Source organism: Aedes albopictus, chromosome 3 (assembly GCF_035046485.1).
Source record: "Aedes albopictus strain Foshan chromosome 3, AalbF5, whole genome shotgun sequence".
NCBI classification, from domain to species: domain Eukaryota; kingdom Metazoa; phylum Arthropoda; class Insecta; order Diptera; family Culicidae; genus Aedes; species Aedes albopictus.
In genome coordinates, this window is record NC_085138.1 from 3,774,032 (window position 1) to 4,350,747 (window position 576,716).

General features: G+C 39.3%; 4 protein-coding genes and 2 long non-coding RNA genes across 11 annotated transcripts; 3 read left to right on the top strand and 3 right to left on the bottom strand.

Moving 5' to 3' along the window:
- Window positions 1-17,203: 17,203 nt before the first annotated feature.
- On the top strand, window positions 17,204-59,016 carry LOC109414168 (delta-1-pyrroline-5-carboxylate synthase). Its single transcript, XM_019687951.3, has 5 exons — window positions 17,204-17,577; window positions 56,371-57,612; window positions 57,679-58,162; window positions 58,222-58,500; window positions 58,562-59,016. Exons 1-5 carry the CDS (start codon window positions 17,437-17,439, stop codon window positions 58,819-58,821), a joined length of 2,406 nt encoding a protein of 801 aa, XP_019543496.3. The 5' UTR covers window positions 17,204-17,436; the 3' UTR covers window positions 58,822-59,016.
- Window positions 20,802-56,364, bottom strand: LOC134291779 (uncharacterized). The gene is made up of 2 exons (XR_009999282.1): window positions 49,344-56,364; window positions 20,802-48,628 (listed from the first exon to the last, which is right to left on the bottom strand). It is a non-coding gene; the product is annotated as an uncharacterized LOC134291779 (long non-coding RNA).
- A 19,627-nt stretch (window positions 59,017-78,643) lies between the features above and the next one.
- Window positions 78,644-79,672, bottom strand: LOC109428305 (uncharacterized). The gene is made up of 2 exons (XR_002134450.3): window positions 79,094-79,672; window positions 78,644-79,011 (listed from the first exon to the last, which is right to left on the bottom strand). It is a non-coding gene; the product is annotated as an uncharacterized LOC109428305 (long non-coding RNA).
- Window positions 79,673-103,219: 23,547 nt separating this feature from the next.
- Window positions 103,220-365,847, bottom strand: LOC109414166 (putative tyramine receptor 2). Of its 2 annotated transcripts, none has more exons than XM_062860650.1 (4): window positions 364,481-365,847; window positions 258,430-258,475; window positions 158,116-159,984; window positions 103,220-103,840 (listed from the first exon to the last, which is right to left on the bottom strand). In XM_062860650.1, exon 3 carries the CDS (start codon window positions 159,746-159,748, stop codon window positions 158,195-158,197), a length of 1,554 nt encoding a protein of 517 aa, XP_062716634.1. In that variant the 5' UTR covers window positions 159,749-159,984; window positions 258,430-258,475; window positions 364,481-365,847; the 3' UTR covers window positions 103,220-103,840; window positions 158,116-158,194. The 2 variants fall into 2 exon arrangements, with proteins under 2 accessions (XP_062716634.1, XP_062716633.1); XM_062860649.1 differs by having other exon boundaries at window positions 364,328-365,847.
- LOC115260558 (uncharacterized) lies at window positions 278,386-284,149 on the top strand. Its single transcript, XM_062859285.1, has 2 exons — window positions 278,386-278,932; window positions 278,992-284,149. Exon 2 carries the CDS (start codon window positions 279,371-279,373, stop codon window positions 284,147-284,149), a length of 4,779 nt encoding a protein of 1,592 aa, XP_062715269.1. The 5' UTR covers window positions 278,386-278,932; window positions 278,992-279,370.
- On the top strand, window positions 284,095-288,412 carry LOC134291266 (uncharacterized). 5 transcript variants are annotated; one of them, XM_062858779.1, is made up of 4 exons: window positions 284,095-285,999; window positions 286,061-286,124; window positions 286,194-286,262; window positions 286,322-288,412. In XM_062858779.1, the coding sequence occupies exon 1, from the start codon at window positions 284,374-284,376 to the stop codon at window positions 285,670-285,672; it is 1,299 nt and encodes a 432-aa protein (XP_062714763.1). In that variant the 5' UTR covers window positions 284,095-284,373; the 3' UTR covers window positions 285,673-285,999; window positions 286,061-286,124; window positions 286,194-286,262; window positions 286,322-288,412. The 5 variants fall into 5 exon arrangements, with proteins under 5 accessions (XP_062714763.1, XP_062714761.1, XP_062714760.1 ...); XM_062858777.1 differs by having other exon boundaries at window positions 284,095-286,124; XM_062858776.1 differs by having other exon boundaries at window positions 284,095-286,262.
- Window positions 365,848-576,716: the final 210,869 nt, after the last annotated feature.

The following is a 576,716-nucleotide window of genomic DNA, read 5'->3' on the forward strand; positions in this document are numbered from 1 at the left end:
ATGTTCTGGCAATAATGTCCATGTCGTCCGCAAAGCACACAAATTGACCGGATTTTGTGAAAATCATTCCCCGGCTGTTGAGCCCGGCTCGCCGCATCACACCTTCCAGAGCGATGTTGAAGAGTAGGCATGAGAGTCAATCACCTTGTCGCAGTCCCCGGCGAGATTCGAATGAACGGGATAGTTCACCCGAAACTGTTACGCAGTTTTGTATCGTTGGTTAAATCAGTCTAGTCAGCTTCTCAGGAAGCCGTTTTAGTCCATGATTTTTCATAGCTCTAATCGGTCGATACTGTCATATGCCTCTTTGAAGTCGATGAACAGGTGATGCGTTGGGACCTGGTATTCGTGGCATTTCTGGAGGATTTGCCGTACGGTGAAGATCTGGTCCATTGTCGACCGGCCGCCGATGAAGTCAGTGTAAGCATCGGACGGAGTTATTTTAAGGGAGTGTGTTGATTAGAAAAAAATGCATCGGTGAATAAAATTATATGAATGTAAGAACATTGTGAAAAGTGAGTGTTTTTCTCTGTTGGAAACTCGGTTGGAAATAAATAAAAAAAGAAGTGTCTGGGAGAGGGAAAGTTTTTGGGATTTTGTTCAGCAGTGTGGATGGGAAATGATGCAGCAGAAATGGTAAGTTTTGTAAAATTTTCAATTTGTAGTGATTATATCAAGGCTGAATATAATACGAACGTTGTTCCGCTGTGAACCCATAGGGCTGAGTCTTCATGGCCGCTAAAAAAATGTGAGAACACTACAGTCAGCTTGATAGCTTCTCACGAACTCAAATGGTCGCCTTTCTTGTGAATGGGGCAGATTACCCATTCCTTCAACTCTTCCGGAAGCTGTTCGGTTTCTCAGATCCTGACTATCAGCCGGTTCAGACAGGTGGTCAACTTTTCTGGGTCCATCTTGATGAGTTCAGTTGCGATACCATCCTCTTACCAGCTGCTTCGTTGGCATCCTTAACTTCCTTCAGCGTGGGGGTTGGTTCATTTCCGTCCTCCACTGCTCTGGCATCGTCGCATCCTCCGTTGCCGTGGTCTCCCGTGCCTATATTCTCCACGCCATTCAGGTGCTGATCGAAGTGCTGCTTCCACCTTTCGATTACCTCACGTCCGTCCGTCAAGAGGCCTCCGTCCTAATCCCTGCACATTTAGGCTCGCGGCTCGAAGCCGTTGCGGTATGCGTTGAGCTTCTGGTAGAACTTCCGTGTTTCTTGTGAACGGCACAGCAGTTCTATTTCTTCGCACTCCGCTTCTTCCAGGCGGCGCTTTTTCTCCCAAAAGAGACGGGTCTGCTGTTTCCGCTTCTGATTGTAACGTTCCACGTTCTGTCGGATCCCTTGCTGCAGCATTATCGCCCACGCTGCGTTCTTCTCCACTAAAACTATTCTGCACTCTTCGTCGAACCATTACTACATACTTACTTTAAGTCCTGGGCACCCATGGTGGTGCAGAGGGCCGAATTGAAAGATTTCCATCCTGGGCGATTGCCAGCCATCGCCTTGACCTGTGGCCAGGTCCAATTTCTGTCGAATGGCTTGATTTTGTTATTGAGGCTGCGCCGCCATGAGCCTCTGGGTCTGCCTCTACTGCGATGTACTGCTGGGTTCCAGTCTAACGCTTGTTTGCAGATTTCGTTTTTTCCGCCCCTGCGTAGAGTGTGGCCGACCCACCTCTACTTTCGCTCCCGAATTTCTGTCGCTATCGGATTTTGATGACATCGACGATAGAGCTCCACGTTGGAGATCCAATTGTGAGGCCACCATGCACGAATTATATACCGCAGGCATCTATTGATGAAGACCTGCAGCCGTTGAGTGCTCTCCACTGATACACACTAGGTTTCACTGGCGTATAGCAGCACAGATTTCACGTTCGAGTTGAAAATTCGAATTTTGGTGCGTCGACTAATCTGGTTGCTTTTCCATACATTTCTTAAACTCGCAGAAGCAGTACTCGCAAGAACAGTTGCGGTGATAATATACATCCTTGCCTCACTCCAGCAACGACCCGGATGGGATCGAACAAAACACCGTTGTGCAGTACTCTGCACGAAAATGCTCAGTACTGTGCTTCAATGAGGCCGATGATTTTCTCGGACACCCTTGCGTCTGATGGCTTCCCATATGTTTCCGTGATTGAGACGGTCGAAAGCTTTTTCGTAATCAATGAACACCAAATAGAGAGACTCTTGGAATTCATTGATTTGCTCCAGAATGATACGGAGCGTGACAATATGGTCCACAGAGGATCGTCCGGCACGGAATCCTGCTTGCTGCCGTCGGAGAGTTGCGTCAATCTTCTCCTGTATCCGGTTATGGATCACTTTGCAAAGGACTTTGAGAACGATACACAGTAACATGATGCTCCGCCAATTATCGCATACAGTCGGGTCACCCTTTTTAGGTACCTTTACTAAGACGCCTTGCATCCAGTCGGCCGGAAATGTCGCAGTTTCCCATATGTTGCAGAATAATTGATGCAGTAGTTGTGCGGATACTACGGGGTCAGCTTTGAGCATTTCAGCTAATATGCGATCTACCCCTGTGTAGTAGATGTGATGTAAATAATTAAGAATGTTAAAATTCATTGAAATATGTTGAGAGTGTATAAAGTCGACACACTGTGTTTGAAATATTCTGAGAGTTCTTATGCACTCTCAGAATATTTCAAACACAGTGTGTCGACTTTATACACTCTCAACATATTTCAATGAATTTTTACATTCTTAATTAGTGTCGAAGTTGGTGCCACGATAGTTCCTGACGTCGATAATGTCGGAGAAGCCGGGGCCCGTGGCGTAGTGGCTACACGTTTGCTTCATAAGCAGATGGTCATGGGTTCGATCCCAGCCGCGGCACTTTCGTCAGTTGCTCTTTCCCCCTGAGAGCAGCTGACACTGACCCTCTTCAGAGCCCTTGGCTCAAATGAACCCGGATACTTGGACATCGGCGAACGGCAACCCATAATGGACCCCCAATCGGACTGGGAACAGGAACAACCAACAGTCACACATCAACATCCTCGTGCTCATCATTCTACCATGATACGGTAGAAAGTGAAAGCAGCGCAACAGAACCAGTTCAATTAGAATAGAATACATTTAGGCGCTGTACAAAGTGTATGTACAGCTTCCAATTGGAATCGCTCACGCAGTGCCCTAGTGGACAATAGAGCTGTAAATTAGGTTAAGTGATTGAAGAATAAAAAAAAAATAATGTCGGAGAAGTGCCGTCCGTCAATCAGAACGTGGTCGATTTGAGATTCCGTCTGCAGTGGTGATCCTCAGGTGTCACGATAAGGGAGGCTGTGTTGGAAAAAGATGTTACGTCTGACCATGTTTTTGGAGGCGGCGAAATCAATAAGTCGTAGGCCATTTTCGTTCGTCAGCTGGTGGGCGCTGAACTTTCCAATCGTCGGTCTGGACTCCACCTCCTGGCCTACCTGAGCGTTTAAATCTCCTATGATGATCTTGACGTCATGGCTTGGGCAGCGATTGTAATCGCGTTCGAGCTGCGCGTAAAATGTGTCCTTAAGGACAATTGTCATCATCAGTGCTTCCGGAATGTGGGCTGTGCATGTTTATTATGCTGAGTTGAAGAATCGGCCCTTGGCCCTCAACCTGCACATTCTTTCGTCGACCGGCCACCAATCGATCACGCGCCTCTGCATATCATTCATATCTCGCGTGTATTGCCACAGCTCTGGTAAATGGTATGATTACCTCTAAACGTTCACATCATGGATCCTTTCCAACACTGCAGCGCTACGATGCTGAACCCACGGACCTTCAATAGATCGGCGAGTATGCGGGTGCTCTCAATGAAGTTGAGAGATCGGCAGTTCCACGTACCGAGTATCCAATCGCAAGTCCTTTTTGTTCGCTGGGGTCGTTACCGTTGGTCTCGGTTCTCATTCTTCTCTTGTTGATTTTTCGGTGCTTGTCTTTTTATGGCTGGCTCGCAGGGCCTGACATCAACCCACTAACCCAGGGAACTGGGCTTACCTTCTCGGAAGCTACGGGCTCTGCATTGGCATTTCCTCCAACTATAGTGCTAAATAGCTAGGCTCAAGCGTCAGTGTGGTAGAATATACAAAGTGTAAATGCAATTGTCAACTGTAATCACTGGTGCTCTAGTGGGCTGCAGATTTGATTATGCGGTTAAGAATAAAAAAAGGCAATCATTTGACGAAAACATAGTAGCGTGGAATTAGCTCACCAAATTATAGTGAGATGAATGCCCATTAAAGCCCAAAAATATCTCATAACAGTGGACGCGAACAGAAACCACCAAGAAAAGAGTGAAGTTGCATAAAATACGTTCGTCTCTGTGGGATTTTTCACTTCTTGAGAGTAAGAAAAGTCCAAGAAAGCGGAATGAATGTTCTGAAATCAATCAATTTGTCATGCACAGCACCTTCTCAATCAAATGCGATGCTCCTTTTGCTGTTGATATGTATGTCACGACGCTGTCGACCAATCAGTTAAACGCCAATTTGGCTGTTTTCGAATTGATAAGAATTCAAGTAGCATAACTGTATTTGCCGTGAGTTGGCTTAGCAGAGATTGCGGTTACAAATCCGGTTTATTGTCCTCGGTCGCAGATCAACTCTCAGTTGCACCGGTCCTTATCAGAGAACACATATGTTTCTTGAGGAAGTGTCGAGTAACGTCAAGGAAAGAAAGTCGGCGTATCGTGGTTGTCATTTTCACGGTGCTCTCAATTGCTAAGCTTCCTAATCCAAACAGTAGCGATAGGTATATCAATCAATCAGTGCAGTGGGCCGCAATCAAAACTTGCCATTGTTCACGCTTCAAATGTGCAAATGGTCATTGTGGGGGTATTAACACCCGCGAGTTATCGCAAATCCATTTTCTCTCATTCAGCACCACTCAAACGGAAAATCCGCCAACCCGCACGAATGTCCAGCGAGCGACGCGACGTACCTACCCACCATGTAAAATTGCTGATATCGCTTTTTGCTGACCGGGGCAAAAGCGCCAAACGTAGTTAACGTGGTTGACCAAACTAAATAGCATTCCGTCCGAACCAGAACCCGATCACCCATCTATAGCCGGGAAAGTTGTGTATCTATAAATTGCTAATTCACACATCAATTATGGAAATTGAATTTACTGATCCCAAAATCGGAACCCGTAGATCGCACTTCCTAACCGAAACATCGCTACATGCACATACCTACAACGACAACCCTATAAATTGCTGTGTCCCGAACGAAATGGACTCGCCACATGGATGCAGGCAGGCGACTGGATTGGGACCGGCGTTGTTTACCCATTCACACTTGTGGGTGTTGCGTTTGGCCCGCCCGATAATGGCACAATCTGATTAAAAATTGAGCTCACGTAGGTATCAATCGTTTCAATCCGACCGGACAGAACGACAGGAGTTTATCAGGGATATCCGGGGGCTGCGCTGGGGTCACTATTTGCCGGTTCCGGGTGGTGCACATCGGGAATATGATGTGGAATGGAATTGGTCGGTCGGTCGGTCACAACAATAATGCGGCGTGAAAATAATGATTGGTCATGGTATTCTAATGCGATGTGTTCACGTTGAATTTCGGACATTTGGTTGTTGGGACTTGGGATTCGCTAACGCGCCAATATGTAGATTACGCTGCTCGACACTAGGTAGTTTTTTTTAAATTCTTAATCACTTAACCTAATTTACAGCTCTTTTGTCCACTAGGGCACTACGTGAGCGATTTCAATTGACAGCTGCACTTACATTTTGTACAGCGCCTAGATGTATGCTATTTAACTTTATCGAACTGGTTCCCTTTCTGCTGCTTTCACTTTTCTACTCCATACATGGTAGAATGATGAGCACAAGGATGATGATGGATGGCCTTTGTTCCTTTCCAGTCCGATTGAGGGTCCATTATGAGTAGCAGTTCGCCGATGTTCAGGTATCCGGATCCGTTTGAGCCATGGGGCTCAGAAGAGGGTCAGTGTCAGCCGCTCTCGGGGGAAGAGCAACTGACGAATAATTGCAAGTGCCGGGGCTGGGAATCAAACCCATGACCATCCGCATATGAAGCGAACGTGTGACCAACTACGCCACGGGCATCGACTACACTAGGTAGTTAGCGCTATAGAATGAAATTCCAAATTAGGCCCTTTTAAGCGGCGATACATTTTTTTGGTCCAAATTTTAAAACAGTTTAAAAAGTCAAAAAGTTCAAAAATAGACCAAATTTTATATTGTTTGCATGTTTCGATGCCTACAGCGATGTTTTTAAAACAAAATTTCTTTTCTGCAATAAACCGGATGGGTACTCCGCCGGAAATTTCAGAGGGCTCTTCTAGAAGTTCCACATGGAATTCTTCTATGAGTGCAACCGAGATTTACTCAATGTATCCACCCAGGAACTACTCTAGCAGTACCATCGAGATTTCTTGTAGGAGTTCCGCCGGGAAGTCCTGTAGGAGTTGGATCGCGAATTCTTCGGGAAGTATCACCGAGAGTTCTTCTATGAGTTTCGCTGGGAATACCTTTAGGAATGCCACAGGGAATTGCTCCGGGAATCCTTCTAGGAGTTCAATTCATATTTCCTATAGGAGTTTCACCGGGAATTTCTCTGATAATTCCACCGGAAATTCCTTTTGGACATGCACGGGGAAATCCTGTATGAATTTCGACGAAAATAACTAGGAATTGCTCTAGAAGTTTGACAGAGATCTCTTCTTGGAGATGGTCGAGGAATTCCTCGTGTAGTTTCACTGGGAATACTTATATGAGTTCTATCGGGAATAACTATAGGAATACCACACACTCAGTTTTACTTCTCGAGCTTGGCTGTGCAAATCTCGGTTTCTGAATTTTAGCCGAGATTCAGCTAACAAGATGGTAGGTTGCTTGGCAACAGGACGTGTTATACTGATTCTTGGCATTTTCAAACTGAGATCTCATTAAAATATTTAGCTGACAACACGGCTGTGCAAATCTCGGCATTCATAAACCGAAATTCGGCATCCTAAATTACGTGTGCAGGGTATTCCTCTAGGAATTGCACCGGTATTCTACTAGGAGCTGCATCTATATTAGGCCGTCCCTATTTTTGCAAAAGTTGGAAATGTTAAAAGTTCAATATTGCCGAACTTAATCGTCGATTTTGGTAGAATAAGGTATTTTCGTAATCGAAAAAAAAACATGTTTTTTGTGATCCCATACAATTTTTCAGAACTTAAGGCCCCGTGGGGGACCACTTAGCCTTGAGATACGGACTCCAAATTTTGGCCTGATTGTTTTTTAGCTAAAACGATCGTTTTACAATATTGAACTTTAAACATTTCCATCTTTTGCGAAAATAGGGACGGACTAATCTATATGCATTGGGAATTTTCTGAATTGTTCTACTGGAGCACTACTAATGCCACATGATTTTTTTGGGAATTCCTATAAGAATTACAAAGGGAATTCCTCTTGATTTCCTGTAGGAATTCCACCAAAAATTCCCCTAGAGATTCTACGAGGAATTCCTCTAAGAATTCCTCCGTGAATTTCTCTAGTACTAGCTCAAGTAGAAGTTTTTCAGGGATATACAATGTTCTCCCTAGGTTTCTCCCGTAATTTGTCCAGAAAATTTTCCAGCAGTTCTTACAGAAGTTCTCTCAGGAATTATTTCCGGTCCGGAGTAACTCTCACTTAGGAATTCCAGTTTAAGTTCCTCCGGAGATTCTAGTAGGAGTTTTTTTCGAGAGTACCTCCAACACTTCCTTCGGGACTTCTTTCAGGAGTGCCTCTGAGAATTTCATTCAGGGATACCTCTAGGTATTTCTCCCAGAATTTGTTTAAACATTTTTATGCCTCCACAACTACCTCGAGAATTTCCGTCTTGAGTTCCTCCGGGAATTTTCTTCCGGCGTTCCTACGGGAATTACTTTCGAGGTGGTCGTTCGGAAAATCTATCGGAATTTTCTCCAAAAAAAAATTAATTGGATTTCTGTCGGCACTTCTGTAGAAATTTACGGCGAAACTGCTGGATTCCAGTGGAACTTTTAGAGGAATTCCCAGTGGAATTTCTTGTGGAAGTCCTGGTAATATTTCTAAAGGAATTCCCAGAGAGACTACCAGTGTAATTTCTACAGGAAATCCCAATGACATTTCTAAAGAAATTCCTCTTAGAATAACTTGAGGAACTCCCGGTGGAATTTCTATAGAAACTCTCTGTGGAATTCCTAGAAAAATCCCTGGTGAATCCCTGCCGTTGAAATTCGTTGAGGAGTTTCCGATGGAATATCTACAAAAATTTATGGTGGAATTCCTAGAGGAACTTTCGGTGCAGTCCTTAGAGGAATTTCCAGTGGAATCACTAAATAAAATTCCAGTAGAAGTTCTATAGGAATTCCTGGTGGAATTTCTAGAGCAATTTCAGGTAGATTATAAAAAATTTCTGGTGGAATTCCCAGTGGAGTTTTCAGTCGAATTACTGAAAGAAATCCTAAAAGAATGCTTGGTGGAATTCTATTGGAATGCCTAGAGGAATTTTCGGTGGGATCCCTAAAGGAATTTCCGGCGTAGTTCCCAGTACAACTCCTATAAAAAAATTAGGTGGAATTCCTGGAGTAATTCCCGGTGGCATACCTAGAAGAATTTTCGGTGAAATTTCTAGAGGAATTCCCGGTGAAATTTCTAGAGGAATTCCCGGTGGAATCCCAGTGGAATTTTCGGTTCAATTTTTTGGATGAATTCCAGGCGGAATGCCTAGAGAAATTCTTAGACGAACTCCCGCTGGAATGCCTAGAGTAATTTACGGTAGAATCCCTAGAGGAATTCTACCTAGAGGTTGAATCGCTAGAAGAATTCCAAATGTCCTGTGGAATCTATAGAGAAATTCCAAGTGGAATCCCTAGAGTGATTTCCGCTGGAATTCCTAGAAGATTTTCTGGTTGAATCCCTTGAAGAATTCACGGTGGAATTTCTAGAGGAATCCAAGAGGAATTCTCGGTGAAAAACACAATTAAATTGCCGGTGTTATTAATACATGAATTCCCTGTGGAATTCCTAGAGAATTCTTATAGAGATTCTCGGTGAAATAATTAGGGGAATTTTCGTTTTAATTCCTAGAGAAATGCCTAGTAGAATTCCAAGAGGAATTTTCTGTAGAATCCCCAGAGGAATTCCCGGTGGGATTTCTGTAGAAATTCCTTTTGCAATTCCTGGAGGATTTTCCGAAGGAATGTTTAGTGGGAACCCCAACAGAAATCTTAGAGGAATTCCCAATGGGCTTCATAGAGGAATTTCCGGTAGAATTGCTAAAAGAATGCCTTGTGGAATTTCAAGGGGAATTTCCTGTGGAAAGTATATGCCTTCGTAATTCCTAGAGAGAGTGGGCTTCCTTAAGGCTCAAATAACCATCATTCAATCATCAGCAATCAATTATTAAAAAACAGTTTTTTTCCCTCAAATTCAAAAAGCTTGAATCCTCCAGGAATTTTTCCAAGGTTTTTTTTCCAGAATGTTCTCTAAGGATTCATCCAAGAATTCCTCGTGAGGTTTTTTTTCAGAAATTTCTCCAGTGATTCCTCCCAGAATTTATTTAGGGATTCCTCCAGGAATTCTTTTAAGGATAGCTCCACGGAATATCTCCAAACATTCCTCTAAGGATTTCTTCAAAAGTTCCTTCAGGCATTCCTCTCGAGGTTCCTCCAGAAATTGCTCCAGGGAATCCTCCAGGGATTTTTTCAAGGTTTTTGTTTTCCAGAATGTTCTCTAAGGATTCATCCAAGAATTCCTTGTACGGTTTCTTCAGAAGTTTCTTCAGGGATTCCTCCCAGAACTCCTCTAGGGAATCCTCAAAGAATTCATCCAGGGATTTCTTCAATATTTTTTCCAGGGTTTGCTCCAGAAGTTTATCCAGGAAGCCTCCAGGGAGTCCTCCAGGAATTTCCCTTGGGATTTCTCCAGGGATTCCTGTAGGAATTCCTCCACGGATTCATCCAGGATTTTTTTTCCAGGAATTTCCCTAGGAATACATCTAAGGATTTCTTCAGGAATTCCTCCAGAGGTCTCTCCCAGAACTCCTCTAGAGATTCCACCAGAAATTCACCAAGGGATTGTTCCAGGCATTCGTCCCGGAATACCTCCAGGGGTGCCTCAAGGAAATCGTCCAGTTATTCCTCTATAGATTTCTCCAGGAATTCATCCAGGTATACTTTCGGAAATTCCTCCAGCAATTTCTCCAGGGATTCCACCAGGAATTTATCCAGAAGTTCCTCCAGGATTTGCTCCAGAGCTTCCGCTAGAAATTACTTTAGGGATTTCTCCAGGAATTCCGATTTCTTCACAAATTTATCTCAGGATTCCTCCAGGAATTCTTCCAGAAATTCCTACAAGGATTCTTCCAAAAATTTGTCCACGAATTCCTTCAGGAATTCCTCAGAACTTCAGAACTTTTGTTTTTTTTTTTCAGAAATTGTTTCAGGGATTGCTCTAGTCATTCCTGTAGTTATGCCTTCCGAATTTCGTCTCGGGATCTTTTATTCAGGGGTTTGGTCAGAAATTTCAAAAATCCCTCCATAATCTTTTCCTGGGATTCACCCAAGAATTTTTCCAGGATTACCTGAAGATTTTTTGAATTACTTGAAGGGTCCTAAGAGGAATTTCTCCTGTTATTTGTTTTGGAAATCTTTAAGATAATTTTGCAGGGATGCAGGAGTCAGAAAATTCTCCAAGAAGTCATCCATCCGGGAATTCTTTCACAATTATCTCCGAGAAATATTCGAGGAGTTTATCCACAGATTTATTTTGGAATCCATTTATGAATTTCTTCAAATATACTCGCTGCAGCATCCTGCAAAGGAGTTTCTTCAGAAATTCGTCCTGTGTTTCTTTCACAGTCGCTGTGGCTTACTTTAAACATATAAGTAGGTACTACTTATATGCTAGACGCGCTTTCGGACATTGCTTCACGAAATTCTTCAGGAATTCACCCAGGGTTTCCTGCCGGAGTTTTTGTAGAGCATGCACCACGGTTTTCTTCTTAAAATCCTCCAGACATTTCTTTTCGAATATATTACAGCTATTCGTCCAGTAAATTCTTCAGGTGAATTCCAAGAATCCCATCATTTGAGAGTTCTTCGAAAATACCTTCGAAAAATTCTTTAAGAATTTATCCAGGGATTCCCTCCAGAAATTCTTATAGGGACAAATCGAGGGTTTCCTCCCGTGATAGCTTCAAGACTTGTGCGAGAATACCTTCAAAATTTCTTCCAACGGTCCTTCCAGCAATACGTCAACTAACATTTATATACGATTATGTTCTGAGATATGAGTATATGCAGTATAGGAGAATATGAAACTGTCCTTCCGGAAATTCCGGCAAGGATGTACTCGGAACGATACAACTGAAGGTTTATTCTTAAAGGAATAGAGAACTAGGATATTTCAAGATTGCTAATAAGCATAAACAAAATGGATGAATAATTACTAAAAGAAATCCAGTTAGTCATAGAAGACATTCCTAGACTTAAAAAAAAAATCTTCGGACGAGTTTCCATTAACTATGTTCTGGAGAAAATTTTGAAGGGAATCATAAAGGAAATTCTGGATTAGTCCATGAAAAGAGTTTGTAATTTCTAAATGAGTTCAGCTATTTAATTGTTACGATAGTTTTGTGAATAATAAAAAAAACAAATCAAGCTCCAGAACAAAAACAGTGCACGACTAATGAAAAATCCTTAATCTTCCAGAAATTGATCATGGATACCATCAACTCGCTGATTTGTGTAGAAATGGTGAGGTTTTTTTTTTTAATGTAATGTACAGGGGATAGACAAAATGATCGGGACAGGCAAAATTTTCTCTTTTCAAAAAATGTTCAACTAGCTGAAACTTTTCAAAAAGTGCATCGAATATTCTCAAATTTTTACTGTAAGTTCATCAACTAGTTGTGGATCAGTGGTCTAAATTTGGGAAAGATCGGGCTATTTTCCACGAAGTTATAAAGATTCTTGAAAAAAGTAAAATTATCCGATATCCAACTTTGAGCTATTATATCTCCGGATTCAATGAACCTATTGCAATGAAATTTTGACCATTCATGACTTATATAATGAGCTATGAAAAGCCGTTGACGCAACTAAAAATTCTTAACACGGAAGAAAATTATAACGATTAGATTATTTTTCTCCAAGAATTCCTCTAGGGATTCCCCCAAAAGTTTCTTCAGGCATTCCCCTTGAAGTTCCTCCAGAAATTGCTCCAGGGATTTTTCCAAGATTTTTTCCAAAATATTCTGTAAGGATTTTTTCCAGGAATTCCTCGAATGGTTCCTTCAGAAATTTCTCCAGGGAATCCTCGCAGAATTCCTTTAGGAATTCATCCAGGAAGTCCTGCAGGAATTTCCCTTGAAATCCCTCCAGGGAGTCCTTTAGGGGTATTTTAGTTATTCCTGCAGGAATTCCTCAAGGGATTCCTTAAGAATCTCCTCCACGGATTCATCCAGGAATTCTTTCAGAGATTTCTCCAGGAATACATCTAGGAACTGCTCCAGGAATTTCTCCGGAGGTCCCTCCCAGAATTCCTCTAGAGATTCCACCAGGAATTCATCCAGGGATTGTTCCAGGTATTCGCCTTGCAATTCCTTCAGGGGTGCCTCAAGGCATTCATCCAATTACTCCTCTATCGATTTCTCCAGTAATTCTCCCAGGTATACTTTCGGAAATTCCTCCTACAATTTCTCCAGGGACTCCACTAGGACTTACTCCAGAGAATCTTTTAGAAATTGCTTCAGAGATTTCTCCAGAAATTGCTTCAGGGATTTCTCCAGAAATTCCGCCAGGGATTTCTTGAAGAATTCCGCCAGGGATTTCTTGAAGAATTTATCTCGGGATTCCTCCAGGAATTCTTCCAGAAATTCCTAAAAGAGTTCCTCCACATTTTTTTTCCCAGGGATTTCTCCTATAATTGCTCTCAGGATTCCTCCAGGGATTGCTCCAGATATGCTTTCGGAAATTTCTCAAGGGATTCCTACAGGGTTTATCCCAGCCCAGGCATACCTGCAGGAATTCCTCTAGAGATTTCTCCAGGAATTCCTCCAGTGATTTTTCCGTGAGTTCTTTAAGGGATTGCTCCAGCAATTCCTGTAGTATTGCCTTCACAAATTCCTCTCGGGATCTTTTCAAAACATCATTCAGGGATTCGGTCAGAAATTTGAGAAATCCGTCCATCATCTTTTCCAGGGATTCACCCAAGAATTTTTGCAGGATTACCTGAAGATTTTTTGAACTACTTGAAGGATTCTTGAAGGAATTTCTTTAATTATTTGTATTGAGCTCCTGTTAGTCATAGAAGACATTCCTAGACTTAAAAAAACGAGTTTCCATTATGTCCTGAAGAAAATGTTGAAGGAAATCATTAAGAAAATTCTGGGTTATTCCTGAATGAGTTTTGTTATGATTTGTTAAGATAGTTTTGTAGATAATAAATAAAAATATTATACGATCCAGAAGAAACAAAGCACGAGTAAAGAAAAATGCATAATCTTCCAGAAATTGGTCACCGACACCAGCACCACGCTGATTTGTGTAAAAAGACGAGTTTTTTTTTTCAACGTAATGTATACAAACTGCTGTTGGACTTTTTTGACTGCAAACCATTAAGCATGGGATTATTATTTTAAGCAATGAAAAGGTAAATTTGTCAATTAAGGCGAAACTGGATCCATTTCCTCTCTTTTTGGTTTTTGATTTTTTATAAAATAACGAAGCAATATTTTAAAAATCAGTTTTCGTGCAAATGTAGAGTATGGATCAAGGTATCTCCTGATTTTTTTTCCAGATGGAAAATGTTTTACGTTTTTGCAAAAAAAAAACATTTTTAAACAAAGTTTCACAAAAAAAAATTTCTGCAAAAACGAAAAACATTTTCCATCTGAAAAAAAATCAGGAGATACCTTGATCCATACTCCACATGTGTATGAAAACTGATTTTGAAAATATTGCTTCGTTATTTTATAAAAAATCAAAAACCAAAAAAATGAGGAAAAGCTTCCAGTTTCGCCTTAACATGTACATTAATGACTCATGCAAAATATTTCGTTTTACAAAATCGAATTTGATAGTTTAAGCGATCTATGTTAGTTACGATATTCCCCATACAAGTCAACCTTCAAATTATGCATGCAAGTTTAATTACTAACATGAAATGCTTAAATCTATCAAATTTGATTTGGTAAAACGAAATATTTTGCATGAGTTGTTAATTTTGATATTGATTGACCAATTTACCCTTTGATTGCTTAAAAAAAATTCCTTGATTAATGGCTTGCATTCAAAAACGCCTAAAATCCTATATTTTACCCTATAAATAGAGGTATAGCTCCAAATTGTGATGTGCTGGAGCATATTTAAGCCCGGATTCAGCATCCCAAAATCTGTCAGTGACACACAAGTTTGCTCTTGTGACAAAAAAAAAAAAATATGTTGCGCTGTGATTTCATTTTTCGGCGATTAAAAAAATGTTCAAAGCTTGCTACCTTTATAGTTCTGTTTATATCATATTTCCAAACAAATCTGTCATAGTAAATCACTTAGACTAATCTTGTAAAGTGTGACAGTCAATTGAGAATAGTCTCCAGTTACTATCAACTTAAACATATGTATTAGTGTGGGTCATCGGAACCGTTTTCTCAGATCAAAGCTTTTTTGGTTCTGTTTCGGGTCCTGAGTATCTGTACAAAATTTGAGCACGATCGGTTGCGTCTACACTTTGCGCATTGCATGAAATTTGTATGGGATTTTGTATGGGAAAACACACTTTTTTGCATTTTAGCCATACACAGCTAATCGCGTTCGGTAATTTTTACCGAAATCTCAACCGCTGAGCATTCGGTAATGGATTTTTAACGAAATTATGTAAAAAATAACAAATTTCGGTAAAATGTTATCGTTTATCTGTCAAACTCTAACGAACTTCGGTAAAAGTTACTACCTTTACCGAATTTTTTCTGTAAAACAAACTTAACGGTTGAGATTTCGGTAAAACATTACCGAAGTCGGTGATTTTTTCTAACTGTGTAAGTTGAAAAAGTTTGTCTGAAATTTTTTAACCGATACTGTAAAATGATAGCCTAGGATGTTCTGAAGAACTTTGTCGAAGACCGCAAAGCGATCCGAAATAGTTATAATCAACGAACCACATGCATGTGTTTATGTTTTAACATGTAAAGGAATAACAACAGCAACAAAATCATGCTGTTTCGCCAAGCAATACCAACACTATAACTTTTTTCATAAGCATCAGATCACTTCGCGGTCTTCGACAAAGTTTTTCAGGACACCCTAGGCTATGTTTTCACTTTATCGGTTACACGGTTTTATAAAAATTCGAGCTTGTTATGAGAAAAATGCAAAAAGTGTGTTTTTCTATGTAAAACCCCATACAAACTTCAAACGCGATGCGCAAACGTAGACATAACCGCAAAACGTGGACATCGTTCTCAAATTTTGCACACTTATTTGTGTCCTGAAATGGGTTCAAAAATGCTTTGATCTGATGGAATATTATTGAGTTTTTCATTTTTCCATATAAACGATGACCCACTTTAATATGTATATCATGCCAGATGAATGTCTATTATAGATCTATGTTTATAATTGTTGTTTTAAGATTTTTTTTTATAACTATAATAAAATGTTGAGAGCAGGGGTCGTTGACCCCCCCCCCTCCTACATCCGGCCCTGATTGCGACACTCTTGATATGAACGTCGGCACTGTTGGTTTACCCAGCAGCATGAGGTTTTCTGTGGATTTTTTAAGTAACGCGGAACTGCGCATGATAACAAATCTTCATGCTTTTTCCCAATATAAATGAACAACTTTTGACTATCAAAGCCCACACAGAATGAACACTATCTCACACACGGAAGAACCGGATGGCGTAGCACCGGCCAAACTGTCAACGAAGTCACGAGAAAATTAAGGCTGACGAGCGCGAAACAAAAGTGACGAGCAGTTCCGTACACGTCTACACGTGGCTCCGCCTACTGTCTCTTTTCATGCAACATTTCCGCGTAAGGCGAGGTATGCACTTCAAACGAAATCGCTCAAGTAATTTTCATTCAGTGCATTATTTAACACAGCAAGCCCCGCTTGATTTGACATTTCGTTTCAGCTCCGTACTAGGATCCGGAATAAAACGACGCTTTATTATTTCTTGAGTGATTCCTTGCCTGAATTTTCCACGCATCGAGATAGGCCAAAAATTTCTTGCGATCAGCGTACTACCCATAAGTTATGACGAAATAGATCAATTTTGGGCGTGTTTACTGCTGGAAATGACTCGCAAAAATATGATATCCAGAATTAACTTCAACAGCTGCTAGAGTTATTTCTAAAGGAATTCTAAATTAAAAATTCTTCTGTAATCTATGAATTACCATATTTTTTTCTTGGTAAAAAAATTATAGAAATTCCTCGAACACAGAAAAAGGGCAATTTCTTCATTCTAAATGCATTTCTACATAATTCTTCTACGGGACTAACTGGTAGGATTTCTTGAGGTAATGCTCGTGATAAAATTTAGGCCAGCAGAATTCAAAACAATTCGGATCATGGAAAATACGTGTGCACATCCTGCTACGATCTTCGTGTTAATTAATTACGGTTCGAATTAGAAAAGCAGTTTTTGAATATGTGAATCCTGTTTCATGTAAGTGTCCTGAATTTAACGTAGACCAGCTGTACGTTTCCATGTCTACCTGTATGCATGCTGGGCCGGTGGCCCATAATCCATTTTAAACAAACTGTAATGCCAGTTATTGTGTTCATTAGAGATGGACCGCGAATGGGTCCGATTTGTGGAGTCATCATTTTGCAACGGTTGAGCAGGTTAATCAAAAAATGCAAACCGTGCAACAATTCCACTTGATGACGTATGAAGCTGCCCCATGCTCAACCCTCCCTTGCTGATTGATGATGACCCCTTTGTTCTTCGGTGCCTGATCGGTGGAAGAAGAAGCTGTAAATATAGCAGCAACTCACTCACCAGGTCTTATCGCTATCAGTCCTACAACCTATATTGACTGATTTTCAAAGTAGGAGTGCAAATACAAACAGGAGTATCTGCTGCTGTGGATGACTGACTGACTGACTGGTGGCAGTGCCCACTCGTTCGCAGAATGACCGATCCCGGAGAAGACGGTCAAGCTTTAATCCTTGATTGCGATTAGTTGAGTGCGAGCCAGCTGTTCGGAAGGTCCTCCGACGAGATCATCTCAATTGCTGCGATCTACGTTCAGTTGCGATATTTTATAGATTTATTACTCTTTTATAGTTATAAGTTATAATGCTGTGATTTTGCTTAAGTGCTTCCATCAAGTGCCAAAAAAAAAGTCTCCGGGAGACCAATCGAAGTCGTAAATCAGTGATTTTTGTCCGTTTCTTTTCTCGACGGAAAAATGTCCTCATGCCTGCGAGGTTTGAGCTTGTGCCGAGGTGCACTTTTGCTGAGAAGCAAACGCCAGCAACCGTTGCTGAAAAGTAGCAGAAGTTTTTCCGTTGTCGGCAGTCCGGGTCTTGGATCGTACCTGACGGAGCAAGTAAGTAGTTTGGAGATGACTTGACAAATGTTTCATAAAATGTAGAAATTGTCCCTTGAATAGGTGTTGGTGGAGAAATTTGATGGCAAAGATAATCAGAAACCCTGATTTCATATATTTTGATATCATGTTTCAAACAACGAACTAAACGAGATTTTTAGCCCTAGGCTAGTTCATCGTGGGACCCAAGTTTTACTTCCCTTCCGAAGCAAGAACTCACATTTTGCGAGTTTGTCGGCAGTGGGATTCGATCCCAGGTCCTCGGCGTGATAGTCAAGTGTTCTAACCATCACACCAGGTCCGCTCCATAATGAATTTAGTTGATAACTGTGAAAGTGCTCACATAATACTAATCCGAGAAACAGGTTCTCTTTCAGCTAGAATGTAATTACATAAACGTAAACATATTTCAAATCCAATGAGTGTAATCAGTTATTATACCATTTCATTCCGCCCCTTTAGCTTATCATTTGACAGATACGCGTATTTCGACCACCACTTGTAATCTTCCTCAGTGTCAGTTATCCACATATTTCTAAGTCGTAATATATTGTGGATCTACCGGCTACTTGTATTCTACCGGTTACTTAAGTAGCCGTTACAAAGTAGCCGTTTTCATATAAAAATCAACTTGATTGTCAAAACATGAATGTCGCTGAGTAGCTAGTAGCAACGAGGAGTAGCGCATTCAATAAAAATGTTTAAAATCTTTTTTAAGTCACTCCTTTTATAAAACGGCTACTTTGGAGGTCATACTGAAGCGACCGGTATAATACAAGTAGTCGGTAAATCCACAATATAATGGTTGGACAAATTCATTGTGAAAATTTGAGAGAAATAATTGATAGAATTCCCAAGGGTCATTCCCTTGGGTGCCTAAGAGTAATTTCTAGAGGAATTTATAAAAAGTTTGTGAAACTCTTGTATGAAGTGATTCTCGAAAAATACCTACTTGTAACTAATAACTTGTTAATTCTGCAAAAAATGACGATCCTTGGTATAATATGTGATAGAATTCCTAGAGATAATTTGGGCCTACACATTCACTATTCTTTCATTTAGTGCTAAGAGCGAAATGTTCTATCGGAGGTTATTTTTCCATAGGATCGTCCGGGGCAATTCATGGTAGAGTTTCCAGTTGATTTTTAGTGGCTTCGTAATTTTCAGCATTTTAAACTTTTGAAAGGCTCGACGATGTTCAACCTGTCAACCTCACCCAAGCGACGGGACAAACATGAAATTGAAGAGAAACAAAACTTCACAATATATTTGCGGATCGCATCAATCAAGAGATTTGTAAAAGCAAAAGTTTTAAGGACAAACGTCTTTAAATCCCGCTTCAACAGTGCGTCAGAGCTTCAGACGCACGAATCTCAAGAAGCAAGCTTCAAACAACTGTGCATTTTATAATTCTGTTCTTGCTCACTTGTAATAAGCTTAAAATAAGAAGATCAGGTGCGTGGGTTTTGTTTACGACTAGATTTGTGCGTTCAAAATCGTGAGTAGGTATCAAAGTCGGCGATTTTGGGATTCTAACAAGTCTGTCCTTAAAACTTTTCTATAGGAATCCAAGAATTTCCGGCTACTTACCAAGCAGTTATATTTTTTTTACTCATGGGATTATGACATTTTTAAAAAATCTTGAAATTTATTATAACAAATAGGAAATTAATGGGAGAATTCCTAGCGGCATCAATGTAATAACGCAATATGATTTCACTATTAGAATTTGTTTAACAGCCCTTGGAGAAAATAATCCCAGTGAAATACATTTAAGAACTTTTACCGGGGTTCCTACTAAAATCATTAGAAGCAACCTTAGAGAAAAATTTGAGCAAAACTATTTAATATTTTTTGGGGAGTGTCTGGGAAAACATTACCTATATCGACGAATTCACTTCTATTTTTTTCCATTGTCTTAGAAAAAATAAGAGCTCTTACAGCATCTGGGAAAATTTTAGAAGAAAAAAAATGGCACACAGTCAGTTGAGCTCGGCTAATTTTCATTCTTTTGCCGAGATTCGCACAGCCGAGCGCTCGGCAATCGCAATTTAACTGAGATATCAGCAAAATGTCAAGTTTATTCATAGCAGCATTCATGGGTACCGCCAATATCAAATATTAAGCGTCAAGCGTTTAGCCGAGATTTCAGCAAATGAACTTTGACCGAGTTTCGCACAGCCGATGTCGTCATTCTGTTTTAAGTGTGCATATAAAAAAAACTGATGGGTGATTAGAAATCGATTTTTGATCTACTTCCATAAAAATCGCAAACTTCATACATCTCATTCATAGTTACCAATGCTCAGACTGAGCTGACATTTTTAGCTTATCTCGGTAACATCTTATATTTCAATATACCTACATCGAAAAGGTTGATTTGAATTGTTTATATTTTCTCAAAAATAAAATAAGTCTTTATGATTGAAAAAATGCTATAATTAAAGAAGATCATTCAACCATCAATCAATCTGGCACAGTAGTCGAGCACTCGACAGTGAATAAGTCTGTAAGTCGTAGACGAAATAGGCCTATCTGTCCGAAGATAAGCAAAGTAGTAGAATTAAAAGGAATTTGCTAGTCTTTTTCTAGTTTTTCTTAAAAAAATAATTTTTGTTTTTGGTTTCTCTTTTGCAAAAGTGAAGTAATTTGTGTGTGTTTTGGAATCTTAAACGCTTTTCGAACCCTTTCGCTTCTAACAACACCCGACGTTGAGTTTTGCATGAATACCCTTAAGTTTCTGTATGAACTGTATATTACAGCAAAGGAGATCCATCCATCCTTATCAGCATTTCTGAATTAGTGATTTTTTTTATCTGTATTTGAGAGACTTTCAATCAAATTTGTGAAAAATCCCTCCGAAAACCTGTTGAGGGTCAGAGATTGAAGAGGAAATCACTCAGGACCTCTTCGGGAAACACTTGGCATTCCTGGGGGAATCATCTAATAAATTCCTGAATAAACCTTCAAAAGAACTTTGAACGCAATCCTCGTAGACAATGCAAGACAAATTCTCTGGACAATTGTTGGAATTCTTTGGAGAATCTTCTGAAAAAATCCTGAAAAATCCTATGGAAGGGCTTCTTGTGAAATCCTTAACTCTTTGAAGCCGGAATTTTTCCAAGCGTTATTATGTGTTTTTTCTACGTTTTTCCGTAGTTTTGGTGGCCAATAGCATAAAAACGGTAGAATATTATGAAGAATATTTTTTTCTGGATATCCTAGGTCATCCAAACTGTTCTTGAGGTTAGATCCTAAGTATACGGGTGCAACGGTAGCTTCTTTTATTATACAAAGCTACGATTTGTTATCTATCATGTCCAGTAAGTCTTCTGAAAGTTCTATAGACAGTTTCATATCAGTCGGGATGTCCTAAGTAATCCAAACTGTTCCTGAGTTTGGATCCTAAAGTTTACGGGTGTAACGGTAACTTCTTTCATTAAAAGCTACGATTTGTAAACTATTATGTCCAGTAAGTCTTCTGAAAGCTACAGTGGTTGTTTTTATCAACTAAGCTTCATAACAGTACAGCCCATAATATCTCAAAAATATATAACAACGCTTATTGTTCCTCTAACTCATAGGTTCCCAAACTTTCAGGTCGCGCGACCCCCTTTTGCCAGCAGACGTAGTTTTCGCGACCCCCCATAGAAATTCCTTCATTTGTTGTCTGTTACAGTAAAATATTTTACTGTCCCTAGCGACCTCCTGGATGAAGGCCGGCGACTCCCCTGGAGGGTCGCGACCCACAGTTTGGGAAACCATGCTCCAACTGCTTTGGTGGATTATGCAACACTACTTAACGTAGTGGCAAAAGCTATTATCACAAGTTTATGGCCTAAAGCTATTGTCTCCAGAGTGGTGTTGGTTGATCTGGAATATCTCAATACTATCTTGAAATGACTCATGATATGCCAAGGGGATTACGGATTACAGTTTAAAGTACATTGTGAGAATAACTACTGTTACTATCAAGAGCTTAACTTCAGGACAGTTTGGACGACCCTCAATGTCCCAAAGGTTCATAATAATATACAGTAGACTTCAGATTGGTCCAGTCACCGCGATTGATTATGAAACGTTACTCAGTATGTCAGATATAGCTGATGTTACGATGTTTGACCTGAAGTTTTGTACTCAAAGATAGTTTGCTGACCTGGAACATTCCCATAGTGCCTCTAAATGGATTTCAAGAGTTTCACAAATCTCAGCAGATTAAGCTATGCTATTATTTATGGTGAAAACACATTAAGTTGTTCTTGTATATTTGAAGGATTTCAGTTTGCCCCGGCTGAAAATCTGTTAAATAAAGATAAAAATATAAATAATCGAACAATTTGGACGAAAGTGGCCACCGTGACTCTTCGGTGACAAGTGTGTTACTTGGGGGATGTCCTACAGGTTTATAATAAAAAAATACACTTCCAGTAACCACGGATAAATATGCAACGTTACTCAGTAAAGCAGATATGGCTGTTGTTACGAGTGTAGACCTGAAGTTCTGAACTCCAAGGTAGTTTGGCTGACCTGCAATATCCCTATAGTGTCTATAAATGACATTGTAGATGTCAAGAGCTTCACGGATCCCAGTAGGTTATGCAGTGCTATTATTTGTGGCGAAAATACATAAAATTATTCTTGTAGATTTGAAGGACTTCACTATAGGACAGTTTGGAACACCTAGAACATCCCAGAATGTAAAACATCTTTTGATATTCTTGAGGAAAGCTAAATGAATACATATAAACGTAACCCAACTACAAGTTCAGCTTTTAGAACAACTGGTATGTCAATTGTTTCGATTTTTCAAATTTTATGGTGTTCAGGATGTTCTAGGCTATCAATGAGATCCCTAATAGAGGACTCAATTTGCAACAACTTTGCCGAAGACAGTATTCTATTTTATCGAATGAGGGAATTTATACAGCCGTTTCTATGTCCGGCTCCAAAGGGTTAAAGAAATGTTTAGTGAAATCTTGGGACAAATGAACACAAGATATTTTTGGAGCAGTTCTAAGCAGAATTCTGGAGGTATTTCTAGAGGAATCTTAAAAACAAAACCGTGAACATTCCGTGTTTATTGCCTTATGTTCGGGTGGCATCGCATCGTTAAGCTAGCTCATTCTCATGTTGCCCGTTGCTCGCTTATAGCTGAATAACAGTTTCTTAAGCTAAAGTATGCTTAAGAGTGGTTTGTTCCACAGCAGTATGTTTGTTGGGAATAGAACAGTTCACTCCGGTATAAGGGAAACGGGGCTTTTAATGGAATTTTAATGGGTTTTTAAGGGGGATTTCAAGACTTTTTCAGAGGATTTCAGGGTGTTTCAGAGGGCGTTTGGAAATGGTTTCCAGAGGTTTGAAGGATGCTTCAGAAGGGTTTTAAAGCGCTTTAAGCAAACTCCTAAAACCTGGAAGAAGTTTTTGGGCATTTCAGGGGGCTTGCATGGAAGTTCCAAGGGGTATTTCAGGAAGGGTCGATGTAGGAATCAGGATTATCTGAAATTACAAATAATGCACAGACAAATGGTTTATATTTTACTGAGATTTATTTAGACACCCTTCCACGCTTCACACAGCCAACATATCTGTTCGTACGTTCTGTCTCCTCGTAACTAACTCCCCCCATCGTCATGGCCTACCTTGATCACACCATCAAAGTATCCGTGCTATTACATTAATAAAACTGAGTAAATACTCCTTACTCAGATCTTTGTGAAGATTCACAGAGAATTGCTCTACGACTTCACAGAGATTTAGTAAAGAGTATTTACTCAGCTTTATTCATATGGCCTAATATACAGGGGATGGCCAAAATGTTTGGGATAGGCAACTTTTTTTTCCCACAAAAAAAAAAAATCAACAAGCTGTAACTTTTCATAGAGTGCATCGAAAAATCTAAAATTTTGAATGTTTATCAACCTGTTATATTTGCATCATTGGTACAAATTTGGGCTCTATTGGATAATTTTTCGCGAAGTTAGAACCGTTCGGGTAAAACACTATTTTTTTGACAACTCATCTTTGAGCTGTCATATCTCGAAAACCAGTGAACCGAATTGAATGAATTTTTTAACGTTTATCAACAATATATTGATACTTAATACAACGCTATAAAATGTGATATTTTCTCACGACGAATTAAGTTATACCAGGTTGAAATTTTTACCCATATAGAGGAAAATAAGTCAAATTTACAATACCACACAAAAATTACTAAATGTGTTCTTCCTTCAATCTAAATAGGCTCTAATATATCTAATTAAAGATAACTTGAGAACAGAAGTGGAAAATCTTTGAACATCAAAACTAAAATTTATTGACATTGACGTAAAAAAATACATTTTTTCCTGAAAAACCCAAAAAGTGTCAATCCATGATAACTTTTTTCAACGTTCAAAAATATCTATGTTTTTTTGTTTGTGAAGCATTTGTATATTGTCAGTGTACGGTCAAAATTTCATTCAATTCGGTTCACAGGTTTCCGAGATATGACACCTCAAAAATGAGTTGTCTAAAGAATAGTGTTTTACCCGAACTATTCTAACTTTGCGAAAGATTAATCAATCGAGCCAAATTTGTACCAATGATGCACATATAATAGGTTGACAAACAGTAAAAATTTGAGATTTTTTGATGCACTCTATGAAAAATTACAGCATGTTGAACTTTTTGGTGAGAGAAAAAAAGTTGCCTATCCCAAACATTTTGGCCATCCCCTGTACTACACTCGGAAGAGCTTTCCGGAGGCTTTAGATTGCTTCTAAAAAAGTTTCAAGGGGTTTCAAGAGAAATTTCAAGGCATTTCAAAAAGTTTATTGCGTTACGGAGGGGTTTTCAGGGGTTTTAGGGGCCTTCCTATAGAGTTTGAAAGAGTTTTGAAGCGTTTCAATGGGTTTCATGATGTTTTAGATGATTTCAAGTGGTTCATGGGCTTTCAGAGAGTTTGGAAGAAAGTTTCGGAGAATTTAGAATACCTTCAAAAAGGTTTCAAGGCGTTTCAACACATATCAGAGGATTTCTGGATGATTTAGGGAATTTCATGGGGATTTTGTTTCGGTTGGTTGTAGAATGCTTCCAAGCAGGTTTCAGGAATGTTTTAAGTCGTTTCACGTTTGAGGAGCTTATGGATAATTAAGAAGGGTTTCAAATCGTTTCAATGCAGAGTTGCTTAATATCAGTCATGTGAGTTAACTTTTGACTTTGCACTATCCTCACGATCACTTTGGACCGATCAATATCAAGATGACAATGGCAGGCGACGATTTGATACTGTCCAAAACTTCAGATAACTATCATTGAAAATGAACTGATATTTTGGCGTTTCTAGCCAAATTACAAATTGATATTTTGTTTAATACAACATCGTCACTATAATAAGTGTTTATTCGGATTTTTAAACGAATTTTAGAAATGGCCTATCAGAGAAATCTACACGTCATCATAGTCAGTTCAGTTGAGATGGAAAAAGTAAAGTGACAGTGACTACACAGAGTACACGCTGACTTGTAGCAGAAAGTCTACTAAAATCGTCGATTTACCTAGCATTGATAGTGACAGAATGCAGCTCTGATTTCAAGGCGTTTCAGGGGGTTTAGGGGTTCCGGAGAAGTAACGATTTCAACGGGTTTCAGGGTGATTTTACGGATGTAAATTTCTTGATTTTGTTTTGGCTGAAATTACACTGTTGATAATGCTTTGACACTCATGTACACACAACAAAAACATGTGCTCGATGAACAAATTGAGATTTGAATTATGAAAAGGAATCCACGTACTCCGATGAGACTCGAACTCACGACTCTCAATGCGCTAGACGAGCGCTTCTATTCCTTCAAGCTACGGAGTCACTTCAAACACATTATGAAAAAAGTTTTCAGGAATCAAAAATGATGACATTTTTGGCTTTAATTAATTTTAGGGCGAACGTTTTGATTAGTAGAATTAATTCAAGGGTCAAGAGAAGCTCAATACCGTCTTCAAATTACTCATAAATGATTCGAAAAACGAATTGCCAGCAATTCATCTTCCAAATTTGTTAAAAATGTATTTGTAGAGTCTTGATTATCATTGAGTGAGATTTTGAGTTGAATATTGAAAGTATTACATTTTTGGAATTCAAACAATAACAGATTTTAACAGTACTTTTAGATGATTCAGAGAATATTAGGGCCATATTTTAGCTTCACTTCGAAAGTGGCACTTATGTAGATTAGGGCTGTTCAGATTTCAAACGTGCTTAAAATTCCCGAATGCAAAATAGATTTTTATGGGCATTACTATGCAGAATTTTAAAGAAAGGGTTTCGCGTTGTTCTGTTGACCGGTATCAAAAAAAAAAAAAAAAAGATTACTGACAAACTCACCAAGAGGGCAGAAACTCATTCAAATGACGTCTACAACGCAGCGAAACACAACAGCTCACCTGCTTTGATTATCGTTGGTCCAACCGATTGATTTCCTGGCGCAAGAAAGCGTTGTTGTCGAACAAATGTGTATGCCAATTGACTGCATGGGAAAAGCAGAAGTGGGTTATCTTGTACTTAGAAATCTTCGATTTGACCCTATGACTTCATCCATGTGTAAATGCTCTATAGCGCGGAGAACCTTTTTTTTTTGAAAATTCACCATAGTAATCCCCATATAAACCAATTTTGCTATTGAGCCACCATTAAATCATCACCGAAATAGCTGAACATTTGATAGGACTCTCAAGGATTGTAATGAACATATGGGAGCTTTGAATTTTTAACTTGATTTTTGGCATGTTTGAAATCTGAACTGCCCTAATGTATAGTTCTATGCCGTTAACCATTTCAATTGTGATGTGTAGATTTTATGGGTCTTTTTTTCCGAAATTAAGAAATTAAAATAACATCATGTAGGGGTTTAAATTCAAAATAATTGTTTATCTCGTTTAGGCCAATGTGATTGACAGTTTGGATGTTGTTTAGTTTTGTTTGTAGCTCCAGTTCACGGAAGTTGTACATTGCCATGTAACTAAAACTTCCCCATTTGATATGAACCAACAACGTCACAATAATTGACGTCAAACAGATCGCGCACTAATCCGATTTAGTCACGTTTGCTGCGTCCAACGCACGTGTGCGTTACAATAATGGTGATAACGAACGTGTAATACATATTGTTACAAGCCGCTAAACCTGGTAGGTAGTGTGAATTAGAATCTGCCCGTTTCACGTCACTTCTGTAAATGATTATGACGGCGATGATGATGACGAGGCGAAACTTGATAGTTTCTGTGGAGGGTTGATAACAGTGCGTGTTGCTGCTGGTTGGACCTAGTACTGTCCGGTCTGATTTAGTTGGTGCATGAGCATTACTAACCCTTTGTGATTAGTTATAATTCGTAGTGGAAACGGGTATAGTTTGCCATCCTAGTTTTGTTGTTTTCTGACAAGATTAGGTTATTGACTTCCTAATCATAAGTGTACATAAGGTGATTCGTAAAGTTGTCGATTTACTATCAATTTTTAATGTACACGTCAGAGCATGACTTGTCTAAAACTAGGTGATCTTATGTGCTCTTCTATATTTTGTCTTCTGTTTTATTTTTGTCCCAAAATGAATCGATCAAAAAACTTGCTACGTAGAATGTCAATGGATCACTAAAATAACTATAATGGCCGCTATGAAATGAACAGATAGCGCCACCGTAGCCTTGTGTGTTTGACATAACTCGACTGCTGTCACAATGTTAACGTCCATATACGGTGGCGCCTTTGTTTACATGTGGTGAACGAAAGAACAGTTGGCTTCATTGATCCATTGAATTGTCATTTCTTCGCAACAGCATACTGCGATAGAAAAAAAAAAATAGTTTCTTGGGCGATTCAGGCAAGGAATTTTCTATGCATCAAGATAGGCCGAGAAATTCTTTCTGAACTACAAACAGCCCTGTATGCAGAAAAATGAATTCATTTTTTTTAGAAGAAAATAGAACATTTGATGGAAAATCATAAATTTAAATAACTACGTTAAATTTCCCCAATTGGGCATACACAGTAATATCACATAGAGCTTTTGCATGCGTCGGCATATGACATTAATTTTCTAAGGTATAATGTTCGAAATGTTTCGAATTGTTAATACTCATATAGACACGAATCAGAAATAGGAAAAAACTCAAGTGGATTTGAACAACTGTGTAGTAATCTATTAAATAACAGAAACCCAATCTAGCAAAACTCATCCTATCTTTTGCAACTTGTTTATCTCCAACTCAGTGAGGGTCATTTCCTGGTAAGCACTCAACTCTCGGTGCGCTGATTACAACGTTTGGACTTTGATTTTGTACTTATACAACTTGATGCACAACATTTTGTTGTGGTAGTTGCATCAATCATCCCCCGCTCGGATCAGTCAGCCAGCCTGCGGTCGTTTGACGATTGTTTGTAAACAATCGTGGCGATTTGTTGATTGTTTTTGTTTTGCTTTTTCGCTGTTGCACAACCGCATCCGTAATATGGACCTTGAATCCGGTGGATTTTGTTTCATAAGAGAATGTTCGAAACGTTGGCAATGATCACAAATAATCAACGCTTTTCTGTGACTGAATTAGCATACTTCAGCCTACTTCGATCTTCATCAGCGCTATTCTGTTAATGAAAGCCATTAAGTCCCTGAAAATTTTTAACAATAGTGTATTATTATTTTATTCTTGCTTTTTGTAATAAACCTGAAACAAGAAGATCAGGTTCAGGTTCAGATTTTCCATGAGATTATTAAAATCTTGAGTAAATTCAAAAGTCGGTCATTGTGGTGTCTTGAGAGTTTAACAAGCTTGTTCATCTCCGGAGAGTCATTTTATTATAATAAAATATATATATTTTATTATTGTCGTCGAATCCCTGCAGAAATTTATTCGGGAATCCTTGCAGGAATTTCTTCGTGAATCCTTGAAGAAATTTATTCGGGATTTCTTGCAAGAATTTCTTTGGGAATCCTTGCAGGATTTCCTTCGTGAATCCTTGCAGGACTTCCTTCGTGAATCCTTGCAAGACATATCCTTCGTGAATCCTTCCAGGACTTCTTTCGTGAATCCTTGCAGGACTTCCTTCGTGAATCATTGCAAGACTTCCTTCGTGAATCCTTGCAGGACTTCCTTCGTGAATCCTTGCAGGACTTCCTTCGTGAATCCTTGCAGGACTTCCTTCGTGAATCCTTGCAGGACTTCCTTCGTGAATCCATGCAGGACTTCCTTCGTGAATCCTTGCAGGACTTCCTTCGTGAATCCTTGCAGGACTTCCTTCGTGAATCCTTGCAGGACTTCCTTCGTGAATCCTTGCAAGACATATCCTTCGTGAATCCTTGCAGAACTTCCTTCGGGAATCCTTGTAGGACTTCCTTCGGGAATCCTTGTAGGACTTCCTTCGTGAATACTTGCAGGACTTCCTTCGAGAATCCTTGCAGGACTTCCTTCGTGAATCCTTGCAGGACTTCCTTCGTGAATCCATGCAGGACTTCCTTCGTGAATCCTTGCAGGACTTCCTTCGTGAATCCTTGCAGGACTTCCTTCGTGAATCCTTGCAGGACTTCCTTCGTGAATCCTTGCAAGACATATCCTTCGTGAATCCTTGCAGAACTTCCTTCGGGAATCCTTGCAGGACTTCCTTCGTGAATCCTTGCAGGACTTCCTTCGTGAATCCTTGCAGGACTTCCTTCGTGAATCCTTGCAGGACTTCCTTCGTGAATCCTTGCAAGACATATCCTTCGTGAATCCTTGCAGAACTTCCTTCGGGAATCCTTGTAGGACTTCCTTCGGGAATCCTTGTAGGACTTCCTTCGTGAATACTTGCAGGACTTCCTTCGAGAATCCTTGCTGGACTTCCTTCGTGAATCCTTGCAGGACTTCCTTCGTGAATCCTTGCAGGACTTCCTTTGTGAATCCTTGCAGGACTTCCTTTGTGAATCCTTTCAGGACTTCCTTCGGAAATCCTCTAGGGAATCGTTCCATCCAGTATTAGCTGACAATTTCTGTCGCCATTTTTTCTTCTGGGACATCCTCCTGCAGTTCATGCCGCAGATTTTTTCCGCAATTCCTTCGGGGAAAACCCCCAACCATTCGTCACGAGAAATTCTTCAATATTTCCTCTCAGGGAATTCAAGATTATTTGCAAAATACACAAAATATTAGCATCTGCTGCAACGTCCTCAATAAATTTGCTGTCTGTTATTGTTTACACTGAAATAGACCGACTCATTTAGAACAACCGGTGCGTTCACGAGCAGTTTGGTCTATTTTCTTTGGTCTATTTAATTTGGAACGGTCCTAAATTGGTACAAATTTGGAACAAAAAATGGACCACCAGTGAAGTTGCCCTAATGTTTGTACCAAAAAATAACAGTAAAGTACATTGTTTGCTTGCAATAAAATGTTTTTTATATTGATTTTATACCTATTTCTGAGAAATAAAATCCTAGTGTGTTGATTTCAACGGCGGATGGAACAATGTTAAATAAAGCAATGTTAAGTAATGTTTATCGCGACATCCAGCAAGACAATAGAAATTGGAATGTAATTCTACCAATTCAGCTCGATAATGTTAATCGCCAAAACGATACAGCTTCGTTGTGACACAAATCCTAGCAATCCATTTCATGGAATCAGTTTCACATGCCATACTTTTTTGTCGTTCTTTCGCGCCAATATGGCACACCATGCGTCTCCATTCCATTGCTTTGCTGTCATGAGATTGCAGCTCACAAACGAACGGGATAGTTTTATCGCTGCTAGGGTACCGGTTTGCAACAACAGCAAAGCAAACTATTTACAATTACAAAACAATCTGACGGGTGCAATCTGTTCAAACAAACATTCTCCGGAACAAGAGCGCTTTTATTCTCGCTCCAGCTGACAAACAAAGCAAGCTGCATTTTTTGATTATCAATGCTGTGGAGCATCTTCTTTTCCTTCGCCGGCTATCTGATGCAATCGCAGCAAGCGGCGGAATTGGTTTCATGTGCAAAAGCATAGAAAAAAAGGAAAACAGAGCCGGCACACCGGGACCGGATGGAGAAACGATGCAAAAAGGACATGATCCATTATGTCGTTAATAATTTTCCAATGTCTCTCTTTTTCATAATGGTATTAATGCCACTTTGATTGTTATATTTTCTCCCATTCCCCGGCGGTGGTGAGTGGCTGCACGTTTTATTTTTTTGCTCCCTCGCGACGTTGGTTCATTTGTTCGATGGAATGTGAGTATTTCCGGTATCTTCTTTTTCATCCCCAGCAAGCTGTGAGCAGCATTTTCCTCGAAGCTTTTAATTTATTGGGCGCCATTTGTAACCGACACTGTGGGAGCACCCGACGTTCCCCCTCCCACACCGCCGTCGCCTTCGTCGTGGCGTCCCGAGGAGAAAAGAATACACATAAAAAAAATTTAATGACACCAACTTGTTCCTTTTTCGCACCGCCATAAATAGTCAGCAGTGGCGCTTCAGTAAATTTATTATCGGTACCTGCGGCGGTCGGCGCGCGGGTTGAAGGTAGGTATCTATCGCGCAACAAGGTCGCTGCCGCGGCCGTTCGGCGTCACGTTCCTGAGGGTGTAGGTCCATTGGGGATTTTTTTTTCGCTGGCGTACCACCGGAACCAACCGAACCGGCCAATCGCCATAGGCAATTGGACTCGAACGGGGTGACCTTTCTGGTGCATAAATTGGAAACTTTTCCGCGTTTTGCTTAATTAGCTTGAAAAGAAAAACGGATCCGTTATGCCTTATAGATTTTGAGCTTTCCATTGCATTCCATTTTCTTCATGAATGGTAATCTTCTGTACATGACACGCACGTGTATAAAGCCGGGCCATCCATTTACCACGTGGACATAATATCTTTTACCCTCTCCTGCCCTTTCTTGCTCATTTCTTGAGCAATTTCTAGTATGAATTTTGCTGTTTCGGAAGGAATTTCTCAGCCTATTTTGATCCATGAGATATTTCTTGCCTGAATATTTCAAGAAACTGTTTCTCTTCAATCGCAGCACGCATTTGCATTGGCTCAAAATTTACAAATTTTTACTACCTAGTATTTCAATTCAAACAAACGTCTTGCTAAGGACAGCTAAGCTGGAGTTTCTTTATAAATTTCACCACAGGAACACTTCCAGATATTCCTTCAGGTATTTCTTCAGGAACGCCACCAGGGGTCCCTTCAAGAATTTCTCAAGGGACTCCAGAAATTGCCCCTTCTTGAATTCCGCCATGGATGCCTTGCAGGATTCCGATATGATTGTTTTTGAGGGCTAATTGTTCCAAAAATGTTTTCGAGAATTCCTCCCACGATTTCTTCAGACTTCTGCAAGTATGCATGAAGAATTCCTCCAGGAATTTACCATGGCTATTTTCAGTAATTCCAACATGGATTCCTCCAGAGATTCCTTCAGGAACTCCCCTAGAGATTTTACCAGACATTCATCTGGTAATTTTTCCAGGAATGCCTTTGGAGATTCCTCCAATGATCGTTTCAGTGCTTTTTACGAGTATTCCTGCAAGAGTTCCGATAATGATTCCCCTAACAATTCCATCTGGAAGTATTTCAGCAGGATTTTTTCAGAAAATCTGCCAAAGATGATTCTTAAATTAATCTGAGAATTCCTTCATTTTTTTTGCACAAATCTACAAAGAATCCTTTAGGAGTTTATCCAGGAATTTCTTCAGTAAATCGTTTAAAAATTACTGCAGACATATCCCAAATAACCACTTTACTTTATAAGTTAAGCAGCTTGTTCGAGGTTGCTCATTAGCCTTCTAAGCAGCTTCATTTTTAAGTAATTTTGGAACTTGAAAGTTCACATAAGCACGCTGGATAGCTTTCTAAGAAGCTTCTGACAGAAAATTCATGCAGAAACAAAAATGTATTTTTCTGAATCACAACTCTGTTGGTGGGTTTGTGATTCATGTCTGGAAATTGTTTTTGATAATTATATTTTCACACAGGTCGCTGCTATGAAGATTTGAACTGAATCCTCCTGCGTGATAGCCTGCCGACTTACCGCTGCGCTGCTGAAGACACTTGACAAAGTCAAGCTAACTTCACTATTGTACAAATATGCAAAACTAGCTGCTGACAGAAAATCGATTCAAGTCAGACTTTACCTGCTGTTCACGCAACTGTAGTACTGTGGTAGAGCGTAGGGTTCTCACACAGCGACTATTGGTTTGAATCCGATGGGCGGCAATTTTTTTTTTGCTCAAGCTTATATTCATTGATTTGATAAATTCATATTTGTCTTTTATTCGTGTATGCTTAAATAGTTGTTTTCTGTAAAAGATATACATTTAATCTTCATTGAAACACAATGCTACTGAACTGAACTTCTGTGAACTTGAAAGTTCCGACAAAGTTCCGAGTAGCATCTTAAGCAGCTTCAAAGTTCCGCGAAGTTCAGATAAAGTTCCGAATGGAACTTTCTGGCTGCTTAAAAGGCTAACAATGAGTCTCTCCGGAACTTGCGACCGAAGTTTCAGCAAGGCTCATCGTTAGCCTCTTAAGCAGCCAGAAAGTTCCATTTGGAACTTTATCTGAACTTCGCGGAACTTGAAAGTGTATTTTGTCATGGGAAGCGGAACTTTTGGTTACTTGGGATAGGCATTCTTTCAGTTTTTTTTCCAGAGATTCCTTCAGGAATTCTAGCAGAGATTCGTTTAGAAATCTATTCTGGGTTCTGGGTTCCTCCTGGGGTTTCTTCATGAATTCCTCCTATGATTTCCTCAGGAATACCTCCAGGAATTCCTTCTGTGATTCGTTCAGAAATATCCATAGAGAATCTTCCAAGGGGTGCTTCCGGGATTTCGAAGGTTTCACCAATAATTCTTTGTTTTTTATTGTTTTCGAAAATCCTCGTATGGTTCCTCCAGTAAAATCTCCAAGAATTCCGATAAGAAATATTACAGGAATTCCGCCAAAGATTGCACCATAAATCCCTCCCGGAATTTCTCCAACAATTCCTCCAGGTGTTCCTCCAGAAATTTCTTCAGGGATTTTTCAGGTATTCCTCCATGAATTTCTTCAGAGATTCCTTCAGGAATCCCTCCGGAGATTCCTCTAGGACTTCCTTCTGGAAATTCTCCTGGGATTTTTTTAAACCTCCTAGGATTTTTTTTAATCCTCCTGGACATCTCTTCAGGAATTACTTCAAGATTCCTTCAGAAATTCTACCTTTTATTACTTAAATAATTTCTCTGCAATTGCTTCAGGAATTCCTTCTGGGTTTGCGTAAGGAATTTTTCCTGGAATTCCTGGAATTCCTAGAAGAAATTCCTTCAGGATTTTAGAAATTCCTCCTGAGAACCATTCACCTACCTGAGAACCCTTCCGGAATTCCTTCAGGGATTTCTCCAGGGATTCTTCCAAGAATTCCTCCTGGAATCCCACCAGAGATTCCGCTAGGAATCGCTTTAGGAATTCCTTCAGGAAATCTTCCTGGGATTAATTCAGTAACGACATCTGAGATTCCTTCACGAATTCTGCATGTTATTACTGCAAGAATTTCTCCTGGATTTCCTTCTGAAATTTCTCCTGGGTTTCCATCAGGAATTATTACCGGCATTACTTCAGAAAATCCTCCAAGGATTTGGATCCTGGATACTGGTTTCCTCCAAGTATTTTCCCAAGGTACCTTACCTTGATACCTTGTTGGCTACAAAGAAACTTTACTCCAAAGCCGATCGTATAGTAGAGCACTATCTTCGTCGGTGTTGGGCGATGTTCCTCCAGTTTCCCCTAACGTGTAGGGATCGCAGATCCTCTTCAACCGCGTACAGCCAGTGCGTTCGCGGCCACCCAAGAAGTCAACGACCTCTACCTGGTTCCCTGCTGAATATTGTTTTCGCTATTCTTTCTTCCGACATTCGCACTACGTGTCCAGCCCACTGAAGTTTGTCGTATTTCAAAAGTTTCACAATATTCACATTTTTGTACACTTGGTACAACTCTTGATTCATGCGTCTGTGCCACACTTTATTTTCTTGTTTCCCGCTGAGAATTGTCCGCAGCACTTTGAGCTCAAAAGCTGCGGAAGCTTTTCGGTCTACCTCCTTTAACGTTCACGCCTCGTGATCGTAGAGGGCAACCGGAAGCAGCAGAGTCTTATATAGAGCGAAATTCGTTTGCGTTTGCAGGTTACGGGACCTTAGCTGGTTGCGCAATCCGTAAAACGCCCTATTCTCAGCTGCAATACGCCTTTTCACTTCACGGGAAACGTCATTGTCACATGTCACAAGTGTCTCAAGATAAACAAATTCTTCAACAACTTTCCCAATCAATCACTACCTCAGCACTAACACCACTACGCCTTCTGCCTCTGTCTTTACTCGCTATCGTGTACATCGTCTTGGTAGAGTTAATCTCTTCAGTGGAGCATAAGCTTCCTCCACTGCCCTACGAACCATGCCGATGAGATCAATATCGCCCGCAAAGCCGAGGATCATGTGCAACCGTGTGATGATGGTGCCATTCTTCAGCACACCCGACTTCTTAATCGTTGCTTCGAGTGCAAACTTTGTTTACGATCCGAATACTTGATTTAGATCCATCCAGCGTTACGCGTTTCAGCCTAACTAGTTTCACCGGAAAACCATGTTCTGGCATTATCTACCAAAGCTCATTTCTATTCACTGAATCGTACGCTGCTTTGAAATCAATGAACAGATGGTGAGTCTGCAAGTTATATTCTCCAAATTTATCTAGGATCATCCGCAGGTTAAACATTTGATCCGTCGTTCATCGGACCTCACGAAAACCAGCCGACGAATCGATTCGACCAACGGTTCCTCAAGAAATTCCTGGAGGAATTCCTCCAAAGATTCGTTCAGGAATTTTCCCAAGGATTCCGCAAGGAATTCCTTCATGGGTTCAACCTGGAATGCTTCCAGGGATTTCTCCAGGATATCCTCCAGGTATATCTCTAGGAATTCCTTCTGGGATTCTTCTAGGAAATCTTTCTGGGATTTCTTAAAGAAAATTTCATCTGGGGTTAAACCAGGATTCCTTCATAAACCATTCTTCGGATTCCCTCGAGAATTCCTCATGAGAATCTTTCAGGAAATTCTGCTGGGATTTCTCCAGAAATTCCTCTTGGGATTTATTTAGGTATTCCTCCTGGGATTCTTTCCGAAGTTCATTCAGGGTAAATTTTTGAATTTCTTCAATCATTTTTTCTAGGGATGCACTCAATAAGTTTTTTTTATAGAAAATTCTGCAAGGATTTCTGGAGGAATTCCTCCAGCTATTTGTCTAGGAATTCTGGGATGCATTCAGGAGCCAGAAGATTCTCGAAGATTTCATACTGGAATTCTTTCTAAATTTTCTACAAGAAATCCTGCAGAAGTTCACTCTCAGATTCGTTCAGGTATTCATCAGAAGCTCCCACGGAGATTTCCTTTGGGAATTTCTGTTGGAATTTCTCCAAAAGTTTCTCCAAGAAGTTCAGTAAACATTTTTTGGGGATCCGTTCAGGAATTCCTGCAGCAGTTTCTGCCAGAGTTTACTCTGGGATTTCGTCTACAATAATTGGATCCTTTCAGGCATTTTTCCTTGGAATCCTTCTGGAATTCATCCAGTTCCTTATTGAATTCCTACAGAAGTTTATTTATGAATACATTCAGCGATTCATCCAGGAATCTCAAATGTTCCAAATGGAGTTCCTCCGAGCTTCTTCTCTTCAATTCCATCAGATACATTCAGTGGATTTCCAAGGATTTCTTCACTTGAGAGTTCTCCGGGAATGCCTCCAAGAACATCTTTAAGAAATCCTCCAGGGATACCTCGAGAGTTTCCTCTAGAGAAGATAGTTTCAAGGCTTATTCGAGAATACTTACAGGTATTTTCTCCAAAGATCATCCAGCCAAGAATTTGTCCTGAGTTTTTTCCAGAATTCTCTAGGAATTCATGTTGCTTCATTGATTTCTTCTAAATTTCCTCTTGTTTATTGCCGGTTTGTTGAAACTTTGATATATCGAATGATTAAAGCATGCTGTATTTGAAAAAGTATGTTTCAATGTAGTTCACGGATTTGATAACATCCATGACATCAAGTTTTTATGTATCTGTAAAAAAATACTTTTTGGTAAGCCAGGCCTTAGCGAAAAGTAGAACGTATATGTTTTAAGAAGTGAATTGTTCAAAAAATAATTAAGTAAATGTATTATCTTCAAATACCTTCGGGACATTTCTATAGCGTTATGCTCTGAGGTGAATATAATCCTATAGGCTATTGATGATTCATCATTTCTTGTGTCCATGTTTATCAAACTTCAATATAGACGATCTGGTTATGTTAAAGTGAATGAGTTCGTGGAAAGTTATCAGACCGGCTTCGTCGACGGTTCCTCGACAATATCTTCACCGTGCGGTAAATCCTCGGCGAGTTGGTGAACTTTCATGCCTGTTGTTCAACATCGCGTTGCAAGGTGTTGCCTCAGATAACATTTTAATGACCAAATAGTCTTGTAGAGGTTTTTGAAACTGTCATAAAGCCGAGAAAAATCCTGATAAATAGATTATTTGAAAATGAAACCGCTCGCTTGCACGCACAGCCTGCTGCGAGCTTCTTTATCTTGGATTTCTCGAATGAAGATTTAGACAATGAATATCTGAACACATGAAAAGCCACCAGGAACTCTGCCAGTTACTCTTTCATAGAAACAAGGATCTTCATGCATCCAAAGGTATTTATACAACTCAATATTTTCGCAGTACAGGCAATCCTTCATGATTCAATGTTTCTCCAATATTTATCTGGATCTGGAAATCAATTTCTAGTTAAATTCTATAAACAACTCCCAAACTATTACTGGTTTCTAAAATAACTATTTGTTTTAAATATTGAGATTCGCACACCCTCCTGTTCTAGTTATGCCAATGCCAAAGTGTTAAAAGAATCAAGACAGGTATTATTAAATGAATTGCGTTTTTGCATTCCGCATAGCACAAGGCAGGGATTGTGTTCATTCAATAAAGACCATACCGGTAGACCCTTCACGTGGTTCTTGATTGGAATCTAAGAAATATATAACTCGATCAGAGAACTGTATCATGCAATAAAGAAATATGTTGACATTTCTATTGAAAACAGTTGAATCATAGGACTCCATGGCACTCTTTAAGAACTGATTGTATGACATTCACCCACTGCTAACTATGATAGATCTCTTCCGTGATATACAAATTAACCATAATCAATACACGTCCTATAATGTAACTGGATTGGTCTTAATCATCCAGCACGGAGAAGTTCTTCCGTGGATACAAATGTTGCATCCATTTGTCTATTTGGACACCCATCTACCGACCCAGGGGAAAATAAGTTTATTCATTAATGTCCGCTTGCTCCACACACCGTTCCATCACGTAGGGAACACGGACTTCTGCATCATTTCCATCTCCATAGGTAGGACGTTCTCCCTAGGTCTGTTGCGAAAGATGTGTCTAGGTAGATAGGCTAGCTTCCCTCCTATCCTGTCCGTGGGCCACGACGACGGAATAAAAAGAGTGTGTATGCATCAGTACCATAAGAGAGGCGCTCGTTCCGTCCGTGGACAGACAGATTGGATGACAGGGCAAACTTTGTTATTTAATTGTAGTATCGATCATGGGAATTGAATAGGGTTCCATCGGAGCAGGCATTGCAGCCGCTGCTGTGCTTGATGGGCTGCTCTGATTGAACCAGCCAGCGGCATGAGCCCGTAGGCCATAGCCTGCTTCAATTCTACTAACTATAGGTAGTTACACGTTCCGCTCTGAAGTTGTTTGTTTGACAATTGGATCGCGATAAGGACGCTCATCATCGACAAAACAATTTCCGTCTGCAATCCGGGCTAAACAACTACATATAGACTAACTAGGCACGTGCAACATAACCGCAGGCAGCGGCCATCAGTTCTTTGCATCCCATTTTTATGTCTTCCAATCAGGTTTTTCCATTTAATTCACATTTGTGCCATTCGTTTTTTTTTGTTTGTGAAACTGCAATCGCGTATTGCGGGGTGATCGAATGAGTGACGGAAATGCCACCTGTTTTAGGATATATCTAGATCTAGAAAAAAATAGGCTTCGAAATGTTGGAAACAGTGGAATGTGCGCCAACTATGCCATCATGAGCGTGACGCTGAATGTTCCCGTTACTATTGACTATTCCTGGCAGCTGTCTGTCTACTCATGCCGTTCGAGAACCAAACCATCAGCCGGCCTGCTATGTTTTCGCGGGCTCATGTGATTTATAGAACTCCGGCAGGCAATGTGGTCGTTATTGTAAGTTTAATTAGTTGAGTGCAATTCATTACATGAATTACACGTTTCACGGAAATTCATGATTTGAGTGCATTTACTGTAATGCAAGCGCTTTAAATGCTCATGCGTGCGTTAAAATGTGGTATTTTTGACTTTTTTTTTGTTTGAAATGCGAAACGTAGAGCGCCTGTTTGAATTAAGCAGTTAAAACCTTTTGATTGGATAACGTTTGATACATATGATTAATTGCAGAAAAATAGATTGCACAGTTGAAATTTACAATTTGAAGAAACATGCTATGCATGATGAGCGTTCATATTTAAATATGTACATAATTAAAGATTCATAAAAATTTGAAAATATCAAACTTCACAATATTTAAAGTTTGGCCCAATAGTTTTGAAATTTTGAGATTTTTTTTCCAAAACTCCTTGAGCATTTCTGCTGAAATTCCCTTATCAATTTATTTGGGAATTTTCTATTTGTTTTGTCGTTTGTTGGGGAACCTCTGGCAATTCCTTTGGCAAATCCATCAGTAATATTTTTGGAAATTCAAGCAGTAGTGACCTTGTGAATTTCTTTGGCAATTCAAATGAATCCCCTTCGGGAATTTCTTTGGTAATTTCTTCAAAAAATCTGCCGAAATTCTTTAAAATTTCATCAAAAAATCCTTTGGAAACTGCGTTGACAGTTCCTTTAGGAGTTAACTTGGCAATTTCATTGGCAAACTCATCGAAAGTTATTACGGGAGTTTATTCGCCAATCATTTTGAGAAACTTTCAAGTTTTTTTTTGAAACTGCGTAATTATTATTTTTTTAATAATTTTATTGAGATTTGTTCGGTATATTTTGACTAGGATTTATCCAGCAATTACTCCGGGAATCCTTTTGACGATTCCTTTCATAATCCGTCTAGAAAATTCATTGCAATTTCTTGAAAATTCTCCCAACATTTTTTTCGGGCAAGTTGTTTGTAATTCATTTGGAAATTCCACCATTATTTTTTTCCGGGAAATGCTTTGGTAATTTCTTTGAAAACTCCTTGCAGGAGGAATTCACATAGTTCTTTTGTGAACTTCTCGTAGAGAAATTTTGGATTCCCAGGGAAAAAATCACAGTGGAATTCCATGAGAAATCTCATGATTAATTCTTGATTTATTTTAAATTTAGTTTTTATTCCTGTGTATATTAACTAATTCCACAGCAGAGCAGATGAGTTCTAGAAGAAATGCTGAGAAAAATTCCAGGAAAAGTTCAGGAGTTTCTTCAAACTAGTTCCTGTAATTTTCTCCTGAGCTCCTTAAGGAATTTCTTACAGAGTTACTGCAGAGATTTTTTTTATTTTCTCCTGAAATTTCTTTTAGCATTCTTCTCGAAAATTATCTTTTTTCGTTTCTTTCAGATTTTTTTTCTATAATTTTCCCAGCCTTGCTTTCTAGAGCTACTTTAGACTTATTCCTGCTATTCAGGGTGACTCAGGGTATTATCGGCTGGTTTGTTCTCTTCGTCATGGGGGGTTTTACTGACCGAATTTCCTACACTTGGTCATATAATTCAGTTTGGTTAGGAATGATTTGAGGTCAACTTTGAGATCAACAGGTTTCAAAAACCAGTGACAAAGAAAAGAAAACGACCGAAAATACGTAAGTTCCCCTATCCATAATTTCCTGTGTAGATTTTTCTTGTTTTTTCCTGAAGTTTTTGAAGGGTTTCTCAAATTACCGTACGAGTTTTCCCAGCGTTCATCTTCGATATTTGTTTTTGCAATATTCAATTTTATTTGCTTTCGTGAGTGGAATTCCAAAAGGGTTACTTGGAAGAGTTTTTAGAGACTTTTCAAGAAGAATACAAGCAGAACTCTCAAATATGTGTGTACGAAGTATGTTGAGAAAAATGGGAAAAATATAGAAAAGAAAAAAAATCGGTATGAACTGCAGTAGAAATCCCAGAAAAATAAATCCAGGAAAAAATGTGGAGATCTGGATGAAACTTGGGAGGGACTTCAAAAGGAGATATATTGGATAAAAAGCGGACGCGGTTTCTTCTGTAGATTTGCCCAAGATTTTTTCAGGGATTGATAAAAAACCTCTCGCACAGTTCCTACTGTGACTGTGACTGCTGTTCCTGAAAATGCTTCTTCCGGAAATCTCTCCGGGATTCTTCCTTGTAGGCATGAATCGAGCAATGAATTGCATAATAACTCTAGAAGCTCCTGTCTTCTAGCATGGCTCCCCCAGGTTTACCTCCAATGTTCATTGCGGGATTATTCAAGAATTTCTCAATTTCTTAGAATTTCTGCTTAGAATTTCTCCAGGGTTCTATGCAGAATGTATCCATTAATTCCTCTGTGAATTTCTCCTGAAGTTCATTCTGGAACTGTTTGCGGATTATTCGTGTAGTTTTTCTAGGGTTTTCTCATGGAGTTCCTTCAACAATTTCTCAAGATTGCCAAGAGTTATCTAGAGAAAAATAAATAAAAAACTCGGGAGGTACTGTGGAAGAAGTCTTCTTCTTCTTCTTGGCGTAACGTCCTCACTGGGACAAAGCCTGCTTCTCAGCTTAGTGTTCTATGAGCACTTCCACAGTTATTAACTGAGAGCTTCCTCTACCAATGACCATTTTGCATGTGTATATCGTGTGGCAGGCACGAAGATACTCTATGCCCAAGGAAGTCAAGGAAATTTCTTTTGCGAAAAGATCCTGGACCGACCGGGAATCGAACCCGTCACCCTCAGCATGGTCATGCTGAATACCCGTGCGTTTACCGCCTCGGCTATATGGGCCCTCGGGCCCTGGAAGAAGTCATAGAAGCTTTTTTTCTGAGAAAAATCCCGAGATTCCTTTTTCAATTGAAGGATAATTAAATTCTCCTTTGTCCTCCAAATCTTTCTTGTTTTTTCTGGAGTTAGTTTTTCAAATTCCTTCTAAGTTCTTTTCGCTAAGTTGCGCAAATTCTGCTAGAATTTTTCCAGTAATTCATCCTGGAGACTTTCAAAGAATTACCCACTGTATTATGTAATTCATCAGAGTTTCTCCAAAACCTCTTTTTACAAATAGTGGCAATTCTCTCAGAAAAGTATAGTAAGAAAATTAGGTGAATTTTTGGATCATTTTCAAGAAAAAAAAAAATGGAAAATCGAGCGAGAAAACTTTGAAGGAAATCCAACAGAAATCTGGGAGAAATCATTGAAGGAATACCAGGAAAAATCCCAAAAAGAACTCCGAGAGAAACCTCGGAGAAACTCTGACAGAAATCCTAGCATAGATTGTCAGATATAAATTGCGATAGAAACTGTGGACGAAATCTACGAAGGAACTTGGTGGAATATTTCGGGAGAGATTCCGGATTGCACTTAGAAAGAAACCTCTAAAAAATAGTCAGGTCTTTTTTACGCGGTTTAGATTCACGCGGCCGCTTAAATGATAGAGACCTGACTGTTTTGTCATCATTTTTTTCAGTGTAATTCGTCGAGACTTTGTTGTCTTTTGGGGCTTTTCGAATTCCGAGCCGGAGAACTCTGAAAGAAATTCCTGAAGAACTCTGAAGACAATTGTGGTCGGCATCCATAAAGAAATTTTAGAAAAAAAACTCCGAAAAAATCCGGAAGCTACTTCCTGTCTTGTGAGATATTCTAAAAAAAGATTATGGAAAGAGTTGTGGAAGATGTTCTTTAAATAATTTCTTGTGAAATTTCCAAATAAATGATTGAAAAAAAAAAATTCTACTGCGTATGTAATTTTCGTAGAAAATTATTACCAAAGGGCTGCTGAAACCAATGCTGTATAAATTTTAATAATATTTCTTTGACAATACATAAAAAATATTTCAAAGGCATTTGCAAAGATAGCTTATAAAATAATGTCAAAATAGTTAAAATCAGCGGAATGACAAAAAGAACCTCAATAAAATAGCCTTGAAATTTCCAAATACATTACTAAAGGAATAATCGTAAGAATTTGAAATGGAATTACCGAGAAAGTAAGAAAGAAATTGTGTTGAAATTTCTAAAGAAACAAGATCTAATTAAACTACCGGAGGAAATCGCATTTTCTTGCCGAATGATTTTTTAACAAAATCGATGTAGCAAAATCTAAAACAGTTACCAAAGAAATCGGCGAGCAAATTGCAAAGGCATTGCTGAGGAAATTAATAAAGGATTTTTCGAGAAAATCCCTAAAGAAATTTCCAAAATGTTCATGGGAATGACTTGGTTATACACATCCAAAATAGTCATTGACAGAGTTGAGCTCTCAGTTAATAACTGTGGGAGTGCTGAGAAGCAGGTTTTGTCCTAATTAGGACCTTACGCCGAGAAGAAGAGATTAGATTTTTTTTTAGAGATTTTCGTAGGATATTCATTTCTTTTAGAAATGTCTTCTTCAACTTCTTTAGGTGTTTCTCGGTTATTTTGTCGAAAATTAATTTGCCAATTTATTGGAAATTTATTTGGAAATCCCTCCAGTAATTTCTTTGGCAAATCTCTCAGTGACAGCTTTCAAGCAGTAGTGACTTTGTGGATTTCTTTGGCAATTCTTATGGGTCCCCTGCGCAACTTTCTTTGGAAATTTATCATGCTATGTAGTCTTGTAGTTTTTTTAACTGATGATCATTTTTAATGGAGCACCTGAGTTCAAAAACGTAAAAAAATACAGCAGAGCGGAATTTTTTTTTGACGCTGATGATTTGAAATCGATTTTTGTTCTATTTTTAAGCAAAGTTGTAAAGGGGCATCTTGCTCAACATCTCATGCTCCGTAATCACTCTATTTGAATTTTATTTGAGGATTTTGGTCGTTGATAGAAGTTTACGATTCTCGTTTTTTAAAGTAGTGCTATCTGCATAACTGTTAACAAAAAAATCAAGTTTAATACTGTTTCGTGTAATTTCGTATTTGTGTTTGTATCATTCCTTGTAATTCCTTTGGAAACTTCTGCGTCAACGCATTTCGAAATTCCGTCGGAAATTTCTTTCTGAAATCATTCGGTAATTCCGCTCAAAACTTCTTGCAGAAGGAATTCAAAAAGTACTTTCGTGGATTTCTTCTGAAATTTTTATGATTTCTTTAGATAATGTTGTACTGATTTTTTCAGTAATGGCTTTTGGAATACCTGAGGCAATTCCTTTGAAAATTGCTTCGAAATTCTCTTTAGTAAGTTTATTTGCAGTTTATTTGAAAATTATTCAGGCAAATACATTTAAGCTTTTCTATCGGGAATTTCTTTGGACTAAGAAATTTCATTTCCAGAGTCGTTCGGGTATTCTTTTGGAAATCGCAATCCATGTGTAAATTCATTTGAAAATTCTTCCAGTAATTCTAATTGGATATTTAAAAATTTCCAAAGGAATTTTCCGACAAATTTACAAAAGAACTCACAATGAATATGTCGAAAGATTTGTGGAAGAAATTCTTAAAAAAAATGCCTTAAAAATTTCCAAAAAAGTGAGCGAAAGAATTTCTAGTGTTCATAGAAATGTAAGTAAATTGGAGCAATATTCGCAATGGCTTATCCAATAAAATTTCTTAAGACTGAAGTCAACTAAATGGTTAATTTAAAGAACGTAAATTTAAGTGTACCCGAGCAGAAGCAAATATCAAAAGCATAATAAAATATGTTATTTTGACCTAATAACTGTATAATGGAATCAGTAATTTTTATGTTATTTGCATAACATATTATGTTATAAACTTCTCTGTCATAAGCGGCAAAATAACAAATATCATAACAAAAAAAAATGTTCCCAGAAGAATAATTCAATAACATGTTTAATTAGATCAATTACAACTTAATAACAGGAAATTTGTGAACTTGTTACTGTTGTGTTACTCTTCATCACATATTTGTACATTCTCTATAGCAGAATAAAAACTAAACATGCTCTACAACAAAACATATTATTGAAATGTTATCTTGTGGATATATCCCAAAAATTGGAGTATAACAAAATAAGATTGCCCAACAAAACATGTTATTAAAAAGATATATTTTGATAAGTTTACATTAGCAAATTATGATATAAAAACAGGCTATGTGATTCTGTTGTTATCAATCAATCTATTCTCCTCGGCTCGGGTAGTACACAACTTTTTATAATCCGGTTCAATAGGTTGGAAATTTTGAGAGAATTTCTTCGGAAATTCCTTCCTTCAGTAATTCCTTTGCCAATTTCTTTAAGATTTTTCTCGGAATTTTTTTCGCTTTTGTTGGGAAACTTCATTAGGAATTCCCCTGGCAATTTCTTTGGTAAATCTCTCAATAATGCCACAGGAATTTACAAAGTATTGCTGGAGTATTTTTTTTTCAAGAATTGCTGTAAAATGTTGTTATTAACTCATGCAATACATGAACAAATTTTCGAATAGATTTTCCACGAAGTCGCCGAAGAAATCCCCAATGGAGTTGCAGTTTTTGGAAAATAACGGTAAATAAAATTACATACAAAGGAATGACAAAAGAAGAATCAATAAAATTTGTATTCAAATTATCAAAGGCATCAGTGAAGGAATTACCGCAAGAGTTTAAAATGAAATTTCTAAAAAAGCTTCAAAGAAATTGCGTTGGAGTTCCCAAAGGAATTTCTGAACATAGTTCAATTAAACTACCGGAAAAATTCCCATTTCCTTGCCGAGAAAATTTTTGAAGGAATGGTTGAAGCCATATTCAGAAGAATTACCAGAGGAATTCTCAAAAAAATTGACGAACAAATTGCATAGGCATTACTAAACACATATACAAAGGATTTTTCAAGAGAATTCCCAAAGACATTACATTGTCGAAGACATTCTCAAAATTTCTATTAAGGGAATTTCCACAAATCACCGAAAAAAAATCCAAATACATTACCCTAGTAACACCTGCAACTAAAATGGAAATTATCATCGTTGCAAAAATGTTGCAACTGAGTTTTCATGAAACAACGAGTTATTATATAGTCATAATGTGATTTCAGATGTTTTCATTTAGATTCAGAAAATAAAAACAAAATCAAAACTTAAGAAAATCCTGTTGTTAATGCCAAACTGAGGTATAACATGTTTGTAACAACTAGCGAAATGAAAACAAACGTTGTTGTTAGTCGAAACTTGCAAGACCAATTTGTAACTGAGGTATAATCTGATTGTTTCATCGAAACTTTGTTACAACCGTTTACAAACAAAAACATTGACTCTGCTGGTTATAAACATGTTGCACTTGGAACTAATTTAGAACATAATATGACAGGTGAAGCAGAAGCTGCAAAATGCACGACAAAAGATTTTGACGATTATGAAAAATATAAAGTGCACTATAAGAACTAAAATGTTCTAAAATAACAAAATCATGTACGAATAAAATGTAACTTTTTCTTCATAAATTTATCGACATATTTCATAAATTAATAAAATTAAAGGTATAAAATTTAAAAATAATATTGTTTTAAGAACACAAACAAATTATGCATAATTTTCGCAGTACTGAATTACTGATACCACTCGATTATTCAGAGTCGTGTTCTAAAGCTTCCCAAACTGTATTTGATGAAACAAACTTTGATTCGTAATCAGGTAAAATTTCAGCTTTGTACAGCATTCTGTTTGTTAAATATAAAATTCGTAAATTTAATCATCTTCACCGTACAAAATATTTGGAGTTCCTACGAAAATTCTCACAAAATGTGGAGGAGAGGTCCAGAAAACGTGTAATTCCTCTTACGTAATAAAATGACATCCCCTTGGTTGACAGCATCATATTTGTCCCATTATTATTCCCATAAACATGATTTAGCAAACCAAAAATTCTTGAATTACTATCAGCATTTTACGGGTGCATTAAATAAGCTGCTGAAATGAACTCCATCAAAGCAATATGCCGAGTTAATTTTCACCATTTTTTTTTAATTTTCACTCGCCAAATGATGAGTAGACTGAGGCGCGTTGTAAATACGGAATCAGAATGCATGAGTTGCCAATAAATAATGCATGAGTTGCCAATAAATAATAATTTTCGTTCAGTGCATTAATTTTCCATGACCGGAATGGTCAAGAAATTTAACACAGCAAGCCCCATTTGATTTGAAGTTTCGTTTCAGCTCCGTACTAGGATCCAGAATAAAGCGACGCTGTCTCATTTCTTGAGCAATTCTATGCCTGAATCTCCCACGCATCGAGATATGCCAAGAAATTGCTTGCGATCTCCATACTACCCATTATTTGCGGTACACAATTATTTATCACATGAACGAAACTGTTGATGCATAATTACTGACAGTCACGAATGTGGCGACTAGCTGATTAGTTGTCAAATTGGTCAAAATTTGTTAGTCGACTATATGTTGTAACTTGGTTATAAATCGATTGCGTATTTATACCACTTATAATACAAATGGATGTTTTATATTGGCTCCACCTCTTGCGCTTTTTTCGTTGTAATTTAGTCGTTAATAAGACAATTGGTTCAAATGGCATAACTTTCAATATAGTTTCATAAAAATTATAGGAACTTATTAATGTCCAAGTGTGTTGCTTGGTTAACAAAGGAATGCCATAAAATTATTCCGAATAAAATTCATAGGAATTCACATAATATGCCATTTCCAAATGTATGATTTTTGGTGATACTTCTCACGCTTAATATGATTGTCCGGTGAAAGAAACATCAGACTACTTTTGGGATTGTCCTACTCGTAAAAAGATGTTGAATTACGTGCCGGGCAGATGAATGGGAATTACAATCGTTCCCGTAACCCTGTAAGTAGGGTTACTAACATCTTAAACAACACAAACAACATAAACAATATGAGTGAAGAACTAGCTTTAAGTTAAAACTCACAAAAAAATAAAGAAAGCAACGTAAATAGTTCTACAGAAAGCACTGCTAAAATATAAACGGTATTTTTACTTCATACATGAATACAACCAGAAAACACGTAATGATTGATTGATTCACCAATTTTAAGCTCAGACTAGTAACAATGCCGTTAACGACAGGATCAATCATTTTCTAATTCTTTCCAAAATCGCTCTAAAAAGTGGATCCATCTTCACCACCGCCAAACTTCAGCCCATTCTATTTCAGTCACACATTCGACCGCCATAAAACCAACGGATAACGTAAATACACACGCTATTATTAACTTCCCTCTCGTTGAACAATTGCGAATGATGACGTTACGAGGTTTGCTGTGCTGTGCTTCATGCTCCATCAGCAAATAAGAATTTATTGGCTCCCTCTTCATATCATCACGCGAGCAAGGAGTGAACATCACATGCCATAAGTAGAGAGGCAATGGCCTCTTAGCGCGGTCGCTCGGTGGTTTCCGTCGTTCAGAAGAGGATGATAACCAGCACAGAACAGCAGCTGATGCGGCATCCAAAACAAATGACCGGATCAGGGCGGATTTCGTGGCTCTCATTTTTTGTCTGGGGCATGACACATTTCCCGCGCGATAGTAACCCCATCGCGCGCGCGAATTGGACGCATCGATAAGAACGCACGTTGCCGTTGGAAGTTTATGGTTCGCATGATCCCATCTTAGTATGCGTTGACTGTGCTGCGTTTACCATGCCTGGAAGCGAACCAAGCATACACGCACAATCCACATTGTCCTCGACGACGAGTAGTGGGTCGTCGACGAGAAAAAGAGATGTTTGTTCTTCCATCCCAGTGAGCCGGGAAGTAATTAATCAAATTACAGCTCGACCCATCCTCGGACAGGACAGCAGGATAGGACGAGCCGGTAGGCCGTCGTCCAATCAATTGTGCAGGTTGCAGGCGCAGAATTACTATCGAACGACCTCGTTCGACCGATATCCGTATATGTACCTACTAGCCTGGTACACGGTTTATATGGAAAAATATAAAAAATGGAAAAACTCCAACTCCTGTATACTTTTTGAGCTCCATTTTGGTCCCATATCAACTGTGCAAAATTTCAGATCGATCGAAGAAACTATATTTTAGCGCCCGCCATTCTTAGTTTTTCATACGATTTACTATGGGGAAAATTTACCTCTTCAAAGAAAAACCGCTTGAGGTCAACCATTGATCCCTAAAAATAAGTCGTTGAATGATTTCTGTAGATAACTTCATGAGGAATCAGACCACCGAAGACCGCAAAGCGATGCGACATTCGTGGAAAAATTTATTAAGCCTTACCCGATCGATAAAATGACGAGATTTTATTATTTATTGTTATTCCTTACGTGTTAAACAGCGTGGGCATGTCATTCGGTTTTCAGTCAATAACTTTTTCCACATGTCTTCGATCGCTTTGCGGTCTTCAGAGGGTTTGTTCCTCGTAAAATTTCCAACAGAAATCATTCATCGATATATTTTTAGGGGTTAAGGGGCAACCTGTGGTGATTTTTATTTAAAAAAGTGATTTTCCCCATAGTAAATCGTATGAAAATTTAAAACGGCTGGCGCTAAAATATAGTTTCTCCGATCGAGCTGAAATTTTGCACAGTTGATATGGGGCCAAACTGGAACTCAAAAAGTGTACAGGAGTAAAATGTTTTTTGGTGTCCCACACTAGTACCTACATGATGGGTTACGCGTTTTCATTCAATCGCTGAAAACAATGAAACTTTCCTGCTCGTTCGAGCAATCTATCATCGGCACATCACACAGCCTACTACCTACCCAGCTACCTACTCGTTCAAGGATTATCGAGCGGGGGTCTTCACACACAAAAGGGTACTTTGATGCATCATCGGAATACCATCCAAGCAAACATCGGAATTGATTTATTTACGGAAGCATCAGCAAGAACGCTTTGTGTAAACAAAGAAGATTTTTTTTTATCTTAGGCTGAATTCTATGAGTGCCTTCAAGTATTCCTCCCGAATTTCGCCCAAAAAAATCCACCAAACATTTCATCAGGATTTTCTACAAAAATTTCATTAAAATTTTCTCCAGGAACTACAGCAAGAATTCTTTCTGGAGTTCTACCAGAAATCACTCTAGGAATTACACAAGGAACTCATCCAGAAATTCTTCCGAATATTCCTGCACGAGTTACACCCAGAATTCTTCAAAGAGTTTCACCAAGATATCCGCCTCAAATTCCAACAGAAATTCCTCCAGGAATTCTACCTGAATTTACTCCTAATTCTTTTAAAAAATGGACCGTGAATCCCAAAAGACATTCCTTAATAAAATACGCATAGTAAACCACCATAAATTCCTTGAGGGTTTCTTCAGTAGATTAACTAGCCACAGAATGTCAATGTCACGAGCGTTCGTGTGACAAACATCTAGTTAGCCACGCCCTTACAGCGTCAGTACCGGTCCTAAAAGTGCCAAACCAATTTTCATGACCAAAACAAAACATCCACAACAACATGTGTATTTAAAAATAATGGATAAATACATCTGAGGTATGAAATAAAATTAATTAATTTATTGGCTACAGCGCCATTGGTGATCTAATTTCTCATACATCTACTATTTCTTCCAAGAATTTCTCCAGGTATGCCACGAGGAGTTCTTCCTGGAATGGAACACTAATATAACTAAAACGGCCGCTATGGAATGAATAGATAGCGCCACAGTAGCCTTGTGTGTTTGACATAACTCGGCTGCTGTCACAGTGTTGAAGTCCATATGAGATGGTGCCTTTGTTTTAATGCAGCAAAAACAAACAAACTTTGCTTCATTGATCCATTCCACCAGAAATCCATTCAGGTACTCTACTGGGAGTTCATCTAGGAAACCCGCCAAGAATTCCTGTAGGTATTTTGATTGGAATTCTTCCAAGAATTTTACCAAAAATTACACTAAATATTTCGTCAGGAATTCCTCCAGGAATGTTACCACAACAAACAACTACTATTCCTATAGAAATTCCACCAAGAAGTTCTGCAAAAATTTCTCGAGAGTTTTTCTGGAGACATTTCTGGGAGAATTCTTGGAGAAAGCCGTGACAGAATTCAAGGAGGACATTCTGTAGTTATTTCCAGCAGAATTCCTTGAGAAATTCCTGGAAGAACTCCGTGAAGAATCCCTGTAGAGTCCAAGGAGGTATTACTGGTGGAATCTCTTGAAGGATTGCTGGAGGAATTCTTGTCGGTGGAATTCGTGGTGTTATTTTTGGTGGAGTTTTTGGCGGAATTCCTTGCAGAATAACTGGTTGAATTTATGCTGGAATTTCTCCAGGAAATTTCTGGTGAAATTCTTGGAGGAATCCACGAAGTTACCCCTGAAGGAATTCAGAGAGAAACTTCTGCTTGCATTGATGAAGGAGATCTTGAATCAATTTTTGTTGGAATTTCTGAAGAAAAGGCTTGGAAAAATTCTTGGAAGAATTTTCTGGCAGGATTCCTTGAGGAATTCCTGGCAGATTATTTTGAACATTTTTCGAAGGAATTCCTGAAGGAGTTCCTGTAGGAATTCTTGGTGGAATACCTTGACGGATTCCTGGAGTTATTCTTAGAGGAACTTCGCCTAGAGAAAATGGTGGATTTCTTGGAGGATCTACCTGATGGAATACCTGAAGGAAGTCCTGAAGGAAGTCCTGAAGGAATCCTGGAAAAATTCTTGGAGGAATTTCTGGCAGAATTCATTGAGGAATTCCTGGTAGAAACCTTAAGGAGTTCCTGGTAGAATTCCTGGAGGAATTTCTGGTGGCGATCCTACAGGGAATTCTGGAGGAAATGCTTGAGTGATTCCTGGAGAATTCTTGGTAGAAATCCTAGAGGGATTAGGAGTGGAATTCTTGTTGGAATTCCTGGAGAAAAACCTGGTGGAATTCCAGAACGGAATCCCGACGGATTTTCTTGGAAGATTCCTCGAATAATTACTTGCATATCGTGGAGGAATTCCTGGGAGTATTCCTAGAGAAACTGGAGGATATCCTAGAGTATCTCCTGATGGAATTCCTGAAGGAAGTCTTGAAGGAATCCTGGTAAAGTTCTTGGAGGAATTCCTGCAAGAAGCATGATCTGCAAGAAGCAGGATCGCTGGAGGAATTTCTGACAGATTTCATTGAGGAATTACTAACAGAAGCCTTAAGGAGTTCCTGGTAGAATTCCTGGTGGAGATCCTACAGAGAATTCTGATGGAAATGCTTGAGTGACTTCTGTAGGAATTCTTGGTGGAAATCCTAGAGGAATTCTTGGGGTAATTCTTGTTGGAATTACTGGAGAAAAACCTGTTGGGATTCCAGAAAGAAATCCTGACGGATTTTCTTGGAGAATTCCTTGAATATTTACTTGTATATCGTGAAAGAATTCCTGGTGGAATTCCTGGAAGCATTCATAGAGAAACTTCACCTAGAGAAACTGGAGGATATCCTAGAGTATCTCCTGATGGAATTCATGGAGGAACTCCTGGTATAATCATTTGAAATATTTCTCGAGTAATTCATGATGGAACTCAATGTGCAAGTTTTGGTAGAATTTCGCGAGGACTTCCTGGTGATCGAATTTCTGGAGGAATCCTTGGTGAAATTTCCGGTGTAGCTCCTGGAGGAAATAATGGAATTACTCCTGAAATAATTCTCAGAGAAACTTCTGCAAGAAGTGATGAAGGAATTCTTGATCGAATCCCTGGAGGAGTTTCAAGTAGAATCCCAGGTGGAATTTCTAGAAAAATCTCTTGGTATAATTACTAAAAAATCTTTTTGCAAATCCTGGTACAATTTCTGAGGATATACCTGGTGAAATTCCTGGAGCAATTTCGTATGTAACATCAAGAGGAATTGATATAGTGATCCCTGAAGGAATTCTCAGAGCAACTTCTGCTGGAATTCATGGCGGAATTCTTGGTTGAATTCCTGCAAGTATTTCAGGTGGAACCCTACGTGGAACTCCAGGAGGAATTCGTAGAACAATAGTTGGAGCAATTTCTGGAAAAAATCCTGCTGGAATTTCTGGCAGAATCCAAGGAATCCTGGAAGAATTTTTGGAAGAATTCCAGGTGGTAATCCTAGTACTGTATTACTGATGGAATTCCTGGAGGAAATGATGAATTTGTAGTAGATATCGTGGAGGAATTTTTAGTGTTATTTCTGGAGGAATTTCTAGTGGAATGAATGAAGTTACTACAGAAAGAATTCTTATAGAAACATCTGGTGGAATTGCTGCATGAATGCTTGATTTAACTCCTGGAGGAATCTTAGGGCCCATATAGCCGAGGCGGTAAACGCACGGGTATTCAGCATGACCATGCTGAGGGTGACGGGTTCGATTCCCGGTCGGTCCAGGATCTTTTCGTAAAGGAAATTTCCTTGACTTCCTTAGGCATAGAGTATCTTCGTGCCTGCCACACGATATACACATGCAAAATGGTCATTGGCAGAGGAAGCTCTCAGTTAAAAACTGTGGAAGTGCTCATAGAACACTAAGCTGAGAAGCAGGCTTTGTCCCAGTGAGGACGTTACGCCAAGAAGAGGAGAGGAGAGGAGGAGGAATCTTAGGCAGAGTCTGAGCTGAAATTCCTGGAAGAATTCCCGAAATAATCACTGGACAAACTCATTATGTTATTCCTGGTGAAGTTCGTTGTGGAGTTCTTGGTAGAATTATTTATATAAGAATTCCTGGAGAAACTTCTGGAGGAGTTGATGGAGTGATTCCTTCAGGAATTTTTAGAGAAACTTCTGCTGGAATTCATGAAGGAATTTCTGGAGGAATTTCAAGTGGAATCTCAGTTGAAGTTCCTAGAGGAATTTCGAAAGAATTTCTGGAGGACTTCCTGGAACAATTCCTGGGAAAAATCCTGGTGGAATTCCAGGAGGAATGCTTGGTGGAAATCCTGTAGAAATTCCTGGTAAAGTTTCTGGAGGATCTTCTCCGAGGACTTCCAGCAGTTATCGTTGCAGGGATTCGTGCTGAAATCTTTGGATAAATTTCTGGGACAATGCTTCAGGAAAATGTCGAACAATGGAAGAATAAATAAATGAATTCTGTAGGCTTTAGCTTTAAGGAATCCTTGGAATTTTTTTGAAGAATACTAATGAGAAATTTCTGGAGGGATTCTTGTAAAATACTTGAAAAATTCTTTGAAAAGAAAACTGACAAACCCTTGGGAGAATTCCTGGAGTATTTCTTGAAGAGATTCCTGGAGGTGCTGAATGAATTGCTAGAGGAGGTTCTAAAATATTTTTGGGAGAAGTTATAAGAAAAAATGTCCAAGGAACTCCTGCTGGAAAAATCTTTGATGAAATCCATGAAGAAATTCCGGAGGAGTCGTTGAAGAATTTCAAAAAGAAATGTTCGGATGATAGTCCTAAAGAATCCTTGCAGGAATCTCTGTAAGATAAATTGGAGGAGTTTTTGAAGGATTTCTGGTAGAAACCTCTAGATGATTTTCTGGAGAGATTCTTAAAGAAACTCGTGAAGTAATCTTTGTAGAATTTCATAAGGAATTCTTCATAAATTGCTGAAACATGCCTTATAGGAAATCCTATAGTCCTTATTGAAATGCCGGGATGGCTTCTTGTAAAATTTCTGGAAAAATATTCGGAGGAATCCATGGTGAAATTTCATGGGAAATTCTAGGAGGAATCTGGAATGCTGATGACTTTTTCTACTGGATAATAATTTGATTTAGTTTGGTTTTCAGCTGACAGTCTTATGACTTCTTCTTCTTCTTTATGGCTCGACGTTCGCATTGGACCTTGGCCTGTCTCTCCACATCTTAGTGTTCTTAGAGCATTTCCACAGTTATTATTTGAAGGGCTTTCTTTGCCTGCCATTGCATGAACTTGTATATTATGAGGCAAGTACAATGATAAACTATGCCCAGGGAGCCGAGAAAATTTTCCGGACCGGAACGGGAATCGAACCCGCCGTCTTTGGATTGACGACTTATAGCCTTGGCCACTAGGCTTAATGGAGACCCCAGTCTTATGAATTGCAATGAATAATTGATTATCATCGCTGACGTTTCAGTCCGGCTATTAGACCTTCCGCAGGTATGTTCGAAGTTGTATGTCAATAAATTAAAACTTTTTTTGGCCCTGAGGAAGGTCCACCCAGTCAACCAGTCATCGTATAAGATGTTGTATAAGATGTTAAAGTGGAGGCGATATGCGTACATTTTACATGCGCCTAAATGGAGGCATGCACGCATATGGCCTCCACTCTATCATCTTATGCAACATCTTATACGATGGCTGGTTGTCTGGGCAATAGCCGGACCGAAACGTCGGCGATGATAATCAATTGATCAACGCAATTCCTAAAACTGTAAGCCGAAAAATCAAGCAAATCTTTGGAATATTTTCTTAAAGAATGCCTAAAAAATGACTCGGATAGTGGGGAAAATCTTGGTTGAATTCATAGAGAAACTCTTGTGGAACCTGTCTGGAGGAACCTTTTGATAAGGCATTGAAGAAATTACCTCCATTTAGTTCGAATTTCCCGAATAGATTTTTTTCCTAAATGGATTAAATGCCCTAAACGGGTTCAGTTTATTATCTAAATGGATTTGAAGGTTGCGAAGAAGTTTAAAAAGAGTGAGTGGCTTGGAGATTTCAAAAGGTTAGGCTTTCAGAGGGCTTTCAAAGGAGTTTCAGGAGGGGAGAGGGTTCAGAGGCGTTACTGAGAGCTTCAGCAGAGGGGTTCCGGAGGGTCTCAGGTATTTTACAGGAGGTCCGAGGGGTTTTCAGTGCTGTTTGTGGAAGTATCAGATCATTTTAAGCGGGTGCCGGAGGCGTTACAGAAGCGTTTTCGGGGGTTTCGAAGAGTATCAGGTGCGTTCCATGGATTCCAAGGGGGTTTAAGAGGGGTTTAGATGGCATTTCAGGAAGTTTTAACGAGCATCAGAGGCGATACAAGAGCGTTTACGGGGGTTTGGGATGGTCAAGATGCTTTACAGTGGTTCCAAGGAGTCTCAGGGGGTTTTGATAGTGTTTCAGAAACTATTAAAGGTGTTTAAGCATTACCTGGGCGTTTTTGAGCGCTTTAGGTATCAGTATGGCGTCTCCAGATGCACGTTCTCCTCATTTGGAATATTTGTGCCATCTTAGGATGTTTAGAAGGGTTTCAGATGCATTACAGGGAGTCCAAGGAGCCTCAGGGGGTTTCAAAGGCCTTATGGCGAGCTTCATTGGATTTTTAGCGAGTTTCAGAGGCGTTACAGAAGTATTTTCGAGAGGTTAGGAGGGTCTTATGTGCATTACAGGGACTTCAAAGGGGTCTCAGCGGGATAGTAGTGGCATTTCAGGAACTTTCAGGGGCATTTCAGCTGGCTTTAGAAGCATTACATGGGCGTTTTCGGGTGCTTAGGAGGGTCTCAGGTTCATTACAGGGGGTGCAAGGGGTTTCAAGGGGATTTTAATCAAGATTTGATGGTATTTCTGAAAGTTTTAGAGGATTTTCAGCGAGTTTTAGGAATTACCTGGGCGTTTTCGGGGGCTAAGATAGGTTTCAGGTGCTTGCGGGTCCAAGGGCTTTCAAGGGGTTTTTGTGGCGATTAAGGAAGTTTCAGAGGGTTCCAGAGGCTTTACTGGAACGTTTTTGCGGTTCCTCCATGATGCCTTCAATATCTAAATATAACGATACACCTTCGTAAAAACAATAGAACTAATTTTCTCATCGTCTCCATTCCCTCGTCCTTCCCAGGTAACCGGACGTGCGTCCCGTCCATCGACGAGTCGCACCCTGCACTCGATCCACGATCGCGAACGTGCCACCATAACCGAACGCAGTCAGCTGAAGTACGCTCGCCGTATGGTCGTCAAGCTGGGCAGTGCCGTTATCACCCGTGAGGACGAACATGGTTTGGCACTGGGCCGTCTGGCGTCGATCGTCGAACAGGTGGCCGAGTACCACGTGGAGGGCCGCGAGTGTATCATGGTGACGAGCGGTGCGGTCGCTTTCGGCAAGCAGAAGCTCACCCAGGAACTACTGATGTCGATGTCGATGAGGGAGACCCTGTCGCCAACGGATCACACCCGGCAGGACGCCGGAACGATGCTGGAACCGCGTGCCGCGGCTGCTGTGGGTCAGTCCGGGCTGATGTCGCTGTACGACGCCATGTTTGCGCAGTACGGTATCAAAACTGCGCAGGTTCTGGTGACGGAGCCTGACTTCTACAACGAAGAAACCCGGAAGAATCTGTTCAGTACCTTGTCCGAATTGATCAGTTTGAACATCGTGCCAATTATCAATACCAATGACGCCGTGATGCCACCGATGTTCATCGTCGATCAAGAGGTTTCCGCAACTGGCAAGAAGAAGGGCATCAAGATCAGAGACAATGACAGTCTGTCAGCATTGCTAGCGGCTGAAATCCATGCTGATCTGTTGATTCTCATGTCGGATGTTGATGGAATCTACAACAAGCCGCCGTGGGAAGACGGTGCTCGGTTGATGCATACGTACACCCAAGCTGATAAGGATCTCATTAAGTTCGGTCAAAAGTCCAAGGTGGGTACGGGAGGTATGGACTCCAAGGTTACCGCCGCAACTTGGGCTCTCGATCGTGGCGTCAGCGTCGTCATTTGCAACGGTACGCAAGAGAAGGCCATCAAGCATATTCTGACGGGTAGAAAGGTCGGTACGTTCTTCACGGATTTCTCGGCGGAGAAGGCCACTCCGGTAGAGGCGATGGCCGAAGATGCCCGACTGGGAAGCCGTGCCATGCAGAATCTCTCAGCAGCGGATCGTGCGCTGTGCGTGAACACCTTGGCCGATTTGTTGATATCCAAGCAGTCGTACATTTTGGAGGCGAACGCAAAGGACTTGGATGAGGCGAAGAAGTCAGGGGTTGCTAAGCCTTTGCTGTCGCGACTCTCGTTGACTCCGGCGAAGATCGAGAGCTTGGCCGTTGGTTTGAAGCAGATCGCTGATGATAGCCATAAGGTAATGATGTTCAGTCTTTACACTACACTTTCTTTGAAATTCTGAATCATATTTTTATATTTACAGAATGTTGGTCGTGTCGTTCGAAGGACAAAGTTAGCCGAAGGACTGGAACTCAAACAAATAACCGTCCCGATCGGAGTACTGCTGGTCATTTTTGAATCTCGTCCTGATTCCCTGCCGCAGGTGGCAGCTCTGGCTATGGCTTCCGGTAACGGCCTTCTGCTCAAGGGAGGTAAGGAGGCCGCATACAGCAACAAGGCACTGATGGAGTTGGTAAAGGAAGCCTTAGGAACGGTTGGAGCCACTAAGGCAATCTCCTTGGTGTCGACACGCGAAGAGATCAGTGATCTGCTGTCTATGGACAAGCACATCGATCTGATCATTCCACGTGGATCGAGCGAACTGGTGAGAAGCATTCAGGAGAAGTCACATCACATCCCGGTAATGGGTCACGCCGAAGGAATCTGCCACGTGTACGTCGACAAGGATGCCAGTCTGGATAAGGCTCTGAAGATTATCCGTGATGCCAAGTGCGATTACCCGGCAGGTTTGTGAAATTTGTAAGAAATGTCAGTAGGCTTTGAATTAATGTCCATTTCTCCACAGCGTGCAATGCCATGGAAACGCTGCTGATCCACGAGGATTTGCTGGCCGGCAACTTCTTCACCGATGTCTGCAACATGCTCAAACGGGAGGGTGTAAAGATCAACTCCGGTCCGAAGCTGAACCAGCTGTTGACGTTTGGACCTCCGCAAGCTAAGTCGCTGAAGTTCGAATACGGCGCGCTGGAATGTAGTATCGAAGTGGTTAAGGATCTGGAGGAAGCAATCGATCACGTCCATACGTATGGCAGTGGCCATACCGATGTCATTGTAACTGAAAATGGTAAGAATTCGTCGTAATGCATTGGCCTACTTGGATTGTTATTCATTCTTCCCCATTTCAGATTCGGCTGCGCGTTACTTCCAAAACCACGTGGACAGTGCTTGCGTTTTCCATAATGCCAGTAGTCGTTTTGCCGATGGGTTCCGGTTCGGACTGGGCGCCGAGGTTGGTATCTCAACGGCACGCATCCACGCTCGAGGACCCGTAGGAGTGGAAGGCCTGCTAACGACTAAATGGGTTCTGGATGGAGTGGACCATGCTGCGGCTGATTTCAGCGATGGCTCTCGCAAATGGATCCACGAGTCGCTGCCAGTCGACTGACTGATTCGCATGTTCAAAGCACTCCTTAATAAGCTTAAGTACCTGTAGAACGGATAAGCTCTTCATCCTATTCAATTAGTTGCATGCATTTATTTTTTAAACCCTTTTGACAGGTGATTCTCCTGCATGTGTATATTATTCTCATTTAAAAGAAAAGACTCAATAAAATTGGCTTAATGATGGAGCAAACCTGTATTTCGATGCACGAGATGTAATTATATGGCTTGCGTTCAGAATGAAACCCGATTCCAAAAGCTGGTAATGTCCGGCGAGCGTGTAAATTGAATTAATTATCAACGGGAAAGCGGCGGGAGGTGAAAATAATTAATCTTCTGTATAATTAATGCGGGACGGTAGTTTAATATGTTATTCAGTTTTTGGACGGCCTTAACGCAGGCTGATGGCCTGAACTTTCACATCCGACGGATAAATCTAGTTGGCATTTGTTGTTGCAGCTGGAAAGCGTTTCCACGGCCACCTGCGATGGGGACGGGGCTGACAGTTGAATGGGTTACGGTTTAATGAGAATTTTAATTGATTCACATCAATTCTTAATTGTTTCTGACCGACCATTGGATAACCTGATCCAGGATCCAGCGAGAAGCACCACCCGTGTTGTTTGAGAGCTGTGAAATGGTATGGAAAAGAGTAATTACAATTTGGGGTCACCTTGCACGAGCACCGACTACTGACTGTGTTTCCGATCGGGTTATTCACGCTTGTGCACGTGCTCGATTTGCTAGAAGTGGTCCGCTTCCGGGTCCGCTAAGTGGTTCTTTAGTGCGTGGTTCAATGATTCAATTTGCAATTTAAGATACAATCACACTCCAATCAATCTGTTCATAATCATCGGCGTGTTTAATTAGAAATTTCTCCTGGTATAATATTGAGTTTGCCATTCATTTGATGTTTCACAACGATCATTCGGAAGAGAATGTATGGAAAGTTTGTTTTATATCAAGTCTTTTGCATTGAAACATGGAGCAGTCATTTGTTAAGGTGAAACGGGACGCCGTGTTATTTTTCCTATCTTGCCTCTCTTTCTAACAATTTGCCTCGCGATTTTGAAGATGGTAATCTCGAGACCTATCGCACTGAAGATGCTGAAAACCAATCAGCATATGCACTGCAAGTGAGCATACACAATGATAGGTTTTTGTTGCAAAATATGAAGTAGAATCTGAGATTACCATCTTAGTAGCAACAGAGCAATGGCGGATATTTTCTCGACCGTCCCGTCCGCCCTTAATAGGGCAGTGCATGAAATTATCTCCCTCTCTTTCACTCTTACATAAATTTTGTAAACAACAAGGCCACGAAACGTCAAAATCCCATACAAAATCAAAACAGTGCAGTGCCCTATACATAGGTTTGAATGATACTCAAACGGGATCATATGGCAACCGTGACTGAAAGAGTTGCCATAAAGGTTTAGTTGAACACATACAAAAATGGAGACATTTGTTAGCTGATCGCTTACCATACGCTCCCTAGGGTGTGTTTTTGGGAATTTCGACAGATTTAAACGTCTAGGAGAGCTGCAATCGTTTGTATCCACATCTGACCGAATATACCTCTGCGTCAGCAGAATTGTTCACACATTGGTGCGTGGATACCAGGGTAAGGTGAGATAGTTGTGTGTTTTATTCTGAAGATATGCGGCACAGTTCGCTTGATTGCATAACTTGTGCTTGTAGGGTCTGACTCTAAGTATAAAGTGTTTGGTTCGGGAGAACATAGTAAGCGTTGAGTTTGATAGGCAGTTAGACTCGGAGAGGGACAGCGAAAAGAATGATAATAAACATGTGTGTCAAAGATTGGATATTATTCTAAACTGTAAGAACTTGGTATCCTCAAATATTCCGAATACCTCGTATTCTACAATTGGCGACGAGGATGGGATAGTGAAAGACACATCAATCAAGTGACGATTTAAATGTACCCTAAAGGAGTGATGATGAAGTAATGCTGTTTTCTGCGCGTGAGTGTTTTTCGATCAGCCGTGAGAGTGATTTTTGAGAAGCCGTGAGAGTGTCATTGGTTTGAAATTTATTTGCTGGCAAGTGAAGAGTTATAAAAATGATTTTTTGGCTAAAATGACTGAAAAATATGCTGACAAGGGATGAAAGGAAAAAAAGCGCGTTCGATAAATAGTACAGTTCCGATTGAGGATCCATTATGAGTTGCCGAAGTCGAAGTATCCGGTTCCGTTACAGCCATTCGCTCAGAAGGGGGTCATTGCCAGCTGCTCTCGGGGGGCAAGCGCCGGTGCTGGAAATCAGACCCATTACCATCCGCTTAAGAAGCGAATATCTGACAACTTGTGCAAAGGGCCCCGACTAAGAGACTATTGAAGGTATGTTGTTGTTATTGTGAAAATATAGCGGGAGTAACTGTTAACATGGCAACGGCACCGCCAACCCGTTTACTTAGCTGTGTAGTTTGAAAACCTGACGATCTATCGGATTCAATAAGTACATAAAGGAAATTAACGAAAACGCTGATTGGTCAGTGAAAGCACTGGCTTTTTGATGTGGTTGTTAAATATTTTTGGTAATGAAATTTGGAGCTTGCTACATCAGCATATTTTTTTTGCAAATAAAACTAATAAAAGTAATAATGAGAAATTGTTTATATTTTTTTTCATTTCCAAGAAGTGATCGAATGATTGTCTCGGTGTTAATTATATGGTTCGTATGGTATTTTCTACCGCACTCATTGTTACACTGATATTTTTGTTAATGTCTTGATTGCATTTGTCCAAAAGTTGGTGGGTGAACTTTGGATATTGTTAAGGTTTATATAAGATGTTCAAACCAGCAAGAAAAAAAAAAATATTCAAAGCATTTAATCTTAAATAAGTAAATTTTGATAAACACCGAAGGTGAATGCTAGTTTTTTTTTATAATTCGTAATTGACTTCATATACCATTCATAGAACATATAAAATAAGCAATTATGCTTTTAGCACTCATGTTCATCGTCAAACATATAAACTGGGAATTAAATTAGATGTATTTAACCCGGGAAAGGTCGCCACATTTACTGAGTACACACTACACGCACTTTGAAAAATGTAGGCTTGTGGTATACAACGTGAGCGTGATGTCGCTAAAAGAAGTCGAAAACGCGATTGCTTGATAACTAATGGTAGTTTCTAAACGTAACGGTAATCTTAGAAAGGTTTTATTTTATTTTGCTGGAAGTGTTGAGTTCATATTAGTATCAAGAAGTTTTTTATACCTTGTCGAACTACAATGCCAATAGAGGAACGTAAATTGGATTGTTCTTGAAGTGTGAAACGAAACAAATTGGAGGATAATTGGCATTGTGACTATTTTAACTCAAAGTATTTGTGTGGATAGGGTTTATTTGTTAGGTTTTTGGAACTATGGGCGTTTTTGGTGAGAGCTGTGAAACCAGCAGCGTTTTGTGATTTAAATAAGCCAGTAACGCTCAAGGATTAATCGAAGCAGTGATCAAAAATGAGCTAGTTTATACAACTGGTTTGTAATGAACCAGCAGTATTCACGAATTGAAATTGACCGGTAGGGTTAACAAATTGGCATGAATCAGTAGCGCTAAGGTTTAGAAAAGATTCTAGTATCGTCCACCCTGGTAGGATGTTGGGAATATTTATGACCCAGACAGGCACGCTGAGCGTGCACTACGCCATCGTAGGTGCGAAAAACCTAACATCTTAGGAGAGTTAAAAAAATAAACCATTTACGTTCAGATGGAATGAATTGACGTGAAGCAGCAGCGTTCACGGATCAAGGTCCCATTAGGCATGACAAATATTTGGGCAAATAAGACCAAATGATCAACGCAACGTGAATCATAGAAAACTTGGATGAATGTCGGATTGTAATGGCAAATATTTGACATAATTGGAAACAGTGTAATGGCACCTTTAGAATGAACTGGAAGCGTCCATCTATTGGAAACAATTGATGATGTTTCTGTATTACAATGAACTAGTTTTCTTTGATTGACATGAATCAGTAGTGATCACGGATTGGAAAAAAATGGGTAGCATTCACCAATTTTTAAATGTGTTAGTAGTGTTAGACAAATTCTTATTCTGAACCAGCAGGATATGGAGGATAATCTAAATCGAACCAGTAGCGTTCGGAGGATTATTGAAATCGAACCAGTAGCGTTCGAAGGATTGCCAATATCGAACCAGTAGCGTTCGAAGGATCATCGAAATCGAACGAGGAGCGTTCGAAGGATTGAAGAAATCGAACCAGGAGCGTTCGGAGGATTGTCGAAATCGAACCAGCAGCGTTCGTAGGATTTATTGAAATCGAATCAGGAGCGTTTGGAGGATTATTGAAATCGAACCAGTAGCGTTCGAAGGATTGCCAAAATCGAACCAGTAGCGTTCGAAGGATCATTGGAATCGAACCAGGAGCGTTCGAAGGATTGTCAAACACGAACCAGTAGTGTTCGTAGGATTTATTGAAATCGAATCAGAAGCGTTCGGAGGATTATTGAAATAGAACCAGTAGCGTTCGGAGGATTATTGAAATAGAACCAGTAGCGTTCGAAGGATTGTCGAAATCGAACCAGTAGCGTTCGGAGGATTATTGAAATAGAACCAGCAGCGTTCGAAGGATTGTCGAAATCGAACCAGTAGCGTTCGGAGGATTATTGAAATAGAACCAGTAGCGTTCGAAGGATTATTGAAATCGAACCAGTAGCGTTCGAAGGATTGCCAAAATCGAACCAGTAGCGTTCGAAGGATCATCGAAATCGAACGAGGAGCGTTCGAAGGATTGTCGAAATCGAACCAGTAGCGTTCGGAGGATTATTGAACTAGAACCAGTAGCGTTCGAAGGATTATTGAAATCGAACCAGTAGCGTTCGAAGGATTGCCAAAATCGAACCAGTAGCGTTCGGATGATCATCGAAATTGAACGAGGAGCGTTCGAAGGATTGTTGAAATCGAACCAGTAGCGTTCGAAGGATTGTCAAAATCGAACCAGTAGCGTTCGAAGGATTTTTGAAATCGAATCAGGAGCGTTCGGAGGGTTATTGAAATCAAACCAGGAGCTTACGAAGGATTTATTGAAAGCGAACCAGTAGCGTTCAAAGGATTGTCAAAATTCTACTGTTTCGATTCAAGGTTTTTTTTAACTGGTTCGTTCAAGGTACCGAAATCGAGTTATTAACATACAATGGATCGTTAAAGCTGAACCTGCAGCGTTCGAAAGATTGTTGAATCCAAACCGCAGGCGTTCGAATAATTGATGAAATTGAACTAATATAGTTCAAAGGGTTGTTAAAATTGAAACGGTAGGTTGCATACCTTCAATTATTAATATTGAACCAATAGTGCTCAAATGATTGCGTAATACAAACCAATGACGTCAGGACTCAGTGAGGATCAGTAGGGTTTGAAGGATTGACTAAATCGAACTAAAAGCATTCGAAGGATTGTTGAAAGTCGAATCTTTTGAAGAATTCTACAACCATACCTGCGGCGTTTTGAGGTGCTTAATTAGATAAAAGAATTATTCATGATGAATATGCAACCGTAGTCGCTTTACGTGAAACAAAGCATTTCAAAACGCAGATGACAGTTTCATTATTAGTTCATTTGGAGAAATATAAAAAAAGAAATTGTACTTGAGCAAATTACAAACTTCGTAAAGCATTTCTGTATTATTGTTTTTTTTATTAATTCAACATAATAAGTAATTGTCTTAAAGATTATATATGAGGAATATTCTAATTAGAAGTTAACAAAATACAAAATAAAAAGTATCACTGGATCTACCGTTTTATGAGGATCGACTGTGACCATAATCTATCGATTTTTAATATTTATAATATTTATATATTTTAGTATCCAGTCCCTGCCGATATTGTTTTTAGAGATTCCCTGGATGAGTTCGTGGTCAGGTGCATGAAGATATTGGTTTGCCATTGAATATTAGTTTTGACTAAGATACGTAATATACCTCTATACACCCGATTTTTCTCTTGCAGCCGAAAAAAAATACTCAAAAAACATGTTTTAAGAAGGGAAAGAATATACCTCGGAACTTGGAAGAGCCTGGTTGATGCGCATGCAGGCAGAACAAACACTAGCAACAATATACTGAATACTGGGGATGAAGATATACAAAGCCACAGACGTGGAGGTGTACATGCCTCTGGAGCGGATCTACTGATGCTTGAGGCCACAAATGTCCAATTAGAAACAATGCATTCACAGATTCAATAATGTTATATGTAAGAGTTGTAGAATAGGATGTTGGAGTCGACAAGCATTTGTACCAAACTAGTTATTGAATGATTCGGAAGACAACATTGCAAAAGTGTAATTCAACGGTAGGAGAGCTAGGTGGGTTAAACCTTTATAATATAGGAAACACGATTTGTGCCAGAATCATTAGCATTTAGTTGGGTTAAAGGATTATATTGCAATACACATACATAGTTATACTCTACGGTTATATTATATTATAGTTGAAACAATACACAACTAGAGTTTCAGTTTTCTAGTAGCAGTAGAGCATAAAAATATGTTGCGTATATCTGAGCACAAATATCATTCGATGGAAATAATTGAGCACATGAACTATTGAAATAATGCCACATTTTTATTATAAAAGCTAGGGGGATTGTAGGGTCTGACTCTAAGTATAAAGTGTTTGGTTCGGGAGAACATAGTAAGCGTTGAGTTTGATAGGCAGTTAGACTCGGAGAGGGACAGCGAAAAGAATGATAATAAACATGTGTGTCAAAGATTGGATATTATTCTAAACTGTAAGAACTTGGTATCCTCAAATATTCCGAATACCTCGTATTCTACAGTGCTGTAAAAGTGTGGAAGGAAGGGAAACGGCTTTTTCAACACGTTTCTGTTCTAGCGATGGCTATGAACTTGTGAATACACATGAGTTGTATATGCAGAGAGGAGGGAGAGAGTATATAGAAAAATTCAAAGTAGGAGGAAAGGGACGGCCAGGGATTGAAATTAAACCCAGGACTTTTTGCATATGAATCAGAAGCTATAGCCAGTCTAGTATGGGACACGCTTGTATGATAAAAATAAATCCTCTCTCCAGTCGACTTTTTGGATGCCTTTTAGGTCCCATATGAACTGTACAAAATTTCAGCGCAATCGGTGAAACTATAATTTAGCGCAAGCGGTTCAAAGTTTGCGTAGGATTTACTATGGGAAAAGTTACGCTTTCAAACAAAAAATCCCAGAGGTCGCCCTTTGTCTCCTTAATTCAAATCGATCAACGTTTCATGTAGAAACATTATTTAAGAAACTTTCCTTCCAAGAGCGCAAAACGATTGGATGCATGTGGAAAAGGTTATTGATTTATTACCGATCAGTGAACCAATGAACGGCTTTTTGTTTTGTTTTATCAGCAGCATTGCTGCTGCCGTCAAGGGCGTAGCCAGCTTTTCGGTGAGGGGGGGGGGGGGACAAGCACCCTTAGTAAATATGTACCTATTAGCTTTTATAACTAAACGCAACACGATGAAATTGAATATAATAACATTATATTCTAAAAGCTTTATTTAACCCTTAACTCTGTTGTATTTTGTACAATACGTTAAAAAAAGCTCGCCTGATCTACACAAATCAACGTGGTGCTGGTAGTGGTGACCAATTTATGGAAGATTAAGGATTTTTATTTACTCGTGCATTATTTTGCTCTGATTTTTTTTTGTCAATGTCTACAAAACATTCATCGAAAATTATAGCAGAACTCTTTTGAAAATTACGAACTCTTTTGAGGATAAACCTAGAATTTCCTGGTTCCTGTATGTGTCCATTTATCTTCCAATACTATTTGCTGGAGCAATTCCTCCAGAAATTTCTGAATTCCAGAAGGAATTCCTGTAAGAATTTCAGAAAATAAACCTGTACGAATTCCTGGAAAAAATATTGGAGGAATACCTAGTGAAATTTCTGAAGAGATCTCATGAGGAAATCCTAGAAGAAATTCTAGATAAACTTCTGAAGAATTCCTTGGAGGAAATTCTTGGAGGAATTCTGGACGAATCCCTAGTAAAATGTCATAAGAAATCTCTTTAAACATCTTAGAGGAAATCTTAGAGAAATTTGTGAAGAAATCCTTGGAGGAATGCCTGTAGAAACTTTTGAGCAAATTCTTGGTATAATTCCTGGAGGAATTCTTGGATTGGACCCAGCAGGAATTCCTGGAGAATTTCCTTGAGCAATGTTTTGGACGAATTCTTGGGATCCCTAGGAGAATTCCGAGAGAAATGCCTGAAGAAATCTCAAGAGGAATTCTGGGAGGAGTTGCTGGAGAAATTTCTGAAAAAATCCCTTGAGAACTTCCAGGAGGATTTCCTCAAGGAACCCTTGGAGGAATTTCTGGAGGATTCTCTGGTGGAATCTTTGGGAATATCCCTCGAAAAATTCCTGAAGTAATTCGTGGAGGAATGTCTGGAGGAATCCCGAAAAATTTCCTCCAAGTATTCGTGGAGAATTTCCTAAAAGAATCTCTGAAGAAATCCCAAGAGGATTTCCAGGAGAAATTCCTGGACGCCAGGGGTATTCCGGAAGAAATTCCTGGGGTATTTCCTGGAGGTATTCCTGAAGAAGTTTCCTGGGGAAATTCCTAGATAACATCCCGGAGGAATAAATGGAGGAGTTCCTAGTGGTATTCCTGTGGAAATTTCTGGAGGAATCTCTAGAGGAATTCTTGAAAGAATTACTGGATGAATATCTAGAGGAATCTCCAGAAGAATTCTGAGAGATTTCTGTTATTTTCTATTTCTGAAAGAACCCCTTGAGAGATTCCTGGAGGAATTTCTAGCGGAATTGCTAGTGCAGTTCCTGGAGAAATTCTCGAAAGAATATCTGAAGGAATCCCTGGGGTTATCCTTGGATAAATTTGTGAAGAAATTCTTGAAGAATTTCTGAAGAAATCCCTAGAAGACTTACTGGAAGAATCTTTGGAGAAACTTCTGGAGGATTTCCTGGAGGAATCTTCAAAGAATTTCCTGGAGAGATTTTTCATGGAGAAATCTCTGGAGGAATTCCTTAAGCAATTGCTGATGGAATCTCTGGAGGAATTCCTGGAGAAATCCCTGGAAATATCCCTGAAAATGTCCCTGGACGAGTTTTTAGCGGAATTCCTAGAGAAATATCTGTAGCGATTCCTGGGGGCAAAACTGGAAGATTTCTTGGTGGAATTTCTGGAAAAATTCCAGAAGGTATTCCTAGAAAAAATCCTGGAAGAATTTCTGAAGGAATCCCTGAAGGATTTCCTGGAGTAACTCCTGCATGAATTGCTGACATAATTTATGATGGAGCTCCTTGATTAATTCCTGATGTAATTCCTGAAAGTATTCGTGGAGAATATTTTTGAAGAATTTCTGAAGAAATCCCTAGGTCATCCTGGAAAAATCCTTGGAGAAACTTCTGCAGGATTTCCTAGTGGAATCTTCAGAAATCTCTGGAGGAATCCCTTAAGAAATTCCTGCTGGAATCTCGGGAGAAATTCCTGGAGAAATACGTAGAGGAACTGCTGACATAATTTCTGCAAGATATCCAGGAGCAATTCCTGGAGAAACTCCTGGGGGAATTCATGTAGAAATTTCTGGGGTAATTCCTAGAGAAGTTCCTGGAGAAATTCCTGGATAAAATCCTGGAGGAATGCCTAGAGAAATTCCTAGAGGTATTCCTTTGGGAAATTCTTGAGGAATCTCTAGAAGAATTCTTGGATAAATCCTCGAAGGAATTCCTGAAGAAATCCTTGGAGGAATCCTAGAAGAAGATAAAAAAAACTGATGACCGGACTTAAGTTCGTGGTGTAGCCAGCCTTTTGTCATGAGATAGCAACTTTTTGTTGACTACCGAAGGGATTCAGCGATTTTTATTCGCCCTGCTACAACAAACCATCATATAGATCATTCCCTTCCGGAATGATTCTGCAGTCATAGGTAATCCTTGCGCTGATGGTGGGTACACTTTTATCATCATCATCATCATCAAGTCCCTGGGGGAATCCCTGAAAAAATACTGATGGTATTCCTCCAGGAATTTCCTGGAAGAATTTATGAAGAAATCCCTAGAGGATTTCCAGGAAGAATCTTTAGAGGAACTTCTGTGGGATTTCCTGGAGGAATCTCCGGTGGGTTTCCTGGAGGAATCCCTGAAAAATTCCTGAGGCTATTCCTGGAGAATTTCCTGGAAGAATTTCTGAAAATATCTCCAGAAGAATTTCTGGAAAAATTCCTGGAGAAATTGTTGACATAACTTCTGAAGGACGTCCAGGAGCAATTCCTGGATCAATTTCTAGAGAAATTGCTGGAGATATTCCTTAAGAAATTCTTGGGGTAATTCCTGAAGAATTTCGTGGAATTGTTCTTGGAGAAATTCCTAAATAAAATCCTGGAGGTTCTTCATTGGGAATTGCTGGCGGAATCCTTGAAAGAATTCTAGGATGAATCTCTGTAGGAATTCCTTCAACAATTTATGGATGAATATCTGGGGGAATCTCTAGAGGAGCTCTGAGAGAAATTTCTAAAAAATTCGCCTGAGAAATTCCCGGAGGGATTTCTAGAGAAATCTGTGGAGAAATTCCTGGAGAAATGCTCGAACGAATTTCTGAAGAAATCCATGGAAAAATCACTAAAAAAAGTTTCTGGTTGAGTAATTAATGCAAGTCCTGAAGGAATGCTTGTAGCAATTCCTGGAGGGAATACTGGAAGATTTCTTGGCGAAATTTCTGGAAAAATTCCAGAAGGTATTCCTAGAAAAATTCTGGAAGAATTTCTGAAGGAATCCCTGAAGAATTTCCTGGAGCAATTCCTAGAGGAATTCCTGAAGAAATTCGTGGATGAATCTCTTAGAGAATTCGTATAAGAATACCAGAAATAATTCCTTAGGAAATCACAGATGGAGCTCTTGAACAAATTCGGAAGGAATCCTTAGATGAGTTTATGAAGAAACTCCAGAAGGAAACCCGGAAGAAATTTCAAGAGAAATTACTAAGGGAATCCCTAAGTAGTTCCTGGAGGAAGTACTGAATCAATTCCTAGAAAAGTTCCTTAAAAAATACAAAGAGGAATTGCCGGAGAAACTCTCAAAAGAGCTCGTGGGAGAATCTTTGGAGGATGTTTGAAATATGTTGATCCAGAAAGAGTCACAGCAGGAAGTCCCGAGTTAAGCCCTGCAGAAATTCTTGGTGGAATCCCTGGAGGATATCCTAGAAGAATACCCGTAGAGATAAACGGAGGAATCCCTAGAAATACTCCTGGAGGAATCTCTAGAAGGAACTCCAGGAGGAATTTCTGGAGAAATCTCTATACGCATTTCTGAATCAATCAAATTCTGAATGAATTTTAAGAGGAATCACTGCAACAATTCCCAGAGGATCCCTGGAATAATTCTTAGAGGAATCTCTGAAGAAATTCATGGAGATATCCCAGCAAAATTTTCTGAAGAAATTGCAGGTGGAATCTTTGGAGAAATCCTGAAGGAATTCAAAGAAGAGTTTGTGGAAGAGCTTCTTGAAGAATCCCTGTAGCAGTTCCTGAATAAACCCCAGGAGAAATCCTGGGGAAGTCCTAAACAGTTCCTGGAGGAAGTATTGGATTATTTTTTGGAGTAGTTCCTGGAAGAATTCCAAGAAAAACTCCTGAAGGAATTCTAAAAAGTGTTCCTGGGGGAACCCTTGGAGGATTTTTTTTAATAATTCCTGGAGTTGTTTCTGAAAGAAACACAGAAGACATTCCCGAGTGAATCCTTGGAGGATTGCTTGAAGGAAAACCTGGAGGAATCCCGGAAGCAATCCCATGATGAATTCCTTAGGAAATCCCAGGAAAGCTTTCTTAACAAATTCCTGGAAGAATTTCTGTAGGAAAAAAAAAATGAAGGCATCCATGTCTGCAATAATTTTTGGACGAATTATTATTGGAATCTTTAGATGAACTCCCAAAAGAATGTTTTGTACAATGATTTAAGAAACTCCTGGAAATTCCTGGAGGAATCATCGAAAAAAGCACTGGAACAATCACTGAAGGATCTTCTAAAGATATCCCAGGAGAAATTCCCGGAGGAATGTCTGGTGAAACCCATACAGGAATTCTTGAAAAACTTTCTGGAGCAATCCACTGAAGGAATCTATCGAAAATTCCTGAAGGAATTCATCGATGTATCCTTGCAGAAGTATCTGTAAAAAAAAACTGAAGGAATCGTGGAAGGAATTCTTGAATCATTTCTTGGAACAAACCCTAAAAAAACTATCTGAACCCGGCAAGATGTCTATGGAAGAATTCACGAAAGAGAAACTTCTGGACATGTCTGTTGAGGAATTTATGAAAGAACCCTTGGAGTAGTTCCTGAATAAATGCCTGAAGGAATTTCTAGAGATGTGCTTGAAAGAATTTGTAAAGAAATCCCAGGTATTATTCTCTTAGCATGACGTTTGTTTGAATTGAATAGAAGTGAAAATTCGTGTAACAGTAGCACATAACTTCACTTAATAGCAGCATATAATTTAACAAAGTCCATCTTTTTCCCTACCGGAAACTTGGCATGCTGTTTTTGTATTCCATGAATAAACATAACAAAATTTAACCAATCAACCAAGCTTGATGATGATTAACCTGGGCTTGTTAGGGGAATATCTGTAAATAAAAGAAAATCGGGTTAAGTACGGTTCCTTTGAATTCCACTAAGAATTTGCATCCTTTGACAGATACGTATTTCGACCTCAACTGTAAGGTCGTCTTCAGTGTCTTGTACTTGACTCGACCAAGCTCGTTATTTGGTAAAATTCTCTGATATGATTGAAATAGATCTCTTGGAGAAATACTTGGCGAAATTTCCTGTGATTCTCAAGAAAAAAAAAGGTTTCATAATTGTGGATAAAAACCTTAATTACATATTAGAATAGTCTAGAGAATAGTTTTTTTTAATATTTTTTTTTCTGGAACTCTTGAATTACTGATAATCTTTGAAAAAAAAATCTGTCGGTCTGGCCACGGCCCCCCCTGCCCCCCTCAGGCTACGCCCTTGGCTGCCGTTGCTGCATGGGGTGGCGGGAGGCATCACCACCCCCAGAAACAGCAGCAGCCAAGGCACCAGCTACCTACGACTGATATTGTGCAGCTCTGGTTCTTGACCCTGTAAAACCCAAACCCGCCTTAAGGCGGAGTAAAGTTTAAACATATTTGCACGCTTAGATATTTTTGCACAGTGCATGTGTAACCCTTACACACTTCGAGGCGTCGCTTGCAAAGTTGACAGAATGAGTGAAAAAAATGTGTAAGGCGAGCTCATTCTATAAGTTGATGGCCTCTTACTCATTTTTGTGCAAGCCGTGCGCGGTTTACAAACGCTTAGACCGTTCGCAATGCTGTTTTATTTTGTATGGCGAGTTTTAAAATTTTTAAAACTCGCCATACAAAATAAAACAGCATTGCGAACGGCCTGAGAAGACATTTTGTTTGCACACTTGAGTTTACTGCTGTGGCGATTGTTGACGAGTGCGGGCGAGCTGCGGTTTTCATAGCTGCTCAGCTCAATTAAATCACGTAAAAGCACAATTGTTGCGTTAAATTGTGTAAATCGTTATTTCCATATATATTACATATAAATATACCCCGCTAAGTGCTGCTGGATCACCGCTTCTTTCTGGCTTTGGCTACCGGTCTTCCTTCCTGCTAGTATACCAACCGGATCAGGAACGAAATTTTCAACTTTTGCCGTTCGGTCCTGATCCGGTTGGTAGACCAGGCAGGAATATCGGAAGGAAGCGATAATTTACAGGATTCTCGAGCTCGAGCTCGAGCTCCTCAGCAAGCACTGAAATTATTTTTATTATCGCGGTTGCGATTCGAATGTGTAACTCTCACTCATTTCGAGGCAAGGGGAGCGTTTTCGCAATGTGTGACAGCTACACATTCTTCGATTCGGTCTGCAAACGCTTCGATGTGTGACAGTTACACAGACTGTTTCGATTCACAGGCATCAACACAAAAATGTGTAAGGTCACTTTGCACATATTTAGTGTGGTCTGGAAAATATGCACAAATGAGTGATCCTTACACATTTTTGAGCGGACCGATTTGAGCGTGCATGCCTCTTACACACAACACAAGTGATAAAACGAAGATCAATAAACATAAACAAAGGTTAAATCAATGTCGTCTGACACGATGACATTTGTCTAATTCTAGCTTTTCGCATGGATTTCAGCTAATTCCGATTATGAATGTTAATATTAGTTTATTCTTGCTTGTTGAGTTGAATACGAAACACATATGGCCAACCACGTGGCCAACACAGCTCTCATTGTGGAAGAAGACAGGAATAACAAAAGCCGAACCGCCTCCCGAAGCCGCTATCGTGGTCAAGTGCATTCGCTTGACATTTTTGTTTCGTACGGTAGTTTGATTGCTTGTGTTGCGAATGTCGGAGACAAAGGCAACCGAATTTCGACAAAAAGGTGTCAATCACGTTTATTCTGCTCGGCGTGTGACGTGACAAAAGTCGTGTCGCATGTGTCACCCGATTCCCGTAGGCGGATGCGGTGACAAGAGTCGGTGTGGGTGAACACCGATGAACTCTCACCGCATTCCCACAGTCGCTTCAGATCGACAAATGTCGCATTCAAGTGACGTTTTGATGTGAGGATTGTCGTGACCTCGGGAGGAGTCGACAGCGAAGAAAATCATCAAATTGGAGAAAATGGTAAGTGTTTTTTTCTATTATTTTGATCGAAGCGACATTAATTACATATTTTTTTGTTTTCTGTTTTACAGGTCGTTCAAAAAATGCAACAAAGGGGCCGATTTCTCAATCTACCGCTGAGCATATATAGCTGCACCCTTTAAGCGTGAAAATTGTGCAGTCTATCGGATAATTTCTAATGCTGCTTGCCACACCAGAAGGACAGAAGGTCATCTTCCACCGAAACTAGCCGGAAACAAGGTCAGTGGAAGCGATATTTATCTTGAACACACTGGCAGTTTTCGAAAGAACGCCTGCTTATGGGGATTGAAAAGCTGCACCTCGACTACCCTGGATTGCCTTGTGTTTTGTATGGAGTATCCCCATCGCCAAACCCGCCCACCCGGATTTTAATATAGTGTACGAATTGCAGAAAAAAGTGTGATAACTCTTACATTTTCTTCGAATATGTTGGATACTCTATTACTTCTAAAATTCGGAATTCCCTCAGGAATTTCTTTGAAAACTTCTTATAAATGCTTGTGGAAATACACAAGGCATTTCAGGAATGAATACATCAGTTAAATATTCTCAAAAAATTCCAAATTCTGGAATCTGATCATGATTCTTACAGTGATCCAAAACAATCATTATTGTAGTAACTTATATACACTTTGCTTTAGGAATACACGTTAATAAAAAAATACAATGGCATCCGTTAGAATTATGAGAAATATCTGAAAGTACCCATAGGTGAGGGTGAGAGTGTTAAAACGGAGCGGTGTTTCTCGCGAGTCAACAGGATTCCTTCCAGTATTTCTCCAGGAATTTCCTACAATGTAAAAAAAATATTCCTGGGGACATTCCGAACTCCTGAAAAGTCCTTGCACCGGAAGCAGCTATTACAGAAATCCCAAAACGAGCATCCAGAATCTATGGACGATTTCCGGAAGGGATTCCGGGTAGAGCTTTGGGAATCCCGAAAAAAAAAACTGTATTTTTGAGCATACGAGCATAAATATGAAAAATAGAGAAAAACGTAATAGGGTGTAGTGGGGCAAAATGGGTCACGGGGCAAGATGGGTCAGTGTCATTTTCGAGCGCATTACTTATGCTTTTATTATGTTGATAATGTTGTAAGGGGACAGCATGAGCCTAGGAATTCCCCAGTTGAAAAAATAATAACTCTCATTGGACATAAAATATAAAATTTCCATATAAACGACCGCGGGTCAGGATAGGTTTCAGTTCAGTTTTGAGCGTTTTTTTAGCATTCAAAAGTAATTTATTTTTATTAAAAAACTGACTTTAAAAATAACTCACTTCAACCAAGCGGAATCAATGCCTAAAATTATAACATAAATTTATGATTTTTTTTTTCATGAAAACATTGATTTTCAAGTCGTTTTACGACCACTCAAATCGTAAACTTAATTACTCCAGGAATTCCTCTAGATATTTATCCAATTATTCTTCCAGGGATTTTGATAGGGATTCCTCCAGCAATTTCCTCAGGGATTCCTCCAGAAACTCCTTCAGGGAATCCTCCAGGAACTCCTCCAGGGATTCTTCCAGAAACTCCTTCAGGCATATCACCAAAAATTCCTTCAGGAATTCAGCTATAAATTCCTCTGGGGTTTTCCCCACGGATTTTTTTTAGGAATCCCCCAGGAAATCCTAAAGAAAATCTTCCAAGGAATTCTCCATTAATTTCTCCAATGGTTATTCACTTGGTTCTTCAAGGAATTCCTCCAGAAAATCCTTCTGGGAATTTTCCAAGGAATCTTCCAGGAATTTCTCTATAGATAAAGATTTATAAAGATTCCACCAGGAAACCCCCCAGGTATTTCCTCCAGTATTTCTCTAGTGATTCTACTAGAAATCCTTTCTAAGGGTTCCTCCAGCAATTTCTTCAGGGATTCCTCTAAAGATTCTTCCAGAAATTCCTCCGGGTAAATATCCAAAAAATCCTTGAAGAATACCTTCATGAATTTCTCCAGGGGTACCTCTAGGGGTTCTTCCAGGAAATTCTGAAGAAAATCTTTCGAGAAATCCTACAGAAATTTCTAAAAGAATTCCACCAGGAATACCTCCATGCTTTCTGTAGGAATTTCTATAGAGATTCTTCCAGGAATTCCTCTAAGACTCCAGGTTTATTTTTTAGATTCCTCCAAATTCCTATGAAATTTCGTCAGGGATTCATTCAGGAATTCCTTCATGAATTATTCTGGAGATTCCAGGAATTTCTCATGGGATTCCTCCAGGAATAAGGTAATGAATTGCTATAAGGGTTATTCCAATAATTCATCTAGGAATTCTAACAGGAAATCTATTAAGGAATCCACCAACAATTCCTGCAAGGATTTCTCCAGAAATACCACCAGAGATTTCTTGAGGAATTTCTTTGAAAATTCTCAAGGGATTCCGATGACTTTCCTCCAGGAATTCCCATGAGACTTCTCCAGGGAATCATCCAAAAAATTATTCGGGTATTCATCCAGGTATTCTTCCTAGATTTTTTTTCATGATTCATGTGAGATTTCTCCAGGAATTCCTTCGGGATTTCTCCAGGTGTTCCTATGAGATTCCTGCAGAAACGCATATGTGATATCTCCAGGGATTCGTTCTGTTTTTTTCTCCAGGAATTACTACAAAAATATTTCCTGGAAAACTTCATTAATTATTATTATTATTTATCTTTATTATCAATATTTTCAATCCTCGGCTGGTTCATGTCGTCCCATTTATTCCTTCGGGAGTTATCTAGGAATTCCTCCACAGATTCCACCAGGTATTCCTCCATATATACCTTCAGGGAGAACTATAGGGATTCCTCCAGGAATTCCAACAGAGATTCTTTCAGGGATTCTTCCAAGAATTCCTCCAGGGACTTCTGCAGGAACCCCTGGAAAAAACCTTGAATGAATCTCAGAAGAATTTCTTGGTGGAATATCGGTTGGAATTCCCGGACGAATATCGTAGAACTTCTGGAGAAATCTTTGGTATTTCTTGGGAAACCTCTAAGAAGAAAAAGATATATGCAGGAGTTCTTCAAGGAGTGGGTCCGGGAATTCCTTCAGGAATTCCATCAAGCCCATGTAACAGAACTAGCTGAATAACAGTTTCTTAAGCTAAAGTTTGCTTAAGAGTAGTTTATTCCACTCTTGTACTGCAAAAATGTTTGTTGGGGAGTTCTTCCGGGAATATCTCTAGGAACTCCACCAGGATGAGTTCCTCCGGGAATATCTCCAGGAGTTCCTAGGGGAATTCCCCCAGGAGTTCTTCCGGGGATTCTTCCAAGAGTGTCTCAGAGAATTCCTCCAAGAGCTCCTAAGAGAATTCCTCCAGTAATTCCTCCGGGAATTCTTCAAGGAGTTCCTTCGGGAATTCTGCAAAAGATAATTTTCATAAATTTTATCCAGGAATTCATCTAGCAATTCCTGCAGATGTTCCTCTAAGAGTTTTTTTTCTGGAATTCTTCCGGAAAGTTTCCTTTTTCCAGAAATTCCTTCTGGAGTTCCAACGGAAATTCTTTCAGGAATGACTTTAGGAATTCTTGCAGGAATTTCACAGGGAATTCTCCCAAGAGTTTTTTCCGGTAATGGTTTCAGGGGGTTTTCCAGGACATCTCCCGGAGATTTCTACCGACGTTCCTCCAGAAATATTGCAGGAGTTCCTCCGGTAATTCTTCCAGGATTTCCTCTGGTGATTTCTGCAGGAGTTTTCTCGGGAATTATTACAGGAATATCTCCGGGATTTCTTTCAAACCTTCCTTCAGGATTTCTTTCAGGCTTTTCTCCAAGAGTTCTTCCAGGAGTTTCACCGAGAATTCTTCCAGGAATATCTCCCAGAATCCTTCCAGGAGTTCCTCCAAGAATTCTTCCAGGAGTTTTTTTTTTCGGGAATTCTTCAAGAGTTCCTCCAGGAATTCTTCAAGAGTTCCTCCAGGAATTCTTCAAGGATTTCCTGCGGAGATTTCTACAGAAATTATTTAATCCCGGAGAAACTTCTGGAAGAATTTCCGGCGGAACTACTGGAAGAATATTTGGAGAAATTCCTGACAGAATTCTCGGAGAAATTCCTGGAATAGTTCCCGGAGGAAATCCTGGCGGAATTCTCTTGGGAACTGTTTTAGAGAATTCCCAGAGAAATTTTTGAGGAATTCCCGAAGGAACTCCTTCAGGAATTATCGGAGAAACTCCTGAAGGAATTCCCGAAAGAAATTCTTGCTAAATTCCCGGAGGAACTCCTGAAGGAATTCCGAGAGAAAATCCTAGAGTTCTTTTAAGAATACAAGGAAGAATTATCTTAGGAACTCCTGTAGAAATTTCCGGAGAAATTTCTGTAGGAATTCACGAGGGAATTTTCTGAGGAACTTCTGGAGGAATTCCCGGAGGAGCTCCTAGAGGAATTTCCGGAGGAATTTCTGTAGAAATTTCCGAAGGAACTACTGTAGGAATTCCCAAAGAAATTCCTGGGGGATTCCCAGAAAAGAACTCTTGAAGGAATTTTCGAAGAACTTCTGGAGCAATTGCCTGAGAAACTCCTGGAGGAATTTCCGGAAGATTTCTTTGAGGAACTTCTGGAGGAACTCCTGCAGGAATTTCCAAGAATCCTTTAGGAATTCCAGAAAACCTGGTAGAAATACATGAGGAATTCTAGGAATCCTGGAGGATTCTCGTAGGAACTCTTGGAGGAATTCCCGGAGAAACTGTTTGAGGTATTCCCGGCGAAACTCCTGGAGGAATTTCCGGAGAAACTTCCTGGAGGAATTTTCGGAAAATTTATGTATTTTACCAGAAGAATGCCTGAAGGATTTCCCGGAGGAACTCCTTTAGAAATTCCCAGAAGACTAGACTACAGCTTCCGCTTGATAACTGATGTTTTTCTGCAGCCCATTTAGCGATCACCGCTAGATTCTTCCTTGTTGGAATACCGAAGGATTTTTTTTCGAATTTTCGGACATAAAAAATACCCTAATAGGTTCTTCAGAAATTCCTCTGAAAACTTGAAACTGTCTAAAAATATCCAGATATTCGAAAGAAACCACAAAAGAAAAAATCCTGATCAAAGATTGAGCAATTATTGTGAAAATGTAGCTACGTAATTCTTCAATGCAGTCGTTGGAGAAAAGAAATATTTTAAGCAATAGATATCCACAGCATCGTGGAATACTTTTATTATACTTTGTCACGTATGATCTTGAAGCATTTACACATTTTAGTACTTGGTCCTTTTGTGTCCACAACAATTTCAATTAATAATTCAGCCCAACGGCAGTCCCAGCATCCACTTGTATGATGTAGATTCCACCGAAGAAAATCCATTTCACAGCTGTACTTGGAAGTTCTTGCTATTAGTTGGAAATCACCAAACTGGTACGACCGGAAGGTAGAGAGACTGGATGTTTTCAATTTCATCCAATGGTTCCGTCTATACGGTACGGGACACCGGGGACACCTTCACTATTTCCGCTGCACGACCGCGGCCGAAACCGTCGATGAGGTCTGGAAGGAAAAACAAACATGCATAGGATAGAAACGTGAGGATAAAATCACATTCTTCCACCTAGCACATCGAAAAACTTACCTCAAAATAAGAATCTCCGTCATCAAACTTCTGCCACAGTCAGCATGCGGGTTCGGGGCCGGAACTTCCGGCTTTAGTAATTCTAAAATATTACCATGGATCAAACTATCCATGAGCAAAAACGAAAATTTGCGGAAGTTTCTTGGAGTTCAATAACACAAGGCACGCGAATAATTTTAAATAAGGTCCAAACGCCTGAAATGTTTGCGACACCAAAATAATGGAAAATACTCACTTTGAAAGTTGTGAAGTACCTCATAATTATTGAATCTCATATAACTTTTCTTTATGCGGTTAATATTTCGTGTTTATTACGTGAAAATATTAAAAACATATTAAATTTAAATAACAATGAAAATACCGCTTTTCGAATAAGCCGTAATCAAAGCGCATTCTTGATGCACCGCCGATTTGACAGTTCTACAAATGAACACCACATTTGTTTTGGTTCATTTGGTTTCTCACATCTAAAATGAAGCTCTCACCTCACTCGAGACGACAATCGGAATCGAGTGACAAGAGTCGCGTGACAACGAGGTGAGAGTTGTCGTATCGTGTCACACGCCACGCAGAATAAACGTGAATGACTGTGATCTCTAAGAAGCAGTCTTCTAGTAGTTAATAAAAATCATCCGAAAAATGATGTTTTATTCACGATTTAGATGTAATTACATTTCTTTTGTATTATACCGTCTTCAACCAAAGGTTGCACGGACTGAACACGATCACTAACATGAGACAACGGATAACTTCGGATGCACTTCAAACGGAATCGTGCAAGTAATTTTCGTTCAGTGTAGGATAGTGAACCACTTTTGCAGCGGCCGGTATTTTGGGCACTCTTTGCTATAACTCAGTCAGTTCCAAACCAATTGACTTGAAATTTTGTACACGGCTAGATACTATACGTATCTCATTGCGTTCCAAAAACTGTGTCAATGGGTCAGAATTGGCTGAGTTATAGCAGAAAAGTGCCCAAAATAGGACCCCTGCCGAGATGGTTCCACTTCCCTATTATTTTTCTCTGACCGCCACGCTTCCAGTGGCAACAACTGCTAGAATTTTTTGCTCACATGCACACCGATTGAAATTTTTAAATAATTTGAAGCACTTCACCACTAGTTAATGGACCGTTCTTCGGAAGTAATTGCGCCAATATAGTGATCGAAATATTCTCAGATCCTTTTTGTAACTTGAATTTCTTCCCAATTCAAAGCACTAACACGCTTTCCTTCAAAACACGTTTATTCTATTCCAAAGCTAACCAAAAAACTGACGTTTACATTTCAATGCTGACTAGATGCCTGCTTACTGTGATTGATTTTTTCCTACACCAACGTTCCTCACAATTCATGTATTTATTATCTGATGCAGTTTCTTGACCATGAGCTTATTCATCAAATCTTATATTTATTATCTCTCATGATCCCTACATTACGGGCGGTCAATTATGCTAATGCTATATATTTATTATCATATGTTCTTGTGAATATTACGTTGAAAGAAATCATCAAGCGAGAGGGTTTGAATGCGAGGAGAACAATTATCAACAAATCCGTCCAATTTGTATGCTTCGCTGACGGTGGGAATATTTTCGGAAGTGAATAGTTACTGAATTTTGCAAAGTAACGAATGATTCAAATACGACCGGGTATGCCAGAAAATGGACCAGCACTGCCGAGTTGATTTTGCTCAATAAATAAATTCATTTCCGTTCTACAAATCTACCGCAAACCTGCCGAATGATTTCACGAGCAAACGTATGCATTCTTTACACACGAACAGAGCAGCACGGCGTTCTTCGTCATTGCCATTTGAAAACCCCATAACTTCGGTAGGTACCTACACCCAAAATGCACTCTCTGAAATATGTAATGTGGTGGTGGCTGCATTTCCATCCGGCGAACCGACCGGAAAATGGAAATCACCGACCAGAGGCATTGTGGAAAACGTCGAATCCAGGAGCCCAATGGTGGTGCCACGAGATCCCTAGCCACGATTTCTGCACTATAGGGAGTTCAATTTTGGATAGCATTTGTTACTTTCTTGCTGAAACTCTCCGTTACACGGTAAATTAAATGTAAATTCCATTCATTTCCTACACCATCCAACATCACGCGTAGGGGAAAGTACTGCAGAAGGCATCATTATGTGCTGTGAATGTAACCGTGAAAGACAGTTTTATTAAGTTTTATTGTACGGTAAAGCAGATCAGCATTTTCGCTTTTAATATTACAGCTTTATCTGAACAAACTACAAGTACAAGGTGGATTTATTCATAATAACATGACAGTCTATAAAACAAGTTTACCTTTTGTGAGATCATTCTGCCCAATTCTCGCCTAAGCTTCCACGAATAGACACAGAACTATTGTCATTCCCACGCGAGAACGTGGAAGCGGAAAGCTCGTTTATGGTTAAATTATGTCCTCCGGCTCCGTTCTAATGTATATTTTATATCGATTGTAATTACGTGCTGTAAAAACGATCGGCGCTTGGCTCCCCGGTTTCCGGAATGCGGTGTGCCGCCAACACATCCTTCCCGGATGCGAAACAGAAGCATTTGTCACTTTTACCTACCATGGAAACCACACGAGAGTACAAGGTTGTGCTTCGTATCAAAGCAGGCGGTATTCGGATACCGGATGACGCGATGCCTTTTGCCGCCTCGCTCGCGGCCTGCTACGTTTGGCGGAATGTGTAATCATCATCGCACTCCAAAGCGGAACCCCAAGGCAAATCGCATTTCGCCGCATAAAATGGGAGCTTTTGCTCCTCGCTTCGCTCACACCGAAGCCTAAGCCGAACAAATAAATAAATAGCGTAATTTGAACTTCACTACTCTTCAAACGCACTTCGGGCTGCTCCAGGACGCACCTATGTGTAGCATTTCAGCGGATTTGTGGGCTCTTATCTGCGCGCAAATGCTATCCACACGCGTGTTGAGCAAGAACTGTTGAATAAGATCTGGTTGGATAAGGTATAATTTGGACACTGAAACCGTGAAGGTTCAGAAATCATCTAAAAAGTTAGATTCGGCCGGCCAAAACAAGCCGGAGAAAAGGCTCCGTATCGTATATTGTATCGTATCGTATCGTATCGTATCGTATCGTATCGTATCGTATCGTATCGTATCGTATCGTATCGTATCGTATGGCGTATGGCGCGCCGCTGATCCAGGGATGCCAGGTGAAATTTTCAAACGTCTTCACGAGGCACGCTGAAATGTCTTCACACCCCATATTGTGTCTTTAGTATAAAATTAATGTTAGAAGTCGAAATTTATACCAAAATCCGGGAATTTCTCTAGGAATTCTTTCGCGAATTCCTCGAAAATTCTCCCAGGAAGTCCTCGCGAATACTCTCGGAAATTCCCCCCGATCATCCTCGGAAATACCCCCAAGTGGTTCTCAAGAATTCCTCCAGGAGTTCCTCACGAATTCCTTCAGAAGATCCTCCTGCAGATCCTCAGGAATTCTGTCAGGAGTTCCTCGAGAACTCCTCTGTGGAGTTTAGTATTTCACTGGGAAGGAATCAACCCTCACGTGCAGCACACACAACTTACCCAGGCTGACGTCGGTTCACAAGTGGCAAGAGTGAACGCGGTTGGGTGAAGCCTGGAGTTGTTGCTACGCGAGCAGGGATGCTAACATTGTCTGCTTGACAGTTCGCATCACATTCAAATGCTCTATATCGCCTGCTGTGATCAATCTCCTTTCCACAGCTTTATGCAGTACATCTTATATCTCACATCCTCCTTCTACTCTAAAAAAGTTTTACACATTTTTAACAAAAAAAAAATGAATTACCGTATCTCAATTTGGAGTGTTAACTTACAACGATTTAACATATTGCGGAGATTCCACCTGTTTAGACTTATATAAAACCAGACCGCGTCCTGGTGAATATTTTACGCTGTGTTGCTAGGTACACATTTGGTGATAGTTTTGCATTGTAAGCAAACATTTATAACGCACCTACGCTGAAAATGAGCCTAATCATTTGCGTCGGAATCTATAAATCATCACAACGGGCAATAAGTTACTGTTATATTACATCTTCGCATACGTTGCAATTGCTGCTATGAAGCTACCGAATACAGTTTCATTGTGAGGTACCATTCTGACTATGCTGCCGCTACTTTTTGAAAATAGCTCGAACATTTTAGTGCTTAATTGTGGGAGTGATATTTTCCGACGAGCAATAGGAGCTTGCACAGTGACGTTATCATCTCTCTCTCTCTTTTTCTCGTTCGGGGTCGCTCGATACAGCCGTCCTTGCTCGCGAAATAATTTTGAGGGCAATGCTTACAAATTGTATCTCATTTCGTTAGTTATGTTGGTAATGCAAGTCTTTATACTTGTAGTATTTAAAAGAAATTACCGTTTTGGTACTGGGTGATCCAGAAAAAAAAATCTTATTCTTCGAGTCTTTATTTAATCTTATACCCAAATTTATCCCATTGCTCCGTTGTTCAAATTCGAGATATCTGATAAAATACATTATAGATAAAGTTTATTGCCTTGCCATTCATTGGAAGACTAGTCACAGAAAACAAACTGCATGACCATAATCCTTCTTCTGGCCAGCCAACATTGACGACACTCTTTGATAAATAATATATTGTAACCATTCGATACCACATTTGCACGAATCAAAACTACGTGTTTTTTCTAATATTTTTTTTTCGTACATTGCCAATGTTTATCTGCCATGACAAACAACACGATGCAAACTTCCAATCCGATATTTGCGCGAAGCAAAACAACGGGATCTTTCCAATCTAGCTTTTCGTCAGCGGACATTGCCGGGAGTCTTCCTCCACGACAAACAACACGCTGTAAGCTTCCGATCCGACATTTGCGCGAAGCAAAACAACGGGATCTTTCTAATCTAGCTTTTCGTAAGCGGACATTGCCGGGAGTCTTCCTCCACGACAAACAACACGCTGTAAGCTTCCGATCCGACATTTGCTCGAAGCAAAACAACGGGATCTTTCTAACCTAGCTTTTCGTAAGCGGACATTGCCGGGAGTCTTCCTCCAAGACAAACAACACGCTGTAAGCTTCCGATCCGACATTTGCGCGAAGCAAAACAACGGGATCTTTCTAATCTAGCTTTTCGTAAGCGGACATTGCCGGGAGTCTTCCTCCACGACAAACAACACGCTGTAAGCTTCCGATCCGACATTTGCTCGAAGCAAAACAACGGGATCTTTCTAACCTAGCTTTTCGTAAGCGGGCATTGCCGGGAGTCTTCCTCCACGACAAACAACACGCTGTAAGCTTCCGATCCGACATTTGTGCGAAGCAAAACAACGGGATCTTTCTAATCTAGCTTTTCGTAAGCGGACATTGCCGGGAGTCTTCCTCCACGACAAACAACACGCTGTAAGCTTCCGATCCGACATTTGCTCGAAGCAAAACAACGGGATCTTTCTAACCTAGCTTTTCGTAAGCGGGCATTGCCGGGAGTCTTCCTCCACGACAAACAACACGCTGTAAGCTTCCGATCCGACATTTGCTCGAAGCAAAACAACGGGATCTTTCTAATCTAGCTTTTCGTAAGCGGACATTGCCGGGAGTCTTCCTCCACGACAAACAACACGCTGTAAGCTTCCGATCCGACATTTGCTCGAAGCAAAACAACGGGATCTTTATGACCTAGCTTTTCGTAAGCGGACATTGCCGGGAGTCTTTCTCCACGACAAACAACACGCTGTAAGCACAAAACAAAACAATTCGATCACTCTAGCGCTGCTGGAATTTGTTCTTTTGTTGCACTTTCACACTCTTTCCCGTCAATAATTGCCCATGCACAAACAGTTTTCCGCACGCATGCTCCAGCGGGAGCTACGTCCCCGAAAAATATCACACTGAACTTCCACTTTTCTCATATGGGTTTTGTTTCCCTCACTTGTTCACTAATGCATGCACATTGAAGGGTGATTCCTCCCAGCAAAAATATAGGTTCCATTTCCTCAATTAAACGAAAAAACTGGCAGGAATTCGCCAATGTGGAGTTTAGTATTTCACTGGGAAGGAATCAACCCTCACGTGCAGCACACACAACTTACCCAGGCTGACGTCGGTTCACAAGTGGCAAGAGTGAACGCGGTTGGGTGAAGCCTGGAGTTGTTGCTACGCGAGCAGGGACAAGGATGGAAGAAAATCACTTCAAGCGATAAATGATACAGGATACGAATAATCCAAGATAGCCTTGTTCTTTCAGTAGCATGAAGCCGACGCCTCACACCGTACTCGTATCACAGAGCAATCAAAGCATCTGATGCACGGTTTATCGCGTGATGACCCGTTATCGGATCATGTTACAAGTCATGATAAATTTTATTCATCACAATTTAGGCCCTTTATGCACCCGTAAACCGCATTCATGATTAGAAATAATACCTTCATAAGCATATATTCAAGTTAAATAAGTAAGAATGCTCCAAAAGTAAATGAAATCGCGAATTTATCATTTCGACTTCATGATAGCGATCGCATCGCGCCCGAACATGCCGAGCGAATCATTCTTCTAGGACCGTAGTTTGTTATGATGCTTGACGACAAAATGTTATCGTTGTTGCTATGATCGCACGATGCCGTTTAACCGCGACACATTCGAAATCTGATCATGATCACTAGATTTCCATCCTTGAGCAGGGATGCTAACATTGTCTGCTTGACAGTTCGCATCACATTCAAATGCTCTATATCGCCTGCTGTGATCAATCTCCTTTCCACAGCTTTATGCAGTACATCTTATATCTCACATCCTCTAGGACTTCCACCGGAATTCTTTCATAAGTTTCCCTAGAATTTCTTCAGTTGAGTTTCCCGAGTATTCTCCCAGGAATTCTTCTACAAGTTCCTCCAGGAGTTCTTTGGCAATTCCTCCAGGAGTTCTTCGGGAATCCCTCAAGGAGCTCTAAGGAAATTTATCCACAAGATCTTCGGGAACTTCTCTAGGAGTTTATCGGGGATTCCTCTAGGAGCTTTTTAAGAATTCCACCAGGAGATCCTCGGGAACTCCTCCACAACATCCTCGAAAAATCCTTCAGGGGTTTCTCGAGAATTCATCCAGGAGATCCTTGAAGATCCTCTAGGAAGTCCTCGGCAATTCTTACAGAAGTTCCTTGGAAATTTTTGTCGGCGTTCCTCGGGATCTTTTTCGGAACTTTATCGGGAATTCCTCCAGAATCTCTTCGGGAATCCCTTCTTAAATTCCTTGAAAAGTTTGTTGGGAAATCCTCCTGTAGATCCTCGGGAATTCCTGCAGGAATTCATCAGAAATTTCTCCAGGCAATTTCGGGAATTCTTACAGAATTCCTCCTGAAGGTCCTTGGGAATTCCTCCAAAAGTTCCTCGGGATTTGCTCTAAAAGTTTGGCAAGAATTTCTTGCGAAGTTTCCGCAGAATTCTTTCAAGAGCTCCTCGGCATTTTCTCCAGATGTTACCAGAAATTACCCTTGGCAATTCTTCCAGGAGTTCCTCGAAAATTCCTACAGGAGTTTCACGGGAATCCTTCTAGGACTTCATCGGGAATTCCTCTAGGAAGTCGAATCGAATCGAGAATTATTGCAGGAGTTTCGGGAATTCCTACAAGAGAACCTCGGGAGTTCCTCCAGGAGATTCTCGTAAATTCCCAAGTAAATTCCTCCAGGAGTTCCTCGGAAATTCCTCCCAGAGCTCCTCGGTAATTCTTCCAGGAGTTCCACGAGAATTCCTCCACGAGGAATTTCTCGGATACTCCCTCAGGAGATTCACGGAGGAAATAGACGAGAATTTCTCCAAAAGATCCTTAACAATTCCTCCAGGAGTTGCTTTAGAATTCATCCAAGTATCCTCAGGAATTCCTTCAAGATATCCTTCGGAATTTCTACAGGAGATCCTCGGTAAATTCCTTCCAGGAGTTCTTCAGCAATTCTTGTAGGAGTTCCTCGGGAATTTCTCCAGAAGTTCAGGAGTTATTATTATTATTGGCTCTTTATGATGGGGATTTTCAGCCCGAGGCTGGTTCATCCCCGCCTCTTCAGGAGTTCTCTAAAAATATTCTCGGGAAAACTTCCAGGAGTTTCTTGGAAATGCCTCTTGGGATTCCTCGGGAATATTCTGAGCAGTTACAAGTATCTTGGGAATCTCTCCAAGAATTTCACGAGCAGTTTTTCATAGTTTCTCGAGGTTTTTTTTCCCTGAATAAACTCCTGAAACATTTCCCGAGAATCTTCTGGAATAATTCCCGAGAAAATGCTAGAGGGATTCTCGATGAACTTTTGGAGGAATTTCCAAGGAGTTTCTAGAGAAATTCCAAAAATCAGAGAATCATCAAAAAACTCCTGGAGGAACTTCAAAAGCCCCTAAATGTATTCTCCTAGAGGCATACCCGAGAATCTTTTGAAGAATTTCCATGGAACTGGAGGAGAAATTTCCGGGGAATTCTGAAAGAATTCCCGAGTATCTCCATCTCCAATACGAATCGCCAAAAACTCTTGGAAAAAATTCCGATGAACTCCAGGAGGAATTCCCGAAAGAGTTCCGAAGAATACAAGAGCAATTTTCCAAGGAATTTTTAGCAATCCCTATTTGAATTCTGGAAGATCTCATAGAGGAATTCTCAAGAAATTCCCGAAGAACATCTGGAGAAAATTCCGAGGAATCCATGTAGAACTTCCTGAGCAACTCCTAGAAGAGTTTTCGGGCAACTCCTGTAGGAATTCCCTACGAACTCTTAAAAAATGCTCAAGAAACCCCTGAAGATATTCTCGAAGAACTTCTGAAGTAATTTTCGAGGAATTCCTGGAGAAATTCCCTTGGAACTCCATAATGAATTCCCGAGCAACTCCTAGTGGAATTCCTTCTGGGAGAATTTCCGAGGAACTCTTGGAGGAAAGGAATTCCCGAGGAACTTCTAGAGGAGTTCCTAAGGAGCTCCAGAAGAATTCCCGAGGAGCTCCTTGAAGGAATTCTCGAGGAACTCGTGGGGAAATTCCCGATGAACTCTGGAAGAATTCCCGAGTAACCCCTGGAGAAATCTCAAAAAAATTGATGAGAAATTCCCGAAGAATACATAAAGGAGGGAAACTCCTGGAAGGATTTCGGGTACTCCTGGAAGGATTTCCGAAGAACTGCTGGACAAATTTCGGAGGAATTTATGTAGGATTTCTCGAGGAACTCCTGGAAGAATTTTTGAGGAACTCCTGGAGGAATTGCCGAGGAACTCCCGGAGGAATTCCCGAGGAACTCCTAAAATAATTCTCGAGGAACTTCTGAAGAAATTCCCAAGGAACTCCCGGAGAAATTCCCTAGGAACTCCACACTGAATTGCCGAGGAACTCCTGGAGGAATTTCTGAAACTCTCCTGAAAAAAAATCGGCGAACTCCTGGAGGAATTCCCAAGGAACTGAAAGAATTCCTGAGGTACTTCAGGTGTAATATCCGAGGAACACCTGGAAGAATTCCTGAGAAACTTTTGAAGGTATTCCTGATGAAATCCTGAAGAAATTCCCATGGAACTTCTAGAGAGATTCTCGAGGAACTACTGGAGAAATCTTAAAAGGCTTGGACAAATCTTCGGACAACTCTGCGGAAAATTCTGGATGCAGAACTTCAAACTTCAAAATTAAAATGAAGTTCTGGGGAGAATTTCCGAAATAAAACCTTCGTAATATTCTAGATGCAAGCTCTGTTTTTGGAGTTTTTTGGAAAATTAGAGAATACCCAGTTGAATTCCCAGAAGAATTGTTGATGAAAATTTTATTGTCTATAAACAATTGCTTATGAAAAACTAATTCAACTCGAGCAGAGGTCAAGTACTGACGATCAAAATGTGATATTGGTTTGTTTGAGATAAGAGGTAAAAATACTGAAAATAATAGCAAAAATTTGTTCTTGAAGCATCTAACCAATAGCAAAATTTGATATTTGAAGATCAATCAAATAGCTCACTGCTATTGGTTAGATATTACCAAGAGCTAAATGTGCTATGATGATAATGTTCCAGAAGTAAAAATGAGATATTATTTTCAATACTTTTACCTCTTATCTCAAACAAACAAATATCACTTTTTGGTCTCCGAATCAAAATATGCTATTATTGAGCTATTTTACTCTGCTCGGGAATAGTTCAGCATACTTCCTAAAATGGCCACGAAATGGTGGTCATCTAATTTGATTCATATTTTCACTAAAAACTGCTTCAAAATTTCCGCCAATATGAAGACCGGAAAATTAGGAATTTGTAAGTTTCATAGTTATGAATTGAAACGCATTTCATCTGAAATTGTTCCAAGATTTTAATTATTGGTTAAGACTAACAACATAAATTCGTGTAGAGCGGATCTGGTGTGATGGTTAGAACTTGATTATCACGCCGAGGACCTGGGATCGAATCCCACTCCCGACAAACTCACAAAATAGTGAGTTCTTTCTTCGGAAGGGAACAAGCCTATAGTTCGGCGTCGGCGTGAGACAAGAATCGGCGGCAGTGGCGTGACGCAGCGGCGCACAGCTCTACGTCGAAACTGGTGCTGTACTATACACGCAGAAAAATGGCGCTTGTTCAAAACAATAAAACGCATGGTTGATTTTCAAACTGAGAATTTACTTATTCCAAAGTTATATTTAATTGTTTTCATTTAGAGTTTATCGATAAAAACAACCGATTAGCATCATTTCATACAATGTCAAAAATTTCATTTGTTTCAACAAAATAAAAACCATAAACATGGTCCGAAAGCACTCACACATCTATAAAATTCTTACCCCAACATCGCCACAACGAAGAAGGTGCAGCAAATCCATCACGCCAACTTCCAAGTGCAGCTTTGGTCGTGATGGATAACGCGCAGGTACTCACGACAGCATCCACAAAAAGTTGATCGGTTTCGACTTTTTTGACTTTTTTTTAGTCGTTCTTCTCCCCATCCGCCTACCGACGGTCTAAAAATAGATTTCCGAGCTGCCGCAGCTGCTGCCGTCACCAACACAATAACATTCCGGGTTTGTTAGTGGCAAAAGTGCAGTCGTTTGAATCAATCTATTATTTCATGTTTAAAATACCAAATCTCTGTTTGTTTTAACAAACTGTTAAAAATTTCGACAAATGAAAAAAATTTGTATTATCAAACAATAGGACAGTTCAGTTTAAACTAGAAATCAGTTTGTCGCTATAGTAAACTGAAAAATCGGTTGATTTGAACTAGAATTCAATTGTGTTTACAATTTATTTTTCTGCGTGTACACTCGTCGCTGGAATTAAGTGTCTTTTTAGTCAACAAGGTATCAAGGTTGGTATGCATGGATTTATCCATGATACATTGGGAATAACGTTCAAAACACTATGCCTTCAAAATGCTTCTTTCAATTCTAGCTCCCGCGGGATTCAAGGATTGATATTTACTGGTGAGCTCATTCCATATTATATAAAAACAATCATGTGTTGATTCTTAATGCAATTTGAAAATATTTTGTCAATCCCAGAGTAGCAACTACGGTCATCTACGATCATCCTTATTTGGAATATTTGTCAGTAACATAATCTACAAAAGTTATTTACAAACTTCACTACACACCAACAATTCAGTGAATCAGTTTTGTCGTTCGAAATTTATCGTGAACGCCTTTCATCTGTGAAAATATCTCCGGGTGATGTGGTAGACAGCCCGACAACGAAAAATTCCGCGGCACGATTCCAATTTTACCAGTCACGATTTGATGTTAATCAAATTCGGTTTGATCACATTTTTTTTTTGCTTCTCCCAATGCACACTGTAATCCGCTGTCGAGCGTTGAAGTTTTTTTCGTCGGTGAAAAATAAATATAGAGAAGTGGCCACTGAGCTCGAAATTCGAGTGTTGATACAATTTCACATTGGAAAAATATTTTCCCACCAAATAGAGGAGCTCGGTAACGCTGGGTGAGCATCTCACTCACAAACAGCATATATTTGTTTGCAGTTTCCGGTGAAGTGTATGTAGTATGCGCGCAGAGGCAAGCACAGTGGCACACTCCGAAACGACGACGTGATGCATGAGCACAAAAGCGACATTTTCGACGCCAACCCCGCAAAAAAAAGGCAGGCAACCTTCATCTGCCAACCATCGAAAAAACATTCCATCAATTTTCATCTCGCAGCACGCCATTGGGGATCCGTTATCGAACGACGACGACAACGATATGCGAGTGACACAATCTCAACGTGACGAGCAGCAGGGGAAAAGATCGACATGCTGCGTACATTCGCCATTACTTTGTACCTACTCCATCCACCCGACCCGGGCCAACCCAACAACGGTAGTGGCGGAAAAATAAACTACCCAAACCAGCATCCAGCAACGCCAGCGTGTCGATTCATCCCGCATCTATGCTTGCACATTGCACATTCATCGCCCATGTTGCTGAAGCGAAAGAGCTTAGGAAAATGCAAACAAACTGACAACATCAGCACTCACTACTAGAGCAGAGTCTACAGCAGAAACAGCACAGCCTTTTCATCGCACATCGATCTTAGGAAGCAAATTGCAACTGCAGTTGCAAGTGTGTAGATATTTACTACCAGCGTCTACACGCGTCTAGAATTGGATGTAGCTACTAGTCTGGTGGAGTGCCTTTGAAGAAAAGAGCAACATCTTTCACCTAACTCATCACAGCAACCGGCGCGGCGAAAGGCGCCGACCGACCCGGCTACTATGTTGTTGGTAGCAATGTAGGTGGCAGTGGTAGTAGTGTTGCAAAGTCCTTCAAAGTGTAAACGCTTTTGATGCTTTCTTATTTTGGGGTCCAAGCAAGCGAGACACGTTGTTGGCAGATGGAAGTGGGTGCTGTTGTGCTGCTCAAGAAGACTCTGACTGACGGACGACTGATGTTCGTTTTCGTATACACGTCTCTCTACACTACATAGATGTCGTTCTCGTTACGACCTAATGGGAATACGATGAAGTAAAGTGTTGATGGGAAAAGTTGCCTTAATTAACTTGGTTGCTTTGGGATGGATCGATTCTTTGAAGCTTCTTGGTTGGAATTTGTTGTGGGCTTTTTAGGTTTTTAATTTAATTTTAAAGAAATCAGTTTACTGTTCAGACATCGATACTAAACGTTTATATCATACCAATAGAAATCAGTATTTATTCATGAATATTTCAAAGATTTTTTAAATCTTAGAATGAACTCAAAGCTCTTAAAATTCCTTGATTCCGGAGTATTTCGAGAAAGGGTCAAAACAATAGCTATGCGAAAACAACGATTATATTATGCTGATAAAATACCGCTATAATAACTAAGCCTGATAATTTAAGTCTTGGCGCACGGTGAGATACGTTCAGTACCTAACCCTGTATAAAAAATCAAATCAAATGAAATGAAATTGATTTAATTATAGCGGCATGTGCCCAAAATAGGCGCACCTACCCAAATGGTGTAAGACCCTATATGTTTCGCCTACATGTTTCGTTTTTTTAACTGTATTAACAAGATTTTTAGCCCTAGGCTAGTTCATCTCGGGACCCACGCTTTACTTCCCTTCCGAAGAAGAACATTTTGCGAGTTTGTCGGTAGTGGGATTCGATCCCAGGTCCTCGGCGTGATAGTCAAGTGTTCTAACCATCACACCAGGTCCGCTCCACCTATTTGTTACTTTGCATAAACTTAATGTATCATTGTTCTTACGCCAGAATTTCAAACCCGTAATGGATAAATTTAGTGGACAGACAGACAGACAGACAGACAGACAGACAGACAGACAGACAGACAGACAGACAGACAGACAGACAGACAGACAGACAGACAGACAGACAGACAGACAGACAGACAGACAGACAGACAGACAGACAGACAGACAGACAGACAGACAGACAGACAGACAGACAGACAGACAGACAGACAGACAGACAGACAGACAGACAGACAGACAGACAGACAGACAGACAGACAGACAGACAGACAGACAGACAGACAGACAGACAGACAGACAGACAGACAGACAGACAGACAGACAGACAGACAGACAGACAGACAGACAGACAGACAGACAGACAGACAGACAGACAGACAGACAGACAGACAGACAGACAGACAGACAGACAGACAGACAGACAGACAGACAGACAGACAGACAGACAGACAGACAGACAGACAGACAGACAGACAGACAGACAGACAGACAGACAGACAGACAGACAGACAGACAGACAGACAGACAGACAGACAGACAGACAGACAGACAGACAGACAGACAGACAGACAGACAGACAGACAGACAGACAGACAGACAGACAGACAGACAGACAGACAGACAGACAGACAGACAGACAGACAGACAGACAGACAGACAGACAGACAGACAGACAGACAGACAGACAGACAGACAGACAGACAGACAGACAGACAGACAGACAGACAGACAGACAGACAGACAGACAGACAGACAGACAGACAGACAGACAGACAGACAGACAGACAGACAGACAGACAGACAGACAGACAGACAGACAGACAGACAGACAGACAGACAGACAGACAGACAGACAGACAGACAGACAGACAGACAGACAGACAGACAGACAGACAGACAGACAGACAGACAGACAGACAGACAGACAGACAGACAGACAGACAGACAGACAGACAGACAGACAGACAGACAGACAGACAGACAGACAGACAGACAGACAGACAGACAGACAGACAGACAGACAGACAGACAGACAGACAGACAGACAGACAGACAGACAGACAGACAGACAGACAGACAGACAGACAGACAGACAGACAGACAGACAGACAGACAGACAGACAGACAGACAGACAGACAGACAGACAGACAGACAGACAGACAGACAGACAGACAGACAGACAGACAGACAGACAGACAGACAGACAGACAGACAGACAGACAGACAGACAGACAGACAGACAGACAGACAGACAGACAGACAGACAGACAGACAGACAGACAGACAGACAGACAGACAGACAGACAGACAGACAGACAGACAGACAGACAGACAGACAGACAGACAGACAGACAGACAGACAGACAGACAGACAGACAGACAGACAGACAGACAGACAGACAGACAGACAGACAGACAGACAGACAGACAGACAGACAGACAGACAGACAGACAGACAGACAGACAGACAGACAGACAGACAGACAGACAGACAGACAGACAGACAGACAGACAGACAGACAGACAGACAGACAGACAGACAGACAGACAGACAGACAGACAGACAGACAGACAGACAGACAGACAGACAGACAGACAGACAGACAGACAGACAGACAGACAGACAGACAGACAGACAGACAGACAGACAGACAGACAGACAGACAGACAGACAGACAGACAGACAGACAGACAGACAGACAGACAGACAGACAGACAGACAGACAGACAGACAGACAGACAGACAGACAGACAGACAGACAGACAGACAGACAGACAGACAGACAGACAGACAGACAGACAGACAGACAGACAGACAGACAGACAGACAGACAGACAGACAGACAGACAGACAGACAGACAGACAGACAGACCGTTATGGATTCGAAAACTACTGGACCGATCGGTGTTAAATTTTGTATGTAAATATTTTTGGGACCGGGGAAAGTTCTTGGCTTGGTGCGGGACCTCTCCGGTCTCTGGAACGGGGGACTCCAATACAGATGACTTTGTCTCTACGGAGCTGCATGTTAAATAACACAGTAGCCAGGCAGTCGACGTCTGCCGGGACAGCTAGTTAAATAAAAAAATGATTTTCAGACTTGACTATACTGATTTTGAAAGACTTTTTGTTTACTTGTTTCTTCTGTTTAGAAATATTTTTTTTTTATTTCCGAACTGAAAGTAGAGAACCAATGAAAATTACGTACTTGGGTACCAAGGATCGTTGAACTTGACGATCAGAACGCTGTCATAGACAGACAAAACCTCTAGTGCTCTGGATTCCATCCTAGAAGTTTGGTGTCTTCAGAGAAGTGTCTTGTAAGAGTTTTTACTGAAATCTAGTTACACAATATTTGATCTAGACACAGATAACAGACATCCAAGTTCAGTTCCAAAGCTGTGTAAGGAATGACCGGTCATTCGAAATTGCAACACAAGTGGCAACAAGGTGATGGCGTTGCTATCGTAAAGTTCCCACACTGCTGTTAGTGGCAGGGATGAGAAATGTCATTTCGTATTTGATAATTTCACTGCACTTAGTCGGAAATGTTAATTGACGACATCATTGATTATAATTATCGAGAACTAATCACCGTTATAGACTGGTGATGCGTTTGAACGAAAATTTACACCGGAAGTGGTGTAAATAGAAAAATGTCATGACATTTTTTTCATGAAATTCCGCGACATTTTCCATCCCTGGTCAGTTATCTAGATATGGATATTCACCACTGACTGTAGCAACATGCTGCTTAGGTGACGCTAGTGTTCTCAACGCCAAAAAATATAATTCCATACAGAACACGAGACTATTACGCCGAGGACCTGGGATCGAATCCCACTCCCGACATACTCACAAAATGTGGGTTCTTCCTTCGGAAGGGAAGTGAAGCGTGGGCCCCGAGATGAGCTAGCCTAGGGTTAAAAATCTCGTTAACACAGACAAAAAAATTATTCCATACACTGCTTTCGAGAGATTTTTTGTCTAGCTTGGTTGTCTGTTCTCTGTGGTCTGCGGGTTTTTTTTTCATTATCGTACAAATTGGGCCAAAGGTCTCAAATTTTCATGAAACTTTTTCTACAGGCAGGGCTCATGGATATATAAACAAAAAAAAAAATGAGAAACATTCAGGGTCGCCTATTTCCCGGAAAAGTCAGGTGGATATTTTCTGTTTTTCCTTGACACTACTTACTTTGAAAAATCATTACTCAAGAACAAAGCATCGTAGAAATAAAATTTTTAATTTTAGAAATTAAAAGCACATTTTCTCAGAAATAAAAAAAATATGAGGTGGAAAATTTTTTCCACAAAATTTTTTACAGTTGAGAAAATTTATGGACAAAAGCCGAAAAAACTATGCCCGAACTCGTGAAAATGTTTCAAATATTTTTGAGAAGGTTCTTTAGAAGCGTCCTAGAAGAAAACTTTCTTCTGCAAAGTTGTTCATCCTACTATTTTTGACATTTATTCCGAAGACACATATACCTACTCTATAATGTATTCAAAAGGCACATTGGGTCACTTTATTAAAATAGTAAATAAAAGTCGATTTTGACCAATATTTCCAAGTTAACAAAATACGAAAAAGAGGGCGTGAAAAAAAAACAAGTGAAGTACTGCATGTGATGCCTTCTCCTGGGATCGGATGAGATCAGGGACGGGACCCGTCAGGTGCTAGTGCAAAAACGAAACCATTTACCTGTCAGAAAAGACCACTTCTCATTGGTCGATTTGACAAAAGCAGCGTAGCGTCCCGCTCCTTTCGTTTACAAGAGGGCACTTTGTTGTTATGTTAGCCGTGTTGCTAGTATCACTGTTTTTCTAAACATCATATTGCCGACAGCTGATAACCATCACGATTTATCATTTGTCTCGTTGTATAGGCAGTTTTTGTTCCAAAATAGACTTGATGAAATAAAGTACGAAGCGACGAATAGTAGGCGCAGTGATTTGTATGATTCTGGGAAAGCGAGGAAGGCTAGCGAAGTTGAACTGTTAAAGAAAAACGGTCAACAAGTTTTGATTGATTTTCCTATGAATATTATTGGCAACATTAGAGCAATCCCCGTATGAACTCTAACAAAAGGAACAGGAGGGCATGTACCAGTGAGCTGTCATGTCCCGTCCCAGGATGAGATGCAAAAGAAAGAAGAAGCAGCCTGTCAGGAAAATCGTGCGACGTTCCTGTCGTGATTTCAGGAAAGGTGAATGGAAAGAACACACGACGAACCTAGTGAATCCCTACAGAGGGATACTGAGAAAGTGAGAAACAGGGCATATAGCATTGGCAGCGGCAAAGCGCTTTCAGAAAAACAAAGCAAACGGTGAAAATGAAAAGATGCTTCAGTCTTGTAAAGTAAATTGAACGAGAGAGTTGTGCAGCTCTCAGCTCTGCTAAACGCCGGTCAGAATCGGAGGAATCTGCTGCTCCAGGTGTGTCAGTCCCTTCCTCCGGACACTACAATGGCACAGCCGGTAGGTAACCTCCCAGAAAATGTTGTGTTTTGTTTGGTTGGTGAATTTTTTCGGCAATAATAGCGTAATGGATCGCGTCATCCACAGGGCACAGCTGCTTTGTTTCTTTGTTTTTTTTAGAGTGGAAAGTAGCTCGTTTTGTGTTTTCCTATAGAGAAGTGACATTTCAACACACGAACACTAGCGCAAATTTTTCCTCACACAAAAGTGCACGCCGATTGAAAGGCTATTCAGATTGCATATGCAAAATTTCCCCGAGAGAGTTAGTAGAAAGCGAAGGAAGGGTAAGCCGATGTTGATGATGATGAATGATGAAGGATAAGTAATGAAGAATGTAGGATGAAGTATATAGAATGAAAGAAAATGGATGTAGGATAAAAAATGAAAGATAGGATGTATGATGATGATGTTAAAGGTTAAAGGATGAAGATTGAGGATGTAAGATGGAGCATGCTGGATGTAGCATGAAGAATAAATAATGTTGAATGAATGATAACGATGATTATGATGATGGCAGAAAGGGTGGATTCAGTTGCAGAATAAATAAAGAAGTATGAAAGGTAAAGGATAAAGAATGTAGGATAAAGGATGGATAAAGGATAAAGAATATAGGATGAAGGATAATAATTATGATGATGATGATAATGATGATGACGATGATGAAGGATGTATGATGGAGGATAAACAATGAAGGATGTAGGATGAAGTATGAAGGATCAAAGACCAAGAATGTAGGATGAAGTGTTAAGGATGAAGAATGTAGAGTAAAGGATAAAGGAAGAAGGACGTGAAAAAAAGGATAGAGGATATAGCATGTAGGATAATGGATGAAAGATAAAGAATGAACGATGTAGGTGAAGGCCAAAGGATAGAGGTCAAGAATGTAGGACGAAAGAAAAATTATAATCGATGAAGGATAGAGAATATAAGATGATGGATGTAGGATGAAAAAAAATGAAGGATGTATGATGATGTATTAATGATTAAGAATGAAGTAGGATAAATGATAATATTATAGGATGAAGAATGTGAATGGAGGATAAAGGATGAGGGATGGAGACTAAATGATAACAGATGATGGATAAAGAATGAAGGATGTAGGATGAAGTATGAAGAAAAAATATTATAAGATGTAGGAAGAATAATATAGGTTGAAGAATGAAGGATTAGGATGTAGGATAACGAATGATGTTGATGATAATTATTATGATGATAGAGGATGAAGAATAAAGGTTAAAAAAACAAATGATGTAGGATGGAGCATGCAGGAAGTAGGATGAAGAATGCAGGTTGTAGGATAAAGGATGATGATGATGATAAGGATGACGGATGTACGATAAGCAATGAAGGATGTAAGATGAAGGATGAAGAATTAAGGATGAAGAATGAAGGATTAAAGATGAAAGAATTTAAGATGTAGAATGAAGGATAAATGAAGAAGTATAAAGGATATAGGATGAAAGATGAAAGATAAAGTATAAAGGATGTGGGATGAAGGACAGAGTAGAATGTCAAGAATGTAGATGAAGGAAAAAGCATCAACGAAATAAGATAAATGATAAAGGATAGTGGATAAACGATATAGGATAAAGGATATAGAATAAATGTTGAAAGATTATGGATAAGGAATGGAGGACGTAGGATAAAGTACGACGGAAGATGAATATAAGATAAAGAGTGAATGATGTAGGATTAAGAATGAAGGATATAGGATGTAGGATAATGTAGGAAGGATTAAGGGTGAAGAAGGATAAAGAATATAGGATGAAGGATAAAGTGAAGGGGGAGACGCTGAGCAAATCTTTACTTGTGCCAATTATTCTCAGTGTACCACTGAGTATTGAATTGTGTCTCAGTGTACCTCGGCGTGCCACTGCTTGGTGATTTAGCTCGTGATTTAGATTCTGCTTGGCAACCACCGAGACTGTTTGTTTACATTTTGCAGGTCACATGCACACGGTTGCCTAGTTTTTTCACCCAAATTCAAGTGCCAAAAGTGTGCCACACAGCGTGTAGAACGGTGTTTTTGGCACCTTTTGGCACACTGATCCAAGCAACTAGCACCTTGGATAAAGTATGAAGAATGTATGATGAAGGATAAACAATGAAGGATAAAGGATGAAGAATGTAGGATTGAGGATGAAGGATGTAGACTAAATGATGAATAAAGAATAGAGGATGTAGGATGAAGTATGAAGAAAGAAGATTGTGAGATGAAGGAAGAATAATGTAGGATGAAAAATGAAGGATTAGGATGTAGGATAACGGTTGATGTTTGTGATAATTATTATCATGATAGACGATGAAGGATAAAGGTTAAAGAATAAAGGATGTAGAATGGAGCATGCAGAAAGTAGGATGAAGAATGCAGGATGAAGGATAATGATGATAAGGATGACGAATGTACGATAAACAATGAAGGATGTAGGATAAAGAATGGAGGATTAAGGATGCAAGAAAAAAAGATGAAGTATAAAGAATAAAGGATGTTGCATTTAGGACAAAAAAAAATGTCGGATGAAGAATGAAGGATGTAGGATGAAGGACAAAGGATAAAGGACAAGAATGTAGGATAAATGATAAAGGATGATATGGACGTAGGATGAATAATGAATAATAAATGATGAAAGATTATGGATAAAGAATGGAGCATGTAGGATGAAGTATAACGGAAGAAGAATATAAGATAAAGAAAAAATGATGTAGGATGGAGAATGAAGGATATAGGATGTAGGATAATGTAGGAAGGATTATTGATGAAGAAGGATAAATGATATAGGATGAAGAATAAAGTAAAAAGGATGTATGATGCAGAATAAATGATGAAGTATGTAGAATAAATAATGAAAGATGATGGCTAAATAATGAATGATGTAGGAAGAGGAATATAAGATAAAGGAAGAATGATGTAGGATGAAGAATAAAGGATATAGGATGTATGATAAACAATGAAAGATGTAGGATGAAGTATGAAGGATTAGGGATGAATAATGTATGATAAAGGATGAGGGAAGAAAGTTGAATAAAGGATACAGCATGTAAAAAAAAAATAAGGATGAAGGACAAGAATGTAAGATAAAGAAAAAGGGTAAAGGATAAATGATAAAAGCTAATGTATATTAGATGAAGGATGAAATATAAACGATGAAGGATTATGGATATGGGATGAAAAATGATAAAGGACATAGGATGAAGGATAAAGTATGAAGGACAAAAGATAGAGGTTAAGAATGTAGTATGAAGGATGATGGATAAAGAATAAGATGAAGGAAGTAGAATGAATGGTGAAAGATGATGGATAAAGAACGAAGAAAGTAGGATAAAGGATGAAGGATGATGATGATGATGAAGGATGAAGAATGTACGATAAAAAATGAATGGATAGACAACGAATGATAAAGGATGAGGATTGTAGGATTAAGAATGCAGGATAAAAAATAAAGGATGAAATATATAGAATGAAGGATGATAGATGATGGATAAATAACCAAGGATGTAGTATGCAGTACGAAGGAGGAAGAATATAGGATGAAGGACGAAGAATGAAGGTAAAATATAAAAGATGAAAGGAAAAAAGATGAAGGATGAAGAATAAAGGATAAAACATAAATGGTAAAGGATACAAGATAAAAGTTAAAAGAGAATGGATTAAGGATTTATAATAAAGAGTAAAGGGCAAAGTATAAAGGATAAAGGATATAGGATGTAGGTGAAGGATTAGGGATGAAGAATGATGATGACGAGTAAATATGGTTGATAGAAACATAAGTTCCTTAAAATTTTCAATATTCATAAGAATCAAAGAGTAGGACAGGAGGAGGATGTAGGGATTGAGAGGGATACTGAGAAAGTGAGAAACAGGGCATATAGCATTGGCAGCGGCAAAGTGCTTTCAGAAAAACAAAGCAAACGGTGAAAATGAAAAGATGCTTCAGTCTTGTAAAGTAAATTGAACGAGAGAGTTGTGCAGCTCTCAGCTCTGCTAAACGCCGGTCAGAATCGGAGGAATCTGCTGCTCCAGGTGTGTCAGTCCCTTCCTCCGGACACTACACCTAGATGTTCTTTTGGGAGACTTTCGAGAATGTTCCAGAAGGCGAGCAAGTGTTTGCCGATGATTGAAGGATGCGACGTTGGAAACCTTTCGGATGATGTTGGAGCGTATATTGCACAATTTGGTATATATACAGGAAGCGATACTCAAAATAACTGGGACAGGTGAAATTTTCACTTTTCAAAAAAAGTTCAGTTCACTGTAACTTTTCGAAAAGGGCATCGAATATTCTCAAATTTGTTCAAATTTGGAAAATATCGGGCCATTCTACACGAAGTTATGAAGATTCTAGAAAAACGTATAATTATCCGATAGCCAACTTTGAGCTGTTATATCTCCGGATTCAATGAACCGAATGCAATGAAATTTTGATCATTTATGACTAATATACACACTTAGAAACAATTACCGACTTCGGTAATATTTTACCGAAATCTCAACCGTTAAGCTTTGTTTACCGGAGGAATACGGTAAAGCTGGCAACATTCACCGAACTTCGTTAAAGTTTGACAGATAATCTATAACATTTTACTGAAATTTTGCAAGTTTGAAAAACAGTTTACTTAATTTGAAATTATTAATGAGAAAAAAAGTTATGGCTGTTTCATTTATTCTATGTTTTTCTAGTAAATATATCTATTTTTCATATGCATCCCATTACTTTTCAATTTAATGCCGGCTATTTGGTTGCTTTCCTTTGGAACATAAATATATCCAAGTCAATTAGAGGGAATTTATTAATAATTACTATATACTATTACTATTACTATTTAGAATTTAGAAGCGATGATGAAGTTTTGGATGAATTGGTGTTGTATTAGAAAAATAATCCAATCGTAATAATTTTCTTTCGTGTAAAGAAATTTAAGTTTAGTCAAAAGTTTTTAATAGCTCATTATGTAAGTCATAAATGATCAAAATTTCATTGCATTCGGTTCATTGAATCCGGAGATATAACAGCTTTAAGTTGGCTATCGGATAATTATACCTTTTTCTAATACCTATATACCTTAGTGTAGCATGGCTCGATCTTTTCCAAATTTTGACCACTGATACACAACTAGTTGATGAACTTACAGTAAAAATTTGAGAATATTTGATGCCCTTTTCGAAAAGTTACAGCGAGTTGAACATTTTTTAAAAAGTGAAAATTTAACCCGTCCCAGTTATTTTGAGTATCCCCTGTATTTGGCGTATATTTGGCGTATATATTGCACAATTTGGTGAGATCGTTCTAGACTACCTTTTCCTTCTTAACTCTAGCAGAGACGTTCAATAACCAATAACCGTCACAATTATATATTTTTATAACTGAATTAGTCTATACAATGGACGTTTCGGATAAACAATCCTGAAATTTCCTTACTCGGAATCAATTTTGTAACAAAATCACATTTTATTGCAATAAACGTATCTGTTTCCGCGTACCATTCGCTGCGAAATATCTTTCCCAACATTAGTCACCGATTTTTTTTTTATTTTTTTTTTCAAATCTCTTATTTCGCTACAAACCGATCTGATTCTCGGCCGTTCCCTCTTTGGCATCTACCGGCAAACTTCTTATAGACTCGAAAACCATTTATCTCACAGTGTTGTCCTTCGATTCCGCCTTAGGAAAATTGAAATAAAACTTTTTTGTTTCATTCTCGTTCGGCGTGTACTCTACATGGTTTTTGTTTTCATTATAGTAAGTTTAAACTGTCAGTTTGTTGTTTACAATTCACATTTATGATTATTAAACTCTAGTTTATTCAATTTTTCTTCATAAATACACTAGCTTGATTTCGTAACAGTTTCCATAAATTTCTAGTACATTTTAATTTTCCCGGGTGTCCGGGTTGTTCGAAAACAAGAACACACACACATCGCTTATTTTGATTTCCACTCGCGTTTTTTTTTTCTTTTATTTTGCTATAGGTTTGATTTTATACAAATTGATTTGCTTTATACAATCTTGCTTTGTTTAACAAAGTTCTGCACGTTTGCTCACATTTCGTGGAGCTTAAAAAACGATATTCGATTTTTTTTTTAAATTTCATTATACATCTCGACTCTACTTATCAGCAACAGGTACAATTCAAAAACAGAATGTGATTCAATTTGCGATCAGCGACTGATTTTCCCTTTTGCTGAAAACTTGAGCGCGCACTTCGCTCGAGTGCAACTCTGACGAATGACGATGAGTGAAAAGTTATGGGTTCAAGTCTTTTGCTTTTTGTTTCAACTTTTTTTTTTTGATTGGCTGGGTGCTTCAGTTGCGAGACTTGTGAATGCATATTTACATCGGTGAGGGGCGATATTTTCATCTTTTACTTTCTCTCTCGTTGTCCCTTTGAAGATATTCCAACATTCTCTTTTGGGCTCGGAAAGAAATTGTTGGAAATGTTTGAAAGTTGGCTGCTGTGATATTATGTCTCGTCAGATGAGTCCGGCTGTTTTCCGATGAGTTCCTTCATCAGATGGCGGGGATAACATTTCAAGGATCTATTAGGCAAATCTAGTCAAGCAATCGATTCATCTCCAAAGCAATCATTTTATATTCAGTACCTGTAAAGGAGAATTGCCGTTACGATTTGCAAAATAGATCACTTATTCCGAAATTAATGGTTTGCAAAGTAGACACAGTAAATGTACGCATATGTAGTATTGGACCAAGAAACACAAGGGTGAATTTAACATTATTTCATAAAAATGCTTGTTAGTATAATCCCACTCGCAAACTTTGAAACCAGACTTATCCAATCAAGGAATCGTTTTAATACTCATTAAATTCTGGTGGAAAAAGATCGCAAATTAAAACAGCTGCATAAGAATCACCAACTAATACCCTACTCTAGGAAGGTCTAGCTATAGGCATTGCACCCTTACCTCTTCCAACTGAAGAGCAAAAATGCACATTTTTCCACTGCAATTATACGCGTTGCCACGGTCATCCAGGTGAGTTACGACCTTTTGCCCCCCTGGTTCCCCGGTTCTTCCAAGTGCAACTGATGTGAACCGGATAGAAGCGAAGGCCACATTGCATTGCTTCTTCTTCCTAGTACGCTGTGATTGCTCGGTCTCGGTTCCGTTTCTCAGTGCAGTGGAATGTTGGAAGTAATGTTTCGAAGCTTATGGTACAGGGTGAGACAACTGTTCGAAAGAACAGAAGAATTCTAGTATCAATTTTTTTAAAATGCCTTAAGATAACTACTGAGAAATATTGAACATGCATAGAAGAAATCTCTTTGGACTGACATGGCTTATCTTGAAATCTTGAAATCATATGATATGATGTTGCAAGAGGTCCATGCATCAAAGGTATGTTATTATTAAATGCTAAAACAATTACTGTTATAGTTTTAAAGCACTGGTCTCCATGACTGTTTGGACGACCTGAATTGTCTCAGAATAAAAAAAAACTGAGAGTAAAAGCTTCATAAATGAGAATAACAAAGCTGTTGAAAATAGTCTATCTTCCCCCATAAAAGCAGCATTTAGTTGCACTGCACAGTAGAGTGCCAAGCAGCACCTGCAACATCATCCAAAATGTGGTTTTCTATGCTTTGGTCTAAAAGAGTTGCAATAAAAGCGCACGCAACTTCCATCTTGTCAGTTGAGTTGCATTTAAACTCCGAATATCGTTAAGTTGCAGCTTTGTTTCATAGGAATTACAAATAACATCGTATTTAACATCGATTTATGGAGGCGGAGCTTACATATTCCTCACAAGTGGCAATACAGTCAGCTTGCATTAAATGTGCTATGTAACACACATGAAATATCTTACTCTGGTTTGTTTGTTCAGATTAGATTCCAAATGTGTTGCGGAAAACTTGCGCGTCTTTTCATTTTGACAGCTTTCTAACTTGTGATAAAGACGGTACAATGAAGTAAATTAGATCGCGTTACATTTGATCAAAGTTATTCTAGGTCTAATCTGAGGTGCCACATACCCAGCAAAGCATAGCATAGCATTAACATTTGCAAAAAACGTGGATGGAGTTGCAAAGATGTCTTCCCAAGTAACCAAAAGTTCGGATAAAATGGTACTTTACAAGCTAAGCAGCTTGTTCGAGGTTGCTCATTAGCCTTCTAAGCAGCTTCATTTTTAGGTAACTTTGGAACTTGAAAGTTCACATAAGCACACTGGATAGCCTTCTAAGCAGCTTCTGACATAACTTTGACAAAATTCATGCAGAAACAAAAATGTATTTTTCAGAATCACAACCCCACACTACACTGTTGGTGGGTTTGTGATTCATGTCTGGAAATTGCTTCTGATAATTATATTTTCACACATGTCGCTGCTTTGAACTGGATCCTTCTGCGTGATAGCCTGCCGACTTACCGCTGCGCTGCTGAAGACACTTGACAAAGTCAAGCTTACTTCACTACTGTACAAATGTGAAAAACTAGCTGCCCACAGAAAATCGATTCAAGTCAGACTTTACCTGCTATTCACTCAATCGTCACTGTTGTACTGTGGTAGAGCGTAGGGTTCTCACGCAGCGACTATCGGTTCGAGTCCGATGGGCGGCATTTTTTTTGCTTAAGCCTAGTATGATAAATCCATATTTGTCTTTTATTCGTGTATGCTTAAAAAGTTTTTTTTTGTAAAAGAAATAAATTTAATCTTCATTGATACACAATGCTACTGAACTGACACAGTAAACCACACATCGTAATGGGAAGTGCATTCAAAATCGTATATCTAGCTGTCTGAAATCAAAATCGTAAAAACCGTTGAATCTGGTGATAAAACATGTCAAGTCTAATTGTATATAAATCGTTGCTGCGATTTGTTTCGGAGTAAGTTTGTTGTGTATAGAGCAAGTCATACAAAGCGCTAATTGAAGTCGTCGCTGTTTGCATACGCTTCCAAGTCATATATAATGTTAACCTTAGTAAGATCTTGGGGTCTTTTTTGACCTTTTCCGAATTTCAATTCGCTATAGCTTTTGTTTCGAAAGGCCTAGAAATGTGAAATTTTCAGACAATTATTTTTTTGTGGAAAACTATCATTTCCATTCATCCAAAACATTGGACGACCCCTAGGGGAGCTCCCATAAAAAAAGTTACAAATAAGACCCTGGGGTCATTTTTGACCCCAAACTTTGAACGGCTCTCAAAAATCAGTGGCTGGGCCGATTTTGATTTTCTTTGGCCCAAATGAAAGCCACACATGTCTAGTTTTCAAAACTCCCGGAGAGTTCCGGATTTGGTCACTGTGGCCACCGGGAACCTGCTTCAACTGAAAAATGCCGCTTTAGAGACCCTAACTTTGGCAAGCTATAACTTTGCAACCAAACAAGTAATCAGGACCGTTCAAGAATCGTTTGAAAGGTATTCACGTGGACTTTGATTAAAGACATTAATATTGACTAATTCTTAAGAACCGGTTCCGGAAATCCGGAACATCCAGAAAGTAATGTTTTTCACGATAATGTGCTAGAAATCACATTCATATTATTTACAGGATAGAAGTTTTTGCATCAAACTTCTTTAGGCCATAATACAATCTGTCGAGAACTATTTCTGTATGTTTCTGGTTATGTCCCGTCCTTCTGGAACCGGTTCCAGGGATCCCACAAGATGGCCAACGAGTTGACTGTAACGAAATTGAACGGTTTTCCGCGCTAAACACATCTGCGTTGGTTAACTCATAATGAAATCTCAACAATTTTACATGCTCCATATTGTTGTGATATGTAAAAATATTGTTGGACATTGTGGTCTTATGTGGCCACCGGAATGACCACCGGAGAAACCCGTATTGAGAGACCTCCATGTTTTTGCAACAAAGATAGGCATTCGACGGCTCTAACTTCATGATTTTTCATGGCCATGTGGCTTCTGGCATTAAATAGAAAAATTGACCATTCTGGTCTGTTTTGGCCACCGGAGTGACCACCGGAGATATCCGTATTGAGGGAGTTTCATGTTGCAATAAAGATAGGCATTCGACGGCTCTAACTTTATGATTTTTCATGGCCATGTGGCTTCTGGCATTGAAAAGAAGAATTGACTACAATGGTCTGTTTTGACCACTTTGTGGTTTGATGTTTAATGTTCCTGATTACTCCTGGGCACTGGGTTTTATCGCTGGCCCTGGCCAGTCTCTTTCAACCTATTTTATAACTTTCTATATACAGTCGAGACTCTTATAAGATCACTGGTCGGGGGGCGCAATAGGAATCCGCTTAATAGGAGACTAAGAGCTTATAGGTTTTCGGCCTTTTGGGGGTATGGCCTATTATCTCGGGTGTGTTAAGAGTTAGCGCAATACTTTCTTCGGCAAAGTTTTAGGGCTTGATAAGATCTACCATTTAGAACTTTGGTTCATAGGATTAGTTGGCAACTTGGCCGCTAGAGGGACCATCAACAGTTTGATGCTAAATTGCACTACAGAAACCATATCAGGTTGTCAAGCAAACGTTACGATATGCGACAGCTCAAGACCCTGATAATTTTGAAGGATAGTGTCCTCGGAAAAGTTGTTGGGTACGCCAATAACTTACTGACGATAAGTTGCGAAGTTCAAAGTTCCTCCACTGGGCGGCGCTAGTGAATATGCAAATTTTAGAAATTTCATAGCTCAGAATCCTGATAACTTAGAAAGTTGGTGTCTTCGGCGAAGTTGTTCAGTATGACATAAACTTACATAAAAATTAACACTTGTTTCGCAATTCTGCCACTAGGCGGCGCTAGTGAACATGTAAATTTTAGAAAACTTATAGCTCAGAATCCTAATAACTTAGAAAGTTGATGTCTTCGGCAAAGTTGAGCAGTATGACATAAACTTACATAAAAAACACATGTTTCAAAATTCTGCCACTAGGTAGTGTTTACCGTTTTTTTTCGTCTTTTTTCGACTTTTTTTGTAATTTTTCGGCTTGGCAAAACTAGTGTCGCTCCCCCCGATAACTTATTAAGTTGGTGTCTTTGGAAAAGTTAATCAGAATGACATAAACTTTCATAACAATAAACACTTGTTTCGCAATTCTGCCACTAGGCGGAGCTAGTGATCATGCCTATTTTAGAAATCTCATAGCTCAGAATCCTGATAACTTAGAAAGATGGTGTCTTCGGCAAAGTTGATCAGTATGACATAAACTTACTTAAAAATAAACACTTGTCTCAAAATTCTGCCACTTGGCGGCGTTAACCGTTTTTTTTCGACTTTTTTTGAAGTTTTTCGGCTCAGCAAAACTAGTGTCGCTCCCCCCGATAACTAAGAAAGTTGGTGTCTTCAGCAAAATTGACCAGTATGACATAGACCTACATAAAACGGAAACCTTGTTTCGCAATTCTGCCATTAGGTGGCGCTTGTGAACTTGCAAATTTTAGAAATTGTATAGCTCAGAATCCTAATAACTTAGGAAGATGGTGTCTTCGGCAAAGTTGATCAGTATAACATAGACTTGCACAAAATGGGACACTTGTGACAGAATTCTGCCTCTAAGTGGCACCAGTAAACACGCAAATTTTAAAAATCTCATAGCTCAGAATTCTGCAATCTTGGAGAGACTGTATGCTTCATTGATGAGATACTTGGTTTGAAATTCTGCCCCTGGGCAGCAGGCACATTTTATTAATTGTGTACCTTGATGTCAGTCGGACTCGAAAGGAATCCTCCGTAGAACTTTAAGAGTATGCCAGTTGAAACTACTAGACGAATTAATTTTATTGAAAAAATTAAAGAATTGCGAAGTGTTCATAAAACTCACTAATTGGATAATATTTGTGACTGAATTCCTCGATTGCAGAACTTGATAATTCCCTAATTCAAGTGAAACATTGTTTGTCTTCCTCAAGAAAGCCCTTCTCCTACCAACTAAGACAACTTTTCATTCTGAAAAAGCTGACTTCACGTAAGTATAAGAAAATAGAGCCAGCAAGAAAGGAGAAAGCATATCATGTACTAACAAATAATGTGGACATATCTAAAATGATAATGAAAAGAAACGATGTGATTTTCAAGAACAGTGAACATAGACGACCAAAACGTTAAGTGGTGTTAACCAAAATATACGATGAAAGGTTTGTTTATGAACCGAAGTAAAACTATCCTCAATTCTCGAACTAACCATATTACCATTGACAGTGCAGTATCAGACTACAAGAATCGCAGTATATTTTAACATGAATTGCCACTACTACAGAATAACCTTGTTGAACCAAGGTTGCGACCATTCATTTGCAAAGATTTACATTCATTTGCTATTATCTCAGTTCAGAAGCATGCTATCGAAAAACAATGTATGGATGAATTTAACCTTGTAGTTTTATCTGAAAGTTTGCCGAATAGCATTGAGGTCGCACACGCATACCAAAGTCGTGAGCGAGCTGTGAAGGCAACTTTCCACAGCGTGAATGTAATTTACATTCACCGCGTGGAGAGTTGCCTTCACAGCTCGCTCACGACTTTGGTATACATTTGCGACCCCAATGTTATTCGGCAAACTTTCAGATAAAATTACAAGGTTAAATTCATCCATACATTGTTTTTCGATAGCATGCTTCTGAACTGAGATAATAGCAAATGAATGTAAATCTTTGCAAATGAATGGTCGCAACCTTGTGTTGAACAATAAGAATAACAACTGAGCATAAAGATAATATGCCGCGTGTCGAAGCATGAAAATTCAGCCGTCGAAAGACTGCTTCTGGTGATAAATCTAGATAATATGAGCGTTTAAAAATAAACATAGGAGTTCCCTAGTATGTGTTTCTCCAGGTGGTCACTCCGATGGCCAAAGCAGACCAGAATAGTCAAAATAGTACACAATTATGAAGTTATAGCCGTCGAATGCCCATCTTTGTTGCAAAAACGTGGAAGTCCCTCAATGCGATTTTTTTCGGTGGTCACTCCGGTGGCCAAAACGGACCAGAATGGTCAATTCTTCTTTTTAATGCCAGAAGTTACATGGCCATGAAAAATCATGAAGTTAGAGCCGTCGAATGCCTATATTTGTTGCAAAAACATGAAACTCCCTCAATACGGATTTCACCAGTGGTCACTCCGGTGGCCAAAGCGAACCAGAATATTCAATTGTTCTTTTTAATACCAGAAGCAGCATGTCCATGAAAAATCATGAAGTTAGAGCCTTCGAATGCCTATCCTTGTTGCAAAAACATGAAACTCCCTCAATACGAGTTTCTCCGGTGGTCACTCCGGTGGCCAAAACAGACCATTGTGGTCAATTCTTCTTTTCAATGCCAGAAGCCACATGGCCATGAAAAATCATGAAGTTAAAGCCGTCGAATGCCTATCTTTGTTGCAAAAACATGGAAGTCCCTCAATACGGGTTTCTCCGGTGGTCATTCCGGTGGCCACATAAGACCACAATGTCTAACAATATTTTTACATATCACTACAATATGGAGCATGTAAAATTATTGAGATTTCATCATGAGTTAACCAACGCAGATGTGTTTAGCGCGGAAAACCGTTCAATTTCGTTACAGTCAACTCGTTGGCCATCTTGTGGGATCCCTGGAACCGGTTCCAGAAGGACGGGACATAACCAGAAACATACAGAAATAGTTCTCGACAGATTGTATTATGGCCTAAAGAAGTTTGATGCAAAAACTTCTATCCTGTAAATAATATGAATGTGATTTCTAGCACATTATCGTGAAAAACATTACTTTCTGGATGTTCCGGATTTCCGGAACCGGTTCTTAAGAATTAGTCAATATTAATGTCTTTAATCAAAGTCCACGTGAATACCTTTCAAACGATTCTTGAACGGTCCTGATTACTTGTTTGGTTGCAAAGTTATAGCTTGCCAAAGTTAGGGTCTCTAAAGCGGCATTTTTCAGTTGAAGCAGGTTCCCGGTGGCCACAGTGACCAAATCCGGAACTCTCCGGGAGTTTTGAAAACTGGACATGTGTGGCTTTCATTTGGGCCAAAGAAAATCAAAATCGGCCCAGCCACTGATTTTTGAGAGCCGTTCAAAGTTTGGGGTCAAAAATGACCCCAGGGTCTTATTTGTAACTTTTTTTTAGGGACTAAGGAAGGTTAATAAAGTTTGATTGGGAATCGTAACGACCTTATGAACATTGATGAAATGCGCCCTTCCCGGTAAAAGATCAATACGCTGTAGTCATAATCTTTCTGAAACTGTGGTGTGGTTAAATCCCATATCCTTGCTCCCTAGCTAAATCTGTTTACAAAATTAAATTCAGAGCAAGTGGCTTTGTACGAATTTCGGCACCGCAATGAGGTGGTGTTGGATGCAAAATGAAAAAAAGCATCCCACTTGCCTTGATCATCACCGTCTGGCCGCTGATTATGTTTTGGGACTGGAATCATTCTTCCCACCAATAATGATATTCAGGCAATCTTTGGGAGTGTTCATACACTGAACGGCGGCTTGCGGTGAAAATTACTATTCTGAGGGTCAATTTAAATACACAACGCCACTAAATTTGTGCAGACTGAGTTTCGTTTCAATTCAACAGAATTATGTTTTCAATTTTACCATGGACTCGATTTTTAATTAAAAAAGTTCCTGTTCGCAACCGGATTCGAACCAAGAACTTTGACATCACCAGGCTCGCACGCTACCACTCGGCTATCGTACTGGTTGATATGAGAAGTAAAAAAACGCACACAAAAAGCGTTAGTGGGTGGATGATCATGTTTTGCCATGGTAAATTTAAAAACATTTTTATGCTTGTCATTACTGCAAGCCGCCTTTCAGTGTAGTTTCAATATTCAATATACTTCAGACTATGACTTTTGTGGGGGATGACACCAGAAGAAGTAAAGAATGCGAGCGTTTATAACTATAAAGGGCTATTCCCATTACACCGGGCCGGGACCGTGCCGGGCCCCGGCCGTGCCCCGGTCATCGATTTCTTACATGCGATTACTATGGCGTGTTTCACATCACACCGTGCCGGGGCTCGGTCGGGCCCCGGCCGGGGTAGTGAGAAGCACGCCATAGATATCGTTAGAAAGAAATCGATGACCGGGGCACGGCCGGGGCCCGGCACGGTCCCGGCCCGGTGTAATGGGAATAGCCCTTTATAGTTATAAACCATCTTTGAATGCCATGTTCCATATCAGCATTCCATGCACCATCCCAATGATCTCAGTGTTATCTAGGGATCCTATACACCACGGTGACATCATGCACCTTTATTGCCACACGCAATTTGATTTTCATGCAGTAGCTAATGTTTACACCATCTCCAAATCTCATGCTTCATCTTAGCATTCTATATTTCAAATTGCCTGCAGGTTTCCGAGTAGGAATTCCTGGTGGAACTTCTGAAAGAATGCCTGGAGAAATTTCTGCAGGAATCTCTGAGTAAATATCTGGAGGGACATTTGGAAGAGTTTTTAGAAAAAAAAATCCTGGAGAAGCTCATTGACGAATCCCTGCAAGAATTCCTGCAGAAATCTCTGGATGAATTCTTGGAGGAATTATGAGAAAAATTCTTGCAGGAATTCCGTGGAGGATTTCCTGGTTGAATTTGTGGAGAAATTCCAGGAGGAATTCCTGGAGGAATCCATGGAGGAATTCCTGGAGGAATCCATGGAGGAATCCCTGGAGGTATTCAAAAGGAACTTCTTGGAAGAAATGTTGGAGGAAGCTCTGAAAAATTCCCAGAGAAATCCCTGATGTAACCCCTGGAGGAATCTATGAAGGAACTACAGGATCAAACTCTGGAGGGATTACAGAAGGAATCCGTGGAGGAATCCATGAAATAATTCCTGGATGAATTGCAGGAGGAATTCCTAAAGGAGTTTTTGGAAGAATTCCTGCATGAATTTCTAGAAGAATTACTCGCGGAATTCATTGCCTAATCCTTGCAGGTATTCCTGGAGAAATCTCTGGAGAAATCCCTGGAGGAATTTTTGGAGGAATCAGTGGAGGCATTCCTGAAGGAATCCTTGGAAGAATCCGTGTGAGAATTCCTGGAGGAATTTCTGGAGGAATCCCTGGAGGCATTCTTGAAAAAATCATTGGAAGAATTTCTGGAGGAGTCCGTGGAGAATTCCTGGAGAAGTTTCTGGAGAAATTTCGGGACGAATTTCTGGAGGACTTCTTCAATTTCTAGATCAATTTCTGGAGGACTTCTTGGAGGAATTATTGGAAAAACCAGCGGAGGCATTCCAGAAGGAATTCCTGGAGGATTTTCAGGAGGAATACTTGGAGGAATCCCAGGATGCATTCCTTAAAGAATCTTTGAAAATCCTGGAATTCCACCATAAATCCCTGGAGAAATTTCAGGAGAAATCCCTGAAGAATTCCTGGAAAAATTTCTGGAAGAATCCCTTTAGGAGTCGCTCACCTTGACGCTCTCCTTATCGGATCACCGTTTTGCAGCCCAGAATTAATCCCTGGAGGAATCTCTGGTGGATCCCCAGAATAAGTCCAAGGAGGATTTCCAGGAGGAATTTCAGAAGAAAGCCCTAGAATAATCCCTCTTGAATTTCCTTGAGATTTTTTTCTTGAGAAATTCTTGAGAAAAAAATATGCAGGAATTCCTGGACGAATTCTTTGAGAAATTTCTGGAAACATATTTGCAGCTTTTCGGAGGAATGATGGGAGTTACTCCTCGAGAAATATTTGAAAGACTCCTTAGAGGGATTTTTGATGAATATCTGAAGAAATTCATTGATGAACCCCCGGAGAAACTCTTGAAGATATTCCTGGAGAAATTACTGACGAAATCTATAGAGGAATCCCTGGAGAAATTTCTCGAGGAATTCCTAGAGAAATTCCTGAAAGAGTTCCGGGAGATTTTTTTTCTGGAGAAATTCTTGGGGGAATACCTGGAGAAGTTTTAAGACGATTTTCTGGAGTAATAACGAGAGGAATTCCTGGAGTAATAACTAGAGGAATCCCAGGAGAAATTTCTGGAGAAATTCCAGAAAAGAAATCTTCTAGAAGTCCATGGAGGAATTTCTCTAGGAATTCCTGGTAGAGTTCCGAGAGAAATTTCTTTAGTATTTCTGAAAAAATCCGAGGAGGAATTCCTCGAGCAATCCCTGCAGAAATTCCTGGAGGAGTCCTAAAGGAATTCCTGCAGCACTCCCTGGAAGAATTCCGGGAGGCATTTCTTGAGAATTCCTTGGAGGTATCCCTGGAGGAATTCCTAGAAGAGCTCCGTGAGAAGTTGATTTAGGATTATGTGCAGCATCCGTGGAGGAATTTCTGGAGAAATCCCTTGATAAATTCCTGGAGGAATTCATGGAGAAATTTCTGAAGGAATTCCTGGAAAAATTCCTGTTGAAATTCCTGAAGGAATCCATGGAGGTATTTCTGAAGGTATTCTTGGAAGAGTTCTGGGAGACATTCCTTTAGGATTCTCTGGATGAATTCCGGCAGAAATTTCTAGAAGATTTTCTGGAGGAATCCTTGGAGCAATTCTTGGAGGTATTTCTGGAGGAATTTTCGAGGAATTTCTGAAGAAATTCATGGATGAATCGTTGAAGGAATTCCTGAAGAAATCCTTGAAAATTTCCTGTAGAAAATTCTGGAGGAATTCATAGAGGAATTGCTCGAGGAATTCCAGGAGGAATTTTTAGAAGAGTTTCGGAAGAAATAGCTTTAGAATTTATTTATTTATTATTATTTATTTGTCTTTATTCACCTCGGGGCTTTAGAATTTTTTGGAGAAATCCACGGAGCAATTTCTGGAGGAATCCCTGGAGGAAATATTGGATAAATTCTGGCAGACATTCCTCGAGGATTTTTCCTAGAAGAAATTTCTGGAGGAATTCCTGGAGGTGGTTTTGGAGGAATTCCTGGAGTATTTACTGAAGGAATTTGTGGAGTATTTACTAGAGGAAGTATTTGAGGAAATTCTGGAGAAATATATGAGGCTCCCTGATTTCTGGAGGAATATCTGAAGGAACTCTTCGAGGAATTTCTGAAAGATTTTTTAAAGGAATTTCTGAAAAAAAAAATATTTATTAATCCCTGGAGGATTTTCCGGAGAAATGCCTGAAAAAAAATCTGGAGAATTTCCTGGAGGAATCCGTGGAGAGTTCCCAGGAAGAATTCCAAGAGGAATTCCTGGAGGAATTCATGGAAAAGTTCTGGGAGACATTCCTTCAGGAACCTCTGGAAGAATTCTGGCAGAAATGCGCAGAGGATTTCCTTGAGGTTTCCCTGGAGGAATTCATGAAGGAATTTCTGGAGAAAATTCTGGAGGATTTTTGAGGGTTTTTCTTAAGAAATTCATGGATGAATCCCTGGAGGAATACCTGAAGAAATTCCTTGAGAATTTCCTGGAGAAATCCTTAGAGGAATTTCTCGACGAATTCTACGAGGAAGTTCAGGAAGAGTTCCGTTAGATATTTCTTTAGGGTTATCTGGAGGGATCCGTGGAGCGATTCCTGGAGGAATCGCTCGAGGAAATATTGGAGGAATTCTGACAGACATTCCTAAAAGAATTTCCTGGAAGAAATTTCAGGAGGAATCTCTGAAGGAATTCTAGGAGTATTTATCGGAGGAATACCTGAAGGAATTTTTAAGGAATTTCTGGACAAATATATGAAATATATATGGGTTACTGGAACAATTTCTGGAGGAACACCTGAACTCCTTGATGAATTTCTGAAGGAATACCTGGAGGAATTTTATGAGGAAATTCTGAAGACATTCATTAATAAATCTCTGGAGGAATTCCTGAAGAAATTCCTGGAAAAGTCCTGAAGAAATTCCTGGAGCAATCCGTGGAGGATTCCCTGGACAAATTAATTACGGAATTTCTCGAAGAGTTCTTGGAACAGTTACGGGAGATATTCCCGGGGAATTCTGACAAATATGCCTAGGGGATCTTCTGGAGGAATCCCTGGAGGAATTGCTGGAGGAATTCCTGGAGAAATTTCTAGAGATCTTCCTCGACAAATTTCTGATAGAATTGGGTGAGGAATTTCTGGGGGATTAATTCTTGGAGTATTTACTGGAGGAATTTTTGAAGAAATTATTTGAGGAATTTCTGAAGAAATTCTGAAGGAACTCCTCGAGGAATTTCTGAAGTAATTCCAGAAGGAATCTGAAGGATTTTTTTCAGGAATTGCTGAAGAAACTTAATAATGAATCCCCGGAGGAATTGCTGAAGAAATTACTGGAAAAATTCCTGGAGAAATTCCTGGAGGAATTCATGGAGGATTTCCTGGAGGAGTTTGTGGAAAATTTCCCGGAAAAATTCATCGCAGAATTCCTGGAAGAGTTCCGGGAGCCATTCCTTTAGGATTCTCTGGACGAATTCTGGCAAGATTCTTTAAGGATTTTCTGGAGAAATCCCTGGAGGAATTTCTGGCGTACTTCCTCGAGAAATTTTTGAAGAATTTGTGAAGGAATTTTAGAGAATGTCCTGGATAATTTTCTGAAGACATTCGTGAGAAATTCCTTTAGGATTTTCTGAAGGAAGTCCTCGAGGAATTTCTGGCGTACTTCCTCGAAAAATTTCTAAAAGAATTTCTGGGGGAATTTTAGAAGGATTTTCGGAAGAAATTCATGGATGAATTTCTCGAGTAATTCCGGAAGAATTTCCTTGATATTTTTCTGGAGACATCCGTGAGAAATTCCTCTAGGACTTTCTGGAATAATTCTTAGATGATTTTTTGGAGGAACTCCTGGTGTAATTTCTGGCATTCTTCCTCGAGAAATGTCTGAAAGAATTTCTGGAGGAATTTGTGGAGGAATTTTAGAAGGACTTTCTGAAAAAAAATCAATGATTAATTCCTTAAGAAATTTCTTGAGAATTTTCTGTATAATTTTCTGGAGACATCCGTGAGAAATTCTCTTAAGATTTTCTGAAAGTATCCGTATAGCAATTCCTAGAGGAAATTTTAGGAGAATTCTGGCAGACATTCCTTGAGGATTTTTCCTGTAAAAAAATTCAAGAGGAATTTCTGGATGAATTCCTGGAGGTAATTCCTAAAAGAATTTCTGGAAGAATTTTTTGAATAGTTTTATGAGAAATTTCTGAAGAGATTCATTAATGAATCCCTGGAGGAATTCCTGCAGGAGTTCCTAGAAAATATCCTGGAGAAATCCATGGAAGATTCCCTGAAGGAATTCCTCGCGGATTTCCTAAAAAAGTACCGGGAGAAATTTCTTTAGGATTATCTGGAGGAATCCGTGTAGGAATTCATGCACGAATCTTTGGAGGAATCTCTGTAGATTGCAACAAGTATTCCGATCGAAATGTGCGATCTAGGAATTCTGACTCAATCTATGAAGTCTTCTCCACTTCTAGCATCACTAATTGTCCACGATTTAAATTCCTTCACAACCACATTATTTTTTTTATAAATGATTATTTTGTCGATATTTTCCATTGTATTTGATACGTTTATAATTTTTTTCAAGAATCGTAATAATGACTTCATAATAAATTTGCGCAATGCCTTGAAATCATCACCATCCAGAGCCTTCTCCAGATTCCCAATATGAAGTAATTGGCGATGTTAGCACCACATCATGTTGAAACCCCTTCTTGGGAATTCATATTGCGTGTAACACCATAATTTTATTATGCACCATGAACATACATATATTGCACCATCATTGTAGTGCCCCCCCTAAGCAAGAACCCTGCGCACGCTAGTGGATCCAATGATGTGTCAAGGCTCGGGCAACTGTTGGTGCTGTCATATCCGGCAGTGGGATGGCCTCAGGCCACCGCGTGAACCGATCCACAACTGTTAAAAGATAACGATGCTCATTCGACGGTGGCAGTGGCCCCACGAGGTCAACATGAATGCGGCGGAACCTGCACTTTGGTGGGTCGAAGCATCCCAAAGGGGACACAGTGTGGCGATTCACTTTTGATAGTTGACATTCCTGGCACTCTCGGACGAACTGGTTGATGTCTCGCTTCATTGAGGGCCAAACGAAACAGTTCAGACACGAGCCGCCTTGTTGCTCGAGTTCCAACGTGTGCCATACCGTGTAGTTGGCGAATTACTGCGAAGCGATGTTTGGCTGGAATGAAAGGACGTACTTTGTTTTTAATCGAGACATCACAATATATAGGCCGGGACAGGTTTGGAATGCGAATGGGTTCCATTTTGAGCGTTGAAGATTGTTGAAGTCGTTCCAATTCTTCATCGTTGACTTGGTCCTCAGCAATGGATGAGAAGTTGATCGAACTGACTGCTTCAATTCGAGATAAGGCATCAGCAACAGTGTTGTCCATACCGCTCACATTGCGTATATCGGTCGTAAATAAGGAGATGTATCGCAAATATCTTTCCTCGTGTGGCAACCGACTGTTGGTATTGACGCTCATAGCAGTTGTGAGCGGCTTGTGGTCGGTGAAAATAGTGAAATTTCTTCCTTCCAGAAAGTAACGGAAATATTTCACCGCCATTTTCATGGCCGTAGCTCACGACCAAAAGTTGAATATTTCCGCTGTGATTCCGAGAATTTTTCAGAATAGAAGCCCAGAGGTTGCCATGAGCCTGCAGAAAATTGTTGTAGAACGGCTCCAGCTGCCAAATTCGAAGCGTCAATCATAAAGGCTAACGGTTTGTTGGAATACGGATAATAGAGCAAAACTGCATCTGCCAGAGACTCTTTACAACGCTCAAAAGCAAGTAAAGAAGATTTACTCCACTGTAACTTCCTTGTATCGTTTTTCTTATTATCGGGAATCATTTTTCGAAGCTCCAGTTGGTGGTCGACTGCTTTTGGTATGAACCGCTTGTATACATTTATCAACGCGAGAAACCGACGTAGTTCTTTCACGGTAGTCGGGAGTTTGTAATTCGACACCGCTTCGACTTTTGACGGAAGTGGACTGATTCCATCTTGGTTCACCAAGTACCCGAGAAATTCAACTTCGGATTGGGCAAAACGGCTTTTGGCAACGTTGATAACCAATCCATATCTTTGCAAACGCTCGAAAACGATTCTTACATGTTTCTCGTGTTCTTGCGGGCTTGCTGATGCAATGCAAACATCATCTATGAACACTACCACAAAGTCCAAATCGCCCAATACCTTGTTCATACATCTCTGGAAAGTCTGGCTAGCATTACAGAGACGGAACTGCATACGAGTAAACTCGAAAAGTCCGAAAGGTGTGATTACCGCAGTTTTCGGTATGTCAGCTTCTTCGACTGGTATTTGGTGGTAGACTCTTTCAAGGTCAATAACGGTGAAAATAGTCTTACCTTGAAGTGAATGAAGCAAGTCGTGCACATGCGGAACAGGATACCGGTCTGGAGTGGTCACCTTATTCAGTTGCCGATAGTCACCGACAAATCTCCATTGCCCGTCCTTCTTCGGGACACAGTGAAGTGGGCTTGCCCAACTGCTTTTCGAAGGCCGACAGATGCCCAGCTCCATCATCAACCGGAACTCCTCTTTGGCAGCTTTCATTTTATCCGGATGCATGCGACGGGCCTTGCATGCCAGCGGGGGACCTTTGGTGACGATGTGGTGGGAAACCTCATGTTGTACTTCGTTTCGCATTGTTGCTGGCAGAGTGATTTGGCGGTATTCAGCAAGCAGCCCGTGAAACGGATGATTCCCTTCGATGGTAGTTATGCTATGTACAGTAGTTGTCATCACCAGTGCTGAAAATTTCACTTCGTCATATCTAAATTCAACGACCTACATCTCATTTTAAGAGCTGAACCTGAACATATGGTGTATGAAGAACTTGTGCAGCTAGACCAGTTCTGCAAGAAAGTCACGGAAAAACTGCTACTTTTCGAATATTTAGGGTAAATGTCACGGACTTCTTTCGAAAAATGCCAAATGATATTCACGGTGAATATCATTTGGCATTTTTCAAAGGTAGTCCGTGACATTTACCTTAAATATTCGAAAAATTGCGGTTTTTCCGTGACTTTCTTGCAGAACTGGTCTAGCCGCATAAGTTCTTCATATACCGTATTCTCAGGTTCAGCTTCTAAAATGAGCTGTAGGTCGTTGAATTTAGATATGACGAAATGAAATTTTCAGCACTGGTCATCACACTGCCCACGGATCGTAGCTTCGTTGTGGTATCGATTAGAGTCTTGTTTTGCAGATCCACCAGCAGACCGAAGTGCGCTAAAAAATCAGCACCGATTATAGCGTGGCTTACGTCTGCTACCAAAAAGTTCCACGCCAGCTTCCTCCTCAGACCAAGATCTGTCGAAACGAACTTGGAAGAATATGCCTTTATCGATGTTCCATTAGCGGCGTGCAGTAGGAACGAGATGGGGCCGTTGAGACGGTCTATTCTAGTCGCAGGTATGATTGAAACGTCAGATCCCGTATCCACGAGAAATCGAATGCCGCTGGTTCTGTCATAAAGCAGGAGTCTTCGGCTTGAAAACAACTCGCCCACCTCCGCCGATTCAGATGAGCGTTCCTCTAGTTTTTTGACTCATCAAATTGGCACGGCTTCCTGCAGCGATCAGCCTGCTGTCCGAACTTCCGATGGTACCAGCACAACTCCGCACTTGCACTGTTGTTTCGGATCCTTGAACGAGACGTTGAACGAGCTCTACGACGACTTCCGGAAAACTGCTGCAACCGGCGAACTTCCGTGCTAAGAACCTCCAATTGTTCTTTAAGATTATCCATCTGATCAAACACCGTATTGGGAGCCGGATTCGTTAGCGGATTCGCTGCAACAGCGGCAACCCGCGGGATCTCAGTCAGCTTGTCCGCCATCTCCGCTAGCTTGGGTAATGTTCCGTCGCTGATCGTTAGCACTGGACGAATATGCTGAGGCATACGTTGGAGAAACAGCATTTTCAAGAGATCGTCGTTGACATTCAGACCGGCTGCCAGTTCTTGCATTTTTGCTAAAAGGTGGGTCGGACGCATGTCGCCGAGATCCGATGATCCAAGAAGACGTTCCAGGCGAGTTTGGGGGGAAAGCGCAAACCGAGAGACCAAGCGATCCTTGATGGCCATATACTTGTCCACCTGCGGCGGATTCGAGACCAGATCGGCTACATGGCAAATCACCGATTGATCAAGTTTAGCCACGATATGGTAGAACTTGGTGTCGTCTTTCGTTATATTCCCCAGGATGAACTGCGCCTCGGCTTGGGCAAACCACATTTCCGGGTCACTTTTCCAAAATTCCGGAAGCTTGATTGAAACTGCAGCGGCTGCGCCTTGTTGATTTGCAGCGTTTGCTGTTTGTTGATTCGAGCTGCCCGTATTCATGTCGGTTTGAGGTTAGGTTGAAGGAGCAGCAGGAAAAACGAAAAATCCAACGACACAGACGCGAACCGAACGCACACCGAACCGGAAATCACGTCGGGGTCACCAATGTGGGGGATGACACCGGAAGAAGTAAAGAATGCGAGCGTTTATAACTATAAATCTTGATTTATTCTCTCGAATCGAATACGATGACAATGTTGACGACAACAACTTTCTCTGTAGGGTGGCTCTTCAAACTAGGGTGCGTCCATTTGATACCCATACTTTTAATACAATGTTAGAAAAAAAATTAAGATTTTTTAGAAATAATCCTGTCGATTCTCCAATGGAGTATTTGTAAATTAAAAATGGCTAACAGTGTCATTTGATATAAGTTAATTAAGATATTTATTACAATTTCGCCCAACTCATCATAATAATAAGATATTAAATTTTACATTTTTAATTTAAATGATGCGTAGATTTTTCAAGATTTTTTTTTCTTTACAATATTTTTTGTTTAACAGAATTTCGTTTTCAAAAATATTAAATTGAATTTCAGGGGTTCCCAGGAATCCTCAAACGACTTTTAGCCTTTCTCGTACACTAAGTGTACCGGAAAGGCTATATGTTCACTCCAAAAATGACTTTTTGATAGAAGGCCCGGAGGGTCGAGTCACGTATACCAATCAACTCAGCTCGTCGAGTTGAGGTGATGTCTGTGTTTGTATGTGTGTATGTGTACAAACAAACTCACGTCACTTTTTTGGCAGCAAATCTCAACAGATTTTAATGACCGATGGTTCATTCGACGGGGAATCTGGTCCCATTGTTTCCTATTGAAAATGGTTCGGATCGGTCCAACCATTCTGGAGTTTTGGCCATTTAGGTGTTCCGGAGAGGCACCCCAGTAAGGGGTCAAATATGAAAATGCTACAAATCCATGTATGCGACACATCAAACCGGGGCATTTTCGATAACCTGCTGAACAGTAAGCAGAAAAATATTCACAGACCATATCTGAACCGGTAGTATTCCAGAACCGGTTCCGGGTGTCCCGCCGGAAGTGGCCAAATATAAAAGTGAACCAAACCCATGTATGCAACACATCAAACTGCGGCTTTTTCGATAACCTGATGAACGATAGGAAGTAAAACAGTCTCAGACCACATTTTCATCGGCAGTGTTCCGGAGGCGGTTCCGGGTGTTCCACCGGAATTGGTCAAATGTAAAAATGAACCATGCTTTTTGGAGAAGCTAATGAACGGTTAGTAAGAAAATAGTCTCAGGCCACATTTTGGTCAACTGGTAGTGTTTGGGAACCAGCTCCGGGTGTCCCACCGGAATTTATCAATTGTAAAAATTTTAAACCACCGGCAGTGTTCCAGAATTGGTCCTGGGTGTCTTGCAGAAAGTGGCCAAATTGAAAAATAGACCAAACCCGTGCACGTGGCATATCAAATAGCTGTTTTTTTCGAAAGCAATATGAATGTTCCGGATCCAGTTCCGGGTGTTCCATTGGAAGTGACCAAATGTAAAAGTAAATCAAACCCATGCGACACATCAAACCAAGGCTTTTTTGATAACCTGATGAACGGTTTGCAAGAAAATAGGCTCAGACCACAATAGTGACTACCGCTAGTGTTGTAGGACTAGCGGTGGGTGGTTCGCCGGAAATACGAATATGAACAAAACCGGTGCAATATAAGAGAACAAAATCTTGACAAAACTAATCATCAAATCACACCTTTTCTGATTTCTGAGGTTAAACTGTACAGTAGGATGGTTCAACGAATTAAAATTCAATCCATCAACTCCGAACAAAGTTTACCAAATCGATGATGTTTGTGAGAAAACAAATCTTGCTTTCAGGAAACTTTGACTTCAGTTGATGAAAAGATCATGAGTCGATGAGAAAGATACCACTACTAAGTGGATTAATCTGGGTTTTTAGCAAGGTTTTGAGAAAATTTGGAAGGACTTCTGAATTTCGGATTCTTAATGTATCCGTGAATTATCTAAAAAAATGAAAGGGGTATTTTTGAGAAAGCTCATGGAAGGCTTTCTAGATGAATGCTTTGAAAATTTCTGGAGGAATCTCAATGAAAAAATATCTGAAAAAAATCGTAGACGAATTTCTGGAATAATCTATGAAAGATTTGATTACAGGAATTCTTCAAGTATTTTCTAAAGGAATATTTTTGGAAGCTATCCTGACTCTCTTAACGAGTTCTTGAAGAAATTTTATGGCGGACATTTTAAAGCCTAACGGAATCCTCAGAAGATTTTGTGAAAGAATTTCTGACTGAGATTCTTAAGGATTCCCTGGATGATTTTTTTTAAAAGTAAATCAACGAGGTGTTTCCAAAGGAGTCCCTGAAAGAATTTCTTTTAAAATCCCTGGGAGTTTTTTTTTTCAGGAACTCTTGAAAGATTTTTTTTAAGAATGCTAGGATGGATTTCAGCAAGGATCTTGAAAAAAATATCGAAAAATCTGTGGAAGTTTTTTCAGAGTAATCCTTGGAGAAATTTATAAAGGAATCAAAGATAATCTGGAGATATTACCGAAAAAAATATTATTTGAATTTATAATAAAAGCCATGGGAGATTTTCTGAAAAAATCCCTCGAAAAGAATTCTGAAGGAACCCCGTAACTGGGGCAGTTTCTATAGGAATCCCTGAAGAATGAGTCTCATTTTTTTAAAGAGTCCCCGGAGGAATTTCTAACGAACACTTAGGAAAATTTTCTGATAGTAAATCAGATTAAAAAAAAACTTGGAGTAATTTTTAAAGCAAACCCCGCGAAAAGTTTTGAAATTAATACTTGGAAGATCGTTTGAGAGAATGCCTAAAGGAATTTCCGAAGGATTTTCGAAAAAAAAACTGGAAAGGTCTCGAAAAAATAGGTTAAATCTTAGTGTAATTATATGAAAAAGTTTCTGAAGAAATCCCAGGAGGAATTTCTGCTGAAACATATACAAGACTTTCTTACACAACTCGTTGTGAAACTTCTGGAGGGATTCCTAGTAAAGAAATCTCTGAATGAAATTTTGAAAGAATTCCTGGAGGAATTTGTCCTCAAATTCATAGGTTATTGAGGAATTGAGGCTAATTGAGGAATTGCAGAAATTAATCAGGCAAGTTGCTTTGAAAGAATTTCAGAACAAATTCCTGAAAAAAAAATTCCGAATAAATCCATGTATTTAAGTGTTTTTTTGAGATTCCGTGAGGGAGGCAAGAGTTTCTGTTGAACTTATTGAGCTCAATTCAAAATATTTCTTTTGTGTGTCAAGGGTGGTCGAAGCCTTTTTGAAAAAGAGCCTTTCACTCCAAAAAATATGAAAATTGGTCAATATTTCGAAAAGTCATGACAAAATGTTTGTTATTGATCAAAAAATTGTAATATAAGATGGTCCTTCCAACGCATGGATTGGATTTGTAATAAAACCGAATGCAGTCTTTTATTTTGTGGCGTAACAAGGTATATTTTGAAGATACTTTAGCATGTATAACTTTTTGAAAACAGGATCTGGAAATCATATTTTAAACATAGTGGGGCATGAGTTCGAGTCATGTGGCCACTTTAGATAAAAACCTAAAATTCTGCAAAATGTTCATATTATCATTTAAAAAAGGTTGTTTTATCTGAAATTGGCGCAAAACTATTAATTTTTGGTGTAGTAAATTTAACCCTGATTTGCTAGTTTGGGTAAAATCCAGATCGAACATGAAAGTGGATTCCAGTTTCAACAGCAAATATTGATTGGTTTCAAGTATTCTTATAACCAAAGTGTCAAAATAGTGTGCAACGGTTAGCGAAATTCCACAAACACTACATTCGAACGTTTGCCCCAGTGGTGGGGCAAGAGTTTGAATAAGACACACGCATACAAAAAGTGTTGTAGTTCAAACTTAAAAAGACATCTGGCGTAACTTTGTTCAGTAAAATTTTAGCTTTTGTGGTAGAATCACCACACGATATTCAATTACACAGCGTAACAAAAAATAACTTTTTGTCTGTCTCAAGAGCAAACTTATGTGTCTCCGAAGGCCGCTTAAATCTATCAAATTTAATTAGGTAAAACGAAATATTTTGCATGAGTCGTTAATTTAGATGTTAATTGACCAACTAACCTTTTGATTGCTTAAAAAAATATTTTCAAGCTTAATGGCTTGTAGTTAAAAAGCCGAAAATCGCATATTTTGCCCTATAAATAGAGGTATAGCTCAAAATTGTGACGTGTTGGAGCAAATCTGAGCCCGGATTCGGATTCAGCGGCCCAAAATCCTTCGGAGTATGTTTCGTTCACTAGCGTGCATTTACTAGCGCCAGAAGTGGCAGAATTGCGAAACAAGTATTTATTTTTATGTAAGTTTATGTCATACTGATCAACTTTGCCGAAAACACCAACTTTCTAAGTTATCGGAGGGAGCGACCCTAGTTTTGCCAAGCCGAAAAAACCCAAAAAAGTCGAAAAACGACAAAAAAACCGGTAAACACCGCCTAGTGGCAGAATTGCGAAACAAGTGTTTATTTTTATGTAAGTTTATGTCATTCTCATCAACTTTTTCAAAGACACCAACTTTCTAGGTTATCAGGGTTCTGAGCTATGAGATTTCTAAAATTTGTATGTTCACTAGCGCCGCCTAGTGGCAGAATTGCGAAACAAGTGTTTATTTTTATGTAAGTATATGTCATACTGATCAACTTTGCCAAAGACACCAACTTTCTAAGTTATCGGGATTCTGAGATATGAGGTTTTGAAAATTTACTTGCTCACTTGCGCCGCCCAGTGGAGGAATTTCGAACTTCGCAACTCATAGTCAGTAAGTTATTGGCGTACCCAACCACTTTTCCGAAGAAACTATCCTTCCAAATTATCAGGGTCTTGAGCTGTCGCATATCGTAACGTTTGCTTGACAACCTGATATGGTTCCTGTAGTGCAATTTAGCTTCAAACTGTTCATGGTCCCTCTAGTGGCCAAGTTATCCCTCAATATGTCAACAGACAATAGTCTATTTTATGAGGCTAGTCAAACGACAGAAGTACGCGCTCTGATGTTTACGTTTTCAATCATCATCCGGTTGATGATGGTTAATGACTGTGCGCAAGTCAAGCGTAGTTTTTGAAACTGGCTAAAACCATAATTAGAATTTTTTATTTAATTTTTTTTTCGCAAGTTAACGAGTGAATTGCAACGAAAAAAAATACCTGATTAATTATTGAGTTTTGTATTGCTTTTACGACAGCTTTTGAGCCTATTTTGGCTCAAATTTCTCATATCTCCAATTTATCGAACGAGTACCGTTTCAAAAATTACACGATATTCCAGCAAAACAAACGTGCGTGGAATTCTGTCAGTTGACGCCGCTGCTGCGATCAGCTGTTCTGAAACGTCTCGTAAAATGGCTTATTGATAACGCACGTACATTGGCCATCCGAGGTAACGCCTACGCTATCGAGTGACAACTGCTGACGAGATCATAGCAAGCCGCGACTCTTCTTCTTTCTTCGGTCAGCGTCCGACCTCGTCGGACGCACAGTCTATCGGTTCGCTGCGCTGGGCGATTCTCATCGAGAACCATCAGCTAAATTTCCCACACTAATTTATTCGACTGATTAAGAGATATTAGACAAAGTGTATCTCGCTGATTTTCTTATCCATTTGTTAATCGATTCAAGATCTTTTTGGCAGTTAACAAAAGATACAATATTCCAGAATATTGTAAACTATTTTTTTTTAAAATTCCATACAAGATTCTAGGAGATGTCTGGCATTTCTGGTAGCTTAGTCCATGGTCCATGACGCTATTTTGGAAACCAATCCACTAGATTCCAAATCCACAATATTTTCTAGAACTTTTGGTCAATTACACAAAATAGTACGACGATTAGAAAAATTACAATAAATCGTGGAAAATTGGGTCGATTTTGAAACTCCATACATTTGTGTGGGATGGAAAATTGGTAAAAAACTTTAAACCTCATTTTCTCGAAAGTGGGTTTTTGTCACTTACACTTCTTTGCTTCTAGCCCCCTCAAGTGTGAGAAGGGTTCTGTTCACCATAGGTGGATTAAATGTTTTTTTTTGTTAGAAGTGAGCACGCATGAACAAAAAGAACGGAATCAATTGGTGCCGTAGTCGCTTGTTTTCGAATAGGATGAATATGGGAGCGTAAGATTACTGATGGCACTCATACCCTATGTGTATACGAAAAAAAAACTAAGGGAAAAATCTTAGCCTGTAGATATCTATGAAATGAGTTCGTTGAACCATGAAGCAGTATTATGACAAATACTCTGTGTGGCTTCGTGGTCGTACGGCTAAGGTCACCAAGCCTTTAGTCGCATCATGCTAAGAAGCGCGGGTTCGATTCCCGCCGCAACTGTCAGGAAAAGTTTTCGGCTGTGCCACTGGTCGTTGCATGCTAGTCCGTTGTATAGTGTCGTGCTTCCTTCAAAGAGCATTAAACGCACGCTATTGACACGCCTATACTTATAGCATGGAGTGACAGTAGTGACATTAGGGGCCCAATTTCGTTTGATCTGCACATTTTGGGACCATTTTAACAAAAGAGATGTTGACAACAATGCCTGTCAGTGGGTTTATTAAACGTGTCTGTGTCTTTTAAAAAAATTCATGCAGTACCTTTTCACCAACACAATTGACTCACCCTGTCGTCTTCTTGGAAAACGAATCCTTCTTGGTTTGGCAAGAGGAAACATCACTCTACAAATAAGGCATGTTAGCAGCTCAGACCACACAGCCTGCCGTTCGAGGAACGGGCTGTGGGGTACGGACCAGGATTCTTCTCTATACTACAGTATCATATGATACAGAGACCTCGTTTGCGAGGAACGAACGAACCAGGATCAGGCCCCCGTACGTGATCCATCTAAAGGTTTTTCCCATCTTCCTCGTCCTGGTGAGAGCTTTCGCATAATTGCCGTTGTTTCCGACCGGTAGTAGTAGAGCTCTCTTTGCGCCCTACGCTCATCATTGCCGCCAATTGACAAGAAGCTTTTATTATCCAGCCGGAAGACATACATCGTATATACATTTCTGTGGACATCGTTCGTTTATGCCGTGTGGTAGCTGCCTGTCTGCCTGCCTGGTTTGTTGTTAACGACGAGGACGACAAAGCCATGTGACACAATCACACACTCTATGGTGTACTGTACTAGTCATTCACAAAGTAGGCTAATCGTCCCACGCGTGCACAAACACAAAACAAAGCAGGCTTTTAAGGGCGCTTCAGTGCCTACTTTGATTATGATGACCACTTAGGACCACCGCTCCAATGCTACTGGACGACTGGTGGTAGAGTCACCGCACAAGGTTCGCTGGTCGAACGGAAGAATAATCGAGATGATTCCCACTTTATGTAGCCTACTATTGAGCTAGAGGGGAAGGAAACAGCTCCAAGCTTTGCTCGGTTTTCTCCGGAAGAGTTTATTCCGAATTTCTTTTCAGTCCCGAGTTGAAAAGGTAAAGTTTTTCAATCTCATCTCTGGACACATCCCGTTTCCATCCCAGCCGGCGCCCACCCACCTGTGCGAGGCTGGATTGCTGGTGTGAAGGTGAGAAGCCACCTACCGGCAGCTATCCCCAGTTTCTTCTGTGCGCTGGCTGGTTGTTGAATTCAAAAGTTTTGAAGCAAGATGAGTTTCTTGTGTTTTTCGAGGGTGGTTTGGTAGTTTTAGCTAGAACAACTTTGCAGCAAAAGTATTTGGTGGTCTTATCTGGAGACCACTTGGAACAATAAGTTTTAGACTTAACCTTGGGGCAATGCGATTTCAATTAGAAGAAATTGATCTAATCTATAATGCATTTAGTTTCAACTTGACTTAGTTGAACACAAATAATAGAATCGTTTAGAACAAACTTTATGCCAATGGAAAAGTTGCTACAGTTTGTCTTGTAATGGCTCGGAAGTTCAGTGGAAGACATTTGGTCATAGTAGGCTTTTGTCGAATACAGGTATTGTTGGGCAAATCTAAATTGCCAAGTCGGGTTTTAAGAATTCCTGAGGAGCTATTTTTTTCAGAGCTTTTCCTTTTTTTTTGGGTTAACCTACTGGCTGTACAATTAAAAATATGGGACATATCCTGCCTTTGATAAATTACTTCATCGACAAGGGCGTTTACGTCACATTACCATAAAAGACTTAGATCCGTTCACAAAGAAGCGTATTATTCAGACACAGCTAGAAAGTGCAACATGCAGTTTAAAGAATGAAACTGACGGATAAGAACAAGCACTTTTGTTTCTCTGTCGTTTCCACCGCGTTTTCCGTTTTTATCCGCACTCAAGTGAAGAACCCGAGAACCATCTTCTTCACGAGCACAACCGGCGGTGGAGTGCAAAAGCATCCTCCACGTGTTGACAAGCAGCTGAACCGTGCGCATTGTGCAATCCGTCTGAGTCCGTGTCTGGTGGACAACAATCTTCTCGAATGAAACGTTTCAATGGCAAGCAGTCGTCGTCAGTAGTAGGTATTGTGCATCGAGCTCGATGGGATGCCATCAGGAAAATGTCACAACAACTACCCATCAGAAATATTCCATGGCCTCCTACGTGTCCCGCTAAGTAGGCGGCGCTCTGCCTGCCTGCCCATGTTATGACAAATTTCATTTTCGGATTTCGGCTGACAAATGAGCTTCATCCCACATGGTGGTTGGTCCTGGAGTTTTCTGGAAGTGAGTTTTCCAAATAACCTACAGAGGAGTAGAAAATTGGCAGGTTTCCTGATGGGAACTACTTTTGTCCTGCTTTGCAGAGGTGTTTCCGGAGAGGGAAAAGTATCACATAGCTTGTGTGGGTTGCTAGTTGTTAATGGAATTTATTGACCGATCCAAGTAGGCGTCAAATTAAGTAAAAAAACAACAGCAAGCTAAATGGAAACGACATTACTAATACAGCGCATTGTGAGAAATGCCAAAGATTGGCCTATGATGACTGGTCTTGTAACTGAAGGCCTGGATAGAGTCTTGAAGTCATATCGCAATTCTTAGTTTAAATAAAATGGAATGGATGATATTTTCTAATTTAAAATGTTTTAATTTTTCAGACTACAACTTAAAGGTAAAGTTTTCGATATGCATGTCAAGCACGAACATTTGCGAAAACTCCGTAATTTTCTTTAATCATTTTTTTATTACCTACTTCAAGGTTAACCTGAACCGTCAAACTAAAACGGTAAGCTGATGATAATTTTTGGTGTAGAATCATGCCCTGAGAAGGAAAACAAATAGAGTAATGTGGCAATTTTTTCGACTTTCCATATGTACAAGGTTGATAATTTGAAATCGATTTTTGTTCTATTTTTAAGCGAAGTCGCTCACTTCACACATCTTATTCTCTGTAATCAATGCTTCGATTGATGATCACGTCCAAATGACCCAATCGGCCAAACGGCATTCGGCAAAATGGCGTTCAGCCAAACGAAATTGGGGCTGTCCATAAACCACGTGGTCATTTTTTTGGGACTTTTCAACACCACCCCCCCCCCCCCCCCCGCGTGGTCATTAGTCCATACAAAAATTTTTATATGTCCATACAAAATGGTCATTGGCCGAACCCCCCCCCCCCCTTCATGACCACGTGGTTTATGGACAGACCCATTTGGCCAAACGGCGTTCGGTCAAATGGCCGGACACCCTATCCAAGATTCTTCCTAGAATTACTTCCGAGATTCCTCCTTGGATTTCTACCGAAATACTATTTTTTTCACAATTTCTTACATAATTTAAAAATTTATAACAGTTTCGTTTGAGTGTCTTTTTGGATTTCTGCTGCAGTTTCTCCCAGGATCCCGTCCATGTTTTTTTTCTATTTTGCTTCCAGAGTTTCTTCCAAGATTTCTTCCGGAATTTCTCTCAGGATTTCTGCAAGAGTTTTTTTTTAGGGGGAATTCTCGATACCTTCAATGGACTGTTTTAAGATTTATCGAAAGTTTCTTAAGGCATTTGTGTTCAGTATTTTCCGAAATGACATTCCAACTGTTTTTGAAGGCTTTTTACGAGATTTGTGCACAAGTTCTTCCAGGGCAATCTTCTAGAGAGTTTTCAGGAAGTTCATTTGGATTTCATCGCGGCATTTCGCCCGTTCCCGGGATTTCTTTCAGAGTGTTTCAGAGTTCCTTTTCAAATCAATGTATCCTCAAATTTTCTCTCAGGCAGGGTTGGAAAAAGTCACGGAATTTCATGAAATAAATGTCATGACATTTTTCTATTTACAACACTTCCGGTGTAAATATCTGTTCGTACGCTTCACCAGTCCATAAGGCTGATTAGTTATGGAGATAATCAATGATGTGTTCGATTAACATTTCCGACTTAGGGTGATACGTAGATCGCAAGAAATTTCTTGGCCTATCTCGATGCGTGGAAAATTCAGGCAAGAAATCGCTCAAGAAATAATAAAGCGTCGCTTTATTCCGGATCCTAGTACGGAGCTGAAGTGAAACGTCAAATCAAATGGGGCTTGCTGTGTTAAATTTCTTGACCATTCCGGTCACGGAAAAATAATGCACTGACGAAAATTACTTGAGCGATTCCGTTTGAAGTGCATACCTCGCATAAGTATAGTGAAGTTAGCAAATAACGAAATGACATTTTATGACATTTCCCATCCCTGCTCCCAGGATTACTCCAAAAGTTTCTTCCGAGATATTCCAGTTTCATACAGGATTTCACCGGAGGTTCCTCTCGAGGCAACTCTAATAGGTTTTTGCGGTTTTTCTCGTAAGATTTTCGGATGTTTAACAAGGAACTTCCTCCAATAAATTTCGTAGGTTTTTTTGTAGGTATTTCGAGAAAATCTCTTAGATAAGTCCCTGTAAGAACTCTGGGAGTGATCCCTAGAAAATTAAAAAAAAAAATTCTCAAGATAATCACGAATCAGTGCAAGAACTGTAAACAACTAGAGTGAAAAAGCTCTGAAAGAAATTGCGACAAGAACTTCATGAGTGATAGCAGTAGTTGCTCCTATAGCAATCTCTGAAGGAACGCCAGAAGAAACCCTGGATAAAAGCTTGGGAGAAAATCAATTATAAATCCATGTAAAACTCTGAGACACATCTCTGAAGAAACACTCGTCAGACAGGAGAAAAATTGTCAGAGTAGTATCGGGTAAAGCCCCGAGAGAAATCTCGCAAGAACCTCTGAGAAATACTTATTTAGAAATCCCGGAAGAAATTCTAAAAGGAAAGCTCACGGAAATGACCGGATACACTTCGGAAGCAATCGCCGGAAACTCCTGCGAAATTTCGTGAATAGTTCCTGAAGATACTCTCGAACAAATCCTGGGAAGATTCCCTGAAGAACATCGGAAAGAAAAAATCGTAGAAAATCATTCAAGAGGAATCCCGAGCGACACTATAGGAGAAATTCCGAAACAATGTCTGAGAAATATCCTGAAAGAAACTCCTGTGGAGATCCCGTGCTAAATCCTAGGAAAAATCCCTCGAATGACCATGCGTCTTCATCACTTCAAAATAGCCGTTGTTTATTTTACATATTGATTAGGGTATTGTTTCCCTTATTAAGCATGTGGCTCCCATTTTCATCCTACGAAAAACAAAGGATTTAAGCGTTATTTGTTTTGTTTCTTATTTTTGTATTTTTTGTTAGAAGTGAGCACGCATGAAAACAAAAAGAACGGAGTCAATCGGTGCCGTAAATCGCTTGTTTTCGAATAGGATGAATGTGGAGCGGTTCTGGTTGGATGGTTAGAACACTTGACTATCACGCCGAGGACCTGGGATCGAATCCCACTCCCGACAAACTCACAAAAATGTGAGTTCTTCCTTCGGAAGGGAAGTAAAGCGTGGGTCCCGAGATGAACTAGCCCAGGGCTAAAAATCTCGTTAATACAGATAAAAAATAAATAATAGGATGAATATGGGAGCGTGAGATTACTGATGGCACACATACCCTATGTATTATTTATTTATTTTTATATCTATAAACGGCCATGAGCTACTATTTCTTCAGGCATTCCTTCAGAAGTTCTTTCTCAATTCCTCCATGAATTCCATCTGATTTTCCTACGGATGTTTCTTCTCAGATTCCTTCCAGAGTTTTTTCTGAGATTCATTCAGGAGCTCCTTCAGGTATTGCTCTAGGAGTGCCTTCAGAGATTGATCTTATAGTTCTTTCTAAGATTGCTCCAGAGGTTCCTTCGCGGGATCCCCAGGAGTTTCAACTGAAATTACTCCAGCAGTTTGTTCTGGTGTTCCTCCAGGAATTAATTCTAGGAACCCTCAAGAAGTTTGATGAGCTCGGTGACATAAAAAAGTGGCATGTGGAGCAATGCACAACGCGTTTGTCGGGCAGCTTTCATACACACGTCGAGCAATGCGATGCATGTCACGCTAGTGACGCGCCTTGTGACAAGAGTGTTGCCAGGAGAAGAGGTAAACAATACGAAGAACAAAGTGATGCGAATAGTCAATACGAATTAATGAGTGACACTTCTGAGACGAGAGTGCAAGGCCCTGTTCGTCAGTCTTCCCTTGTGAATCGTGGTGCAATTGCCTAATATTTGAACGATTATAACCTGGACTTTTTTGTGGGCTGCGAGTGCGGTGAAGCAAAACAGAATCTTGAGTGGAGGAGGCTATGATCGATGAACTAAACTTGCACCGGCGATATGACACTTGGGAACTCGTTCCATTGTTTCCTGAAAAGAAGGCGATAGGCTCCAAGTTGGTGTATAATGTGAAGTAGGACGGCAAGGGCGAGTGGTGGAGTACAAGGCTAAAATAATGGCACAAGGATATGCGCAGAAGTTCGGTGTGGACTATTGGGGACTACGAAGGTGCGGTTTTCTGTGAGAAAGTGAAGGAGGGAAGATTTTTTGCTTTTTTTCACTCATACTCCCATAAGAAACCCCGTAGGTAGAAAGAGTGTTTCCCGGCTCATCAACCTTCGTAGTCGCGAATAACCAAGTGCTTGCTCCCATGCCACACAAAGCAGCGCTGCGTACATTTCTCATTATCAAATACAAAAGGGTGTGAATATTGAGTAGCTCACCGGAACAATCCGTTCCTAGCCATCTTAGCAAGCTTCAGTAGAATCACTTTGCATTGTACGGGACTCACGATCAAGGCGACCTACTCCGCCAAAGCTCCACTCCTCAATGAGGCGGCATCACACTGACAACCTCGGCATGGTACTTGCTATTACTGATGCTTGCTAGGGGAAGGTCAGGCAAGAGGAATGACACTATCGGTGTTCACACCTCACAAAGGGAACAACAAGGAACGAATTGGGTTTTTTTTTAATTTTGAAAAAAGTAATGATTTTTCGATTTTATATGAAGGAGCACCTTTTTCTGAGCCACTATGATTTTTTTCAGATTTTTAAAACTTTATTTGGGTACCTAAAATCAATTTCGAAGACTTTTTTTAAATCACCTTCTGACAGCTGGGCAACTGTTTGACAGCTCCTCGCAGTACAAACTGCGACGAGGGGTGATTCGACAAATCACTCCCATACAAACTTCAAATTGATTTATAAATAGGTTCCCGGGCACCAAAATTCATGAAAATTTGGATTTTGGCTCAGTTTGACAAGTAGATTCAGAATATCGAATTATCTCAACACCGTTTAAGAAGCCAATTCACCGGATACTCCTATTGAGCTGTTTCCAGTCCACTAAAGACTGAACACACAAACTCAAATATGTTGAAGATTTCTAAGAAATTATCTAAGGTATTAGTGGAGAATTTTAGAGAAACTACCTGAAAAATTGCCAGAGGAATTTCGAAAGAAACTCCCAGATGAATTGCCAGAAAAATTATCAGTTGAAAATCCAGAGAAATTCTCACAGGAGTTCTCTGTAAAATTCCCAGAGGAATGTCTTGATGAATTCTCAAAGGAATTCATCAAGAAAATGTCTTAGGAATTCCCAAGTTCAAAATTCTTTGAAGAAATCGCAGAGAAATTCCCCAAAGAACTTCGACACGCCTAAAAATTATGAGAAAGAAGTATGTTGAGAAGCTCCCGAATATCCTAATGAGAAATTTCCTGAAAGGTTTTCTGAACTTCCTGAATGATTCTCCGAAAAATACCGTGAGAATTTGCCTAGCAATTCCCTGAGGAATATTCTGAGAATTTATTTAGAGGAATTTCTTGACTGCCACTCATATTTATTGTTATATATTTTAATCACAGAAACTCTAACCCTACTGTGGTGACGAGTGTCTTACTCGTCCACCTTTATACAATGCACTCTCGCGCATGCATGCACCTGTGTGGAGTCACAGTAGCCTACCCACTCTGCGCAGCACAACAGCAGAATAGTCAGTCTTATATACACACTCGAGCTGGCCAGACGCGGTTACCACACTTACTATGTAAAATCAGTAAATAAACAATGAGTATTTAAAATACAAACAATAGACTGAATATTTATATTTTAAACTGCCCAAGTAACTATCAGCACTATATTCGCCTTTTTTCTGCCTTATAAGGCCAATAAAAAGCATATTAGTTCTACACAAGCACTGTATTGGCACGCAAGGCGAATAATACTTGGCTCTTCTCTGTGGTGATTACAACCAATCTGGCTTAGTGTGGATCGTGCAGGAAAACGAAGAACCATGCATCGACGTACTCCGTTCTAGTATGCCAGTATCAACATGCACCCTTTTGGATGGTTTAGACTTCCACGGCTTGGACCAGATTAACACAGTTTTGAATCGCAATTCTCGGATGCTTGTCTTGCTACTGGTGAATGAAGCTGCTCTCTCTGACTGTTCTGTATCCGAAGCGCTGGTGCCCTTGGTCAATCTTGATGCTGATCAACCCGCTTTAGAAATAGCGATAAATATCTCTGTTCCCATTCTCTACGAAAATATTGAAGATGCGCTGGCTCTGGACTTCTCCAGAGCGGATTTTGATTCCATAACGCAAGCACTCACGCAAGTTGACTGGAATTTTCTCGACACGTGTTCTTATGTTAATGAGGCTGTTGACGAATTTACTCATACAATGAGTCAGATAATTGCAGATCATGTTCCTCAACGACGTCCAACTCCAAAGCCAGTATGGGGTAATGGACATTTGCGAAAGTTGAAACGGTTAAGGTCCAAAGCACTTCGGAAATATAGTGTAAACAAGAATGCATTCACTAAACGCGCCTTTGTCCTGGCAAGCAATGATTATCGCAGCTACAATCGTTATCTCTTCATACGCTACACAAGACGCATGCAGTATAGGCTCCATCGCAATCCTAAGGCATTCTGGTCGTTCGTGAAAACCAAGAAAAATGAGGAAGGCCTTCCTGCCGAAATTTTCCTGGGTGAGAGACGTGCTCATTCTGCACTCGACAAGAGTAACTTGCTGGCAGACCGCTTTAAGCAAGTATTCAACGACACCACCGCCACTATTGATCAAGTTGATCTGGCACTCAGCAATACACCTAGCATTGTCTTCGCGTTCAACGCCTTCACTATCACTCCAGAGATGGTTGATTTGGCTATCAACAAGTTGAAGCATTCTAATATTGGAGGACCAGATAATATCTCACCATGATTTGAAGAAGTCCACTGCTGACCTCATCTTGCCATTAGTAAAACTGTATAAGGACTGTATCGGAAATTAACTATAAACGTTCAAAATTGCCTGAAAAATAATCTGTTCGAAATAAACATAACTTTATTTTTGGAGATACTATATAAATCTCTTAAATAAAGAATGGCAGTTCTGATTTTCAAAAAATAATCATTTAACTTGGACTTTTGTCTCAAAGATTGCACATATGTTTTTAAAATTTTGGACACCTCCTAAAAATTTAAAATTGCGAAAACTGTGGGAAAATATTCAATTTTTTCTCTCATTTTTGCGCAAATATATTCTTTTCCAGAATGCTCATGATATAGGAAAATTATTTTTATCAAGAAAAAATCCCTCCGCAGTTTAGGGCAATTCTTAAAAACGAAAAAAGGCCATTTTTCGAGGAACTCTTTTTTTATCCGTCTTCAAAGAACGATTACGCAAATAAAAAAATACGTAAAGTTGAAAATTTGCCTTTTTTCCATTGGGTATGTATTCAAATCTATTGAAGAGGTAGTTTTACCATAGAACGGAATTTTATAACCTCTGAAGATATTTAAAACAGAGCGTCAAAGTTCGACCAAAAAGTAGGTGCTTTTTGGGAGAGACCGTATTCTTAATGTTGGAGGTTTTTCTATCCAAAATAATAATTTTAAAAGTCGTTTTTAAGTGATATGTTATGTATACATAACTGCTAGTAATAATCATTATTTTTCAGATTTTTCCCCGTACATTTTTTTTTTCGCTACAAATGATTGAAACGTTAAAAAAAATTCAAAAAAATGCAGTTTGTACAGATTGTTATTTTGTGTGGTATACTCATAGAACCATATTTTCAATAATAATAAACATTTTCCAAATTTCTTCAAGCTGTTCTAAACTTAACTATATTCTGAAGATTTCATAGAAGAACCGGAATAAAAAGACCATCCGTGCTTCGAGATAGAGCATTTTGAATGTTTATAGTTAATTTCCGATACAGTCCTTAATCTGTCCTTGCTTCAGCGCACATTTCCGGACCGGTGGAAATCTTCTTTCATGTTTCCAGTTTTCAAGAAAGGTGACAAGCAAAACGCAGAGAATTACCGAGGGATTGCATCCCTCTGTACTTGTTCTAAAGTACTGGAGATAATCGTCTACGATGCTTTCTTTGGTCACTGCAAAAACTACATATAACCGGACCAGCACGGCTTCTACCCGAAAAGATCGATCTCGATGAACCTTGCTCCTTTCATCTCTCTTTGTCTACGTAATATTGAATCGGGAGCTCAAATGGACACCATCTACACCGACCTGAAGGCTACATTTGCCCGTTTGGATCACTCCATATTACTAGGAAAGCTTGGAAAACTTGGGGTTTCGTCGAGCTTGGTGCAGTGGTTTAAATCATATTTGCAAGTCTCAAACTCTGTGTCAGATTAGGATCAGCTCACTCCGACTGCTTTAATAACAGCTCGGGTATTCCTCAGGGTAGTAACTTGGGACCACTTCTCTTCTCCATTTTCCTGAACGATGTGGGATTCGTGCTTCCAAATGGGTGCCGCACATTCTTCACAGACGACGTTGAGATTTTCGTAGTAGTAAATACCTGTAAATACTAGATGCCTTCTAGATTGTTTGCAGCTGCAGGAATTTATTAATGACTAGCTGTCCCGGCATACTTTGTCTTGCCGTCTTGTGGTGGTTTGACAACTGTTGAGCTCATAACGTCACCGCACTCTAGATTGATTTCATTTTGGTCGTGTTGATTTCCTTCCCAGCTCATGGAAAATCAGTAATTTTCCAATTTTCTTACTTTTCTAGTTGATTTTCGTAACTTTTTGTACATATAAACACAGCCACCTTGAATACGAATCGAACCGAGCAAGAGCCATGCTGATCGGTGCACCCGTTCGTGAGTTTTGTTGCCTCAAAGGGACTTAAAACTCATTTTTATATATATAGATTTAAGTAAATGATGCAGTACAAACTTCGTCTCACTCAGCGTGCACAAATGCAACTCTACTAGTTTCCATCGTAGGCAAAAACCAATATTGTTTGATTATACGATCAACAATAATGTGTCAGTTCAGCACGTGGAAGTTACTCGGGATCTCGGAATATTATTGGACTCCGCTCTATCCTTTAGGCCCCATTACTGTGACATAGTTTCGCGAGCGAGCAGGCAACTAGGTTTCATGTTCAAGATTGCCGACGAATTTCGTGACCCATTTTGCCTTAAAGCACTGTACTGCTCTCTGGTTCGCTCTATGTTAGAGTTTGGATCGATCATCTGGTGCCCGTACCAAAGAGTTTGGATATCTCGATTGGAGTCGATCCAGAAGAAATTTGTACGGTATGCCCTGCGCCATCTGCCTTGGAACGATCCCAACAACCTCCCGCCTTATGAGCACCGTTGTCAGCTGCTGGGTATAGACACGCTGGAACACAGGAGGTCGATCGCTCAAGCAGTATTTGTAGCTTAAGTTATGGTTGGTGAAATTGATTCTCCTGGAATTCTTGCCGACCTACAATTATATGCTCCAGAGAGACCGCTTCGTACTAGGAACATTCTGTATCTCCCAGCTCGCACAACGGATTATGCACTACATGACGGTATATGTTGTCACGCTTTAATGAGTACTACGTAGTGTTCGATTTTAAATGCTATACCCTAAGCTTCCGACATCGGATTGAACGGCTGCTGCATGAGGAGAATAGACGTCGGCGTTGATTATGATAGTTCGTAAGATAATCTTGTTTTTTTTTTTTTTTATTATTATTTGATTATTGTTATTGTGCTTGTGTATTGTGATTACTTATGGTAGGATTTTTTCCCGTTAATGTCAATGTTAGGAGTTTTTTTAAAATTTTTTTTATTACTTTTTCATTAAGACATATTGTCAGATGAAACATTTAAATAAACATAAACATAAACATAATAGTGCTATATGGTTACTTGGGTGTAGCTGAAGAAGTCCAAGTTTGAGTTAACCCGGGAGCGATCGCGTCGTGTACTGAGTACACGCACCATGAAAAATGCACGCTTGTGGTGCACAGCGTGAGCGTGGCGTCGCTGGAGGTAGTCAAGGACGCGACTGCTCGAGGGTTAAATTTACAATTTGAATAACCATTACGTTTTGGTAATGGAGTCAAATAATGTTTTGAACATTTTTAATTGCAATGCTCGTAATCTGGATTGTAAATCTGCGTATTGCAGATATCTATTACTGAAATTAAAACGTTGAAGCCGTATAAATAAAGATAATTGAAAAATGATAACTCGCAGACTGAGTTGAGTTCAAATTATTAAAAAAAAAAACGTAAAGTGTAGGGTGGAGTGACAAGTTCTACATTCGGAAAATAAGGATATCTTCGAAAATGTCCTAGTTTCTTCCAATCCACTTCAAAAGGAGCATTGGATTCAAACTATTGTCCAACTGTCCTCAAGGGAAATTATCTACCTACTTGGAATATCCGATTGCGTCCGTGCTCGTGCTCGGACTTTATCAACAAACGACCATAAAGTGCACACAATCGGGTTACAAAAGCGTGAAATTGGTTCTGCTCTGAATGGGAAGATCGAGCGCATGATGGTCATGTGTTCCGATGAAGTGCAATCTTGATTCTAATTATAATAATAATAATTATCGAATCCGGATCGATTGAGAAACGTGACACGAACAAGACGGTTCTTAGGATTTCGCAATTAGGCTGTGAATTCGACGATAAGAATGTGTGGCACAATAGGCGTGTGCGACTTCCTGAAATTCAAATGAAACTCCGTACATGCCTTCCTTAGGTACAGAGGGCGAGGTTGAGGCGCCTGCTTGGATCGAATGAAATGTTTTCAACAATTACCTATATCCACATTCATTCCGGGGAATGTGGTACACCGGGTACACCCCATATCTACTGAAGGCACAAATTTGAAATCGATTACACTGTGAGGCGAAGCCAAGCATTCTTGGTATCGAGAGAGAGAAGAAACAAATGCGTTGAGTAATCCATTTGGTGATGTTGTGCATATCGGTTCCTGTCGGCATAATGCTGAAGTTTATTAGGAGGATATTTATTACCCAGGTTTTATTTCATGAGACTGTCTGATTCCGGGCAAATAGGTGGACCCGTAGAGGGTGAGTTTTTCGAGGAATGAAGTTTCAGACTACTGGCATCTGCACCGAAATGTACGCGTACGAATAATCTAATCCATCTAGCCGGAGGGTATCCAATTTATCCTACTTCCACGTGTTTTGCATCACCACCAATTTGGAATGTTTTATTGTTTAGGCTCTGTTCGCCTAATTGAGTTTTCGGAAAACGATAATTGTCCTATACAAGTACTTTACGATGCTTCTGCATCGAGTTTAAGCTTCAGGTATGGATATTCTTTAGAATTTAAGAGGTATAAAAACTCAACCTTTATGTATTTAACAATTTTGTATTAAGTTAATTGTACACTTAATACAAAATTAATTAATACAAAATCAGTGTTAAAATACACGTTGATAAAAACAAAAAAAAAAAAGTTGTATTCCGCTGAAACTGTTAATTAGCCTTCCAAATGAACGAACAAGTAAAAAAAAACTGTTAATTGTTTGAGCCCACGTTTTCTATAAATTTAAGCGCATTTTATATTATGAAATGATGTATCAAGTATAAATCTCTATTTTTTTCAGGAGTCCTATTTGTTAGGTGTTAATTTAAAAGTTTCTTGAAAAATTTCGCAAGACCTTTTTATTTAAGCAATCGTCAAAAAATTGTCAACATATTTAATATTTCTGCAAAAATTAGTTTAGTTTCTAATTTTTGTTTGTTTCAAAAAGTTTCCCGATTTTTTGGAAACTTTTTATAGATAGTTTCCGGACTTTTATCAGGAATCTGCACAAGTCTCTTAGGTTCCCTCAAAGGTTTTGCTGATTTTTTATGAGTTCTGAAAATCCGTTTTGTCCGTGACATGCCTCCTAGATTTACCAAGGTATGCTTCCATGATTTGCTATTGGCATTTCTATGTGAATTTATAGGCTCCTCCAAAGGAGCCTTAATTCAAAAAAAGGTTAAGATATTTGCTTCAAAATAAACAGTGATGATGTTATTATTCCTACAGAAATTCAATGGAAAGATGATAGAAAATAGCCTTGGAAGTTCTGGAGGAATTTTCAAAGGAGTTCGTGAAGGAAGAATTATACAAAAAAGATCCCAGAGGACTTCCTTGAGGAATTCCCAGAGTAATTTATAAGACACTTCTGAAGGAATCTTTAGAATTATTTGTGGTAATCGAAGGGATTGACACGAGAAATATTAGAAAAAATTCTAAATGAATTTGCGGAGAAATCACTGGAAGAATCTTCTGCGGAATCTTGTACCGACTTTTCGAACCTTCTTAGTGGAATAGCCTCTTCGAGTGAGTGTTTCAAGTTTTGTAACCTTTAATATTACCCTTTAATACTTATTCTTTGACAGATACATACATGTATTTCGACTACCACTTGTTCCTCAGTGTCAGTTCTCCACAAGTTCAGTGACATTCCCAGAAAAGGATCTTGGTATCCCTCAAAAACATCTTTTGACCAATCTTAGATATATTTCTGAAGAGATTCTTTGTGGAAAATAATTCGAAGAATATTATTCTGGAAGAATATTTGGAGGAGTTTTTTGAGTATTCAACATAGAAAAAATCTAGAGAAAGAGTCTGAAAATTCATGGAGCAATTTTTGGAGTATTTCTCAGAACATCATCTGAAGAAACTTTAGGAAAAAACTTCTGGAGGATTCCTTGTAGAAATTTTTGTAGCTTTCCTTGCACGAATTATTAGGATACATTTTGGAGAAAAAAATATTTGGACGAACCTAAAAAGTTTTCAGAGGAATCCTTAGACGAATATTTGGAAGATCTGTCGAAAGAATTTATGGAGGATTTTTCAAATTTTGGGGATATGCTCGAAGAAATCTTAGGAGGAATCCTTGCAAAGTTTTAGGGGAATTGTTAAATAAATATTCTGTGAACTTTCAAGAGAAGACATTGGAACAACCCTCAGTTGGAAACCCTCTATAAAACCTCCGAGGGAATTTCTGGAGTATCATTGGAGGAACGTCTGAAAAAAAAATTTGATGAAATTCTTATACAAATCCTTGGCGAAATTTCAGTAGGTACCTGTGTTTTTTAAGTAACTTGTGGATGAATCACCGGAAAAAAATTCTCAAGTTTCTTGAAGAAATCCCATCCTAAGTTTTTAGTTAAGTAAACTAGAAACTAAACTAAGAATCATCATAAAACCCAAAAAAGGTATTTGAAGGCTATTATAACCTCTACACAACTACAGGGGATAGACAAAATGATCGGGACAGGCAAAACATTCACTTTTCAAAAAAAGGTAAAAGAGCTGTAACTTTTTGAAAAATGCATAAAAAAATCTGTATTTTTTACTGGAAGTTGATCAACTAGTTGTGCATCAATGGTCCAAATTTGGACAAAGATCGGGCTCTTGAACATAAAGTTAAAAAAAATCTAGAAAAAGTCATAATTATCCGATAGTTAACTTTAAGCTGTTATATCTCCGGATTCAATGAACCGAATGCAATGAAGTTTTGAGCTTTTATGACTCATATAATGAGCTTTGAAAAAAGTTTGACTAAACTTGAAATTATTGATAAGAAAAAAAGTAACAGCGATTTATTGCCGATTATTTGGTTACTTCCTGTCAAAACATATTCATATGGAAGTCAATTAGAGGGAATTTAAATAAACTATAATTACCATCTCGAATTTTGAAGCGATGTTGAAAATTTTGATAATTTGGTGTTATAACAGAAAAATTGCCTAAACGCTGTAATTTTCCTCCGTGTTGAAAGTATTAGGTTCTGTCAAAAGTTTTTGAAAGCTTATTATATAAGTCATAAATGCTCAAAATTTGATTGCATTTGGTTCATTGAATCCGGAGATATAACAGTTCAAAGTTGGCTATCGGATAATTATGACTTTTTCTAGAATATTTATAACTTATGTAGATTATCCCGATCTTTCCCAAATTTTGATTATTGATACACACCTAGTTGATCAGCTTCCAGTAAAAATTTTAGATTTTTTGATGCATTTTTCAAAAAGTTACAGCTCTTTTACCATTTTTTGAAAATTGAAAATTTTGCCTATCCCGATCATTTTGTCTATCCCCTGTAAATGGACATCAAAATGCTACTTGGGCTAGGGAACTTTCAAAACAAATATTTGATTAGATTGCAGGAGGAATCCTGTGGGAATTTTCTTGGAAGTTTCTAAAGATTATTTCCCCTAAAGAATTTCAGGAGAAATTCTCTAAAAAACCTTGAAGGAGTTTTGGGAATACATGTGAAGAAGTTGTTTGGAAAGTTCTCGAAAAAAATAAAAGACAATTCCTCGAGTAACCTTTGCCGGAATTGCAGAGATAGTTTCCGAAGGAAAAATAAGAATAACTGATTTTAAGAATTAAGAAAAAGAGTGTTGATTAAGCTTCAAGTTAAAATTTAACGTGTTTAATGTGAATAAAAACATAAAAAGTTAAGGTTGATTCTAGAACAAATCGTGGTAGAAATTTCTTAAAAATTCTTTAGGAAGTTTTTAGAAGAAACTTCCATAAACTTACGATGATTTGTTTGCTCAGAAGTGACTAGTTTCACCCAACGGAGGACAAGATCTCGATGAAACTGCTGCGGATGATTATCTACCAAGAGTTTCACACAAACTGTAATGATATGAGGGGCCCAGATCCCATTGCATCATTACAGTTAGTCCATCATATCATTACAGTTAGTGACCATTTTGTAGGTTTTTAGCGGAAATGTAAAAATAACTTCAGATTTCAAGCTTTTTGGAACTTTCTTAAGATTAATTTAACGATGATTTGAAAAAATACAAAAAATCGGAGAAAATTGGGTCCATCTAGAAACTCTATACATCTATATGTATAAAAATGCAGTGGCATACGTGGGACCGCGCATAACTTGCAAACGGAAGGTCTGATTTTGGTCGTCTAAGTTTTGTTCTGTTAGTTTTCACCCAAGGAAGGTTTATGAGGCATAAAACATGAAAAAATTAAGAGTTTTTGAAAATCGATATTCCATACATTTTGACCGGGGACATGGTCTTGGCTAGAAACTTGAAACGTCGAAAAACGCAGTAGGCAAGACAAAGTTTGCCGGGTACAGCTAGTATTGTATGAAAATTGATGAAAATCTTTAAGCCTCGTTTACTCGAAAGAGCGTTTTTGCCACTTACACCCCTTTGCTTCTATCAATCTCATATGTTACCTACGGGCAGAATTTGTAATTGTCGTTGTTCTCTTGTTTATGTGGCAAATCCCTCCCGGTATTTACTAAGTATTTCTCCATGTAATTTCTCAGTGTTTTCATCAGTTGTAGTTTTGTCAAAGATTACTTAAATTATTTCTTCAGGAATTATTTCAGAGGTTTCTCTAAAATTTCTTCAGAGAATTTTTATCAGAAAAGTGTTCTTTGAAGCGGGAGGTACAACGTATTGGCGTGGTTATGATCTTTGTAGCTTTTCAGCACCAGAATGCAGTGAATTTTTCATCAGCCGGCTTGCCAAGAAGAACACAAGGAAGACAAAACAAGAAAAATGAACTGGTGAAGAAAACGCAAGATCTTTATACAAGACAACACAGGGATTCTTACGTACTTTACGGGATTTCTCTTTCGATTTTCCCAGTATTTTCTCAGAATTCCTGATGTCTTTGTCATGGAATACCTATATTAGGTTGTCCCAAAATTGCACATGGTCGAAAAGCTTAGGGGCTCACCCTGCAAATGATAGCTAAGGGTGTTAGAAACAAACTTTTGTATGACGGCAACTTTCAGAAATGACGTTTAGAGGTCGCCCCGGCGAGATTTTTGAAAAATGGCCATTTTTCGTAATAAATTTCATACAAATATTTTTTCCGTACATAAATTGGCAATACCCACTATTTTTATATTTTTTACAGCTTTATATGGATCTAAACTTCTTGGGGAAAATAATTAACGACATGTTTTGCTGGTAACTTTTTGATACTGAATTTTTGAATTTACTAAAATTTGTCATTTTTTGATATACTGTGCATTTTACCCATCATAAAAAGTATCTGAACCTAATGCTAATTTAAAAAAAAATCCATAAAAAGATAGGAAATTTTATGAGGAAAAACTTTGCCGAAGACAGCATTGCGATTTTTCTATCCGTTTTAGAGTTATTCACGATTTACTATTTGGTGAAATTTGAATTTTTAGGTATTTTTCTAAAAAAGTCACATAAGAACTTCTTAAAAACACATACAAAGTAAAAAATCACGTATGCTCAACAAGTTTTTGTCTTGATTGTGTTTAGTTGGATTGGTCATGGATTGAATGCCATCCTCCTCAGCCTACTCGATTAGTCTAGTCTAGTCTAGTCAGGTCTAGTCTACACATACACATACCATCCTCAGCCTACTTGATTAGTTCCAAAACTACTGCATTTCCTTTTCTTTATATTTGAAAAAGCTTTTTACATATTAAATGGCCGAAATGTTTTAGCTCCGTGATGGACTTTGATTTTGTCGTGCGCTCATGAATGTTCGTGAGGGACTTCATCTGTCATGCCCTTACCGAACCAACCAACAGGTTGTCCGTGAAGGACTTTATTTGTTCCTCGTGCGTCTTGACGAGGCGTGGCACTGTAGATTTGATCGCTTCGTTTAACTTTTATTTCCATCCGATTCATTGGTTCGGAATAGCCAAGGTGTTCTTCCGAAAGCAACAACAAGAGAGGGAAACTGTCTCCAATTCGATGGTAGCACGGGTTCCCTTGGTAAATCTTGTCACAGTAGGTCCTCGATGGCCAGCTTGTTGAACTTTCGAGCCGAAAACGTTCAGACGACTTTGCCACATTGGGCTGGGCTGAGGGTTTTCGTTTAAACGTCTTCGATTTATTCGTGGTTTCATTCTTATTCTTTTTCTTCTTCATTGAAATCGAGCAACTTCTCCGAGATCCGATCCTCGTCAGTCATTTGGGGTGGGTTGCGTACTTGCTTCTTGACAGTTGGACTGGTCATGGATTGAATGCCATCCTCAGCCTACTTGATTAGTTCCTAAACTACCACACTCAAGTTTTTCTTAAAAAGATCCTCCAGGGATTCGATCAGCAATTTCTTTGGGAATTACTGATACTAGTAATAAAGGATTGCTTCTGGAATATTTTCGGGATTTTTTTAAAGAACATACCTCAGGCATTCCTCCAGGGATTCCATAAAAAAATGCTCTTGGAACTTCCTCAGGCGTCCTTCATATAATTTCTTACTGATTCCTTCCGAAGTGAAACCCTTGAGAATTCTATAAGTGATTCTTTCAGCATTTTTTTCAAAACTTCCCCAAGGATTTTCTAATTTTTTTCTTGTTTACACATTTTTAGCAGTAGTGACTTCTGAAACTCTCTCGGGGATTCTTTCAGTAGTTTCTTCGTTTTTTTTCAAAAACTCCCACATGGAGTCAGGAGTCTTTCCCCATCCTCCTTACATTTTTCTCAGAGGTTTTCTCCTAGAATTTTCTCAGACATGTTTTTGTAATTTTTTTCCCGGATTCCTTCCCGGGATTTTTTAGGAGTTTGCTCAGTGTTTCCTTCAGGAATTATCTCAAGTATTTCTGTAAAAGTTGCTTAGTGGTTCCTCCATGATGACTTTCATGAATTCTCTAGAGGATTTCTCCAGCAGTTTACTCAAAAAATTCCACAAGAATATCTTCAGTGATTCATCGAGGAGTTCTCACAGGAATTTCCTTACGAGATCCCTGAAGGATCTCTCTTGGCATTCCCTCAGAAAAATGAAATTTTTAGAGGAATATTATGGAGGAATCCTTATGCATATTTTTTTGGCAATTCTTGCATATTCTTTGAATAATTCCTAGAATAATCCTTGGAAGAACTCTCGAAGAAACCTGTAGAATTCCTTTAAGGATTATCTGGCGGAACTCGTAGCATAAACTTCCAAAGTGTTTATTGAACGATATGGTTTGCTATATAGTTCGCTCATTCGATGTCCCTATTTGATTATTAAAAAAATCATTGGAGGGTTTCGTGGATAAATATTTGGCTGGAAACATTTCTTGTATACTATTTCAAGAAGTACTCAGTAGTTCTCAGAAAGTTTTTGCAGTTCAGGGTTCCTCCAGGAATGTTTTCAGAAATGTCTCTAGGAATTCGTTCCGGGATTTCTCAGAAATTCCTTCAAGGAAACTTACAGAAATTCCTTCTGTGATTACCCAGCGATTTTTCCTATGATTTCTTCAGGCAATCTTTATTTAGAAGTTCCTTCAGAACATCCCTCTGAGATTCTTCAAGGATTCCTTTTAGAACTAAGGGATTCCTTGCGAATTTTCCTCAGGAGCTTCGGGAATCCTCTAGGAATTGTTTCTGAGGTTCCTGTGCGCTTTAGATTTATTGCGAGCAAGCGGGAGCTGCGGAAATGCACTACTGATTTGCACTTTGACGTTGCTGCACGAGGAACGACGACACGGGTGACTATGATTCGTGACGCCTACTATGATTGCTTGATGTGCTATGCGTCGTTGTCTGCTGTTCAATATGACAACATAAATCTACTGTCACACATCCTCCCTCCTCTCAGGAATTGAAAGTTTTTTTTAAAGAAAATATTGCTTCTTTTTTCTAGAAACCGGCCATTTTTCATGACAAACAATGGGATTCCATTATTCTTTCAGTCATTTTGAAGAATCATTATGCACGAATGAAAAGGTGTGAACTATCTGAAGTGGCTTACTGAGTGACGAGATCGGAAATTTAATCATTATTAAGCATTCCGAAAACAGACGCCACTGACCTATCTACCTTAATGACTTGTGGGCTACAAAATAACTTTATTCCAATGTTTCAATACTCCAATGCTCTACTACTGTACAATCTTTGTCGGTCTAGGACGATATTTCTCCAGTTTCCGATATTCGCTCTACGTATCCACCTCACTGAAATCAGCCGTTTTTTTATGTTTCATAATATACGCTTCTTTGTACCCTTGGTACATCTGGTGATTCTTGCGTCTGCGCCACACAACATTTACTCGTTTCCCACCGAGAATTGCCGTAGTACTTTGCACTCAGCGAATATCGTTTGGGTTTCTAAATTAAGGAACCTATGATGGTTGCAAAATCCATAAAAGGCCCTATTCGCAATTGTAATACGCCTTTTAACTTCACGGAACGCCATTCTCACGTGTCACAAGTGTTCCAAGATAAACAAATTAATCAACCTCAAACCCTTCCCATCAATAACTACTTCAGTACAAGTAGTGTTAGCCTTGTCGCTACCCGAAATCATATATTTCGTCTTGGTAGAATTGGTCGTCAAGCCTACGCTTACTGTATTCCTCTTCAGAGGAGCGTTATCTTCCCCCACTGCTCTATGATCGATACCGATGAGATCGATGTGGGCTAATTAATTTTATTGTCAAGAAACAATTACAAAGGGTGCGGTCATCCGGACGCGCTGTGGACTATTTTTTTTTATTGTCTCCAAAAGACAATTACAAGAGTGCGGTCATCCGGACGCGCTGTGGACTATTTTTTTTATTATCGCTAAGAGATAATTTCAAGGGTGCGGTCATCCGGACGCGCTGTAGACTTTTTTATTTTTATTGTCGCCAAGAGACAATTTCAAGGGTGCGGTCATCCGGACGCGCTGTAGACTTTTTATTTTTATTGTCGCCAAGAGACAATTTCAAGGGTGCGGTCATCCGGACGCGCTGTGGACTATTTTTTTTTTGTCGCCAAGAGACAATTTCAAGGGTGCGGTCATCCGGACGCGCTGTGGACTATATTTTTTTATTGTCGCCAAGAGACAGTTGCAAGGGTGCGGTCATCCGGACGCGCTGTGGACTATTTTTGTTTTTGTCGCCATGAGACAATTTCAAGGGTGCGGTCATCCGGACGCGCTGTAGACTTTTTATTTTTATTGTCGCCAAGAGACAATTTCAAGGGTGCGGTCATCCGGACGCGCTGTGGACTATTTTTTTTGTCGCCATGAGACAATTTCAAGGGTGCGGTCATCCGGACGCGCTGTAGACTTTTTTTTTTATTGTCGCCAAGAGACAATTTCAAGGGTGCGGTCATCCGGACGCGCTGTAGACTTTTTTTTATTGTCGCCAAGAGACAATTTCAAGGGTGCGGTCATCCGGACGCGCTGTGGACTATTTTTTTTTATTGTCGCCAAGAGACAATTACAAGGGTGCGGTCATCCGGACGCGCTGTGGACTACATTTTTTACATTTTTTATTGTCGCCAAGAGACAGTTGCAAGGGTGCGGTCATCCGGACGCGCTGTGGACTATTTTTGTTTTGTGTAAGACATTCAAATATTAACCTTTTATCAAATGGAGTAAGGAAGTTTGCGAAATTTTATAGAGATTTAACCCTCGAGCAGTCGCGTCTTCGACTACCTGCAGCGACGCCACGCTCACGCTGTGTACCACATGCGTGCATATTTCATGGTGCGTGTACTCAGTGCACGACGCGACCGCTCCCGGGTTATTCAACTTACAAAAATAAATGTTTACTGTCCGGAGCTCTCAAGCAGTCTTGTAAACATTCGACACTTTTCACTACCTTCGTTTTTTTTTGCGGTCGACTGTCAGCCTGCTTTGCTACACTCGTGTACTACAGTTACCTCTTAAACACAAAACGAGCGGAAGAACGAAGGTCAATAAACATAAAAACGAATCAAATCAATGTCGTCTGGCATGATGACATTTGCCTAATTCTAGCTTTCCGCATAGATTTCAGTTGAATGTCAATATTAATTTATACTTGCTTGTTAAATCGAATACGATACTCACATATGGCTAAAAATAGCGAACACTTTAACTCTATATCATTTAAAATTTTAGATCGAATCGAAATCGAATAAGAGTCCCAACCAATAAATCAGTTGCTTTTATACAGTAGTGTTGTAATGTTCCTAAATACACAAAGCAGCAGCACTTCGTAACTTTTTAAGGAACGTTCTTTCAGCTAGAAGCTGTGACAAAGAACCTATTGACACAACCACACAGTTTGCACAATGTATACATTATTGCGTTTGACGATTCACAAGCGTTTGTAGCAAGGTGAAGTTGGGTAAGGTATCTTGTGGCATAATTATAAAGCCTTGTCTGAAGTAAAACAAAAACAAAGTAACCTGATGATATTCAAATGATTAATTTGAGGATGCCGTATAACTATTGTTTAACAGCTGTGGAAAGGTTGAAGAGGCTGCTTTTTCACGATGTTATTCAGTTAGTGATTACATGGGAGCCAAGAAAAGAGCTATGACTTGGTGATATAGAAGCTGATCGCACAGCACATACATGTGGATTAAGTTTGCCGGATTCATTGGTATAGGGCTTGCATAGAAGGTTCCGTACATACGTAACATACAGTAACTCAGCATCATGCCGTTTTGAGGACGCTTTGTTGACGTTTACATTCACAATAAAGTTTAGTTAAGACATTTGCTCAAGACTTCCCTTTTTTATTACGATTACAGTAGCGCTTATAATCTTCATTTGAAATCAAATTAATGAAGGGGAAATTGGCTGCGCCACGCGTTCAGTAATTCCTCTTACATGTAATCGCAAAAAAAAATCTTTAAAGCTTTAAATTTTTGTCTTTTACCGGAAAACCCATTTTTTTGGTATTAATAGCTGGTTAATGTTTATAACTCTGCGGGGTAGGCCAAAAGTAGAATCCGCCACTTCATCATTATGTTCCGTTTTTAGTTGACTAAATTACTTTGGACAAAAAAAAAATCACTGAATAATCGAGTTACTACACCGTATTGGAAATCAACATCTAGTGTGCCGTGTCTTTGCGGCGCAGCGGATTTGAAAATTGATAGGTAGTTGTTGAGAAACTCAAAACAACTGCCACAATGCCATGACGGACGAATCGCGTCAAAATGTTTATGTGTTTTTTTTAAACCAATTTCACAACCAATCATCTTCTGTGCTTAATTTGGGTGCTGTAAATTTGTATACTTTAGTTGATTAAATATCTTACCTAGCGAACTTAGTTGTGGAAACACTTATTACTACAGTCGCGACCTGCGACGATTGCGGATTAACACAAATAAAACGTTTTTTTTTATTCAAATAGCCGCCACGACATCCACCGGAAAACCACCCAAATACATGCACTAAAACAATCAGCACCGTAAGCAGCATTAGGAGATGCACGTTACTTTACTTAAGAAAGCATGACCGTATCGATTGGTCCACAATAAAATTTCCAACTTACCATATCTGGACCTGCAGCTAAATGTATTTCCCAGACCCGTCATTTTATCCTACCTCACAGACACTCAAAAGTATATTTTCTCCCATTTTTTTCACATAAGCACTACGATTAAAAACACTCACTATGACACAATTACTTTGTTCCTGCACGCCCCCGCTTGCCCACATCCATTTCTAATAGGTTCTTCTGTAATTAATCCGGCAGGATCGCCAAATGTGCGCTTTAGATTTATTGCGAGCAAGCGGGAGCTGCGGAAATGCACTACTGATTTGCACTTTGACGTTGCTGCACGAGGAACGACGACACGGGTGACTATGATTCGTGACGCCTACTATGATTGCTTGATGTGCTATGCGTCGTTGTCTGCTGTTCAATATGACAACATAAATCTACTGTCACACAGTTCCTTCCAAAATTCCGACAGGAATTTTCACCGAGATGCTTCAATTTGGAACGTCTTCAGAAGTTTTTTAATGGATTTCCAGAATGATTTTCTAGAAAACTGGCATTCCGGAAGAAACCAACGGAGGTTACCCAGAAAGAACTTTGGGAGGAAGCCTGACAAAGCTGACGGAGGAGTTTCTTGAGAAACTGTTGGAGGAATTCCTCAAGAAATAAGAAATTTCCTGGGTAATTTCATAAAGTACGCCACAAAAAAACTACTGGAGGATTTCCATCTTACAAATCCCAGATGGGTGACCGGAGGAATTCCAGAAGGATCTGCCATTAATCCAAGAAAAGCTCCGGGAGCAGTTCCCGGAGGAATCCCCCCAGAAGGATTCCTGAAAAATTCCCTTAAGAATTCCAGGAGGATTCCCAGAAGTAGTTCTTGGGGGAATCCTGAGAGGAGTGTCCTCAGAAATTCCGTAGGGAACTTCCGGAGGAATCCCTGGAGATGTTCTTGAAGCAACCCTAGAAGTAGTTCCTGAATGAATCCCAGGAGGAATTCCGGAAGAAGTTTTTGGTGGTATACTGGAAGATTTTATTGGAGTATTCCCGGAAGGATTTCCTAGAAGAATCTTAGAATTCCTAAATCTCGAATGGATTTCTGAGGGGTCCTGAAACAATCCCTGCAGACATTTTGGAAGGAGTTTCTGAAGAAGTCCTGGTATGAATTTTTGATGCAATTTAGGAAAGATCTTCTGGAGAAACCCCGGAAAAAATCTCTGATACGATTTCTGGAAGCATCCCAGAAGCAATTCCAGATGTATTTAGTCTCAGAAGAAAAGCCATGAAATAAGGGAACACCTGGGAGAATTCTATAGACTGTTTCAAAAATTATAAATATAGACTGTTTCAGAAATTATAAATACACTTTGTTTATTAAATTAAATGAACTGTTCTAATGATTTTTACCAACTTCTTTCAGGGTATAGCATATTATACTCCATATTTTTATATTTCCTTTCAATTGTCTTGATATTTTAAAGAACAGTCGAGCTCTCTAACAAATAACTTAATTTTTCAAATTTGCATTTGCACAAAGGTGTTTTTTAATGATTTCAACATTTTTTATCACTAAAAACCAAAAATTATCTAAATTTTTATCACATTCGCTTTCTCAACAAGTTGTCTAAGGAATGCCTTGATAAAAGTTTGGGAAAAATCGTTAAAGGCATTTCCACAACATTTTTTCGGAAATCAAGTTTCTCATTTTTTAAGGTTTTCTACGGAACATAAGAACTACCACACAGTTTCTTAGCTTTCCTGAACGCATTTAATCTAAACAAACTCATTTTTTCAGCTCATTCGATCCTTCAGATAGCAAAGCTTGTCATACCATAAAAACGAATGCAGTAAGCAGTTATTAAGTCATTCGTTTGCTTAACGTTTGTTGCTACTGGTGTTGTTGAGAAATTTAGAACAAAAATTTTTGTTTTGAGAAGGCCCGTAATGGTGGTTCTTGATCAAATATTCCAGCAAAAATTACTCTAAGCAATCGAGAAATATCTTTTATTATCGATACAGCCATTTTTATTGTGTTTGGAAATTAAATATTTTATCTGTGAGATTTTTTTCTATTCTACTATGCTACATTTTTTGACTACTTTGTGCAACTTCAAATTTTGATCATCTTGTTTACAGAGCCCTATTTTTTAACTTTTACCAGAAACATCTACAAAATTGGTATTATTTGCTTCGTTAGCATGTTTACTATAAGAGCTATAAGAAACTTTTTTGGATAATGTGCTCAAATTGAAATGGCAGGTTATCGTTAGTGTATTTATAATTTCTGTAACAGTCTATACACTTTGTTTTTCTAATAAAAAGATATGTTTTGATGTTTTTGACTCATTGTTTTCACAATACAGTATATTGTATTCCATATTTTTCCATATTGTATTCCGTATTTTTGCATGTAAACTGTCATGATATTTTGGAAAACAATCGAGTTCTTCAATTATTTACTTCATGCTTGAAAAATAAATTTGCACAAGGGGGTTTTCAACATTATTTCTTACCAAATTCCAAAAATTATCTTACTCTTTATCACATTCGCTAACTCTATAGCTTGTCAAAGAAATGCCGTCATCAAAACCTGGAAAAAAATCACGAGTCAATTTCCATGGAATTTTGATGAGATCAACTTTCTTATTTTTTCAAGGTTTTTCTAAGCAACGTAAGGACTTCCATACATTTTATTATCGTTTATGAACATATTTCATTACAACTAAGTTTTTTTTTTGCAGGTCATCTTGACATTTTTTTCCGACCAAAACAACTTTGGTTAATGGAGAAACATCTTTTCTTATCGATACAGTAATTTCCATAATGTTTGTTAAGGAAATGGTTGATTTATGAGATTTTTTATATTCCACTGTCATATATTTCATGACCGTTTTGTGCAACTTCCATTTTTTAACCTTTGATTTACAGATCTCTAATTTCTATCTTTTGCACGAAATGGTAACAAAGTTGGTATTATTTGTATCATTAGAGTGTTTACTACATGGCCTATTAGGAACTTTCGTGCATATCACTCTAAAATGAAAATGACAGTCAATCTTAATGTATTTATAATTTCTGAAACAGTCTATAGGAGAAACATCTGGAGGAATCCCAGAAAGCATTGCTTAAGAAACCCCTGAAGGAATCTCTAGGGGAATCCCGAGAGTACTTCCTGGAGCAATCCCGGATGGAATCTGTTTAGGAATCTCAGAAGAAAGTCTTGGGAATGTTCCCAGAGGAAACTTCTGAAGGAATCCTTAACCCACGAGCGATCGCGCTGTTGTATTTTGTACAACACGCTGAAAAAATCTCGCTTTTTGTACTCCGCATTAGCGTGGTGCTGACGCAGGTAGTCAACCGCGCGAGTTACGGAAGGTTGATCGTCCTTACCCAAGTAACAATTCCATCGCTGATTGGTTTTGTTTGATTTTTATTAATGTTTTATTACAGCAATAATTAAAACTCACAGTTTTATGACTGCTTTTATGAAAACCATTGATAAAATATTCTATAGTATACTTGAAGATATCCATAAAGACAGATTTTAAGAGTAAACAAATCTTTCCGATTTGTAAACCTTCTGGCAATCATTATTACCACAATAAAACTGTTGAAACTCTCAACAGATGGCGATCCGTTCGATTAGTAACGACATCTGTTGGTGGGAAAGCAGAACTACGACATTTCTAGGTTTATTGCGGTCATCATAAAAGTAAACTTGCTTTCGTTTTATTTTCGCTGATTATGGTTGTCGCCCTACTGAAGAATTAGCTAACGTGAATGAAAAATAGTTAATTTTGGTCAAATTAGCAATGAATTGATAGTTTGCCGACATTTCCATAACATGCTCACAGAAATAAACTCTCTCAGCTGAGTTTTCTTGTGATTCGAGATAGTTTTACTAAATAAACAAATTGATTTATTTCATTCCAAGATGATAATATTCACTATTTTTGAAGCGCATTAATTTTATGATTCTGCCACCCCAATATTCACGGTAAAATTGAATGCGCATAAGCCTACCAACACTATAACAACTAAAATATTACTTTGAAATGACCGCTTCTACTTACGAATGATGTATCGTCCTGAACTTTACGTGCCATCGAAAAAGATTCTCTGCATCTTGAGCTGGCATAGTTTTTATTGAAAAAAAAAAAAAACAACAACAATCGAGAATGGGAAATTTTTCTGCTTGGTTTTAAAACGGTTTTATTGCTACTCTTAATGCGGTTTGCAAAATCTCTCCGAGAGTGGTCCACTTAGCCGGAAGATGCTCTTAAAGAGGTAATCAAGAGGTTTTGATGTATAAATCAGTTTTATTGCGAGTTTTATAAAATTGGTCATGAAGATCTCTTGTAGAGCCGAACAAAACTTAAAATGTTACTTGGGCAGTGCTATAGGCAGATGCCTTGCTACAATAGATGGTAGAACCAAACCATCATTATCAAAAGTACAACCCAAGTAACATTTTAAGTTTTGTTCGGCTCTACAAGAGATCTTCATGACCAATTTTATAAAACTTGCAATACAACTGAATCATACATCAAAACCTCTTGATAACCTCTTTAAGAGTATCTTCCGGCTAAGTGGACCACTCTCTAAGAGGTTTTGCAAACCGCATTAAGAGTAGCAATAAAACTGTTTTAAAACCAGTTGAAAAATTTCCCATTCTCGATTGTTGTTGTTTTTTTTTTTTAACAAAAACTATGACAGCTCAAGATGCAGAGAAGCTTCTTCGATGGCACGTAAAGTTCAGGAGGATATATCCTTCGTAAGTATAAAGCGATCATTTCAAAGTAATATTTTAGTAGTTATTGTGCTGGTAGGCTTATGCGCATTCGAATTTACCGTGAATATTGGGGTTGCAGAATCATAAAATTAATGCGCTTCGAAAATAGTGAATGTAATCATCTTGGAATGAAATAAATCAATTTGTGAATTTAGTAAAACTATCTCGAATCACAAGAAAACTTTGCTGAGAGAGTTTATTTATGTGATCTTGTTATGAAAATGGTGGCAAACTATCAATTCATTGCTAATTTAAGCAAAATTAACTATTTTCCATTCACGTTTGGTAATTCTTCAATATGGCGACGACCATAATCAGCGAAAATAAAACGAAAGCAAGTTTACTTTTATGATGACCGCAATAAACCTAGCAGTGTCGTAGTTTCTGCTTTTCCACCAACAGATGTCGTTACAAATCGAACGGATCGCCATCTGTTGAGAGTTTTAACAGTTTTATTGTGGTAATAATGATTGCCAGAAGGTTTACATATCGGAAAGTTTTGTTTACTCTTAAAATCTGTCTTTTTGGATAACTTCAAGTATACTATAAAACATTTTATCAATGGTTTTCATTAAAGCAGTCATAAAACTGTGAGTTTTAATTATTGCTGTAATAAAACCTTAATAAAAATCAAGCAAAACCAATTAGCAATGGAATTGTTACTTGGAAATGCAGTGTATGTGCATTGTATGCATTTGATTTCGATTGCGGATCAACACCAACCGTCAGCACTTACCGTAACTAATTCTGAAAATCATTAGGTGAAACTAATAATACCGTTTCGCCCGAACCTGATACCGTTCGATAATGATCGGGTAATTGGAATTTTCCAACACCTAAATTGAGCTGAACACCAATCTATCAAAGTGCATCAAATGGCACGAAAAGCACAAAGCTCAAATTAGTGCAATCCGACTCCAGATTGCTGCGAGGAATGGTTTCTCGTTTCCAATTACCTACCTGCCAGCGATGATTGCATGTTCCCGCAATGTCTATCTACTCGATTTGTGCCCCATCATGTGTCTACATATGCGTACATTCAAAATGCCAACCACCCGGATGCAGCCGCACAATGTGCGACAAGTCATGTCGTCGGGTCCTTTGAAAACGGAGCCACCCGGTTGCCATAGATACCTACCTATCTACCCAAAGTCAGTCCCCGGCCTCCTGCTCGTGCTCCAGTACCGAAGAAGAACACGGATGGAAACCAAACCGGCCTACTGTTTGATTCCGAGCAATCGTTTGAACGCTCGCCTGTAATCCAAATTGAATATCGTGTAAATAATAGGATTTAAAGCCGAGTTGATGTATCCCAGCCAAGTGATGAAGTTGATTAATTTGTTCGTCGGACAACAGCTCGGACAGAAGGGCAGGATGACGTACATGAGGAAGAAGGGCAGCCAGCAGACCACAAACACCCCCATGATGATGCCGAGCGTCCGGGCCGCCCTCCGTTCCTTGGAGAGCGAAATCTTCTGCTTCTCTTCGATAAACTGATTAATGCCGCCGGGCCTTCGGAACGATTGTTTCGTTCGGACTCGTGTTTCCGCCGAAGAACTAGCTTTTTGCTGCTGCAGCGCAGTTTTGTCGCCGTTGGCGGACGCGACGGCTTCTCCGTCACCGGTTGTAGCCATTCCGTTCGGACCGGTGGCCGACTTAATATCACAGTTTGCTTTCGCGCTGATGGACGAGTTTTCCGGACACTCCGTAACGGAATCTTCATCCCGGAGGGCTATCCGGAGCTGATTTTGCTTAGCACGCTTCGCCGCCTCCTTCGCTTCCTTTTTCTCTTTGGCTTTCTTCTTCCGCTTCCTTTGGGAGCGGTGTTCATTGCTACTGCTACTGGTGCTATTGTGCGGATGTTCGTTGTGGTTGGCTTCACTGCTAATTGATTCCTGGTCCGGTTGGTTCATACAAGTGTCTTTTTCACTCTGTCCGATACACCTACTAGCTAACGTGTTGATTTTGGACGCTTGGGCCCTCTCCCGGAGACGCCTCCGGGTGGCTATGTAGATTTCGATGTACACAATAGTCATGATGATCAATGGGATGTAGAATGATCCTAGCGACGAGTAGATGACATAACCTTGATTGCTTGTTAATTGACACGGGAACTCGCTGGAGAATTTCTCCGGCTCCGGCCAATCGTTCCAGCCGATCAACGGTGGAGAACTGATCACCAGCGATAGTATCCACACACCGGCAATCAATGCCAGCACTCGCTCCAAGGTACGTTTCTGAGCATAATTAATTGGATCGGTAATGGCCCAATACCTATCTAATGCTATTGCACACAGATTTAGAATCGAAGCTGTACAGCACAGGACATCCGACGTAAGCCACATTTTGCATACGTGGATGCCAAATTCCCAGCGGCCCAGTATCGAGTAGGCCACATTGAACGGGAGCACCAGAATGGCCACCGTCAGATCCGCCACTGCCAGTGACACAATGAAGAAGTTCTGCACAATCCTCAACGGTTTGTATGTGAACACACTCAATATGACTAGCACGTTGCCTACTATGGTAATGATGATAATGAGCGTCAGTACGAGTGCGGTTGCAATGGCCTCCCACTGTGGCACCGCTAGGTCGATTCCAAATATGCTCGGGTACAGAATCTCATCCTGCCTCGGGCACCCACCTCCGTCGTCAACCTCTCCCGTTCCACCACCTCCGATATCGACAGTCGACCCATTCGTCCCATTCGCACCGCCATTGTCACTCGAGTTTGTAATGTTGATAACCGGTATCACTGATACAATTGCCATTCTCTACGCATTATTCTCACTGTGCTGGTCTCGAAACACCAAAGTAAACCACTAGACTCTGTTGCTCGTTTGCCCTTGAAGCACCATATTGTCCTCTGCCTCCAGAGTGTGGTAGTAGTAGGCTCTGAGGCCGACCCGGGGCCGGGCGGCGGTTATTTACGGGCTCCGCAGCAGACCTCCGGTAGTAGGCCTTGGCTAGGGCAGAACGTTGCTTGTTTGTTGATGCGAATGGTTCTCTGGAATGACAGAAACAAACAGAGGGGAAATTTATTAGCAATGGCCAGAATCACACATACACTACAGGGCGAATGTTTGGGCCATTTGGGGTCGCTCCCTGAAAATATGGGAATATTTGAGGTTTGATAATTCGATATTGTGACAATTTTTGGTAGAAGTTGAAGTTATTTGACGTTGTTCAATGTTTGAACTTATTCCACTATTCAAGGTTTGATCTTAACTAAATCCTTAACTGATTTGATATTAGCACTTAGCACCCTTAGTAAATTTATACGTACTACAGTCGACTCTCCACAACTCGATATTCAAGGGACCATCGACTTATAGAATTACCGAGTTATAGAACAAATGGGGAGAAAGAAATCGCAGGACCAAAAACCTCGAAATTAAGTTTTGTTGATCTATACATCACTGTTTTGAGCCGGAAATGCTGTATTCATTATTTTAATTTTCGAATAAAAAAATATTTAGCCCTGCACAGTGGTCTCAAAGCTGTATCTGAATGGACAAAACGGTTACGCTTTAATTATAAGTTTTGGCTATATGCTGGAAATGTTTCTTCATACTTTCTGGACATTCTTTTCAATATTGTAAAAATAGGGTGGTCCGAATTATTTTCAAGACTACATATCCAACTTTTAAGTATTTTTTTTCCATATGAAGAAATTTAATGTCCCACAAAGTTGAAAAGGATTTGATTCTGAATAACTTTGCCGAAGCAACTATAATTCTATCGCTTATGGTTCAAGAGATATTATTATTTTAAATAATGTTAGGGTGATACCTAAAATAGTTTTTTTAACGTTTTATTCGCAGATTTTTTGTAAAAGTTTGTTCCGAGCAATTTCAAAACATTCAACATGTTTTTAAAGACAGCAAAGTTCTATGACCTCATTTTGTAGTAATTCGGAGTTTTCTTCTTTGAAAATTATTATCTAGTTCAAGCATAAGAGATAGAACTATGATTTTTGTTTTGAAAAGTTGTTTGGAATTGAGTACTTTTCAACTTTGTAGAAGTGTTCTGAAAAAAAAAATTGATTTCGTGGTTTGCGACTAAATTGGATCACCCTAATTTTATAAAAATAAAAAAAAATGTGCAAAACATGAAGAAAGTCTCCTGAAAACAGCATATAGGGCACAGCACTGTTTTGATTTTGTATGGGATTTTGACGTTTCATGGCCTTGTTGTTTACAAAATTTCTGTAAGAGTGAAAGAGAAGGAGATAATTTCATGCACTGCCCTATAGTAAAAACTATTAGTTTCCCGACTAGATGAACATAACAAGAATATATCATAATTATATCTAAATGTGATATAACTAACAAATTATGTTATAATTTTGTTATGACATGAACTGTTTATTACTTTTTCAAACTAAATTATAACAAAATATATTATCATCTTTTGTAACTGATTTTGTTACAAATAAATCAGAACAAACTCTGCTATAACTTTGTTTTTTTAACAATTGAACAAAATGATCAGTTGAAAAACTAACATAATTATATCAGAATATGAAATAATTTTAAATTTAAACTGTATTACAAAAAATAATAAATTTGATTATGTATTCGTGTTTTTCATTGCTTGTAGGGCAAAAGGTCGACGGATAGCAGTTAAAAAAAGATGCTTATAAGTTAACCGCTTTATTATGTGTAATTGAAAAAATTAAGAAAAAAACATTCAATTGGCTGTTGAGGGGCTGCAGTTTTGCTTGTTTTTTTTTGTCTGTATTAACGAGATTTTTAACCCTAGGCTAGTTCATCTCGGGACCCACGCTTTACTTCCCTTCCGAAGGAAGAACCCACATTTTGTGAGTATGTCGGGAGTGGGATTCGATCCCAGGTCCTCGGCGTGATAGTTTTGTGTTCTAACCACCACACCAGGTCCGCTCCACTTTTGCTTGTTTTTTTTTATTGCGTAGAATACCGGATGGGGTAGCCGGATACGCATCCGGCATTCTACGCAAAACTAAAAATACTCATATTTTTCCAATGAACTCGTTGCTGAGCATATCAAAAAAACTTCAAATTTCAAGCTTTCAGAAACTTTTTCAAGATTATTTTTATGATGATTAGAAAAAATACAATAAATCAGAGAAAATTGGGTTGATATTGAAACTCCATACATTTTGTATGGGATGGAAAATTGATGAAAAACCTCAAAGTTCATTTACTCGAAAGTGGTTTTTTGTAACTTACACCCCTTTAAATTTAAGTATTTAGATTTACCAGTGCAATCGCAAATTGAATATATAGCTATTTCAATCAAAAAGAATGCATTTGTATTCTCAATTATTTGTTTCTATATTCCTCCTAATGCAAGCTTTACTCTTTCTCAACTCATAGCTATTTTAGCCCAAGTTCCAACTCCTTTTTATATATTAGGTGATTTTAATGCGCATAATGTGGCATGGGGTAGTTCAAGATCTGATGGACGAGGTTGTTTAATGATGGATTTGATTGATGATTTAAATTTAAATATTTTAAATGATGGATCTTTTACCAGGATTGCAGTACCTCCCTTTCATTCTTCTTATGTAGATTTATCACTTTGTTCCAGTACATTATTTATGATGTCTACTTGGAAAATTATAAATGACCCTAATAATAGTGATCATTTACCTATTCTAATAAACTTTCAAAATGCTATAGACAATCATGACCAATCATCACAAGAAATTGTACTTGATTTATGTAAGAATGTAGATTGGATGAAATTTGCTGATTTAATATCTTCTGCGCTAATCAATATCAATGATTCTATTTCTCCAATCGAAAAATATAATAAATTTTTAGGTTTACTAAATGACAGTTTACTCAGATCACAGAAAAAGAAAGTTATTTCAAGTACTTTTAATAGAAAACGTCCTTCATTCTGGTGGGATAATGAATGTTCGACTGCATTAAAAAATAAATCCACTGCATTCAAAATTTTTCGTAAATTTGGTAGTCGGGAGAATTATTTTGCATATTGCAAAGCTGAAGCATTGTTCACAAGAATAACTAAATTTAAAAAAAGAAATTACTGGAAAAATTTTATTCAAGGTCTTGATAAGGAGACTTCATTAACTACTTTATGGTCTGTTGCACGAAATTTAAGAAATTTTGACTCTTCTTCTCCTACTATTCTAGAATACTCAGAAGATTGGGTTAATCAGTTTGCATCCAAAATTTGTCCTGATTTTGTACCTACTAAAATTAACTATAAAAGTAAATCTTTAAATTATTTTCCGGATCTTTGTATTCCATTTACCTTAGAAGAGCTTAATTTAGCTTTATCACTCACTAAAAATACTTCTCCTGGCATTGACAACATAAAATTTATTGTGCTTCAAAATTTACCAGATGATGGAAAATTACATTTACTGACATTATATAATACTTTTATTGCTGAAAATATTATTCCTCCTGAATGGCGCTTAATTAAAGTGGTTAGTATTTTAAAATCTGGTAAAGATCCATCATTAGCAGAGAGTCGTAGACCAATTAGTTTATTATCATGTTTGCGAAAACTTATGGAACGTATGGTTTTAAATCGTTTAGAACTGTGGGCAGAGAGCAATCACAATTTGGATTTAGAAAAGGTCGTGGTACTCGCGACTGTACATCAATTTTAGCATCACAAATTCAACTTTCATTCAACAGAAAACAAGATGTCGTTTCTACGTTTCTTGATGTTTCAGGTGCATATGATTCTGTTTTGATTGATTTACTTTTTAATAAAATGAACCATTTGAAAATTCCGAACATGATTTCAAATCTATCTATATATATAAAAATGCAGTGGCATACGTGGGACCGCGCATAACTTGCAAACGGAAGGTCCGATTTTAATCGTCTTAGTTTTGTTCTATTAGTTTTCACTCAAGGAAGGTTTATGGGGCAAAAACCATGGAAAAATTGAGAGTTTTTGAAAATCGATCTTCCATACATTTTGTGACCGGGGAATTGGTCTTGGATAAAAACTTGAAACGTCAAAAAACGCAGTAGGCAAGACAAAGTTTGCCGGGTACAGTTAGTTTCATATATAATTTATTTTCATTAAAAATTATGCATTTTTTCCATAATGGGTCTTCCAAAATTATTCGTTATAGTTGTTTCGGTCTTCCACAAGGATCTTCCTTGAGTCCTTTTTTATATAATCTTTTTACTTCTGATATGGCCGCAATAATTCCAAATGGATGTCATTTAATACAATTTGCTGATGATAATGTTTTATCAAATAGCGGCAAAAATAGGGAAATTATTTGTCATTTCATGCAATGCTCCTTGAATAATATTGATGCTTGGGCGTTTGATAATGGCTTCACTTTTTCAACTTCAAAAACAAAATATATCATATTTTCGAGGAAACGTTTTTCCTCAAATATTTGCTTATATCTGAATGGTCATAAAATTGATCAGGTTGATGAATATAAATATCTTGGTATTTGGTTTGATTCAAAATTAAACTGGGCTAGCCACATTTTATACATTCAAAAAGTTTGCTCAAAAAGAATTAATTTTCTTCGTACCATCACTGGTACTTGGTGGGGTGCTCATCCTTCTGATTTGATCACACTTTATAAAACAACTATTAGGTCAGTAATGGAATATGGATGTTTCACTTTTGGAAGTGCTGTTCAAACTTATTTTTCAAAACTCGAAAAAATTCAATTTCGTTGTTTGAGAATTTCTCTAAAACTCATGAATTCTACGCATACCCAGTCCATTGAAGTGTTAGCAGGTGTTGAACCCCTCAAAATTCGTTTTCAAAAATTAAACTGTAAATTTTTAGTACAATGTTATTCAAATAATCATCCCATTATTAATATTTTACAATCGCTGTTTTAAATCAATCCCTCTAGTAGGATACTAAATTCTTATGTGTACTGCTCTACCCTAAATATAGATCCTGCTTCAACAGTTAAATTTCATAATTACAAAATTGATATTCATACCTTTCATCCTAATATTGATTTTTCTCTATATGAAGAAATAAAACAAATTCCAAAATTAGAATATCCTCATTTCGCTAATTATTTATTTGAACGGAAATTTATGGGTATTAATCGTGATCAATTTTATTTCACTGATGGATCTGTAAACCAAGACGGTGTAGGTTTTGGGGTACACAACTTGAATTCAGCTCATTTCTTCAAATTACGTGGTCCTTGCTCTATTTTTATTGCTGAATTAATTGCAATATATTTTGCATGTATTTTGATAAAAGATTGCACTCCAAATTTATTCATTATATGTTCTGCTAGTATGAGTTGTCTCCGTGCATTAAATTCGAATAATTTCAATGTCAAAGCCCATCACATATTTTTGGAACTTAAACAAATATTATTAGATTTACACTCTCAAGGGTTTTTGATTAAATTAGTTTGGATTCCTTCACATTGCAATATTTATGGTAATGAGCAAGCTGATTCTTTGGCCAAATTAGGTGCTACTCGGGGAATTAGTTTTGATCGCAATATTTCGCCATCTGAGTATTTTACCGAATTAAATAAGTATTGTTTGGATAACTGGCAAAATTTTTGGCATTCTAGTGAAAAGGGACGTTGGTGTCACTCCATTTGTCCTACGGTTAAACACTTTCCTTGGTATAACCATATGAATGCTAGTAGAAATTTTATTTGCTGCTTTTCAAGATTGATTTCGAATCATTACAATTGTAGAAGTCATTTATACCGTATCAATATAAATGATTCAAATTTATGTGATTGTGGGGAATTTTATGAGGACATTGATCACATTATACTATTTTGTTCAAGGTTTATTTTGCCAAGAAATAAATTTTTCAAGAATTTACAAAATCTTAACCATCCCATTCCTGAATCTGTTCGAGATATTCTTGGAAGTAAACAGTTTCCGATATTCAAATTACTGTATGATTTTTTACTTGAAATTTCATATACTGTTTGATTCTGCGTTTGTATTTTTTTTTCTTTTTATTTTTATTTTCAGTATTCAAAATTCGATTCCGATGACGATTCCTCTTTGCCGGCTAGGTTAGGACATTTGAAGATTCTGGCTTAGTTATGGATTGATTCCGCAAGAGCCTTTAGTTTTAAGTTATTTATTGTAATGTTTTGGAAAAGAAGAAGAGGTTTTGTGCCTCTTTGGGAGAGATTTCAAAGATGGAAATCACTCAAAGGGGTTTTCCCTCTTCCAAATTTTTAGTTCAAAATAAATAATAATAATAATAATAATAACGTTTGAACTTATTCTACTATTTCAGTAACTGATTTAAGGTTTGATCTTAACTAACTGATCTGATATTAGAACTCTTTAATAACTAAACGCAACACGATGGAATTTGATACAATAACATTATTTTCTATAAGCATTATTTAACTCTTCAGCAGTCACACTGTTGTATTTTGTACAATACGTTGAAAAAACCTCGAATCTTTTGCACAAATCAGCGTGGTGCTGGCAACGGTGGCCAATTTCTGGAAGATGAGGGATTTTTCTTTACTCGTGAATTATTTCTTCTGGAGCTCATAATAGTTATTTTTTCGATATCATCAAAACTTTCAGTAATCATAGTTGAACTCTTTTAAAAAATACGTTACCCGGAATTTTCTTCATGATTTCGTTCAACATTTCTCCAGTACAAACCCGTCCTAAGATTGTTTAAAAATGTCTACATAATATCGTTCACGAGTAACTTCTTTCAGTAATTTATCATCCAGATTATCTATTCTCATTAGCTATCTTGAAATGTTCTGGATCCTAATCCCTTTAAGAATAAACTTTCAGTTGTATCACAGACAAACAGACGTAAAACTCTTCAAAAAGGCTTGGCACATGCATTTAACTATCAATTCAAATTACATTTGACTTCCACGATCGTTCCACCAGAGGCACTAGTGTTCGTCGATCGCTTTGACGTTTGCAAGTGTACACGTTGCTGAATGATACAAGCGAAAATTACAGGCTTTTTGTGAAGTAGTGTGCGTATTAGACAAACGTCAAATCGAAAATCATCATGGCCGACAGTGTCTCGCGCGGTTCTAAGAGTTACGTCTGTTTGCCAGTGGTTGTATTGTTTCGAGTACATCCTTGTTGGAATTTCTCTACTCATCTCAGAGCATAATCCTATAGAAATGCCTATTGATGTATTCCCGGAAGGATCCTAGTAATACTTCTTGAAGCTTTTCTCGTAAGAGCCTTGAAATCTTCACTGGCGGAAACCCTCGAGGCATCCCTGTAAGAAGCTCCATAGAGAATTCCTGTAGATATTTTTTTTTAGGAATTTCATTGAGGAATTTCCGAAAAAATCTCATATAATAAAATTCTTGGAAAAATCCTGGAATTCCCCTGAAGAAATCCCTGGAGGAATCGCGACAATGTGAAAGAAAAGTCTGGAGCGATTTAAGAAGCAATTTCTATCCCTGAGTAACTTTTGAAGAAACTGTTGGAGGGATTTCTGAAGGAATCCCTGGAAATTGTTAGGCAACTTCTGGGAGGAATTCTAAGAGAAATTTTTGGAGAAATCCTTATACAAAACTCAGAAGGAGATCCCTGTTGACATTCATTAATAAATTTTTGGATTAGTCCTAAAACAATCGTTTTAGAAACTGCTTGAGGTATTGCCAGGGGAATTTTTGAATCAGTCTCGTGACAATTTTTTGGAATAATTTGTAATGGATTTTCTGAAGAAACACCCTTAAAAATATCCCCGGAAAACTCCTATAGGAATCTCCGGAGGAGTTCTTGAAAAAATCAACGGACAATTTCTTGAAGGAGAAAAAAAGATCCTCAGGATACATTCCTGAAAGAATCGCAGGATGAGTTTCTGCAGGAATTCCTTTGCGGCAGGGGATATTCTTAAAGGATTTCATTGATGGATACCTGAACAAATCCGTGGATGAACTCCTAATGGATTTCTTAGAGATACTTGTGAAAGAATTCCTGGATGACTTCTTAAAGATTTTCTTGGCTCCTGTATGCATCACTCTAAAATTATCTTAAGGAATTCTAATACTAATCGCTAATTACTTTAAGAAATTAAAAATTTTCATGTAATCCTGAAGACATTTGTTGTGTGCTTATCTGAAAAGATAATGGAAAAAATTAGAAAATTTCTAAATGAACCCTTGAATAAGTTTTAAAGAGATCCCGAAAAGGATTTCTGAAGGACTCACTAGAGGAATTTCTGGACAAATCCTTGGTGAAGTTTCTGAAGATATCTCTCTGGAGAAATCCATGGAGGAAACCCTGTCAGAATCCCTGAAGTCTTCATGTCATCGTACTCTTCGGCATCGTCTGGACCACGACTGCGGTGCCACCACTGAGCACAGGGAAATCGTAAGTAGTCGGTCGATTAGGTAAGTCCAACATGCGGTTTTGGGCGATTCTCTAATGCGCCGCGCCGTTTTAGACTTTCACAGGGAGTTCCTGGAGGAATTTATAGAGGAATTTCTGGAACCCTTAGAGGTATTCTTGGAGGAATTCCTGGAGGAATTTCTGGAAGGATTCCTGGAGGAATCCCTGGAAGAATTTAGGAGAATCCTGGAGAAATCCCTGAAGCAATTCCTGGAGGAAATCCCAGGGGAATGTCTGGAGGATTTCCAGAAGGAATTCCAGGAGAAAACGGTGGAGGAATTTCTAGAGAAATCCCTAAAGGCATTCTTAGAGGAAATCCTGGAAGATTTTCTGAAGTAATACTTGGAGGAATGCCTGAAGGAATCCTTGGAGAAATTTCTGGATTAGTTCCTGGAAGAATCCCTGGAAAAATTCTTGGAGAAATTCCTGGAAGGACCCCTAGAGGAGCACTGTGAGAAATGCTTGGATAAATTTCTGAAGGAATTCCTTGACAAAGTCCTGGAGGAATTCCTAGCGTAATTTCTGGAGGATCCTTGGTGGAATTCCAGGAGGAATCTCTGATGCAATTCCTAGAGGAATATCTAGAGCAGTTTCTAAAGGAAAGCCTGGAAGAATTCCTGAAAGAATGCATGGAGAATTTTCTGCAGGAATGCGGAGAGGAATTTCATTGCAAGAGGAGAAATTCATTGATAAATTCTTGAAGTAATCCCTGGAGAAATCCTTGGAGGAAATCCTGGAGAAGTTCGTGGAAGAATCTTTGAAAGAATCTCTTAAAGATTTCTGGAGAATTGCTGGATGAATTTTTTAAGGAATCCCTGGAGAAATTTCGAGAGGAATTCCTGGAGGAAACCCTGGACGATTTTTTGGAGAAATCCCTGAAAGAAATCCCTGAAGCAACTCATGGAGGAATCTCTGGAGGAAATCCTGAAGCCATCCCTTGAGGAACTTTTAGACAAATTCCTGAAGGAATCCCTGGTCGAATTCCTGAGGGAAACCCTAGAGAAATCCCTGGACAAATCACTGGAGGAATTATTGGAGAAATCTCTAGAGGCATTCATGGAGGAATCAATGGAGGAATTTCTGGAGGAGTCTCTGAAGAAATTTTTAGAATAATTCTAGGAGGAATCTCTAGAGGAGTTTCTGGTGAAATTGCTGCAGGAAATCTGGAGGAATCCTAGGAGCAATTCTTCTGGAGATATTTCTTGAAGATTTTCGGAAGGAATCCCTGGAGGAGTTCCTGATAGAATTCTTGGAGAAATCGCTGGATGATATTCTGGAGGAATCCCTGGAGCAATTCCTCGAGGAAATAAATCCTAGATGAATGCCTGGAGGAACTTCTGAACAAATTCCTGGTGCAATCCTAGAAGGAATTCGAGGAGGAAACCCTGGAGGAATTCTTAGAGAAATTTCTAAAGGAGTTCTTGGAGGAATCTCTGGAGGAATGCCTAGATAAATTCCTGGATGAATTCTTGTAGAAATTTATGAAGGGAACACCAGAGAAATGCTGTGAGAAATGCCTTGATAAATTTCTGTAGAACTTCCTCGATAAAGTCCAGGAGGAATTCCTAGCGTAGTTTCTGGAGGAATCCTTGGTGGAATTTCGGGAGGAATTTCTGAAGGAAACTTTGAGAAATTCCTGCTGGAAACCAAGGAGGACTCCCTGGAGAAATTCGCCGAGATATCCCTAAAGGAATTCCTGGATGAAAGGCTGGAAGAATCTTTGAGGGAATCCCTGGGGGAATCCCTGGGGGAATCCCTAGGGAAACTCCAGACGGAATTCCTGGTAGAATTCCTGAAGCAATTTCTGGTGGAATCTCTGTAGGAATTCCTGGAGGAAAGACTGAAGAAATTCCGTCGGGAATGTTTGGAGGAATTCCTGAAAGAATGCATGGAGAAATTCATGGAGGAATGCCTGGAGGAAACCTTAGAGGGATCTCTAGAGGAGTCCCTGGAGGAATCTTAGGCGAAATCCCCTGGGTAATCCCTAGAAGAATTCCTGGAAAAATTCTTGGAGAACTTCCTGGAAGGACCCCTAGAGGAGCACTGTGAGAAATGCTTGGATAAATTTCTGAAGGAATTCCTTGACAAAGTCCTGGAGGAATTCCTAGCGTAATTTCTGGAGGATCCTTGGTGGAATTCCAGGAGGAATCTCTGATGCAATTCCTAGAGGAATATCTGGAGCAGTTTCTAAAGGAAAGCCTGGAAGAATTCCTGAAAGAATGCATGGAGAATTTTCTGCAGGAATGCGGAGAGGAATTTCATTGCAAGAGGAGAAATTCAGTGATAAATTCTTGAAGTAATCCCTGGAGAAATCCTTGGAGGAAATCCTGGAGAAGTTCGTGGAAGAATCTTTGAAAGAATCTCTTAAAGATTTCTGGAGAATTGCTGGATGAATGTTTTAAGGAATCCCTGGAGAAATTTCGAGAGGAATTCCTGGAGGAAACCCTGGACGATTTTTTGGAGAAATCCCTAAAAGAAATCCCTGAAGCAACTCATGGAGGAATCTCTGGAGGAAATCCTGAAGCCATCCCTTGAGGAACTTTTAGACAAATTCCTGAAGGAATCCCTGGTCAAATTCCTGAGGGAAACCCTAGAGAAATCCCTGGACAAATCACTGGAGGAATTATTGGAGAAATCTCTAGAGGCATTCATGGAGGAATCAATGGAGGAATTTCTGGAGGAGTCTCTGAAGAAATTTTTAGATTAATTCTAGGAGGGATCTCTAGAGGAGTTTCTGGTGAAATTGCTGCAGGAAATCTGGAGGAATCCTAGGAGCAATTCTTCTGGAGATATTTCTTGAAGATTTTCGGAAGGAATCCCTGGAGGAGTTCCTGATAGAATTCTTGGAGAAATCGCTGGATGATATTCTGGAGGAATCCCTGGAGCAATTCCTCGAGGAAATAAATCCTAGATGAATGCCTGGAGGAACTTCTGAACAAGTTCCTGGTGCAATCCTAGAAGGAATTCGAGGAGGAAACCCTGGAGGAATTCTTAGAGAAATTTCTAAAGGAATTCTTGGAGGAATCTCTGGAGGAATGCCTAGAGAAATTCCTGGATGAATTCTTGTAGAAATTTATGAAGGGAATACCAGAGAAATGCTGTGAAAAATGCCTTGATAAATTTCTGTAGAACTTCCTCGATAAAGTCCAGGAGGAATTCCTAGCGTAGTTTCTGGAGGAATCCTTGGTGGAATTTCGGGAGGAATTTCTGAAGGAAACTTTGAAAAATTCCTGCTGGAAACCAAGGAGGACTCCCTGAAGAAATTCGCCGAGATATCCCTAAAGGAATTCCTGGATGAAAGGCTGGAAGAATCTTTGAGGGAATCCCTGGGGGAATCCCTAGGGAAACTCCAGACGAAATTCCTGGTAGAATTCCTGAAGCAATTTCTGGTGGAATCTCTCTAGGAATTCCTGGAGGAAAGACTGAAGAAATTCCGTCGGGAATGTTTGGAGGAATTCCTAAAAGAATGCATGGAGAAATTCATGGAGGAATGCCTGGAGGAAACCTTAGAGGGATCTCTAGAGGAGTCCCTGGAGGAATCTTAGGCGAAATCCCCTGGGTAATCCCTAGAAGAATTCCTGGATAAATTCCTGAAAAAAATCCTGGAGGCATTCCTGGAGGAATCTTTGGAGGAATTTCTAGAGGAAGCCCGGAATCTTTGAAGCAATTCTTGGAAGAATCTCTAGAACAATTCCTGGAGGAATTCTTTGAGGAGGATTCCTGGAGATATTCCCTGGGCAATTCATGGAGGAATTCCTGGAGAAATCCCTGAAGCATTTCCCAGAGGAATCTCTGGAGGAGCTTTTGGAGGTTTGCCTGGATGAATTCCTGGGAGAATGTCTGAAGGAATTCCTGAAAGAATGCATGGAGAAATTCCTGTAGGAATGCCGAAAGGCATTTCATTCCTAGAGGAGAAATTCCTTGATAAATTCCTGAAGGAATACCTAGAAAAAATCTTGTAGGAAAAGTCGTGGAAGAATCTTCGAAGGAATCTCTTAAGGGTTCCTGGAAAAATTGATGGAAGAATTTTTGTAGAAATTTTTGAATTAATTCGTGGAGGAATTCCTGGATCAATTCGTGGATGAGTTCATGGAGAAATTCCTGGGGTTATTCCTGGAGGAATTCATAGGGGAATCCTTGGAAAACTGTCCTGGATGAAATCCTGCAGGAATGCCTGGTGAAGTGCCTGGATGAATGTCTGCAGGAATACCTGGAGGAATCCCTGAAGACATCTCTAGAGGATCTCCTGGAAGATTTTCTAAAAGAGCTCCTGGAAAAATCTATAGAGGAATTCATGAAGGAATCTCTGCAGGAATTCCAGGAGGTATTCTTAAAGGAATCCCTGCCGGAATTCCCAAACAAAACCCTGGAAGAGCTCCTGGAAGAATCCTTGAAGAAATTAAGGAAGAAATCCCAGAAGGAATTCCTGAAGGAGTTTCAAAAGAAGTTTCTGAAGAAATCGCAGAAAAAAATCTTGAAGAAATCCTGAGAAGAGTTGACACCCAAGTAACACACATATTATATAAAAGTTACGACAGCGCAAGTTTTGGTTGTATAGAAGTTTATTTTACGTTATTTCAACACAATGTTAGAATTACGTAAAATAAACTTCTATACAACCAAAATTTGCGCTGTCGTAACTTTTATATAACATGTGTGTTGCTTGGGCAGGGGAATCCATGTAGCAGTTCCTGAAGAAGCCCCAGGAGGAATCTCGGAAGCAATCCCAAGAGGAATTCCCAAAGGAATCCCAAGAAGTGTTCCAGGAGGAATCCTGGGGGATTTTTTCAAAATAATAGCTGGAGTTATTTCTGAAACAATCACAAAAGGAATTTCCGAGTGAACCCCTGGAGGATTTGTTGAAGGAATTTCTGGAAGCAATCCTATGACGAATTCCTTAGGAAATCCTAGGAGAGCTTTCTTAACGAATTCCTGGGAAATTTTGTGTAGGAATCCCTGGAAAAAATCTGAAAGAATTCATTTCTACAGTAATTTCTGGACATATTATTTAAGAAATCTTTTGAAGGGCTTTTAAAGATTTTTTTGAATAAAATGTTTAAGGAATTCCTGGATTCATTTTGAATAGTATTTGGTTAAGTTTTCTGAGAGAATTTGAGGAAGAAATTCCTGCCGAAATGCTTCAAATAATTTCAAACGAAATTATTGGAGCAAACTCTAGTAGAAATTTTGAAGGAATATACGGAAAAATCCCTGAAGAAATCTTTGAAAGAATACCTGCAGAAATACCTAAAGGAATCCTCGAAATAAAGCATTCGAACAACCACAGGAGGAAGCTCTAAAGATATTCCAGGAAAATTCTTGGAGTAATGTCTTTTGGAATCCCTAGAGGAATTCTTGAAGGAATCTATATTGGACTGACCAGTCGAGTCAAGTACGAGACACTGAAGACGACCTTACAGTTAAGGTCGAAATACGCATCTGTCAAAGGATGCAAATTCTAGTTTGATTTTAAAAAGAACAGTACTAAACCTGATTTTCTTTTTACTTACAGGTATTCCACCAACACGCCTAGGTTCATCATCATTAATTTTATCAATATAAGAACAACCAAAGACAAACAATTTGTAAACAAAAACACAGTTTTTTTCTTATCATAAGGTCAAAATTCATAAATATGATGATCATTTTAGAAATAAATATTTTTGCGCCAGTAATTCTGCTTTTGAAAATATTTTGTCCTTGGTTTGTTCTTATTATGATAAAATTAGTTACTCGAGTAGCAATGAATGCTGAACAGTGAGAGTATAAGCTGAACAGTGGCTGATTAATGGTGTCAGTGGCCGAACACAATGACAGCTGAACATTGGTCTGAAGTATGGCTTATTCAATCTCTTTAATCAGTAATGCATAGATGGCAGAATATCAGCTTGAAGGCATACACCAACATACAGAATTAATCATTTGTTGTTCAACCTTCAATCAGTTTTTGACAGCTGACCCAAGCATGTTTTGTGAAGTCAACATCGCTTGTTCAGCCTTATACAGCCTTAGTTCAACTTATGTTCTTGACTATTCAGACACAACAAGTAATGCACTTGTTTACGAGCATACGTATACAAGTATGTGTGGTATAGGTGCTAAGGTGAGTGACTATAAATCAGGAGGTGCGAGTTCAATTCCCAGTTTTACCACAGATTAATTTATACACTCTTAAACATCTCCTCTGGAAATGGATGCAGCTTTTTACACAGTTAATAAATTTAATTGATAACTGATTAAGCGCATATTAAGCCTTTAAACAGCCTTTCAAAGAACCTCAAATCAGCTAAAGGTTGAATAAAATCACCAAAATTAGATGTTTAGGAGCTGAATAAAGGATTGTACTTCTTGTGCTCAGCTTTTGTTCAAATTATGGCTTATTTAAAATACTTGGAGAAACGTTTGTACAGCATCAAATTGTTTCCTGGATAATATTGAATTACTGACTGATTGGATGGTACAAAATCAGTCATTATTTTTGTTCTTTTAGCTCTTATTTCCAACTATCCAAAACATTTTTTAACATTCCGCTATTCAATTTTGATTGCAAAATTCGATCTTCTATTGTTAATTTTTCTGCCCGGGTATCTGAGAACGTTTCCGGGGATTTGATTAAAATATTAATTATACTTGTAGCATGATCTGATCCTAAATATGCACTGTCTATTTTAAACTTTCGTACGGCAGTGTAGCACCTACGGACAGAATGGCCATTCAATTCAATGAAGCAGAATCGTGCTAACAATTTGCCAAACAGATGCGTTATTACTGCGCCAGGAGTAGCGAGTAGGTAGAAAGGCGACCAGCTATAACGAGGATGATGACGGCGTGCCGTGGGAAGTTGGGAAACTTTTGTTACCAACCGCATTCACCACAGCCCAGGCGGTAGGACCGCGAATAAGTTGGACTCGTAATCACGCTTCCAGGCTCCCACTACGATGGCGGCGGCGGCGGCGGAGATGATAATGGTTTCAATTAAGTTGTTCACCATTGGAAGTGCGGTTCGAGTTTGTAAATCCCCGGAAACATTGTTGCCACGCAGGCTTTGGATAAATTTCCAAGGATTCTAAACCGGGCAGCAGTAGCAGCCTACCTTGTTTACATTGATTAATTGCTCAGCCTGAGGATGCTTCGCGAATCCTACTTGAATACCACCTTATTCAGGGTGAGACGACTATGCTTTTCCCGGTTCATCGGTCGGATCAAAGGAGGCAGTTTGTAATGATTTGCATCATTATTCAGGCTTGGAATCTTTTATCGTTTACTAACAAGCAGCGGCATCCAAGCAGGCTTCCGAACAATAAAGTAGGTAGGATGTTGTGCTTTGTAAGTCGACGCCTCCACCAGTCGTTTCTTACGCCATAATATGCTATTAGGGAGAAACGTTGTAATCTCCATTGCAAAAAGTTTGAAAAATTTGTACATTACAATGAATAGAAAACTTGATAAATGTAAATTGAAATCCTATTTGAACCACTACGTTGATGATTGACCACCATAAGTGGAATTCACCCCATCAAAAGAGTCCAGAAATCGAAAAACCAAAGTTTTGCTGATTCAGGAAACATAAAAACAAAAAACTTTTTCATTGATCAACCAACTGTTGAGGGGTCGGGTCGGGTCCCAGGTCCCCCACACACAGGTTCGGATCAACTGGTGGGTAGTTGACGAACGACACCACATCCTGCTCGATACAAAAGGCCAACCGCGCTCGCTCCTTGCCCTTTGTCACGGCCAATTGAAGCGTCGATGATGCGAAACTGTTGACGCGGTAAAACGGCCTACAATCTAAAGTCGGAATCAGCAGTTAGTGTCCGTTAGCCCGTCAACCAGGAGGAGGGAGGAAGATGAAACAAAACGGAAACTAGTCTACCGCGTGGTGGTTCGAGGATAGGTATGGCAATAAACGGCGTATATGTAGATGGAAATGGTGGATCATTGAAAATGTGTCGCATTTTGAGGACGTTGGTGTCACTCCATTTGTCCTACGGTTTAACACTTTCTTTGGAAAAACCATATGAATGCTAGTAGAAATTTTATTTGCTGCTTTTCAAGATTGATTTCGAATCATTACAATTACAGAAGTCATTTATACCGTATCAATATAAATGATTCAAATTTATGTGATTGTGGGGAGTTTTATGAGGACATTGATCACATTATACTTTTTTGTTCAAGGTTTATTTTATCAAGAAATACCGTCAAGGCGCCATTCACCGTGGGGGCTCCATTCACCGTGTGCCTTCGAATATTTTTTCATTATTTCCATATTATGATTGAATGATATGACAATTTCCCTTCAATTGCACCAATACAACACTAATGTATTGTTATCATGTCAAAACGCTCATTAAAAACATTTAAAAGTATCATGTTGACACTAAAGTGTGTTTACATGAAGCGGGTTTCTGCTCGTTCACTGCATTCATAGTGAAAAATCGAAAACTGCGCTAAGGTGATTTAAGCGATAAACTAAATGTAGTAACGTTTTTATTCCACCAAGAAGCAATTAAATTCACAAATCAGGTATGTATTTTGCATTACCGAAGTAAGTTTAACAAGAAAGTACGATTACTCGTACTTTTTAATTGAAACAAAAAGGCACGGTAAATGGGTACCCTAAAAATCAATGGTCTCCATTCACCGTGCCCCATATTGTCCCATATATCTAGAAAAAATCGAAAATTTAAACATTCGTTTTTCTAATAAAATCTTGCCAGTTATTACTTGAAATGAATTTAAATTAAGAAAATTCCCTTGGCTGGGTTGTTTTGATCATTTTTAAACAAAGTAGAATAAAATTTCTCATACACGGTGAATGGGTCCCTACTACCACGGTGAATGGTGACCTACCACGGAATTAGGCGACCCTACTACCCTTTACTAATTGTACTATATCACCAAATTTTGTGAAAAATTTTCTACTTCTGTGGATATTGCTTTAATTTTAACCTATAATGAAGACAATTAAAAGCGGCACCAACATTGTTTATGAGACTGGTGTCAAATGACAGCCCTTATTTGCCCCGAATCCTCTTAGATCCACGGTGAATGGTGCCTTGACGGTATTTTTTTTCAAGAATTTACAAAATTTTAACCATCCCATTCCTGAATCTGTTCGAGATATTCTAGGAAGTAAACAGTTTCCGATATTCAAATTACTGTATGATTTTTTACTTGAAATTTCTTATACTGTTTGATTCTGCCTTTGTATTTTTTGCCTTTCTCGTACACCAAGGTGTAGCGAAAGGCTATATGTTCGCTCCAAAAACGACTTTTTGATAGAGCCCCCGGAGGGGTCAAGTGTTATATACCAATCGACTCAGCTCGACGAGTTGAGATGATGTCTGTGTGTATGTATGTGTGTGTGTGTGTGTGTATGTATGTGTGTGTGTGTGTATGTGTACAAAAAGGTCACCTCATTTTTAGATAGTAAATATGAACCGATTTCAACGACCGATGGTTCATTCGACGTGGTATATTGTCCCATTGTTTCCTATTGAAAATGGTTCAGATCGGTCCAGCCGTTCCGGAGTTATGGCCATTTAGGTGTTCCGGACCGGTACCCCAGGACGGGGCCAGATATGCAAATGCAACCAACCCATGCATGCGACCCACCAAACCACGGCATTTTCGATTATCTGATGAATGGGAAGTAGGAAAATAGTCTCAGACTACATCTGAACCGGTAGTGTTCCGGAACCGGTTCCGGGTGTCCCGCCGGAAGTGGCCAAATAAGAAAGTGAACATAACCCATGCATGCGACACGTCAAATATCAGCTTTTTCGATAACCAGTTAAATGATGAGCAGGATAATAGTTTCAGGTCTTATTTGAACCGGTAGTGTTCCAGAACCGGTTCCAGGTGCCCTGCCGGAAGTGGCCAATTAAAAAAAGTGAACCAAACTCATGCATGCGACACATCAAAGAGCAGCTTTTTCGATAACCAGATAAACGGTAAGCAGAAAAATAGTTTCAGACCATATCTGAACCGGTTGTATTCCGGAACCGGTTCCAGGTGTCCCGCCGGAAGTGGCCAATCAAAAAAGTGAACCAAACCCAAGCATGCGACACATCAAAGAGCGGCTTTTTCGATAACTAGATGAACGGTAAGCAGGAAAATTGTTTCAGACCATATCTGAACCGGTTGTATTCCGGAACCGGTTCCAGGTTTCGCACCGGAAGAGGCCAATTAAAAAGGTGAACCAAACCAGGCATGCGATACATCAAATCAACAAGAATGTTTGATAACCAGATAAACGGGCAGCAAGAAAATTGTTTCTGACCACACCCGAGATTACTGGCAGTAAAGCCTGTATCCGCTGAGAACTCTTTAGTGTATGTTCATTTTTTGTGCCAAATTTCATAAAAATCGATGCATTGCTTTTAACTGTGGATGAAAAACAATCAGACGTGGTTTTAAGCATTTTGTACAATCATGACCAATTTTCATTCGCATAGTAGATGGTACTTTTACGCTACAGTTCAAAGTTCTGTGATGATAATTATGAATTTTTGTTATCAGTTACGATACTTATAGAGACACAATCTTGCAAAGTTTCATCAATTTTTATCAATTGGTTTGAAAGCTACTGGTGTGGATAGGGGTGAGTGTTAGTGAAAATTTTTCGTATTTTCCATGTGCGATGTTTGCCGATTCATATCTTTTGAGTTTCTCTACCAATTTTCATGAAATTTTTACGGAAGGTCGTTGATTATGTGTACACTGTGGTGCATAATTGATCGGATAAACGCCGATTTTCATACAAAATGGCCAAGTTTGAGATGCTGTAACTAAGGTTTGCGTTGATGGATTCAGCTCAATTATTGACACGGAAAATGAAATTTATTTAGTTCTACAGTATTCTCAGGATTCAGGAAGCTTATGACGACAACAAAATCTTGAGAACATATTCGACGAGAAAGGCACTATCACCACTAGGTGGATTAATCTGGGTTTTTCTTTTTACTTTTATTTTCAGTATTCAAAATTCGATTTCGATGACGATTCCTCTTTGCCGGCTTGGTTAGGACATTTGAAGATTCTGGCTTAGTTATGGATTGATTCCGCAAGAGCCTTTAGTTTAAAGTTATTTATTGTAACGTTTTGGAAAAGAAGAAGAGGTTTTGTGCCTCTTTGAGAGAGATTTCAAAGATGGAAATCACTCAAAGGGGTTTTTCCCTCTTCCAAATTTTTAGTTAAAAATAATAATAATAATAATAATAATAATAATAATAATAATAATAATAATAATAATAATAATAATTATCACATCATCGAAACACAGTTCTGGGCCAATCTATGGGAGAACCCTATCCAGCACAGCGACGATGGGATGTGGTTGGCAGAAGAAGAGCGACAGTGTAATGGAGTTGGAAACATGACCGCGGTCGTAGTAACCGCTCAGGATGTACGCGAGGCTACCCGGTATACCAGAAATTGGGCTGCACCAGGACCCGATTTCGTGCACAATTTTTGGTATAAAAAGCTCACGACGATCCACGGGCGGATGGCGGAATGCTTCAACATGGTGCTAGAAGACCCCACGCAGCTACCAGAGTTCATTACCAGGGGTATCACTTATCTTCTGCCGAAGGACCAAAACACAGCTGACCCAGCAAAGTACAGACCAATAACGTGTCTTTCGAGTCTGTACAAAGTGCTGTCGTCGGTGATAGCGAGGAGGATACAAACCCACTGCGATGCCAACAACGTGATGACCGAAGAACAAAAAGGGTGTCGCAAAAACACGCAAGGCTGCAAAGATCAGGTCATTATAGATGCAGTCATTGTGGGTCAAGCCACCGATAAGCAGAGGAACCTGAGCATGGCGTACATCGACTACAAGAAGGCGTACGACTCAGTGCCACACTCGTACCTTCTTAAGGTGCTGCAGTTGTACAAGGTAGACGGGAACGTCATCAGGCTGATGCAACACGCGATGGGGATGTGGAGCACGTCCCTACAAATCACCGACGGAACAGCTGTGTTGCGGTCCAGAACTCTCAGCATCAGGAGGGGTATATTTCAAGGCGATACCTTCAGTCCGCTATGGTTCTGCCTTGCAATGAACCCCCTCAGCAGAGCACTCAACCAATGCAACTATGGCTACCAACTGAAAAGTGGGGGAAGGAGTACAAGAATAACCCACACCTTCTTTATGGACGACCTGAAGCTGTTTGCGGAATCAGTACAGAGGCTGCATCAACTGTTGCAGCTTGTGACGGTGTTCAGCAACGACATCCGGATGGAGTTTGGAATTGACAAATGTCGGTCAGTCCATCTTCGCCGGGGTCAAGTAGTGGACGCCAGCTGTTTCCGCGTCAACGAACAGGAGGAGATTCGGAATATGGTTGAAGGCGAAGTGTACAAGTACCTCGGCTTCCTGCAACTTAGAGGTATTCGCCACACAGCGATCAAGAAGGAACTGCAGGACAAGTTCTTGCATCGTGTCAACTGTGTTCTGAGGAGCTTTCTGTCAGCCGGCAACAAGGTGAAGGCGATCAACACGTTTGCTGTGCCCCTGTTGACCTACAGCTTTGGGGTGGTAAAGTGGACCAAGACTGACCTCGAGGCGTTAGAACGAGCAGTACGAGTGGCGTTCACCAAGCACCGCATGCGCCATCCAAAGTCGTCCATTGAGAGAGTCACCCTGCCACGCGCAGTAGGAGGAAGAGGCGTCACCGATATCCAGGCACTATGTGTCTCCCAGATCCAGCAGCTGCGGGCATATTTCGTAGAAAGCCAGAACCGTCACGAAATGTACCGCACTGTATGTGAAGCTGACCACGGTTACAGCGCCCTGCATCTGGCGCAGGAGGAATATCAGCTGAACTGCGACATCAAGACCGTCGACGAGATGATCGTAACGTGGAAGCAAAAGGAGTTGCATGGGACGCACCCCCATCAACTGGAACTCGAGCACATCGATAAGGCGGCGTCAAACGCGTGGCTGGTGCGGGGTGACCTGTTCTCAGAAACAGAAGGTTTCATGGTAGCCATCCAGGACCGGGTAATTGCGACGAAGAACTATCGGCGGTACATATTGCACGAGGACGTGGAGGACCGTTGTAGGAAGTGTAATTCAGTAGGGGAAACGATCGAGCATGTCGTTGCAGGCTGTTCAGTGTTAGCTGGATCAGCTTACCTCGATCGTCACAACGAAGTTGCCAAGATTGTGCACCAACAGCTTGCTTTAAAGCACAACTTGGTCGACAGATTTGTACCCTACTACAAGTACCAGCCGGACCCGGTTCTGGAAAATAGTTGCATAAAGCTGTACTGGGATCGCGAGATCATTACGGACGTCCTCATTCGTGCCAACCGGCCTGACATTGTGGTTTTCGATAAAAGGATGAAGCGAGTAACTCTCATCGACATCGCTGTACCGTTAGACCATAATGTCCAATCAACGTTCTCCGGCAAGATAACCAAGTACCACGACCTAGCGGAGGAGTTGAAGCAGATGTGGCACCTGGAGGACGTCCGTATAGTTCCGGTTGTCCTCTCGGCAACCGGAGTTGTCCCTAAATCTCTCCTGAGGTCCCTAGACGAGCTGGAATTGAAGAAGGACCTGAACAGCATCCTGAAAGCGGTGATTCTTGGAACCTGTAGTATAGTTAGGCGGTTCCTGAATCATCACAACTGAAAGTACATCCAAAAGCAGACTCATTAGGATAAGCTAAAAAACCGGCTAATGAGATCCACAGAGCCTAATCCCCTTTGGCATTCCGATTGCCCGGGGTAGGTGAAAGTTTCCAGCAATTTTTGCTGAGAAGTGCCAAAACTCTATAATAATAATAATAATAATAATAATAATAATAATTTTGAGCACTACTTTGGCTTTATACCAAGGGTTTTCAGGCATTTTGACTCGCGATGCACTTTTTTAGAATAAGTCGCTTTCTGGTGCACCTGCCGTTTTAGCTTAAGAATTCAATATCTAATTTGTTGTATTTTAAGTCAAATTTTGGACCATCATATTGGATTTTAGACCGCCACACAGAGGTCCAATTTAGAGAAAAACAGGCAGAAACTCAATGCTGGTCCGGATCGCTAAATGGTCATAACTCCCGAACGCCTTGATCGATTCGAACCATTTTTAATAGCAAACAATGCGATAAAATGCGGTTCGATTCGTGCTAAAATCTGAAAAATCGGCCAATGGGAAGTGCCATTAAAGTGAGTGACCACATACACAGACATCACTTAAAGGCAGCAGGGACAGGAGTCCATGGGCTTGACGAAACCACCTCCACAGTGAAAGCAGCCATCAATGACGCAGCAGAGAGCACCATCGGGTACGTGGAACGGAATCGACGGAACGAATGGTTCGACGAAGAGTGCAGAACGGTTTTGGAGGAGAAGAACGCAGCGAGGGCGTTAATGCTGCAGCAAGGGACTCGACAGAACGTGGAACGTTACAAACAGAAGCGGAAACAGCAGACCCGCCTCTTTCGGGAGAAAAAGCGCCGCCTGGAAGAAGCGGAGTGTGAAGAAATGGAACTGCTGTGCCGTTCCCAAGAAACACGGAAGTTCTATCAGAAGCTCAACGCATCCCGCAACGGCTTCGTGCAGCGAGCCGAAATATGCAGGGATAAAGACGGAGGCCTCTTGACGGACGGACGTGAGGTGATCGAAAGGTGGAAGCAGCACTTCGATCAGCACCTGAACGGCGTGGAGAACGTAGGCACGGAAGCCCACGGCAACGGAAGAAACGACGATGCCAGTGCACTGGAGGACGGAAATGAACTAACTCCCACGCTGAGGGAAGTTAAGGATGCCAACGAAGCAGCTGGTAAGAGGATGGTATCGCAGCTGAACTCATCAAGATGGACCCAGAAAAGTTGGCTACCTGTCTGAACCGGCTGATAGTCAGGATCTGAGAAACCGAACAGCTACCGGAAGAGTTGAAGGAAGGGGTAATCTGCCTTATTCACAAGAAAGACGACCATTTGAGTTCGTGGGAAGCTATCAAGCTGACTTCATCGGCGGCCGGTCGACAACGGACCAGATCTTCACCGTACGGCAAATCCTCCAGAAATGCCGTGAATACCAGATCCCAACGCATCACCTGTTCATCGACTTCAAAGCGGCATACGATAGTATCGACCGTGCAGAGCTATGGAGAATCATGGACGAAAACGGCTTTCCTGGGAAGCCTGACTAGACTGATTAAAGCAACGATGGACGGTATGCAAAACTGCGTAAGGGTTTCGGGTGAACTATCCAGTTCATTCGAATCTCGCCGGGGACTGCGACAAGGTGACGGATTCTCATGCCTACTCTTCAACATCGCTCTGGAAGGTGTGATGCGACGAGTCGGGCTCAACAGCCGGGGAACGATTTTCACAAAATTTGGTCAATTTGTTTGCTTTGCGGACGACATGGACATCCCGAGCAGAAAAGTATAACAACTGAATAACATACAAAGGTATTCATCCTAAATACCATTATACCTCGACATGCCCTTCGTTAGGTGGACATAAGAGGCAAAATAACAAAAAAGGAATACCATAATTTTGTATAAATAACTCCTCGGAAATAACAAGTCCTGTTATTCCAATAATGAATCCATACCTAAAATTTCAAGTGCTGTAGTTGTTATGCAGTAGGTATACAATAACAAAGTAATAACATTTCTTGCTATTAAATTGTGCATTTGTTCGGTACCTCTTTGATATAATACCAAAATTTGTTCTTCAGTTATTTTCACAGTAAATCAACAAATACCACATTAATGCATTATTCTGTACAAATACTTCTAACTGTTATTGAAACGATCTTCTAACATTTCGTTGAACAACAAAGCAATAACAATTTCAGGCCTTATAGTACAGGTTGCTCTTCGCATGGTTTTTATAAGGTATTCCCTTCTGCTCGGGACTATCGCTAGAACATTTGGAACGGTGGCAGAGCTGTACACCCGCCTGAAACGCGAAGCAGCAAAGGTCGGACTGGTGGTGAATGCCTCAAAAACAAAGTACACCGTGTAAAAAAACCGTTTAAAAAAATCGTGTTAATTCGCGAAACCGTGTAAAAAAATACCGTGCTAATTCGGGAATCCGTGTAAAAAAACTGAGGGGAATCTGAAAATATTTGAAATGTCCTCACCTTCAGATATCCGAGGTTTGTTTTCGAGATTTAATAAGAAAAAGGGGGGGGGGGGGTAGTAGTACGGGTTGAATCTAGGGGTTAGTGGGGAAGGGGACAAGGGATGCAAGGGATGGGTTATGGGGAGCAGAGTGCATACCCGAGCAAAGTCTAACAACAAAATGATAGCAAATCGAAAACACGATTTGTAATCAGCAGCAAATTGATATCATATTTTGATATCAGATTGACTTGATTAATTTCGATTTCAAATTTTGATATCGTTTTGCTGTCATTTAAAATAATTACAAATGTTTAAGTTTTTAAGTCATTTCAAAACTTCTAGGCGACCTTGTATAAAGCCTCTAATGATATACCATCAGTGCAATTAACGTATTGCATTTAGGTTTCCATATTATTCGAAGAAACTTCAAATTTAACGATTTTTCCAGTTTTTTCGCACTGATAGCAAAAACAGTAATCAATTTGCCATCACTGATAGCAGGAATTGTTTTCAACTTGCTCTCACAGGAACATTTTTCTGCTCTCATTTTTGATGTTTTAACCGTTAAAACGACCAAAACGACATCGACCTGAGTTATCATAATTTTCAATATCACAACATCAAAATTAGTTTTCGATTTGCTGTCAGACTCTGCTCGGGTACCGTTTCCAAGGAAGATCGCAGAGGATATTTTGGGGTGTTAAGGACTGTCTAGACGGACGAAACGAAGGATCAAGGAGACTGTCAACACTCTACAGGTCCACGGAGCTAGGTGGTGTAGAGAAAGATGTTCCAGGACACCCAGGAACTTTCGCGAGTAAAGGCTTTGATATCTACGAGCGTGATCAAGGTAATCATTTAATTTACCTTGCGCGTGATCGTTTGATTGTTGTTACATCACTGATACTGTTCTACATCCTACAGGTCTACGGAGCATTGTTCTGTAAATAAATCATTTTCAAACATGACCTCCAATTTTGATCTCCAAGAACTTCCGCGAGTAAAGGCCAGAAGATCTACAAACATAGCCAATGGTTTCTTGCTACATTACCGATGCGTAGTAACATCCCAGAGGCCCATTGAGCATTGTACTGAAAAGTATTCATTCCTAAAGATATGCTAGGTCTTCCATGAACTTCCGCGATTTAAGGCCTTAAGATCTACAAGCGTACTCAATGAATTGTTGTTACATTTCTAATACGTTGTTACATGCTACAGGTCCAAGAACCATTTTTCTGTAAGGAACTAATTGTCATAGATGTTCTAGGTCCTCCAAGAACTTCCATGAGTAAAGACCTGAAGATTTACAAGCGTTGTCAATGGTTTGTTGTCACATTACTGATACATTGTAGCGTCCTTCTGGTCTAGGGAGCATAGTTCTGTAGAGAAATAATTTCCAAAGATGATCTAGGAGCTTCAAGAACTTCCGCGAGTAAAGGCCTTAAGATCTACAAGCGTAATCAATGGATGGTTGTAACATTTCTAATACGTTGTAAAATGCTATAGACCCATGAACCATTTTTCTGTTAGGAACTAAGTTCCACAGATGTTCTAGGTCTTCCAAGACTTCATGAGTGATAGACCTGAAGATCTACCAGCGTTATCAATGGTTTGTTCTTACATTACTGACACAGTGTAGCGTCCTACAGGTCAAGGGAGCATAGTTCTGCAGAGAAATAATTTCCGAAGATGATCTAGGAGCTCCAAGAACTTCCGCGAATAAAGGCCTTAAGATCTACAAGCGTAATCAATGGATTGTTGTTACATTTCTTATACGTTGTAACATGCTATAGGTCAATGAATCATTTTTTTGTATAGAAATAATTTCCACAGCTGTTCTACAAGGGCAGTATATGGATTATCATTATATTATTGATGCTGTGCAACATTTTACAGGTCCATGGAGAATTGTTGTGTAATGAACTAATTTCCAAAGCTGTTCTTTGTTTCCCAAGAACTACCGTGAAAAAATCCCTTAGGATCTCTAAGCGTAATCAATGAATTGTTGTTTCATAACTGATGCGGTGCAAGCAACATCCTCGAGGTTTACCGGTTGTCAACTGCGACTGCGACAGCTATGAACTTTGGTCAACTTCGGACTTATTTTTGGGTTCTCGCATTGATAAAGAATTCAAAAGAGAGATGATTGGGTAATTTCTGTTTGGGTTTGGTCGCTACGAAACATAAATGTTGCTGACTGATAAGTTAGTTATCGATAGTTATCGATTATACATACTCTATAAGTACCTCATTATACTCCAAAAGTGAGATGCTTTGGAAACAAAACTCGAATGTCATTCGTCCGAATTCCAAATACCTGAATAATAAACGCTCGAATTTCTTTCGCTTAAAAAATCACTCGCACGAAAATAACGTTTCCCACATAAGAAATCTCTAAATGCATTTTTGCAATACTGCATCTGGAATTGCGGTCCAATTGTTTACCATAATGCAAATGTTTGAAATTTTAATCCTAATGCCTGCATATCGTGCAGTGATAATCCGTGATTGAAAAATAGCGTTTATTACATGCATCACAAGCGTGATGTTACCGTCGATAGTTGTTTGTTAAGGTATATATACGCAAGAGTACTTGGGTGACATAAAGCATTCTTGGAAATCAAGACTCTATAGAACTGTCTTCCATGGACCTGTAGGATGTTGCACCGCATCAGTAATGCAACAGAAGTCCATTGATTATGCTTATTGATTTTAAGGCCTTAACTCGCGAAAGATCTTGGATTAACTAGAAAATCTTTGAAAATAACTTCTCTATAGAACCGTGCTCCATAAATCTGTATGATGTTACACCGTATAAGTAATGTAAAAGCAATTGATTAATTACGCTAGTAGATTCAGGCCTTAACTTGCGGAAGTTCTGGATGATCTAGAACACGTTAACGGAATCTTGCACCAAGGACCTGTAGGATGTTTCACCGCATCAGTTATGTAACAACATTTCATTTTAATATTTGACCTTAAGGCTTTTACTTGCAGAAGTTCTTGGATGATCTAGATTGTTTTTGAATAGTAGATCTCTACAGAACCATGCTTCATAGACCTATAGGATGTTACACGGCATCAGTAATGCAATAATTGCCGATTGATTTAGTTAGTAGATGAGGTCTTTACTCGCAGAAGTTCTTGGAATCACTAGATCATCTTTGAAAATAACTCTCTGCAGAACCATGCTTCATGGACCTGTAAGATGTTACACCAAACCAAAAATGTAAAAAAAAATCCATCAATTACGCTTGTAGATATTGAACTCTGCACTCGTGGAAATTCTAGATGACCTAGAACATCTTTGGAAAAAAGTTCTCTACAGAACCATGCTCCATGGACTTGTGGGATGTTGTACCGCATCAGTAATATTACAATAATCTATTGATTGTTTTTTGATTATAATCTTAAGGCCTTATCTCGCGGAAGTTCTTGGATGACCTAGAACATCTTTGCAAATGACATCTCCGTGTTCCATTAATCTGTATGACTTTACACCGTATCAGTAATGTAACAACAATTGATTGAATACGCTAGTAGATCTTCAGCCCTATACTCGCGGAAGTTCTTGGAGGTTCTAGAATATCTTGGAAAAGTACGTCTCTACAGAACTATGCTCTAAAGACCTGTAGGATGTTACATCGTATCAGTAATGTGACTACAATCCATCGATTACGCTTGTAGATCTTAAGGCCACTACTCACGGAAGTTCTTGGATGCCCTAAGATATCCTTGAAAATTACTTATCTTCAGAACTATGTTCCATGGACCTGTAGGATGTTACACCGTATCAGTAATGTAACTACAATTCATCGATTACGCTTGTAGATCTTAAGGCCACTACTCGCGAAATTTCTTGGTTTCCCTAGATTATCCTTGAAAATAACTCTTCAGAACTATGCTCCATGGACCTGTAGGATACACCGATACACTGATACACTGTATCAGTAATTTAACAAAAATCCATTTATTACGGTTGTACATCTTGAATTCTTTACTCGCGGAAATTCTTGGATGACCTAGTGCATATTTGGGAAATTTCTTTTCCGCAGAACTATACTCCATAGATCTGTAGGATATTACACCGCAGCAATAATATAGCAAAAATAATTGATTACGCTCATAGATTTTCAGGCCTGAACTCTCGGAAGTTCTTGGAGGTCCTAGAATATCTTTGAAAACTACGTCTCTACAGAACTATGCTCTAAGGACCTGTAGGATGTTGCACCGTATTAGTAATGTGACTACAATCCATCGATTACGCTTGTAGATCTTAAGGTCTTTATTCGCGGAAATTCTTGGATAACCTAAGATATCCTTGAAAATTACTTATCTTCAGAACTATGCTCCATAGACCTGTAGGATGTCACACCGCATAAAAAATATAGCATAAATTAATTGATTACGCTTGTAGATTTTCATGTCTGTAGTCTCGGAAGCAGTGATGGAAAACAGTGAGGAATGCAGCTGAGTAGACACAAACGCAAAGCTATCCTACTCGTGAACAACAGAAGCCAGAATATATTCGCACTTCCTTCACTCGCGAGCTAACGAAGCTGGTCGCACTCGTGATTGATTCGCGAAGCAGCTCTGAACATTTTTCAATTTTGTGAAAAAACGAATTTACACGGCCGACAGAATAATTTTTCAGGAACAATAAAGCACAAAACACTACTATCTGATGGATAATTACTTGTTTTGCTATTAAAATCGCACTAAAATACAATTCCCGCATCTCCACTTGTTCTTCGCGAATAAAAATTCATGAGTGTTTTTGTTTTTGTTTTGCTTCATACTCGTAAAGCAAGCGGGTGCGAATAAACTCACACACGGCTTACTCTCGGCACCGTGAGTAAACCGTTTGTTGCTTTTACACTCGCGAGTTGATTCACGATGAGAGTGTTTCCGAATCTCTGCTCGGAAGATATTGGAGATCTTAGAATGTCTTCGAAATCTACGTCTCTACAGAACTATGCTGTAAGGACCTGTAGGATGTTGCACCGTATCAGTAATGTGACTACAATCCATCGATTACGCTTGTAGATCTTAAGGCCACTACTCGTGGAAGTTCTTAGATGCCCTAAGATATCCTTGAAAATTATTTATCTTCAGAACTATGCTCCATGGACCTGTAGGATGTTACACCGCATCAATAATATAGCAATCATCAGTATCAGTAATGTGACTACAATGCATCGTACACGCTTGTAGATTTTAAGGTCTTTATTCGCGGAAGTTCTAGGATGCCCTAGAATATCCTTGAAAATTACTTCTTTTCAGAACTATGCTCCATGGACCTGTAGGACGCTGAACCATACTCCAGAAATCACCTTTAGGAAAGCCCCATTTGACCCCTCCTAGCCCCCCATATATTAACCGCCCCCCTCCCTCCTTCAACAAACAGCCCCCCCCCCCCCCCCTTCCCACCACAAATCCCTTTCCAGCAGACCTCTTACACCATCATCCGCCTCCACCTCATACCACTTTTCAACTTCCTTGCAACCCTTTCCCATAATTTCCCTTTCTTCCTTTCAGTAAGAGTTCCCTTCTAGACACTTAGCGCGAGAAACCCGTGTTAATTCGAGAAACCGTGTAAAAAAAAGCCGTGTAAAACAAAACCATGTAAAAAAAACCGTGTAAAAAAGGACCTTAGTGTACATGCTGGTAGGCGGAACCGAACACGACTGGATCCGTCTGGGTAGTAATGTTACGATAGACGGGGATACTTTCGAGGTGGTGGAGGAATTCGTCTACCTCGGATCCTTACTGACGGCTGACAACAACGTGAGCCGTGAAATTCAGAGGCGCATCATCAGCGGAAGTCGGGCCTACTACGGGGCTCCAGAAGAAACTGCGGTCGAAAAATATTCACCCACGCATCAACTGCACCATGAACAAAACGCTTATAAGACCGGTGATCCTCTACGGGCACGAGACTTGCACTATGCTCGAGGAGGACCTACAAGCACTCGGAGTTTTCGAGCGACGCGTGCTAAGAACGATCTTCGGCGGTGTGCAGGAGAACGGTGTGTGGCGGAGAAGAATGAACCACGAGCTCGCTGCACTTTACGGCGAACCCAGCATCCAGAAGGTGGCCAAAGCCGGAAGGATACGTTGGGCAGGGCATGTTGCAAGAATGCCGGACAACAACCCTGCAAAGCTGGTGTTTGCAACGGATCCGGTTGGAACAAGAAGGCGCGGAGCGCAGAGAGCACGATGGGCGGACCAGGTGGAGCGTGACTTGGCGAGCATTGGGCGCGACCGAGGATGGAGAGCGGCAGCCACAAACCGAGTATTGTGGCGTACTATTGTTGATTATGTCTTGTCTTAATGGTGTTCAACAAATAAATGTATGTATGTAGGTCTCAGGAAAATCTTAGGAAAAGAGAAGCGAATGGGCTAACATGGAAGTTTCACGTGACTAACGTGGGCGTTTCGAAAGCTTTTTGTGGAATTCAGGACACTCAAGAGGCTCTACGGGAATTCAAAGGGGTTTCAAGTGTTTTATGGAACTTTAATTTGTATTTGAGTTTACTTCTTTATATCATCTGACATTTGTATATATTAATGGATGATTTATTTAACAAAAACTGATGAGAAATAGCATTTTTGCATTGCATCCAGTACTGAAAATGTCATTTAGACATATCTAAATTCAACCACATCCAGCTAATTTTAGAAGTTCAACCTAAGAAAATGATATATAAAAAATTTGTTCGGCTAGACCAGTTCTACAAAAAAGCCACAGAAAAACTGTTTTTTTAAAATATATAATGCAAATGTCACGGACTGCATTCGAAAAATGCCAATTGATATTCACCATAATACTAAAATACTTGAAAAAAAATCGGGTTTTCAGTGACTTTCTTGTAGTACTGGTCTAGCCGAACAAGTTTTTTACACACCATATTTTCAGGTTGAACTTCTAAAATGAACTGGATGTGGTTGAATTTTGATATGCCGAAATGTCATTTTCAGCACTGATTGCATATAATAAGACATGCATAATCTACGGAAAACCATTGTAAATATGTATCAATGTCTCAAACTGTCTTCAAGTTCATGTTTAAGTTGATTTCTCACGTGCACAACTAACTGCAATCCAAACTTGGATGCTCTTCAAACAACTGCAATCACGTATCCTTTTGCCCTAATTTATCATTCAAGAGAAAGTTCCGTACGCCGCCGGATGAGACTCCCGGTGCAAACCGAGTCATACGCCACAAAGAAGACGTGCGACACGATTCGCATTCATCGCATTCGTAGTCGCATCAAATGAAAAGTGTAGGTAGAGGTGAGAGCCCTAATTTCTCCATTTCCGAGCGACGGAGCAGAAAAGCACGTCAAACAAACGTTGGCGTCGAAAGAAAATGCGGAAAATGTGGTTTACCTTTTCCATTATGGGCTGTAGGCTGGATTCGTGGAAAAAAGGGACTCCCCGTTACAAGGACCAAACGAATTACACAACTCACTTTTTATGGTAAATTAATTACCAAGGTATTTCATAATCCTCCCCGTTTACAACCTGCGAGCATCCGTTTATCCGGGATGAGCGGAAAAATACTCACGTTGAATGCAATGGACCCATTCATTGCCGCCAACATTCAAAAGAAACCGACTACAAAAGCTATAGAGCTGCTGTATTTGGTGCTCCTGTGCTCACCTGGCGGGCAACGCCCACCTCATGAAACCACCGCCGTCGCCAATCCGACCGTAACTTGGCCAAAACCAAAACTCGGTGCACTGCGGTGTGTTGTGCAATTTCGTTATCTGCCATAGTGCACAACTAGGTACCCGAGCAGGAATGAATAACTGACACATAACTGGAGCATACCAAAGTCAGGTATCATACCAAGACAAGGTATTGAACGGTTATCCAGGTATTGAAAATAACTTATTTTGGTATTTTGTAGGTATTGATAAAATACCTCAACCAGGTATTGGTTTGGTGTTGAGGACTGCTTGAGGTATTATTCAATTATGGAAAAATAGTTATTTATATGGAAAAATCGCCGATTATTATTAAGGTATTGCCATACCTGAAGTCATTATTCACGCGTTATGCACTGAATACACACCAGTTATTATTTTAGGTATTTTACCTCTTATGCAGGGCTACTTAATACCTCATTCAGGTTGTAGGTATTCGGTTTTCCATACCTGAGTTAGGTATTCTTCAGCTATTTTCTCCTGCTCGGGAGGTGGGTACTGCATAGTGCATACGTACGTGCATGTACGCGGCAAGTTCGCAAGTCGGGCGAACGCTTTTCAACACCCTGCCGCACACGTCCATCGCAGTAGGCAACGGCAACGCAACAACGGAGGAAACCACGCATCCGGAAAATCCGATTTCCAAAGTTGTTGCAGCTGTGGCCGCTCCTCTCTGATGGCAAGCTGGCTGGCACACTCAGTTTCGCATCGGTTGCTGTGATTGCTTTCTGCAGAATGGGCTTCAAATCGAGGGGGGCTCTTTTTCTCGCACGTTTTTCGAAATAGGGCAAGCGTTGCAGTTATTGGGAGGAATAAGCTAAAATCACACTTTAATGTTTACTGCTAATTTGAGCTTGGGCTGCTAAATTGTGAGTCGAACACCTGGAAGGAATCTCCGTGCTTTGATGACAATGACTGCCACCAGCTAAGCGGTGTCACATCTAGTTTATAGCGCTATCAGTGCACTGTTGCGCTTTTAAACTCAGCTCCCTCCCGAGCATCTATTCAATATGGTGAGGCCGCGGGTTCAGTTCCCGTTCTGGTCGGGAACATTTTCTCGACTCCCTGGGCATAGTGTATCATTGTACTTGCCACACAATGTACAAATTCATGCAAAGGCAGGCATAGAAAGCCCTTCAATTAATAACTGTGTTCAAAGAACACTAAGTTGAAGAGAGGCAGGCCAAGTTCAAATGCGAACGTCGAGCCATAAAGAAGAAGAAGAAGAAGAAGAAGCAGAAGAAGAAGCAGAAGAAGAAGAAGAAGAAGAAGAAGAAGAAGAAGAGGAAGAAGAAGAAGAGGAAGAAGAAGAAGAAGAAGGCTGCTCAAAATGTCTGTTCAGACATTCGGAGGTTTAACATCTACCAATGCCGCATTATCCTTTTTGGTACCGTGATTTCGGGTGAAATTGATCGACATGAGGGCTATTTTTATTTGTCAAAAATAACGCTTTAAACTTAAAACAATGAGTAAAAACTGACCATCATCTGGCTCGAGGGTTATTGAATGATGAGTTTAAATACATGTTTTACAGACAATTAGTCACATATTTCTGTATAAAATTCAATATTTTTCGAAATTGCGTGTTGGGCGAACTTCAAATACACTTCCAAACTTTTGATACCGTAGCAATATCGCGAATGTTATGAAAATCCGAATGAATGTTTGTAGCTGCCAAGTATTTGCTATTTAAACCTGATTTCGTCTTCAAAAATTTTATAAATATTCAAATTTTTGCATAAAATCATATTTTTCGGAAGTAATCACATATTTTGTATGAAAATTGCATACTTGTAGGCGTTTTATTGGAATTTATCTCACTTTAAACCAAAAAAATAAAAAAAAATTGGTAAAGTTGTAAAAGTTTTGCACAGCTTTTTGGCGTTCTTTTATTTTGGAGGGAGTTGGCATTCTCAGTCTTGAAAATTAAACGATTTATTCTATTCTGCTCCACGTTGCGGTCATGGGATGTGGCCTTTTCAAGGGAAAAACTATATTTAAAACGAGAACTTTAGTTGGTCACAATATCACTTCTTAAACTAGTCTTACTTGGTCTATCGTTTTCGTCCTAAATTGACTGGTTTTGTAATTGTCGGTTGGTCATGATTAGCGCCAATGGAAATTGACGATTTCGCGGAAGCTGCGAAATCCGCGAAATTGGACAATTTTCATCTCCTTTTTTCTGATTTTTCTTTAAATTAGGCCGTTATAAATATTTATTTCACTTTTTGTCCCACCACTCTTTGGCTGGTCGAGGGGGGGGATACAAATAATAAAGCATTTATTCTGAAAAATATTAAAAACTCATCGGATTTGTTAAAGAATTTTCAGCAAGACCCGATATTTTGATAAATATTTTTCATCTGCCCCCTCAAAATGCGAAATCCAGCCAGAAATTTTTGAAGGGGGGGGGGGGGGGAGACAAAAAATCAAAAATAAATTTGTATCAGCCATTAGTTAAATTTTGCTTTGTGAATTTATAATTTCACCTTACAAAGTCAAGCGAATTATTCATTTCACATACACAATTGGTGTTTTTTTTCCACAATGCGATCAAAAACACGAAGCCTCGAAATCGCCGCAAAATTCCCAATATTGGCCCGCGAAATTTAAGAAATTTTGCCGCGAATTTCCATTGTCCCTAGTCATGATCTAGGCTTCTAAGTGTAAAATAAAATAAGTGGTTAAAATAATTGAACTTTTATGATTTTAGCCTACTTTTGTGGTGATTTAGTGGTAACTTATCATATTTTCACAGTACTACTTGATCCAACAACGACTGTTTCAGAATGGTGAAATTGATTTTACTAGAAACTTCGAGCAGATGAGAATAAATCGTTAGATTTTCAAGACTGAGAGTTTCAACTTCCTTCAATTTACATATTTCCAATCGTTCCCCAAGAATAAAGAGCCATTTATTTCTAAAAAGTGGAGCCTCGTGGCTGTGCGGTTAGAGTAATCAAGCTTATAATCGCATCATGCTATGGGATAAGGGTTCTATTCACGCTCCGGGCGATGAAACTTTTCGTGAGAAATATTTCTTCTCATTATCCACTGATGCATGTTCTTTGTGCCCGTTGTCTACTCAACTATCAATCCCTCATTTTACAAGCACCTTTACGACGAATTGATTCAGCATAATGCTGAATAACATTTGTATAATTTTCAGGCACAACCTTTGTTCGGGTTTTGTTCACACAATTTTGGAGAAACTATAAAGCATAGTGTTGTGTACCAACTGAACTGTTTGTTGTTGAATCGTTTTACAAATATATAGTAAAGCTGTTATTCAGCTTTAGCAAAAATAATTAAAAATTTAAAAAATGCAAAATTTTTCAATTTTCACGAACTTAATACTGTGAACAAATACTGTGAAATAATAACTACTCATAAATTTACCTAAATCCAGATTCGAACTCGATACCCATCGATTGCCAGCCGCATGTCTTCCTATCTGCGCCATCCTAGAGATGATGAGTTGCAGCGCTCAAATCAAAACATAAACTTCCCGTGGTTCAATAATGATCAGACTTTGACTCCTATTCAGCAGTGGTGAATTAGCACAAAATTATGGTTAACGACTGATCAACAAATTAATTCAGCTGTTGTTCAGTAAAAAACACGTGTTTTTCATCATGTACTCTGAGTCGAAGTATGATAAAACGAAAGCGCTTATTTGACTTGTGATAAACACATTATACAGATACATGTCCTAATTTTTATGTGAACTTAACAAGAAGCAGAAAAAAGTCTTGTTAAACTATGTTGTAAAGGAATTACTGCGAGTCGAATAAAAATCTTATTAAACGCTTGAAAAGTGTTTCAAATTACTATTGTTCATGCCAATACGAAAAGTTGAACATTGGCTACTTTTTCAATTGAAATAGCATTTGTACAGTAATGTGTACAGCATAATTTTAGTTCAGCTATAATTACCATTATAAAGCAACAATTCAGCATGCATGCTTGTTTGCGGCTGGCGATTGTTAGTTGGGAATGTTCTGATACGTTATGTATATTTTATTGGTTTATTCGATGCTTTTTCGCGTCCTGACAAGCAATAAACGGTCTGTTTAAAAAATAATTTCAACCAAATGAAGGGAAAACTATTGCTTCATAATAGTCCCAAAGACATCAAACAGATTTGAACCATATTTCGGATTCAAAAAATCCATATTCAAAAGTGTCCAAAGTAGCCCCGCATTTCAAAAGTAGCCCCGCACGACGGTATTTACTTTGATAATCCTAACTAAAGATGTGAAATGAATTCGATTTGATTTTGTATGAGAACTTATTGGATACGGTGTATTCCGGGAAACCCGTTTCATGCTTTATTATTTAATTTTTTTTTTGTAAGAATCGATGGAAACGAATTCTTGCTAGAATTCCTTTTATGAGTTTAGTCAGAATCTATATAAATAAAAATGGAATGGTGTTTGTATGTCACGAATAGGCTCGGGAACGCGCCAACGGATCTACACCATTCTTTCAGTGTTGCATTCGTGCAGGGCTCCGACGTGTTCATACGAAAAAATAATGGAGAAAATTGACCGGGAACGCACCGAAAACAAGAAAGTTTGAAATTCCATTTTGTGGGGCATTTTCCAACAGTTGCATGTCTAAAAACACAGTAGGCAGGCAGAACGACGTTTGCCGGGACGGGACAGCTAGTTCTTCACAAAATTTCTAGAAAATTCTCTAAGATTACCTCCAGGGACATCACAAGAAACATATTCGACGATTCTTTCAGGTTTTATCAAACATTTTCTTAAATGGTTACTGGAAGAAGGATCTCGCAGCATTCTTAAGCTAGAATTCATCTAATGATTTCTCTTAGTATCACTTGAAGTTGCATCCCTGACAATGGATTGTTTTGAAAATTTGTCCAGGGACTCCGCCAGCGATTTTTTTCAAGAATTCCCCCAGGAATTCTCCCTTAAACTTCTTTGGGAGTTTCTCAAGAAATTTCTCAAAAGAATCATCATGAAAAAATGATTCATGGGTTTCCTCAGAATTTCCTTTCAAAATACCTCCCGGGATTTCTCAAGGGATTCTATAGGAAATTTCTTCAAAGATCGCTACGTTTTTCTTCAATTTTTTTCCAGGAGTTTTTTTGGATATCTCCGGAATGAATATCTGCAGAGGGTTCTGCAGTTCTTCCAGGTATTATTTCAAATATTCTTCGAAAAATTAGTCTACAATTTTTCCAAGAATCCCTGCAGAAAAGAGTTCCTCCAGAAAAAAATCAGAGCAGTAAGAGGGTGTCTTAAGGTGTTTCTTCAAGTATTCTCCTAGGTATTATCCTTGGCATTGGTGCAGCAGTTAATCAAAAGATAACTTCAGAAATTGCTTATGGAATTTTAATCCAGGCATTACTCTTAAAAATTTCCAAGAATTTCTTCTCGAAGTTTTTAAAGGCATTTCGTAAAACAGTCACCCTGGGATTTTTTAAAAGAATTCTTCGGTAATTTTTGTGCAATTTCTGAAAGAACTTCTAAAAAAATCCCAGGAGGAATATCTGAACAAATTCTGCAGAAATCTTCGAATATATTCCAGGAGATATTCCTGATGGAGGCTCAAGAGAAATTTCTAAAAAAAAAACCTTGAAGGCATTCCCAAAAATGCATCGCTGAAGGAATTTCTCAAAGAATTCTTAGAGATGCCCTGGGTTGAATTCATGAAGTACTCTCTGTAGGATTTGTAGGAAAACTCCATGGAAAAGTTTTTGATGAAATACCTTGCTGAAATTCTTGAATAAATTTGTAAAATTTTGAAAAAATTTCTGGAGATATAAATATTTTCTCAAAAAAAAAAAAAAAAAAATCTGATAGAACCGCAGCAAGAATTTCTGAAAGATACAATGAAGGAGTTCCTGAAGAAATCTTTGGTAGAATCCCTGTTTAAATCTTAGAAAGCAATTTTAACTGATTCACTGGAACGATATCCGTAAAGATACCAGAGAAGTTCCTAAACCAAAGATGGAATTTCTTTAGCACTTCCTGGAGAAATACCTGAAGAAATTTCTCGGCAAACCTTTTGTGAAATTCCTAGTAAAAATAGATTTTTAGGAAAAATCCTGAAGAAATCCTCTAATTAAACTCTTGACGAATTTCAAAGAGTACTACTGTCGAAACCTTTGGATAAATTTGTGAAAAAACTCCTGTAGGAATATCTGAAAAAACGTTTAGACAAACATCTACAAAGATCCCTAGAAATAACTCTTGAGAGATTAGCTTCTACAGAAACTTCTTGGAAATATTTTTGAATAAATTTCTTAAAGAATCTGTGGAGGAATTATTGGAGTTATACTAGAGTGAAAATGCCAGATAAATTTATGATTAGGAAATCCTCAAGGAAAAACAACACTGCTGGAGAACAATAACAGAAAGTAACAATTTTGTTTGGCATTTCTTGGTGATATTGTTCAATTCAACTTGTATCTTGGCTTTACGTTTTAACTTACTTTTATTTTTCGGTCATCCTCAGAAAAATAAAAGTAGGTTTTTGGAAAAACCTTGATAGATTTCATGACCAAATTCTTGGAGTAATTTCTGAAGGAATTCATGGATTAATTTTGGAAGAAATCCACAGAAGGTTTCCTTGGACTAAGAATTCAATACAAATCTCCAAATTCATTAAAAAAATCATTGAAAAATCTTGTACCGACTTTTCGAACCCACTAAGCAGAATACACTCTTCGAATAAGTGTTATCAGCTTCTACCTGTTAATTCCGCCCTGTTTTGCACGACAATTGATATTCGGAATACGCGTATCTGTCGCGTAAGTGTCGCTTGAAAAACTTATTGAAGACATCTTTGTGAGAATTTCTGAACGAGTTTGTGAAAGATTTTTCTTCTTCATGAAGAAATTTTTGCAAGAACCTTTGATTTTTTTAAAGAATTACTGAAAACATTTCTGAAAACATTTCTGAAGAAAATGTATGACATCCTGAAAGAATTCTTGCACCGATTCCTGAAAAAAAAAATCTATGGGAGAATTGTAAAGGAAACTCACGGAAACTTGTCTAGAGGCCTGGATAAATATCGGGTTTTACCATGAACTCCGAAGGAATTTCTAAAGGAAATTCTGGAGAGATCCATGGAAGATATTCTAAAGAACTTGCTAGCAAAAAACCCGTGGTAGACTTTACGAAAAGAATCCCTGGAGGATTTTCTAATGGAATCCCTATGGCAATGTCGGAAGGAATCCAGAGAAGGTTTCATAAAGACGTTCCTAGAATAACTTCTTAAGTGTAGAATTAGCATTTTAGTTAAAATACACATTAATATATAAAAAAAAGAATAACTTTTTGGGTAATTTCTTGAAAACTTTGGAGAAAATTCTAAAGAAACTAAAAATTTCCAAAGACAATCAAGGTAGATTTTTTTGAAAATTCTCTGGAAGTTTTCTGAAGGATTTGCTGAATGAATTACAGTTAACTCTCTACCAGCACCCAAGGATAACCTCACAAAATTCATCGGAAATAACTCTACGGGTTTTAAAAAAATCTATCATGATTTTTTTCCAGGGATATTTCTAGAGTTATTTACAGGGATTAATTCAGATACTTCACTAGCTATTTCTCTAAAAATTTTCAAAAAGGTTTTTTTTTATCTTGCAAGAACTGCTTCAGCAATCCATCCATGAATTCCTTCAGAAATTCATTTAGAGATTCCTCCAAAAAGCTATCAATTTGAAAACAGTTCATAGATATCTTCAGATATTACTCCATTCTCATATTTTCCAGAGAAATAAAAAAAAATCTGCCTGGAATGCCCTCGCAAATTTTTCTGATTCCTTAATAACATTCATAGTTTCCTTTAGAATTTTCTAAAGATATCCCAGATCTACATAGAGATTACTCCAGGAATTAATTGTGGAACTCCTTTTAAAGCCTTCCTCGGAATCCTTCCAGAATTGCTCCATGGATTCCTTTAGAAAATATTTGAAAAAAAAAACTTGTCAGAAAATCTTCTATGGTTTCTATTCGAAAGTATTTTTTGGAAGATCTGCAATGGATTTCTTCAGACATTGAAATTACTTCTAAAGATCCTCCAAAAAAATCTCCATAACTCCTCTAGAAAAGCTTCCATGGGTTTCCTCAGAAATTCCTCCACAAATTCTTCCAAAATTCCGTACGAGAATTCTTTCATTGAATCATCCTCGGGTTTCTTCAGAAATAGTTTCATCAATTGAAAACCAAAAGTTTAAATTTCTCCACGGTTTTCTTTAGAACATTTTCCACAAACTCCTTTAGGAATTATATTAAAGGATTTCTTCAGGAATTTTCTCAATGATTACTTAATAAACTTTTGTAGGAATTTTCCAAGAAATTTCTCAAGAAATTTTCCACAACCTCCTGCTGGGATTTTTTTCCTTACCTAATTTGCAGCTCTATTGTCCAATTGGGCACTACGTGAGCGATTCCAATTGGCACCTGCATTTACACTTTCTACAGAGCCTACATTTATTCTATTCTAGCTCTTCTATATCGAACTGGTCGCCCATGTGCTGCTTTCATTTTCTACCTTTGTTCGTTCATGGTAGAAGGATGAGCACGATGATGTTGATGTGTGGTTCTGATTCCTTTCCCAGTCCGATTGAGGGTCCATTATGAGTGACCGTTCGCCAATATCCAATTATCTGGGTCCGTTAGAGCTATTAGTTCAGAAGAGGGTCAGTGCCAGCCGCTATCGGGAGGAAGAGCAGCTGACGAAAAATTGCAAATGCCGGGGCTGGGATCGAACCCATGACCAGTCATTTTTGAAATGAACGTATTACCACTGCACCACGGGTCCCGACAATGCTGGGATTTCTTCAAGAATGTCGCATCATTTCAGATATTCCTCTAAATATTTATTCAAAAGTACCTTTCTGAGATTTCTTCAAAAAATCCATTAGAGATTCTTTCAGAAGTTCCCGCTCGAATTTCTTTTGATATTCCATCAGGGATTATTCAGAGACTTCTTCAGAGTTTGAGAGATTTCTTGAGAAATTCCAGTGCGGGATTTTATGAACAGTTTATTCATGGAGCTTTACAGAAATTCATCGAGCAATTCCTTCGAAAAGTCTTACAGAGATTCTTTTGGAAATTCTTCTAAGCGTACCTCCACGAATTCCATGAGAAATTGATTCTGGGATTCCTGCAGAAATTCATGCACGCATTTTTACTTTAGGAATTGCTCCTGTGGCTCCGTAAGAAATATCACCTGGGGTTCCTTCAAAGATTCATGTAGGAGTTGTTTCAGATATTCCATGGAATTTTTCAGAAATTCTCCCAGAAAGTGCATAAAAATGCCTGAGAGAATTCTTGAAACAACCTCTGAAGGAAATTTTAATCGAATCCCTAGATGATTGTTCGAAGGTGTCCCTTCTTAAAAACCTTTTAAAAATGTTTGCCACAATTCCTGCAAAATTTTGCAGACAAAGATACTGGTGGAATTCTTGTATAAATTTATCGATAAATTTCAGAGGGATTCCTGGAAACATTTCTGAAGCAATCCTTAGATCTCCTGGAGATTTTTCTGGAGGAATTCGTAGAAGAATTTATTGTACAATTTCATCATGGATAATAACATAAAAATCCCTGAAAGAGTTTCTGAAAAAAAAAACTGGATTTCTCAAGAAAACCCCAAGAGGAATGTTTTCATGAATCTCTGCGAAACTTTGTCTAATAATTACTCTTGGAATTGAATCTTTTGAAGAAATCTTTGGAGGAACTCCTTGAGAAACCCTTCGGATAAATTTTTACAATGATTGAGAAATTTCTAGAAGAATTCTGAAAATATTCCTGGGGAGAATTCCTACAGAAATGTTCGAAGAAATACATCCCAAGCAGCACCTGCAACATCATCCAAAATGTGGCTTTCTATGCTTTGCAACTCTTTTATGCAATAAAAGCACACGCAACTTCAATCTTGTCAGTTGAGTTGCATTTAAACTCCAAATATCGTTAAGTTGCAGCTTTGTTTCATAGGAATTACAAAAAACATCGTATTTGACCTCGATTTATGGAGGTGGAGCTAACATATTCTTCACAAGTGACAATACAGCCAGCTTGCATTAAATGTGCTATGTAACACACATGAAACATCTTACTGTGGTTTGTTTGTTCAGATTAGGTTCCAAATGTGTTACAGAAAACTTGCGCGTCTTTTCATTTTGACAGCTTTCTAACTTGTGACAAAGAAGATACAATGAAGTATCGCGTAACTTCAGTAGCTTTTATGGTGCGTTGAGCAGCAAATCTCTCACAGAGCTTCTGGTGTAGTATGTTAGGTGAGTGGTTAATACTCCTGGTGTCCATGGTTCGAGTCTGGACATTTTTTTTTCTTTTTTTATCAATCCCCTTAGCTCAAGTTGCATAACGATTTAGAATTTGCGCTTTTTGCGTTTCAAGGGAGAAGCAATTATGTTCTGTTGTCCTTAATACAAACAGTGAATAAGTTGCACTGATGTTGCTGGTACTGGCTTTGAAACAAGTCGTTTTGCTTGGGATGTACAAACTTGCGTAGCAATCCTTGAAGGATTTTCCTAAATAATCGCTAAAGGAATCCCAAGAGGAATTTCTAAAGAAACTCGTGGGCTAGTTTTAAGATGAATCTTTTGATTTTTTTTTTTTTTTAGAAACTTCCGAAGAAGACTCAAGGAAAATTGCTGGATGAGTTCTTTGCGGGAATTTCGGTTGAATCATTCCAAGAAATCCGGTAAAAATCTTCTTTCTACAAAAATTTCCGGAATAATTATGATAAATTTTTGGAAGGGTGTCTAAGGGAATTTTTGACGGTGTCCCTAGAGGTGATCATGAAGGAAATTCTGGAGTGGTACAGAGGAAGAATAAATTTTAAAAGAATTTAGGAGCAATCTTTTGGTTCGACGAGGAGTGCATAGCGGTTTTGGAGGAGAAGGACGCAGCGCGGGCGGTCATGCTGCAGCATGGAACCCGACAGAATGTGGAGCGATACAGACAGAAGCGGAAGCAGCAGACCCGTCTCTTCCGGGAGAAAAAGCGCCGCCTGGAAGAAGCTGAGTGCGAGGAAATGGAACTGCTGTGCCGTTCACAGGAAACACGCAAGTTCTACCAGAAGCTCAACGCATCCCGCAACGGCTACGTGCCGCAAGCCGAAATCTGCAGGGATAAGGACGGGAGCCTCCTGACGGACAAACGTGAGGTGATCGAAAGGTGGAAGCAGCACTTCGACGAGCACCTGAATGGCGAAGAGAATGTAGGCACGGAGGACCAAGGCAGCGGAGGAAATGATTATGTTGGTGCAGCAGAGGACGGGAACGAACCAACTCCCACGCTGAGGGAAGTTAAGGATGCCATCCACCAGCTCAAAAACAACAAAGCGGCTGGTAAGGACGGTATCGCAGCAGAACTCATCAAGATGGGCCCGGAAAAGTTGGCCACCTGTCTGCACCAGTCAGTAGTCAAGATCTGGGAAACCGAACAGCTACCGGAGGAGTGGAAGGAAGGGATAATCTGTCCCACCCACAAGAAAGGCGACAAGTCAATGTGTGAGAACTTTCGAGCGATCACCATTTTGAATGCCGACTACAAAGTGTTATCCCAGATCATCTTCCGTCGTCTTTCACCTAAAGTAAATTATTTCGTGGGGAGTTATCAAGCCGGCTTCATCGACGGCCGGTCGACAACGGACCAGATCTTCACCGTACGGCAAATCCTCTAGATATGCCGTGAATACCAGGTCCCAACGCACCACCTGTTCATCGACTTCAAGGCGGCATATAACAGTATCGGCCGCAAAGAGCTATGGGAAATTATGGACGAGAACAGCTGTCCTGGCAAGCTTACCAGACTGATTTATCACATTCCACGCACCTCTACGCCAAGGGTGTGAAATATCAAAGTGAATTTTTCGCCCCAAGCTTTCCAGCATATGAAAAAGGGTAGATTCAATCTAAGGAAAACCATTCGTTTTACTTAAAATTTGACTGATTACGTATTTAAATAGCTAGGTAAAGTAATAGAATTTTATGTAAGAAAAATGAAATTTTTCATTGATAATTTTCAAATATGCCTGCTGTCACGATAAAGTTCGAAAACATTATAACTATTTTTTTTAAAAATGTAGTATAACAACGTATATTTTATACACCCAAAAAAAATGGATTTTGATATGTTTTAAGCACTTTTTGCAATAGCCGCAATTTAATGGTGTCCCGTTACGAAAATAGTATATTTGTTGTAAAAGCGAATTTATTACAAACTTTAGAAAAATGATTTTCAGGATTCTCTTAGTACTCGTGGAGACCTTTCATCCAACATATGGGTTACCTTGATCGACGCGTTATCTTAGGCGTTACAGTGGGTGCGTAGATTTGGTGTCCCGTTACGAAAATTTTAAAGACATTTATAAGTGGATGAATAAGTTTGGTTTGAATAAATATTTAACCAAAAATCTGTAACCATGATGAAATGATATTATAGGGTGTATATATTTTCATTATCCTTCTTGGTGTAACGCCCCTACTGGAACAAAGCCCACTTCTCAGCTCTCCACGGAAACTACGTAAACAAAGGGCAGTTATTCTGGTGGATCAGTATAAAAAGTGATGTTTTATTAAGTTTTGTGATGACAGCATACTCTTTAAAAGCTATAGCCTTTTTAACATGTCTTATGAATTACCACCATGATGTATAAAAAGGTTTATAGAATCACACAGCGTTCAAAACTTGAAGATCCCGAAGTGATGGTTGGCATTCCTTCTTTACCCCATTCATCACCGTATACATAATTTACTTTTATGACGACAAACATATTTTAAAGCTTATGTTCTTATTGAAAAAAAAAAGTGTAAAATGCATCACGAAAATGGCGTAGCATTACTTTTTGGATAACATAAATCAGTACCCAGATAACCAGTCATCGTGTAAGATGTTGTATAAGATGATAAAGTGGAGGCCATATGCGTGCATGCCTCCATTTGGGCGCATGTAAAATGTACGCATATCGCCTTCACTTTATCATCTTATACAACATCTTATACGATGACTGGTTGACTGGGTAACCGTTGATTGAAAGTCTAGCGACCTCCCTCTTGTCGTTTTGGTTGACAACTTTTTTTTTTTCTTCTCGAAATCCGTTTGTTTGTATCGTTACTGGTTGTTGCTAGGTAAATATCAACGGAAAGCCCCCATACTCCCATCCTCTCCCAATAAACTTTGTTCTCTCTAACCTCGACCAAACGGCAAGTTCAACGGTTCCCCAAAACTAACATAGCATAAAAGAAAAATCCTCTTTAAAATGTATAAGTTATTTCAACGAAAAAATTGGCTCCTTTATTCTCAAGGCGCATGAGCCTTCTAATAAAGGATTAAAGCAACATGCGACATATGCTTGAAAAGACTGTGTTGGAAGAATATACTATAGATATAATTGAACCTTCTTCGGATCATTATAATGTAGAATGTGGAAAAACCGATAAGTTAGATAAGTCGCACAACCATATTTTTGGAGATACAATTAAACTTCACGTACCCGACCCCCGATAACTCATTTTCAAAATGCTGGCATTTCGTCAATTTTCATTCGTTTTTTTTAAGTCGCCCTCGATCGATCATAAATTGGTGCTTATTTATTACACTCAAATGGCCTTGTAGTATCCGAAACCATTCCGGAGATATTCCGGATTGTACTGTGGTCAGGGGTTGGGGAAGGGATCTGTTTTCCCAAATGGCTAAAAGTGATTATTATTTCGTGTGTGTTGTGTTTGAGAGGCCTCCGCGGAACCTGCTCCACATGTTACGAAGCGGCCATATCAGTTGATACATACTTAAGTCAATTTTTTCTATCCCATTCTTTCGAAATGAAGATTAATACGTTGCTCGGCATGTTTTGGTTACAAACCAGAAATGTTCCCGATGACACCTCCGTGGAACCTGTGCTATATGTTCCGAGGTGGCCATTTAGTTGATACATACTTCAGTCTATCCACAGACAAACAGATGTAACACCTAGAACAATTTTCGTGAAAATCCAGTTCACACTACCATCATCTGGTGGAAATGTTTCACGAAACACTGCGTTGTGCAATATCGTCAACAGAAGGCGCTAAACGTGTTAAACGTCAAATGCAAATAAAAACGATGTGCCCGCCTTTAGTTGTGAAAGCGACAACTATGAAGATATAAAATGATCGTTAAAAGCATGATCGATAGAAATTTCGCCAGTGTTACGTCTGCTTGTCTGTGGCCTATCGTTTCTGACTCAGACATTCGAAATCATGAAGATCGATATGTCGCACGGCATGCTTAGGTTGAAAGCCAGAAGTGTCCCCAATGAGGCCCCGCGGAACCTGTCACGGGAGTCCGGATGGGCCAACTGACTCAAATCTGGTTATAGCAGTTGTGTTTCACTATTCGCAACAAGAATTTCGTTGTAAATCGATGGTTAAAACACAACAACATACGAAATAATCACTTTTAGCCATTTTGACAACCCCCTGATCCCAGCACAATCCGGAATATCTCCGGAATGGTTCCGGATATTGCATGGCCACTTGAGTATAATAAACTAGCTCCAATTTATGATCAATTGAGGGTGACTTCAAAAAAGAAACGGATGAAAATTGGCGGAATGCCAGCATTTCGAAAATGAGTTGTAGAGGGTCGGATACGTGAAGGTTAAATAAAACTCGAAACAGGTTCCCCAGGGCTCATTCCGATGGCCACCATAGGGTCAGAGTGGGTTTGAAGAACTATTGGTGTCCTGCCGGAGAGCTACTATCTGTCTGAAAAATATTGCCGAAGACACCAACATTCTATCTAGCAAAGCATTCAATCTACAACTAGATGACTTTAGCCGTAACGGGACACCATTTGCAAAACACTGTTTTCACGCGAGCGTAACGCTGCGCTCCCAAAACTAAATCAAGAATATTTCCAAAACTATACATTTCTCAGTAAAACTCACTTCGGCAATCTTGTTCACATCAATCCAAAGAAGAAATGTCTAGAAGACTCTATTATTCAAAACTTCGTAACAGAGCTAATATACGCATTTCAGATTGAAAATTTTAAAAAGAAGATTTCTGCGATGGTGTCCCGTTACGAAATGTAACATGTTATATAAAGCAAATTGGAACCAAAACCCCATAGAACAAGTATTGCATCAGCAAGTACATCTAATAAGCTTGTTATAAAACCTGTTAAACCATATGATCATGACCATTATAATTGGTTGCAGACGTCATTTGTTCACGAAAGTTAGTTCCTCGCGGTGTCCCGTTACGCTGGAATGTGTCAAGAGCAACGATGGACGGTGTGCAGAACAGCGTAAGGATTTCTGGTGAATTTATTCAGTTCATTTGTATCTCGACGGGGACTACGACAAGGTGATGAACTCTATTGCCTACTATTCAACATCGCCCTGGAAGGTGTTATGCGACGAGCCGGGTTCAACAGCAGGGGTACGATCTTCACGAAATCCGGTCAATTTGTCTGTTTTCGGATGACATGGATATTACTTATTGCTAGAACATTTGGAACGGCGGCAGAACTGTACACCCGCCTGAAACGTCGGACTGGTGGTGAATGCGGCTAAGACAAAGTATATGCGGTAGGTGGGACTGAACGAGACAGGACAAGCCTTGGCAGCAATGTTACGATAGACGGGGATACTTTTGAGGTGGTAGAAGAATTCGTCTACCTCGGTTCCTTGCTAACGACTGACAATAACGAGAGCCGTGAAATACGAAGGCGCATGATCAGTGGAAGTCGGGCCTACTACGGGCTCCAGAGAAGCTTGTAAGTGTTCGCAGTTCAGTGTGGAGTGTTTCTGAGATTTCGTGTAAATTATTAATCGTGTTTTGTATGAAATAGGGTATTGGTTCACTTATTGAACATGTGGCTCCCATTTTCATCCCACAAAAAACAAAGGATTGAAGCGCTATTTGTTTTGTTTTTTATTTTTGTATTTTTTGTTAGAAGTGAGCACCCATGAAAACAAAAAGAACAGAATCAATCGGTGCCGTAATCGCTTGTTTTCGAATAGGATGGAAATGGGAGCATGAGATTACTGATGGCACACATACCCTAGTGCAGGTAGTGTCCGTAAGTGTCGAGCAGTTTTCTCCGTTAGTTACTGTTAGTCCATTGTTAAGCAGTCTACCGTACTACGCCACCATTCACGCTACTTCCAAAACCCACCACCAGAGGGAAAAGAAGGATCTTGTTGGAAGCCTGAAAGGGGTGGCGATAAAGAAAACCAATATGGAAGGAAATCTTAACGGACACGATAACTGCAGCGGAATGTCTCGGGTCACTGTCCGAACAATGAAGACCAATGACCTAACTACGCTCCACTCCATAATGCTGGAACCGCCAATCGATATGGTTGAAGCAACACCTTCTTGCTTTTGTTGAAGTGTGCTGTACCGGTGAAGAAAAGGTGAAGAAGTGGAAGAAAGAAGGAAGTTAGCCGCAGAAAGACAGCAGGTAATTGAGTTCCTCCTTCAGAAACAGAAACCTATATGGTCCTAATATGCTAACCCGGATCCATAGAACCCCGTGGTGTTGGACAGAACTTCGGTTCTGTGAGTTCAATGCACACCTCCCCCCCTACGTTTGGAAGATCCGGAGAGTTCTGCCACTGACCGAGTCCGTCAACATACTCGGCCGCCGGAAGACCAGAAGGGCCTGTGAATGCCGACATCGCCTCGTAAGGCAGCAGAAATCGCCAGTACGCTGTGTACGCCGCCATCGTAGACGACTTGGAGAATACGCTGTGTGGTTGTGGAAGGTAGAAGAAGGGGCCCCGAAGAAATGGAAAAGGAAAGAGTCAGGTTAGATTGAATTAAGAAAGTGGGAAAGTGTAGAGAAGAGGCCGGAAAAGTCCGGAAATAAATGTGTGTAAGGATGTAACATGACGTGAGTTTTTATGTGCTACAGTGTGTTACCGTTTCGGGTACTTTACCCTAGGATCTAACCCGAGCGAATCTTAGATGGTAAAGCAGAGAGAAGAAAAAAAAGGAAATTAGGTATTGCGCATTGCCCAGTTAAAAGTGCGACGAGGAAGTGCGGAATCTCAAATAAAAATGCGATTTGGTGTCAGATCGTTTCGTTGTCTTCACCGCACTTATTCATTAGCTCATGATGAATAAGTGCGGTGAAGACACCGGAACGATTTGATGCAATATCGTACTTTTATTTAAGATTCCGCACTCTGTCGCAGTCCAGTTGGCAATGCAATAAACTATATATACTGTTCGTTATGAATTATTGTCCCAAAACTTACTTGTTTATTGTACACAATATTGTATGAAAGAAACTTTGTAATTGTAACTGTAGCTAAAATGTTTGGCCCACTCCCTAAGTTCAACTGTGAATTTGAAAAGTTCATCAAAATGTAACACACGTTACACACACACAGTACACATACAAAGAAGTGGGAGTATCATTTGGATAATGGAACAACGAATGGAAGGATTGAAAGGAGGGGCCACAGAGAGGGGAATGGAGACTGGGAAATGGGAAGGGGAGGTAAAGAATTGGGTATGCCAAGAGGAAAATTAGAGCAAGTCGGTCTTTTCCACTTGAGATTCAGAGCAATCAAGACGTTCTTTAAAAATTATTATAGTTACCAGTTGTGTGACAAGCCAAGTGACCACAGTGAATATTAGTGGTCGAAACAGTGGAGAAGTGTTGTATCTTCGAATGGAAACTCTAAAGAGTTAGATAATCTAACCTCTGAGAAATCAAGTGGCATTCGTGTACCCTAAAACCTCCCCAAATCCCTTTAGGACCCATTTGGTATCGGCTAGAATAGTTTAGCGTCGCCATACCTGCCTGCTGGTACGACGATGCTCGGTGGAGCACGTGGAGAGCCATTTCAACGGACAGGTGTCCCCAAACCCTGAGCTACTTCCACCGTGAAAGCTACGCCCAAAACCGAGATAGGAAGCCCGTTCCGCAAGCACGTTCTGCAAGCCATCCCACCTGCGGCGACGAGTGACCTTCCTGCAGCTAGCACCCGTTGAGCAGTGCGATCCTCCCCGCCGGCCGGACCTGCATTACACACCCACATCTACACCCATAAGTCTAATAAAACTATAAACGAAACAGCATTGTGTTTTGGACTTTTTATCAGCGCGAAGAGCCGACCCTGTGACTAAGAGTTTGGGAACCCCTGGTGGCCAGGCCTGTTAGGCTTCGTCCCCAGCGCGCGTCTCGGGATTATACCCTTTAAGCAATAACAAGTGCGAAGATTCCTTGCCCGCGAATAACTGGTCGAGAAGCATGCCGACCCTGATGAGGTGTTGTTTCAGAGAGTCTCAGGAAGTCTCCCCTACTGAGCTAGTCGGTAGTTACAAACTGCGATCAAAAAAGATTCACCCTGCACCAAATGTACCATGTACAAGACGCTAATAAGACCGGTGGTCCCCTACGGACACGAGACATGGACGATGCTCGAGGAGGACCTGCAAGCACTCGGAGTTTTTGAGCGACGATCTTCGGTGGCGTTCAGGAGAACGGTGTGTGGTGGCGAAGGATGAACCACGAGCTCGCTGCACTCTACGGTGAACCCAACATCCTGAAAGTGGCTAAAGCTGGACGGATACGGTGGGCAGGGCATGCTGCAAGAATGCTGGATAACAACCCTGCAAAGTTGGTGTTTGCTAACCATCCGTTTGGTACAATAAAGCGTGGAGCACAGACCAGGTGGAGCGTGATCTGGCGAGCGTTGGGCGTGACCGACGACGTTAGAGAGCTCCAGTTACAAATCGAGTATTATGGTGGCAAATTGTTGATTCAGTTTTATCAAGAATGTGATATTGAACTAAATAAATTAAATGAAATGAATGAATGACTCTAACATAGATCTGCGATGAATACAATTTCCATAATCAATACACCTACCCTATTTTGCTGCGAATGAAACCAAAGGACTCGTGCATGCGTGCGAACAACGTGGAAGCGGTCCTTCTGCTCTCACCAACTATACATCCTACCAGCTAGCCAGCCTACAAACAGAACAGGGACCATTTGAATGATTGGTGTTTTCACCCCGGAAACGTTTGCCCTCTGAGTGCTACAAGCTCAAGTGGTGAAATATGAAACAGTAGGTTCGAAATGGAAAAAAATCGCTTCCGGCGCTGCGGTTCCGTTGGTTCGGTTCGGTTGTTGAATCTGATTGCAGAGTAGGTAAGGTATGGTACGTTTGCATGTGGGATAATAATAAAACAAAGAAAATCGGTGAACCGCAGACGAAACAAGTCGTGTCGTATGGAAATAACGTGGATCGTCGACTGGCTGGGTACTGAACAGGGAATCATTGTTTGGGTCGCGTATTTAGCTGAAAATTGCGGTCTAGAGTAGGAAAAAAATGCAATCTGATCGTAGTGTACGACTAATACATGTATTTGTGGTGCTCCGATCAGGAACTTTTTTTGGTACTTCGGGAGCCCGGCGTAGGATAAACGTGTTATACGGAAGCGGTTTCAGAATCACATGACAATCATTCAATAATTCATGCAAAAGCTCCTTAAATTTTTTATGAGGTGCATTCTTGCGCATTTGAGTTACAAATTGTCGAAGCATTTTGCCGTACTATGAGAGGACGTACGGAAAATGGTGGAGGCGAAAAGAGGGTTAAAAAATCAAAATTGAAACGATAAATCACATATGCGAACCCTCGACGTCGTCAAATTTGCCAAACAAAGTTTCATCGAAATCAAATTCCACACTGCAAATTGGAGATTGGTATACAAACAACCTGAACATCAATTTGCATATCCCCTGGTAAACGAATCGGCGCGCCGGCATCACAGTGGCAATCCTTTCTAATCGTTAAGATTTATTGCATAACTCGTTATCTGGCCGGTTGGCCCAGGGCCCGGAAAAGTTTTGGGACCCTTTTCTGATTAGTTTCGTGCCCAGAGGATCATTTGAACTATGATTGATATTTTTATGATTTTGCTACATTTTCCACATTCATTGCGTGCTATATATCATCATCAGTTTTCCAAGAAAACTTTGTTCTTTCTCAGGATTTACGGTCGATCTGGAATATTGCCTGCCTCATTATGTTAATGATTTGATGAGCATTTCCATGATCACTAATTACATTCGGTGATTGCTTTCTTTGCCTACCATTTTCACAAATATATGAAAGTTCTTTGAAATGAAGTGAACGACGTTGAAATTAAAATAATGTATAAGAAACCAATAAATATTTTCGATATATTTGTATATTTTTTCCAGTATTAACGGGATTCTTATCCCTAGGATAGCTCATCTCGGGACCCACGCTTTTCTTACCTTCCGAAGGAAGAACTCACATTTTTTGCGAGTTTGTCGGGAGTGGGATGCGATCCCAAGTCCTCGGCGTGATAGTCAAGTGGTCTAACCATCACCTCAGGTCCGCTCTCCTCGGTTTTTTTGTTAAAAGGTTTTCTTATTGTTTTTGGACTAAAGACTCACTTATGGTATTGGAAATTACTCTAGCGCCCTCCTGAATATAAGTCAATGTGATTTTTCAATTTTTTACGCCCTTATAAACGTAAGTAAAAAAAAATACGTGTAAACAAGCTCTTTTATAGAAATGCTTGCCTTAGAAAAATGTCCACATTTTTTTAGATGTTTTTCTGCTCTCAACAGAAAAACTTATATTCTGTTTTTTTTTGTTTTTTTTCCTTTGCGCTCCCATTTGTGGAAAAAAATCTGACTTGTAATATTGGTAGGGCGGAAAAGGCTCCTATACACATTAACCCTTTGAAGCCGGAATTTTTCCAAGCGTTATTAACCCGTCGATCTACTTTTGGCAGAAATGCAATATGTTCTTTGTTTTAAAACATTTTAACCTGATTTTTTTTATAGTCAAGGGGAATAGTTGTGCTAAGAAGTGCATGGTACCTCCCCTCTTTTGCTGGTAGCCGAAAATACGTGGCTTTTTTTGTATTTTTTTATAAATTCTACATGTTTTTACAGGGCCCATATAGCCGAGGCGGTAAACGCACGGGTATTCAGCATGACCATGCTGAGGGTGACGGGTTCGATTCCCGGTCGGTCCAGGATTTATTTATTTATTTATTTATTTATTTGTTATAAATCCAACGGACCTAATGTTGGTCTAATTGAATACCTTAAAACTAAATACATGCGAATAGCTTTAAACATTGTTACAGCAACAAAACAATCGTATTCTAATAACAGCCTAAAAACACAATAAAACTCAAATAACAAGAACAATCAATGGCATAGGATGAAAATTACTAACTCAATGTAGGTTTCCATGCTCGATTAAAAAATTCGCGGAACTTTATTCCGGAAGGCCATGTGGCAGCACGAAGAGCGTTTTCTCTCCACTTCACATTCAGATCTACTCTAAATGATATACAATCGAGCATTTTACAGTCCACATTCCTAGAAATTAATTTTACCACTTTTTTGCAGTCTATACTGGGGCAACCAATGCATTGACATACCATAGTCTTAACGTTAGCCTCGGATACACTACTGTCAATATTAGTCAGAAAAAGAGACAATTGTTGCTCAGCATTAGGTTTAGAAGTGTTGCTTTCGTCTCTACTATAACACACTTGCGAACCAAATTCATCTGCGGATAACTCTGCACTATTGTACCTGCTGTTTGTTCCATTGATCAACGTAGATGATAATACTGGTGGCGAATGCAGTAGCCGCGAGCTGGGTAGAATATCGGCTGACGACAAGGAGGATGATAATGCCTGGCGAATTTCAGCTACTTGTTGTTTGAGCTCAGCAATATCAGCATGCACAGATTGGTCGTCGCAATGAGTTGACGGGGCTTCCTCAGCTTCGGAAGAGCATTCCTTCCATTTGCGAAAGAGCACCGAACATGCTCCACACATCCAAACAATACCTCTTGTAAGCGATAGGAGCTGAACTTCGCTGAGGTCAACACACACTGAATGGAATGAACCAGCACAGGGACCATCACAAACGAGGAAAAGACGAGTCGATGTGTTGATGTGATTCGAACATTTTTTGCAGTTAGTTGTTGCTTCACGAACGGGTTGTTTATTTTCCATTTTGCACAATAGGAATTATGCTAAACCTCTATCCGACGAACGTGGGATGTTACGCAATAATTTGTCTTCAGTCCAACAGCAATTACAAAAATATTTTCTATCGTAAAAACCTTCAAACGTGTATACGAAAACGAACCGTGAAACAAGCGACAGTTACAGCGAGCGCACAACGCACAACTCGTAAAGGAAATTTCCTTGACTTCCTTGGGCATAGAGTATCTTCGTGCCTGCCACACGATATATGCATGCAAAATGGTCATTGGCAGAGGAAGCTCTCAGTTAATAACTGTGGAAGTGCTCATAGAACACTAAGCTGAGAAGCAGGCTTTGTCCCAATGAGGACGTTATGCCAAGAAGAAGAAGAAGATGTTTTTACTCAAACTTCATCATTTTGCTAATCATCAATAGTTTTCACTGATCCTTGACATGCAGGGTATTACTACCCATCATAGTCTGTTGAAGTTATGACCCCAGAGCTATTCTAAGGCCTCCAAAGTACTCCGAAGTATGTGCCACAAATCCAACATCCAATACCAATTTTTATACACGATGAATCATCACAGAACATAGTCTACGGTACTCGAAAAGCTTCAAAGCACTCCCAGAAAACTTATGGCACATGAATTGGATGATCTAGGTCATCCAAACTACTCTGGAATTTATTTTCTTAAGATCTACAACATCTACCATCATTCGAGATCACTCTGTTCAAGAAATTTAGTCGCGTTGATGCCCATTAGACCTCGCAATGCTACGACCAACTCGTTGTTGTCGTAGTTGGACATTCCGTGAAATACAAATGGCCTCCAAAACGCTTTGAAGTTTGGGTTACGATATCTACATACTGTATCATGCTTAAATTGTAAAACATATTCGTGGAATGTAGTCTGTACTGCTGATGGAGCCTCAGTGCACAACTGTAATGCTTTTGGAACATTCATGGGATATTACAAGCTTTCCGAACTATTATGGAATTAGGACCTTCAAGGTCTACAAGCTCTACTCTTGTTTCTGTTCACTCTATCGGTATAATTCTTTCACGATTGTGTCTGTTGCACCTCATAATGTTACGAGTACCTCTATGTGTTGCTATTTGGGTGTCCATTGGTTTACACGTGGACCCAATGTATTTTGAAGAATGGGTCGCAATATCTGTAAATCTTAGGATATTTTTACTGTAGCGAAATATAATCTACACTACTTTTAGAGACTCAGAGTACAATTTTGATGACTTAGCAACATTTACTTGGTGATCTAGATCATCTAAACTATTCTGGAATTAAGACCTTCAAGCCCCCCACCAACTCTACACTTGAATCTCTTTACTTTATCCGGTGTAGCTCTTCTAAAAAAATCTTCAGGAATTTCTCCAAGAATTCCTCAAACAATCTTTCCAGGTATTCCTCCAAGAATTTCTGCCAATAATTCCTGGAAGAATTCCACAAGAAATTTTTCAAGGAAAATTTCGAAAATTCTTCCAGGAGTTCCTCCAAGAATTCTACCAAAAATTCCTACAAGAATCCCTCCAGGAATTTGTCCAATAATTCCTTCAAGAATGCCACCAGGAATTTCTTCAAGGATCGCTCCAGATATTACTCTAGAAATTCTGCCAAGAATTCCTAAAAGAATCCTTTTCACAATTTCTCCAGAAAACCCTCACAGACTTCTGCCAAGAAATTCTCCAACCATTCCTCCATGAATTCCTCCACAAGTTACTCCAGGAATCCCTCTATAATTTTTTCCTAGAAGCTCTCAAGGAATTTCTCCGGAAATTCCTCAAAGAATTTCTCCAGAAACCAGCAGAAAATCGTCCAGAAATTCTTTCAAAAATTACTCCAGGGAAATCTCGATAATAAAGAAAAAAAAAAATAATAATAATGGGTCGCAATATCTGTGAATCAGGATATTTTTATTGTGGCGAATGCTCGCGGAAAGAAGCTCCTCAGCAATTGAAGTTTCTGTTTTGGCTATATAAATTTATGTTGCATAATACTTCCTTCTATACCTACTGGAGCTCGCAGAATACAACCAGAGACTACGACATAGCTAAATTATCAAAAAAAAACATTGTGTAACATTGATATCTTTTTGTTTCTCCTACTACTTTAGTAAGTACAGTGGATTATGTAACACTACTTAAAGCAGTGACAAAAGCTACTATCAATTAACAATTAAGAAGTGTAGACCAGAAGCTATGGTCTCCGGAGTAGTGTTATTGATATGGAAATTATCAGTTATCAGCGATTACAAATTACAGTTTAAAGTTTATTGTAAGAATAACTACTGTTACTTTCAAGAGCTGAACTGAAGGATCGTTTGGACGACTCTCAATGTCCCAAAGGTTCATAATAACACATATATAGTAGACTTCAGGTTAATCCGGTCACCGCGATTACTCAATATGTCAGATATAGCTGATGTTACGAGTGTAGACCTGAAGTTCTAAACTTCAAGTTAGTTTGGCTGACCTGGAACATTCCCATAGTATCTCTAAATGACATTTGAGATTTTAAGAGCTTCACGGGTCTCTGCAGATTATGCTATGCTATTGTTTATGGTGAAAACACATGAAGTTTTTCTTGTAGATTTGAAAGACTTCATTATAGAATAGTTCGGACGAACCTGAAGGTCCCAAAGGCTAATAATAAACTAGTAGACTTCAAATTAGTCCAGTAACCACGGATAAATATGCAACGTTACTCAGTATAGCAGATACGGCTGTTGTTACGTGTGTAGACCTGAAGTCCTGAACTCCACGGTAATTTGGCTGACCTGGTCTCTAAATGACATTCGATATTTCAAGAGCATTACGGATACCAGCAGGTTATGCAGTACTATTATTTATGGTGAAAACACATAAAGTTATTCTTGTAGATTCGAAGAACTTTATTATAGAACAGTTTGGACGATGATCCTGAATGTCGCAAAGGTTTGTAATAAGCTAGTAGGTTTCAGATGGCTCCAGTAACTGCGGTTGATTATGCAACGTTACTCAGTATAACAGATATGGCTTTTGTTACGAGTGTAGACCTGAAGTTCTGAACTCCAAGGTAGTTTGGCTGACCTGGAATATTCCTATAGTGTCTGTAAATGACATTGTAGATGTCAAGAGCTTGGCTGAAAGTCTCTCAAATAAAGACAAATCAATCAATCAATGTCAAGAGCTTCACTGATCCCAGTAGGTTATGCAATGCTACTATTTGTGGCGAAAATAGATAAAATTATTTTTGTAGATTTGAAGGACTTCACTATAGGACAGTTTAGAACACCTAGAACATCCCCCTTAGGATTGGAAATTCCTAGACCAAAACAAGCTATGAATGCAGCAACAGATGCTGCGAACTAAACGGCGAACTGCCAAACAAAATACATTTATAGGATGACTGATGGACCAAGAACAACAATAATGAAACCTCGTCATCCTGGGATTGAACTTCGTTATCCATATGGATGACTGGGCACAAATTAATGTTGTGTGTTGCATGTTTGTGTTTTGTGCATTTGTAATGTTCCATTTTACTTTTCGTATCCCACTAGTTTCAAAATGTGGGGCTCGGTGCGGAAAATAAAATGTGCATTTGTAGGGTTCTATTAGCTAGCAGTTGTCTACATTGTGGTACCCATCGGAAGCACAATGCATTTGTAGTGTTCCGCAAAAACCTTTTTCGTTACATTAGCGCCCAACGTGGAGCGTTGTGCATTTATAAGGTTCCAATGCACTTTCCGTTACATTGGTTGTCAATGAAGCCCCACTTACAAATATGTCCATTTTTCCCCAATAGAAAACTTAATTTGCAGCAACTTTGTCGAAGACAGTATTCTGTTTTATCGAATGGGTGAATTTATATAGCCGTTTCTTTATTGGGGTCACATATGACCCCTGCGGCTCCGAAGGGTTAAAATATATTTTTTTTCTCTAGAAATTATTAAATAAGACAAATAACCAGTATATTTCTGGAAGATTATTATTCTGCCCTCCTGGATGTAATAAATTCTGTCATAAGATTTTTCGAATCTTCAATCATTCTCCGGAGAAAACTTCAAAAAGTTTTGCAGGAGTTTTAGTTCAGGAACTCCTCCTGAAAATTTCCAAGATTTTTTTTTTAACTATAGACCCAATCAACGTTTTGATAACCTATTAGTTTTGAAGAGGTTTTTAAAGCAGTCATAGAACCTTATACCTTTAATTTTGGTTTTATGGTGGTTCTAAGAACCTTTCTGCTTGACTAAAAAATGCTACTTGAGAGAGCATCACCGTGAGTTTATGAGGAATTCCTTCAGAAAATCCTTGAGAACTTCTGAAGAAAATCCTTGAAGGATTTGTTAAACAATTATACCAGGAATCTCTGAAGGAATCCTTGTAGGAATTTTTGCGGCAATCCCTGAAGATTTTTTTCAAGGAGTTTTTGGAGTGACCCAAGGAAGAATTTCGGAAAGAATCTTTGTACGATTTTTTAAAGAAATTTTTGCCAAAGTCCATGGCAGAACTTTCACATTTAATTTTGATTACCAAGTTCGGTTATTTTTTGACTGGATTAGAATGGCTGAGCACCGAGCTCGTTCAGCAAAAATGCATTGTTTACCTTTTCCATACGACTTTGACAGTTTTTTTACTGAACCTCAGTAAAATCAATTACCGAAACTATCGAGATCGTACTGCAGTTCTTATATCGTAAAAAGAGTACCGGACGGACAATTCCAAAATAAGTGTGTTGAAAAGAAATCCCTTGCTAAAAATCCTGAAAAAAACCCTAAATTTCGAAGAAGCTAGAGACTATATTTTTGAAGAAACCTCTGAAGTAATTCGAGCAGAAATTTTAGAAGAAATCTTTTGTAGAGTCCCTGCCGAAATCACAGGAATTACTTTTGCATGAATCTCCTCTCTCTCTCTCTCTCTCTCTCTCTCTCTCTCTCTCTCTCTCTCTCTCTCTCTCTCTCTCTCTCTCTCTCTCTCTCTCTCTCTCTCTCTCTCTCTCTCTCTCTCTCTCTCTCTCTCTCTCTCTCTCTCTCTCTCTCTCTCTCTCTCTCTCTCTCTCTCTCTCTCTCTCTCTCTCTCTCTCTCTCTCTCTCTCTCTCTTATTCACCTTTTCGGAAAAATCTTGGCGTGCAAAATTAATGTTTTATTTAATTCGTGTTTGTGTAAAAGCTTCCGTAGTATCCAATGGAGCTGGTTTGGCTCACCGCACGGCCCTAAAAATTAAAATATCTTCAAACAACCCCGATTTCCCCTATTTCTTTAATCTTTCACATGCATCTCCGATCGGAGTGGAACGCAATCGATAGAAGCAGGACCAACCCTATGTACAATTCCCGATACTATGGAAGTTTTTACACAAATACAAGTTAAATAAGGCATTTATTTTGCACACCAGTTGGGAATAGATGAGGATTTTCTCAAAAATATGTGAGAAAGAGAGAGCGAGGTAAAACGAGCTCAATACACTGATTTCCAGCATCGTGCGGCGTATGACACCATCCTTATCTGAAACTATAGAAATTTTTGCAGTTTGTGTCAAAATTCTATTCGAATACATCCACTCCGAGCAGAGATATTGAATTTATTCGCGTTTTATACCTATTTTTTTCCACCGTGCGTCGGATGAAAAAGTTCCATCATCTTATAGCTTATTCAGACCGAAAAGCTAAACACAAACGGATTACTAAATAATTGATAATTTTTGGAAGAAAGCAATGAGAAATTTTCTTTTTCAAAAATTTTGAAATTCTAGATAATGTTCAGCGTACATATTGGACTTTTCTTTTGTCTTATCCACATAAATTTAACACATCATGCCTTCGATAACCCATTTCAACAAAACTCAAATGTTGATGAATATCTCACTTTCATACGTTTAGCAAAAATCCATTTCATGGCACCAGAAATCATATCATTTATCTGGCTTTTGATGTATGAGCCTTGAACTCTTAAAAAATAGCCGCAATTATGAATTTTGAAACGTTCCTTTGGATTCAAAAATCCGCCATCTTGGAAATTCCGGTCGCCATTTTTTGGACTCTAGACTACTTTCCCATACCAGATATAATCATACTGATTTTTTTAGAGCCCCAAACTCCGTAAAGCAGTCACTATCTTGGATATTGGACTGCCATCTTGATTTTTCTGGTTACCATTTTTGGGCCTTGGGTATCTTTTAAAGTACATACCACATATACCCATATTTCATGATATTAGAGCCTAAAACTCCATTAAACAGCCGTCATCCTAAATTTGGAGCCGCTATCTTGGAATTTATACCACTATCATGGATATTCTGGTCGTCATGTTTGGACTTCAGACATTTTCCCCATACCAAATATACATAGATTGCATGGTTTTAGATCCGCCATCTTGAATTCGAAGCCGCGTACTTGGATTCAAGACGCCATCTTGGACATTCCGGGCGCCGTTTTTTAGACTCCAGACTTCTTCCCCATATATACTCATATTGAATGGTTTTAGAGCCTAAAACTCCATGAAATAGCCGCCATATTGAATTTGGAGCCGCCAGTTTTGATTTTAGGCCGCCATCGTGCATTTTGGGTGGGCATCGTGGAGTTTCTGGTCACCAGTGTTGATTTCCGCACTAAATTCGTCACCTTTAGCATGGGTTACTGAAATCGGCGCAGTTTGATGTGTCGCATGATAGGGCTTGGTTCAGTTTTATACATGGCTAGTTCCGCCGGTGCTGGTCCGGATCACTAAAATGGCCATAACTCCAGATCGCCTTGACTGATTCTGACCATTTTCAAAAGCAAACAATGGGGTGAAATTCCGGTTTGATCCATGCTAAAATCCGGAAAATCGTTCAATGGGAATTGCCTTAGAAGTGAGTGAACTTTTTTTTACGCACAGACATACATACATACACACATACAGACATCATCTCAATTCGTTGAACTGAGTCGATTGGTGTATGTGACTTGACTCTTCGAGCCTTTTATCGAAAATTCGTTTTCTTGAGTGAACATATGGCCTCTCAATACTCTTTGGTGTACGAGAAAGGCAAAAAGTTAAACAATGTATTTCCCAATTAAGCTACACAGAAAGAGAGGCAAGTTTGTAAAAGCATTAAACATCTCAAAGCTAAATTGCAGCCCGATTGCTGCATCTACCAATAATGTTCTGCTTTCATACCGATTTCGAAATCCACTTAGCAGATCTATCGAGAACGCTCCACACAAGTGGCCGCACATTTCCCGGTAAATTCCCAGTTTTTTTTTTTCATCCCTCCATTTTCCTTCCTGATTCCAACTCAACCACAAACATTTACACCGCTGGTTAGGAGTAGGGAGGTACCCGCGCTTTAGCGGCGCAAAAACGGTGCCAACTCATGGAAAACGGGTTCTCTGAAGTGAAGCTGGCTGCCGCAAAAACTCACCGCTCATGGCGCGGTCGGCAATGTGGTTCGTAGCAACACTTATTCTTGGTATTTTTTTATCTCTCCCCATCCGAACCACGTAAAAGCTTAGAGAACTTCTCCCCAACTAAGCGGTTTTCGTTCGCCATTTTTCCCTCGAATGGTGATCCGCACACTGAGTAAAAGCACTTTTTTTTTTTTCAGAATGTGAATCGGAGTGTTTTCAAAAGTTCAATAAAGAGGAAAGAAACATCGAGCTGATTTCAATTATACCCTACTATGCACTCGATTCGTATCCCTCTCCCCAGCAGTCAGAAGCTAGCTGCTGGAAAGTGGAACGTTTATTCAAGCTCAGCGTGACATCTAAACGGGCAGACTCGGTGGCAGTTTTGGCACTTTGAAGTGTAACGAACGCTTCAGAAAGCAATTTCGACGGTTCAAAGCTTATATCTCTGGGGATTTGAATGGGATGAAAAACTTCCAAAATCATCATCGGTTAGAACTTGTTTGGGTAGTCTAAAAATTACTTACAATAATAACCTTTATTGGGTTCGTCCAAAAGTTTCAAAGCACCAATAACGAGCTTGATGAACCAGTGGCCACCGCTTTTGATTCATATGCAGAAGGTTCTGGGTTCAATACCTGGGCCTGTCCCTTTCGTTCTACTTTGTATCATTCTATCCACTTTCTCTATACCAATGTTTCCCAAACTTTCAGTAGCTATCGCCCCCTTAGAGCTTCAAAAAAATATTTTCGCCCCCCTATGTGAGGTTTTATTTTTCTATAGTAGAAGGTTGAAACTGTGCTTAGTTAAAACCTTTAAAAGCGCTATTGTGGCAAAGTTAGTAGTGCCTTTTAATGAATCCCAATCTGTGCCACTCTAATTTTTATTTAATTGTTTGGTAATTGCAGAAAGTTAGAAAAAAATTATACTGAATTTTAACAGTGCTTACATAAATAATGATATCGTGCTTATGCCTACTTCTCAATCCGTTGTTGATTGTGCATTGATTTATCGAAAGAGAACGGAATGTGAACACCTATGAACACTCGATATTCCCAACAAGATGTTTTACCACTGCTCTTAAATGTAGTTTTCTAACAACTGAGAGTCAATGTTTGGTCACAAGTAGTCAAATAAGACTGGCGGAGAATTTGAAAATAATTACAAAAATATATGAAAAAAGTGCGGTGTATTTTCAAATGTAGTTGCTTTTCTCTAAATCCAAATGCCAAATCTAGTTCCAAATCAACGAGTTTTTTTTTTTAATTTCCTTGCTTCCTGTGTTTGAAATAAATTGTCAAATAAGTTAATATGCAGTATTCATGAGTCATAAATCATGACTAGATTTGAACGGAATTTTACGCAGAATTTTTTAAATGTTTTCAAATTATTTTCCAGTAAAGTTTGGAATTCCTCCGCGAAGCTTCTCTGAAATATTTTCAAACTTTGTGAGCAACTTCACATAAATGCTGTGTTACGAATTTCATCAAAAAAGTGTTCTGAAACTCGTCTGAACCTCATGTTTTTGATTGATCCATCGGCCCACGAGTTGAAACCCAATTTTGTTCGTCATTTCGCGAGAAAAGATTTATTTCTTTTTATAATTTTGACAAAACTAATTATGATTCACGAATGTTCATTATAAGTATAAAAATATATTTTTTGAGATTTCCAGAATGACAGAAGCCCTTCACAAATACGTGTAGCAGTCTTTGTTTCTAGCAATTTTGCCAAAGAGTCCACATAAATACTAGTTTAATAGTGACAATATTTTGTCCATAATCCTAGACAAAACTTGAACTTTACGCTTGCACGTCAAGGAGTTTTAATGATTCAGTAGAGATTCTCGACTTGCAGTACCATACTCCAATTATTGAAAAAATCGCCCCCCTTTTTAGTATTTTCGCCCCCCAATTTTGATTTTTCAAATTTTCGCCCCCCTGGGCCTGATTTTCGCCCCCAGGGAGGCGATTTCGCCCACTTTGGGAATCACTGCTCTATACTCTCCTCTCTACATATACAACTCAGTATATTCATATGTTCATAGCCATCGCTAGGACCAGAAACGGTTGGAACGCCGTTTCCCTTCCTTCAACTTTCACAGCATAGTGTCAATCTATCAGCTAACGCCTACAAGTTATGCAAACAAGCGAACTGTGCCGCTTTAGCTTCATAGTAATAATCGCACTAATCTATCACCTTACGCCTGGCATCCACACACCAATCACACTGGGCCACGAGCGGGATCTAGCAAGCAAAAACCTCTAGCGTTTTAGGAGTACATTTTTTTGAGTTGGTGTCTTCTGAGACTTGTATTAATTTTACCTGTACTTTAATGTGGTGAAGAAAATTAGTTGGTAATTTTGCCGCATAGGTGGCGCTGCGATACTAACTTTTTTGTCTTACGTCCTAGAGGTTTCCCATCTTTTGCGAAGTTGTAGAGCATGCAAAAATAAGTAAAGTCGCCGAAGACACCAAAGTTGTGTGACTTCAAATAACAAAATTATAATAAAAATAGTAAAATTTACGTGAAAATCACGTTTTCATGACTATTTTGAATGTTTATCGCAAATTTATCAATTTTAACTCTTCACACGTGTTAATCAAAGTAGCCTGTGTCTGATGATACCAACTTTACCATTTTTTGGGACCTTTAAAATGGTTTTTGGGCATAATAGTAAAACTTACTATGATTTTTACTAGCAGTTTTTTTTTTCAAAAAGCTGCAAATTTCGGCTTAATTTGATGCTTGCTTCAAAATATACCACTCAAGATCTATTAAATCTGAAAGTTTGCCGGAGGTATAATTTGGTGTTTTTGAGATATCTTGTTTTAAAATACTAATGTTTTTACACCTAAATTATTTTGAAAGAGATGCAATTCTTTATTCCGGAGTTGTCCTGCCATTAGACCCTCACGGATCACTTTTAAATAAAAAGTTTTATGTTTACCCAACGCCTTAATTACTTGAAATTGAAACGTTTTGTGTTCAATTGTCTTGCGCATCAATGTATTGAATCGACAATGCACATATATGTATTGGTATATTGAAAGAAAAAAAATAATGCTTTTTGATCCTGTGTGAGCGACTTACGTTAGTACAAAGTTCCGGTATACCAATACTGACAGGACAACTCCGGAATATCCCGAGATGAACTAGCCTAGGATTAAAAATCTCATTAATACAGACAGAAAAAAACTCTGGAATAAAGAATTGCTTCTCTTTCAAAATAATTTAGGTTTAAAAACATCATTATTTAAAAACAAGATATCTCAAAAACACCAAATCATACCTCCGGCAAACTTTCAGATTCAATAGATCTTGAGTGGTATATTTTGAAGCGAGCCGAAATTTACAGCTTTTTGAAAAAAAAAAAACTGCCAGTAAAAATCATAGTAATTTTTACTATTATGCCCGAAAAACCATTTTTTTGTAACTACGTTTCGAAAGTGTTAACTTTTCAATCGGTGAAAAGGCAGCGAAATGGCCTACTTTTCCACACTTGAACAAGTGTGCCGAAAAGTACTACTTTTCGGCACTCTTAAGTGTGCCGAAAAGTATTACTTTTCGGCACTGTTGTTTCATTGAACAATTTGCGCTTAGTTTGGTTCAATTTTCTACAGTTAACAAAGTGAATATACCGAAAATCTAAAATCCTATGTCCGTGCACATCCCGCCGGTCACTTCTGGTATTATTTCTTCCAATAACTTTCCCTCTTTGAAGAAAAAGTGCCAGACTGAACTGGACAGGAACTTGAAAATTTTTGACAGTCATCTCAGTCTGGTCTGGTCTGAAGGCCTACTGAAACGCCTACTTGATCGGGTAATTGGCTAATACACGTGGAAGCCTGCTTACCTGTTTTTTCAAAGTGTGTATGTGTATGTAACAAGTTAAGGTGGTTATTGATGGGTGTTTTTCGTAATTACAAAAAACTTTGTATGCAACTCGTTTCAAAACTCGATTTTTTCAGCACTCGTCGTAATTATCCAACTCGGCAAGCCTCGTTGAATAAATGTACGACTCGTGCTGAAAAAAATCATCATTTTGCAACTTGTTGCATAAATAACTATTAAAGGTCTCAAAAAAATTGTAAAGTTAGTATCATAAGACACAGGCTACTTTGATTAACACGTGTAAAGTGTTAAAATTGATAAATTAGAGATAAACATTCAAAATAGTCATGAAAACGTGATTTTCACGTAAATTTTACTATTTTTAATATAACTTTGTTATTTGAAGTCACACAACTTTGGTGTCTTCGACATATTTACTTATTTTTGCACGCTCTACAACTTTGCAGAAGACGGGAAACCTCTAGGACGTAAGACAAAAAAGTTAGTATCACAGCGCCACCTATGCGGCAAAATTACCAACTAATTTTCTTCACCACATAAAAGTACAGGTAAAATTATTACAAGTCTCAGAAGACACCAACTCAAAAAAATGTACTCCCAAAACGCTAGAGGTTTTTACTTGCTAGATCCCGCTCGTGGCCCAGTGTGCAATGTGTGAACCCTCTGCCAACCATATCCCACCAACACTCCGACATCCGCATGAGTTTGTGCAGACGCAGAGGTATATTCGGTCTGATGTGGGTACAAACGATTGCAATCATCACTTTCTTCCCCTTTCCCACATTGACCTGCAACCTGACGTGGCAGACGCCATTGTCGCCTAAAAATGGAAGATACTGGGCAATCACGGAGTAGCAACTACGAATTGTACGGCCATCTATGCTCCTCATGCTCAAAGTAATATTATGAAAAAGCAGTTTGTGGCCATTTGAATGAATGCCGCATCAATTCAGTAACTCAGTAGTCCATGCCACACATTTACAGTATTGAAAATAATCACGAAACTATAGGGCACTGCATTGTTTTGATTTTGTATGGGATTTTGACGTTTCTTGGCCTTGTTGTTTACCAAATTTCTGTAAGAGTGAAAGAGAAGGAGAGAATTTCATGCAGTGCCCTATATCAAACTAGCTGTCCCGGCAAACTTTGTCTTGCCACGTTTTGGTGGTTTGACAATTGTTAAGGTCATTGCATCATAGCACTCTAGATTGTTTTCATTTCGATCGTGTTGATTTTCTTCCCAGGTCATAAAAAATCAGCATTTTGTCTATTTTCTTACATTTTTAGTTCATTTTTCTAACTTTTTTTTTAGATATAAACACAGTTACCATGAACACGAATCTAACCATGCAAGAGTCATCCTGATCGGTTCAGCCGTTCATGAGTTTCGATGCCTCAAAGGGACTTCAAACTCATTTTTATATATATAGATAGATTACTATCGTCAATTGATTGATGCATCAAGCGAAAAGAAGAAGAAGTTTTGACATCCAAGCGGTGTGCCGTCGATTAGATCCTCGTCGCTGATTGGTCGATGGATGTAAACGGCACACCGCTTGGATGTCAAAATTCTTCTTCTTACCGCTTGGTGCATCAATCAATGTTGGCAAACCAGAACCAGTGTAAAATGTCATTGGTGAATACTGTATGTTCGTGTAACCAATTCATCATCCAGTAATCATTTTCTTTTACACCAACTCTGACACATTACAACACTATACCTACTACTGCAGCATGTCCATTCTATCGCTCACGTCCAACCCCATCAGCGCTGACAGGACGAACAACTTTTTCGAAATTTCGTCCATCGATTTTCCGATTAAAGAGCTTCGTCTCTCGATTCGCTTTAATGTTTGCCTTGCCGTCCCGTATTCCCCAAACGATGCGAATGGGAAAGCAATATCTGGGCGCCATGTGCGGCACACAAGAAGGAAAATGACAGCTGGAAAACTACTCTCGACTCTGTTGATATAAGATGAGAGAGAGACTACTGAATTGCTTAAAATTTGAAAAGACTTAGGTTGCTGCGATCTGACCCTTCCGCAAGGCACTCGCACTTTATTCCGTACATGAAGAGGTGCTTGCTTTGTTTTCCAAATTGAATTGCCAAAGAGTTATGTAACTGTTTATGCAATTTACGTGTACACAGTAGGTACCTTGTGTCGGAAAATTCCATGCATTATTCAAAGAGCTGAAAAGGTAGCGTACACAGTCGGTAAAATTGAAAATAAAATTTGCAACAACTTGTTTGGGGTTCATATTTATTCCTAGAAACGAGGCGCTCTAGTAGCCTTGCTTGGACCAGGGAGCGTGAACGAGGGAGAACAATAACGGATCCCAATCCGGTGGCTTGGCCACCGGTGAAGGTAGTGGTGGCGGGCGCTCGTAACAAAGTCCTTAAATCTTTATTACAAATAACCCCTACTCAGAGCGATTCAGCTTGCAGGTTGCTATGTTTGGTACTTCCTCGATAAACACTCGTCTATAACAATGGCCATAAAAATGCATTACCAATTTAGAGCTTTTTACACGGAAACACTTCTTTCTATGAACAGGAATGAACTCGTCAAAGAACTTTTTCAATAACTCCGCAATGAGAATCATTCTGACTCAACTCCTTCGAAAGGCATTTCGAAAATTGGCAATTTGATGACTGATGTACCTCTCTAAGAAACTCTGAGCCCGCATATTCGCACACTCATCAAACTAAGTAGCCTTTCGGCATCTCGTCCGTACAAAAAATCACCCTTGTAATCTGCTTTCGTTCCGAAAAACTCATAAAACCATCAAGAACCAGCACTGCAAAAAGTCAAAGCAGCATCGGAGTAGGCAATGAGTGTGTGTGTTCGTGTCTGCTTGTATGTTATATACTTACAGTTCATCATATGGATGAACACGCCGCTAAATTAAATTTTTCATCCTTCGTACCAACGGAACGTGTGAGCTGTTGGGCGAGTGTCTTCCGAGACCAGATACCACAGCACCACCACCGGGTGAGCTGTTCCGGCAGGGGTTGTCAAACTTCTTCTTGTGTGAACCCCATCCGGTTGTCTCATCTGATTAATCCATAGCTTTCCATCATGACCATGCCATATTGAGCGTATCATAATTCAGTTTAGAAATGGAATCCAGGATTGTTTCCTGGATTACATCAGAGTTTACCTCTGGTTTTCTTCGAGGAGTTTCTTCGAAGATGTTCCATCCGGAATTTCTCCAGGAACTCCTTCCGGAAATTATCTAGGAGTTGCAGGAATCCTTCAGGATATGTTTTGAGATTCCCGCATGAATGGATTCTGAGATTCCTTCAAAATATCCTTCCACAATTTCACTTGAATATTCTTCTAGAAGTTCCTTCAGAATTGCCATTTGGAGTTTCTTTCAAAATTCCTCCCTTTGGAATGGCATCAGAAGTTTTATTTTGGATGCCGAGCCTAATTCTGGGAAGGAATTCCCAGATATAACTATTGGTACGACTAGGAATAGAAACCCAAAGGAATTTCTTGGGCGATTGCTTACTAAACTTGTGGAGGAATTCACTTAAAGAATTCCGGAAGTATATAATTCCTTGGAGAATTCCGGTATGAGTTTCTGAAGGAATGCCAGAAGAAGTTCCTGAGAGAATCCTGGAAGGAATCCCTGCAGGATGGATTCCCAAAAAAAGCTCCATGAGGATTCCCAGAAGGAACTCCTGCATCAATCTCAGTAGGAACTCCTGTAGGTAGTACACGCTGTAGAAACTCCTGTTCGAATCTTTTAAAAATCCCGGAAAAACTCGTGGTCGAATTCCACGAAGCATTCTTAGAAAACTCCCAAAAGAAATTCCGGATGGAATTCCTGGAGGAACCTTGGAAGAAGCTTTTGGATGAATCTCGGAAGAAATCTCAAAACTTCTGGAGGAATGTTTGAAAGAGGAATCCTCATAAAGAGGAATTCTTATAAAGAGGAATCCTTAGAATGCCCCAGAAAGAGCTTCTCGAGGAATTCCAGAAATAACTCCTATAGAAATCACAGAAAAAACCCCTGAAAGAATCTCAGAAAGAACTCCTAGAGGAATTTCAGGCGGCACTCCTAAAGGAATTCTCAAAATGATTAACTCTAAAACTCCCTCAAAATTCATAGAAGGGATTCTTTCTTGATGAATGCCCCATGGTATCTCCATGATTTTCTTCTGAGATTCCATCAGGAGTACCTGCTGGAATTCCTACCGAGACTCTTCCAAGAATTCGTGTTGGAAATTTTCCACGTATTTCATCCAATAATGCTCCTGGAGTTTCTTCTGCGATTTTGCCATAATTTCTTTGTGAGATTAATGCAGGAGTTCCTTTATTAATTCCACCAGTAGTTTCTTCTAAAAATCGTCCAGGAATTTCTTCTTCGATTCCTTTAGGTATTCCTTCTGTGATTTAGATTTTTTTTCAAGGAGTTCTGTCTGGGATTATTCCTGACGAGGATTCCTTCTTCTGAGATTCTGAGGATTCCTGCAGGAGTCTCTTACGGGTTTTTCCGGAATTCCGGATTGCTTCGAGATTTCTTTAGAAGTTTTTTCTGTGATTCCTCCAAGAGTTTCTTCTGAGCTTCTTCCAGGAGATCCTTCTAACATTTCTTAAGGAGTTCTTTGTGCATATCTTCTTGTGATGATTTCTTCTTCTAAGATTACTCCAGAAGTTGTTTCTGAGATTCTTCCAGACGTTCGTTTATTGGTTCCTTCCATGGTTCCATGGATTTTTTTTTCAGACTAACCAGAACTTACTCCAGGATTTTTGTCCAAGATTTGTCCAAGAGATAGTCATTAATTCTTGCAGGAACTGTTTCTAAGATTCATCTAGAAATCTTATGTGATTGCTCTACTTACTATACTTCTGGAATTTGCTCTGGATATCTTTCCGAAATCCCTCCTGAAACTTCTTTCGGGGATTCTCTAGGACCTCTTTCTTGGAGTCCAAGGATTCTCCCATAGTTTTTTCTGGGATCCCTCCAAGAATATCATCCGGTGTTTCTTCCGGAATTCCTGCTGAAATCCCTGAAATTTAACACGATTTTCTTTTTATTTACAGATATTCCCCTAACAAGCTCAGATTCATCGTCATCTAGCTACAGAAGTTGCTTAGTTTACTTCAAGAAACCGTTCCGGGACTCTTTCAGGAATTTCTTCCCAGATTCCATCAGGGATGTCTTCCAAGATCCCTTCAAGAATTTCTTGTGTGGTTTCTTTACGATTCCTTTCATAATTTCTCCAGGGATTCTATTCGTAATTCCTTGAGGAATTGCTCATGGCATTTCTCGAGGAATTCGTTCAGTGATACTGCCCAGAGATTTCTCAAAGAAATTCTTCTGGGATTCCTCCAGGTGATTCTTCTTTAATTTTCTTCGGGAAATTGGGTAAACCTCCAGGAGTTACAACTGGGTTCCTCCAATAGTCATGCCAACAGTGTCAACGCCTAGTCCATAGTTGTACCATGATTCTTCCTCCTTTTAATCGTAAGTGAAATTTATGACTTTCAACAACAGCCGTAGTGTTGCCAAATGACAAATTACACGGTAAAATACTACTTGGTACTCGATTCGACACACAAAATTCAATGATTTTCTTCGGTATATTCTGATCTTGGAATGAGTCTACGGAGGATCCCTCGGTTTGCCCTCAGTTGGAAACCACTGGCCGGCAAAGAAGCAAAAAACAGAGCGAATCCACCCGGAGAAAACCGTGTTATCATTCATCACTCACAAACACAAAGTAAGTCATGGGAACCGCCACAGCATGCTTCGTGCCGTGCCGTGCAGGCAGAGTCTACCTACCCGGTATACCCTATAAAGCCCCTCTGTCTGCGGTGCCGGCGACGACGAAAGAGTCGGTCGAAAGCCACAGTCATCATAGTAAGCGGTGCACGTTATTAGCTTGTAGTCACCGCATGTTTATCGTCGTGAGCTTTTGAAAAACCCTCGACGTCCAACAACGCGACCAACGCTACGGCACCTGAAACAGTACCTCCGCATACATCAGGAGAGATAGACTATGATCGTGATGACGACACAGGTGTACCGGTCGGTAAGGTCGGGTCGACTTTCCGAGAAGGTGAATTACCGCAACAGGCCGCAAAGCTTCTGCCTATAGTGTGCACACACAAAACAGCACAGCAAGCTTACGACGATGGACGGCGATGGTGACGATAAGTGTGGTTTTTCGAGATGACGAGTTTCAGCTGGCGTGTCCCTGCATGGAGGGGCCAAAGGATACGGCCTCTGACTGAACTTGGCATGTGGGTTTTGCTTCTGTAGAGGAAAATGTGCAGTTTGACAGATACTAATCAAGTTGTTGAACAACCAAGAGGCGTTATACGAACGAAGCTGATGCAGGAACGTACGTCTTCTTTTGTACAGAAACATTATTAAGCCACATGCAAGATTGCTAGAAGATGTGGATAGGAATGCATTTGAAATCCCACTTATGTAGAATTTATAGAGGTGAATTCCTCTTAAGAACTTAAATAAAATGTGATTGTATTCAGAAGCAGTGGGGGCACATGGTTAAGTTAACTCTTCGGGACGGATGGGTCACATTAGCCCGCCTTCTATGATGAGCTATATGAAATCAGGGATAATTGGGTTGTTTAGTAAATAAAATATTACTATTTTCTATAGTCTAATCGATAGAGCTAATTTTTCTGAGTATAACGTGATTTTATTGGATTTTAATGCCTTTGTTTTGATGGTTAAAACAACAAAACAGTTTTAATTTTCGTGGATAGAATGAAAGTTTAATCGATAAAGTAACAGTTCGACCCAAACAAAAAATTTTCCTCATACAAACTTTAAATGTATTTTAAAAAAAGTTCCCGGACTTCAAAAATTATGAAATTTTGGAATTTGGCAAATTTTTGGGCGGAGAATCAGATTACGAAATAATCGGGATATCCCTAAAGAACAAATTTGGTTTTTTTTTTGGCAAAGCTGTTCCACCAGATGATAACAATCAGGAAAAAGTATTATGGATAATGTTAAGTTACAGCACTATATCCCAGGGATCCAGAGCTTTTAACGATTTTCAGTTGTAAGAAAAGCCATCGAGTATTCCAAGGAGACACGCACATCAGTGCAATCATACGTTACTGCTTTGCTGCTACCAAGATATAAATCTCATACTCTCTACGCTATATGAACTATAATATCTCGACATATCACAACAAGTAGAACGTGATTCAGACTAACGAAACATATGCATACAGATTCTGCAAAGCAAGATGACTTATTTACAATTAATTTTGATGTGTAGAAGATTTTTTAGGTTCATTCATCTTCTTGTTCTTTATGGCTCTACGTCTCCACTGGGATTTGGCCTGCCTCGCTTCAACTTAGTGTTCTTTGAGCACTTCCACAGTTATTAATTGAAGGGCTTTCTTTGCCTGTCATTGCATGAATTTGTATATTGTGAGGCAAGTACAATGGTACACGATGCCCAGGGAGTCGAGAAAATTTTCCCGACTGGAACGGGAATCGAACCCGCCGTCTCCGGATTGGCAATCCGTAGCCTTATCCACGAGGCTAACTGGAGGTCCATTCATATTATTCGAAACTTCAAGTCAAACGAGCCTTCAGATAAATTAGACTTTTCAGCATTATCATGTTGAGCATTTCATAGGTTCTAAATTATCCTAGAAATCAGGTCAAACATCAAGGTTTCCATACATGAGGCTTTCCACGGACCAGCATGAATCCATTTTAATCGATGTTTTTTATTCTACTTGATATTTTTGTATACTATTCCTTTTTATGTGAGAAATTATTTTTTCATATCAAAAGTTCATATTTTGTCTCGACTAACTTTCAATTAGGGCCTATGAATAAATGGAACACAAGCATTTGATCATTTTTGGTTGCGTGTTTTTTTTAGAGTGCATGACGAATTTCCCGCAAACTAGATTTTGGGGTAGGCAGCACCCTCTCAGATTTCAATGGAATTGTGTAGGTATGAAGACTATGTACTTTAAAACAACGTTGCATACTTTGTTTTTTTTTTTTTTTAATTTATCTACACTAATATTTGAAAAGGGCTTAAGTTTTTGATCATTTTTATATACCAATGTAACTTAAAAATAACATGACCTACAAAAAAGTGTGGTATGTGTGACTTTAAAGAATTTGTGTGAACTTTCAAGTAAAAAATTGAAATATTGAAAAAACTATCACACTAAAAACGTTAAAAAATAAATTGAAGTCAATTTGGAATACATGCCCATTTGCGAAATTAAATTAATCCTATTTCGGAGAACCAAACCCCACACCAACCGTTAAGAATAGAATTCAAAATGGATCAAAGTAATTAAAATGCTATTATCTGAATCCAACCCAACACAAAATGTTTTTTTTTTTTGAGTCAAACCAATTTTTGGGTATTTTTATACGTGGATTTTCACATATTAATAATAAACATAGCTTTATTTGTTTCAATTATAAATCTATCCAATACAAAGAATATAATTCAGGATTCTCTTTTGAACCAGAACACCAGATTTGTTACACAGAAATTCAGAACATCAACCAGAAGTCGAATTTCAACTTAAAAGTTTTCTTATTCATAAGAGAATAAAATAAATACTTTGCATTAGATAGACTTGTGATTTAAACATATGGAGCTATGTTTAATTTAATATCTGTAAAAAACGCCCTGGATAAAATCTTTTGTTTTCTACCGAAGAGAAACACGCAAAATGATGACATGAAGTATTTGTAGTTAGGAACCGTCCATTAAAGACGTAGCATTTTAGAGGAAGTTTATGATATTGCTAGGAGCCTTCTATTAGGTATGGGAGAACATACTTTAAGAGGGGAGGAGCTGTCAAAAATTTTCCACTTATGCTACCGTGATTTCGAATGCAGCGATATGGTCAAACTCAAAGATTACAGAATCCTTGAAAAAGGTCCAATAAGGACCGAAACGTCGAGTTAAGAAAACATATAGTTGTTTTTGATTGACCAAATTAGACTGAAATGCCAAGATATCATCCAACGTACAGTCGATCACCCAAAGAAAGTCAAACTTAAAGCAATAAAACAAGTACGACCACGATTCTCATCAGTCAACGAGTTTGTAACTTTTACTACAAATCACTCTCTAAAATAAAAACTTTCATATTTGAGTAGCACCCATGCCGCACAGGGACTGTGTTGGAAACACACATTTTTTAAAATTGCTCGTACGCTCACATTTTTGCAAAATATCAATATTTTTCGGTATTTAAAGGTGGTTTATAAACCAACTGAGGTTGCCATGTCGAAATTATTGCAAAATACATGCTCATATGAGCGTACGAGCAATTTAAAATAAATGTGTGTTTCCAACACAGTCATGTGCGGCATGGATGTTTACTAAAAATGTGCAGGCCGAACACATTTTTGAGCATAGCCGTTTTTGCGTGCATTTAATTGCAATAGGTAAATATCATTTAAAATAAAAAATCAATAATTTTGCTTTCGGGATGAAATTGATCAGTAAATGAAATACCTTTGCATGTGCTAAAAATATGTTTTCCGCCTGAATTAACCACCCCAGTATGCGAAATGCTACGCAAAACTTTTACGAGTTTTGCCAATTTTTAATTATTCAAGTTTTGAATTTAGTAAATTTTATGAAAACGCCTTAAAGTATGCACTTTTCATACTGAAAAATTGATTACTTCCGGAAAAGTGCAATTTTATGTATAAATTCGAATATTTATAAACATTTTGATGATGAAATCGTGTTTATCAAATACTTGGCAGCTAAAAGCATCCATTCGAATATTCATTACATGTGCGATACAGCCACGGTAACAAAAGTTTGAAAGGGTGCCAAACACGCAATTACGGAAAATATTTAATTTAATACAGAAAGTGTGACTAATTGACTGTAAAACATGTAACTCATCATTCAATAATCCTTAAGCCAGATGATGGTCATTTAATACAAATTGTTTTAAGTTAAAAGTAATATTTTTAACAAATGAAAATGACCCTCACGTCGATCAATTTCACACGAAATCACAGTACCTCAAAAATGCTTTTCTTCAAAAGTGCCCATCTTGCGATATATGGCAAAATTTTCAATAATAACAAAAATGTCATGTTTTGCAAATTGAAATAATTTTTCTTATTTGCATGTTTTTGACTTTTAAAGCTTATTGACATTTTTCAATGTTATAAAAGTTCACATGATTATCTAAAAGTCATCCATACATAACTTTTTTGTAGATAATGTCATTTTTAAGTTATATTGAGTAAAAAACGGTCAAATACTTTAGCCCTTTTCAAATATTAGTCTAGATAATGAAAAAAAAACAACGTATGCAATCTTGCTTTAAAATATATAGTCTTTAAACCTAAGAAATTCCATCGTATTCTGAGACAGTTTTGCCAAACCCCTACGGCGAGTTTGCGTGAATTCGTCATACACTCTAAAAAATTCACAACCGAAAATGTTCAAAGTGCCATAACTTTTTTGTATATTTTTTTACCATTATGAAATTTCTACAGATGGTAGCTAACAGAATGAACTTCATTCTCACAAAATATCACGAAGGTATAACTTTTTGAGATATTTAATTTTTAGTAACAAAATTCAGTTTTTCCGGAAGAAAAACTAAATAAATTTTTCAATGTGTATTTTTCTGAGAGCCACCATTTATTAATCTACAACTTTGCCGAAGACAATTTTCCGATCAAACAAGCAGTTTCAGAGATATGATTTTTCATTCGCATGTGTTCCATTTTTTCATAGGCCCTATTTGAAAGTTAGTCGAGACTCCATAAAAAGTTTTAATATGAAAAAATGGTTATTTATATTGATTAGAACAGCTGTGCAAAATTATATGCAAATTAAAAATGCAAAATTAAAAAAAGTAGATTTTTTTCGTGCTGCTTCGTGGAAAGCCTCACACGTATGTCCTACTTTTTTAAGACGTGTCTAAACAGAAAAACGTGTCTACAAAGGAAGGTGGATCGCTTGTGGCACATTTTGATAACTGCTTGATATTTTATATCCTCTTATATCATCTGAAACTTTGAAATCTTTGTTAGATTCATCTTTAAAATCCTTCCTGGAGCAGAAGGGAATAATAACAGCATAAAGAGCTGTTTTATTTGGGTAAAATAACTGAATAATAGAATCGATGATTTTTAAGCTATTAACATAACATATTATGTTATAAACTTGTCTGTCATAAGCGGCAAAATAACAAATATCATTACAAAAAAATGTTCTTGTAAAACCATGTTAATAACTTGTTTTGTTTGTATCAATAACAACTTAATAACAGTGAATTTGGAAAATATTTCAATAACAAATTTAGATATTAATATGTTATTGATAATAACCGGAAAGCAAAATTTGTTATGGTATCAAAATCGCAACTAAGTAAATGATGATACTTATCATATAAAATTATTCACTTTGTCTCACAAACCTACCAATAACATGAGTAACAATACTTTAAATGATCGAAAAATACTATATTCAAATTCAGAATCTGAATGAATTAATCACTTTAAAAGAATGTAAAAAAAAACTTCCACAAATTTCTCTGAGAGTTCTTTTACGAAATCATTCACAGGTTTTCAAAGACTCCGCTAGATATTCCTCCAGAATTATGAACAGAATCCCTTCAAGGATTTCTTCAGAATTTCCCGTGATTATTTGTACCGAATTTCATCTCGAGATGTCTCTAAAAAATTCTTTAAGAATTTATCCAGGAGTTTTTTCCGAAGAATTCAGCAGGAGTTTTTCAAAAGATTTTGCCAAGAATTCTAAGGCCGGAACAAATCTCATTTTCTTCTTTTGTCACTTTGCTCGTTGACTCGTCAAGGGGGGGGGGGGATAATAAATAATAAATGTATTTGATGAAAAATTACCCAAGCATCTCTCCATCCAAGATTTGTGCAAGTATTCATGCTATGCTATGCTATGCTTGATGAAAAATTACCCAAGCAATTAGGCAAAATCGTAAAACTCATCGGATTTGTTAAGAAGTTTTCTCATCAACTCTAATTTCAGTTCAAAACTTTTGAATTGTTGAATAATTTATTTGTTTCCCCCCTCAAAATTCCGAATTCCGACCAAAATTTTCCGAGGGGGGGGGGGGGTGACATTAGAGAAAATCGAAATTTGTGTCAGCCTAATATTGCTCAGAAAAATTACTTTTAGAATTTCTACGAAGATTGCGCCAGGAGTTCTTTTGAAGGCTTGTCCAGGGTATCGAAGTGTTCCTCCAAAACTTCGAAATGTTCCAAAAATGGAACAAAACAAAAGGACAAGTAATTATTATCAAATTGTTGCTTTGATTTTCAAACTTGTTACTGTTGTGCTATTGTTGATAAGTTGATCAATAGTACATCAATAACAAAACTTGTAGTTCATCAAAATATGTTATTGAAATGTACCTTAGTGAATGTATATCAATTGCTTGATTATAACAAAATGAGATTGTCCAACAAAATTTGTTATTGAAAAGCTATGCCTTGATAATTAAATAATAACAAAACAAGATATAAAAACAGGTTATGTGATTTTGTAGTTATTAATTTGATATTTTCCTCTGCTCGGGTCTAAGTGATTCTTCTATGGTTATTGTGGGAGTTGCTTCTAAGATTTCTCTAGCAGCTCCGTAAAGAGATTCCTCAAAGAGTTCCTCATTTGGAAGATTATTCTAAGATTCTAAGGGGGTTCCTCTAGTAGCTCTTATGGAGCTTGGAATTATTGTGGACAAGCGGGTGCCTCCAGGCAGTAACTTGTGTTTACACTTTGACGTTCGCGAAGTAGTGACGCGACGACAGTTTATGTGCCTACTGTCGTGACCGCTGCGGCTATTCTTACAGCCACAACACCGGCCGCAGAGAGGAAACTCTTTAAAACCTCTCTGTGGTGGACTGCTGTGTACTGCAAATGCCATTGCTGCTGCCTTTTGGTGCGTCCGTTCGTATCCACTATCGTCTATCAACTGACTTGAATCCACGATGCGCAGCTCTTTTTGTATGTTCGCTTTTGTTGTTCATTCTAGCTTTCCACTGAGTCGGCCAATCAGAAGGCGCATATTTTTCGCTTCAATCATTCTCTTCTCTGTCTCTATTACTACACCTACTAGAATGCTTGATGTGCATTTGAAAGACCATGTGCTACCAGCGTTCATTGGAAGGCTAATCGAATATTTAACACAGTGCAGATTCAGTACCGCACAGTTCCCCCCAGATTTCCTTCTTCTAGGGGTTTCTTCTAAAATAAGCCAACAGTTTCTTCTGGGATTCCTTAAAAAGACCTGTTTGGAATTCCTCAAATTGCTCCTGCTTTGATTCTTTTTGGGGATTCCTTCTTGTGAGATTTACTCTGGGGCTCTTTTTGGGATTCTTTAATGGATGATTCTAAATATGCATTCCTACTGGAAATTGCCTTTTGTAGTTCTTTCTCCGATTTTTGCTGGAACTTCTTCCGGGATGTCTTCATAGCATTCCTTCAGTGGGGCCTTCATAGGGTTTTCTTACAAAACCTTCTGGGGTTCCTTCAGGATTTTCTTGTTAGATTACAACAGGTAGTCTTTCTGGGATTGCTCCAGAAATTTTAAAAGGGACTTCCCGGGTTTGCTTCAGAAGTTCTTTCCGATATTCCTTCAAAAATGTCTTCTATATGCTATTGGGCACTCAAATAGACATAGAGATACTCATAAATGGAATTATGCCGACGAAGTGAAAAGTGAAGAGAAACAAGAGTATCAAGATGAACCTATAGACATTCAATAGTTGTGCACTGAGGCTCCATCAGCAGCATAGACTATATTCTACTAACATTCAGTGCAATTATAGCATTATACATATATTATATAGATATTGTAGCCCAAACTTGAAAGTGTACTGAATGCTATTTGTTTTTCTTCTTCTATATAGATCTACGATCCCACTGGAACATGGCCTGCCTCGATTCAACTTAGGGTTTTTTGTGCAGCTCTACAGTTATTGATTGAAGGGCTCTTTTTGCCTGCCATTGCATGAATTTGTTTATTGTGAGGCAAGGACAATGATACACTATGCCCAGGGAGTCAAGTAATTTTTTCCGACCGGAATGGGAATCGAATCTGCCGTATCCGGATTGGCGATCCATAGCCTTACCCACTAGGTTAACTGAAGATCTGGAGGCTATTTGTATTGACACTCTTCTTGAACAGAGTGTACAGAAATGATGGTACATTCAAAATTTGAGGAAAATCGGTTGAGCCTAAGGGGGCGCTCAAAACGTTTGAAGTTTGTATGGAAAAACTTGACCAAATACATGCAGAAATTTTAAGTTTTCGAATTTTTCTGCTAGGTGGCGCTGTAAGCGTTCAATAAATAAACCCTTTTGAATTATTGTAGGTAACTTTATGCCAAAGAACTTTGTCAAAGACCGCGAAGTGATCCGACGGCTGTGAAAAAGGTTATATTCTACAGGTAAAGTGAGGCAAAGTATTTGGATTTCATTATTGATATTATTCCTTTACATGTACAGTCGATCCTCCATGAGTCGATGTTCCTTGACTCGATATCGACTCATGGAGGTAAATTTTTCCATACTGAAAAATAATTTCTGGGTTACTATGATGGTCCCCCCAAAAAGCTTCCCAAAGGATTTTTGTTCCACTACTCGATATTTCCTTGAGTCGATGGTCCCTTCAATATCGACTCATGGAGGTTTTACTGTATTGTAAAATCAATAATTTAGTTTATCCTCACTTTACCTAGGGTATAACTTTTTCACAGACGTTGGATCACTTTGCGGTCTTCGACAAAGTTGTTTGACATACACTCACCGACTTGCTCAGCGAAATAACATTAAGATTTCCATAAGGCCCAACTTATGAAACGGCCTTTAAATAATTCATAATGATTCGGATGAATTTCATAAGGTCACTCTATGGTGTAAAATCGTCTCACAGCTTGGCTTTTATTCATGTTTAGCAACATGGAATTCTTAAGCGTCGGTAGCCGTGTGGTAAAACACGGGCCGGTGATCCCAACGTCCATGGATGAAATCTAGTCTGCATCATTTTAAGATTTTTTTGTTCTTTTCATAAGTCTTTCTTATGAAATTTGTCATAGCAAGCACGATCAATTTTCATAAGGTATTCTTATGTCATCCATAAGAATTAGTTATAGCAAATTTTCATAAGGTATTTCGATGAATTTCGCTATTTTTTTTCGCTGAGTGTATAGTTACCTTCAAGAATACCAAAGGGTGTGATATTTGAACGCTTACAGCGCCACCTAGCGGCAAAATTCGAGAACTTAAAATTTCTGCATACATTTGACCAAGTTTTCCCATACAAACTTTAAGCGTTTTGAGCGCCCCCTTAGGCTCAACCGATTTCGCTAAAATTTTGAATGTAGCTTCTGGGAGTCCAAAATAACTGATTTAGGAGGTAAGACTTGGCATTTTTCGAAATTTTTGTTTTTCATACAAGTGTGGGCCACCTTACTGGTCATCCACGCGAAATCATTGCGATTGGCCAAATCGACCGTGTGCAGCGTTCTCAAATGTTCCCGTCAGGGGCATACTATCGATCGGCAGGATCATAATAAGCGTCGTAGTGAAGCTAAGGATCAGAAGTTGCATTTGCAGATGTTGAAGATGAAGAACATGTAGGACCAAACCTGGGCAGTCGAATAATGATGTCGTAAAAAAATAATGCCAGCCTCGTCAGGAGAATTCATATGCGAGAAGAATTCTGATCTTTTTGGGCCAATAAGCAGTCCAACAGGATACTAGAGCACAACCCACACAGCTAGTCGCGTTCGGTATTTTTTTGTTTTGCAATTTCTCATCGTAATAGGCTGTTTTACCTCATGCAAATCTGACAGGAAAAGGCCTACTTTCCTACACCAAATTAACAGTGCTGTAATGGTTCATTACAGCACTGATTTGCGTTGCGTAATGAACCATTTCAGCACTGTTTTCAGTTTTGATCAACTTCTTGATGCTTTCTGGATGCAGTTTTGAAAAATTGTGACAACTGCACAGTATAACTTGCTATGATCAGATTTTCTTAAACATGGCTATGAGCATCAGTATGCAGTTCGATGAAAAATGTTATTCAAGCGGTAATTTAAGAACTTGCAAAAAACGTTGTACGCAACTCGGTGCAGAACTCAATTTTTACACCACTCGTCGTAATTATCCAACTCGGCAAGCCTCGTTGGATAAATGTACGACTCGTGCTGTTAAAACCGTCATTCTACACCTTGTTGCGTAAACTACTATTACCGAAATCTCAACTGCTGAGCATTTGGTAATGGGTTTGTACCGAAATTCTGTAAAAAATTACCATATTTCGGCAAAATCTTTTCGTTTATCTATCAAACTCTAACGAAGTTCGGTAAAAGTTGCGAGCTTTACCGTTTTTTCCTGTAAAACAAACTTAACAGTTGAGATTTCAGTAAAACATTACCGAAGTCGGTGGTTTTTTCTAGGTGTGAGTAACCAAAACACGTGCCCGAAAGTTGTATGACGATGTTCTGACAAGGTTTCTGACTATGAAACGTACGTGAAAATGGATTAAGGTCAGCTTTCCGAACAAAAAAAAAAAATAAAAACCACAGGTCGGGGTGATGTCTCCAGCAAGTTTGAGTTTGTTTTGCCGATGAATTTGCATGAAAACGGCTGATTTTGCATGATATTCGCAGATGTGGGCAAACATAACATATTTCCGAGATAGCTCCGGTTTCTTGCGTCCAGATATTTAATGACTCCAAGCTTAAGTCGCGTTCGATAATTTTTACCGAAATCTCAACTGCTGAGCGATTGGTAATGGGTTTTTACAGAAATTTTGTAAAAAATACCAAATTTCGGTAAATGTTTTCGTTTATCTGTCAAACTCTTTCGAAGTTTGGTAAAATTTGTTAACTTTACCGAATTTTTGCGGTAACACAAACTTAACGGTTGAGATTTCGGTAAATATTACCGATGCCTAAGCTGTGATTTTACGCAACCGAATTTTTACTGAACGGAACTTTTACGGTAGTAAAACCATTCACCATCGCTCTCCTGTTAGTTTGTTAGTAAGATGTGAATAATGGAACTCAGTCCTGTTGCACTTCTTTGGCCGTGGTTTCTCCTTCCTCTCGTCCACTACTCGTTACTAACCTGTTAAAGTTAGGCGGGTATTGGCGTGATTAGCAACTTCCCATCGTCTCCTAAAGCTTTCACATTTTACCGAAATTCCAATGCAAGCGACTAAATAGCATATCCCTACGAAGCTTTACCAGAACTACAACAAAAAAAAGCTAAACGTAAGCTTATCGAAAATTTAATTTTGAGGCAACCCCCTTCGAGCAAAAAAAAAAGAGAAAAATCCTGAAAATGACCAATTTTCTTCTAGTAAAAGGTACACTGAAGCGACCATATTAAAGTGAGCTCTATTGTTTCGCCTCACTTGCTTCTCTCACTCACTGACTGGTTGCCATTTTCATTAACAGCAGCAGCAACATCCCATGCCACAATTCTTCCACCCATGTCCGTCCACCTCACCGGTCCAAAGTCAATTAAGCGCACTCCCATCACCGCAGCATCGACTCGTCTTTATTGGATTTCTTTCCATCAGCTAGCCCCCAAGTCGTCGTCCTAGTCGTGGGGGCTGTCGTCGGTCGTGTCGATTCTTGAAGGACGACGACGACGACGATGGTTAACTGTGATCCTAGAAAAGTCATCGTTTCCTTCTTCGGTTCTCCGGATGGTGGACAGAGGGTCAGCGTCGTCATCACCCGGGAGCTAATTGGTGGAAATTTCCCATGGGGAAAATTTATCCCGCACTTGAGGCTTCCCGATAAGGGGGGCCAAGTTATTGACCGTTCTGATATGTATAAGTTTGCCCGGGCTGGAGATGTTCTATTGTTTCCCAATATTACTGGGGCTGCTCGGCTGCTGACCGAGACTCACAGTAATGTGTGCCGACAATGGCAGGAAAAAGGCCATTTGTTTGCCAAGTAGGCCATAACCGTCACTCGTTAACGCGGTCATTCATTAGGAGGTGGATATGACATTCCTCATGGGAACAAAGGAGGCCATAAAATTCCTGGGTGATTACATTGCAAAAGTTCGGAACAATGGGTATCGTTATTTCGGTTCGGGTGGAATTGGTCAAACCCTCGACAACATTTATACATATATGAAGTGTTTAATGAAATTAACTATGACAAAAGCTAAAATAAGAAAATATAAACAATAGCTTATCTATGAAGAAAACGGTTTATTTAAATACTGAAAATGCCACAAAAGTTCAGCTTATTGGACGCAGGGCTTAATTTCCCCAACAGGAGAGGAAAAATAAATACTGAATTAATAACAAACTTTTTTAACCCTTCCGTTACCAATACCCCCTATCGAGAATGCGAAAAAACACTCTTTATGCTATAACTTTTTTGTTTTTCGACATTTTCCAACCAAATTTTGACACAAGAAGCGCATATCCTTCTAGTTTAGGGATTTACCAGGGATTTTTGGAATGGCCATCTGGTTCCGGAGTTATTTCAGAATCAAAATAGGTCGTTGGAATTGGCCATATTGGAAAAAGTGAATTTTCGATATGAGAACAATTTAGTTTTTAGACCTAAATGAACTAAAATGATAGTGACATATGTCTGGAAATCCATCCTAGTCACAAAGTGCCTTAGAACCAGTTTTACGGATGTTCCGGGGAACCGGTTCCGGAGTCAATTTTTGATTATGATTCAATACCATCATGCGACACCTCAAACTTCGTGATTTTTCAAGATACATAATTTTGAATTTTTTTTGTGTTATCCGGAATACTTTTGGCCATTTTGGAACCGATAGGCGGATTTCACGGAAATTGGTTCCGGTGGTCCTGGGGTAAATTTTTCTAAGATGAATAACCACCATCCAAATTTTCGGAGAAATCCAAGGATAAAGTTTCTGGAGTAAGTCCTCGAGGAAAAATCGAAGGAACTTCTGGAATAAAATCGTAGAAAGATTGCCTTGAATCATCCCAAGAGTTTTTGATGTAACCCCAGGAGAAATTATAAGAAGAAACCCTAGAGGAATTAGGAATCACAGTAAGAATTTCTGGATGAGTCCTGGGAGAAATTGCTGGAAGAACCACAGCAGGAATCGCTTTGACAAATCTGGAACAAATTCAGGAAAGCCAAGAGGAGCTCCTGAAGGATTCCCATGAGAAATTTGTGGGAGAATCCTGGAATAAAATCTAAGCTTTTCCAAAAGCTCTTCCGGTGATTGCTCCAGGAACGTCTCCAAAAATTTTATTCAGGGATTCCAGCTGGGATCCCTAAAGCAATTGGAACTGTGGTTCTGCCAACAAATCCTCCTAGGACTCCTCCAGAAATTCTTGTCTTCAGGAGTTCTTCTAGGAATTTCCCTAGAGATTTCTTGTGGGATTTATTCAAGAATATTTGCTAGGATTTTCCAAGGAAATGTTTTGAAGATTCTGCAAACAGTTTCTCCGGTGATTCTTCCAGGAATTCATTTAGAGATTTTATCGCGGGATTCCTTCACTAATTTCTCATGGGATTCCTTCTGGTACTCCTCGTGACCTTCCTCCAGAAATTTCAGCTGGAATTCATCAAGCAACTCTTCCTGCGGTTCCTCCAGCTATTTTTGCTAGGACTCCTCCAGAAATTCTAACTGTTAAACTTCAAAAATTCCACTAGGGATTCTTCTAGAGCTTTCTCTTGGCTTTTTTGCAGGGATCCTGCCAGGCAACCCTGCTGGAATTCTTGCCGTGATTTCTTCGGTTGTTCCTACAGGGATTTCTCTAAGGAATCATCCGGGATTTGCTCGAGAGATTTATCCAAAGATTTTTCAAGAAATTCCTCATGAAATACCTGCAGAAACTCCTCTTGATTTGCCTCCAAAAATTCCTCAACCAACTTCTCCTGCGGTATTTCCAACAATTCCTCTCTCAGTAATTTTAACTATGGTACCTATAAGAGTTCTTCTAGTGATTTCTATAGGATTGTATCCTAACACTCTTGCTGGATTACTTCCGGGAAATTTTCATGTGATTTTTTCAGCATTTTCTCCTGTGATTTCGCCAGGGCCCTCTCTATGAGTTCCTCCACCGGTTCTTCCAGGGACTTCTATAGATATCCAGATATTTTTTTTGGAATTTTTCTTTAGATTCCTCCAGGAATTCTTGACGGGGTTTCTTTAGAAAGTCCTGCATAGTTTCCTTCAGCAAATCCTCATAAAACTTTTGCTGAAATTTATACAATGATTAATCCCAGAATCCTTCTAAGAATTCTTTCAGAGATTTTTCCGAAGATTCTTCCTGAAGTTCCTTCGGAGATTCCTCCAGGTATTTTTATCCAAGAAATTTTATCCAATGTTTCCCCCATAAACTTCTCATGGGAATCCTCCAGGAGCTCCTCTTGGCCTTCCAGAAGGAGTTCCAGCTGGATTCATCAAACCAATGCTTTTTCCAACAATTCCTCCCAGGGCTCATCCAGAAAATTTCACCGGAGGTTCCTTCGTAAACTTTTGAGATGATTCAAGGCAATCTTTCTACTTTTCTTCCAGAAGCTCCTTTGGTGTTTCCTCGAAGAATTACTCCAGAAACTTTATCCTGGGAAAAAAATCCCATGGAATTGCTCCTGGAGCTCCAGCTGGGATTCCACAAGCGATTCCTACTGTGATTCTTTCAGGAATGCCAGCTAGGACTCCTCCAGAAAGCTTTACTGTGATACCTGCAGGAAAACCTCTATAGGTTTCTCTTGATATTCTTGCTGAGTTTCTTTAGAGTAGTTTTCCTAGGAAACTAGTACTAGGAAACTAGGACTAGTAGATACTACTACACACTTAAAAAATATTCGCGGGCTCGGCTTTTCACACACAGCCGACTAATCAATTAACTCACATACTGATATCTCAGTAGAAATGACGTTTATTATCTGATTCTCAGCAAAACAGTTACCGAATCTCAGCAATGAACTGTCAAAGCTGCTGAGATCTCATTAATAATGTTGTTTAACGAGCACTCGGCTGTGCGGATCTCGGCGAAAGTTTGAGAAAATGCTGAGATCCCGGCAGTCAAAATTAAGTGTGTAGAGCAATCTCTTGTGAAATTCTATAAGGAATGCTTGGAGGAATCCTAAAAGATGTTTTTTGAATATATACCAGGAGGAATGCCTAGAGAAATCCCTGGAAGAATCTTTAGAAGTATACTGGAGAAATTTCTCGAGAAATCCCAGGCCAAAATCTCTGAAGGAATCCCTGGAGGAATCGCAGGAGAAACTTCTGGAAGAATCACAAGAAGATTGTCTCGAATAACCTCACCAAGAATTCCTGAAAAAAAACAAAAAATAAATCTCGAGAAAAATCCCTAGAAGAATTGCGGGAGGTATCATAGTAGGAATTTCTAGAATAATCCTAGGTAGGATTGCTGGAGGAATCTCTGCAAAAATGTCTGGTGAAACTTCTGGAATGCCTGGAAAATCCCAAGAGAAGTTAATTCAAGTAATATCGGGAGAAATCCATAAAGGAATACCTAGAGAATTCACTGGAAGAATCGATAGAGGTATTCCTTGAGAAACCCATGGAGAAGTCCTTGAAATAATACCAGGAGGAAGCATTTTGGATAACACAAAAGCAGCTCAGATTGATGTATTTTGAAAAACCACGAAATTCGAGGTGTCGCATGATGCTGTTTCGTTAACATTCGAAAAATGGAACCCGGAGCCGCTAGAATCAATTCCCGGTCCGGTAATCAGTTTGCCGGTTCCAAAATGGCCAGAAGTATTCTATACAACGCAAAACTAGCACATAATGGTGTATTTTGAAAATTGCGATGTTTGGAATTCCAAATGACAGTATTGAACCATTTCCAGAACTTAGCCCCGGAACTAGATTACGGAAAATCGGTAAACCGATCCCAAAATGTTCAAATGTATTCTAAATGACTGACCAATCATCGTGATAATATGCTATTACTTTCAAAATCATGATATGTCGCATGATGGTGTTTATTTATCTTAGAAAAATTGACCCCGGGACCACCGGAAAAAATTTCCGTGAAATCCGCCTATCGGTTCCAAAATGGCCAAAAGTATTCCGGATAACTCAAAAACAGTTCAGAATGATGTATCTTGAAAAATCACGAAGTTTGAGGTGTCGCATGATGGTATTGAATCACATTCAAAAATTGACCCCTTAACCGGTTCCCCGGAACATCCGTTAAACTGGTTCCGAGACACAGACCAGACCAGGATGAACTTTCAGACATATCTTTCATTCTAGTTCATTTAGGTCTAAAAACTAAATTGTTCTCACATCGAAAATTCACTTTTTCCAATATGGCCAATTCCAATGACCCATTTTGATTCCGGAATAACTCCGGAACCAGGTGGCCATTCCAAAAATCCCTAAACTAGAAGGATATGCGCTACCTCGTTAGGGGGGGTTGGTAACGGAAGGGTAAGATCGCAATAGCTAAAATAACTCACTCAGGCCAAAACTGATTGACAAAGTAGATATATATTTTTTGTCCATTTTGCGTCAATAAGGTGGTCCAAAAAATCAAAGTTTTCCAAAACTATAAATTTTCAAAAAATCGTAACTTTTGAACCAGTTGACCGAGTTGCACTATATCGATTTTCTAAGGAATGGCTGAATAAGTGTAAGAAGGGTTATGTTCGCCATAGGAGGGTTAAATCAGGTTTTATCTTTATTAACCCGTCAACGCCTAAGGTGTGTCACAATTGTAATTTTCATAAAAATTGTTATCAATAGTCAAGTTCCAATAGAATAAACATGATTTCGCAATAAATTGAAGCCTATGGTGTAGTCCCAAAAATATTGTTCAATGTGTTTTGTACATTTGAACTATCGTTGTTTTCTAATTCGTAAAGTCACAATGCATCTATATTTAGTGAAAGAGAGAATAACTACTCAAGAAGAATAAAAATACTAAAGATATCTTGGTGCATCAAAAAGCATATTTCTCTCTGTTACTCATTACACATTCATTAGCTGTAGGAAGTTTTCCTGTATAAATCCCGGGAGAAATCCGTGAAAGTTACAAAAGAGATCCCGGAGGAAATCCCGTATAGAATCTTCGATGGGATCTTCTAAGAATTCAAGGAAGAAATTCCGGCTGGAAGCTCAATAGTGCTCCCTGAAAGAATTTGAAATCCCGGGAGAAATCATAGAAGAATTCATTGTGGAATATCTAAAAAACCGAGAAGAATCTTTGAAGGGATCCCAGCAGGAATACCTGAATATCTGAAAAACTCCCGCAAGATTCCCTGAAGGAATCTTTGAATACAAGGAGGTATTCCTGAAGCGATCCTAGCAGGAACTCCTAAAGGAATTCTGTACAAAATCCCGGAAGGGATCTTTAGAGGAATTACAGCAACAATCTCTAAACCTAAAGGAATACAGACCTGAACACATGTCAGTCCGAGATACAGAAATCCCTGAAGGAATCCCGGAAGGATTTCTTAAAGGTATTTTGAGAGACATAGCTAGTAGAATCTTAAGAGAAATCTCAACTGGAAGCTCGACAAGAATCCCTGAAAGAATCACAGAAGAAATCCCGGAAGGAATAACCGAAGAAAGCCGAAGAGAATTCCGAGAGTAATCCCTGAACAAAACCTACATGCATCTTCCAAGGAATACCAGCAAGAATCCCGGCAAGTATACCTGAAATAATTCCACTAGGATTCTCTGAATATTATAAAAATATTTGATAGAATAGCAGGAGGAATCTGTGAAGTAATTCCAGCAGGAATCCCTAAAGGAATGAAGGCTAGAATTCTTGATAGAATGCTTTCAATATTTTCTATTACTTTACTTTATTACTTTATTCCGTGATGGAATCCTTCGAGGAACCATGGCAGGAATCCTGGCTGGAAGCTCAGCTGGAGTCCCTGAAAGAACCATACAAGAAATTCCGGAAGGATTTAATGAAGAAATCCCTGAAAAAAATCTGGAAGTTTTTTTGCAGAAAACCCATCAGTAATTTTGTCACGAATTTTTGAAAAACTAGGGATCGCCTGAAGAAATTTTGGCAGAAATCTTTATTCTTTCATATTCATTTTCGGGACGATTCCCTTATGGAATAACAGCAGTAATCCTGGAAATAATCTTTGTAGGTGTTAAAGCACGAATCCCTGATGGAATGCCAAATAGACGAGCTTGGTGGTCTAGTGGTTACCGCTTCTGAATCGTATGCAGAAGGTCCTGCGTTCAATCCCTTGCCCTTCCCTTTCCTCCTTCTTTGTATCTTTCTACATACGCTCTCCCTCCTCTTCACATTCACATCTCATGTATATTCACATGTTCAGTTCATAGCTATCGCTACAGCAGAAACAGGTTGAAAAAGCCGTTTTCCTTCCTTTCAACTTTTACAGCACGTTGTCAATCTATCATATAACACCTACGAGTTATGCAACCATGCGAACTGTGCCGCATTATATTCCGAGTAATAAACACACTAATCTGTCACCTTACGCTTGGCATCCACGCACCAACGTGTGAACCCTTTGCCAACCATAATCCACCAACAATCCGTCATGCGGCATCCGCATGAATTTGTGCAGGCGCAGAGGTATATTCGGTCAGCTGAGGTTACAAACAATTGCAATCATCAGTTCCTTCCGCTTCCCCACATTGGCCTGCAACCTGACGTGGCAGGCGCCATTGTCGCCTAAATATAGAAGATCACCATTAAAGATGCCTACTCTGTCCTGGGCAGATATCTAATTGGTTCCTTGTGTGAGTGTAGCTGGTGCTGGAGTATAACACCAATTCATTGTAATATGTGATCCTTGAGACGCAGAATCTGAAAACTATTTTCGGGATTTTCGGTACTTGAGTAATTAGCATGGTCCTTGGAAACATTGAGCTTATTGCAATTCCACTTCGTGAGACTCAGATTCTGAAAACCTCATTATTTTTCTTGTCGCATTTCAGATTCTTGCTGGTTTATAAGTTTCTCTCAACGAAAAAGTTTGTTCTGTAATAAATGTGTGAAATTGCATCCTTCAACCGTGTCCGAGCACAAGCATACTGTGATCATTGAAGTGTAAAGTAAATCCAACTTTGCAATCAATCAGCAATAACACATGGCGAATAGGGGAGCCTGGAGCACTCCCGGAGAGATATGTACAACAAATACTTACAGTTGAGACTCCAATATCCCATCCCAAAACATGCGCGGTACGCATTGGCGTAACTAGGATTTTTTCCTGGAGGGGGCCCAGGGGGGGCCTGACTTGAGATGAATTTTAAGCGGGATGGGCGCCTGATATGTGAATATGCAAATTGGTATTGTAGTTTTGAGTAATCAAAATGACTGTTTTAGATTTGTTCATAGTTTCGTAAACTATATGAGTACGAACAATTCCTCCAAGATTTTTTTCCATAGCTTGCTTCAGTGATTGCATCATGGCTTCTTCCAGAAATTCAATCAAGAATTCATCTAGGGATTCCACTAGACATTTTTTCGGGGATTTGTCCTGGGATATCTTTAGAGGTTCCTCCAGCAATTGTTCCAGTGCTTTTTTCGAGGTTTCCTTTAGGAATTTCTCCAGAGATCCTTTAAGGTATTTCTGCAGGTATTCACAGATTTCTACAGGGATTTCTCCATATATGCTTTCAGAATTCCAATAGAGATTGCTCCAATAATTACATCTGGAATGATTCGAAGTATTTGTGCAGGAATGTATTCCAGAAAATCTTTTAGAAAATTTTACTAAGAGATTATTAAAAAATACTCCAAGAATTGTTTGAAAAAATTGTACAAAATAACCTTTAGGGATCCTAGTATTCCTTCAACAATTACTGCAGACATTGATTTCTTCAATTTTTTTTATCCGGGAATATTCCTACCAAAATTCTTCCAGGTATTCGCTAAGAAAGCTCTCCTGAGATTCCATAGAGTTCCTCATGGAATTGCTTCCGGGATTGCTCATCGGGTTTCTTCAGAAATTTCTTCGAGTTCCTCCAGGGATTCACCGGAAATTTCTTCTGTTATTCTTTCAAAAACGAACTCCGGGATTATTTCAAAAATGCCTGCAAGAACTCTTGTTGGGTTTTCTTCAGAAACTCTCCTAGGAATTAATCCAGGATTTCAGGATTTCCTCAAGAATTTTAGCGGTTTCTTCAGTATTTCCTCTAAGAATTCATCAGAAACTCCTTCTGGAATTTTCTCAGAAATCGAACTTTGTATTTCATCATAAATCTTGAGATTCCTCCAGAAGCTCCTCAAGGGATTCCTTCGGAAATTCCTCCCGGATTTTTTTTTCAAGAACTATTCCAGGTATTCCTCCTGCCAATCCTCTAGGATTTTATTCAGGCATTTCTCCAGGGACTTCTGCAAGAGTCGGACTGTTGCCCATCGGTCGGACATCGTCCTGTCGATGGGCAACAACGAGCCCGAAACCGGTCGACTCAAAAAGGTAATTATGTCTCATTTTCAACGTTTTGTAAGAATAATAAGTGTTGTGTCTGTCTCGCGTCGCGTGTTATAAGTGTCTTCTGCAAGAGTTCTACCAAGAATTTCTACGAGAGTTACCCCAGGTATTTCCTCAGGAATTCCTCCGGGAATTTATTGTAGAATGGATCCAGGAATTCTTCCAGGGTTTCCTCCAAGAATTAATTCAGGAATTTGTTCTCTAGGGTTTCTTCTACACATTCCTCCAGGAATTATTTCATGGATCCCTCCAGAAATTCCACCGATGATTCCTGCAGTAATTCCTCCTGAAAATCCTTCTGGAATTCCTCCTGGAATTCCTCCAGAAATTCCTCTGGAAATTCCTCCTGGCACTCCACCAGAAATTCCTTTCAAAATTCCTCTAAAAATTTCTCCAGGAATTCCTTCAGAAATTTCTCCATGGATTTCTACCAGAATTCCTCTAGAGATTCTTCAAGGAATTCATTTAGGGATTCCTCAAGGTATTCGTTTAGGGATTCCTCCTGGAGTTCTTCCATTAATAGTTCTACGGAATTTCCCCTCTAAGGATGCCTCCAGGAATTCCTCAAGAGGTTACTTAAGAATTACCCCAAGAATCTCTTCAGAAAGTCCTCCAGGAATTGATCCAGGAACTCCCATAGGAATCCATTCATAAATTACTACCGCAATTCCTCCAGGAATCCCTCCTGGAATTCATCCAAAATCGCTCTGGGAATTACTCTACAAATTTCTATTGGAATTTATTTAGAAATTTCTCTTGGAATTTCTTCAGAAATATCTATCTTGAAATTTCTTCTGAAATTCCTCCAGTAATTACTTCCAGAATTTCTCTCATTCCAGGAATAGTTCCTTGGAATTTCCCCGAAAATTCCTTTACAAATTTATCCAGGCATTCGTCCTGGGATTCCGCAAGGAATTTGCCCAGAACTTCCTGCAGGAATTTGTCCAGAACTTTCCAGGCATTCCTCTTGAGGTTCCTCCAGAAATTGCTTCAGGGATTCCTCCAGGGATTTTTCCAAAAAAAATCCCAGGAATCTTCCAAGAATTTCTCTGGAAATTTCTCTAAGGATTCCTCTAGGAATTTTTCAAGAGGTTTCTTTAGAAATTTCTCCTGGGAGTTTCTCCATGGACTCATCCCAAGATTTCTCTAGGAATTCATCTAGAGATTGCTCCGGGAGTTCTGCTAGAGGTCCCTCCCAGAACTCTTCTAAAAACTCCACCAGGAATTCATCTAGGAATTTATCCAGAGATTGCTCCAGGCATTAGTCCAGGAATTTCTTCAGGGATTCTTGAAGGAATTCTCCAGGGTTTCCTCAAAGGATTTCTTAATGATTTTCTCGAGATACTCCTCCAGCAATTGATACAGGAATGTCTCCAGAAATTCATCCAGGGGTTCCTCCAGGCATTCCTTCAGAAGTTCCTCCAGAGATTTCTATAGGGATTTCTCCAGGCATTCCAAGATTCCTTCAGAAATTACTACCGCAATTTCTCCAAGAATTTATCTATAATATCCTCCAGGGATTCATTAAGAAATTTCCTCAAGAATTCCTCCCAGAGTTTATCCAAGAATTATTCCAATAATTTCTCCTGGGATTCCTGCATGAATTCCTGCTGAGATTTCTCTAGGAATTTTTTCAAATATTTTTCAGGAATCCTCCAGGAAATCCTCAAGGGATTCTTTTAAAAAAATCCCAAAAAATTCTTTCAAGAATTATTCCAGGTATTGCCCTGGCATTCTTCCAGGAATTCATCCAGGCATTTCTACCACGAATTTCACCGGAATTACCCCAGGTATTTCTTCAGGAATACCTCCGGGAATTTATTCAGAAATGGATCCAGGAATTCGTACAGCAATTGCTTCAGGAATTCTTCCAGGAATTCCTCCAGAAATCCTTCCAGGGTTTCCTCCAAGAATTAATCCAGGAATTTTTTCTCCTCGGTTTCCCCTACACATTCCTCCAGGAATTATTTCATGGATTCCTCCAGCAATTCCACCGATACTTCCTCCAGTAATTCATCCAGAAATTCCTTCTAAAATTGCTCCTGGAATTTCTCCAGAAATGCCTTTTCAAATTTCTCCTGGAACTCCACCAGAAATTCCTCTCAGAATTCCTCTAGGAATTTCTTCAGAAATTTCTCCATGGATTTCTTCCAGAATTCCTCTACAGATTCTTCCAGGAATTCATTGAAGGATTTTTTAAAGAATTGGTTTAGGGATTCCTCCTGGAATTCTTCCATGAATAGTTTCATGGAATTTCCCCAAGATTTCTCCAGGAATTCCTCCTGGGATTCCGCATGGAAGTTGTCCGGAAGTTCCTCCAGGAATGCCTTCTGAGGTTCCTCCAGAAATTTGTTTCAGGGATTCCTTCAGGGTTCTTTCCAAGAATTCCCCCAGGGATTCTTCCAAGAATTTCTGTAGAAATTTCTCTAAGAATTTTTCCAGGAATTCCTTAAGAGGTTTCTTCTGAAATGCCCAAGGAATTCCTTCAGAAAGTCCTCCTAAAGGAATGCCTTCAGAAATTACTACCGCAATTTCTCCAGGGGCTCCTTAAGAAATTCCCCCAGAAATTCCTCCCGGAGTTTTTCCAGGAATTATTCCAAGAATTCCTCCAAGGGTTCCTGTATGAATTCCTCCTGAGATGCCTCTAGGAATTCTTTCAAGGATTTCTTCGGGAATTCTCTAGGAAATCCTCCAATGATTCCTTCAGAAATTCCCCCAGAAATTTCTCTGTGAATTTATCCAGGAATTATTCCAGGTATTCCTCCAGGATTTCATCGAGGCATTTCTCCAGGGACTCCTCCAGGAATTCCACGAAGATCTACCCCAGATATTTCTTCGGAAATTCCTACAGGAATTTCTTCAGAAATTGATCCAGGAATCCCTCCAGGAATTTCTTCGGAAATTCCTACAGCATTCCTTCAAGAAATTTTGCAGGAAATACTTCAGAGATTACTTCAGATATTCTTTCAGGACATTCTTTAGGAAATTTTATGGGAATTTTTCCAAGGGATTCCTCCGGAAATTCTTGCAGGTTTCCTCCAAGAATAAATCCATGCATTTCAACTCCAGAGATTTCTCTAGAAAGGGCCCATATAGCCGAGGCGGTAAACGCACGGGTATTCAGCATGACCATGCTGAGGGTGACGGGTTCGATTCTCGGTCGGTCCAGGATCTTTTCGTGAAGGAAATTTCCTTTACTTCCTTGGGCATAAAGTATCTTCGTGCCTGTCACACGATATACGTGTTCCAGAAGGTTCGCTCGACCTCGAAATCGTCAGTGCTCACCTGCGGCCTGGCAGCGTGTTGGGGGGAAGCACCAGATTCGACTTCTCTCAAATTGCTAACCGCCTAGCTCAACAGTCGCGCACCGCCAAAACTAGGTTTTCGTACTACCTCTTCCGCCACAGAGAGACACTTTTTCACACGGTTCGGGTTTTATGACTCACGAATTACGCATTTGATTTTAACAAATTTAATTTATTACAAGTTTAATTACAATAAAAAAATGTCTTTACACTTTAATTTTATATTCTAAGCTTCGACAATGTGCGTCCTGTCCGCACGAGAAAATTTTCACTTCTAGTGCAAAATTCAAATTCAGCCCACGCTTGCTGCGATTGCGGTTGGGTCGTTGCTACGGCAACGACGGCAGCCCGCTCACGTGGCAACGACGGTTGGCTCGACGTCGGGCGCCTGCGGTGCCCGAGTAAAAATGTATGTTTAGCAAGTTTTGTTCGCAACAATACGCATGCAAAATGGTCATTGGCAGAGGAAGTACTCATAGAACACTAAGCTGAGATGCAGGCTTTGTCCCAATGAGGACGTTACGCCAAGAAGAGAGAGAGAGAGATTCCTCTAGAAATCCGTCCAGGAGTTATTTCACGGATTCCTCCAGAAATTCCACCAGGAATTACTCCAGGAATACAGTCGAGACTCTTATAAGATCACTGCTCGGGGGGCGCAATAGGAATCCGCTTAATAGGAGACTAAGAGCTTATGGGATTTCGGTTTTTTTTGGGGTGTAGCCTATTATCTCGGGTGTGTTTAGAGATAGCACAATACTTTCTTCGGCAGTTTTAGGGCTTGATAAGATCTACCATTTAGAACTTTGGGTCATATGATTAGTTGGCAACTTGGCCGCTAGAGGGACCATCAACAGTTTGATTCTTAATTGCACTACAGGAACCATATCAGGTTGTCAAGCAAACGTTACGATATGCGAGAGCTCAAGACCTTGATAATTTGGAAGGATAGTGTCTTCGGGAAAGTTGTTGGGTACGCCAATAACTTACTGACGATGAGTTGCGAAGTTCGAAATTCCTCCACTGGGCGGCGCTAGTGAGCAAGTCAATTTTCAAAACCTCATATCTCAGAATCCCGATAACTTAGGAAGTTGGTGTCTTCGGCAAAGTTGATCAGTATGACATAAACTTACATAAAATAAATACTTGTTTCGCAATTCTGTCACTAGGCGGCGCTAGTGAACATGCAAATTTTGGAAATCTCATAGCTCAGAATCCTGATAACTTAGAAAGTTGGTGTCTTCGGCAAAGTGAAATTGCATCCGTCAACCGTGTCCAAGTACATACGTAGTGTGATCGTTGAAGTGCATCGTAAATCCAACTTTGTAAGCAATCAGCAATAACACATGGCGAATGGAGAACTCTGGAGTAAAATGCACCAGTAATGGGAGATACAACTAATACTAAGTCGGGACAATTATAACACTGTGACAACAACTTTTCATTTGTCATAATTTATCGTCTATTTTCCAACTAATATTGTGCATCTCAGTATTTTTACTCAGATCCTAATGACCTTAATCAACCGACGCCTACCAAGATGGAGCTACACCCTTTTGATTTGGACACGGTGGCTAAATATAACAAGTTACTGAGGATCAACAAAATTCATCACTTAAAACATTCTGTTAGTCAGATTTGTTTTTAAAGCTTCGAAACTGATGTTTTTTTCCAAAACATGCGGGATACATCATTAGCCCATATGCCCCTACAAGAATATTCAAACAAATTGCTGTAGGCGAGAGGGTTGCATCCCGGGTTGACTATACTTGGAAGCAAGCAGCCCTATGACATGCTGCTCGATGCAAAACCCGATAGGATGCTGCGCTGGGCCTGGGAAAAACTTTTCCCTCCTTGGCGAGGGATAAACTTCTAATGGAAAAGTGGAATGAAAACTTATTTTTTTTTCCCGACGGGCTTCATTCACATTACTGGTTTTTTTTTTCCTGGAATGAAGATGTTGAACATGATATAATTTGTTTTTGCCTCACTCGTACAAGCTCCACTGCTATGAAGCAATCACTTCCGAAAATGCTATTTTGAGGCCCAAAGGCTCGGAGAAAACATGATGTATATGCAGGATGGGACATTTTTTTTTTAAATCGACTATAAGTGCAATAATGATGGAAAGAGCATGGACAGAAAAGTAGGCTCTGTCTCAGTTGAAATGACATGTTCCAGAGGGCTGGAATTGCTTACATAACCTACATCATGGAACCAACATTTTGTCTGTTGAAGTGACGCTGCTGAATGACATACACACTTTTACTTGGGAAGCTCGGTGGTCTTCGCCTACTACGACGAACACCGAACGAAAAACAAAAAAAGTGGGCGTTTGGGGGTTGGGGGCTCCCAACGCACACCTGCGGTAACATGCCTGCGGCATCCATCCCAATAATGTAACGTACGGTTAATAATTCAGAATATTTTAATCTAAATTTTTTTCCCATCTCCGGGTGCGTTCCAACTTTCTCTGCGCTCTGTCTGTTGTTTGACGAAATGGTACGCTGCTGGATGCGGCTGTCTGTCTACTGTGTGTGGTAGAGGTTCCATTCAGAGAAGGAAGACACACAACAAGACTTTTTTGTTCTCCACCACCACCACCGGCGCTGAACAGCCGACCCAGAAGCGTGACAGAATAAACGGATTTCGGGGAAAGAATGCCAAAGGAATTTCCTTTTCTTCGGCGAATTATTTTCGTAAGCGTAAAAGCATTCGTTTGCGATACGTACAGTTGACGCATCAGGGGTGGCCTTAGTAGCGGTGCAGATGGAAGAATACTCTTTTTGATTGTTTTTCGGTAATAACTTGGATCTCGCCATAAAATTGATTAGTAGGCGAGTATTTTCATCGTGTGAATTGCTTTTGCTATGTCCTTGATGATGACAGTGTTTTTCGTCTTTGGTATGACGTTGTATGTACATATACGCCTACTATGGTATAGAAGCGAACAAATCCAAGCAGCTAGAAGATTGGTTGGCTTGTTTCGGAGAAATTGTTGTTGCCGACTTTGAAAGTCTGATTTCCCGAAAACGCGATTGATGTATTTCACGCGTATCTTCGCGATTTTCGTCAACCGAATTTATTTCAAATATATTCGAGATGATAATCTTTTAATATGTGTAAGAAAATTTAAAAAAAAGCATTTTGAGAAACAATCTACATGGTTTCATCAAAGTTAGTAGAATTAAACACTAGAGTAACTTGAATGAAAATCTGGGCGATTCAAAAAGGGACACAACATTTTAGAGTTCTCCAACTTGACTCAAATATTCATCGTTTCCTAAGTAGTTATTGCAAATTTACTTAAATGTTATGTGTTACCTTTTATATTCTACTGTTGGTTGACTTCTGGATTTCACGGTTTTGCCTGTAAAATAATAAGAAAAAATGCTTAGATTTTTTTTCATATGATGTTTTGGATATTATTACAATTATTTGACATTATCTACCAATTCTAATACATATTTCCATCCGTAAACGCAAACTTTCAATAATGTAAATGGCGATTTTCGCGCCAACCCTTCTATGGGGCTGGCAGCACCCTCTCAGAATCGAACGAAACTTTGTGGGCTTAAACAATAGGTCTTTCTAAGCAACTTTGCATATTTTGTTTTTCGAAATTTTTCAAGAGTAACATTTGAAGAGGGCCTAATTTTTTTCCATAGATTTTTTTCAAATCGATGTAACTCAAAAATGACAAGACCTACAAAAAAGTGTTGTATGGCAGACTATCGTGAAATTCCATGAAGTTTTTTAGAAAAGTAACTAAAAAATACAAAATTAATTCCTACACTGAAAAAAAAGGTTTTAAAAATTTAAATCGATATTACAAAAAAACGGATGTTTTGAAATCGATGATTTTTTTTTCTGGAGAAAGGTATTTCAATTACCTACATTTTCTCCAAACAATGTTGCTGTGACATATTTAAGGGAAAAAAGTTTTTCTAACAAAAACTTTTTCCATGTCTTCCAGTTCAGTAGCCTCTCATCAACCAATGAAACTTTATGGATGTTGAAAAAATTGTTGAAGAAGCAATTTTGCATAATCTAACATTTATCTAGACTACCATTTGAAAAGGGCGTATTAGGGTGGCCCACACTTATATGAAAAACATAAAATTCGAAAAATGACAAGTCTTACCTCCTGTATCGATTGTTTTTGACTCCCAGGAGCTACGTTCAGCATTTGAGCAAAAACGAGTTAGTCTAAGGGGTGATACACAAATTATGTCACGCAAAATACGTCCTTTTTCAACCCCCTCCCCTCCCCTCTATGTCACGCTTTTTATATGGGACCTCACCACTGTTTGTATGGGTCGTCACGTTCTGCAATGAATTCATGGAATTTCACGATAGTCCGCCATACAACACTTTTTTGTAGGTCTTGTCAATTTTGAATTACATCGATTTGAAAAATAATCTATGAAAAAAAATTAGGCCCTCTTCAAATGTTACTGTTAAAAGAATTCGAAAAACAAAATATGCAAAGTTGCTTAGAAAGACCTATTGTTTATGCCCACAAAGTTTCGTTCGGTTCTGAGAGGGTGCTGCCAACCGTTGGTCGAGTTGGCGCGAAATTCGTCGTTTATAAATTTAAGTGAAATAACGATATCGTCAATGAACATTTCTTGCTGGGGGGCAGTGAAATAGACAAATAATCGTATGAATTTATTTTTTTGACATTTTACAACCCTGCCAGTAACAGTTAGATTGATGTTGGGGAGCTTACTTCGGCTTCAATGAGGGAAAAAGGATAGGGCTGACGATACTGGGTTTATTGTTTTCTTCCGGATTTGTCCCAGAAAAACACTCACGATGTCGAAATTGATAAGACTGGACATACTTTAATTTATTGGCGGTAACGAAGTCACAAACGACAATAAAAACAAAAAAATACAAATGGGATTACAGAACAATAGGCAAACTAACTAATTTTACGTTAACAATGGAAGTCAGCTTTACTTGCATTGCAAGTGATAATAGATAACATAAATAGTTGCGTCTAGGTGGAATTTCTAATAAGCTTTAATATAAGGACAGATTTGATAACTACTAGCGAAACAATGGAATAGAAGAAGAATAAGAAGAAAATGAATGAGAACTAGAAGAAAAGAAGAAGAATTAAAATAATGAAAAGAAGAAAAGAAAATGATATGTCACCAGAGCTTAAGGTGTCATAATGTATAACTGAGCTTTCAAAGGAATCATCGTTTTTTTTGCTTTTCAATGATTATTTGCCTCGCGTTTTTGAAATGATAAAAAAATGACAATTCTGCAGCAACGCCACTGAAAAAGTATCATCGCAATCACTGCGAGTGAGCATATAGGATGATACATTTTCATACGAATATTCGCTTTCGTGGCTGATGTTTAACAATTCGAGCATCATATCCAACATGGCTGCCGATGCTGATGACGCCATAAAAAGCCATAAGGTGAAACATTATATAATATACATAAGGCTGCCATAATGACTGATTTGAACCCCTTCTTAAGTTTTCAACAGCATTTATCTAGAAAATCCTTAAACAAATGCAGCTTGGTTCGATGCTTCATTCGAAGGGAAGAGAATTTTCAGACAAAAGAGCTACAAAACAAGCAACAAAGAAGGCGCGACGATTACTCTTTATCCCAACTGGTAGCAGAACATTATCTCGAAAATTTTTGTTGGAGACAAAACAGATGCTGAATGTGTTGCGTACTTGTACTGTATAAAGGCTCGTTAATAAAACAAACAAACAAACTTTCCATCTCATGTATAATTGATTATTACTAACCCAAAATTGAAAATGATCAACGATAGAACTTCTACAGCGTTGCAGTATTTACCGACTCGAAGTTGCTGATCGAAAATCGCAATACAAGGTTTAAAAATCTCTACACTTGTGGTAAACGTTCTGGTTCGTTTATACTATTTAGTTCAAGTTTATACTATTCAGTTCAAGTTGGGACAAACTTTGCAACAAATGCAGGATGCGACATTGTAATTATAGTTGTGCGATGGTTGAATTTTGATTCAGTGTTCGTAAGTCAAATTTACACGCTAAAACTGCTCAGCACTAAAATGTGTAAGACCTACTCATAAGTGCATAATTTCCAGACCACACAAAAATGTGTGACAGTTACACATTCTCAAAAAACAGCTCGTACACTCGTCTAGATGTGAAATGTTGATTTTTGTTTTGTTTTCCAAGGTTACTAGTAATCCTAGCTAGATTGCTGTACAAAAATTTTTGCGAATTTAACAATTTTGTGGACACTGGAGCTGATTTTGTAAATGTGCAAGGGTTACACATTTTTGGTGTAGTCTGGAAATTATGCACTTTAGTGCTGAGCGGCGTTAGCGTGTATGCATTTAAAGTTTGTATGCAAAATTGAAATAGGATTTTTGATGCTTCACTTTAACCCTAGTCGTGCATAAGGGTCATTATGATCTTGATAGGCACGCTGAGCGTGCACTATGGCAGCGTGGTACGCGTCAGCTAAGGCAGAGTCTCTGAAGAAGTACTTCCCGGGATTTCTCCAACGGGTTTTCCCAATATGCTTCCTTGTATTCCTTACACAGCTTATTCAGGATTAACATGGGTTTCTACAGCTTAGCGGGATTTGAGTGAGATTTATGTGAAAGCTTCTCTATTCTTCCAGAGAATTTTCCGCAATTTCTCTGGAAATTCCTCTCGAAATTTTTCGTAGAGGTTGCCTGCTTTTCTTCTGGAATTTCTCTTATTTTTTGCCACGGAACTTCCAGTTTCTCCTCGAGATTTCTCCCATAGATATTGCCGAAGTTTCTATCAAGATTCTGGATTCCTTCCAATGTTTCTCCGGGATGTTCTTCAAAGGTATGTAGGATATTGTAGGAGATGTTCCATGAAAACCTGGAAAACCACTGCAAAAACTTCGGGAGCAACTATTGGAGAAATCCTAAAAGGAATGTCCGAAAATACCGGGATAATGTGAGGTAAGAATTTCAGGAAAAGCACTGGGAGTAATCCCGGGAAAATCTCCAAGCAAATTTCAGGTGGTTCAGTGCAAGAAATTTTGGAATCCACTAGCTTTTGAAAAATTTCAAAAAGAATTCCTGATGGAATTTCTTGGAAATAAGGAAAGGAGGTGGGGAAAGTCTGAAGTTGCAGATCTTAGCAATACGTGATTTGTGTACCTTGCCTTATTTAGGAAAATTTTTCGAAGCTTTTGACATTTCGTGGCTTTGTTGTTCACGATTCGGGCTTACAAACATTTCGCCAGCTTTTTGAATTCTCCAAAAATTTGTTCCTTGACTTCTCCAGGAGTTTCTTCTTGTATTCCCAGGGAGTTCATGATGAGAATCTTTCGGGGATTTATTAAGGATTTCATCAGAAGTTCCCTCTGGGGTTCATCCAAGAGTTTCTTCTAAGATTCCTAAAGAGGTTCAGTCTAGGATTCCTTCAGGAGCTCTCCCCAGCATTCATCCAGATGGTATTCTCGGGATTCATTCAGCGATTCTTTTCCGGATTTTTCTAAAAATTATTTTTGATATTGCTCCAGTTTGAGTTATATGGGGGTTTCGGTCGATGGGTTTTGGCCTTTCTCAAGGCAGTAAACAATCGTTCTAGAACTTAAGACAAAGAAAGCCACTCGAATCATCGATATTTCTTCCCCAGCTAACACAAAGTTTTATAAGATGTTAAATAGAATGCTAGAGTGGAGGCCATATCCTTACATACTTCCATTAAACCGTGTGTAAAGTGTGCGTATATCGCCTTCACTTTTGCATCATATTCAACATCATATGCGATCTTCTGTTGACTGGGTCAGGACTACTCCCTGTAGGATAACTCCAGCAAATTTTCCTGAGATTCTTTCGGGAATTTCCTTCCAGGATCCCTCAAAGATTTCCTTCTTTGATTCCTCAGAGAGCTTTATCTCAGATTCTTTTTGGGATTCCTTTAGAAGATCCCTCTTGGATCGTTCCAGAAGTTTCTTCTGAGATTTCTACAAGGTTCTATCTCGGATTCCTTCTAGAACTTCAAGAGAATTCCATCCGAGATTCTCCTAATAGCTGTTTTGGAATGTCTTCAGAAGTTTTTTTTTCAACTTTCAGAAGGAACTTGTTGTGGTATTTCTTCAAAGAAATCATATTGGAACTACGTGATGAATTCCATAAACATAAATTGGTGGATGGATTCCTCAAAATACTCCTGGTGGAATTCCCTTATTACACCTGCAGGATTTGCAGAAGTTCCAAGAGGAATCCTGGAATAAGTTCCCAGAGTAATCCACGAAGGAGTTCCGTAATCTCGGAAGAGGGTCTTGGACGAATCCCGGAAGGAATTCTTGAAGCAATTTCAGAAGTATTTCTTGAAATAATCCCGGAAGCAGTTCCTAGAGAAATCCCAAAGAAGTTTTTAGAGGAGTACTGAAAGAAGTTCGGCTTAGGAATCCTGGAAGAATCTAGAAAACCAGGAATCGCTGACGGAATATTTGAACGATGTTTCTGGCAGGATTCCAGATGAAATCTCCTGGAGAAATCCCGGAAGAAACCCCGGGTGAAGTTACTGAAATTTCCTGAAATATTTTCCAGAAATATTTTCCAAAAATACCTTTTGGAAGTTGAAAAAATAACTTCTGAAGACATTTCAAGAGAAACTATTAACTCCTTGAAAAATTCCGGAAGAGACCCATTGAAGTCTCAGAAGAAATCTCTGAAGAAATCCTGGATTCTGGGATCCCGAGGTAACTTCTAAAAAAAGAAGACACGCATGGATATCTGTTTTATAATGATTAATGTGCATTATTTGCATTAAACTATAACGAAATTCTCAAAAACTATGGGTTTGTAACATGCACGGCAGATAGGTCTTTTCACAAATCTCAAAATAGGTAATGCCTTACCAGTTAGGACGTTTCTTGATTCTTCTTTAGTTAGGCCCTAGCAGTTAGATCCTTTTATTGTTGGCATTTAGGCATTTTTATTTTTCCCATAATTTTATTTAGTTTTAATTATTTTGTGTTTATTTTATCAATAATTCAAGGAAATTTGAAGATCTATTCAAAATTAATAGAAAATGTGAAAAATAACCTAAATGTATGAACGAGCCTATCTGATTGAAAAGGAAATTTTCAGTTGAGCCTTTTTGAAGGCAGCATTTAGGTCGAAAAAATATTCGATTTCAGATAGGCCCTTCCAAAATTAAACTTCAAATACAGGTAAAAGTGCTTTTGAAGCATTGATTAAGGTATACTATGGTAGGATAGGTCAGGCCCGTGCACAGAAAAGGCGACAAGGGAGGGGCTTTCCTAATTTTGGAAAAAGGCGGAGGGGCACCTAGTGTATGGAACATCGTCAATGGGAGGGGTTTAATCTCCAAATTTCTCCCTTGGGCACAGGCTAGGGATAGATATTATTGATAGGAATAGTGAAAAATATGAAAAAAAAATCTGGCGTTCGATTTGAATAGGTCGTATCAGTTTAGGAATCACAGCAAACATATGACTTATACAAATCGAATGCAAGGAATATGGCTTGTCAACATTTTGCAGATAGGCCCTTTTTTTAAATGTTACGCTACAGATGGCTTAAGAAATGCAATATAACATGAATTCTGAAACCCAGTCGATGCAAAAATGAACCGAAACAGCGTCGTTGCGTCGATTAAAGTGGAAAAGAGGGTTTGTTTTCTCTTACTCACTCTTCTTAGCAAAAACGAAAAAAATATGAATGGAAAAGGGAAGCAACGGCAACGTCAATACAATAGGGGCAAGAATAACGAATGGAGCGATGCGCTTGGATGTTGTTGGAATGTTTCCGTCGTTGGCATCACTAGCTACCAGGGTCGTGCAATTTCGAAAGGAAAACGTGACGTACGACGACTGTAGCAAATCGTTTCCCATGCGAACGGACTGCTGTGATGCTTCATCTCTCACCCAGCAACACACTCGTTCGTTGCTGCTTCAGAAACAAGTGTGTATGAAACATGGGATGATACACTTGGATTTTCGTTTCATTTATGAGTCATTGAAATACTTCAACATGCTAAAAACACTATTTAAACCACATTTTTAAATAGTGGTGCACGCCAATAGAATGATAATTATGTTTTATGAAAGAGGATAACAAATTCGACCACTTAAATCCAATTAACCGGCGCCCGTAACCATTGAGAGACTAGCGCGCACCAGTGAGACACTAATGCTCTGACGGGTGAAGCACAAGCAATGCGACCGGGTGGGAGACTACCGAGTGCTACGATGAGTGGAAAAGTTTTTTTAACGACCGAGTCATTAGAAAAATGTATGAAACACTTGAAGTGACTCATTCAAATGTTGCATGAAAGTGTATCATTGAAACGAAATTGTACGCCCCTGCTAGCTACTATGCTGAAGGGAGCTCGTGTTCAGCACAATGTTTTCATTTCAACGTTTATCCGATTACAAATTCAAACTACGATTTCGTGGCAGTTCTTTCAAAATTATTGATGAATTTCGTTAACTTACTTCGCTAGCCGGGGCCCGTGGCGTAGTGGCTACACGTTTGCTTCGTATGCAGATGGTCATGGGTTCGAACCCAGCCCCGGCACTTTCGTCAGTTGCTCTTTCCCCCTGAGAGCAGCTGACACTGACCCTTTTCTGAGACCATGACTCAAATTAACCCGGGAATTTGGACATCGGCGAACGGCAACCCATAATGGACCCCCAATCGGACTGGAAACAGGAACAACCAACAGCCACACATCAACATCCTCGTGCTCATCATTCTACCATGATAGGGTAGAAAGTGAAAGCAGCGCAACGGCAACCAGTTCGATGTAGTACAATTGGAAATAGAATACATTTAGGCGCTGTACAATGTGTATGTACAACTTCCAATTGGAATCGCTCACGCAGTGCTCTAGTGGACAATAGAGCTGTAAATTAGGTTAAGTGATTGATTGAAGAATAAAAAACCTACTTCGTTGAGTGAATGTGGGTTTGGGAAGGGTTTTTAAAGGTAGCAGAGGAGATTTGATCAGTATGGTAAGAACTGGGGAAGACCGGAGGTTTAGAAAGTCCAGGAAGGTTGGCATGAGAGTTCGAAACTCTGGTTTGAAAAAAAAAAAATAAAAAATAAACAATAAACAATAATTATTTTTAAGAAAAGTTTTTCGGAGAGTAAACGAGCTTGTTGGTCTAATTTTTTTTATGTCTTTATCAACAAGATTTTTAACCTGAGGCTAGTTCATCTCGGGACCCATGCTTTACGTCCTTTTCGAAGTTCGAACATTTTGTGAATATGTCGGGAGTGGGTTTCGATCCCAGGTCCTCAGCATGATATAACGCCTACAAGTAATGAAACCAACCGAACTGTAAATCAAACGAACAGTAACCAATCATTTGGCGCAGAGCATAGACGCACGATTGTGTTAAGTGTCTGCCAAACATTATCACAATAAACCAGTGCTGGGAATGGTAACAGTAGTTTGCTTGAATTTGATGAATGTATCGCTGGCTCTTTATATGCGGGAGTAATTTTTTTGAATCAATATAGTAGGCGATCTAAAAATATGCTACAGTAGCAGATTCAACGCGGGAGCACCAAATGAGTTTCATTGAAATTCATTTGTCGTACTAGCGTTCTTCATTAGGACCATCGTCTATACCCGAAGCACAGTTGTATTCTCCAATGACACGCTCACGAAAGCCCGTATGTGCCTTGCAGCATCGTTACACCCATGGTTACACCTCGTAGGCGTCATCCGTGATTCAGCAGGAGGAAACCTCGGAGCAGATTATCTCGTTCCATTATTGAAGTGATCGTTGTACGCCGCCGCACCGCACCACACCGATGTAAAAGTGTGAAACGACGCGAATCGTCTTCCGGTTCCCTAAGCTCTCAAGAATAAAATATAGTATATGCATGATGGTGCACTGGTGGAGTCAGTTTTTGGTTATAATGTAAGACGCTGTTCCAAAAAACATTGGCATTTCGGCCGCTGAAGGCCAGGCAGCGTAAAAACCCCTCGCCAATCAACGTGCCGTTCCTCAAAAATGTTAGGTACCACCATTAACAAAAATCTGCACCTTAAGTAGATGTCCTCTTGTTTTAATACAATCTTTATAAAATAGTTAGCGTTGGTCTTAATTGCTTGAGAAGTTGCCATGCCCGACGATTTCGGCACATACATACATACTACACTCAAATACCGTTTCTCAAGAGGTCCGCCCCGTATGTCCATCCGATTCTGCCAGCAATAATCCTCACCATTAATGTATCGATTCTCAAATATTCTCATCCCCGAGAGCCCTATCGATTCATCAAGCGAAGGTCTACCCAACTTTGTTATCAAATCATCCTAAAGCCTTGTCTCCAAGCTTGAACCGTCTAGAGAATCCCGTTAGAACAGCGACATAGCGATCTACTGTAGCAAACTACCGTAGCAACATAGGGTTTCTAATGAAATTCAACAAACTAGGCTACCGTAGCGGACGGTTTTACATTCATAACCATGGGTAGCTGTGATTTGAATAGTTTTGACTCCGCCGAATGAACTTCGCGATTTTTCCCAGCACTGCAATAAACACTAGAAACCCTTGACCCATGGAATTTCACTGAAACTTCGTCAAACCGGTTAAAAAAACTTCTATCATCCCAAGTAACATTTTAAGTTTTGTTCGGCTCTATAAGAGATCTTCATGACGAACTTTATAAAACTTGCAATAAAACTGGTTTATACATCAACACCTCTTGGTAACCTCTTCAAGAGCATCTTCCGGCTAAGTGGACCACTCTCGGAGAGGTTATGCAAATCACATTAAGAGTAGCAATAAAACTTTTTTAAAACCTAGTTGAAATTTTTTCCATTCTCGAAAAGAGATTATGATGATTGTTGTTGTTGTTTTTTTTTTTCAACAAAAACTATGACCGCTCAAGATGGAGAGAAGCTTCTTAAATCATTCGTAAGTAGAAAGCGATCATTTCAAAGTAATATTTTAGTAGTTATTGTGTTGGTAGGCTTATGCGCATTCAATTTTACCGTGAATATTAAGGTTGCAGAAACATAAAACTAATGTGCTTCGAAAATAACGTAACAAAAATTAACTTTTGGTCTGTCTCAAGAGCAAACTTATGTGTCTCCGAAGGATTTTGGGCCGCTGAATCCGAATCCGGTCTCAGATTTTCTCTAACACGTCTCAATTTTGAACTATACCTCAATTTATAGGGCACAATATGCGATTTTCGGCTTCTTTGACTGCAAGCCTTTAAGCAAGGCAACATTTTTTAAGCAATCAAAAGGCTAATTGGTCAATTAACATCTAAGTTAACGACTCATGCAAAATATTTCTTTTTACCAAATCGAATTTGATAGTTTTAAGCGATTTTTGTTAGGCATGATGTTTCCCATACAAGTCACCCTCCAAAAGTTGCATGCAAGTTTACTTACGAACATAAAATGCTTAAATCTATCAAATTTGATTAGGTAAAATGAAATATTTTGCATGAGTCCTTAATGAGATGTTAATTGACCAATTAACCTTTTGATTGATTAAAAAAATATTTCCTTGCTTAATGGCTTGCAGTCAAAAAAGCCCAAAATCGCATATGTTGCCCCATACATTGAGGTTTAGCTCAAAATTGTGACGTGTTAGAGCAAATCTGATCACGGATTCGGATTCAGCGGCCCAAAATCCTTCGGAGACACATAAGTTTGCTCTTGAGACAAAAAAATGTTGCGCTGTGTTTTCATTCACATAAGTAATAGATGGTTCTTTTGCGTTACAGTTCTTAGCTCTGTGATGATAATTCGGCACCAACATTTCAAAAGGGCGTAACTGCATTTGGAAGTAATACCTTCTTTCAAAGCTGTAGGTCGTACTGCCTCCCTTACACTCAAACCACCGTGGTTGTCGGAAAGAGGAGAGTTTTTCCCATCTGGTACTTGTTGTGAAAAACATGGAAATCATAACACATGATCCACAGCTTTAAAAGAAGGTGATGATTCCAAAAGCAGTTACGCCCTTTTGAAATGTTCGTATCGAATTATGAAATCTCGTTAGCAGTTATGATCCTTATAAAGACACTTTCTTGCAAAATTTCATCAACTTTGATCAATTGGTTTGCAAACTACTGGTGTTGATAGGGGTGAATCTTAGTGAAAATTTTTCGTGTTTTTCATGTGAAATATTTGCCTATTCATAACTTTTGAATTTCTCTGCCAATTTCCATGAAATTTTCACAGAAGGTAGTTGATTATGTGTATATTATGCCTGTAAAATTTGATGATTATTGGTATAGTACTTTCAAAAGTACAATCGAAACAATAAAGGTTGCTGACTAATTGCTGTCTGAGGGGCTAAAATCACGTTCAGTCCCAATCAGTGGTGCGAAGTGTCAGTATCAACCTACATTTAAAGCTGAAATTGAGAATGGTATCCACTCATTTTTCCATTTACTATCGGAATATCAATTGAATAGCCTCTGATCATTCAATTGACATCAGCTCCAGCCTCAGTCAAGGCACATATCATTCAATTGAGCCCCAGCTAGGAAGCATAAATGTGTGGTGTTGTAGGTTCAAAGCTTTTACCATCGTTGATGACGTCAAACCCGACATCAACCTATCATTCACCTATTTTTATTTTGGCCACCAAACCCAACTTAAACCCAATAGTTGATCGATGTTGGTCCAACAGTGGCCCAACATTCGATAAAAATTGACCCAACTTTGACCCGACATTCGACATTTTTTCAGTCTGGCGGAATTTTGCGGGGTTTTTCGTGTTTCGAGTTAAGCTACTCATTCGAGTGACAGTTTATTCAATTGACAAGGATTCGCTTCTCATTTGATAGGTGCTCTGATTGAATGAAATCGTTTTGAACATAACTAGAAGGAAAAATGACTGAACAGATTGGTTGGTTAGTGTTCAAATGAATGAATTGAATTTTTGCAACACTGGTCCCAATACATGTTTCGACTATAAAATTGTTAATAGCGCATCGATTTTTTTTTGAAATTTTGCATATGCAACAAATGCAGATTGAGAAATTTGTGTTCAAAATTTCAACTATTTCTTTTGCCAAATACAAAAGTTATAGCGCTGACTAGCAAAACTAGGGGCTGTACAAAATTCAATGGCGCACATTCTACTCTTTCATTGCTACAACAAAAAGTACTGCACCGACTCAACTGAAATTTTGTAGGTGAAATGAACACATCTGAAGATTTTATTTGGCCAAATTTGAGCAATTTTAAAGTATCTATTGCAGAGTTTCAGCTGTATTTCTGTGTCCCGATTATTGCGGATACAGGCTTTTAATCAATTAGTTAATTTAATAAAACTGTCTCGAATCACAAGAAAACTCAGCTGAGAGAGTTCATTTATGTGGGCATGTAATGGAAATAGCGGCACACTATCAATTCATTGTTTAGTTGAGCAAAATTTATTTTTTTCAGTTCACGTCAGCTAATTCTTCAATATGGCGACGACCATAATCAGCGAAAATAAAACGAAAACAAGTTTACTATTATGATGACCGCAATAAACCTAGCAGTGTCGTAGTTTCTGCTTTTCCACCAACAGATGTCGTTACTAATCGAACGGATCGCCATCTGTTGAGAGTTTTAACAGTTTTTTTGCGGTAATAATGATTGCCAGAAGGTTTACATATCGGAAAGTTTTGTTTACTCTTAAAATCTGTCTTTATGGATATCTTCAAGTATACTATAAAACAATTTATTAATGGTTTTCATAAAAGCAGTCATAAAACTGTGAGTTTTAATTATTGCTGTAATAAAACATTAATAAAAATCAAACAAAACCAATCAGCGATGGAATTGTTACTTGGGTTTGTATGCAACTCGTTGCAAAACTCGATTTTTACAGCACTCGTCGTATTTATCCAACTTGGCAAGCCTCGTTGGATAAATGTACGACACGTGCTGTAAAAATCATCATTTTGCAACTTGTTACATAAATAACTATTTTAAAACGCAGTTGAAAATTTTTCCATTCTCGAAAAGAGGTTATGATGATTGTTGTTGTTTTTTTTTCAACAAAAACCATGACAGCTCAAGATGCAGAGAAGCTTCTTAAATAATTCGTAAGTAGAAAGCGATCATTTCAAAGTAATATTTAAGTAGTTATTATGTTGGTAGGCTTATGCGCATTCAATTTTACCGTGAATATTAAGGTTGCAGAAACATAAAACTAAAGCGCTCCGAAAATAACGTAACAACTATTAACTTTTGGTTTGTCTCAAGAGCAAACTTATGTGTCTCCGAAGGATTTCGATTGTTGCGGATACAGGCTTTATACTATACTAAATATTCTATTCTTTTCTATACTATATTCTATAACATCACAAGTTTGTGGTTAATTCAGATGATGCGTCGGGTTAGGTTCGATTCCCGGTCGATCCAGAAACTTTTGATCAGGAGAATTACCTTGACTTTCTTGGGCATGTATCGTGTGGCAGACACAAAGATGGTCAATGGCAGAGGAAGCTTTCAGTTAACAACTGCGAAAGCAGTTTTCATTCCAGTGGGGACGTAATACCAAGAAGAAGCAAAATAGCCAGCTAACAGTTGGTCATTTTTTTTTAAATTGAAGCTTTGCCTGATCCGATAATTTTATGTATCCTCTTTACCTGTTTAAATGCTTCCACAGTTGTTGTAAGAGGTGATGCTAGTTTTTCCACCAACATATTCCAAGTTTTTCACCTCCCGCACTTCGCATCTACTGACTATATCACCAGACAAAAAACATAATAAATCAATTAATTCAAAGACAGGACATAATGAACCACATGCATACACAAACCGAAATCCGCCCATCCGTTTGATAAAAAAGCTAATTTTCGTCCTGCGCTTCAAGCAATTCAAATGCCTCAACTTGAAACGAGTCAACAACCGATGTTCCTGAGCTCAGAAAAAAAAAATGACAGCAATCAACGAAGCAATTTGGGGCGAAATTGACTTCCAAATCATCTAGTGAGCTGTGTGTGTTTGTGGAAACAGGATACTGACGACTGCGGTGCCAGGAGGCCAGGAGGGACAAAAAAGTGGAAAATACTACTGGTCGTGTACTTCAATTCCACAGCGCATAACAACACTGCATGTAGTACTTTATTTTGCCGATTGCCGGTGTTTGTTTGTTTGTGTGTGTGTGTGTAGGTGGGTAATAAGAGCCGAGCACCAGTTGCCATTACGGTTAATGACTTTGGAGAGAAGTGAGGTTTTTTTTGCCCCGGTCTGATATCATGCTTTTCCGGCGAGGAATGCAAATGAATGGGACAAGTATTATTGATATACGAGAGTGGTTTTAACATTTCGATTGCGGAAATTGAAATTATTTTGAATACTTTTTTATTTCTATATCGGTTTACTCACTTTTTTCAGTGTTTATCATTTAGGGATTTTGATGAGAGAGTTTTTCACCCTCGCGCCGCATGTAATGTATAAAAAAGTTTCGCAAATGTTTTGGTGAGCTCTTTCCACGCTATTATTTCATGTTGTGGTATTTATTATTGCTTAAAAAAAAAACATCTTCATGTACATAGTAGTGAAAATGTTATTCATATTTTGATTTTGTTACCTCTTCCATTCATCAATAGAATAAATTAAAACTTTGAAAACTGCTTTCTGGCTAGCGTTGGGCAATTCAGAATCGATGTTCGCAACATCGATATTTTTGTTCCGATTAATCGATTTTTTGAATCGATGTTGAAGCCCCACGAAATCGACCGAATCGATTTTTTACATTCGATTTTTCTTTCGATTCAAAAATATTAAATTTCTTTTTTTTCCAAAATGCACTGTGGAATTTTACCATTAAAAAGTTTACATTAAATCGAGGTAAAATGTACATAAAATCAAAGGTCTATAAGGGTCCACTAAGTCGAGGTATACCTGTACATCTCAGGTTTCTTGGGCAATCCCTCCAAGAATTCTAAGTGAATCTTTATATGGATTCCCAGGGCTGAAAATCTCGTAAATAAAGATAATAAAAAAAAAAAAAAATTATATGGATTCTGCAGAAATCCTTCGTGTGGTCGAGAAAGTCTTTTTCAGAATTCTAGCGCATCCTTCTCAGTGTTCTAGGTTAGTTCATCTCTGGATTCCGTACATTTTTTTTTGAGAATCCTTCTCAGGATTCTAGACGAATTTCCCTTAATAATGTGGAAGATCCCCTCTTAGGATCCGTCTCAGGGTTCTGGGGCAATCTCTTTCCGGATTCTAATGGGATGTCTTTCAATACTGCAGGAGAATCCCTCTCAGGATTCTGGAAGAATCCTCCAGGGAGTTCTGGGAATATCCGTCTAAGCATTCTGGGGGAATCCCGAGGAAAAACTTCTTTCAGGATTCAGGGAGAATCCATATCGGGAATCTGAGGAAATCCTTCAGGATTCTGGAAGAATTTCTCTAAAAAATCTGAGAGAATCCATCTCAGAAAACAGGAGTAATCTCTCCCAGGATTCAAGGGAAATCCTTAATAGAATTCAGGGAGAATACCTATTGAAAGAGTCTTTCTTTTTTTCTGGGATAAGGTCTCTCAGGATGCTGGTGTGATAATTTTCAGCATTTTGAAGGAATCTCACAGAATTTTTGAGGAATTCTCAGAGTTATGGAAGAGTGTGGAGGAATTTTTCTCTGCAGTATTATATGGAAATACCTATCAGAATTCTAGGGAATCGCTGGATTCTAAGGGCATTCATTTCAGAATTTTGGGGTATTCCCTACCAAGGTTCCCTACCAAGGGTTAAATCCCTCTCAGGAATCTAAGAAATTTCTAGATGATCTGGGTTGATTCCTCTAAGGATTCTGGAAGACCCTCAGTTAGGATCTCACTCAGAATTCTGAGGAAATCTTTCTCAGCATTCTCAGGAACTCCTCTCAGACTTCTTGAGGAATCATACTCAGCATTAGGTTGTCCCAAAATTGCACATGGTCAAAATGCTTGGGGGCTCACCCTACAAATGATAGCTAAGGGTGTTAGAAACAAACTTTTTTATGACGGCAACTTTCAAAAATGACGTTTAGAGGTCGCCCGGCGAGATTTTTGGAAAATGGCCATTTTTCTTAATAAATTTCATACAATTATTTTTTACCGTACAAAAATTGGCAATAACCACTATTTTAATATATTTTACAGCTTGATATGGATCCAAACTTCTTGGGAAAAATAATTAACGACATGTTTTGCAGGTAACTTTTTGATACTAAATTTTTGAGTTTACCAAAATTTGTCATTTTTTGATATATTTTTCATTTTACCCATCATAAAAAGTATCTGTACCTAATGCTAATTTAAAACAATTTAAAAGATACAACAAATTTAAAAGATAGGAAATTTTATTAGGAAAAACTTTGCCGAAGACAGCATGGCGTTTTTTCTATCCGTTTTAGAGTTATTCACAATTTACTATTTGGTGATATTTGAATTTTTAGGTATTTTTCTAAAAATGTCACATAAGAACTTCCCAAAAACACATACAAAGTAAAAAATTACATATGCTCAACAAGTTTTTGTCTTGATTGTGTTATGGAATTATGGTGACATCATTATTTGATTTTTATTTTTTGTTATTCAATCCCTTCATATAGAAATTAACTAGCAAAGATTTCTTAAAAAGCTAGCTCTCTTGACAAGCTTCGTACAGCCTATTGATTTTTTAAAGATATTCTCCACAAAATGTTGAGCCATATTTTCGCGTTTATCTTACTTTCCTGTCGATATTCTCAATTATTTTTCTACATGAAAACGTATGAATCCTGGACCAGTGAAACAGCCCAGGAAACAGTGGCAAAGTGAATAAAGGCGAATACGTTGATCCATGCTGTGGTGATTCCGAGTAATCATAGTAGGCCTAACGTTCAGAGGAGCAGTCTAGCAGAGAGTCCGTTTGTGGATGCACGCATACGCGTGGTCCGTTTGTGGATGCATACTGTCACTTTCAAGTAGTACATAACTACTAACTTCAATTGATTAATCCAGTAGTTTCTAATTAATTAGTGCACAATACCACATATTTGGCGACGAGACGAACCAGCAGCGTTTTGGAAGTATTCAGTAAATACAATCTAACATTTTTTTTACAAATGTTGGGACATCATACGTGAAAAAAATCAAGCCAAACAAGTAGTTGCCTAGGCAACGAACGTGGTGCGCTGAATTGGAAAAAAAATACAAACAAGTTCCTTTATAAGGGACTGCCTCAGGAACGGATTTCATCCGTTGAGTCAGGCGAAAAAGTATTCAAGTTCAATCTTAAAGATGAACTGCCTCAGGGGCGGATTTATCCGTCGCGTTAGGCGAAAAATATGAAGCCCTCCTCAATGGTGGACTGCCTCGGGAACGGATTATGTCCGTTGTGTTAGGCGAAAAATATGAAGCCCACCTTAATGGTGGACTGCCTCGGGAACGGATTCTGTCCGTTGCGTTAGGCGACAAGATTTCTAAGTTCACGCTAAAGCTGGACTGCCTCAGGAACGGTTTTCGTTGAGTCAGGCGATTATGTGTAGTCCATAGCAACTCGATAATGGGTCCATAGCAACCCTTTTCTTTGGTTAGACAAATAATAAACATTGTTACTAAGGGTATCAATCAGATGATAAACAAAACGACAAATTTGAAGATTTCCCAAAATTTGTAAGAAATACTGTTTGAATGAAATTGTCGATATAATTATTTAATAATTCTTCAGAAATGGAAGAACAACTGTTCAAGCTACCCCCGTTCGAATGTGAAAGTGTCCCAATTAGGGTAAACAGGTATAATATGCCCCCCCTAAGCAGAAATGGCAATATATCTAAAATTGGCGCCTTATTCCATCTATTGTCCACTGCAAATCATTGTTTCTAAAGTCAGTGAAATGTTGCATGAGAACTTTACCTCTGGAGGGGCGGCTACGGAAGCTTTGAAACGTTTTCCGAAAACGTTCCAAAATTTACCTTATCAAAACAAACGGGGCAATACGCCCCATCAAAAGAAAAACGTTCAGCCCCGTGATAAAACTGTACCAGGGGATAATTCTTCCACATGCTTATCCTAGGAGGGCCTTTTAACAAGTGTTTAACTGCATAAAAGTTGCAAAATAACAGAAGCGAACAGAACTAGCTTCGTTTACAATGAAGCCAGTTTGCAAGAAGTAAAATATTACGCCAAAAGCCGCGATTTCAGACTTTTTGATATTTTTCTATACCATTCAACTAACGGACCAGCTTGATGGCAATTAATCATCAATATTTAAGATTTCCAATCGATCCCGCATGCAAAAAGCGCTTGAATCGCTAGAAAATGAAGGGGGGCGTTTTGCCCCGGTGGGGCGTATTATACCCTTTTACCCTATGGAGCTCAGGAACAAATGGTTCGACTACAAGAAGCAGTTCGAATACATCGCTGCCGCTCTGGGCAGAAAGAAAAAGAAGAAGCTGAAAAATATATTCCTTGCTGTTGCTGGGCGTGAACTCCAGCGAGTGTATGAGAGCCTGCCCGAGGATAACCAAGGAATCAGTGAGGAAGAAGAAGACGAGTTCGATCGCATGATTCGCAGGCTCGACAATTACTTTGCTCCCAAACAGCATGACACCTTCGAGAGGCATACGTTCTGGACTCAAAAACCGGTCGTTGGAGAAACACTGGATAAGTTCCTGCTGCGTGCCAAAGTCATGGCCAATAAATGTCGATTCGGATCATCGGAGAAAGAAAGCAGAGATGCAGCAGTTATCGACTATCTCGTCTCTCTCTGACGGCAGATAACGAAGACGTAGACAAATGCGACGATCAACTGTACATAAGCGCTATCACGGAATCTGTAGCTGTAGATGTTTCGGAGATCAAGAATGCACTGGAAACAGACCCTGAGCTACTTCTCGTCAAGGATGCTTTGTTGACTTCGGGTTGGGCTGATGATGCTGTTAGAAGCGGTGCCAAGAAGTACATACCCTTTCAAAACGACCTAACTCTCCTCGAAGGCTACGTGGTTCGTGGATGCAGAATCGTCATTCCTCAAGATCTACGTGGTAGAATGCTGCAGCTGGCTCACGAAGGCCACCCAGGGGAGACACTGATGATATCGCGACTACGTGACCGGGTTTGGTGGCCAGGCATGGATGAAGATGCAAGAAAGACGGTCAGAAGCTGCGAAGGTTGTCGTTTGGTAAGCAGGCCCTCAGCACCCGAACCGATGCGCCGCCGTCTAATGCCAAAAGAACCTTGGGTAGACGTTGCGATGGATTTTCTAGGACCTTTACCATCACACGAGTACCTCCTAGTGATCGTGGACTACTGTCGGTACAAAGAGGTCTGCATCATGAAGAAAATAACATCAGAAGAGACCATCAAGAAGATAGAGCCAATTTTCGTCCGACTGGGTTATCCGAGGACGATCACTCTGGACAATGGTCGTCATTTTATAAGTACAGAGTTCGAGGAATATTGTCATTCAAGAAATATATCCTTGAACCACACAGCTCCATACTGGCCGCAGGCGAATGGTGAAGTCGAAAGACAAAACAGTTCCCTTTTAAAGCGGCTCAAGATCAGTCATTCAATGAATCGTGACTGGAAAACGGATTTGCTTCACTACCTTATGATGTATAACACCACCGCACATTCCGTCACGGGAAAGGCACCATCGGTTTTGTTACAGAACCGTCTGATTCGTTCCAAGATTCCATCAATAAGCGACATAGAAACAGCACCACCTATAACTACTGAAGTTCAAGACAGAGACAGAATTCTGAAGCACAGGGGAAAAGAAAGGGAAGACGCCCGGCGTCATGCAAAACCCTCGGACATTCAAGTAGGAGATCGTGTATTGGTACAAAACCTTGTATCAACCGGGAAACTAACTCCAACATTCAACGGAATAGAATATCAGGTGATGGAGAGAAGAGGAAGCTGTGTGAAAATTATTGATCCTGTTTCAAAAAGCGTGTTTGAAAGAAATGTAGCCCACCTCAAGAAAATCAGTCCGCAGACAACATCCAATGAGGAAACGTCGCCATCCGCTACAGATAATACGACCAGCAACCCAAGCAGCAACCTAATGAACGACGAAGGTCAGGAACAATCAAGTCGTCGTCTACCTCGTCAGATGACTCGACCATCCTGGCACCGAGATTACTTCGTCAATCAACTGGAAGAAAAAGGGAGATGTGGTGATTCCGAGTAATCATAGTAGGCCTAACGTTCAGAGGAGCAGTCTAGCAGAGAGTCCGTTTGTGGATGCACGCATACGCGTGGTCCGTTTGTGGATGCATACTGTCACTTTCAAGTAGTACATAACTACTAACTTCAATTGATTAATCCAGTTGTTAGTCAACGATGAATAGCGCACCTCCTTCTTCATGATCGCCTTGGTCGGTCTAACTGGATAGACCGTTTGTCACACACAGATAGGTACCGATCTGTCGTAAGCCCGTGAGTATGAATAAACACGAAACTCAAAAAGAAAACGTACAACAACAGTGAATTGCAAATCGCCGTAGTATCTCTTGCATTTTATCAAACTTTTATTTTTTTCGCCATCATATAAGTATTATATAAGCCGTAATAAGTTTAATACTGCGCTAGTAGATAGCCTGTATTTAGATTCGCTAAGATTGGTAAGCTAAACGCACTTTGTACTGTTGGAAAATCAACTGAATTATACTCCTGATCATTTAGGTTAGCTACAACTGCTGCACATATCAGAGCCTACAATCATTTACATCAAATACGCTACTGATTGGTGAGAAAACTGCAAACTAATAACTAATCATTGTATCTAAATAATTAAACACCATAAAATGTAATGTAGGTTGCACGACATCGAGCCGAGGTAAAGTTTGATATCAGATCATATTGGCATTTTTGCAACATACTATCGGTGAGAAAAGTTGATATAATTATGCTGTCGTAGTAATATGCTATCTGACATTATCTTAGGAACTCGTATAGACCCGCGACAACCCCGAAAACATCCACCGTCCGAGAGACAGAATGCTACCTAAGAGGAACTAAACGTGAGTTAATAATCACTAAGCCACATAACAAACATACGTTGTTTAGGGGTTCGCCTAATGAATTTCACGGGTCACATCTGATAAACTTTATAACTTATTATAACTAACTTTCTATTCTATAAGTTGATGTTTATATCCATTCTTATTACTATGTTGCCCGCAGGAAAATTATATTCTCCCAAAAACGAGCTGATCGTGTTTTTAATTCAGTGCCTGTTGGAGAATAACTTTTCGGAGATTGATTCCCGTTGAAACGACTTTCAACAGCATATAATTTTCGTTTATCGGACGAGTTGCGCGTGATGCCGAGTCGCGGATGTATAAAATCGGGTGCGAAGGGGGATAAAGGTGCGCGAAAAATGTCAGATGAAGGTGGTGCGGTTGGTGGTCAAAGTGCTGGTGGTGGTGAGATTCCGAATGTGGTTGTTGTGGATGAAACTATGGAAGGATCTTCGTGCAAGACGTGCAAAAGAGCGGACACCAAGATGATGGTTCAGTGTGACAAATGCGATCAGTGGTTCCATTTCTCCTGTGTGGGTGTTTCTGAAGATATTGCCGACAAGAGCTGGAGCTGTACAAACTGCGTTACCGCGACATGGATCCAGCGAACTGAGGCAGCTTTAGACAACGGCACCAAGCGGGACGATGACAACCTGGAGCGCAGGTCAACCAGGAGCCAGCCAATCGGGAACATCGTTACTAGCACGCGTTCCAATCTAGTGATACCTCCAGGAAATGAAGTTCATAAGGCTGCCTCCGTGGATCGAAATCCCATCACCAGTGGTCGAAAATCTTCAACAAAAGTGGCGACCGATCAAATGAAGGCCGATCAGCAGAAGCATCAGTGGGAGCTCTCTAACAGAGATAGTCGGAAAGCAGATGTTCTGGTCGAGGACGCCGCTAAAGCCTTATCGGAGGTTTCCTTTTCTTCGTCGCAGAAGTCAGCGGTTAGTCGTGCAAGGCTTCAGCTGATGCGGCTACAGGAGGAAAGAGAATTTCAACAGCAGCAAGAAGAGCGCCGAAGAATCGCCGAAGAAAAAGCTACACAAGAACATCGAAAGTACCTGGAGGAGAAGTACCGGTTGCTCGAAGAGGCGTTGAGCGAGAAAGGATCGAGGAGAAGTGAAAATGGATCAAAGAGCCGCAGTGAAGCCTCAAGTCGAGTGGTTGATTGGGTACAGAAAACCAGCCAAATTCAGCAGATCCTACCAGACGTGAGTGGTTTTAGTAGGGATAAACCTCAACTCCCCGTTGACAACTTGGAGCCAACGCAAACCACTGGGCGGTTCGTACAGCCACGAATTCGTTTCGAACCAGACGCCCATACTAGATTCACTAGTAATGCAGAAACTGGTCAACAATTCGACCTGCGTTCAGTGGTTCATCCAAATTACACAGCAGCAGCAGCAACGACGGCAGCTGCGAGACGTCCATCGCAGTCCAATCATTTCCATCAGGGAGGAATGCCATCAAACCCTATCGGTGACCCGTTTACCTGGCCATCCAGACCCCCATTCAATTCCACTACATTTGATGGACAGGTCCTGGCTCCACCGGCTTCCTCTACCGGTGTTCACCATCAGAACTCTCAGAGTGGCATCCGCGCCTCCCAAAGACTGTCTCAGGAGGAATCTCAGGATGAGTTTCAGCTTTCTCGATCTCAAGTGGCAGCCAGACAAGCAGTACCGAGGGATTTGCCAACGTTTTCCGGTAATCCAGAAGAATGGCCGATATTTCTGTCGATGTACAACCGTACGACCACGATGTGCGGGTTCACCGAGGAGGAGAACCTGGTTCGACTGCAAAATAGCCTGAAAGGCAAGGCCTACGAAGCGGTAAAGAGTCGGCTGATGTTCCCTGGAAACGTTTCAGGCATTCTGTCGACCCTTAAGATGCTATTCGGGCAACCCGAAGTCATTATTCAGTCGCTAATTGAGAAAGTGAGCTCTCTACCGGCCATCAGGGAAGACAAACTGGATACACTGGTTGATTTTGCCGTACACGTGCAGAACTTCTGTGCCACCGTAGACGCGTGTGGACTGCAGGAGTATATGTACAATATCACGATGCTACACCAGTTAGTCAGCAAGCTGCCATCGTCGCTCAAACTCAACTGGGCGCAGCATCGTCTAATGGAACCCACGGCCAACCTGGCGACCTTCAGTAGGTGGATTTATAGCTTGGCAGAAGCGGCAAGCATCGTCACCTTCTCGCCGCCGGTGCAGCATGAAAAACCTTCCCGAAATGAGGTTCACGGTTCAAAAAAGGGAAATGCGTATCTCAACACCCACTCTGAAGCTTCCGAGGAGAACAAGAATGCTTCGTCTAAGGAACACGCGAAACCAGCGCCGGCGGAACAGGTTTGCCCAATCTGTAAGGGCACTTGCAAATCCGCCGACAAGTGTAAGCGCTTCGTCGAGTTATCCAGAGAATCACGCTGGGCAGCTATCAGGGAGTTTGGTCTGTGTAGAACCTGTCTGCGCATTCACAAGGGAAACTGCAACGCCAAACCGTGCGGTAAAAATGGGTGTACCTATCGGCATCACGAGCTGCTGCACAACGATTCGAAGGAAAGGCCTCAGAATACCGCCGCCCCAGTTGCAGCTGGAAACGAAAGCAAGCCATCTGCTCCACCTTGTCCAAATCCATCTGGATGCAACACTCACCAAACAGACGCCAGCTCTGCGCTGTTTCGCTACCTCCCTGTCGTATTGTACGGTAAAACGACCGTAGTTCATACGTACGCCTTCTTGGACGAGGGCTCCGAGCTAACCCTGCTTGATCAAGAGCTGGCTAATCTGCTAGAGCTGGATGGTGCCGAACGACCGCTATGCCTGCGTTGGACGGGAGGAACGGAACGCTGTGAACCGGATTCCCGAGCATACAATCTTCAAATCGCTGGAGCTAAGGAAAGAAGCAAGCGGTTTGATATCAACGACGTACGAACGGTGAAGGAACTTAAGCTACCATCGCAAACATTGGATATGACCAAATTTTCCCAGGAGTATTCGCATCTCCGAGATCTGCCGATCGACTCCTACCGAGATGTACGACCACGCATACTGATCGGAACCAAGCACGCCCACCTTGGCCTCGTCTTGAAAAGTCGAGAGGGAGAATTCGGGCAGCCGATAGCAGTTAAGTCGCGACTGGGTTGGACCATCTGTGGAGGACAAGGCAGTGATCGTGGAACAAGTCTTCACCACTACAGCTTTCACATCTGTCCGTGTAACACCGAAGCAGATAAGGATCTACACCAAGCGATAAAGGACTACTTTTCCCTCGACAGCCTAGGAGTCATCAAACCAGACAAATTGCTGTTATCTGCCGAAGATGAACGGGCTCTCATGCTGCTACAGTCGCTAACGCACCGCAGGGAAGGACGATACGAATCCGGCTTACTCTGGCGATACGACGAGACCCGTCTACCGGATAGTCGATCCATGGCGCTGCAACGGTTCCAATGCCTAAAGAAGCGGATGCATAAAGAGCCAGAGCTGCAAACAACCTTGCAGGGAAAAATTGACGAGTACTTAGCCAAAGGCTACATCAGGCTGCTCAACGATGAGGAAGTAAACCAAAAAGTACTGCGCCGATGGTATTTACCGGTTTTCCCCGTGACCAATCCGAATAAACCCGGAAAGGTGCGGATAGTGTGGGATGCCGCGGCATGCGCCTACGGCACATCGCTCAACTCGGCTCTTCTCAAAGGACCAGACCTACTTTGCTCCCTCCTCACTATTCTGCTCCAGTTCCGAGAACGTCGCATCGCGCTCACCGGTGATATACGTGAAATGTTTCACCAGGTGTTGATCCGTACCGAAGACCAATTCAGCCAGTGTTTCTACTGGATGAATGAACGTGGAGAAACTGAGGTGTATGTCATGCAGGTTATGACCTTTGGAGCGTGCTGCTCCCCAACCACTGCACAGTTCGTGAAGAACGCAAATGCCGACCGTTTTGCATGCGACTATCCAGCAGCACATCAAGCCATCACGAAGTCCCACTACGTCGACGATATGCTAGTCAGCGTGGACACCGAAGAGCAGGCCATCCAGCTGGCTAAGGATGTTAGGCACGTCCACCAACAAGGCGGGTTCGAGATTCGGAACTGGATCAGTAACTCAAGTAGGGTGCTGGCAGCGCTGCAAGAAGTAGATACCGACGAGAAATGCCTCGACCTGTCTTCCGAATTGGCCACAGAGAAAGTTTTAGGCATGTGGTGGAACACAACCGACGACGTCTTCACCTACAAAGTGGGATGGAACCGATACGATCCGGCTTTGTTAAGAGGTGAACGCAGGCCAACGAAACGGGAAGTTCTTCGCGTCTTGATGACCATCTTCGACCCGCTTGGTCTAATTTCCCACTTCTTGTCGTATCTAAAGATTCTGCTACAGCAAATCTGGCGATCCGGCGTACAATGGGATGACGAAATCGACAACGACGCCTACGACAAATGGCTTACTTGGTTGAAAGTGCTCCCACGCGTCGAACATGTGAAGATTCCCCGGTGCTACAACTCCGAGTTCCTTACAAACGAATCCGACGAAGTTCAGCTGCACACGATGGTGGATGCTAGCGAGAACGGCACGGCCGCCGTTTGCTATCTCCGTTTTGTCAACAAGGGATCCGCTTCCTGCTCCATAGTCGCAGCCAAATGTCGAGTTGCTCCGCTCAAGTTCACGTCGATACCACGGTTGGAACTCGAAGCGGCTGTAGTTGGCGCCCGACTATCGCATACCGTCCAAAAGGCGCTAAGCTTCAAGATCCATCGGAAGCTGTACTGGTCGGATTCCAGAGACGTCCTCTGCTGGATCAACTCGGACCACCGACGTTACAGTCCGTACGTGGGTCACAGGATTAGCGAAATACTAGAAACATCCGAAATGAACGAATGGCGATGGGTGCCGAGCAAACAAAATCCTGCCGACGATGCCACCAAGTGGAATACCCTACCAGAATTGATGCCCAAAGACAGGTGGTTTACAGGTGCAGATTTTCTCTGGTACCCTCTGGTTGGCCGAAGCCGCCCAACCGCAAGGATTCGACCGACAATGAACTACGCCCGTCGCTTCTAGCACACCACGCTTCCTCGGAACCAGTACTCCGCCTTGACGACTTCTCGTCATGGGAGAGACTACGCAGAGTAGTTGCATTCGTTCACCGGTTCGCCGATAACTGTCGTCGCAGATGTCGACGAACTCCGAAGCCTACAGGTCCACTTACGACGAAGTAGCTGCTGACGGCAGAGCATTCCCTGATTCGACTTTGCCAACTGGAATCCTACCCTGACGAGATAGCGATGCTGCAAAATACCTATCCAAATAGAACTACGAGTATACCGAAGTCCAGCTCACTATACCAGCTGACACCCCGGCTGGACGATAACGGAATTTTGCGCATGCGAACTCGCATAGCTGCATGTCACTACGCCACAGATGATTCCAAGAAACCAATCATCCTTCCGCAAAAACACCAAACCACCCGCCTGATCGTAGCACATTATCACCTCAAATACCATCACCTCAACCACGAGACTGTGATAAATGAAGTTCGACAGAAATTTCGCATTCCCCGCTTGCGCGTGTGCTACGAACAAGTGCGCAAGAATTGCCAGCAATGCAAAAACCAGCAAGCAGCCCCAAATCCACCGTTCATGGCCGATCTTCCACCCGCCCGCCTTGCAGCGTTTTCACGACCGTTCACGCACGTCGGGATCGACTATTTCGGTCCAATGGAGGTCACCGTAGGCAGAAGAGTAGAGAAGCGGTGGGTCATGCTCGCCACTTGTTTGACCATCCGAGCGATCCACTTAGAGGTCGTGCACTCACTCAACACGAGTTCCTGCATCATGGCCCTTCGCAACTTCATAGCCCGTCGGGGCACCCCTCAAAAGATCTACAGCGATCGCGGAACAAATTTTGTGGGTGCAGATCGCGAGTTGCGACGACTAAACGAAGAAATCATTCAGGACGATTTCATGAGAGAACTAGACAGTTCTGGATTCGAATGGATCTTCAACCCGCCTCTTGCCCCACACATGGGTGGTAGTTGGGAGCGGTTGATTCGCACCGTAAAGAACAACCTGGTTATGGTGTGCTCAACTAAACGACCCTCCGACGAAATTCTCCGAAATGTGTTGACCGAAGTTGAGAATATCGTGAACTCAAGACCTTTATCCCATGTTCCGATAGATGACGATTCGGCTCCAGCACTTACACCGAACCATTTTTTGCTTGGCTCGTCCGGTGGATTGAAGCCACTAAGTAACCTCGACAATAGCGGTGCAGCCCTTAAGCAGAACTGGTTGACGTCTCAAATCTTAGCAAATCAGTACTGGAAACGTTGGCTATCGGACTACTTGCCAGAGATCACACGCCGCTCCAAGTGGTTCCAACAGGTGAAACCGATTGCTGTTGGTGATATAGTCGTCATTGCTGATCCAAAGATGCCCCGTAACTGTTGGCCGAAAGGAAAGATCATTGGCACGAGAGTCAGCGCAGATGGCCAGGTTCGATCGGCGACTGTTAGAACATCAAGTGGAGTCTATGACCGCCCGGCGACGAAGTTGGCGATTCTGGACGTTCGGTGCGACGGATAGTAAGCCAATCTACGATCGTCGTACTCGGGGGGAGTGTTAGTCAACGATGAATAGCGCACCTCCTTCTTCATGATCGCCTTGGTCGGTCTAACTGGATAGACCGTTTGTCACACACAGATAGGTACCGATCTGTCGTAAGCCCGTGAGTATGAATAAACACGAAACTCAAAAAGAAAACGTACAACAACAGTGAATTGCAAATCGCCGTAGTATCTCTTGCATTTTATCAAACTTTTATTTTTTTCGCCATCATATAAGTATTATATAAGCCGTAATAAGTTTAATACTGCGCTAGTAGATAGCCTGTATTTAGATTCGCTAAGATTGGTAAGCTAAACGCACTTTGTACTGTTGGAAAATCAACTGAATTATACTCCTGATCATTTAGGTTAGCTACAACTGCTGCACATATCAGAGCCTACAATCATTTACATCAAATACGCTACTGATTGGTGAGAAAACTGCAAACTAATAACTAATCATTGTATCTAAATAATTAAACACCATAAAATGTAATGTAGGTTGCACGACATCGAGCCGAGGTAAAGTTTGATATCAGATCATATTGGCATTTTTGCAACATACTATCGGTGAGAAAAGTTGATATAATTATGCTGTCGTAGTAATATGCTATCTGACATTATCTTAGGAACTCGTATAGACCCGCGACAACCCCGAAAACATCCACCGTCCGAGAGACAGAATGCTACCTAAGAGGAACTAAACGTGAGTTAATAATCACTAAGCCACATAACAAACATACGTTGTTTAGGGGTTCGCCTAATGAATTTCACGGGTCACATCTGATAAACTTTATAACTTATTATAACTAACTTTCTATTCTATAAGTTGATGTTTATATCCATTCTTATTACTATGTTGCCCGCAGGAAAATTATATTCTCCCAAAAACGAGCTGATCGTGTTTTTAATTCAGTGCCTGTTGGAGAATAACTTTTCGGAGATTGATTCCCGTTGAAACGACTTTCAACACAGTAGTTTCTAATTAATTAGTGCACAATACCACACATGCCAAATTCAAATCGCGATTACGAACATCTTACGTAAGAATACCAATTTTAAGATACTAATTTCCAATTCAAGACATTCTGAAAAGCAAGGCATGTATTTTTTTACATCTACTGATTTGAACTATCTTATCAACACCGAAAATAAGATACACCGAGGCAAATTGAAACGGGTGGGATAAGATGAACCAGTGAGTTAACGTAATGTTATCCAAGGTTAGAACAATTTGATTACAATAACACATACACGGCATACAATAAGACAAGGTAGGCTATTCTTGGTAAACAACACGTAAACAAGTGACGTCATTTTTATCGTCCTATATGTTGATCAAAATGATAGGGACTACTAGAACGTTTTATTCATGTCTTTGAACGATTTGAACACTATCATTGAAAAACAAAATCGGTATGTTTTGCGGAATGTATCACCTTCTAAATGAAATAGAAAATGTGCCGTGCGTTTGATTGTGTATTATGCTCGTATAAACCATTGTCAGTACATAACCGTTAAAAATTCCATGGCCTACTGAGGCATCTCAAAATGGTACCTAATGATAAAGTTTCTCGCTAGTAGGTACCTTTCTAGATCAAAGAAAATGAATTTGTCAACGGAAATAAAAATTCAATTAATGATGCCACCATAATTCCTAAACACAATCAAGACAAAAACTTGTTGAGCATACGTGATTTTTTAGTTTGTATGTGTTTTTGGGCAGCTCTTTTGTGATTTTTTTTAAATACCTAAAAATTCAAATTTCACCAAATAGTAAATCGTGAATAACTCTAAAACGGATAGAAAAATCGCAATGCTGTCTTGGGCAAAGTTTTTCCTAATAAAATTTCCTATCTTCTTATGGAAATTGTTTTAAATTAGCATTAGGTACAGATACTTTTTATGATGGGTAAAATGCAAAATATATCAAAAAATGACAAATTTTAGTAAACTCAAAAATTTAGTATCAAAAAGTTACCTGGGACAACCTACTCAGCATTCTCCTAGTTGTGGCGAAATTCCTCTCTGAATTCTGGGAGAATCTCACATAGGATTCAAGTGGTATCCTTCTCAGGACTCTGCGTAAGATCCTTTTAAGATTCTTGGGGAATATCACTAAGTATTCTGCGGGTACTTTTCCCAAGATTCTCTGAAAATTCGGCTTTCTGGGGCAATCCTCGTCAGGATTCTGGAGACATTTCTCTCAAGTTTCTGGGCAATTTGTCTCATGATCCTAGAGAAATCCTTGGGATTCTGGGGCTATATTTTAAAAGACTCTAGGGCACTTTCTTTCAGAATTATCAATTATTGAAGAATCGCTCACGAGATTCTGGGCAGAATTTTCTAGGGAAATTTGGATTTTGGAGAATCCCTTGCGTAGATTATATGATTCCTCTCAGGGATCGGAAGAAATCCTTCGCAGCATTCTACGAGAATCCCAGTAGAGTTATGTTTTCTGCATTCTGGAACAGTTGCTCCCAGAAATCCCTTTCAGCATTCTGAGAGAATCCGTCTTAGTTATCAGGGATAATCTCAGACAAGATTATGGGAAGATTCTCTTTAGGTTCTGGTGTAATAATTTAAAGTATTTTAGAGAAATCACCATGAGAATCCCTCCCAGAGTTCTGGGACAACCCCTTTCAGGAGTTTAGGGGAGTTCTTTCAAAGATTCTGGGGGAATGTCTTTTAGGAATCTGCGGTAATTTTTCTGTTTTATGTGGGAATACCTCTCAGAATTATAGAGAATCTATAATACTATCTATAAGGATACTGGGGAAGTCCATTCTAGAAGATTTTGTAATCCCTTCCAGGGAGAATCCTTAACAGATTTTCGTAAAAATCCCTCTTAGGTTTCTAGAAATATTTCTCTCAAGTATCTGGAAGAAACCCTCTTATGATCCCTCTCAGGATTCTGGGGGAATCACTCGTAGAATTCTGAAGAATACCTTTCGGGTATTCTCAGCGTTTTAAAGGATTTCACCCAGGATTTTAAGGGAATTCTGGGATAATACTTAAAAGCATTCTGGGAAAATGCTATCTTCCAAAATTCTGTGAGAGTATATTACGTCGGTGAGTATATGTCAGGTTTCTTTCGTAATCCCGCCTAGTATTTTGAGGGAACCTTTCTCGGGATTCTGGAGTAATTCTTTTTGGGGTTCTAAGCTACCCTTTTCAGGATTCTGGGTCATTTCCTTTAAGTTTCTTGGGGGATTCATCTTGGAATTCTTAATTTTTTTTGTGAGAATCTCTCTCAGTATTGCAGATGATTTTATCTTAAGAATGTGAAAGAACCGCTCTCGCAATTCCTCTCAGGATTCTGGGATAATCCCTCTTAGGTTTCTGGAACATTTTGGGAGAATCCCAAGGGAAAGCTTCTCTTAGGATACTGAGACAATCTATCAATTCTGAGAGAATTTCTCACGGACTCTGACTTTCGATTCAAAAATATTAGTTTCATTTTTTTTTTCAGAATGCAGTGTCTCAACGTTATATCCATTTTCGAATCAGAGTCGCGAAATGTTCGATATGCAATCTCAAAATTTGATATTGAATTTATTTAGACAAATAATACATACCATGAACTTGAACTACATGCAGGAAACGAATCATTTTAAAGTTTTGTAATATTTTATAATATCGAATCGATGTGAAAACTTCCCTGAGCATTCGATTAAATCGGTGAATCGATTCTGCTGATCCGTTTCGAATCGATTCACAAAAATCGATGTCTCAGCCAGATTTGCCCAATGCAATTTCTGGCTATCTTTTTAATAAATAGCTAGATAAAGACCCATAATAGATCTTTAAAAACCATCGACTCTCATAAAAAAGTGTCGGCATTTCCATTTGTGACATTAGCAGACAATGGATGATACCGGTGATTGACGTGTTCATTGATACCGTAGTCCACCCTTCCTCCTGTAGAGGCGGCGGCACCAACAAAGCCGGAGCGTCTCTTTCCTTTGACTGACCAACCATTTCAGCTCGTGTCATGCCTCTAAGGTCCTCTTTTTTTTTTAGTAGCCGCCATCAAAAACTTTTCGCCCACGCAAAACGGATGGATCACGCGCCGCGCCGTTGCTGATGGTGTCATTTTCCACTGGGAGACAATGGGGATGATGTCCCATGGGACAAGTGGAATGTAGAAGCAGAGCCATAAATTTCAACGTGCTTTATAAATACGGCTCAACACCCTTCATCCTATGTCAGGTTGGGTTTTTTTTTGTTTCGTCGATTATCCTGCGGAGTTTATACTTTGATACCAGAGCCTATGCTTTTTTTTTGTTTTTGTGGTTTTACGTTCTTACTAGAACATTGCCTGTTTTAAGGACTTAATCTGTAATATGCTGTTTGGAGAGCGTTTTTTGCCTGTCAATTGTAATAGTAAAAACATATTTGACCAGACCGGAATTGTTCCCAGACTAGCGAGCAAAATGCTTAATCACAAGGCTAGCGGGAAACCCGAGCTTTTAATTTCAATTAAGTTTGTACTTGAATATATTGTGGATTTTTTACATGCCTACATTTGGGCTACAGAGAGAAGGAAAAAAATAGCTTTCAGAGTGATGCGAAACTTTTAGAGTGCCAACATCAACCGATTGAAGTATAAAGATGTTTTATAGGGGTGAACGAATTAAAAATCAAAATATCTGAAAGAATTCTTGAACAAATTTCAAGTGAATTTATAGAAACATAAAAAAAGGGTTGGAATTATCTGAGACAGATATCTCGCACTAATTGAACACTGAAAATAAGATCTCAACCATTTACTGCCCATGAATCTCATCTGGCAGATCACTAGACGGAGAGGTTTACACAGGATTTACGGGAAAGAGATGAAGAGGGGAGTTGCAGAGCGTTTTAGGTGAGTTTAGTTGAAGGGGAAGGGAGCGTAAGAACATTCAAGAACTTCTATGAGCATAGGTCATCGAATTTCCAAGCATAGGTAGGTGAGCAGTGCTGTCATTGTAAACTCGGAACAGGTTAGTCAAGGTTTCCACATTTCAGTGCCTTCTAAACTGGTATGCTTCCGTGGCAATGAGTTTAATTTTCCACCTAATCCTAGGAACCCCTTCATAAGTAATTTTCAAACGATTTTTTTTCTATTTATATTTATCGCGAAATGGAAATTCTTGCAGAAGTTCCGTATATGAGTTCAACAAAAAAATGTAAAGGCTCCTCCGAGAGTTTTATTAGAATGTTTCAGAAATTCTTAATGGATTCATTTTTTTTGAGGATTTTCTAGAATGATTTCAGCAAGAATTGCTCCCAAAACTCCCACAGGATTTGTTTAAGTATGCATTCCAAAGATTCCTTAAAAATTCTTCAGGAAATTTTATGTATGTCTTTCTTAAGAAATTTCTCAAAAGACTCATGTTGAAACTAGCCAACGGATTTCTGCAGAAATTCCGTAGAAAGAATTCATCTGTAATTCATTGGTGAAATTTCTTCGAAGATTGTGTGTGTGTGTGTGATCCAACTAACCCCCACTGTCCGGCAGTGGTATTATGGAAGAAAGTCTTCTGCAATATAATGTTGATGCTTTTGCAAAAAAAAAACTTTAGTCCGGGAGTTAGAAGGTGATAGCTCTATTGCAGATTCAGAGACCCATTTCAGAATGGCTGGAGAAACACGTCCATTCAGAAGTCACTTTCACTTACAATAAGCCCCGCATGTGTACATTACCGTTATCATTTGGATAATGATAATGCAAACACACTTCCTGATTCAAAGAGAATCTTTGAAACTGGCGCGTATTTAGTTCATTTTGTTGTAGTAAAAGTAATCGGAACATTCTCACCGGAATCCAATCCAATCCAAGGTAGCGCTGGCATCACCAAGGCAACGGCTTCATTGTGCAGTCAGGCTTCCTCTTCGTCTCGCCACCGTTGCGCTTGCAGTCAGTCATCATTTGAACACACGTCACTTTAGCTCCCAAGAAATTATGAATGTTGAGCCACACGGGATGATTCTCTAATCCTTCACGAATCACTGATGGCATGGCGGAAGTTTAATAGCCACATACGTAAAAAAACACGAAACAAAACTGCAGTCATAGGGACTTTATAATGAAAAACTACTGGAATGCGTAGCGCCATTGACCGTTCCACGTGAAAACGCAAAATAGACAGCACATTCCTACAGCCTCGAAACGAATTTCAGCACCGTTTCCGAACCCGAACTATTTTAGCAGCGGCATTCAAATACACAAATCTTTGAAACCCCCCGCTATCGCACGAGTCATTTAGAAATGATGATTCTTTTCAAAATCAATAAATCCACTATTGGAATTCTCACAGAACAAGCACTCTTTCACACGCGGAAGCTATCCGGATGGCGTAGCACCGGCCAAACCGTCAGCAGAATCACACAAAAAATTGGCGAACTCTAAAGAAACGCGACGAGCAAAACAAAATACGTCTGCACGCGGCTGCGCCTACTGCGCTCCCTCTCTGGTCCGCGCAAGAATATTTAAAAAAAATATTCTCTATGCATTTCCTGCAGAAACAACTTCAGAATACATATTTCTTGGAGTTTTTTGAGGAACTTTTCTAGGTATTTTTCCAGATTTTTTTTAAGAATACCTATAGAGAGCTCTCAAATTCTTCTATATATTATTTGAAAAATTCCTTGAATAAAAATCATTGGTTCTCTAAACAAATGTTTCTCTAAAATATAATCCAGGATTTGTTATTTTTTTGTTTATGTTGGACTTCCTTTAGAAAAAAAAATCTTCCTTAAGTAGTTTCTGCTGGTAATTCTTCAGGAATTTTTAAGTTCTTATCCCTTCAAAAATTGTATATGTAATTCTTCTAAATAAATCCTTCACAGGTACCTCCTGGAGTAATTCCAACAATTCCTTCTCAAAAGTTTTCTCCAAGAATTCTACTAGTACCTTTGCTTGCAATTCCTGCAGGGATTTTTGTTGACATTTTTTTTTCACACAATTCTTCTTACATTTCTGTATGATTTTAAGGAACCCCAAGCAATTTTATTATTTATTTTCTTTAAATTAGGAAATCATCTTAAGGAGTTTTTTCGGGTATTATCCGAGACATTTATCCAGGAATTCCTCCCGAGACAACATGAGCAATCGCAGATTTTTTGTCCAGGAATCTTTTCACAAAAATTTTCAAAAATTTATTCTAGAAATCTTTATTTAAAGTAAAAACCAAATATTTTTAAAGGAATTCCTTCAGAGATTTATTCTGGAATTATTCCGGTAATTATTTGTGCACCTATTGGAAGAACAGCTTGCTGGAAAACCCCTGGAGGAATATCACGAACAAACTATACGGGAACCTCTGGAGTTAAATAAATTCTAAACGAATTCTCAGGGAAATCTTTGGAAGAATTTCTGAAGCAGACATGTGGAGCGGATCTGGTTGGATGGTTAGAACACTTGACTATCACGCCGAGGACCTGGGATCGAATCCCACTTCCGACAAACTTACAAAATGTGAGTTCTTCCTTCGGAAGGGAAGTAAAGCGTGGGTCCCGAGATGAACTAGCCCAGGGCTAAAAATCTCGTTAATACAGATAAAAAAAAAAATCTGAAGCAGACACAGTAGGAGAATTTTCAGATGAACTTTTAGAAACTGTTATAAAAAAAACCTTTGAAGAAATTCTGACGAAGTCTCTGGTAATATTTTTGAAAGAACCTCTAAACAAATTTAAACAGGAATTCCTGCAGGAATCTCCGAAAGAGTCTTCCAACGAATCTTTGAAGAAATCTTCAGTAGAATCCTTCCGAATTCTCAGGAAGTACTTTTTTGTGGATCTGTGGAGGAATATCGGAATTTCTTAAAAAAATCTTGGAGAAATACCTAGCGAAACTCCTCGGGAAACACTTGGGGGAAATTCTAGAAATGTTTATCAAGAAAATTTTAGAAGAAAAGCTGAATAAATTCTTAAAAAAAAAAAAATCTTGGCGGATTTTCTGAATATTGCTGGAGTAACCTGTGGACGTATTTCTGAAGGAAGTCATATGAGAATACATGTAAAGGTTCCTAGATAAAAACCGTAAGATAAATCTGAAGGAACTCCTGTATAAATCCCCAGAAAATATTTCTGGATGAATCCTTTACAAAATCCATGGAGAAATTCTTAGAGTTATTCTTTGTGGAAATACCGGAAATTTCCATGGAATCACTTGGATGAGTATATGGAAGAAGTCCTGAAGGAATGTCTGTTTGAACTCTTGTAGGAAGCCTGATTCACCTAAAATAATGCAGAATCTCTGAATGAATTCCTACAAAGCATCTGGTTGAATCCGTGAAGAAAAAAAACCTGTACTTATTTCTGTGGGAATTTTCAATAGAATCCCTAGAGCAATTCCTGGACAAATTTCTTGTAGAATTCTTGAAGCAAAACCTGAATGCATTTCTGAAGGTGATATGATTTGAATTATGAAAGCATCTTTGAAATAATTTCTTAAGAAATCCCTGCAGAAATTGTAGAAGAATTTCTAAGGTTATCTCTGGCGGAGGTTCAGGAGGAATCCAAGAAAATCTGCCTTGCATGATTCTTAGAGAAAAAGCTTGAGGTAATCTTTAGAGAAATGGTATACAGGAGATAGACAAAATGATCGTGACAGGCAAAATTCTTACTTTTTAAAAAATGGTCGATTAGCTGTAACTTGTTAAAAAGTGCATCAATAATTCTCATCAAGTTGTCTATCAATGGTTCAAATTTAGGAAAGTAGTATTTCTTATATTTGTGTAGCCACTTTATGTTGGAATTTGACCATAATTTTGTTATTTCTATTCTGTCAGGAACACCCTGAAATGCATAAAATTTCATTTCTCAAACACAATGCTTTTTTACAAAAGTTTTGTTTTGAATTTCGAAAAAAAAAATCAGGAGATTTATACAGGGTTGTTTTGAAATTGTCGGCAGTTTCTCTTTAAGATTTTTTTGTCCTGAAATTTCCCTAAAAAGAAACGTAATTGGTATTTCCAACTATTTCTCCTTAAATTTAAAGCTATTCGTCTAAAAGTTTCTGGATTTATTTTATTCTAGCCTTACTATCGAGAGCTTAAATAATTGTTTACAAAGGTTTAGAATTCTATGGATTTTAAATGATCACAACTTCCACGAAAATCCCTGGACAAGTGTTTGAAAAAAAAAACTAAAACTTTGGAAAAATTGCTGTCAATAACGGTTATTGGTCATTTCCGAGAAAATAAGAGAAGACTGCCGCACTTATATTTCTTTGCTGATTTTTTTTGATATGCAGAAGGAATTACTAAGACTATCCCCACCAGTGTGTAGTAAGTTGATGAGTAGTAGAGATATGCAAAGGGACCGTCCATAAATGACGTAGCATTTTAGGAGGACGGAGGAGTCCCTGAAATTTCTACAAGCACCGCGCGTTCACATCCTTATCGTTGGTGAAATAATACCTTATCTCTCCACCAGTGGTTGGAAGTACTTCATATCGTAAACAGAACACATAGAGAGACAAATAATAAATGTCAACATCGTTCAAATTTTTATTCTTTACCACTTAACCTATTTTTACTATATTTAGCTATATTTAGCTCTTTTGTCCACTAGGGCACTGCGTGAGCGATTCCAATTGGCAGCTGCACTAACACTTTGTACAGCGCCCAAATGTATTCTATCATATTCTTAGCCTACTATATCGAACAGGTTGTCGTTGCGCTGTTGTCACTTTTATACCCTGTTCATGGGTAGAATGATGAGCACGAGGATGTTGATGTGTGGCTCTTGTTCTTTCTCCAGTCCGATTGGGGGTCCATTATGAGTTGTTCAAATTATCATTCTCGATAGTACGGAATATCTTGATCGTAAAAAATGAATTCCCCAAAACTTGTTCTTTTTTTTTGACGTATCGTTCCAACTGGCACATGAACTTTTAGTGTTCTTTGAGCGTTTGCACAGTAATTGATTCCAGTAACGATCAAACGGAATTCGCGGACGGGAACATATACATGCTTGAGAAAATTTGGAAAGAATGCAATTTACGGAAGAGGCAGCTGTGTAGCTGTACTATGATATTATGCAGATAATTCTGTCTATACGGATATGTAGTTCGATAGGCGTTTCCGTATGCGATGAAGTTTGTTTCTGCGCATTTCAAGAGAGATGGATCGTTCCAAAGCCGATTGTTACAGGCAAGTTGAGCTTACCTAAAGAAATGACGAAGTAGATATTGTGGTGAATCCCAAAAAAGCTGTAGAAATATGTGAAGGGTTTTCTACGGGAATCTCTTAAGGCACTTCTAAAGGAATCCCTGAGTGTTCTCAAGGGACAAGAACTCCTGAGAGAATCCATGAAAACTCATGGATGAATCATTAAAGGAATTTCAGAAGAAACCGCATAGGGAAATCCAAGGGGAAATCCTATGCGGGAACCCCGATGGAGCTCCTATATGAACTACATGAGGAACCTCTGAAGAAACTCGTGTTAGAATTTCTGAAGGAGTTCCCGGAGGAGTTCCTGACAAAATCAGGCGATTACAGGAAAAATATCTCAAACGTTTTAAAGAGAAATTTCTCTGAAAGTATTTCCGTAGGAAGTGAACAAATATCTAGTGGAATCCAGGAGAAACCTCTAACGGATTTTCCAAAGGAAAAAAAAAACCTGTAAGAATCCCGGAATGAGTTCCTAAAGAAATCCCAAAAGGCGTTTCTGGAGGAATTCTAAAGCAGTTCCTAGAAAAATCTGTTCAGCAATTACAAAAGAAATTACACAAAAACTACCAGGGAGAATCCCTGAAGGTAAACATAGAGAAACCGCTCGGAACAACTACAAGAATTCTTGAATAAACTCCAAGAGAAACGAAGAGAGACTGATTTTCTAGAGGAATTCCTTAATAAATTTATGAAAGATTTATAGAAGAAATTTCCTATATTGATACCGACTGTTATGCAGATTTTTTGATTTCTGGCATTTCAGTCTTTTCGGGGGTCAAAAACAACTAAATATTTTCTTCGAAACGAGAAATCCCTGAAGAAATTCCTTGAGCCAATGAAGCAACTCCTGGAGAAATCGCTTAAGGAATTTCTGGAGGAATCTCTCGTATAATCGTGCGAGAAATCACTCAAAGAACTTCAAAAGAAATACTGGAAAAACTTGTAATTAGTAGGCACGAAATGTTGCTAATTGACAAATTGAGAGATGAAATTTATGAAAAAAAATCGCTTTCTGGTGGGGTTTGAACCCACAACTACGTATTCGCTAGACCGGCGCTTTAACCAACTAAGCCACAGAACAAGTAATGATTCTGCGGAATGGAAAGCCAAACTGACTCCGAAGCTGCACCGTGAACACTCCTATTTCACAAACACATATCTCCTTCGGTTTAGATGACAATCCACAACACACTCCAGTTTGTGCCCACTAACTGCAAGTGAGAGCGAATTATTTTTATGGAGCCTTGTTCTGTGGCTTAGTTGGTTAAAGCGCCGATCTAGCGAATACGGAGTTGTGGGTTCAAACCTCACCAGAAAGCGATTTTCTTTCATAAATTTCATCTCTCAATTTGTCAATTAGCAACACTTCGTGCCTTCTAATTACAAGTTATTCCAGTATGTTTCAGACATACCAGGAAATCTGGTAAAATGCTAGTAAAATGGGCAACATGTGTCATTGTTCAAGAGAAATCTCTCAATGATTTTCAATAGGAAACCATGCAGGTATTCCTGGAGGAAACCCTCAACAAATATTTTCAAGAATTCCTGAAGGGTTCCATAAGAAATCTTCTGGAGAAATCACTAAAGTAATTCCCGGTCAAAAAAAAAACTTGATGGAATTGCAAGAGAAATACCTGAAGAAGTACCACGAGGAATCTGTGACTGAATACCGAAGAATCTAAAAATAAAAATTTCTGAAGAAATGCCTGAAGGAGTTTGTGGAGGAGTCCCTCAAGGAGTTATTTGAAAATTGTCTACAGAGAATGCAGGAGAAAACTCCCAAAGAATTTCAGAAAAAATATATGATGGATTCAAAAAAAATCCTGAAAGAAACACTGAAAACACCCTGGAGAAATCCCCGAAGCACTTTTTGATGAATCATTGAAGAAATTCCTACCAATTTTGGAAGGAGTAAAATCTTCGACAAACTGCAGGACAAATACCTCAAAGAACTCCAACAGGAGTTTCTGTAGAAATTCCTTGAAAAATCTCTCAAGAAGTTATTAGACGCATTCCAGAAGAAGTCTCTGAAGGAGCTCCTGCAGAAATTCACGAAGGAATTCCTGCAGACAATGGATAAATCTTTTAAGGATTTTGAGAAGGAATGCCTGAAGAGGTTCCTGAAGAAATTTCTCCAACAATTACAGAAGAAATCTCTGAAAGAATGCCTGGAGGAGTCCTCGCAAAATTCCAGAAAGATTGCCTGCACAAAATAACTAAGGATTTCTTGGAGGAATCCCTGAAAGAGTTTATGGTGAAATCCTTCAAGGAATTCCAAGAAAAAATCCCGCAAATACTTTTAGAATAAATCTCTGAAAGAGTTCCTTGAGAAATCCCTCAAGGAATTCCAGAAGAAACTCCAAGAGAAATTTCCATGGAACGCGAAAGTTCTACGAGAAGCTAAACGCATCCCGCAACGGCTTCGTACCGCGAGCCGAAATATGCAGGGATAAGGACCCGCCAAGTGTTACGAAATAATCAGAAATTCCAGAATAGCAGATAGCAACGTTAAGTTATGTTTGTCATACTTTCTGAAAAATAAACATCATAATAAATCTCAAATATCACAAACATTATTTTTATGTTCCAAAAACTAAGAAATACGCGGCTTCAGATACCACCAACGAGTATGCCTATGCAACCCTTTATATTAAATGTCAGTTTTTTCACACCCTTTCTCATTTAGCAGGCTAGTTCAAAGAATCACGGCCACCACTCGCAGCAGCAGCAGCAGGTGTGAAAATATGCCACGTTACACACTCAAACACATACATACCTACATATCTATCTAGCAATCCAAAGAGGTCAAGCAGCATCCGGTGTCTCCACCGCTCCGGTGACACTGCTATCCATTACAGTGGCCACATAGAAAAAAAAAAAAACATATAAAAATGAAGGTGTATTACCGTGGGGATGACCGACAAAAGTGTTGACGTAGGACTACTACTCATGTTTTAAAAATACAGGCATACCTCGATAGTACGTACACCACCGCTTCGTTTAGTGTACGTACTATCGAAACGTACGTACTATCGAATCACAAATTTTTATTTCAAACTTCATTTTCAAATCAAAGAATGTTATTTCTAGAACGTCAGAATTGCCAAAAAATTACATGTGGCCTAAGGGTCCGTTTATTAATTACGTAATTTTGCTTGTTTAGGATCCTATCTTTATTGGAAAAATCTTCTTGTGCTCTGGGGATGCTTCGTGTATCTGAACTTTTGATAGAATCATTGAACTTAATAAGTTCATTCCACAACTTAACAGAAAAAGCGATACGACTGTAGTCCTACGTCAACAATGCCTACAACAGAGTTTTAGAACACCGCTCGCTGCGAATGATGCTCGTGTGTGGCGTGTCCCACATGAACACACTGGACTGAATATAAAAAAATGGCGAAAAGTTACCCGCAAATCCACTGCAAAGAACAACTGCCATTAAAAAAGCTAAAGGTGCTTCACGGGCGGCATGATTCAAAACGTTTGCGAGCTTTGCGGGTCGTCGTAGTTAGTTGTTGAATCAATTCCTGTTTTTGGCTTTCATGAATACTTTAACAGTGCTCATTTATTTTGATGGCAAGTTTTATGAAACTCGTACTATGCATTGAGTTTGTGTTTTACTTTTTTTGTGAAACATTGGAACAACCATTACTTTCTATTTAAATATTTCTTAGAAAGCAACAAATAATGTTCTGGTGGCAATTGTTGGAGCAACTTAGGGAATCAATATGTACGAGACTTTTTTTTATTATTATTTGACAATAAGACGTAATGTTTCCCCGAAAACGCGCAACAGAAGTTGAATAATTCGGATAATTTCATTCGCATTTCATATTCACGCCCCCATTCTCGTACCACGCATCTGTCGCTCTGCTCTGTGGATGGGACCGTCCTTATTGGGTGTCATGTTTGAACTTGATTGAATATGCGGCAGAAGTTTATCGCACCTTTTGTACCACAAGTTCTACGACGAAACACTCCCACCAAAGCAGGCGAGGCGACGACGACGACGGATGAATAAAAAAATAAAACGTCATGGCTTACTATGTACCAACCTACTAGACTACTAGAGCTTCAAAGCGTTCAAACTTTGCTCGAACGGGTCGGGGGCGTGAATGGAACGATGGTGCTTTCAATACCTACTCTGCTGATCCGGTATTTTCACGTTTCGACTCTGAATGGGTGTAGATCGATTTGATTGAATTTTCATTTCGATGTTTTTCTTCGCACGAGTTTCTACGAGGAGATTTGTTCGAGTGGGCCCATAGTGGCGTTTCAATTTGATGACGCGAAAATCAAGTTATTTCAATAGTGACAGCTGTCAATTTCACCAATTCGAAATAAAATTCATCAACTACAGCCAATGAAATGTTTAATTTTGTGTGTAGGTAGGTGGGTGTCACAATTTTAAAACGCATAGTTTTCCCCACCATGAGTCCGTTCATTGTCAAAGTTAATGGTGTGAAATTCAATTTCGCTTCAAATTGCCTCCCTGATTGCTATTATTTATTTTATTTTTTTGCCCTATTTTGCTCTCGGAAACACCAGCCTACTGCAAGGCCCTAGCTGTTGATGTTGTCCCATTGAAAATTTTGTCAGTTTTAAATGGCTTGGCAAGACAACAACAATTATCTTTTATGAGTATTATTACTGCGGAGGGACAGTTTGCAAGCCGATGGAAAAAGAAACTGTCATCAACGTAATTGATTTATTTTGGCACTTTGAAACAAATTGACAGCTTGATGAGGCATAATTCGATGGCTTTTCCGAGCAATAGATAACAGCAGTGCTCTGTTCAAGGCATGTTTAAGAAACGTTACATTATAGTATATGGATGTGTGTGTTAAAAATCTAGATTAGGATTTTTTTTTAATTTCTCGAAATATTCTCGAAACATTCACTTCTAGATTTCTTTGAGGTAGCTATGATTTCTTTCAGGAAGGCCCAATGGGACCATAGTCAAGATGGCTTTAAACTCCCTGTAATGACTGAAAACCCCTCAAACCCCTGGAACGCCACTGAAATCTCTTGGAGCTCACCTAAAATCCATTGAAACCTCCTGAAACACACTTTGAATCCCTTTTTACATATATTAAACGCCTTGGAACACCCCAGAAACCTCGTGAAATCACCTGGAATGCCCCTGAAATCTATTGAAACCGCCTGAGATCATTTGGAATTCCCATTAGGGTGGCCCACACTTATATAAAAAAAAACAAAAAAGTCTTACCTCCTGAATCAGTTGTTTCGGACTCCCAGACGCTACTTCCATAATTTGAGCAAAATCGGTCAAGCCTAAAGGGCGCTCAACAGGCTTGAAGTTTAATTGGATGTGCTAATCACCGTTAACTGTTTCTCGGTGAGCCAATGAAAATTATTGTTTTAACTTTGTGACGTTTAGGCTTACTGTTTTCCTTCAGCCATCCTCAGACAATTTCGATCACCGCAGCAACTCCTTTACTGCTGGGCGATCACGTACCTTGTGTAGATTTGATGCCTACCAAATATTTTTTCGGTAAAAGCATTTCATTTAGAGAAATTCGGGTTTAGATGCTTTTCGCCATACAAAATAGAATGATTTTACTCCTGCTGACCAACATTGAACGCACTCCCTGCGGGTAATCCATTCCTGCAATCCCTAAAGAAATCCAGGGAGGAATCAATGCACAATGGGTCCAGAGCCGTATTTACGAAGACAAAAATGTTTGTGCCTAAACCTTAAGTTTTGGATACATGGTGTCTTTGGGGAAGTTTCTTCTTATTTTTCGAACTTTTTTCTTATTATTGTGAAATTAGGGTGGTCCCTGTAGTTTAGCTGATCCAAACATCTGATTTTTAATAGTTTTATGTACGTTTACACAGTTCTACAAAGTTGTAAAAGAACTTATTTGGAGCAAGTTTGCTGAAGCAACCATTATTCTATCTCTTATGGTTCCTCACTTATATTTTTTTAGATTTTCATGTTAGGGTGATCCATAAAATTCAGTTTTCTTGAAATAACTTTTAATTCATTTGTTTCTCGTAAATACTTTGTTCCGAGCACTTTTAGAACTATCGACGATGCACATTTTTTCTAAAGAGCTCAATGTTCTAACTCTCATAGTTAAAAAAATATTGGCATTTTTCTTCTTAAAATCACTTTTTTTCAAAAAGTCATATCTCAAAAAGGAGCAAATGGATTTTTATTCTCTTGGTTGCATTGGAAAGATCGTACTCTGTTCTGTTTATGGTGAAAAAACTGCAGATACCTTTTTTGTTAGAAGCTTTTTATTGAATTTTGAAAATACGATTTTTTTCATGGAAAAGCTGTTGTAACTTTGAAAATGTATGAGATACAAACTTGGCGTCTTCGACAAAATTGTGAGTTTTTGGCTGCTCTAAAAGTGTCCAGAACAAAGTATTGGGAAAAAATCAACACATAAAATTATATTGAGTAAAAACAGATTTTCATATAAAAACGACACCTTTCAAGCAAATTCAACTCGTCTTTATTAGATAGATCAAAGTAGCTTGGTAAATGGTCATCAATTTCATGCTAGAATCAATTTTTATTTATACTGTCATTACCATTAAGGCACAATGTTGATTAGATATTGTAAATCATGTAACTTTGATAGGCTTTTACGTTAACATCAACATATACTAGTGATTGACATTTTCGCTATCCATACATTGAAGTGATGAAATTAAATTCAATACATAGAAGGAAATCAGCTCAAAATCACATTTTAAGTTGAGTTCATTGAATTAAACAAATTTAAACATTTTCGACATGGTAACTGCGATCTATCTAACAAAGACGAGTTGAATTTGCTTGAAGTGTGTCATTTTTCATTTGAAAATCTGCTTTTACTCAATATAATTTTATGTGTTGATTTTTTCGCAATACTTTGTTCTGGGCACTTTTAGAGCAGCCATTCATTTATTTAGTTAACATCAAATTCATGATAATACTGAATCAACAATTTGCCGCCATAATACTCGATTTGCAGCTGCAGCTCTCCAACGTCGGTCACGCCCAACACTCGCCAGATCACGCTCCACCTGGTCCGCCCATCGTGCTCTCTGCGCTCCACGCCTTCTTGTACCAACCGGATGGTTAGCAAACACCAACTTTGCAGGGTTGTTGTCCGGCATTCTTGCAACATGCCCTGCCCACCGTATCCATCCGGCTTTGGCTACCTTCTGGATGCTGGGTTCGCCATAAAGTGCAGCGAGCTCGTGGTTCATCCTTCTCCGCCACACACCGTTCTCCTGCACGCCGCCGAAGATCGTCCTTAGCACCCGTCGCTCGAAAACTCCGAGTGCTTGCATGTCCTCCTCGAGCATCGTCCACGTCTCGTGCCCGTAGAGAACCACCGGTCTTATTAACGTCTTGTACATGGTACATTTGGTGCGGGGGTGAATCTTTTTTGACCGCAGTTTCTTCTGGAGCCCATAATACGCACGACTTCCACTGATGATGCGCCTTCGTATTTCACGGCTCACGTTATTGTCAGCCGTTAGCAAGGAACCGAGGTAGACGAATTCTTCTACCACCTCGAAAGTATCCCCGTCTATCGTAACATTGCTGCCAAGGCTTGTCCTGTCTCGCTCAGTCCCACCTACCAGCATGTACTTTGTCTTAGCCGCATTCACCACCAGTCCGACCTTTGCTGCTTCACGTTTCAGGCGGGTGTACTGTTCTGCCAGCGTTCCAAATGTCCTAGCAATAATATCCATGTCATCCGCAAAACATACAAATTGGCTGGATTTCGTGAAGATCGTACCCCGGCTGTTGAGCCCGGCTCGTCGCATAACACCTTCCAGGGCGATGCTGAATAGTAGGCAGGAAAGTCCATCACCTTGTCGTAGTCCCCGTCGAGAATCAAATGAACTGGATAGTTCACCCGAAATCCTTACGCTGTTCTGCACACCGTCCATCGTTGCTCTTATCAGTCTAGTCAGCTTCCCGGGAAAGCTGTTCTCGTCCATAATTTTCCATAGCTCTGTGCGGTCGATACTGTCGTATGCCGCTTTGAAGTCGATGAACAGGTGATGCGTTGGGACCTGGTATTCACGGCATTTCTGGAGGATTTGCCGTACGGTGAAGATCTGGTCCGTTGTCGACCGGCCGTCGATGAAACCGGCTTGGTAACTTCCCACGAACTCATTTACTTTAGGTGAAAGACGAGGGAAGATGATCTGGGATAGCACTTTGTAGGCGGCATTCAAAATGGTGATCGCTCGAAAGTTCTCACACATTAACTTGTCGCCTTTCTTGTGGATGGGACAGATTATCCCTTCCTTCCACTCCTCCGGTAGCTGTTCGGTTTCCCAGATCTTGACTACTAACTGGTACAGACAGGTGGCCAACTTTTCCGGGCCCATCTTGATGAGTTCCGCTGCGATACCGTCCTTACCAGCCGCTTTGTTGTTTTTGAGCTGGTGGATGGCATCCTTAACTTCCCTCAGCGTGGGAGTTGGTTCGTTCCCGTCCTCTGCTGCACCAACATAGTCATTTCCTCCGCTGCCTTGGTCCTCCGTGCCTACATTCTCTTCGCCATTCAGGTGCTCGTCGAAGTGCTGCTTCCACCTTTCGATCACCTCACGTTTGTCCGTCAGGAGGCTCCCGTCCTTATCCCTGCAGATTTCGGCTTGCGGCACGTAGCCTTTGCGGGATGCGTTGAGCTTCTGATAGAACTTACGTGTTTCCTGTGAACGGCACAGCAGTACCATTTCCTCGCACTCCGCTTCTTCCAGGCGGCGCTTTTTCTCCCGGAAGAGACGGGTCTGCTGCTTCCGCTTCTGTCTGTATCGCTCCACATTCTGTCGGGTTCCATGCTGCAGCATTACCGCCCGCGCTGCATCCTTCTCCTCCAGAACCGCTCTGCACTCCTCGTCGAACCAATCGTTTCGTCGACTCCGTTCTACGTACCCGATAGTGCTCTCAGCTGCGTTGTTGATGGCTGCTTTGATTGTACTCCAGCAGTCCTCTAGAGGGGCCACATCGAGCACACCCTCGTCCGGCAACGCTGCCTCGAGATTCTGCGCGTATGCGGTGGCGACATTCGGTTGCTTCAGTCGCTCTAGATCGTACCGGGGTGGCCGCCGGTAATGTACGTTGTTAATAACGGAGAGTTTTGGGCGCAGTTTAACCATCACCAGGTAGTGATCGGAGTCGATATTAGCGCCACGATAGGTCCTGACGTCGATAATGTCGGAGAAGTGCCGTCCATCAATCAGAACGTGGTCGATATGCGATTCCGTTTGTTGTGGTGATCTCCAGGTGTAACGATAAGGGAGGCTGTGCTGGAAGAAGGTGCTACGAATGGCCATGTTCTTGGAGGCGGCGAAATCGATGAGGCGTAGGCCATTTTCGTTCGTCAGCTGGTGGGCGCTGAACTTTCCAATCGTCGGTCTGAATTCCTCCTCCTGGCCTACCTGAGCGTTTAGATCCCCTATGATGATCTTGACGTCGTGGTTTGGGCAGCGGTCGTACTCGCGTTCGGGCTGCGCGTAAAATGCGTCTTTGTCATCATCAGTGCTTCCGGAGTGAGGGCTGTGCACGTTTATTATGCTAATGTTGAAGAATCGGCCCTTGATCCTCAACCTGCACATTCTTTCGTCGATCGGCCACCAACCGATCACGCGCCTCTGCATGTCGCCCATCACTATAAAAGCTGTTCCCAGCTCACGTGTGTTGCCGCAACTCTGGTAGATGGTATGATTACCTCTAAACGTTCGCACCATAGATCCTGTCCAACACACCTCCTGCAGCGCTACGATTCCGAACCCGCGGTCCTTCAGTATATCGGCGAGTATGCGGGTGCTCCCGATGAAGTTGAGAGATCTGCAGTTCCACGTACCGAGCTTCCAATCGCAAGTCCCTTTTCGTCGCTGTGGTCGTCGCCATTGGTATCGGTTCGCATTCTTCTCTTGTTGATTTTCCGGTGCTAGTTTTTTTTACGGCTGGCTCGCAGGGCCTGACACCAACCCACTAACCCAGGGAGCTGGGCTTACCTTCCCGGAAGCTACGGGTTCTGCATTGGCATTTCCTCCAACTACAGTGCTAAATAGCTAGGCTCGAGCGCCAGTCTTCGCCGGGGGTGGTGTTTTTAATGGGCGCCCAGGAGATAATATTTTACCTGAGCTTCCACTAGAGCAGCCAAAAACCCACAATTTTGTCGAAGACGCCAAGTTTGTATCTCATACATTTTCAAAGTTACAACAGCTTTTCCATGAAAAAAATCGTATTTTCAAAATTCAATAAAAAGCTTCAAACAAAAAAGGTACCTGCAGTTTTTTCACCATAAACAGAACAGAGTACGATCTTTCCAATGCAACCAAGAGAATAAAAATCCATTTGCTCCTTTTTGAGATATGACTTTTTGAAAAAAAAGTGATTTTTAGAAGAAAAATGCCAATATCTGTTTAACTATGAGAGTTAGAACATTGAGCTCTTCAGAAAAAAATGTGCGTCGTTGATAACAAATTAACAAATTAAGAGTTATTTCAAGAAAACTGAATTTCATGCATCACCCTAACCTGAATCTTTTAAAAAATTATAAGTTAGGAACCATAAGAGATAGAATAATGTTTTTTTCGGCAAACTTGCTCCAAATAAGTTCTTCTACAACTTTGTAGAACATTTTGTAAACGTAAATAGAACTATTAGAAAGCAGATGTTTGGACCAGCTAAATTAGAGGGTCCACCCTAATTTCACAATAATAAGAAAAAAGTTCGAAAAATAAGAAGAAACTTTCCCAAAGACACCATGGATCCAAAACTTAAGGTTTAGGCACAAACATTTTTGTCTTCGTAAATACGGCTCTGGACCCATTGTGCAATGGAAGAATCCTGGGAGGTAAGAGTAAGAGTTTCTAGAGGAATCCTGGAAGAATTTCCCAATTAAATCAAGGAGAGAATCCTAAACAAAACTCGGGAACGATCCATAAAAGAATACTGGAAAGAATCCCGATTGGATTCCCGGAGGAATACTTTGGAGGAATCCCGAAAAAAAAGCCGGAGGAAATCAATTGAAAACTTTCAGAAGAAATCCCGGAGGAGTATCTGAAGGAATCCAAGCAAGATTCCCTGATGGAACCATTGAAGGAATCCTGGAGGGAAATTCAAAAAAAAAAATTCTAAAGGGGTCCTATTAGAAATCAAGGAATCCATGAAAAAACCGGCAGAATCCACAAAAGTATCATTCAATGAATCTCTGCAGGAATACCCGAGTGAATGCAAGCATTATTTTGAAAAAAAAAATCCTTAATGAATCACGGAAGCTAACCCAGGAAGAATCCTGGAGGAATTCCTGATGGAATCTCAGGAGCATTCCGTGACTATACCCGCAAAGAATCCTGGGAGAATTTTCCGGAGGAGCCTTTAGTTTTAAGTTTATTTTATATTGATTTTTGAAAAGATAAAAGAGGTTTTATGCCTTTTTGAGAAAGATTTCGTAGATGAGGAAATCACTCAAAGGGGCTTTTCCCTCTTTCAAAATTTTTAGTTAAAAATAAATAACAATAACAATCCTGGGAGAAAACTCTAAAGGAATCATAGGAGAAATCTATGAAGGAATCCCAGGAGTAAACATTGAAGGAATCCCAGGAAGAATCCTTGATGGAATGCCGGAAAATATCTCTGAAGGAATCCCGGGAGGAATTAATGAAAAAAATCCCACGAGGAGTTTTCTAGATTTCTAGAAAAAAAAGTCCTTTTCAGAGTTCTTGAAGTTATCCCAGAAAGCAATACCTCGAGGAATTCCATGAGAAATACCATTGGAAATCTTGGGACGAATCCTCATCGAAATCTCGGGACGCGAGAGATTACAAGATGAAACCTTATAGGAATTCTTCGAAAATCCATGGAGAATTATCGGGAGACATTGCTAAAAATTTTCATAGATAAATCCTTGCGGAAGACCTCGTGTTAAGACTCGTATTGGTAAAACTAATCATCTTTGTCTACTAATCTACGTTATACTAAGTTTTGGATATGCACGATGCTTTGTTACGAGTGTACATCTAAAGGCCTTGAGCACACAATATAATAAGTGACTTCAGATATTCCTGACGTTCTGGACTTTTTTCTCTCATGGCTTGTATTGCAAATATGAATCAAATGGGTACAATCTGATAATGGTGCACTTCTATTGATATACCAATCCAAATTTAAATCATATATCTCAACTTCAGAATAGTTTGGATGACCCAGGATGCCTCTATGATCTATATACATGTATCAGGTGATTCAACTAACCTTCTATGACTACCAAACTTAGTTTGAAGTGTATCCTTTGCATTGTTACGGGTGTAGATATAAAGACCTTAACTCAAGAATGATTTGGATGGTCTAAGGAATCGTCATTGATGTGGAGTTAATGTCGCATACTCTAGTTTACAAGTATGGTTCTGATGAAACTTGTTCTGATATGCATACAGTTTAGTATTCTATTACAGGTTAAGCCATTACAATCAGAACTCCAGAGCGTTTTATGTTGCCTAGAACATCACCAGGTCAGAACATCACCATCATCATTTCATTTGAATGTAATGAATAAAGTTCAAGTGATTTGAAAAGTAGACTAAGTTCGAAACTTTTGGACGTTTTGGATAACTAGGAGTTCTATGTTACAGCTGAAAAATGATATAATTGATTTCTATCAACCCAAACAAAGAGTTTTGTGCAATTTTCATTTAAATATATCACATTTACATAGAAATATTACCCGAAATCGAGTGAAAAACAAGACTACCATACACTAGGCATTATATTTGCAGCTATATCTCTAAAATGTTCTATCATAATCACCACGTGGCGCTAGTGTACATAGCTACTTCTGGTACGACTTTAGTGGGATATAGCACGATATTGAAGCCAGATAGGAAGGTGCGATCTTCAGCAAAGTTGTTCAGAACTACGAGTACTTCCAGTTCCGAACGTCACCACCACGTGGCGCTAGTGTACATATTCACCTCCGGTACAAATTTGATGAGATATTGCAAGAACTTCAAGTCTGATAGGAAGGCAAAATTGTCCAGGACTACGAGCACTACCGGGTTTCGAATTTCACCACCACGTTGTGATAGTGTACAATGAACTTCAGACACGATTTTAATGAGCTATGCTAGTGAAATTCAGGCCTGATTAGCATTTCTTTGACTCACTCGAAGGATTGCCCTGGCAGTTTTCCTAGCTATTTGTATGGGAATTTCTCACGGAAATTCCAATGTGGAATTTCCTCAGGGTTTGTACTTGGATTCTTTTTCAACGATGTATTCGCGAATTTTATGAGAGATTTTTGTTCCACTGATTCCTACTGGAATATCTTCAGAAATTTATTCAAGCATTTCTCCAGTGATTAATTAACCCACGGGGAATTGACCCACGTATTCATGTCTCCAGGAAATCCTCCGGATATTTTTCAAAGGTTTCCTCCAGGAATTCCTTAAAATATTTTTAAGAAATTCCTCTTCTAAGGATTCCTGTGAATATTCATCCGTGGAATTTCCAAAGGAATTTATGCAGTCGTTATTACTAGAATTACGGACATCCTTTAGGGATCCCTTCAGAGGTTCCAGCTGAATTTCTTCCAGTAAGGGAATTGCTTCTGGAATTTCTCCAGGTATGCTTCGCTTACTTCTTCAGGCATTTTTTTTTTTGGAATTTTCTCCAGTGATCTATTCGGGAATTTCATCAGATTTCTGAAATGTTCTTGTGAAATATTCTTCCAGGAATTCTTCAAGAAAGAGTTAAGGAATTCATACAAAGATTTTTCCAGATATTCTAAAAAAATCTTCATAATTCCGCCAAGAATTCTTTGGGATTTTTTAGAGATTGCTTCAGAAATGCCTCCAAAGATTCCTTCGAATATCCATTCTCCAGCGAATTCTTTGCCAAATTCTTCCAGGGATTCTATCGGGAATTCCTCTAGTGATTTTTTGGGAATTCCTTTAGCGAACCTTTCTGGATTTTTTCCAAGCTTACTTTCGGGAAATTGTCCGGGTGATTCCATTTGGGACCATTGAGTATTTTTTTTTGCTAATCTTTCCAGGAATTCAAGAGATTTTCCAGGGATTTCTTCAAAAATTCATCCAGGCATGCTTTTAATATTTTCTACAGGGAATTTTTAACATTGATTCTGGAGTTCCTCCAGATACCCCTTTTTTTCCTTCATGAACCCATCCTCTAGCGCTTTGTATCCCCAAGGATTTCCTCAGAAATTCTTCCGGAGCTTGAAAACTTCAGCAATTTCATTTCAAATCACTCCAGATCTTCTTTCTGCGGTGCATTTACGATTAATTTTATTGATTCTTTCAGAGATTCATTATGCAACTCCTCCATTGATTATTTAGGATAGTTTTTTAGTGATGCCTTCAGAATATGTTTTGCAGGGATTGCTACATATTTTTTCCTGAAGTTCGTTCGCAAAGTTCTCGAAAGATTCCATCAAAAATTTATGCAGTGATTTATTCGAAAATTCCTCTTCAGAGTGCCGGAGCCCGTGGCACAGTTGATCGCACGTTCGCTTTATTTGCGGATGGTCATTATTCTGGATAATAAATATGAATGGCTCCAACCAGAAATTTCTTTGAATATCTTTGCTAAAACTTGTGTACATAATCATTATAAGAATATCTTTCAGAAGTTCAGCGGAGATGAACGTGGAAAAGTAATTTGATGATACCTTCGTCATCTGTAGTTCAATTTTAATTCTTTTTGGATCATTTCAAAGATAATTAACTAAATTTACGTTTGATGGCTTCAATTTAACGTATTCAATGATTTTATTTATCAAAATGTTATGTAAAGTTAACATATTTTATCAAATTTCAGAAAATGGGGCAATTTTACGTTAAGTTTAAGTCTGTACATTTTAACAAATATGTGTGGTTCAATGTGTATGCAGTAAATACCATTCACTTTGTTTTAAATAAGCAAACAAGAATTAAAATTAAATGAAAGATGACAAAGATATCAACAAATCACTTTTCCATGTTTAACGATAGTGACCCTATACTTTTAACCGATACTTTATTTTACATCTTAAACTTTTGGTCGATGACATCAACAATGAGAAAAAAACAAAGTCATATCAATCATAAATATTACGGTCCCAAACAAGCGTATTTGTGCACTGACTTTTATATATTCCATTTTTTAGATTGTACCACGCATAATACAATAGGTCGAAGAATAATGGAAGCTTGAATTAAACAGAATTGAAGCTTTGATAAGAGCATGAAATATGGTTGATTCAACCATAGTATGCTTGTACCAACAATATTTATGCTTGATCGTTTGACAGCTCACTTATTGTCATGGTAGATTTCAGTAACAAATTTTGAAAACGACGTATAATCAATGCTACACCATTGATTCTACGTCGTTTTCAAAATTTGTTACTGATTTGAGCATGTTTATGCTTAATTAAACCCTCAACATGAGGGTTGAATTAACTATATCGGATGGTTGGTTTAAGAATATGCAAAAATTCGTTCAAACGTTTTTTTTATTCCTCAATAATTGAAAGCCTTAAAATTTGGGATAACGTAACGATAAATCTAAAGTTTAGTAATATTATGGATATGGATATGGAACTGGGATAAATATCTAAGTCCAATGCAATTTGTCAAGACACGCAATGATCTTTTTCATTCGTTTTCAATTTGATTCAGTTGGCTAAAAACAAAACCTATTAAAATTCAGCTTTAAAAGTAAAACTCCAGTCTTTATACATACTCGCAAACTCTTCGATGCTCGTCACGAATTATTCGAAAGAGTGCAAATGAATTCAACAAAATTTGAGTCGTCTTCCGGAGACGCCATGATGAACATAATTGTCAGGTACTTTGTGACTGAGTAGACAGCAGCCAAGGGGATTTAAATAATGACATATATGCTTGGTTTAAGCATTTGATGATTGATCTTCAATGACGTTGATTCAAACAAAACATATGTCTGTCATTTGATGCCATTATACCAAGAATATTTGTGAAGCTTGGAAGAACTATAGAAAAAGCTATATCGATCAGATAACATTTCTGTCCGAGAAGAGTTAATTTACTATTAACTTTTTTCTGGATTGTTTAGCTATGTTCGGTAAAAAGCAGTTGAAAGCTGATAGAAAATAGGTTATATTACCACTCTCATCTTAAAATTTGGCCAACCCAATTTCCAGCGACACTGCCGTAAGTTTATATTATTATTTTAGAAGATTTGGCAACTTTAGCTTAGGTTTACATACAAACATGTTTGTAAAAGTTTCATCTAAATCATGTTTAAAGTTTCATTGACCTATTATTTTTTGAATGAGATCTAGGGTTTCGGAATCGGACGCAAATTGACGGAGATATGGAACTAAAAAATACATGTTTTTGAGTGGGTGACCCCAAACTTTTGATCGGGAGTGTAGCCTTTCAGTACACTTGTACGAGAAAGGCAAAACAGAAGTTCTAAAACTGATCTGTAACAACACCAAATATTTGGATTATTTGAATTTCACAAGCAAGGTAATCTCAATTATGTTTCAAAATGCAGATCAAAAAGTTATGAGTTTGATTCATAAAAGTGGTGAATGTACTGAAAATTATATGTCAAATTTTGTTCTGGAACATCATCATCATACTCAGTTTTCATAAGGTCTCACCAATAGCTGCAAATTATTCGTTAGTTCTTCAAATATCATATTTTGTTATTTGTTAGATGCTCCAGAAATAATGATATGATTTTCCAAATTTTTATCTCTTATATCAATCCAATCAATATCACGTTTTGATTATCAGTACTTGACCTCTACCACGGTCTAGCTTCCAGGACAAGAATTTAAAGTTTTCCTAGTTGTTACAAATATAACGTGATTGCCTTTACATGCACAGAAGAAAACATCATACATGTTTTATGGGTGTTCCATGGTTGCAATCTTTCTATGTGTTTGCTCAATAAAAGACGGTTTCAGTAGTGCACCTTCAAAGTGTGTACCATTCACGTTCCACGTTGCATAATACTTCAGATGGAGTGCATTATGGAACTCAATGTCAACAGCAAATTCAAACCGCAGACAAACAGACGTAACACTTCGAATATTTTTCGATTCAAGTCATAGTCACTGAAACGCCCAATGCTTAAATAACTGAGTTTGGTCAAGTGTTATCTAGGTGGCGGTAGTGGACAAACGTCAAACTCAAACAAAAATGATGCGAGCGCTACGAGTAGCCAGTTGGCCAACTATCATATATTTAAATGAACCGTTGAATCGGCGTACGATGAGACTTATCATAGTGTTACGTGTTTTTGTCTGTGTTCAAACCCTTTCATTATTTTGGGGCGAAACTGTGACTTGTTGCATAGAAGCTGAGCTCAAAAGATTTTATCGCATAATTAACGAACCTTCACGGCATGTATAATTAAGAAGATGTCCTGATTCGAGCGTCTGGCTGGCAATGGCTCAAGATGCCACGTAGCAACATATACATACATCTACATTACTGATAACGCGCTGCTGCTGTTGCTTCGCTGCCATGGCTGTCTGGGGATTCTTGAGGCCCGTTGAATAATTTCAATAATTTCCTTTCGAAATTATTTCCGCCGGCTTGAATTTGCATAAATTTGTGCACGATTTGTTGTACACTCCAGTCAGGCGGCGGTCTTTGTCGTCGTCATCGTCGTCATCGGATGGCTCATATTTAAGCTTGATTGAGTATGCGGAGGAGGCGGATTGTCGCACCTTTTGTGCGCCACCATGATGACTTGGATGCGAAAATGTACTCCCGTTTCGTTGCCCCCCATCAAAGCAGGCGGGGAGTCTGCACGCGAACGATTTTACGCATGAACGGGAAGCGTTTCACAGCTTACTATGTGTGTTCCATTTCTGGATGGTCGAGGGATTTCGATTGAACACCACGCGGCGGGGATCTGAGACGGGAATCTTTGAAAGCGAAAGAAGTACTGGAATTTTGTTCGATTTCATTCACTGAGTAGATCGATTTGGCTGAACTTTGTTAAGGTGGTCCTTCTTGGTAAGCGAATGAACGTTTCATTGAAAACCAAGATTAAACGCTTTTGAAACGGGATTCGTACCATCTACAGGGTGGGTGAATTGAGTTTCAAACAATTTTATCAAGTAGTTCTGTGCGATTGGCGATTCATTTTTTTTTTTGAATGTGTAATTGATTACGTTTCTGGATGAACTTCCTTGATGTATAGACCTTAGAAACACACCTAGAAAACAATTGCGCACTCAGTTAATTTTGAATCGAACTCTATTAACCACATGATTCAATTATCCCTAAAAAGTTTTAACAGATATACGAACCTACTAAAAATAGCATTTGACGTGACGAAGTTTATTTCACAAAGAGTGATTGATCAAAAATACTTCCCTATTTGGGCCCATAACCCGCATCACAGGATATTTGTCTTAATAAAGCACGCCATTTCCGCTGATGCCCAGCCCTGCCCAGCTGAAACATCCGGAATGAAAATCCCTTCCAAGCACGGTTTTCATCGCAACCCGGAGGAGCTCTCGAAAACTTTTGCAACCCTTTTTCACTTTAATTGGATTATGTTTTCAATAATCATTAATTTCTATCGGCAGCAAATACCGGGAAAATTCCAAATCCTCACTCAAGCCAATAAGCAAGCGCCTGCTGCGATGCGGGCATTTTCAAGATTTTTGTTCTTCTTTTCTTCACTCTTTACCAGGGCGGCGGTTTACCTTGCTTTCATGAAGGGTCACCAAAAAGCGTTTCCCTTTTCTTTTTTCTGCAGCGCCAGCGCCTGCTCTTTTTGCAAGTTGTTTCAATCGATTGGGTTACCTACCTACCTGCTTCGATTGGCCACTTGACGAATCAGCGAAAAAGATTAATTTGTACCTTTGTGATGAAGCGTTGAAGGTTGAAAAAGGCTTTCTGTTCCGCTAATGGTTGCTGGCCTTCTCGGGGTTAAAACAAAACCTAACTTGAGCTTTAGCTATAGAACATGCCGATAATCTGTTGAGGCATTCGCAGAAATTTTTTAGATTATTAAAATAACAATTATTGGAGACCAGGCTGTCGAGAAATTCATTGATGTATAACTGATAGAGAGTCAAAGAAACACTCGAAATGAGTCAAGAGTTTCACCATACCATGAGGATTAATCCAGGAATTCCCTGGAGATTTGAACAGGGGTTACCAAAAGCATGTTTTCTTGCAGTTATTTAGAAATTTCGCAAAATAATCTTGTCGGGTTTTATCCCAGAATTCCTTCAAAAGTTTTATCAGGGTTCTCATGGTTGTCCAGATCCCTCAAAGGATTTCTCTAGGGACTCCATCAGTTATTCTTCCGAACAATTTCTCAGGTATCCTCTAGGGATTTTTCAAGGAATTTCTTAAAGTTCTTCGGGGAAGAAGTTTTCCCAGGATTTCTTCCGAAATTCCATCAGAGATTTCCCAGAAGTTCTTTTCCAGAAGGGATTTTACTGGGGTTTTGTTCCTATGAACAACGTTGAGATCATGTGGGGAAGGAAATGGAGAATTGTGAAGAATAACCTATGGTGAGGTGGACGGTGGATTGAGGTTGGCCTTTTTTCTTCGCAGACTTGTTACCTATTCCGTGGCGAAGTTGGTTAATGCACTCTGTCTAGCGCGCGGGAGACGTTGGTTCAAGTTCCGCCATACGGTGATTTTTTTTCGCAATTTCTCCCATCTCATTTTTTTAATATTTTTTAACAAATTGTGCCTATGCACTTTTGCCTTTACGTATGACTGACTAACATACCGTTTTAGTTATCCGAAAAACAATAACATTTGTGATGTGTCGTTTTTGCTTATCGGAATTTTAAGACATAAATCCCTATGACATATTCCTGCTGGCTTAACAAAGTGGTAGCCCCAGTCAACACACAATCGCATATGATGTTGGATAGGATGCAAAAGTGGAGGCGATATACGCACACTTTTCACGCGGTTAAATGGAAGCAGGTACGCACTACGCATATGGCCTCCACTTTAGCATCCTATTCCACATCATATAAGACTTTGTGTTATCTGGGGCATGTCTAACAAGAAAATCAATAACCAATCAGTTCTAAGCTTTTTCTTAAATTATTTCTTAAAGCTCATTACGGTTTCGGGATATACATCTTTGTTTTTTTTTTTTTTTTGTTGAAACTAGGCGTAATCGAGCAAATAAATTCCGAAATAAGACCTTCATTACCGAAAGTTCCTAATTTGTTGAACGAATTTTCTGAAAACGTCATCTTTCTAGCTTTTTGAATTTTAAGATGTAAGAGTTTGGACGAATTTGACATTAGTGTCGCTTCACGGACAAATCTCACTCCAAGGCTCTCGTTGCTAGATAATTTTACCCTGCCGTCAGCAGACTTATAGCTCATTTAGGGTTTTCAGATACACGTAATTGAATTTGATGACACTAGATGCCGTGACGGATAATTTATGATGATGATGAACCTGGGTTTATTAATAAAATACCTGTAAGTAAACAGAAAATCATGAGGTTGATTCGAGTACAAGACACTGAAGACGACCTTACAGTTGAGGTCGAAATACGTATGTGTCAAAGGATGCAAACTCTTAGTCACGGTTTCCCAACCGGTGGTCCGCGGCCCCCTGAGGGGCCGTGAAGCCAGTTCAGGGGGGCCGCAATGTTACCAAAAATATTTTTCAATTTTTATTCTATTTTGTGTAAATAATACCAATTTTAAATTTTGTATGCCGTTACCCCCAAAAGCCACACATTGAGGAATAAATTTTCAGTATAAATCGTCTTCAGAAGAAAAATTTTTCGGCTGCGCCGCTATTATTCAGTTACACCTCAAATTGAATGTACATGAAAGCATTGTTTACGAAATGTGAGTATCGAATAAAAAAAACGTATCATTGATCGTCGAAAATCCCTACCACAGTAAATTTCTGACTACATCACTGTACCTAAAAAACTCGGTTGAACGAATTCATATATTTTTTTCTAAAAATTGTCATTGGGCCCCAGATGTTTTCACAATTCTTAAAGGGGGTCGCCACGTCAAAAAAGTTGGGAACCTCTGCTCTTAGTGGAATTAAAAGGAACAGTAGTTAACACGATTTTCTTTTTACTGATAATTTTTGAATCAAGGACTCAATTATCAGAGAGTCCTAAGCTTATTGAACATCTTTGCTGAAGGCGTCATCATTCTAGCTGATACCAATTCTTAGATCAATGTGTTTAAACGTTTATGCCGTTGGCGCCATAAAGCGAAAGCTTTAAAAATCAAGGTTACCAGATAGTTCTTAGTCTGCTAAACAACTCTGCTGAAAACGGCACACTTATAGATCATTAGTTTGGAGATATACGTGTTCGAATTTGTTTGACAATAGGTGTTAACTATAGCTGAGAAATCACAAACCAAGGACTCAATGTTTAGCTAGTGTCAAGCTTACTGAATAACTTTGCAAAAGACGGCATCTTTTTATCTCATCAGGATTCTGAAATATAAGTATTAGAATATTTCTGAAACTGGCGCCACTTAGTGGACGAATCTCGAATTAAAGTCGCCGTTGTCAGATAGTTCTTAGCCTACTGAGCGAAAAAAAAAACTATTTTTCTACGCAGGAGCAATTCCAAAAAGGCTAAAATATAAACGACTCATAAAAAAGTGATCATTTTCCATAACAAAATCAGAAATTGCCAACCAAGAAGTAGGGGTGGGAGCAATAATAAACTACAAAATTTCCATAAACAAATCAAAAAGTGCATAAATAAATCAATATTTCCCATAAATAATTGATTTTCGAGCAATAAAAAATGTCAGAAGTTTCCACAAATAAATCAACTATAGCAATAAAAAACCATACTTTTTCCAACAAAAAATTTCGAACATACTACATCATTGAACTATGTGAGAGAGAAACTGCAACTATGGGTGCAATTTAATAGATAATCGCTTGCTGTCCAAACTCGCTAACGCTCGTTGGACTTTAAAAAGGGTCTTCTGTCGCCTCAGTTCCTCAATTGGGTTGTTTAGTGAATACAATATTGCTGTTTTCTTTAGCCTAATCGAAAGAGCTTATTTTTCTGAGTATAACGTGATTTTATTGCGATTCAATTCCTTTGTTTTGATGGTTAAATAAACCAAACAAATTTAGTATCCATGGATAGAATGACAGTTCAATCGATAAAATGACAGTTCGCCCCGAACAAAAAAAATCTCCATACATACTGCAAATGCATTTTAAAAATAGTTCCCGGCCACCAAAAATTATGAAATTTTGGATTTTGACTAATTTTTGGACGGAGATTCCGATTATAAAATAATCTAAATACCCCTAAAGAACCCAATTCTCTATGCGGCCTCCCCGCATGGCTCGGCCAATACTTTTAGTAAGAATTGCATTCAAGTTAATTATTTGTTGTTTCGTATTTTCAATTGCTTTTTAGATGTTTTTCAATTGGGAATTTTCAAATTTATAATGGAAAAATTGGATTTATTAATTTTAAACATTTTTGGTGTAAAAATGAAGTTTTTTATTGCAATTATTGAATTATTCGTGGAAATTCCGACATTTTTTTATTGCTTGATAAACAATTATTTATAGGGAATTTGGATTTATTTTTTTAACTTTGGTAATAAGTACTATTTTGTCATGTTCTCAAGCTGATTTTACACTTTGAATGTTGCATTATGTAAGCCGTGCAAGAAGAATTAAAAAAAATGTGAAATAATTTTACAAAAATTCTAATTTTTCCTTATTTTTGCGCACTTTAGCGTATATAACCCATCAAAAAATACATCAAATTTTCGTGATCATGTAGGTTTTGGTTATGGAACAGGCATTCTCTTTTGTTTGGTAATCTAATGTTAGCATATTTTTTCTATTTTTTACTTGCAAAATTGATCAAAACCAATATTTTCGATGCTTTTAGTAAAGTGGCCCACTGTGCCATTTGTGCACATTTTGTATATAGGTGTCTTCGGAAGAAATGTCAAAAATGGCACAGAGACAGTATTCTTATAGGACGGTACCCGATCAGAAAGGCATAACAAAAATGTAACAGAATTATATCAGCGGTTGATAGATATATCAACGTTTGTTATATTTAGATATATTTGACAAAAATGATTTGAAAACCTGATTTAATTATATCAGAATTATAACAAGGTCAGTTATAATACAAAAAAAATATTTTGATCATCTTTATATGAACATTATAACAAACTCAGTTATAGTTTTGAAAATGCAGTTTATGTCAAATGAATGTTTTACAGGTGGTGTTTGGTACGCAATTACGCCGCTGTGTGGTGCTACTGAAATGCTTGAGAAATACAGGATTTTTGACAAGTTCAAATCATGATCCAGACCTTTAAGAAAATTCAGATTATTCATTAAATTTATTTATTGACATAAAGCCTGCGCACTTTAGAATCGGTACACTTTCAACCGGCTGCCGCTCAAAAACGGTGTCACTTGGAAAAAAGTGTTGTTAGAAGCAATTGAAGCTTATCTATTGTAATTTGTAGGAAAAATATAAAATTTGCTGTTTTTATATTTTTAGATGAACTATTGATCTGAATTCGTAAATAGTGCCAGTTTTTTCTGCACACATTGAGCAAAAACTAATCATTGTCAGATTCAAGATTTGTGTAGGAATATATAATTACCAAACCCACCAATTACGCAGTATAGAATAGTTGTTGGTATTATGATTGTTGATTAAGCGAGGTAAAATATTCCATGAGTGTTTTAAAATTTCCAATATAGCTATGGTAAGCCTTTGAAGGGTTTTATGGAAAATCAAAGGCTTGCATAGATATTTAAGGTCGAAAAAGTTGTTTTCGCATAAACTTTAGTTCGGCAAATATGCATACGGGAAGGATACTATACGAATAGTATTGGTATACAAGAAACCAATGATTTGATGCAAAACAATATAAATAATCGTGGCTCGAAAGCTGTATGGACTATTGCTGACGAAATTCATCGGATGTGTATTGATGGCGTGAAATATCTAACGATTTTTTAAATAAAACTGAACCTCCTCAAAAGTTTTTTATTTGTGATCATAGAATCACATCTATAGTTCCATAATCTATATGGTTTTCAGTGTTTTATCCATGAAAACTATTTTATTTTAGGCTTATTATGAGGAGTTAGCCTTATGACAGTTAATTTCCGACTACTGTGAGGGAAAGCTGCTAATAATTCCGAAAATAATCCAGGTTTCGATATGAATTAGGTTGGGCCACTTGAATTGGGGAATTGTAGATCCAAAAAACGATCCCAGGAAATATTTTTTCATAAAAAAAATACTTTGAGTAAAATTTTGTTTTGAAAATAGCGTGAATGGACAATAAGGCTATAAGTTTATTATGGTCTTGTGAACCATATTTGTCAAGAGTTTAATGTCGTAACTTGTTTTGAGCATATCCTTGATGAATATAATTTTGTTTCTTGTGGAAATATCAGCCCGTAAGCTTTGAAATTTGGAAATGTTGACGATCATTGGTTTGTGCAGAATAAAATGGCATGAATTTCCCAATTAGGTCAAAATTTTACTTGAAGAAATAATTACTGAATTTTTCATATGTTTCTCACAAAAGAGTTAAGAGTTCTTAACTTGCACATTTAATAGCCAACAACTTTAGATTCAGGGTTATCCCTTATTAGAAGTTCAAAATCGATTTTTTGATTATCTAGGTTCAAATTCACTAACACAAATTGAAATTCAAACCTTAAATAAACAAATGGGGCCGTTCACAAATTACGTCACGCTCTCAGGGGGGAGGGGGGGTTTTGCAGAACGTGACGACCCTTACAAAAAATATTGAGGTCCCATACAAAAAGTATGACATAGGGGGGAGGCGTGGGGGGGGGGGGGGGGTGAAAAAGGTCGATTTTAGCGTGACATAATTTGTGTATCACCCCAATGCAGTATTTTTGACATGTTTGAATCATGATCCAAACTTTTAAGAAAGCTCAGATGGATATTGTCGCGCTAATATTCACTGTACTCCACATGATTAATAGAATGTAGTGAATATATTTTCATGGTCGATGTTTTGATTTACAGCGAGAAAACTGCTTTTTATTTTCCGAAAAATGATGACGGGTGCTTGAGCCTTAAGATCATCAGTATCTTAGTGATGATTTTAGGTCCTTAGCTAATGATTCTATATATAGCATCGCACAGCAACGTAGTTAAAAAAATAAGAAATGAGTATCCCAGCAGTTGTCATTGTAGGTGAGCCACACAGAGTATCTAGTATAGTTTAATGCCCAACGTATGCAATGATTTAACCCTCCTAATATGTTAGGCTTTTGCACCACGAAGGCGTAGCGTACGTTCAGCGTGCTTGTCTGGGTCATATTGACCCTAACTTCCTACTAGGGTTAATGCAACTCTCAAACGGTCACATGAAGCTATGATAAGTGAGGCAACAAAATGGATATGAAAAGAATGACTTTCATTGAAACTGTTAACACTCATGAAGTAAGTTTTAAGTTTCACAATCCTCCATAGGTTTTGCAGTTTGTAGTCCCATTCAAGATTATTTTAATAAATTATTCTGAAATAAGAAGTTTTATCATTGTTATTGAATTAACATGATACAACTGAAACAATTAGTCGCCTGCAAAAGAAAATCACCTTAATTTTTGAAGAATTGATAATTCAAAATAATTTGTGGAGCTTTGAAATTTATATCTAACTAGCTGTCCCGGCAAACGTTGTCTTGCCAAGCTGGGGTGGTTTGACAACTGTTGAGCTCATAACGTCACCGCACTCTAGATTGGTTTCATTTCGATCGTGTTGATTTTCTTCCAAGCTCATGAAAAATCAGTACTTGATCAATTTTCTTTCTGTTTTAGTTGATATTCGTAACTTTTTGTACATATAAACACAGACACCATGAATACGAATCAAACCATCCAAGAGTCATCCTGATCGGTTCAGCCGTTCGTGAGTTTTGTTGCCTCAAAGGAACTCTAAACTCATTTTTATATATATAGACTAGCTGACCCGGCAAACCTTGTATTGCCAATTTTAATTTTTACTCATGCACTACGTCTCAGTATTTTTGTTAATTTTCTGAACTTTTTCTACATATGAACATAGCCACCGTGAGGACAAATTGAATTGTTCTAAAATCGTGTTGTGTTGATCATTTCATTCATGAATTAGTTGTATGGTATCGAAATGTATGCAAATTAATTTGTACATATATTGGAATGCCGGCCCCAGAGGCACTTTATCTTCCATTTGCTACATTTTTCCCCATCCGTTTCGGCTGATTTTTTATGTGAAGGCCCACTCTTCAGGTATCAGAAGGTCGGCTCCAGAGGCACGTTCTTCTCCATTTGAGAAATTTGTGCCATTTGGCCCACTCTTTTATAACAGTGCAAAAGAACAGTCTATTTTAAAAGAAGGAAAACTCTCAGAATAAGAATGCCGTTTGGTGGTTTGATTGCTAATCATTTCTTTATCAATGTGACTTAATGGGACAAATCGTATATGACCGTAACAGTTCAACTGCCATAAACTTACTTAACAGTGCCACTCGAAAGAAAAATCTTCGATAAAAAGAAGGAAACATTCAGATATGCAGTAAATTGTAGCAGTTGATCCGTAAAGAAAGCGGCACTTGAAAGAATAGCCTATTACTAAAAGAAGGAAACACCTGTGATGGAGTGAGCAGCAGGAAATCCAACCTGTGTGACAAAGATGGCATGGTGATCATTATGCCTGTGGATTCAATGAACATTCGGCCTGATGTCCATTCGAGCTATTCTTCATTCGACTCTATGAACTTCGGCCTAATAACCGTCGGCCGTACACTTTTTCCTAGTCATGCAAACATTTATATTTCATTTGTATGAGAACCTCGTCCACCCTCTGGAAGGACTCACAATATCACAGCCATTTCATGCCTTCAAAAATGTCCACATGCCAAATTTAATTCGTTTTGCACATATAATGCAGACAATTTTGTTTCAAGAATCAAATTCTGAAGAAAGATTCTGGAGGAATCCCTATGAAAATACCTGGAGGAATGCCCGGAGGTATTCCCAAAAGACTTCTTTGAGGAATTTCTAGAGCGATCCCTAGAGGATTCCCTAGAGATGCTCCTGAAGGAATGCCTGGAGACATGCTTGTGCGAATTCCTGGAGGAATATCTAGAAAAAATCCTTGAGAAATCACTGGAGGAACTTCTGGAAGAATTTCTGGAGGATTTTATTGAAGAATCGCTGGAAAACTTTCAGGTAGAATCCCTGGAGGAATCCTTTAATGAATTTCTGGAGAAATTCCTCTAGAATTTCCTAGTGGAATTTCTACAGTAATTTCATGAGGTATCTCTAGAGAAATATCTGGAGGAATCACTGGCGGAATTCCTCGAGGAATCCTTAAGAAATCTCCAGAGGAACTCCTTAAGAAATCCCTGCAGAAATTCCATTAGGAATTTCCAGAGGAATTTCTGGAGGAATTCCTGGAAAAAATCTTGGATTAATATCTGGACGAACTATTGGAGGAATCATCGGAGGAATTCCTGGAGGAATCTCTGGAAGAATCTTTAGAGGAATTTCTGGTAAATACCTGGACCAATTCCTGAAGGAATTCCTGGAGGAAATGCTGGTGAGATTCCTGGAGGGATCCCTTGAACCAATTCCTTGAGAAATCTCTGGAGAAGAAATTTCTAGAAAAATTCTTCAAGGAAACCCTGGAAGAATTCACGGAGGAATCCCTGGGAAAACTCCTGGAGAATTACTGAAGAAAATCTTGAAAGAAATTCAAAAGGAAATCCCTGGAGGATTTTGTGGATCAATTCTTGGGCCTTGGGGTAATTCCTAGAGGTGTTCTTGGTGGCAATCCTGGAGGGAATGCCTGGATGAAATCCAGAATTCCTGAGGTAAATTCTGCAGGAATTCCTGAGTTAATATCTGCAGGAATTCCTGGTGGAATTCTTGAAGCTATTCCTGGAGGAGTCCCTTGAGGTATCCCTACAAAAATCCCTGGAGGTATTTCTAAAATAATTCCTGGAGGAATTCCTAAAATAATTCGTGGAGGAATTTCTAAAGCAATTCCGGAACTCCTGAAGGAATGTCTGGAGGAGCTTCTGAATGAATTCCAGTAGACATACCTGAGAGAATTTATGGGGAAATATTTAGAGAAATTCCTTGAGTTATCTTCTAAGGAACTCCTGGAGGAATCTCTAGAGAAATCCCTAGAGTAATTTCTGGAAGATTTCCTTGAAGAATCACTGGAAACTTTCAGGCACAATCCCTGGAGAAATTCTTGGACCAATCCCTGAAAGATTTCCTGGAGGAGTCCCTGGATGAACCCCTGGTAGAATCTCTAGAGGAATTGCTTGAGGTATATCTAGAGGAATATCTGGAGTAATTTCTAGAGGAATCTCTAGCGGACTTTATAGAGGAATCCCTGGACGAATCCCTGAAGGAATTCACAGAGGAATCCTGGAATAACTCCTGAAGGAATTTCTGAAAGAATCCCAAGAAAAGTGCTTTTAATGACTTTAAAAAGTCATTTTTAAAATACTCCCGAAAGTTGTTCCATTAAAAAATCACAGATGGAATTCCCGGGTGAATTTCTGAAGAAACCCCATGAGGAATTCCTTAGGGAATCACAGGAGAGTTTTCTTAGCGAATTCTTGGAAAAATTTCTGTAGAAACCGCTGGATAAAAAAATCTGAAGAAATCCATGTCTGCAATAAGACGAATTATTGAAGGAACAATTTAATGGACTCTTAAAGGATTTTTTAGCATAATGTTTAAGGAATTTCTGAATCTAAAGATATCTAAATTCCCTGTTTTGGACAAATCCCAAACAAATGGTTGGTGTAATTCCTAGATGCATTCTTGGAGGAATCCCGGCGTTTCCTCGGTGGCTATTGACGCCAACCTTGCCAGCCATCATCGTTGTCGGCCCGCCGTTGTCTCCCCGCCATTGTTCACGACCCACGCTGCCCGCTGCCTAGCGCTGGGCCATTCCGGGCCTGGTTCTTCGGGACGAAGCCGTCGTCACACCATTTGGGTCAGTAACCCCCGGTCTTTCCGCTGTGGCTATCGGTGTCCACCTGGCCAGCCACCGCCGTGTTTGCTCCAACATTACATTGGTATTGGCAATTCAAATTTGTCAGTTGTCACTGGACTGCGGTTACTGGAGCACCGCACTCTAGATTGGTTTAGTTTGCGACCGTGTTGAACTTCTCTCTCAGCTTATTTCTGGTTCATTTCTTTGGGAGTCCCCCTTCCCAGTGACCGGAGGAGTCTCACACTATGCTAAGAACCTTCCCCGGCCCCAAAAGTACCCACATACAAAGTTTCACGCCGATTGGTTCAGTAGTTTCCGAATGCATAGCGGTCAGACAGACAGACAGACAGACAGACAGACAGACAGACGGAAATTCATTTTTATATATATAGATAGATAGATAGATTTAGTCACGCCTTGTCGTTAGTCACGTTTCATTGCCATGCAATTAACGTCCATATCAATTCAGTAGAAATACAGCTTCTTATTATCTGCAAACATGTGGTGTGGATATTACATACTCAAAGATGAAGGAAGGACGTTGATAAATAAGGCTAACATCAATGGTCCTGAAACCGATCCTTGTGGCACGCCCGAAAGAGTACCGATCGGGCTTCAATGATTTCCTTTAGCTTCCACAATTTTAAAGCGGTTATTCAAATAGGATTTACTCAATGAAACAGAATCTCAACTGAAAACAAATAGATATGATAATCTGTGCAGTAGTTCAAAATGAGAAACACTGTTGAAAGCTTTTAAAAAACCAATCAATAGCAGAAGGCTATTTCTTTTTTACCGATGTGCTGATGGACATCGTCATACATCTTGAGCAAATGCCGAAGCAAATGCCGAACACGTGCTTTCAACTAGTGGGGGAATTTCTTATTTAAACTATTTTTGCTGAAAATAAAAACATTATATGATATCACAAGGCAAAGCATACGCCACAGAATTGCTTTAGTATGTCAATTCTTGTACCATGTAATGTTGAAATTGTGCTTTAAACACTGCATTTTTTTTATTTTACAAGCCATCTAAATCTTACAATCTCCAGAAATGCACACTAACGCCACGATGCGGTGAAATTTTAAACCACCAGAGTACTGCATAACTTTGCCATAGGCAGGAACTTCCTTGAAAAATATTTAATAACACATGTCGAAATGTTCTGATTTAATTGCTCGCTAGCACCAAGAGAAGGTGAAATTGTATACCACTCTTTTCACTGTTTAGCCATTAACTATCTCTACAACTTTGATGAAGATACGACATTTATTTCTGGTCTGAATCATGAGATAAAGCATGCCAAAATGCAGAGCAAATTATTGAGTTACAATTAAAATCAAATTATATCCACTTTTGTTATTATATCCTAAGATGACGTAATTGCGATCAACTGTATCAAGAACACTTTTATGTGACGTCATATTTTCTCTCCGCTGTACGTTGGACAAATGAGTCTATTTATAGACCAGTCGCCAAAACGAAGAACCACTTGATCATATACCGCCCTTCACTTCAAGTGCTGCAATGGTCTCATTGATAAAGGCGCCGGATTGCAGTTCAAGGCTGGCGTCCTTGGTTCGATTCCCGTCTGGGTGAGGGTTTTTTATATACTACGTAGGGCAAGTTTTTTATACAAAAAACTTTTCGGCTAAAAATAAATAACACTCTTAATAAAAATTACCCAAAAATGAGTTAAAATTTACCCAACTTAATTTTTACCCAATATATTTATATCTAATTTATAACAACATGTGTTATAACTTTTTGATCATTCCAATATTTATTATATCTCACGTTGTTATAAATTTGATAAAATTGTATCAACACCTGTTATAACTATGTTATGGCTAGAGCAATTTTAGTTATATTTTTTGTTATTTTAACACCTAACCGGCGAATTTTATAACTCATTCTGTTATGAAAAATCTTTGAAATAAATAACTCAATCGGTTATAATTTTGTTATGCCTTTCTGATCGGGTACCATAACAATATATCAATTGCGATTAATCTACATCAAAAACTCTTACAAAACACTTCTCTGAAGACACCAAACCTCTAGGATGGATATCCAGTTTTGCCTGTTCAGAACAACGTTCTGCCCCAGTGTGTGCCGCTATCAAACCTTTCATATGTGGATTTATTGAGATAAATAAATTTGGAACTGTTATGACCACTCCCAGTAATCCTTTTTCAATTTATTTATTTTGGGTTTTCCTCGTTCCGTTCAATTCTGGAGTAGCCGTTATGTGAAGTCAGTCTAAGCAAAGCTGAATATTTGATAAATCATCTTCCAAAATCAACAGATATGGTAGTATGCTTGAATCATTTTCTATCTAAGTGTACCCAAACCACGCACGATATTTACTTGTTTTCTCTTGGATAGATGAAAGACGTCGCTTCTTCGAATCTCGAATACATCTTTTCGGAAATGTGCCGAAAACACTCTTCATATTAAAGCGCAACACCATGAAAGAAGCTTAAAACTTTGCACGAAATTGAAACCACGACTATAGAGATGTGCAAGCAATGTACTGATTACTGAAGCATCAAAAGCAAAGAGATCCGTTGGCGTTGCAGCCAGACCGAGAGCTATCTTTGGCACCGTTAAGGTACCGGTGCGGTGCTTCGGTTGGGTTCTGTTCGGGAGGGAATGAGTGAAATTTGATGAGCTTCGCTGAATCAACTCATTTTATACACTTGGCTGCAACGGCAGGAGGAGCAGCAGCAGCAACAGCAACTCAGCTTCCACCGAACCAAACCGAAGCAGTGGATTGAGTAAGTCTTCAAAAAAATCAAGAAGATTAAATTACTCAATTTGGCGTCGAATGGTTAGTTGATGAGGGTTGGGAAATTGCTGCCGAACAGCTTTCCGACGTGAATTTTATGGCGGGAATTTCTCGGGTTACGGCACCGAATGATTTGATTTGCAATTTCTTAGATGCTCATAGATGATAGTACTAAACGCTCCGCTTCCCATTGCACCACCATTTATCTTCCTTTGTAAATCTGCATTCCGATCCGAGTGATGCCATTGCCCGCATAGTTGATTTATTGCCTTCGAGATTGGCGTGTCGGGAATCATTTGGCATAATTAAATTAATTAATCAGTTTGACAAACAGCCGTCTTCCATCGGGGTCGAGAGGATACTAAATCAATTACAGATCATAAATCCATCATCTCCCTCAAAGATCAAAGTGTCACCCATTCCACTGATTGTGGCCCGCGAAAGTCACAGACGACACCGTTCGTCTCGCCCCTAATTGACTGCATCTGAGGTCGGAATGGAATTACAACCAGGGCGAGAATTACGGATTATTCGGGCTTCCTCAGGCTTGGCTGCTTTCTGAATCGGGTTGACGCCGCTGACGCCCAGCGAAGTATCATAATCCCAAAAAGCACTGTCAGAAAACTTACGCGTCAAATATGGCAGTCAGCGAACTTGCCAATTCATGAAGCGTTATATTATATTAATGACGCATTCAAAACGAGATGTTGACATCTCACCTAGAAATCCTTATTCTTCAAAGCGAATGCAATATCAGTCGATGGTACTCAGAAGTTGGCACTTGTGACACGAATTTTTCGAGACGATCAAATTAATGAGTCTTACATAGATGGTTGTGCTGGTTTCTCTTCTTTTTGGCGTAACGTCCCAACTTACAAAGTTTATCTGTGAGTTCTTGCAAGTTCCTGCACTGGGAGTTTTTCTTTCCTGGGAATTTCTCAAGGAGTTCCACGCCAGGGATTCCTTTGTAAATTTTTCCACAATTTCATCCGAGAATTCCTTCAGAAGTAACAGTGGGATTTTTCCGGGAATAGTTGTGGATATTCCTTGGGTATATTTTTAGGGACTCATCCGAAAATTCTTTAGAAGTTTGTTATGGTTTTTCCTGAGCTTCTCTAACTACTATTATTATGTTTTCAGAAATATCCTTGGATTTTTTTCGGCAATTTCTCTGGTAATTTGTCTCACAATTGCTCTGAGAGTTTTCCTGGATTCCAAGATTTTTTGTTAATTTCATTCGTCTACTTTTTGAACTAATTTTTCGGCATTATTTTTTAGACTTTCTTGGAAATTCTTTCAAAACTTTTTCTGATAATTCCTTTTTGCATTCCACCCCTTTTTTTGCAAATACCTAAAGCTATTTCTTTTGAATTTTATCAGACCTACCCTAAGGAAATTCTTCAGGAAATTTGTTTTCATTTTTGGAATTCAGATTTTCAAAATTCGTGAAATGAATTTGCGGCATTCCTTTTGCAATTGCTCTGGAAATTGTCTCGGCAAATCTCTTGGAAGTATCGCTCACAATTTCCTTAACCCTCTAATACCCAATCCCGCCTTTAGACGGGGTATAGTTTGAGCATTTTTGTATTTTTTGTTTCGTGGAAAATCTTTTTTTTAATATTTTTGGCTGATATTAAGGACTGTTCTGTATATCTCAAAATATTTTTTGGTGTATTTTAAAGCGTATTTACATTTTTTAAAAATCATTGAAAAAAATATGTTTTAGTCACCTTTTAGAAGTCATTGTTTATTTAGTACTGAATCGCTACAATTAACATATTTTAAATTTTTCCCAAATCATTCTATCCTTGTTTAATGGTTTAAGCGAATCGAATACACTCTAAAATTATTTTCCTTAAAATTACACGGAAAATAAAATTTTCTGTGAAAAAAATTTAAAATAATAATATTTCAACAATAATCATAAAATCTCAAAATGTTTTCATCTCAAAAAATCCGTTCCCCAAATTGGCTTCCAGGAAAAATATAAAAGTGTGGGGATGTTCAAAAATAAAAATTAGAAAAATCAAAAACTGAAATTCACGAAATCGAGAATTAAAAAGAATCATCTTCCAAAACATGTTTAAATCGATTTTAGATGACGAAAAATGATATTTAGATCAAAATAAAAAATTTGGGTATTAGAGGGTTAATCATCTTCTTCTCCTTAGTGGCTTTACGTTCCCAATGGAGATTGGCCTGCCTCTCTCCAACTTAGTGTTCTTTGAGAACTTTTATTGTTATTAATTGAAGGGCTTTCTTTGCCTGCCATTGCATGAATTTGTACATATATTGCGAGGCACTTTGTTTATTGTTCGTAGGTGGTACAGCCCCACACCGCTGTTAAAAGAATTGCCTCCTTCCCGTCTGTTACCCAGGCACAGAGATTTGGGGCTAATCACTAAGTCTTAAACAAGATTGACGCAATCCTCCAACGTTTCTCAACTCGGCTAGCCATAATCAAAACAACGCGGAACAGAGAAAACGCGTGACAGTTTCGAAACCGCAGCTACTCGCGCGCACAGCCTGCTATGACTCCTCAGGAACATGTTGAAGGACATACCCACAAAAGGAGCACTTCAAGAAGAACACTCCAGGAAGAACACATAGGGTAAATCGCCAATTGTTGCACGGCTAAAAATCCGCCAATTATTGCAAACCCCATAAGAAAAGCATGGAGTGTGCAACAATAGGCGAGTTTTTAGCCGTGCAACAATTGGTAAATTACCCTATAGTAATCTAGATATCATTAGCTCCAGAGGCACGGAGTACTCTAGGAGAAACATTTCTGAAGGAACTGAGAAACTTGTGCAGAATTCCTGTAGGTCCTGTAGGAAAAAGAAACTCCTGGAAGAATGTTCGAAATGGAACATTGCCGAAAAAAAACTCCTTGAGCAACATTACCAGGTTTGAAAAAACTCATGAAGGAGCGGTTCCGAAAGAAAGCTTCTAGTAGGAGCACTCCAACAGCAATTTTTCATTTCGTTCTTTTTGTTGTCATTGGTGCTTTCTTCTAACAAAACAAATACAAAAATAAAAAAAAAACAAAACAAACAGCGCTTCTTTCCTTTGATTGAGTAGGATAAAAATAGGTGCATGGGAAGGTATTTGGGACCCCTATAGGAAGTGGATGAACAATTCAGCGAAAAAAAGGTTTTCACTCTAACTCATGGTTAATTTCAGTAGGCATTACTCAGAGCAGTGATTCCCAAAGTGGGCGAAATCGCTCCCTTGGGGACGAAAATCAAGCCCAGGGGGGAAAAAATTGAAAAATCAAAATTTGAGGGCGAAATACTAAAAAGGAGGGGCGATTTTTTCAATGATCAGGATACATCAATAGTATTGAATTACAAGTCGAGCATGCCAACTGAATCATAAAAGAACCCCTGACATTCAAGCTTACAGTTCAAGGTTTGTCCAGGATTATAGAAAAAATGCTGTCACTATTAAACTTAAACATCGACTAAATTTTACATAATTATTCGTATGTATGTGGACTCTTTGGCAAAAAGACTGCTGCACGTATTTCTGAAAAGTTTCTGTTATTCTAGAAATCTAAAAGAATATATTCGGAAACACCTATAACGAACATTCGTGAATCATGATTAGTTTTATCAAAAGTATGAAAAGAGAATGTTTTCTTTTCGCGAATTGATGAGCAAAGTTGAGTTTCAACTCGTAGGCGGATTTCTTTATGGAATTTTTAATCAAATACATGAGTTTTGGACGAATTTCAGAAAAGTTCTGATGAAATTTGTAACACAGTGCTAACAAACAACTTTTTATACACAACTTCACTGGAAGTTAATTTGAAAATATTTAAAAAAAATCTGCTTAAAATTCCGTTCAAGTTTAGTCCTGAATGCTGCATGTTTACTTATTTGACAATTTATTTAAAACACAGGAAGCATTCAAATTTATACGAAGTTCGTTGGATTGGATCTGGATTTGGATTTGAAGAAAAGTAAACTACATTTGAAAATGCATCGTTACTTTTTCTGATTTGCACTTTTTTTTCACATAACATATTTTTGTAATTGTTTTCAAATTCTCCACCAGTCTTATTTGACTACTTGTGACCAAACATTGACTTTCAGTTGTTGAAAAACTCCCTTCAAGAACAATGGTAAAACATCTAGTTGGGAATATTGAGTGTTCATAGGTGTTCACAGTTCGTTATATTTCGATTAATCAATGCTCAATCATCAACGATTTGAGAAGTATGCAAAAACACGATATGAATTATTACACTCCCGATCAAAAGTTTGGGGTCATCCCCTCAAAAACATGTCATTTTTTAGGCCCATATCTTCACCAATTTGCGTCCGATTTCAAAAACCTAGGTCCCATTCAAAAGATAATAAGTCAAAGAAACATTGAACATGATTTAAAAGAAACTTTTTCAAAAAAATTTGTATGTAAACTTAACCCAAAGTTGCCAAATTTTCTAAAACATTAATATAAACTTACGGCAGTGTCGCTGGAAATTTGGTCGACCAAATTTTAGGATGAGAGCGGTAATATAACCCATTTTCTATTAGCTTTCAACTGCTTTTTACATAGGCTGACCATCCGTCCCGTATTTAACGGGACAACTGAAATTTCAAATACTCGCCACTGGAATATTGTTCATGTTTCTGACTGAATTATTCATTCTTTCCAATTAAATCTGCATTATTGTCAACATCTAGTTCTGTTTTTGGACATTGACCTCCTTTTTGTTGAGTTTCTGGAATGTGTCCCGTATTTAAACGGGACAAAACTGGTCAGCCTATTTTTACAGAACTTAGCTAAAAAATCTAGAAAAAAAAATTAATAAGTAAATTAACTGTTCATGTCATCGGCCAAAAGTTTGTGGTCACTATCGTAAAACATGGAAAAGTGATTTGTTGATATCTTTGTCATCTTTCATTCAATTTTAATTCTTCTTGGCTTCTTTGAAACAAAATGAATGATACTTACTGCATAGACATTGAACCACACATATTTGTTGAAATTTACATACTAAAACTTAACGTAAAGTTGCCTATTTTTTTAAGGTGTGGTGAAATGTGTTAACTTGTCCTAACATTTTTATATACAAAAATCGTAAAATACGTTAAGTTAAAGACATCAAACGTTAATTAAATTAATTACCTTCGAAATGGGCTAAACAGAATTAAAATTAAACTATAGATGACGAAAATATCACCAAATTACTTTTCCATGCTTTACGAAAGTGACCCCAAACTTATGGCTGATACATCATATTGAGGGGTGTCCCCAAACTTTTGGTCCATGACATGAACAGTTAATTTACTTAATAACGTTTTTTCTAGATTTTTTAGCTAAGTTCTGTAAAAAGCAGTTGAAAGCTAATAGAAAATAGGTTATATTACCTTTCTCATCTTAAAATTTGGTCGAATCAATTTCCAGCGACACTGCCGTAAGTTTATTTTCATTTTTTAGAAAATTTGGCAACTTTGGGTTAAGTTAACATACACATTTTTTGAAAAAGTTTCTTTTAGATCATGTTCAAAGTTTCTTTGAATTATTATATTTTGAATGAAACCTAGGGTTTTGAAATCGGACGTAAATTGGTGAAGATATGGGCCTAAAAAAATGACATGTTTTTAAGGGGGTGATCCCAAACTTTTGATCGGGAGTGTATGTAAGCACAATTAAAATGTTTTATATTTTCTTTCAAATGCGGAAAATCAACGCAATTACAAAACAGTTTGATGAAAATGGGATTGACACAGATTTAGATTTATTAATTGGCACTACTAGCTTTGACACACCTTTTAGAGGCTTTAGTTAAGGACAGCTTCGGTCATCTACTATAGGGGGCGAACATATTTTTTTGCAGCTCTAAGGGTTCCTCCTAAAAGTTTGGGAAACAATGACTTAGAGCAACATGTATTCTGTCTAAAAAGGCCAACCCGAACTCAAAATTGTTGTAGTAAATGCAAGAAATATCAAAACTCCTGAAGAATCTCGGGCTTCTATTTTGGACCACCAGGTGAACATATTTTGGCCCACCTCATAAAATTTTAATTGCATGATGAAATAAAGACATCTCAGCTAAACTTTACACATAGTTAAAACTATGTGAGTATTACAAATTTTTTCCGCTTATTGTGGCAGGGAATGTTCAAAAGTTACGGAACGTTCAAAAATTAAGAAATTTTGTTGTGATCACCAGGTTTTACACATTGTAGTATAATGTTTCATAAAAAAATGTTACGTAAAACGTGAATTCATTAACTATTGCATGACGTCAGTCACCATGCATGAAAATATATAGGCATTCCACGCGTATTGTAATGAGTGGGAAAGCCATCAAAAATAAAGTAATATCAATGGTACGTAATTTGTCAAACATGCACACTAAGAAAAAATCACCGACTTCGGTAATGTTTTACCGAAATCTCAACCGTTAAATTTGTTTTACAGGAAACATTCGGCAAAGCTTGCAACTTCTACCGAACTTCGTTAGAGTTTGACAGATAAACGATAACATTTTACCGAAATTTTGTAATTTTATACAGAATTTCGGTAAAAATCCATTACCGTACGCTCAGCGGTTGAGATCTCGGTAAAAATTACCGAACGCGATTAGCTGTGTACATTAGATAAAAATCAGATTTATTTATGGAAAATTTAAACTTTTTTGTTGGAAAAAATATAATTTTTTTATTGCAATTGTTGATTTATTTGTGGAAATTCTGACATTTTTTATTGCTCGAAAATCAATTATTTATGGGAAGTTTTGATTTATTTATGCACTTTTTGATTTGTTTATGGAAATTTTATAGTTTATTATTGCTCCCACCCCTACTTTTTTATTGGCAATTTCTGATTTTGTTATGGAAAATGATCACTTTTTTATGAGTCGTTTATATTTTAGCCGATAACACATTGTTTCAGTCATCAACTAATTGCCGAGAAGGATAAATGTTCTAAACTGGATGACTGAACACCTGACATTTTCAACTTGGCGAAAAGTTGTTACAACAAATCGAACCCATAACGATCTCATTGTAAAATAAACGCATAACAACCCAGATCACTAGAGGTCCCAATTTATTCTAATTATCTGTTTTCAGAGTACATTGCGTTGGCATGAATGTTTTCTCCCTTTAGAAGGAACTGGAGAGATTAATCTGACAGGTGGGCCAAAATATGTCCACCTCTGAATATTTGGAATATATTGTGGCCATTCCTTCAAACCACCATTTTAGTAAATATTATCGCTCCACCGAACCTAAGAATAGTTTATTTTGATTTCTAACAGGACTCTTACTACATTCACATGGAATAAATGTTTATTTGTAAAATTTAATACCTCTTCGAAGCTGACTACAAATTTGTCACCTTCTTTGTTTTTGATGCTTTTCCGTGCGTTGCATTGGAAGTGAAAACATTTTCTCTATTTTTGATACTTAAAAGCATATTTAACTGACATCCAATACGAAGGTCACCTTATAGTTTAATACTTTTCGTGTTCCAATAAAAAATACCAAAATTTAGTAGAGATTATATGATAAATATCATTAAACTCCCTAGGTGTGCCAAAATACCTCTGTTTAATGGCGTTGATGGAAAAATCAACAACGAATCTTTTAAGAAGTATTGGAGCGGACATGGTGGGTAGGTTAGAACACTTGACTATCACGTCGAGAACCTGGGATCGAAGATTAGGAGAAATCTTTTAAAATGATTTCAGCATTAAACAAACATTATTTGTTACAGAAATCCAGATAAAAAGGCAGCATTCCAAAATACATATTTGCTAGTTGTTGTTTGAGTATACAAATTGAAAAAGAAACGAAGAAGCCAATCATTAAAATCAACTATTTCGCAGATGCAGAAATTTCATGAAAGTAAACTTTAAAAAATATTACAAAACAGTTGCTTAAACATCACTACAAAAAAAACACTGTACAAGCTACTGCGTTCGATTTTCTGATTTTTCATGAAATATGTAGCAGTGCTATACTCAGGCTTCCATTTGGAGAACTCATGCATTTTCTTGAGAACTTTGAAAATAAAATGTGGCTAACGTAGACAGTTGGTAAAGTAGGTGTTTTACCAAAACCAATTTCATTTTGTTTTTGAATGGAAAAAATCTACTAAATATGATCCACGTGATTGGGCTGCAAAACGGTGAGTCGATAAGGAGAGCATCCAATATAGCTCTGGTCCTCACAAGTTCCTACCTCATGCTTCCACGGGTCAAGCGATGACAAAGACCGCCAGCTAAGAGTTGTGTGCTTAGCTGGTAGTGCAGCCTGGGCACTGTTGTCCTTCTGACTTCAGCTAGATTGAGGAGGTACGATCCGAGTGTCTGTTCACCAAGGAGGTGCGGCTCAAACAGCGTCTGTTCTGGCATCCAGCGGCTGAGTAAGAAACGCTGCACCACGCCCAGCTAGATCCAAGGTGGTAGCCCCATCAGCGTGGTCGTCCCAGTGTTGGTTGGGACGTTAAACAGAACTGGCACGATGGCCCTCCGGCGAGACAGGAGTGTTGGCGTAGGCCCAATAAGCCACCCGTAAAAATCCCCATTGCGAATAACATAGGAGAAAATACGACTCGATACAATCGGCAAAGACCCACGCGACGAAATAAGGACTACGATTGGAAACTTGGAACATGGAATTGCAAGTCACTAGGTTTCGCAGGATGTGACAGGATAATCTACGACGAACTACATCCCCGCAACTTGGACATCGTGGCGTTGCAGGAACTTTGCTGGACTGGACAGAAAGTGTGGAAAAGCGGGCATCGAGCGGCTACCTTCTACCAAAGCTGTGGCACCACCAATGAACTGGGAACAGGATTTATAGTGTTGGGCAAGATGCGACAACGTGTGATCGGGTGGCAGCCGATCAACGCAAGGATGTGCATGTTGAGAGTTAAGGGCCGTTTCTTCAAGTACAGCATCATCAACGTCCACTGCCCACACGAAGGGAGACCCGATGACGAGAAAGAAGCGTTCTACGCGCAGTTAGAGCAAACATACGATGGTTGCTCGCCGCGTGACGTGAAAATCGTTGTCGGCGACATGAACGCGCAGGTAGGAACGGAGGAAATGTACAGACCGGTAATCGGGCGAAACAGCCTGCACGCTGTATCGAATGATAACGGCCAGCGATGCGTAAACTTTGCAGCCTCCCGTGGTATGGTAGTCCGAATCACCTTCTTCCCCCGCAAAGATATCCACAAAGCCACCTGGAGATCACCCGACCAACAAACAGAAAACCAAATCGACCACGTTCTAATCGACGGTAAATTCTTCTCGGATATAACCAACGTCCGCACATACCGCAGTGCGAATATAGATTCGGATCACTACTTAGTCGCTGTATGCATGCGCTCAAAACTTCCGACAGTGATCACCACGCGTCGAAGTCGAACGCCGCGACTCAACATCGAGCAGCTGCGTAACGTAGAAGTGGCTCAAGACTACGCGCAGCAGTTAGCAGTGGCCCTACCAACGGAAGAGCAGCTTGGCGCAGCTACACTTGAAGATGGCTGGAGGGACATCCGATCCGCCATAGGTAGTACCTCGGCTACAGCACTAGGCTTCGCGACTCCGAATCACAGAAACGTTTGGTACGACGGCGAATGTGAACAGTTGAAAAACGAGAAGAATGCAGCATGGGCGAGAATGCTGCAACACCGTACGAGAGCGAATGAGGCACGTTACAAACAGGAGCGGAACAGGCAGAACTCAGTCTTCCGGATGAAGAAGCGCCAGCAGGAAGAACGAGATCGCGAAGCGATGGAAGAGCTGTACCGCGCTAAGGACACACGAAAGTTCTACGAGAAGCTGAACCGCTCGCGCAGAGGCTTTGTGCCACAAGCCGACATGTGCCGAGATAATCACGGGAATATTCTCACGAGCGAGCGTGAGGTGGTCGAGAGGTGGCGGCAGCATTACGATGAGCACCTCAATGGCGACATTGCAAGTACCGGAGGTGGCGTGGTAACAGATCTAGGAGTATGTGCACAGGACGAAAGACTTCCGGCCCCTGACCTTCAAGAGATTGAGGAGGAGGTTGGCCGGTTGAAAAACAACAAAGCCGCTGGAGCAGATCAACTACCAAGCGAGCCTCTAAAATACGGTGGAGAAGCACTGGTGAGAGCACTACACTGGGTCATTACCAAGATTTGGGAGGAGGAAGTATTACCGGAGAAATGGATGGAAGGTATCGTGTGTCCCATCTACAAAAAGGGCGACAAGTTGGATTGCGGGAACTACCGCGCGATCACACTACTGAGCGCTGCCTACAAGATACTCTCTCAAATTTTATGCCGCCGTCTAACACCGATTGCAAGAGAGTTCGTGGGGCAATATCAGGCTGGATTTATGGGTGAACGCGCTACAACGGACCAGATGTTCGCCATCCGCCAGGTGTTGCAGAAATGCCGCGAATACAACGTGCCCACACATCACTTGTTCATCGATTTCAAAGCGGCGTATGATACAATCGACCGAGAACAGCTATGGCAGATTATGCACGAATACGGATTCCCGGATAAACTGATACGATTGATCAGGGCAACGATGGATCGAGTGATGTGCGTAGTTCGAGTATCAGGGACACTCTCGAGTCCCTTCGAATCTCGCAGAGGGTTACGGCAAGGTGATGGTCTTTCGTGCTTGCTGTTCAACATTGCTTTGGAGGGTGTAATAAGAAGAGCGGGGATAAACACGAGTGGGACGATTTTCACGAAGTCCGTTCAGCTGCTTGGTTTCGCCGATGATATTGATATTATTGCTCGTAAATTTGAGATGATGGCGGAAACGTACATCCGACTAAAGAGTGAAGCCAGGCGAATCGGATTAGTCATTAATGTGCCGAAGACAAAGTACATGATGGCAAAGGGCTCCAGGGAGGAATCACCGTGCCCGCCACCCCGAATTCATATCGACGGTGATGAAATCGAGGCGGTTGAAGAATTCGTGTACTTGGGCTCACTGGTGACCGACGACAACGACACCAGCAGAGAAATTCAGAGGCGCATTGTGGCAGGAAATCGTGCCTACTTTGGACTCCGCAGAACTCTACGATCGAATAAAGTTCGCCGTAACACGAAGTTAACTATCTACAAAACGCTGATTAGACCGGTTGTCCTCTATGGGCACGAAACATGGACCCTACGTGCAGAGGACCAACGCGCCCTTGGAGTTTTCGAACGGAAGGTGTTGCGTACCATCTACGGCGGAGTGCAGATGGAAGACGGGACTTGGAGAAGGCGAATGAACCACGAGCTGCATCAGCTGCTGAGAGAACCAACCATCGTCCATACCGCGAAAATCGGGAGGCTACGGTGGGCGGGTCACGTCTTCAGGATGTCGGATAGCAACCCGACTAAAATGGTTCTCGAGAGTCATCCGACCGGTACAAGAAGACGTGGAGCGCAGCGAGCTAGGTGGGTCGACCAAGTGGAGGACGATCTGCGGAACCTAAGCAGTGTGCGGAACTGGAGGCAAACAGCCATGGACCGAGTGGAATGGAGGCGGCTACTATGTACAGCAGAGGCCACCCCGGCCTTAGCCTGACCGGTAAGGTAAGTATGATCCACGTGGATTTCAAAAAGCACCAAACGACAAATATGCAGTTTTAGGCAGGCCGTCAAGAAGGTTTCACACAGATAAAGAGTTCAGTCAAATCAACAAATTCCAAAAAAAAAAAATCACCAAAAAACTCATCAAAAATTTCCTATTGTTCTATGTGTTCCCCCAAATATTCCTTAAAAATGCAATTCCGGCAAATATTCCTTTGTAGTTTCTTGTAGAATTACATCTAGAAATTTTAGAAGAAATTTCTTCAGAGATTTCTTCGTAGATTCTTTAAGAGATTGTTGCAGGAATTCCTCTATGAATGCTTTGATTTTTTTTTTCCAGGAACTCGTTCAAACTTCTCCGTAAATTTTTCAAAGATACTAGGAGTACCAGTGTGTACCAGGAGTAGTCAGAGTGTTCTTCAGTTTTTCCTAGTATTCCTCTAGAGATTCAATAAAACATATTTCCCCAAAGAAATTTACTTACTGATTCCATAAAAAAAATCATCCAGGACGATGATTTTCAAATAAAAAAACCTCAAACTTTCTTATTTCTCAAAATTCTTCGAAGCATTTCATTTTTTAAATCACCAACGGTAACTTCTGTTCGAGGATTCAGAAATCCTCTAGAATTCCTCCAGTAATATTTTGTGCAATTTCAGGTTGATCTGCTGAAAAATCTCAGGAGAAAGCTTTCAAGGAATTCCAGGAAATATTTCTGACGGAATCACAGAAACATCTTCAAAAACAACCTATGTAGGATATTCTGCTGGAATCATTGAAAGAATTCCACAAGAAATTTTCTCTACCGCAAGTGGCCACACATTTGCTTCATAGGCAGATGGTCATGGGTTCGATCCCAGCCCCAGCACTTTCGTCAGTTGTTTTTTCCCTATTAGAGCAGCTGACACTGACACTCTTCTGAGCCCATGGCTCAAACGGACTTGGATACCTGGACTTCGACGAACGGCAACTCAAACTCATAATGGACACACAATCGGACTGGAAAAAGGCACAACCAACAGCAACACATCAACATTTACGTGCTCATCATTCTACCATGATAGGGTTGGAAGTGAAAACAGCGCGAAAGCAACCTGTTCGATACATGTAGTAGAATCATAGAATACATTTAGGCTATGTAAAAAGTGTAAAGTGCAGCTGCCAATGGGAATTGCTCACGTAGTGCCCTAGTTTTAAAAAAAAAGCCGTAAATTTGGTAAGTCGTAAAGAAAAAAAAAAGAAATTTTGTGGAGGAACTTTAGGAGCAAAGTGCACAGGATTGTTTCAAAAGTAGCGGAATTTAATGAAGTAAAAATCCATGGAACAACTTTAGAAGAAATCGCTTGCTGAAATTTCTAAAGAAAACCTCAAAATGCTGTATGATTTCCTGAAGATAATACTGAAGAAATCCTGAAGAAATTTAATGAAGAATTCATATGAAAATTTCTATGAAAAATCATCCCAGGGAAATTTTTGAAGGAATCTTAGGAAGTTTTTTTTGAAGAAATTCCTGATGGAGCTCCAGGAAAAATTTTGAGTAACTTTAGAAGAGTTCTTGAAAATATCCTTCTATAAAGTACTTGGAGAAAAAAATTTCGAGACATTGGAAAATCTCTTAAGAAATTTCCAATGTATCTGCTGTAGAAACTCCTAGGAAATGTTTCTGGAGAATTTTTGAATCCGTAGAAAAAATCTCAGAGGTCCTAGTAGGCAATGCTGGAAACTCGTGAATCTATACAAACTTCTGCTGGAATCTCAGGAAGCGTTGCTACTGGAATCACTGAAAGAATTTATACAAGTACCTCTGGAGGAATTCTTGCTGGATGTCCCGGATGAAGTTTTCAAAAAAAAACCCTGGACACATTCCTGCGAATATTTTCAATTAAATCCTTAAAGAAATTCCCGACAAAATCTCTGGAGAAATTTGTGAAAAAATAGCTGTACGAATTCCTGAAGGAATATTTTCAGATAAATAAAACGCTACTGAAAGAATTTCTGGATGGAGAGATCAAACAGCTGAGAGGAGACACATTAAACTTTAGGAGAAAATTCTGATTCCCTCAGAAGGATTTTCAAACTGAAACCCTAGACAAATTCCGAAGTAATCCCAGGCAAAGCTTCAGAAGGAATCCATGGAAAACAACCTAAACGAAATATCGCAAAAATTTCTGAAAAAATCTTAAAGGTATATCTGAGAAAAAAAACCCTAGAAAAATCCCAAGAGGATTCTCTTGAATAATTCCTGGAGGAATCTCTGTAGGAATACTGGGAGGATGCCCTGGAACAATTCCTAGAAGAATCGCTGGAGAAATTCCTGGAGACATGCCTATAGAAATTCCTGGAGGTATCTCTAGACGAATTCCTGGAGGAATGTCTTGACGAATTCCTGGGATAATCCCTGGAGGAATCTCTGGAGAAATTCCTGGAGGAATCCCTAGAGGAGTTTTTTCTGGAGGAATCCTAGGAGGTATCCCAGGAAGATTTTCTGAAGAAATCCTAGAATTCTTGAAAAAAATCATGAAGGAATTCTAAGAAGAGTTCGTCTGGAACTCCCTGTAACAGTTCCTAAAGGAATCCATGAAGGAATTCCAGAAGAAACCTCAGGATGAATCGCGGAAGCAATTTCTAGAGGTATTTCTAAGGGAATTCCTTAACAATTCCTGGAAGAATTCCTGAATGAATTTCAGAAGTAAGTCCAATAGGAATCCCAATACAAGCCTAACTTTACCAAACACCGTATCTAACAAAATCCACAAACGGAGAAAATCGAAGGGGAAGATCGCTGTTCACATAACAACACGCAAAAAAAAATCCGTTCCGATATTCGTGAACTCCCAATCACGGCAACGGGAACAAACGGGAACTATGCATAGCAACGATAACAACAATAAGAAATGTACACCGTGAACTAGATTTCTAGTTTTCTAGAACGCCCATATTGACAACTGGAACTAGTTCCAGTTCATGGTGTATATTTGCTTGTTCTCATATTTGCGTTTGTTTGTTCACGTTTATCAGAACGGTTTTCTGAGCGTGAACACATACATTGAGCATTTCATAAACGTGAAATATCTGGGTATTTTTTTTCACAAATCATCCCCAAAGATGAGTGATATAGTCCTTAACGAAATTCAGCGCCTCATGTGAAAATCTCCTTTTTGTTTACATATGTTACATACGGTGTTTGGTAAAGTTAGGCTTGAATTGTTGTTAAGAGTTCCTGGAAAAATTCCTGGAGGAATTTTATAAATAATCCTGAAAAGTATGGTATGTCCCAGTAGGGACGTTACACCAAGCAAAGGAAAGCATATCACATCTGGTCTGATATAGAGGTTATCACGTTCAAATGTATGCGTGCCTTTTTTGTAGATGTAGTTGTGAAACTGCGAGGAAAATATTTGTACTCTTGCCCCGGACGTTAGTTTTATCATTATTTACCCATTTTACCCAAATCGATTGGGTAATATTTGCATATGCAATCTAAGTAGCCTTTCAATCGGCGTGCACTTTTGTGTGAGGAAAAATTTGCGCTAGTGTTCGTGTGTTGAAATGTCACTTATCTCTATAATGCCTGGTTTACATTGTTCAACTGAAACGAACATTTCTCGGATACTTTTTCAAAACGACGTATCAACATAGGATCTGCGTGTATTATACGTCGTTTTGAAAAAGTATCCGAGATTTCACTTGCTTACTTCTCAAAGATGTTCAATTCAATGGAATGATGTGTTTAGACTGAGCAAATGACTTGAGTGTTCACTTGAATGCTCTTGAATGCATCTCAGTTGAAGCAAGTGTTTACATTGTTCAACTCGTGCGGAGCGTAAGCAAACTGAATTGAATTCATCTCACTGACAGATGACCTGAATTCAGCTCACATGAATCGCTGGTTTAGACGGAGCAAGTGAGACGATTTCGTTTGAATTGAATGAAAAAGTTCAACATGTTCAACTTTCGTTCAAGTCAAGTGAGTTGCGCATGTGAGATGAATGGTGGTGTTTACACCAGGCCCCTGACACGGCCTATATCAATGCATTGGAATCATGGTAGACAGGATGTCCTGGGCGCTAATAAATAGCGCCCACTGTCAAATGCGAAAACATCAACAATTTTTTGTTTAACGTTTATTTTGGTTTGTTGATCAGTTTTTGGAATCATTTTTTCCACCTGTTATGAGTACAAAACACTTCAAACTCGCTTTAATATTAATGTACGGTAAGAGGAGCATGCGATTAGTTGAATAAAGCAACCCAACAAACACGCATTGTGAATGTGATTTCGTGTGTGGCTCACAACATCAAACAAAAGCTGCGTTTGTTGATTATACGCTCATTTCAATTTGCACGAATATGAGTATAAGGCAGTTAGATGTTGGCTACGATATATTTCATTGATGCCAGGGGCCTGGTTTACACGTTCAATTTGCATTCAATTGGGCATTTTCCATTGACTTGAATCAAGTCACTTGCACTGTCTAAACCAGGCATAAGTTCAACAATAATTTCAAATCCTTCAAATGCCCATCGCAGACAGTTTGTTGCTTGCCTTCTTGTCATCTCTGTGGCATCTATTGATTTACAAACAAACATTTGTACAAGTGTAGCACATGAGGGACGAGACGGAAAATGGGATCGCGGTAGGAGAACAGAAGAGTTGTAGTGTACGACACGAGCGGACGTGCCGCGTGAGACGAGATTGAAATAAAGTTATATAGTTTGTGAGTTATACGGTGAAGTATTGATAATAATCTGACTGAAAGAGTTCCGTTTCCACATTGGCGACGAAGATAAAAATGTAAGTAGCAAAATGTATCCAAAATCTTATATTTCGTTCGAAACCAAATGGCTGGCATCATTCGCAATTTGCATCGGCGTCGAATGAAAAAAAAAAACATGGCGGGCTGTGCATAGGGAACTGTGCCCCGATCGGGAGTGTGAGAGAGGAGAAGATTGCTTTGTTGCGTTTCGGTTCCGGGTCGGTCTCCACGGGTGTTCGAGTGTGGTGGTGTATTGCAGTTTTTTTGTGTTTCCGAAAGGTGAGAAGTGACGAATTGGAAGTTAAAAGTTGAGGTGATAACGATAGTTTTGCCTGGGTGATAACGGGAACGAAGCCGTATTTTTTTTTGCCGCGTTTACAATTAGCGTTTTGAGATGGGGATTTCTTGGCTGCAAGTGTGACGATAATTGTGTCCAATCAAGTGTATACAGAAGCAGCGGTACGAGCGGTGGTAGCTGGTGACGGCTCGAAAGGCAGTGGGTACACGAGTGAGCATCGGCGGCGCAAGGTAGGTAAACAAAAAGTACATAGGTGCACTGAAATAAAGTTGAATATGCATTTCAAGATTTTTCTTTTATTTGGGAAAAAGTTGTGATCGTTGTGATTGAGTGGTGGCTAAAAGAAGTGACTGTATACCTGAAGCATTTTGTCACCATTGCCATGATTATGCGGATGCTCAAAATTACGGACGTGAGATAAGATGAATTAGTCGTAGGAAAGCGGGTTCGCTTATTATGAAATTGATTTCCAGAAATACTTGGAAAGTGAAATAGTTCCTTCGAATTAGGAAAGATGAAAATAAGTGCTGGCGGGTTCGCCATAGGAAAGATTGCGGTATCACTATCAATTAAATCGTTGTTGGCGAGTTTACCGAGAATAGTCAGCGGGATCGCTAAGACATAAAAGGTTGGCGGATTCGTCGAGAAATAGATAGCGGGTTCGCTCAGATATAAAAAGTTCAGGGATCCCCAAGAAAAATATTGCGGTATCGCTAAAAGCGTTGTTGGCGGGTTCGCCGAGAAATAGTCAGCGGGATCGCTAAGACATAAAAGATTGGCGGATTCGCCGGAAATAGATAGCGGGATCGCTCAGATTTAAAAAGTTTATGGGTTTACCGATAGCGGAATTGCTAAGACCTTGTAGTTGGCGGGTTCGCCCAAAAAGAATATTTTAGTCAATAGCTGACGGGATCGTCATGGATAAGCGGATTCGCTGCTATAAAATAATGTTTTACTTAACCAGCTTATTTAGTTAATAAGGAATGACGTGACTGATTAAAGAAAAACATAAATCACAAAATTACCTTTCAATTACTTGTTTTAAATTAATCAAACTCTACATAACATTCAACAACATCAAAAATTATCTGTCATGAATAATGTGAATGTTGCAAGCATTTGTTGTTTCGATTATTTAAAAGTATTTCAGCATAAGTCATTCACATTTTATTTATTTTAATTTGTTTTGGAACAGGGCTGGTAACGATAGCCGAATTAAACCGTTCCAGTCTTCTATCGAATCGTCACAACTTCCTTTGGCTTGGTCGAGATGGAAAAGAGACTTGGAGTCTTATTTCGAATCGGAAAAGATCGAATCTCAGTACGATAAAAGATCGAAGTTGCTTTATTTGGGCGGCTCCGATTTGAGGGACATTTACGATAATTTACCAGATACGGCAAATGTACCCCACGTGGTGAAAGACCCACCGTATTACGAAGTTGCCATAGCTAAACTCGATGCTCATTTCGAACCATTTCGCCGGCGGACTTACGAACGCCACCAATTCAGACAGATATCGCAGAATCCATCAGAGCGTTTCTCGGATTTCTTGTTGAGACTTCGAGCTCAAGTCAAACGCTGTGAATACGATAGACCGGATGAGATGATTCTGGACCAAATCGTTGAGAGGTGTGCGTCCAGTAAGTTGAAACAGAAAATGTTGAAGCGAGATATGACTTTGGAGGAGGTCGAAGCATTGGGCACAAGTCTTGAGGAAAGCGAGAAGAAGCTAAGAGAGTTCGGAGGGAGAAGCGAAGTTCAGAAAGTAAACAGCTGGGGATCTGGTAAAGTACAGCCGAGAAGAAGCCAGGTGGCTAATCGTTGGGGTCAGACGATGCAGAATAGAGTTGGGGAGGCCACGAAGATGAACAGCAGTGCTCCTTTTCAGCGGAGCGGATTCCGTTCTGATCCCGTCTGCTTTGCCTGTGGACGACGAGGGCATGTAAAAGGAGCGGAGATCTGTCCGGCCAGGCAAGCAGCATGTATGAGATGCAGGAATATCGGACATTTTGCCAGACAGTGTCAGAAACGCCCGAATTCCGGACCAGTACCTGGAGTTCCAGCCAAACGTGTAAGGTTGATTGAAGGACATAGCCAGGAAGACAAGAAGGACGAATTCATTTTTTATGCGATGGGCAACAATACCTTCAGGTTCGCGGTTGGTGGCGTTGAAATTCCAATGACAATCGATTCAGGAGCTGCTGCCAACATCGTGGATAAGGAGACTTGGAAGGAGATGAAAGAGGCAGGCATCAAGGTATGGGACATGACTACTCAAATTGACAAACACTTCACCTGTTATGCGTCGGAATCACCAATGAAGATCCTGGGGAGTTTCATGTCTACCATCGAAGGTGGAGGTAAGCAAACGGTGGCAAAATTCTACGTAGCTGAAAAGGGCCAGCAATGTCTGCTTGGGGACGATACGGCAAAGCGTCTACAGGTTCTTAAGGTTGGGTTTGATATTGGTAACATTTCGAACGAACCAGCCAAAGAGTTTCCCAAGTTCAAGGGCGTTGTAGTGGAAATTCCCATAGATCAGTCTGTTCAGCCTGTGCAACAAGCGTACCGCCGCGCCCCGTATGCACTTGAGGACAAAGTTGAGGAGAAACTAAGACTGTTGCTGGCGCAGGGGATTATAGAAAAAGTAAGAGGACCCTCTCCATGGGTCTCACCAATGGTCCCGGTGCTAAAAGAGTCAGGAGATGTGCGCTTATGTATTGATATGAGACGAGCTAACCAGGCAGTGTTGCGCGAAACACATCCACTACCCTTGGTGGATGAGCTGTTGGGATCTGTCAGCGGAGCGGTGGTTTTTTCCAAGATAGACATCAAAGATGCCTATCATCAGATTGAAATTTCTGAGCAATCACGGCCAATAACTACATTCGTGACGAAGAACGGACTTTACAGGTAAATACTGTTTTGATTGGTATATTCTATAAGTTCGGTGACTTAAGCGCCAAGATATTTTGAAGTTTATCGTTTTAATTTGACTTGGAAGGAAATAAATAAAAGCAATAATTATCAATTTTTCATTACTATATTCTATTATTTTACATGTATGACTAGATTCAAGAGGCTCATGTTTGGGATCAGCTGTGCTCCGGAGATATTCCAGAAAACCATGGAGAACATTTTGGCAGGTTTGGAGGGGATCATTGTGTACCTAGATGACGTAGTTCTTTTTGGGGCAACGGAAAAAGAACACAATGAGAGACTTCAGGCACTACGCGAACGTCTGGATGAGTACGGAATACTCCTAAATCACGACAAGTGTGTTTACAACGTGGAAGAGGTTGTTGTGCTTGGCCACGTTTTGAATAAAAACGGGATAAGGCCAACAGAACATCGAATGGCAGCCATCAGGTGTTTCCGGGAGCCCAAAAATGTGTCCGAGCTAAGGAGTTTTTTAGGACTAGTAACATATGTTGGTCGTTTCATTCTGCACTTGGCAACCAAAACCGAACCACTAAGGCAACTACTTCGAGGTGGTGCGGTGTTTCGTTGGGAAGACAAGCATCGCGAAGCGTTCAAGGAAATCAAAGAAGCTATTTCGGATATCGGATACTTGGGGTTTTTCAACAAAGAAGATACAACTAAGCTGATAGCGGATGCCAGTCCAGATGGCTTGGGGGCGGTATTGTTACAAGAAAATTGCTCCGGGGAAACAAGGATTATTGCTTTTGCAAGCAAAGCTTTGACAGAACTTGAAAAGAAATATTTTCAAACGGAACGCGAAGCGCTTGCGCTGGTCTGGGGGGTCGAAAAGTTTAGTCTTTACCTGCTAGGAAGACGGTTCCAGCTCATTACGGATTGCAAGGCATTAAAATTTCTTTTCAATCCGCGGTCTCGACCCTGTCCTCGTATTGAACGGTGGGTGCTCCGCCTACAGTCATACGATTACGAGATTATACATGAGCCCGGCTCTAGTAATCTAGCTGACACTTTATCTCGGCTATCACTAAGGTCACCGGAAGCATTTGACTTAGCGGGCGAAGCTTATGTACACCAATTGCTCGAGCACTCGGTCCCAGAAGCGGTAAGATTGGCAGATGTTATGGCGGCTTCTCGTGAAGACGCAGTCCTCCAAGAACTTTTCAATGCCCTGGCCACAGACAATTGGGATGAAAAAGTTAAGGGATACAAGCAATTCAAATCAGAATTACACGTCATGGAGGATGTCGTCATGAGGGGAGATCGGCTAATAATTCCAGAGAAACTACAACAGAGAGTAATTCAATGCGCTCACGATGGACATCCGGGAATGAGTGTCATGAAGAGAAGACTACGGCAAAAAGTCTGGTGGCCGAAAATCGATGAGCAAGTTGAGAAATGTGTGAAGGATTGCAACGCTTGTACGATAGTGTCAGCAACAGGACCCCCGGAACCGATGCTGCGATCAAGGATGCCAACAAGGGCATGGTCAGATGTGGCGATAGACTTTCTGGGACCGCTTCCAAGTGGTCACAACTTGTTGGTAATGGTCGATTACTTCAGCCGTTTCGCTGAGGTAATAGTGATGAAACAAATCACAGCGGACCTCACGATCAAGGCCCTTTTCGAAACATTTAGTCGTTTTGGCATCCCGGAAGTGATGCGGTCAGATAATGGTCCGCAATTCACCAGCGAATCCCTCAGGAAGTTTTGCAGGGAATATGGTATTGTGCAGCAGAAAACCACACCTTACTGGCCGCAAGCTAATGGGGAGGTTGAGAGGATGAATAACACAATCCTCAAGCGGCTCCGAATAAGCGAAGAGTTAAATTCATCTGACTGGAAGTGGGATTTGAGGAACTTCTTACTCATGTACAATTCAACGCCTCATTCAGTCACAGGCGTAGCACCATCGGCATTGATGTTTGGACGAATACTGAGGGACAAATTGCCTAGCGTACAAGAGTCAACGGATCTGCTGACAGAAAGTATTCGAGATCGTGATTGGGAGAAAAAGGTGACAACGGCAGAATCAGAAGATAAGAGACGACGCGCGAAGTCTAATGATTTGAAAGAAGGGGACATTGTGGTGGCCAAGAGGATAGCAAAGGATAACAAACTTTCTAGCAATTTCGGCCATGAACAGTTCGAAATAGTCAAGCGGTCGGGTACGGATGCAGAGCTTAAATCTTTGGAAACAGGAAAGAAATACCACAGAAATGTAACACACCTGAAGCAAGTCAGTAGAGGAGCAGAACCACACGAAGATGACACGTCATTTGAAGAGCTTTCAAGCGACATTACGGAATCTTTGGTGCCGTCAAACGAAGCAACAAGACCCCGCGGAAGGAGAGAACAAAAGCAACCCAGCTACTTGCGAGACTACGTCACAGCGATAGAATGCAACGATAAGTAAGGGGGGAGTGTGGCATCTATTGATTTACAAACAAACATTTGTACAAGTGTAGCACATGAGGGACGAGACGGAAAATGGGATCGCGGTAGGAGAACAGAAGAGTTGTAGTGTACGACACGAGCGGACGTGCCGCGTGAGACGAGATTGAAATAAAGTTATATAGTTTGTGAGTTATACGGTGAAGTATTGATAATAATCTGACTGAAAGAGTTCCGTTTCCACAATCTCCAAAAACAAAAGCAAAGTGACGGCGGCTGCGAACGTCATTAGTACTCTTTTCACTCCGTTCTGCTGTTATCAACAAAACAATGAAATTTTACGTTTCGCCTACCGACTTGAAGGCCGACGCGAAGAAGTTATCTACAACTTTATGACCCACCCACCCATCATTGGCGACTTTACCGTTGGAAACGGGAGCGTAAGGAAGCAGATAAGCTTCTCGAAGAAACTCCGGTGGAGACAAATAGCTTAGGCACTTGGAAGACAGTTTTCTTATCACGGGTGCCGCATCGGTCGGTCGTTCTGCTGGCGGAATTTGCTTAATCCTAGCAGGCGAAGAAGAATGATTTATCTATTTTGTCCCACGTTAATTCAGTCTGGCACCGACTACACCGAATTTGAACCATCGGTAGTAGGCTATGAAGCGAATCGGGCGGCCAAGATGGCAGACACGGCTGCTTGGAGAGCAGAAAAATTGAAGGATTAACCCAAATGCCACCAGCCAGCACCGTCAAAGAAGCTGGTTTTGATAAATCTAATTATGCCACCCAGAGGAAGGAGGAAACTTTCTACAGTGTTGGATTAGAGGAATCATAACTTTGTTAGTAAGCTAAGGCGTAAATAATTGCCAAAGAACGATTTATTTCAACCGAAAAATCGGGTTGAAAATACTGGTTTCATTAGTTTTCTATGAAGTGGTTTTGAAAATGTAATGGAAGAAGCATCCCATATTTTTACATTTGCCTGTTTGTTGGCACACTCTTCTTTGTAGAACAGTCATACCGTAGCTGCAAACGATTTCGAAACGAAGTTTGGTCTTAGCTGTCTAGTTGGGGATACCTAGGGGGAATCGTAGTAGGCTTCGCCGCGAACTGACGTGTCTGTTTTCGCTTGTCACGTTCATTTTCGTGTTCCTCGTTTCCGCGGATACGATGGTGATTTGACTTGCGCTACGCCACCCGGATTGCGGTACGCGTGTGGAAAGCTTAGAAACGGAATCTCCGGGAGGTTTGCGCCGGTTTTTAACATTGTTTTCGACGGATGGCAACTGTTACGTACAAAGTGAGACAGCAAAAACTGTGTGTGTGTGTGTGATTTAAAATGAGTGCAAATCCGTAAAAATATTGTGATTTTTGGTCTAGAAACCGGCCCAAAAGTATTGAAAAATTAGTGTCAAGTGTCGCCGCAGCGAAACCAAGTGAAATTTCCCAGGAAATCCACGCTGGGAAGCGCAGTTTTGACTTGCAATTATAATTATCGGTGCTGTCGGCTGCGGGAGTGCTCGGTGGCTGTGGGTGGTAGCAGTTTCATCGATTCTTCAGGGGCTCAGTTTTTCGGCGATTGTTTTCATATGTTGCGTGGCGCATTTCTCGTCAGTCGCCTCCCCCTCCCGCTTCTTGCCAAGGTCAAGAACCAGCGGGGCAGCACGGACGTCAACCTCGAATAGATGTGCCGTAGTCCACATGAATGTTTGGGAATGTTTGGGAAATTTACACTTTTGGGCACTCTGACAGATCTGGGATGTGCACGACATTTGCGAATTAGTCATTACCATTAGTTATTACTTAAGTAAAACGTGTAAAACTAGCAAAAGATTATCAACATTTTAGCGTGTAATCGTTTAAAATTACACGACAACGCGGATATAGCAAATAAATCAGTTAGAAATTGCGTAATGCATCCATTTTCAGCACAAACAATTATGTACGTGTTTTTGTTGTGAGCTACGGGGATTTTGCCTTTCGCTGGCCCCCTGTCAAGAACACAGCGACACTTTGTTTACTAAATAGATACGGTTGATAGCGTAGTACCATCCGTAAGGGCTTTCAAGTGTTTGGGTGTGTTTGACTGCCGCAGATAGCAGCTTGGTTAAAGTCCTGAGCTTGGTGATTTACGAGTATGTGACCTCATACTTATAATTTCGTGGGTGATGAAGCGGCGTAATGTTCAAATGATGATTGACTGCATGCGCGACGGAGGTGTGACGCGGAGCAAGCCTGACTGAGCTGTAATGATATTCCCGTTAACACTGAGGAACAGCAGTTTCCAGATAAATGGGTGAGACCGTTTCAAACTACGTTTCCCTTAAGGGGGCATTTATAAACTTCGAAAAATAACTTTTTGGCTTCGGTAACGTTTTGCTCGCATCCAGTTTGTTTCATTTCAGAGAGCGAGTAAAGGCGCTTAAGCCTTGGCATAAGGGCCAGGACACGGACCAAATACCTGTGTTCCATGCCAGGAAGCGAAGGACCATTAACCTTCTTAGCATCGTCACCCCCATCGATTTTCACGTATTTATAAGCTGAGAGGTTGGTACGAGATGTCCCCATTCGAAGGCTTAATTGTAAACCAATAACGCTGCACAGTAGGCTTGGCCGCTTTAATGCTTGTAATGCATTTTCGATATACTGCAAACATTAATAATGACAAGAAAAGTGGTAGAATTAGTCGATTCTATCATTTTTCCAGGATTTTTTCAATGAATGGCTGTGTATGTGTAGACTAGACTAGACTAGTTGTCTAGTTGGGGATACCAATTCAATCATTTCTTTCATCACATGAACTTTGATTCAGAAATTCTATTTTTTATATTTTCAACCATCACAAGTAAAAAGTTGATGATCAATTTGCTTTCAAGAGGTTTTGAGAATATGTTAAAATCATATTGTTTTTTTTTTGTTTTATGAAGGTGTTTATAACCTCCTTGAATCTACTTGATATCTGTTTAAATTAAAATGGAATGGTATTTCTATGTCACAAATCTACACCATTCTTTCAGTGTTTCATTCGTGCAGGGCTCCGACGTGTTCGAACGAAAAAATAATAGGGAACATCGACCGGGAACGCACCGAAAACGAGAAAGTTTGAAATTCGATTTTGCGTGGCATTTTTCTACAGAGCTGCAGTCAAAAAACACAGTAGGCAGGCAGAACGACGTTTGACGGGACAGCAAGTGAACAATACACATGTACAGGGGATAGACAAAATGATCGGGACAGGCAAAATTTTCACTTTTCAAAAAATATTCCACTAGCTGTAACTTTCCGAAAAGTGCATGAAATATTCTCAAATTTTTACTGTAAGTTCACCAAGTAGTTGTGTATCAGTAGTCAAAATTTTAATTTATAGAATGAACTATGAAAAACCTTTGACTTAGCTTAAAATTCTTAACACGGAAGAAAATTATAACGATTGAATTATTTTTCTAATAAAACATAAAATTATCCAAAACAGCAACATCGTTTCAAAATTCGAGATGCAAATAATAGTTCATTTAATTTCCCTCTTATTGACCTATATAAAGATGTGTTTTGAAGGAAAGAAACAACATAGAAGCCAATGAATTGAAAAAGTAATGGGAAGCATATTAAAAATAGATCAGTTTACTAAAAAATCGTGAAATAAATAAAATCGCTATAACTTTATCTCTTGTTAAAAATTTCAAGTTAAGTCAAATGTTTTTCAGATTTCATTATATAAGTCGTGAATAGTCAAAATTTCATTGCAATCGGTTCATTGAATCTGGAGTTATAACAGCTCTGGAGTTATAACTCCAGATTCAATGAACCGATTGCAATGAAATTTTGACTATTCACGACTTATATAATGAAATTTTCATCAAGAGATAAAGTTATAGCGATTTTATTTATTTCACGATTTTTTAGTAAACTGATCTATTTTTAATATGTTTCCCATTACTTTTTCAATTCATTGGCGGCTATGTTGAAACTTTCCTTCAAGAAACATCTATATATAAGTCAATTAGAGGGAAATTAAATAAACTATAATTTGCATCTCGAATTTTGAAACGATGTTGAAGTTTGCATAATTTGATGTTTTATTAGAAAAATAATTCAGGCCAAACATGTCTAAAGGTCCTATCTGCAGAAGAGAGGCTCTCTTTGGTTTCCCTCTCTTTTGTTCATATCTCAGCTGTTTATTTGTATTTTGATTGTCTCCTTGCATTGAACGATGGTCAAAGCAATCGTCTTTTGATTTGTACTGCAAAAATAGTTGAAATATAGTTGACAGACATTGCAATAATTGAAAGAGAAAGTTAACAAAGAGAGCCTCTCAAATGCAGATAGGACCTATTGAAATGTTTGGCCTGAATTGGCTATCGAATAATTATGCCTTTTCAAGAATCTTTATAACTTCATGTAGAATAGCACGATCTTCCCCAAAATTGGAACATTGATAGACAACTGGTTGAACAACTTTCAGTAAAAATTTGAGAATATTTGATGCATTTTCCGAAAAGTTACAGCTAGTTGACCATTTTTTGAAAAGCGCAAATTTTTCCTGTCCCGATCATTTTGTCTATCCCCTGTACCATTGACTGTTGTCCTTAGCCGGTTTCGGCTATATTAGCCCAGTATTATATTGTGAAATTCTTTAGAATTTCTAATTCCTTTCAGCATTTCTTCGCCGTACTGCACCCATCCAGAACTCAATTGATTGGTTTATAATTGTTTCCATGTTTACATATAATCAAAATGGGAAAACACTTTGAACTGGCACTACTCCATCAGCGATTGCAATTACGAAAGCATTACTCCGGCTTTCCACATCGATTGCCGGCTCTCAACGGGCACGCAAATTGATTAACGAACCAAAAGTTGCTGCAAATCTGGCTCGGCGCTCTACATGCTGAACGAACAGATTCCAAACGGCACAGAGCAACGAAAGAGCAGAGCGCAGCGCAACGCGATCGAAATTTAGGGATTGATTCCGTGGAATTTATAACCCTTGCCCTAACGTCCGTAGAGCTCATTTTGCATTCCGATTTTTTTCCGCGGCCAAGTCAATCTCCCCTCAGTTCGATTCGTGTCTCTGCGGGCAGGCAGTTGCCAAATATCGTTAAATGTGAGGAAATGTAGCAGAATCATAAAAACGCGATTATTTATATACTTTCCACAGTGATACAGATCCAAATCAATAGGGTGGATCACATTCGGTCAATTATTCCGTTTCATTTGATTTAGTTTAGTTGAGTTTTTCTTGTGTGATTCTACAAATTTCCTAAATGGAGGAGAACGTGCCTCTGGAGCCGACCTACTGATGATTCTAATAACAAATTAACACATTAGGGGTACTCACTAAACAGATTAAATTGCTGCGTAAGCCATGATTTTCTGCTTATTTGAAATGTTTCATGATTTTGCGAATGAAATAATCGAAGATTCCCTTGGTGATCGCGACGTTTAATCAGTTTAATCGGTTTACGCTGTTTAGTGAATCCCCCTATTGAGTTATTGCTAATTTAGAGAAAACTATCCATTTTACGGTAGAACGAAAAGCTACCGCAGCTGTCAGACTACTGATTTTCACTGGGGTATCATCGATCTACCCTAGCGATGCCTTGGATACGATGACGATGATCAGTGTTTGTTGTTGGTTTTCAGTTCAATTCACCTTGCAAGCTTGCTTTGATTTGGCCTTCAGTTTCAATGAAAGGATGATTTTCAAGCCTGCGGTAGGACTTTGACAGCTGCGGTAGAACTCGGCGGCTACCACAGAGTGGAAATTTTTCTAAAAATATGTAGCTCAAACCAACCTCGCTATTCGATGAAAACATTCGCCAAATGATGCGGTTTGCTTTTGACAACGAATATGATTTCACCATTCCTCGTGAACGAGCTTGATGGTCTAATGGCTACCGCTTCTGATTCGTATGCAGAAGGTCCTGGGTTCAATCTGCGGTCCTTCCCTTTCTTCTTTCTTTGTATCTTTCTATCTACTTTCTCTCTCTTTTCTACACATGCCACTCATGTATATTGATGTGGTCATAACCATCACTAGAACCAGAAACGAATTGAAAAAAGTCGTTTCCCTTCCTTCCAACTTTCATAGCACAGTGTATACAACGCCTACAAGCTATACAACCAGAGCGAACTGTGCCACTTGACCTTCATATTGTAATCAACACACAATCACCTTACGAACACTATGAAATATCCCCTATCCATGGATCGCATCACCGACCCAACGGTGACTTCCAGATCTCCCATCCGAACACTAACAAATACCCCATCCACGTTGGTTGTGGGGACGCAGAGTGCTCTCGGTCTATAGTAGCATCAACCATCACACTCTATCATTCCTTTCCCTTCCCAACTGACTATAAGGACTTGGTCAGAACCCGTATTGATTCAAAATGTATCCCAAATAGAGGAGAATATCAAATTCATAACAAATCACATAACCTGTTTTTATATCATAGTTTGTTATTATTAACTTATCAAAGCATTACTTTTTTATAAGATGTTTTATTAGACAATCTTATTTTATTATGATCAAGTTAGAAAGATTCATCCACTAAATAACATTTCAATAACATACTTTGTTGTAGACCAAGTTTTGTTATTATTCTACTTTTGAAAATGTACAAGTATGTGATGAACTATAACACAATAATGACAAGTTTTGAAATGCATTGCAAGATTCATTGTTACTAAGTTGTTAATGAACCTAACAAAACATGTTATTAAATTGGTCTTCCAGAAATAGTTTTTTGTTATGATTTTTGTTATTTTGACGCTTATGACAGACGAGTTTATCACATAATAAGATATGTTAATAACATAAAAAATACTGATTCCATTATACAGTTATAAATATTATTTTATTATGCTGTTGATATTTTCTTCTGCTCTGGATGAGCTGCTTTAATTGCAGTTTGAGTTTCCCTAGGAGTTTCCCTTATTCAGTTGGATCTATGAGCCAATCCATACCAGTTCAGATCAATCACGGAGGTGCAACCATTGACATGTATAGTCAGAATTGACTGTGATCTAGCATAACACGTAAACAGGACCCAAGAGCATTTGAATAAAACCAACATGTTTTGGTTGCGGTAGGTCTCATCTCAATTCATCCACAAATACCGTATGTGTGTTCTGTCTAATAGCGGTGCGCAATCGAAACAAGTTTGTTTACAAAAAGCACCTCCTGGGTAGAGGTAAATAACAAACCAATAACTAAAAAATAACATATTATGTTATGTCATCATATCTAAATTTTCAATTCTTTAGTTTTTGTGAATAGCTCAGGATGACACATGAATATCAAAACACGATATCATTGTTAAACTTGTAATTTGCGAGTGATTATTGAATAAATTAAAAAAAATAATAATAACAAATATTATTATCATAGTATTAGCCATAGTATCAAAACAATAACATAATTTACCATGTGAAGCGGACCTGGTGTGGTGGTTAGAACATTTGACTATCACGTGGAGGACCTGGGATCGAATCCCACTCCCGAGTCCCGACATATTTACTCACAAAATGTGGTTTCTTCCTTCGGAAAGAAAGTAAAAAAACGTGGGTCCCGAGATGAACTAGCCTAGGGTTAAAAATCTCGTTAATACAGACAAAAAAAATTCCGTCACATTAAAATATGTTATTATTTTGACATTTTTTTTTATTATTTGGTTATTACAATGGCAAAGTCAGTTATTCTTTAGTTGTTATGCCATAGAAATTTTGTTGTTATTTTAACTCTTGTTTGTTGGAAACTAATAGCAAATTTTGCCATTCAAACATTTTATTTCAATGGTAAAATTAGCCCTTCATTTGCCATACCGCTCTACCCGGGCTACGCTTTTTCACGTAATCACGTAAAGTATTCTTGAATGCAATTTTGAAAGCAAATGGATTTTTGTAAGAATTTATTATGATATGCCTGAATTATTTCTCAATGAAATCAATGGCGAAAGCACAAAAAATCCTCTGAAATTCTTTGGTGCAAATCAAAAAACAGTCTTATTGACTGCCTGGGAGGAATTTCTGCTAGAGGCCTTGGGAAAATTTCTGTAGGACTTCCAGAGGAAATTTCTTGCTGGAATCCTTTGGGGATGAATTAGTTCATCCTGAAGGATTATCTTAAGGAAAACTTTGAGAAATCCCTTAAGGAATATTTTTGACATAGCTTAAACAATCTTTGAGGATAAAGATTAATCCTAACTGGAATTTCCTAAAGGATTCTTAAACAAAGTGCAAAAGCGGACTTGAAAAAAATGCATCAGGAGTTTTTGGGCGATTTCCTACAGCACTTATTGGAGCATTTTCTGAAGAAATTCCTACGGTTAAAGTAAAGTAATGCTTGAACAAAATTCTTAGAAATCATATACCGTAATCCGGGGTCAAATTGATCACTTTCAAACAACTTTTGCGAATAACATCAGTGCTAATTCAAATATTGCCAAAAGAATTTCTGTAAAACCAGTACCCAGTGGATCTCCATGGAACCATGAGACAGAATTTTGTTTAACAAATTTAAACTTTAAGTTAAATAACTCCAAAAATCAAAAAATTGGAAATGCTACTTTGGGGCGAAATTGATCAGTATACAATTAAGCATCGGTTGGAAAATTTCTTTCTCCGCTTAGTTTTGCTCTTTTAAAACCAAATAAAACGTTTAAAATCTTTTAACTAATGAATTTAATACTTAAAATTCAAAATAAAAATTTGAAATTTCCGCTTAAACGCCTAAAGGTAGGCAATTTAACTTCAAATAAGTGATTTCTATCACTGTAAATGACTATTTTATAATAAAAAGAACTTATTTTTAACTATTTCATGTTTTTATTAGCTACATAACTTCCCATCCAAGGCTCCACAAAAATGTTAAAAAAGAAAAATTACGGGAAGTCCTATTAGCAATCGATTGTTTAGTAGCAATGATTTGAGCTAAATGAGTAATACATTTCAAATTCCTAAAAAATAAGACAAAACTAACATTTTAATAAAAAAAAAGACTCTACACTCATCTCTAGACATCTACGAACCAAATAACGTAAAAAGTTTAGGATCATTACGACGCTTAAGAGTTCCTGGTATGGAATTACAATGTAGTACCCGAATGATCAATTTCACCCCAGTTTACGGTAATGTTTTTGAAAAATCCTTTGAGGCATTGCAAAAATAACGCTGGAAAAAATTTATTACAAAACAAGATCTTGAACGTATTGCTGAAGGATCCCTCTGGCAAATTGCTAGATGGATCATGTGGGGTAACCAAAAAGGAATCATTTTTGAAAAACTTGAGAACCTTTCTTGGAAATATTTCTTGAATTCTTGGAAATATTACTGAGGAAATTCCTTCAGAAACGCTTGGAGAAGCTCCCGAATCAATTGTTAGAGCAGCTTGTAAATAATTCCTTGAAGTAATTCGTAGATGAATCGTTAAAGATATCCAAGAAAGAGCTCTTGGAGTTCCTTACTTAAAAAAAAAATGCTTAATGAAATCGTTGAAAACTTCCATAGCAGTTTCTTGAAGGAAATCGTGACGAATCCTTGGTGTTATTGCTAAAGGAATCTTTGTAGATATAATTAGAAACATTTCTGATGTAAACTTTGGAAGAATTACTAAAGTATACATTAAAGAAACTCCAGTTGATTTTTTCGGAGGAATTTCTGTGGGAATTCTTGAAAGAATTCTTAAATTTTTAATTTTAATTTTTGAAGTACTCATTGGGGGAATTCCTGATTCCTTGAAAGGCTTATCGGCGGAAATTTTAAAAAATTCCAGCAAAAACACTCGAAGCATCTACTTCAGGAATGTTTTAGATATTCTTAGGGGAGTTTGTGCAAGAATCTTTGAAAAAAAAAAATCTTACAGAGATCTTTTTATACATTCCTTTAGAATTTCGAATAACACCTTGGTAGAATTCCTAAAGCAATCCCTACACAAATCCCAATAATAATCCTCGGTAGAATCCATGCAAAAATAATCCGATTGATGAATTTTTTGCAGGAGTTTCTAACAAGGTCCTTGAAGAAATTTTGAAATAATCTTTGGATACTTTTCAAGAGGTTTTTTGGAAGAAATACTTAAGAAATCCTTGGAAAAGTTCTTGTAGGAATTCTGGAAGCAATTTCCGAAGAATTCTCAATGGATAACCTGTATGAAATCTTAGCCTTGCATCCACTTAAGGCTCAATCGAGGAAGGGAAATGTTCTAGAGCTTAAAATGCACTATTTCTCAAAAAATCCACAAATCGAAGAAAATACGAACATCCGATTGTTCATTCAGTCAATGACAATCGGGCACGCAGGTTTTGTTAGCTTTTTCGTCATTCTGGAGAAAGGTGCTTTTTCAGTTTTGGATAATATGTGATTTCTCATTTGAGCCTTAAAGGACGCTTCTAAGCTCAAGTAATACACTTGTCACAGAATAGTCACGGCGGCGCAGGTTTTTGTTGCGCAGAACTCACTGTGACTGACTTCTAACAAATAAAAACTTACTTGCTAGAAGTAAGTCAAAAAACAAAAACCTGCGCCACCGTTACTCTTTTGTGACAAGTTTGTTACTTGGGAGCATTCTTAAAAAATTCTTGAACAAAGTGACAAAACAGTCTTAGCAGAAATTTCTGAAGGAATTTTTGAAGAAGCTTTTAAAGACATTATATGATTTTTTTAATACATTTTTAGCATATACGATCTCATTGTCATCATACTCAAATCAAAGGAATGAAGCGCTTTTTGTTTTGCTTCCAGAAATGATAATAAACAATACGGAATCGCACCGATTGATTTCTTGTAATCGCTTTATTTTCGAATAAGATGAATTTGGGGTCGTGAGATTACTAAGGGCAAGGTGACCTTACCAATTTGTGAAGAACATCTTCGAAAAATTTCTTAAGAAATCTTAAAACGAACAACAAGATAAATGATGAATGCTTGAAGGAATGCCAAGATAAATTCTTGGAGAAATATCTGAAAAAGTTTTGTAAGCGAATAGTTGAGAAACCCGTAAAGAGTCTTTGCAGAAATTCTTAACTCCGTGGAAAAAATATTAAATGATACATTCATATTTCCTAAAGATTCCCTGAATCCTCCAGAACTACTTTTAAGGAGTTTTCTAAGAATATTTCTGAGCTTTTATTATGTTATCTCGTATAATTCGGCATGGTTATCTGTTGGAATTTGAGATGAAATTTTCGAAAAAAAAATTTCTGATCTGTGGTTGTATTCAGGAGTTTCTAGCTTCATGAGTTCTACATTTGGGACATTTGTGCCATCAGTTGCTGCCATGGGTTACTTCAAGAATAACCCCAGACAGGCTTTTTCATGTTTCTATTATTTCTGCCACGATTCCTTTAGGAGTTCCAACAGGAGTTCATTGAGAAACTCACTCATGGTTTTACAATAAAATTTTCTTGAAATTCTTCCAAGAATTGCTTTTGAAATTTCGCCAAGATGAAGGATTAAGAAAGTCCTTCAGGAGTTCTTCTAAAGCATTCTTCAATAGCTTCGACGGGAATTCTTATAGTATTATTTACTGAAATTCCTTCAGGAATTCCTTCTGACATTTCCTCATTTTTTTGAATGCACCAAGGGTCCTCCAAAAGAATCTTCCAGGAGTACCGTCTAAATATCATGTCGACGTTTCTTCTGAAAATTCTCCAGATATACCTTCTGGGAACCCTCCTGGCATTCCAAATGGAAATCTTTCTGGATATATTTCTGGGGAGTTTCCAAAAACTACTTCTTGTATATTTCAGGCCAAACATTTCAATGGGTTCTATCTGCATTTGAGAGACCCTCTTTGTTCACTTTCTCTTTCAATTATTGCAATGTAATGATACACTTTTCAACTATTTTAGCAGTACAAATCAAAGGACGATTGTTTTGACCATCGTACAATGCAAGGAGACAATCATAATATAACAGCTGAAATATTAGCGAAAGAGAGGGAAACCAAAGAGAGCCTCTCTTCTGCAGATAGGACCTTTAGACATGTTTGGCATGATTTTGTCGAATTTTGATACAAATATTAGTGTTGGGAAGAACGGAATGATATGCTTAGACTAAAATATAAACGACTCATAAAATGTCATCATCTTCTATAACAAAATCAGAAATTACCAATAAAGACGAAGGGGTGGTAGCAGATTTTCCGAGATGGTTGTGAAAATGCAGGGGTGTGCTCGGTCTTCAGCACTAACAACAGTCATTACAACATTCATTTCCCTTCCCAACTGTCTGTAAGGACTTGGCCGGTGCTGGTAAATGGAGTGTCTTGACCCTTATTCGTTTGGATCCCAGTGCAACTTAGCAAACCCACACATTTCTGTAATGGTAATTTTCTTAGTGAATTTTGCTACTGCAATCTTAAGCGAGAAATTTTTGATGATATCTATACCATAACTTTCAATGACAGTGTTAAGAAAATCTTGAAAGAGCTGGGGTTTTTTAAGGGAACTATGGAAATATGCAGACAGGACGATAACGTGCCTCTGGAGCTGGCCTTCTGATACCTGGCGGAACGATAACATTATCAATAGAGCTTTAGGCGAATTGTTCTAATTTATCTGAGAGTTTTATCAAAAACGTTTTCAGCAGTAGCATAATAAAATATTGTGGCATTTTTCCATAACTTCTATGTCATAAGCAATTTATTCAAAGCTTCACACCACTAGAAAAATTACCAACAAGTTTTCTGAAAAAAGGATCCATTTTGTTGTAAACTCATCTAACATCACGACACTAAAATTTCAACAGTCCGTACCTGTTTTGGATAAATTACTTTGTTCCAAAGCTGTACATCGTAGTTCATTCCTCTATCATGGTTGTTGAAAAAAGGAGCATTTTACTGTCTAAATTAGTTGCAGAATAGGCGAGAAAGATATAATACGATCCATAGAAGGTAAAGTTTTCAAAAGCCATGATTGATTTAGTATGGGGTTTTACGACTGGGAACTTGATGGAAAGGGGGATGGCTTTTTCAGTCTTTGAATCAAGAACGATTTTTATCTACATTCCCGACGTTTCGGCCTGGGGATTTGGCCTTTTTAAAGTGCACAGTGTAGTATACAAAAATTAAAAATCCAAAATAACAACACGTATATATGAAAAACAATCCAGAAGATCATTCTACCCAAGTAACCACGGTGCTGAATCCTTATTGCATGCAGATATACGGTGTACTTAGAACAATCATTACTTTACATGCAAACTTAAAGTTGAATTAAAGTGGAAATGGGCAATTATGCGACTGCTTCAAGATTATACCAGTATAATCCTAATTTGATTCAATAATTGCCCACTTCCACTTTAAATCAACCTTAAGTTTGCATGTAAAGTAATGATTGCACTAAATACACCGTATATCTGCATGTAATAAGGCTTCAGCACTGTGGTTACTTGGGTATATGTAAAAACCACAAAAACGATAGACGGTAGACACTACGACCCTTGAAAAAGGCCAAATGCCTAGGCCGAAACGTCGGGAATGTAGATAAAAATCGTTCTTGATTCAAAGACTGAGAAAGCCACCCCCCTTTCCGTTTTCAAAAGCAGTCAAAAGCGATCAATGCTACATACAGGGGATAGACAAAATGATCGGGACAGGCAAAATTTTCACTTTTCAGAAATGTTTAACTAGCTATTACTTTTCGGAAAAGTGCATCTAATATTCTCAAATTTTAACTGTAAGTTCATCGACTAATTGTGTATCAGTGGTCCAAATTTGGAAAAGATCGGACAATTTTCCACGAAGTTATAAAGATTCTTGAAAAAGGTAAAATTATCCGATAGCCAACTTTGAGCTGTTATATCTCCGGATTTAATAAACCGATTGCAAGGAAATTGACTTTTATAATGAACTCAGGAAAACATTTGACTTAACTTGAAATTTTTAACAAGAGATAAAGTTATAGCGATTTTATTTTTTTCACGATTTTTTGCAATTTGGTCTATTTTTAATATGTATTCCATCACTTTTTCAATTTATTGGCGGCTATGTTGTTACTTTCCTTCAAACACATTCATATATAAGTCAATTAGAGGGAAATTAAATTAACTATAATTTGCATCTTGAATTTTGAAACGATGTTGAAGTTTTGGATAATTTGGTGTTTTATTAGAAAAAATATCTAATCGTTATAATTTTTTTCCGTGTTAAGATTTTTAAGTTAAGTCAACGGTTTTTCATAGCTCATTATATAAGTCATAAATAGTCAAAATTTCATTGCATTCGGTTTATTGAAACCGGAGATATAACAACTCAAAGTTGGATACCGGATAATTTTACCTTTTCCAAGATTCTTTAATACTTCGAGGAAAATGGCCCGATCTTTCCCAAATTTGGACCACTGATACACAACTAGTTGATGAACGTACAGTAAAAAAAATGAAAATATTTGATGCACTTTTCGAAAAGTTACAGCTAGTAGAATATTTTTTGAAAAGTGAAAATTTTGCCTGTCCCGATCATTTTGTCTATCCCCTGTATGTGCATGTGAAGCCAAAAACACTTAATCGATAATACATAATTTGTAGTCCATAATTGATAATATATAATTAATATTCCATGATTCAATACGAACATTTTCACAATTATGAAAAGACTGTTTTAACCTGAATTGGAAAATGTGGGGTGTCATCAGTATTAAATAATTGAGTCACTGATATTGATCAACACCGATCCCCCTTGGCTCACCCTAACAAGCATGTACACAAAACTCACCGTAAAATATCGGCGCAATTTTGGAGATCACGGTTGGCCGTGACGGATTGGCTTTGCTTCGGTCGTGACGACCGAACCACAGTAGGCCACCCCCCCCAAACACAGCGAACTTGTTCCGAGAGGACCACAACACGATAATTGCGTTATTTATACCTCCTGTGCACATTCACTGTTGCATGCCGTAGTTGTTGATGTTGTAGAACGTGTTTTCGTGTTATTCCTCTGACACTGGCACTGATGTTTTGGTTTGTAAAAATAACATTTCCCGGACATTTTATGTATTCCGTTCCTGTGTAATTATTTGCGAAACGCCGGGAACATTGATCAACCGTTTGCCCATTTGGAAACAACAGTCGATTATCGTCGTTTGGTTCTTCATAATTTTATCCAACGACGTGATGAAAAGCGCGAACTCGCTGTTTGTTCTGGCGATGGGAAAATATGCACTCTTTTTAATTAATTTATTCGTATTTTTTCACTCCTTCGTAAACATTCAGAGCACTGTTTTAAGCGCCCGTATTTTTTCCCATTATCCTCGGCACAATTTCTCACCAGGTGCAAATTTTCATCGTTATCATCACTTCGGCTTTCACTATTTTCACACAGCAAGCGTTGAAAGCAGCATCCTCAGCAGGCTACTCGCTCTGCCTACTACGACGTGAATGGTGTGCAATCACATTTTCTGCCAGACACGGTCCATCTTCGTCAACATCGGCCCAGTAAATTGTTCCCCTTTTTCTCAGAAATCACAACTCTCGCCGGCCGCGTCGATGTCGAAAACACGCTTTGAAGAAAACACGAGGCGTGGGAAAATCGCCGATATCGAGACAGCGCACTTCGCTCCCACTTCAGTTAGCCTTCGCATTTCCACGTAAACATTTTAATATATATTTTTTTTCTCTTTTTCCTGTTTAGCCTAACACCAGACCAGCCAGCGGTACAAATTGAATCACACAACTACCGGATGGCGGCATCCCATTTTCCGCACCTCGAGTACATCTGGAGATGTGTACACAGTAATAATCATCAACGCCATCAACGGTTTTAAACCCCAACAGAGATACACCACATATAGTGAGATTATCTTCTTCGCACTCGAAGCTACTTTAGTCAGGAGGAGATACCGGTGGTTTTGGGTGCGCTCACAACCACATTCCGACGTTGACTGACGACGGGTTGGTCCATCTGACGACCGCTTGAACATCCATCCACCTCTGGACCGACCGAGAACCGGATGGTGTGTGGCAATCGTCAAGAAAGAGCAATCAACGACGATAACATGCGCGCGAATACGGACATGGATGGTGGCGATCACCGGCAAGTGAGTGAAGCGTTGTTGTTGGGAGTTTTCCGTGTGAGAGTGAGTGGAAATGAGGGAGAGAGTTTTCCTTACCGATGACTTGCCAAATACCCAACAGCGGGGAAAATGAGCGCACGTGGAAAGGATTTTATGAATGAAATGAACTCCACAGTATGCCTCAGTAGGCGGACGAGTATCATAAAAAGTAATGGAGTTCGGCTGGGTAGCACCAGCTATGTGTAGTAGAAAATCAATCAACTGGGTAATGCTCATAGGCGAAACTACCGGGGGTGCCGGGGGTGCCAGGCACCCCCTAGAATTTGAATGCGTTGCTGTGAGATATGGGGCGATGAATGATGAATGGATGAACTAATGAATATTTTGTTCGTAGTGCACCCCCTGGCAAAAATTCGTTGTTTCGCCAATGGTAATGCTTTTTCGATTGTTTATGCTTCGCAAGCCATTTTCAGCCCATGTGGTGGGCAGGTCTGAACTGTTTACCACGTACAAATTCTACTCTTATCAACAATTGATAATTCCTTAATTTATTTATCCTAGCTTCTTCATATAGTTTTTTTTTTCTGCATTCTAAAGCTTCAGCTAATAAAAATGCCGAACAAAAAGCACACATCCATCGCACACACAAGTCGTTTTATAAAGATAAGAAATGGGTGACCATGCGTCTCCATTCTGTAGGACACTGCACGCCACGGTTGCTATACATGCAAACTTGATGTTTCGTAGCCTTGTTGTTTACTATTTGGGTTTGGAAAATTTCGTCGGCTTTCATGGATAGTTGATCGAATTCGACATGTGTAGTTCACTCGCGTGAGAAAGTGCGTTAATGAATGACTTGTTGAGTGGCTTAAAAGTTTTTTATTTTATTTTTTCATCTGTATTCTTGGAACCATAGGGTGTTTGGTGAAAACCTTTCGTGCACCATACAGTGTACCAGCTACAATAAAGTGTATTGTAATGGAATGGTTCGCTAAAAGCTTTGCACACATTGTAGTTACTATACATTTACATCCGATCTTTATGTAACAATATACTATATTCTTTTTCTTACGTTTGAGCCATTCACTTTTCCGAAATATTATCTTTCCGTGCATTTTTTTTATTAATTATTCAGTTTTGGATTTTTTCCGTGCTTTGTTTTGTTGATGTTCGTGACTTTTTTGATGCAAAGGAAAGGAAAGAGAAAAAAGTGAATAAGTTAAAACATCAATTTAAAGTCAAAAAATGTTTGAATAAGTGGTAAACCAGGTGTCCCAAGGACTGCAGATCCAAGAGATATCGCGGGCTAGGTATGTAGAGTACGGTGGGCTTCACTTGCGGGTTTCAGCGACTATTTGGGCTTTTTCAGCTTTTTTGAGGTTCTTTGGCCTGGCAAAACTAGTGTCACTGTCTCTCTGGTAGAGTGCGATGACATGAATACGAATGTATATCAACCCGGAAAGACGCAGGTCAGATTACCGTTAATCAGTGGATGAGTCTAAGGATGAGTTCATCGCTATTTCTTCTGTATTTGTATTTAGGGGACCCTTCTCTCATGTGAACTTGCCTTCGACCACAACCGAATCAAATTCGATTGACGAAATTTACCTTTGACGTAGAGCCATCTTTAACATATGGACTGGACTGGACATACTTAAACGACTTCTAATATAGGTTCGTCTGCGGGTTCGCTTTTTAACCTATCTTATATTTGAATCGAACTTGACAGTTTTATCATGAGTTGTTATGTATTTCAAACTTTAGTCAAACTGAAGCCTCAATATTGCAATAACGATAAGCACGCTGTAATGATACTTATGTACCTCGTCACCCACTTCATGCAACTACATTAGTGGGTGGTCTAATAACACTTAGCGCGCTCGGCATAGTTCCATCATGCCGCTAAAAGTGTTGCCACAAATAATGCTTAGTTTGCAAAACCCGGTTATCTGGCTAGTGGGGCATGGGAGCCTAAGTATCAACTGTTAATGCAATCAGAGACTACTTAGACTTAGACGTGGGCGATCCTATATATAAGGGTTGTCCAAGACGCTCAGGAGAACTGCCAAAGCGCATTGTAATAATGTTGAACTTGATAGGTTCTAGTCCGCACTATCAATGGTAGTTCCATTTTAATTTTATTTTCAGGTTAGTTTGGCTAGAAAGCCTCTTAGGCCATGCCATTAACAGGAGGAAAATTACAAGATAATATAACATTATAACATGCATTATATGGTTTATAGAATGTAAAACAATACAACATAACAAACGAGAACAATTCCAAAACCATTTGATTAAATGTATGGCCAGTAGTGAAATTACAATGGATCACTAAAATAACTAAAACGGCCGCTATGAAATGAACAGATAGCGCCACCGTAGCCTTGTGTGTTTGACGTAACTCGACTGCTGTCACTGTGTTACCATCCATATACGATGGCGTTTTTGTTTTGATGCGGTGAGTAGCGGAAAAGTCGGCTTCAGTGATCCATTAAATACAATATATTCACAGTACATATTATTGTTTGAAACTATACATGTACCATACAGTATACGGTATATTAAAAATCAAGTATCAGTATTTAAATAAAATGTATGGTTTTGCAAAAATATTTTTTGTATTGCTACGATACTTAACAACCTGTACAATATATTGCAAAAATCTTATTTACAATTCACTGCATGGTGTCTAAATTACATCTTATTGTTTTTGTATTTGTATTTTTACAGAGGTGTCTATTGTAAAAATATGGTTCTAAATAGTACTGTTACAATACAACGTTCGGTTTTCCTACTGTAATTTTTTCCGGATTAACTAGCCCAGGGTTAGTTCATCTCGGGACCCACGCTTTACTTTCCTTCCGAAAGAAGAACTCACATTTTGTGAGTTTTTCGGGAGTGGGATCTAATCCTAACGGGCTTGGTGGACTAGAGGTTACAGCTTCTGATTCGCATGCAGAAGGTCATGGATTCAATCCCTGGCCCGTCCCTTTCCTCCTACTTCAGCGGTGCTCAGGCTGGAGGATACCGCGGGCCAAATTTGCAATTCGGAATCAACCTGCGGGCCGCATAAAACATCGATGCACAAAAACAACAAAAAGAACGATTCTAAAGCATATTTATTAAAAATCTGAACTGTTCAATTTAGATTCATAAGCTTGGTTGAGAAAAACGTTTGAGCTTGAAATTGAAATTTAAACAAATAATTTAGAAGTTGCCCCTAGAATTGCATTGAAGCCACTTCAAGAACTTGTCAAGCAGCTTTTACAAAAATTTCTTTTGAATCGCTCCAAAAAGGTTTGCTGGATTTTCTCCTGAAATTTTCCAAATTTCCAAGCATTTCTCCTAGAATAGTTTCCGGTTTTTTCCGAAAATTTTCCAAGAGTTTTTTTAAGATTTTAGTAAATTCTTTCCATAAGTCTCTTCTAAAGTTGATGCAATACTTCATCATTAAATTTCTTCAAAAATTAGATTTTTAACAATTGTTTCCGGAAGTTTCTTCAACATTATCTTCTAAAGCTGCTGCATAAGTTGCTTCAAATTTATTATTCAATTTTTCCTCAGGCGTTTTAGGCATCTTTTGTGTCTGGATGCAGTTGGTTCTAGAGAGGAATTCATTCTAAAGTTGTTTAAGAAATTTCTGTTAGAGTGGCACCAAAACATTTTTCTAGGAGATGCTCCTATAATTTCCATGCAGTATCGCCACAACTTTCTCATTGAGCTTCTCCATGTATTTCGCTTAGAGTTGCTTAAAATATTTCTCCAATAATGTTTTCTGGAGTTTCTCCAAAAAGGCACAGGAGACGCTTCATGAATCTCAGCTGAGATTTTTTTCTTTAAGTTCGTTCAGGAGTTTCGCTTGGACAATTCAAATTGGATTCGTAAGTTTTGTTTCGAAAAATGTGTGAGTCTTATAATAGAAATTTAAACAAACAGTGAAAATGAAGCAATATTGCCAACCAAGTTGAGATTTGTTGAGAATTTTGACAAAAACTTCGTGCTTTGTGTTTGTATGTTCTTCGGAAAGGCAAAATGTGAAATATTTGCTCAGCGTTGAATTGACTGCGCTTAAAAACTGCAACTATTTTTTAAATGATTCAAAATTACATTTTTACAAACTTTCATTTGATTCGTACCACTTATAAGTAACTATAAGCTGGCTTCGTGACTTAGCTGAAATACCTACATATTTCAGAGTTGCGATTTCGAATTTTACCAGAACGGATTGTTCTTTTTTTTATTTATCATTTAATTTGTGTTCAGCACTGTAGAATAGATCATCATTTTTTTTTTTATTTCTTTATGAATTAAACGAGTTATTTCAAATAATCGTTCAAAAATTTCGATTCGTCTTAAAGTACTCCGCGGGCCGCATCTTAAGACACGGACACGTTCAATGTTTCCAGTGAGCTTTTCGCTCTTTGAAGGAAGCACGACACTAGACAACGGACTAGCATGCAACGCCCAGTGGCACAGCAGAAAACTTTTCCTGACAGCTGCGGCGGGAATCGAACCCGCGCTCCTCAGCACGATGCGACTAAGAGCTTGGTGACCCTAGCCACACGACCACGGAGCCGCACAAGGCTTGGAGGGCCGCATGCGGCCCGCGGGCCGCAGGATGAGCACCACTGTCCTACTTTGTATCATTCTTTCTCTCCCTCTCTCTCTTCTCTACATATACAACTCATGTATATTCAATTCATATGCTCATAGCCTTCGCTAGAATTAGAAAAGAATTGAAAAAGTCGTTTTCCTTCCTTCCAACTTCCACAACACAGTTGTATAAAACGCCTGCAAGTTATGCAGCCAAAACGAACTGTGCCGCTTGACCTTCATATTCACAACACAATCTTATCACCTTACGAACAGCATAAATAATCCCCTATCCATGGATCGCATCACCGACCCAACGGTGACTCCCAGATTTCCCATCCTTTCCGTCTAACAGATACCCTAGTCCGTGTGGGTTGTGGGGATGCAGAGGTGCTCTCGGTCCTTAGTAGCAACAACCAGCACACTCTAACATTCCTTTCCCTACCCAGCTGACTATAAGCACTTGTAATACCTACAGTCGTAACGAAACATCAGATTATAAGCACTTGGCCGGCGCCGTTATTGATCAAAAATGCATGAGCTGCTAAAATTGCACTTTGAGAATAAGTGGAATATCCCAGCCCGTTATCCAGTTGGATCTCAGTGTAATTGGTACCAATTCAGATCAATGACGGAGGAGCAACCATTGACATGTATAGTCAGAACCAGTGCTGAAAAATTCATTTCGGCATATCTGAATACAATCACCTACAGCTCATTTTAGAAGCTGAACCTGGGAATATGGTGTATGAAAAACCTGTGCGGCTTGACCAGTTCTGCAAGAAAGTCACGGAAAAACCGCTATTTTTCGAATATTTAATGTAAATGTCACGGACTACCTTCGAAAAATGCCAATGATACTCACGGTGAATATCATTTGGCATTTTTCAAAGGTAGTCCGTGACATTTATATTAAATATTCGAAAAATAGCGGTTTTTCCGTGACTTTCTTGCAGAACTGGTCAAGCCGCACAGGTTTTTCATACACCATATTCCCAGGTTCAGCTTCTAAAATGAGCTGTAGGTGATTGTATTCAGATATGCCGAAATGAATTTTTCAGCACTGGTCAGAACTGATCGTTTTTGATCGTTGATCGTTTGATCGTCGGGAAAGAGATTCGATCCCGGGTCCTCGACATGATAGTCACGTGATTTAACCATCATTCAGAGGGAAATGTTGGTTGACATTTCGGCTCTTGGGGACTTCCAAAGAAATTGCGGTTAGAACTTCAAAGCTCGATCGAAGCTCGATAAAATTTACGGTTCAGAGTACGGTATGAGGAATTCTGCCTGGATTACCATACAAATCTGTGGGAAATATTGTGAAATTCCAAAAGATCTACTGGGGAAGACCTTTTTATGACTTTGAGAAAATTGAGTGAGATTTTGATAGCAATTCCAGAAAGGATTTGTTTAAGCGTATATAGGAAAATTATAATGAACACCAATACAATTTTTAGGACTATTGGCACGACTACTGGAGAAAATAAGTAATTCCTGAAGGAATTCCTAACAAAGCTGCTTAAAAAAAAAAAATAATGAGAAATGTTGGAAAAATTCTTCAAGGAATATTTTTTGAAAGTCCATATGGAATTCCTAGAATAATTCCATAAGAACGTACATCAAAAATCTCGAGTGAATTCAGTAATGAACTCCTGGAAAATTTCCATTAAGAACATCTGAGGGAATTCCAAAACAGATTTTCAGGAGAAATCCAGAAGAGTCTGCAGAATTACGGATATGAATTGGAAATTATTGGTGGAATCCCGAAGAAGATCTTGCAGGTATCCAACAAGAGATTCTTGGAAGACTCTCTGACGGGTTTCCGAAAGGAATCTCGGAGGGAATTGCTGGATGAATCCTTAGAGAATGTTGGAATGTATTTCAGAAGAAATGCTTGAAATAATCTTGTAATTCCTGAAGAAATGCCTGAATTATTTCATCAAGCAATCTAGGAAAAAAAAAACTCCTCTAGGAATAAATCCTCGGTAATCTCAGAAAAAAATCATGGAAAGGAGAAGAAGAACTCCTGACCTAAATGAATCACTGGAGGAACACCCGGAAGAATCCCGAAAGGATTTCCTGAATTAATCTAACAAAGAACTCCTGGAAAAATCGAAAAAAAAACTCCTGGATCAATTTCGTACCAAATATCTTAAGAAAGTATTGGGAGTTCATTCCGGCATCTCATTCGAGATTCCTCCAAGAATTTCTTCCGGCATTATTTCGGGATTCTTCCAAGAATTCCATCCATAACTGCTCCGGAAGTTTCAACTGGGATTTTTCCAAAGAATTTTCGTGGATATCGATCTTTTTTAGATTCATCCAAGAGTTCCTTCGGTGAGTTCGACAGGAGCTTCTTCTGAGACTTATTCAGGAGCTTCCTCCTTGAGATATTTTTGGGGTTCCTTGTTGAAATCCTCTAGATGTAACTTCTGGAAATTATTCAAAAATTTGTTCTAGGTTTCATCCAGTAAAACCATACAGGATTCCTTCAGGAAGTCGTTGCAGGGTTTCTACAGGATTTTTTTCCGTATTCCTTCAAGAACTTCTTATGTGCTTGTTTCATGGATCTCCTCTAAGACTTCCTTCATCAATTCCTGCAGACTCTTCAAAAATTTCTCTGCAGGTTTATTACGGAATTCTCTCAGTTATCATCAGATGATTGTGGATTATGGAATTTCTCATGGATTTACTGTAGGAATTTCGTATTGAATTCTTCTACAGGAGTTCCTTGAGGTATTCCTCCAAAAACTTCTTAAGGAATTCCTCCAGCAGTTTTGTAAGGAACCACTTCGGTCTTTTGGATCTCCTCCAATAGATCCATCTAGTCTAGGAATTCTTTATCGGTATAAAGCATGGATACTCCTTTAAAGATCCCTGATAGAACTTTTAGAGGATCTTTTTTAATTTTTTTTCGCTACTTTTAACTTTTAGTCTAATTCTTCGCACACTTTTAGAGGAATCTTTTAAGGAATTTCAGGAGGACTCTTGCAAAGAATGCCTGCACGTATCTTAGAATGAATTCCTAGAAGAATACCGGGAGGAGTTTCAGAAGAAATCCCTGAAGGAATCTCCGGAGAATCCTGTACGGAGTTTCTGGAAGAATCACAGATGGAACCCTTTTCAAGAACCTCAGAAGAAACACTTGATTGAATTCTAACAGTAACTTGTGTAGTAGTTGTTCAAGATACCTATATTGATACCCTGTTGGAAACAAAGTATCTTTACACCAACGCCGAGAGTGTAGTAGATCATTATCTTGGTCGGTCTTCAGCGATACTCCTCCAGTTTCCAAAAAACGGTAGGGATCGCAGATCTCCTTCAACCACGAAGTCACCGAACTCTTTCTGGTTCCCTGCCGAATATTGTTTTCGTTATTTTTTCTTCCGACATTCGCACTACGTGTCCAGCCCACTGGAGCTTTTCGGTCTACCTCTTTTAACGTTCATCCCGAGCAGAAGGGAATAACAACAGCATAAGGAGCTGTATTATTTGGGCAAAATAACTGAATAATAAAATCGATTATTCTTAAGTTATTACCATAACATATTGTGTTATAAACTTGTCTGTCATAAGCGGCAAAATAACAAATTCCATAACAAAAAATGTTCCTTAAACCGGCCCACATTTGTATGGCGAAAAAGAAAAGTTAGAAAAATTCACGGGGCACCCTCTAGAATCGTGCCTTTGGATGAGAAGAACAATCTGTGAAAGATTCAGCTCAATCGATTTAAAACTGAGCTGGCGCAAATGAGTTGAAGGTTTGTATGGGATTTTCAGTCCAAATATATGGGAAATTGGATGACCTACAGTCTCTCACTCAGTACGCCGGTTTAGTGAGTTCGATTTAGCTCAGAATTGAAAGAATGGTAGTTGATACCCTAAGGAACAACTTTGTAGAAGACCATATCATGATAAAACTTAATTTAGTTGCGGTTTCAGTTAAGGAAAGCAGGATGAGGATATCTTCCCCCGTTTACTCTCGGTTGTTACATGCAGCACGTGTTTGTCGGTCGAAGCTTGCGCGCTACATCATAGGCAGCTATGTAATTCTTCATTGTTTCGATACCCGCCCACGTGCATGAGCAATTGGAATGAAGGACAACATAGCCGCCTATGATGTTGAGCGTAAGTTTCGAACAGCAAACACGTGCTGCATGTAACAACCGAGAGAAAACGGGGGAAGATATCCTCATCCTGCTTTCGTTAGCTGAAACCGCAACTAAATTAAGTTTTATCATGATATGGTCTTCTACAAAGTTGTTCCTTAGGGTATCAACTACCATTCATTCAATTCTGAGCTAAATCGAACTCGCTAAACCGGCGTACTGAGTGAGAGACTGTAGGTCATCCAATTTTCCATATATTTGGACTAAAGATCCCATACAAACCATCAACTCAATTGCGCCAGCTCAGTTTTAAACCGATTGAGCTGAAATTTTCACAGATTGCTCTTCTCATCCAAAGGCACGATTCTAGAGGGTGCCCCGTGGAATTTTTCGACATTTTTGTGTTTGGGCCGGTCTAATGTTCCTGGAAAACCATTTCAATAACTTGTTTTGTTAGTTTCAATAACAACTTAATAACAGAGAATTCGGAAAAAAAATCAATAACAAATTTTGATATTACATAATATGTTATTGATAATAATCGGAGAGCAGAATTTGCTATGATATCAAACTCGTTACTAAATAAGTTATAATACTTATTATATAAAATTATTCGCTTTGTCTCACAAACCCGCCAATAACATGAGGTTCATCACTCTGACGTAAGAAATGTTTCCAAATGATCGAAAAATACTATTTTCAGCTTTTAATTCATTCTAAGAGATTTGAAGTCGCAAGATAATCAAACTTTAGTAATTTCTATATTATCAAATACGACGAGCTTCGATTTTCACCTGTAATTTATAAGCTGTTATACTTTAATTGTTTTCGGAGCACGTGTGACCTTTTTTTTCAGCATAGAAAGTGAAGAATTTTTAGAATGCTCAACAGTATCGCAGAAAATTTTTGGGATATTGGTAATATTGTACAGATTGTTACAATTTTCCTGGAAAGATGTTTTAATTCCTCCGATTATTCCCTGGATTCAAGGGTTATGTTGAATATTTCTCCTGGATTCTACAAGAATTCCTCCAAAAATTTTGCTATAATTTCTCCTGAACTTCCTCTGATGATTCCTACAGGACTTTCACCAGAAATTTTTGCAATATTTTTATCTAAAATTCCTCTATTCATTTCTCCAAAGATTCCGTCAAAAACTCCTTTTATGTTTATCAAATGACTTTGTCATAAAATTCTTCCAAAAATTTGATCATAAACTTTTCCATAAATGACTCCAAAAATCTTCCAGAAATTTCTCCGAGAGTTCTTTGACGCAATCTTTTATGGATTTTCAAAGACTCCTCTAGAAATTCCTCCAGAATCCTGCATAGAACCCCTTCAAGGGTTTCTTCAGAATTTCCTGTGATCATTAGTCCTGAAGTTCATCTTAAGATTTCTCTGAAAATTTCTTTGGGGATTTCACCATGAGTTTTTCCGAAGGATTCTCCAGGAGTTTTTTAAAAGATTTTGCCAAGAATCTTAATAATTGCTCAGAAGAATTTACTTCGGAATTTCTGAGAAAATTGCGCCAGTAGTTCTCTTGAAGACTTCTCCAGGGATTTATCGAAAGGTTCTCCCATAACTTCCAAGTGCTTATCCGAAAATTATTTAAGGAATTCTTAAAAAGAGTCGTTCAGGAATTTCCTTTTTAACTGAATACAAAAATAGAACAACACAAAGGGACAGGTCATAATTGTCAAATTGTTGCTGTGATTTCAAAACTTGTTACTATTGTGCTATTGCTGACAAGTTGATCAATAGTACAACAATAATTAAACTCATACTTCAACAAAACATGTTATTTAAATGTAATTTAGTTAATGTATATCAATAGCTTGATTATAACAAAATGAGATTGTCCAACAAAATTTGTTATGGAAAAGCTAAGCCTTGATAATTTAATAATAACAAAACAAGATATAAAAACAGGTTATGTGATTTCAAAGTTATAAACTTGCTATTCTGCTATTCTCCTCTGCTCGGGACACCTCGTGACCGTAGAGGGCAACCGGGAGAATCAGCGTCTTGCATAGAGCGAATTTCGTTTGCGTTTGCTAGTTACGGAACCTAAGCTGATTACGTAAGCTGCAAAAGGCCTTTTCACTTCACGGGAAACGTCAATCTATCCAAGGTCACAAACGAGGTAGACACTTTGTCTGCGATCCGAATACTTGATTTTGATTTATCCAATGTTGCGCGTATCAGCCTTATTAGTTTCACCGGAAAACTACTTTCTAACATTATCTGCCAAAGCTCATTTCTTTTCACTGTATCGCACGCTGCTTTAAGGTACACCGGGGCAAGTTGAAACGGGTGGGGCAAGATGAAACAGCGGGTTAACATGATGTTTTCTAATGATGATAAACAGTTGGATCGTTGGAACACATAGTTTTTGATTCAAAGAATCTTTTAACGAATTCCGAATTGTATTGAAATCTATTTCAAAACATCGTGTTTCATCTTGCCCCGGGGTACCTTAAAATCAATGGTGAGTCTGCAAGTTATAGTCCCGAAATTTATCCAGGAATCATCCGCAGGTTAAGCATTTGATCCGTCGTTGAGCGGCCCTCACGAAAACCAGCCTGGTATTCGCCGACGCAAGTCTGTTAAAAAGGACACGCGACAGTATCTTATATTCCGAATTTAAAACGGTAATCCCGCTGTAATTGGCACACTCTAGTCTTTGCCCTTTCTTGTATATTGGACATATAAAGCCATCCAACCAGCTCCCAAGTAACACACATGCTGTACAGTAGTCCATTAAGCTGTTATATGACCAAATTAAGTCATATAAGAGACACATAAGCTCATATAGGACTTCTGTGCTACTAGGGCTGGTAGGAAATTCTTCATTCTCCCAAATCTTTACAATAGTCTGGTGGATTGATTGATGTAGCTGGTCGTTTCTGTGCTTGAGAAGTTCAACCGGGATCTCGTCCAGCTCAGCAGCCTTCAGCTTCAGCTCCTTAAGGGTCAGCTCCTTAAGGGTCAGCTCCTTAAGGGTCTTCTTAACCTCATTCAGTGTTGGTGGTCAGGGATGGAAAACGATAAAGATTGCAGCTGAGCAGACATAAACCAAAACAACCCTACTCGTGAACAACAGGGGACCGAGAATAATCGCTCTTCTTTATTCGAAGCTGCCAAGCACTTGCCTGTGATTCGCGAAGTTTCTCTGAGCAAAAAGCTTTTTACGGAAAAACGCTTTTTTTACGACTTGCAGTGGTGTTTTTCAGGAACAATGAAGCATAGAGCGTTAGTTTGTGATGAATAATCACTGGATTTGCGTTCCCCGCACCTCTATTAGAACTTCACGAATAAAAACTCATGAGTGTTTTTCTTTTCGTTTTGCTTCTTACTCACGAAGCAGGCAGGTGCGAATAAACTCACACACTGTTTTACTCTCGGAATCATGAGTAAGCCTTGTGTTGGCTTTTCACTCGCGAATTGCTTCACGATGAGAACAATTCCGTTACTGTCGATGGTTCCACTGACTGCTTGACCGTCATCCGTTATGGTAATCCTGTTTCTGACTGCTTCTTCCACCTGGCCACCACCATTATTTTGTTGGCTAGAAAATTTCCTTTCCGGTCATTGCTCATGGCACGCACTAGCGCAGTCTTGTACCGCGCACCATCAACAGTTGCATAAAACCTCCGCATATCGTTCGTGTCTATACTTTCCTGCACATCAGCAATCACACTCTCTTCGTGCGGCCGTTTTTTTTACTGCGGTGGATTCGTATGCTTTTCGTTCGTCACTCGTTGGCACTCCTCGTCGAACAAACCATTAAGTTGTCACATCTATGACGTCCGAAAAATGTCGCCCGTCGACCACACGGGTGTCACCAGGTTTGTTTTCGGATATTCTTACGTGTGAAGTAGGTTGCTGATTGACATTACTCAGGCAGCATCGAATGTCACAAGACTTTCCGTTTCAATTAGCAATGCTACATTATAGAGATATGCGAAGGCGGCCATTGTGAGCCAATAGTGCAGAGAGAACTGTCAAAGTGCGAGCCAAATGAACATGTTTATCGTTTGTAAAGGGTGTCCACGATGAAATTGGCACACAGAAAATATTGTATAACTTTTGATTGCGTACGCCAATATAGCTAATTTTTTGACCATGAATAGTAGGGGTACTCACTAAACAGATTAAATTGTTGCGTAAGCCATGATTTTCTGCTTATTTGAAATGTTTCATGATTTTGCGGATGAAATAATCAAAGATTGCCTTGGTGATCGCGACGTTTAAACAGTTTAATTAGTTTACGCTGTTAAGTGAATCCCCCTAGTATATTATGTGAAGCTAAAACCATAAAATTTTCATTGAAATCGGTTGAGTATTGGCGCAGATATTTTCGATATCATAAAATGAGATTTTAGAAAATTTGGGCACCCATTTCAAAAAATTGCTTAGGCTATAACTTTTTTGTTACCTCATCAAAACGTTTGAAAATTCCACTCGATATTCTTAACCCGGGAGCGGTCGCGTCGTGTACTGAGTACACGCACCATGAAAAATGCACGCATGTGGTACACTACGTGAGCGCGGCGTCACTGCAGGTAGTCAAAGACGCGACTGCTCGAGGGTTAACATAGTATCAATTAAGTGGTAAAAATTTGATCGAAATCTATTCAGTACTTTTTCTAGTAAATATCCAAAGCTCAAATCGCTTCAAGGTAAATTTTCATTGTTTGGTCGAATAGAAAGGCCTAAACAGATACATTATGAGGGGCACTTTAGTTCTCACGCTAGAGCACTGGATGTATGGTTCTTTTGGGAAAAGTTGTAGAAACTAACTCGCTTAACGATCTCAAAATTCCCTATGATCTACTCCATCTTCTTGGTTCGGGATGAACTTAAACTGTCCATCATGTGGCTATTCAGAGCTAGGGGAAAAGTGCATAATGTAAACCATTTCACTCGATTAATTTATTACAGGAGATTACCCCATGCGAGCCACATCACTTTAGAACCACTTTGCACTTTCTAACTGTACGCACTTCTTCCACCTTGTAATATCTCTCAGTCAGGCAATCAACTTGTCTGTGCGGTATACCGTCTAACCTGCTTTACTATTAACTGAGTACTGATCTCCTTGCTTCGTTCTGATATATATTGGTAGGGTCAGTGCCATGATTTTGCTCAATTCTCCTAGGAGTATGATAATGATGAGAAAGTGCTGATCAGATCGAGTAATGGGATGCTGCGAGATTCTCTCACCATTTGGTTAGGGTTTCTGATAACGAGTTTATGGATGTCGTTCTGAGCAAGACCTCAACTCTCTTGATGGTGTATAAACACAACGATGATACCAGTGTGCTCACCCTCTGTATCTTGTTTCATTTGTAATGATTTGGATAGAAGATCACTCGATGAGAAGATAGTGGCATGGACAATCGATGGTTTTTGCAAAATCCATAATGTGTTCTGTTGTATGTGTTGTAAGTGTAGTGGCTTACAGATGGTATGGGGATCTATACTTTCACTTTATATGGTAGACCATGGGGAGTTACATAGAAACTCTCGCGAGGCTAATAGTAAGTGGGTATACAGGTTACAAGCTTTGGCACCATAGGCTAAAAACTCTTATTGATTACCTACGCATGCAAAGTAATATCATGAATTAGGAAATCTCTATATTTCGTCACACTTTGTTAAGGGTATTACTTTTTTCGCATACGTCGGGTCACTTTACGGTATTCAATAAAGATGTTTGGCATATATTTACCTACCTTCAAATAAAAAATGGTAGGGTCAATTACAGCATCTCCTAGGTCCAAATATTTAAAACTTTTCTTTTCTGCATACATATGATCGTTTTTTCCCATATGGTTAGTTTCTATTACTGTGCAAAAAGATAGGGCCAAATAGTGGTTTCGCTTCAAAATTACTTGAGCAGGCAAGTAAGGAAAAAAGTTTTACACTGGTAACGCCTCCCTTGTAAATCTAAAAGAGCTGTAGTTTTTCTGCGCGGAAAAATAGTCCATTCTATTATTCCGTAAGGAAAAGTAACGTTTTTCCTCATACTGAATACTTGATCAGTTTGTAATTTAAAATTTACAAAAATTAGTAAATTTAATTGAGTGCTCTACTTTCGAACATGAAATTTACACACTAAACGCACCCAGCAAAGCAAAAACCAGCAAAACGAATTGTTGATTTTTAAGCATTTTTTTGCTAGAATCCGGTACAACTTTGTGCCCTATTGCTGGATGTTTCATAAAAAAATGCTTAGACTTGATAGAATTGAAACAAAACTTTATTGGAGCTCATGGGTGACAAAAGGAACAAATTCTGAAGGAATCTCATGAGCTTTTTCAAGTCTTAGTTTTTTTTTCATATAAAGTTAGACCACCCTAATTATGTTAGCCTCGGACCTAAAAAGAAAAAAAAACTGCCGAGCAAATTACTACCAGTAACATGAACAGTAATCACACCCAGGTATTAATAAGCAGCTAAAATGGCATTAATTCAGCATTATATGCGCCTTTACAGCAGGTCATTAAATGCTAGTCTACTGCTATCGAACTGTCAAATCGGCTACCAATCGAGCACACCACACGATTCCGTAAAATTACTTTTTCTCAATTGCTGTCTCTGCCAACCCCCTGAAGAAAGCGTTAGTTCTTGAAGCCGCCGCCTTTGGTGGGGTGTCACGGGCTCGTTTACGAAATTTCAGCCTGCCTTTCAATCTGCTACGTGCGGAAGCGAACTTCGTCGTACGAATTATCGTGCATTTGAGAAACGATCGTTTACACATTTGTTCAATGCGTTTAGTGTTCTTTGTTAAATTTACAAGACGCACAAGCATGAAAATACATTTCGTCCATTTAAAACAACGCTGAACTCAATTATATGTGAATGTCACGTCTGCACTAACAGAAAAAATCACTGTTTTCAGCTTAATGCAACCGCCCATTCAAATCAGCACCACGTCCTGCACCAAATTTTTGGCTTCACGCCAGTTATATGTGGATGACAGTCATTTCAGGGGATTGATCTCTGTCTACAAGAGGTTTAAGTTCAAACAAAAGCCCTCATGTTGAGCTGTTGGGCTCAAAGGGGACCTCTTCAGGACCGCCCTTAACGGAGCGTTTAGAACTAGCAGTAAGTTACAATTCACTAGAATAAAAAAAATAACAATAGAATTATTGACAAGCAACCTTGTCTACTGATTCAATACATTCGCCCCAATAAAACATACCATTTTAATGTTTGATAGGATTCCAAGCCTTTAGATAAATTTTAGATTACCGTATGAATATGAGTAAAGCATACTCGTGAGTGAGTATGTGCACGTCAATACACACGAGTGAGTGTGAGTTGAACAGCGCTTACTCAAATGTGAGTAATACTCACGGTGAGTTTAAGGTGTACTGCTCATACTCATGAGTGAGTTTGACTAGATGTATGAGTAATCGCTCATTTCGCAACACTGCCGAAAAGCAGATGAACGGAAGGGAAGTCGCTGCTTGGTGAAAAAAAAGCAAAAATAGGGGATGGAAAAATGGAAAGAACGTATTGAAACGCGAGAGAAAGCTTTGAGATGCCTTGAAGGAAGAAAAAAAAACGAATAGTTGGGAAAAAAAGATGAACGGAAAACAAGAAAAGAGTAACGAGATGCTTTGGCAAAAAAAAAGATAAGCCAAACAGATTAGGAAAAAAATAGATGAGCCGAAGAAAAATAAAGAAGAGTAGTGAGATGGATTGGCAAAAAAAAGAAGATGAGCCAAAAAGATGCGGCAAAAAATAGATAAGCCGAAGAAAAATAATGAAGAGTATTGAGAAAGATTGGCAAAAAAAATAGATAAGCCAAAAAGATAAGGCAAAAAATAGATGAGCTAAAGGAAAGAGAAGGGTATTGAGATGCGTTGGAAAAAAAAATAGAAAGATGTTAAACGAAGACGGTGCTTGCTAAAAAAAAACAAAAAGGGGAAAGCGAAAAAAGAGGCTGGAAAGAAATAAAGAAAGAAAGGAAATATGAGAGAAATGTTTGAAACGCCTAGAAGAAACAAACAAATGAACGGAAAATAAGAAACGAGTTTTGAGACGAAAAAAAAAGCAAAAAAGGACATGATCTGACTTGGATTGGATTTGAATTGGATATGCATTGAATTCGGATTATATGGATTGGATTTAAACTGATTTGGATTTGGATTGCATCAGGAATGGGTTTGAAATGTTTTCGATTTGATTGTAACATAAATTGAATTCGTATTTAATATGAATTAGATTTCGGATGGTTTTGGATCAGATTTGGATTGGAATTGTTTTGGATTTGAAATGGATTCGGATTGGATTTGGATGGGATTTAAAGTGGATATGCATTGGATTTAGATTTGATTTGGATTGAATTGGGAATTGAATGGATTTGGATATGGACTAGATTTTGGTTGGAATTGGATTGGATTTAATTTGGATCGGATTTAGAATGAATTTGGATTGGATTTTGATCAGATTTGGATTGAATTTGGATTTGAATGATATCTGGATTGGATATGATTTGGATTGGATATGGAATTGGATTTCAAATGTATTTGAATTGGATTTGGATGGGGTTTGAATTGATTTGGAATGGATTTTGATTTGATTTGGATTGATTTCGGATTGGAGTTGAATCAGATTTGGATTTGAATTAGATATAGATTGAATACGGATTGGATTTGGATTGCTTTTGAATTGAATTTTGGTTGGATTTGGATTGAATTTTGATTGGATTTGGGCTGGACTTAGATTGGATTTTGATCAGATTTGGATTGGATTTATATTTGATTGAATTTGGATTTGGATTTTTTTAGATACTCAACCGATTTAAATGATTATTTTATGGTATTAGCTACACATAGTATACTATTCATGGTCAAAAAATTAGCTATTTTGGCGAACGCAATCAAAAGTTATACAATATTTTCTGTGTGCCAATTTCATCGTGGACACCCTTAAGGAATGCGTCGTTTGAACGGTATTGTAATAAGAACTAAATAAGTTGTAATTATTTATTTTTAATATGGAAGATCTGAGCTGATGGCATATGTGCATTCAGTAAAAAAGATAATAGTTAATCAATTCTGCTTTCAAAAGCTTAAGATCATGAAGAAACTTTTTTAGCTGCTCTTCTCGAAAAAACTTCCATTGCTGTTGCTTGATATACTTCTGCCGATATGATTAGCGTTGTTCGTTGCAATGCATTTCAGATTTCTTTGATTGTGTTGTTGTTTTTTTTTTCAAAATTTGGGAAAAAAGATTGACCATAATTCGCAAACGTAAACAAAATAATTTGCACCAGAACAAAGTCAAGCACAACGTTTGAACATCTTGCTTTATATCAAGTGTTGGAAGCTGTTGCAAACAAAACAAACAGCGTTGCCGAATCGACATATGTAACTTCCGCTCATCTCTATGGAGAGGATTTGTAATTCTAACGACAGGTCGAAAGAAACTTTCTCTGCCGATCTGCGCATTTGCATCTTCGATGACTATTTTGACATCTTGTTTTGGGCACTCTTCGTAGGCCTTATAAATGCTCTCATAGAACTCATCCTTTATGCCATCTGGTTTATCATTCGCTGCATTCTAGGAGTGCAAAACAACTGATTCAGGAGGTAAGACTTGGCATTTTTCAATTTGTTTGTTTTTGATATAAGTGTGGGCCACCCTAGTGTGCACGGAAGATTTCTTTCGCATACGCCAACTTTATTTTCATAACTCCGCCTGACGATTTGACCGGTGGTGCTAGCAATTCGGATAACGCAAACGGGAGAGGGGGTGTGTAGAATTACGTGGGTGCGATGTCGTGTTTTCCAGCGTGAAATGCGAGCTGCAGAACCCAAGGGGACGGCATCCTATTTTTTCACTATGAAGTTTGACAGGTTGGATTGTGCCTCCTTACGTGGAGCATAAATTTATGCTCCAGCCAAAATATTCACCAACACAGTCGTGGAATTTGAATGTTACCTTTTTACGAGGGATATTGGTGCAAAACGCTTGCATCGCATTAGATCTCATAAAGTGTTGATCATGAAAAAGCGGCATATTTGATTATTTTAAATTTGAGAGTGTTAATGATTAGGCAAAGTTCCTACAGAGAGTGGGAATTGTTTGTGAAAAGACACACAACACATCTTTTCGCAAACATTGTTTGCCAAAGTGCGTTTTTCCTTATTTTCTCCCGCTGCTGTATTGAGTGAATGTAAGTATTAGTGAGCTCTGGTTGCGCATGATAAGCGGCAACAAAATCAGATCACCATAGCACCCCCGAGGCAGAACCACAGAAAGATTGATGGCAATAAGCCACCCAGAAAGTATTTTGTTCCAAATTCCTACCACTTCCGGATTCCTACGAATAAACAAACATACATACATACATACACTTCACGGATTAATAATATTTATGGCTAGTTTCCACCTGGTAAGTACTGTGTAAAAAGATAGGACAAGTAATGGTCACGTAAAACTTTTGCAATCAAAATTACTTAAGCGTTCGCAGTTGATAAGTAATTTGCAGCCAGAAAGATTTGCCAACAGATGGCACTGTCATGCGATGCTGTCAGTCATGTTGTTAATTTTCCGTACAGAATAATATGTCGATGTATTATTCCGTGAGTTAAAGTGGCATTTCTGTTTCGTTTTTGTTTCTTCTTTCGCACCAAAGACATCAGGGTGCATTAAGCTGTTAGTACACAGGGGCCTTAGGCATGTAGTACACAGCGTCAAATGTTTTATTTATTTGATTGACGTCAAATAAATAAAAAAATGACAAGGAAAGAACTCAAGAAACAACATCAGTTTGAAGCGGAAAACGTAATGGGTTCGGAAACGGAATGCGGAAGCACTGCGGTACGTACTAAAAAAATCCGCAAGTGTGCCGCTGCGACAAAACACAATGAGTGCGGATATCCTGCGGTTAATTTCAGAACAACTCCAGCTCGGTGAATATGTTTGTTTCCTGGAAGAAAAGAATTATGTAAGAATCTGCAGCATTGCTTTTGCTCTGTTTTGCTCTATCAAAAGAAATCTGAGGGTTTCTAGTTCTCGAAAACTCCTTTAAGAGATCTCTCAGGAGTTTCCCGATATTTCCTCTAGAATGTCCCCCAGGAGTTTACGGAAATTCATCCAGAAGTTCTCCTCCAGTTTTTCCTCCAGGAGATTATCAGGAATTCTTCCGGATTTTCCCGGATATTCCGTGGGAGTTCCCCGGAAATTCCTCCAGGAGTTCCCTGGGAATTCCTCCAAGGACTCCCCGGGAATTCCTCAAGGAGTGTTCCGGAAATTCCTCCAGGGATTCCCCCGGGAAATCATCCAGAAATTATCTGGTTCTTCTTCCAGGAAATCCCCAACAAAACTTCCGGGAGTTCCCCGGGAATGCCTCCAGAAGTTCCCCGATAGTTCCTCCAGGTGTTTGCAGGGAATATATCCAGGAGTTCCCCGTGAATTCTTGTAGGAATTCCCCAGGATATCCTGCAGAAATTTCCTTAGAATTCCCCAATGAGTTTCCAAGAAGTTGCTCCAGGAGTTTCCCACGAACTCATCTAAAATTACCTCGGGAATTCCACCAGAAGTTCACCAATAATTCCACCAGGAATTTTCCGGGAGTTCCTCTGAAATTCCCGTGCAATTCTTCCAGAATTCCTGCAGGACTTTCCCGGAGGGATTCCTGGAGGAATTGCCCGGAGGAATCCCCGAAGGAATTTATGGAGCAATCATCAGAGCATCTTCTGGAGCAAATCTCCAGAAATTCCTTCTGAGATTTCTCCAATAATTCCTCCGGAGATTCCTCCAAAAAATCCTCCGGAGATTCCTTCGGGAATTCTTTCGGAGATTCCTCCGGAAATTCTTACAGACATTTCTCCGGGAATTCCTCCAGAGATTTCTCCGGGAATTCCTCTGGAGATTCTTTCGGGAATTCCTCTGGAGATTCCTTCGGGAATTCTTCCAGAGATTACTCCACAAATTCCTCCGGAGATTCCTCTTAGAATTCTCTCAATGATTCGTGCAGTAATTTCTTCGGAGATTCTTTCAGGCATTCCTTCGAAGATTCCTTCAGGAATTCCTCCAGGAATGCCTCCAGAGATTCCTCCAGGAATTCCTCATCAAGGAATATCTTCGGGGATTTTTCCTGGAATTTCTCCGGATATTCCTCCAGAAATTTCTCCGGAGCTTCCTCCAGAAATTACATCGGAGATTCCTCCGGAGATTCCTCCAGGATTTCCCTCAATTCCTGCAGTAATTTCTTTGAAGATTTCTCCAGGAATTTCATCGTAGATTCCTTCAGGAATCCCCCCGGAGATTCTTCCGAGGAATCCTCGGAGGAATTCCTGGAGGAATCCCCGAAGAAACCTCCGGAAGAATTTCAGGAAGAATTTCCGGAGGAATTTTTGGAGCAATTTCTGGAGGAATCTCCGGAGGAATCCCTGAATGGATACCTGGAGGAATCTTCGGAGGAATTTCTGGAGGAATCTTTGGAGGAATTATTGGAGAAATCTCACTGATGCCACTCCTGGTGTAATCTTAAAAGAAAATCCTGGAGTAATACCAGAAGAAACTATAGAAGGAACTCAAAAATTTATTCCTAGAGGAGATCTAGAAGGAGGTTCTGGAGGAATCCCGGAAGAAGTTGCTGGAGGAAGGATTTTCTCTGCGAAATTCCAGAGAAAAGCCTTCGTACGGAATGCCAGAAGATTCATCACAAAGAATCATTCGTGAATCTTTATAAAATTTCCCGTGCAGCTTTGTCCCAGTATTTCTTCAAAAACTCCATAAAGTAACCGAAAGAGTCCCAGCAGAATTCCTTCCACCGTAGTCCGAACGCCTAAATTGCAGAACTTATAATTAGAATCTAATCTTAGTTCTCTCTGTAATATCATTAAAAGTTCCCCCAAAATTCCAGCGCAATGTCTCTAATCAGTATTTTTCTTGGAAAGCTCCACAACTCCGTTGGAATCTCACTATCTGGGTTTTTCCCAGAAGCCCACCCAAAAGTTTTAAATTGAATCATTTTCCCCACACGCGTGCGAAAAAGTACATTTCAATTTCAATATCATTTCCTGAGGAAACGAACGAAATTTCTCTAAGTCCAAATTGTAAACCACCTGGTGCCCTTTTCTTCACATCCTTCTTACAGCATCGTTCCGTTAAAATGCTGTCAGTTAAACTAATGTCAAAATTCCTTACAGAAAAAGGTGAAATTTTACTTGAGCGCTCTACTTGGCAACAGGAAACTTAGCTTTACCATGTAACTAACGGCAAATTTTTACCCTGGTCAAAAGCGATTTTTATACAGTCCTATGGATGTTCAGGCACACCCGTTTCACTCACATTCAAACAATCCCAATAGTATTTTCCTCGATTCACAACGGACAATTCCAAATCCATGCCAATTAAACTGCCTGCCTGTGTGGAGGACCATAAAACGCCATTCTCAATCACTGCACATCTAAGCGCAAACTTTCAATCACCATTGATTCAATACTTGATCTTCCGAACTATCGGAGGCATTCCAAGTAGCCTTTTGCGACGGCCAACAACCATCGACGTTCGGCCGTTACCAGAGGGGCAAAGGCAAATCGGATGGATGGCTGCCGGCCGGCTTCTCGGAGTCGGAGGATACCAGCACAAATCTGCCAGAACACAACTGCCTGCGATAAGAATAAACAGCTTCTGTCATCAGCATTCGCAAACAGAGTGGATCCTTAATTGAAGCGGGCAGCAAAATCGAAATGTCGGCAGCAATTAGGTTTCGGTGAATGGGTGTAAAATGCGTTACCCCTTCACTGAATTGAATGCTTTTTCGAAGATTGTTCATTAACCTTTCAGGAGGCGCGCCATCAAGCCACCGAAACTGCACCGCACGTGGCGCTATATACGATGAGCGAGGTTTTTTGATATTGTTGTACTTTTTACAACAGCGCGCGTCCTGAAGGGTTAAATTCTATCCTGTTTCAAACTCTGTTACAGGATGTTTTTTAGGGTATGACGTACTACGTAATACTAGATTGTCTTGGGAATGTTGATGTCGGGTGTTGTTCAACGTGCAGTATTTATAAAAATCAACATCGCGACTACTGAAGGATTAAAACCAATGGCGCATATTACACCAACCCCCCCAACAGCTCCACTGGAAAGCCCGACTAAATAGAACGAGGAAGCTGTTTAGATGGTTGAAGTCTCATTGCTGCTGGCCTTCCGGGAAGGTCGAAGAAGGCGACGACATAACCGCGCCACGACTGCGGCAGCCAACCAGCACAGCGCAGTGGCGGGCGACCTCGTTTTCTCGTTGGATTGTCGAGTGGTTTCATGGAAATCGAACAGAACCAACGAACAAAACGAAAACTTTGTGGGCGTTTTGCCCACTATAAAGTCAGCCAACGCCAACGGTGGTGTTGGCGGTGGCGTGTTTTTCTATGGAGGCTTGTCGACTTAATTAAGGCCTTTGTTGACGAAAATTTGACAGCTATTGTCGAGTGTTTCGGTGTATTCACATTGTACCTTGTAGTTAAATCATGAAGTTTAAGCCTTTTCAGCTTTTATAAGTATTTGCTGATCAAATAGTCATTAACAATTCTGCAGAATGAAATCCTTGTGTCTCTTACCACCAAAAGGCCAACGATTATGTGATTTATTTGAACACTGTGTGATTTGAAATTCAATAACCAATAGATTGTAAACTATTGTCAATAGGTGATTCACTAAACAGTGTAAACCGCTGATTAAATTTGTTCTTATTCAACGTCACGATCACCAAGGCAATCTGTAGTATGTAGTTGCATTAAAACATTTCAATATAAAGATAATCATGGCATACGCAGTTTTTTGGCTGTTGAGTGAATTTTCGGAGGACCTCCTCCGGAGACTCTGGTCTCCAAAAGAGTTCTCTTACCTCGAAAAAAGTTGTCTGGTCTCCAGAGAAGCTCTCATGTCTCCAGAGAAGCTCTCTGGTCTCCAGAGATGCTCTCTGGTCTCCAGAGAAGCTCTCTGGTCTCCTGAGAAGCTCTCTGGTCTCCAGAGAAGCTCTCTGGTCTCCAGAGAAGCTCTCTTATCTCCAGAGATGCTCTCTGGTCTCCAGAAAAGCTCTCTGGTCTCCAGAGAAGCTCTCTGGTCTCAAGAGATGCTCTTTGGTTTCCAGAGATGCTCTCTGGTCTCCAGAGAAGCTCTCTGGTCTCCTGAGAAGCTCTCTGGTCTGCTGAGAAGCTCTCTGGTCTCCTGAGAAGCTCTCTGGTCTCCAGAAAAGCTCTCTGGTCTCCAGAGAAGCTCTCTGGTCCCCAAAGAAGCTCTCTGGTCTCCAGAGAAGCTCTCTGGTCTCCAGAGATGCTCTCTGGTCTCCAGAGAAGCTCTCTGGTCTCCTGAGAAGCTCTCTGGTCTCCAGAGAAGCTCTCTGGTCTCCAGAGAAGCTCTCTGGTCTCCAGAGAAGCTCACTGGTCTCCAGAGAAGCTCTCTGCACCCTTAATTGAAACAACACAGCGCACGAGTAACTTTCACGCAGCGACAAAGGATTTTTCACTCATATTTGTGTACGACTGGATCAACACAAAAAATATGCTGATCCGGTGTTACACAAATTTGCGTGAAAATTCTTTTGTCTTTTCGGTCGCTGCGTGAAAGCTACTCGTTGAACTGTTTACATCGAGTTTTGCGTGTGGTCTTCAGAGATGCTCTGGTCTCCAGAGAAGCTCTCTGGTCTCCAGAGAAGGTCTCTGGTCTCCAGAGAAGCTCCCTGGTATCCAGAGAGGCTTTATGGTCTCCAGAGGAGAGCTCTGGTCTCCAGAGGAGTTCATTGGTCAACAGAGAAGCTCTCTGGTCTCCAGAGAAGCTCTCTGGTCTCCAGAGAAGCTCCCTGGTATCCAGAGAGGCTTTATGGTCTCCAGAGGAGAGCTCTGGTCTCCAGAGGAGTTCATTGGTCAACAGAGAAGCTCTCTGGTCTCCAGAGAAGCTCTCTGGTCTCCAGAGAGGCTCTTTGGTTTCCAGAGATGCTTTATGGTCTCCAGAGGAGAGCTCTGGTATCCAGAGAAGCTCTTTGGTCTCCACAAAAGCTCTTTGGTCTCCAGAGGAGTTCTTTGGTCTCCAGAGAAGCTCTCTGGTATCCGGAGAAGCTCTCTGATCTCCAGAGAAGCTCTCTGGTCTACGCAAAATCTCTCTGGTCTCCAGGAGGCTCTTTGATCTCCAAAGAAGCTCTCTGGTATCCACAGATGCTCTCTGGTCTCCAGAGAAGCTCTCTGGTATCCAGAGAAGCTCTCTGGTATCCACAGATGCTCTCTGGTCTCCAGAGAAGCTCTCTGGTCTCCAGAGAAGCTCTCTGGTCTGCAGAGAAGCTCTATGGTCTACAGAGAAGCTCTCTGGTCTCCAGAGAAGCTCTCTGGTCTCCAGAGAAGCTCTCTGGTCTCCAGAGAAGCTCTCTGGTCTCCAGAGAAGCTCTCTGGTCTCAAGAGATGCTCTTTGGTTTCCAGAGATGTTCTCTGGTCTCCAGAGAAGCTCTCTGGTCTCCTGAGAAGCTCTCTGGTCTCCTGAGAAGCTCTCTGGTCTCCAGAAAAGCTCTCTGGTCTCCAGAGAAGCTCTCTGGTCCCCAAAGAAGCTCTCTGGTCTCCAGAGAAGCTCTCTGGTCTCCAGAGAAGCTCTCTGGTCTCCAGAGAAGCTCTCTGGTCTCCAGAGAAGCTCTCTGGTCTCCAGAGAAGCTCTCTGGTCTCCAGAGAAGCTCTCTGGTCTCCAGAGAAGCTCTCTGGTCTCCAGAGAAACTCTCTGGTCTCCAGAGAAGCTCTCTGGTCTCCAGAGAAGCTCTCTGGTCTCCAGAGAAGCTCTCTGGTCTCCAGAGAAGCTCTCTGGTCTCCAGAGAAGCTCTCTGGTCTCCAGAGAAGCTCTCTGGTCTCCAGAGAAGCTCTCTGGTCTCCAGAGAAGCTCTTTGGTCTCCAGAGAAGCTCTCTGGTCTCCAGAGAAGCTCTCTGGTCTCCAGAGAAGCTCTCTGGACTCCAGAGAAGCTCTCTGGTCTCCAGAGAAGCTCTCTGGTCTCCAGAGAAGCTCTCTGGTCTCCAGAGAAGCTCTCTGGTCTCCAGAGAAGCTCTCTGGTCTCCAGAGAAGCTCTCTGGTCTCCAGAGAAGCTCTCTGGTCTCCAGAGAAGCTCTCTGGTCTCCAGAGAAGCTCTCTGGTCTCCAGAGAAGCTCTCTGGTCTCCAGAGAAGCTCTCTGGTCTCCAGAGAAGCTCTCTGGTCTCCAGAGAAGCTCTCTGGTCTCCAGAGAAGCTCTCTGGTCTCCAGAGAAGCTCTCTGGTCTCCAGAGAAGCTCTCTGGTCTCCAGAGAAGCTCTCTGGTCTCCAGAGAAGCTCTCTGGTCTCCAGAGAAGCTCTCTGGTCTCCAGAGAAGCTCACTGGTCTCCAGAGAAGCTCTCTGGTCTCCAGAAAAGCTCTTTGGTCTCCAGAGAAGCTCTCTGGTCTCCAGAGAAGCTCTCTGGTCTCCAGAGAAGCTCTCTGGTCTGCAGAGAAGCTCTCTGGTCTCCAGAGAAGCTCTCTGGTCTCCAGAGAAGCTCTCTGGTCTCCAGAGAAGCTCTCTGGTCTCCAGAGAAGCTCTCTGGTCTCCAGAGAAGCTCTCTGGTCTCCAGAGATGCTCTCTGGTCTCCAGAGAAGCTCTCTGGTCTCCAGAGATGCTCTTTGGTCTCCAGAGAAGCTCTCTGGTCTCCAGAATAGCTCTCTGGTATCCATAGAGGCTCTTTGGTTTCCAGAGAAGCTTTCTGGTCTCCAGAGGAGAGCTCTGGTCTCTAGAGGAGAGCTCCGGTCTCCAGATGAGTTCTTTGGTCAACAGAGAAGCTCTTTTGTCTCCAGAGATGCTCTTTGGTATCCAGAGAAGCTCTTTGGTCTCCAGAGAAGCTCTTTGGTCTCCAGAGATGCTCTCTAGTCTCCAGAGGAGTTCTTTGGTCTCAAGAGAAGCTCTCTAGTATCCGGAGAAGCTCTCTGATCTCCAGAGAAGCTCTTTGGTCTCCAGAGAAGCTCTTTGGTCTAAAGAAAAGCTCTTTGGTCTCCAGGAGGCTCTCTGGTCTCCAGAGAAGCTCTCTGGTCTCCAGAGAAGCACTTTGTTCTCCAGAGAAGCTCTGTGCTCTCCAGAGAAGCTCTCTGATCTCCAGAGGAGCTGTGAGTGTAGAATTAGCACCTAAGTTAAAATACACAAAAATAGAAACTAAAAAAAAAAAATCCAGAGGAGCTCTTTGATCTCCAGAGAAGCTCTCTGGTTTCCAGAGAAGCTTTCTGATCTCCATGGAAGCTCTCTGGTATCCAGAGAAGCTCCCTGGTATCCAGAGAAGCTCTCTGGTATCCAGAGAAGCCCTCTGGTCAACAGAAAAGCTCTCTAGTCTCCAGAGATGCACTCTGGTCTCCAGAGATGCTCTCTGGTCTCCAGAGATGCTCTCTGGTCTTCAGAGATGTTCTCTGGTCTCCAGAGATGCTCTCTGGTCTTCAGAGATGTTCTCTGGTCTCCAGAGATGCTCTCTGGTCTCCAGAGATGCTCTCTGGTCTCCAGAGGTGCTCTCTGGTCTCCAGAGATGCTCTCTGGTCTCCGTAGGAAGCTATTTAGGTCTAGAGATACATACTCTCTAAATTTAAAAGAACCTCACGAGCATAAAAACGGTAATGAAAAGCTCTCTGGATTCCGAAGGAGCCCTCTGCGGTTGGCTTCCAGTAGAGGATTTTGATCTCCTTATGAGTTCGTTGGTCTTCACAGAAACTCTACAGTCAACATGAAAATTTTTTGGTCATTAATGGGGTTATTTAGTTCCAAAACAGCTTCCAGTTTTTCGTTGAAGCCCTCTGGACACAATAGGATATCTCTTGATCCAGGGGAACCCTCTGGGGTGCATAACCCTCACTAGTTTACGATGAGCGCTCTGGCCGCGAAGGAGAGATCCTTGAGAGCATTCAGTAGTCTACTGAGATGTTCTTTGCGGTCAAGAGAATCACTCCGGCCTCTAGAGACACTCTTTACGCTGCACCGAAAGTCTATGGGCTTCAGACAAGCTTCGGGACTGCAAAAGAGCTCTGTAATCTCTAGATCCGATCGACGAATTTCCGATTATCAGCGTGAATTCTAAAAGATTTTTTTTGGGTTGAAAAGGAGCACCGTGGGAAACCTAACCAGATGACTTTGTGGACTCGAGAGGAGCTCTGCACTATGGGGAAAGTGGTGACCAAAAATCGAAAAATTTACTTGCTTTGAATGACATGTCTTATACACCTTTTGAGAGCCAGATAGTTCAAACCTAGATTCCCGAAATTCCAGCCCTCTGTGATGGAAACTCATTGCGCCACAGATATCAGACTTTGAAAAATAGTGAAAATTGTAGAAAAAATGCATTTTAAACAATCTAACAAGCAGGGTCGAGCAGTCTCACTTAATTATTTTTATGTTAAAAATGGGTAAAAACTGACCGAAAATTATCGTTCCATACATAAACTGTATCAACCCATCTGGACTGAAATGCTTCTTTTGTTCACGAAAATTTTGTTTATATTATCAATACATATTTACCATCAGGGAAAGGAACACCACATCTTATGCATTAATTTTACTAAAAACTACCTACTTGTATTTAAAAGACGAGGACAATATTTTAAATTCATAAGTTTGTTTTCAACTCAAACGCTAGCAACGTAAATATCGCACAGTAGTTAATTTGATGAAAACAAATCTGAAAATAATTGTTTGTGGTAATATGGAACATAGGAGCATCAAGTTACCACAGACAAACAGACGTACCACTTGGAACAAAATGCGATAAAAATCATCGTTAAAATCGTGAAAGTGAATCTAAAATATTGACAATTCCCAAAAACTTATATGGAATAATATTACCTGAACAGAAAAATGAGTAAGTATTGCTTGTGAAATTGAAGTGTTAAGAGACAGTTAATTAAAACAATTTATGATGGAAATTTATCTATGAAAATTATGTTCTATTTATCAGTATATTAATTCCTGCAGTATAAAAAATGGAGACTAATCATCAACTTGGTTAATGATGTTGATATGTGTTCAGTAAAATAATAGAAGCATAATTAAAAATTATCCTTTCGACGAGTTTGAACAAATACAGTGATAGACATTCGTTTAGCCGAGGCTAAAAAAATCCAAAAAATGTCAGGATACTCATACAAAAGATTTTATGATAAAACTCTTTTATCGTAGTGATAGTATACCTAGTACTGTTTTATAAAAATGTGATACATCATACTTACATATACACTGAAACATAAACGAGGGTAAAAACCCTTCAAATGTCATTTTTTGCCTAGACATTCGTTTAGCCGAATTAAACACTTTTTAGAATTCCATAATACTGTGCGGGTATTCCCTAATCACACCTGGTTTCACAGTCGAATGTGTCAAAAGTGACAGAGTGGCACGTGCTTTTTTTGCTGCCCCACTCACATTTCATCTTCGCTCTCTTTCTTTTTTCAACGATGACAGCAGTAGGTCGCATCAAAAAACGAGGTAGTTTGTGCAAAATTGGCAGCAAGGAGACATCAAATTGACAAGGTTCGTAGAAAAGGATGTGTTGGATCTCGCATCGTACTCGGCGTCGTCGTTGGCTGTTACACACGCTAGCAACTCACAATAAAAAACTAACGAATTTCGAAAAATATCCAACAAAGTCATTTTGTACGGTAACCTGCATTATAGATCGACATGTAAATAAATAAGGTCGTTTTTGGAAGTGTTGCCATATTAATTTTGCATGCATCTCATATAAATATGTCATAATATTGTAAATATTTCCAATATTTCCGGGGTCAGGATAACTGGTGTTTTTTTGTCTTTTACAGGATTTTCTTGATTGTTAGTTATACTTGCGGACGTTTTCTGGTCAACTCTATTATCTCACTTTCAGTAATTTGTTGTCTTAAATTTTCCTTTTGAATTTTCATTCATTGTTTTCATTCTTTGTTTTTGCCTTTCTCGTACACCAAGGTGTACCGAAAGGCTATATGTTCACTCCAAAAACGAAAATTTGATAGAGCCCCCGGAGGGGTCAAGTGTTATATACCAATCGACTCAGCTCGACGAGTTGAGATGATGTCTGTGTGTATGTATGTGTGTGTGTGTGTATGTATGTGTGTGTGTGTGTATGTGTACAAAAAGGTCACCTCATTTTTAGATAGTAAATATGAACCGATTTCAACGACCGATGGTTCATTCGACGCGGTATATTGCCCCATTGTTTCCTATTGAAAATGGTTCATATCGGTCCAGCCGTTCCGGAGTTATGGCCATTTAGGTGTTCCGGACCGGTACCCCAGGAAGGGGCCAGATATGAAAATGTAACAAACCCATGCATGCGACCCATCAAACCACTGCATTTTCGATTATCTGATGAACGGGAAGTAGGAAAATGGTCTCAGACTATATCTGAACCGGTAGTGTTTCGAAACCGGTTCCGGGTCTCCCGCCGGAAGTGGCCAAATATAAAAGTGAACATAACCCATGCATGCGACACGTCAAATAGCGGCATTTTCGATAACCAATTGAATGGTGAGCAGAAAAGTAGTTTCATACTATATTTGAACCGGTAGTATTCCAGAACCGGTTCCAGGGTCCCACCGGAAGTGGCCAACTAAAGAAGTGAACCAAACCCATGCGACACATCAAACAACAGCTTTTCGATAACCTGATGAAGGGTAAGCAGGAGAATAGTTTCAGACCATATCTGAACCGGTTGTGTTCCGGAACCGGTTCCAGGTGTCCCGCTGGAAGTTGCCAATTAAAAGAAAACAAACCCAGGCATGCGACACATCGAATTGCGGCTTTTGCGATAACCTGATGAACGGTAAGCAGGAAAGTAGTTTCAGACTATATTTGAACCGGTAGTGTCTCAGAACCGGCTCCAGGTATCCCGCCGGAAGCGGCAAACTAAAAAAGTGAACCAAACCCAAGCATGCGAAACATCAAAGAGCGGCTTTTTCGATAACCAAATGAACGGCAAGCATTAAAATAGTTTCAGCCGATATCTGAACCGGTTGTGTTCTGAAACCGGTTCCAGGTTTCCCGCCGGAAGTGGTTAACTATAAAAGTGTACCAAACCCATGCATGCGACGCATCAAAGTGCGACTTTTTTGATAACCAGATGAACGGTAAGCAGGAAAAAAGTTTCAGACTATATCTGAACCGGTTGTGTTCCGGAACCGGTTTCAGGCGTCCCGCTGGAAGTGGCCAATTAAAAAAGTAAACCGAACCCAGACATGCGACACACCAAATAGCGGCTTTGTCAATAATCGGATTAACGGTAGGCAGGAAAATAGTTTCAGACCATATCTGAATCGCTAATATAGTAAACTGACGAAGTTGAAGGGGTGAATCCTGCTGAATGCTGATGATGACCGAAGAATAGTAGGTCGAAACGCTTAACGCTAAACAAGCTGTTTATCACCAATCAATCCTCTAAATAACATATCTGAACCGGTTGTGTTCCGGAACCGTTTCCAGATGTCTCGCCGGAAGTGGCCAGTTTAAAAAAATGAACCAAACCCATGCATGAGAAATATCAAATCATCAAAAATGTTCGATAACCAGATAAACGGGCAGCAGGAAAACACCCAGGTAACCAATAAGCAGTTTGAATGGCATTAATTTGGCACTATATGCGCCATTACAGCAGGTAATTTAATGCTAATTTGCCCTATATGCGCCATAAGTGCTACAAAAATGCAGGTTTTGGCCCAATATACGGCTGATTAAATGCTTAAATTTCCTATCCCCCAGATTGTCCAAATAAAAACAAAATATTTTCCCTGCCCATTTTACGGCTTGCCTTTCTCTTCTATTTTTATCCTCACTCTCCTCTCTCGTGTGCAACTTTTGAGCCTTGGGCACGTTTTGGAATGCTGTTGTTGCTTTTTTTGCTGGTTTCGACGAAATGGGGATTTGATCCCTCCATACTCGGGTTGACGATGGTGCTGAACTACGCTACGATGTAAGCTATAGATGATTAGATACTGTGCGTTGGTTTTTTGATCAATTTAAATCTTAAATATTACACCGGCAGCTGCTTCGTCAGATATTGGAGCATTGGAAAGTAGCCAAAATTATGAAAAATATTTGCCAAAGCATGTTTTTTTTTTAGTTGCTACTCTATAAATGACAACAAGCGAATGATAATGGCATCTACAGCCGGGGCACGTAAATTAAAAAGTGGAAATGTGTTGTGGGTTTAGCATCACTCATCTCACGTAGCAGTTTTATGGCACTAATGTAGCAGTTATGCTGCTTGTTGACCAAAACATACCGTGCATCTGAAATGCTACATAACCGCTGTCAGATTTTCAGTAGCATTTCAATGTCTAATATAGGGCAGTTTAGCAGTCGAACTGCTATGATGCGGCAGTAAGCAGGTCAAATGCAGATATAAAACAGAATTTCGGCTTATTCAAATGCTTATCGGTTACCTGGGCAGTCTTTGACCCAAGCTCTGACCACACCTAAGATTACCGGCAGTGTTGCAGAATCAGGATTAGATGCATCGCTGAAATTACAACAAAACAAAATCGATGCAAGCGATACATATGTGTGAAAGAACAAAATCTTGATAAAAATTTAAGCGATCATGTCAAATCCCACCATTTTCCTGAGGCGTATTTATACAGTAGGATGAATCAACGTTGTATGGGAAAATTTTAATTTTATAGCACTTAAATTACTGCGCACAATTTTGATGCAACTGGTTGATCCATCGCGCTCTGTAACACGGTTAAAATTTGAATGGGTTTTATTATGGGAAATTTTACTTGCTTGCACTTTTTTGTCAAATTTTATATCAATCTTATACTGCCGTTCCACGCCCAATTGTCCCATGTTATATGGGAATCCCATATAACATTGGAAAATCATGCGTAGAACGGCAGCATAACCAATGATAATAAAATAAAGGCTAATCTGTGCAGAAAAAAAATGCTGAAATGTCTTGATAATGTACGGCATCCAGTTCTAGTGAAGGTGGTCAAGCAGTCACTGAGAGGTTTAATATTTTTCAGCTCTGCTTATATGTTTAAAATAATACATAACATAGGAATATGAGCCATCAATAAGTTTCCAAATTCGATTATGGCTTTGATAAGGTTCTTGCTTTTCTGAACAAGGCTGACACAAATTTTGATTTTCTCTTAAGCCAAGAGGGGTCCCCCCTTGGAAATTTTGGATCGGAATTCAACATTTTGAGGAAGGGCACAAATGAATAAACCAATAAATTTTTAAATTTTAAGGAAAATTTCTTACCAAACCTGATGAGTTAAGCGGTTTTGCCTCATTGTTTGAATATTTTTTTCATTCAATACATTTATTATTTATCAACTCCATCCCCTCATTGACGAACAAGCACTGTGACAAAAGAAGAAAATGATATTTGTTCCGTTCTAGAGTATTTTCAGGATTCAGGAACACTTCGGCTTATGGCGACGGAAATATCTTAGAGTACATATTCGACGAGAAAGGCGCTATCACCACTAGGTGGATTAATCTGGGTTTTTATGTAATAATGTGTATGTTAAAGTTATGTTTCTTGCTTAAGTTAGGGCAACTGATAATCTCTTACACAACAATTAACCAAAAACTCCCTTGAAAGGAGACTTCTCTCCACTGGGATAATTTGTAGGTTAATAGTTATACATTTACTTATTTTGTTATATTGTAGTTATGTTACTTTTCATTAGTCTCAGTCTTCAAATATTTGTTTTTTGCTTGTTAGTGTTGCTCAATTAAACTGAGACTAGATGCGTCCACTACCAGAAAGCTCTACCCACACCGTTTGGTGTGATGAGCTTTTTGGTGTGGGGGTGAGTGGAGGGTCGCATTAAAAAGAAAAAAAAATTGAGATTTGATGTAGTTATTTTTATCGGAAGTGTTTCAAAAGGATGCAATGAAAGTTTCATGACCAAAGCAGGTTGAAAATTTACGAAAAACCATGATTTTAACAGAAAAAAATAACGCAAACCATCAAAATATCACGTATTTAAATATTGTTTTGATGAAATATTATGGTTTTACTTGCATAAATCACAGCGTTTACTACTATTACGTCTTCTAATAGCTCCCAATATCTTCCAGACTGTAAAAAAAAAAAAAAAAATACATTGGACGGCTCATATTTCGAGAAATGGCACTGAAAGTATTCAAATTTCAAGCATGAACTACTTGTTTCATAATTTAGACATTCTTTTCAAATAAATCATGTTAAAAATGAATGTGGTTCACAACTAAGACTAATTTATAATATATTTCTTCAGATTGAATGAAATAAGCCAATTGTTTGACCATATCTTGCAATTTTTCAATTTTGTATCAGCATCTGCTTTTAAATAAACAGGGTACAAAAATTCTGACACTACTTGCAGTTCTTTCACCCATAAAATCTTTTGTATGGGTTTCCTGACACTTTGTTTGGTCTCAGATAAACGAATGTCTATCCTGTATTATAGTAGGGGGGGGGGGGGGGGGGTGTTGGTAGATAAGTTGGAGGGGAGTGGGCTTTTGATAGATAAACAATTCTTTACCAAAATACCTGATTGATAAAACAACACTCTTATATAACATTAAAACATTTGGGGGGGGGGGGGGGGGGGGTCAGATTTGCCCAGAAGGGGGGGGGGGGGGTACTTCCACTTCCACCTTTCCTATTTTATCTTATGCATGGCAAATGGCAATCTTATTCTAGTTTTGATTTGCATTTGAACTGCCTCAAAAATTAAAAACAAATTAAAAATCATATTGTTTAGGAATAAGTAGTTCCTAACTGGGTTAAATACTAGTTACACCTTCCAGATGTGATGAAAATACATAAATTGGACTAATGTTATGCTAATCTTACTAGAATACTTTCAAAAAAAAGCGGAAAAACCAAAAAAATATTTTTGGCCACCACTTTGTATGGAGCCGCCCCATAGTGCTCTGGGGCTCCAGAAAAGCTACGTAGGGTTCAAAGCAGCAACATATACTTTTTAGGAGCTGCAAACGCTAGAGAGTAACTATGTTGGCTCCAGATAAACTCCATGGTCTACAGATGGTTCTTTTGCAGCTTTTTGGACCTAGTAAAGTTCAATAGACTTCAATGAAGATCTCAAAAGAGATTTCAGTGAACTTTAAAAAGTTCTTCTCAGTTTGGAAAGAAGAACTCTGTAGAAAAAAGATAACCAAAGACAAAATACTTTCAATGCAGAATAATTGAACCAAGTGGCGAGGAATGGTAGATTCTATTTCAGTATAACTGTAATGTAACGTTGAAGAAATGAAAATCAATGAAAAAATCATACAATGACAGGCGTATTAAGCCGTTCCCAAGCTTCATTTTTCGGTCTAATAGAGTATAAGAAGAAGTTCTTAGAGCCATTATAAAACCTAAATAAAAGGTATCAGGTGTTATGCTGGTTCTCAAAACCTCTACAAGACAACTAGGTTCACAAAATGTTACTTATGTTCTACAGTGAAAGTGTTCAAAAGATCTACATATAAGCTGATAAAAAAGGCTGAGTTCTTGTGGGAATATAGAGCCAGAACGACAATGAAAATGATGTGTTAACAATTTGTAAGTCTATTCTCGCTCTTGGAAACTGAAATCTTTTAATTTTGCTAGTTTGACGTTACAACGGTGACAAAGGTCTTTAGCAGCGCAGCATCATATTTCAGTTTCATGGTTCATTAATATTCAATATATTTGCAATACTTTCGGTACTTTTCGTTTTTCACTGCACTTAGGTATAAGCAACATCAAAAAGCTTAAGTTGAGCTAAACATTTAAATCGCATTTCTGTCCAGCACAGCTTAGTGCGTCTGTCGCCAAGTCTGCAAAAGGCGCCAAGGCAGCACCGGAAAAATCTCTATTTCCTCTTCCCTTGCAGAGCGTGTTATACTAATGGCATCCATTTCCCATGTGACAGGCTCAACGTAGTGTTAAAATATGAGCACAGCGAGTCCGTGCAACTGGCAAAGTTGATCATTTGTGACGGGAAGTGCAATTGCCACAGAAATGCAAATGCACAATTTCTGAGTGTGACAGCCTCAACACATATTACGCATTCGCACTACTCCTTGCGCAACGGGGAATTGAATGCTGCTTCACACATTCCTTGATATTTGCATTGTGAATACGTGCACCTAGAGATAAAAGTGTTTCCAGTTCTCCAACAAGTGACCCTATTATTTCAAGTAACCGAACGCAATTTTTCTTCCTCGTTCTGATTTATTCTCCTTCAGTGTGCTTCTTGCCCTAGTGGTTGAGTGGCAATTCCAGAGAGGCTATTCAATAGATCGAACCAATTTGATGACTTTATGGAACGATTTCGTCGGTTTTTCAGCACACATCATCAGCCCTCGAGATCTGGCTGAGATTAATATACCAACTTAGTTACAGAACTACATTTGTACCCTCAAGTATTCTTATCAGCAACGACTGAAATCGAATCCATACCTTCTCAAAGCAAGATCAAATAACGGCGGGTCACTTCACCACCTGCGTCGCCAGCATAAATTCTTCGTGACAAAGAAATGAAAAATTGTTGCGCTCATGACATTGACTGGTTGTTACAAACGAGACCCCAGGATTGGATACCTAACTGCAAAGATGTTGTCGGTCGACTTCTTGTGAATATGATGGTGAAATACGCGTTACCGTGATTTGTGTCCCTGGTTGCTTGCATGTGAGGAAAGTTAATAGAATCCATCTTGAGGTCATACAATTCATCAAGGATTTTGTACTGGAATTCCTGAAAATGTTCCATATAGAGCAGTTAGCATTATCATTAGCATTAGCATAAAGCAAGCTGTTACAATGAATTGGCTCCTTCCCGTCCGTTACCAAAGCACATTTGGGGCTTATCATTGGCTTTAAGAAAAGATTGACGGTTGAACACTAGAGTGGGTTATCGTTGATATGGAAAAATGAAAAATTCAATGGTATCCCATCAGATCAAATCTTTTTTGATCCCATTTCAAGACCCAAATAAGTGTGCAAAATTTGGACACGATCGGTTATGTCTACGTTTTGCGCATCGCGTTTGAAGTTTGTATGGGGTTTTACATGGGAAAACACACTTTTTTGCATTTCTCTTATAACAAGCTCGAATTTTTCTAAAACCCTGAAACCGATAAAGTAAAAACATAGCCTAGGGTGTCCTGAAAAACTTTGTCGAAGATCGCGAAGTGATCTGATGCTTATGGAAAGAGTTATACCGTTGGCATTGCTTGGCGAAACAGCATGATTTTGTTGCTATTGTTATTCCTATACATATTAAAACATAAACACATACATGCGGTTCGTTGGTTATAACTATTTTTACAAGCATCGGATCGCTTTGCGGTCTTCAACAAAGTTTTTCAGAACATCCTAGGCTATCATATTATACCCGAGCAGAGAAGAATAGCAAAATAATAACTGTGAAATAACATAACCTGTTTTTATATCTTGTTTTGTTATTATATTATCAAGACATTGCTTCTCCATAACATCTTTTGTTAGACAATCTTATTTTGTTATGATCATGGTATGCATTCATCGAATAACATATTAATAATATGTTTTGTAGTAAGACAAGTTTAGTTATTATTGAACCATTGAAAGTGTTCGAATAATTGATAATCAATAACACAACAATAACATGTTTTGATATCAAAACTACATCATCCGAGATTTACATTGTTTGAAGCAATCTGTGATGGGGAGCTTGTGCATATTCTCTCATCAGGTACACTTTTTCTTTTTTGTTGCATTACACCCTAACTGTAACAGAGCTGACTTCTCAGCTTAGTATGTTATAAGAACTTTGGCAATTATGATCTGTTTTTATTTGTTCCATTTTTGTTTCAGTTACGAATACAGATACAGAGTAAACATAAATCAGCGGAGATAAATCCAAGCGAACTTTCTCCTAAAGAACATTATGCCACGATTCCAATAACGCCAATGAGCCATTTTTGGAGACATTTGATCAATTGGGAGAATTCCAGACCGAACTTATTAAAAGTTTTCGTGGAAAAATCTCACAAATCGCAGAATAATCTTCTGAAGGAACTTCAAAAATATTTTGGGGCGAATTTTTCAAAAATAGCATCCAGGAGCTCTGAAATATTGCTTTCTGGGAATCGGGGTCTTTAAACCGCATAATCTGGATTTCCACCCAAAAATAAGACGAAATCGAATAGCTAACTAATTTTGTTTTGGGATTATTACCAATAACGTTCAAAGTTCAAAATTTGTTATTAAAATATTTTCCATATTCATTATTATTGACTTGTTATTGAACCAACAAAACATGTTATTGAATTGGTCTTCCAGGAACATTTTTTTGTTATGATATTTGTTATTTTGCCGCTTATGACAAACAAGTTTAGACGCCACCGATCGTGCTCAAATTTAAGTGTAGAATTAGCCAAGTGTAAAATACACACTAATAAAAAAAACGTGCTCAGATTTTGCACAGATACTCAGGACCCAAAACGGAACCAAAAAAGCTTTGATCTGAGAAAACGGTTCCGATGACCCACACTATTGAACACGTCCTGGCCACGTTCTTGCGACAGCTGAGGGATAGGAAAGGCAGATGAGCTGGAAACATATAAAAAGTATGTAGAGTCCTGTGCGCTTTAGATTCGTTGCAAGCTAGCGGGAGCTGTTCGAATGTTTCGTATCTTTTGCACTTCGACGTTGTTGTGACGGTGACGACGACGCGGGTGGCTGAAGTGCCATGCCTACTTTGATTGCTTGATGCGTTGTGGGTCGTTGCTGACCGACCGGTATCATATCATTAAATCTACTGTCACACATCCACCCTCCTCTCAAGAATAAAAATAAAGAAAAAAAAACTGCCCAAATTCTTACATCACGCTACAACGTGAAATATAATACTAACGTGGGAGAGTTTTTGATAGAACTCTCTTAAAGGTCTAGAATACATTTATCTTGAGAACACAGAAATATAACAGGCGCTGCTAAAAATGCTGTGGGAATATGACAGTCCTAGAGATACGATACAAGGCGACTAGTTTGATTGCTACTGGTGTAGAAAAGGGTGGTCAAGTCAAAATGTTAGCGCTGCGCAGATTACCCTAATACCGTCGATGGGGGTGACAATGGGTCTGGGGGGTGAGATTGGGTCAAAACGGAGAAACATAAAATTTGCAATAGCTCATCAACTATCGCTAATTTAAATTGAAAACTTTATTTTATTTCAAAGAGGGGATGTTTTTACACGTCATGATGCAGAATTAGATGTTAAGCAATAATCGTTTTTTTGTTAAATTTGTGGCTAAACTTATATGATGAAACTACTAGTAAATCACTCTGAAAAAATTTCTCCTTCGTAATGTTTCACACAAGTACCTAACCATAAATTTTCTTATAAGTGATTAGCTGTAGGTATAACCTAGTTGATGCAACGAAAAAAGTGGGCTGTCATTGCTCTTTTTATTTAAAAATTCAATATTTTCGACCCTATGTCAAAATATTAAGAATGGGGGTGAGATTAACCTTAACTAAAAATTCAACTTGTTATACAGTCCCCAATTGACGTTAGAGTGGTGCCATATTTACCGTGTCTTCATAAAAGCACATTTTTTTTTTCGAAAATATGTCGAAGAAGTGTCAAGCGAGTATGTTCCTACGTTTAGTGCCTAAAATCATTTATAACAATAAACCCATGCGTTTGGACAGCTACTCTGATCATTAGCTAATCTTTAGTGTACTGCAATATCGTAAGCTCACAAAATAGACTTAATAGCGTTATTCTTCTCCACTTATTTTTGAAATTTTAAGGAAATATCGTGAAACTACCAGACGGTAGTGGGACCCAGGAAATACTGGGGCTATAAAACCGGTAACATACATTCGGACAACACACAATGCCGGAAAGTTTTTTTTTGGTTTTTATTTCTGAGTTCAATGTCGGAAAGCAAACGAACGTCGAGATGCGACATACGTAATTGCTTATTGAGTATATAACTTGAACTTTATGAATTAAGAGTGACATACAAGGATCATTCATAAAATACATAAAAATACTAAAGAACGAAAAATAAGTCTACCGTTGTACTAGGACTCATACAAAATTTGTTAAAAAAAACCGTTTAAATGTTATTACGGGAGAGAGTCTAAAAATGTGAAACGCTGTGTAACATAACATTTGAACAGAAGGTCGTCTTGAGATGGAGTGATTTGCTTTGGCAATACAGGGGCCAATGATCATGTACATAAGAGTTTATAAAAGAGGGTTAGGATAAACATTTCTTATACAGTATACTAAAAATATCATGTTTTTTTCAATCAATCTTTCAATGCGCCCCTTCCTCATTGTAACCCTCCCTCCTCTCATGGAAGTTGAAACTTTAAATGAGGATGATTGTGGTATCTAAAAGTAGCGATACAACAAACAAACGTTTTTTTTTTATCAAATTTCAACCATTTTTTCGGTTGTATTAGCCCTTTTAGGTGGATTAATCATCTTTTAAAATTACCTAAGTTTTTATTCGTCATGGTTACATTGTATTTTAGGTAGGTTTACTAGATATGATCAATAAAATTAAATTATATTCTCAGATAGGCGATTTCGAATACTTTGACCCATTCTCACCCCCTCTAAGGGGTGAGATTGGGTCAATTTTCAATCATTTGTAGTTTAGTAAGCAATTCATATAATGTGATACTTTCTTGCTAAACTATCATTACCACATAGAAGAGTATACATACCAAATAAAAAGTTATTCCGACTTCAACTGCATTTGTTATTTAACAAACAATCTTTGAGTATCCTTTTTTGACCCATTCTCACCCCCAACGACGGTATTGCTTTTTTCACTGAAAATTTTCCTTGCTTCGCTGAACAACATGACGTTTTCTTCCAGCGAAGGCTTACGCGATACAGAAAACCGCTGAATTTCACACTAACACTGCAGAAAAACTGTCAACAATAACTCAATACACATGCATTTTCAGTGAAAAGATCTATTTGCGTGAAAACAATCCACTCCCATGACTACCGGGCGGCCGCCGTCAAATATCAGGATTGCCAACTGCCCGGCGACTGCTGTCAGCTCTCTTTGTCGCCGAATCTGGCGCTGGGTCTTCGGCGCGGAAACCCAAAGGTGGGAATAAAATTTTGGGGTTTGCGCGCAATAGTAGCCGCTATTACGGTTGCTCGTAGTATACCTGGGATACCACTTATCATTATTACTGTCATACTTATCACCGTCACAGTGATGACGAATGACACGAAATAGCGATGCACCATGAACATTTTTTTTTGCTTCCTTTTTTCCACTAATTCAGAATTAGTGACAAGCACTGTGTTGCGGTCATCCGGACGCGCTGTGGACTTTTTTTTTTTATTGTCGTCAAATGACAATTACAAGGCTGCGGTCATCCGGACGCGCTGTGGACTGTTTTTTTTTTTTGTTGTCATGAGACAAATACAAGAGTGCGGTCATCCGGACACGCTGTGGACTATTTTTTTTTGTCGCCAAGAGACAATTACCATGGTGTGGTCATCCGGACACGCTGTGGACTATTTTTTTTTGTTTTGTCGCCAAGAGACAATTACAATGATGCGGTCATCCGGACGCGCTGTGGACTATTTTTTTTTGTCATGAGACAAATACAATGGTGCGGTCATCCGGACACGCTGTGGACTATTTTTTTTTGTCGTCAAGAGACAATTACCATGGTGCGGTCATCCGGACACGCTGTGGACTATTTTTTTTGTTTTGTCGCCAAGAGACAATTACAATGATGCGGTCATCCGGACGCGCTGTGGACTATTTTTTTTTTTGTTGTCATGAGACAAATACAATGGTGCGGTCATCCGGACACGCTGTGGACTATTTTTTTTTGTCGCCAAGAGACAATTACAATGGTGCGATCATCCGGACGCGCTGTGGACTATTTTTTTGTCACCATGAGACAAATACAAGGGTGCGGTCATCCGGACACGCTGTGGGCTATTTTTTTTTTGTCACCAAGAGACAATTACAATGTTGCGGTCATCCGGACACGCTGTGGACTATTTTTTTTTGTCGCCATGAGACAAATACAAGGGTGCGGTCATCCGGACGCGCTGTGGACTATTTTTTTTTGTCGCCAAGAGACAAATACAAGGGTGCGGTCATCCGGACGCGCTGTGGACAGTTTTTTTGTCGTAATGAGACAAATATAAGGGTGCGGTCATCCGGACGCGCTGTGGACTGTCTTTTTTTTGCCAAGAGACAAATACAAGGGTGCGGTCATCCGGACACGCTGTGGACTATTCTTTTGTCACCAAGAGACAATTACAATGGTGCGGTCATCCGGACGCGCTGTGGACTATTTTTTTTTGTCGCCATGAGACAAATACAAGGGTGCGGTCATCCGGACACGCTGTGGACTATTTTTTTTTTGTCACCAAGAGACAATTACAATGGTGCGGTCATCCGGACACGCTGTGGACTACTTTTTTTTTGTCGTCAAGAGACAATTACCATGGTGCGGTCATCCGGACGCGCTGTGGACTATTTTTTTTTGTCGCCAAGAGACAATTACAATGGTGCGGTCATCCGGACACGCTGTGGACTATTTTTTTTTGTCACCATGAGACAAATACAAGGGTGCGGTCATCCGGACACGCTGTGGGCTATTTTTTTTGTCGCCATGAGACAAATACAAGGGTGCGGTCATCCGGACACGCTGTGGACTATTCTTTTGTCACCAAGAGACAATTACAATGGTGCGGTCATCCGGACACACTGTGGACTGTTTTTTTTGTTGCCAAAAGGCAATTATAAGAGTAAAGCTATGCGAAAACCAGCTTGTTCATTCATTTTGTGAAGCCCAGAAGTTGTAACTTGCTGTAATTCCAATTGGATTTTTAAATTTTTTTTTTGAAAAAAAAAATTATTTCTTTAATATTATGCGAAAGAGCATCTTTTTTTCTGAGCCATTATGATATTTTTTTTTATTTTCTTTGGAATTTCATTCTGATATGTACCTAAATCAATTTCATATTTGACAGCTGGGCAACTACTTGGCAGCTGAGCCTACAAAATCCACCTAGGGGTGATTCAACAAATCACTCAAATTTGAGCTTTCGGCCAGTTTGATCCAGCATGCGGGATTATCTCAACATCGCTAAAGAAGCCAATTAATTTTCCAAATATAAGAATCTCTAATTAAAAAAAAAAACAGAACGTTTTCGTAAACTAGCACACCAATAAAATGCACACAGTTATTTTGAACATTTTTTACAATGCTTCCGATTTTTTATGTTCAATATTTTTTTTGTTTACCTGTCTTTTGGTGTTAAACAATATAAAACATATAAACTCAAGACCACGTTCCAAACTACATTTGTTGTGAGACACCATGTTTTTGGTATAAGATATTTTTTTTGTGCAATATTGCGCTTATTATTCATAAAACAAAAGAACTATACTTGTTTCGTTTATGGGAATCTTTCTTGTTTCATTTACTCACTGTTGTCCACTCATTTTTATGTTTTGTGCTAACGTAAGAACTAACTGACATTCACAAGACGCGACGCGAGACAAGACAAACACTTATCGTTTTAAACCCCTTGACGATTGTAAGAACGATAAGTGTTTGTCTTGTCTCGCGTCGCGTCTTGTGAATGTCACTGTTGTCCACTAAGAGGTTTAGTAATCAATAATGCACAATCCCTTCCAAACACCCAAACACGTGGTTTGATCAGCTACAAATTAATCTAGTTACTTTGCTCTTTTTTTTATTAGAAATGCCGGGAACTTCAACATTTTCTACGAAATTATTAAGTATCTTCTCAGGTCATCAGATATAGATTGATCGTTGGTACAGTTTGATGAAACTTTCATCTAGTTAGCCTTTGAGGCGTATCAAGTTGTGGATCTGCCTTAAACAGTTTCAATCCATATATTGAATTTTTTTTCTGCTATTTCTTACTACAGATTGTAAAACTGAAGATTGATGCGCCAAAACGAATAATAATGTTGTCAATAACACAAAGTTCTTTAAAGATTATCACATGACGATGCACGCCAATCACCAAAATCTGAAGGAGGATTTTTTTCATTTGCATACTTACAAGCCCCATCCAGGAAACTTTTAAGATGTGAATGCTAGAAATATTTATTTCTTTATTTTTATTATATTAGTTTTACATTCAATTCCACTATTATTATTAACTAGCTGTCCCGGCAAACGTCGTATTGCCTGCCTACTATGTTTTTTGACATTCGATTCTGGGGAAAAATGGCCCGTAAAATGTAATTTCAAATTTTCCCGGTTTCGTTGCTTTCCCGATCGATATTTCCAATTATTTTTTCGTACGAACACGTCGGAGCCGTTTACGAATGCAATGGTGGAAGAATTTTGTGAATCCGTTTCCGAGCCTATTCATGACATACAAACACCATTCCATTTTTATTTATAGACTGTTTCAGAAATTATAAATACACTTTGTTTATTCAATTAAATGAACTGTTCTAATGATTTTTTCCAACTTGTTTCAGAGTATAGCATATTGTACTCCATATTTTAATATTTCCTTTCAATTGTCTTGATGTTTTAAAGAACAGTCGAGTTCTCTAACAAGTAATTTAATTTTTCAAATTTGCATTTGCACAAAGGTGTTTTTTAATGATTTCAACATTATTTATCACTGAATACCAAAAAATATCTAAATTTTTATCACATTCGCTTTCTCAACAAGTTGTCTACGTAATTCCTTGATCAAAATTTGGGAAAAATCGATAAAAGCATTCCCACAACATTTCGGAGATCAAGTTTCTTATTTTTTAAGGTTTTCTACGGAACATAAGAACAACCACACAATTTCTTAGCTTTCCTGAACGCATTTAATCTAAACAAACTTATTTTTTCAGCTCATTCGATCCTTCAGATGGCAAAGCTTGTCATACCATAAAAACGAATGCAGTAAACAGTAGTTAAGACATTCGTTTGCTTAACGTTTGTTGCTACTGGTGTTGTTGAGAAATTTGAAACAAAAAAAATTGTATTGAGAAGGCCCGTAATGGTGGTTCTTGATCAAATATTCCAGTAAAAATTATTCTTACCAATCGAGAAATATCTTTTATTATCGATACAGCCATTTTTATTGTGTTTGGAAATTAAATATTTTATCTGTGAGATTTTTTTCTTTTCTACTATGCCACATTTTTTGACCACTTTGTGCAACTTCAAATTTTAATCATCTAGTTTACAGAGCCCTATTTTTTAACTTTTACCAGAAACATCAACAAAATTGGTATTATTTGCTTCGTTAGCATGTTTACTATAAGAGCTAGAAGAAACTTTTTTGGATAATATGCTCAAATTGAAATGGCAGTTAATCGTTAGTGTATTTATAATTTCTGAAACAGTCTATATATAGATAGATTTAGTTAAAGGACCTTTTAACTGAATGGAAGTCATTCGGGTCTGGATTCATTTCCACTATTCCCATGAATAGTGAGGCCCGGTTGGTGGAAATGCTGGATTGAGGTTAGCATACTATCAGGCTAGCAACCTTGAACAGTTAAGATTTGCAGTTTTATTTGCTAGAACCAGATTAAACATTTCTACCATCGTATTGCCAATTTAGACATTAAACATAATTTGACGATGAAAATAATTGAAACCTTCAAAACATGTTGGATCTCCTAAAGAGTTGGACTTTGTTTTCAGGAAACATAATCGTGATGGGCTTATTTTCCGAAAGCTAACGATCACTCTTTTCTCTGGTGGCAGGTACAAGATCCACATGAAAAGAGTGGCTCCGCAAAAAAAAGTGCCATGGCGCAGCAGGCAAAGTGCACTTTTTTTCATTTTCAGGAGCTCTTGCTATACCTCCGGCGGGAAATCTTCCGGATTTTTTGTTAGCCGACTAATCCAGTGCCTGTCGGCGTAGGCATCGAGAATGATGGCATTAAAAGCCATTGCCAATGAAAAATACCAACTACTGGTACAAAATATCAGTAAATTTTGAAGAAAACAAAATGATCTTTTATGTAAACAAACGATTTTCTTTTTATCTGACTCAGCGCCTCTACAATAGGGGAACATTCGAATTCACACTTCTCAGCGGTCGATTCGAGGCTTCAAATCAAGATAAGAAAACAAATGACTCACCAAATTCTGCAGGTCACACACCCTTCAGTTCGTCCTACCTTCCGGAACTCTCAAGAAGTATGGTTAGATTAGGGAAAAACGCACTCACTCAACTGTTTGCACTAAAATTTTGGATGAAAATTATCCACAATAATTTCACATTTACTTCTTTTCCAATGCCCCCGCTTGCCCACATCTAATTACACTAGGTTCACTAATTATTTAATCCGGCAGGATCGCCAAATGTGCGCTTTAGATTCGTTGCAAGCTAGCGGGAGCTGTTCGAATGTTTCGTATCTTTTGCACTTCGACGTTGCTGTGACGGTGACGACGACGCGGGTGGCTTAAGTGCCATGCCTACTTTGATTGCTTGATGCGTTGTGGGTCGTTGCTGACCGACCGGTATCATATCATTAAATCTAATGTCACACAAGTCCTCTCAGGCCTAAGTGTCACGGGAATTTGGCCGTTGCTAGTGGAAGAGATAAGTCCAAAGAATACGCTTGGTCAACGTTTAGGCACCAAAACGATAAACAGGAACAAACTCACCATATTAGGGACCATCCATAAGTGACGTAGCATTTCAGGTAGGAGCGGGGAGTCTGTTAAATTATGACGAGCCATACATATATTAGGTATGGGAAAATATGCTACGAGGGGGAGGTGGATGTCAAAAATTTGTCGAATCAGTATTATCTTGATTTTTGCATTTTTCTTATAAAGTTTATATCGAAACCTTTCATTTGACACATTGGTAGTTGTCATAAAATTATTGGTTATTTTTATAAAAAAATATTGCTCTTTGTTACGAAGACGGTCACGATTCGGACTCTTAATAGCAAACTCGTATTTTTGCTTGAGTAAGCTTTAAGCTACAAGAATAGTTTATTAAATTTCACGTTGCATGTCATAGTTTAATGTTACTCACATTTGTTGTCTTTTCGTTAATTTGTCCGTCTACTCGTAACAAAGTGTAGTTGTGTAGTTGATGTCCCTACTACTACTACTACTACTACTACTACTACTACTACTACTACTACTACTACTACTACTACTACTACTACTACTACTACTACTACTACTACTACTACTACTACTACTACTACTACTACTACTACTACTACTACTACTACTACTACGGAGGAATAGTGACAAAAACGGAATAATTTTTTTGACAAAATATTTTGCAACATTTCAATATAAACTGAATGTTTTACTAGGGGGATTCACTTAACAGCTTAAACTGATTAAACTGATTAAACGTCGCGATCACCAAGGCAATCTTTGATTATTTCATTCGCAAAATCATGAAACATTTCAAATAAGCAGAAAATCATGGCTTACGCAGCAATTTAATCCGTTTAGTGAGTACCCCTACTATAAAAACACATTGATAAAGCAAAACTATGCAGTTTACAATAAAATTTTATTGTTCTATGACATGGAACTTTTAGAAGATATTGGTAACACAGTTCACATTACAGTTTTTACCTGACATCGACAAGAGGTTCTTACCACATTTTTGTGACTCCACATTTGTGACCACATCCACCATTATCGTTGATTTAATGATTGGCGCATATTATAGTTCCAGTACCCGAACCGATGTTTTTAAAAATGACACACTTCCTGGAATGATCAATCTCCCTGAACGTCATTTCGACTTCGTCTTTACAAAGAAGGATGTGTTTCCTTCCTTCCGGAAGGCTTTTCTACACAAGTATCTTGTGAGATTCCTCCTGGTATTACTTCACAGATTCCTTTAGAAGTTTCTTCTGGGATGCTTTTATGAAATTTGAAGGATTTTTTCTATGCTATCACTTGGTACTCCTCTAGAATCATGGATTCTCCAAGAGGTTGATTCTGAAATTTCTCTAGATTATCTCTTGAATATTTCGCTTGGTTACGTTTTGAAATTCGATAAGAATAAGAAAGATTTTCTGACCCTTGTAATTTCTTTAGTAGTTTCTGCTCGGATTAATCCAGATGTCCCTTTTTTAAAGTTCTCCTGTAGCTTCATCGGGGATTCTTTCAGGAATTCCACCAGGTTTCAGAATTAATTGGGAAAATCATTCGAGACATCTTCTCGATTTTCATCTAAGGGTTGTTTTTAACATTCATCAAGATTTTTCTTCTGAAACTCCTACAGGAGTTCCCCTGTTTATTCGGAATTTCTTACAGGAACTCTTCTAAGATAATTTTCTGATTCCCTCCAAAAAAATCTTTCTGATATTCCTCAAGTTCCTTCTCAGGTTCTCCAAGAACTTCTTTCTGGAACTCCTTTAAAAGTTTTTCTAAGATTTCATCCGAAGCTCTTTAAAGAGTTTCTTCTAGTATTTTTCCAGGAAATCCTTCTTGGACTTATCTAATAATTTTTCCATTAGTTTTTTGTAAGATTCTTGCAAAGGGGGTTTTTTTGGTATTTTTGTGCAGCAAAAGTTACTTTTGGAACTTTTATTTTGAATAACTCCAAAAGATTTTGCCGGAATCTGTCTTTCTTCTTTTGAAAATCTTTAGTTTCTTCTTGAAATCTTTCAGGGTTTCCTGAAATTTTTAACAAGAGGGAAAGTTATAGCGATTTTATTAATTCCACGATTTTTTAGTAAATTGGTCTATTTTTTATATGCATCCCATTACTTTTTCAATTTATTGGCGGCTATGTTGTTACTATCCTTCAAAACACATTTGTATATAAGTTAATTAGAGGGAAATCAAATGAACTACTACTACAACTACTCCTCCGAAAATTTTACCACAAAATTTTCTAGGTATTTTCCCAGAAAATTATCAAGAAATACCTTTATTTTTGGGTTTCAACTTCAACCTCAGATGTGTCTCCGAGTAAAGTTTTTCATGCGTGCCTCTTAATATATTTTCAAGTTTTCTCGATTTACGTACGAAATGATCTATTGGATTCTGAAAGGATACCTCATCCAGAAATTTGTATATCCTCGGCAATATGAACCATACGCTATTTATTGTATTACTAAACATAGGAACAAACAACCACACCTTAAAGCAATCAAGATTACCATTTCCCTCGGGCAAGAACACCCTCCCGTTGTTGATATAACCCTTTCATCCCACTTTGAAATAAACAGAGCCATCAGCAAAATCCTCAGATTGTCACCTCCATCATTGAACGTAAACTTGATCCCCGAAGTAAGAGTGATTGAAAGGGGAACGATGGCAATCGGATAGGATAACGGAAAAACCCAGATTAATCCAGCTAGTGGTAATAGTGCCTTTCTCGTCGAATATGTACTTATGATCTTTCCGTCGACGAAAGCCAAAATGATCATGAATCCTGAAAACACTTTATATAGGAAAACAACAATTTTAACAAAGCCATCATCGATTTGGGAAACTTATTGATGGTACATATTCCGATGTAATGTTCAACAGCAAAAGAGAGCTGAAAAATATCAGACCTCTCAGTTGACTGCTTGACCACCTTAACTCTAGTCGTGTATTGGGGTCATTATGACTCCAGTCCATGCACTTCGGCAGCGGGGTGAGCGTCAGCTAATGCATGAAGAAGGTTAACTTTATTCACAATCACAGATCACTTTTGATCTTCGCCCATGTTTATTTCAGCAAACTTTAGGCTATATTTTATTATCATTTTCAACATTTTGGTAAATTTTCCATTCAAATTCAATCGCAATAAGAAGAGCAAGGGCTTAACCAGCCACACCCAAATTGTGAGCAGTTATTTTAGAAACAAAAGGAGATTGAAGATTGAAAAAAACTGTATAAGGTGTTGATGCGAATAGATTATAGTTTTTCATTAAAACGTTGATTCATCCTACTATACATTTACACCGCTGAAATCTGAAATGGTGTGATTTGAAGAGATCGCTTTGGTCACGATTTTGTTGTCTTGCATATATGAAGACTTTGACCATTTCTTTACATATAATCTTACCCAACGTTTACAGGCTATCAAAAAAGCCAAGATTTGATTTATCGCTTTGACATTTATTTAGTTCACTTTTATAATTCCGCTATTTGATGTGCAGCTTGCATGGGTTTTGTTTAATTTTACGTTTGACCACTTCCGGTGGGACACCTGGAATCGATTTCGGTTGTCTCAAATATGGTCTGAGACTATGTTCTTGTGAACTGTTTATCGGGTTACCTAAAAAGCCGACAATTAATGTAATCTGAGGCTATTTTCTTGCTAAATTACGTCACGCTTTTAAGGGGGTGGCGGTTTGAGCAAAGTTTGACAACCCATACAAAAATATCAGAGGTCTCATACAAAAAGTGTAACAAAGGGGGGAGGGGGGGTTGAAAATGGTAAATTTTCGCGTGACGTAATTTATGGACGTTCCCTAACCGTTCGGTAATTTTTTGAAAAAAGCTGCGACATTATGTATCGCATGCATGATTTTCATCAAATCACTTCCGATGGAACACCCGCAACCGATTCCGAAATATTATTACAAGTTCTAGATGTGGCCTGAGACTATTTTGTCGTTGACCGTTCATCAGATTATCAAAAAACACCGCTATGGTTTAGTTTCCTTATATATTTTACCACTTTCGACGGGTTACTCGTCTCGTCACCAGTTCTGGAACACTACCTGTTCTCCCAAATATGGTCTGAAACGGTTGGTTAACCGTTTATCTTGTTACTGAATAAGTCATTGATATGTCGCATGTATTGGTTCCCTTTTACATTTGATCATTCCGGCGGGACACTCGGAATCGGTTCCATAATACACTGATATGGCTTGCGTCTATTTTCTTGCAACTGTTCATCATGTTACCTAAAAAGCCGTGATTCGAGGTATCGCATGCATGGGTTTGGTTTGGGGCTGTCCATTAATTACGTAAGGGATTTTTTACGATTTTTCGACACCCCCACTCCCCCTTGTAAGATTTTTTGTATGAGGGCCAAAAAATTTTTGTATGGCTCGTAAGATTTTTCAAACCCCCCCTCCCCCTATAAACCCTTACGTAATTAATGGATAGCCCCTTTCGTTCCCGGCCCGGAACCGGTTGCGGAACACTGCCGGTAGTCTTTTAAATAGTCTGAGCCTATTTGCTTGCAAACGTTTATTAGGTTATCAAAAAATCGCGCTTTGCTGTGTCGCATGCATGGGTTTGGTTCAATTTTATATTTAGCCGCTTTCGGAGGGAAACCCGGAACTATTTTCTTCACTACTGACGGTCCATAATGTGGTCTAAGCATACTTCCTTGATAACCGGTCATCAAGTTATTGGAAAAGCCGTGATTTGATGTGCCGCATGCAAAAGTTTTGTCACCTTTTATATACGGCCACTTCCGGTGGAACATCCGGAACCGGTTCCGATACACTACTGATTCGGATATGGTCTGAGTCTTTCTTTTATTCCAACCTTTCATTATCAAAAAAGCTGCGCTTTGATATGTCGCATGCATGGATTTTGTTCACTTTTATGTTTGGTCACTTCCGGCGGGACATCCGGATCCGGTTCCGGAATACAACCGGTTCAGATATGATCTAAGACTGTTTTCTTGCTAACTGTTCATCAGCTTATCGAAATTGTCGCAATTTGATGTGTCGCATGCATGGATTTGGTTCACTTATATAGTTGGCCACTTTTGGCGGGACACCCGGAACCGGTTCCGGAACACTACCAGTTCAGATATGGTCTGAGACTGTTTTTTTGCTAACTGGTCATCAGGTTATCCAAAATGCCACAGTTTGATGTGTCGCATGTATGTGTTTGTTACATTTTGATGTATGACCTCTTCCAAGGGTACTGGTCCGGAACATCTAAATGGCCATAACTCCGGAACGGCTGGACCGATTCGAACCATTTTCAATAGGAAACAATGGTACCAGATTTCACGTCGAATGAACCGTCGGTCATTAAAATCGGTTGAGGTTTACTGCCAAAAAGTGATGTGAGTTTTTTTGTACACATACACACATACACACACACATACACACACACATACACATACACAGACATCACCTCAGTTCGTCGAGCTGAGTTGATTGGTATATGTAACTCGACCCTCCGGGCCTTCTATCAAAAAGTCATTTTTGGAGTGAACATATAGCCTTTCCAGTACACTTAGTGTACGAGAAAGGCAAAATGAAGTAATTAATCCATCTAACAGTAACCTTTTTGCCTTTCTCGTACACCAAGGTGTACCGAAAGGCTATATGTTCACTCCAAAAACGAAAATTTGATAGAGCCCTCGGAGGGGTCAAGTCTTATATACCAATCGACTCAGCTCGACGAGTTGAGATGATGTCTGTGTGTGTGTATGTGTGTGTGTATGTATGTGTGTGCGTATGTGCGTGTTTGTGTGTTTGTGTGTACAAAAAGGTCACCTCATTTTTAGATAGTAAATATCAACCGATTTCAACGACCGATGGTTCATTCGACAGGGCATTTTGTCCCATTGTTTCCTATTGAAAATGGTTCAGATCGGTCCAGCCGTTCCTGAGTTATGGCCATTTTGGTGTTCCGGATCGGTACCCCAGGAAGGGGCCAGGTATGAAAACGCTACGAACCCATGCATGCGACACATCAAACCACGGCATTTTCGATAACCTGATGAACGGTAAGCAGGAAAATAGTCTCAGATCATATCTGAACCGGTACTGTTCCGGAACCGGTTCCGGGTGTCCCGCCGGAAGTGGCCAAATATGAAAGTGAACCAAAACCCAGGCATGCAACACATCAAACAGCGGCTTTTTCAATAACCTGATGAACAATAGGCAGGAAAACATTCTAAAATCATATCTGAACCGGTAGTGTTCCGGAACCGGTTCCGGGTGTCTCGCCGGAAGTGGTCAAATATGAAAGTGAACCAACCCCATGCATGCAACACATCAAACAGCGGCTTTTTCGATAACCTGATGAACAGTAGGCAGGAAAACATTCTTAAATCATATCTGAACCGGTAGTGTTCCGGAACCGGTTCCGGGTGTCTCGCCGGAAGTGGTCAAATATGAAACTGAACCAAACCCAGGCATGCGACACATCAAATAGCGGCTTTTTCGATAACCTGATAAACAGTAGGCAGGAAAACATTCTCAGACCAGATTTGTACCGGTAGTGTTACAGAACCGGTTCCAGATGTCCCACCGGAAGTAGCATAAAAATTAACCAAATCCTTAAATGCGACGCATCAAATCGCTGCTCTTTAGGTAACCTGATAAACGTTTAGCAAGAAAATAGTTTCGTACCATATTGGTAACAACCTATGTGCTCAAATGTAGAAGAGAACTAAACCCGACACATTGAACAGCGGCTTTTTAAATGACCACATCTAAGATCTTTTAAAAGACTGCCGATAGTGTTCCGGAACTGATCTACAAAAGGAACCAAACCCATGCATGCGACACATCAGATAGCAGATTTTCCGATGAACTTGATGAACAGTTAACAAGAAAATAAGCTCAGACCATATTAGATAATATCGGTAGTGTTCCAGAACCGCCGGAAGTGGTGAAATGCAAAAATGAATTCATGGCTTTTTAGGGAACTTGACGAACCAAGAAACTAGTCTCAATCCACTTAAGGGACAATAGGTACTGTCCCGTAATCGGTTCCTGGTGTCCCGCCGGATTTAGGCAAATGAAAAAATGATCCTAACCAAGCATGCTATACATAAAACCGTTACTTTTTCGATAATCCGAAAAACGGTTAGCAAGAAAATTGGCTCAGACCGCATTCAAAACTACCAGTAGTGTTCCGGATTGGGTTTCTCGGGTATCCTACCGAATGTGGCCAAATACAAAAGTGAACCAAACCCATGCATGCTATACATCAAACCACGTTTTTTTAATAACCTTATGAACGATTAGCAAGAAAATAGGCTCAGACCACATTAGAGGCTACCGATAATCATGCAGAACCAGCATTGGGTGCTCGCAGGAAATACAAAAGTGAACAAAGTCAATACAAGCGATAAATATGTGTAAGAGAACAACATCTTGACTGAACTAAGGTCAGACGTCTCACTCTACTCACCCATAGTGCTTGTTTTCAACGGTTGAATCAAATAAAAATTGTTTTTGTTCGTTTGACGTTTACTCACTATCGTTATCAAGCCAGCAGCGACTTATGAAACGCAACCTGATTAGCATTTGGCGATTATTTTTTCGTGACGAATAAAATAGCAATATGTTAAAAATGATATGTCTGGTTGTCTGTACTAAAGCAATCTCATCAAATCACACCAAGAATCACACCCTTTCAGATTACTGAGGTGTAAAAATATACAGTAGGATGGGTCTACGTTATATTGAAAAATGAAAATAATCGCATCAACCCCGGTCAAAGTTTTTTCAATCCTCTTCTGCGTCTATTGGGAATTATTTAATGGTTTTATTGCTTGCATTTTTTGTTAAATTTTACAAAAATCTTGTAGCTTATGATAATGAAATATAGACTAAAGTGTGCAGAAAAAATCTTGTCGAAGACCGTAAAGTGATTGCGACAGAAGTGATTCAGTGATAGTGAAGGCTCTCCAGCAGTCAACTGCAAATTATGATATTTTCCAGCTCTATTTATACGTTTAACATAACGTTGGAATATGTTCCATTAATAAGTTTCACAATTATATTAAAATAATTGCTTTTCTAAATAAAGTAATCTCAGGATTCAGGAACAGTTCGGATTACGTCGATGGAAAGATTATGCTTCGGAATGATGGCTCATGTACAGAATCTTGCTGAACAAAGCAATAGCGGATGATTCCAAAAACAGGGACCGAGTTCTAGACCGCCCGATAGGTAGGAGATTGTCCGCATCACGACGATTTCAAACCGAACGGACTCAATATATACCAAAATTTCCGTATGACATTTTTGAGTTTAGAAAAGCCATCTTGACTAGGAAACCTTGACCGATTGATCCCTTGAAAAGGCCCCATACGGACCGAAACGTCGGAAAAAACCATAAGCTAGTATTTTCGATTTCCCAAAAAGACTGCAAAGCCAACATTCTGAAGCAAAATCATCCCAGTCGTATCCCAACCAAGGAAAGATCATGAATACACGTTCGACAAGAAAGGCACTATCACCACTAGGTGGATTAATCTGGGTTTTTGCTTTGGATTTTCGGTAGAACTAAAAGCATTTCGTACTATGAGAGTTTAATCATACAAAATCTGTTAATTGGTGTTAATAATTATAACCAAATACATGAGCATGAGATAATTCTTCGAGTGTTCAGCCTTTCGGTAGAGCAGAGATTCGGCTGGACAATAAAACCAACTACAAACGACAAACGATTATCCACAAGAATCAGAGTAAAAACCCTAATTAATCCACCTAGTGGTGATGGCGCCTTTCTCGTGCCTTCGAAACCCCATTTCAATAAAACTCAGTCGAAATGTTGATGTATATCGCACTCTCATACAATAAACAGAAATCCATTTCAAGATACCAGAAATCATATCGTTTATCTGGCTTTCAATGTTTGAGCCTTAAACTCTCAAGAAAAAGATCCTATCTTGAATTTGAAGCCGCCATTTAGGATTTAAGATTGCCATCTTGGATGTTCTGGTCGCCATTTTTGGCGTCCAGGCATCTTCCCTACGAGAAATGTGCTTCATTAAACAGCGGCCATCTTGAATCTATTTGAATTTTGGACTGCCATCTTGGATATTCTAGTCGCCATTTTTGGAATCCAGACATCATCCCCATACCAAATATACCAATAATGCATTGTTTCAGGCCCTAAAACTCCATTAAACAGCCGCCATCTTAAATTTGGAGCTGCCATCTTAAATTTGTGATCGCCATCTTGGATATTCTGGTCGGCCTTTTTGGACTCCGGACATCTTCCTCGTTTCAAATATACTCATAATTGCATGGTTTTAGAGCCTTAAACTTCTTTAAACAGACGCCATCTTGAATATGAAGCCACCATCTTGGATTTTAGACCGCCATCTTGGATATTCTAGTCGCCATTTTAGGAGTCCAGACATCTTCTCCATATCAACTATTCCCATATAGCATGCTTTTAGAGCCTAAATCTCCATTAAATAGCCGCCATCTTGAATTTTGAGCCGCCACCTAGAAAATTCGGCTGTCATATTGAATATTGGGCCGACATCGTGGAGCTTTTGGTCTCCAGTGTTGATTTCCGCACAAAACTCGTCAACCATGCAAAAGGTTACAAAAATCGCCGCAGTTTGATGTTTGATGATGGGGCTAGTTCAGTTTTATATACGGCCAGTTCTACCGGTGCTGGTCCGGATCGACGGAAAGGGCCATAACAGCGGCGTCGTGGTCGCAATTTTTTCCGCAGTCAAGTTCGCAGATTGTGAACAATCCTCGGTACTCACTTTACGTAATTTATGTTTAGTCCCTTACTGTCAGAGCTGTCAGATCAGTGTAATACGCTAAATAAAATTTACACAAAAGGCAATTTACACGGAAAAAAATTCACGGTTATGAATATTTAATGGGTACCGGACTGGTCACCGAAAATTTGATCGTTTTCTTCGGTACATCGAGGTCTTGAAATTAGTCTATGGCCATAACTTCGGAACGCCTTGGCCGACCTGGTCCATTTTTGATAGCAAACAATTCCGGTTCGATTCAAGCTATAATCCGAAAAATCGGCCAATGGGAAGTGCCTTAAAAGTGAGTGAACTAATTTTGCGCTCATACATACATACCTGCACACATACATACACACATACATACTTAATCTCAATTCGTCGAACTGAGTTGATTGGTATATGCGACTTAATCCTAGCAGCCTTTTTTTTTCTTCGAAAAATCGTTTTTTGAGTGAACATATAGTTTTTAGTACACTAAGTGTACGCCAAACACTACTTTCGAGCTTTTTTGCTTTAGTTATCTAACCAAACCAATAGATTCCAAGATCTTTTTTGGTAGAAAATTTAATAATCATTCAAATGCGATATGTTTGAACATTTTCAAGTTATAGCCGTTTTGAGGCAATCAAAATTAAAAACATGTTAAGTTCAATTACTACGTAACGGTTGAGATTTGACCTTATGCGTAAACATTTTTTTTACCAATCTGAATCTGTTTGCTTGCTAACGTTCATGAGGTTATCGAAAAATCCGAGCTTTGCTGTGTCGCATTGGTTCAGTTCAATTTTATATTTGGCCGCTTTCGGAGGGACACCCGGAACTGGTTACAGCACTACCGGCTGTCCCTAATGCTGTCCTAATCTATTTCCTTGATAACCAGTCATCAGGTTATCAGAAAAGTCGTTATTTGTTGTATCGCATGCATGGGTTTGGTACTCTTTTATATTTGGCCACATCCGTCGGGACTCCCGGAACCGGTTCCGGACAACTACCTGTTCAGATATGGTCTGTGTTTTCCTGCTAACCGTTCATCAGGTTATCAAAAATGCCGCTGTTTGATGTGTCGCATGCATGGGTTTGGTTCACTTTTATATTTGGCCATTTTCGGCGAGACACCCGGAACTGGTTCCGGAATACAACCGGCAGTCCCGTATGTGTTCTGAGCTTGCTTCCATAATAACCGGTCATCAGGTTATTGGAAAAGCCGTGATTTGATTTGTCGCATGCATGGGTTTGGTTCACTTTTACATTTGGCCACTTCCGGTGGGACATCTGGAACCGGTTCCGGAACACTACCGGTTCAGATATGGTCTGATATTGTTTTCCTGCTAACCGTTTATCAGGTTTTCGAAAATGCCGCTGTTTGATGTGTCGCATGCATGGGTTATGTTCAATTTGATATTTGGTCACTTCCGGGGGGACACCCAGAACCGGTTCCGGAACACTACCGGTTCAGATATGGTCTGAGACTATTTTCCTGCTTCCCGTTCATCAGATATACGTAAATGCGGTGGTTTGATGGGTCGCATTCATGGGTTTGGTGCATTTTCATGTCTGGCCCCTTCCAGGGGTACCGATCCGGAACACCTATATGGCCATAACTCCGGAACGGCTGAACCAATCCGAACCATATTCAATAGGAAACAATGGGACCAGATGCCGCGTCGAATGAACCGTTGGTTATTAAAATCGGTTGAGGCTTACTGCCAAAAACTGATGTGAGTTTATTTGTACACACACATACACACACACATACACACATACACACACAGACATCACCTCAATTCGTCGAGCTGAGTCGATTGGTATATGTGACTCGACCCTCCAGGCCTTCTATCAAAAAGTCATTTTTGGAGTGAACATATAGCCTTTCCAGTACACTTAGTGTACGAGAAAGGCAAAAAGGAGTAATTAATCCATCTTACAGTACCTAACCTTTTTGCCTTTCTCGTACACCAAGGTGTACCGAAAGGCTATATGTTCACTCCAAAAACGAAAATTTGATAGAGCCTCCGGAGGGGTCAAGTCTTATATACCAATCGACTCAGCTCGACGAATTGAGGTGATGTCTGTGTGTGTGTATGTGTGTGTGTGTGTATGTGTGTGTACAAAAAAACTCACATCACTTTTTGGCAGTAAACCTCAACCGATTTTATTGACCGACGGTTCATTCGACGCGGAATCTGGTCCCATTGTTTCCTATTGAAAATGGTTCAGATCGGTCCAGCCGTTCCGGAGTTATGGCCATTTAGGTGTTCCGGACCGGTACCCCAGGAAGGGGCCAGATATGAAAACGCTACAAACCCTTCCATGCGGCACATCAAACTACGGCATTTTCGATAACTTGATGAATGGTAAGCAGAAAAATTGTCTCAGACCATATCTGAACCGGTAGTGTCCCGGAACCGGTTCCGGGTGTCCCGCCGGAAGTGACCTAACATAAAAGTAAACTAAACCCATGCATGCGACATATCAAACCGCGGCTTTTTCGATAACGTGGTGAAAAGTAAGCAGGAAAACATTCTCAGACCATATCGGAACCGGTAGTGTTCCGGAACCGGTTGCAAATGTCCCGCCGGAAGTGGCCAAGTATTAAAGTTAACCAAACCCATGCATGCGACATATCAAATAGTGTCTTTTTTGATATCCTGATGAACAGTAAGCAGGATAATATTCTCAGACCATATCTGAACCGGTTGTGTCCCAGAACCGGTTCCGGGTGTCCCGTCGGAAGTGGCCAAATATAAAATTGAAATAAAACCATGCATGTGGCATATCAAACCACAGCTTTTTCGATAACCTGATGAACAGTTAGCAGGAAAGCATTCTCAGACCTTATCGGAACCGGTTCCAGATGTTCCGCCGGAGGTGGCATAGTATAAAAGTTAATTAAACCCATGCAAGGGACATATCAAATCGTGGCTTTTTTTGATATCCTGATGAACAGTAAGCAGGAAAATATTTTCAGAACATATCTGAATTGGTTGTGATCCAGAACCGGTTCCGGGTGTCCCGCCGGAAATGGCCAAATATAAAAGGGAACCAAACCCATGCAAGCGACACATCAAATCGCGGATTTCAAGGCATCTTGATTTAACAAAAAAAAAAAGTTTCCGGCCATATTGGGGACAACCGGTAGTGTTCCGCAACCGATTACGGTTGCCCCATCGGAAGTGGTCAAATGTAAAGGAGAACCAAACTCATAAATTCGACTCATTTAATGACTTTTTAGGTAATCTGATGAACGGTTAACAAAAAAAAAATCATAGACCATACTTTGGAAAACCAATAGTGTGCCGAAACCGGTTCCAGGTGCCCCGACGAAAGTGGTCAAATGTAGAAAAAAAAAAAACCAAACGCATACACGCAGCACACTAAATAACGGCTGCTTCGATAACGAGAAGAACGGTCAGCAAGAAAATAGTCTCAGGTCAGTAGTGTTCCGGAACCAGATTCGAGTGCCTCGCCGGAACTGGCGAAATGCACGAATGAACCAAACCCATACATGCATTACATCAATTTGCGCCTTTTTACGAGAACTGATTAATAATTTGCATGAAACTAGTCTAAGACCACATCAGGGACAATCGGTAAGTGGTAAAATGTGAACCGAAAGTTGTAAATGTGAAATTGATTCAAATCCATGCGTGTCGTACCATAAAACCACGCTGATTCGACAATGATTGCTGTCAAATTACCTGTGTAAACTTTCAATTCGATAAACTAACTCTATTTTAGTTTTGTTTAGATTGTATGATTTGTTTTTGAACACATATCTTACAGATATTGTGGTGGTACGAATTGATAGTTTGTACATTTTACGATTGTTGGCTTCCGAGGTTCACTGCGGTTGATCACCAAACGGATCAGGTGTCGGAATGTACCAAATTAGAACTTTCGGAAGTAGCAGCTGCAAGAGGAGCCGCTGCGGGTGTAAGTAACATCACAATATCGTATCATTCGTATTTACAGTGTATTACACTGAGACATTTGATCATTTTTTTAATTCAACAAATTTCGAATGAGCGGGGTACAAGTTAAAAAGTGTCTTATTAAAGAGTGATGAATACGCGGGGTTTGACAGTACATCAAATAGCAGCTTTTTTGATAACTTCTTCTTCTTCTTTATAGCTCGACGTTCGCATTGGAACTTGGCCTGCCTCTCTTCTACTTAGTGTTCTTTAGAGCACTTCAACAGTTAATAATTGAAGGGTTTTCTTTGCCCGCCATTGCATGAATTTGTATATTGTGAGGCAAGTTCAATGATACACTATGCTCAGGAAGTCGAGAAAATGTTCCCGACCGGAACGGGAATCAAACCCGCCGTTTCCGGATTGGCGATTCATAGCCTTAACCACTAGGCCAACTGGAGACCCTTTTTTGATAACACGATGATCGATTCGTAATAACATAGCCTCAGACCATATTTTGGACAACCGGTAGTGTCCCGAAACTAGTTCTGGGTGTCCCACTGGAAGTGGTCAAATGTAAAAGTGATTTGTACCCATGCATAAGATATATCAAATCGTGGTTTTTTAGGTAACCTGATGTACAGTGTATCAAACAATTGTCCGTACAGCAAATTTTTTGTCAAAATATTTTTTCGATCAAATGTTCATAACTTTTTTATACGTCAATCAAAACTGCTGAAATTTTGACCAATCATGAATCATATATTACTGCTCTATTGGTAAAATTTTGAGCGAGATCGAATAAGTGTTCTAAAAGTTATAGAACTTTCAGTAAAACTTATAAGATTTTTGAACACATTTTTAAAACATTATATCTCAATATATAGTAGATGAAACTTTTTCAATCTTTTTTGTGTTACAGCTTATACCTAAGGCTTTCATATGCAGCTTCATTTGAGGTTTTATATTCACTACAAAAAATATGAAAAATTTGCTTATGCAGTTGACGGTATTTAAAAAATCACCATATTTTGAACATATAATCTGCCAAACGTTTTCTACCAATAAAAGTGCATTAACTGAACGAAAAATGCATAGGACCTACTCTTCATATGTTGTTTAGTAGGTCCTGTATAAAAATATTACATTAAGAGAATTTAAAAATGTTGAAAACACTTGGCACTTTTATTGATCAAAATATGGTAAATTTCCAAATAATACTCTGAATATATACAGATTTTTCATATTTTTTGTAGTGAATATAAAACCTCAAACGAAGCTGCATATGAAAGCCTTAGGTATAAGCTGTAACACAAAAAAAAGATTGAAAAAGTTTCATTGACTACATATTGAGATATAATGTTTTAAAAATGTGTTCAAAAATCCTAAAAGTTTTACTAAAAGTTCTATAACTTTCTGAAAATTTATTCGATCTCACTCAAAATTTTACCAATGGAGCTGCAATATATGGTTTATGATTGGTCAAAATTTCAGCGTTTTTGATTGACGTATAAAAAAGTTATAAACATTCAAATGAAAAATTATTATGACCAAAAAATTGCTGTACGGACAATTGTTTGATACACTGTACGTTAGCAATGATATTGCCTCATACTATATCTGGGAGACCCGGTGGTGCTCCGGAACCTGTTCCGGAAAGTAACCAAATGTACCATGCGGCACATCACATCACGGCTTTTTTAATAACCTGAGGAACGGTTATCTAGAAAATAGGCTCATACCACATTAGAGACTACTGGTAGGGTTGCACAACCAACGTTTGATGCTTCGCCGGAACTACGAAAGTAAATAAAATCAATGCAAGCGATAAATATGTGTAAGAGAACAAAATCTTGACATATTAAACCCACATACAAACAGACGTCTCACTATACTCACTACGTTCTTGTTTTTAACGGTCAATAAAATATAACCTAGAATGTGCAAAAAACACTTTATCGAAGTGACTTATCAAAGTGATCTGTGAATGTGTAAAAAGTTATATCTTAGCTTGTTAGTATCGTCTTGATATTGATCAGCTCCCAATGTTAGTGAAGGTACTCAAGCAGTCAACTGAGAAATCTGATATTATTCAGCTCTGCTTTTACGCTGAACACAACGTCGGAGTATGTGCCATCAATAAGTTTCAAGTCAGTTCAATGATGGCTTTGATAAAATGCTTGCTTTTCTTAAAAAATATCAGGATTCAGGAACACTTTGACTTACGTCGACGGAAAGATCGTGAGAACATATACGACGAGAAAGGCACTATCATCTCTAGGTGAATTAATTTGGGTTTTTGCTTAGGATTTTCGGTAGAACTAAAAGCATTTCGTACTATGAGAGTTTAATCATACAAAATCTGTTAATTAATTAACCAAATTCATGACCATGAGATAATTCTTCGAGTAGTCAGCCTTTCGGTAGGGCAGAGATCCGGCTGGACAGTAAAACCAACTACAAACGACAAACGGTTATCCACAAGAATCAGAGTAAAAAAGGATCAACCCGCCAACCCCAACCAACTGGCAGCCATTCTCATATTACCTGCTACTACAACGGATCCACCTGCTCAGATTTTGTTTTTCACGAAGGTCGATGGTTTGTTTGTTCTGCATAGAAGGTGTGACCCCGGTGACGCTTTTCCACTCATATCGACAGCCAGGGTGTTTGGTTTTCCTCCAACACCTTCGAAGCTTTGAAAGGGATTAGACTAGGTCAGTAAGAAAAATTGTGTATGTTTCTGAACATATGTTTGCCTAGCTTTAATACAGCTCCTGAGGGTATATTATTTTGGGTGAGGAAACTTTATTCATGCCACGAGAGCCATCTTAATTGTGAGTTTAGTATCGTGTCATCATAAAATGTATTTTTGCATGGATAAATGTCAGGAGCCGTTTAACTCTGACTGTATGGCAGTAGGGGAGATCGTGATAAACTGTGAGCAAATATTTTTACAAAATTTTCCATGCTATTTTTTTCATCTTAAAATGAGAGGCAAAGAACAGATAACGGTAAAATCGTTCCAAAACTACATTCATATAAACTTCTAAAATGAGCACATAGCCACCAGTAGTAAAGGAATCGCCATTAAACGTCGTTTCCCCAAAAACACGACGCACTCCGAACCGATTCCCCCCTTTAAAATGGAAATCACCGACAAAAAGAGCACTTCCTCGCCAGTGAAGTAGGTACGCCTGAAATTCTTCAACAAAATTGAAGACAAACATCACAGTCAGTGCTCGCTGTGTGTACATACCGGCACAGCTAGCTCAACAGAATCGCTCGCTCTGTCTGGATTTTCTTTTCAAACCCCATATTGAGTTTTGATCTTTCCGGAAGCACAATATTGATTTAGATATGGGCCGGCGCAAAGTAAATGTTTCATTTCTTTCGGGAGTGGGTGAGACTGCTTTTGGAAAGAACTGGAAAATTCAAGAAACGAGAAAAGCTGACAACTTTCCAAGAGCTGAGCTTCATGGAATCCGATACATCCGTGGAAAGTGCTCGAAGCTCGCGAGTTCCGAGCAAATCTGTGTTTGAGTTTAATGTACTGTCTTTTCACATCCAACTTGTAACTTTTAGCGCCTAGAAGTTTATAACCGTGTTATACGTACTCTTATCAGGGAAAGTTGCATCGCATAAGATGCAGCAAAAGTGCCTTATGTGTACAAAAATGAAGGCAATATACGTGGTTTGGGGAAAAACTAGGAACGCTAAAAGGGAGCATTCATTAAGTACGTCACGCCAAAATTGGGAATTTTCGGCCCCACCCCCTCCCTCCTTCGTACGGGTTTTTCCTATACTTCATACATTGCTTGTCACACTTTCATAAACCCCTTTATATGGAAGAAGCTGTTTCATTATTATGACATTCTAACTTACCTACGAGTTTGTTGAAATGTGCTTGGTTAAACTACGCTGTGCGAATTTGATAGACTATCTGGAGACAAAAACTAGGAGTGTGTAATGTCTGAGACATAACCGCAATGTTGACGTAGGACTAATTTTTAACGCATAATAAAGAATTTGGGGCTCACAGATAAAGTAAACGTGTATCTATTCAGCAAAATAACGGCCAGAGTAAAATCACTATATGCTAAAGACTCGAAATCTGGCGATTGTTGCTGGTGATGATGATTTCCGTATCATGACGAAGATGCTACCGAGCAATGCCTTTAAGGTTGAAGGATTCGTCATTGAAATAATCGTCATCATTGAAAATTCGAAAGCAGTTTTCTCGTACAAAGCTGAAATTTCCGCAGTGAAAATGTATTCACTGTATTGCGGCTGAAGAATGGAGTACAGTGAACTTATTTTCACTGCAGAAATTTCAGTTTAGAATGAGAAAACTGCTTTCGAACTTTCAATGATGACGATTATGTCAATGACGAATCCTTCAACCTAAAAGCGCATTTGACAGGTATCCCACTCGATTGGAATGACATTGACAGTAAATTTGGAATTCCAAATACTAAATATACAGCGGTGTATACTTGGGTGTATATTTAGTATAAAAATTGAACTTTATCGATAAACTAAACTATAAAAAATTAGAATTAGTTGAATTTTTAGAAATAATTGAATAATGCTCCAAATAACTCTTTCGGAAGCTTTGGGGCCCTTAAAAGGACCATTCTGGTATAATTCATTGCCACCCATGCCGCCAACACCGATTGATCCGAAAAGAATCGAGGCTTCATTGGACAGAGGGCGGTGCCACCCGCTTGCTCATCCGTTGAAGCGGATCTTGCTGCCGCTCGGCGCTGTCCGTCCGCTGCTGTGTGTGCCGATGAAATGATCGAAATGAGTGTGTGCACCACTTATATAAGTTTCGTCGTGTCGCCTCACAGAACTATGCTTGATTGTGATTGGTTGGGTAAGACTGACCTCGAGCTTTTACTAATTTTCAGCTCCAGCCTCAGTCAAGGCACATCAATCAATTGAGCCCCAGCTAGGAAGCATAAATTGGTGGTGTTGTAGGTTTAAAGCTTTTACCATAGTTGATGACGTCAAACCCGACATCAACCTATCATTTACCTATTTTGATTTTGGCCACCAAACCTAACATAGACCCAATAGTTGATCGATGTTGGTCCAACAGTGGCCCAACATTCGATAAAAACTGACCCGACTTTAACCCGACATTCGACATTTTTTCAGTCTGGCGGAATCCAGAAAGAAATCAGAGGGAACAGCTTTTATACCCCTAGATTGGCAGATGCAGCTCCTCCCATTCGGCTGGCTTTGCAGAATATTTCATTTGCATGGCCCGCTCCACCTGCTTCAGACGCTTCAAACGATTAATCAACCCAGAAATGAGAAATTTTTTCATTCATTCAGGAAGAAAATGGCATGAAACCGCCTTGCCACGCAATGCGTGTTGGTTTTCTCCGTGCTAATCCTGCCGCTTTCTGCCGTGGATAAGATTCATGACGCTATCAGCACGATAGCGGACAGTGCTCAGGTGTGGAGGTGACATCCACCCTGCTTGACTGATCCAACGAAAATGACGAAAGAAATCAGAGGGAGCAGCTTTTATGCCCTAGATTAGCAGATGAAGCTCCTCCCATTCGGCTGGCTTTTCAGTATATTTCATTTGCATGACCCGTCCCGCATGCACCAGACGCTTGAAACGGTTAATCAACCGAGAAATGAGAAAATTTCCATTTAACGAATAAAGTAACCAAAATATTGGAATGTTAAGATCATTTTAATTCAAACAACGTTATAATTTATCGATGTTTCACGAAAAATGGTTCGGATAGGGTTGATAAATTCCGGATGGAACCATTAGCGGCCGGCATCATCATTTTTGCGGGGCCACCAAGCATTCAATCTTTCACTTTTCGGTTGCACCACACTTTTACCGATCGATGATGGAATGAAATAATTATCTGATTCACAACTGTTCGGATCAAATCGGCACAAACAGTTTTTGTGAATCGGCCTTTTTGTTGTTGGCAGTTCAAACTGTAATAAAATTTAATGTTTCGTGAAATCTTACAATTTAGCATTTCTTACTCGCATAAACACACTTACAATTTAAGTTTGTCTTTCTTCCTCTAACGGCTTCTCTTCTACCTTCCTTTTTAGGCGACGCAATCACCTATTGAAATGTTACATTTATATTTTGTCCATATCAATATCAAATATACGAAAATTAAACTTACAAATTTTGTCCTCAATAAATTCAGTTTGGACCACTGCACAATGGTCCACGAAACAAATTTACGAGGAAAGATGCATTCAGCGCCGTCAAATGAGTTTTTAGACAAATATGGTCTTCTACAAAGTTGTTCCTAAAAGTAAGGCCCTCTTTTCAATATACATGAAAATTAGGGTGGTCCATATTTTCAAAGAAATTGGAAACCAAACTTTTTTATTTGCAAGAATAACTATATACAATCTTTGGGAAAGTTGTAGATCTATCAACTTTGAGCAAGTTGGCTGAAGACATGCTTTAAAATTGACCGATCTAGAGGTATTTTTCTGAATAAGCTTAGGGTGGTTCAAGAAAAACCGGTTTTCTGGCGTTAACTTTTTCAGTTTCGATTTTTCATCAAAGTCGCCCAAGAAACACTTGTAGAGCATTTGAAGACGCGTTGTTTTGTGCGCTGAGATGGTCGTTATCTTTTTTGGTTCAAAAGTTACAGGCGTTTTTCTTAAAAAATCATAGTTTTTCAAAAAGGTGCTATGACGGGTTGGGGCAAACATAAAAAATATCTTTTGCCCGCATTCGAAAGAAGAAATGTTGTTATCAAACATATAAAAAAATTAGAGGGGTGTTATTTTTGTAACTCATGTGAAAAATACTTGAAAAGTGCCTATTTTTCCTAGAAAATCAGCAATATCTTTTGAACGGAATGACGTAGCAACATTTTCAGCGCACGAAAATGTGCGTTTTTTAGAGATCTAAAAATGGTTCTAAGACAACTTTGATGAAAAATTTGAAACAAAAAAGATATTGAAATGAGGGCCTTACTTTTTGGAACAACTTTGTAGAAGACCATATTTGTCTAAAAACTCATTTGAAGGCGCTGAATGCATCTTTCCTCGTAAATCTGATCCGTGGACCACTGTGCACTGTGTAGACGGTCTCGTCCTCGTCGTGCGCATCCGATATCTGTTATCAATCTTGTGTTTACTTTCACTTCATTCAAATCTTTCAAGTAATTTACCTGTTTTCTCAGTCTGCTGTCCAGTATGTATTGTCCCGTCGGGTCTCTATCTTGTCGAATTCCTCAATTTATTCCCGTGGCTCGGAGAACACTACGGATTATTACAAGTTTCCTTACTATTCAATCTAATTGTACATAAGTTTTGCTACTTACTATATGTGCTTGTGATCGTCTGACCAAACCTGATTCGTTTCTCGTCTACTAATCACTCGCGCACCTTTCTCTATTTCAACCGAATTTCAACTTCCTTTTTAATCACCTAACTTCCGAACTGTTAATCTATTCTACCTTTATTTTGCCTATCATCAACAATCGCAAATGGCACCTTCAATCTAACTCAATTTCTTCCATTCTTTTGTGTTTATTTACTTCCTACCTTTGACAGCTATCTGTCTCTCTCCTTCTCATGTCATCTCTGCTGTCACTCTGACACCTGTCAAACGACACTTACCAATGCCTCATCGACCGAACGCATATCTTGTGGCAACCGGCACTCATGCAGTGCTGCCAGAACAACAACTCTTGATGAATAGTTTTCTATGGTCCTGAAAAGAACCGATTGAATATTGGTCGATCTTAGACAAAAAATGACATGAATTTATCATGCCACGCAATGCGTGTTGGATTCCTCCGTGCTGAATGCTGAACGCCGTCGAAAATTGGCCCGCCGCTTGTTGCCCTGGATGTTCCTGATGCTATCATCAATGCGCCACCGCCAATCAATCGGTGAAAGGACCGAGCCCCGAGGACAGCGACGCAACTCGCAAATTCGTATGTCGCTGATCTTTCTGTGGATTTTGCTGCCTCTGCCACCACCGCCGAGCAATCGATGAAACGTATTCTTTCCTTCGTCTGCCGCGTTACGTTGAGCACATAGTGGCTGAGGTGCGATGCAAAGAGATAAGAAATCGGATTAGCGTCGAAGCACACTCTGTGGAAACTATATGCAGAACGCATGAACCGTACATAGTAGATGAGTTGCGATGAGTGCGGAGATGCGATGGAGCTGCTTCGACGCATGTGATCGCAAGAGAACGCAAGAGAATGCTTGTCGGGTATGGATTTTATGATTGCGCTCGTTGTGTATGTAAAGCAATGCGGATTTAATGTGTTGGGAACGCTAGTAGGTAATATAAAATGCGTTTATCAGTTGTTGTTTTTAAACATAACTCAATGCTTTTTCACATGACATGCATTTTGATGGACCAGACGTAATAAAAATTTATCATACTGTCTTTCGATCACCATGTAAAATAACATATTTCATTGCATATAAAATAGTATTCCATCAAATCGTTTAAGTTTTTTTACAGCATAATTTTGTTTTTATATGTGTATAAGAAAACATTTTATTTTCTCTGTTTGAGATTTGAATCAAGTGATCAATGTTTGATATGGTCGTTTGTTCAGTGCATGTTATTCATGTGCAAATGAGAAGGTTTAAGGCTCAATTGAGAATGGCAAATGTTCCAGAACTAAAAAAGCACTTTTTTCCAAAACGATCCACAAATCGAAGAAAATAAGAATGTCCGATTATTTATTTAGTCAATTATGACAATCGGACACGGTGGTTTTGTTCGCTTTTTCGTCATTTTGGAGAAAAGTGCTTTTTCATTTTTAGATAATATGCTATTCTTATTTGAGCCTTAAGGTTTTAAGGTATTCAACTTAATTACTAAAAGGATTCTGATTGAAAAGTTCTGCTTCTGACAGGTAAAACTAGATCCCTTAATGAAAAGAGTGTGACATCAATTTCAATTGATACTCTTTTACATAATATAAGGACTGTATCGTTAATTATGAGTACACCTGAAAATTGCTGTATCTGAAAATGTTTTGTTTTGTAAATTAAATTCAATCACATTGTTTATTGACCATCAGAAAAGCCCATGGTATCATTTTATATTTAATTTTTGGTGGATCTTGCCAGCTCTCGCACCTTCTTCTTGGTGTTCTTCATAAGGTTTTGGACAACCGTTCCATCGATGGTTTTGCTTGGGTTGGCCCAGTTTTTCTTGAATTTGATGACGTCCTCTGCTCCTCTATCCTTTTGCCGTAGTTTCCCTTTCATCAAAGCCAAATACTTCTTAATGTGCTTTATTTACGGGCAATTTGAAGGGCATTGCCTTTTCCACAAATTGGACATTGTTTTCTTCATACCAGTCAAAGGTGTCACGCGCATAGTGGCAGGATGCCAAATCCGATCAAAATAATGTAGGACCTTTGTGCTTTCAGATGAGTGGAAGAATTGGTTTCTGAAGGCATTCCTTCCGGTATGTTTCGACGTTCATACTTGGGACGATTTGACGATTTCATGCCACTTTGACAAATTGCTTGCCAAACTAATACATTTTCCCAACTTTTTTGCAAAAAAATAGTTTTCTCCGAATTCGGAACATCAGTGCCACGCTTCACAGTGAAAAACTGTGCCCCTGGAAGTGCCTTGTTGTCCAATATGACATACGTTTCATCATCCATGATTATACACATGCAATTTTTGCTCAAAACATCGTCGTACAGTTTCCGAGCCCGAGTTTTCACATAATCCGCCAGAATTTGACTGTTTTTTGGACATTTCTGTTTTGAGTAAGTCTTCAGGGAATTACGCTCCTTGGCGCGCTGAACCATACCAATAGTCGTTCCACACTTTTTTGCGCAATCTATGATGAATACCTCCTTTTTTCTTTCGAAGATTTAGCAAATTTTGCTGTCCAAGTTTGACTTAGACGCACCCGGTTTTCTGTCGCGTCCGGGTGAGTCTATCAGTGTGTTATGCATACCGAATCGTTTGACAGCATTTTGGACAGAAAAAACGCTAACACCTCCAACTTTTGCTAATTTTCATAGCGATAATCATTTTTCATAGTATTTTCGATTTTCGCTTCTCATCCGTAAACACTCGCGTTGCTCCACTTGAGGAAAACTTTAACTTTTAATGAAGGTTATCTTTTGTTTACAACGCTAGCACCACATAAACACATAGCAGTTGTCAAAATAAGGCTTACTCTTTTTAATACAGGGCCTCAAAGGTGTACTCTTAATTAATGATACAGTCCTTATGATGAATATTGTGTACTTATTAGAGACATCTTTTCTCGTAGATATCGCCGAAAATTTTGTAATAAAAAAAAAACTATACCCAATAATACATACTTGCCGAATTTTAGTTCCTTTTTGCCGAGGTCAGCAATCAAGTAATATTTTAATGCCGAAAATCAGTATAATAGTCTCATATTAATTTAAATTGAAATCAACACTGAGATAGCCCAGTTCGGATAGTAAAAATATGTGTATACATAAAGACATCGCTCACGCGGATATAATTACATGTTATACATTCTTTTCTCAAATAATTAATTCAATAATCTCAATCTTGTACAGTTACACCAGATTTTTTTTGAACTGGTCGGTTTTTGCTATTGCAACAGGATCAAAACTGACTTAGTTACAGCAAATAAAAAACGGCCCGCGCAAAACAAAAGCGGGTGCATTTTATCTTTCCGCTCTTAAAGATAAAACGACCATTTCATTACCCACATTTAAAGAAGATGCTTCAACATACAAGCGACTTCATCGATCAAATCACGCGAGTCGTTGATGCGCACGAAATAGGCGAAAAAGGATGTGAAAACAGCATGCGCGCGCACCCTCATTGAAAACCTCATGCACTATGGCCTATCAAACATCCCTCTTCTCATCTCATAACTTATCACATCCGATCGCATCTCACCTTACCCACTATGGTCACAGCCTTAGACGGTTAGAAGGCGAATGTGCAACAGCGCACCCTTGCCGACAACCACCGACGCCGAGCCAACACGGCCGTCAAAGAATAATGAGTGAAAACGCAAACGAATAAAGTGGGCAGCTCTCGCTCGATGCGTTCACCTCGAGACGACAAAGGCAAATGAGGGAAGATGCGAAGAAGCAGTAGCTTTTATATTCGACGGGAGCATCCAAAATGAGCTCGATCGTGATTGGCTGGAAAAAACATGGGTTCACTTTTCCCAATTTTTCAATAGTTTGTTATTAAAAAATAGCAAATGTTAATATTGGACATAATTGGTGTAAAGATTTGCAATCGATTTGTGCCAAAATTTTAAACATTCAACAAGAAATGACTGAGTTATTAACCCTCAAAATCTCCACTTCAAACGTAACGCGGCCGATTTCTGAAAATTTAGAATGACACCCGGTATAGAAAAGAGAGACGTAGTCCTACGTCAAAACGACGGATCGAGATACTTTTACTACAACTTCCTGGCTAGCGCCATCCATTTCTGATAATCAGGGGCACGCTGGCACTGCAGTCACAGTATGTAAAGTATACGAGTTTATCTTCACATTTTTACGATTTCCTTCATACGCCAATGCGAGTTAAACTAGCATAATTAGAAAAAGTTCCATGTGTAATCGTATAATCAACAAAATACGTTATAATGCGATTTTTTTGACACCCGCACGCTTATGCGAATAAGTTATTACAATGAAACATTAGAACGTCGTTTATTGCGATGCAGTCATTTGTCAGTTGATTTGTATTCTCAAACGATTGCGATGAAAATTGTCCTTCCGCCATAGATATATGCGGTAATAACTTAAAATAGTACTTTATACGATGTTATGCGTGCATCATTATGTGATTCTGGGTAGTATTAAGGTCTACAAGTTACTAAACGCAAAAAAATCTTTAGTACCGTTAGGGTACGGCAGATCCGATTATGATATGTTATTCAATGCTGGTGAGTAGGGTGGCCCACACTTATATGAAAAACAAAAAAATCGAAAAATGCTAAGTCTTATCTCCTGAATCAGTTGTTTTGGACTCCCAGAATCTACGTTCAAAATTTGAGCAAAATCGATTAAGCCTAAGGAACCGGCCAGAGTGGACGCCCAACGCGACGCGGCGCGGAAATTTGCACGCAAAGGAATAACAATCAATAATAAGGAGCTGTCAAATCGTACGGGAAATTCGCGCCACGTCGCGTGACGCGTCCACTCTGGCCGTACCCTAAGGGAGCGCTCAAAACGCTTGAAGTTTGTATGGGAAAACTTGGCCAAATGTTTGCAGAATTTTTAAGTTTTCGAATTTTGCCGCTAGGTGGTGCTGTAAGCGTTGAATAAATAAACCATTTGGTATTTTTGTAGCGCCAACTAGCAGCAAAATTCGAAATCTTAAAATTTCTGCATACATTTGGCCAAGTTTTCCCATACAAACTTCAAGCGTTTTGAGCGCTCCCTTAGGGTACGGCCAGAGTGGACGCGTCACGCGACGTGGCGCGAATTTCCCGTACGATTTGACAGCTCCTTATTATTGATTGTTATTCCTTTGCGTGCAAATTTCCGCGCCGCGTCGCGTTGGGCGTCCACTCTGGCCGGTTCCTTTTACCATTTGAATGTTTAATTATTAGCCCTTCAGTAGTAGCACAGTGCTTCATATTTCAACTAATACGTGGTTAAGGTTGAAAAAGTCGTCATTGTCATAATCGTCTTCAGTGAGAGTTAGTTTTGATTCGATAGCGGACTTTTCGTTCAAAACAGAGGGTTTCACGGTGAAAATGCTATCACTGTATTGTGGGTGAAGAATGGCGTACAGTGAATACATTTTCAGTGCAAACATTTCGGTTTTGAACGGGAGAATTGCTTGCCACTACCGAAGCGAAACCCAAAGCAGACACTAAAGGCACAGACAAACAGACGTAACACTCTGATAATTCCCAACGTATACCGATTTAACGGTCAATTAGAAAATTTGTTAGTTGGCCAACTGACCACCCGTAGCGCTCGCATCGTTTTTGTTCGAGTTTGACGTTTGTCCACTACCGCCACCTAGTTGATAGTCGGCCAAACTCAGTCCTTTTAGCATTGGGCGAATGTGTTTCCGTGACTATAATTTGAATTGGAAAATGTTCGAAGTGTTACGTCTGTTTGTCTGTGCTAAAGGGCCAAGACACCAACGAAATCACAAAACGCATTGCTCATTTTATCATACTGTATTGCCAAACATCTTCAAATGCTCCTTCTTAAACTTCCTACCCTCAAAGGCCTTTGATCTATCTCTCTTAGGTGCTCATCATGTTCAATTTTGCTCACAGCTAATGACGGGTACTCACGGTACCGGAACTACCACCTTCTGGCCGCCTCAAAGCCCACCGACATCCTTGCCATCCTATCAGCGGAACGAACTATGGCTCGTCCGGACATCGCTGCAATCGGCCAGCCGTGTTGCGCCGAAAGCGGTTCGGATCTACTTCGGATGTTCGAGTTCGCCTCCAGGGTTCGATCGGGAGCCGCTTGGGAACCCCTACAGTGATTCACACTTACATATACACTGAAACAAAAACGAGGGTAAAAACCCTTTAAATGTCATTTTCTGCCTAGACATTCGTTTAGCCGAGGTGAATGAAAAATTTGTTTTCAATAGAATTTTTGTAATTTAGTGAGTGTATTTCGAGGATATACCCCAAGGCATTTAGTTTATGACGTGATAGCAAGATAATTGACCTCAAAAGTATATTTATTTGTGAAATTCAAAGAAATATTACAGAATTTTGTTCTGATAAGGAGAAACGATGAAAAAATAATTTATTTAAGTAACATGCATTGTATAAACACTCCAATGTAAGCTAGATTAGTTGTTTTCAAAATGGGATTGATAAAAGCTAAAATAAATAGCTCTGTGTAGTAATAAAGTCGTGTCCTAATGCCTCTGAATAACTGTATAATACTAGCGAAAGAACTGCAAGAAGAGTAGGAATTTTTGAACTCTGTTTATTTTAAAGCAAATGATCATACAAAAATGCATGACATGGTCAAAACATTGGCTTATTTCATTCAATCTGAAGAAATATATTATAAATGAGTCCTAGATTTGAACCACATTCATTTTTAACATGATTTATTTGAAAAGAACGTTTAAATTATGAAACAAGTAGTTCATGCTTGAAATTTGAATACTTTGGGTGCCATTTCTCAAAATGTGAGGCGTCTAATGTATGTTATTTCCAGAGCGTTAATGATTAACAAAAATTTTAATCTTGATTAATCATTGATGATTAATATTCCAATTTTGGTGATGATTGATTATGATTAATGATTAATTTCATTTTTAGGATGATTAAAGATTATGATTCATGATTAAAATTGGTTTTATCTGTGATTACACAAGTTTACAAAATAAAACGAAAGTCGTGAACTTCTATCAACGACCAAAATTTTTGAAGCACAATTTAGTGCTGATTTCGAAACCGATCTTCAAAAAAAATTAAGTAGAACAGTTTTTAAGTTTTAGCTCAATATTGAGTTTTACAACTTTTCAAAATATGTAATTTACTAAAATTCAAATATTTTGCGTTTTGTTCAACCAATTTTAAAGCTTCTTTCATCAATTGAAAGCTGAATACAATACCCTTCGATCATCTGAATACAGGTTTTGCATCAGATTGATGAAATTCAAGATATTGGCGAGCTTTAGGGACCATCTTCTTAAATTTTAGCCAAATTCCCAAATGTTTTTGAAGAAATGTATTTTTTCAATAAGAAAAAAACAACTTAAAAATTCTTTCTCGACGTTTAGTTGACATATCATATGTAGGCGATTTACAGTAAAAATTTCAACTCAATCGAAGCATTGACTACGGAGAATGAGATGTTTGAAGTGAGCGACTTTGCTTAAAAATAGAACAAAAATCGATTTCAAACAATCGTCCTTGTATGGAAAGTCGAAAAAATTTCCGCTCTACTGTAATTTTTTTCTTTCGCGTTTTCGAACTCAGGGCATGATTCTACACCAAAAATGATCATCAGCTTGCCGAGTTCAAAAATGCTGTAAACTAGTGTTATTGATTATGATTAATGATAAAAAATGGCTCATTGATTAAAAATCATGATTAATCATGATTAATCAATCACAAAAAACTGGAAATGATTAAAATATATTTATTGTTTCACATGTTTTTGAAGTTTCAAAAGTAAAAGCTAACTCTGTCCGGGAGACTTTTGAAAAAAGAATCATAAATTATATAATTTAGAACAGCATTTGAACCAATTTAAATTGGATCATGTATTTTAAATGATGAATCATTTTTGGTGATGAATGATTAATGATTGATTAATATTTTTTCTTATGATTATGATTACTGATTAATGATTAGATTGATGATTATGTGGCCGACAGGGTACCCGGGTACCCAGTGCCCATTTAAAAAGCACGGTGAAGAGAAAAGCAAAAAGTTTGTCGGACACATAACGGTTAAAAGAGATTTTTTTGTGATTATGATTAATGATTTTGATTAAGGCTCAAGCATCCGTCATCATTTTTCGGAAATAGAAAAGCAGTTTTTTTCGCTGTAAATCAAAACAATGACCACGAAAATGTATTCACTGTATTCTATTCCTCATGTGGGATACAGTGAATCTATTTTTGTTGCAAAAATGATTGATTTGAACGAAAAAACTGCTGATGATGATTTTAATGACGAATGGTTCAACGTTAATCTTAATCATCAATGATCATTCATGATTAAATTTATGATTAATCATTAACGCTCTGGTTATTTCAGCCAGAATACAGTCTAGCAGATATTGGGAGCTATAAGAAGACGTAATAGTAGTAATCGCTGTGATTTATGCGAGTTAACCCTCTAATACCCAAATTTTTGATTTTGATCTAAATATCATTTTTCGTAATCTAAAATCGATTTAAACATGTTTTGGATGATGATTCTTTTCAATTCTCGATTTCGTGAATTTCAGTTTTTGATTTTTCTAATTTTTATTTTTGAACATCCCCACACTTTTATATTTTTCCTGGAAGCCAATTTGGGGAACGGATTTTTTGAGATGAAAACATTTTGAGATATTATGATTATTGTTGAAATATTATTATTTTAATTTTTTTTCACAGAAAATTTTATTTTCCGTGTAATGTTAAGGAAAATAATTTTAGAGTGTATTCGATTCCCTTAAACTATTAAACAAGGATAGAATGATTTGGGAAAAATTTAAAATATGTTGATTATAGCTATTCAATACAAAATAAACAATGACTTCTAAAAGGTGACTAAAACATCAATTTTTCAATGATTTTTAAAAAATGTAAATACGCTTTAAAATACACCAAAAACCATTTTGAGATATACAGAACAGTCCTAAATATCAGCCAAAAATATAAAAAAAAGATTTTCCACGAAACAAAAATTACAAAAATGCTCAAACTATACCCCGTCTAAAGGCGGGATTGGGTATTAGAGGGTTAAACTATCACATTTCATCAAAACAATACTTAAATACGTGATTTTACGATGGTTAACGGCTATTTTTTCTGTTAAAAACTTTGATTTCCGTAGATTTTCAACATGCACTCGTAGTGATACTTTTATTGGAATCTTTTAAAACACTTCCGATGAAAATAACTACAACAAATCTCAAATTGGAAACATTTTCAATATAATAACTTACTTATATGAGATGCATGTAAAATTAATATGGCAACACTTCTGAAAACGATAAAATTCATGATTTTCAAGTCGATCTATAATGCAGGTCACCATACAAAATAATTGTGTTGGATATTATTCGAAATTTGATAGTTTTTATTATGTAATTCTATGAAATGTACAATTCGGCAAAACGAATGTCTAATGGCTAATTTTCTATTTTTCTTGTATTTTACGGCCATAAAATAAATTATATATAGTTTCATTACATTGACTAATGCAAATTACCTAGAAGATCCTGCAAAGAACATTAAATTATTACAGTTGCAAAAAACAATAAAAAAAAATATGCCCCGGCTAAACGAATGTATACCACTGCGTAGTATTGGTAAGTTGTATCAACCTGGACCAGAACTCTATATCCTCCGAATCTCTTCCGCAATTTCTTACAATCAAAATTTCTTCGGGAATTCTTTAAAATTTCGTCAGTTTTGTCAACTTTTTGAAAACCAATGGACTATTTTCTTGGGAATTCTTAAGAAGTATTATTTTCGTTTGGATATTTTGTCATTTTATTGTGGCATTCATTCGTTAATTAGGTTGGGAATTTCTTAAAAAATTTCTATGGAAACAGTATTGGTCGTTTCATTGGAAATTCCTTCGGCATTTTCTTTTGTATTTAAAACAATTGGGTTTTTAAATTTCGAAAAATGTATTAATTTTTTGATTTTATACAAAAGAGCACCATTTTCTGAGTCACTATGATTTTTTGCCTTTCTCGTACACCAAGATGTACCGAAAGGCTATATGTTCACTCCAAAAATGAAATTTCGATAGAGCCCCCAGAGGGGCAAGTTTCATATACCAATCGACTCAGCTCGACGAGTTGAGATGATGTCTGTGTGTGTGTATGTGTGTGTGTGTATGTGTGTGTGTATGTATGTGTGTGTATGTGTACAAAAAAGGTCACTTCACTTTTCGAAAGTAAATATCAACCGATTTTAACGATCAACGGCTCATTCGACGCGGAATCTGGTCCCATTGTTTCCTATTGAAAATGGTTCGGATCGGTCCAGCCGTTCCGGAGTTATGGCCATTTAGGTGTTCCGGAACCGGTGCCCCTGGAAGGGGCCAGACATGAAAATGTACCAAACCCATGCATGCGACCCATCAAACCACGGCATTTACGATTATCTGATGAACGGTAAGCTGGAAAATAGTCTCAGACCATATCTGAACCAGTAGTGTTCCGGAACCGGTTCCGGATGTCCCACCGGAAGTGGCCAAATATAAAAGAGTTGCAAACCCATGCATGCGACACATCAAACAGCGGCATTTTTGATAACCTTATGAACGGTTAGCAGGAAAACAATATCAGACCATATCTGAACCAGTAGTGTTTCGGAACCGGTTCCGGGGGTCCCAACGGATGTGGCCAAATATAAAAGAGTGCCAAACCCATGCATACGATACAACAAATAACGGTTTTTCTGATAACCTGATGACTGATTATCAAATAAGTAGGTTAGGATTACATTAGAGACAGCCGGTTGTATTCCGGAACCAGTCCCGGGTGTCACGCCGGAAGTGGCCAAATATAAAAGAGTACCAAACCATACAACAACAAACGGCTTTTCTGATAACCTGATGACTGGTTATAAAATAAATAGGTTAGGACCACATTAGGGACAGCCGGTAGTGCCGTAACCAGTTCCGGGTGTTCCTCCAAAAGCGGCTAAATATAAAATTGAACTGAACCTATGTATGCGACACAGCAAGGCTAGGATTTTTTGATAACCTTATGAACGTTAGCAAGCAAACAGGTTCCGAACGGTGAAAAACATGTTTTACGCATATGGTCAAATCTCAACCGTTAAATTGAACATTACATGTTTTTGACTTTGCTTGTCTCAAGCTGGCTATAACTTGAAAATGATCAAACTTATCACATTTGATAGATTATTAAATTTGCTACCAAAAAGATCTTGGAATCTATTGGTTTAGTTAGATAACTAAAGCAAAAAAGCTCGAAAGTAGTGTTTTGCCTTTCTCGCACATTTAGTGTACTGAAAAACCATATGTTCACCCAAAAAACGATTTTTCGAAAAAAGGCTAGTGGATCGAAAAAAGGCTAGTGGATCAAAGGCGGTGAATCAAGCAGCATATACCAATCAACTCAGTTCAACGAATTGAGATTATGTCTGTATGTGTGTATGTATGTATGTGCGCAAAATAAGTTCACTCACTTTTAAGGCACTTCCCATTGGCCGATTTTTCGGATTATAGCTTGAATCGAACCGGAATTGTTTGCTTTCCAAAATGGTCCAGATCGACCAAGGCGTTCCGGAGTTATGGCCATTTCAGTGATCCGGACCAGCACCGATGGAACTGACTGTGTATAAAACTGAACTAGCCCATCATGCGATATAAATCAAACTACGGCAATTTTTGTAACCCTTAGCGTGGTTGACGAGTTTTGTGCGGAAATCAACACTGGAGACCAGAAGCTCCTCGATGTCGGCCCAAAATTCAAGATGGCAGTCAAATGTTCAACGTGGCGGCTCAAAATTCAAGATGGCGGCTGTTTACTAGAGATTTGGGTTCTTAAAGCATGCTATATGGGAATATTTAATATGGGGAAGATGTCTGGACTCCTAAAATGGCGACTAGAATATCCAAGATGGCGGTCTGAAATCCAAGATGGTGGCTTCAAATTCAAGATGGCATCTGTTTAAAGAAGTTTAAGGCTCTAAAACCATAGAAGATGTCCGGAGTCAAAAAATGTCGACCAGAATGTACAAGATGGCGATCTAAAATCCCAAATGGCGGCTTCAGTTTCAAGATGGTGGGGCTGTTTGATGGAGATTTAGGCTCTAACGGCTGTTCAATGAAGTTGTCGGCTCTAAAACCATGCAATATTGGTATATTTGGTATGGGAAGACTTCTAGAGTCCAAAATGGCGTTCAGGATATCCAAAATGGCGATCTAAAATTTAAGATGGCGGCTCCGAATTCAATATCGCGGCTGTTTAATGGAGTTTTAGGGCCTGAAACAATGCATTATTGGTATATTTGGTATGGGGATGATGTCTGGATTCCAAAAATGACGACCAGAACTTCCAAGATGGCAATCTTTAATCCTAAATGGCGGCTTCAAATTAAAGATAGCGTCTTTTTTTTAAGAGTTTGAGGCTCAAACATTAAAAGCCAGATAAACGATATGATTTCTGGTATCATGAAATGAATTTCTGTTAATTGTATGAAAGTGCGATATACATAAACATTTCGCTTGAGTTTTATTGAAATTGGGTTTTGAAGGCACGAGAAAGGCGCCATCACCGCTAGGTGGATTAATTAGGGTTTTTTTCATCAATTTCATAGAGATTATTCGATATCACCTTTTGACAGCTAGGCAACTGTTTGACAGCTCCGCCCAGTACAAAATGAAACAAGGGGTGATTCGACAAATCGCTCCCGTACAAACTTCAATTTAATTTTCAAATAGGTTCCCGGGCACCAAAATTCATGAAAATTTGGATTTCGGCTAGGTTTTGCATGCAGATTCTGAATATGGAATTATCTCAATACCACCGAAGAAGCCAATTCATTTAGGATTGTTTTTGGAATTCCTTTAAGAATTCCATCAGCATATTTTTTTTGTGAATTTCTTAAATAATGTATTACCAATTTCTGATTTTTCACAAATGTTTTTTAATTCTTTAGATAGTTTCTTTATGCATGCTTTTAATAACTTTCTTTGTCGAATTCTTCAAAAATTTCAAAATGGGGTGTTAAGGACGAAAAAAAAAACTCATCCCATTCATTCATGCGTTCTACTTCTTGAAACTATGTAATAATTATCTACGCTGTTTCACCCCCAGAATGTCAAGAAACCTTAAAAATGAAACTGTGGAGCTTAGACTTATTGTAGACAAGCGAGTGCCCCCAGGAACATCTTCTGTTTTTGCACTTTGACGTTCGTCACGTGATGACGCGTCGACCGTTTACCGTGCCTACTAGATTGCTTGATTTGCCTTTGGCAGACCATGTGCTATCAACGGTCATTGGATGGCTCCAAGGGCGTAGCCAGCTTTTCGGTCAGGGGGGGGGGGGCAAGCACCCTTAGTAAATATGTACCTACTAGCTTTTATAACTTAACGCAACACGATGAAATTGAATATAATAACATTATATTCTAAAAGCTTTACTTAACCCTGAACCCTGTTGTATTTTGTACAATATGTTAAAAAAAAGCTCGCCTGATCTACACAAATCAACGTGGTGCTGGTAGCGGTGACCAATTTCTGGAAGATTAAGGATTTTTATTTACTCGTTCATTATTTTACTCTTATTTTTTGGTCAATGTCTACAAAACATTCATCAGAAATTATAGCTGAACTATTTTGGAAATAACGAACTCTTTTGAAGATAAACCTAGAATTTCCTGGTTCCTGTATGCGTCCATTTATTTTCCAATACTATTTGCTGGACAAATTCCTCCAGAAATTTTTGAATTCCAGAAGGAAATCCTGTAAGAATTTCAGAAAATAAACCTGTACGAATTCCTGGATAAATTATGGGAGGAATACCTAGTGAAATTTCCGAAGAGATCTCATGAGGAAATCCTAGAAGAAATCCTAGATAAATTTCTGGAGGATTCCTTGGAGGAAATTCTGGAGAAATTCCTGGAGGAATTCTGGACGGAATCCCTAGTAAATCTTCATAAGAAATCTCTTTAAAAAATCCTAGAGGAAATCTTAGAGAAATTTGTGAAGGAATCCTTGGAGGAATGCCTGTAGAAACTTCTGAGCAAATTCCTGGCGTAATTCTTGGAGGAATTCTTGGATTAGACCCAGCAGGAATTCCTGGAGAATTTCCTTGAGCAATTTTTTGGGTGAATTCTTGGAATCCCTAGGAGAATTCCTGAAGAAATCTCAAGAGGAATTCTGGGAGGAATTGCTGGAGAAATTTCTGGAAAAAATCCCTTGAGAAATTCCAGGAAGATTTCCTCAAAGAAAGGAATTTCTGGAGGATTCCCTAGTGGAATCTCTGGGAATATCCCTCGAAAAATTCGTGGAGAAATCCCTGAAGTAATTCCTGGAGGAATGTCTGGAGGAATCCCTGAAAATTTCTTCAAAGTATTCCTGGAGAATTTTCTGAAAGAATCTCTGAAGAAATCTCAAGAGGATTTCCAGTAGAAATTCCTGGGCGAATTGCTGGCATAATTCCTGAAGGATGCCAGAAGTGTTCCTGAAGAAATTTCCTGGGGAAATTCCTAGATAACATCCCGGAGGAATAAATGGAGGAGTTCCTATTTAGTGGTATTCCTGTGGAAATTTCTGGAGGAATCTCTAGAGGAATTCTTGAAATAATTACTGGATGAATATCTAGAGAAATCTCCAGAAGAATTCTGAGAGATTTCTGTTTCTATTTCTGTTATTTTTCTATTTCTGAAAGAACCCCAATGAGAGATTCTTGGAGGAATTTCTAGCGGAATTGCTAATGCAGTTCCTGGAGAAATTCTTGAAGGAATTCCTGAAGGAATCAATGGGGTTATCCTTGAATAAATTTGTGAAGAAATCCCTGGAGGAATCTCTGGAGGAATCTCTGGAGGAATTCCTGGTGGAATACCTGGTGGAATACCTGGAGGAATCCCTGAAAAAATCTTGAAGGAACTCCTGGAGAATATTCTTGAAGAATTTCTGAAGAAATCTCTAGAGGATTTCCTGGAAGAATTTTTGAAGAAACTTCTGGAGGATTTCCTGAAGAGATTTTTCATGGAGAAATCTCTGGAGGAATCCCTTAAATAATTCCTGATGGAATCTCGGGAGAGATTCCTGGAGAAATACCTAGAGGAATTGCTGACATAATTTCTGAAAGATGTCCAGGAGCAATTCCTGGAGAAATTCCTGGGGGAGTTTCTGATGAAATTACTGGGGTTATTCTTGGAGAAATTTCTGGATAAAATCCTGGAGGAATACCTGGAGGAATTACTAGATGTATTCCTTTGGGAATTTCTGGAGGAATCTCTAAGAGAAATTCTTGGAAGAATTACTGGATGAATTTCTAGAGAAATTCTGGGAGACTTCTATTTCTTTTCTATTATTTATATATTTCTGAAAAAATCCCTTAATAAAATCCTGGAAGAATTTCTACCGGAAATTCAGGATGAATTCATGGATAAATCCTTGAAGGAATGCCTGAAGGAATCTCTGGGGGAATCCTAGAAGAAGTTTGTAAAGAAGTCCCTGGGGCAATCCCTAAAAAAATACTGATGGTATTCCTCCAGGAATTTCCTGGAAAAATTTATGAAGAAATCCCTAGAGGATTTCCAGAAAGAATCCTTCTGGAGGATTTCTTGGAGGAATCTTCGGAGGATTTCCTGGAGGAATCCCTGAAAAATTCCTGAGGGTATTCCAGGAGAATTTCCTGGAAGAATTTCTAAAAAAATCTCCAGAAGAATTTCTGGAAAAAATTGACATAATTTCAGAAGGATGCCCAGGAGCAATTCCTGGATCAATTCCTAGAGAAATTGCTGGAGGAATTCCTCAAGAAATTCTTGGGGTAATTTCTGAAGAATTTCCTGGAATAGTTCTTGGAGAAACTCCTGGATATTGGGAATTGCTGGTGGAATCTTTGAAGAAATCTCTGGAGGAATTCCTTCAACAACTTCTGGATGAATTTCTGGGGGAATCTATAGAGGAGCTCTGAGAGTAATTTCTGAAAAAATCCCTTGAGAAATTCCCGGAGGTATTTCAAGAGAAATCTCTTGAGTAATTCCTGGAGAAATCCCTGGAAAAATCCATGAAAAAGTTCCTGGACGAGTTTTTAGCGGAATTCGTAGAGAAATATCTGTAGGGATTTCTGGAGGGAAAATTGGAAGATTTCTTGGTGGAATTTCTGGAAAAATTCCAAAAGGTATTCCTAGAAAAAAATCCCGGAAGAAATTCTAAAGGAATCCCTGAAGGATTTCCTGGAGTAACTCCTGGATGAATTGCTGACATAATTTATGATGGAATTCCTTGATTAATTCCTGGTGTAATTCCTGGAGGAATCCCTGAAAAATTCCTGAAGGTATTTCTGGTGAATATTCTTGAAGAATTTCTGAAGAAATCCCTAGGGGATTTCCTGGAAGAATCCTTGGAGAAACTTCTGCAGGATTTCCTGATGGAATCTTCAAAGAATTTCCTGAAGAGATTCCATGGAGAAATCTCTGGAGGAATCCCTTAAGCAATTCCTGATTGAATCTCGGGAGAAATTCCTGGAGAAATACCTAGAGGAATTGCTGACAAAATTTCTGCAAGATGTCCAGGAGCAATTCCTAGAGAAATTCCTGGGAGAATTCATGTAGAAATTCCTGGGGTAATTCCTAGAGTAGTTCCTGAAGAAATTCCTGGATAAATTTCTAGAAGAATTCTGGGAAATTTCTATTTCTATTTTATTATTTTTCTATTTCTGGAAAAATCCCTTATGAAAATCCTGGAGGAATTTCTAGCGGAATTTCTGGATGAATTCTTGGATAAATCCTCGAAGGAATTCCTGAAAAAAAATCCTTGGAGGATTCCTAGAAGAAGTTTGTAAAGAGGTCGCTGGGGAAATCCCTGAAAAAATACTGATGGTATTCCTCCAGGAATTTCCTGGAAGAATTTATGAAGAAATCCCTAAAGGATTTCCAGGAAGAATCTTAAGAGGAACTTCTATGGGATTTCCTGGAGGAATCTTTGGAGGATTTCCTGGAGGAATCCCTGAAAAATTCCTGAGGGTATTCCTGGAGAATTTCCTGGAAGAATTTCTGAAAAAAATCTCCAGTAGAATTTCTGGAAAAATACATGGAGAAATTGTTGACATAACTTCTGAAGGATGTCCAGGAGCAATTCCTGGATCAATTCCTAGAGAAATTGCTGGAGATATTCCTTAAGAAATTTTTGGGGTAATTCTTGGAGAAATTCCTGAATAAAATCCTGGAGGGATTGTGGAGGTTCTCCTTTGGAAATTGCTGTCGGAATCCTAGAAGGAGTTCTAGGAGGAATCTCTGTAGGAATTCCTTCAACAATTTATGGATGAATTTCTGGGGGAATCTCTAGAGGAGCTCTGGGAGAAATTTCTGAAAAAATCGCCTGAGAAATTCCCGGAGGGATTTCTAGAGAAATCTCTGGAGGAATTCCTGGAGAAATCCTCGAACGAATTTCTGAAAAAATCCCTTGAAAAATCACCAAAAAAGTGTATGGAGGAGTTTTTAGTGCAAGTCCTGTAGAAATGCCTGTAGCAATTCCTGGAGGAAATACTGGAAGATTTCTTGGCGGAATTTTTGGAAAAATTCCAGAAGGTATTCCTAGAAAAAAATCTGGAAGAATTTCTGAAGGAATCCCTGAAGGATTTCCTGGAGTGATTCCTAGAGGAATTCCTGAAGAAATTCGTGGATGAATCTCTTACGGAATTCGTATAGGAATACCAGAAATAATTCCTTAGGAATTCGCAGATGGAGTTCTTGAACAAATTCGGGAGGAATTCTTGGAAGAGTTTCTGAAGAAACTCCAGAAGGAAACTTGGAAGAATTTTCAAGAGGAATTACTAAGGGAATCCCTAAGCAGTTCCTGGAGGAAGTACTGAATCAATTCCTAGAAAAGTTCCTTAAAAATACAAAGAGGAATTGCTGGAGGAACCCTAAAAAGAGTTCGTGGGAGAATCTTTGGAGGATGTTTGAAATAAGTTGTTCTAGTAAGAATCACAGAAGGAAGTCCCGAGTTAAGCCCTGCAGAAATTCTTGGTGGATATCCTAGAAGAGTATTCTTATTCTTCGTAGAGATTAACGGAGGAATCTTTAGAAATACTCCTAGAGGAATATCTAGAAGGAGCTCCTGGAGGAATTTCTGGAGAAATATCTATACGCATTTCTGAATTAATCCTTTGATGAATTTTTAGAGGAATTTCTGAAATAATTCCCAGAGGATCCCTGGAATAATTCTTAGACAAATCTCTGAAGAAATTCAGAAAAAAGGTTTGATAATTGTAGATAAAAACCTCAATTATTAGAATAGTCTAGAGAATAGTTTTTTTTTTAATATTTTTTTTTTCTGGAACTCTTGTATTGATAATTTTTGAGTCGACTCGAATTTAAAAAAATCTGTCGGCCAGGGGGGGGGGGGGGGCACGGCCCCCCTGCCCCCTCTGGCTACGCCCTTGAGTCGAACAACAATGCAGAATTACTACTACACAGAAACATTGAACATTATTTTCTGAGTGCACAACCACAGACAAACAGACGTAACACTTCGAACATTTTTCGATTCAAATCATAGTCACGAAAACATATTCGCCCAATGCCAAAAGGCCTATGTTTGGCCGACCACCAACTAGGTGGCGGTAGTGAGCAAACGTCAAACTCGAACAAAAACGATGCGAACGCCACGGTTGGGCAGTTGGCCATCTATCAAATTTTTAAAAAGACCGTTAAATCGGTGTACGATGCGAATTATCAGAGTGTTACGTCTGTTTGTCTGTGGCACAACTTTATATCACAGACAAACAGACGTAACACCTTGAACGATTTTCATGAAAATCCATCGCCCAGTTCACACTACCATCACCTGGTGGAAAAGTTGCACGAATCACTGTGTTGTGCCATATCGTCAACAGAAGGCGCTAGTGTGAAACGTCAAACGCATAGAAAAACGATGTGCGCGCCTCTGGTTGTGAAAGCCACGACTATGAAAATTTAAAATGATCGTTAAAAGCGTGGTCGATGGAAATTTCGCAAGTGTTACGTCTGTTTGTCTGTGTTTATATTTTACAATAAAGAAAAAATGGATTTAAATTGCGAGTGTATGTATGTACATACATACATGTGAATTCATATGTATCAACTTGACATATTCACCACTTAAAGTTTAAGTTTTAAACCAAAAGCATCATTCAAATGAAAGGAGATGATAAAATAAGACTTCAACCGAGAGCGACCACTCCAACAACAACCAACAACGAAAAATGAGCCGCTGTCGGTCGGCATCATTGGCCTACCATAAGCTCCGAGTTCATGTTTGTATTGGAACGATACGATCCGCGGTATCGATGGCAAACCCCAGAGGAATGTCGAAAATGATTAAGTGACAGGCATTCTTGGAAGACATTTCGTCGCGACGGGAAACATGCACAGGCACGCTGCTGGTATTTTTACCCAGCAAACAAAGAGAAGTGTGACAGTTACCTATTTTCGATGGTGGGGTGGCGTGTCACCTTGCCAATACATATTTCCCTAATGGATGGTGACAATGATGAGAATGTAATCACTTAGCAGAAATGGTGGACTTCGCCGAAATTTGAATGGCTTCGATGCTTTTTTTTGTTTTTTTTTTCTCTCGTTACGTCAAAAATGCTTAAACATCTCAGCGTCCTATGGAATTGCATCCATTTGCATTTCCGTCCATGATGGAGGTGCATGGTGTCTCACATTTTCTTCCGCATCAAAAAATAATCGAAGCAAGTCATTTTCACGTCATCTGCACTTCGGATGTCGTAAAGCGACCAACGCAAATCTAGTGACCGACCGACCAGTCGTTATTTACATCGTTGCCTTTTCTGTGTATCTTGTTCGATCGCCAAAGGCGGCTAAATATAAAACAAAACGGCAATACCAACCCACTAGTCAGCACATTCTCGAGGTAATAAAAACGTCCGCAATACTTCATCTTCTGGTCAATGTGGTGTACCGTACCCACCAACGTCGTCATCGTCGTCGTCGTCGTCGCCGTCGTAAAACGCAAACCAAGTCTATTGAACAGTTTTATTGCGGCAAGTACGTAGAATTTAGCGCCGGGCTTAGCGTCTGCTGAGCAGTGAGGATAATCTTTTTCCTGATATTGCTACAAGCTTGCTTAGTCTCTTGAGACACTGTATAGAGAGTTTATCCGGGAATTTCCCTATCTAAGAAAACTATTGCGAAAGCAGTCCAGATGTTACCACTACGGGCGCAAAGGTTCATCAGAAAGACGCAGAGAAAGGATGTAAAACAGAACGGCGACAGAAGGCGGTTCGGTCCAAGTAGCCCGTATTATTTCTCCATTATGTATCCGGTTCATGAAGGGTGCCTTGGCTTGGCACTAGACTAGACCGTTGTTGCGTTGTCACGACTACGTCACTCCCCCGAATGTCGTAAAATGTAGCGCCAACTGGGATGACTCATGTACATACCCATCTTTTCTTCCACATGTTGTGGTGATTCATGTCACGTTCTTTTCTAAGGTTGCCTGAAAAGAAGGTCTCTAATAAATTTAAATCGATGCATATTATTTTCGGATTTTGTGTGGTGATTGCGGCTTTGAGCTAAGTTTGAAAGCTTCATGAAGATTAGCATTTTATGTATGACAACTATTAAAACATACATCAACCATGAAAAGAGATAAGTCAACACTTTTTTTAATGATATCAATGCATGGGAGCCTACAAATTGAATTGCAACGAAATACCATTTGCTTATGAACTATTTTGTGGATGCAAAACAAAACAAATGTATCATAAGACCAAAAATCAGAAGATATTGCGCATTTCCCACCCCACTGGACCCCAATCGCAGTTAGTATTAGTGCGGGATCGTGAATAAAACTGCGATTTTGCATCGAATTGTGTCGGTGTCTTCTGCGCACTTATTCAGCATCATGTAATGCATAAGTGCGCAGAAGACATCGACACGATTCGATGCAAAACCGCAGTTTTATTCACGATCCCGCACTTATACTAACTGCGATAGGGGTCCAGTCGGGTGGGAAATGCGCAATACCTTGATCCTTTGTGCGAGGTATGCACTTCAAACGGAATCGCTCAAGTAATTTTCGTTCAGTGCGCATTATTTTTCCGTGACCGAAATGGTCAAGAAATTTAACACAGCAAGCCCCATTTAATTTGACGTTTCGGTTTCAGCTCCGTACTAGGATCCGGAATAAAGCGGCGCTTTCTCATTTCTTGTGCGATCCCTTGCCTGAAATTTCCACGCATCGAGATAGGCCAAGAAATTTCTTGCGATATGCGTACTACCCATTAGCAGAGTTTCTAACGGGATTTCTCAAGGATTTCCTTTCGGTATTTTTCCAGTGAATCCATACGGGAATCTGATGTGTTTCTTCCATGATTTCTTCAGTACATTTTTCCACGCTTCTTCCAGGATTGCCTTCCTTAATTTCTCCAGGACCTCATTCCCGGATATCTCGTAAAGTTCCACATTCCTCTAGGAATTATTTCTGAGATTCTTCCAAGACATTCCGGGATTCTTCCAGGAATTCCACCCAGGATAACTTCAGGAATTGTTTCCAAGATTTTACTAAGACATTGTTACGGGATTCTTCTAGGTGTTTCCTCCGGTATTCCATGAATTCCTTTCAGGATTATTCCAGGAATTCCTCCAGGGCTTCTTCAAGGAATTCATCCCGAGATTCCTCCAGGGTTTCCTCTAGGAATTTCGCCCGGAATTCTTTCCAAGATTTTTCCAAGACATTCTTCTGGGATTCCTCTAAGTGTTCCCTTCGAAATTCCAGGAATTCCTCCTGGGATTCTTCAAGGATTTCATCTCGAGATTCCTTTAAAACCCAATAAAACGTCCCTGAAATTCAAATGTTTTCTCGGGACGTCTTGAAACGTCTAGAATTTTCCAGAGACCACTTAAAACGCTGTTGAAGCCTCAATCTTCTTCAGATCCATTGAAGCCCCTTTGAAACCCCCAATGTATTCTTAAATGTACCTAGGACCCTTGAAATGTCTCTGAGACCCTCTGAAACTTAATGAAACTCCATTAGATCTACGGAAATCCCCTAAAACTCTCTGAAACTCCCCTGAATCCTGCTGAGACACTTTGAAACCCCCCGAGACCCGTTGACCTTTCCTGAAGGATTCTGTTACCCCCAGAAGCCCTCCCAAATTATCTTGCAACACCTTTAAGATCCCCTAAGACCTCATGAATTATCTTGAGTCCCCTTGAAAAGTCTTCAGATCCCTTAAATCCTCTGAGATCTCTATGAAACACCATCGAATCCTCATGGGACCCCATAAAACGCCCCTGACGTCCTTCAGAAACCTTTCTGTAATGCTCTGAAGCTTCATGAAACACTCCTCAAAACCTGAAAAATCCTCCTGAGACTGTCTCAGGCGCCTCTGAAACCTTCTTGAATCTTCCTTAAATCTCCCTGAAACAGAACACCCCCGCCACCGTTTAAATAGTAACAGTCATTTTTACATTTTCCTATGCACTAGCGTTGGGTAACTTTGAATGGATGTTCCCAACATCCATTTTTTGTTCCGATTAATCGCCCCACGAAATCGACCGAATCGATTTTTTACATTCGATTTTTCTTTCGATTCAAAAATATGAAATTTCTTTTTTTGATTCCGAATGAATTCCAAACATTTTTTTTGCGAATCCCTCTCAGAATTCTATATGAATGTTTCTTAATAATGTGGAAGATCCCCTCTTAGGATCCCGCTCAGGGTTATGGAGCAATCTCTGGGGATTTTAATGGGATGTCTTTCAATACTGCAGGAGAATTTCTCTCAGGGTTCTTGGAGAATCCCTCTCAGGATTCTGGAAGAATCTGTCAGGGAGTTCTGGGGATATCCGCCTACGCATTCTGAGAGAATCCCGAGGAAAAACTTCTCTCAGGATTCCGGGAGAATCCATCTGGAAGAATTCCTCTAAAGATTCTGAGAGAATCCATGTCAGAAAACTGGAGTAATCTCTCCCAGAATTCTAGGGAAATCCTTAATAGAATTTAGGCAGAATTCCTATTGGAAAAGTTTTTCTCTCTTTTCTGGGATAAGGTCTCTCAGGATGCTGGTGTGATAATTTTCAGCATTTTGGAGGAATCGTTCACAGAATTTTAGAGGAGTCCTCAGAATTATGGAAGAGTCAATTTAAAAATTCCGGAGGATTTTTTCTCAACAGTATTATATGGGAATACCAATCAGAATTCTAGGGAATATCTGGATTCTAAGGGAAATCATTTCAGGGTTTTGGAGTATTTCCCTACTAAGGTTGAAATTCCTTTCAGGATTTCTGGATGATCTGGGCTGATTCCTCTAAGGATTCTGGAAGACCCTCAATTAGGATCCCGCTCAGAATTCTGAGGAACTCCTCTCAGACTTCTTGGAGAATCACACTCAGTATTCTCAGAATTAAGGCGAAATTCCTCACTGGGGAAATATTTCTTAGGATTCAGGATCACTAGAATCCTTCTCAGGATTCTGCGTAAGATCCTTTCAAGATTCTGTGGGAATATCACTAAGTATTCTGCGGGTACTCTTCCAGAGATTCTCTGAAAATTCAGCTTTCTGGGGTAATCCCCGTCAGGATTCTGGGGAACTTGTCACTCTCAGAGTTCTGGGACAATCCCTTGCAGAAGTTAAGGGGAGTCCTTTCAAAGTTTCGAGGGGAATGTTTTTCAGGAATCTGCGGTAACTTTCTGTTTTATGTGGGAATACCTCTCAGAATTCCAGAGAATCCTTCTCAGGATGCAGAGGAAGTCTATTCTAGAAGTTTTCGTAATCCCTTGCAGGGATAATCCTAATCAGATTTTCGGACAAGTCTCTCTTAGGTTTCTAGATATATATCTCTCAAAAATCTGGAATTACCCCTTTTATGATCCCTCTCAAGATGCTGGGGAATCACTCGTAGAATTCAGAGGAATACCTTTTGGGATTCTGGTAGAATAATTCTCTGCATTCTAATGGATTCCACCCAGGATATTTTGGGAATTCTGGGAGAATGCCTAAACGGATTCTGGAGGAATTCTTCTCAAGATTCTGGGGTCCGACCTCTCAGAATCTGTGAGAGTATATCTAAGGTTTCTTTGGCAATCCCGCCCTGTACTTTGAGGGAACCTTCCTCAAGATTCTGGAGTAATTCTTCTTTGGGTTCTAAGCTACCTTTTTCAGGTTTCAGGTTCATTTCTTTTAAGTTTCTTGGGGAATTATCCTAGGAATCCGAACATATTTTTTGTGAGAATCTCTCTCACAAGGGAAGGTTACGATGGTGTCCCCCGGGGATTTCAACCGGACTATTTTTGTTGCATTCTACATGTGGAAATATGAATAAATCCAAAGCCTTTCGGGTGATGGGCCAGTGGCGTAGTCAGGAGGGGCCCTCAAAGGGGCAAATTAGGCAAAATATAACATTATTGAAAATGTTCAAACGTCATCAAAATCCAAATTTCAAAATATATTGCAGTAGAAACAGACAGAATATGCATGAATACATGGTTTCGTAATAAATTTAATTTACCATAGGCGTTTCCAGGGTGAGATGGATGATAAACAAGGTGATACATTTTTATTAAAATAACTCCAACTGGTTCTTACCCTGGCAACGCCTATGGTTAATTGAATTTGATACGAAATCATGTATTCATGCATATTCTGTCTGTTTCTACAGCAATACATTTTGAAATTTGCATTTTGATGACGTTTGAGCATTTTCAATCGTGTTCTATTTTGCCTAATTTGCCCCTTTGAGGGCTCCTCCTGACTACACCACTGGCCCATCACCCGAAAGTCTTTGGATTTATTCATATTTCCACATGTGGAATGCAACAAAAATAGTTCGGTTGAAATCCCCGGGGGACACCATCGTAACCTTCCCTTGTCAGTATTCTAGATGAATTTATCTTAAGAATGTGGAAGAACCGCTCTTTGAATTCCTCTCAGGATTCTGGAAAATTTTGGGAGAATGCCAAGGGAATGCTTATTTTAGGATTCTGAGACAATCTAACACAGGATTTTGGGAGAGTTCCTCTCAAGACTCTGAGATAATACGTCTCATAGATATGGGGTAATCTCTCTCAGGATTCTAGGAAAATCCTTAATAAAATTCAGAGAGAATTCCTACTAAGATACCGGAAGAATCTTGCTTTCTTTTCTAGATAATGTCGCTCAGGATTGTGGTGTATTTTAAGCATTCTGAAAAAATCTCTCTCATAATTCTAGAGGAACTCCTTTCACAATTTTTAAGGAGTCTCTTTAAAGATTCCGGAAGAATTTCTCTCAGAAGTCTGCGAGAATTTATCCCAGTACTGAATGGGAATAGTTCTCAGAGTTCTGGGGAATATCAGGATCTCAGGATTTTTCTTTCGATTCAAAATTATTAATTTCATATTTTTTTTGGAATGCACTGTCGCAACGTTATACAGGGCATGGCCAAAATGTTTGGGATAGGCAACTTTTTTTTTTTATCTGTATTAACGAGATTTTTAGCCCTAGGCTAGTTCATCTCAGGACCAACGCTTTAATTCCCTTCCGAAGGAAGAACCCACATTTTGTGAGTTTGTCGGGAGTGGGATTCGATCCCAGGTCCTCGGCGTGATAGTCAAGTGTTCTAACCATCACACCAGGTCCGCTCCTCGATAGGCAACTTTTTTTCTCTCACAAAAAAGTTCAACATGCTATAACTTTTCATTGAGTGCAAGAAAATTTCTCAAATTTTGACTGTTTGTCAACCTATTATATGTACATCATTGGTACAAATTTGACCTCGATTGATCAATCTTTCGCAAAGTTAGAACCTTTTGGGTAAAACACTATTTTTTAGACAACTAATTTTTGAGCTGTCATATCTCGGAAACCAGTGAACAGAATTGAATGAAATTTTGAACGTACACTAACAATATACAAATGCATCACAAACTATTAAAAAGAAGGTACTTTTTAAACGTTGAAAAAAGTTATCATGGATTGACGACACTTTTTGGTTTTTTCTCGAAAAAATGATTTTTTTTTATATCAACGTCAATAAATTTTAGTGTTGATACCCAAAGATTTTCCACTTCTGTTCTCAAGTTATCTCTAATTAGATATATTAGAGCCTATTTAGATTGAATGAAGAACACATTTAGTAATTTTTGTGTGGTATTTTAAATTTGACTCATTTTCCTCTATATGGGTAAAAGTTTCCACTTGGTATAACTTAATTCGCCGTGAGAAAATATTACATTTTATAACGTCGTATTTAGTATCAATATATTGTTGATAAACTTTAAAAAATTCATTCAATTCGGTTCACTGGTTTCCGAGATACGATAGTTCAAAAATTAGTTGTCTAAATAATAGTGTTTCACCCGAACGGTTCTTATTTCGCGAAAAAAATAATCAATCGAGCTCAAATTTGTACCAATGATGCAGATATAATAGGTTGACAAACAATCAAAATTCGAGATTTTTTGATGCACTCTTTGAAAAGTTACAGCATGTTAAATAAAAAGAAAATCGGGTTAAGTACGGTTCCTTTGAATTCCACTAAGAATTTGCATCCTTTGACAGATACGTATTTCGACCTCAACTGTAAGGTCGTCTTCAGTGTCTTGTACTTGACTCGACTCAAATACAAGATACTGAAGACGACCTTACAGTTGAGGTCGAAATACGTATCTGTCAAAGGATGCAAATTCTTAGTGGAATTCAAAGGAACCGTACTTAACCCGATTTTCTTTTTATTTACAGATATTCCCCTAACAAGCCCAGGTTAATCATCATACAGCATGTTGATTTTTTTTGTGGGAGAAAAAAAGTTGCCTGTCCCAAACATTTTGGCCATCCCCTGTATCCATTTTCGAATCTGATTCGCGAAGTGTTTGATGTGCAATCTCAAATTTTTTATTTAGACAAATAAAACATACCTACCATGAACGTGAAATACATGCAGCAAATGAATCATTTTATAGATTTGTAATATTTTATAATATCGAATCGATGTGAAATAAATAAATTACCTGATGGTTCCTTGTAGCAGGGTAACCTTATCAGAAGGAAATACCTTACAAATACCATGCGAAGTGCAACCTGTACCATAAGGCGTAGAATTGTTATTGCTTTGTTGTTCTACGAAATGTTCGAAGAACATCACAATAACAATTGGAAGTATTTGTGCAGAGTTTGGTATTGATGATGAAAAAAGGGCCAGCTGTGTACGTATATGTATTACTCATTTTGCACTCCATGATTCTTCAGATTTGTATTCAAACGACCAACCAAAAAGATTGATTAAAAGTTAACACTATTTGAAAACCAGTCAAAATGTTAACTTCTTACAGTCAGCATTCCATTTGCGAGATATACAGGGTGTTAGATTCCTGAGTGCAAACTTTTTAAAGGGTGTTAGAGGACCATAAATGGAAAAAAAATTGTTCTACGCATATGGTCATATCTCAACCGTTACGTGTTTATTGAACTTCCCATGTTTTTGACTCTTTTTTTTTTACTTAATCATTTATTTAAGGCTCATGCGCCAACAGGCATAACGGAGCCGAATTCAGTTAAAACTATTTACAATTTCATGTTTTTGTCTTATAAACTATGTTAGTTTTGGGGAACCGAAAAACTCGCGGTTTGGTCGAGGTTAGGGGGGAACAAAAATATTTGAGGAAAGGATAGGGTGTTGGGGTTTTTCGTTGACACGTGACAGCTAAGTGTGTCGTATTGCTGCTGGTCAAACGTAGAGTGGACAAACAACCTGTAACGATACAAACAGACGATTTTCGAAGGGACACGAGGTGGACAAGTGGAGCAACAAGACTGGGTATATCAAACAAAGTCACGAGGTGGACAAGTGGAACAACAAGACGGAGATATCAAACGAAGACTTCAGCTTGCTTCAAGAAGTCGTACACAAGCTTCATATACTCAAGATCAAGTTTACCCAACACATCTCTAATGTCTTCCTTTTCTGGTTTCCCTCGGGCCCTGAGGGATGCACATAAATCGGATCTGGCAATACCGTATTCGGGACATTCCCACACAACATGGTTGATATCTTGATAGCCTGCACCACAGCTACAACGATTGCTATCTGTGAGCCCTATTCGATAGAAATGCGAGCCCAGAGAGTAGTGATTGGACATAAGTCGACACATTATCTTGATAAAATCTCGACCCATATCCAACCCCTTGAACCACGCCGTCTTCGATACCTGTGGGAGAATTGAATGTAACCACCTGCCCAACTCTCCTGCATCCCATTTTTGTTGCCAACTGACCAAGGCATGCTGACGAGCAATCGAAAAAAAATTCATTAAATATCGCCTTCCATAGCGCCCACCTTGGCGAGTGAGTCCGCTTTCTCATTGCCCGGGATCGAGCAATGCGAAGGGACCCAAACCAAGGTGATGTTATATGCTTGATTCGATAGAGCACTCAAAAATGATCGTATTTCGCTTAGAAAATACGTGGAGTGCTTTATCGGCCTCATTGAACGAATAGCCTCAATTGAACTGAGGCTATCCGTGAAAATGAAATATTGATCAGAGGGAAGAGAGGCGATTCGCTCTAATGCGTAGTGTATAGCCGCTAATTCTGCGACATATACTGAGCAAGGACTTTGAAGTTTATAGGCGGCGCTATGAAGCTCATTAAATACACCAAATCCAGTGGCATCATTTGTTTTTGACCCGTCAGTGAAAAACCTTCTGTCACAACTGACATGACCAAACTTGCTTGCAAAAATTTTTGGAATGTGCTCCGATTGGAGCGGATCTGGGATTCCACGGATTTCTTGCATCATGGTCAGATCAAAACCTATAGTGGAATTGGAGAAGTCTGGGAAGCAATCGCGGTTGAGAACATTCAAGGAAGGGTTAACCTCCAGAGTCATGTACGAGTAGTACACTGTCATAAATTTTGTTTGATGAAGTCGTTCGATTAGCTTTTCAAAATTTTCAATTACCAATGGATTCAGCACCTCACAGCGGATGAGGAACCTTAGCGACAATTCCACGAAACGATCTGATAAAGGGAGTACTGCTGCTAGTACCTCCAAACTCATTGTGTGTGTCGAGTTCATGCAGCCTAACGCGATCCGAAGACAACGATACTGGATACGCTCTAGCTTCAGGATGTGTGTTTTCGCGGCGGACTGAAAGCAAAAGCTACCGTATTCGAGAACCGACAGTATCGTTGTCCGATAAAGCTTTATCAGATCTTCCGGGTGGGCTCCCCACCATGTTCCGGTAAGTGTACGCATGAAGTTGATTCGTTGTTGGCACTTCTGATACAGATAATTAATGTGCTTTCCCCAGGTACCTTTAGAGTCGAACCAGACCCCTAGATACATATGCGAAAGAGCTTGAGTGAGTCCCTTACCCAAAAATTGAAGCTCTAGATCTGCTGGATCACGCTTCCTAGAAAAGACAACTAACTCAGATTTCTCCGGGGAGAATTCGATACCCAGCTTTACAGCCCAAGCAGACAAATTGTCCAGAGTATCTTGCAATGGTCCTTGCAGATCTTCCGCCTCTGGTCCGGTGACAGAAACCACGGCGTCGTCCGCAAGATGTCGTAGCGTGCAATTTTCCACGAGACATTCGTCAATGTCTCTGACGTAAAAATTGTAAAGAAGGGGGCTTAAGCATGAGCCCTGGGGGAGACCCATGTAACTAATTCGTGAAGTTGCCGAGGTTCCATGAGAGAAGAACATGTGCTTCTCAGACAACAAGTTGTACAAGTAGTTGTTTAAAATCGGAGAAAGCCCACAATCGTGGAGTTTGTCTGAAAGGACATCAACGCAAACTGCATCAAAAGCCCCCTTAATATCCAAAAATACTGAACCCATTTGCTCTTTCTGAGCGTAGGCCAGTTGAATTTCTGTAGAAAGCAGCGCCAGACAATCGCTCGTTCCCTTGGCTCTGCGGAAACCGAATTGAGTATCTGAAAGAAGGCCTTTCGATTCAACCCATGTGTCGAGCCGATGGAGAATCATCTTCTCTAGCAGCTTCCGTAAGCACGACAACATCGCAATAGGACGGTACGAGTTGTGATCCGACGCGGGCTTCCCGGGCTTTTGAATGGCGATAACCCTCACTCGTCTCCAGTCATCCGGAACAGTGTTGCTTTCCAAGAATATATTGAACAAATTCAAAAAGCGCCTCTTCGCGACGTCTGGGAGGCTTTTGAGCAAGTTGAACTTTATTCTATCCATTCCTGGGGCAGAGTTGTTACATGATAGAAGCGCGAGAGAGAATTCTAGCATCGAAAAGGGTGAATCCATCGCATTCCTTTCGGGTGGATAACGACGAATATTCGCTTGTACTTGGACCGAATCCGGACAGACTTTCTTTGCGAAATCGAAAATCCATCGAGGCGAGCTTTCTCGATCCTCATTTACTGATACCGCGTTGCGCATTCTCCTTCCCACCGTCCAGAGAGTCCGCATTGACGTCTCCCGCGATAAGCCGTTGACGAAATTCCTCCAATAACCACGTTTTTTCGCCTTTACGAGGTTCTTGAAAATCTCGTCAAGAGAGGAATACCGCTCGTAGTTCTCCCGTGTACCGCGCTTCCGATATATTTTAAACGCGGCGGACCTATCGCGATAGGCTCCGGTACATTCTTCATCCCACCACAGTGTGGGGGGTCTTCGCCGTATCGAAGTTCCCGGAACCGGCCTACGCTGCGCTTGAAGAGCACTTTCGACGATTAACCCGGACAAGAATTGGTATTCTTCCTGCGGCGGAAGAACGTCAACCGACTGCTCGCCCTCTGAGACCAATTCAGCATATTTGCCCCAGTCGATATGCTTCGTAAGGTCATACGCGACGTCGATCTGGCGAGCCTGACACGAATCATTGGTAACTGAAATTTTGATTGGCAGATGATCACTACCATGGGGATCCTGAATTACATTCCACGTGCAATCCAATGATAGTGAATTCGAACATATTGAGAGGTCTAACATGCTTGGAGGATCTGGAGGTTTAATTCGCGTTGCTTCCCCGGAGTTCAAAATTGTCAAGTTGAAATAGTCGCAGAGGTCATATATCAGGGTTGCGCGATTGTCGTCCTTCGGAGACCCCCAGGCTGTTCCGTGTGCATTAAAATCTCCTAGGATCAACCAAGGCGCAGGCATAGAACAGCATATTTCCGCAAGATCTCTTCGAGATACTCTAGCGCTGGGCGGTATGTACACACTGGCTACACTGAAACTTTTACCTTTTATAGTAACGTGACTTGCAACTATTTCAGTGTCGTTCATCGGGGGAAAATCAATTCTATAAAATGAATGGAGCTTTTTGATCCCCAAGATCACCCCTCCATATCCATCCCCTCGATCACAACGAATAATATTAAAATCGTGGAAGGAGATATCTTTATCGGAAGTAAGCCATGTTTCACTAAGCGCAAATATGTCACAACGTGTTCTGTGAACTAAAAATTTGAAAGCATCCATGTTTTTAATTAAGCTTCTACAATTCCACTGTAGGACTTCTATCATATCTCCGACCTCACTGGACAAATTAGCCATCGAAAGATATGAAAGATTCAAGAATCGGCCAGTTTGAAGCCAGTTGCTTCAGAAGAGGTTTCACAAAAGGAAGTGCTATGTTTATTAAACTTCTTATAGCGGGTGAGATATTCAAAGTTTCGAAGATGATATCCACTATCCCAGAAAGAGTCAATTTTCCAGAAAGGTCGACTGGATTCTGCCGACGTTCCTGTTGACTAGGTTGTTGGGTTTCTGGGCGAAAAACTGGAGCAACTGGGGTTTTAAATAGATGCTCCCGGAAGTGACGGAAAATCTCCAGCCGAAAATTTGAAACCTGGAGGCGATACCTTTTTGGTGTTTCCGCCCCTTCTTGATTTTACCAGAGGGGTTTGAAGAGCTGGTTGAGCAACAGGAACGCTTTGAGAAGCTCGCTGTTGCATGTGCCGTTTTGCAACAGCTCGCTTCCTTTTCGTCCCTGTCTCAATTATAGTGTACTCTACGCCACCCTCAGAGTCAGAACCTTGGTCGTTATCCGGCAGGGCTGCATAAATATTAGTACTAGTGGAAGGTTGGGCTAATGAAACAGCAGCCGGGGCGATCTTTTTCAGCATTTCTGCAAAAGATCGCCTTGACCGCTGTTTTAAGGAGTTTATGGAATGTTTCTCCCGCTCTACGTACTTCGGGCATGCACTGAGCTCGTGGGGAGGAGATTCGCCACAAGTGGCACATTTTGGCTCCGTATTGCAGGAGCCCTCCGCGTGTTGTTCACCACACATACTGCAACGTGGTTTATTGCAACAGTAAAGTGCGGTGTGGCCCAACTGCTGACATTTTGCACAGTGCATTACCTTCGGTTCGTAGAGACGAACAGGTAGTCGAAGAAGCCCAACCACGAGAACGCTCGGAAGAGCGGAGCCGGAGAAGGTCACCCGGAAAGAGTTGGACGGTTGTTTTGAGCCGTCAGATTGTGCCTTGTTCATTTGAACGGCCTCAAGTACTGGAACCAGTGGGACGGCACGATTTTTAAACCCACCAGCTCCAGACATGATTGCAGCACAGGTTAAATCATTGTCGGTGACCACTCCGTAGCATTCTACCTCGTGACTAGGCAGGTATACTTTAAATTCCCGCGAAAAGAGTTCAAAGTTTGCAATCTTGTTCGCTTGTTCGCGGTCACTTACCGTGACACGCAGCTTGTCACGGCTGGGTGAGTCTATCTCCAGAACCCCACGAAACGATTTTGCTAGATCATTTGCGATTTGTAATTTGTTTAATTTTTTTCCATTCGGTTAGGGCCGAAAGAAAACCAGAAAGGGACCCTTAGATCCGGGTGGATAAACTTTCGTGCGGGGGCTCACCGGGTTAGAAGAAGATCCAGGGACAGAGGAGAATACAGGTGGCTGAGAGGAAATACAAGGCTGAGATAAATTTGTAGCCAAGGGAGTTTTTACCATGGGCTGGGACCGTGTTTCTTTCACCAAAGAACTAATTGGAACAATTCCGGAAATATCTATAAAAAAATATTGAAAGAAAAAAAAAAGAAAAACAAAAAAAAAACAAAGAAAGAGAAGGATAGCAACTAAAAAAAAATAATTCGAAGACGTGGTCCTACGTCGAAAAAAACAACCAAGTCAAAAAAGCAAAAAAAAAAATAGAAAAAAGGTTTTTTGAACCACTGTGGTAGGAATGCGACAGAGCAAAACAGAGTCAAACCAAAAAAAGTACTCTCAACACCAGTTCTAATATGATGTAAAGTGATATCGGGAAAAAGGGCAAGAAAAAGAAAAAAAAACTTATAGAAAAAGGATAGCAACTTCAAAAAAAATCAATTCAATGTTTGTATCTACTCAAATACTAATATAATATAAGAAAATATTGAAAAAAAAAACAAAAAAATCAAAGTGCGATATAATGGGCCGTGAACCGGGAGGAACTACTGTACCATCGAAACTCTAATCGAAATAAAATTATTACTGCGAGCTAGACGGTGGACTGGGAAACAATAGAGCGGCAAAAAAGATAAAAGATACTCAACTGGTCTGTGCACAGCCTTTGTATACCTATATGTAGGTAGGTGGCTGTTTGTGACGATGGCTTAGGCTGCTGCTGCTGCTGTTTTGCGCTGCTGACCTTTGTCGTCGACCTTCTCGCTTCGTCGTCGTCGTCGTCGTCGTCGTCGTCGTCGTCGTCGTCGTCGTCGTGCGCCGTTTATTATGTGGCAATTATGCTTGCCTGATGTGGGTTAAAGCTGTACGAGCTACTTATGCAGCACGCTTCCCAAATCGGAAGGATTCGCCTTGCGGCACTACACTCCGCACTAGTAGGAAAACTAATGATATAAAAAAACCTCAGCTCGAGGGGCAAAAAAAACTCTACTAATAACGAATGCTACCGCGCGAAGAGAAACGGACATTCACATCCGACTCGTTCCAAAAACCGACAGGGAATGTTTTTGACTCTTATTGCCTTAACTGGCTATAACATGAAAATGGTTAAACTTATTGAAGTTTTTTGACCCTTATTCGAAAGATTATTGAATTTTCTATCAAATGGCATCTTTGAATTGACTGGTTTAGGTAAATAACTAAGTTTACTAAAGCAAATAACTCTAAAGTAGTGTGGTTCAATTTATTTTTGTTAATTATCTTTGAAAATGCGTAATAAATTGAATTTCTTTCTTAGGCAAAGTTGTGGCCCCTGTTCCACACTACAACTCGTTCTTTGACATCAAACATCAATCTCTTATCGTTTTGTTGCAATTTTGATTTTAACATCGTATTTCAGATCATAAATTTGCAACTGTCATGGAAAGCACTTTTTTGCGCATTATGCCACACATTTAAATCAAAATTGCAAGAAAACGATAAGAGCTAGATGTTTGATGTCAAAGAACGAATTGAAGAGTGTAAAAGGGCGAAAACTAAGAAAGATTTTTTTTATTACGCATGTTTTAAAGATAATTGACGAAACCCAATAAAAATACACTATTTTTAGCTATTTTGCTCTAGAAAACTTAGTTATTTAACTAAACCAATCGATTCGAAGATGCCATTTAATAGAAAATTCAATAATCTTTCGAATAAGGGTAAAAAAACTTCGATAAGTTTGACCATTTTCAAGTTATAGCCAGTAAAGGCAATAAGAGTCAAAAACATGGGAAATTCAATAACTACGTAACGGTTGAGATTTAACCATATGCGTAGAACAATTTTACCAAACCATTTGTGGTCCTCTATCACCCTTTAAAAGGTTTGCACTAAGGAACCTAACACCCTGTATATATGAGAAGCGCCAGCACCCGAATCCGGTCGAAGACGGTGTAATTGTCTTTTTTTAGTAATTGCAGGGCTTTCTTTGCCTGCCATTGCAAAATGTGTATATTGTGAGGCAAGTACAATGATACACTATGCCCAGGGAGTCGAGAAAATTGTCCCAACCGTAATGGAAATCGAACCCGCCATCATCGGATTAGCGATCGAAAGCCTTAACCACTAGGCTAATGGAAGACCCCATCTTATATAAGACGGACCACTGACTAGTTCTGTCACTTAAGAGCTGAAATTTGACTTTCTTTTACGATTAACTCTATCTTCTTATCAGTTGATGATTATTGAACCACTCCATGAGCGAATACATATGTCAAAAGTGCAAAAAATAATCAATCATTTACCAGGCTACACGCTTTTGTGCTGGGATCTAATTTTGAGGCGGCAATAAATAAGCTTTTTACAATAAATTGCTAAGATTTTGCATTTTATTTTGAGTTTCCCAGTAGTTTCAAACTGTTCCGTCCTATACACAACGAAATTCAGGTAACTTTCATGGATTATGAATAATGGTGGTGGAATGAATATTTTGCGTTGTGTGGGGGTAAGACGGTCCGCCTTGAGGATGGGTAAGACGGACAGTGTTGGGGTTACTTCGATAGTGCCATGAGAAACACATTTAAACCCACACATTGTTCACAGATTGAAATCTATGGAGTACAAAAATGATTGTGGAAGTCGTATAAAGCATTTCATATTGATTTTTTGTTGAAAAATTCATTATATTAGAATTTTTGTTGTTGGAACAGTTTGAACTTTGTAAAATTACCAGAGTATTGCATACTGTTAGGCGTTTAACAGTCTATGGAGGTTTCCAATTTACAAAATAGATTTTAATTTGCAAAAACACGTTTCGCTAAGAGATTTTAGGTCAAATTTAGATTCTACTATGATTGATCTACCGAATACAAACGGCCACAAACATCATTCAACACAATTAGAGGCGTATTAGCTAAATTACCAAACGTGTCCATCTTACCCACCCTACCGATCCGTCTTACCCACACTGTTAAAAAACATACATTTGGAGATCACTTTTTAATTATTTAAAAGTCATGGAAAATCAAATTTTATTGCAAAATCGGCTTGCAGACTGTAAAGTACCTTAGTTGATGTATATATTATAGAGATAAAATTTTAATTATCGCATTGTTTATACTGTCAAAATAGAGTGTTTCCTAAACATGTCCGTCTTACCCCCCCCCCCCCCTACTCTTATTTTTACTTGTTTGTTGTTAAATGAGAAAAACTTCGTTGAAAAATGTATGCAAACATAAATTAAAATGTTTTGTAGGAAAAAGCGTTGACAGAAAAAATCAATCGTAGTTCTTTCCATTGAAGTAGTAGGTGGTGGAAGTTTAAAGACAACTTAACTTCACGGGATTTATCGAATACGTTTGCTCCAGTCACCTTTTCTCGAACATCACCGTTCCTGCCTGCCCACATTATCGTAGAAATAAAATTCCTGTAACCCTTCCTGACAGGGTAATCCGAATCGAATCGCATTTAAAACACACATTGATGTACCATCGTCATCGCTGAGAAATTCTCCCACAACCGTCAGTTGTAGGTATGTTGGTACCAGTTTTCCTTCCCCCGCACACTCACTGACTGCTTGGTTGACATGCTGCTATTTACTCTTATTTCGTTTCCTTGCATGACCTTCTCCAGATGGAACCGCCCAGGAGCAGCACCTCATGTCATCGTCACAGCAGACGACGACGCAACGGGGCAATGAAGGCATGATTCACTTTGATTTCATACCATTCCATGATGCCTTGACTTGCTTGCTCTCTACGAGGCGAGGGTCCCATCATACTCTGTGCAGACCCAGGCCGATCGATCTGATTGAATTTTCCAGTCTTTTTTCGTTCCCCCTTCTGTTCTGGACCCGGCGCGTCATAGTCGTTTGTATAAGTTTCCTTAGGTTGGGTGTAAAGGCGAATGATTCAGTACGCACCCATTAGGATTCTCCGGTAGACATTTGAAGTTCCCATCGTGGGATCCACGGATTCACATTCTTTTTGAGAAATAACTCGGTTTTTCGAGGATGGAACTCCAAGTTACTCGTCGTTATGCGCTTTGAAAATCACACCGGTTTCACTCCACAAATAACCAAGCGTCTCCATGAGGTTGTTCTTAATATTAAGAGGCACGAATCTTTCATGAAAATGATGTTGGATTCGTCAACCTTAATCGATGATCTGAACCGTCCTTTTTATTCAGTTAGCATCTCAAATGCATATCATGAAGTTTGGAACATATGTGCAGATTAAATAAATTATCCAAGATATTTACAGAACCGTGAAAGTGAATGGAAGTTTCACTCAATTTCCAAAGTCATCCGTAGGAAATTACTTGTGAAATGAAACTGTAAAACAAAAATTAATACTTTCAACTTTGCCTTTGGTCATCAGTCCGTTTCGGAATGCTTCCTCCTACACATTCCAGTTTTGCGGAAAATATACTCCTTCTCCGACGATGCCACTCGCAGCAGTGCCGGTCTCCAGGAATGCTTACAACAGCGGAGGTGACGGTTTCTACTACTCTTGAACCAAATGGGCGGTTATTCTGATGATGTTCAATATGGGCTATGAGTGAATAAATTGCCTGCTTCAAATTCTGTGGGATGCGCGGTTTTACTTGAAGTAGCTGGATCGTTCTATTGGGGGGAATAAGGTTTGACGTGGAGACATCGTTCCTATTTTTTTAATAAATGTATATCAAGAGGGAATGGACTTATAGTGTTCATCATATTGATAGCAATTATTATACTGTGCTATACAAAAGTTAACTTTCTAAACTATCTGAATTTTTTGCACTTTATATAAAAATTTTGATGTTGTTCGCAATTGCCACATAGGTCTTTTATTATTCAGCACTTCAAGGGAACCCAGGGGGTTTCATTGGGGTACCAGGAGGTCTCAGGCGCTTTTAAAGGGTCCCAAGATCGTCTCAGGAGGTTTCGAGGGCTCCAGGGTCTCAGAGGCAGGGGTCTCAGGGGAATTTCAGCGGGTCTCTGGTGGTTCCAGGACGCTTTAAGGGCGCTTTTAAAGTTCTCATAGGACTCCAGGTGAGTTCCAGAGGTTCTCAGGGGCGTTTCAGGGCGTACTAGGAGATTTTGAAGGCGTTTCAAGGGGATTGAGACCCGGGAGGTCTCAAGGGCGTTTAAAGGCATCTCAGAGGCGCTTAAAGTTCAGTTCAGAGGTATCTGAGGTATTTTTGGGGTCTTAGAGGCGCTTCTTTCTCTGGGGGTCTCAAGGGCGTTTGAGGTTATCTCAAACCCTTTCAGGGGGATACTTGGAGTCTCAGGATCGTTTCAGGGTGATTCCAGAAGGTCCCTGAGGTGTAGGCTGACCAGATAGTAATAAGATAAAAACGGGACATACGAGCATAAAATACGGGACATACAAAATGTTTAAGATTGAAATTATTAATTGTTTCATATTCACATTAGGGAACGATTATGTTCCAAAAGTTCTCAGATATACAAGTTCATGTGCTCTAAAAAACGAAATTAAAAAGAAAAGAAACCTGCGAGTGTATACAATGTTTTGAGACTACTGAGTTATCTTTGAAATTATGTTAAAAGATAACGCAACAAACATTATTGTTGTACAACAGACGAATAAGCCGCTCTTAAACTCTATTTTAATATTTTGACTGAATATGTTATTCAGCTGTCATTGTTACTTGAGAAGGAGTCAATCGAGTTAATGCGTGTAAAAGTTAAGTTATTATAAAACAAAAAAAATACAAGGAAATTAGATGTTTTTTCTGCAGTATTAAAAAATGATGTTCTACAAACTTATAAAAAAAAAAAATAATTTTGAAGACAATTGAAGACAGAAAGAATCATAATCGGTTAGAAAATAAGAGTGATCTTAGTTAGAGTTAAAATCACATTTTATTCATCGCCTCTTAATTCTATTATTTTTGGCTAAAACTTGGAGAAGATATTTTTATGTGATTTAAAACCATAAGAACACACAAACCTGAATAACTTTTGAAATTAAGGTCGCACCAAAATAATCATAAGAACGTGTCTCGAAGTTGAAGTTATAATATTGTAATTGTTTCATTTAATTTCTTATTGCAAAAAAATTTGTATGTGGAGCGGACCTGGTGTGATGGTTAGAATATTTGACTATCACGCCGAGGACCTGGGATCAAATCCCAGTCCCGACAAACTCGCAAATTGTGAGTTCTTCATTCGGGAGGGAAGTAAAGCGTGTGTCCCGAGATGAACTAGCCTAGGGTTAAAAATCTTGTTAATACAGACAAAAAATTAAAAAAAAAAAAAGAAAAAAATCTGTATGCTACGGAGATTTTGGCTTTCTCAGTCTAGGGAATCCAAACGATTAAATTTGCATTGTCCGACGTTTAGGGGCAAACCATTTCCAGTCGAAAACCTCTAGCATAATCTGAATGTTTATTTTTGAATGAAATTATTTTATGATAGTCGTAGTTTGCTCTATTTTTATTTTTTCTTAATATTTATGGGCAACTATTTTAGGTGACATGTATGAGATTCTTTCATACATATTTTCATTTTTCGTATTTTAAATCTGAAAACTCTAATCATATAAAAAGTGTTGATGTCATCTAAGCTTCCGATAAATCACATTATTAGAATGATTATTTTGTTTAACTTTGACTCCTTTCTGCTTGACTTAGTAATTTCCATTGAAAAAGATTCGTCGACTTAGAAAAAATGGAGAAATTAACATTTTATTCTAGTAAATTCCTGTAGAATTGCTGAAGAATGTAAAACAAAATTACGGCTTAACACTTCACAAACTGCATTTTAAGCTTGTTCGATAGCCGGAGATCACCTTGCTGGTTCTTTCAGATATTGAACTCCGTCGGATTTGTCGCGGACGATTGATAGGCACTTTAATGATTTTTGAACATTTATTTGCACCTGCTTTCTATCATGGACGACTTAAAACTAACTCAATACAAAAATGGTTAACAATGCGAATGGACAGATTCAGTTTCTTAGTACAGTGAAGTATTTCTATATCGGACTAGCAAATTCAAATACGAGGCGTGATCATCCTCCCCCCTATGAAAAAAACTAGTTTTTTTTTTTCATCTAAATAAACTTCAACAAGACGTATAATCTTCATCAGAATCGGATGATGATGAGATCAATCGTAACCGTGGCTCGCAATGGTTATTGCTTTTTCGCTGTCCAGTTGCAATATTCCAGTCTGTGGGAGTAATGTAGTGGCCTCTAGGTATACGTCCTGAAACCACCCAACCTAATACTGAGTTGACCAACGTCGGAAGACCATGGCCCAATGGAATCCGCCCACGAGGATTGAACAAATCAAAAAACACTTCCGCTCCTAGGACCATATCCACTCGTTGAGGCATCCAAAATCCAGGATCAGCCAACTGAATATCAGCTGGTATGTTCCAATGTCGAGTACTGATTGGTTCCGACGGCAGCTTCATTGTTATTTTCGGCATTACGAAGAAATCCAAAGGAGCATAATAATTGTTGATTCTTGACTTAACAACCGCATTCACCCTCTTCTTAACCGTCGTAGTTCCTCCTGCGATTCCCAAAATCTGCTGATGGACGGAGTCATGCTTCAGCTGAACACGTTGAAATAGATTCTCACTCATGAAACACGCTTGCGAACATGAATCCAATAATGCACGAGCCTGATGACAGTTTCCCTTGTTGTCGACAATGTTGACCACTGCAGTTATCAATAGCACCTGACCCTTTCGTTGATCACAATTCTTCTCCGTAGTTGTAACGTTTGCCACTAAAGCTACGTCATCATCTCGAGCACCGGTTGTGCTAGATTGAGGCAAAACATCAACAGAGTTGTTGTCCAGACACAGAAGAGTATGATGACGTGAACCACATCTATGACACGAAAACTTTGAAGGACAAGTTCTGCATGTGTGTCCCTTGCCCAAACAATTACGACACAGTCCATGCCTTCTGATCTCTTCCTCTTTCTCTGTAGGACGAAGCCCTGCAAACACAGAGCACCATCGTAGTAAGTGGTCACCACGGCACAAAAAACATTTCGGCTCCGACACACGAAGCGCAGACATGCTTACTAATCTGGATCCATCACATTTCTTGGTCGTAGTGTTCTGCTCCATACAAACCGATTCCAATATTTGTACACGACGTCGCAAGAATTCGAGCAGTTCTGTTACTGTGTCTGTATCTCTTTTGGACGATTCTTCTTCCCAAGTGCGGCGCGTACACGTATCCAATTTTGTTGTCAACAAGTGTATTATTAGTAGATGTTTGTAATCAGCATCCTCCACAATTTGATCCAGTGTTTTTATCGCCTTTTCGAAGTTATCAGTGAAATCATGGAGTTCTCGGGCATTCTCGCGTTTTAGCTCGGAAAGCTCGAACAGTGCTTGCACTTGCTTACGTTTCAGCATTTTCTTGTTGGAATATCGCGCCGTAAGAAGATTCCAAGCTACAGTGTAGTTGGCTGGTGTAAGTGGTAGCGAACTTATCACATTCAATGCCTCTCCATCGAGTTGCGAACGTAGATAATGGTACTTTTCGATGGTGGGCAGCTCAGCTGAGCTATGGACGAGAGCAACATACAGATCACGGAATGCAAGCCATTCTTCTATGTCCCCAGAAAATCTAGGAAGAGTAATTCTGGGCAACTGAACCTTCGGAACCAACTGCTGAACTACGAGGGATTCATTCAAACGATGTGACCTTTCTAGACTCAGTGGATCCTGATCTAATTTGTTGACGAGGAACTCCTTAATCCTGTAGTATTTCTTCTCGTACGTAGTTTTCTCATTCAGGTAAGCTGCTACATTTTCTGGACTTTCATCGTTTATCTGTAAATCCATGAAAACGGCCATCAGTTCGTCGTGAAGCTTGTCCAGTTTTTCCAATCGAATCTTCAGTGCTGCAAACGGTGTCTGCTCGTTATATTCTGCCATAAACTCGAAGAGAATCTCAAACGATGCTAGCTCACTATCCTTTTGCACTTGAAGACCCTTTATTTTCCTTGCGACAGACATGATTCTGTTGAACTGTATCAGTAGCTGACTTCAATCTTGGATATCCGCTACAAACGCATCCGGTTCGAAGGACCAATGTTCGATAGCCGGAGATCACCTTGCTGGTTCTTTCAGATATTGAACTCCGTCGGATTTGTCGCGGACGATTGATAGGCACTTTAATGATTTTTGAACATTTATTTGCACCTGCTTTCTATCATGGACGACTTAAAACTAACTCAATACAAAAATGGTTAACAATGCGAATGGACAGATTCAGTTTCTTAGTACAGTGAAGTATTTCTATATCGGACTAGCAAATTCAAATACGAGGCGTGATCAAAGCTTGTTGAGAATTTTAATAAAAGCACGCAAAACCTATTGAACAATGAATTTCAGTAACCTTTTAGGTAATATTTCTGATACTATAAATCATTAATATTTAACTCAAAATTTCAACAGAATGAACCTTTACTTCTTAATCAAGGAATATCTGTTTCATTGAAAAGAGTCATGATAGGAAAATATTTTGATACATTATTTTAATAAGGTAAACCTTATTTTATTTTTTTGTTAACACTAACTTGCTCGTTTTCCGAAAAATACGGGACATTTTGACCTTTTTCCACAATACGACGGGACAACCCTAAAAGGTCATAAAAACGGTACTGTCCCGTTGAATACGGGACGTATGGTCAGCCTAGTGAGGTGCTCCTACAGGATGTTTCAGGGGTGTTCCAGGGGGTTACTGGAGCACTTCAGTGGGTCCCAGTGGCTCTTCATAGGCCCCAGACTTTCATGGCAGTTCAACGGGTGTTCCTTGAGGGCTCAGGAGCGTTTCAGTGGGTCTCAGAGAAGTGACAGGGCGTTTCAGGGGAGTTTCAGCTGTTCCAAGAGGGTTATCTGGAAGGGTTATATAACATTTACCCGAAAATCATTTTACTGAAAAACGTTTTTCCAACATTCAATTACTCGAATATAACATATACCCCAATGCGACAACTAGCCAAATACTGAATCTATTACTCAATATAAATCAACATTTCGTGAAAAGAAGTTTATTTTTCAAAATGTACAAGTTTATTGTTTAACGTTCGAAATTGGAATGTTGTGTTTAAAAAAAGTATTCTATTGTAATTAGATATCTACTAAAGTGGTTGAAGAAAAGTGTACTGAGATTTCCTCATCTTTTTTTCATGAGCATTGAGTTTATGCTTTAAAAAATATTATGACTTGTTTCTCAAAACAAGAACATATCATGTTTAACCCATATCCGCCCAGCGTCCTATTTATAGGACAGATGCCCCGAACGCCCAGCGTCCTATAAATAGGACAGTCCTTTTGATGTGAATATCTCCAGAATTATGCAAAATTTTAGAATACTTTCTTCAGAGAAGATGTTCTCCTCACCCATACCTTGCTCATAGTGGACAATATAGTTTGTTACTGGTTCACTAGGTGGCGTAAACGATGCTGCAAAGAATGCATATTGTCACGATCTGTGAGCTTCATTTTCAATGCGAAAAAAAATATTTCCCTGGAATCTTGACTATGATGAATAATTTACAGTTCATTTCTTCGGCAGAGTTGTTAATCAATACATACAAAAGTCGATGATTGTATGTTTATATGCTTGTATATTTGTCTATTTGTATGTTTCTATGTCTGTATGTATGTATGTACTCTGATGTAATGCGTCAAGAAATTTCAATAAAATTTGGTATACACATTCCTTAGGATGTGGAGGTGGTAGCAGGGATATTGAAATTCAAGATGGCGGCTTAGGTTCCAAGATGGCGGTCAAAACTCCAGAATATATGTTTTTAACGGCAATGCTGCTTTGGATACTATGCAATATGGGTATCTATCGATCGGGCTTCACAAGTAGAACTCAAAAATGAATATCCGACGCCATTTTGAAATCCAAGATGGCGGACCATATCCAATATGGCGGCCATGGAATGGTAGTTTGATCTATAATACCATGCAATATGGGTATCTATCGATCGGGCTTGATGAGTAGAAGTCAAAAATCGATATTTTACGCCATTCTGAAATCCAAGATGGCGGATCATATCGAAGATAGCGGTCACGGAATGGTAGTTTGAGCTATTATACCATGTAATATGGGTATCGATCGATCGGGCTTCATGAGTAGAAGTCAAAATCAAAATCAAATCAAAAATCAAAATGGTAGTTTGAGCTATGATACCATGCAATATGGGTATCGATCGATCGGGCTTCATGAGTAGAAGTCAAAATCGATATTTGCCCCATTTCGGAATCAAAGATGGCGAATTATATCCAAGATGGCGGCCATGGAATGGTAGTTTGAGCTACGATACCGTGCAATATGGGTATCTATCGATCGGGCATAATAAGTAGATGTAAAAAATCGATATTTAACGCCATTTTGAAATCCAAGATGGCAGACCATATCCAAGATGGCGGCCACGGAATGGTAGTTTCAGCTATGATACTATGCAGTATGGGTATCCATCGATCGGGATTCATGAGTAGAAGTCAAAAAACAATATTTGACTCTATTTCGAAATTCAAGATGGCGGCCCATATCCAAGATGGTGGCCTCAGAATGAGAATTTGAGCTATGAAACCATGCAATATGGGTATCTATCGATCGGGCTTCATGAGTAGAACTCAAAAATGAATATCCGACGCCATTTCGAAACCCAAGATGGCAGACCATACCTAAGATGGTGGCCACGGAATGGTAGTTTGAGCTTAGGTATCTACCGATCGGGCTTTATGAGACACAGGGTAGAGGGTCATGGTAGATGGTAGGGTAGCGGGTAGGATAAAGGGTGGAGCAGACGGTCGGGTAGAGGGTTTGGGTAAAGGCTAGAGTAGAGGGAGTGGAGTAGAAGGTTAGGGTAGAGGCTAGGGTGGACGGTAGGGAGAAGGATAGGATAGAGAGTAGGTTTGAGGGTAGGAAAAATGTTAGGGTAGAGAGTAGGGTAGACGGTACGATTAAGCACAATATAGACTAGAGGGTACGGTAAAGGATAGAGCAGTGTTTGTGGTAGAGGATAGTTAAGAGGGTAGGGCAGATGGTAGGGTTAAAGGCTATGATAGAGCGTAGGATAGAGGGTTGGAATAGAGGGCAAAGAAGACAGTAAGGTAGAGGCTAGAGACAGAGTTGATGTACACGTGCTGTAGTCCCATGTACGGGAGCCACATTGCAAGCGAGCTCCCAGGAGCTCTGTACATTTTGTGACTGAAAGTTGTGCGTCTCATTTTTCTCAAGATGTGTCTCATGAGCTTCGTCTCATGCGCTGATTAAATTAGAAAATTTCACGACAAAAACTTCCTAAACGAACGAGAATTGAAACCTTAACCTTTGCATTGAGAGTCCCTAGTCGTAACGCATAGGCCAACCAGACTCTTGAGTTGTGTACGGAAAAAAGTTGTTGTGGTTCTTCGTTACCAAGAAGATGTTTTTCACCTTAGATACCAACAGCTCACGCAGCGCATGAGACGAGCTCCCCTCCACGGGAGCTATGCGCCAAGCTCGCACCCACAAGATTTTCGTGAGCCTCCTAGCATCGCAGCACACTGCGATTTTGAAGAGCTGGGAGACAATTTGGTGTGAGGCTCGCTGTCACATTTTTGTACACATGAGCAATGGGAAACTCTGGCTAGAGAGTAGTGTGAAGAATTGAGATGAGATTAGATGGGCTGAGGTTCTTTTTTGAAATACCTTCGGGAATTCTTTTCAGGATTTCTTCAGGCATTCCTTTCGAGAATATTCCCAGGTTTATTCCCGGGATTCCTTCAGATATTGCTTCCGAGATTGCTGTATGAACTGCTCCGGAGTTCTCTTCAGGGATTTTTGCAGGGATTGCTTTGGAAAATCCTGAAAGGATTCTTTTAGTTATTCTTTTCTGAATTCTTTCAGGGATTTGTGCTAGAATTCCTTCAAAGATTCCTTCCAGGATTCCTGCTGTTATTCCTTAAGAGATTCCTCCCAAAAAAAAATATGAAAAATATATGTTTCTTCCCAGATTGTTTTCAGGCAATCCTAGATCATAGAGACATCTTCTATGGTTCTTGCAGGCTGGCTTGCTTCTGGCCGGCATGCCTGTCATGATCTCTCTAAGGAGTCTAAGGATTCCATCAGGTATTCTTTACGGGATTCCTCCAGGAATAACTTCAGGGATTTCTGCCAGAATTGCTTTGGAAAATCATGAAAGGATTCTTTCAGAAATTTTACCCAGCATTCTTTCATTGTTTTAGTATACTTTCAAAGTGATCTGTCGAAACATATTCAGAGAATCCTAATGGAATTCTTTATATGAGCCGGGATCCTCGCTCGGGATTTATACAGCAATTCCTCCCGGGATTTCTTCTGTGACTATTTCAGGGATTCCCACCAAGCTTTCAGTTGAGATTCTCTCAGAACTTTACCAGATATGCCTCTCAGAATTCCTTCTGTAAATCCTCCCGGGATTCCTCCGGGGTTTCCATATTATCCATATTTCGATGTAACTTTGATAGTGCCCAGAATAACAGCATAAAACCCACATATTGTTCACGAATAAGCAATCATGGAGTAGTACAAAAATAAGTGGAGAAGCCGTGTCGAGTATATCTGGTTGAAATTTTATATCAAAACATGGAATGATGATGAACCTGGGCGTGTTAGTGGAATACCTGTAAATATGAGACACCGAAGACGACCTTATAGTTGAGGTCGAAATACTTATCTGTCAAAGGATACAAATGAAATGGAACAGTACGATTTTCTATGAAAAACTTCTGAAAAGTTTACGTATGGTGAATACGTAAAGAGAGTTTGTGGGGTGCTGAAGGAACAACTCAATTACTTTATTAGAAATCATTATCTGTGTAAAATCTAACTTCTACAGCATTTTAAAGTTTGCTTATGCCACACATTGTGAGCTCTCTTTGTTTGATTTGTTAAAAAAATAGAAATGTTGAACACTGCAGTCGAAATTACATGAAATTACAAGAATCATGCATTGCATACTTTTAGGCGTTTAGCGGGTTATATTTCTGTACCAATTTATAAGGCATTTTTCTATTCTTTTTGAGTGGTTATAATCTCTCTCATTTGTTTAAAGCTGTATTGTATCTATACGGATCAGAATAAAACAATAGCGTAGAAGTTGGGCTGAAATAGAACTCAAGAAAATTATCAGACATTGAGGACCTACAATGAAGATTTTTTTTCCATTTTTTTCATCAAATCATGCTTATTTGAATGGAACTTGACCTTTGATAACAAATTTATTTGGAGATTAAAATTGTGAGACACCTTGGGCGTTAACGGGTTAAGAGAAAAGGCCTATACCTCGTGAATAATGAAAATAAACTAATTTGGCATTACAAAATGTATTAACAAAAGGTGTCATGGTCGAAATAAAATGGTGGATCAAGGAGTGTACAAGCCTCGTTGGGTAAATGTACAACTCGTGTTGTGAAAATCACAAATTGCAACTCGTTGCATAAATAACTATTAACCATATTCATGGCAATCCCTATCGTTCTGTTTGGAGAGTAACCCGAAAATGTTGGGTCATTAGGCGAATGATATTCGGCTGAATAGAAATTTGGGCAGAATGGTCATCGGAATGAATCGATCAGAAAACTTAATAAAAAATAGCATAATTTGAAATGAAAAAAAAAAACTTAAATTAGCGTGTTGAAAATGCTTTGACATCCATGTGCACAACAGAACATGTGCTCGATGAACAAATTGAGATTTGAAATTATGAAAAGAAATCCACGTACTCCGGTGAGACTCGAACTCACGACTCCCAATTCGCTAGACGGGCGCTTCTATTCCTTCAAGCTACGGAGTCACTCGACTATCTCCGTCGCCAGCAGGCCTAGAACTGAACTCGATTCCACAATCGCACATGGTTATCTTCTTTTCACAATCCAAACCCCCTTCGGATGGGATTAGATGAACATCTAACACATTGTCTGTTGTGCACATGTATGTCAAAGCGGGAGAGGAAGTTATTTTTAATTGTCGAGAGCTTCGGGCACTGCCTTCCAATCACTTATTGGTATGGCAATTAGTGTGCAGTCGGACTCTCGACGGGTCGGTCCTCGGCCGACCGAATACGGTAAGGGTGACCGTAGCACCTTACAAATGTCAATTTCTTGATTTTGCTTTGGCTGACCAAGCCATGTGGGAAATTACACTGTTGAAAATGCTTTGACATCCATGTGCACAACAGAACATGTGCTCGATGAACAAATTGAGATTTGAAATTATGAAAAGAAATCCACGTACTCCGGTGAGACTCGAACTCACGACTCCCAATTCGCTAGACGGGCGCTTCTATTCCTTCAAGCTACGGAGTCACTCGACTATCTCCGTCGCCAGCAGGCCTAGAACTGAACTCGATTCCACAATCGCACATGGTTATCTTCTTTTCACAATCCAAACCCCCTTCGGATGGGATTAGATGAACATCTAACACATTGTCTGTTGTGCACATGTATGTCAAAGCGGGAGAGGAAGTTATTTTTAATTGTCGAGAGCTTCGGGCACTGCCTTCCAATCACTTATTGGTTCGAGAGTCCGACTGCACACTAATTGCCATACCAATAAGTGATTGGAAGGCAGTGCCCGAAGCTCTCGACAATTAAAAATAACTTCCTCTCCCGCTTTGACATACATGTGCACAACAGACAATGTGTTAGATGTTCATCTAATCCCATCCGAAGGGGGTTTGGATTGTGAAAAGAAGATAACCATGTGCGATTGTGGAATCGAGTTCAGTTCTAGGCCTGCTGGCGACGGAGATAGTCGAGTGACTCCGTAGCTTGAAGGAATAGAAGCGCCCGTCTAGCGAATTGGGAGTCGTGAGTTCGAGTCTCACCGGAGTACGTGGATTTCTTTTCATAATTTCAAATCTCAATTTGTTCATCGAGCACATGTTCTGTTGTGCACATGGATGTCAAAGCATTTTCAACAGTGTAATTTCCCACATGGCTTGGTCAGCCAAAGCAAAATCAAGAAATTGACATTTGTAAGGTGCTACGGTCACCCTTACCGTATTCGGTCGGCCGAGGACCGACCCGTCGAGAGTCCGACTGCACACTAATTGCCATACCAATAAGTGATTGGAAGGCAGTGCCCGAAGCTCTCGACAATTAAAAATAACTTCCTCTCCCGCTTTGACATACATGTGCACAACAGACAATGTGTTAGATGTTCATCTAATCCCATCCGAAGGGGGTTTGGATTGTGAAAAGAAGATAACCATGTGCGATTGTGGAATCGAGTTCAGTTCTAGGCCTGCTGGCGACGGAGATAGTCGAGTGACTCCGTAGCTTGAAGGAATAGAAGCGCCCGTCTAGCGAATTGGGAGTCGTGAGTTCGAGTCTCACCGGAGTACGTGGATTTCTTTTCATAATTTCAAATCTCAATTTGTTCATCGAGCACATGTTCTGTTGTGCACATGGATGTCAAAGCATTTTCAACAGTGTAATTTCCCACATGGCTTGGTCAGCCAAAGCAAAATCAAGAAATTGACATTTGTAAGGTGCTACGGTCACCCTTACCGTATTCGGTCGGCCGAGGACCGACCCGTCGAGAGTCCGACTGCACACTAATTGCCATACCAATAAGTGATTGGAAGGCAGTGCCCGAAGCTCTCGACAATTAAAAATAACTTCCTCTCCCGCTTTGACATACATGTGCACAACAGACAATGTGTTAGATGTTCATCTAATCCCATCCGAAGGGGGTTTGGATTGTGAAAAGAAGATAACCATGTGCGATTGTGGAATCGAGTTCAGTTCTAGGCCTGCTGGCGACGGAGATAGTCGAGTGACTCCGTAGCTTGAAGGAATAGAAGCGCCCGTCTAGCGAATTGGGAGTCGTGAGTTCGAGTCTCACCGGAGTACGTGGATTTCTTTTCATAATTTCAAATCTCAATTTGTTCATCGAGCACATGTTCTGTTGTGCACATGGATGTCAAAGCATTTTCAACAGTGTAATTTCCCACATGGCTTGGTCAGCCAAAGCAAAATCAAGAAATTGACATTTGTAAGGTGCTACGGTCACCCTTACCGTATTCGGTCGGCCGAGGACCGACCCGTCGAGAGTCCGACTGCACACTAATTGCCATACCAATAAGTGATTGGAAGGCAGTGCCCGAAGCTCTCGACAATTAAAAATAACTTCCTCTCCCGCTTTGACATACATGTGCACAACAGACAATGTGTTAGATGTTCATCTAATCCCATCCGAAGGGGGTTTGGATTGTGAAAAGAAGATAACCATGTGCGATTGTGGAATCGAGTTCAGTTCTAGGCCTGCTGGCGACGGAGATAGTCGAGTGACTCCGTAGCTTGAAGGAATAGAAGCGCCCGTCTAGCGAATTGGGAGTCGTGAGTTCGAGTCTCACCGGAGTACGTGGATTTCTTTTCATAATTTCAAATCTCAATTTGTTCATCGAGCACATGTTCTGTTGTGCACATGGATGTCAAAGCATTTTCAACAGTGTAATTTCCCACATGGCTTGGTCAGCCAAAGCAAAATCAAGAAATTGACATTTGTAAGGTGCTACGGTCACCCTTACCGTATTCGGTCGGCCGAGGACCGACCCGTCGAGAGTCCGACTGCACACTAATTGCCATACCAATAAGTGATTGGAAGGCAGTGCCCGAAGCTCTCGACAATTAAAAATAACTTCCTCTCCCGCTTTGACATACATGTGCACAACAGACAATGTGTTAGATGTTCATCTAATCCCATCCGAAGGGGGTTTGGATTGTGAAAAGAAGATAACCATGTGCGATTGTGGAATCGAGTTCAGTTCTAGGCCTGCTGGCGACGGAGATAGTCGAGTGACTCCGTAGCTTGAAGGAATAGAAGCGCCCGTCTAGCGAATTGGGAGTCGTGAGTTCGAGTCTCACCGGAGTACGTGGATTTCTTTTCATAATTTCAAATCTCAATTTGTTCATCGAGCACATGTTCTGTTGTGCACATGGATGTCAAAGCATTTTCAACAGTGTAATTTCCCACATGGCTTGGTCAGCCAAAGCAAAATCAAGAAATTGACATTTGTAAGGTGCTACGGTCACCCTTACCGTATTCGGTCGGCCGAGGACCGACCCGTCGAGAGTCCGACTGCACACTAATTGCCATACCAATAAGTGATTGGAAGGCAGTGCCCGAAGCTCTCGACAATTAAAAATAACTTCCTCTCCCGCTTTGACATACATGTGCACAACAGACAATGTGTTAGATGTTCATCTAATCCCATCCGAAGGGGGTTTGGATTGTGAAAAGAAGATAACCATGTGCGATTGTGGAATCGAGTTCAGTTCTAGGCCTGCTGGCGACGGAGATAGTCGAGTGACTCCGTAGCTTGAAGGAATAGAAGCGCCCGTCTAGCGAATTGGGAGTCGTGAGTTCGAGTCTCACCGGAGTACGTGGATTTCTTTTCATAATTTCAAATCTCAATTTGTTCATCGAGCACATGTTCTGTTGTGCACATGGATGTCAAAGCATTTTCAACAGTGTAATTTCCCACATGGCTTGGTCAGCCAAAGCAAAATCAAGAAATTGACATTAAATTAGCGGTTACAAATCATTTCTGTAAGAAAGCAATAAGAAAGAATATCCTATTATTCAATTTACTATTACTTTAGAGCTTTTAGTAGAACTTGTTACTTCAGACTCTAGTTTAATTTAAAAACACTTCACTAATACTTTACTTTTGCAAAAGAAAATAATAAATGAATAACTCTTTTAAAGAAAAACTAGAAAGGACGAGCAAATTCCTTTTAATTCTACTACTGTGCTTATCTTCGGACAGATAGGCCTATTTCGTCTGTGACTTACAGACTTCTTCAGTGTCAAGTGCTCGACTGAAGAAAACCTCGCATTCGTTGTGATATTTATACTAGGAGTGTATGTGTAGGTACGTGTGTGGGTAAAAGTGTAGGTATAAAAATGTAGGTACAAAATTGTAGGTACATATTTGTAAAAAAGGGGGTGTATCTGCCTGTTAGAAAACAGGGTGTCAATAAGATACCTAAAGCTAGGAAAATTCCTACCGATTTGGTAGGTAGTCAATTGGTGTTTGTTGTGTTATTTTTTCCTGCCGATTTGGTAGGTAGTCAATTTGTGTTTTGTGTATTGTGTAATGTTTTGTGTGTGTTAGGTAAAAATTTAAACAGCCACGTGTACCCATTGCCCTGATCCTTGTTAAGTAGTTTTTTATTGTTTTGTTTGTAAATTTCTAAACTTTCTGCAACATCAAGTTTCCATGGGTTTGTAATGTGTCGTAAGAGTTTAATATTTGAAGTATTCATAAAATGTCCTTCATTGAAAATATGTTCAGCAACTTTAGATTTAAAATGATGAATGAGTCCCTTGTCTGTGTCTTTGTGTGCTTTTGATACTTCCGTTATGTGTTCTTTGAATCGTGTGTTGAGTGTGCGTTTTGTTTGTCCTATGTATATTTTGTCACAGTGATTACATGTTACTTTGTAAACACCAGATTTTGTTAAGTTGTCCAACGGGTCTTTCGTAGATCCTAAGAGAGTTTGAAGTTGGTTAGCTTTGCTTGTGAAAACTAATTCAAAACCAAACTTTCTGAGAATAGGTCGGAGTTTTTTGGTGTCATTGTTGTAGTTCACAGTTATCCGTTTAAGTGTAGGTTCTGTCCGTGTCAGTGTAGTCAAAGAACGTCTGTATTGTTGTTGTGTCTTTTTGTTGATGATCTGTTGTATTGTTTGTTTTGTGTAACCGTTCAACTGTGCTGTTTCGAAAATGTAATTAAGTTCTTTCGTTTTTCCTGTTTCACTAAGTGGAAGTGTCTGCATTCGGTGTATCATGTGATTGAAGGATGCAATTTTGTGTTGATGTGAGTGATTTGATGAATTTGGAATAGTGCGTTGAGTGTGTGTCGGTTTTCTGTAAATTTCGAAGGAAAGTGTTGATTCTTGTTTTACGATGAGTATGTCCAAAAATGGTAGTTGGTTGTTCTGTTCAATTTCACAAGTGAATTCGATGTTTTTGTGTGCATTATTGATATTGTTCAAGATTTCAGGTAAAAGATGTTTCTTAACAATGCTAAACACGTCGTCAACGTATCTCCACCAGACTTCAGGAAGCTGTTTGTTGTTTTCTAAGCGTTTTTCCAAATTTGCCATAAAAATTTCACTTAAAAATGGAGAAAGTGGATTGCCCATGGGGGCACCATTAAGTTGTTTGTAGGTTTCATTTCTGAACGAAAAATAATTTTCTTCCATACAAAGTTTGGTTAATTTGATGTATGTACGAACTTTCTTAATCCAATCTGAATTTGAATCTTCATACTGGTTCAGAAGCCAATCTTCTAGTAGGTTAATGGCCTCTTTAACTGGAATGCTTGGAAATAGTGATTTAACGTCGAATGAAACTAAAATTTCATCGTCGTTAACGGATAAATTCTGTACTAGTTCTGTGAATTGTTCGGAATTCTTGACAGATCTACTGTGAAATTTTTTAGGCATGTTTTGGAATTCTTGTACTAAATATTTGGCAATTTTGTGTGTAGGTGAACCAATGGCTGAAACAATCTCACGCATTTCATTTCCAGGTTTATGAACTTTGGGAAGTCCTTTTATTCTTGGCAATGAAGGGTTAGATTCTTTCAGGCTTTTAATGACGCTTCCTAAAACTGGTGTAGACTCTTTGAGAGTTTTGTCAACACGTCTTACTAATCCTGGAAGAGGATCAGTACGTTGTTTTCGGTAAGGTCCATTTTGAATCTTGTTATTCATTATTTCATCATAGTCCTCTTTGTTCATGATTACTGTTTTGTTTCCTTTGTCAGCTTTCAGATAGAAAACTGGTTTCTGGTTAAGTTCTTTGGTTATTCGTTGTTCTTTCAGGTGTTCTTTGTTCAATTTGTTTTGTTGTGTGTTTTGAATAGTGTTAGCTGTTTGTGTTCTGATTTCTTGAATCTGTGGTGTCTGTAAATTGTTCGTGTTGATAGCTGTTTCAATGTCGATTATGGTTTGTGTTGAATCTGGTTTAGAGTGTACTGCGTAGTTAAGACCTTTGTTGAGAAGGGTCAACTGTTCTTCCGTAAACTGTTCGGAAGAGCGATTGACCACTAACCCAGTTAGTTCTTGTGTTGTGTTTTGTGGTTGTGTAGAAGAACATGTAAACTTCGGATTTTGCATCTTTAATGCTTTAAGTTTTTTATCTAGTAATTTCCTTTTTCTTTCTGATTCACAAAATTCTGCAACTTTTACTTTTGTTAGAAAATTAGGGAAAGATTCAGGATAATCTTTCGCTAACTTTAAATGGAGAGAATAACATTCCAAAGTTTTCATGTTGATCTTGCTGTGTAGTTTTTTGATGCTTTCTTTGATGAGTGTTTGTTCAAGTGTCTTTACTATGTTGGGGTTTGTGGCTGTTTTAACTTTTACCTTGTGACTTACGGGAGTAAGCCTGTACTCTATACACTTCTTGAGAAACGCGATATCCTTGTGTAATCCTGCGATGGTCTTCTTCAACTCGATGAACTTATTCGGCTCTGACTTTGGCTTGGTTGCCATCTTCAATTTACTATTACTTTAGAGCTTTTAGTAGAACTTGTTACTTCAGACTCTAGTTTAATTTAAAAACACTTCACTAATACTTTACTTTTGCAAAAGAAAATAAAAAATGAATAACTCTTTTAAAGAAAAACTAGAAAGGACGAGCAAATTCCTTTTAATTCTACTACTGTGCTTATCTTCGGACAGATAGGCCTATTTCGTCCTATTATTGAAAGAAGGAAACATATTAGATGTCGAGCCTTATTTGAAAGCACAGTGCAGTGCAACACGAAACAACAGCTTTTAAACAAAAGAAGACTAAGACAGATTGAATCGGTAAAGAAACACTTTCCAATTAGGGCACCAAACAACCATGAGAAAACCAACAAAGCAGATGGAGATTAACTCCGATGTTTTGTTTGTAAGTGCCGCATTCCAGTGATTAGTTTTCAGATAAATGTTATAAAACCATCCTCACGGGCTTTTCAGAGGGGTTTCAAGGGTAACTAAAAATCGTAGGGGCGCTTCAGGGAGTCAAGAAGTCCTAGGGGGTTTCAGAGGATTTCTGAAGCATTTCAGAGAGGACCTGGAGTTCTTAGGAGCATTTCAGGGTGTCTCAGGAAGTACCTTAAGGTAAGAGGGCTGTTTCAGGGTGTCTCAAGGATTTCAACGAGTCTCAGGAGTTCCAAGAGCGTTTCAGGTTGTCGCAGGAGTGTCTCTAGGGTATTTTATATGAGGTCCCAAGGAGTTCCAAGGAATACTGGAGCATTGAGGAATGTTTCAGAGGGTCTCAAGAGATAGCTAGAGATCTCAGGGGGAATTTCGGAGATCTCAGGGCACATAAGGGGGGGGGGGGGTTCCAGGGGCTCTTGGGCGCTTCAAACAATTGAAACGTTGGGACTTCTGTAATCCCTTTGAAATTCCCCTGAATCTGATGAGCTATCACAGATCATCCTCCATCGTCAGTCACCCAAAATGAATGAGTTCATAGAAAGTTTTCAAGCCGACTTCATCGACGGCCGCTCGATAACGTACCAGATCTTCACCGTACGGAAAATCCTCTAAAAATGCTGTGATTACCAGCTCCCAATGCATCATCTGTGTATCAGCTACAAAACGTCATACGACAGTATTGATTGTACAGATCTGTGGACTGGACAATCATGGACGCTAACGGCTTTCCTGGGAAGGTGACCAGGCTGATCTATGCAACGATGACCAACAATAACACCCACCATCACAATTTCTAGAAATTGTTATGGAATCATTGCAGAGGCAGCATTCCTCCAGAAATTTCTTTAGAACATATTCCTTCAAATGTGTTATTTTAAAATTTTCTCCATAATTACCTCCAGGGATACGACCAGAAATACTTCTGGGATTCTTTCAGGATTTATTAAAATTTGCCTGCAGTTTTTGCAGAAAGAATATTCTTGCAGAAACCCATTGAATGATTTCAAAAAGAACTCCTCCAAAAGATTTCTTTTGGTCCCATAAAAAAAGAACTCTTGCCTATGAAATTCTACTTTTGCTTGGGATTTCTTTAGAATTTTCTCAAGAAAATAAAAATACTCTTGCAGGAAATTTTCTACTTACACATATTAAAAAATCTTCTACAGATTACAGCAGCAGTTTCATTAGAGTTTGGAGATTCCTGCAGTCGTTTTTGCAGGAACTCCTCCTGAGATTCCCTGAGAAACTGAGATTGTTTTTCCAGATTTTTTTTTCTAGAAATTTATGAACTCATTCCAGAAGTTCATTCAGGAATTGTTTAATATGTTCGTGCAAACAGTTTAATTTAGATCTTTCTTCAGGGATTCTTTCAAAAGTTTTTCTGCTTGAAATTTCCTCTAGAGTCTTCCAGGACTCTTCCAGAAACTACTCCAGCGTTCTCTTCAGAGTTTTCTTAATAGATTTTTAATATTTAGTATATCATTATCATCATTCTATTAGAGATTTTCCCAGAAACTTCCATAGGAATACCTTTTCCAGAGATTTCTCCTGAATTCCTTAATACTATTCCAGAAATATCTCAACCTTCATAAGTATTCTAAGGAGTTCCTTCAGGCACTGTTCCAGGGATTCTTTCAGGTATTCGCCAAGTAATTACTTTAGCATTGCTTCTGGAATTTCGGCCCAGAAATTCTTACAGATATTTGCAAGAATTGCTTCTTAACATCTCCAACGGCATGTGCAGGGATTCCATCAGAAAATTTTCCAGTGATTCTTTGTGAAATTTTTGGCGGAATATTCGAAAACAAAACCAAGAACTATTTCCTGAAAAAAATTTATCAAGAAATGCCTGGATAAATCCTCGTAAGAATTTCCGAAGATTTTTTTCAATGAACTTCTGAAAGTAACATGTAAGTTTGTTGACGAAATTGCTTGCTAAAATTTCTGAAAAAATCCATAAAACACTGAAGAAGTCTCTGGAAAAAAAATCTTAAGGAATCACTAAGGAAATCTCAGAAAAAAATCTATGAAGGAATCTTTGGAAGAATCCTTGATGAAACTTCTGAAGAAATTTCCTGTGCCTTCCTGTGGAAACTTTGGATGGATTCTGGAAATAATCCCAGGAGGAACATCTGAAGTAATCCCAAGCAAATTTTCCAACAGAATCCCAGAAAGAATTTCTGTAAAAAATCCGGGGGAATACCTGGGGAAACTCCTCGGTGGAATTCTTGGAAAAAAATATTGAGAATCTTTAAAAAATAATTGTTGAATAATTCCTGTTGGATTTCTCGATAGCTTTCATAGATGAATCCATGTACACATTATCTAATAAATCACTATAGGTTATTTGGAGATACGCGAAGATAAATTTCTGAAAAGATTCTCAAAAAATTATTTCGAATATTTTAAAGGAAACTCTGTAAAAAATCATAAGTAACATTTCTGAAAAAATCGGAATGAATTTCTTATAGAATCCGTAGAAAGGTATTCTTGGAGGAAATCTTGGCGAAACTACTGAGGAAATTCAGAGAGACATCCGAGGGTGGCCAAAATGTTTGGGATAGGCAACTTTTTTTTTTCTTTCACAAAAAAGTTCAATATGCTGTATCTTTTCATAGAGTGCATAAATTTTGACTGCTTGTCATCCTATTATATGTGCATCATTGGTACAAATTTGAGCTCGATTGGTTAATCTTTCGCGAAGCTAGAACCGTTATCGTAAAACACTATTTCTGGAGCTCGATTTGTGCTTTTGTTGATTAAAAATTCGATCAGTTGGATTCACTTAATCTAGCAAAAACCGTTGAAATTGAACAAAGTTGATACATACAGCAGAATCATCACAAAACAGGCTTTCTGTTCCATCATTGAAAATCTCCAAAATATCTTCCCTATTGCTACAATAACTAAAATAAACTGAACGAATTTTATATCGACAAATGTACATACGACCTATTCAAATCGAGCTCCAGATTTTTTAAACAACTAATTTTTGAGCTGTCGTATCTCGGAGATCAGTGAACCGAATTGAATGAAGTTTTGAGCGATTATCAACAATATATTAATGCTTGAAAATTCTTTAAAACATAGATACTTTTTGAACGTTGAAAAAGAGTTAGGTTGACAAACATTCAAAATTTGAGAATTTTTGATGCACTCTATGAAAAGTTACAGCATGTTGAACTTTTTTGTGAGAGAAAAAAAAGTTGCCTATCCCAAAAATTGTGGCCACCCCTCTCCTCCTCTCTCTCTCCTCTTCTTGGCGTAACGTCCTCACTGGGACAAAGCCTGCTTCTCAGCTTAGTGTTCTATGAGCACTTCCACAGTTATTAACTGAGAGCTTCCTCTGCCAATGACCATTTTGCATGCGTATATCGTGTGGCAGGCACGAAGATACTCTATGCCCAAGGAAGTCAAGGAAATTTCCTTTACGAAAAGATCCTGGACCGACCGGGAATCGAACCCGTCACCCTCAGCATGGTCATGCTGAATACCCGTGCGTTTACCGCCTCGGCTATATGAATTTTAACAGGCACCTCTAGAGGAATTCCTTTTGGAATCACTGAAAGTAATAATGCAAGAGCTGTTGAATGAACTCCGGCATAGTTTTCTGAATAAATTCCTGGAGAAATTTCTGCGGGAATTTTCAATGGATCCCACGGAGGTATTCCTGAAAAAATCTGTAGAGAAAGGAATCCCTTAAGATTTTAAGAATAGAAGAATTTCTTATGGTTTCCTTGCCGGAGTCTCAGAAGAAATCCATGACATAGTTCCTAGAGGAATTCTTGGTGAAATTTCGATGGAGATTTTTAGGGCAATTAAGAGAGCATTAAAAAAAATCTTAAGAAAACACTCGATGAAATTGAAAAGAAATCCTTGTATAAATATCTGAGTAATTCTGGAGTAACTTCAGAAGAAATCCATGGGGCAAATTTATGAAGCAATCTCTACACGAATTTCTGAAGGAACCCTCTATGAATTTCTAAGGACGTCCTGGAAGAATTCCTGAGGAAAATTTGGGAGGAATTTATTGAACATTTTTTTGCAGATTTTCTAAAAAAAAACTTGAAGACAATTCTGGAGCACTTCTGAATTTTTGGTATACTGAATGAATCGCTGAAATATTTTCTGAAGGATTCGCCGGAGGAATTTTTGAAAAATCCATTCAAGAATTTCTATGGGGTTTTCGAGACGAATTCCTTGAGAATTTACAGGATTATCCTCTAAATGAATTTTAAAATGAAACTCTAGAGGAATTTCTGAAAAAAAAAATTATGGAACAGTTCTTGAAGATTTTTGAATTTCTGAATATCGGAAAAGTTACTAAAGGAATCTCTGGATTTTTTTAATGAACCTCTGGAGGAAGCCTGTGCATAATTTGTTAAACATTCAATGGAAAAAACGTTTACCGATACTTAATCAAGATCCCGCATTCTCCACTGTTACTTGACGACCATGTTCAATGATAGCGCGCGCTGGTTGCAAGGCAACTGAGAAATTACGGTGAGTAATGTGTGGATAGCAGGGCGTTGGTTGTCAGAGATTTAACTGATCCTAATTCTATAAAAGGATGTTCATGTTGTTGGTTACTTTTTCAGAGTTCACAATTCAATCGAATTGAAGCTATAGCAAATATCCTAGCCAGCTAGCCATCCCCGATAGATAAGAATCGTTGTCGGCAGGTATATCAAACCGCCAATTCCCGGTATCCATCCAACCTCGCGATGTTATTTAGCACAAGCACCGAACAGTTTTGCTATCGTTTGTTGTAGGTTAGCGATGCATCTCGCTCGCCATATCCATGGGGATTAGTTTTCTCGCCGACAAGACCTCAATAGCATTATTGGTTGTTGTTGCTGATGGTGGTGGTGGTGGTGGAAAAATCGCAGTTGACAGCCCGAGCGCACCGGCAATGGCGATGGTGAGACGTGGTTGACAGGCCATAAATTACAGAATCGGCGGCGGGTGTTGTTGGTTGGTGTGCAAGTTCGCGGTTCGTTTATCTTGCCATGCAATCAGAGACAGAGCGCCAGGAACACGTGAACATTTTCCCAGGTGAGTTGGGTTGATTCGTGTTGAGTGGGCATTAAATTTGGCTCACGTTCGTATTGCACTCAATCGGTGATTTGTCAACCGATGAATATGTAGGGCACATTCTATGTACCGATTTTCAGGCTTTTGAATAAAGAAAAAATATTATGTCGGAATACTTTATCTCTAATCAAATTTGTTCTTCATCCTGAAGACACAAAGTTGAAGCTGGGACATAGCCTTTTCAACGAACATTATAGAATTCATTTAAAGATGGTATCGGAGCTGAACTCATCAAAATGGGCCGGGATAAGTTGGCCACCTGACTGTAGCGGCTGATAATCCAGATCTGGGATACCAAACAGCTACCGGAGGAGTGAGAGGAAGGGGTCATTTGCCCCATCTACAAGAAAGGTGACAAGTTGGAATGCGAGAACTTCCGAAAGATCACAATTCTGAATGCCGCCTACAAAGTGATATCCCAGATCATCTTCCGTCGCGTCGTCTTTTACGCAACGTTAATGAATTTGTAGGAAGTTATCAAGCCGGCTTCGTTGACGGCCGCTTGACAACGGACCAAATCTTTACAGCATGCAGAAAATCCTCCAAAAACGCCGCGAATACCAGGTCCTAACGAAAAACCTGTTCATTGGCTTCAAGGCAGCGTATGACAGTATCGACCTCAGAAAGCTATGAAGAATCATGGACGAGAACGACTTTTCCGGGAAGCTCATTACATTGATCAAGGCGGCGATAGACAGTGTAAGAAACTGCGTAAGGGTTTCAGGCGATCTGTCTAGTTCATTTGAATCACGAGAACTGCGACAAGGTGATGGAGCCTAAGGTAGTTAGATGATCTGATGACCGGACTTAAGTTCGTGGATTAGCCAGACTTTTGTCATGAGATAGCAACTTAAAGTTGACTACCGAAGGGATTCAGCGATTTTAACTTACCCTGCTACAACAAACCATGAGGTAGATCATCCTTTTCCGGAGTGACTCTGCAGTAGGGTGGCCCACACTTATATGAAAAACAAAAATTTCAAAAAATGCCAAGTCTTACCTCCTCAATCAGTTGTTTTGGACTCCCAGAAGCTACGTTCAAAATTTGAGCAAAATCGGTTGAGCCTAAGGGGGCGCTCAAAACGCTTGAAGTTTGTATGGGAAAACTTGGCCAAATGTATGCAGAAATTTTAAGTTTTCGAATTTTGCCGCTAGGTGGCGCTCCTCTCCTCTTGTTGGCGTAACGTCCTCACTGGGACAAAGCCTGCTTCTCAGCTTAGTGTTCAATGAGCACTTCCACAGTTTTTAACTGAGAGCTTCCTCTGCCAATGACCATTTTGCATGTGTATATCGTGTGGCAGGCACGAAGATACTGCCGAGGGGGCGGTCCAGAATGTCGAATTGTTTAAAAATCCATATTCACTAAAACTGATGTGGTCAGGGCGTTAACAGTGTGCACCCAAAATAACCAAAATTGGCATTTTATAATATTTCGCTTCCTGAGGGGGCGGTCCAGAATGTCGAATTGTTTAAAAATCCATATTCACTAAAACTGATGTGGTCAGGGCGTTAACAGTGTGCACCCAAAATAACCAAAATTGGCATTTTATAATATTTCGCTTCCTGAGGGGGCGGTCCAGAATGTCGAATTGTTTAAAAATCCATATTCACTAAAACTGATGTGGTCAGGGCGTTAACAGTGTGCACCCAAAATAACCAAAATTGGCATTTTATAATATTTCGCTTCCTGAGGGGGCGGTCCAGAATGTCGAATTGTTTAAAAATCCATATTCACTAAAACTGATGTGGTCAGGGCGTTAACAGTGTGTACCCAAAATAACCAAAATTGTTATTTTATTATATTTCGCATCCTGAAAAAAAATTTTTTTTTTTGAACTGAAGAGCTGGTTACTCAGTGAGTAACTTGGAGTAACCACGATGACACCACTGCCCGAGGGGGCGGTCCAGAATGTCGAATTGTTTAAAAATCCATATTCACTAAAACTGATGTGGTCAGGGCGTTAACAGTGTGCACCCAAAATAACCAAAATTGGCATTTTATAATATTTCGCTTCCTGAGGGGGCGGTCCAGAATGTCGAATTGTTTAAAAATCCATATTCACTAAAACTGATGTGGTCAGGGCGTTAACAGTGTGCACCCAAAATAACCAAAATTGGCATTTTATAATATTTCGCTTCCTGAGGGGGCGGTCCAGAATGTCGAATTGTTTAAAAATCCATATTCACTAAAACTGATGTGGTCAGGGCGTTAACAGTGTGCACCCAAAATAACCAAAATTGGCATTTTATAATATTTCGCTTCCTGAGGGGGCGGTCCAGAATGTCGAATTGTTTAAAAATCCATATTCACTAAAACTGATGTGGTCAGGGCGTTAACAGTGTGTACCCAAAATAACCAAAATTGTTATTTTATTATATTTCGCATCCTGAAAAAAAATTTTTTTTTTTTGAACTGAAGAGCTGGTTACTCAGTGAGTAACTTGGAGTAACCACGATGACACCACTGACTCTATGCCCAAGGAAGTCAAGGAAATTTCCTCTACGAAAAGATCCTGGACCGACCGGGAATCGAACCCGTCACCCTCAGCATGGTCATGCTGAATACCCGTGCGTTTACCGCCTCGGCTATATGGGCCGAGGTGGCGCTGTAAGCGTTGAATAATCAAACCCTTTGGTATTATTGTAGGTGACTTTGTGCCAGAGAACTTTGCTAGTGACTATATGCCAAACAACTTTGTCGACACAAGACACTTCGCGGTCTTCAACAAAGTTCTCTGGCACATAGTCACCTACAATTATACCAAAGGGTTTGATTATTGAACGCTTACAGCGCCACCTAGCGGCAAAATTCGAAAACTTAAAATTTCTGCGTTCATTTGGCCAAGTTTTCCCATACAAACTTCAAGCGTTTTGAGCGCCCCCTTAGGCTCAACCGATTTTGCTCAAATTTTGAACGTAGCTTCTGGGAGTCCAAAACAACTGATTGAGGAGGTAAGACTTGGCATTTTTCGAAATTTTTGTTTTTCATATAAGAGTGGGCCACCTTACTTTGCAGCCATAGGTAATCCTTGCGCTGATGGTGGGTACACTTCTATCATCATCACCATCATCATCACCTCATGGATGAAGTCATATGGTCAAAGCCGAATTGAATTCTTCTGATCTCAATTATGAATGTTGTCGAAGACCGGAACGTATTTCGACAATCGGGTAAAAAGTTATCAACAAATTCTCACACGCATGCGCATCTTTATACACGATGTCCTGAAAGGTGTGCAAGAAGGTAACATGCATACTATGATTGCGTGTCAAGCGTGTAGATCGAGCTGTGGACTTATGTTCAAGCATGCATGGATGATTATTGATTAATAACTTCTGTCTCCTGAATCAAAACGAGTTGCGGTCTTCGGTAACATTCATCATTGAGGTCTGAAGAATTCAATTCGGCTTTGACTCTATGACTTCATCCATGTGTTAATACTCTACAGCGCGGAGAACCTTATTTTCAAATTCTCCATAGTAATTCCCTTATAAACCTATTTTGCTTTTTGGTCACTATTAAATCACCACCGAAATATCAGAAAATGTTACAGGGCTCTAGTTTTGCAACAAGTATTGTAATGAACATATGGAAGCTTTGAATTTTTGACATGTTTAAAGTCAAAACTGCCCTATTCACCATGTGTACCAACTAAGTCACTGTTTCAAACAAAATAGTTTCCATTTATTTTTAAGACCAGTCTTTTGAATATGTTTCAGTTATAGAAATATGTGTGGTGGATAAAATATAGATGGAAAGAATTGTTGTTAAATGTGCCATAAGTTCTCTCCGTGTGTATCCAAAGATAAAAAATGGTATGGCACAAGCCTACACGAAAAGAGCTTTTCGTTTGACATTTGCGCCAGGAAAGCTCCGACGCCATTCAGTTGATGCGGCGCCGGCGTTTGATTGTATTGATGAAGGTACGCATGAAACGTGCGCCTTCAATCAAATGCTGCATGTGTCATTACGCAGTGTCGTGAACCAACGGATGTATGAATGACATGGATGCAAGAGTATGTGTGATTGAAAGCGTCGCGGTTGGAAAAAGATCTGTCGGAGCATGATCTTCAGTTTAGCAACGACTTTTGAAGCGGATGGATACCTTTTGTATTCGTTCGTAAATTTTGCGAAAAATCATAGTCCGAGTGACGGTTACCACAATATGCACTTTATTCTCCTTTGAAAAGTTAAAGAGTAAGAGTTATTCTTTACCAATAAATCGACATTCCAAACTAAAAATATAACAGGTGGATCTTATTTGTGTGGTAGTAAAATCAAATCTTATCGATGAAGAAGTTGCTCCGGAACATAAAGTAAACATAAAAAGTTACCTTTTCAAACCATTGTTGATTCTCTATTCTCTAACTTTTCACAAAACTATCCCGTTTTCGCGTTTTTTCCATACGATTTGACAGTTCTTGACTACCATGCTTCCGTGAGCTTGAGGTGAGAATGTGAGAAAGTTGACAACCTATAGCACAGACGAAGCATTGAAAACAAGCGATGGTGTCGCCACCGGGCTGTCAGCGCTGGAAACCAGATACTATACATATTCTTATCTGCTTTACAGACAAACAGACGTAACACTTGCGAAATTTCCATCGACCAACGCTTTCAACGATCATTTTACATGTTCATAGTTGTGGCTTTCACAACCAGAGGCGCGCGCATCTTTTTCTATGCGTTTGACGTTTCACACTAGCGCCTTCTGTTGACGATATGGCACAACACAGTGATACGTGCAACTTTTCCACCAGGTGATGGTAGTGTGAACTAGGCGATGGATATCCATGAAAATCGTTCAAGGTGTTACGTCTGTTTGTCTGTGTCTGCTTTTTTCGCTGTTGGCGCCAACTGAGAGCAATCGATAGAAAAGTAAACAGCGATCATTCTATTAAAGAATGAGCATTTCAGTTGAAAATGTTGTTATGTCATTCTTTTGTTAAATCTAGTATTGATTGTGTCAGAAATTTCTTCATGAATTTCGACAGAAATTCAATAGAGATTTTATTGAAATGACTCCAACCCAAGCAACACACATGTTACATAATTGTTACGACAGCGCAAGTTTTGGTTGTATAGAAGTTAATTTTACGTAATTTCAACATTTTGTTGGAATAACGTCAAATAAACTTCTATACAACCAAAGCTTGCACTGTCGTAACCAATATATAACATGTGTGTTGCTTGGGAACTTTTCAAAAAACCACAAATACAGAAATTTCTTCACAGTTGCTTTCTTATTTTTTCCAGTGTCCTTTTTGTTTTTTTTTCAGGTTTGCTTCCGAAACTCCACTAGAGTTTCCTTTAAAATATCTTGAAGTAATACCTTAGAAAACCATCCATGAATGAATGCTTCATTGACTCCTCTAGAAATTTCTCTATCAATTCTTTCAGTAAATTTTCCATGGATTTCTACAAAAACAAATCAAGAAATTCCTTCATAAGAGCTTCTGAAAAATGTTTCAGGAATTTCTCCAGTTATATCTTCGGTAATTACTACTGAGATTACTTCTTCAGAAGTTTATCAAGAGGAACGTGCATATAAGGATTATGTATTCCTTCAGACATTTCTTATGGAATTCCTAAAAAAATCATTTAAGAAGAAGCGTTTAATTGAGTTCCTTAGAAATACTTTTAAGGAATCCTTTAGAAAATCCCTCAAAGATCAGATCAGATTCAGAAACTCTTGTGATTTTTTCTTTGTCAAAGAAACATTCAAAATATCGGAAATTCCCTCAGCGTTATACTCAGAAACTATTATAGAAATTCTCTCAGAAATTCGAACGGATCCTTTGGGGATTTCTTCATGAATTTCTCCAGAGATTTTATTAGGAATTCCTGAAGTAATATCATCAGTTATTTTTGAGAGATTCCTGCACATTCTTGCATGAATTTAGGTAATACATCCAGCAGAAGTTTCGCAATTCACTACCTAGTTATTCTACATCGGTGATTCCCAAAGTGGGCGAAATTGCCCCCCAGGGGGCGAAAATTAGACCGAAGGGGGCGAAAATTTTAAAAGCCAAAATTGGGGGGCGAAAATACTAAACAGGGGGCGAATTTTTAATAATTGAGGAATATCAAATGTATTGAAATACAAGTCCAGCATGTCAACTTTATCATTAAAACTCCTTGACAATTCTAGATTTTGTGTTTCTAGGATTATTGAAAAATGTGTGTTTCGAGATCGACTAAATTTTATAGAATACTTTGATTTTATTAATTTTTATAGAAATTGCTTATGTGGACTTTGTTTTGCAAAATTCCAAGATAAAAACAATAAGACAAATTTCTGAAAGAGTTTCTATAAGATTCTGTAGATCTAATAAAATATGTATATATTAAGTAACTTCTATGGCGGAATTTTATTATTGCTTTTTTGTCGAAACTATGAAAGAAACAGGGGTTTTGTTTTTAATCCATATGCAGTTTTTTTCATGGAATTTTCAATCAAAAATATTTTAAATTGTTGAAGAGGAATCTTAGAATACTTTTCAGATGAGAGTCGTCACAGAATTGTTTGAAAATATTTTAGAGAAGCTTTCCTTAGGAATTCCCAACATTGCTTATTACTGGGAGCAATTTGAAAAAAAAAAAAAATCTACAAATTCAGCGTTGAATTTCCTTAAAACCGAGTTATGGCTGATGCATGTCTACTTGTTTAACACTAAAAAGTTCTCCAATTCATAGGAAGCTTGTAAATTCGGATCACTGGTTTTTCTTTATTTAAAATTACTGAGCAAAGCTGACTACAATTGAAAATACTCCAATATATTCTTGAGTTGTACTTTTCTGCACAAAAGATATTTTATAATTGTTTTTCAACTTCTCACCACCGAGATGTTTCATAACAAGTACTGAAATATCAAACATCTCGGATGTTGATGAACCCCCTTTTAGAATACGGATAAAACATCTGGTTGTAGATAACGAGCGTTCGTAAATGATCACAGTCTGTTCTGTTTTGCACGATTTTGTTCAAGAATATATAGCACTAACATGCAATAATTCTCAAATGCAGACAATCAATGCATTTTCAAAATAACTCAATGAAAATGAGTGCGATACTAATGTATTCAAATTAAATACTTGTCTTAGGGAATCGCGCCAGTTGGGCGGTGGCTTCTATATTCGTCTGTTTTCCACTATAACTCAGTCAAATTTGAACCAATTGATACAACTTTTGGAATGTGGTGAGATAGTTGTAGTATCTACCCGTGTACAACATTTCAAGTCAATTGGATCAAAATTGACTGAGTTATAGTGGAAAACAGACGAATATAGAAGCCACCGCCCAAGTGGCGCGATACCCTACTACAGTAGTGTCACAAAGTGATTTTTAAGGGCACTCACCAAGCAAAGTTTGAGACTTTTATCATAGAAAAATTAAATTTCACTTAGGGGGGCGAAAACATTTTTCTCAAGCTCTAAGGGGGCGATACCTCCTGAAAGTTTGGGAAACACTGTTCTACATATTGGATTATCCTTCGGAACTCCTCCGTGATTTCTTACAAGGAAATATAATTACGGCGTTTTTTTTTTCTGAAATTCCTTTGGAAATTTCTCCATGAATTTAACCTATGGATGTCTAGTCTATAGAAGTTTCTTCAAAAATTCCGCAAACTATTTTTTTAATATTAACAGGAGCTTATGCATATATTCTTCCATATTTTCAAATTTCTTCGGGGATTTTTTTGAAAATGCGTCAACAAATTCCTTCAAGAATTGCTCCCTGAATTCCTCCGTGAAACCTTCCTGGAATTTGATTAAGGGATTTCATTAGGGACTCGTCTAAAAATATGTCAATATGATTCCTTTAGAAATTCCACGAGGGATATCCCAAGAAGTTCTGTTGGTATTTCTCCAGGGATTCCCTCAGAATATGAAATTTTTGTTTTGTTTTTTTTTTCGAATGGGTTTCTACACACCAAACGCTTCAGGATTTCTTTGCTGCTTAGTGCCATTAGTGGTTAATTTAATTGTAATTTGGGACGGGCTTGGTGGTCTAGTGGCTACCGCTTCTGATTCATATGCAGAAGGTCCTTGGTTCAATCGCTGGCCCGTCCCTTTCCTCCTACTTGGTATCTTTCTATATATTTTTTCCTTCCTTTCCACATATAAAACTCATGCATATGCACATGTTCATAGCCATCGCTAGAACAAAAACGGTTTGAAAAAGCCTGTTATCTTCCTCCCAAACTTTCACAGCACAGTGTCAATCTATATAACGCCTAAGAGTTGTACAATTAAGCGAACTGTGCCACACATATTCACAGTTCTATCATCATACTCCTGGCATCCACGCACCAATGTGTGAACCCTTTGCCAACCATATCTAACCAACACTCCGACATCCGCATGAATTTGTGCAGAAGCAAAGGTGTATTCGGTCTGCTGCAGTGATGGAATTACTCTCATCATGAAGCAATTCGCGAGTGTAAAGCCAACACAAGGTTTACTCGCGATTCCGAGAGTAACAGTGTGTGAGTTTATTCGCACCCGCCTGCTTCATGAGTAAGAAGCAAAACAAAAACAGAAACACTCATGAGTTTTTATTCGTGAACAACTAGTGGAGGTTGATTGATTGATTGATTTGTCTTTATTTTAGAGACTTTCAGCCCTAACTAGTGGAGGTGCATTTTGTTGGGGTTATAATGGCAAATCGAGTGATTATCCAACATAAACTAGTGATTTATGCTTGACTGTTCCTGAAAAGCAGCACTGCCAGTCGTTAAAATGCGTTTTTCGTCGAAATGCAAAAAACTCACCAAGCTTCACGAATCACATGCTAGTGCTTGCCAGCTTCTTTTACTCACGAATAAAGAAGTGCGAGTATTCTCGGGCCCCTATTGTTCACGAGTATGTTTGTTTTGGTTTGTGTCTGCTCAGCTGCAATCTTCATCATTTTCCATCTCTGGTCTGCGTGAATACGTACGATTGCGATCATCACTTCCTTCCCCTTACCTATATTGACCTGCAACCTGACGTGGCAGGCGCCCTTGCCGCCCAACAATAGAAGATCACCAATGCTCACACACTGAAGATGTCTTCTAGTGCCCGACAGAGATCTCATTGGATCCTTGTGTGAGTGTAGTTGGTCTGGCGTTACTGTAGTAGCATCCATGGGCGGTCAATCAAGCTCAAGCTCAATTTCAATAAGACAACCAAATTGCTGGCTGGAAATATTTCTAAGAAAATTATATAAGTTGTTTTATGTTCATTCACTTAATTATTCAATGTTTAATTCCTTTAAACAGTGAGAATTGAGTAATTAGTAGTAAGCTGTAGAAGTGTCAAGAAATGTGGAGTTAAGAGTGAGCAGAAGGAGTTGGCAGTGCTTACTGAGTATTTAGCAGTGAAGAGGGAAAGTGAGAAGTGAGAAGTGGGCACTGAAGATTGGCTAGTGAACAGTGAGTGGTGAGCAGTGTGCAATAAAGAGTGAATAGCAAAGTGTGAAAAACAAGGAGTGAAAAGAGAGAAGTATAGTATAGTAACTATAGTAAGTATAGTAACCAAGATGTCTGTTCTCTGTGTACATACAGAGTTGCAGACAAGATTGGCGTTTCCGTCCATCTCCAGGGCATGCAATTTAGCAAATTTGACGGGTACGGCAATCCAAAAACTTTGACCTATGGCTGCTTGCTCCGCAAGCTACCCAATGGTAGCACATTTTTAACTTGAATTTCATTTCAAATTAAAATCGTTTCATGGAAAATTCATCGGTTGGTGACCGAAAAGCAGGCCATGTCATCAAACAGCGACGCGAAAAAAGTCACGGCCTGATGGGAACTCTCACTCACAAAAAAAAACATGACGGACATCGTTCAGCGAGTTCAACTTCAATCCTTTCGCGAAGGCAAGTGATGGTGATGATGGCGACTACGATGACGGCGACGAGCGATTGGACAGATCGTATCGTACCAACTAGAAGAGTGGTTCTGCTCGACGGCGAAAAAAAAAAGGAAGTAAATTCCCCAAGGCGGCCAAGCGCGGTCCCACGCTTTCCAAACCGGACACTTTGTTTGCGACCGACATGGTAAAATGCTTAGCGAAGGTTCAGCGAAATGTTGCCCAAAATGGTGGAGCTCCTAAATAAATGGAAATGCTGATGTTTGCGTTTGGGACGACCGGTCTGCGTCGGAATTTTCGGTTGTGGAAACAAAGTTGGAAACCTCGTTTTTGAATGTAATTACAATGATTACTAGCAGAGGCTTATTTCGAACTTGAAGCGTGTACTCATAGGTTCATTTCTAGTTCATGAACGTCAAGCAAAAGAACATTTTATTGCTATCTTAGTTACAGTAGGTTAATTTCGAAATTATTTGGATTATGTGCGTTTAATAATAAAAAAATATATAAAAATACAATATGCATAGTATCCACAATTTGTAATGCATCATTACAAAATATGTAAGAAGAAAAAGAAGAAGAACAGACAATTAAGAGAAACTTTTATGCCACAAAAGTTCAGCCTATTGGACGCAGTGGCTTAATTTCCCCAACAGGGGAGAAAAAAAAAAGAGAAACTTCTCAAGGTTGAATTTTTAACGAAAAGAGAGTTTTGCTTCAATTGACATAACTTGTCAATATTCAAATTTTTGCATGGTCTTAATTGAAATCTATTATTGTGAAACAAGAAATTGTTGAAAAGTCACGCAAATTATGAGTATTTCTTTCTTCTTTTACTAAAAATGTTATCATTGGGACACTACAACTTACAAAGCTTAGATCTTCAATATTTAGTGCGGTATAGACTAAATGCATGTACATGTAAAAATATTTGTTCCTTATCAGTCCACGCATGTTTTGACAGTTTTTGGTATAAATGATAAAAATTGATACCTTGAAGAATAGATTGTTCGAAGCATTTTCAGATGTCGAAAATATATTTGAAAGCATGCTAAAAGAGTTGAAGGCCAGTTCAAGCAGTTAATAAGTCATAGTACCCCAAGCTGAATTTTTTGAGTAAAAAAAGTAGTAAAAATCTTGAAAAACTTATATTTTACATGATTTTGGAAAAAAAAGTCCGGATGGCTCATTAGAACAAATTATAACTCGGCAGATAGAAAACAGAAAACGGAACGGTTTTGGGATCCCTCATAAGGTCGTTGGATCCATGTTTTAACCCAAATTTATAATAGTTCTAAAAATTTATAACGCCAAAAATAGACCTCATTCCATTTGCTTCCACGGGAGATTGTTTCAATTTTCCAAATAAGGATTTTACGTTCGTTTGTAACTGTTTAAAAAAAAGTCCTCCTTTGAGATAATGTATACCTAGGGCTGCTGGAGATAACTCGTAGTGCATAACATTTTCAATAATTATCTGAAAATTTTAACCCAGGATTGATCCAGAGGTTTCACCTCGGATTGCTCCAAGAGTTCTCCTTGGGATTTTTTTCCAAGAAGCTCCACCTGATTTTCTCTAGCAGTTCTACCTGAAATTCTAGCAGGAGCTCCACCTGGAACGCCTCCATTCTACTTGGAATTCCTCCAGGAGTTTCACCTCAAATTCACTCAGCACCCTAGATTTCTCCATCAGTTCCTGCTGGAATTTTCATAGGAGTTCTTCTCTTAAGGTGAATATATAACGAAGCCACACCTTTTATTTTCAAAAGCATAAATCTGAAGAACCGAGGGTTGGTTTGCGCTGAAAAGTTGATCGATTGGTCACTACCAGAGGGGCACCAATCGATCAAATTTTCAGCGCAATCCGTCTTTTGATTCCTCAGATTTGTGCTCTTGAAAATTCGAGGTGTGGCTTCGTTATATATTCACCTTAATTACCCCCGGACATTACACTTGGGATTTCTTATGGTATTCCATCTGGGTTTTTTTCAGGAGTTCCACCTAAGACTTCTCCAGGAGTTCTTATTGACATTTTTCATGAAATTCCATCTAGGAAGGGTCCAGAAATTTCCCCAGAAGTTTTTTTCTGGAACTCTTCCTGAAGGTTCTCCAGATGTTTCACCTCGGACATTTTCAAAAACTGCAGCAGAGTTTTTTCACCTCAGAATACTGCAGCATTCAAGGAGTTCAACATGTTTCTCCACAAGTTTTACCTACAATTTCTCCAGGAGCTCCATCTGGGATTCCTACAACCATTTCACGTAAAATTCTTACAAGAGTTCTAGCTAGAATTCATCCAGGAGCTCCACCAACAGTTACAACACAGATTTTCACAGGAGTTTCTCCTGTGATTTCTTCGGGAATTCCTCCGGTAATATCTTCAATAGTTTAACCGGGTTGTTCTCCACGAGTTTTTTCTTCAAGGTATTTAAGAAATCCATTGGGAAATTCGGGAATTAATCAACCATTTTTGATTAATTCCTGTAAGAGTTGCTCCAAGTTTTACACCAGGAGTTTTTCCAAGAATCACTCAGATCACTTGACGACTGAACATTAGAGTGGACTACTAAGGGAGCATCCAGCCATGCAGCGTCGTCGGATTGTGACATTCAAGAAACCTAAAGCGTTGTTCCTGTCGCAAGAGGTTTTTTCTGGAAAACGCCAGTGCATCGGACATTGCATCTACCGAAATAACAGCCTATTCATTTCGCGACTGTGCGGTTAGCGGTGGCAGCCGTTTAGGCGTATTGTAAGCCACGGAGTGTGGTTTCGATTCCTACACCAGTCGAACGGAAAATTCTTCATTGGGCCACTGGGTGTCGTATGTGTTCTCCGTTGTCTAGTGTAAGTTATGGTCAGTCTATACAGCCTCTGACTGAAGATGGTCTCTAGTGTATTTTTTAAATCAACAAAATGATCACACCCCTTTGTATCTGGGCCCATAAAATCATAGTGATGTTTTTACAACTTTACAACTTTTTATTACTTTTTTCTAACTTCTTCGTAGAGCTTACCAGAGTTTTTCTTTTAATTGATATGGGATATTTTATTCTGTACTACAATCGGAGAAGGGGTCATCATATCTTTTCTCGTTTCAGAGCGCGAGTAATGGAGCTTAAGCCTAGGCTTTCTAGCCTTGACATCAGGCTTAAATTCCCATGTCTCATCCCAGGAGGAAGCGCTTCTACAGAGTGACATAAACTTTCTTAGCAACGTCACTCCCAACGTATTTGCTAAATATTCATACCACATACTATACGGATCGGCTGACGAGATGTCGTCAGATGTCTGGGAATCGATCCGGGAGTACCTTTTGGAATTCCTCCAAGAATTGTTATTCAAGCCTTCTCGAAAATAGATTCAAAATTTCGTTAGAGTATTTCATAAAAAAAAGTTTTCCTGCGAATTCTCTAAACAATTATTCTGACAATTTCTCCGATAGTTTAACCGGGCGTTCTCACAGTAGTTCTTGGACTATTTCCCTTAAAAATCCTCCAATCATTACTCCAGAAAACCCCACAGAAGTTCATCTGGGATTTCCTAGGAAAGATTCTCCGTGAATTTCTCCCTGAGTTCCTTCCATCGCCGAAGTTAATCAAAGAAATCTTTCGTCAGTTTTACCAGAACTTTTGTTGAGATTTCTACGGTAAACACTTTTTCATTTTAGAAAATATTCTTACCAAAATATCTAAAGATTATTACATTTTTTTTCTATGGCAATAATTATGTAACCCGTAGAAAAAAAATATCCATGATACGTGTCTTAAAAGAATACCCGAAGAAAATTCTCAATATATTTCTGAACGTTTTTTTTTCTGGGGTTTTTTTTTTAGAAATAATTACAAAGTAAAGCAACTTATTCGAAGAGGGTATTCTGCTTAGAGGGTTCAAAAAATCGGTACCGTAAACCGGAGTTTCTTCGTTAGATAAAGCACAGTTTAAACATTTTCTGTTGTGGGGAGTTCGTCCAAATCTTGATTAGCAAACCAATTTTTATGAATGGTGATCTTAAAGCTAAACAGAGATTTATTAGCATGATACTTAAAGGAATTCAGAGCAACTTACAAATTTTGGTGAACGCTCAGTTCGGAGAGGTATCGTATCACGATCTTACTGAATCGAATTTAACTTATTATCCGTAAGATAAATATAAGTTTTATCAGTTTGCCTGTTTGAGAAAATAGTAATTGCTACTTACGTCTTCAACCTAAACCTAATCTAATTCAAAGTGATTTAAGCAATTTTGACTTGAATGTTTACGTCCTACTGATCAATGTCCTGTTTAGGCTACAACAATAATATTAGTTCACTGATTTTTAATAATTCAAAATATGATGACAAATTGTAAATAATTCAGCACAAAATACCTTTTAACATCTAGAATAACCAATTTAGTTTTAGTTCAAGTACTTTAGCACTATTTTCATTATTTATTTATTTATTTATTTATTTATTGCTCAAATTCATGTAGAGTAAGGACTTCTCCTTATAAATTTCTACAATTAGATTAACTTTGAATACATAAAACTTTGATACACTAACTAAACTAACCTTTACTCGTGTTAATAATTATACTAGTTCCGTGTCGCCAACCATGTCGTGACCTCTCTACGAAAGGATTTGTAATTTCTAAGAGATTTGATTTCAGAAGGAAGTAAGTTCCAATTAACAATGCCTCGTACAAAGAGAGTTCCCCCATAGTGAGAGGTATTATGATGACGCAGTATGAAATTTCGATTGCGCGTTCCCTGAAAAGGTCTTAGTTTGTCAAATAGATTCGAGGGTTTTTCAGTATTAACAATTTTGAATAATGCAAGACAGTAACGTAGTTTCAAGAAATTGTGAAATGAGCAGCCTAAAAGTTGTTGTTGATAATGCGTTACACTATCATATCTAGAGAGATTGAAAATTCATCTTATGCAGCAATTTAATGCAATTCGTAATCTATCAATTGCTCTCGCTGAAGCGTTTGTAAGAAACTCACAACCGTACGACAAATGGGGTAAAATAAGTGATTTGAATATTCTAAGTTTAACAGCACTTGGCAACATATTAGCAGTAATTCTGAGAGAACGAAGGCTACCATAGATTTTGCTACACTGTAAATTTATGTGTCCTTCCCATTCCAAGTTATTTTGTATAACAATACCTAAATTTGTAAATTTATTTACATATTCAAGATCATCATTCCCAAGTCTAATAGAAGGCAAAGCAGGTGGACAACGAGATCGTGATATAAACATGACTCGTGATTTCACAGCATTTAGAGGCAACAAATTTCGCATTGACCAGTCATGAATTTTAGACAAGTCTAGATTGATTATCCGTGCCATTTCATTCAAAGGAAGATCGAGCGAGTCAAAGTAAATCTGGACATCATCCGCGAACAAGTGTATCTTACAATGACGGAGTACTGTCGGAAGATCATTGATAAATAATGAAAAAAGGATTGGTCCCAGCACAGATCCTTGCGGAACTCCAGATACTATATCGATTAGGTCTGAATTTTCGCCATCAATACAGACACATTGTTTGCGATTTATTAGGTAAGATTTAATTTAATCAACAGCCTTACTGGAAAAACTAAATTGTCTTGCCAATTTGATTAATAGTTTTGTGTGTGACAGACGATCGAAAGCCTTGGAAAAATCTAGGAACATTAGAAATGCTACGGCTTTTTTGTCAATCTTAGAATGGATATCATCGTGAACTTTAAGCACTGCGGTAGTTGTGCTATGCCCTGCTCGGAAACCAGATTGATACGGGCTTAAAAGATCGAAATTATCCAAGAAAGTTTTGATTTGAGATTTCAATATTTTTTCAAAAGCTTTGGAGAGGGCACACAGAATACTGAGAGGACGCAGATTATTTAAATCTGTCCGTCCAGCTTTCTTAGAGATAGGAATAACTTTACAGTTTTCCAACTCTTTGGAAACTTTGACGTTTTGATAATAAGGTTAAAGACATAAGTTATGTGAGAAACAACTAGGGGAAGAATATGCTTAATAAACTTTATTGGAATTCCATCTAAGCCTATTGCATTAGACTTAATTGTTCCTATCGCATTGATTACTTCACAATCGTTAGTTACTTCAAAATTAAAACCATTTGGATTTTGCGGCATAGATGGAATATGAGAAGAATCACTAGAAAAGTTATTTGCGAAGTATTCATTGATTTCCTCCTTGGTGTTTGAATAGTGCAAATTATTTTCATGATCATTAGTAACATTGAGACTTTTCAACCTAGACCATAGTTGCTTACAAGAATTGGCACCGCTCACCGTTCTAGAGACATAATTCGCTTTCGCTACGTTAATCAGGTGCGTCACTCGGTTACGTAATCTTTTATATTGGTTGTGACTAAAATCATTTCTGTTAGCAATCCAAGATCTATATGCCAAGTCTCGCTCAATCATGGCATGTAAAATATCATTATTAAACCAGTTTTTGTTACACGATCGTTTATGTACACGGACTGGTACAAAAGAATTATACAAATCAGCTAACCGGACATTCAAAATGTCTAAAGCAATGTCAGGGTCATCAACTGAGTATAAATTTGACCAATCGGTAGCAAGCAAGGTGTTTCTCAAAGATAAATTGTCAATAGATTTGTAATCTCTGTATCTTGTGAAATCAGTATTGTTACTGCGACGATCAATGTCCAATGAAGCAAAGATTAAATCGTGCTTCGAGAAACCAGAAGCACTTACTTGGTTGAAGTTAGATACAAAATTTGCGTTATTAGTTAATAGTAAATCTATTAATGAGCAGCCAGAAGAATAATAATGAGTAGGTTCATTATTAACACACATTAATCCAAAACTATCCAGCACGCCCTGCATACGATAACGTTTAGTACTCGGTTTAATAAAATCAGTATTGAAATCACCTATTAAAACAGTGTTTTGAAATCGTAAAGAAAGTTCGAACAACTTCTCTTCCAGTTTAGCAGCGCAGTCTCCCCTAGGTGGATTATAAAAAGTTCCTAATAAAAATTTGTCTGCATTGTGGCTTATTTCAGCAAAAATAAATTCTGTTTTATCAACATCATCAGTATCTGCAACCACCTCCGAAACAGAAATGATCTTGCAACATAAATCTTGTTTGCAGTAGACAGCAATTCCACCTCCTCTGCTATATTTACGATCATTTCGGTACAGTTTATAGCCATCAACAGCAACTAACTCATTCGGAATTTCTTCAGACAACCATGTTTCTGTCAAGCATATAATATCAATATTGCTATTGCTGAAACACAACTTGAACTCATTAAATTTACTCATCTGACGAGCACATAGACTCTGAATATTAACATGACAAATATTGATATTATTACGAGGAAGTGCTGAGAGCATTACAGCACGAGGAATATGCGAAAAACTCTCATTTGTACGAACATTGTTATGAAACGAATCAGCCAACATCAATGGAAAAAGATCGCAGAGAAATCACGAAAATGGTTAGCAAACTGGAACAAGTATTTAAAGTTACAAAAGAAAAATGTGCTTGAAAGCGCATCTTAGGCTAACAAAATATTCAACAATACTTTCATTTACAGAGTGCAATAGTTCAGTTGATTAGGATTCAATTATGATGAACAATAGAAAATAATAACTACATAACCACTGTAATCACAGCAACAACAGCAGCAACAACATGGGCACCATCATCAGTAGGTCAGCAGTAGGTCCAGCAGCAAGAACATCAGCAGAAACAGCAGTCCAGTCCAGCCCAGTCGGCAATCCCAATCCCCCAAATTGATCCCCATGACTTTTAGGAGGGAGTAAAACATGGACAGCTTAGGAAAGGAGTCATGGAAAACAAAGCAAGGAAAAAGACATATTTTAATGGATAGGGTTTAACTTTCAGGAGGGGAATAAACTTGGTTTCGTAGTAGAATGATCAATTTATCGCTAGGATAAGAACTGAATGCTAATTCGACATAACACATTAAATGACATAGTCATTGTTTTTGTCCACTTCGTTTGCCTTCCAAACATCTAATTACTCTTTGCTTCTGTCTACGCTATGCCCGGTCACTGTGTTGGTTCAATCAGTCGACCCCTCGTATGACCACAGTATCTTCTGGCCACAGTTGAACTGTTGCAGGGGGATGACGTGACATTTTCCTTGTACATTTAGGAAAGTTTCTGATCTCAACAGCACAATACTGTAAAGGATACTATAACGTATGCTTTATTTAACGAAAAAACGTCTGATCAATTTTGACCCGGAGATCAATTTGACCTCGGTTTACGATACAAGACTCCAAGGACGGTCTATATTTCAGTGATCCTCCAAGAGTTTTTTTTTTACAATTTTTTCCAATGATTCCTTTCCAAAAATACAGGAGTCTCTTAAATCCTGATTGGATTTCATCACGCATTTCTGCTATCATTTCAGTAATGATTCGTTGAGCAAATTTACTTCCGCGTAGAAAATTCTTGGAGTACTATTGAAGGAATTCTGAAAAAATCCTTGAAGACATCACTGAAGAAAAACCTTTGGAAAATTTCTAAAGTAATCTTTGGAGAAACTCCAGAGATTCTTTGAATGGACTTCTGAAAAAAATCTTATAAAAATGTCTATCGATGTCCTTGTACGAACTACTAGCTAAGATATTAAAGAAATCCCATGAGGATTTTTTAGGTATACCTGGGAAATATTATTAAGCAATTCTCGAACAAAACCTTGTGGAAGCTATAAGGGTTTTTTTATTAAGGAGTCTAGAAAGTATTAAGATACTTTGCAAAAAAACCGCAAGATATTATTTCTGGATGAATTCCTGGAGAATTCTTTAAACGAATCCTGATTAAATCAAGAATTTTCTAACTAAGAGAAATTTCATTTGGAATGCTTGGAGAAATTTCTGAAGGAGTTCTTATAGGAGCTCTTCGAAGGATCCTTGAAGAATTTCCTGCAGGAATCTTAAACGGATTCAATCAAGAAATTCTTTAACGAGTATCTAAGGAATTCATGGGAAGAATTTATAAATGTATGCTTGATGAAATTTCTGAAGAAATCCTTCGAAGTAATCGATGGAATAATTTCTGAAGAAATTTCTGAAGAATTTTTATTTTATTTTTTTTTTAATAATGATGAACCCTTGCAGAAAGTCCTTGAGAAATTCCCGTAGATTTTTGGATGAAAACCCCAAGGCAAAACTTAGATAAATACTTGGTGAAATCGTTGTAAGGCCTTGGAAACGGGATATTTGAAAGTATTGTATCATAAATCTTTGAGGAAGTGGAGCGGATCTGGTGTGATGAGAATACTTGACTATCACGCTGAGGACCTGGGATCGAATCCCTCTCCCGACAAACTCACAAAATGTGAGTTCTTCCTTCGGAAAGGAAGTAAAGCGTGGGTCCCGAGATGAACTAGCCTAGGGCTAAAAATCTCGTTAATGCAGATAAAAAAAAATCTTTTAGGAAATTTACAAAAAATTATTCGAGAATTCATTTAGTGGTATTTTTTTTAGAAATTCTCCCAAAAAAATATTCTAATCTTCAATTTTTTTTGAAAATTTGCCTAAAATTTAAGAACGTCCACCAATCTGACGCTAAAACTGTGTTCAGACGATCGAAACACATTAAAATTTGCTTTCTGTTCATAAAAAAAATGAAAATTGGTTGACTGTAATGCAAAATATTTGAACTTTAGTAAAATCTACACTCCCGATCAAAAGTTTGGGGTCACTCCCTCAAAAACATGTCATTTTTTAGGCCCATATCTCCACCAATTTGCGTCGGATTTCAAAATCCTAGGTCTTTTTCGAAAGATAATAAGTCAAAGTAACTTTGAACATGAATTTGGTGAAAGTTTTTCAAAAATATTTGCATGTAAACTCAATCCAAAGTTGCCACATAACCTATTTTCTATTGGCTTTCAACTCCTTTTTACCGAACTTGGCTAAAAAATCTAGAAAAAAAGTTATTAAATAACTTAACCCTTGATGTCATCGACCAAAAGTTTGGGGTCACCCCTCAAAATAATGTATCAGCCAAAAGTTTGGGGTGACTATCGTGAAACATGGAAAAATGATTTGTTGATATCTTTGCCATCTTTCATTCAATTTTAATTCATCTTGATTCATATTTGAAACGCAATAAATGGTACTTACTGTAAACCCATTGTACCACACATATTTGTTAAAATTTACATACTAAAACTTAACGTAAAATTGCCTCAATTTTTGAAATGTGTTTATTTTATATAACATTTTTATGCATAAAAATCGTTGAATACCTTAAATTTAAGACATCTAATTAGTTAATTAATTACCATTGAATTGAGCCAAAAAGAATTAAAATTGAACTATAGATGACGAAGATATCACCAAATCAGTTTTACATGTTTTACAACAGTGACCCCAAATTTTTGGTCGATGATATCAAGAGTTAAATTACTTAATAACTTTTTTCCTAGATTTTTTAGCCAAGTTCGGTAAAAAGCAGTTGAAAGGTAATAGAAAATAGGTTATATTGCCGCTCTCATCTCAAAATTTGGTCGACCCAATTTCCAGCGATACTGCCGTAAGTTTATCTTCATTTTTTAGAAAATTTGGCAACTTTGGGTTAACTTTACATACAAATATGTTTTTAAAAACTTTCACCTAAATCAAATCGGAGGAAGCAAATTGGTGGAGATATATGCCTAAAAAAGTGCCATGTTTTTGAGGGGGTATGTTTAAAAAAAAACTGTAAAACTCGTTTTTTAACTAATACTCAAAAACTGTTCTACTTAAATGTTTTGAATCATGGTCTCAAAATCAGCACTTAATTATGCATCAAAAATATTCACGACTTTTGTTTTATTTTGTAAACTAGTGTTATTGAAGGAAATCTGATAGAATTATTGAAGACATCACTAAAAAACCTTTTAAAAAATTCCTAGAGGAATCCTCGGAGAAACTCCTAAGAGAATCTTATAATGGCCATCTGAACAAAACCTTGAAACAATATCTGTAGATATCCTTGTAAAAGCTCTTAGATTTTTGAGAATTTCCTTGAAAAATATAGTTTAGGAGTACTCGGACTATATTGAGCTTGAGAATATTATTCTATATAACAGCTTGAGGAAATTATTTTTTTTCTGTGAACTTTGGAAGGTATTAGGATACCGTGCATAAACCGCAAGATAATAACTTTGGATGAATTCCTGAAGAAATCTTTATAAAAAAACCTGTATAAATCAAGTATGGAATTTCTGTAAAATTTCTTACTGAAAGAAATTTTGGAATGCTTGGAGAAATTTCAAAGGGAGTTCTTGATGCTCTGAAACTCTTTTAAGTATTCTTGAATCAATTTCTACAGGAACCCTTGATGGATTTTATCAAGAAATCCTTTAAGGAGTATCTAAGTGATTCGTAAGAAGAATTTCAAATGAATGCTTGATGAAACTTCCGAACAAATCTCTCGAAGGAATCATATGAAAAATTTCTTAAGAAATTATTGAAAAAAATTCTTTATAAAATCCTTTGAAAAAAAAAAATTGCAGATTTTTTTTTTTTTTTTGAAGAAACGCCAAGATGGACACTTGGCTTTGAGAATCTTCCGTTGATTTTTGGATGATTTTCTGGAAGAAAACTTAGAAAAATAGTTGATGAAATCTCCTTGGCAAGTCCTTGGCAAAATCGCTAAAGGAATATTTGGAAAACCTCTAAAGTTATTCTTGAAACAATTTCTGAAGAATTCCCGAAGATATTTAGAATGTTAGGGAAGAATTTGTGTAACATTTCTTGGGGTAATTCTGGCAGGTATTATTGAAGGAATGATGGAAAGTATTTTTGGAAAAGATTCAAATGCTATAAAAAATATCTGAAGGAATTCCGAAAGAAACCCTTGGAAGATTTCCTGAAGAAATCCTCGTTAGTATTCTCAATACAGGGTGTTAGGTTCCTCAGTTCAAACTTTTAAGGGGTGATAGAGTACCATAAATGACGAAAAAAATGTTCTTCACATATGGTAAAATATCAATCGTTACGTAGTAATTCAACTTTTATCTTTTTGATTAACTTCTAGTTATTCAATCCACTCAATTATCATAGATCAAAAAAGTAGACCTAGAGAGGATCGTTTATCACTCTTCTGCCCATGGAAGCGTAAAATTCCATTAGTGTTAGAAGCCACAAGCATGAACAAAACCAATGAGTGGAACTAATGGACGATAATGCTTCCCACTAGTAGCGACTATACAGATTGATAGGGAGTCCCTTCTCTACTGAATCGGCCGGACGAATTCAGTGGTGGAAGCTGATATGACGCATAATGTAACAGGTAGGTAAATACCGTTTTGATTTCCATAGCCTTCGTCGACTGTCGATGCCGTCAAGTCAATCATTATGATTGATGGCGATTGGGTGGGCTCAGTGGCAAAAGCTCAAACATACAGCGAGAGGTTATCGAAAGAGAGTCCGGCCCGGACAACAACTGGTTGTCCGATGGATGGGGATATGCCCAACAATCCAATTAGCGAGGCGTTGTTTTGTGAAGGATGACCGTGTTGGCTGTCGATTCAATGGTAGGTAGGCCCATCGAACGGAATGCCTGTCATTGGCCGCTTTGATTGCCGTATGAAAAATGACCGAGGGAGCAGAAAAAATAGGAAAATTTCTAGCTATTCACAAGTTTGCATCGTCCTCTTTTTAAATTCCATTTGACAGTGAAACAAATTTTATTGTCACTTGTCATACACATACATACTACATACTTGATTTTTCAACGCTTGAAACTATTTTAAAACAAATCAGCAAAGAATTGTTATGTTGGACCTCAATCTTGATTATTCTGGTTGCTATTTTTGGACTCCGGAAATCCTTCCCATACCAAATATACCCATTTTGGATGTAAGTAAAAAGAATATCGGGTTAAGTACTGTTCCTCTTGATTCCACTAAGAATTTTCATCCTTTTCTGGTACTTGTATTGATGTTTAATGATTAATTAGCCTAAAACACCATTGAAATGCCGTTATCTAGAATTTTGGGATGCCATCTTAGATGTTAGGTAGTTATCTAGGATATTCTGGCAACCAGTTTTGGACTCCTGACATATTTACCATACTATATATACCCTACCCATATTTCATAAACTCAATTAGGCAACCACCATATTAAATTCAGAGCGGCCATATTGGATTTTAGACCGCCATGTTGAATAATGCGGTCACCATTTTTGGACTCCAGACATCTTCTACATATCAAATGTATCCATATTCAGTGATTTTAAGGCCCATTAAACGGCCGTCATATTGAATTTGTAGTCGCCAATTGGGATTTTGGACTGCTATCTTGGATATTAAGGTCGTCAATTATGGACTCCAGACATCTTCCTCATACGAAGTATATCCATATTGCATAGTTTTCGAGCCCAAAACTCCATTAAATAGCCTCCATCTTAAATTTGGAGTAGCCATCTCTGATTTGAGACCGCCAGCTTGGATATTCTGGTTGCCATTTTTGGAGTCCAGACTTCTTGCCTATACCAAATATATTCATATTCAATGATTTTAGAACCTAAAACATCATTAACAGCCACCATATTGAATTTTAACCGCCATTTTGATTATTAGGCTGCCATCTTGAATTTTGGGCCGACATCGTGCAATTTCTGGTGATGATTTCCGCACAAAACTCGTCAACTATGCTAAAGGTTACAATAATCACCGCAGTTTGATTTGTCGCATGATGGGCCTTGGTTCAGTTGGTGCTGATCCGGATCCCTGAAATGGTCATAACTCCGGAACACCTTGACCGATCCGGACCACTTTTAATAGCGAACAATGCGGTAAAATTCCAGTTCGATTCGAGCTATAATCCGAAAAATCGGCCAATGGGAAGTGCCTTAAATGTGGGTGAACTTATTTTGCGCACGGACACACATACATACACACATACATATTCACATACAGACATCACCTCAAACCATCAAACAGAGTCGATTGGTATATGCGACTTGATCCTCCGAGCCTTTTTTCAAAGAATCGTGTTTTGAGTGAACATATAGCCATTCCAGTACACTTAGTGTACGAGAAAGGCAAACATGTTCGAACTTGGGTGATACTTTATTTGAATTGCATAAATCCTAACAAGCAAATCACTGTGAATTGCAAATAACAAGATAAATGACAAAATCGGAACAGGAATACACGTGCCTCAATTTGTTTACGAGTCTCACACACAAATGGCTATCAATTCATTTCTTTCATTTGCGTTCCCATCATTATCCCATTGCGGTTGCCCGAAGGGTTTCTCTCGTGGTTGTCATTTTGTGATGAAATCTCAACTTGATGCGATGTGGTTTAAGGCGTGCTCAAACGAACGCGAATGATTCGCATGATTTCATTATCTATCATCTCACACCTGTTCGCAACTTGACGAATCCCATCGAATCCTTAATTTCATTATCCTATTTATAATCTACTTTTTTGCATTTTTAGTACAAATTTTCAAATTAAGCCATAAAAATGTTGTACAGTACGGCGTAGCGTAGCTTTACAAGTCTGATTTCGTTCGAACTGCGACAAACTCGCGTCACAATGTAAATACCCTTAATCGCAGGATCAATGGTGACTAGTCCTGCCCGGCCAGCCTGATGGAAGATAACCAAGTTTCCTTGACGACAATCATGACGCCACCGCCACCGCCGTTGTGAACACACTGACTGAAGAAATTGATTGATGAAATCCCATTTTTATGCTGACCACCGACCTCCACTTGCCACAGCACAGTGACCCCAGCAAGGCGTTCAACCGGTCAACCGTTTTCCAATGAAAGCCAAATGAAAGCCAAATCCCGTTCGGATCGTATCGTCATCTCATGGGTTGCTCCGTCGTGTGTGTGCTTGCGTAGGTGTGTAGATGGACAATAAAACTCAATCAATGTTAAGATCAGAGCTTGCTTTGCTTTGCTTTCGTTTTTTTTTTTATTCTGCTATGACCTCCATGATTGCTTCCGCTTGCTTTGTTGGCGTTGATGTTCGTAATGGTTGGCAGTTCCCTCCTCAGTCAGAGACAATAAGATGGGATTGTTCCGGCGGAGCAATGGGTGCTATTGGAAAGACAAATGTCCATCCAACAATTGGTATTGCCGTCTATTTGATTATCGTTAAGCTTGCGGGAAAATCAGAGTTGAAGGCTCGTTCTGATTTGTTGGGATTGTGTGTGCTTTGAAAATGATCTGGAGGATTGTTGTTTATGAGGTGATATTTGTCAAGGTATGCCCCAGCAGCTGAAGTCAAATAACGTTATCCTGATTGACCAACAGTTGACATGAGTTAGAAGAAGTTTGACCAGAAGTTTCTATGTTACGCATAAGCGAGAAACGAATCTGAAATCATTTCTAAGGTAGTAACACAATAATGCAGGCTGATCTGAAAGCATGCTACAATACCATTCCGATTCAAGCTGAGTGCAACATATTTTCCAGCTATCCTGTTGGGGAAACGGGGTGAGATCGCCGAAAAATTTTGTTCCAAAATTTGAAACCAAGAATTGATAAGATAATTCGACAATGAACCTTCATTGGCTTAATTAACGTGATCAGTTTCTCTTCGTTGATACACTTTTTTTTTATTTTGATGGCTACTTCGCAAAATTGCGCGCTCGATGCTGTGCATTGACCCCCCTAAAGTTGCATTCAAAGGATGTTGAACTTTGCCGAATGGGTTGACTCTCTCTCTCTTGGGTCGGAGAGATAGACGAGTCGTATGACGAAAGACTTTCGATGCAGACCACCCTCCTCCCCCTGACCTTGAATATTTCGCAAGCGTGGAAACGAAAATCTGTGGTATTCTCTCGGGAAATATTTCAGACCTGATGGTGGTAATTGGGTTGTTTAGCGAATTAAATATTGCCATTTTCTTTAGCCTAATCGAAAGATCTCATTTTTCTGAGTATAAGGCGATTTTATTGCGGTCCAATTCCTTTGTTTTGATGGTTACAAAAACAAAACAGTTTTCATTTCCGTGGATATAATGACAGTTCAATGGATAAAGTGACAGTTCGCAACGAACAAAAATTTTTCCCCATACAAACTTTAAATGCGTTTTAAAAATAGTTCCCGGACACCAAAAATGATGAAATTTTGGATTTCAACTATTTTTTGGACGGAAATTCCGATTATACAATAATCTGGATACCCCTAAAGAACCCAATTGCATTTCGCGACTTATCTGAGGCATCTAGGACTTTGATCAACCACTTTGTTCTGGCTAGTGGAAGAGGCAGGAGTGATCGTTTTTAAGTGTCGCGCTGTGACGTGTATTTGAAGGTCTTTCTTGTGAACATGCTTTGTCTTCATTGTAACTAATTGAGTCTTTCCCTTTAGCTAGTAGTGCAGTTAAGTTTTGTGCAAAGTTGTCGAGAAGAAGGAGATTGTGCGTTGGATTAGTTTTGTGCAGGTAAACCGTGTGTGAAATTTGCGTGTATTTTATGTGTGTTAATTTGGTCGTCGTATCACACCACGTGCTCCCCAACTAGGTTTGTGGCCGTCTTCATGACCGAACACGTCACACCCCAAGCTAGGATCGCTTCTGACCCTACCGTCAGCTACGAGGTTTTTCCCGGAGTTGCGGAAACCGGAAGAGGGCCTGCGTCCGTCAATCGCGCCCTAGGCTTAGGTAGAAGACACCCAAGTTCACCATCAAATTGCGCCAACCGTCGAAACGTTCATCGGCGGCGCCGCGACGGCCGCCCCCGTCGCCCAACACACAGACTGGAGGTTTTCTGCAGCAGCGTGCATCTCGACACCCCTCGACGCGCGATCCCCAGCGGCGAGTTCATGCTCGATGAGTGACCGCCGTGGGTGGATCATCGGAAGCAGGCCTCCAAGCGTACGCAACGAAGTAGGGTAACCTGGGGTAATACGCACCCCCGGGGCAAAACGCACTCACGCTATTCCATTATATAAGTGAAATTCCATTCGATGCAAGCAAACTAGACGTAAAATTGAGCCGGACAAGCCCAAGATTGCAAAGAATATTCGAATGAAAAGCGTGGAAAACGATGATTTTCCACATTTGAAAAGATTGTCTAATTTGAAGCGCACGCAATTTAAGCAATAGGGCTCTGCACGAAATTCTCACCCTCTCTTTCGCTCTCATTGAGATTTAGTAAACAACAAGGCCAGGAAATGTCAAAATCCCATACAAAATCAAAACAATGCAGTGCCCTATTGCGCGCTGATTATATGGAATCAACCTATTAACTACCATCCGCCTCCTACTCCTTCCATTTGCTGCCGTAAATAGTAAGATGGAGCCGCCTGGTATTGCATTAGATTTCAAAGCGGAAAATGCCAGAGGTCGTATTGCCCCACCTCAAGGTGCGTTTTGCCCCCAACAGTTTTTCAGCACCCAAAACGTAACACTTTGTTAAAATGTTAATTTGATTAGGTAAAATTTATATCACGCGGACCAAAAGTTGGCGTCTCATAGACAAAAAAGTAAACTAACTTTCAAAACGCAAGACACCCATAAAATCATCTTAATCTTAGATATAGGGCCACGTTTGCTTAGGGGGTGCATATTACCCCACCTTCCCTAAATGGTCAAACCGTGAGTAACAAATCATGCATGATAGTAGATAAGTCCATGCCAGAGCTGCCACATACAGGGTTGTATACGAAAAAAAAATTTGGCGCCCCCTCGTTTATTTTTAAACCGCAAGGCAATGGAACAAGTTTGTTAACTCAAAAACACAAATTAATCCACCTAGTGGTGAAGGTGCCTTTCTCGTCGTATATGTTCTCACGACCTTTCCGTCGACGTAAGTCAAAGTGTTCCTGAATCCTGATATTTTTTTAAGAAAAGTAAGCATTTTATCAAAACCATCATTGAATTGACTTAAAACTTATTGATGGCACATAGTCCGACGTCATGTTCAACGTATAAACAGAGCTGAATAATATCAGATTCCTCAGTTGACTGCTTGAGCACCTTCACTAACACTGGGGGCTGATCAATATCAACACGATACTAACAAGCTAAGATAAAACTTTTTACACAATCACAGATCACTTTGCGGTCTTCGATCAAGTTTTTTCTGCACATTTTAGGTGATATTTGATTTACCGTTGAAAACAAGAACGTAGTGAGTATAGTGAGACGTCTGTTTGTATGTGGGTTTAATTTGTCAAGATTTTGTTCTCCTACACATATTTATCGCTTGCATTGATTTTATTTATTTTCGTAGTTCCGGCAAAGCACCAAACACTGGTTGTGCAACCCAACCGGTAGTCTCTAATGTGGTTTGAGCCTATTTTCTAGTTAACCGTTCCTCAGGTTATTAAAAAAGCCGTGATGTGATGTGTCGCATGGTACATTTGGTTACTTTCGATGCGGTTCTGGAACAGGTTCCGGAGCACCACCGGGTCAAGTCAAAAACACGATTTGATTTATCTAATGAATGGGTACAGATCACTTTTACATTTGACCACTTCCAGTGGGACACCCAGAACTGGTTTCGGGACACTACAGGTTATCTGAAATATGGTTTGAAGCTACGTTCTTACGAATCGATCATCGTGCTATCAAAAAAGGATCTCCAGTTGGCCTAGTGGTTAAGGCTATGGATCGCCAATCAGGAAACGGCGGGTTCGATTCCCGTTCCGATCGGGAAAATTTTCTGGACTTCCTGGGCATAGGGTATCATTGTTTTTGCCTCACAATATACAAATTCATGCAATGGCAGGCAAAGAAACCCCTTCAATTAATAACTGTGGAAGTGCTCTAAAGAACACTAAGTTGAAGAGAGGCAAGCCAAGTTCCAATGCGAACGTCAAGCCATAAAGAAGAAGAAATTATCACAAAAGCTGCTATTTGATGTACTGTCAAACCCCGCGTATTCATCACTCTTTAATACGACACTTTTTAATTTGTACCCCGCTCATTCGACATTTGTCGAATTGAAAAATGATCAAATGTCACAGTGTAATACACTGTAAATACGAATGATCCGATATTGTAGTGTAAATCACACCATCAGCGGCTCCTCGTACAGCTGCTACTTCCGAAAGTTCAAATTTGGTGCTTTCCGACACCTGATCCGTTTGGTGATCAACCGCAGTGAACCTCGGAAGCCAACAATCGTAAAATGAACAAGCTATCAATTCGTACCACCACAATATCTGTAAGATTTGTGTTCAAAAACAAATCATACAATCTAAACAAAACTAAAATAGAGTTAGTTTATCGAATCAAAAGTTTATGCAGGTAATTTGACAGCAATCATTGTCGAATTAGCGTGGTTTTATGGTACGACACGCATGGATTTGATTCAATTTCACATTTACAACTTTCGGTTCACATTTTACCACTTACCGATTGTCCCTGATGTGGTCTTAGACTAGTTTCATGCAAATTATTAATCAGTTCTCCTAAAAAGTCGCAAATTGATGTAATGCATGTATGGGTTTGGTTGATTCGTGCATTTCGCCAGTTCCGGCGAGGTACTCGAATCTGGTTCCGGAACACTAATGACCTGAGACTATTTTCTTGCTGACCGTTCTTCACGTTATCGAAAAAGCCGTTACTAATTGTGCTGTGTGTATGTATGGGTTTGGTTCTCCTTTACATTTGACCACTTCCGATGGGGCAACCGGAATCGGTTGCGAAACACTACCGGTTGTCCCCAATATGGCCGGAAACTTTTTTTTGTCAAATCAAGGTGCCTTAAAATCCGCGATTTGATGTGTCGCTTGCATGGGTTTGGTTCCCTTTTATATTTGGCCATTTCCGGCGGGACACCCGGAACCGGTTCTGGATCACAACCGATTCAGGTATGTTCTGAAAATATTTTCCTGCTTACTGTTCATCAGGATAGGGGCTGTCCATAAACCACGTGGTCATGAGGGGGGGGTTCGGCCAATGACCATTTTGTATGGACGAATAAAAAAAATTGTATGGACTAATGACCACGCGGGGGGGGGGGGGTTTGAGAAGTCCCAAAAAAATGACCACGTGGTTTATGGACAGCCCCATATCAAAAAAGCCGCGATTTGATATGTCCCTTGCATGGGTTTAATTAACTTTTATACTTTGCCACCTCCGGCGGAACATCTGGAACTGGTTCCGATATGGTCTGAGAATGCTTTCCTGCTTACTGTTCATCAGGTTGTCGAAAAAGCTGTGGTTTGATATGTCACATGCATGGTTTTATTTCAATTTTATAATTGGCCACTTCCGACGGGACACCCGGAACCGGTTCTGGGACACAACCGGTTCAGGTATGGTCTGATAATATTATCCTGTTTGCTGTTCATCAGGATATCAAAAAAGCCACTATTTGATATGTCGCATGCATGGGTTTGGTTAACTTTAATACTTGGCCACTTCCGGCGGGACATTTGTAACCGGTTCCGGAACACTACCGGTTCCGATATGTTCTGAGAATGTTTTCCTGCTTACTGTTCACCACGTTATCGAAAAAGCCGCGGTTTGATATGTCGCATGCATGGGTTTAATTCACTTTTATGTTTGGTCACTTCCGGCGGGACACCCGGAACCGGTTCCGGGACACTACCGGTTCAGATATGGTCTGAGACTATTTTTCTGCTTACCATTTATCAAGTTATCGAAAATGCCGTAGTTTGATGTGCCGCATGGATGGGTTTGTAGCGTTTTCATATCTGGCCCCTTCCTGGGGTACCGGTCCGGAACACCTAAATGGCCATAACTCCGGAACGGCTGGACCGATCTGAACCATTTTCAATAGGAAACAATGGGACCAGATTCCGCGTCGAATGAACCGTCGGTCAATAAAATCTGTTGAGGTTTACTGCCAAAAAGTGATGTGAGTTTTTTTGTACACACACATATACACACACTCATACACACACACACACATACACACACACAGACATCACCTCAATTCGTCGAGCTGAGTCGATTGGTATATAAGACTTGACCCCTCCGGAGGCTCTATCTAATTTTCGTTTTTGGAGTGAACATATAGCCTTTCGGTACACCTTGGTGTACGAGAAAGGCAAAAATAGTTAATTTTTGGAACTATTTTTTAAGCTTTCAGACCTAGTAAAATACTTTGAGGTAGCAAAATAAACGAGGGGGTGCCAACTTTTTTCGTGTACGGAATACAGGTAATGTGGCAGCTCTGGTCCATGCGCAATGCGCATGGCTCAGTTTTCCCGCTATCGAAGCTACTAGAGTAGATAGCGTAATTTTCCAAATCACGTGGCCTACCGTAGTACCCGCTTTGCGCCGGTAGCCACACTCTGAGCACGCACACACACGCACACCGTCCCGGATGAACACTTGCACGTAAGAGTACTCGACACGATGACAGGTTAGGAAGAAAGTAGGTAGAAGGGAAAGCAAAAGGTAGGCCTAGGCTAGAGAACAGAAGAGAGTCCATGGAGAGAGAATAAAAATGTTAAATGAATGTTTTGTGTCTATACCGTTCTAATGTATTGAGTGTGGGAATACTTTTAGTTTAGGCGTTGCGGGTGGATAAAACTATTCTGATGATAGAGGACAGTCGTCAATAAAGTTCCATGAAGGTTTAGCATGTTAATATCGGTCGTTGTTTAATTTATTTCCTGTTATTTATTTTACTGGGGCGGTTCCCCGAAATAACCGAGATAACTCTCTAATTTTCAGTTGGATAGTTCGAGGGTTGGTTAAGTCAGCCAGTGATGAAAACTTAGCGATCTAACCGTCTCGTTTCCTCGTCTCAAAGAAATAAGATCCTTTCCCTTTTCCCTTGAATTGTCTTCCGAAGTCTGACGTCAGCCGACTCGTTTGTATCTTTGATCGGGAGTAATTAGACCCATTCCCTGGGGGTCTCAACGGCCGGGCAATCCATAAACTGGTAGGTGGTCTCCGAAAGGAGTGGCGCATAAGCCACTTTACTTTAAACCCGACAAACTCGCAGGCTGGCGTGTTTTCTTTTTTTTTTTTTTTTTTTTTTTAAGTGTACCCTCCGCTCACCCCCACACCAAAGAGCTCACACTGAGAGCCCTCTGGTAATGGACACTTACTAACAAAAAAAAACAAAAATAACGCGGAGAACAATGATAACTAATTAAAGAAATGTGAATTCCCAGTGGAACTATGTTCCTTTGAAGGGATTCACTAATTAAACTAATCTAGAGAATTAAACAAAACTAATAGACTAAGCATATAACCTTGTGATAACGTTTGTGGCTTATAACTTCAAATTGATTATTTTTCCTTTAATTTAAGTGAAAAAGCAGGCAAAAACTAGCAGGAGCCAGAAAAACCTACATTTATGAAAAGGTTGACACACTATACGATATATTCGCTTACATTCCGTGTTACAAACTTAGAAAAAGGATGTTGTCCTCTCCGTTCATCGAACGCTGGATTTCATAACTCGTGATGCGCAACTTGATGAGCCGGCGGAAAAGGAAATCGATTGGTTGTTAGAAGTACTCCGCCCACTAATCAAACTTCTACAATGAGCCAACAAGAGAAGTATAGAAATTGCTAATTGAACATAATATTAGGCAACAAGCATTAAAAGACCTCTTACAGGTTTTAAAATACCAATACCGAGATGACTGTATTGGTATTTTAAAACCTGATTTTTGACTGTATTTTTTATTCATTTTGCGTGACTTCGCCAGAGATTCACGATTATCAGAACTGTAAACAAAACAAATATGTTTTGAAAGTTAATTTATGCGTTCATACCCAACACTTACATCGCTTATTCAACCTTAGCACAGCCTTTGTTCCAAGCCGTTCAACTTTTAATCAGACATGACAGTATATAACATGTTCTCCCGCGAATCACTAAGCCCGTACCATTCCATGTGGAGCAGATGCTAAGGTAAGTGACTATGAATCAATGCACCCAAGTTCGATTCTCACAATTATAATAAATATTTATACATTTCTCTTTCAGCCACTATGAACTGTATCCTACATCTACGCCCACAAGAGCCTAATGGTAATTCTGGCTAGAACTCTGTGGGACAATTTTCATTTTTTTAGTGCTGCATAAATGATGATTAATTGCTGAAGTAAAAATGATGAAGCGACTCCAATGCTTCATCTCATCCTTATCTGTTCTTTAAATAGAATAATAAATTATTCCCATTCTGGATATAAGCGCTTCAACAACCTTAATTCAGCCACCCGGAGAGCTTAAATCAACATATGGCTGAATAAAATCACCAAAATTGGATGTTTAAGAGCAGAACAAACGATTACAGTTCTTTTGCACAGCTTTTGTTCAAATGAAGGCTGATTTGCACAAGCTACAGAACGGCGAACTTTATTCGATCATAGAGTTCTGCGGAGTCCAAAGTAAGCACGATTTCCTGCCACAATGCGCCTTTGAATTTCTCATTAACTTGATGATTTTGTGGCTGTATCGGTCTCTTTCTACTCATAAGTATAAGGGAGTAGAGATCAAAGTGGATAATGAAATGATAGATATGATAGAATTCGCTGGGTAGCGAACAAGTGTGAAAATTTTATAGAAGATGAAATTAGGCAAGTAGGCCATGTATTGAACGAATACAGCCGATCTGTTTAAAAGCACAGGTCGCACGGCAGAAGTTTCACGCATTCGATGTATTCGTTCAATACATGGCCTACTTGCCTAATTTCATCTTCTATAAAATTTTCACACTTGTTCGCTACCCAGCGAATTCTATCATATCTATCATTTCATTATCCACTTTGATCTCTACTCCCTTATACTTATGAGTAGAAAGAGACCGATATAGCCACAAAATCATCAAGTTAATTATAGAATACGGTCGATAAATCAGTACATGATTTGAATTTCTCTGCTGGTGTCGTTGTCGGCGGTCACCAGTGAGCCTAAGTACACGAATTCTTCAACCGCCTCGATTTCGTCACCGTCGATATAAATTCGGTGTGGCGGGCACTTTGATTCCTCCCTGGAGCCCTTTGCCATCATGTACTTTGTCTTCGACACATTAATGACTAATCCGATTCGCCTGGCTTCACTCTTTAGTCGGATGTACGTTTCCGCCATCGTCTCAAATTTACGAGCAATAATATCAATATCATCAGCGAAACAAAGCAGCTGAACGGACTTCGTGAAAATCGTCCCACTCGTGTTTATCCCCGCTCTTCTTATTACACCTTCTAACGCAATGTTGAACAGCAAGCACGAAAGACCATCACCTTGCCGTAACCCTCTGCGAGATTCGAAGGGACTCGAGAGTGTCCCTGATACTCGAACTACGCACATCACTCAATCCATCGTCGCCTTGATCAATCGTATCAGTTTATCCGGGAATCCGCATTCGTGCATAATCTGCCATAGCTATTTTCGATCGGTTGTATCATACGCCGATTTGAAATCGAAGAACAAGTGATGTGTGGGCACATTGTATTCGCGGTATTTTTGCAACACCTGGTGGATGGCGAACATCTGGTCCGTTGTAGCGCGTTCACCCATACATCCTGATATTGCCCCACGAACTCTCTTGCAATCGATGATAGACGGCGGCATAAAATTTGAGAGAGTATCTTGTAGGCCAGCGCTCAATAGTATGATCGCGCGGTTGTTCCCGCGATCCAACTTGTCGCCCTTTTCGGGGCGATGGGACACACAGCTGCTCAATGTTAAGCCGCGGCGTTCGATTTCTACGAAAGTTTTCAGCGCATGCATACAGCGGCTAAGTAGTGATCCGAATCTGTATTCGCACTGCGGTATGTGCGGACATTGGTTAAATCCGAGAATAATTTACCGTCGATTCCCAAGTAACAATTCAGAACCACTAATAAGCATGCCAATTTAACATGTGTTCTATAAAAGCACCGACAATTGAACAAGAGTATGTGTTGAAAAAAGTGTCGAATAAATATTTCATACAGCGAAAACAGCACTTTTGTTCACAATATTTTGGTTAATTGAACAACCAATCGAACAGAAGTTTATAGAAAGTTGTTAAGGCATTTCCATCAATAGTCAAATAGTGTTGAAATAATGTACGAAGACAAGCTGGTTCCGACACATCAGATGCCGTTATTCCACATATTATTCACAGTGGAACAAGTAGCTTAAACATAGTTTAAGAATGCTGTCTTAATCATTTTTGTTCAATTGCTGATTAGCAGTGTACCCAGGTAACCAATAAGCAGTTAAAATTGCTTTTATTCAGCACTATATGCGCTTTTACTGCAGGTCATTAAATACTAATATGCCGTATATGCGCCATAAGTGCTAATTAAATGCAGGTTTTGGCCCAATATACGGCTGATTAAATGCTTAGCTTTCCTATCCCCAAAAAATCGAACATAAACAAAAACATTTTCCCCTGCGCATTTCAGTCGCTTCATATTCTTCCCTTTCTATTTTTACTCACACTCTCCTGTGCGGCTTTGGGGCTGTTGTTTATTTTTGCAGTTGTTTTTTGCTGTTCCCGCTGAAATTGGGATTCGATCCCACAATCCTCTGGCTGATGATGATGATGAACCACGCTACAGGATGAGCTATAAATGATCAGATAATGTGCGTTGATTTTTTGATCTATTAAAGGCTTCAGTACCACACCGGCAGTTATTTTGCTCTGCCCGGACAACGGCTCGGACAAGTGCTGATAATCAAACCATCCACATAATATACGATGGCATAATTGGTTTCTTATTCCATGGGATTTATTTGGAAAACATTTGCTCTCTCATTGATTAACTTCGTTGCTACCAGTAAATGATAGGGTATCTGAATGGTAATGGATCCTATAGTCGTGGCACATGAATTGAAAAGTTGAAATATGTAACAGTTTTAACATCGCTCATCTCTCTTAGCAGTATTATGGCAATAAAGTAGCAGTTAGGATGCTTGTCACCCAAAAAAATATCGTGCATTTAAAATGCCACAAAAGAGCTGTCAGATTTAAAGCAGCATTTGAATTGCTTATACAGAGCAATTCAGCCGTCGAACTGCTATGATACAGCAGCAAGCAGATATAATGCAGTTTTATGGCTGAAATACAGCTTATTTAAATGCTTATTGGTTACCTGGGTAATTATTTCACTTAAATACCATTGTTCACCATGTTCACATTTGTAAACATCCCAGCTAACACAAAGTCCTATATGATGTTGAATAGGATGCTAAAGTGGAGGCCATATGCGTACTTGCTTCCATTTGACCGTGTGTAAAGTGTAAGTATATCGCCTCCACTTTTGCATCCTATCCAATATCATATACGATCGTGTGTTGACTGGGATGGTTGTTGATTAGCAGCCTGATAAGAGCATCTGCGGCTTCATATTATTGAACATTAAACAAAAGCCTTACAACATCTCTGAATCATTAAATCACTTTTCAAAAAATATCACGACTCGACTCGGACTCACCTTTTACACTACACTGACCAACGGCAGCAAAACTACTGAGCTTGAATACGGCAGCTGGTTCCTCTAACTAGGAGCGTCGAGAAGTTTTCCCCCTGATGGTTCCTTCATCGTGACACGGCATCAGCCTATCAATCTCGACCGGGTTCAGGATCCACTTTTTTTTTTAAGATTCACAAGGAGAAAACATAACTTCATTGACCTGAGCATTTCTACCCCGGGTCATATAGACTGTTTCAGAAATTATAAATACACTAACGATAACCTGCCATTTCAATTTGAGCACAATATCCAAAAAAGTTTCTTCTAGCTCTTATAGTTAACATGCTAACGAAGCAAATAATACCAATTTTGTTGATGTTTCTGATAAAAGTTAAAAAATAGGGCTCTGTAAACTAGATGATTAAAATTTGAAGTTGCACAAAGTGGTCAAAAAATGTAGCATAGTAGAAAAGAAAAAAATCTCACAGATAAAATATTGGATTTCCAAACACAATAAAAATGGCTTTATCGATAATAAAAGATATTTCTCAATTGGTAAGAGTAATTTTTACTGGAATATTTGATCAAGAACCACCATTACGGTTCTTCTCAAAAAAAAAAGGTTCCAAATTTCTCAACAACACCAGTAGCAACAAACGTTAAGAAAACGAATGTCTTAATTACTGTTTACTGCATTCATTTTTATGGTATGACAAGCTTTGCCATCTGAAGGATCGAATGAGCTGAAAAAAAAAATAAGTTTGTTTAGATTTATTGCGTTCAGGAAAGCTAAGAAACTGTGTGATAGTTCTTATGTTCCGTAGAAAACCTTAAAAAATGAGAAACTTGATCTACGATAAAATGTTGTGGAAATGCCTATATCGATTTTTCCCAAATTTTGATCAAGGCATTCCTTAGACAACTTGTTGAGAAAGCGAATGTGATAAAAATGTATATATTTTTTGGTTTTTAGTGATAAGAAATGTTGAAATCATTAAAAAACACCTTTGTGCAAATGCAAATTTGAAAAATTAAGTTATTTGTTAGAGAACTCGACTATTCTTTAAAATAACAAGACAATTGAAAGGAAATATAAAAATTTGGAGTACAGCATATTGTACTCTGAAAGAAGTTGGTAAAAATCATTAGAACAGTTCATTTGATTTAATAAACATAGTGTATTTATAATTTCTGAAACAGTCTATATTGTCGTGAGATTTATGGAACATCGACCAAACATTCTCATCAATAATGCGTCCGTACTTTTTCAGCTCCTGCACCGGTCATGGCGTTTTTATAATCGAAGCGGAGATTACGTCAGATGATGTCGAAATTCCTACGATCTGAGATTGGCCGGGTCATCGAGTGGAAAATTTTCATCATATCATGAAGATAATCGGTAAATTTCTCACCCCTGGCCTGACGTGTTTCTGTGGCTTGTACCTCAAGCTGGAAATAAAAATCGGGAGGCAAAAATTCCCGTTTTGGTTCCCTTTTTAGTTTATGCCAGTTCCGAAAATCTTTATTTTCAATTCAACTCCCTCAATGAACCAGTCTTTCGCGTGACCTGAGAAGAGATGAATGGCACTCCTAAATAACTCTTCTCTGAGATGTCCTCGGAAATACCATCTCATTTTAATCTCCTTCAAATATTCGGACAACTTTCGACCCTGATCCTTCCCACGGTACTTCAATCTCCACTTAGCAACAGGCATTCTCTTCAGTTCTCTATTTCTCCTACTTTGTCTCCTCCCTCTTCCCTTCCTCCTGTGCTGTGAATCGGTACACCCTAAAACGAAAGTACACAGCGAATGAGTAACTTGCGAAAAGACAAAGGATTTTTCACTCATATTTGCGAACGACTGGATCAGCACAAAAAATGTGCTGATCCGGTGTTACACAAATTTGCGTGAAATTTCACACAAGTTTGCATGAAATCTTTTGTCTTTTCGATCGCTGCGTGAAAGTTACTCCTTGCTCTGTGTACATCGATCTTTCCGTGTATCCGTACCTGAAAATGAACTACTTCCCCAACTAGAAATCTCGGAGCTTTCTGTCACGGACGTTGTGCTAGAAGTCGACGAGTAGCTCGGTTTACGATGTCGCTTCTTCTTTCCTCGTTTCGACGAGCTATTTCCCTTCTTTACTGATTTCCGCTCTTTCCTATGTTTCGACTTCTCTCTGCTCTCATCGGAACAGTCCTGTCCGCAATCATCCGAATCGTGTTTTAAACTAATCATTTTCTCCTCCTGCTTTCTATACTTTAACTGAACCTTTGCTTTCTCCTGCTCTATACTTTTCACTGGGCTTTTCTCAGCAGAACCATCTGGCTCTTTTATGAGACGATCATTCAAACTGATCAGCACTTTTTCCAATCTCTTTTTCCGTTCCATGTTATCTTTTGCTTCCTTCATTTTTCTTTCCTCTTCTACGATTTACTTTTCTCTCATCTGCCTTTGCTGTTCGGTCGCACAAACGTTTTGAAAACCGCGATGAGCTCCATCGGATTTTCTTTCTTTCCTTCCTCATACTCTGACAACACTTTCAAAATATCTTCTGCCCGCTTAAGGAAATCATTCATTTCCTTCTTCTTCAACTCTAATACCTGGCTCATCGCTGCTGCCTGTTCTAACTCTTCCTCTATCTCTTTTCCCGACGCGGTTGTTTCGTTCAGAACTTCTATTTCACTTCTAACTTCTTCTAGCACACTATTCAAGTCTGTTTCTAGCCGTTCAGAATCTTCTGAATGGACGCCAGCTTCATTCACTTCGGGGATGCATAGCCCGAACTGCTCCAACGCTTGACGTCCCACTATAACTATTTCGTTTCTGACAAGTTTCTGAACTTGTCTGCGCCCTTAGCTTTGTATAAAATGTAGTTTCGAACACGGTAGTGACCTAACGCGTTTATAACTTCTGACTGATGCCTAGCATCAGTTTTAGGATTCTCGAGTAAACCACCAATGACCTTAAGGACAGACTTGTTAGAATCCCAAAATGGCCGCCACAATGGCTGACTTTGAAACTTACTCACGATTTTGAGCGCACAAATCTCTTCGTAAACAAAGCCAGCGCACCTGATCTTTTTATTTCAAGCTTATTACAAGTGAGCAAGAACAGAATAATCAAATCCACTGTTATTTGAAGCTTGCTTCTTGAGATTTGTGCTTTTGAAGTTCTGATGCATTTTTGAAGCGGGATTACAAGACGTTTGTCCTTAAGCTTGGAACTTATAGTGACTAACTCTTCATCCAAATTTCGCCACGGCCGTGAAAAAGCAAACAACTTCGTTTCTTTGTCACTTTTCAATTTGTCCTTGAGTTATCTTCTCTTGATACTTTCATGCTCATCGAAGTGGAACAAAATGTTCCTGATCAATAACTCGTATTCTACCTCATCGACCGAAAGATGGGAGACATCCATGGACGCGTACATTGTTTGCATGTCCATTGTTCTGCTGAATGGCGCTATTCAAGTAATGAATGCAGGCTATTGTGACGATGTTCGCTTTATTCATACACAATATCCGATCGAAAAAATACTTTCAATTGAAAAAATCACTATTAAGGAGAGTGTAGAATTAGCATTTAAGTTAAAATACACGTTAATACAAACAAACAAAAAACTATTAAAGATTTTTAGGTGAATCAACCCATTAACAAAAAAACTTCAACCAATTCAATCCGTTTCTTAATTTTTCGCTATTTGGTGCATACACAGCCACACTGCGAGCTTTCGTGAGGGTACGCGCACTAGTAGTATGCTATTTAGAAAATTTTCACTTTACGGGCAAGAAAGAACTGTTTGGTGCTACCGGCTCGATTTCACTGCTTTTGCAAATCTGATTCTATAGATAACCTAATTTTCTGTTCACTCCGAGAGAGTAGTCAGTTGAATCCTTGATCAGAGCTTTTTCAGTTGGGCGTCAATTGTTACCCGGCGGGTCGGATGGACCTGCCCTAGCACGAGAGACTCTTAGGGTCGGCGTGAGCTCGTCAAGGGTTCAAGGAAACGCACTCTTCTTTCTTTAATTAGTTTAATAAGACTTACGAGGTGTGTGAGAGTGAGAGGTGTGGCGTGTAACTCGTCTCGATGAGGCCGGCCGGCGGAAGTGCAGCACGTGGAGGGGTTCTTGACGTTCTGGTGGGGCTTCTGGCTGTCCACGGGTCCAGGGCGTCCTCGTAGGATGCCAGAGGTCTTCGGAGGGCTCCAAACGGTCGTCCGGGGGTGCGTTGACGAACGAGGCCAATGATTGCGGTGTACCGGGGTCTTCCGGGGTTACCCCAGGGTTCTAGAACGTGGCGGACTCTCAAACGGGTCGATGTGCGGAGCACTAGGTAGACGGAGGCCCTAAAGTGGACCTTCTAGGCTGCTTTCAGTGGTTCACCACGGAATTTGGCGGCTCGTGGGAGACCTTCAGCTGGCCTAATGGGGCTAATGGGTCCTATTAATGAGGTTAGGAAATCATTTTACGTTCGAGGGGCTACTGGGTGTTGTTGGAACATCATAAAACGGGTCTCTTCCGATTACCATACCTGATTCCAACTTCGGTAATCGCGCACTGTTAACTAAAAAATCTTAGTACTCAAAAAACGAACCACTAACGGTCAACTTAAACTTCGGATTCGGTAATTTTCCGTGTCTGTCTACTGTGTGCTCTAGATCAGAATAGACCTTAGCTCTAGCGCTATTCGACCCAGTAGCCTGCCCCCCCCCTTTTCCTTCCTTTTCCCTCATTAACCATCTGGCAACTCTCTTATCCCCTCTTTTTCGAACCCTCCGTGCTTTTAGATTGTTAGGCGTGTTCAAGGTGTTTTCGTGTATTAACAATTTTTGTCCCTAGCTCTATCGGAGTGATTATACAGTACTAACAATTTCTAACAATTATTAACAAACAAATAACAATTTTACTAACAATTAACAAGAACAACTAACCAATAGCCATATACTTTATTATGTTTTTAACCATCATTACTAACATTACTAACATCAAATCTAACAATATTTATTCTAAAAAATACAAATTAACAAACGCAGATCATCGCAACGGTAACAGGATGCTATCCAGCAGCTCAAAAACAATAAGACAGCTGGTAAGAACGTTATCGCAGCGGAACTCATCAAGATGGGGCCGGAGAAGTGGTCCATCAGTTGGCACCGGTTAATAGTCCGGATCTGGGATACCGAACAGCTACCAGAGGAGTGGAAAGCAGGGTCATATGCCCAATCTACAAGAAAGGTGACAAGTTGTAGTGTGAGAACTTCCGAGCGATCACAGCTCTGAATGCCACCTATAGCGTGATAAACCAGATCATCTTCCGCTGTCTTTCACTCAAAGTTAATGAGTTTGTGGGCAGTTATCAAGCCAGCTTCGTTGACGGCCGCTCGACAACGGAGCAAATCTTCACCGTGCGATAAATCCTCCAAAAATGCCGCGAATACCAGGTCCCAACGCACCACCTGTACATCGTTTTCAAGGCGGCGTACGAAGGTATCAACCGCTGAGAGCTATGGGCTTCTCTGGGCAGCTCACTAGACTGGTCGAAGCGATGATGGACGGTGCAATAAAAATGCATAAGGGTTTCGGGCGATGTGCCTAATGTTCAAATCTCGCCGAGGACTATGACAAGCTTCTCATGCTTGCAGTTCAATATCGCCCTGGAAGGTGTTATGCGAGCAGTTGGCCTCAACAGCCGGGAAACGATGTTCACGAAATCCGGCCAATTTGTCTGTTTTTCGGATGACATGGATGACTTAACTAAAAATGATTCAACACTGTATGTAAAGATATGGAACTATAAAGCTTATGCGCGTATTACCCCATCATCCCCCCTTATCAAACGACATTGTCTACCGATGCACCCGGACAGGATTGAATGCATTTGCAGGGATTAACCCGTTTCCCTTATGTCGGTATTGCGTGCATATCTGCATCCTCTCCGTAACACAGATGAAGATAAACGCCGAGTGGCATTAGCAGCACAGGGATGTACGTTTCTGCAGCCAGCAACAACATAATCTGAACTATTCAAAGGAACGGAACGGTCCTCCTTGCAGGATATAAGTTTCTTCAATATACAGGCTTGGTGAAGTGCAAAGCAGGAGCAGCAGCAGCGTGTCTTTGTTTCGTGTTTTCCGCGTCGGATACTCAGCAAATTTAATCAACAAATGCTTGCAAACTGCTTCCGGCGAACAAAAATGCATGAAACGCATGCATTTTTGTTCGCCGGAACAGTTTAGTGTACTGTACAATAGGAGGAAAAAAGCTTAAGTAGCAAAGTCCTCGGCAATAATGGGTAGAAATTGGAAGAGGCTTAAAAGGAATTAATTTGTAAAACCTGCATAAACAATTGGACGGAAGCTTTAAAATACAAATCACCACCTGGTGCGACATTCAAATGGTTGTAAAATGTTTCTTGGTAAAGACAGCATAAGTAACCAAATAGAGTATACAAATACAAAGAGTATAGAGTGAAAATTTGCAAAATGTGTCAACCAAGTACTACTCTGCTGAAAGATCTGATTGGATAAGTAATAAACGATTGGAAATTAAGAAATTTTACTAATACAAGTGAAGGATTCAATTTCTTAGTATTCATTTGTATAACAAATTAAATGATGGAAAAGTAAATTTTCTTACCCGCAATAGACGTCTCAACTTATTTACCACCAACAACAGCATAATAAATGTTCATTGATTTCATTCAGAGAAAAGGGCAGCCAAGCCTTCCAAACATATAAAAGTTCCTGTCGGATCGTGCTCATCCCGAAGGTGCAAAATGGATTGGTTTTGGTCACGTACGGTAACGAGTAAATCAAGTTGCTTGGTACCGACGATGATGAAATTGCACTTACTCAGTGTAACTGAACGGAAACTATAGAATAGAGGGTGAGGGTGGATATTTGATGGAGTTAAAATAATGTAAGAAGGCACGCTCGGACATTGCATGTTAACACTCTATTTACATGAGGGGGAGGCGAGTGTTTGCGAGTTCTTGAGAATTTCAATTTATTTTCCTGGAGAGAAGTTTTGCGTGTTAGCACATCGTTCGATTTGTGTAGAGATTCTGTTTGCAGTTCGACGAGTAGTTTGCCAAATTACCCGTTGGTGATACCTGCTTTGGTAGGATATTTTGAGCTTTAGCAACGTACATATGTACTTTTTTATGTTCGAAATTAGAATCGATTGCCAGGGCACTATGAATTTATATCTAAGCGTCAAGATTGCTATTTAGGTTCAAGTAATGATAATATGGAACGAGCTCACTAATTAACACCCATTTTGAGATAAACCGGCTTTTCGGGCTCGTATGAAGATGATCACCAATATTAACTTCTATTCCCGATCAGCCTAGATAGCTGTGTAGTGTCGGTAGCGATTCAACTCGCTAAGAATAGCACTACGGACCGCCTGTACCAGTGGTAGGAGTCCACTAATCAGGTGACCCCTAATTCAAGGTGTTATGCTTATCGGAGCCTGTAGAGTACCAGGGCACCCTCCACAGGATTTTGCCCATATTGCGCTATCCGGAGCAATAGCGCGGTGGACCTTGTATTTCTCCGAGACAGTCAGCTGCCCTTCAATCTCATACTTGAGGCTGAATAAGGACGGGATTATAAAGATGTTATCAATTAGTTTAAATGTTCACCAATATGGTTTCGCATTATGCATTTTACACAGTGTATTCTGTGCATCCTCGGCTTTGGCGCATTCAAATAGATACCGATCTGACTTTTTTGTTGCTGTTCTTTTTTGTGATGTAATTGTTAAGAGTTTAATCCTGGATTGTTTGGGTAGTGGCTACGGTTAGGATAGCTCAGATCAATCTTCAGCACAAAAGAACAGCAATGATCAATCTTTGCTGACTTATGCAAAATGGTACAGCCCAAGTGGCGTTAGTCCAAGAACCTTACTTTCGTAAGGGGAATTTCTATTTAGGAAACCTTGTGAATCCGGTGTTTGCTACTTTCAGTAAAAATTAAATGCCAAACACGCGTGTCATGCCTTGAGCATGTGTGCTTGTCAACAACGTAATCGTTGCTACATTCATCTCTGAGCTAACCACTAGATATGTATTTGCTATCACAATCGATGTATCCGTCGAAAAGCTCAACAGGAAATACGATTATTGTTCGGTTCATTTACCGCATGATGAACCGTTCCCAACGGATGCTTTCAAGCAAGTCATCGCATACTGCACTTCAAAAGGCCTTCCGCTAATTGTTGGCAGTGATGCCAATGCTCACCATATAATCTGGGGTATCTCAAACATCAATTTGAGAGGCTCCAGTTTGATGGAATACTTAAGTAGTACAGATCTTGGATTATTTAACATTGGCAACCGCCCAACCTTCATGGTATCTGCTAGAGAGGAAGTGTTAGACATAACGCTTTGCTCTAGCAGAATTAGTCACGAGACTGGCATGTATCAGATGAAGAATCTTTATCTGACCATCGCGCAACATCTTTTTTGAACATGTGAATGTTATTTCGCAAATTTTGCGTTTCAGGAACCCCCGGTCAACCAACTGAGATCTCTTTACCGATTTGGTTGCAGCCAAATTTCATAGATACTCACCATCCATTGACAAGCCAAGTGATTTATATGATACCGTTGATACTACAACAACCATCATCATGGAAGATTTTGAAGAAGCATGCCCTCTACGGTCTGTGAAGACCACAAGAGGAACCCTTTGGTGGAACTCTGATCTGGCGAAGCTCAGGAAACAATGTAAAAAGAGTTGGAAATGACGACGTTCTGCTGGATCGGAGGCTTTCAGGTCGGCTCGCAAGGCATACCAGAAAGCTCTTCGGTCTGCTGAACGATCCGGCTGGAAAACCCTTTATACAAATGTTTCCAGTCTGAGTGAAGCCAGTCGATTGAACAAAATTCTTGCAAAATTTAAGGATTTTCAAGTGAACGAACTTCGTTTGCCAAATGGTGATTTCACTTCCTCTGATGAGGAAGTTTTGGAATGTTTATTCAGTACACACTTCCCCGGATGTGTGGATATCACATCTTCGGATGAACCTGACGTCTTTTCTTGTAGTTATGATTCTTTAGCTTCGGCTCGGAGTATCATAACTTTAGAATCGATTGAATGGGCACTAAATAGCTTTGCTTTTGCTTTTTTTTTTAAACGATTTGTTTTAGTGTCACCCTATGAAAACTATGGGAAAATGCTTAAAATTTGGTCAAAACAGTTGAAACGCTTTATCTTTTTTGTTTCAAATTTCTCGTCCATGTCACCTAAGAACCACTTTTAGAGCTTCCAAAAACGCGCATTTTCGTGCGCTGAGAATGTTGCTACGTCATTCCGTTCAAAAGATATTGATGATTTTCTAGAAAAAATAGGCACTTTTCAAGTATTTTTCACTTGAGGTACAAAAATAACACCCCTCTAATTTTTTGATATGTTTTATAAATATATTTTTCATCTTTCAAATGCGGGCAAAAGATATTTTTTATGTTTGCCCCAACCCGTCATAACACTTTTTTGAAAATTTATGATTTTTTTTAAGAAAAACGCCTGTAACTTTTGAACCAAAAGAGATAATGACCATCACAGCGCACAAAACGACGCGTCTTCAAATGCTCTACAAGTGTTTCTTGGGCGACTTTGATGAACAATCGAAACTGAAAAATTTAACGTCAGAAAACCGGTTTTTCTTGAACCACCCTAAGCTTATTCAGAAAAATACCTCTAGATCGGTCAACTTCAAAGGTACATAAAAAGTGTTTTCAGCAAACTTGCTCAAAATTGATAGATCTACAACTTTTCCGAAGAATGTATATAGTTATTCTTGCAAATAAAAAAGTTTGGTTCCCAATTTTTTTGAAAATATGGACCACCCTAATTTTCATGCATATTGAAAAGAGGCCCGTATTTTCAGGAACAACTTTGTAGAAGACCATATTTATCTAGAAAATCATTTGAAGGCGGTGAATGCATTTTTCATCGTAAATCTGTTTCGTGGACCATTGTGCAATGATTTCCAATTGGATGCACCAAATGCTCAAAAACCGACATCCCTTCTCGACATTGCGTCAAGCGGCGATTAAGAAATTGAGTGTTTGTGGATGCCCCCAAGGGGGAGTCTTATCACCGCTTTTGTGGAATCTCGTAGCAGATACGCTATTGAGGCAACTCAATAATAGCGGTTTTCCTACTTATGGTTTTGCCGACGACTACCTAACATTGTTAGTCGGAATGTGGATCAGCACGCTTTTCAACCTGATGCAAAACGCTCTTCAGGTAGTTGAGGGTTGGTGTCGCCAATATGGCCTTTCGGTAAATCCGAGTAAAACATCTATTGTTCTTTTCACGAAAAAGCGAAACCGTAATGGTGTTCGACCTTTGCGTCTCTTCGATTCTGAAATCAATGTGACTGAACAGGTAAAGTACGTTGGAGTCATTCTTGATTCCAAGCTTTCCTGGACACCTCACATTGAGTTCAGAATCAAGAAAGCTTGTATGGTCTTCGAGCAATGCAGGCGAAACTTTGGTTCATCTTGGAGTCTAAAACCCAAGTATATCAAATGGATATACACAACTGTTGTTCGACCAATATTGGCTTATGGATGTCTAGTGTGGCGGCAGAAGGGCGAAGTGAGAACGATCCAATCAAAATTAGGCTATCTCCAAAGGATGTGCTTAATGGCGATGTCTGGTGCGTTCTCTTCAACTCCCACGGCAGCGCTAGAAGTTCTCTTTGACGTTGCCCCACTTAACATTCATCTCAAACAAGAAGCACTTTCTTGCACTTACCGTCTATGGGTACTCGGTTTACTAGAGGAAACTCCTGTGAACCGCAGTTCAACACACACCTCGTTGTTTCCACTTTTGGTGCATTGGGACAAAGTTGTCCTTGCAGCAAGTGATCTTACAATTGCTTGTAATTTCCCATATAGGACATTTTCCACTAAATTCCATTCCCGGGACATTTGGATATCTGGAGAGAAGTATTTCAGATGGCATCGTATGTTACACTGATGGCTCCGTACTCGAAGGTTAACCAGGTGCTGGTGTTTATTCTCGTGAGCTAAGGCTGCATCACTTCCCGAGCAGTGGAGAATAGCAAATTAATAACTGTGAAATAGCATAACCTGTTTTTATATCTTGTTTTGTTTTTATTATATTATCAAGACATTGCTTCTCCATAACATCTTTTGTTGGACAATCTTATTTTGTTATGATCATGGTATTGATATACATTCATCGAATAACATATGAATAATATGTTTTGTTGTGAAACAAGTTTAGTTATTATTGAACCATTGAAAGTGTTCGAAGAATTGATAATCAATAGCACAACAATAGCATCAGTGGATAACTGACACTGAGGAAGATTACATGTGGTAGTCGAAATACGCGTATCTGTTAAAGGATAAGCAACATAGGGCGGAATTAAAAGGTACGAAACTGATTACACTCATTCGAAGAGGGTATTCTGCTTAGAGGGTTTGTAAAGTCGGTACAAGAACAATAACATGTTTTGATATCAAAACTACATCATTCGAGATTTACATTGTTTGAAGCAATCTGTGATGGGGAGCTTGTGCGTATTCTCTCATCAGTTACACTTTCTCTTTTTTGTGGCATTACATCCTAACTGTAACAGAGCCGACTTCTCAGCTTAGTATATTATAAGAACTTTGACAATTATGATCTGTTTTTATTTGTTCCATTCTGTTTCATTTACTAATACAGATACAGAGTAAACATAAAACAGTGGAGATAAATCCAAGTAAACTTTTTCCAAAAGAACATAATGCCACGATTCCAATAACGCCAATGAGCCATTTTTGAAGACATTTGATCAATTGGGAGAATCCCAGAAGGAACTTAATAAAAGTTTTCGTGGAAAAATCTCACAAATCGCAGAATAATCTTCTGAAGGAACTTCAAAAATATTTTGGGGCGAATTTTTCAAAACATAGCATCCAGGAGCTCTGAAATATTGCTTTCTGAGAATCGGGGTCTTTAAACCGCATAATCTGGATTTCCACCCAAAAATAAGACGAAATCTAATAGCTAACTAATTTTGTTTTGGGATTATTATCAAAAAAAGTTCAAAAGTTTAAAGTTCAAAATTTGTTATTAAAATATTTCCATATTCATTATTATTGACTTGTTATTGAATCAACAAAACATGTTATTGAATTGGTCTTCCAGGAACATTTTTTTGTTATGATATTTGTTATTTTGCTGCTTATGACAGACAAGTTTATAACATAATATGTTATGGTAATAACATAAAAACAACTGATTATATTATTCAGTTATTTTGCAAAAGTAACGCATTTTATTATGCTGTCGTTATTCCCTTCTGCTCGGGTTGGTAGACACTGCACCGTTTTTCAGGCCGAATTCTTTGCTCTTATGTGCGGAATGCAATCAGCGCTCCAGCAGCACGTAACGGGCAAAGTAATATACTGCTGTTCAGATAGCCAGGCTGCTATTAAAGCACTTGCTTCGGCCAACTCTAGGTCGAAGGTAGTTATCGCTTGTCGAACTCAAATCGAAGAGCTGAATTCAGCACACGCTGTTCACCTTGTATGGGTACCTGGCCATTCTTCCAACGCTGGAAACGAATTGGCTGATGAGTTGGCTCGCACTGAAGCATTACATGACTTCATTGGCCCTGAGCCAGCTATTCCGGTATCCAAGTATTGGGTAAAGCTTCAGATTGACACCCAGCACAAAAAATACTGGAATAGTTTGGAGTCATGTCGTTAAACAAAATTGTATTGTTCTGAGCCATCTCTTGGGGTGGCGAAGTATCCAACAAAACTGTCAAAGCAGAATTGCAGCATGCTGGTCAAAGCATTCCCAGACAACCAATTTGCACGTATAATGAAGTTTATGCTCATGTTATACGTACTTTTATGCGGTAAAGTTACATCGCATAAGATGCAGTAAAAGTGCCTTATGCGTACAAAAGTGCATTGATGGGAAAATAATGACGCTAGATGACTTGAAGCGATATCTTATGCGATGTACGGTATGCACTATTGCGACGTAATATAGCACCTTATGCGACTTAAAATATTCGAAATAAAAAAATCTTGTAACCTAAGTATCGAACTAATAACCTTTGGATTATCGAGCCGAACTTCACACTTAGCACCAAACACTACTTATAAAACACACTGATTAAATGTCATGACATTCTAAATCACCTCAGTGCTTTTTGGAATGCACTTGGTTCCCGTGCGCTGTACGTGTTCGGCAGGCTCTTTGGCAACCAAAATAATGTAGCATCAGGTATCAGTAGGTCGGCTCAAGAGGCACGTTCTCCTCCATTTGGGAAATTTGTGCCATCGCCATGAATACGAGCCTATTCATCATTTACCTGAGAGAGAGCGAAGGGAGGAATAAGGGATGGGATAGGGAAAGGGAAGGTAAGGGAATAGGGTCGACATAATCGCATAAGCGTACCACAACGGGTTCAAACAGCGCCCTGAAAAGAGCACTGTAAAAAACGCATAAAGCGTAAAGTAAGCCTATAGCTACTTGCCACAACGGGTTCAAAACAACAGAACATCCTGAAGATTCAGGCTTCTTAGGTCAGTTTCACTTAATCAAGTGTTTACCGAGTACTCGGAAATTGCGCAGTTGCGTGAAAACTGGGTAGTTACATATCAAATGATTCAAAGTTCCACAGTCGGATTCTCAGCTAAGATATACAAATGAAGCAGCTTGTTGAGGCTGGTGATGGGCAAAATCATAAGTAGGAAAACCTCATTGATTTATCTCAATTACGTTTCTGCTACGAGATTCCTCAAAAGTGATGGCAAGACTCCCGCATGGGGAGTCGCTGCTTGACGTAATGCCGAGAAGAGATGTTGGTTATTGAGCATTTGGTAAATCCAATTGGAAATCATTGAAAGATAAATAGGACAATCCATGGTGCTTCCAATATGGAATCGTAAGGTACGTGTTCAAAAGTATCCTGGAAATCCGAGAAAACACCCAAACAAAATTGTTTTTGAATGAATGCTTTTCCGATATAGTAAACAACATTGTGAAAACAAATCACAGTGGACTTTCCATTTTGATAACCATGTTGGTTCCCATGGAGAGGCATGTTTGCTAGAAAAACATCACGGGTGTGATGCTCGACAAAGCGTTCTAATCATTTCAGAAGAGAGAGGTCGAATTGATAGGTTTGATCTTCATACGAAGACATTATTCACTTACGGAATAAACTTGACAGTATAATCCCACCAAGATTTGGGAATAGCAAGGCTGCAGTTTTATCAAAACATTGTGGGGCTCGAGGCATGACACGCAAGATTGTCATTTCAATTTTACTGAAAGTGGCAAACATCGGGTCAAACGCAAAATGCGGAACCATACAGGTGTTAATTAAAACATTTACATCTACATAGAAATCCTCCCTACGAAAGTAAGGTTCTTAGACCAAAGCTGTTCTTTTATGCTGACGATTGATCTGAGCTGTCATAACCGTAGCCACTACCCAAACTAGGCACGAGTAAACTCTTACAACCACAACACAAGAAAAAAAAAGAGCAGCGATAAAAACCAATTCGGTATCGATTGAAGAACGCCAGAGACGAACATACACAGAGGACAGTGTGAAGAACGCATAATGCAAAGAGCCATATAGGTTATAATTAAAGCTAATGAACAACATACTAATAATCCCACCCTTATTGAGCCTCGCAGTTGAGGCTTAAGAAGGATAGCAGATTATCTCGGAGAAACACAAGGTCAACTGCACCATTGCTCCGGTTAGCGCAGTAAGGGCAAAATACTGTGGAGAGCGCCCTAGTACTCCACAGGCTCAGTTTGTAGTTAGGTTTTCATTAGACTCCCCTAACCATTCATTCCTTGGCACGGTAAGCATAAAGCCGCATAACACCATGAATTAGGAGTCACCTGTTTAGTGGACTCTTACCACTGGATCAGGCGATCCGTAGTGTTATTCTTAGCCAATTGAGACAACCGCTACCGACACTACACAGCTATCTAGGCTGATCGGGAAAAAGAAGCTAACATTGATGGTCAACTTCCAAACGAGCCCGAACAGCCTGCTTGTCACCTAAGTATCGAACTAATAACCTTTGGATTATCGAGCTAAACTTCACACTTAGCACCAAACACTACTTATAAAACACACTGATTAAATGTCATGACATTCTAAATCACCTCAGTGCTTTTTGGAATGCACTTGGTTTCCGTGCGCTGTACGTGTTCGGCAGGCTCTTTGGCAACCAAAATGATGTAGCATGATGTCCCGCACAGTTACCACTACTCCTCTCTTGCTAGCACTACCCATTGTTAATTATAAGGTCAACAAAACAAAAATGATGACTTTGTAACTTGTTTTGTAACCATAATGATGACTTTTCACTTTTTTTTAGCTTTTTGGCACTCCAACAGCACCTCTTTCATTGTTATCACATATCACATCGCAATATGTCAACGTTAACGATTCTTGCTTATGCGAGTTTGTATGTACATTTGAACGATTTTATGTTCATTTTTATGCGATTTAGTTTGTACACCAATGCGAGTTAAACTGACATAATTAGAAATGCACCAAGCGAAGTCGTATAATCATCGCAGTACGCAATTATGCGAATTCAATTGACACTTTGCGAATACACTCGAACGCTTTTGCGAATAAGCAAAGTTCGTCGCAACAAAACGTCGGAATATCGTGTACTACGATGTAGTCATGCATTATAAAAGTTAATTTGCACTCTTATATGATTTTACCAGATGCATCGCAGTAAGTTCAAAAAATTACATCATATGCGATGAAAATTGTCCCTCAGCCGTACATATATGCGATAGTGACTTAAAATAGTACTTTATACAATGTACAGCGTGCATCCTTATGCGATTCCTGGTTGTCTGGGTTAACTGACCACTCTCGACTCAGCAATCACATGGTGAATATTCAGCAAGCTGATTCATTTGCATTTATTTATTTATTACTTTATTCACTTACATATAATCCATCTGCGACTTGAAAGTCTTAATGAATAAAAAAACTAACTCAACACAATAACATTCACAATAAGGACGAACGGATTAATCGTCAAAACCATACGTTGTTCGGTGAAACCTGACCGACAATAATAACCGTTGCCGGAGGGTCACTTAATAGCACGGATTCTCAGCATCGAGAGAAGAGCAGGACATCGCTTGTTGAACTTTACGTCTTTTCTGTAGAGTGTCTATTCCAAGCATTTGGCAACGAGCAGCATATGCTGGAAGATTCAGCGAATCACGCCAAGGTAAATGGCGAAGAGCTAGACGAATGAACCTCTGTTGTGTTCTTTCTATCCTCAATGTCCAGGATACATCATTGGGCGTCCAAACAATAGCAGAAGCATCTAGAATAGGACGAACTAGTGCGCAGTACAAAGACTTCCAACAGTTGCTTGTGATAGCTGTGAATCCGATTATGGAACTTCGAATCATTTGATATGTAACTGTGCAGTTTTTGCACAACTGCGTTTCCGAGTACTTGGTAAACACTTATTAAGTGAAACTGAATCTTCATGTTTCTTGACCCGCCGTGGTAAAGAGCTATTGTGGCTCTCTTCACGCTTTATGCATTATCACAGTGCTCTTTTCAGGGCGCTGTTTGAACCCATTGTGGTACGCTTATGCGTGTATGACGATCCTATTCCCTTACCTGTCCTTTCCCCTGTCCCATCATTTTTTCCTTCCCTTCTCCCTCAGGCGCACGATAAAAACACAATACTCGGGACAGCACGAACTACATCCATGTTTTTCTGCCATACTGAAGCCTATACCCCGCATGCGGAACTCTGATACGAACTACCCATTTTTATGTGTCAAAAAAGTCTTATTAAGATTTCAATTATGTTGAAAAATTACATGTTGCCATTTGTTCACCTGTTCTGATGAACCACTTGGTGCCATCGTGTAAATTACTTTGACACTTGTGCGCCTCTACTTGTCCCAAATCATCACCCGATAAAAGACTTACCACAAGTATGTAGGTACTTTACCTACAGACTCCGAGCGGCTTTTCGCTAGCGATATCATACCTGGAGTAGCAAATTCGCGGAATTAACATTCCTCCCGCTCCCTGTCGTCTGCTGGGGACTACGCTTAAATCCCGCACCGTTTATGTGAACGCGTACCTGCACCGCGGCGGAAACCGCACACCCACGTCCCACACACATGAGTGAAGGAGTGAATGAATACGTAATGAGTTTGTCTGACATCTGAATGGCGGTTGTGGGGGTGGGATGGGGGTAAGCTGGGATGTGCTCCAGGTGTGAGGAAGTGTTATTTTCACGTGACGTAAGCAACTTGAGCGAACTTTTGCGCGAAGGATATGGCTCTCGGTCGGCATGGCACGCCACACAGGTTATTTCAACTGACACCTGGGCGATCCATTCCGGTGTGCGATAAGCCACGACGACGACGATGTATAACAAGCAATTTGGGAATTGGGGCTTGATGAATTTTGTGGAAAGTTTAAATTATACTAGACACGATGACAGAAATCTTCGTTTATTGAATAGCAGGGAAGCAATTTAAAATATTGTGGAACTATAGGTTTGCTAAGAATACCCACCCGTACATATTCTAGCGAACAGGTAATTGAAAAAAAAACTACGCTTACATTAACAAAGCAACCATGAATTAAACAAACGAACCATTTCCTCATGCATATTACTCAAGGGTTACTTTGATGCTTTTTTTTGTGCTAGAGAAACGAAGCAAAGTGCTTCTTTCTGTTTCGTTGAGGGATGTGCTGCCATACCAGAAAATTGCAGTAACAGAGATATACTGAGAGAGTAGTTCCTCGTCGCTACTGGATTCTACTCTACCGGTACAGATTAGAACAAAAGACAAACAATGAAGAATCATCAGGAATGTACCTATACCTATGTATCATCATGGATCAGCGTAGAAAGACTTCACTCAGTTGTCTATAGCTGAATCATAAAGTAGTACGACGACTATCCATTCCACCAATCCATTTCGTTGTCAATGGGTGAAACATCTGGGAATTGTCTTTAGAAGTTTTCCAGTAATAAAAAAAAAGTATCTAGGTACTTTTGTATTGCTTTCTCAGTAAAAAAAATAACTCATGAGATTTAAAGAAGATGTAGAGGATGAATTTGTGTAATATATGTGATTGTGGTGGACCGACACATCCCACAACAGTAAATACATGCCACTTCTTCATTAAATATGGCTGCAATGCACGATGAGCACTTGAACTAAACATAAACACTATAACTTAACTCAAGTTTTAATTAAGAGGCTCAAATGTCGTGAAGCATGACGAAGCCAATGCAATAGAATGACGTAGAGGAAGCTGAATGGAACGACTGGTACATGTCATCAGATATCAAAAATCTTACAACGTAAGCGAGTTGGTGAGAGTGATAGTTAGTGAATTGATGAGTATGGCAGTTCATTAAGATTTTGGGTGTTATCGAAAAGATTCAGGACCTAGGTTCTGTTGTGCAACTGTCTGGAAAGCTGAATTTTTGATAATAATCTTTCGCGAGAAAGAAGCCGTGTGTTGACAAATAAGAAAATTGATTTTTACTTTATCCATCCACTCACTTGCTTCATGAAAGATTCTAACAAGAAAAACTAACATTTTCGAAATTTGCACAATTAAAAACAAGAGAAACTGACAAAGTCCACATCAGATAGAATAAATGATCATTTTCTATGAATGAGATGAAATATGATACTAATCTAATCTAATCTAATCTAACACATGCACAGCCAGTACAAGAAAGCATCCTGGAAAATAATCAGGTTAGATTACGCCCGATTATTTTTCTTGTCAATATTGATGATTGCAGCATATCGAAGATATGAAACAAGCATCAAAGCGGCCAGGCCTACTGCGCAGTGTTTACCGCAAAGATGATTCTTTGAAATGATTCGATTTAAATGAACATTAAATTTTATATCAAATCGGATCACTTCTCGAATCTACAGGGGAGGAAGGATGCGTGGACATACCGTACCAAACGCTCCGAGATTGAGATACAAATATGAAATTAGGTATGTAGTGGTATGAATAAATGTTAAAATGAAAAATAAAGCATGAAACGTTCTCACCGAATTTTGTTAATTCATCCGTGAATCCGTTTAAAGAATGGAACTTGTGACGTCCTGTGGTCCAATGTTGATAACCGGATCCATCTATAACTCCTGGTCGATAATGATACACGTGGATCCGTCACTATGAGAAGACGCATCTGATCCGGCCAAAGCAAAACTCGCGCACAGCATCTTTGCACTGACTCCATCAAAATCTCGAAAAACACCACTCGTGATTTCATATTTGACCCAACACAAAAGTCTGCGGATCACTTCATCACTTCATACTTGAAAACCCACGAAATTCTCCAATGGAAGATAATGTCTGGGTGGCACAGCACCGAACGGTTCACCAGCGGCGAGCGGTGAAAATACTTCTTTTTCTCTATAGGCTGGCTGCTTTCAATCACGATACAGAAAACTGACCGAACCGAACCCGGCACCAAAAGCACTACTGTTCACGAAACCTGCAGCACTCAGGTCCTAAGGACTACGGAAATCACTCAGGATGATGAACCATCGGTTAAAGTATCACGGGTACCTAACCGGACAAGAACGCGAAAAAATCCTTCAGAAGTGTTATGAAACACCATTGCTGAAAAACAACAAAACCTTTTATTGCCTTCTAACCACTTCAACTTCCGAAGCGTCGATGGGCGAATGATTAAAGCACGCACTTGCTAACCTTGACGTTCCTGGTTCGATTCCAGGTTGCAATTTTTTTTAATTTGTGCAAAATATTTTATAAAAATATGTATGATAGTCATAAGACATAGTTTCAGTTTTTATACGTTATCGGTATGATTTTCATACGTGAGTATTATGAAATTTATACAATAACAGTATGACAATAATAGTTGGCGCTTTGAATAAAAAATCATAGTTCGTAACTATGATTTTCGCAAGAAATTCTTGTGGCAAAAAATCATAGTTGATTCGTATGATTTTCGGAGTTGCAGTATCCTCAGTGTATAAAATTAATATTAGAGGAATTTAAGGTTTCAAATTGCCGGATCCAAAGAAGCCTGCTTCGAGGTTTTGTATTGAAAATTACAAAATATTTGCCATATTATTTCAACACACAACGCTCGGAATTCCATTTCATTTCATTTGAGATGAAATATGATACTGTGTAATTACGAATTTTTGAGTTGGTGAGTTAAAGAATCGCTTAGTTTTAGTGTTAATTGAAAAATAGAGCTTAGGCGAGTGATTAGCGTGTGAGAGTTGATTAATGAGGGATTTGAGAAGTTAATGAGGTAATTAGTAAGTGAGATGGTGAGTGAATAAATTGATGAATGAGCAACCAAGTGAATGAATTAGCGATTAAGTGATTTGGTGAGTGAGATTTGATGATTAAGTAGGTTTATGAGCAGGTGAGTAACTAAATAAGCGAGCAACATGATAAGTGCGAGAGCGGGCGTGTAAATGAATTGGTATCGTTCACTCACACACATACGATTATTCACTATTTCACTCAGTGACTTATCCATTTACTCACACATCCACTCACTCACTCACCAACTCTCCCACTCACTTGCTCATTAACTTATTAACCCACTACTTCATCTCGCAGATTCACTAAATTACAGGCTATTAGTCATCTAACTCACTCCCCTTAAACTCACTTGCTCATACACATATCAACTACTAATTAGTAAATCAACCTACTAAAAACTCACTCGGCAAACCTCATTGGATAAATGTACGAGTCGTGTTGGAAAAATCAACCTCTAGCAACTCGTTACAAAAATAACAATTTTCAGATTCTTTGTTTTTGGATCAACTTACGTGAATATAACCCAGTGGTTTCCAACAATACGTCACGGACCACGGGAATTTCGGAAGCACCGGAAATGCTAGAAAGTAGTGCAAATGTTTTACAGATTATTCACCTCAAGGTTGCAGTATCTTTAATACAGGCGCATTTCGAAGATAAGTGGTTCCCTTTTAATGGTCACGGGTCACGCCAAACCCTCAATAATCATATATTTGAGGATGAAATGAAAAGTTCCAGGAGGTCCCAGTGGGATCCCAGGAGGGGCCAGAAGCGTTGCAGGGGTTCTCAGGAAGTTCCAGAGGGTCCTAAATTCATCATTTCAGTAAGTTTTAGGAGATCTCAGGGGCGTTTCAGAGGTTCTCGAAAGGTTAGAGGGAGATCTCAAGAGGCTTCATGGGCACTTCAGAGAGACGAAGGGCATCTGAATGGCCAAAATTTGGTCTACCTGGATTATCAACAGACCCATACTAGATTACTATACGCCCAACAGATTGTTAGGAGCATCTGGGGTAATACGCACTGTCGAGGCAAAACGCACCCCCTTTGTTTTTCAGGGATTATCGGTTTTAGAGCTTTGAAACCTTATCAGTCTAATAGAACGTCTTAATAAATGAGCATCTGGAAAATTTTACACACCTGCGTTAAGTAATTAGTGAGAAAAATGAATAAAATTGAAAAGCACGATTCTGATGTAATTTTCTCGATCGTTTGTCGAATGATTTGATGGTGAAAACCGACCAAACATCTAATGCTGTTGTGTTTATTCAGTTCATTGAGGGCAATGCTAAGCAGAGGAAAAATAACTTAAACAGTAATCTACGTAAATTATATGTTTTAAACTATTTTATTTTTTGCTATTGATTGGGGCAATATGCACTCCATTGGTTGGGGCAAAACGCACCTATAGAAAACAAGCTGTAATAATATCTATGAGTGCTCTGTAAGTAATCGCAAACTAAATTGAGCTATTGTTTGTCTTAAAACCTTAGAAAACATGCATTTTGTCTAAGAAGTAAAAAGATTTCTAAACTCGACGGTGCATCTTGCCTCAATGTTGTGGTGCGTCTTGCCCCTTTGTTTGAGTGCATCCTGCCCCATTGTTGTAGTGCATTTTACCCCGAGCAAGGGTGCATACTGCCCCGCATAAACATACGAAGCCGTAATGTTAGTCTTTACAAAAAACGTTATTTTCAAGAGCTGAACTGTATTAAGGCTGAAATTTTGTTTGGTTTCTCTTAGAATGAAAGTATATGCAATGAATGCATGCATTAAACCAATAAATTATTGCCTTTTTATATGCATTTGGACGCATCTTCCTTAAGTGGTGCGTATTACCCCAGAATCCCCTACTTTAGCTTGGGAACCACTAAGCTTTGTAACATCACTTTATTGAAAGAAGTGATCCGTACATTTGATAGCTCACTCCATCACTCAATAATTCAGTTGCTTAATAACTCACTAATCAACAGGTTCACTCTCTCGTTAATTCGCTAAATCACTCGCTCGCTTACCTGCTCACTTCCACATTATCTCAATTCATTATATCACTCACTAATGCTCTACATCGCGATGCATCGCTAACCTACTATATCACACATTCAATTCCTCATCAATAAAAACGATCATCAACGATCAAATCTGACTATACATGTCAATGGTTGCTACTCCGTGATTGATCTGAGCTGGTACCAATTGCACTGAGATCCAAATGAATATGGGCTGGGACACTCCACTTATTCTCAAAGTGCAATTTTAGCAGCTCATACATTTTGGATCAATAACGGCGCCGGCCACGTCCTTATAGTCAGTTGGGAAGGGAAAGGAATGTTAGAGTGTGCTGGTTGTTGCTACTAAAGACCGAGATAACCTCTGCATCCCCACAACCAGCACGGACTGGGGTATTTGTTAGACGGAAAGGATGGGAGATCTGGGAGTCACCGTTGGGTCGGTGATGCGATCCATGGATAGGGGGTTATTTTATAGTGTTCGTAAGGTGATAGATTGTGTGGTGAAAAAGGTCAAGCGACACAGCACGCTTTGGTTGCATAACTTGTAGGCGTTATATACACTGTGCTGTGAGTGGAAATTAGAAGGGAGGGAAACGATTTTTTTCCAATTCGTTTCTGGTTCTAGCGATGGCTATGAACATATGAATATGCATGAGTTGTATATGTAGAGAAGAGAGAGAGAGAGGAAGTGGATAGAAAGATACAAAGTAGGATGAAAAGGGACGGGCCAGGGATTGAACCCATGACCTTTTGCATACGAATCAGAAGCGTTAGCCACTAGACCACCAAGCCCGTCTTCCTTCCTCATCAATAGGCCTTATTCACTCACTTACTCACTCACTTTTTTGCTTTCTATATCGATCACTGATTCACTAATCAACTCACTTACACACTAATTCACCAGACAATCCCTAATTAAATCATTAAACCATTAACCTACTAATTAACTCACATACACAATCACTGATAGGCGCACTAATGAATTCACACAATCATTATCTCACCGACTATCTCACCAGCTCACTCGCTCACTAACTCATAAATTTATTAATTCACTAATCCACTCACTAAATCACTCACTTGCGTTTTAGTTTACCATCTCAAAAACATACTATCTCATAAACTCACTCATCAACAAACTTACTCACTAATCTACTACCCCACTTATTTTTTCCCGCACACTCTCTCGCTCATTAACTCCTTAACTCACTTATCTACGGACCTATTAACTCCATCATTAATCAACTCACACTCTCACTCCATTATTGATAAGATCACTAACTCACTCACTGACTCACCATCTCATTAATACTTACTCACCTATTCAGAAATTCTGATGTAAACACCCCTAGATTCACGGGATCGTTATACACCCAAAGCTTTAACCTACTAAGTCGATAACTTAGGGACTTAAACTTAGGGCAGCTCACTCTCACCCACCCACCAATTTATTAAACCCCTATACTCACTCACTCACTCACTCACCTTATTCCTACTCATCCGATTATGTCTTAAGGCTCAATTGAGAATGGTAAATGTTCCAGAACTAAAACAGCATTTTTTTTCTCCAAAATGATCCACAAATTGAAGAAAATAAGAATGTCCGATTGTTTATTTAGTCAATTTTAACAATCGGACACGCTGGGTTTGTTTGCTTTTTCGTCATTCTGGAGAAAAGTGCTTTTTCAGTTTTGGATAATATGCGATTCTCATTTGAGCCTTAAAGTGTGAAGGCACTCTCATGTTGCCTTCCGGCTCCGTTTTGCCTCAAGACATTCTAGCCTTATTGTCTTACGGTGCTGTCATGGTAAAATCAGAGCCGTTTACTCAAAGTTTCAAAATTTCAGCGCCCCTTATACTGGTACGCCCCAAGGAAATGATTTCACTTTTGCACCTAGTTTACAATTAAATATTACGGGAATATTCCTCCATTCAAGATTATTTCAGGGACATTCTTGCTGGCATTTCTTTTATAAGTTTAGCAACTATTCTTTAAATTTATAGAATATGCTCCTACCTCCAGGTACACTGCGAAAAATTCCTTTTGGGATTCTATCAGAATTTGTTAAACATTTTCTGGAATTTTACAGAAAGAAGATGCTTGGAGGATTTGTTGGAATGGTAAGCAAGAATTCTTTTGAATATTCCTCTTATTATCCCTTCAAAATGCATCCCTATCCATGCATTTCATTGATAGTTTTTGCCGGGAAATTACGCAGAGATTATTCACAGATTTCCCCCAGGATTTCTTCTTGGAATTTCTTTGGAAGTTTCTCAAAAATTTTACAAAAAATTCTTCTTGAATTGGTACACGGGACTCCTCAAAAATTCCTTCCGAAATTCCTCCTGGGATTTCTTATTGCTATAGGAAAATCCATCTAGGATTGCTACATGAGTTCATGCTTGTATTCCTACATGTATGTCTTCGAACATTTCTGAAGGAATTTCTTCAGAAATACATATTGTCAAAATGCCAGGGATTTTTCTTTGGTATTTATCTGAAAATTATTCGAGGGAGTTTTCAAGAATTTCTTCTAAGGCTTTCTCCACGTGATTCTCGAGGAATTCCTTCAAACGTTTCTAAAAAAGGTGAAATTCCAGGAGGCGCCGAATCTGGTCCCATTGTTACCTATTGAAAATGGTTCAGATCGGTCCAGCCGTTCCTAAGTAATCGCCATTTAGGTGTTCCGGACCAAGTACCCCAGGAAGGAGCCAGATATGGAAAAGCTACAAACTCATGCATGCGACACATCAAACCGCGGCACTTTCGATAACCTGATGAACGATAAGCAAGAAAATACTCTCAGTCTATATCTGAACCGGTAGTGTTCCGGAACCGGTTCCAGGTGTCCCGCCGAAAGTGCGCAAATATAAAAGTGAACCAAACCCATGCATGCGACACCTCAAATTGCGGCATTTTCGGTAACCTGATTAACGGTAAGCAGGAAAATTGTCTCAAACCATATCTGAACCGGTGGTGTTCCGAAATCGGTTCCGGGTGTCCCGTTGGAAGTGGCCAAATATAAAAGTGAACTTAACCCATGCAAGCGACACATCAACTAGCGGCTTTTTCAACAACCTAATTAATGGTAAGCATGAAAATAGTCTCAGACCATATCTGAACAGGTGGTGTTCCGAAATCGGTTCTGGGTGTCCCGCCGGAAGTGGCCAATTATACAAGTGAACCTTACCCATGCATGCGACACATGAAATGGCAATTTTTCGAACCTGATGAACGATAGACATGAAAATAGTCACAGACCATATACAGTGGTACAAATTCGTTTAAACGCACATGCTTCTCAAAACATTCATTTTATGTTGCTGCATATTAAAAATTATGATAATACCACTCAAAGTATCACTAGTACTAGTACTTGTAGAAATGCATATTGATATACAAAATTGTGAAATAATTTGCCAATAACAATTATGGAAAAATCGAAAAAAGTGCGTTTAACTTCTGCAGGAATCTCTGGTGGTTCGAGAATCTCCCTTAGAGAGATCCCTGCAGAAACTTCTGAAGAAATCCCTGATTGGAATTTTCGAGGAATTTCATAAAGAAATCCATGAAACAATCCCAAAGGAATTCCAGTGGGATTCTTCAAATGTGTTCAAGCAGGAATCCGAAGGGAATTACAGCAGGAATCCCTAAAGGAATTCCAGGAAGAAGCCCCGACGAAATTCGAGAAGAAATCCTCTCTAAGGATTTCAAGGAGGAATCAACGAAAAACACCCAGGAAGAATCGTTAAAGGAATTACAGGAGAAATTCCTGAAAGAAATCTAGGAGGAATTGCCAAAGAATTCCTTGAGGAATCCTCGAAGGAATTCCAGCAGGAAGAATTCTATGAAAAATCCCAGAAGGAATTCGAAGAGGAATCCCCGAAGGAATTCCGTGATGGGTTACCGAAGAAATTCGAGGAGGAATCTCTGAAGAAACTCGAAGAGGAATCACAAAAGAAATTCCAAGAGCGAAGTCTAGATGAAATCTCCGACGGAAAATCAGGAGAAATCCCAGAAGGAATTCCAGGAGAAATCTCGAAAAAAATTAAGACGAATCACCAAAGGTATTCCAAGAGAAGACCCCGAATGAATTCCAGGAGGTATCCTCGACGAAATATCAAGAGGAACCGTCGAAGAAATTTTAGGAGAAATCTTCGAAGGAAGTCCAGAAAGAATCCCCGAAAGAACTCTAGGAAGAATTTCCGAAGGAATTCCAAGAAGAATCCTCGAAGACATTCTAGGAGGAATCTTCGAAGGAAATCTCCGGAGAGATTACAGGAAAAAACCCCGGAGGAATCCCAGGGGGGAACCACCCAAGAAATCCTTAAAGGTTTATGAAGACGAATCCCCGAAGGAAACCCAAGTTGAATCCCCATAGGAAATCCAGGAAGAATCTCTGAAAAAATTCAAGAAGGAATCTCCAGAGGAACTCTAGGAATAATCGCTTAATTCCAGGAAGAATTTTCGAAGAATTTCTAAGAGAAATTACTTAAAAAATTCGATGTGGGAATCTCGAAGGAATTCCAGGAGGAATCCTGGAGGAATTTCTGATGAAATTTCAAGAGGAATCTCCGAAGGTATTCGAAGTGAAATCTCCAAAGGAATTCCATGAAGAATCCCCGAAGGAATTCCAGAATGAATTTGTAGTGGAATTTGAGAAGAAATCCCCAAAAAACTTCTAGGAGGAGCCATCGAAAAATATTCAGGAGAAATCATTAAAGGAATTCCATGAGGAACCCCTTGATGAATTTTAAGAGGAATCTCCCAAGGAATTTTAGGAGGAATCCCCGAAATAGTTCCAAGAGGGATCATCGTAGGAAATCGATGAGGAACCCCTGAAATAATTCTAGGAGGAATCCCCGCAGGAATTCCAAAAGAAAATCTCGAAAGAACTCCAGGGGAAACTCCTGAGGAAATTCTAGGATGAGTCCCCGAAGGAATTCCAAGAGGAATCCCCGAAAGTCTTTCAGAAGAAATTCTCGAAGGAATTCTAAGAGGAATCAATGAAGGAAATCCATGAGAAATTCCTGGTAGAATTCCATACCAGGAGGAATCTCCGAAGATATTCGAAGAGGAATCACCAAAAGAATTTCAAGAGGAAACTCCGAAGGAAATTCAGAAGGAATCTCCGAAGAAATTCCAGGAAGAATCTCCGAAGGAATTCTAAGAGAAATCATCACAGAAATTCCAGGAGGAATCTCCAAAGTAATACCAAGAAGAATCTCCAACGGAACATCAGGAGGAATTCTCGAAGGAAGTCTAGGAGGAAGCTCCGAAAGAAAATCTAGGAAGAATTTCCAAGATAATTCCCCGAAAGAATTCCAGGAGAAACTCCCGCAGGAATTACAGGAGGAATCTCCGAGAATATTCGTGGAGGAATTACCGGAGGAATTCCAGGAGGAATCCTCGAAGGAAGTCCAGGGGAGTCCCTGAAGGAAGTCCAGGAGAAATCATAGGAGAAATTCTTGCAGGATTTCCAGGGGGAATTCCCGAAGGGATTCTGGAAGAAATCTTCGGAGGATTTCCAAGCGGAATCCTCGAAGAATTTTTAGCGGAATCTTTCGAAGGACATCTTTGAGGGTAGGGGGAATGATATGCAGGAGGTATCTCCTCCTAAGGGATTCCTGGAGGAATTTCATAAGGAAATCCTGAAGGAATTTTTGCAGAAACTCAATGTAAGATCCCTCAAGAATATCCGGGAATTATGCGTGATTCTAATCCTAAGGAATTTATTGAAGGAACTCCTGCAAGATTCCCTGGAAGAACTCCTGGAGGAATTCCTGAATGAGCTTCTGGAGAGATCTCTGATATTACTCATGGAGGCATCCGTGAGTCCTCCTGGAAAATTCTCTGTTTTAATCTACAATCCGAAAGAGCGATCCCTGGAAGAACTTCTGAAAGAATCCCTAAAGAAACTTCTCGAGGGATAAAGGATATCCTAAACCTAAAGGAATCTTAGAAGGAGCTCTTATATAGTACTCCCTGAATAAACTTCTGGAGGAATCCCTGAATTCTCCTGGAGGTATTCTTGAATCCTCCTTTAAGACTCTCTGAAGGAACTCCTGGAGAGATTTTTGAAGGAACTTCTGTAGGAATCCCTGAAAAAAATCAGGAGAAATATCTGAAGAAACATCTGGAAGAATCCCTGAAACTCCTGAAGGAATCTCTGAATGAACCCCTTGCTTAATTTCTAAAGAGCTCTTGCAGAATATCCTGAAGAAACTTCTTACGGATGCTTGATGGATCTCTAGGAGGCATATATGAATCCTCCTGAAAGAAACTCTGAAGGGACTTCTGGAAGGATAGCTGAGCGAATTCCTGTTTAAATAAACTTCTGAAGAAATTACTATTGAACACCTGGAGGCTTTTTGAAGCTATTAGGATCCCCTAACGAACTCCTGGAGAGATCATCGAAGGAACTTCTACAGCAATCCTGGGAAGAACTCATGAAGAAAAAATCTCTGAAAAATTTTCATGAGGCATCCCGAAGTAATTCCAAAAGGAATCTCCGAAGGAATTTCAGGGCGGATGCAAGAAGGAATTCCAGTAGGAAGCCTTGATGAATCTCCCGGAGTGATCCCTAAAGGATCTCCTTGAGCGCTCCCTACAAAACGGCAGGAGAAATCCCTTGTTGGAATTCTAGATGAATTTGTGAAAGATGTCCTGGAGGATTTTCTGAGGAAACTTCTGGACTAGTTCCTAAAGAAACTTTTGTGGGAATCCCTGAAGGAACTTCAGGAGGAATCCCTGAATAAACTCTCAGACACTGAGGATCTTCTGGATGAATCTGATGTATCTCTAGAAGGCAACCCTGAATCCTCCAGAAAGAATTTCTAAAGGAATACCTGGAGTTTTCCCTGAAGGTTCTTCTGTCGAGATCTTCCTGAGAGATCTTCTGAAAAAAAAAAAAATCAATCCTGAATCAATAAAAATATCCAGGAGACATCACTGAAAAACTTCTAGAAAGATGTCAATGATAAACAATGAACGAAATCTAATGAAAAATTAATTAAAAAATTTCATAAAATTCGTATTTGAATGGACACTCTGAAATTCCATTGGAATTATTTCAGATGTTCTTAATAAGTCTTCTGCAGAGTTTGTCTAAAACAATAAAAAGAAAAAAAAAAGACAGACCATCGTTACAATGAACAGAATTCAAATTGTTAAAACGTACTGTTTTCTATTTTTATCTCATAAGGGCAAATTCTTTAGTATTTATTTTTATTGATATTCTTCTTAAAAGTATTATTTTCAAAATACGATCCATTTTTGAATAATCTCATGGTTTTGACTAGCGTCTACAACTGCAAAAGTATCCGAAACGCTACAACTTTGCTATATTGTTGCCAGTCCATATTGATCAACATCCACTTTTATTTGATTGCTTCAGTGTTCCCATCCGACGACAGATATCGAGCCACCTCCAGCTGACAAATTAATTGCTGGCTTGGTAACGAAGCGTTATTTGTTGATTCACGGCATTTATTAACAGAGATATTTTTTTTTTAATTTACATTTTGTGAAAATCTCGGCAGAATTAAACCAAGGTTCGACATTCCCAAATTAAGTGCGTATGTGTTGCTTCTGTTTTTAATTTTTTAAATTCTGTTTTTGCCGATATTCAATCATTCCTGCTATTAACAGTGCGACAATGCTGCCATCATTACCTCCAGTGGGACGCATTTAACTCGCTATCAATAAAGCTACAAACAAAGCTCGAAATAAATTCAATTGGCATGTTTTCCAATGAATCAACTTTTTGCATTCAACCACAACCTGTTGAACGAGCAAAATGCTTGTTACAATACCCAATATGTATATAAAAAAAGCCCTAGCAAAGAGTCCCAACCCCAACAGAACGCTATACCAACGCGCGTACGAGATGAATTGCACCAGCCAGCGTTGGCATGCTCTGCTCAGCTATGGAAGCAGCAACACGGTTCAGTCGCACAGCAAACATTTATTTATGCGATTCAATTTCAACGAGCTGGGTTGGGTTTGGGTTGGGTTGGGCAGGGTGGTCTAGGTTTGGTGGGTTGCTGGTATCCGCCACATCTATTTCGGAAAAAAAATGCCAGCAAACGACTGGCGTGTGCTTTGTGGCAGAATGGAAGAAAGCATCGCATATTCACAACCCACTTTCCGGCAGCGGCTGCCACTAGCATCACGTTCGATTTAACTCAATTGCAGCCGATTTCAACGAGTCGAAAATATTGGTTTGTTGCTATGAATTTTATTCGCCGAAAAGGGGGGAGCCCAGCACAAATAAAGAATTCAGCTGAACTGTTTGTCGGTTTTACGATGCTGTGGTGTACGGTGTATGCATATTGAAAAGAAAACGCTTTAATCTTATTGTAGATGTTCTACTTTACGGCAAGTTTGTTTTTATCAATTGAATATAATCATCGCAGTGGGCAATTATGCGAATTCCATTGACGCTTTGCGAGTCCGCTCGAACTCTTTTGCAAATAAGTTTGTCGCAATAAAACATCAGAACATCGTCTACTACGATGTAGTTATACATTATAACAGTTAATTTGCACTCTTATATGATTTTACCAGATTCATCGCAATAAGTTCAAAAAATAACATCATATGCGATTAAAATTGTCATTCAGCCGTATATATATATATGCGATAGTGAGTTAAAATAGTGCTTTATACGATGCATAGCGTACATTCTTATGCGATTTCTGGTTGTCTGGGTAACTTCGTGTGACGGCGAATTTTGTTCGATCGCAGCGATTTTCTGAGTCCAAAGTAAGCTAGATTTCCTGATACATTGCGCCTCTGAATTTCTCTGCTGGTGCCGATGTCGGCGGTCACCAGTGAGCCTAAGTACATGAATTCTTCAATTGCCTCGATTTCATCACCGTTGCTAGAAATTCGAGGTGGCGGGCGCTCCCTGGAGCCTTTTGACATCATGTACTTTGTCTCCTACACATTAATGAGTAATCCGACTCGGAAGTACGTTTCCTCCATCGTCTCAAATTTGCGAGCTATAATATCTATATCATCAGCGGAGCCAAGAAGCTGAACGAACTTCGTGAAAATCGTTCCACTGTTAAACAGCAAGCACGAAAGATTATCACCTTACCGTAACACTGCAAGATTCGAAGGGACTCGAGATTCTACGAACTCCTTCTCTACTCACCGTTTAGCAGCCCAACAAAATCTTGTATCAATCGGAAACTCGGGGCCTCCGCGGGTTGTCGTAGAGGTGGTGCGGGCCGTTACCAGCACGTCAGCACGGTGCCAAGTCTTGGGGGGGGCGTCAAATACCCAGACTTCCGATGAACAGCCGAGAAAAAGGATGGCACTGATGCACAATCGGAACAAATACTCCTTCCACAACTTCTTAAACGTGCAAAAATCGCTCTCGCACACCTCAAAACGTGTTAAATCACACTCGCTAAAATGACACTTCTTACTTCTGGGCAAGCCACAAAAGACTGATCCCGATCATCCGTCGTGCCCTATCTCGTAGCCCATCGCTCGATATTCTCTCCGAGATTCGCCGTGCTTCCGCCCACATCGCTGCCCACTTCAGACGGTTCGCGAAACTCACCACCCTTTCCGCGCGTATTGGCGCACGGTTTCGCGCGTTGGGCCGACACGCACGACGCCCACTCATTTAAACTGATCGTTGACTCGCTATATAATATTTTTCCCTACAGTCCCCCACCATAAATAATAACTCAAAGTTACCGTATGGTAACATCCCCCTCTGGTCAGGGTAGCGAAAAACTAATTATTTACAATGATTTTTTTTTGCAATAAATAAACAATAATAAGCAAGTATAACAAAACTCTTGAAACAGTAACATAACATTTACATATCTACATGCCATTTACACTGGTTATCTCATACAAAATTTGCATAATTTGCAAGCACAACGCTGGTAACGAGGGACTAGACGGTCAAAACCATCGACACCAGCTCAATTTACACTTCTATGTACAACCCTGCACATGCCAGAGTAGCCATTTGATTTCAATACTCACGATCAAACTTCCACATCACACTACCAATCGCTGCTATCTACGTCATGTCTTAGTCTTATTCCATTAATCACAAAACGCGACCGGCTGTCTCGCGGGACAGTTCTTACTCGAACGAGACCACGGGCAAGACTGCCAGAAAAATAATTAGAACAATTAACACTATCGTATTGGGACATTGTTTCACTACCCTCCCTAAGTACAGAGTACGAGGACCTACAATGGGATAATTTTACTCACAAGTACATAAGGGTAACAATAGATCGGGATTATGTACATTTGGTGCACTCAATAGAAACACGAATTTCATCAAGCGTATAACAGTTTCCGATTACGCAAACTGTAAGATCAATCAGCTTCGGGATCGATCAGTTTAGGTCCGGACCATAGTTCTCATTTGGCTCTGGTTCGACGCGGAACAGAGCATGCGCGCGTTTTTCTTTTTTTAAATTTTCCCGTTATTTGAGGACGTCTCCTCGGACTATCGGGATGATTCTTAGTGCCTTAAATCCTGATACCATTCTAACGTACCGGTATTTCATCTTGGTTTGCCCCGCGGAAAGCAAATTGCAGAGAATCAGGGGTACGGATCGAAGGTAGGGTTTTAATTAACGATGAATCAGAGAAGGTCATTAGCCAATTATAGAAATTTGATTTGAATTTACAGCCTGAAATTTAAGAGACCGGGAACGTCCCTAGCCAGTTCACACGTTGTCGAAGAGCGCATCAACACAACGGCAACGTAAGCTATTGTGCACTTTTCAACAGATTGGCCGGCCATACGCCGATGTTACGGCCATGGCTATCTATCAGCTCGTAGGACGATGACCCGTGCCGAGCGGATACCGTACAAGGTAAATACTGAGCCCCGAGTTTGGCATTGTAAAACTCACTTGCGTTTGACAACTTGGTGTTTTTTTTGTAAACCGTTTCACCAATAGCAAATGGCTTAGCAGGTCGACGGTTTCGTAAATGGTATGTTTTGGAAATAGCATTGTGAGCTTTTTGCAGATTTTTGTGCACCAAGTCGTACAACTTGGGATGCTGCGCCCTAACTCGTGCTACTCTTTCTCGCAAAGATGATTCGTCTTCATTTTCGAAGCGTGAATGGTCAATTCCTTTGAGAATGATTTCCTCCCCTTTGGCTACGCGAAACGGAGTGTAACCTGTTGCCGAATGAATCGTGGAGTTAATAACCACTTCGATCTCGGACAATCGAGAATCCCAAGACCTTTGATTATCTCGAGCGTATGAACGTATCGCTGTATTAATTACACGATTTACTCGTTCAACAGGGTTTGCTTGCGAATGGTATCGCGAAGTAAACCACTGTTGAATTTCAAATCGATTCATGAGATCGCGGAAGTCATGGGACGTAAAGGTAGTGGCGTTATCGGTTAGGACGATGGCCGGTACCGAATTTCGGTAGAACCAGTGGTCTACCAGTACTGAGATAAGAGATTTCGAAGAAAGTTTGGGAAAAGCATGAAGTTGGACCCATTTGGTAAACAGATCCAGCGTAACCAGGATATATTGTTTTCCACTGGTAGTCCTTTGGAGGGGCCCGATAAAATCAAGCGCAATTATTTGCCAGGGACGGCAGGCTTCTCGCATTTCTCCCATTAGTGGGGTCGTAGAACAATTAGGAGGTTTTATTTGCTTACATTCGGTACATCTTCGAATGTATTCTCGAACGTCCCGGAACATGTTGGGCCAGAAAAACCTTTGGCGGATTTTCCCAACCGTTTTATCTACCCCAATATGCAGCATCTGATCATGATTAGCTTGAATAATCGCCTTACGCGATTCTGGACTTGGGACAACTTTCCAATCAAAACGATGATCAGCGAAGTCATCGTTGAACACATATTTAAAAAGTTGCCCCTCTTGAATACGAAAATCAGGGTATTCTTCAGGGGACTCCTCAACCTGTTTGATAAGCGAGTTGTACCAATCAGAGTCAGATACCTTGGATATGGCCATCACACTCCTTGAAAGGGCGTCGGGCACGACATTGTCCTTTCCTCGGCGGTGAATGATGGTCATGTCATACATTTGGAGTGCTAAACTCCACCGGCTGAGACGGGACGACGTTCTCCACTTTGATCGCATTATGAACGTTAATGCTGATGAATCCGTCACCAGGACAAAGTGACTACCTTCCAGATAGCCCCTGAAATGATCGATCGAAAGCAGAGCGGCCAACCCCTCTTTCTCTGTGGCGTGATATGACCGTTCTGGAGTTGTGAGCTTTTTGGAATAGTACTCCACCACCCGCTCTTTCCCGTCTACCCTCTGTGTGAGTACCCCGGCAACAGCCTGATCACTAGCGTCCGTGTGGACGATGAACTCATGATCGAAATCAGGGCTGGTCAAAATTGGGGCGGTTATTAATTTCTCTTTTATGCTCTGGAAAGCTTCCTCGGCTTCGGGAGTCCATTTCAGAGTCTTCGATTTAGTTTTAAGAAGCTCTGAAAGAGCAGAGGTAGTCCGACTATAGTCATCGATGAATCTCCGATAATAGTTGGACATACCTAGAAACCGACGGAGTTTTGTGATCGACGATGGCCGTTCGTACTCCACTATAGGCCGAATCTTCTCGGGATTTACCCGCAATCCCTGGGAAGACAGGATATAGCCGAGAAACGGGATTTCTTCCAGGCAGAAGTGGGACTTCTCCAACTTAATGGATAAGTTGGCCTCCCGTAAACGCCTCGCAATCTCTTCGAGCAACCGTACGTGTTCTTCGAATGTCTCTGTCACTATAACGATGTCGTCTAAGTAGACAAAGACATTCGGTTCCAGTGCACCCTGACCTAACACCCGGTTCATCAATCTGGCCAATGTAGCCGGGCTATTGACTAAACCGAATGGTAGGCGGGTGAACTGGAACATCCCCTTCCCTTGCACACTGAACGAACAATACTTGCGCGATTCTCGCGCGAGTGGAATTTGCAAGAATGCCTCCGAGAGGTCGATAGTCGTCAAGTAACGCGCTCGGGGAAGGCGGCTAAGTATTCGTCCAGGGTGCGGAAGGGGATAAGCGTCACGTACGGTTCGCTCGTTGAGTTTGCGAGCGTCCAGACAGAGACGAATTGCCCCAGATTGTTTCCGGATGGGAACCATATTGAGGGACCAGTCGGAATTGGATTCCTCTATGATCCCTCGTTCTAGTAGTCTATCCAGCTCAACGAATAATCCCTCTTGAATTTTCGGAGCAATCGGATAGGGGTACAACCGAACTGGCTTGGAATCCTTAAATTCCTCCTTTAGCAAGATCGTATGTTCACACAGGTGGGTAGTGTCTAGGGTTTCTCCTGTCGCGGCTTTGAACAGCTTTTTGGTCTTCTCTATGACCTCCTGCTGTTCAGAAGTGAGAGTTTCTCTCCGGGGTTCTGGAGACGGATGGATTTCCGATGATATTGTGGCAATGGAAGCCATAGCGGGATAAATTCCAAAAACTCGCCAAAAGTCCATGCCACAGATACACTGTTTGGTTAATTCCGGTGCCACTAAGGTAGACAGTACTCGGGTCTTCCCATTGAAGGTGAATGGCATGAACACCTCTCCGAGAATTTGTAACTGAGATCCATCGGCCGTTTGAAGTTCGACTCGGTCAGTAGGGTCTCTGACCTGAATACGCCGGAATTTGTCAAACAGGGACTGATTTATGAAGGTCAAATTGCTCCCACAATCTAGGAGAGCTGTGACTTCTACATCGAATATTTTAATGTTAACGTGGGGCCGATCATCGTGGAAGTTGTTAAGGGTAATTTTGTGTATTTGAGATGAAGTCGCTTCTTCAACTGTTTCATCCGAACCGGTTTCGTAAAAACGGCCTAGTTCGGATAACCAGTTTAAAAATTCGTTCTCATCCTGCGCTTGAGGAAGTTCCAGCGGCTTTAGGACTTCCGCATCTGGTTTTTTAGACAATATGGACACGTTTTCCGCGTAAAGCCCTTGAAGGCACAAGCGTCGCAGAATACTCTGCGAGGAATCGGGCAATCTGAAAGGTCATGCTCTTCTCCGCAGTTGAAACATTCGCCCTCTTCAGGGGGTGAATAATTCGCAACCATTTTCAAGAGAGCGCTGGGTTGGCTTGGACCAGGCAGAGCCTCTTTTGGCGAGGAAGAAGTCTTCGTCCCTTTCTCCGACGGTCTGAGCTCCACCTTCTGATTTGATGGTTTGAAAGACGTACCATTAGCGTTGCTGGCGCTTGGCTTGGACGACTTTTGCGGGGGATTTGAACCTTTGCCCGAATGTGGTGGATTGCTCCGAGAGTAGAATGTTCTCGTCCCGGACTGTCCACTGTTCCCCGTAGAAATAACGCAGGTTTCCCTCTTAGGTGTACCAAACACCTTCGAAAATGCAGAGAAGTCAGTAGCATCTAACTCTTTGCCAATGGTAACAAGATCTTTCAAGGTTCGGATATTCCTGCCAACCAGAGATTTACGGCAGTCGTACCGTAAGTTCGTTTTGAGAACTTCGACCTTTTCACTCTCCGGCATCACTTGATTCATTGCCTGGAAGAATTTCTCGACCTGCAGGTAGTATTGCTGGAATGATTCCCCCTTTTGTTGTCGTGTTTGATAAATTTTCGTACGCAATACCGAATCCAGATCTGGATGTCTGAATTCGTTCTTGAGTTCGTAGACCAGATGCTCCCACCCATGTAGGGAATTCCTACTTCGACACGCTGTATACCAGCTAAGAGCTGCGCCGTCGAACAAGTGAATCGCCGAATCAAACAAATCATCGGCTGAGGCATGTTCCGAAATGGCAAGCTGTTGGACGTGCGAAAGAAAGTCGTTCAGCCCAAGACCTTGATCGTTTCCCGAGTAACGTTTAATTTTCCACTGGGAAACGGGCGTAACTTTTCGATGTGGAGCGACCGGGTATGGTTGGGGTACAAACTGAATAGTCGGAGCTGCCCGAGTTGGCTCGGGCTGTCTACTTGGTACATCCTCACCCACCGTAGACGTAAACGATAGGTCGTCCAGCCTTCGTTGAAAAGAACTATGTGGTGGATGCAGTATGAATTGTAAATTAAACATTGCGATTTATTTATGTGTGTATTGAAAATAGCGTGCTGATTTGGACATCCCTAGCGAATCAGCGTGGAAACGTGGCGAACACGCAAAACTTAACGAAAGTTTGCTTCGGCCTGAAACGAGACAATGGAACGAGTCAAGATCGAGGCAAGTACTGTGAATGTAGTGGTATCGGATTGAGCCGAGTGAAGAAAAGTTCGCGTGTTAGAAGAAATACAGATGAACGACATTCTAGTAACCAATGTTGTACCGATCGGATGTGTTTCTGCAATCATCCTTCGTTACGACAGGGGAGAAACGTTACTTTTCCTTACGGAATAATAGCGCGGACAATTTTTCCGCAAGGAAAAGTGACAGCTCCATTTGATTCGCACGGGAGGCGTTATGAGTGTTACACTTTTATCCTTACTTGCCATCTGCGAACCGCTTAAGTAATTTTGAAGCGGAATCATTACTTGACCATTACTTGTCCTATCTTTTTGCACAGTACGTAAGAAGTGGAAACTAGCCATAAACCGTGTATCGTACGTACGCAGGTCGGCTGTCCAGCGCACTATGTCCGACGTTAGGTTTCATGTATGGATTTTGAGAAAATTCGATTGTCGGATGTGGGGAAACTTCGGATTTCAACCACGACGACAATATTTTCTCAGTTCATAATCTTGCAATCAAGAAATGATGTATGGACGTAAATAATGGAGTGTAATTTACATTCACCTCGTGTAGAGTTGCATTCGCAGCTCCCTCACGACTTCAGCATGCGTATTAATAGCGTGGGACCAGGCGTGGGACACAAGAATACATTAAATGTAAACATTTTACTCCTGTACACTTTTCGATTTCCATTTTGGCCCCATATTAGCTGTGCAAAATTACAACTCGATTAGAAAAACTATATTTTAGCGCCAGCCGTTTAAAGTTTTCAGAAAATCCTATGGGGAATATCACTTTTTCAAAGGGACACTACAGGTTGCCCCTTAACCCCTTGCTTGACCCCTAAACATAGATCGAATAATGATTTCTGTTGGAAAAAATTACGAGGAACCAATCCTCCAAAAACCACAAAGCGATCTAAGGTATGTGGAAAAAGTTATTGTCTAAAATCCAAATAGCATGGAACGCTGTTTAACATATATGGAATAACAATAAATAATAAAATCTCGTCATTTTTATCGATCGGATAACTGCCCATAACTGCATAACAGTCACATTCGACAAATGTGCAATGTAATTTTCTACAGCTATTCTTGTATGCTGGGCGAATAGTTCAAAAATATATTAGAGCAGAATATGATTGGTTGTACGCTATGAGGCACAGCGTGTATTCCCAGTGTGACTGTTATGCGATTACATTCGTTAATATTTGTTAATGAGACAAAACGACTTGGTATTTTTTTTTGCGCATAAAAATGCGTGTTTCTATCAATGCGTAGAAAAATGCGTGTTTTCTATCAATGCGTAGAAAAATGCAAGTTTTTTTTGTCAATGCGTATAAAAATACGAACAATTTTATCAATGCGTTGAAAAGTGCATGCTGTACAATTTTGATAGGTGTTGTTCAATTTTAGAAATGCGTACCTTAATACGCTAATGCGTAAAAAAATGCGCCAATGCGTAGGTCAATACGCAAGGCTGAATCGAAAATGCGCTAGTGATTCGCCCCTCGTAGTTTCTATTATGACTTTGCGAGGGCCTTGGTGTGCGCACATAGTTTTTATAGTGGATTTTACATGGATTTTTGCCAAATAAAATTGTGTGAAATGTTTGCAGAGTACAATTACCGTAAACACGCAGGTGTATTTTTTTATTTGACCTAATTTAGCCTAGTCAAGTGGAAATTACTATGGTGTACATATTTCCTAACTTACCTATAAATGCAAGTGTAATCTGCTCCATGATTGGACAGCACAACTATTTTTATAAACCGATACGGACTCGACGACCTGGTACTAAAATTGAATGATTGTAAAAAGTCTTCTTCGACGTCAAAAATAAATTCTCCAAAGAAAAAATCTTCCGTTGTCTTCATAGTGGAATTGGAACCCTGTAAACACATAACAAATCAATTTTTAACCTAAAACATACAAAAGAATGGCCGCTAACAAATTATTTAACATATATATTATCAACTTTTGCAGCTCCTCGCATTTGAGGACCCTTAGGTAGATCTTGGGTAAATCTAAAATTTTCAAAGCGTTACATAATTTATTAAGGGGAAAGGAAGCCGTGAGCCCGAGAATAATCTGTGATCAACCGCCGTTTTAAAATTTATGGGATGAACCTGTTATGAAAATGAACTAGCTACCACTACACGCGCAATTTAGAAGAACGAGTGTTTCTTTTACCGGAAAAGTATTGATATCTGTTATTTCGGAAAAAATGCAAAATTAATATTTTATCGAAATCAAAATAGCAGACCCATTATAGTGTGTAGAACATAGTAAACAGTGTAATAAAAATATAAAACATATTGAGAGATCTTTTGTGCATCTAAAAGAAAAAAATAGAAGAATTATGTTGATTCCAAAGTATTTCCAAAGTGATTTTGATAAGAAAAAAAAAATAGAACAACAATAAGAATAATAATGAAATTCATACTCTAGATATGCAAAGAAAAAAAGCAAGAATTGTCATTGCGGATTGATTACTGAAGAAAATAATCAGGTATACAATTACAAAATGTTCGATACTCATATGTATAATCATCATTTTGTAACCTGCCGCATTGCCAGTATTCGATAAAATAACAGTTTCTATATACCTAAAATGAGTGCTATATAGCAATAATTGTCAATGATCTTTTGAAATCTCTAGTCAGTCACACCGGTCAAACAGAAAAGAAAAATATCAGAACCGCACCCTAGTCGTAGAAATGAACTCGATCCTTCCGAACGCAGCGTAGGACATGCATGTGTTGATGCGCTGTTGCGGGTGCGGGCGTTGCACCCAAGATTATTCGATTTTTTTATATGAAAGTATAAATTTTTGTATATGCCAAAAGATTCCTTATAAAATTTCCAATCTGATGGTGTAATTTAGAACACTGAAAAAATAAGTTCATAGCATACTTTTTGCTTTTCCAATTCGAGCGCAAACGTTCCCCGCTGTAACAGCAGCATGCGGGTGTGAGGTGAGAATCGAAAAACCAGGCAGCCAGCAACAAAAGCGCAATGTGTTCATCTCATCGAACGGTACATTCATTTTCTGTTGCGGCGGACCGGGCGGGCGGGTATGGTACTTGCTAACACAACACGTGATGGTTAGTTGAAATGGGATTCTTTCAACAGTTTTTTTTATTATGTCGGCAATAATTACATACGTTCTTTTATTGAAAGAACATTTTATTTATAAGAAAAATAATCAGTGAACGATTTTCTAGAAATGACATTGAATAATTTTCCATTATTATGCAGATATTGGACATTTTATCATCTTTGGGATTGCAAAGAAATACCAGCATCGCCCAAAGATTACTTTCTTTGCTTATAAACTACAAAACAAATTCCATTATTATTTAAAATAGCAAGATCATAAATGTCGGAAGTGATCTATGAGTGAAACTGAAAATTCTGACAAATCCAAAGATGATCCAAAGTAAGAATCCCGCATCTTCAGAGATTAGAAAAATGATCTCCGTATTCATAAGCGAAGAAAGTTTTCTCTGAGTGAAGCTGAAAATTCTCATGATGATTAGTAAGAATCCCGAATATTGAATGATTGATAAAATGACGAGGATTCCCCAGAGGGAACACCTGGAGGATTCTCCGGAGGGCGCTCCTGAAGGATTCACTGAAGGATTCCCCAGAAGAGACTCTCAAAAGATTGCCCAGAGAGAACTAGAGGGAAAACCTGTAGGATACCCGAGAGGAAACTCCTGATGGATTCTCTAAAGAAAATGTTCCCTGTGGAACAGGAGGTTCATTAGGGAATCCTCCAGAAGTGCCCTATGTGAGTTTCTCAAACAGTTTGCACTGGAGATTCCACGAGGAGTTTCGCCTGGGAATTCCTCCAGGAGTTCCTTCTGAAATTTCCTTTAGGAGTTCCTACAGCCTTTCCTCTGTGGATTCCTTCAGAAGTTCCCTGTGGAAATTCTTTCATGAGGTTCATCAGGGAATCCTCCAGATGTGCCATTTGTGAATTCCTCAAACAATTTGCTCTGAAGATTCCACCAGGAGTTCCGTCTGGAAGTTCCTCATGGAGCTCCATCTGGAAAATCCTTCAGCTGTTTGAACCCAGAAGGAACTCGAGTAATTCCACATAGCGAATTGCTTGGGAAATGCCTTGAGGGAACTCCTGAAGGAATCCTTAGAGGGAACTGCTTGAGGAATTCCCAGAGCGAGTTCTCCGTGAGGAATTCCAAAGTTCCTTTTTAATCCTTTATTTTTTTAATCCTTTTACTTTAATAATAATTAAAGTCAGTTTTTTTCTGGTAATTCCTCCAGGAGTTCTTTCTGGGGATTGCTTCAGGGGTTTCATCTGCAGATTCTTTCAGAAATTTATTCTGGGTATTTCTCTAAATGTTCTCTCTGGGGAATTTCTACAGGAACTCTCATTGCGGAATTTATTCAGGAGTTTTCATCGGGGATTTTCTGCAGGTGTTCCCTTTGGGGATTTTACCAGGAGTTTTTTCTTTGGGGATTCCTCCAGAGGATCCATCTGGGAATCCTCCTTGGTGTTCCCTCTGGTTAATTTCTCCAGTGTTCTCTTTGTGTTATCCCTGCAGGAGTTTTTTCTGGTTCCTTAGCTCCAAAATTGCTTCAAGAGTTCTTTGAAGAATTCTTTTAGGAGCATCCACTGGTAAATTTCTCCAGGATTGCCCTATGAGAAACTCCTTCAAGAGTTCCCTCTGAAAATTTTGGGAATTCCTTCAAAAGTACCATCAGGGGACTCCTCAAGCAATCCCTTCATGAGAATTCTTCTAGGGTCCCCTCTGGGGATTCCTCCAGGAGTTACTTCTAGAGATTCCTCTTGGTGTTCGATTTGAAGATTCTTTAAGATGATTCTACTGGAGATTTCTCCCGGAGTTCTCTCTGGATCGCCATGAGTTTTCTCTAGGGACTCCTCCAGGAGGGAACTCCATGGAATTCCTCCAGGAATTCTTTCAGTAATTCGTTTTAAATTCCTTCAAGAATTCAATTGGAAATTCCTCTAGGAATTTCTCTGGAAATTCCTTCAGGAGTTTTTATGAAAATTCTTCCAGGAATACCTTTGGAAATTTTCCCAGGAATAACTCTGGAAATTCCTTTAGATATTCCTGTGCAAATTCCTTTGAAAATTCCTCCAGGAATTCCTTTGAAAATTTCGCTAAGAATTTCTTTGGAAATTCCTTCAGACTTCTTCTGGAAATTCCTTCAGAAATTGTTATAAAAATTATCCTAGGAATTTATCTAGAAATTCTTCCACGAATGTCTCTTGAAATTCCGTCAGGAATCCCTTGGAAATTTCTTTAGAAAATTCCTCTGGAAATTCCCTCAGGAATTCGTCTGGAAATTCCTCCAAGAATTCCTCAGGAAATTATTCCACAAATTTCTATAGCAATTCCCCTTAGAATTTCTCTAGTTAATCACCTCCGTATTCTTCCTCTGGGACTTCCTCCAAGGATTCATCTGGGACTTCCTCCAAGAATTCCTCTGAGAATTGCTCCAAAATTTTCTTTGAAAATTTCGCCAGAAACTGCACTGAAAATTTCACCAAAAATCTGGGAATTCCTCCTGAACTTCCTCCAGAAGTTGCTGTTGGAATATATCCAGGAAGTTTTCCAGAAACATCCAGGAATTACTTTGGAAATTCATCCAGAATTTCTCTAGGAATTCTTTCAGGAAATCTTCCAAATACTGCTCCACGAATTCCTCCCGAATTTCATCAAGGAAATCCTCATGGAATCCTTCTAGAAACTGCTCAGGGAATTCCTTCGGAAATTTCTCTATGAATTCTTCTAAGAATTTCTCCATGAATTCTTCTTGGAATTCGACACTGATTTTTCATTTGGGCCCAACTGATATTTTCGAGTTCTCCTAAAGGAATTGTCAGGAATTCCTGAAGAAATTTCTAATCGAATTCCTGGTTGAATTTCCAGAGAATTCCTGGAGGAATTTCCAGAGCAATGTATGGATGAATTTCCAATGGAATTCCTAGAGAAATTTCCAGAGAAACTCCTGGATGAAATTCCAGAGGAATTCCTGGAGGAATTTCAAGAAAAATTCCTAGAGTAATTTCCAGAGGAAATACTGGAGGAATTTTCAGAAGAATTCCCGGAGGAATCCCCGGACGAATTCCTGGAGGAATTTCTAGAGGGATTCCTGGAGGAATTTCCAGAGGAAATCCGGGAAGAATTTCCATGGACTTTTTAGAGGAATTTCCAGAGGAATTCCTGAAGGAATTTCCAGTTGAATTCCTGAAAAAAAATCCTAGGAATTTACAGAGGAATTCCTGGAGGAATTTCCAGAGAAATTCCTGAAGAAATTTGATGAGGAATTTCCAGAGAAACACCTGGAGGAATTTCCAGAGAAACACCTGGAGGAATTTCCAGAGGAATTCCTGAAGGAATTTCCAGAGAAATTCCTGAAGGAATTTCCAGTTGAATTCCTGAACAAAACATCCTAGGAATTTACAGAGGAATTCCTGAGGGAATTTCCAGAGGAATTCCTGAAGGAATTTCAAGAGGAATTTCCAGAGGAATTCCTGTGAAGAAATTCCCAGTGGATTTTCTAGAGATATTCCCAGAAGATTTTCTAGAGCAATTCCCAGAGGAATTCCTCTCGAAATTCCTAGAGGAATTTCTGGAAATTCCCAGAGGAATTTCGGGAGGAATGCCCAAAAAAATCCTAGAGGAATTTCCAAAGCAATTCCTGAGGTAAATCCCAGAGAAATTTCTCTGGAACGTCCTTCAGGAATTACTCTGCAAACTCCTTCAGGGATTCCTCTAGAAATTCCTTCAGGAATTCCTATGGAAGTTCTTTCAGGAATTCCTCTGGGTTTTCCTTCAGGAATGCCTCTGAAAATTCCTTCAGAAATTCCTCTGGAAATTCTTTCAAGAATTCTTTTGGAAATTCTTTCCGGAATTTCTCTGGGAATTCCACCGGGAGTTCCCCTGGAAATTTCTCCAGGAATTCCTCTGGAAATGCCTCTAAAAAATCCATTGAAGTTCTTCCCGGAATTCCTCTGGAAATTCCTCCAGGTATTCCTCTAGAAATTCCTCCAGGAATCTTTCTGGAAATTCCTCCAGGAATTCGTCTGGAAATTCCTCCGGGAATTCTTCTGAAAATTCCTCCAGTATTTCCTCTGGAAATTTCTCTAGGATTTTTTCTTGAAATTCCTCCACGAATTCCTCTGGAATTTCATCCAGGAGTTTCTCTGGAAATTTCTCCAGGAATTCCATTGGGAATTCATCCATACATTGCTCTGGAAATTCCTCCAGGAATTCTCTGGAAATTCAACCAGGAATTCGATTGGAAATTTCTTCAGGAATTCCTGACAATTCCTTTAGGAGAATTTGAAAATGTCAGTTAGGCCCAAATGAAAAATCAGTGTCGAATTGCTGGAAGAATTCCAAGAAGACTTCATGGAGAAATTCTTAGAAGAATTCATAGAGAAATTTCCGAAGGAATTCCCTGAGGAGTTCTAGAAGGATTCCATGAGGATTTCCTTGATGAAATGCGGGAGGAATTCGTGGAGCAGTATCTGGAAGATTTCCTGAAAGAATTCCTAGAGAAATTCTGGATGAATTTCCAAAGTAATTCCTGGATGTTTCTGGAAAACTTCCTGGATAAATTCCAACAGCAACTTCTGGAGGAACTTCAAGAGGAATTCCCAGATTTTTGGTGAAATTTTCAGTGCAGTTTCTGGCGAAATTTTCAAAGGAAATTTTGGAGCAATTCTCAGAGGAATTCTTGGAGGAAGTTCCAGATGAATCCTTGGAGGAAGTCCCAGAGGAAGAATACGGAGGTGATTAACTAGAGAAATTCTAAGGGGAATTGCTATAGAAATTTGTGAAATAATTTCCTGAGGAATTCGTGGAGGAATTTCCAGACGAATTCCTGAGGAAATTCCCAGAGGAATTTTCTAAAGAAATTTCCAAGGGATTCCTGACGGAATTTCAAGAAACATTCGTGGAAGAGTTTCTAGATAAATTCCTAGGATAATTTTTATAACAATTACTGAAGGAATTTCCAGAGGAAGTCCTGAATGAATTCCCGCAGGAATTCTTGGAGGAAATTCCAGAGAAATTCCTGCTAAAATTTCCAGAGGAGCTCCTAGATAAACTTCTAGAGGAATTTCTGAAGAAATTTCTAGACAATTTCCTAAAGGAATTGTCAGGAAATCCTGAAGAAATTTCCAAAGAAATTCCTGAAGGAACTTCCAAAGTAATTCCAGGATGAATTTCCTAAGGAATTACTGGAGGGATTTCCTGAGAAATACGTGGAAGAATTTCCAAAGAAATTCTTAGCGAAATTTTCAAAGGAATTTCTGGAGGAATTTTCAAAGGAATTTGCACACGAATTTCTAAAGGAATTTCCAAAGTTATTCCTGGAAAAATTTCCAAAGGAATTCCTGGAAGAATTTTCATAAAAACTACTGAAGGAATTTCCAGAGAAATTCCTAGAGGTATTTTCAAATGAATTATTGAAGGAATTTCCAGATGAACACTTGGAGAAATTTCTAGAGGAATTCCTGATGGAATTTCTAGAGGAATTTTTGGAGGAATTTCTGGAGGAAATTCTGGAGGAATTTCCAGAGAAATGCCTGGAGGAATTTCCAGAATAATTCCTGGAGGAACTTCCGGAGGAATGTCTGAATGTCCAGCAAAACTCCTAAAGGAATTGTCAGAAATTCCTGAAGAAATTTCCAATCGAATTCCTGGAGAAATTTCCAGAGCAATGCATGGATAAATTTCCAATGGAATTCCTGGAGAAATTTCCAGAGGAATTCATGGAGGAATTTCCAGAGAAACTCCTGGAGGAAATTCAAGAAAAAAATTCATGGAGAAATTTCCAGAGGAAATACTGGAGGAGTTCCCAGAGGGATTCCTGGAGGAATTTCCATCGAAATACCTGGAGAGATTTCCAGAGAAATTCCTAGAGGAATTTCCAGAGAATTTATCAAGGAATTTCCTGAAGAATTCCTGGAGAAATTTCCAGAAGAATTCCTGGAGGAATTTCCAGAGGAATTCCTGGAGGAATTTCCAGAGGAATTCCTGGAGGAATTTCCAGAGGAATTCCTGGAGGAATTTCCAGAGGAATTCCTGGAGGAATTTCCAGCGGAATTTCCGGAGCAATTTCCAGAGGAATTTCCGGAGCAATTTCCAGAGGAATTTCCGGAGGAATTTTCGGAGGAATTTCCGGAGGACTTTCCGGAGGAATTTCCGGAGGAATTTCCGGAGGAATTTCCAGAGGAATTTCCGGTGGAATTCCAGAGAAATTCCTGAAGGAATTTTCAGAGGAGTTCCTAAAAGAATTTCCAGAGGAATTCCTGAAGGAATTTCGAGAGGAATTTCAAGAGGAATTCCAGTGAAGGAATTTCCAGAGGATTTTCTAGAGGAATTCCTGAAGGAGTTTCAAGTGGATTTTCTAGAGCAATTTCCAGAGGAAATTCCTGGAGGAATTCCTAAAGGAATTTCTGGAAATTATGAATATAAAGATTATTTTACTAATCTCTCAGGATAAGAAATTCTATCTGACCATCTTTGGATTTTTCTAGAAAGTTCAGCTACATCCAAGAAAACTTTGTTTGCCTATAAAAATGAAGATTATTTTTAGAATCTCTCAAAACAAGGGATTTTCACTGATCACCTTGAGAATTTTCAGCTTCACTCGGAGAAAACTTTCTTCCTTGGCTTATGAATATGGAGATCGTTTCTCTAATCTCTCAAGATTCTCAAGATTTTTACTTAGAGGAATTCCAGGACGAATTTTCAGAGGAATTCCGGGAAAAATTTCCAGAGAATTCCTAAAGGAATTTCCAGAAGAATTCCCGGAGAATTTTCCAGAGGAATTCCCGGTGGAATTTTCAGAGAAATTCCCGGTGGAATTTCCAAAGAATTTTTAGAGGAATTTCCGGAAGAATTTCCGGAGGAATTTCCAGAGGAATTTCCAGAGGAATTCCTCTCGAAATTCCTCTCGAAATTCCTGGTGGAATTTCTGGAAATTCCACCAGGAATTTCTGGATATTCCTGGTGGAATTTCTGGAAATTCCTAGAGATATTTCTGGATGAATACCCAGAGAAATTTCTG

Coding starts and splice junctions, on each gene's coding strand:
- LOC109414168 (XM_019687951.3), top strand. CDS start 17,437: ATGTCCTCATGCCTGCGAGGTTTGAGCTTGTGCCGAGGTGCACTTTTG. Junction 17,578..56,370: donor GATCGTACCTGACGGAGCAA/GTAAGTAGTTTG, acceptor CGTCCTTCCCAG/GTAACCGGACGTGCGTCCCG. Junction 58,163..58,221: donor CAAGTGCGATTACCCGGCAG/GTTTGTGAAATT, acceptor ATTTCTCCACAG/CGTGCAATGCCATGGAAACG.
- LOC109414166 (XM_062860650.1), bottom strand. CDS start 159,748: ATGGCAATTGTATCAGTGATACCGGTTATCAACATTACAAACTCGAGT.
- LOC115260558 (XM_062859285.1), top strand. CDS start 279,371: ATGCCGAGTCGCGGATGTATAAAATCGGGTGCGAAGGGGGATAAAGGT.
- LOC134291266 (XM_062858776.1), top strand. CDS start 284,374: ATGCTGCAAAATACCTATCCAAATAGAACTACGAGTATACCGAAGTCC.